This window comes from Rhinatrema bivittatum, chromosome 7 (assembly GCF_901001135.1).
Source record: "Rhinatrema bivittatum chromosome 7, aRhiBiv1.1, whole genome shotgun sequence".
Classification (NCBI taxonomy): Eukaryota; Metazoa; Chordata; class Amphibia; order Gymnophiona; family Rhinatrematidae; genus Rhinatrema; species Rhinatrema bivittatum.
This window is the reverse complement of record NC_042621.1, coordinates 272,321,948-272,876,749: the sequence shown is the minus strand read 5'-3', so window position 1 is coordinate 272,876,749 and position 554,802 is coordinate 272,321,948. Positions and strand designations below refer to the sequence as shown.

The 554,802-nt window shown below is 44.5% G+C and overlaps 3 protein-coding genes and 1 long non-coding RNA gene across 10 annotated transcripts; 2 read left to right on the top strand and 2 right to left on the bottom strand.

Annotated features, from left to right (window-relative positions):
- Positions 1-425: 425 nt before the first annotated feature.
- MRPL43 (mitochondrial ribosomal protein L43) lies at positions 426-19,628 on the bottom strand. Its single transcript, XM_029610257.1, has 3 exons — positions 19,363-19,628; positions 17,656-17,762; positions 426-731 (listed from the first exon to the last, which is right to left on the bottom strand). Exons 1-3 carry the CDS (start codon positions 19,491-19,493, stop codon positions 499-501), a joined length of 471 nt encoding a protein of 156 aa, XP_029466117.1. The 5' UTR covers positions 19,494-19,628; the 3' UTR covers positions 426-498.
- An 85-nt stretch (positions 19,629-19,713) lies between these two features.
- TWNK (twinkle mtDNA helicase) lies at positions 19,714-123,025 on the top strand. Of its 3 annotated transcripts, XM_029610255.1 has the most exons (6): positions 19,714-21,642; positions 22,028-22,268; positions 26,035-26,142; positions 35,103-35,244; positions 122,063-122,098; positions 122,364-123,025. In XM_029610255.1, the coding sequence occupies exons 1-6, from the start codon at positions 20,283-20,285 to the stop codon at positions 122,439-122,441; spliced, it is 1,965 nt and encodes a 654-aa protein (XP_029466115.1). In that variant the 5' UTR covers positions 19,714-20,282; the 3' UTR covers positions 122,442-123,025. The 3 variants fall into 3 exon arrangements, with proteins under 3 accessions (XP_029466115.1, XP_029466116.1, XP_029466114.1); XM_029610256.1 differs by lacking the exon at positions 122,063-122,098; XM_029610254.1 differs by lacking the exons at positions 122,063-122,098; positions 122,364-123,025 and adding an exon at positions 43,031-45,723.
- Positions 107,403-110,195, bottom strand: LOC115095915. 2 transcript variants are annotated; one of them, XR_003857910.1, is made up of 2 exons: positions 110,111-110,195; positions 107,403-107,797 (listed from the first exon to the last, which is right to left on the bottom strand). It is a non-coding gene; the product is annotated as an uncharacterized LOC115095915 (long non-coding RNA). The 2 variants fall into 2 exon arrangements; XR_003857911.1 differs by lacking the exon at positions 110,111-110,195 and adding an exon at positions 109,831-110,101.
- Positions 123,026-198,024: 74,999 nt separating the features above from the next.
- Positions 198,025-514,349, top strand: LZTS2 (leucine zipper tumor suppressor 2). 4 transcript variants are annotated; one of them, XM_029610253.1, is made up of 8 exons: positions 198,025-198,159; positions 332,441-332,513; positions 452,452-452,970; positions 482,975-483,556; positions 489,381-489,650; positions 504,176-507,723; positions 512,506-513,288; positions 513,388-514,349. In XM_029610253.1, the coding sequence occupies exons 3-6, from the start codon at positions 452,491-452,493 to the stop codon at positions 504,887-504,889; spliced, it is 2,046 nt and encodes a 681-aa protein (XP_029466113.1). In that variant the 5' UTR covers positions 198,025-198,159; positions 332,441-332,513; positions 452,452-452,490; the 3' UTR covers positions 504,890-507,723; positions 512,506-513,288; positions 513,388-514,349. The 4 variants fall into 4 exon arrangements, with proteins under 4 accessions (XP_029466113.1, XP_029466111.1, XP_029466109.1 ...); XM_029610251.1 differs by adding an exon at positions 378,926-378,998 and having other exon boundaries at positions 512,506-514,349; XM_029610249.1 differs by having other exon boundaries at positions 512,506-514,349.
- Positions 514,350-554,802: the final 40,453 nt, after the last annotated feature.

The following is a 554,802-nucleotide window of genomic DNA, read 5'->3' as shown; positions in this document are numbered from 1 at the left end:
AGGGGCCTGGGTGTTGCATTAAGTACAGAACTTAAAAATCTGAAAAAAAGACAATTTCTGGAATGTCCTGCCGGCACTCTAATGGAATCTAAACATGCTTGGGACTGGTAGAGGGCAGTGGTAAAACCAGGCTTGAGAGGGTGGTAATATTATTTAAAGCTTATGTTAAAGTAAGGGAAGTTGTATGCTCCTCTACCCAAAGCAATAGGAGATCCAACAGGGCACACTTGGTCCCTTATCTGCCATTATCTACAACTTTAAGGCACGCCAGACACACTGCTGTAATTAGTTATAGTCTGAATCCTTCTAAGCAAAACAGAGAAAACTCAACATTTTTTGATACCAAAACTAAGCACTTTCTAGAAGGGCAAGTTAATGAACGTTGATGCTTTGGGGTTTAACACAAAAATGAAGAGAGATGAAAAGTAATAAAATTGCTTTTCTTTCTTTTATTACCAAACAAGACACTTCTGTACAACTGTTTTCATTCTGTTTTATTTAAGGTATTATCTCATTCTTTTGCTTAATTCTTTCAAAGCTTGTCAGAGTCAGAGATGTTGGCTTATTGGTGAATGGATGCCACTGGCCCTGGATGCTGGGACTGTCTGTGTGATATGGTTTACGAATACGGATAATGTCGAGACCAGATTGAGTCGCCATTTTCTGAATAAGCTGCATAATTTCATCTGCAGTTTTGCTGTTAATATCCTCTTCCTTCACAGCTCCATTCACTGAAACAAAATAACAAATAAAAGCATTGCATAAAAGGAAAAGCTGACGTGTGATTGTAAAAATGAAATATCCATTTTTGCAAAATTGATTGTAAAATCAGATTTAAGAGGAGCAGTGCCATTACAAACATCACAAGATAGCTTTCAAAGAAAAAAATACTTTCATTTACATATGTACTGAAAATGCCAGTAAACAAAATGCAGCACTATTGAAATTTTTAAAAAGTTAAAACAGTCTAACTTAAAAAAAAAAAGTCCTCAAGGTTAATATTCAGTGTTACCTTATGGCTTTTAAAATATTCAGGACTTAAGTTTTAGCAGTTCGGCTTTCAGAATTGTTATCCTACCTCTATCTTGCCTCAACTCCAAATCACAATATTGCACCATGGTCATATCACAGGGGAGTTGCTTACTTGCAAAGAGAGTAATGTACAGGTAAATATTTCAATCATATTCATAGCTACTATTATACTAAGTGTATGTTTTTGGTTCAGCAGTTTCCTCTTGTTCACTTGGGCTATCAGCACAATAAGACCTGGCCTTTAAAGGGCACGACGCTAACACCCTTCATTTGCAATTACCTGGGAGGCATCCCCCCTTTTTTCTATCCTCTCTCATCTCACCCTAGCCCAGCCACTGCAGCAACGGTCTTCAGTCAAAAGCCACAAACCCCCAACTCCCTCCATATCCCAGGTCTGGTCACTAGATGTTGCTTTAGAGCCATGGCTGGGAACACTGCCTCCATAGTCCAGGCTAGCCCAGCCCAGGAAGCAGAGTAATGGTCCAGGAATCTAACTCAGACCCCTCTGCATGGCAGCGCACTAGACTGCCACTCAGCCACCAGGCTGGCCCTCTAAAGTGTATTTCTAAAACAGGCTGCCATGTAGAACTCTGCAGAAAATTGCCAAATGGCATTATGAGGCAGATTTTGGCCCTGGCACTCTTCAATGGTCTATAAACAAAATGCCAGTGGGGCCACAAGTCATGCATACAAAATGTACACAGAAATAGGTCCCAGACAGTGCCCACAAAACTCTATTTGCTTTTTCTGTTATAGACAAAACTGGATAGTGTGGGTGTGCTGAAAAATACTGAATATATACCAAAGCTTTAAGTAGAAATGACAGCAGAAAAGGACCAAATGATCCACCCAGACTGCCCAGCAAGCTTATGCCTGTATCTGCTGCACTGTGCAGGTTACCCCCATGTTATCAGATTCCTAGACCATAAAAGTCAGGGCCCTCGGATGCTGTTTGAATCCAATTTCCCTTAATCGTTGCCGTGAAAGCGCCGCATCGGCAAGTTACCCCCATGTTTGTTCCCCAAACAGTAAAAGTTGGGACACTTGTTGGCTGCTGTCTGAATCCAATTCCCCTTTTTTCACTAACTGTCACTGAAGCAGAGAACATTAAAGGAATTGCATTAAGCCTTGATACTGTTACTTGTTAAGGGTAACAACTGCCACACCGCCCATCACAAAGCTCTTTTGGATTGCCGCACCCCAGATGCATGACTCTGCACTTCTTGGCAGTGAATCCCAGCTGCTAAATCTTCAACCACTGTTCAAGCTTCCTTAAATCACGTTTTATTCTTTCTACTCCTTCAGACACTGTATTGCAGATCTTAGTATCATCCACAAAAAGACAAACTTAACCTTCTATCACTTCCGCCAGGTCGCTCATAAAGATATTGAACAGAACCGGTCCCAAAACAGACTCCTGTAGCACTCCATTCAACACTGCTCTTTCTTCAGAGTAGGTTCCATTTACCATTACACAGTGTTTCTCATCAGTCAACCAGTTTGTAATCCACACCACTACCTTGACTCCCACCCCCAAGCTTCGCATTTTGTTTATGAGTCTTCTATATGGGACAGTGTCAAAAACATTACTAATATCAAAGTCAGTCACATCTAGCCTTCTTCCCTGATCCAATTCTCTAGTCTCGCAATCAAAAAACAATCAATCAATCAGATTTGTCTGACAGGAGCTTCCCCTGGTGAATCCATGCTGCCTCGGACTGAGGAACCCACTGGATTGTAGATAGTGAACTATCCTTTCCTTCAGCAGAGTCTCCATTAATTTTCCCACCATAGAGTTGAGGCTAACCGGCCTATAGTTTCCAGCCTCCTCTCTGCTCCCACTCTTGTGAAGCAGGACCACCACCACCGCTCTTCTCCAATCCCGCAGCACCACTCCCGTTTCCAGGGATCTATTGAACAGGCCCTTCAGCGGACCCGCCAGCACATCTCCGAGCTCCCAATTTCCCTTAACCGTTGCCATGAAAGCTGCATCAGCTAGTTACCCCCATGTTTATTTGTTCCCCAAATCGGAAAAGTCAGGGCCCTTGTTGGTTGCTGTCTGAATCAAATTCCACTTTTCTCAATACCATTGAAGCAGAGAGCAATGATGGAGTTTTATTTGTTAAGGGTAGCAAATGCCACACCAGCAAGTTACCCCCAGTATAGAGTAGAAACCTTTCACAGACACCAAACACTGACCCATCTGCTGAAAGTCTGCTTTAAACTCAAAAAGCAAGTCTGCTTACCGTAAACGGTGTTTCCGTAGATAGCTATGCTGTCTGGGAGGCGTCCACGTGACCTTGTAGGCGGAGTTTTTCCTCAGCAGTCAGAGTTTTGAACTCTGTGCGGCTGCACAGTTATCTTCCCGCGTGATTCGGTGCCCTTCTCTCCTCAGTCTCTTTGTAGCCAACCATATTGCCCAAAAATAGAAGGATTGCAAGACTGTCTAGGGAGGTGGGCGGGTTTGCATGACTAAATTCATCCTGCTATGGAAACACCGTTTACAGTAAGCAAACTTGCTTTTTCTCCGATAGCAGGGCTGAATTAGCCATGCTGTCTGGGAGTCCCAAGCCTCTGGGTTGTGTCCTTTCAGGGTATGTGTTAGAAGTCCAGCACACAAACCAGGATGGAAGGTAGACAGTCTCAGTGTTGTTGGAAGTTGGATAAGACTGCGGAGCCCACTGCCGCATCGGAGGTCACAATAATGAGACATGAAAGTGTGCATGGAGGACCATGTGGCTGCTTTGCAGATGTCAAGCAGTGGTACCTTCCTGAGATGGGCGACGGAGGTTGCTGTGGCCCATATTTGGTGAGCATTATGTAATTGCACGTTTCTCATAGCAGAAGTGAATGCACTATGGCAGGCAGCTGGCAATAGTTCTCTTGGAGATGGGTTGACCAGGAGCACTGGGGTTAAAAGAGGAAGAGCTTAGAGGGTCTAGAGGGTGTTTGAGTCCTCTGTTTATAGTCCAGTGAATGAAGGAGGTGGTCCCGTTCATTGTGATGGGGCTTTGGCACGAAGGTCGGCAAGGTTATTGTTTGATTGAGATGGAAAGCGAACACCACCTTGGGCAGGAAGGTGGGGTACAGGCGAAGGGTAACCTTGTTGTGGTAGAATTCTAAGTAAGGTGGGTAGTGAACCAAGGCTTGAAGTTCACTGACTCTTCTAGCTGAAGTGACCGCCACCAGAAAAACTACTTTCCAGGTGAGGTATTTCACATGGCCGGTGTCTAAAGGCTCAAATGGAGGCATCATGAGTTGCTCTAAAACAAACAATATTAAGGTCCCAGTATACCGGTGGATTCTTCAGTGGTGGTCGGAGGCGAAGCATGCCTCGCATAAACCTGGAGACGAGTGGGTGATTGGAAATGGGTAGGCCACTGTGGGGATGATGAAAAGCTGCAATGGCACTGATGTGTACTCTGACCAATGTCGTAGCGAGACCAGTCTGGTAGAGAGTGTGGAGGTATTCCAGTAGGTCTGTAGCGATAGATGAGAATGGATAGAGTCTCCTTGATTTGCACCACTTGGAGTAGCGATGCCACTTTCCTTTGTAGTTGAGCTTGGTGGAAGGCTTTCTGGAGGCAATAAGGAAGGCAGAGGTGTGTTAATACCACCCTTTCGATCTCCACGCCATCAGGTGCAGGGATTGATGGAGGAGTGATCCCCCTTCCTGAGTGAGAAGATTTTGGCTTATCTCATCTGGAAAGCCAGATGAGATAAGTGACCCATGGTTGCCTCGGCCAAGCTGGAGCTATGAGAATCAAGTTTGCTGTGTCCTGAATACATTTCTGAATGGTTCTGGATATGAGAGGGATGGGAGGATAGGCGTAGAGCAAACCCTCCATCTATGGTATGAGGAAGGCATCCGGGGCGCATCGGATTCTGCTGGGGTAAATGGAGCAAAAGATTTGAGTTTGCTGGTTGTCCTCCGTGGCAAGAAGATCGATCGCTGGGAAGCCCCACTTTTGAAAAAAATGGTCAGGGCTACTCCCCGGTACAACGTCCATTCATGTGGGTGAAAAACCCTGCTTAGGCGATTCGCTGTAATGTTGTCCAGACCCGGTAAGTAAGTGGCCTGGAGGGATACATTGGCTGACTCTGCCCAATGGATGCTGGGCTTGATGGACCCCTGGTCTGACACAGCATGGCAATTTCTTATGTTTTTAATTTAACTTTAGCCCCGGAGGTGGAGAAAAGTAAATTTGCAATTCAAGGGCTCATGAGAAATTTAAAAAAAAAATACGGTCCTCTGTGTTGTCCTATTTTGCATCATTGTAACACCTTAATTTAGTGCTTGCAGTGGCGAAAAATAAATATAGGTTTGAGAAAAAAAAAAAAAAAAGATTTTCTTATGGTCGCACAATTTAGACGCCCATAGCAAGGGGTTCTTAATATAAGACATTTCAGCAACCTCAGCAAAAAAAAAAAAAAAAAAAAAATGGCCTGAAGAAGCGGGATAAAAACGCACCCTCGTATTGAGCGATTGTGGGTGCCCGATGAAATTGAGTGCTGTGGATGCACCATTTTCCCCTTAATACACCCTTTTTTACTTAGCCCCTCATTTAAATACTGCATCAGGCACCTTGGGGATGTGGTTGCATGCATGTTAGGAAAACGGGCACTCAATATGAGCACCCATTATCTGCTCACATCTTATTGCATCGGATTCTGGTTATTAAGATAAGAGGACTAAACACTTTGAAAATCTACCCTAAAGGGATACGCGCGTACCCCCCGAAAACCTACCCCAAGCCCCCCCCTGCGCTGGTACGGAGGCGTGGTCGAGGCCTCCGGACCAGCCCCCAGGTCGGGTGATGGCGCGCCAGCAGTGCGCAGGCGTAAATCTGCCAACAAAGGTAGGGGAAGGCGGAAGGAAAGTTCCCTCCGAGGCCGAGGGAACAGGCAGCACGCGCTGGGCTCGACGCGCGCAGGTTGCACAAATGTGCACACCCCCTTGCGCGCGCCAACCCCTGATTTTATAAGATACGCGCGTATCTTATAAAATCCAGCGTACTTTTGTTCGCGTCTGATGCACGAACAAAAGTACGCCCGCGCGTACATTTATAAAATCTACCCCTTTGTTAACTGCAACCTTGCACTGTGCACAGGAACAGACTGTTTACAGCCAAAAAAACCTTATTTAAAATACAGTTTTCCCAAAGACACCTGCAATTAAAAATCCAGCAAAGCAAAATGTATGATAGCAAAATTTAAAGAGATGTAAAGAGGATGAGAATGAAACCAACAAAAGGCAATTAAAAGGGCTAACTTCCTTGAAGAAATCTGGTATCTAGATGGGAGAATAAATCCAGCAATATATAAAACACCTGAAGACTTCTTACAACCACACTGAAGAAGAACAAGGCAACATCTCCGTGGAGGAACATTTTACAGAACCAGACCATAGCTTCAATGACTTTATGAGGAGGATATTGAAAGGGAAAAATTCAGAGCCATCCTGGAACTTTGACGTTATCAAATGCATCGGAACTGCCATGAAAGGGCTTAGCAGAGACATGGGTCTCTTAACTCACTACCAGACATAATTCTGCTGCCTTGGGGCTTCATATAATAAAATGCAAGCTAAATTTTAGCTTAAATTTTCTTTGCACACACAATAACTCCTGAATTTAATGATATACAAATGCAAGAGGAGTTAAAAAAAATAAAAAATTTACAAGCTAACCCAAAAATGTGCGCACAAAAAATATGCAAAGCATACATAAAATGATTTGTATGCAAATGTTTTTTATGCAGGTTTATGCGCATAAAATCATTATGCACAAAAAAAAAAACCCAAACAATTTCTGTGTAAAAAAACTGAAAAAGTGCACCAGAAAGACAAAGTTAAAATGCTTCTCTTTGGGTCAGGCACAGTTGTGCCAATGGTGCAGTGCTCATGGGGACGATAACTTTTAAATAGCCATGCGGGTGCACATGTATGTCAGCTCACACCAATGGATGCAGCCATTTTATAATATTCACATATATATATATGTGTGCATTTTGTTTTATTTAAAATTCTTGTATAGTCGCACTTTCAATTAGTATTGGCTAGAGTGGGATACAATATTACATTCATATTACATATACCAAGACAGCATAACATACATCGTACAGTAACAAATTAAAATAAGTAACAAACAATAGATAGAGCCTTGATTTCAGTAAAGACATGCCTCTATATCAATGATACTAATGTGATGAAAAAGATATTAACCTGAGTCATCAAATGCTTTTTTGAATAGGTAGGTTTTCAGATTTTTCTTAAACTCTTTGTTATCTGATGTTAGTTGGAGGGAGTAGAGTAAAATATTCCAGAGGGTTAGGCCAGCGATTGAGTTTGCGCGCTTTCTGGTGAGGTCAAGTTTGGCAATTTTAATGGTAGGGACATCCAAGAGGTTTTGCTGAGCTTAGATGTCTGTCAGGTTTATAAATGTGTAGTGATGAGCATAACCAGATAGAACGGTTATAAATTAGGTTGTAAATCATGGAGATAATTTTGTATTGAAAACAAAAAGATATAGGTAACCAGTGTAAAGAGCATAGGCTCATGACTGGTAGAATTTATTAGTATACGGCAGCTAAATTCTGAATTAGTTGAGAGACCAATGTAAAGAGCATTGCAGTAGTCTAAACCAGTAAGAATCAGTACTTACAGAATCTAGCGAAAGTTCTTTGTCAAGTAGTGGTTTTAGCTGCTTCAGAAACTGAATTTCAAAGAAAGATTTAACACCTTCAGATAACTGGTGATTCATCAGCAATTGAGCATCAAGGGTTACACAAAGATTTCAGGCCTTTTGTGGAATTAAAATTGAGTGACCATCAACTTTCAAAATGCCAGGCGCACAATGTGATGAATTTGGAGTAGCTGTTAAAGGTATGACTTCAGTTTTAAACTATTACGAGATAGCCATGTTCACAGATTTTATACAAAGACTGACCAAGGATATGTTTTTTTTCCCCAAGAAACACTGTAAGGAATGAAGAATTGTATATCAAAAGCGTGGTATAAAATAGACTGTGTGTGTGTGTGTGTTCGTGTGCACAATTTTACATGCATGCGCACTATTTTTTTATTTATTTTTTTTATTTATTTAACATTTTTATATACCGGCATTCGTAGGACACATCATGTCGGTTCACAATTAACTGAGAAAGGAAATTACATTGAACAAGGGGGGTTTAACTGGGAGAATTGGATAATAATTGGATAAAAGGAACAAGGTAAAAAGCGAAGAACGAGAGAAAAGAGAAAGCAAGCATGGATAACTTAATTGGAAAAATATGGGTTTAAAATTACATATTACATATGTGAACTTATTTACAAAGTTGGGGGGAGGGGTGAGGGGAGAGGGAAAGGGGGGGAGAAAATATGCGAGAGGGGAGGTAAAAGTAATGGAGAGATTGATATGGTAAAGAAGGCGGGGGGGGGGGCTGAAGAGGCTAAGAGGCGGGGGGGGGGGGGGGGGGGGGGGGGGGGGAGTTAGGGGGAGCATGGGGTGTGTTGGAAGGGTTACCAGGGTGGGAAAGGTGGGAAGGGCTGTATGGAGAATGCAGGTTCCTGTATGCGTGGGAGGCCTAGGGTTGAGAGGAGTTGGGGTAGGCCTGTTTAAACAGCCATGTTTTTATTCCTTTTTTGAAGTGGCTCAGGGATGGTTCTAGTCGGAGTTTGGCCGGGAGGGAGTTCCAGAGGGAGGGGCCTGCGATAGAGAAGGCTCTTTCCCTGGTGGCGGTGAGGTGCCCAATTTTGAGTGAGGGGGTTTGGAGGGTGCCGGCGAGGGCGTTTCTGGTGGGGCGGTTCGATTGTCGGAATTGAGGCATATCTTCAAGCCAGGGGGAGCTGTTTTTGTATAGAGTGTTATGTAGGATGGTAAGTGTTTGTATTGGGAACGGAATGCAATGGGGAGCCAGTGGAGATTTTGTAGTATGGGAGTGATATGATCGGATTTTCTTGTGTTTGTTAGGATACGTGCCATGGCATTTTGGAGGATTTGAAGAGGTTTAGTAGTAGAGGCTGGGAGGCCTAGGAAAAGGGCGTTTGCACTAATGCTGCCTCTACCACAAAAGTGGAGAGATTTTAGTAGACATGCACACCAACACAATTACCAGTTTCTCCAGTTCATTCCCAGTTCACCCAGGTAAAGGAGAGTACTTCCTACCCCCTAATTAACTAGCATACCTTTTACTGTGTTAGCCCCATCCCTTAAAATCCCACTAACCTCTATTTTTTTTTTTGTTTTCAGGAATTACACGCCATCCACAGCAGAAGTAAAGTTACGCAGCAGGGGACCCGGAGTGCACTTGTGCACATAAGCACGCACAGATTGCATTGAGATATCTAGCAATGCCCATTCCCCGCCCCCCTTTTTTTTTTTGCAAAAAAAATGTGCATGTACCAGGAGATATGCGAGTGCTTGCGTGCTTTTTAAAATCCGTGTGGCGTGCGGCCTGACTTTTGCACGCATGTCCCGGCTTTAGTGCATGCAGGGCTTTTAAAATTCCCCTGCATATGTGCAACTGTCTATTGCTGTTGCTTCAAGCTTCTTCAGATCTGCATAATACCTGGGAGAGAAGCTGACAGCTGAACTGTTGGCTAGGCAAGAGCTGCGTGACAACAGCGTGACAGGGATTAGCAGACTTTATCCAGCAAACCAAAAAAAGACAAGGCATCAGCAGCAAGTGCTGTGCAATAATTGTGCTACTACAAGTGCCTGCCCCAAAGAGCTGGATCAGGGGTCACAGGGGAAGAGAGTCTAATTCAGGGATCCCAGATTCAGGTACCCCATTCTTTGGTCCATTTTTTTTTTTAATGGCTTTGAGATTTAACACCTGCATTAGAGGTGGAGTAAAAGTTAACATTAGCCAAGGAAATGTGAATTCAGTCTGCCGTGTTGTGTTAGTGTGGTCCCAGACCTGGGGTTCCCAGATACAGTGATAGACCCTGGATCCAAGAGACCAAAGTTCAGGATCCATGCTAGGAACTGGTCTGGCACAGCACCATAAACTAGCACTAGCCCTAGAAACGTGACCTCTGACCCATGAGTTACATTGCCATCATTAAGAAAACCCGAGGTAAGCCTTCAGGACTTTACTGTACTTCCCTGTATAGGGAAGTAATACCCAATGTCTTCATCAATATGGGATTTACATGAAGGAATGCTAAGTTTCTGCTTGTTTGTATACACATTCTTCTGTACTAAAATCCGTATTAAATCATAACTAAGTTCCCTATACTTCGGCAAAAGATACGTTATATGATAGAAATATTAAAGATACCTGATCACGCAATTCCACCAACTGTGAAGATTTATTTATCTACCACCTTTTAAGAAAAAAATCTGATGAGGGACAAAAAAAACAAAAACTTGCAGTCCTCAACTCCAGTGGTTTCTGATAATTTAAATATATCTGCGGTTCTAAAGGCTTCTGATAATGAAATTGCTCAACCAGCGTCTTTAATTGTTTCCTTCCTTCTAGAATCAGATAGGGATTGTACTCTTAAGGTGTTTTTTTAGACATCATTTGGAGCTTTTTCTTAATTTTAAAGTTCGAGTTTTCCCGGACTTGGCTAAGAACACACAAAAAATGACATCTAAAGTTTTGCAATTGGGTGCTCTTTTTATTTTGAAATAACCATGCATATTTCTTATAAAATATAACAAAGTTTCTTATATTTTCTTTCAACCATCTCAGTTATCTAATTTTCTTGTTGACAAAGTGTTAAATGTGGTAGGAAATATACCTTCGAATACTAGCTGACCTCCCAATAGTTGGGAATGTGTGTCCTTTTCTATAGATTTAAAACCCCTTCTTAAGCTAGTTTTTTCCTTATTTGTAATTTCTCTGGAATTGTGCTTGGATCCTCAACTTGAGGACTTGGATATTTTTTTGGCATTATTAATTCTTCTTTTTCCTATCTTGATAGTCTCTGGCCTGAACAGGTTATTTTTTCCATGTATTTGTATGCCAATTGTTTTCTTAATCAGGATTTGCTTGAATGTATTTTGAAATGCAATAAACACAAAATTAAAAAAATCATAACTAAAGTTACACATAGAACAATGTGCCTGCAAACAGAAGTAAATGTGTGCTCAGCCTAGCACACCTCATCACTAACATTGCCATCCCTTTTTCCACCACCACTACAACTCAGCTGTATGTTCAGCCAATGCTCTCATTTGTTTTGCTTGGCTCATTTTCTTTTGTCCCGATAAAGAGAGTGTAGCTCTCGAAGGCAAGTCAAAAAATGTATTAAGTTAGACCAATATACAAGGTACCACCTTATATATTTATTGACGTTTACTTCTGTGCATTAAAGTGGCCTAATACTGCAACCATGCCACTTTATTTTATATGAAAACCTCCCCAGCCTCATGTCTCTTCCTTTAACAAACACAGGTTAAACTCAATTTACAGAAAGCTTCGGATCTGGGCTTTGTTGAAGTCATGCAGCTATTGTTTAGCATACAATTGCTGTTTTAAGTTGTAAAGCTGAGTTAAAATCAATCACAGGTGAACAGCTCCATCTACTATTCTAAGTGTGCACTGCACTACACGGTGCTAATACTGTAAATCATTTTCTAAGCAAACATTTGCTAACAGAAAGAAAGCTTAATATTACTGACTGTCATTAAAACCAGTTGCAAATCTTCTACAAGCATAAAACCAATGCTGAGGCCTCTTGCTAAAGCAATTTGTAGTGTTTAATGTGCTTTAAAGGGAACTGATGACCAGCAGGATCTTTATTTCACCATTTATTTATTTAAAGTATGTATTGCTCGCCCCTCCATAGTTTGGGGGAGGGCACATGATTAACATACATATTTAAAATAAATGAACAGACTGTAAAACAAAAGTTAACAGTTTCAAACAATCATACAAGGACAGGCATTAAATTAGGTGCCAATTGAACAGTACCTAGCTGATGGCCTGTGGCAGGAAGAGGCAAAGCAGAGGAAGAAACTACTCGCTCAGTTCCCTCTTAAATCTTCCTAAGTCACAGAGGTGATTCTTTCTTTTATTTATAAAAAGCAATTAAAAACTTTCCTTTTTACTAAGGCTTATGCTTAATCTAATCTTCAATAGTTTGATCTTATATTTTGCTAGTTTTAATTTAGTATCTTACATTTGATTTTAATTGTATGTCACAATTTTTATATATATCTTGTTAGCCACTTAGGGTTGTTTTTTTTTACATAAGTGGCATATAAATAAAAATAACGTAACATTAGTCAAGTGATAGCAGGACTGGAAAAACATGGATGCCAGATTTCCCAGGTGCCTAAAATTCAGTGCCTGCTGCTGGTCTGGACAGAGGAGCCAATGTGGCTGGAGCTAACCAAGCAGGGTTACTGCAGTAGCTAGGCCAAGCCCAGGCTGAGGAGGGACTAGGAAGAGGCTGGAGCCTGGATAAAAGATACTAAGGGTGGGTGGAACAGCTGAAGGAAGGGAAAGATGGAGGAATAGCTGGAGGGAGGGAACAAGTTGGATGGGAAGAGAAAGATGCTGCAGGAGAAAAGGGTGAGCAGCTGAAGGGAATAAAAGCAAAATAAGAGAGGAAAGGGAGAGCAAAGATGGGTTGTTCCGATGGGATGTTCACAATGACTGTCGGTATATAAAACTGTTAAATAAAAAGCAAGAAAAATGCAAACTCAGCAAAAAGAATAATAAGCCATAAAAAGAATTTCCTTTCCTTGAGTCCTGCCAGACCAGTCTAGATGCATGGGTTTATGCTCTCCTACAAGCAGATGAAGATAGTGAACAACAGATTTATCGTCATCCCATATACGGTTCTATGTGGCTATCAGCTTTCCAGTATTCATGTAACATCAGAACATCTCTCCTCACTTCTCCCCGGTAATGGTGGATTTTAAGGAAATAAAACAAAGCTCCTTCAACCTCAGAGCCTGGAAAACCAGAGTGGCCTAAAGAGGCAAAAATAAATATAAGTACTTGAAGGTCATCCATAACATACAGTATTCTATAACCAATCCAGTACATAGAAAAACTAGCAGCACACAGCAGTTTGAGAGGGCCCTGGAGTGGTCTGACAGGTCTTAAAGAAAAAAAAATTAGCAGGTAATACTTAATTTCATCTTCCTCTTCATTCAGTCAGACCAGTCCAGACACAAGAAATTTGTCCAAGCCATCCTTCAGACTGGGCGGAAAACTGGCAACTCTTAACATGCTTACACCAAAGACAGCATCCCCTCTTATTTGCACATCCAGATGGTAATGCTTTGTGAATGAGTGCAAGGATAACCAAATCACTGCCCTGCAATTCTCCACTGGAGATATCAACCAGAGCTCTACCCATGAGAAAGCCAGAGCCCTTGTAAAATGCATTCTCAGGCTCTTGGGAAGAATTATCCATTTAGTCAGATATGTTGAACCAATAGCTTTAGGCTATCAAGGCCTTCAAAGCCACTTCCCCTTTTTGTTAACCACAGAAAACAAACAAATGGTCTGATCTTCTAAAGGAATTAGTTGCTTTTGGATACTGCAAAAGAATGATATGCTTGTCCAATCAGTGGAGCACCTTATCCCTTTCCACAGAGGACCAATCAGTGGGAGCACTGAGAGGAGAGGATCACTTTGCTGGTGGCTGAAAGGAATCAGTAAGTTTTGCTTGGGAAATTTTATTTTTTTTTAAGTATTGTGGAGAAGTAAACTATTGGGGTATATTATTTGGTGGGTTTGTGATTTTTATAGTCAGTAAGGCAGCTAATAAACAGAAGTTAAAGTATTTGTAGTCCATCAAGAAAGGGTGAGAGAACATTATACAGAAGGGCTGCTATCGACCTGCATCTCAGCCAGCCCCTGTAACTGGCAATTGCTAATACCTGGATCTTAAGTGAATTCAGGGCCAAGCTCCTCTCTAGACTCTCTTTAAAAACTGCAAGACTGTGGCTATGTCTGCCCTCCGGGGTGTTAGCTTCCTCTGAGAGCATCATCCTTCAGAAACTCTCCAAATCCTACTATATGACTTACACATGGAGATCTTCTTTGACCTCAAGAGCATCTCAGCCACCTGAGTTGAATATCCTCTCCTTGTTGACCTATCTCTCTCAATAGCCAGGCCGTAAGCGAGAACCTCTCTGTGTTCCCCATGACTACTGGGCCCTGCTTTAGATAGCCCTTTATCTCTCCGAAACTGATGGGGTCTGCTACTGTCAGCCTAACTAGGATCCTCATACCATGGTCACCTTGGCCAATCTGGAGCAATTAGTATTATTAATCCGGGATTTTGAGCTATTCTGCCGAGTACTCTCCTCATCACTGACCATGATGGGAAAATGTACAGTAGGACATCTGTGGGCTACCTCTGGGACAGAGCATGTACACCTCTGGATTCCTTATCTCTCCTTCGATTGAAGAATTGCCCTACCTTGGCATTCCTTCGTGTCACCATTAGTTCCCATAGAGGAGCCCCGCAAATTTATACTACCTGCTCAAAGGTCTCCTCAGTCTGCTGGATCTAGTGTCTAATGGCTGAGGAAATTGGTCTGAGTATCAAGTCTGCCTGCGCCTTGTGGGCTGCTGCTATGCCCTGAAAGTTTCCTTCTGATAACTTCATTATCCTGATTCTTTCCTGTGCTAGCTGCAGGCTCCTCGTCCCTCCCTGCCTCTTTATATATGCCACTGTTGTGGTGTTGTCTGACAATAACCTTACTGGTTTTCCAACCAGCCTTGGCAAGAAGTTGTTTAGTGCTTGTCTGATTGCTCCGATTTCTAGCAGGTTTATTGTGTATGATTTTTCTTGCTGTGGCCAGGTTCCCACCCCCACCCGGCTTGCACTGGTCATCACCATTATCCATTGCGGGGCTCCATGCTGGACCCTCTGGACAGATTGGTGCTGGATAACCACCAGCCCAAGCTTCTCATGACATGCTCTGTTACGGCTATTTTCTAGTCAAGACCAACTGGATAGGAGGGCCTTTGCCCATGGTACCATCTCTATTGAAGCTGCTATTGAACCCAGCACCTGCAGATATGATCATGCTGCTACACCAGACTAACACAGATCCCTCTGAAGAACTTCTGCATAGATCTACTCCTCAGTCTCGATTCCGGAACCTCCCATTCCTGTGTCATCATATCCTGAATGGCTACGTGTATTGGGAATGCCCTAGCAGGCTTCATAATGCCTGTTAAAATAAGGTTCCCTTTGTACCTGGTTCCCCTAGGCTGATCTTCATTCAGGTGTAGTACCAAGTGACCTTTGCTACTAAAGCTCAGAGTCCTTCTGCTCTGAACAGCCTCAGAGCGGAATAGTCCTGAGGATGATTGGGGTCTCCTTCACTCTCCTCCAATGAGTCTCTGTGAAGACCCCTTTTCCTCCTGCGAGGAAATCTCTTTGTAAATCCGCCTGGGACCAGCCCTTTTGGACGTCTTTTCCATTAGCAATTCCAAGCATTCCTTAGTGGTGCTCTCCTCAGAAACTGACCTACCTTTCAGCTGGCAGTAGGCCTTATGCTTTGCTAGGATGAATTCTGAAGAGAATTCCTCTTCTGCTACCTCCTGGGCCAGCAGCACCCCTGCTGCTTCTGATGCTATTGAGTGTTTGTCTGCCATGTCTCCCTGCTCAAACACAGCTGGTAATGTAGCAGAGGGAAAATGAGGCTGATCCATGGAGTTGGGCCCGTCTGCCTTCTTCACTACACTCCTCCTTATGTGAGCCATCAGTTTTTGCAAAACAAGCCCGACATGGTGGGAATGCGGTGCACCACACACTTACTACTCCTCTCTATACCTGCTTCTGGGGCAGCAGATGCGTGTTCGGGCCGGGTTCCTGGGTAAAGGCCTCCTACTAATCCGGTCTCCCACAGCAAACTTTGTTTCTCTTCTTTTTTTTTTTTTTTTTTTAAAGCTCATGGCTTCTGTGCATCGGGGAACTCAGGCGTTCGTCCCTCCTACTTGCCCTGGGAAAGGGAAGATCAGTCCTGAGGAGGGCTGTCGTCCTAACACTCCCTGACCCAGCCCTAGTTCCTCTGGGGAAATCAATCTTAGTGAAGGTTGTTGCCCCAAGCCACTCTAGCTTCCTGCTGTACTGCTCCTATCATCTGCTGGAGGAAGAGACTAAGGTCCTGCTGCACCAGCTTATACTGGAATATGACAGAAAAGAATCTGCTGGTAGTGGGGAAAATCCCACTGGTAATGACAGTCTGGTCTGGCAGGACGTAGAGGAAGTTAACATTCAGAACTGATCCAGTAAGACTATCCGGATAATACCTCCCTCATGAAGCCGAATAAGGCAAAACATTGTAACCATGTAGGAGGAAAGGTGTAGAAGAAAGCTGTACCTGGAGGTTGTGGAAAAAGCTGTGGGTCAAACATAAAAGCTGCTGCTTGATGAACAACTGTGGATTCATGAGAAAGCTGCTGCAAATTTTACAATCATCTGAATATTTGTTAAGCAATTTGAATTAGTTGTTTTTTCACAATAACTTTTGGACACTTAAAAGGTGCTATTTTGAGAAGACAAGTTTTTTTTTCTATGTAATGATTAAAAAGGATAGTTAACATACCTATGGTGTTTGCTCGCCAATATATAAAAACATACCTTTTCACATGTGCTAGTCTTTTTTTGTTTGGAATGATATACCTTGTATAAGATAAGACATTTTAATTTGGTAAGATAATTCTTGGACTCCTGTTTTAACCTTTGTTGATATTAGCCTAACTGAACTCATATATTCATATTTCACCCCATATTCGATCTCAAATACCATATGCCTGCATTGTATTACTCTGTTTAGGACCAGAGTTAGGCAATCTCCAGTTCTTGTGGACACGAATATACTCAGGTTTTCAGGCTCTCTCTAATAAATATGCATGAGATAGATTTGCATACAAGTGAAGCAGTGTGCATGCAAATCTACCTCATAGAAACATAGAAATGAAGGCAGAAGAAGACCAAACGGCCCATCCAGTCTGCCCAGCAAGCTTTCGCACTTGTTTTTTCCCTCATACTTATCTGTTACTCTTGGCCCTTAGTAACCTTTTGGTTCTATTTCCCTTCCACCTCCACCATTAATGTAGAGAGCAGTGTTGGAACTGCATCTAAGTGAAATATCTAGCTTAATTAGTTAGGGGTAGTAACCGCTGCAATAAGCAAGCTACACCCATGCTTATTTGTTTACCCAGCCTGTGCAATTCAGTCCTTGTTAGTTGTCTGAATATAAATCCACTTTTCTTATTCCCCCCTGCCATTGAAGCAGTGAACTGCGCTGCATATGTATTTCAAGTGAAGTAACAGGCTTATTTGGTTTTCGGTAGTAACCGCTATAACAAGCAAGCTACTCCCCGCTTTTTTGTGAATGCAAATCCCATTTTCCACAATTCCTCTTGCCGTTGAAGCTTAGAGCAATGTTGGAGTTGCCATTAACCCTGGGTATGTTTATTGAATATGGGTATTATCTCCAGGTGGTAGCATGTATTTTCATTAGTATTAGCCTAAAAACCAAAGTGGACTGGTGTCCATGGGGCCTGGAGGTTATTTACCTTTGCTTAAGATTATTAACTAGTCACTAGAGCTTCAAATGTATAATCATATTTTGGTATGTTTATGTTCAGAAACAAGCAGTTTGAAAAACATAAGACAGACTAAGTACTCACAATATTCTGCTATCAATTTGGGAACTCTGCATCTCTTTGGTGTCACATACACCACAATGCTGGGATTCTGTTTGGCAAAGTCAACCACTTTTTCTTCTATAAAATCTCTGAAAGCAAAATGAAAATAAGCTGATAATATACAAAATGTAATGTAAAAATTAAAAAAATGTCAAAATCTGATATACACTGAAGGGCAAAAACAGACAGCATAAATAATCAGCATTCTTGCATTATATGCTTGTATTAAAAACCCTGGATAAACAGGTTTGAAACTGATTTGGGTTCTATCTAATTATTCAGAGGTCAGCATAGTTTTACCCTTTTTGTCACAAAACATGTCATGTGTTATGACATTACCAGGAATTCTACAAAACTACAGACAACTTTGGGGACTCTCTGGCTCCCAAAATCCTGCAGATTTAGGGGCCTATTTACTGAAGTTTTTCTCCATTTTTTCTTTATGGTTCAGATGTTTAGCAAATAGGGCCCTTAAAATGTAGTTTATTGTAAATCATAGGTAACCCCATCCCCAGATGCAGACTCCACACCAATGGGAATAAAAGATTTTAAGCCTCTTGGGCGGCTGGTCCCAGTCACTGGCCAATTCTCTCACTGTCCCTCTTTCCTCAGGGGGGGGGGGGGGGGCTGGAGGAGAGGAGATTTACTTTGAGGGCCCAATTTGTATTCCCTGTGACAAGTACATGTCTACCCAACCTATGGGTGCCAGAAAAATACACAGAATATAGGCTGTGGATACGTGGCCAATAAAAAGTTATAAATTAAAAAAAAAGAAAAATACACAGAAGACTTTGGGTTGAGTGTCCAAAATCAAAGCTTTAATGGCACAATTCAACTTAATTTCTTTGGTTTCCACAGGTAGCTGTTACAGTTCTTTTTATTTTCTTTATCAGTGCAAGGGAAACACTCAATATCCAGGGATTGAATCAATGAGGTCCCCAAGTAAGCAGGGATATCCTTGCTGGGATGGAAAACCCCCTTCCAGCTGGCCAAAAATCTACTATACAGTCTCTGCACAATATTCCCATTTAAGAACATAAAAAAATAAGAAATTGCCTTACTAGGTCAGACCAAGGGTCCATCAAGCACATAATTCTGTATCCAACAGTGGCCAATCCAGGTTACAAGTACCCAAACATTAAATAGATCCCATGCTACTAACACCAGTAATAGCAGTGGCTTTTTCCTTAAGTCAACTTGAGGGACTTCTCCCCCAGGAACTTATTCAAATCTTTTTTAAACCCTGCTACTGATTGCCTTAACCATATCCTCTGACAACGAATTTCAGAGCTTAATTGTGCCTTGAGTGAACAAGAACTTTCTGCGATTAGTTTTAAATGTGCTACTTGCTAACTCCATGGAGTGCCCCTGAAAGAGTAAATAACCGAGTCACATTAACCCGTTTTTGTCCTTTCATGCATAGAGTCCAGGCACACCAAGGTCTCATAGGCTAGCAAAGATGAGGGGAGGGAAACCCTGGTTGGTCATGGATCCAATTTTAAAAGTAAAAAACAAGTGTAGCAGTATTTAGATTTGACAAGTTCTTACAACATACGGTAACATTAATTTAAAAACTCGTTTTGTAGGGAAAACCCTTTAGAGGCCCAAGCTAATTTCTGGGATTTTCGGACAGCGCCATGGGAGTCAGCAACCTGCGGGTTCCTTGCTCCTCGCCCGGCCGGGTCTCACCTGGCTCCGCGCGAGGGCTGCGCGTCCTTACTGAAGATAAGGGTCAGGCGCTTGAGCTGGCAGACGTATCGGCCCACGCCGTTCTGTAAAACGCTCTGCAGAAAGCGGCTGGGGGTGCCCCGCGAGGTCATGGCGGCGGCGGCAGCAGACTAAGACTGAACTCAGAAAACACCACGCGACTCCATGACAGGGGGAGAAGGATGGAGTCACGCCACCACCCGCTGCCGGAAATCACCTCCCGGCCCTTAGCAACGCACCGGAACTCTGCTGTCCCTTCCTAGCAACGCACCGGAAAAGAACTCCTTAGTCCTAGAAACGGCACGGAAGTCTTTAACTCACCGGAAGTGCTCTCCAAAACATGCCCTCGAAGGCCATCCCCATGCCCTTCATTGTGGCGGTTCAGGTCACGCACGCAAAGCTGTCGGATCTCTTGTAACCGTTGAGATTAATGTGCAGTAACTGGAAGAGGAATGCACTTAGAAAACAAGAGCCGGCTCTGATGACCTATCAGAGCCTCTTATCTTGCCAGATGACGGGACAGCGTGGTGTTTTGGTTCCGGGGCGGGAGGTCAAAGGGTGCCTATCATGGGGGCGCCCTGAGCCACACGTGAGGCAAGCGGCGGGAACTCTGTATCCAGTCTCCCGCCCGCTTGCAGTCACGGGCGATTGCTCGCGTGATAGTAAGAGGCTAGCGGACTCCTTGCAGTTTATGTCCTTAACGGCCCAGTTGCGATGTCCCTTCGCTACAACTTGATATCAGCAACGGATTTAGTTTAACATGAAAGAAAAATCACCGCCGCCTCGGGCGAGCGCCGATCGAGCGGCGGATGGACTCGGGACTGGATCAGAGGTGCCCCGACCACTGAGGCTCATGGTAGCCCTCCGAGGTTGCAGAGGATGTTGAGCGGCGCCCGAGGACGATGCAGACTTCGGTCTCCCGCGGGCAATCTTTGCGCCTGCTTTTGGCCCTGGGGGCCTCGGCGGGCAAGCAGCTCCTGGATTTAGCCTGGATGTCTGCGGGTGTTTCTGGACGAGGTTACTGGCGCTCTCCCTACTTGGGGAAACAGGCCGGCCTGCCATGCGCTCGCCCACCGGTGTCCACTCGCTGCTCCCGGGACCCCATCCGCAGACACTTCAAGAAGGACCTGCTGTCCTCCCCGGATTACCTGCTGCAGCCCGTGTCTGTGACCGAAATCCGCCAGTACTTGCGCTCCAAGAACATCTCTTTCCATGATGGTTACAGCTGCTTGCACACACCAAGCCTATTCGTGGCGCGGGACTCGGATCTCTCCGAGAAGGAGCACTTTAACCTCTTCATCGACAAGACCACGGGGCGCTTCCTGTGCAAAGCCACCCTGCTGGAAGGCAGCTGGGAGGACTTCCAGGATGGCATCGAGTTGCTGCAAAAGGAAGGTTTGGCTGCCCTCAGTCCCAAGATCTTCGCCAACCTCCTGCAGAGCGACTCCGAGCAGGAGGAGCTGGAGCTGGACAGCCGGGAAGTACAGAGGATCTGGGACAAAGCCCTGTGGTTCTCGGACCTAGATGAGCAGGAAGCCCAGCTTGCCAAAGTCATCTTCAACCTCACTAAGATCTCCAACACCACGCTGAAGAAGTTTGGTGTGAAATATTTCAAACCTACCAAGAGCTTGGTCTTCCCTTGGTTCGGTTCCAGAGACTCCCTGTTAAAAGGCCTGAAACTGCTCTCTGCTCAGTGTGACCAGCAACTAGTGAAGTACATTGAAACAACCCTCCCTAAACCTGGGAGTTATTACAATCTCTTTGGCCTCCATCTGATGGGAAAGAAAGACACTGAGGTAATCATAACCAGCAGGGAGGTTGATAGCCTGGCTTTGAATCAAGCTACTGGGTTGCCGACTATAGCTTTGCCTCGTGGGGTGAGCTGTTTACCCCCTGTCCTCCTACCTTACCTGGAACAGTTTAAACGAATCGTCCTATGGCTGGGAGATGACCTACGCTCCTGGGAAGCCTCCAAGCTCTTTGCTCGGAAATTGAATCTGAAGCGCTGTTCTCTTGTCCGACCAGGGGAGAAACAGCCCTGTCCACTGGATGCTTTTTCCCAAGGGTTCAATCTGAGTAAAATCCTTAAATCTGCGATCCCTGCTGCCCATAAATCCATTGTTTCTTTCCGCCAATTGCGGGAGGATGTTTTTGGGGAGCTGGCCAATGTAGAACAGGTTGCAGGTGTTAAATGGGCTAGGTTTCCTGACTTGAACAAGCTCCTTAAAGGACATCGGAAAGGAGAACTGACTATTTTTACAGGTAGGATGGTCATGGGGCACTTTCTGTTTTCCAATAATTTAAATATTTGTCCCAGTGTTTTGGTTTTTTTTTTCTGTCTTGCTTGTGTGAAATTATTATTGTCTTTCTTCATCCTCAGTATTGATTTTTCTGTTTGTGTTTTTTATTCATAGCAAGGACTAAAACATGCTTAAGTTTCTAGTTAGGTGCAGTGAGAATAAGCCCATAAGCACAATCCCTGGTTTGTAATATGGCTTTATATTGCAGTCTCTGCAGCTTGAGGTCTCTTGAGACATAAGAGACTCTCTCTATTCTCCAAACCAGGTTTGCTTTGGGAAGGGAGTTATATCAAACTATAAGTTTGTCAGACTGACCATGCTTGTGTTCTTATTTATTATGGATATAGGTCCAACAGGCAGTGGGAAGACCACATTCATCAGCGAATATGCTCTGGACCTCTGCATCCAGGGAACTAACACCCTGTGGGGAAGCTTTGAGATCAGCAACGTGCGCTTGGCCAAAGTTATGCTGACCCAGTTTGCAATGCAGCGATTGGAAGAACAGCTAGAGACGTATGAAGCCTGGGCAGACAAGTTTGAGGAGCTCCCGCTCTATTTTATGACTTTCCATGGACAGCAAAATAACAAGTAAAGGATTTCTGTCGATCTTTCTAATTTGCTATTTTCTGAGTTGGAGTAGTGTAGAAATAAACACAGGTCCCCTCTGTTTTTTAGTGGACTTTTAGAGATTGTCGTATGAATATCTGGTAAAAGAGCTTCTTGGGCATTTAAAAATGTTTGAGTTGTATTAGATTATATCCCTAAAGGGAGGTTCACTGTAGTGATCTTCAAAGTGGCATTATCTTAGTTGGGACCTTGTCTCAGTTCTGTTGCTATTATTGTGGCTTGTAGGTAGGTGATCATCAGGATTATAGTAAGCATAGAAGATATTGTAGGGCTGGTTCTAGGGTAAATGGCACCCTGGGCGAAAAGAGTCCCCCGTCCTCTTTGTTCATGGCAGGATGGGATCTACCACAGCCACACCAGTCGTCTTGTTGACAATGACGGGATGGGATCTTTCCCAGCCACACCAGTCCTCTCTTTGACTGTACTGGGATGGGATCTACTGTGGCCATGCCAGGCCTCTCTGAAGGCCATGGTGGGATGGGATCTGCCTCAGCCATGCCATGCCGGTCCTTTCTTTGGCTGTGATGTTATGGGATCAGCTGCGGCCTCTCTTGCTTCACCACAGTGCTCAGTGTGCCTCTCATCCTCTCGGGCAACTGCCCAGTTTGCCATCCCAAAAACTGACTCTAATTGCTATATTGGTAATAGTCGTAATGTTTTTAATGTTGGACTGTTGTGGGCCAGATTAGGTCCTGACTGGGTAAATGCATTTGGCTTTATCTCATTGCTGGTAAGAATCTTCTGTGCTGGCCTACACTTTCTTCACTTCCAGTGTACATTTTTCCTCTCTATGCTCTCGCTGGGAGAGACTGATCCAGGTATGCACCACCCTTTTCTGTCAAGAAACATTTCTTCAAATTATTTTTGTGGCTGCCCACTTTTTCAGCTGTATGCTATGACCCTTTCTTCTAGAACTTACTTTCAACCGAAAAAATGCTTGGTTTTGTGCATTTATACTTTGAGGCATTTTAGTGTCTATTTTGTATCACCCTACTCTCTGTCCTCTAAGTTATACAGTTAGGGCCTTAAACCTTACAGTATACTGTATGCACTATTTTGATAGCCCCTCTCTGCAGTACCTCTATTCTGGAGTTATCTTCTAGAATTGCATATAGTACTTACTCCTAGGGGAATTGTGTGCAAGTGCACGGCAAGCAGATTGTCTATATGGGCCCACAAGACACAGCAGTATCACCAGAGGTAAGAGGCAGGCTTACGTATAGAAGGTAGCATGGTAGGTTTGAGCATGCTAGGAGAGAGAGCATCAGTATGGTGGGATCAGGTTGAGCATGCCAGGAGGGAGAGTGCCGGTGGGATGGAAACTGAAGGGGGAAGGAGTGAGCAATAGTGAGGGTCAAGCCTGGAGGGGATGAGAGCCTGGAGGGGGTTGAGAGCAAAAGAACTAATGGGGATCAATCCTGGATGTGGGGAGAGAGCTGGGGGGGGGGTCAAGCTTTGGGGGCGGGGGAGAGGGTGTGAGTGCAGTTGGGGGGGGATGAGCATGACAGGTTGGGGGTGCAGTAGTGTTGAAAGAGAGAGCTGGAGATAGAACTTGAGGGAGGTTCTGGCTGAGGAAAGAGAGACATTTGTAAGTGGATTGCAACTAGAGACAAATGAAAACATAGAACAGCATTCGTTCCAAATGAAAAATATGCTTTTAATTAACAAAGGTTGTTATAGATACATACACTGGTCACCTAAATAGATGTGAATATGTTCAGTCCCCCGACACGGGACTGTGTTTCGCAGAGCTGCATCAGGAGGGACAAAGGCTAAAAATATAGTAGACAATCTGTCTTGGCTGAGAGGGTATCAATGATTTATGAAGAACCTAAATGTAAGCAAAATGTATCCAGATGTCCTGCTTCAAATGTTTTGAAAGATATTTGTGGAATTGAAACGTAGGGTCCCCGCAGTGTCTCGAACCGCTAAAGTGCAAGTCAGATGGCCATGGCAAAAACCACTGAACAAGTGGGCCCAGATATTCAACATTACCTAAACATCTTGAAAACCTTGAAGCCCGGCACTGCTGTCCTGGCAGCAGGATCACAGAGCGAGAAGAGAGAATAAATCACAAGCTTAAGATGTATCTGATTCAGCACCTCTAAGTGCCTTGGAAGCGCTGAATGTGTGAAGCTAAGCGGGGAAGCTTGTGATTTAATCGTTCCTTTCACTCTGCGATCCTGCTGCCTTTGTCCCTCCTGACGCAGCTCTGCGAAACCTGGTCCCGTGTCAGGGGACGGAACATATTAACATCTCTTTAGGCGACCGGTGTATAATTTATTATATCTATAACAACCTTTGTTAATTAAAAGCATATTTTTCATTTGGAACGAATGCTGTTCTGTGTCTTTATTGTTTATAACTAGATTTGTTTCATTTGTCTCTAGTTGCAATCCACTCAACAAGTGTCATTGCAGCACACACCTTGCGTTTTGATTCTCTTATTGGTGTGATATCTGCGCATCGGTCCACTGTATCTTTGAGGAAAGAGAGAACCTGGGGGGAGCTGGGTGGGGTCGGTGCAGGGGGAGGAGGAGAGAGAACTGGGAGTGGGTCTTGGGATGTACTTTTACCGTACTCCTGCAGGAATGTTGCACAGTGTATTAAAAAAATGTTGCATTTTTGAGTAATTTATTTTCTGTATTGTATTTTAAGTTAACACTCCAAGGGTGATTGTGTGTTGTTTTTTGAGAAGTAAAAGTATGCAGATGTTTTAATATTGTGTGCAGAATTTTATTTTTAAATAGGATTCCCCTAAGAGTAAACGCTCCAGTTCAGCTCTCACCAGAGTTTTTTCTTTTTACCAAGGTGCCATCACCTGTTCCCCCCCCGCCCCTTCCTGGTTATAAATCTGTGCATCCTAGCCTTCCAGGAGTTTTCACCATTGTCTTATCCTACTGTTTTGTGACTTTGAGATCATTCCCAAATCCTTCTCCGGTTTCTTGCACATTAGTACCTTACCCCTCCATCTTGTCATGGACTGCACCTCCAATGCATGACCATAGTTACCAAACCCCTCTTCAAGCTTTCTTAGATCACCCCCCTCACTTTTTCCACTCTGGCAGGTCTAACCTCTTGCAAATGTCATCTGCAAGAGCACAGACCCTTACTGCTATTCCATTTGGAATATCGCTTTTAAAAACATTGAAAAGAATGGACCCAAGGCCAGTCCATGTGATGCTCATCTGATAACCCCTACTTTCCTTGGCATGCACTCGGATTACAGCTTCCCTCTGCTGTCTAGCACTCGACCAGTTTCTATCCCAGTTAGCCGCATTAGGATCTGCCCCCTAGGCTGCTCAGCTTGTTTACAGGCCTCCTGTTTGCTCATCCTATGCCTCCTTTTACTCCTCTGTCCCAGCAGAAATGAAATTGTCCTTTTTCTTTATTCCCTTTTGAAGCTTTTGTACAGTCCGGTGGTCAGATATGCCATGTTGAGCCTTTCATCCCAAAACGGGATGCATGTTTTTCCTAGCATTGTATTTTATTATATTTTTTCTGTACACCGCTTTTGGGCAATCTTGTAATTGGGCTGAGAAGGCGGTTTATAAAAACAGTGAAGATTGTATTAGAATCCTGTCTGAATGGAAGACAACGTATATAAATCCAAGTTCTTATTCCATATGATATTCTAGAATTCCAGTACTGTGAGCTTTGTGTGTCATGTATCCTTCCTCGGCAAGACATGACTTTGGGGTTTTTTTTCCTTTCTCATTTCTGGCAGGACGGTGATGGATGCCATGCAGCACGCTGTCTACATGTACGATATCTGCCATGTGGTCATCGATAACCTCCAGTTCATGATGGGACAGGAGCAGCTGTCCACGGACAAGTAAGTCTTTTCTAGAACTTGCTTTCTTTCTAGCCTTACGCCTCTGGAATCATTCCTTACCCTTTCCTGGTCCCTCCCGTTTTCCGTGCTTTCTCCCTTCATCACCCTTTCAGAGGACGGATACTCATGGCCTCTCTCCTCACTAGTAATAGGTCAAGGGGGCTTTGCAAGACTGACATGATTCTCCTTCCTTCTAAAACTCATGTTGGCATGCTTACTTTTCACTAACCAACTCTAGCATGGGGTCATATATTTGTGTTCCTTTTTATTATTATTATTTTTGGCTTAGCACTTTCCTCTTGCTCCTCTGGGCTTGTGTGACACTTTGCATGGAATCATAAATTTGCTTATGTTTTAGTAATTTTTTTTTTTTTTTTTGGGCCAGCAGTTTCCTCCTCCGGGCTTCCAGCCCAGTCAGAATCAGCCTCTATTGGCTACAGCATATGTGAGTCATAATTTGCAGTTACCCTGTTCCTCCCACCCCCCACCCAACTTTCTTCTAAGCCCTCGTCCAGCTCAAGCGATGCAGTAACGATCCTTGACATCCTCCCGAACCTGGTACATGTGTCTGCTAAGTCTGGCCAGTAGATGTCACTGTTGAGTTTCCACACAATCAGGGACTGTGAAAGCTGCATCCACAGCATTTCAACCTTTGGCCAACACAGGCAGCAAAAACCAGGACCAGAAATCAAATCTGGTACTTCCACATAGCAATGCACTGCATTTATCACAAAACCAGCAGGTCAGCCCTTTTTTTTTTCTTTCCACTGCTGGTAATTTAGTCCTGGGCAAAAAATGAATGTCCCCTTCATTCGGTCAGATCGGTCCAGATAAGTTGGTTATGTTCCTCCGTCAGCAGATGGCGACAGAGATAAACGGGTTCACTGATGTTACCTCTTATGGGCATCCTTGCTGACCTCAGCCTGCCAGTATTATCTGTCTCCAGCAGATGGTAGGTGAGCATCCCGTGCTGTAGCCTAAGGTCTAGTTAGGCTGGATAAGAGGAATTGTTCAAGGCCTGCTCCTGAGGTGGAAGTGTAGCACTCCTTCCCTCAGCTGAGCTTAACCCAGGAGCTCTTTTGATTCGAGAAATTATTTAGGTTCTTCAGTGGAAGCCTGGTGCTCCCTCCTACAGTTGAGTTTGGCTTGGGGCTGATCTTAATCTTTATCTGCTCTCTCCTCCCCCCCCCCCCCCCCCCCCCCACCCCCCCCCTCCGGCTCCTTCCTCGTTTATTTAAAAAAAAAAAAAAAAAGGCTTTAGCAAGAGAGCTGTGCTGAAGACAAAGTTAAAAGAAAAGGAGCAGATGAGGACATCCCCCAGCAGAGAGGTTCACAGAGCTGCAGGGTGACTGAGTGCTCTGGAGGTTGTTTTTTACATCTTTCCCTGCCACGGTGGTGAGTTCTCTCGGTGCCACAGGGGATGTAGCTTCAACGGAGAGCAGGAAGAAGACCACGCACTTCAGTAGATGTGGCAGTCGCCAGCCGCAGAGTTGGGGTGTGGAACAGTTGTGCCGGCTCTGTGCTGATCATCGGGGGGGGGGGGAAAGCAGCATGACGACGATTTTGGCAGTCTGGGGCGGGGAACGGGGACCACGCTGGCGGAGCAAACTGGACAGCCTTTTTCTGGAGCGCTGCAGTGGGAAAGGGGCTAGGTTAAGCATGCCAAGTAGGTGATGAGGAGAGCTCCCTTCCCTCTCTCCCGTGGGTCGTGTATTTGGCAGTTCAGTGCCTACAAATGGTAACACTACTGCAGCACCAGCTCCTCCCTTAGGAGCCTGGGCGTCGGTGTCCAAGGAGTTTCTCAAGTGTCTGCACCAGGCTTTTACCATGGGATGGCATTCAGTCCTAAGTCTGTTCCAGGGATTCTTCTTTGTGTGGAAGCTTCAGGTGGAAAGAAGAGAACTGGGAGATAGAGGAGGCTATTGACCCGGGCTGTGAGGATTCCTTGGATGGCTTTAAGATTCCGAAAGCTGCTGGCAGTGAAGGTTAAATGGAGGAAGGTGAATTTCCTCCAGAGAGGGAGGATGGATCTGCTGTAGTGCGCCTTTTTCATAAGGAAGAGTTTCCTTCCTTAATTACTCTGTCTTTGCAGACGAATATTGCAGAAGAGCAGAAAGAAGAGGTTTCTTCTTCTGCGGAGAACCTCATTATGGTTAATATCAGAAAGCCTCCTAAATCTTTTTCTTTGCATCAGGTGGTGCAGGATTTGGTTGATCTTGAATGGGTGGTGTGGAGGCAAATTTTAGAGGAGGATGTACTTTAGCTAAGTTGTATGCCTTGGTAGTGCAGCAACAGGAAATGTTTGGCTTGCTGAAGATGAACACTGGCTTGCTCGGTGACTAAAAAGACAGCTATTCCAGTGGAAGGTGGAGCCCCCTTGAAGCAAGCCTTTGAGGTGTCTAGCATGGCACTGCAGATAACTGCACTATGGATATGCGTTTGCCTCAGCATATCCAGAAGGACATGTTGGGTCTTAGAGAGGAGGTAGTTGAGGGAATCTCCCATTTGGAGTCAAGGGCGGTGACTTTAGATGATGCTTACTTTGATCTGGTTAGAACATTTGCTAGGAGCATGGTGTGCATAGGCATCTCCTGTGGCTATGAAATGGGTTAGCAGACTTCATTTCCCAGACCAATTTTGATAAAACTTCCCTTTCAAGAGAAACTTTTATTCAGAGAGAGGATATTGAGAAGATGGTCAAGGTATGGGGAGATTCCAAGGTTGCCAGAAGACAGGCCTAGAAGTTGTATACCTTCAGCTCGGGCTCACAGGTTTCGAGACAGCAGGAGTTTGAAGCCGGGCTGTTCCTCCGGTGATCAGAGATAATGGCCATGTGGCAGATTTCATTCCTTTTATTCCAACAAGAGAGGTGGTAAAATAGGATCCTCTGGGGCAGCAGGTGTCTCGCATAATTCCCCATGAATGGGAGAGGACCGAACTGCTGGTTCACGAGGTAGGTGGCTGCCTATTACGTTTTTATCGGAGTCTGGTCCAAATTGTGGCAGACCAATGGGTCTTAGAAGATTATGCACTAGAATTCTCCCGCCCTGTTTTAAGCGCGTTTCTCTGTGTCACTCTGCCAAAAAGAGAGTCACATTAAAGACATCTCTACAGTGTCGTCTTTTTTGGGAGCAGGGGTACTGGTTCCAAAATCTTAATGGGGGCTAGGCTGGTATTCATTTTACTTCATGGACCCTGAGAAAGAAGGTTCCTTTCATCCCATTCTGGATTTAAAAGATTCACAAGGACATTACTAACCCCCCAGGAAGACCAATTGTCTCGAGTAAAGGCTCATTGTTAGAACCTCTGTCCCAATTCGTGGATTTTTTTCTGGCACCTTTTTGTTTCTCAATTGAAATCATATATAAGAGACTCTCAACACCTTATACAATTTCTCGATGATTATCATGATGATTGTGTGGATATCTCATCAATACATTTGGTCACTCTCGATGTGGAAGCACTGTACACGAACATTCCCCAGGAACAAGCGATTGAGATTGCAAAGTCTTTTTTTGAAAAAAGATTGCAACCACACAGGATCCCTTCCTTTTTTCTGGAAGCATTGACACGCCTAGTCTTGACAAAAATTTTTTTTGCATGGGAGGGAATCTTCTATCAACAAATCTGTGGTACGGCTATGGGGGCAACAATGGCCCCCGATATAGCCAATTTGTTTATGGGCCATTTTGAAGATGAATGGATATATGCGAACAATCCTTTTTCTCAGTACATCCCGACATGGAGAAGGTATATTGATGATATTCTTTTGTTTTGGACTGGAACAGTTGAGACTTTCCAAGATTTTCTGACATGGCTCAACAATTGTAATAAACATTTGAAATTCACAGCTAATATACACAAAACACAGATTGATTTTCTAGATATTCATATCTCGAAAACAGCAACAGGTTTTGAAACTACTTTATTCAGGAAATCAGTAGCAAGTAACACTTTGTTACACTTCTCAAGTGCCCATCCCAGATCATTAAAAGAGAGTCTGCCCACCAGTCAGGTTTTTAGGCTGAGGCGTTTATGTACCACATTATCTGAATTCCAACACCAAGCGCAAGATCTGTGGACGAGATTTCTCCAAAGAGGATATCCATCCAAATGTATTAAGAAGGCATACATGAGAGCGAAATACACTCATCGAGAATGGCTATTCTTACCCCGACCTGACGACAAAGATGATACCCTCACTTGTATTTTGCCCTTTTCATCAATGGCATCAAAAATGAAGTCCATTATCTCTCATAATTGGAATATTTTGCAATTACACACCGAATTTCAACAGATTCCAAGATTTGCATATACACGTGGTGCTAACTTAAAGGATCAGTTGGTACACTCCGACTCCACAGTACGTGATATGACCCATCATTCAGGTTTGCATTCGAAATGTGGCTCTTGCACTGTTTGCCACATTATGATTGTGACTTCAGTTCTATATTTTTCTAGACTGAATATAAATGTAATTTTACATCACACCACAAATTGTCTATCATCAGGGGTCATATATATTATACAATGTCCCTGTCAACTATGCTATGTGGGCAAAACGAAGAGGACTTTAAAAACACGACTGATTGAACATCGTTCTTGCATCAACATGCATAGAATCACTGCTCCTCTAGTGACCCACTGTTTAGATTGTTCGCACACTTTCAAAGAATTGAGAGTCTGCGTACTTGATCAGCTGATTCCATCATGGCGGGGTGGCGATTTTGATAAAAGACTTCTTCAGGCGGAACAAAGATGGATTCATCGATTGGATACAGTTCACCCGCAGGGTCTTAACAACACTCTAGAATACAATGTCTTTTTATGAAGAATCTAAATTTCCAATTTTTGAATATAGCACACAATTTTCCTTGATGGTTTTCTGCTTTCACTTCGTCTAGATATGAGACTTAGAGTTCGCGTCTTGTATCCATGACAACTGAACACGTCTTTTTGACGTCATGACGTCCGCAAAAGAGCGGGCTATTTAATCATGCAAACCAGTTGAATGCGGTCTCTAGCCCGGCGTTGCTGTATAGATGACATCGAGACTTCATGTCCTGTTTGAAAGAGGTGGCCACACCGTTGTCAGTTAAGTACATGTTTAACTTTGCTATTACATTAAGCACCAATGGTTTGTTTTGTATTTCACAGATCATATATCAAGAGTTCTTGACTCCTGAAGAAGCAGCTGTAAGGCTGCGAAACACGGCCGCTGTCGAGTCAGCACCCTATATTTTGAATACAAGTTCATACACTGTTAAGCATACAAATAGAACGGACCAGAGTGTGTGATATTTAAAGATGAATGTTGATCCATCCTGCTAGAGATGAGTGTTTGAGGCAATTGCACCGTGGGATTTTCGAATTATATTGCATTTGAATCTACATATTGTGAATATACTAAGTTATATATACCAACATAAATTGAAGTAGCAACACCGGAGAGTGTGATCGGAACAAATACAGGCTGCAAATGATAGATAAGACCGGACGGCTCAATGTGGTTACATTGAGCACGCCGACAATGGCTTGCTGATGCAGTCCTGTTTTCTCAAAAAAAAATTTTTGGGCAGACGGTGTTTATTACAAATTACTTTACTTGGCGATACCTTTTGTGTGTATATCGATGTGTGTACAGGTTTCTTAAGATTTCTCATTTCAGAATGGAAATATCAAAATCAATTATGGTGGCAGTGGCAGTGAAATGGGGAATTCCTGATCTCCTTGGATCTCATGGAAGCTTATCTGCATATTCCAATAAGGGAAGTGCATCAACAGTATTTGCAGTTTGCGATACTCGGGTCATTTTCAGTTTCAGGCCTTCTCTTTGGGCTAGCCACCACCCTAAGGACCTTCTTGAAAGTGATGGTAGTAGTGACAGTGGCCCTATGGAAGCAAGGGATTTTGGTTCATCCTTACTTGGACGATTGACTAATCAGGGTGAAGTAAACAAGAGAGAGCATGGGCTACCAAGAGGGTGGTAGGGGTTTTGCAGGATTTGGGATGAGTGTTGAACTTCTCCAAAAACAATCTAATCCAATCTCAAGATGCTGCAATATCTGGGAGTTCTTTTCAACACAGAATTAGGTCATGGTTGTCTGGAGCAAAGGATTCAGAAGCTGAGGCACCAAGTTCTCTCGTTGATTGTGGGCAGGAGTCCAACTGTATGAAGTTATTTGCAGCTGTTGGGATTCATGGCAGGTGCCTTGGATCTAGTCCCCTGAGCAAGAGTGCATATGCAACCTCCCCAGAGGGCCTTGTTATCCAGATGGGACCCTCAATCTCAGCATTACTCTGTGAAACCTCCAAGTCACTTAAAGGCAAGTTTGACTTGGTGGCTAGAATCCAAGAACTTGGAGAAAGGAGTAGATCTGGAGCCCCTGAGGTGGATCTCAGCTTCTCAGGCTGAGGAGCTCACCGTTTAGGTCAGATTACACTGGGTCTGTGGTCCATGGAGGAAGCGGCATGGTCCATCAATAGTCTGGCAACCAAGGCGCTTGGATGGTGCACTTGAGTTTTGTGTCTCCTTCGCAGAGTTCATGCAGTAAAAATAATGTCGGACAATGCGGCAGCAGTGGCATATGTGAATCATCAGGGAGGCATAAAGAGTCCTTAGGTATCAGAGGCGATGGATCTGTTGCTTCAGTGGGCAAAGAACAGCCTGAAAGCTTTAACTACCTTGCACATAATGGGAGCAGAAAACATTCAAGCAGTTTTTCTCAGCTGCAACATGATTGGCCCTGGGGAGTGGTCGCTGTCTCGGATGGCTTTTGACTAGATAGTGGACAGGTGGGGAAACCCGTTGATAGATTTGATGGCAACCTCCAGAAATGCAAAAATGCAGAAGTTCTTCAGTCGCAGGAAGAAAAGAAAATCTTCAGGTGTGGATGCTTTGATTCAGACAGGTGATTCTATACGTCTTTCCTTCATGGCCCCTGAAAAGGAAGGATTCTGCAATGAATTTCTGTTTATTGAGTTCTGGTGATTTTAGTAGCTCCAAATTGGCCAAGGTGCCCTTGGTATGTGGACCTACTCAGATTGTTGGTCGGCACTCCATTGCACCTTCCCTAGGACAGGAATCTATTCAGACTGGGTCCTATTCTCCACAAAGATCCAGATCAATTTTTGACTTATGGCTTGGTCTTTGAGAGGTCTCATTTGTTGAAGAAAGTATACTCTCAAAGAGGTGGTGAATTCTCTTCTGAAGGCAATGAAGACTTCTACTTCCTTGGCACATGTCTGAATTTGGAGAGTATTTGAGCGGTGATGCAATAATAGACAGACGGTTCCCAGAAATGCTTCAATTCCTGGTATTCTAGAGTTCCTACAAGAAGGATTGATTAAGGGATTAGCTCTTAATTCTTTGAAGGTACAAGTTGTAGCTGTTGCATGTTGGGTTCCATATTAGGTGCTACAACCCAAGAAAGAGATCTAGGTGTCATAGTGGATAACACATTGAAATCGTCGGTACAGTGTGCTGCGGCAGTCAAAAAAGCAAACAGAATGTTGGGAATTATTAGAAAGGGAATGGTGAATAAAACGGAAAATGTCATAATGCCTCTGTATCGCTCCATGGTGAGACCGCACCTTGAATACCGTGTACAATTCTAGTCGCCGCATCTCAAAAAAGATATAATTGCGATGGAGAAGGTACAGAGAAGGGCTACCAAAATGATAAGGGGAATGGAACAACTCCCCTATGAGGAAAGGCTAAAGAGGTTAGGACTCTTCAGCTTGGAGAAGAGACGACTGAGGGGGGATATGATAGAGATGTTTAAAATCATCAGAGGTCTAGAATGGGTAGATGTGAATCGGTTATTTACTCTTTCGGATAGTAGAAAGACTAGGGGGCACTCCATGAAGTTAGCATGGGGCACATTTAAAACTAATCGGAGAAAGTTCTTTTTTACTCAACGCACAATTAAACTCTGGAATTTGTTGCCAGAGGATGTGGTTAGTGCAGTTAGTATAGCTGTGTTTAAAAAAGGATTGGATAAGTTCTTGGAGGAGAAGTCCATTACCTGCTATTAAGTTCACTTAGAGAATAGCCACTGCCATTAGCAATGGTAACATGGAATAGACTTAGTTTTTGGGTACTTGCTAGGTTCTTATTGCCTGGATTGGCCACTGTTGGAAACAGGATGCTGGGCTTGATGGACCCTTGGCCTGACCCAGTATGGCATTTTCTTATGTTCATGTTGTTATAGAGGCTGTGTGTTGGGGAAACCTCTGTCATCTCATCTCGTTTCTTTAGAGGAATCAAACAGATTAGACCTCTACTAAGGGATCCATTTCCTCTTTGGGATCTGAACTCTGTTTTGTCCTTGGCAGATTCCCAGTTTGAACCTATAAAGAGGATTTCTCTGAAACTTCTCGCTTTGAAGACATTTTTCTGGTGGCGATTTATTTGGTCAGATGGATTTCAGAATTGCAGGCCTCATCTGACCGAATAAATCGCCACCAGAAAAAATGTCTTCAAAGTGAGCCCAAGCTAACACTTAAAGTGGTGACAATATCTCTGATCTGGATAGGATTTGATGCAGGAACTGGATCAGAGAAGCTTTCTGGTAAACCAGATAGCTTCAGTCAGACCTGTTCAGGACCCTCACACTTTTCTGTAAAACTATTTAATGTTCTCAGTTAATTTAAAAAAAAAAAAAAAAAAAGGATATAGCGAAGGTAACAGGAAAGGAGATGAAAGCAGGAAGCCCTTTTAGGGTTTGTAAAGTCTGAAGGTACGTGCTTCCAGACTGAGGTTCTTTGGTGTACTAGGGGAGTGGTGCAGTTTCTGTGGGTTTTGTCAACAGACTCTTAACCCAAGATAATGGAGGAAACATCTTTTTAGTGTTTGTGTAGATATTAGTTGTTTACTCTTTGTATTCTTTAACAGGGGCGTGGTATTTTCCTTAGCCTGCACAGAAACAATTGTAAGCTTGCTTTCCATCTTCTTGTAGGCTTGCTGTCCAAGATTATATTGTTGGTACCTTCAGGAAGTTTGCCACAGATAATAGTTGTCACGTGACCCTGGTCATTCATCCAAGGAAGGAGGAGGATGACAAGGAGCTCCAAACAGCTTCAATTTTTGGATCTGCAAAGGTAAGAAGCTTGACATGGAATCTACTAAGAGTAAACCCTATTGTTTAGTTGGGTTAATCCTATATAAAGGAGGTGCAGGTTGGAGTGTAGTCCATTGAGCCATAGGTTAGAAGAGTTCCTTAATTACTGATGCTGTTTGATCTTGAGTGGGAGCACTGAGAGGAGAGGATCACCTTGCTGGTGGCTGAAAGGAATCGGTAAGCTTTTTGCTTGGGAAATTTTCTTTTTTTTAAAAGGATTGGGGTGAAGTTAACTATTGGGGAATATTATTTAGTGTCTTTGTGCTTTTAATAGTCAGTAAGGCAGCGAATAAACAGAAGTTAGACCATTTTTAAATAGTCAGTCAGTAAGGCAGCTAGTAAGCAGAACTGAGTGTTTGTGTGTGTGTATATGTATATAATTATGTGTGTGTGTGTGTGTGTGTATATGTATGTATATATATATATATACATACACACACACATATATATGTATATATTGAATTCACTAATACATTTAAAGGACATTAATTAGACACATTCCTACTCCCATAGCAACCTAAAACTTAAGTAGGAACTGAACAAATTTGATATGAAGGCATCAGTCCAGCAGCAAGAGGGGGGCTTCCCAGTCTTTTGCATCGAGTGTCACATGCAGGATTTTTTACCCGCCGGTGAGAAATTGTGCATGCAGTGCAAAGAGCTCCTGATTCTCAGAGAATGAGTCCGATCTCTGGAGGCTAGAGTGGCAGACCTGGAGTTGCTGAGGCAGACAGAGAGGTATATAGATGAGACTTTCAGGGACATAGTAGCCAAGTCCCAACTTCAGACTGGCAGCCCTGGTGCTGCCTTGGAGGAAGAAGGTCTCATGATTGGAGAGCATTAACCTGGTGCAGCAGGAAAGGATCCTGTAGCAAGGACCTGCTCTCCAGGTGGTGCATTGTCCTTTCGCACCGAGGATGTGTCTCCAAGGCCTACTGCCCAGGCGGGAAGGGTTAGGTCGGCTGTCATAGTTGGTGATTCAGTTATTGGGAATGTGGACAGCTCGGTGGCTGGTGGGCGTGAGGATCGCCTGGTAACATGCCTACCTGGTACGAAAGTGGCGGACCTCACGCGTCACCTAAATAGGATTTTAGACAGTGCTGGGGAGGAGCCGGCTGTCATGGTACATGTGGGCACCAACGACATAGGAAAATGTGGGAGGGAGGTTCTGGAAGCCAAATTTAGGTTCTTAGGTAGAAAGCTTAAATCCAGAACCTCCAGGGTAACGTTCTCTGAAATGCTCCCAGTAACACGCACAGGTCCCCAGAAGCAGGCAGAGCTCCGGAATCTCAATGCGTGGATGAGTCTATGGTGCAAGGAAGAGGGATTCAGTTTTGTTAGGAACTGGGAATCTTTTGGGGAACGGGGAGTCTCTTCTGAAGTGATGAGCTCCACCTTAACCAGGGTGGAACCAGACTGCTGGCGCTAACCTTTAAAAAGGAGACAGAGCAGCTTTTAAACTAGAATAAAGGGGAAAGCCGACAGTCGCTCAGCAGTGCATGGTTCGGAGGGAGGTATCTTCAAAGATTGCTAATGATGCATTAGAATTAGGGCATCCTGACATTGAGTTTCCAATAATAAGAAAAGTAGTCCAAGTGCCTGTAACTAAAAACTCACCTGAGCTAATAAAAATTCTAACTTATTCCTATCAATTAAAAAGCAGAATGAAAATACAAGCAAAAAACACACTTTGAAATGTTTGTATGCTAATGCCAGGAGTCTAAGAAGTAAGATAGGAGAATTAGAATGTATAGCAGTGAATGATGACATAGACTTAATGGGCACCTCAGAGACATGGTGGAAAGAGGATAACCAATGGGACAGTGCTATACCAGGGTACAAATTATATCGCAATGACAGAGAGGAGCACCCGGGAGGCGGTATAGCGCTTTATGTCCGGGATGGCATAGAGTCCAACAGGATAAACATCCTGCATGAGATTAAATCACAATTGAATCTTTATGGGTAGAAATCCCTTGTGTGTTGGGGAAGACTATAGTGATAGGAATATACTACCATCCACCTGGTCAAGATGGTGAGATGGACAGTGAAATGCTAAGAGAAATTAGGGAAGCTAACCAATTTGGTAGTGCGGTAATAATGGGAGGTTTCAATTACCAATTTAATATCAAAGAGAGTCAATATGGCAACCCAAGTATAAACTTTAGCAAGAAAAGGGGCCAAAAAATTGCTTTTTACTACATGACTGTGTCAGCAAGCCTGTCGCTGTAGTTTTGACGAAAAACCCAACTGGTCTTCTCAATCATTCACCATCATTATTTTCTTTATTGAATTTCAGATTATGTATTTTTTCAATTTTCTTAAAAAGTACTCAACTCTCATTCATGAGAGATATATATAAATGGCAGTCTCTTTTGAGAGTTGAGTACTTTTTAAGAAAATTGAAAAAATACATAACCAAAATTTTTTTTCTGAAATTCAATAAAAAAAATGATGGTGAATGATTGAGATGACCGGTTGGGTTTTTCGTCAAAACTACAACGGCAGGCTTGCTGACACCGTCATTTAGGCTTGTGGTAAAAAGCAATTGTTTGGCCCCTTTTCTTGCTAAAGATTTCAACTACCCGAATATTGACTGGGTAAATGTATCATTCGGACACATTAGCAAGATAATGTTCCTGGATGGAATAAAAGACAGATTTATGGTGCAATTGGTTCAGTAGCAGACGAGAGAGGGAACAATTTTAGATCTAATTCTCAGTAGAGCACAGGATTTGGTGAGAGAAGTAACAGTGGTGTGGCCACTTGGAAATAGTGATCATAATATGATCAAATTTGAATTGACTGGAAAGGGAGACAGTAAGCAAATCCACGACTCTCGTGCTAAACTTTCAAAAGGGAAACTTTGATAAAATGAGAAAAATTGTTAGAAAAAAATTGAAAGGAGCAGCTACAAAGGTAAAAAGTGTGCAAGAGGCGTGGTCATTGTTAAAAAAAAAAAATATATATATCATCCTAGAAGCACAGTCCAGATGTATTCCACACATTAAGAAAGTTAGAAGGAAGGCAAAACGATTACCGGCATGGTTAAAAGGGGAGGTGAAAGAAGCTATTTTAGCCAAAACATCTTCATTCAAAAATTGGAAGAAGGATCCAACAGAAGAAAATAGGGTAATGCATAAACGTTGGCAAGTTAAATGTAAGACATTGATAAGACAGGCTAAGAGAGAATTTGAAAAGAAGTTGGCTGTAGAGGCAAAAACTCACAGTAAAACTTTTTTAAATATATCCGAAGCAGAAAGCCTGCGAGGGAGTCAGTTGGACCATTAGATGATCGAGGGGTTAAAGGGGCACTTAGAAAAGATAAGGTCATCGCGGAAAGATTAAACAATTTCTTTGCTTTGGTGTTTACTGAAGAGGATGTTTTTGGGAGATACCTGTTCCGGAGAAGGTTTTCATGGGTAATGATTCAGATGGACTGAACCAAGAAGATGTGGTAGGCCTGATTGACAAACTGAAGAATAGTAAATGCACTTGGACCGGATGGTATACACCCCAGAGTTTTTGAAGGAACTCAATAATGAAATTTCAGACTTATTAGTAAAAATTTGTGACCTATTATTAAAATCATCCATTATACCTGAACACTGGAGGATAGCAAATGTAACCCCAATATTTAAAAAGGGCTCCAGGGATTATCCGGGAAACTACAGACCGGTTAGCCTGACTTCAGTGCCAGGAAAAATAGTGGAAAGTGTTCTAAATATCAAAATCACAGAACATATAGAAAGACATGGTTTAATGGAACAAAGTCAGCATGGCTTTACCCAGAGCAAGTCTTGCCTCACAAATCTGCTTCACCTTTTTGAAGGAGTTAATAAACATGTGGATAAAGGTGAACTGGTAGATGTCAAATATTGGATTTTCAGAAGGTTCCTCATGAGAGGCTTCTAGGAAAAGTCAAAAGTCATGGGATAGGTGGCTATGTCCTTTCGTGGATTACAAACTGGTTAAAAGACAGGAAACAAAGTAGGATTAAATGGACAATTTTCTCAGTTTGAGGTAATCAAATTTGCAGATGATACAAAATTTTTCAGAGTAGTTAAATCACAAGCAGATTGTGATAAATTGCAGGAAGACCTTGTGAGACAGGAAAATTGGGCATCCAAATGGCAGATGAAATTTAATGTGGATAAGTGCAAGGTGATGCATATAGGGAAAAATAACCCATGCTATAGTTACACAATGTTAGGTTCCATATTAGGTGCCATATTAGCTTCCACCCAAGAAAGAGATCTAGGCATCATAGTGGATAACACCTTCAAATCGTCGGTTCAGTGTGCTGCGGCAGTCAAAAAAAAAGCAAAAAGAATGTTAGGAATTATTAGGAAGGGAATGGTTAATAAAACGGAAAATGTCATAATGCCTCTCTATCGCTCTATAGTGAGACCGCACCTTGAATACTGCTTACAATTCTGGTCGCCGCATCTCAAAAAAGATATAGTTGCAATGGAGAAGGTACAGAGAAGGGCAACCAAAATGATAAAGGGGATGGAACAGCTCCCCTATGAGGAAAGGCTGAAGAGGTTAGGACTTTTCAGCTTGGAGAAGAGACGGCTGAGGGGGGATATGATAGAGATGTTTAAAATCATGAGAGGTCTAGAATGGGTAGATGTGAATCGGTTATTTAGTCTTTCAGATAATAGAAAGACTAGGGGGCACTCCATGAAGTTATCATGTGGCACATTTAAAACTAATTGGAGAAAATTCTTTTTTACTCAACGCACAATTAAACTCTGGAATTTGTTGCCAGAGGATGTGGTTAGTGCAGTTAGTATAGCTGTGTTTAAAAAAGGATTGGGTAAGTTATTGGAGGAGAAGTCCATTACCTGCTATTAATTAAATTGACTTAGAAAATAGCCACTGCTATTACTAGCATCAGAAGCATGGGATAGACTTAGTTTTGGGTACTTGCCAGGTTCTTATGGCCTGGATTGGCCACTGTTGGAGATAGGATGCTGGGCTTGATGGACCCTTGGCATGTTCTTATTAGGTCCCTTTATCTCTCTGTGCCTGTTTTCTCAGCTATATTTAGTTTTTCCTGTTTATGGTGTATAGGGCATTGAATGATAGTCCAGCTTGCATTGCCTCGGCTTTGAAGGTTTATCTTGTCTCGTTAGTTATGATCTGCAAGTAAGGTCCTTTAAAGATTCTCTCTGTTCACATTTACATTACGAAAGGGCGGGAGACCCAGGATTTTGGCATGCTTTGCCAGCTGGTGTAAGGGCAGAGCATTGTTTGAAGTCTGTTTTAGGCAGAAGCTCAAGGCTCTGTTTGTCCCTGCTTTTGGGAGTATGGGTGCTCTAGCACACTCGGTCATGCCACCTCTCCATTTCCGCCCCCTTATTCCTACTGGTATTTGCTAGGGGTTATTATTGTTTGTCTGGCCTCAAGCTGTTTTATTAGTTGTATGTTTTATGCAGGTTAGGGTGTTCTGACTGCTGTGCAGTCATTATTAGGTGCAGCTGGCTGTTTGTTTTTACTGTGTAACGTTTAGGAATGTTTTATTGTGTAAGCCACCTAGAATGGATGATAGGTGGGGAAATAAATATTTTAAACAAATATTATGTACTGTCATAGATTATAACTTGTGCTTATGGCTTCTGGTGACCTGCACACATTGTTTGTTTGTTTCTTCAGGAGGATAAAAGTGTTCAGGTTTCGTTAGAGAGCACAATTTGAGGAGGGGTAAAGGGACAATGCCCCCTGTGGTTAGATCTATCTGTTCTTGTTTGGTTGACGTTGTGTTACGACCTGTTCTGTTGAATTTCTGTATATAGTGATTGTTTATGGTGATGCAAAAAAGATTTGAGCATAAATAAATATGGGGACTGCCGGAGTTGATCCGTGCACCGTGGATGGAAATTTTAAATGTTTTCAGTAGTTTAAGATTTCTGTAAGTAAATCCAGACAGGAGTGTTTTTGGTTAAGTGCACTGCCTTTTTCTTGATGCTGGCTGGAGATTGACCTTCCAAATAGGAGTGGAAAATTCCCAGGCGCCAGGTCACCTGGGTACCTAAATGTCTGGGGCCTGCACCGGGCTGGAAGAGAGCTGCTTCTGCTGCTCCTTGCCAGCACAGAGGGAGAGGCTGGAGGAGTGAGAAAAAACAAAGCAACGTAAGCCAAAAAAAGAGGAGAAAACAAACCAGGCACAAAAGCAAAAAAGAGAGGTCAAATAAAAAAAAATCTGAAATATAGATGAGAGCAACGAAGAAGCAAAAATCCAAAAAATAGATGGCCAAAAAAAAAAATCATAAAAAAGTAAACAGGAAAAAAATTGTTGGCTGGCACTCAAGTTTTCTGAATATCTAGTCCCCCCTGTATTACCTGATCCAGTACTCGGCTGGGGAGTTGACTTGCATTTTTAAAATGTCCTGTCGGTACATGCACGGAGGAGGAGTTCTTTATTCGTCTTGTCCTTTCTGGCTGAGACAGGGCTCCTAAAGCACAGGTGCCATCATTTCTAGGTTCTTTCACCCTTGGCCGTTGGTTAGTAAACAGAAAGGAGCCATGCTGGTCTTCTCGGTACCTGGTTGCAATTAGATAAACTTGGCAGATGGTGGCAACTTATCCAATATCTCTGATGCATGAGAGGCAAACAACTTGGTGGAATGGAATAATTTCACCACAAGAGGTAGAAATTTTCTTTTCAGCAGAGAAACAGACTTTTTTTTCTTACAGACGAGCCGATACAGTATTAGCCCGGGTTTGGCCGCGCGTTTTCAACGTGCTAGCTTTACCCCTTATACAGTAAGGGGTAATAGCGCGTCAAACACATGGCCAGCCCCCCTCCGAAATTAATAGCGCCCGCAACATGCAAATGCATGTTGCGGGCGCTATTAGTCATTCCCGGGCGATACAGAAAGCAAAATGTGCAGCCAAGCCGCACATAATTTCGGCCGGCACCAGGGAAGTGTACAGAAAAGCTTTTCTGTACACCCTCTGACTTAATATCATAGCGATATTAAGTCGGAGGCCCCCCCCCCCAAAAAAAAAAATTTAAATGTGCCCGCAGGTCGGAAGACGGACGCTCAATTATGCCGATGTCCGTTTTCCGAACCTGTGGCTGTCAGCAGGTTTGAGAACCGATGCCGGTAAAATTGAGCGTCGGCTGTCAAACCCGCTGACAGCCGCCGCTCCTGTTAAAAAGGAGGCGCTAGGGATGCGCTAGTGTCCCTAGCGCCTCCTTTTACTGCGGGCCCTCATTTAAATACTTGATCGCGCGCCCAGGAGAACGGGCGCTCGCCTCGGAGCGCCAACTCTCCCGCGGGTTTTACTGTATCTGCCCGAAAGAGAGCAGGATATAAATGTACATGGTGTAGACTGGAATCATAACAAGAAGGTGAGAATTGAATGGCAAGGCCTGATGGCATCGCCTGCAGAAGGACTTTAAGACCATACTTTTCATGTGAGCAGTGCCTAGGGATCCGAGGACACGCTGACCTGGCAGGAAGTCGTCTGTCAAGCTCAGAAAGTAGCATCACCTGACCCCTTTCCTAGCTCTGATCTAGTTAGGAAGGCGGAAAGCGGTCTATATTGAGCTGGGGCAGTATGGAGAGCGAGTGGCGGGGTGGCAGGGGGCCGCTCTCTTCTTTCTCTGTGGCCTGCTGGGAGATGGCTGTGCCCAGTTTCGCTCCCTGTGTGAGGCGTGCTCGGGGTGCTTCCGGGTTAGATTGTGACGGTCTGGAATGGCACCCGGATATACCACATGTGCCTTACCTCCCCTCTCTCTCTTCTCTTTCCAGGCCAGCCAGGAAGCTGATAATGTGCTGATCCTGCAGGACAGAAAGCTCGTCACGGGCCCAGGCAAGAGGTATTTGCAGGTGGCAAAGAACAGGTTTGATGGAGATGTAGGTGTTTTCCCCCTGGAATTCAACAAAGCCTCTCTCACCTTTTCCTCCACCAAGGGGAAAAGCAGGCTGAAGAAAGTGAAAGAAGACAACACGGTACAGCTAAAGAAGCCTGTCGTGGAAACGGCAGAAAACGGTGATAAACGGTGAACCTCATGTTAACCAGTCGGCTCTTATCCCACCTTTTGGTTGTCTTGTGAATAATTAACCGTGGTCCATTCTCAGTGGCGGCGGAGACTTAATGAGCTGCCGTTTATGGTGACATAATGAATCCCGTGTCAGTTCAGGCAGCCCTTTTTGTAATACCTTTCTCGGTGCCTCGCTCCGTGGGGCTTCTGCTCCAGCTGTCCAGTAAGCCAGCGGCCAAAAGCAAATGCGCAAGTTACAGAGAGTGAGAGAGAGAATACGGCACGATGTAAAAAGCTTCTACATCTGTCCGAGTCTTCAAGCGTTTTTCAACATTACCCCCCTTGAAAGTGAGAGAAACCTTCTCTGGGTCCAGTCATTTTCAGTAAAGCTGGAATCAGCCTGGTGAACCTTCTCCCCGCCTCCTTAACATTTTGAGCTGATGAGTACGGTTTAGCGAAAATGATCATGCTTCTGGACAGAGGGAATCGACGCTACAGCCTGTGTGCGCCCTGAGTTAAAAAGCGCTTAAAAAACCCCCCAAAACCATGAAGGCCTCCTGGCTTAATACAGGGCTAAAGAATCTATGCTCCTGGTGACCCAGGAGGGGATGTGCCTTTTCACAGGGGCAGAGAGTCCCTCTGGTGCTTCATTTATAGCAAAATCAGCATTTTATTTCCAATAACTTTGCTGCCATTTAGAAGAAGTTTTCTGAAAGCCTGTGGTTTTATCATTTCAAAGGCCTACATGAACAGATGATAGATTTATTTTTTTTCTGTTTTACAATTGCTTATGAACCAGGTACCTTGGATTACAATTATTTTAAGGTTTCCAGTTTGATTTTTTTGGTGACTAGGGGCTCCTGATGTTTATACAGCTGCTTACGTGAACAATAATCTGCTTACAGAAGGCCATGGTAGATGGCAACGTTGCCACTTGAAACCAAAATTCATAGTCCCGCAATTAGGAAACATCAATTAAGAAAAGAAAAAAAGACTTACTCTATTAGATTTGGGATACGTGTATGCAAATAACCAAGAAAAGATCTTTTCTACCAGCTTTGGCGTGGGTAGGGGATGGTTTCACCATCTGAGAATTTCTATCAGGATATTTAATAAAAGAAGACTAATCTAGCCAGCTTTATTTTACTTTTTTTTTTTTAATCAACCAGAGAGATTTTTGAAGAGTGTTTCTAAAAGATCTGAAAATCATTGTCTGCGGCACTATGTAGTAATGTCAGCGCCCATTACTGACTTTGATAACAGAATTCTGTGAGGACTAGGCTGGTCGACACCAGTGAGACATCAAATCGATCATTAGATCTACTTTCTGTACTGCGCAGAGTTCAGCCAACATGTCCAGTAATCCCCTGGAAATGTACTCGTCATCTTCCTTAACATGAATGTATTTTTATTGCAAGAAAAAACCCATTTTCAGGTCTTGGGTGTTTTGCACCAGCGTGTAGCTCCATGTATGTTTTCCTTTAAGTTAACTCTAAATGATTAGCCCAGAGAGCCAAATTAAGATTAGATTTTTCAGATCAAGACGTTGCTAACGATTAATCAAACTGACACGTAATAACAGGAAAATGAATTAGTTCGTGACCCTTGCCGTTTTGACCGAAGGCGAGGAGTACGGAAAGAGAACACGTTGATGGAATAATTGATGTGGTTTCTGAAACTCAATTGTTTGAGTAATGTACCAAAATAGGGTGTGCTTTTTATCTCGCACTGAGTTTTAAATTCATTCAAAAATAAAAAAAACAGAACGGACAAACAGATTGGATGATGGCTCCAAACCTGGCGGTCCCAGGCCTGGTTGCTTTCTGCGTTTGAAGGTCCATGCATGTTTGAGAGGGGTAGATGCTGGTTAGCTGCCTTTCCCCTAGACTTCCTGGGTTACATTTTCCTATACCCAGCAGTAGTTGAGAAACCACAGGCCACCAATAAGACACCCCATTTTCATCCCTGTCAATGGTGTATTTTGAAGAGAAACTGGCATAGGATAATATCGTTTATGAAACCCACAACTTGTTAAGCTTTTTTGGTCTTTTTTGCAACATTGGATCAGGTTTTAATATTTTGGTCACGTCAGTTGTTCATTTTTCAGCTGGGGGTGTGCTACATCCCTCTAAATGTAAGATATCCTTTGGGACTTGAAAACAAGAGCCTTTTTATTTATTTTTTTTTCTTTTTAAGTCCGAAGCTTGTAGTCTCTGATTTTTGGTTTTGAAATCTCCTGTTGTTTTTTAATTCTGTGATTATGGCAGACGTTACCTGGGCTGGCAGTTTTCTGCATGGCTTCTAGTGAGACATTACCATTTCTAGCAATACATTGTCAGTGATAGATAACTGTGACTGAGATGCTCATGGTGCCGCCGGGTGAGTTTCATAAAGTATTGTAACATACAGTATCTTGCCCTATTATTATTGATTTGAGTATAAATAGCAGTTTGTATTCTTGGCGTTGTGTTTTCATTTGATCCATCAGATGTCAGTCTAAGTAAGACTGCCTTTCTGGCTTGTGTTTAATTTTACTTTGACATGTCAAACAGCTGCAATTCAATTCACCCTGCTCCTCACCTCGACCACTTTTTTTTTTTTTTTTTTTTTTAAATCAAATGGTAAAATGCCTGTGTATTGTTTTGGGTTTTTGTGAGTGTCCGCCTCCCCGCCATTAACTTTGGAATAGCTGAGCCTAGCTGCACCAAATCGCTTCAAGACGGATTACATTCCGGTACCCAGGGCGCGCTCTCACCCCTAACACTATAATTTCCTGTCAGCCTCGCAGGTACCATAGGTAGGTATTTTCCCTGTCGCCAGAAGGCTTACGGTCAGTCTGTACCCGAGGCATTGGAGGGTCCCCTAGTTCGCATCTAACCCCTTGGCTGCTCCTCCAGTCACAACATCTGGTACAACTGGATCCACCTGTTTCAAAGTTACAAAGGGGGAGGACGGGACACGGGGTGAGACGTACACAGGCTTATGCATTTCTTACAAGAAAACCTCCCACATTGCCCCTCCCATTAAAAAAAAAAAAAGTCAGTCACCCACTTTAAAAAGTGGAAAAGTAATAGGTCCCCTCCACGCTTTCACTTAGCTTAGAACTTGTTTCACTAGGGATGAGTGGGCCAAGTTGAAAGCCCCCCTCCATAGGTTTGTCAGTCTGTTTTGGAATACATTGTTGAAACCATCCATGCAACCCTTCACTTCCCAAATGCCAGCTTTCCTGCTGGGGCCTTTATCTGGGACTGAGGGGAATAACACCTGTGCACCTATCTGCTTAACCCTCTGACCCAGATCCACGAAGCCACTTTTCATACACACTGTATGGTACCTAGCGGTAATATTCATGTCAGTGTGGATAAGAAACATTGACTAGTACTCGGGCTTCATGATTCTCAGCAGTCTCTCCATAATGTCTCCGATCTCTGCACCTAGACAGCACACCTCCCGGGATAACACATCTACTTGGCAAATAGTTGCCTTTGGGTCCTTCAGAACTGAGTCACCAACCATCATTACCCTCCTAGATGCAGTGATTACTGAGCTGCAGCTTTGGGATTTATGAGTTCTGGTTCCTCTTCTTCCTGGGATGGTTTCTCCTCCTCCACTTCCAGGATTACCTACTAGCTCTCCAGCTTGAGGGATATTGGAGTGGGGATGTATGGTCTGGTGGATGTCATAATCTGGGTCAAGCTGTCATCCTGTGGTCCAGTTTCACCTTCCCTTTGCTGGAGGTTTCCATTTTTGACCATTCAATGGCAAAACTGAAAGTGCATAAAGCCATGGTGCTGGATGGGATGCACCCTAGAACCCTAAGGGAGCACCGAGATGTCCTGGCAGGTCTGCTGAAGGATCTGTTCATAGTCCCGCAGGACTGAAGAAGGACAGATGTGGTCTGTCTTCAAAAAAAAAGTGGTAACAGAGAGAAGGCTGCAAACTATAGGTCTTGCTTCGGTGGTGGGAAAATTGATGGAGATTCTTCTGAAGAAAAGCATAGTGGAGTATCTACCAGCCAGTGATTTGTAAGAGACGAGGCAGCATGTTTTTACCACAGGCAGATCATGTCAGACAAATCTCATTGATTTCTTTGCCTGGGTGATTTGGGAATTAGACAAAGGACATGGGATTGGATGTGGTTTACTTGGACTTCAGCAAGGCTTTTGATACTGTTCCACAAAGGAGGCTAATTAATAATAAACTGAAGAGCCTGGGGTGAGTCCCAAAGCACAATCTGGATTAGAAACCAGACAGAGGGTAAAAGTAAATGGAATTCATTCTGAGGAGAGAGGGGTGATTGCTTTTTGCGGATGTCATTAAAAGCTGTAACAGAGTAGGCCTGGATTTGTCACTAGGCACAGTAGACATGTGTCCGGACAACAGGCTGGCTGAAGATTTGCTATGTTCCTACTCTCTGCTTCCTTATCCAGCTGCAGGAACAGAAAGGGATGGCTGGTGGAGGGAGGGTGGGTAGAGCCTGGAGCAGACCCATAGGGGATCATTTTCGGGACTTTAGGAGTTGCTGAGTGGGAGACCATAGGGGAATGAGGAGATGAGAGAGGAGAGGAGAATAGGGGCAAGGAGGGGTGTGTTTGGGTGTGTGTGTAAGAAGGGATTGGTGCCAGATGTATGTATGTGTGGAGGGGAGAGGAGGATTCTACACTCTTGGCTGGGTGGGGGAGGAGGAAGAGGAGAAATGTCCCTACTATACTCCAGTCCTGTTCTCCCTTGCATTCCCTCTTTAACCTCCCACCCAATCTGATACACACGTGGTATAGGCGCTAACTAATCCCCTTATGCAAATGCATGTGAATGAGGCTATTAGGTATTCACGCCCCATGGGGAAAAAAAATGCGTGTCTAGGATGCACATTAAGCGATCAGAAATTAATGCTTGCCTGGAGAAGGCGTTAATAGCTGAGCGCTCTTAAATCTACTATAGAAAAGAAAAAAAATGCTTTTCTGTACTGCCTCCTACTTAATATTCTTGAGATATTAAGTAGGAGGAAAACCAAAACTAAATAAACTTAAAAAAAAAAAAAAAGTTTAAAAAAAACCACCCGCAGTCGGGTGCAGGAAATGGATGCTCAACTGACAAGGTGGGGGGGGGGGGGGTGCTTTCTGTGCATAATTATTGCATCGGCCCGTTAGTCTTGTTTGCTTGCTCACTTGTTGCTTATACTATATATTTATGTATCTATGAGGTGTGTAGTTTAGTGTGGCTCCCTTTGTAGAATCTTGTTGCTTAGGATATAAAAGTAAACCAAACCAGCTTTGAAATAATTACCAGAAAGGTCTAATATGATGCTCCCAATCAAGTGCCTCTTGAACATTCTTTTTGTTCTGTTTGTAGATGACCAAAATTCGACCTAAGTCACTTTCTTACACTCCCTTTCCGAATACAAACCATTTTCTCCAACCAATGACCTAAATTTGTTTTACAGTGGTCTATAAATAGACTTGCTATTTCTTTTACTCAGGATTAGTTTTGCACTTATTAGTGTCAGGCTATTAATTCACTTCTGTTGTGCGCAGTTACTTTCCCTACCCCTCAAATGCTCAATAGCTTATATACCAAGTTTGAGCAAGTTTTTATTTTGCATTTATTAGTCCATAGCACTAGTTGCTTCCTATTCTGAAAATTGTCTCTCTGCCCTCTTTTCTTTGCCAATATTCTCCTTAATGTAAGATGGGGTGAGTGGGTGGGAAAAACAAACAAGGCAGAAGCTCTATCATGCTCCCACCCCTTACTTCTAAGCACCCTCAAACTTTCCTCCGCAAACACTAGTTTAGCAACTTAAGGCAGATCTCAGCTTGTATGCAGTCCGTGCCAAGCCCTGCTCTGAACAGCAACTCCCTCATTAGGCGCTGGCTTGGCTGTCTTGCAGCATTCCCAGCCCTAGAGACACGGGTAACCGATCTGGGACCTCCACGTCGCAGGACACACTGCTTGCTCCTGAGCCACAGGCCCTTCCCCCGCTTTGCAGCACAGGACTCCGTGTGACCCGCACTGGAGGGGGGTTGGCAGATACGTTGCCAACTTTCACTCGTGAAAAGTTCGAACACTTGGATGCGTGGAGTGAAATTTTTGCCGATGGTGTCCTTCCACTTCCACACATAATTATTATTCTCTCCCCATGCCCCATTTTGGAAAACATGCATTTGTTTAAAGGGCAATGAAAAATATTAATCATTCATCAAGCCACACATTTTATAATAACTCCCATGTAAGCGTGGCGATTTTAAAACAGATTTTTTTTGTTTTTTTTTTAGTCTGGAGGGGTGTTCTCTCTTTATTTATTGAACTTTCAAACTGTGTGCAAATACAGAACATGTTCTGAAAAAGAGTTTTACAAAATTTATTTGCAAAAGTCTGCACAGCCTTGTGTGTGTGTGTGTTTGGTTTTTTTCCCCCACATTCTGCTGTCTAAAAGAAAACCTCAAAGTGTTTGAATATCCTTTGTGGCATCGTTAGGTTCACCATCGTAAAGAGGAAACAACTTGGCATCACAAAAACACTGTCAATAAAATCTCATGTATAGCCTTGCCACACCAAAATGTTAACTGAATGTGCATATATGAGACTGGACCTCTCGTAGCTTATTGCTTATTTGACAGGTCTCAATGGCTAAAGATAATTTTTCTCTTTTCCTTCATTTAGTCCATATTTTAAGCATTAGTCCTAAACATTTTTGTATGCATGCATATACCGTGCTGAGCTTGCAGACATCTTTAGCTGGATCAAGCCCTGGGTTAAGGAAACCGTTGCAAAAGGCTACTTGAGACCTAAGATTACTTTAAAATAACTACGCGAGTCTCTAGCTGAGATTGGGGAAAATGTTTCCTGTTCAACAAATTCAAGAAATATAATTCCATAATAGCTAACCATACTAATAAAAAAAAAAGCAAACAAACAAACAATATTCGCTCACCAAGAACAGAATAACTAACCTCAAATTAGAAAGAGAAACAGAGACAAAAGCTAACCTGGACAAAAAATAGCCAGACTCTGCCTGCAGTATAACACCAGAGAAATAAAAATATTGTCCCTGTGCTGTAAAAATATAGAAATATTCAGAGGTACATTTCCCAAAAATGATTGTGAAAAACAAATTCTTCCCATTTTCTATCTTAGAGAAACAGAAGTAATAGCCGTCTGTCTCCTACCCTCCCAGTCCTCAGCAGACTCCTGTGCAGTGCAATAATGCAAAAATAGAAACATCACCATTCCTAATAAAATCAAGAAATATAATTCCATCATAATAGCCCTACTAATAAAAAAAAAAACCCATTATTTCAAAACAGACCACTAATAGAGCATCTGATAAATAATAAAGATAAAAACAACTTTAAACATTTCCCAAAAGCAAGTATATATTTCAAAATGGCAGACATATCAAATAACACCCAATAAGTAAAACTAAGGATAAAAAAAAATCCCATCTCCATACCTGGGACCTTTTGATTTTCAGTCATCCTGAGATTGTTCTGGATTACAGAAGGGGAGGTGGGGACACACAAAATCAATCTCTCTCTCTGTCTCTCTCTATATATATATATATTTTCCCACATAAGCACCTTTTCTACCCTCTCCTTCTCACTCCCCTTTCACTCACTTATCAGTCACTCGCCTCCCTTTCCCTGCCAGTCACTCATTCCATCCTCATTCACCCTCTCCCCAACTCCCTTCCCTCCCCTGTCACTCAATACACTTGCTCCCCATCCCTCTCCCTCCTTCCCATCACTCACTCTTCTCTTTTCTTCCCTCTTATCCTTTCCCTCTGTCACAACCCTCCATATGACTCCCCCTCCTCCCCCCTGCCCGCTCATGGTGGTCTTTGTCTTCTTCCTCCTGTTGGCCTGGTGCAGAAAGCCCGCTGGCAAGCAGCAGGTCCTCATTTGGCTTGCCGCTAGGCATCTGTACCTAGCTCCCTCTCTCATGTATGCATGCTCACACAAATGCTCCCTCTCTCATACACATGCACACTCCTCTCATATGCACAAGCCCACATACACTCATGCTTCCTCTCATATGCATGGACTCTCATACACATGCATGCTCCCTCTCTGTCACTCACCCCTCTTCCATCACTCACTCTTACCCCCTTTTCTTCCCTCGTATCCCTTCCCTCTGTCACAACCCTCCATATGACTCCCCCCTCCCCCCCCCCGCCCGCTCATGGTGGTCTTCATCATCTTCTTCTTCCTATTGGCCAGGTGCAGAAAGCCTGCCGGCAAGCAGCAAGTCCTCATTTGTGCCTAGCTCGCTCTCTCTCATGTATGCATGCTCACACAAATGCTCCCTCTCTCTCATACACTCAGGCTCTCTCTCTCACACACAGGCTCTCATAAACATGCACACTCCTTGTGTCTCATATGCACAAGCCCACCTACACACATGCTTCCTCTCATATGCATGGGCTCTCATACACATGCACTCTCCCTCTCTGTCATACAGTCTCTCACATAAATGTACTCTCTCTTATACACACGGCACATGCTCCTTCTATCTCATACATAATACTCGCACAAACACTCCTTCTATCTCTTTCACAGGCCTCTCCTTCTCATGGAATCTAAGGAGGAAGGGGGGAGGGTCCCACGTCCTCTTCTTGATTTCAGCCATCAGTGGTTTGTGGTACGCTAGATGCCCAAGAATCCTCTCTTTTGGCCACTGCAGGATGGGGTCCATGGAGGCCTTGATGGACCATTCCTTCTTCTCAGTCCAATAGCTTCCAGAGGTCCCATGTGCACAGGCTAAGGATGCCCCTGCTGTGCCTTCTCCGGCATATGGTCCGACGCGATGGCATACTTCCATTTTCTTTTCACACTGGCCCAGGTGGCATTTTAGTTCCCATTATGCATGAAATTAAAAAAAAATGCAAATAAAAATACCAACAATTTATTATTTATTTACCTTTTTGTGCAGTGTTTATTCCTTAATAGAGGTGTGCATTGCTTTGTTTTATCAGTTTTGGCTTTGTTTTCGAGGCCCCCGTGGGACATTTTGGTTTTCCTTCAGTTCATTTTTTTTTTCCGTGGGTCCTGATTTTTGTGTTAGCGCGCCCTAACCCAAACTGTGAATTTTTCCAAAATTTCAGAAAAATTCAGTTCATTTTTCAGCATCCCCGACCCATGACAAATTAGACAAATTTGTTGAAATTGTCTAATGCGTGAAAAACGATCGAGCAGCCCTGGCTGGCCCTGGCACTGGTGGCAGTGCAGCAGCTGCAGGTCAGACTCAGCAGGACAGGAGCAAGATAGGACTGATGAAGCAAGAGGGTAGGTTGTCTAAGAAAGCCGTGTGGGCAACAAAGAAAGGGTTAGACACCAGGAAACGTCCAAACTGTTCTTTATTTGAGTGGAGACAAGTTTGATACAAATGCCCGACTCAGGCCGAGTTTCGCCCCACTTGGGGCTGCCTCAGGGGCTAGAACAATAAATACAACATAAAATTAAACACACATATTAAATGATTAAATAAATATTATTTTTGCGGTGACCACAGAGGATATATGCAAAACAATCAAATTGTTAGAATTTTGGAAAAAATGAATTTATACCTGTATGCAGATTTTCTCTAAATTAAGTCGTATTCTTACATACACTTCAGATGTCTCAAAATCTGTGAATAATGTAATAATATTTTAACATGTCAAATGCAATTGATATGCCTGAAAGAAAATCAATTAAATAAATGAAATGAAAAAAATAAAAAAGATGAAAAAGATGAAAAAAGTGTGAAAGATGAAAAAATAATAAATATGTATTAACACAAGGCGTTATATCTATGAAATATGGGCAACATAATAAACATCTAGTAATGTTTACATATATGAAGAAAAAAACTTTAAAAATGACTATTATAGTCATGCAGCCAGAAATTCATATGCCATGTTCATGTACAAGTTACCATGTTACAGTACAGAGTCGTCAATTTACATACATACTGTAAAATAGATAAGAACATACTTTATTCTAATTTTATTGAAATAGAGTTATTGCAAAACAAAAATTATTTATTTCTGAATACTGTATTTATATGATTATTTGCCATATTTTAAAAGAAACCACAACTAAATTATATGGAGTTTTCATCAAAAATAATTTAAATATGCAAAGGGGCTTATGGAATTATTATTCATTGATCGTTATACTCAAACGGAGCACATGTAACTTAGTGTAGTGACTTAGACTTGACGGCTTGTGATTTCATGCTGTCGAAACAATTATTAAAGGGTAACAGAAAGTTACTTACATGCCGAGTCAAATATAAAAATTCGGTGTATATATCTAATGTCACTAGTTATACAAATTCATTAAAAAATATATATTGGGACTTGCAGAAATATACTTTACAACAGATCATTTTGAGTTACTTAAATCAAAACGGAGCTGCCGCGTGAAGCTACAGCGCCATTTTTGTTATTTCTCCGGGATTCTTCAACAAAAACAATCCGGATGTGCAAACGTGCCTATGGAAAACCTATTTAATATTAATAGTCATCTAATGAAGCTACTATAACGAAATGTAATGATCTGAACAGATAACTTTAATTTAACGGCTTGCTGTTTTATTATATAAAAAAAATAACATAATTATTTGCGTACCGATTTAAATTTTAAATTTTGACTTCTTCTAAACAGCCGTGTAGGCTGCTTGAATGTGTAGCGACATTAGAAAACAAAGAGAAAAGAACAAATTCTAGTCCAGAACATGGTAGAAATGCCAAACGTAGTCGCAGTCATACTGAGGGTGACTTTGACCCATCAGCACCATTATTTTCTGAATCTGATACCGATAGTAGACAGACAGTTGCAAATAGACCAATGACCAGAGCATATGAGATAAATAAACTATGGAGGAAAGACTCAGAGAAGATCAACCACAGAAAAAATCTGATAGTCCTTTTTTAAGAGGACGAGGAACATGGCGAGGGACATGGTGTGGGAGAGGGAGGGGGAGAGGGAGAGGTTACAATCAACATCAACCACAATACAACCAGTATTAACACAGTCAAATAATACTATAATTAATTTATCTGCACGTACCCTTACACAACATGAAACGAGTGCACTTAATAAAGGCTTCTCGTTCGTCCCCACTCCTACCTACAATGCATTTAAAACACGCACTGAATTATTTAAATTCACCCGTAAACTTAAAATCATGGACATTTTTTCAGACAAATTGAGTAGCACCAATGATATCTCCATTGTTAAGAGGTCAAGTAAATGGCTTCCTGATGGCAATCCGAATCCTGTTATCCAGACATTTGAGGACCTAATTTTAAGAGACCTAGATGAACTAGAGATTAAGATGGATCCAAAGAAAAAATCCCATAATATGACCCGCAAAGAAAGAGGCGCATTAACCACTCTAGGCAAAGATCAGGATATCGTTATAAAGCCCGCTGACAAAGGAGGTGGTGTCGTGATTATGGATAAAGTCAATTACATCATGGAGATAGAACGCCAATTGTCAGATTCAAATTTTTACAAAAAATTAGATAACCCTACCGAAGTTCTTAAATCGGACATTGATAATTTACTTTTAATTGCTAATAATCAAGGTTTTTTAACAAGCAAAGAGCATGATTTTTTAAGGGTGAAATTCCCAGTACTACCAACTATTTATATTTTACCAAAGATACACAAATCCCTCTCCAACCCTCCAGGCAGACCAATTATTTCTGCCAATGGATCTCTCCTTGAGCCACTCTCAGTTTTTATTGATACCTTTTTAAAACCAGAAGTGAAAAAAATGTTTAATTTTATGTTGTATTTATTGTTCTAGCCCCTGAGGCAGCCCCAAGTGGGGCGAAACTCGGCCTGAGTCAGGCGTTTGTATCAAACTTGTCTCCACTCAAATAAAGAACAGTTTGGACGTTTCCTGGTGTCTAACCCTTTCAGGAGCAAGATAGGACAGGAGCTGTGCTACTTTGCTCATCAAGAAAGTGGATGTTTGCAGGCAGCAGTGGTAGGGCAGGCAAGGAGTCTCCTGCAGAAGCTGCTTTGCTCGGGAGCCAGTCCAGCTTCCATGAGACGGTCACGTCCAGGCAACAGAGCTGGGGAGGGTGGAGGAGAGTGGCAGAAACTAACTCGTGCATGGAGCGAGCAACTGAGCCCAGACTGCTGTGCAGAACCAAGGGCGGGGTGCGCAGTGCTGTGCCAACCTATCTGCACTTCACCCATAGCAGCAGCTTCAGGAAGGAAGGAAAAGCCATGGGGGGGGGGAGATTGGTTAAGCGCATGCTGCAGGCTTCAGTCAGAGTGGGACTACTTGGAGGATAAAATTCTGGACAATTTCCATTTTTTCAGCGTTGCCCCTGGCTTCCGGACCCAAAAGCCCGAATCAGGACCGTCTGGAGAAAATCCGCACAGGTGGCAACCCTATTGGCAGAGCCTTGGCAGAGGAAGATCCCAGGGCTTTTCTTACCTGCAGAGGTCTGATTTTGCCATCTGTTAATTATTTTAACCCCTGCACCTCCGGTAATACCCTACAGGCAATGTAAGGCAACTTTCACTCCAAATCTGGGATCTTTCTCACTGGTCCCAGCCTCTCTTTTTGAACTAGAAAAACAATTTTAAGTGGAAGTTTACCAGAAGAACTGGTTTTTTTTTTTTATCTTTCTGCATCCATAATCCCTTTTTTTTTTTGTTGGCAATGAAAGTTTTGATATGCCTACAAACCTAGAAATCTCAGAGCGTAAGCCTACAAATTTAAATTACGCTGAATGTTGCATCATCCTGTTCCAGAAGTGCAAAACCCCAGGGGAAAAAAGGAACAAGTTCTCACTGTTATTACACAATATAAGTATTTGTTTTGAGGGTGTTTTAAATTGCTAGTTTGTTTTCTGTTTAATGAAGTAGCCAGCAAGCTGGCTTACTAGAGAAGAGCCACACACACACATACGCCAAACTCGGAGAAGAGCAAAAGATGTACACCCTACACTGCTTAGACTTCTCTTAACTCCATATAGACACTGTTATAACTCAATAGCTCCCAGTCTGTTGTTAGTGAAGTGAAAGGACCTTCTTACACAGAGGACTCTCTCACAACTTGTCCATAAGAGTTCAGAGTTGGAATCATAGGTTCGTATGAGAGAAAGTCCTCCTAAGTATATTATTTTTGCATATGAAAAGAATCAATCTGTGAAGCATTTACTGAAAAACAGCAAATTCTTTGAAACCATCCCTTCTTTCCCAAAAACAGGACTATAGTAACACAGCATTGATGGCAGAAAAGGACCAGATGGCCCATCCAGTCTGTCCAGCAAGCTCCTTATGGTAGTAACTGCTGCTCCATGCAGTTACCCCCAAGCCTTAAGATAAGGATAGTAATATTTACAATCAGTCAAAACCAAGCAGCTGCCAAACCCATCAATTACTGCTAGCAACAATTTTACTGGGTGAGGAGACTTCAGACAATACTGCTTGACGTTCTTGGCTTTGGGACTTGGCCGTCCTGTGCTTTTTCCCTTAAGTCTTCTTGATAATTCAGACAATAGTGCTTGACGTTCTTTGCTTTGGAACTTGGCTGGTTTTTTTTTTTTTCTGCATCTGTCAGGTTTTAAATTTCAAAAATACTTACCTTGCAAAAAATTGCAGGCTTCCAGAAATAGCAGATCATGATCTTCCAATTTTCATTCTGCCTGACCCAGTCGTATTTTGAATGCATCTGGTTTGGGAGGGGAGGGTCCATTGCCTCTGTATTCTGGAACGCTGACTGACGGAACGTGCTCACGCTGTTTTAAAAATGACATCTGCACTAAAAAAAAACGGAGGAGTCAGAACATTCACAAACTTTCTTCAGCCAATTGAAATTTGTAATAAAGAAGACCATTCCAGTTCTTCGTAAAGACCCATGGGCTGTATTGTGTTTAATCTAAACATCCATGATTGTTCACAAAAATTCAGTCATGCTACTGTATTGCCACCACACCATTTGGGCTTAATCTGATCAATTGTAGTCCAATGCCAATCTGAAAAGTGATGTTAATGCAGCTCCGATGGCTCTATCAACCTAGTTTTATCTGCACGTTTAGTGCAGGCAACATATGTCACGTGACAGGGACATATATTCTTGAAAGAACCAAAACTTTTTTAAATGATGACAAATTTTTATCCAAATGAACAGCGATCTTGAGTAATTGCTCTTTGGGCATTATGCTCATAATTATAGAGGGGCCGATGCAAAACAGTGCGTGTCCACAACCCCTTATGCAAATGCATGTTGATAAGGCTATTAGTTATTCACACTAGATGTAAAAAAAAAAAAAATGTGCGCCCGACACACATTTCTGAGCAGCCCAAAAAAGTGTTTAAAAAAAAAGAAAAGAAAATACTGCTTTACTATACATCCCCAGCGTGTGCTAAAAAAGGTTCCCAGGTTACTAGAAAAGAGAACATGCTCACATTAACACAGGTTACTTTGACTTGTGCAGACACCTTTCTACATTTAGTGAGTTTTATCCTGTCGCTGCCCATTGCCTGGAAAAGGTTGGCCTTTTGAGGCAGGCAGATCCTGGGTGCAAGCTTAGCATGGTTTTCCCGGTGAGATGCACATACTATCTGCAGCTTGCCGTTTGAGCACCAGCTACCTGACAACAGGTAGGTTTGGAATGTTGAGTTTCTTAGTGGTTTCATTTCACTCCAGCCCTTGTGCCTATAAATAATCTTATAGCAATACATATGTGGATGCAGGTATTTAGAGAGTGCACACACACATTGATTAAATGTTTTATTGAATTGTCAAAGTATTGCATCTAATACTCATCTTTAAATCACGACCTTTTGTTGTGGTCATATATTACAGCTGGTATGTTATTTATTTATTTTAAAACTTTTCTATACAGTCATTTAGTGATAATACATCACAACGGTTTACAGATAGGCACGTAAATAAGTTTGGATAGGTTTATAATTATCTAGAAGGTGCCAAAAACTTTTCAGTTACATGATTCAAATAATATACATTATGTGGAACTTGGATTGGAAATTCTATTTATATGATTAATAGAAATCCACACATGAGATACATGGTACTGTACTTTTCTTTAAGTTAAGACTTAAGTATGAGAAAAAAAGAAATTATTTTGCATATACTCAGCATGATCAGGGGAACAAGCATTTGTATTCAGAGAGAGAAAAAAGGGATGATATATCTACTGAAGTTCCCCTCATGAGGTAAAGAATATCCAAAACAGTTGCAAAGACTAGAAATGATTCTGTAAGCACATACACCCCGTAAGAAGCATCTTAAACATCTGCTTTCATTTTAAGGTTCTGCTAGGAAATGACTGACAGTGGCACACTGTCCATAGAGAAGATGTGGAGATTGTGGCTTGCTGGTCAGCACATGACTACAATTTAGCCATGATTTTGTGCTTTCAACACTAGAAACACATGAGAATTGCACCTCCCAGCCAAGCTCCCATGTACATCCACAAACCCTAGGCAGGTTTTCATTCTAACACACACCCCATGCTAATCCCAGGAAGGCTCCCGTGCATGCATGTGTGCACACATGCACCCCAGGCAGGCTCCCAGTCACACACACATATATACACAAATGTATCCCAGGCAGCCTTCCATTCACACATACATACACTCACATACAAACACCCCCATCACAGGCAGCTTCCTATTAACTCACACACATGCAAAACAGGAAGTCAGGGTCCATGGGTCACTCCTCCGCTGCTGTTGCTGCTGACCTGTGGAGACCAGCTGTTCTGCAGCTCTTCTTCCTGTGCTGGCCCCGAGGTAATTCGACCCTTGCAGTGCTAGCACTTCCTGTATTCTCATCTTGCAAGAACACAGGAAGTTCTAGCACCATGAGTGTTTAATAGCATGGGGCCAGCACCGGAGGAGGAGCTGCCAAACAGGCTTCCTCTGCTGTGGCCTGCTTCTGCCGCTGGTGGGATCGGGTCTAGCAGTGGCACCACCGGTCTCCTCCTCTTCTGCTGCCAGTGGGATCAGATCCACTGGTGGCAGCACAGGCTTCTCCCTGCTCCTGATCCCACCCTGTGCAGATGCACGGTTTGCACACCCGGTGGTGCCAGGCCTGTACGGACATTTCAAAGTTTGTTTTTGGTTTGTATTAACAACCTGCTCATCAGGTTAAAAGGGGGAGTTTGGAATCTCTGCACATTACTTAAAGACACCTGGTCCACTTTGGCATTTATGGCAATCTCGCTACTGGGATGCCCTATTTTCCCTGTTCTCTTAGTATCTTTCAAAGATATATCACTCCGAAACACACACTTCTGAGCACCTGTCGGGTTTCCCCCATCATCTACTTTAAAAGCTGCGCTATCTCCTTTTTAAAGGTTAGTGCCAGCAGCCTGGTTCCACTCTGGTTAAGGTGGAGCCCATCCTTTCGGAAAAGGCCTCCTCCCCCTTCCCCAAACTGAAGCCCATTCTGAAACCCTCTTCCCTGCACCATTGTTTCATCCATGCATTGAGACTCTGGAGCTCTGCCTGCCTCTGGGGTCCTGCACATGGAATGGGGAGCATTTCTGAGAATGCTAACCTGGAGGGTTTAGATTTCAACTATCTATCTAAAACCCTAAATTTGGCTTCCAGAACCTCCCTCCTGCACTTTCCTATGTTATTGGTATCCCCAAGTACCAAGACAGCTAGGTCCTCCCCAGCACAGTCTAAAATACTATCTATGTGATGCATGAGATCCACCACCTTTGCATCAGGCAGGCAAGTTACCAAGTGATCCTCACATCCACCAGCCATGCAGCTATCAATCTTCCTAATAATTGAATCACCAACTATGACGGCTCTCCTGACCCTTCCCTCCTGGGCACGTGCCCCTGGAGCCCTATCCTCAGTGTGAGAGGATGCTACATCACTTTGAGGGCAGGTCCTAGCTACAGGATTTTCCTGCCTCATCAGGCTGATCCTCTCCTTCCAGGTGACCTTTCTCCTCCAATGAAGCACAGGGGATACCAGATTGGAGGTGGGACTTCTCCCCTATGTCCCTGAAGGTCTCCTCTGGATACCTCTCCGTCTCTCCTAGCTCCTCCAGGGCTGCCACTCCAGCCTCCAGCGATCAGACTCATTCTCTGAGTGCTAGGCGCTCTTTGCACTTAGGGGCGGATTTTAAAAGGCCTGCGCGCCGGTGCACCTATTTTGCATAGGCCGCCAGTGCGCATAAAGCCCCGGGACGCACGTAAGTCCCGGGGCTTTGGAAAAGGGGAGGGGGGCGGGCCTGGGGGCGTGGCGCTGGCCCAAGGGCGTGGTCGAGGCCTCCGGACCAGCCCCCAGGACCGGAACCTGGAGCGGGGCTGCCGGCCGGCGCACGCAAAGTTACGCCTGCTGAAAGCGTAACTTTGCCAACAGAGGTGGAGGGGGGTTAGATCGGGGGGGGGGCGAAGGAAAGTTCTCTCCAAGGCTGCTCCAAAATTGGAGCGGCCTTGGAGTGAACAGGCAGCACGCGCTGGGCTCGGCGCGTGCAGGTTGCACAAATGTGCACCCCCCTTGCGCGCGCCGATCCCGGATTTTATAAGATATGCTCAGCTACGCGCGTATCTTATAAAATCCAGCGGACTTTTGTTCGCACCTGGTGCGCGAACAAAAGTACGCGATCGCGTATTTTTTTAAGATCTACCCCTTAGTGCACACACACACACGAGCTCTCGCGGGCTGGGAGATAATCGTACATGTGGCACTCAGTGCAAAAGACTGGAAAGCCCCCCTCTTGCTGCTGAACTACTTCCTGCATCATAATTTTGATTTGTTATCAAGTTAAAATTTCTAAGGGAGCAGGGATATAAATCTAACCTAAAGTTCTTTTAGTCTATAGATTTATATTCTATTTGTCTTGGCAATGACCCTCAATAACACTACAACTAATCTACCTACTTACCCATCTTATGGACTCTTGTTTTAAATTAAATTCCTTCTACATAAAATCTGTCACAAATTACTCCTACCAAACACAAATATATAAAATCAAAACATATAAAACCAGAAAAGCTCTAATAGATAAGGTATAGCAAGGAAGTTTGAGGTGCGCTTCCAGTCCTGTTCTGTGCAAGGGTTGCGGGTCCTCTGGAAGCTGGGGCTGTAGATTTTAAAGCCTGGATTGCTCGCTGTGACCTCTGGAGTCCTTTCCTGTGGGCTGCTGGGGACAGTATGCAGATGAGCCTTCCAGTCCTCTCCTGCTGCCTTTTGTTCATTTTGTGATAGTGCCTAATACAAGGCTTTTCAAATTTTTACTCCGTCTTAAAGTAACTGGTAATTTATGGGCGAGAACCTTTGGTGGGGGAAATGGAGTGTATTAGGTGCTGAGAATGTGTGTTATCGCTGTATATGGCACAGGTGCCGAAAAAATGTGGCCGCAAGCTAGTATGTGAGAGTGAGAATGGTGTTTAAGAAGTGGACATCAGTGAGCCTTGAGCTAACCTTCGGATGAAAGCTAAGTGGAGAGAGAAGCGAAACTGGGAAAAGTGAGAATGGCAGTGCCCACAGTAATTGTTAAGGACAACATTAAAGAGTGATGTACAGCCATGCAGATTAGGATTAAAGCTGTATGAAGCTGTATGCTGGTTGCATTTCTGATTAGCGTACCACAGGACAACTAGTGGAGTAAATCTTTTAACTGATCAACAGAGCTGGAGCTGACAATAAAGACTTTATGTATTGATTGAGAACTCACATGGGAGAAGCATAAAACAATTATTGTTCATAAGAACATGCCATTCTGGGTCAGACCAAGGGTCCATCAAGCCCAGCATCCTGTTTCCAGCAGAGGCCAAACCAGGCTACAAGTACCTGGCAAGTACCCAAAGTAGATCCCATGCTACTGATGCCAGTAATATCAGTGGCTATTCCCTAAGTCAACTTGATTAATAGCAGTTAATGGACTTCTCCTCCAAGAAATTATCCAAACCTTTTTTGAACCCAGCTACACTAACTGCACTAACCACATCCTCTGGCAACAAATTCCAGAGCTTAATTGTGTGTTGAGTGAAAAATAAATTTCTCAGATTAGTTTTAAATGTGCCACATGCTAACTTCATGGAGTGCCCTCTAGTCTTTCTATTATCCGAAAGAATAAATAACTGATTCTCATTAACCCATTCTAGACCTCTCATGATTTTAAACACCTCTATCTTATCCCTCCTCAGCCGTCTCTTCTCCAAGCTGAACAGCCCTAACCTCTTCAGCCTTTCCTCATAAGGGAGCTGTTCCATCCCCTTTATCATTTTGGTAGCCCTTCTCTGTACCTTCTCCACTGCAACTATATCTTTTTTGAGATGCGGCGACCAGAATTGTACACAGTACTCAATGTGCACACTCACCATGGAGCGAAACAGAGGCATGATAACATTTTCCATTTTATTCACCATTCCCTTCCTAATAATTCCTAACTTTTTAGACTACTGCAGCACACTGAGCTGACGATTTCAATGTATTATCCACTATGATGCCTAGATCTTTTTCCTATGTGGTAGCTCCTAATATGGAACCTAACATCGTGTAACTATAGCATGGGTTATTTTTCCCTATATGCAACACCTTGCACTTGTCCACATTAAATTTCATCTGCCATTTGGATGCCCAATCTTCCAGTCTCAACTGCATACTGTTCCCAGCAGCCCACAAGAGAGGACTCCAGAGGTCCTTCTGCAATTTATCACAATCCACTTGTGATTTAACTACTCTGAATAATTTTGTATCTGCAAATTTGATTACCTCACTTGTTGTATTCCTTTCCAGATCATTTATAAATATATTGAAAAGCACCAGTCCAAATACAGATCCCTGAGGAACTCCACTGTTTACCCTTTTTGTAGGAGAAAATTGACCATTTAATCCTACTCTCTGTTTCCTGTCTTTTAACCAGTTTGTAATCCATGAAAGGACATCACCTCCAATCCCATGGATGCCCGCATGGAGGTTTGAAAATCTGCCTTATAGATTCTACTGAGCATTTAGTCTCTTGTATGAGCTTTAACCTGTTGGACTCTATACCCTCCCAGACCCTCACCAAGTTGATCCAAGTTGCGATATACTTTGTACCCTGATATAGCACTGTCCCATTGGTTATCCTCCTTCCAGTCTCTGAGATGCCAATTATATCTATCTCACCATTCACTGCTATACACTCTAACTCTCCCAGCTTACTTCTTAGACTTCTGGCATTGGCATACAGACATTTCAAAGTGTGTTTTTTGTTTGACTCTTTATACACTGATCTCTTATTTCCCACAGCTTCTCTTCACTGTGGGCTTCGTTTCTGCTTTGATTGAGGATTAGACTTTTGGTGGAGTTTGTTTTTCTCATTTCGGGTTAACTGTAGCTTATTCTGAGTTTTCACTTCTTGTGATGTACATATGTGTTCTGTAAACTGGTTTAGAGTGCCAATAAATATAGGGTTTGTCTAAATTATGGGGGAAGGCAAGTAGCATTCCCTTCAGGAACTGAGGAAAAGTGAATGAGAATTGCATATACTTTCATCTATATAACTGGGATTGCAATTCATTGTGATTTTTTTTTTTGGGGGGGGGGAAGGGTTGTTTCTTTGCAGTGGTCTGTTTTATAACTGCATGTTTAATCTGGGACTTGAAATGTGCATTTGTAAAAATAAAATAATTTCTCTGAAGTGGCCTAACTCATAGGTTTATTACATCAGCGCCAGTGTGCAATAAAGCCTGTACAAGCTCTGGCTGGTATAGAACAAAATGAGGATCTAAGGAACCACATCCTAGAGGCACATCTAACCAGTCTGCCTTTCAGGATATCTATAAAGTAAATAGGCATGGTATATTTACATACGTTGAAGGCCCACTATATACAAATCCATGTCATGCATATTCATTGTGGGTATCATGAAAACCAGACTGTCTCAGTGATCCTCCAGGATGGGGTTGATAACACTGATCTAAGCATTCCTTCCAAGGTTTGCTGTTAGTAAAATGTATGAGGCTTCCTTCTAATTGCAATGAAAAAAAATGGAAAAGGGATCCAAATGAAGAAAACAGGAAATAACATAAGCATTGGCAAGTTAGATGCAAAATATTGATAAGGAAGGCTAAATCAGAATTTGAAAGGAAGCAAAAATTCATAATACAATTTTTTTCAGGTATATTTGATGCAAATATCCTGCAAGGGAGTCAGCTGGACTATCTAGATCTGGATGTAAAAGGTGCACTAACAGAGGACAAAACTATAGCAAAGAGATTAAATGATTTCTTTGCTTCAGTTTTTACGGAGGAGAATGTAAGGCAGAAGTGATAGTTAAACAAAACTTAGTGAACCTGGAAGATGTAATAGGGCAAATTGACAAACTAAAGTGTATCAAATCACCTGGACCAGATGGTATATATCCCAAGAGTACTGAAAGAACTGAAAAATGAAATTGCAGACCTATTATTATTAATCTTTAATTATTACTAAAATCAGCTATGCCTCCTAAAGATTGAAGGGTGGACAATGTAATGCCAGTTTTTAAAAAGAGTTACAGAGGTGATTGAGCCTGACATCAGGGCTGGGAAATATGATTAAAACTATTATAAAGAACCAAGTTGTTGAACATACCGTTTAATGGGACAAGCCCGACATGGGTTTAGCCAAGGTAAATCTCGCCTCACTAATCTGGTACATTTTTTTGAAGGCATGCATAAACATTTCAAAGTATTAACCTTAATTTTTAAATTCATCCACACTGATAACCCCAGACTTATAGGTGTGATGCTACAATTGTACACACCGCAATGAACCCTAAGGTCCCAAAACAAAGGACTATTAAATGTACCAACAATCCGAAGTACACACCTGACACAAATAAGAGATTGAGTGTTCTCCATAGGAGGCCCCAAACTGTGGAACTCACTACCTGAGACAATACGACTGATCCCAGAAAGAAAGATATTCAAATGTGAACTAAAAACTTGGCTATTTAAGAACGCCTATAATCTAATTTAAATCTATTAGAATGCAGAGTCAAAAACATCAAGAACAAAGACAATATTAAGTAACGAGAGAACAAAGAATCTCATGACAACTCCCCTACATATAAGAACATCACCCTAGATTCATTTGACCCCCTTGTGTTATACCAAAGTTTGTCTTACCAAAGTATTTGTCATACCAAAATATGTTACACCAAAGTATGTAAGACCTAAAGGCTGAATGTTAATTTTGTAAACCGTTGTGATCTTCGCTTGTATATAAAATAAAATAACACTGGGCAACAAATTTTCACAAAAGTCATGTTACGGAAATGAGATTGGTCAATTCTTATACATTTCCATGTGCTAAACACGAATGTGACTGTGAAACTGCAAAATTGGCTCTAGTTTTTTTGTAATATGCAATAATATAATTACATCTTGAATGTATGCCAATAGTAGGAGACCTACGGTAAATACCGTTTGAAAAATGAAGTCATAGACTATGTCTTAGATTTCTTTGCTTGTCTCTTGTACACCTGTTCGGGAGCATCTCTGCGGAGTGTCCAGCAGTAGTCAGCCAGCATGAATATTTCAAATGCTCACCCTTTCTGACTGGGCTTCATATAGTACACTGCAGACGTCAGCTTACTCAGCAGCAGCATGGCAGTAGAACTGCATTGCATCAGAAAATGATGTAATAAACTCTGGATGATGTGTGCATGATGGTATTATGCAATATGATGCAATATTACATCATTCTAGGCTTATTTACAGTCCTACTGGATAAATTTACATGACTAAACATAGAAAGTGAACTATATTAAATATCTTCAAAACGAGAGCCAATAAAAACTTTTCATGGTCATATTCGTGTTCAGCACATCAAGATACTACAGAGTAGGACCTTTTTAGGTCAGTAACACTTTCATTGTTGCCCAGTGTAACTAAATAAATAAATAAAATGTGGATGAAGGGTGAGCCAGTTGATATAGTATATCTGAACTTTCAGAAAGCATTTGAGAGACTTGAGGAAATTAAAAAGTCAAGGGATAGGAGGCAATGTTCTATTAAGGATTGAGAACTGGTTAAAAGATAGAAAACGGAGAATAGGGCTAAATGGTCAATTTTCTCATAGGAGAATGGTGAATAGTGGAGGTGTCCTAGGGATCTGTTCTGGGACCACTGCTTTTTTAACATATTTATAAATGACCTGGAAATGGAATCAATGAGTGAAGCAATCAAATCTGCCAATGACACAAAATTATTCAAAGTTGTTAAAGTACAAGAGGATTGTGAGAAATCGCAAGAGGACCTTGCAAGACTGGGAGACTGGGCATGAAAATGGCAAATTAAATTTAATGTAAATACGTGCAAAGGAAAACACATAGGGAAAAGGAACCCACACTATAACTACACGATCGGCAATTACCACCCAAGAGAAAGATCTAGGCATCATTGTGGATATGTTGAAATCCTTTGCCCAGTGTGCAGCGGAGGCCAAGAAAGCAAATAGAAAACTAAAAATTATTAGAAAAGGAATAGAGAATAAAACGGAGAATATCATAATGTCTCTGTATTGCTCCATAGTGCGACCTCATCTTGAGTATTGCTTGCAGTTCTGGTCACCGCATCTAAAAAAAGATATAGCTGAATTAGAAAAGGTACAGAGATGGGTGAGTGACCAAAATGATAAAGGGGATGGAACGATTCCCCTATGAGGAAAGGCTAAAGAGGTTATGGCTCTTCAGTTTGGAGAAGAGATGACTGAGGGGAGATATGATAGAGATCTATAAAATAATGAGTGGATTGAAATGGGTAAAAGTGAATTCATTGTTTACACTTTCAAAAATTACAGGTTAAGTAACTTAGGCCTAGATTCATCAAAATGTGATAATTTTTGCATGAATAACGCCTGTGATAAGGAAAGGGGTACGTGGCTATGATAATTTAAGAGTTAACTGCACCATGTGCTATGCGTAGATATGTTATTGTACTGTGTGTTAAAGTTATTGCACCTGTGGTATTTGTACTTTGCAAGTTGTGAAATGCCCAGACAGGCATTTCTTACTTGTGGGCTGGAGAGAAAGAGAGAGGGAGCGAGAGCCTCTTTATAAGGTGCTCATCATAGTCAACTCTTCATACCACTACAGGAGGGCCAGCCAGTAACTCAAGGTGAGGTTTTGGTGGTGGTCTAGGGTTTTGGGGCCAATTTTACATGCACAGTGAGATGTACGAACAGCAAAGTACACCTCAGTGAAGATTTGGCATCATTTGGAGGGAGGAAAGTCACACAAAGATGAGATTTCTACAATGTTCTCTCGCCCTAGCTTGATGGATTCTCTCCCAGGATACTATCATGCTAGGGCGAGAGAACATTGTAGAAATTTTGTGTCATCTGCAAATTTGATCACTTCACTCGTTGTACCCTTTTCCAGATTGAGTCAACAGCAGTTGTAGTGTCTTAGAAAGGGAAGAAAGAGATTGACATTATTGCTCTGCTACTGGCTCCTGTAGCATCAAATCAGGGGGACCACAGAGTCCCATGTCAAGAAGAACCAGGTGATCATCCCATGCACTGGCAGCCCCTGCTGCTTTTGTTATGGACATCAGAGCTACAGATTGCTAACCCCTCCCCTCAGGGGGAGCAAATCCATAACATCTACCTAGGCTATGTCTCCCTTGGACTGCCTGATGTTCCAGTCCTGATGTTCCTGATGTTCCAGTCCTGATGTTCCAGGATGTGGGACCCATGCCTCCGAGCGTTCCTGCTTGTGTTCCGAGTTCCTAGACTCTTGCTTCTGATTCCTAGTTCTGACTCTGGAGGACCCGAGGGGTTTCCACTACCCTGTGCTGAGTGACTTCCCAAGCTTCTCCCGCTTTTCTCGTGGTCCGTGACCAGCCTCTGGGCTGTGTAGGGCGCGAAGGAGACAGTGTGGTCCGCGACCGTCCATTGGGGCCGCCCGTTGGCAATGGAATGGTAGGGCGCCTGAGGGTCCTGCTCATCCCTCTTGTTCCTGTCTTCGTCCTGAATTCTTCTGTGCCTTGCTCCAAGTTCCAAGGCCTTGCCTTATCTGCTTCAGTCCTGTGCCAGCCTGACCTCCGTCCGGCCTGCCGCCTCTGCTGCTCCCTGCGGCAGGTCCGAAAGGGCTGGGAACAGTTGGAGGACTGTTCAGAGACCACCATAATAGTGTGGTCTCCCGGGGCGTGTAGGTTGGCGGAGTGGCCGGGACTTGGACTGTCTTCACCACCGCAAGGGCACACCTCACGTCTCTTCCACCGAGAGAGCCTAGGTATGCCAAACCTCGAGTGCTTGCTTGAGACTGACGCTAGCCATAACAGTTTGCGGAAGCCCCAACACTGAATATGTTAAAAAATAAATTAAAATGTAGCTGGTGAAGCAAAGCCATTTTCCCTGGTCTCGCACAACATTACACTTTATTGCTACAACAACGCGTTACTGAAAAGTGTGGAAATGTGTAGTCTGCTTGGCTCACTCCCTGCTGATGCTTCAGAATGAGTTTTTAGAAAGAAATGTGTAGCTTTAGAGTAAGAACAAGTTGCAGCCCCAAATTTGTGTGATCTTGCCTTCCGTTAATTGCACTTCACTTACATATAAAGAACATATGGAACAATAAAAGGCTTTACTGTAGTGATGGCCTACATCTTTCTGTGAGAGGAAAAAAAAAGATCCAAAGTGAGAAATTCACATCATTCATTGACAGATGGGGGGCAGTTAGCAGATGGAAGTAAATTAATTCAGGCTGGCACTTCCGACGAACAAATGAGGATTGTGCAGAAAATCACAAAAACAAGACGAGTACTGGTCTGCTTTTGAGTAACAGTAACAGAGTAAACGAGGGAAGCAGGTATGAGGCTATACAGATCTGTCAAGGAGGAAGAGCTGGAAAGCAGTGAGCACAGATGCTTGTAGCCTAAGCAGTAAAATTCCTGATCTCAACTGGTCAGATGGGATGGGCTATTCTGGCCTTTATTTGCCCACTCTCTGTTCCAGTCATCCTTCCCGTCCCCCTCCTCAAATGGAAGCGCCCAGCCACACCACTAAATTAAGAGGACAATTTTCCAAGTAATGGCTCGTCTGACAAGTGCATTTTTCTGAGTTAGTGTGCGCAGTCTTCCATAGTGCGTGCCCTTTCATCTGACCTGTGAGGAGGGACTAGCAGCGACGTGTTCGGGTCAGAAGAGGAAACGGGTATGCGCGCGTAACATTTTCAAAAGGACTGGATTATGCACTGTCATTTCTTTGTAGGCTGAAAATGGTAGAAGTGCACTCGCAGCTGGGCAATAACTTTTAGATTCCAGTGACTCCTGAGGATGCTTCTCACTGTTACTAGTGGCATCCGTTTTGCACAGGCTGACCATGTAGTTCCACGTCATAACAGACAAGACAAGCCCAGTCCTGATTTCATGCCATTGTATGCATGAAGATGTAGCTTGTATGATGGCAGGCAGAGGTTCATGGCAGGCGGCAGTCCAGAATATCCAGGAGTCAAGTTGTGGTCAATATTGGGTATCCGTCTGAAGGGAAAGGTGGGATGGATAGGCAGGGCAGGAAAGCATGGAGAAGAACAGGCAAGGGGGCAAAGGTATACCGAAGAACTGAAGCTGTGGAAATAAAGCTGAAGAGCTGAAAAACTGAACAACAAAAACGAGGATCACTGGACCTGTAGAAAAAGACCACAAGACCTGAAGACAAGGACCAAAGGAACTGAGGCCGAGGAAAGCTGGGGCAACACGCACTACAGAAGAGTAGGGAGACCTGTTGCAGAGGCAAGGAAGTGGAGGTCTGGAGTTGGCGGCATTGTGCCTCGAGGCAAGCTGGCGACGCTTTGCCGCGAAGGAGAGCAGAGTCTGGCAAGGAGTCTGAAGCGCCCTGCCGTGAGGCCAGCTGTGACCAGGGCCCAGCGCGAGAGGTGAGGGTGGTGGTTCGTGGGATTAGCCCGTGAACTTCTGAAACACAACAATAAACCCATTCAGGGTTAAGGGGCTGAGATCTGTAGGTGGGCAGGAAGCTGGCGGATGTGCGGTGATGGTAGGGTGAGAAATATGTAGGGTGGGTTTTTGGGGACAATGAATGTTTTGATATTTATTTTATTTTAAATGTAATCCACCTTGTAGGTTAACAAAAGGCAGATAATCATAATTTGATAAATAAATGAAAAAGACACCTTTGTAATCTCAAAGGTCATGTACTACAGCATGTAGCCTAAGCAGTAGTTTTTTGCAGATCCAATTAAAGTAGAGCAGTCTACAAAGTCTCCATAATTTACTTCTAAATTGTAGTGTATGACAAATTCATCGGTGCTGCCATAAGAGGGATCCTGTCACATTGGTTAGAATCGGCAGACCTAACCAATTCCCTAACCAGCAAATGATGCTGTCTTTGATACTATAAGATGGCTTTTTATCTCTGAGTGCCCCATCCATTTACAGGGCTGAACAGAATTCTGTTTTTAAAGTGCCTTCCTCCACCACCACCACAAGGTACTTGGAGATCTTTTATCATTTTTGTTTTCCAGCCTGGTTGTATGTGGCAGAGGAACGGGATAAGTAGCGAGTACGGGAGACTGACTCGTACTGCCTGAGCTTGAAGTCACCACTTCCTGAGGCCACCACAATGTCTTTGATCTTACATTTCCACCTGGTTCGGCTGAAATCATGCAGCAGTTTTCTAATCTGGATTGAGCCGATGGTGCTCAACATGTTAGGATTCATTTAACCATCGCAGCTTAGAGTTGTGTAGCAGTCCCAGAGCTGAAAAGCTATGACAATCCTCAGCTGACCTGCCAACGTGTCCAGTTTAGAATGAACCCCTGAGGCTGTACAGTAATTTGGGGCAAACTGCTAGCTCTCAAGGTGTTAAATTATAGATGCAAGAGCCTTTTCTGCAGAGACGGAAAGGGGGGGAAGAGGAGGTTTATCATTTCACTACTAAAGTCTTTGATCTGATTTCAGCTCTGCAGTTTTTTCCATCTGTTCTGCTCTGTCTTAAAAAAAAAATCCATCAGCGCCTGTGTGACGAACAACAGGCTTCACCTGAAACATGGGGGCCGGCGAATGGCAAATAAGAGTTCATTCCATGAGAAAGGGAGAAGGGGCACAAGGGGCAAATCAATCAGCCATACCCCTAGTGACTAACTACTACCGTAGCTGTTTGCTGCCTGTGGGAAAGGCCGCTCCAGATGAATACAACAGAAAGGAAAGGGGAGACGCACGTTTTATTGGTCTTTGCTGGCCAAGGGCTGGAAGACAAGTAAGCAGGGCTGGCGATGAACATGAATGGGACGTGGCGGGGGGAAGCACAATTTGGCTCTTCCAGATGATGCGTTGGAGGTGAAGAAGAGGGACGGGTGGGTCTAGAAAGCAAATGGGGAGAGACATCAAGGAAAAGGAGGCGGGAAAGGAAGAGCTGGCGCTAGAGAAAGGGGAAAGGGCAGCTAGTGGCTGTATGAGTTGGCGGGAGGGCGAGGCCCAGAGGGAAGGGGGGCGGAGAAGGAGAGAAGTAGAAGGCTTTTATGACTTTTCGGGTAATGTGATATAAAAATGCAAATAAATAATATTGTTTCGTCTGAGTCATGAGCATTATTTTTCCATCTGCTCAATGACATTTTTCAGACTAAGGTTATCGCAGCAAGATTGCATCGTCTTGGTTCAACCATTTTTTTTTTTTGGTTGACTGGGAGAAGCCACTAAGGGCTTCACCTCATGTGTTCCACCCAGAGCTGCCAAGATGGAGCCAACCGGCGAGTGGGAGATTTTATTTTTTTTTATCACATTGTAATAAATCTCTCTCCTGCTTCCCAAGCCTCCTACCAGTGCATGCAGAAACGTATTTGAAAGTTTTCTCCCTATAAAATCTCACCTCTTCCCTTTCCTCCCTTTATCCTTCATAAATCTGGGACGGAGAGGCTTTGCCTGCCAGAGAGTTGTGATTCAATAGAGCGCCCCCACATGGAGAGTTGTTCTTGAATGGCCACTTCTGGACTCATCAGCTCACCGCCTCACGCTGGGACTCTGCGCTCCAGCAGTGCCAGCCAGACACCCTTCCCCATGCCTCTCAAGCCCCCTATGCAGGGCCGGTGGAAGCACTAGGCGAACTAGGCCTGGGCCTAGGGCACCGAGTATTAGGGGGCGCCGCGAGCAGTGGTATCCTGAGGGGAGCCAATGCCCCCGGGCACAGGGAGGCTCATGCGGCCGCCAGTGGACCTCATCCCACTGGCGGCTGAGCAGCGACACGCATATAGTAGGCAGATCGGCAGGGCCTGGTGGAGCTCACATCGTCATGGCCCGAAGAAAAAGATCGAGTTTAAACGTGTTGATGCTCCTCCCCCTTCCTGCCTGCGCGGCCCCGGAAGTAAACGTTGCCAGAGCCGCACTGGCAGGAAGGAGGAGGAGCATCAGCGTGTGCAGAAGAGGAGCAGCCGCCGCGGGCCGCTGCGAATCCCAAGTTGCAGCGGCCCGAGAAGAGGAAGAGGCCCGGTAGCAGGGCTGCGGCGACTCGCGAAGAGGAGGCCCAGAGGTGAGATAGAGGCTGAGGGTCTGTAGAGTATGTGTGTTTGCGTGTATGAGATGAGTTGAGAGACTGTGTGTGAGAGTGAGGACCTGAATGTTTGCAGAGATAGCATGTGAGAGTGAGAGCCTGTGTGTATGAATGATTGTATGAGAGAGAGCATGTGAGAGTGAGAGCCTGTGTGTATGAATGATTGTATGAGAGAGAGCATGTGAGAGTGAGAGCCTGTGTGTATGAATGATTGTATGAGAGAGAGCATGTGACAGGGAGAGCCTGTGTGTATGAATGATTGTATGAGAGAGAGAGAGCATGTGACAGTGAGAGCCTGTGTGTGTGTGAGAGAGAGAAATGCATGTGAGAACGAGAACCTGACTGTGTGTTTGAGGGAAGAAGATGGAGAGAAAAGAAATAGAAAAAAAGACACTTTAAAAGGAATTGGCAAAAAAATAAGAAAGGGAAGGTGGAAAAAAAAGGCCTATGATCAACCGATTAGAAAACTAAGATCAGACAGCAAAGGTAAAAAAAAAAATAGATTACTTTTTAGTGATTGACACATGTAATCTTTGGTAATGTGCAAGAGTAGCACTTTCTCTATGCGGATCTCACAATGTACGAGATCAGCGGGGAGAAAGTGGAAGCCCACGGGGCCTGCACAGAGGAGGCAGCAGAATGGGCTTCAGTGTCAGTAGCAGCAATCGGCACCTCCCAATAGCCATGTGGCAGCAGAGGAATGAGAGAGGCTCTGAGGTTGCTGGCAAAAGAAAGAGAGGGGGATCTGCCTTTAGTGTGTGCATGTGTAAGAATGGGAGACTGCCTGGGGGTGTATGTGTGTGAATGCATGGGTGCCTGCCTGGGGGTCTGTGTGTGTGAGAATGAATGTGTGCATGCCTGGGGGATTGGGAGGGCTTGGTGTGAAAATGAATGGGAGCCTACCTGGGGGTCAGTGTGTGTGTGTGTGTGTGAGAATGACTGGGAGCTTGCCTGGGTGTGTGTGTTTGTGTGTATGTGAGGGAGCCAGTGAGTGTGAGAGCATGAGTGTGTATGAGAAAATCCAAGGGAGTAAGAGTTTGTGTGTGTGGGAGGGGGGGGGGGGTAGAGAGTGTCTTACAGCCTGTCAGTGTCAGTGAGAGCGAGAGGTTATGGTGGATATAAGAGCATGAATGTGTATGTATGTGACAGTATGTGTGAGAGAGAATGGACATGTGAGTATGTGTGAGAGAGAGAGGATAACCTCCTAATCCTTGACAATATCAGGGTGACTGGAAATCAAGAGCTCCCACAGAAGGGGACAGCAGGGGCTTTTTAAAATCCTTATTAGTTTTAATTATTGAATGTTATTTGATATATGTGCTGTTTTGAAATATTTTATTGGTGTTTGGGAAATTGTAAAAAATGTATATGATTTTAATTAATAGAAATTATATTTATCAGTAGTTTTAAAATATTCTTTTATTAGTATGGTTTTACTATTATAACTGATGCTTTATGTTTCTTGATTTTATTTGTTTTATGAGGAATGATGGTTCTGTTTTTTCCATTGTTAATACACAGAGTCTGGCTTCTTGGGGGTTTCCATTTCAGTTTTTTCTAATTTGTGCTCCTTTATTTTGTATTCTGTATTTGGTGAGGGTCTGTCTCTGCTCTGTGTGTGTGACCGTGATGAGAGATTCTGCTAGCATGTATTGTCTGTATAGGGATCTATAGCAATCAGGTTTGTTTTGTTTCCTCAGTAGGTGGTGTATTGGTATTCTAGGACCCAGTGTAATATTTACTCTTGCTTTTTCCCAGGTAGGGTTATTGTTGTTTGAGTCCTTAGTATTATTTTTTATTTATTTTTATTTAAAAACTTTTCTATACCGTCGCTAAGTTATATACCATCGCAACGGTTTACAAATAGGCACATAGACTAAGGTAAGTAAATGTAGGATATCGTACATTCTAACAGGTGCCAATAAAGTTTGGTTACAATTTCATAAATAAAATCATTATTTGAGTAATGTTGGTCAAGTCCAGGTATATTATTGTGTTACTATCTCTTTGAGATAATATGTTACCATGGGATTGCAGTATAGATTTTGAGTGTCTTTTTTTTTGCGGGGTTTTGTGTTAGTTCACTTTGGGGTAGATTTTCAAAGGGGTACGCGCGTACCCCCCGAAAACCTACCCCAAACTCCCCCTGCGCGCGCCGAGCTTATTTTGCATAGGCTCGGCAGTGCGCGTAAATCCCTGGGCTTTGCAAAGGGGGGGTGTCGGGTGGGCGGGACTAATTTCGGGGTGGGGCAGGAGGCGTGTCGGGGGCGTGATGCCGGCCCGGGGGCATGGTTGAGGCCTCCGGACTAGCCCCCGGGTCGGGTGATGGCGCGCCAGCAGCCCGCTGGCGCGCGCAGATTTACGCCTGCTTTCGGCAGGCGTAAATCTGCCAACAAAGGTAGGGGGGGGTTTAGATAGGGCCGGGGAGGTGGGTTAGGTAGGGGAAGGGAAGGGGAGGGGAGGTGGAGGGAACAGGCCCGGCGCGCGCAGTTTGCACAAATGTGCACCCCCTTGCGCGCGCCAACCCCGGATTTTATAAGATACGCGCGGCTACGCATGTATCTTATAAAATCCAGCGGACTTTTGTTCGCGCCTGGTGCACGAACAAAAGTATGCGCGCGCGTAAATTTTTAAAATCTACCCCAATGTGCCTGGCAGTGGAAGGTGTTTGTGCTGCTGTTACTGGGAGGTGACACCAGAATTTGAAAACATCTTTTAGTATGATGAGCTGTAAGGGAAACATCCAAGCTCCATTGTTTGGGGGAATTTCAGTGGATGCAGAGAGTTACAGAACTGGAGGTGCAGGATTTATATTGACATTCTGTCCCTTCCTATAAATTCCAGACTTCACTCTCACAGCCATAGAGAATTAGTTGAATGAGGCTATCAAATAATTTTATAGTGTGAAACTGGCCAGCTTTTTAAAATTACACAGAAGACCCTTTGGACTTTTTTATTAATACTTTTTTTTTTTATAACCAATTTTAAAGCAGGATCCATGCTATAGAGGTGGGTGTGATGAAGAAATGTCATTTTGGCTCCCCTCCCCCCCAAAAAAAATTCTTCTGTCTAGAGACACCACTGATTTTCTGTGACCTTAAGCATTAGTACAAGAAGGATTACGGGGGGGATGCTGGAGAGGCTCACAAATGCATTGGCCCTCGGGCGCCGGAGACCCTTGGTGCGCCACTGGGTGCGAGCCATATGGGGCCGCAAATGGTGTCAAAGAGGAGTGGAGATTTGGCGGGCCGCAAGCAGTGCCCAACCTGCTCGTGACCCAGAAAACCACCCAGTCGGTGGGCGTGATCGAGAGTGAGGTAGGAGTCGGGGCCGAGACCGGGGGGCGCAAGGGAGAAGGCTCGCCTAGGGTGCCTCATCCCCTTGCACCAGCCCTGCCCTCATACAGCCCATTGGTGACACTTCATCTGGAGTATTGTACCTTTTTGAAAGAATATAGAAGCAGTCCAGAAAAAGGCTACAAAAATGGTACAAGGTCTACACCTAAAGCCTAAATATGCATTTTTTTAAATTTATACGCCACCTTTTATGACATTTCAAAGTGAATTACATTCAGGTACCACAGATATTTCCCTGTCCCCAGAGGGCTCATAGTCTAAGGGCCTGATTTACTAAGGTTTTTCTCCCATTCTGTGTCTATGGGAAACATGCTTGGTACATGAGGAGCTATGTTTGAACTTGAGGGTGACATGACTTACCCAAGGTCACAAGAAGTGCCAGCATGACTTGAATGCTGGCTTCCAGTGATTAACAGCCTGTTGCTCTTACCAATAGGCTATTCTTCTACTTCTAGAGCCAGAGAAGAGAGGAGATATGGCAGTGGGGAGAGTTGGGGAAGGAGGATATGATAGAGACAGTCAAATACCTCAAAAGATGTAAATAATGCACAAGAATAAAACATTTTCTTAGTGGAAAGGAATTTCTAGAAGAAGAGGCTCCAATGGTTAGACTCGGGAGTAACAGGAAATACGTTTTCATGGAAAGGATGGTGAAGTCATAGCATGTCTTCCAATGGAAGTGGTGGAGGCAGACACAGTAACATAATTCAAGGAATCATGGGATAAGGACAGGGGATCCCTAGTTGCAAAAAAAAAAAAAAAAAGTGAAGGAAAAGCCAGAGGTCAGCTGGGGTCTAGGGCATGTACCAGGAAAGAAAGTGGGCAGCTAGGATAGGTTGTGGTCTTTGTCTCTGTGTTTCTGTGGAATGGGTATCACTTGCCCATTGAGTGACCCTGGATCACACACTTTCCTTCAAGGGAAGACTAAAGACAATATTAGTGCCAGGAAGCAAGCGAACCTAGTACTGCTAAGAACTACTGCACTTACATTTCATTACTCCACATGCCTGGGATAGTAAAGATCGGTCCACGCAATGACGCTGAATGACAGCTGCCATTCCAACTGTGAATAAGCCTAAATGTGCGAGCTGGAAACTTCACAGCCATTCTGCTGGATGCCATCCTGCAGGCGCCAAGGAATCTCTCTTGCATAGATCTTTGAATTGCTTTTTCACCAAGAGCTGGCAGGTCATAAGACAACATGCAGGCGGTACTCCAGTGAGCCAGACACCTGGGAAGGCAATAAAACACAGCCCTTGGAACATTTATTGTCCTTTTGGCTCCTGCTAGAGCTACAGATCAGGCCATGTCGTGTATCTGGTACTAGAAAACCCTGTGGTTATGATGATCAAGAGGACATGAGCAAGTGTCAAGGAAAGGAAGCATTATTTATAATTAGGGGCTAATGAAAAGTACGTGTGCTTTAAAATGATAAGGGTGTTGCCAAAATTGTGCACCAAAGACCGCGCCCTCTCCATTGCAGGTCCACTGCTTTGGAATACTATGCCCACCAGTCTTCGCCAGGAAACCTGCCCAAAGAAATTTAAACAGATCCTCGAGACCTGGCTATTTAAACAGGCACACACCTGTTGATTGCTATTCTTCCTCCCCCCCCCCCCCCCTGCACAGCAAATACGTTCTCTCCATAATATACGGTTTCTGAACACACACACACCCCCCTTCACCATACGTACATTCTTCTTTGCTCCAGATTTGTATATAATTATCCGTCAATGCAGCCAGTGATCTACTCCGAACATAAGTATCCTTCTCAGGTCATATTGACCTCTATGATTGTAAATAATGTTTCAGGTTATCATGTCCACTACAGAATCATCTACAAATCTATCACCACCATTTACAAAGTCATCCATCAACATGCCCAGCTCAACTTACTAATTCCTTTCAAAAAACACACGTCCGCCAGACCCATCAGGGAATCTTACAAAGAATCGCTTCAGGTTCCACATGCTTTAGGTTTACATATTGTTCCCCTTCCAGTCATTATTTCAAATTTGATCATGTTTTGATCACTATTGCCAAGTGGTCCAACCACCGTTAACTCTCTCACCAAATCCTGCGTTCCACTAAGAATTAAATCTAAAATAGCTCCCTCTCTCGTTGGTTGCTGAACCAATTGTTCCATGAAGCAGTCATTAATTCCTTTCAGAAACTTTAAATCTCTAGCATGTCCTGATGTTACATTTACTCCCTCATACCCACACAAAGGCTCTCATGCCCACATGCTCTCTCTCTCTCATACGCACACACAGGCAAGCCCCCATTCACACCCCACCCCCCCACAAACACACACTGCTATTCAGGCAGGCTCCCATTCATATACACACATCACCAGGCATGCTCTCATTCACACATACCCAGGTAGTTTACCATTCTCTCTCACACACACATTCACAGCCAGGCAGGCTCCCATTCATATACACACACCACCAGGCATGCTCTCATTCACACACACCCAGGTAGTTTACCATTCTCTCTCACACACACATTCACAGCCAGGCAGGCTCCCATTCACTCACATACATAAAAACAAAAACACAGGCAGGCTCCCCATCAGGTCCGAAAAGCCGCTGGCAAACCCGATCCCGCCTGCGGCCAAGAAGAAGCACAGGCCTGGGAGGCCACCAGTGGCCAAGAAGAGGAAGGAACCCTTGCTCCTGCTACTCCTCGTATGCCTGCCCCACATTATTCAAGACTCACTGGGCTGGCACTTCCTCTGTGCTGATCTTACGATGCACAATATCAGTATAGAGCACATTGGCCACATGTGGTCTGAAAGCTAGCACACTTATGGAAACTCTTCCTCTTCTCGGCTGCTGGCGGCCTCCTGGGCCTGCGCCTCTTCTTGGTTGCAGATGGCCTCCCAGATCTCTCTCTCTCTCTTCGGCCGCTGGTGAGATGGGGTCTGCAGGCGGCCTTGTGGGCCTCTTTCTTATCTCTATCACCACTCTCCTGAATGTGCATGCAGTTGGTGGTGCACGGCACACTGGGTTTTCAAGTTGGTGGTGCCTGTGCACTACGGAGGCTACGCCCATGCACTGGAGTGGCTAAGGAACCAAAAGGCAAATTCCTGGAGTGGCCAAGTAAGAGCCTGACTTCAATCCAACCAAAAATCTGTGGCATGTCCTGAAGATTATTGTCCATCAATGCTCCTCCAAGGAACTTGACAGAACTTGATCAGTTTTGTAAAGAAAGGTCTCATATTGACAAATTTAGGTGTGCAGAGTTGGTGGAGATCAATCCCAACAGACTCACTGCTCTAATTGTTGCCAAAGGTACCTCCACCAAGTACTGGCTCGGGGGGTGAAGACTTATTTAATTGGATTTCAGTTTTGATTTTTGGCTCTGTCCCCTAATAAAACATTTTTTGGCCCCAAAAGGTATGGAAAAAAAAATCCTAATTTAAATGCATGCAAGTCTAATGCACTCATAAGAGAAAATATGAAAAATGTTCAAGGGGTTCAGACTGTCTATAACCAATGTATATACGTAACTCCCTTTTGGGGCATATACAATGAGAGAAGATCTGATGCTTGTTTGGGAGCTAAGCACCAAGCTCCATGGATTCAAAATTCATGAGTAGTGGGCCCAGCCCAAAGGCAAGGACTGTATTGATCAAGCTGAATAGGGAACTAAAACCAAAATACTTTTTTTTCCGTTTGTGACCCCCTCCGACTGCACCCAATTAAACCCGAAAATATTCAACTCTCTTGCCATTGGAAAATGCCTCTCATGAACCCATAGCTTAATAGAGGGTCCTACTCCAAAGGTATCTTCAAACAAGAAACTTTGATTTTTCTAAATCTGGGGTTTCCAGCAATCAAACAAATCTTAAAATTCACTATTAAATCAGGGTTCACAGGTTTACAGTTCTAATAATGCAACAATATGCTCAATAACAATAAAACACTCTTCCTCCAAGTCTTTAGTGGGATAGCATGGCATTAAAAATGCTCTTCTCTCCTCCAAGCAGTCAAGATCTGGTGCTTCCCCACACAGAATTCTTCTGTCATAGTCCACTCCGTACTAAGGTTCAAAGATTGCCACAAGGCTGTTGTGGTCCCTAACCCTCCCAGGCTGTCTCTAGGCACTATCCAAGAACCCAGTAAATGTTTGCTGACCTCTCATGACTTGGCCTTGCTGGACGGAGAAGACCAACTGCGCTTCTAGGAGCACGTCTCAGTCAATCTCTCAGAAACACTGTAGCAAGAATCCCCTTATTTTGACCTAAGGAGACTCCCCCTAATGGCTGTGCCTCACCCCCTTATTTAAAGAGACATACAAAATCCCCTTAATAAACCTTTGTCGTAATTCATATCATCACCAGTCAGACATAGAGGTTAACTGACATTCCCCACAGAATTTTTCCAAGGGCAAATTTCTAGTGACTCAGGATCTAATTTAGGACCCCATTTGAGACGCACACATATATAGTGTGTGTGTATATATATAATATATATAAGAACATAAGAAAATGCCATACTGGGTCAGACCAAGGGTCCATCAAGCCCAGCATCCTGTCTCCAACAGTGGCCAATCCAGGCCATAAGAACCTGGCAAGTACCCAAAAACTAAGTCTATTCCATGATATATAATATATGTATAGATAACATACCTAAATGAGTGGGGACAAGAGCAGAGAAAAATAAGAATATGAAATAATAGCCAGAGAATGAATGAAAAGTCTGTCGGTCAATTGTCCCATAATGAACCAATAAATTGCCTCCAGTTCTTATAGCAATGCAAAATAATGTTTAATATCTGCCTCTTTAGAGAACAGCTTGGATATTTCTGGCAATCTGGCAAATTGCTGATATTCAGTGTTATTGCTGCAGTCACCAGGTAACCTGTAGCAAGTAATTAGTTTACCTTGCTTACTCATTCCTATTCGGTGCACATGTCAATAGCCAACCAAAGACACTCATTTTACAAGGAGCTGTTCCAATCGGAAGGTACCTTACGAAGCCATGCAAGTGGAAACTAGACCATAAAAAAAAATCTTTGCCCCATCAAATACTGAAATTCATCTTGATCATGTAGTTCCAATAACAAACAGAATGCCTTAAATTAAACATAGAGCTGTTATAGTAAATCCATTTTTCTTCTGCAATGCCTATAATCTGGAAACAGGAATAGAATGAACCAGTGAGAAAAAAAGCCCCAAGCAGCAAGCAGAAAAATGAAACATTCCAGAAACAGAAGCACGGAACGAGCTCTGTTTGACCTTTTGCGATGATAAAATTGTTTTCTATATGAACAGCCGCAGAAGAGAAATATGACTCAATAGATGGGGCGCAGAGTTCTGCTCAAAGGTGAGAGTCTGATGTCATTGGCACACACACGGTCTTTCAACAGCTACAAAACTGCTACTTTCATAGCCACTCATAAATTAAAGAAAGGTTTAAAAACTGCATTTTCCTTAAGATGGAGATCTCACGTACCTTAAAGAGATGTCACTAGCTTATTTTTCTTCAGCAAAAAAGGCCTTCTGTTTTATTTTCGGCACTCTCAAGAGATTCCTTTACCATTGTTTGCCGGGCCTTTGATGTGTGGCACAGTCATCTCATTGCATCATGGGGTACTCTTCTGAGTATTACTATCATCATCATCATCTCTATAGTGTATACCAGATACACCCAGCACTGCGGAAACACAAATAACAGGCTCCCTACTTCTAGGAACTTGCAATCTGGTCAACACAAACAGATCAAACACAACAAGGAACAACTGTAACCCCTGGGAAGGACAGATTCGTTATTTGGCAGCCAGGGACACATAGAAAGAATAAAAGATGGACCCTTTCTGCTTAATTCCTCTCCCTTGCTCCACGGATAGCTTTAGTTTCTGAGGCTAGGCTCCAAGTTGTGGGGAGGAACAATAGCTCCTATACCCTGCTTCTTTGCAATCAAGCCCTGTCTCTGTCCTTTGGTTCACAACACTGCCAATTTACACTGTCTTTGCATAAAATAAACATACAGGAGAAGAATGATGTTTTCCAACGTCTTTATTCATAGTTTGATCAGATGATTGAATAATATTTACACTTCTAGTATTCTATTGATTAACAGCAATACATAATAAGACAGCAGATATTTAGAAATAACATTTTTACAAGTTAGCCTTTTCTTATTTAGTGGAAACTGGCTGAGGTAGCATAATTGTCAATAGTGTACATGTCAGCCCACATGCATGCAAGTCAGTGCATCTAACGTTAAGGCTGTATTATATAAACTGTGTGGCGGCAATAGCAGTTTATAAAATGCTATGTATCTCTGCTCCAAAAGCACACACTTATGTGGCAGTACACACACAGTTTTTTCAAATACAGGTGTAGCTCCCATCCTAGTCAGCTCTTGAGCACAGGACTCACGGGGATGGCCATGGACCACGCAAGACCCCATGACCTCCAGGATTTCCTGCAAAAGGGGGGGGGGGGGGGAGAAGAAAGGCTTTTAAAGGCCCTTAGAGTTTTATTCTCTCTGGGTTTCTTCTGCAAAACAGTTCAGCAGTCACATCCCAAATCACTCTTTACTCTGGTTCTGTTGTTCAAAATAAAAGTCTTACTGCAAGCTGATGGCAGGCAAAACAAAGTCCAAAGACAGGGCACAGCTTAATCACGTCTTTCTCCACACACTCCTTCCCACAAAAGTAGGCTCTTAGGAAAGACTTCTCCCTGGGCCCTCCCAGAACCTTTTGGGTGTGAAGATCTCTTTCTGTATTCCTTTCTCTTTCAACTCTTCTCCTCTGAAGAGCCTCTGACTGATTTGTAGGGTTAGTCTTTCATTCTGTGGATTTGCCCATTGAGGTTGACTCCTCTCTGATACTCTCATCCAAGTCTTTGAAAAATCCCTTTCTTCCTTGGATCTCTTCTTGTCTCATGGAACTTCTCATTCAGCACACTCTACATCAGAGCCGTAACATGCCTATGACCAATATGGCCTCGCCCATAGGCACCGCTATCTGAAGAGCGTCATAGTACTGCTGGTGATGTCACCCTGAGGAAGAACACTGTGGCCCTGCCAGAATCGCCAGCGGAGCCTGGAGAGGAGGAACAATGCCACGGCCCTGCCGGAATCACTGGTGGGGCCTGAGGAGGAGGAGGAGGATTTGCATGACCTGCTCTGCAGGAAGGAGCTCTAGGCCAGGGCTGGGTTGACCCCAAGAAGTAGTCCTCTTCTGTGGTTGCAAGAGATGAAGGAGACTGCTGCTGCTATTTTCAAGAGGGGGGGGGGGAAGTTAGAGTATGTATGTGTGTGTGAGAGAGAGAGAGAAGGAGAGCATGTGTGTATGTATGAGTGAGTCAGCATGTGTGTATGTCTGAGAATGTGGGTGAATGAGAGTATGTGTGTGAATGCATGTATGTGTGAGAGAATGAGAGAGCATGTTTGTAGGGTTGTTGCTGTTTGAGTGCTGGCAGTTAGCACTGTTTAATTATAGAAATGGGAGGATTTTAAAAGAGTTACACACGCATATTATGCGCGTAACCCTTTTAAACCTGCTCCTGCGCGTACCGAGCCTATTTTGCAAAAGCCCAGCCACACGCGCAAGCCCCGGGATGTGCATATGTCCCTAGGCTTGAAAAAAAAGGGGCAGGGGCGGGACCGGGACCGAGGCCTCCAGCACAGTGGCTGTACCTCAGAGGGAATAGGGAAAGCTATCGGGGCTCCCCTAAGGCTCGGTGCACGCAAGGTGCACAAGTGTGCACCCCTTTGCGTGCGCCGACCCTGGATTTTATAACATGCGCATAGCTGCGTGCACATGTTATAAAATCGGGCGTAGATTTGTGTGCACCGGGTTGCGCACACAAATCTATGCCCGTGCGTACGTCTTAAAATCTGGCCCAAAGTGTATTGTATTGTAATTCTGTTTTCTTGTGGCTTTCAGAGGGCCAAGCCCATGCCCATGGTGTGTTACAGGAGGCCTAATATCATATGGGTTCCAAGTGTCTGTTTTGATTTTTTGCAGGGTTTTCTGATTGGCATCACAGTGTTGCATGTCAATATAACATACAAGGTGTAAGTGATATTTTCTCTCAGAAGACTGAATATCCTTTTTCAAGTAAAATCTGTTATTATAAAGGTATAATTTATAATTGTGTGTAGGGAGGATGTGACAAGCTGGGATGGGGGTTGCAAGGCTGTACCAGCCTTGGGCATTGTTGCACAAACATTCGAGAGTCTCCTAACTTGTAGTGTCGTGTTTTGTTGAATGGGTGAAGGTGCAGCTTTTCACTTGGCCATAGGCGCCAAATTGCCTGGCTACAGCTCTGCTCTAGATTTCCAGGACGTCTCTCTCCTGGAATCTTTCCTCCCAGTAAGGCCTGGCCAACCTCTCCCCCAGATCTCAGCCATCTTCACTGAGCAGGAACTATTCCCTTCTTCTCTTTCTATCCAAATCTTCTCTTGAAAGGATGGACCCCCTGGAACCACTCTGTAAAGAGATAGCACCCAAGCAGAACTTCAGGTCTTGGAATCCTCTCTTTTATCCTCCCCTTTCAGGGTATGGTCTGGATAAGACACCTGACATACACTAAGGGCATTCAGACCAGATGAAGCCACAGATGCATGCATGATGGGTAACGCTGCTTACAGGAGGCAATGTCATGTGGACTGGGATCTGCAAACACCTCCTCAGGAGCAGGGCAGGACCACAGGGCAGGAGCTGGGTTTATCTTCTGCCTAAGCAGTCCCCTCCCCCACAGGTTGAGCCCTTGGGTTCTGGGAGCCTGTAGGGCTTAACTAGAAGAAGCTGGACAAGATGGAACAGGCTGGACAAACTGGACAAGGCAGGATAGACACAAGAAGGAACTTGAGGTCAGGCACAGGCTGGACATAGTGGGCAGAGACAGACCGGAAGCAGAGGTCTGGGTATTGGAACAAGGAAGAAGCTGAGGAATGGATACTGGAACAGGCTGACTGGATACTAGAACAGGCAAGGAGATGAAGACTGGATACTGGACCAGGCAAGGAGCTAAGGATTGGATACTGGGGACAGGAGGGTAGCAGGAAACTGAACAAGGGCAGGAACTGGGTACAAATGTAGAACACTGAGCAGGGACTGGAACTGGATACAGACACAGGCTTAGACAAAACAGGGAATGGATCTAGGGACTTATCTGGGCAGGGCACGACACGACTAGACAAGGACAGGACTAAGCAAGGCAGATAAGGGTAGGAGCAGACAAGGACAACACAGAACAGAGCAACACAGAAGGACCATAGACCGCTATGAATAAGGCCTAGAGGCCACTAAGCAAGGAGAGACCTGAGTAAGCCACAGAAAAACACCTAAGGTAGGAGCAGGCCCAGAGGCCATTTATTTATTTATTTAATTTATTTATTGGCTTTTAATATACTGACATTTGTGGGTACATCATGTCGGTTTACAATGTAATAGGAAGGAGGAAAATACATAAAACCAGGGGGAGGGAAGAGAGAGCAGCTGGAAAAGGAGGGACGAGGAAAAGGAGGAAATGTAGGCAGGGAAGGAAAAGGACCAGTGACTGAAAGGGAGCCACCGAGAGAGTTACAATATAACGTGGTAAACTGTATTTTCTGGGGAAGGCACTGTGCTCAACTTTATACAAATTGAAGAACTCATACATTATGTAAAATATATACACTATGTAAAATATATGCACCAGAAAACAAGAAAAAAAGGCACTATATACACTGAAAAGGCCATGAGGCTAGGTATTTATTTATTTATTTTATTTGCGCGGTTTTTATATACTGGTGTTTAGTTGGAGTTCCATCACATCGGTTTACAATTTGTACAATTTAAAATTCATACTACATACATCGATACGATAAATAATATCCTATATAAAACTTTCAATTTACAAAGTAAATAAAATCAAAGTAACATACATAAATATCTAACTCTAATTGACACTTACAGCTTCTGCACTGAGATATCTCAGAATATATTCTCTGCGGGTACTTAGCTTGTACTATCAGAGAACACCTGATTGAAGAGCCAGGTTTTCAGTATTTTTCTAAATGCTTTTAAATTAGGCTCTAATCGTATTTGTTCTGGAAGGGAGTTCCAGAGCTTAGGCCCAGCTAGAGATAGGGCTCTGTCTCTAACAATATGATCCTGTTTCTGTGAACCGGTTAATACTCTGGATGTGGAATTTTCCAATATTTGGAGTGGTCTGATAGTAGGCCACAGAGCAAAGTATAAGAGTCAGAAGGCCCAGAGGCCACAAGGCATTGAGCAAAGTAAGTGGCCAGGTCAGAGAGCCAAAGGTTACTCCATGAAATGGCATCTAGGTACTGGCAAAGCAGGGTTAAATGGGGCTGGAGCTTAGGTGTGATGCAAGCAGCAAGGTGGAGCTTGACAAGGCTGGAGGTGAAGCTCACTGAAGACCCCTGGCAGAGAGGAGGTTGTACCACAGGCTGAGACAGGAGGCCAGTGAGGAATTGGCTCGGGCAGCTCAGAACAGAGCTCACTGGAGGCCTCTCTGGTAGTGAGGTATCATAACAAACAGGATCGGGGCACAGTGAGGCAGAATAGCAGGGGCATTTGACACCCTGTTTTACAGGGATCTACATAGTTTGTATACCTATCTTATAAAAGTATGCATATTTTATATGGAAAATAATCGTAATTCCCTGCGTGTAATAACCTTCAATTTATACATGGGGGAAGGTATTTTATAATGTATCTGTGTACTCTGCTCATGAAAATATTTGTGTGCGTACCTTTAAAAAAAACTGAAATTGTATGATTAAGGAGAAATTCCATAACAATCAAACTGCCAATTATAGACCTAGGAAACTTTAATATTACCCCCTCAGATCAGGTAAGAGACCTAGGAATACAGGTTAATGAAAAAGCATATAAGCAAACTAATTAAAACAGGATATTCCAAGCTTAGAATATTACATTGACCGAACCCTTTACTAACAATACAGGACTTCACCATTCTACAAACACTAATATTCTCCAACTTAGATTGCTGCAATTCTCTACTACTAGGCCTACCATCTGGACTCATAAAAACACTACAACTACTACAAAATGCCTCAGCCAGCCTACTGTTAGGGACAAGGAACTTTGACCACAGCACCCCCTCACTGATAGCATTGCACTGACTTCCTGTACAATCCAGAATTCATTATAAAGTATTGACTCTAATTTTTAATATCATCAACAACATTAACCCATGCTATTAGGAGTAACTCTTCAACCATACACACCACAGAGAGCCCTAAGATCGCAAGATAAAGGACTTCTAAAAATACCTACAACACGGAACACACACTTACCGCAAATAAGAGATCACATGTTTTCCATAGCGGGCTCCAAGTTATGGCACTCTCTCCCAGAGTCACTACATCTGATAACAGAAAGAAAGAGCTTCAAACAGGAACTGAAAAAATGTCTCTTTAGAAAAGCTTACAATCTGATGTAATAGCCAATAAACTGATAACGTCACCATCAGATCTTTAAACAATTGTATTAAATTGAGAAAAAATATTTCAACCATGTAAAGTAAAAATGAGATGACATTCTGGTATGACATACAGGATAATAGAATGAAATAGCAACTTAACTCATACTTGTTGCTGTTGTGTTGACCTAGAATAGGTATTTATAATTGTAAGAAACTAAATAATGCATGAATCTAACCTAGACCATGTATTAGCTATTTGTATTAATCCAGAACACAAATGATGACCTAGACTGGGAATGTTGAACCTGAAACCGAATGATGACTTTGTAAACCGTTGTGATCTTATCTTGGAATGACGGTATATAAAACACCCAAATAAATAAATAAATAAATAAATAAATAAATAGATAATCACCAGTTCACTTCCATCAGTTCATCCAGGCCTTCACCGGGTCATCCACCACTTCACCCTGACCCATTAATATTTAACCCAGACCTCGCATCTAAAAACTGTAGACCAAAAGACAAGTACGATTTCATTTCCATGACTTGAATAGCAGCTACAAAAGTGTACATGTAAGTTGTGCTTACACTGCTTACAAATTACTTACCTGTGCACATCCTTCCGAACCCCACCCTGGAATATCTATGAAATGCCTTCTTTTCTACGCACATAAGGGTATACAGGAAATGGTAAGTACGCGCTTACCTCTGACCTGAAAATTTGCTTACCATGCACAAGGGCTACATATGCACACATATCCCAATCTTCCGTGCACAACTCCCACATAAGTTTTTGAAAACTGACCCCTCCCCCCCCCCAAAAAAAATACTTTACTCCACTTCTATGTAAGAAACTGAGAAATGGATTCAATCTGGAGCTCAGAAAAATGAAGAGTTTGTATGAGCAAGAAGGTTAAAGGTTCAAGTATGAAACAGATAGGAGGCATTAAGTTGTAACTTTGAGGCCATAATTGGCAGGAACTCAGCCAACTGGTTATATGCGGTTAGGCTTGATATTAATTCTATTAGAGCCCTGGGATAACATTTAAAATAGCCTGACAAGGTGGGTTGATAGGGTCAATTATCTAATGCGTTAAAGCTGCAAGAATCGGACAATCTATATAAGAAAAGCAGGAAATTGGATGGATGGGTGAGGAGCAGAGTGAGTGGGCTGCAAAGTAGGCACTGTGCCTCTTTCCTTCTCAGAGCCAGTATTCTTACTAATGTTTAGGAAATGAAACATTCACATATTGTAAACCAAATAGGAGAACAGCAAAGATTCCAGTGTATTCAGAACTTGGATTACTTGGACTTCCAGCACCAACTGAAAACATGGCTCTTGGGCCAGAAGGCCAGCACAGACTGAAAATGCGGCTTAGCGGTCAGTAGATCCGCAGACCAAACAAACCTCACCTATACTACTAACCCCAATGTAAACTGAGTATGTTACGGTCAATCCAGATGTATAACTTTCTGTGCTACTTATATGCAATCAACACAAGTATGTATTATAATGCATATGACTTCCCTATGTTAACAATATTTTGAACCTTTTTGAAAACGTTATCCTCCTTAACCTTGTAATCCTTCGTATTTTTGTAAACCGTTATGATGGCGAAACCGAATGACGGTATATAAAACTCGATAAATAAATAAATGTTCAAAGTAATCCACTTTGGAACGGCACACTACCTTGGAAAGGCAGAATAGTAAATCTCAAATAAATTGAACAGTGATAGTTTGACTATATTATTTAAAAAAAGGTTTTAATGCAAGTTATTGAACATTAATTCCAGCCCTATCACATTCTCTGTCCGTTAATCATCTTTCTTTACCGTCCTAGGAACTTGCTCAATGCTCGCTTAATATGCAGTAACTCAAGTCACAGAGCAGCTCGTTCTCTTGGGTTTCTTAAGAAGTGGAGCTAGGAGAGAGAAGGAAGCAATGAACATGGCAGACAACATAATGTATGAGGTTTTCATTTAAAATTTTAAAAAGGGTATTTAGCTAATCTAGCACTGGAGGACAAGAGAGAGAGAGAAGAAGAAGAGGAAAGATGAACACAAAAAGAATGGGTGCATCATAGATTGTCAACCTTCATATCAAAGGTGGCACATGATGATGATGACTTTTGCACCAAGCCAGTGGCTCTTGGATTGGTGCCTTGGGTTTCATGCCTGGATTAGAGTAATGCTCCCTGTGCCACACTACTGAATTAGTACTTTTAGCACCTGGGGACAAGTCAAGCGTGTATTGTTTCTGTAGCCTTGGCTGGACAGAACGTAGCTGGACAGAACAGAGAGTAGGATTAAATGGTCAATTTTCTCAGTGGAAAAGGGTAAACAGTGGAGTTACTCAGGGATCTGTACTTGGACCGGTGCTTTTCAATATATATATATATATATATATATATATATATATATATATATAAATGATCTGGAAAGGAATATGACAAGTGAGGTTATCAAATTTGCAGATGATACAAAATTATTTAGAGTAGTTAAATCACAAGCGGACTGTGATACATTACAGGAGGACCTTGCAAGACTGGAAGATTGGGCATCCAAATGGCAGATGAAATTTAACGTGGACAAGTGCAAGGTGCTGCATGTAGGGAAAAATAACCCTTGCTGTAGTTACACGATGTTAGGTTCCATATTAGGAGCTACCACCCAGGAAAAAGATCTAGGCATCATAGTGGATAACACATTGAAATAGTCAGCTCAGTGTGCTGCAGCAGTCAAAAAAGCAAACAGAATGTTAGGAATTATTAGGAAGGGAATAGTTAATAAAATGGAAAATGTCATAATACTTCTATATCACTCCATGGTGAGACCGCACCTTGAATTCTGTGTACAATTCTGGTCGCTGCATCTCAAAAAAGATATAGTTGCAATGGAGAAGGTACAAAGAAGGGCAACCAAAATGATAAAGGGGATGGAACAGCTTCCCTATGAGGAAAGGCTGAAGAGGCTGTTCAGCTTGGAGAAGAGACGGCTGAGAGGGGATATTATAGAGGTCTTTAAGATCATGAGAGGTCTTGAACAAGTAGATGTGACTCGGTTATTTACACTTTCGAATAATAGAAGGACTAGGGGGCATTCCATGAAGTTAGCAAGTAGCACATTTAAGACTAATTGGAGAAAATTATTTTTCACTCAATACACAATAAAGCTCTGGAATTTGTTGCCAGAGTATGTGGTTAGTGCAGTTAGTGTAGCTGGATTCAAAAAAGGTTTGGATAAGTTCTTGGAGGAGAAGTCCATTAACGGCTATTAATCAAATTTACTTAGGGAATAGCCACTGCTATTAATTGCAGCAGTAGCATGGGATCTTCTTAGTGTTTGGGTACTTGCCAGGTTCTTGTGGCCTGGTTTGGCCTCTGTTGGAAACAGGATGCTGGGCTTGATGGACCCTTGGTCTGACCCAGCATGGCAATTTCTTATGTTCTTCTTTCATGGCCACAGGAAGCTGCTGCTATTCTTGGCCTAATTATCAGTCCGATACAGTAAAACTCGCAGGAGAGCCGGCGCTCTGAGGCGAGCGCCCGCTCTCCCAACACGTGTACAGGCCACTCTCCTGGTTGTGCGATTTAGTATGCAAATGAGGGTCCGAGGTAAAAAGAGGCGCTAGGGACACGCTAGTGTCAGCGGGTTTGACAGCCGCCGCTCAATTTTGCCCGCCTCGGCTCTCAAACCCACTGACAGCCATGGGTTCGGAAAACGGACGCCGGCATAATTAAGCGCTGTCTTCCGACCCGCGGGCTGCTTTTAAATTTATTTTTTTTTTAAATTTTGGGGCCTCCGACTTAATATCGCTATGATATTAAGTCGGAGGCTGTACAGAAAAGCAGTTTTTTCTGCTTTTCTGTACACTTCCCCGGCGCCGGCAGAAATTAATGCCAGCCTTTGGGCAGGCGTTAATTTTTTAAAGTAAAATGTGTGGCTTGGCTGCACATTTTGCTTTCTGGATCGCGCGGGAATAGCTAATAGGGCCATCAACATGCATTTGCGTGTTGCGGGTGCTATTAGTTTCGGAGGGGTTGGATGCACGTTTTTGACGTCCTATTACCCCTTACTGGATAAGGGGTAAAGCTAGCGCATCGAAAATACGCGTCCAAATTTGGGCTAACAGTGCGCTCCACCGGCCCGTATAGAAGGGAATGTGGAAGAAAATCGGGGAAAAGGCTGGGTCCTATTCTTGATGGCTCTCTGACAAGTACCGGATGGGAATAAGCAAGGAGACAAAAAAAACATTTTGCTGGTCTGCCCTGTATCTTGATGGATGGCAGTACAAGTAGTAGAAATTCATTATTCCTCAGAACTACCTTACAGTTTCTGTAGGATTGCTTGGTACATTTTTTACTTCCTGTAATATTTGTTTCATTTATTATAGTGCTTGTGTCACAAGGAATTTGCTCTGAATAACCAATATTTAATAAAGATTTCTAGGAACCCTCTACATTTCTTGAAATTTCACTGCATGCCTCAAGTGTCTTGTTATTTAAAAGACATATTGACTATTTCTAAAACCATTACCATTCATGGGAATTCCCTCAGTACTGCAAACAATACTATATTTGTTTGGTCATTTCAGATAACACACCAAAAAACATTTCCAGTGCAGGGCAACCTACGTCTGGAGCAAAGGATAAACCTTCTTATGGGCCATGAGTAATGGGGTGGAAATGTTTAAGTTCAGCCTCTGGACTTTGATCTGACTTAAGGTTATGGGTTACTTAAAATATTGATCCATTAAAGATTATAGTGAGGGTCACATGCATTATGTCTGAAGGAAACCTGACCTAAAGGATTTTTTTTTTTTTTGCCTGTGGCACGGGTCGTAAGAGAGAGACCTGCTACAGCTACTGATTTTTGAGACAAACCACAATTAAGATTACACCTGGTTGGGAAAACCAAGACTGAGAAGAGTTTTATCTTTGTCTCTTGGCGTTTGCCTGCTCTGTTCTTGTTTTGCTGAAATTGCTTTCACTTATAATTAATGTGCATGCAGACAGACCTCTTTATTGTAACTGATTATTCTTTTTATGGTACACTAGATACTTGATTCAGCAAATGTTACTAATACTGTGTAAGGAATACTTCTGCTCAGGGGTGGCTCCAGGCAATCTGCTGCCTGAGGTGAGGGATGAGACAGCACCCCTCCCTTCTCAGGACATGGCACCCTTTCAGTTATTTCAAAGGCTGGGGAAGGGGGAAAGCAGGGGGTCGGAGTTCCCAGGGGAGTGGCAGATTGGCAGATAGTGTCAGTGATAATATTTCTAGGAAGCTGGCAACCCTGCCACCCTCCCAGGATCCCTAAAACCTGCCTCCCACCCTTTCCCCCTGCAGAAGTGGGAGATGGGTGAATGGTGGGAGGTCTATGTGTGGCACACTCTCTCCAAGCCTCTGCGGGGGCATTTGGCACATAGCCTTAGCATTCAGATTACCCAACTGATAAATAAGATGCTCTGGAAAACATCCCTCTGAAATGGTTTATATGCTATTAATAATCCTTTATTTTATATGCGAGTTTACCTTGTGTGTTATTTTTATCTATGAATGTTTTTTATGTAAACCGTTATGATCTTGTGAACTTCACGTGGAATGATAAATAAAACATTTAAGTAAATAAATAAACTAAATACATAGGTGAACTTTACAGCCTTGTGCCTGCTCTCCCCTCCCCCCACACACAATTATAAATGCCGCATTTAGAATAACCAATTTTACAAGAAAAAGGACATTGAAAGTATAATCTTCTGAGATTAAAAAAAAAATCACAACCCTGCAATAAACCCACCTGAAGTGCATATGGTATTAGGCCTATTGTAATGCAGATGTGGGCTTCGCCTGCAGAAAGCCCAGAGTAAAATGAATTACAATTACATTACAGTAAATCTCCCATGCTAAAAAGAAAACTAACTGCCAGCACTCAAACAGTAAAAATCCTAAATATGAAAAAGCAACAATGCAAATATTACACCAGGCCCTAAATAGCAATACACCTCCTAATAGAAAGACAGAGCAAGCCAGGCAACGATGCAAATATCACACCAGGTCTTAAGACACCAATACACCTCCTAATAGAAAGACAGAGCAAGCCAGGCAACGATGCAAATATCACACCAGGTCTTAAGACACCAATACACCTCCTAATAGAAAGACAGAGCAAGCCAGGCAACGATGCAAATATCACACCAGGTCTTAAGACACCAATACACCTCCTATTAGGAAAACAGAATAAGCCAGACTGCTATAGAGCCCTGCACAGAAGCTGCATGCCAGCAGAATACCTCTTCTCGGTCGCACATGCAGAACACAGGCAGATCCTCACCAAATACGGAATAAAGAGACCATAAAATATAAATGGAAACATGTAAACAAAAACTGAACTGGAAACCGCAACAAGCCAAACACCTTGCAGTGCAAAAATGGAAAAACAGAAATTCTGTTCCTCAAAATAATAAAATCAAAGAATATAAAATATCATAATACTAAAAATGTACTAATAAGAATAAATATTTAAAAAAAATAGCTGATGAGTAGAATAACAGCTATTAAAAGCTCATACAAAAAGTATACAAAATTTCCCAAACATCAAATATTTAAAAATTTCAAATACATCAAATAACACCCAATAATTAAAACTAAGAAAGATTTTAAAAAATCCCTACTTTCCATACCTGGGAACCTTTGATTCCCAGTCATCCTGAAATTGCCCTGGATTAGTGTTGGGGGGGGGGGCAAGAATGGGGATTTTTCTCCTCTTTTATACACATGTTCATTCTCTCTCTCTTATGCACACACAGATGCTCTCACACATGCTCTTTCACACACTCACAGATGCTCTCATGCTTTCACTCACAGATGCTTTCACACACACACACACACCCACACATGCGTGCTCTCACACATAGATGCTTTCATATACTCTTCCACACACATGCATGTTTTTACATGCTCACACATTCTTTCACACACATACATAGATGCTGTCATATATGTATGCTCTCACACACATAGATGCTCTTACATAATGCTTTTTCACACACAAGCTCACACATTCTTTCATATACATGCTCTCAAACATGCTCTCACACACACACATGCTCTCTCAACCACATGCACTCACATATATACACATGCGCTGTCTTACAAAAACACACACACATTCTCCCTCACTCACATTATACCTTTCGGCTGTGGGTCGATGAGCTCAGCAGGCAGCTGGCGGCTTCCTTGTCTTCTGTTGCAGGTAGCCACTGGGCCGCCTCCATTTTTCTCCGGTGGCAGGTTGGACTCTGCTGGCAGCCTGCCAGCATACCTGGGAACTTTTGATTTGTAGCCGCCCTGAGATTGTTGTGGATTGGAGGGGAGGCAAGGGGACTGGGGAGGATAGGGCACACACTAACACTCACACACATACATGCTCATTCTCACACTCACACATACATGCTCTCATGTACATGCCCACTCATACTTTCTCTCTTCCACACACACAAACCCACTTAGCTCACCCTAATACTTCCACATACACATGCCCCTTCTCACACTTACTCCCTCATACAAATATGTCCAAACATATGCAATAACTTTAACACCTCTCTCGTGTGGCCTACAGGACTGCTCTATCTTCCTCTATGTAGCCGCTTCCACCTCAGCAGGCCTTGACACACCCCCTGCTCCTTCTTCAGGTGAGGGCCCACCGATGTGTTACTCTGATCCTTCGTGCGCCTGATGCTCTCCTTGCTCCGTCTGGTGTGGGCCCGAAGCAGGAGCTTTGAGAAGCAGCAATTCCTTTGGTCTTCTGGAGTCTTCAGGTCAAATCCACAGAGTTTCCACATATACCAGCTGCTGGCAAGTTGGGCTCCACCGATGGCCCGCTAGCGTTCCTTCCTTTTTCGCCACTGGCAGGTTTGGCCCAGCCGGTGGCCAACCTGGCCTTCTCCAATCTTTGCCTGCCACCGGCCTGCTGGGCCACTTCTGTTCTTTGCTGTCAGTGGCTTACACTCCGCCGACGGCACCCTGGTGGCACATGGGGACTTTTCTCTTTTTTTTTTTGTCCTCATGGGTGCATCATTTTCCTGCATCGCCGCAAGGTTCTTTTTCCGGCCTGTGGGAATTGGGAATCCCGCAGGCATATCGGTAAATTTGGTGGCAAGGTGAGGCGGCTGCAGGAGTGTTTTGAGGGCCATGTTTTTGTCACTCCAAAATTTTGCCATCTGAGGCGACTGCCTCACCCTGCCTCATTACAGAACCGCTCCTGCTTTTGCTGTATTGTAACCCTGAGACATCCATTAATTACCCTGGGGTGGGACAGCTGTAAATACAATTTTCAGTAAACATCGGTGCTGATAAATGTGTTGGGAGAGGGGAATGGCGGTAAGATGGAGCTGGAGATCATAGAATAAGTTGGAGCCAGGAAGAGAGCACAAGTAGCTGCTCTGCAAGGCATTCCTGAGCTTTAAAGGGGCTGAGAAAAGGTGAGATAATTGCCTGCCAAAAGTAAACAGAAGGTTTTTGATAGCTTCAACTTTTACATGGCTAGGCCAAGGGCACTAGTGTTTCCCATTCAAATTATCCCCCTTAATGTGGCAGAATAGAAAACTTTAAAATAAATACATCGTTAAAGGCACAGGGGATTATAGATTGGCAGTGATTCCAGTGACCCTAGGCCCTCTACCTCCTGCACCTTTAAGAGGCTGACTCAAATGGGAAAAGACCCTGCTGCTAGGGTGGGGGCCTCAGCCAAAAGTGAGCGGGCAGAGGTCCCTTAAGGACCCCTGCGGCTATGCCTTTGCTTGGTTAGCTAAAGCCTTTGGGGTGAATATTTTGTAATTATTAATTGATCTTTTGCCCATGTGCTCTGAATTTATTATCTGGTTAGACAACGGTACCGTACAAGTCATGAACTGTTCTCACTCCCTCTAGGCCTGGGATGGGTACACACGGTACGCTCCACATTTAAAGAGAAAAGAATGCAGGGCTTGGATTTCTGAGCTATAGATTCAGAAATGGGTGAGTCAATCAGGATCCAATCTGAAGCTCAGATCAATTTCAGCTCGGACTGAATCCAAACCGTGACTTGATTCCCGAGAATCTGAAGATGCTGCAGGAGACTCATCACAGACTCATCAAGCCAACTATAGCTGAGATAATCGCTTGATGCGTAACAGCTGTGAGAATGAGATTATAAAACCACAAACTAAGAAGAAGAACTGCAGAGATACAAGCAGTCTACCCCATATGTGGAAAACCAAGCAAATACCTACAAAGACAGTAACGGAACCCAGTGGTGTGTGTGTCAGAATCTGAATGTTGAAACGAACTGGCTTACAGCCAACTCGGGAATTCTGGCAACCATCCAACCTGGGAGGAGAACATCCCAGCTAGAGGTATAAATAGAACGAAGGCACCACCGGCGTCCTCACCTCTACTGTAGTAGATTCCAAGGAGCTGCAGTATTCATAAACGTTTTCTGCTGTTCTCCCTGCTTTTAGGGGACATTTATTAGCAAATACTAAAGAAAAATGAAAACAGCTAAAATGTAAAGCTTTTAAAGAAAAATAACAGAATACAGCTAAACAAATTGTAATTAAATTGAGTATCTAAAGACAATTAAATGTGGGCTGCCTGGCAGTTCAGTGGCAGTACTGTGCCCTGACATGTGGAAGGACCTGGGGTCAAGCCCTGGCTCTGGTCTTCCATTCCCTGGGCTAGCTGGGAATGCTGCAGAGGCATTACCCAATGGTAACATCAAGTAGCCAGATTTAGGGCCCATAGAAACATAAGACTTGCCATAGTGGGTCACAATAAGGGCCCATCAAGCCCAGTATCCTGTTTCCAACAGTGGCCAATCTGGGTCACAAACACCAGGCAGGATCCCAAGAGGTAGATAGATTCCAAGCTGCTTATCCCAAGAATAAGCAGTAGATTTCTGCAACTCTACCTTAATAATGGTTTATGGACTTTTCCTCCATGAACTTGTCCAAACCTTTGTTTTTAAACGCAGCTACAGTAATAGCTTTCACCACATTCTCTGACAATTAATTCCAGAGCTTAATTATACATTGAGTAAAAAAATATTTTCTCGTATTAGTTTTAAATGTATTACCTAGTAACTTCGTTGTGTGTTCTCGAGTTTTTGTAGTTTTTCAAAGAGTAAACAACTGATTAACATTTACTGGTTCCATTCCACTCATTCTTTTATAGACCTCTATCATATCTCCCCTCAGCCATCTCTTCTCCAAGCTGAAGAGGCCTAACCTCTTTAGCCTTTCCTCATAGGGGAATCGTTCCATCCCCTTTATCATTTTGGTCACTCACCCTTCTCTGTACCTTTTCTAATTCTGCTATATCTTTTATGAGACGTGGTAACCAGAACAGCACACAATACTCAAGATGAGGTGGCACCATATAGCGATACAGAGCATTCTGATATTCTCTCTTTTATTCTCCATTCCTTTCCTAATAATCCCTAGCATTCTAGGAGTGGAGGAGTAACCTGGTGGTTAGAACAGTGGACTATGAACCAGGAGACCAGGGTTCAAGTCCCACTATCACTCCTTGTGACCTTGGGCAAGTCACTTTACCCTCCATTGCCTCAGGTACAAACTTAGATTATAAGCCCTCTGGGGATAGAGAAATACCTACAGTACCTGAATGTAATCCACTTTAAAGTGCAAAAAGCATAATCTAAATAAAAAAAAAAAATGTGCTTTCTTAGCTGCTGCTGCACACTGAGCAGTAGATATCAATGATAATTCCTAAATCCTTTTCCTGAATGGTGACTCCTAATATGAACCTTGCATTGTGTGGCTATAATTTGAGTTACTCTTCCCTAAGTGCATCACTTTGCACTTGTCCACATTAAATTTAATTTGCCATTTGAATGCCCAGTCTCCCAGTTTTGCAAGGTCCTCTTGCAATTTCTCCCAATCCTCTTGTGATTTAACAACTTTAAATAATTTTGTCACCTCACTTCTTGTTCCCATTTCCAGGTCATTTCTAAATATGTTAAAAAGCAGTGGTCCCAGAACAGATCCCTGGGGCACTCCACTATTCATCTTTTTCCATTGGGAAAATTTACCATCGAGCCCTACCTTTTAACCAGTTTGCAGTCCACACTAGGACACTGCCACCTATCCTATGATTTTTACATTTCCTAAGAGTCTCTCATGAGGGACTTTAAGGAGGCTCCTTAAGGAGGACTTGCTGCATGGCCCTCGGCAAAGGGCTGTTACAGCAATGACTGCAATAAGTAAGCTGGGAGGGGAAATAAAAAATAGGGGAAAAAAAAAGTCCCAGGCAGCTGTGAATGAAGGCTGATAGTGGTGGATGCCAATCCTGCGTCTCAATGAGCTGGTCCTGCAGTCTTATTATTCCTGTTTTGCAAGTGCTTAGAACAGGGCCTTTCCCGGTGATCCCATAGCCAGTCAGGTTTTTAGGATATCCACAACGAATATGCACGAGATAAATGTTCATATACTGAGTCTCCATGGTATGCAAATTTATCTCATGCATATTCATTCCGGATATCCTGAAAACCCGACTGGCTGTGGGGTCCCCAGGCTTAGAATGTCCCAGTCTGCCTTGAGATGGGAGATAAAAGCCAGGATTGTCCCCTTCTCCCCAAGCATCCTGGAATGAGTGGGTGGGTGGGCACTAGAGCTGCGCACCTCAGGAATATGGTGAGGGCCCAAGACATCCTATGCTTTCCTTAGGAATTTTGGAAGAGGTACAAGTCTCCAGAAAGTTGGGGGTTTTTTGCCTCCTGTTTGTGAACAGAATCTTTTCTTTCATTTATCTTCCCTCCCCTTTCCCCTTCACTAATTGTTCATTCCTGGTAGGCAGCAGGTCAAGGTTGAGAAAATAAATGATAATTGCACACTTGTAAATTGAGTATTTCTCTGGGGAAGTCTGGCTCTCAGTCTTTTAAGGTGGCGTTTTGTTGCCCAGCTGCAACTGGTAAAATTCTGAGTGTGCCTTCACAACTTGTTTAACTAAATAAATAATCTCACTGCTGATAAAACTGGGCAAATTGTGAGATCGGAGCCGGCCGGCCCTTGAAGCAATCCTACCAGGCTTATACTCCTACAGGACTCGTTCTAGGAGTGAAATCAATGTACAGCAATCCTCTTGGCTGGTACTAGCCAAAACCTGGAACTTAAAGCTCCTATCTCTTGTCTGTGGCCCTGCACGCTCATTCAAAGAGCACCTATGTGTCTTCCCACCTGTTTTTCATCGTTTTCTTAAGTAGTTGTGTTTTCTCTCTTCCTTTGATCTATAAGTACGTTCAATTGTGTATTTAGGGTGCAAGGCTGCTCTCTGCTTCATGCTCTATCCACACTTCACATAATTGAGTTTACTAGCGATTATCTTAAGATTTTATAGGCTCTGAAAGCCTTGCTGTAATATTCACTTGAATACAGGCTAGTTTTGTCTCTCTTTCTCCCCTGCATGTCTAGACAATATTGCATTGCAGGTGGTATGATATGTAGAGTTATAAATCACATATCATATGCAAAATCCTCTCCTGCCACCTTTTAGCCTCTAAATGTCAAGGTTAACATGAATATGAGGTGCAAACATGCTGCAGGTTTTGTGTTGCCATTGCTGAAAATTTTCATATGTACTAATTAAATAATCATAGAAAAAATGTAAATTGTAAACTATTTTATTACGTAAATAGGCATAATGCAAGATGTGTTTTAGATAGATTATTATTATATTTTTACAACTTGCTTTTGTATATTTGGAAATATAAAGCTTTTATATTTATCTATTTAATGTCTTTTCTTTGAAAATAACAAAATTCTTATTTTTAATGATAGGGGGATTTTTGCATGTGACCTAGCTCAGGGTCTCAGAATGCTATCTTATGGCCCTGGGATCTGTGTACATCCAACTTATTATTTCTGTTCTGGTATAGCACCAGAAGGGGATTTATTTCACATATTTGTTAAACCTAAGCCTTATAACAGGATGTGATAATGCGGAGGGGTATTTGACTTCAGGGAGGTGAGCAGGAGGACAGAAAACCAGTTGGACTCTGGCTTTGAACAGAAAAGAACATTTTTCTTCACATAAATAGAAAGACAGCCAAAAAACCCTGCTTACCTCAGCAGTGTAACATCAAAAGTCAAACATACCAGGTTCCTGGCATAATTCCTGGATCTTACTCCGCTCCTTCTGGACATATTTGCTCCTTCCTGAGTCTGGGCTTTTATTCCCCTCCCCTGGGAAACATCCTATGGTCTGAATTCCCACTCTGGGTATTTAAGGTGGACCGGACCAGATAACTGGTCCTGGTCCTTTAAAATGTTCTGGGATTCTAGTCCACCTACCCCTTCAGATGCCAGTGGCATAGCCATAGATGGACCAGGGTGGGTATGGTCCACCCACTTTGGGCTCAAGCCCACCCAGTCAGGGCTACCCAACAGTGGAAGAAGAGGCTCTGCAGCAGGGCTTTCATGGATCCCATCCTGTGGTAGCTGAAGAAGGAGAGAGCCTGCAGCAGGACCAACATGGACCCCATCCCACAGCAGCCAAAGAGGTCTGCAGCACGGCTGCTGTGGATATCATCCCATGGTGGCTGAAGAAGGTGAAGACCTGCAGCAGGACTACTGCGAACCCCATCCTGCAGTGGCCAAAGAGGCCTGTAGCTTGGCGTTGCATATCACATTCCGAGGTGGCAAAGGAGAGGGCCAGCAGAAAGGCCACTGTGGACTCCATTTTGTAGTGACCCATTCTGTAGTGGCCAAAGAAGAAGAGGGTCTGCAGCAGGGCCGCCGCAGACTCCATCTCGTGGCAGCTGAAAGAGAAGGCTTGTAGCAGAGCTACTGTGGACCCCATCCCATGGTGGTTGAAGAAAGGGCAGGCAGTAGCTGAAGAAAAGGCCCAAAAGAGAAGAGGAGTCCCTGAGAGAGTTTTATTGGGGGGAGGGTATGTTTGGGGAGGGGGAGGGGGAGTGGGAGTCTGTATGTGCGTGTATGTGAGGGAGGGATCCTATGAGAATGAGAGCCTGGGTGTATGTGTGAGGGAGGGAGCCTGTGCATGTGTATGTGTGGGTGCCTGTGAGAGTGAGTGCCTGTATGAGTGAGGGAAGAGACTGTGAGTGTGAGAGGATGTATGTGAACCTGTGAGAGTTTGTGTGTGTGTGTGCGCGAAGGAGGGAGCTTGTAAGAAAGCACTGTGAGAAAGCATGTGAGGGTGAGTGCCTGTGTGTGTATGTGAGAAGGAGCTTGTGAGAGTAAGAGCCTGTGGGCCGGATTTTAAAAGAGTTACGCGCTTAAGTTAAGTGCATAACCCTTAAAAAAAAAACCTGCGCGCGCCAAGCCTATTTTGCATAGGCTCGGCGGGGCGCACAAGCCCCGGGACGCGCGTAAGTCCCGGGGCTTGCAAAAAGGGGCGGTGGGGGCGTGGCCAGGTGGCGTAGTGTCCAATCGGGGGCGTGGAGGGAACGGGCAGCGTGCGCAGGGCTCGGCGCGCACAAGGTGCACAAATGTGCACCCCTTTGCACGCGCCGAACCCAGATTTTATAAAATACGCGCGTATCTTATAAAATCCTGCGTACTTTTGTTTGCGCCTGGTGCGCGAACAAAAGTGTTTGGCAGTGAAGAAAGTTTGTTTTGCTATTACTGAGGGGACACCAGAATTGGAATATATCTGTTTTTGCATGTTGGGTTATAATGTGAACGGTCCTAGTTCTGCTCTGCACCCATTGCACATCTTAAGTTCTTATGATTATTGCTATTTTATTGTAGTTATGATCTTCTCTGCCTTTCTGGAAAGAAGATTCATAAAAGAATACATTGATATTTGTTTTATTACATGATTACATAAGAAAATAATGCTTGCATATTGGGTCAGACCAAGGATCTGTCAAGCCCAGTATCCTGTTTTCAACAGTGACCATGGCAGGATCCCAAGGGGGTCGATAGATTACAAACTGCTTATACCAAGAATAAGCAGTGGATTTCTCCAAGTCCACCTAATGGTCTGTGCACTTTTGCTCCAGGAACTTGTCCATACCTTTTTTAAAATGCAGCTATACCAATACCTTTCACCACATCCTCTGGCAATGAATTCCAGAGCTTAATTATGCATCAAGTAAAAAAATATTCTCTCTTATTAGTTTTAAATGTATTACCTGGTAATTGGATGTGATGTTTCTGGTATGTATTCTTTGCTTTTTACATTATATTCTTCTTGAATATTTATAAACTGCAATAAATATAAAATAAATTAACACAGACTAATTAAAAATGTTGACTGTTGGTAAGTGCTTGAAATAACTGAGTTAAAATATTTTTAAGTATCACTCATGATGCATGTCGCAGACTATTTAGAAGTCCATTCTCGGGTGAACCTAAGGCATTATTTAACTATAAGAATACAACTAATAGGGCTCAGACCTGTATGCCTCCTGCTCACTCATATTAACCTGGGACCCCCCCAAAACTTCAGTTCTGGCTACGCCACTGTCAGATACCCTCCCACTCAGCACAACCTTCTTAGGTTGACAGCCTGCCCCTTCTAGAGATAACTCCCAGAAAAGAAAACCATCATTCCTATTTTACTTTCCTATCCTGCGCTGGACCTCGTCCCTTCCTTCATCTAAAGGAAGGTAGAGCTGGGATGCAGACCTGTAAGCCAGGGATTGATTTCCCCTCTACCACCTGTCCCTGCCTTCAGGCAATCTTAGAGGAATCATTTGTCTCAGTAAGCCTATCTATTGTGTCCTCTAGGTATTTGCAATACCAACTTTCCCTTCGCAGCATTGCCATTGGAGTTTGGGTGCCTTAGTATCACTCCCCCCAAGGGAAGATCGCCAGAAATGACTCTTCTTCATATACAGAGTTGGTTGTTCTAAAGTTAAGATGGGCACAAGGATCCCAAAGTCCAGGGTTGCAGGATTTAAGAGCCATGGAAGTTCCCCCACTTCAAGGCTGGTCTGTCTAGTAGTTGTCTTCAGCAAGACTTGTGTGGTAGAGTACGGACAAAATCACTGTATGTTCATAGTCAATCTGGATTCACTTAATTAGCTCCCTTTACATGAGGGCTTTTACATTCCCAAAATCATCCAGGACCTGAGTTGGGTCTCCATCTAAGCTCAACTGGCACCATGAAAGTACTAAGTCATGGGAGAGGAGTATTAACAAAGCTACAAACGTGGGGTGTCAGTAAGTTGACATCCATGGTTTCTTTCCTTGTAGGGGGACATTCCCTGGCATTCTCTCCACAACTGAAGCATGGTGGTAGATATAAGTCCTGTGGCCGATATAAGGTCCCAGCCTAGTCCTTCTCTGGGCTCTGTAGAGGATGCCTTGCTCTCCGACTGTAGACTCCAGGATATGGTGGTAACCGTCTCTCTTGTACCCTGCTGCGCTCCGGCGTTGAATGGGCTTGGTAGAATTGCTGCCAAGGCAAGGTTCCAGGAAGCTGCAATTGCAGGAAAAATAGAAAGTGGGAGCAGAAAAAAAAAAAAGGGAGCTGGAGTGAAGCTCTTGGGCACCATCAATGAATAAAAGCCTTTCCTGCTGAGTGGAATTCATGAAGGGAATCAAAAAGTTTGAGACATAGTTAAACTCAGAGCCTGTAGCATAGCTTGGTTATTAAAAATAAAAAAAAAAACAACAAAAAACAAGCAATAGAGAAGCAAAGTGAAAAGCTACCTGTTGAGGTTCATCTTAAATGCTTGAAGCTGAAAAGCTTTTAAGCAGATGGAAAAGTGCTAAACAGAGCCTCTGAAGAAGTATCAAAACTTGTGTCGAGCTGGGATTTTCTACCTCCAGACTCCTATTATATCAGGAGACACAGATAAGTGCTTCTTTAACTCAAAGGCTCTTTTTTATTTGCAAAAAAAAAAAGTGTTAAAAAAAATCGAACGAGACCTATGATTAAAATATTTGAGCAGTATTTCATCTGGGTGGTTTACACAGCATTGTAAAACCGCTAATAAATAAGATAAAACTAGCATGTACTATGAGGGTCTCAAATTGATCATTCTGATAAGTCGGTTCACAGATTGTGAATTTACCTGTGGGGTTTTTTTTTATGAATGATATAGATTTCCACAGGTGATCAGGTTCTTTTTATTGATTGGGCTTGTATAAAACACCACCAACTTCTAGGACAGTTTCAAGGGTAAGCTTCGAATGCTGGCATACCTGCTGTCACAGAGAGGGGTACATTGTGACACTGCGGAAGGGATAGAAGGTCAAGTTTGTCTATTTGCAGATGATACAAAGATCTGCAACAGGAGGAGCAGAGGAGATATGATACAGACCTTCAGATACCTGAAAGGTTTTAATGATGCACAAAAAAACTTTTGTTGTTGGAAAAAAATCAGTAGAACTAGGGCTCACAAAATGAAACTCCAGGGGGGATGACTGAGAACCAACATCAAGAAGTATTTCTTCATGGAGAGAGTGGTGGATGCCTGGAACGCCCTTCTAGAGGAAATGGTGAAGACAAAAACAAAGAGGCATAGGATAAACACTGAGGATCTCTCAAGGCTAGAGGATGGGAATAAAGAAAAGAGTGCATGGGGGGTACCTTGCTGGTGCGGCGGTTACTACCCTTAACCAATAAGCCTTCATACTGTCGATGGAACTCCAGCATTGCTCTCTGCTTTAACAGCAGGGGGAAAAGAGGAAAAGGGGTCAGACAGCAACCAACAAGGGTCCTGACTTTTACGGTTGGGAAAACAAATAAACATGGGGCTAACTTGCTGAATTGACTTTTACTACCCTTAACCAATAAGCCTGATACTTTTGATGCAACTCCAACATTGCAATTGGATTCAGATAGCAACCAACAAGGGCCCAGACTTTTACGGTCTGGGAAACAGATAAGTATGGGAGTAACCTGCACAGCACAGCAGATACTACATAAACTTGTTGGGCAGACCTGGATGCACCTTTTGATCCTTTTCTGCCAGCATTTTTATATTTCTATGTTTCTGTATGTTAAGTCATCTAAAAACTGCTCCAGGAGAATAAAGTTGGCCACTTCTGTACCAGTCTTCCCTTCAGGTTGTAACCATTTCCCTCCTACATCCTTCAATAAATAGATAAGATTATGTGGATTTTCTGCTGGCCGAAGGGCTCTGCACTGGAACTGTTTTTGATACACTTCTGGAGGTTACTTAGAGTTGCCTCCAGATTTTCAGGGCATATTGATCTAGTCTTCATTTTAACCAATTGCATGCAGGTACTTGTAGTCTTGATTTTCTAAGGAACTGAAATAGGGAAGTCAGAACTACAAGTCCCTGCATTCAATGGAGTAAACCCAGGATGGGCTCAATCTGTCCTTAAAATCCGGATCGATTTGGCAACCCTAGGTATAACCTGCTACTTTAACCTCCACATAGGTGACCCCTCCACCTGGATTTTTGCTCTGGAACACAGACTGACTGCTGCCTAGGAGTTAGGCCCAGAAGCAAAAAATAAAAAATTGATAGCATGGGTCCCTGGTCTGTGCTTGGCTTAGACCAGTAAATCTCACAGCTACCTCCATATGTGATAGTGTGGAGTGTTCTTTGGCTTTAGGGAGGAGTACAGGAGGACAGTAAACCAGCTGGACTCCAGCTTTCAACAGAAAATCACTTTTACTCTTCCTATAAACAGAAAGACAGCCAAAAAGCCTGCTTACCTCAGCAGTGTTACATCAAAAGTCAAACATTCACATTTACAGAGTTCTGGCATAATTCCTGGAGCTTCTTTCTCCACTTCTGAGCACATTTCTCCTTCCTGAGTTTGTCATTTTATCCCCCTCCTCTGGGAAATGCCCTGTGGCCTGAATTCCCACACTGGGCATTTGAGGTGGACCAGGCCAGGTAGCTGGTCCCGGTTCTTTAAGGTGGTCTGGGGTTCTAGTCTATACATCCCTTCATACAGGACTATTCCTAAGTAGTATAATGACTTGTTGTCAAGACAGGAGAAAAGTAGCCAGTGACATTTTAAAGGACTATAAAGCTGAGCAGGAGATGTAGATGGGCAGACTGATGGGCTGTGTGTCTTTGTGTGCCTTCATATTCTATGTGTGGCTCAGTGTGTGGCAGTGGTCAAAAAAGCAAACAGAATGTTAGGAATTATTAGGAAAGGAAGGGAGAATAAAATGGAGAAGGTCATTGCTCCAGGGTGAGACCACACCTGGAGTACTGTGTATAATTCTGGTCAATGCACCTCAAAAAAAGATAAGGCTGAACTGGAAAAGATACAGAAAAGGGCTTCCAACATGATAAAGGGGATGGAACAGCTCCCCTATGAGGAAAGGCTAAAGAGGTTGAGGCTGTTCAGCTTGGAGAAGAGAATGCTGAGGGGGGGATATGATAGAGGTCTATAAAATCATGAGTAGAGCAGAAAACTGATTCATATTTATCCTGTTTTCTCTTTCAAAAAAAAATACAAAGAACACTCAAGAACACTCCATAAAGGTAGTAAAACAAACGTAACACAAATCAGAGAAATTATTTTTTCACTCAACACACAATTTTTGTAACTCATTGCTGGAAGATATGGTAAAGGCATTTAGCATAGCTGGGTTTAAAAAAAAAAAAAAAAGGTTAGCCTAGTAGTTAGAGCAAACCAAGTTTGGACAAGCTCATAGATAAGAAATACATCAACTGTTATTAACCAGGTAGACTTGGGGAAAGCCAGGACTTAGCCCTGGTCATTAGCAGCATGGGAAAGCAAACTGCCTACTATTTGGAATCCTGCCAAGTATCTGGCCTGATTGGCCACTGTTGGAAACCAGATACTGGGCTTGATGGATTCTCCGTCTGACCTAGTATGGTAATTTTTATTTTCTTATAAGAGGCATCTGGATAAAGCAAGCATAAGTTAATTAGATTTGACAGTAAAAGCAGAGTCATAAGTCAGCACATATATCTGCTCCCTTTTAATGCATAAGCCATGGCATTTGGTTGGACATAGCTCAATACAATTTATCAAAACCTTCAGAAAGCAAGAAACGTAAATGGGCATATTGTAAGTCAAAATCACTCCGAGGTCTGGGTTGGTGAAGTTCTGATGTTTGACAAATGTGATGAAACATCTGGACTCTGAGGAGGGGACAACAACTGCACATTTCTTGGTCATGGAAAAGGACTGACATTGACAAGGTCATCCTAGAAAGGCCTCCCTTCCCTCTGTTCTCTGGAGTAATTAGCATTGCTGTGTGTTACAGAAAGCTCCAGTAACACAGGGGACTAAATGAACGACCACACTGCAAATCTTAATATTCAGTCTTGTAGCTGTTGCACATCAACACCTGTAGGACAAAAGATAAAATGAAGTCAGTCAGACGTGAAAGATGTGCTCAGCACTCCAGCTGTTTCTGCATGTTACTGAACAAATACAAGTGCCAGAGTGCAGTCTTACAAGGCAGTAATACACATACTGACTGTACCATAGCTTACCCAGATGACTAAGATGTGATAACTGGACCAGGACTCAGAAAAACAAGGCAAAGTTATTTTTAGCACTATAAAACTTCAGCTACTAAAAATGTTTTTGTATAGAAAATATGGAACAGGATTTCTAGAATTAATGAATGGCCAAGAATTATTATTTCTGTTTTTTGGAGGTTAAGGGTTAAGTTTATTATGTGCAAGCCAAGCTCTGATTGTGGAGATGCATAAAGTAGCAAAATGAACAGTGGCAGACTGTGAGGATATGAGAGGAAAATAAAACTGAGTATCAACAGCATAAGGTCTATATATAACACCAAGAGTTGACCACATCAAGCAGAGGGGCAATAGATATATATGTATGCCCGCACGTACTTTTGAAAATCTACCCCATATTATCTATCTTCATTCTAATTATCAGGATTTATATAGTATAAAAAATTATTTCAGCCAATCACAAGTCAAAACATTGAAAACTATCCCCAACTCCTCACACAATAAGAATAAAAACCCTACTAATATTATCTTTCCAATTTATCCAGCCTTTCTAATCACTACAGGTGTTCCTCAGGCCTCCGCATTATTAGCGGCTTTATTTAATATATATCTAATGCCCCTCTGCTTGATGTGGTCAACTCTTGGTGTTATATATAGACCTTATGCTGTTGATACTCAGTTTTATTGTCCTCTCATATCCTCATAGTCTGCCACTGTTCATTTTGCTACTTTATGCATCTCCACAATCAGAGCTTTGCTTGCACATAATAAACTTAACCCTTAACCTCCAAAAAACAGAATAATTCTTGGCCATTCATTATCTTATCATATTCCCACAACCTTTACTTCTGACAACTACACATTTCCTATTTTACATACTGTATGAAATTTAGGCGTTATCCTTCATCCCACACTAACTATGAAATCTCATATGGGAAACTTAGTCTACTCCATCACATCAAACCTCTTTTAGAACCATCAGATTTCCGTCTTGCATTACAGGCTTAGATTACTGCAGTTCTCTTTACATAGGCCTTCTCCATTGAATACTTAGATCATTACAACTAGTTGAAAACTCTGCTGCTCATCTCCTTACTAGTACCAGACTACATGATCGTATGTCACCCATATTACAATAATTACATTGGCTGCCTATCCAATGGTACATATAATACAAGAGAGCTGTTACCACACAATATCTCCCCGCACCATGGATCAGTTCCATCTTGCACTTTTGTGTTCCCACCAGAAACCTTAGGTCTGCCAGCCAATGTCTCCTTGATTTTCCAGCCGTAAGTCATGTCTGATTAACAACTACTAGTGGACGAGCATTTTCCATTGCCGGGCCTAACGTGTGGAACTCGCTCCCTCTTATGATTTGTTTTATTACAAACACTAAGGAGCTCAGGAAGGGCCTAAAAACTTGCTTAAAAAGGCATTTCCTTCATAGTGTAATTGATGGCCCCCTTTTAATTCCCCGACCTCTAATCCGCAGCTTTACTCTGATTTCTAATTTATTTACTATTATTTTTATGTATGTCTTTTTATGTAACCCACCCTGAACTTTGGAGGGCTTGGTAAATAAATACTTTTAAAATAAAAATAAATAAATAAATATGAAGTGTATGTTGTTCCGAGAAACACATACGTGCACATGGCACCTGGCCGTGGCAAGTGCGCATACATTCAGCCTATGGAGTTGTACTACACTGCCTGCACTTCCTGGGGGTTCCTTTCAACACCGTCAGTATCATCTCACCTCACTAAAGGCTAAGATGCTACTGACTAGATCTCCCACATTTTCTTCAGCTATTAGCTCTCCAGTACCTTCTGATTCAGGGAATCCCAGACAAGATTCTTGTTCAGAATCAGTTGTGGAAAATACTGCCTCCATTACCTTAGAAGCAATAATCATGGAGGAGTGTGTTGCTGGCTTTGGGTGCTGTACATCTGCTGTCCTTGCTCCTACCCTGCTAATGCCAGTCTTGGATGGCTCTCCTGCCTTTTGCCTCAGCTCCAAAACAAGAGGGAGAGGAACAGGCAGTGGGGGCACATGATCTCCCAATTTCAATTTCTTATGGCTTGAACTGGCTTCTACTCCTGACTTTCTATGGCTAAGTCTTTTTTAACTTTAAAATTCAACAAAGCAAATGGAGTTTCTTTGCAAATGCTCAGACCTTTCAGTGGGAGGACGTCAGGATCGCTTGATCTAAAAGTCTAGTTAAAAAGATGTTTCACCATGGTCTCCTTGCCAACTTCTCCTGCCTTGGCTCTGATGAGGCTGCTATGTCACATAGGAAAAATTGATTGCTATAGTTACCAGTTAGTCCCTATCTGCAGCTGTTGCTTGCTCAGCATAGCCATAGACTTGAATGTGCTATAGACTTAAATGGGAAACATAAACAAATGAAACTTGATGGTGCGGGGGTTATTACCCATGATACTGTTGATGTAACTCCATCATTGCTCTCTGCTTCAACGGCAGGGGGAAAGAGGAATTGGATTCGTTCAGCAACCGAGGGCCCCGACTTTTTTGGTCTGGGGAAAAAAGTATGGGGGTAACTTGCTGATGCGGTGGTTACTATCCTTAACTAATAAGACTGATACTTAGATGTAACTCCAACATTGCTCTCTGCTTCAACAGCAAGGTATAACATGGAACTGGATTCAACAGCAATCAACGAGGGCTAGGTGGGAAAATGAGAAGCACGGTGGTAATCCGGAATTGGATTCAAACAGCAACTGAGGGCCCTGACGTTTATGGTCTGGGAAATAGATAAGCATGGGGTAACCTACATGGCACAGCAGATATTGCCATAAGCTTACTGGGCAGACTGGATGGACCATTTAGTCCTTTTGTGCCATCATTTCTATGTTTCTATGTAACAAATTTTTTTGTTTAAATTCATGGGCACCCTCCATTCATTTTTGGTCTCCAGGAATTAAACAAAAATAGTCTAATTTGTTTTATTTTGCCTATTTGTTTCAAATAAATGCACATCCCTAATGGAGTGTCCCCTTGATTTAGTATTATTTGAAAGGGTAAATAACCATCCTTTGTTTACCCATTCCACCTCACTCATGCTTTTATAAACTTCTGTCATGTCCCCTTCTCAGCTATTTTTTTTCCAAGCTGTAGCGCTCTAACCTGTGTAACTTCTCATCAAAGGATTCATTCCATCCCCTTAATCATTTTTTTTACCCTCCTCTGCACCTTTTCTAGTTCTGCTATATCGTTTTTAAGATGGGGCAACAAAAACTGCACACCATACTCAAGGTGCAATCACACCATGGAGAAATAGAGAAGCAATATGATATTATTTGTTTTATTCACCATTCCTTTTTTGGATTATTCCTAACATTCTATTTATTGAGTGTTGCTGCCGCAGACTGAGCTGAGGATTTCAATGTAAGATCCACAAGGACTCCAAGATCCTTTTCTTGGATGGTGACTCCTAATATGGAACCCAGCATTGTGTATTTGTAGTTGGTACTATTTGTCCCTATGTGCATCATTTTGCACTTTTTCACATTAAATTTCATCTACTATTCAGATGTCCAGTCTTCCAGTTTTGCAAGATCCTTCTGCAGTTCCTCACAATCGACTACTGTTTTAACAACTTTGAATAATTTTGTATCATCTGCATATTTGATCACCTCACTCATTGTTCCCTTGTCCAGATCACTTATAAATACATTAATCAGCACAGGTCCCAGTACAGATCTCTGTAGTACTCCACTAATCACCTGTCATAACCAATTACCAATCCACAATAGGACACTGCCTCCTAACCCATGTCTTTTTAATTTCCTAAGGTGTCTTTCATGGGGGAATGTGTCAAATGCCTTCTAAAAATTCAAATACATTACATCAACTGGCTTACCATTATCCATATATTTATTTACACCTTCAGAAAAATTTAATAGATTGGTAAGACTTCCTTTTGCTAAAACTGTGTTGGCTCTTCCCCATAAAGCTATGTTAGCTATATGGCCAGTAATTTTGTATTTAAGAATAGCTTCTACTATTTTGCCTGGTGCCGAAATCTGGCATACCGGTCTATAGTTTCCAGGATCACCACTGGAACCCTTTTAAAAATAAGCATTGCATTGGCCACCCTCTAGTATTAGGTATAGTGGTTGTTTTAAAGATTGGGTTGGGTTACTAATAATAGGTTTGCAATTTCATGTTTGAGTTCTTTTAGGACTCTACGGTGGATGCCATTTGGCCCTGATGATTTGTTTCTCTTTTGTTTGTTAATTTGACTATTACATCTTCCATTAATACAGAGATTTGCTTTAGTAGCTAAGAGTCATCACCATCAAATAATGCTTCCAGTGTGGGTGTGCCCCCAGCATTCTCCTTATTAAATGCTGAGGCAAAGAATTAATTTAGTTTTTCTGCTATTTCCCTTAGCATCTCTTTTACCCCTTGGTTATCTAATGGCCCAACTGACTCCCTCACAAGCTTTTTACTTCAAATGCACTTGCAAAAGCTTTTATTGTTAGTTTTTGTCTCTATGGCAAGCTTCTTCTCAAATTCTCTCCTGGTCTATGTCAAATGTTTTTTTTTCTGGAACCTGGCACAGCTATGGCTTTGAGCAAGCCATTATGTGTCACAGTTGTATAATAGCTGGGACCTCTTCCCTCGGCCACCCCAAGGAACAGAAGCCGGGCTCAGGAATCAAACACAGGTCCTATGAATAGCAGGGTGCAGTGCCACTTTTAAACAAAGGGGGTAATTTTCAACCAGTCTACAAAGTTGCAAACTACGCTGGAGTTTTTATCATGTACAAGTTTACGCAGATATTCTTTTTTTTAATTTTTAATTTATGAATTTTCAATATGCATTACAGGAAATAACAGATCTTGTCATACGTAATATTATGAAAACAAGTATAGGTAATAAATACATACAATCGCCTCTTATAGGTATTTGAATAATAATATCTCATATGCAAGTCTTTTACTAAAACAGAAGATAAATCTAAGTGATAACCTCAAATATAGAGCGATTTATACTTATATGAGGAAATTATTTATAAGGAAAAATGTACAGTTTACTCCTGTTTTACTATGTAACCGGTGTTCTACTCTACTAGAAGACTCTTAAGGTGGTCTGGATCAGTAAAAAGATGTTTTTTTCCTTTATAATCAATGGCACACCTACAGGGGTATTTAAGTAAGAAGGAACCTCCTTTATCAATTACTTCTTTCCTCAGAGCTAATTTTCAAAGGGAAACCAGGCAGGTACTTTGCTTTTGGTGTTTGGGTACTTGTCAGGTTCTTGTGGCCTGGTTTGGCCTCCGTTGGAAACAGGATGCTGGGCTTCATGGACTCTTGGTCTGACCCAGCATGGCAGGGAAGCAAACCAATTTGGCAGTGCAATAATAATGGGAGATTTCAATTATCAAACACAAAGATTCTCTTAATGGGAAACCCCACGATTGGATTTCAATTATCCCAATATTGACTGGGTAAATGTAACATCAGGACTTGCTAGAGACATAAAGTTCCTGGATGTAATAAATGATTATTTCATGGAGCAATTGGTTCAGGAACCAACAAGAGAGGAAGCTATTTTAGATTTAATTCTTAATGGAATGCAGGATTTGGTGAGAGAGGTAATGGTGGTGGGGCCACTTGGCAACAGTGATCATAACATGATCGAATTTAAACTAATAACTGGAAGGGGGACCATAAGTAAATCTGCAGCTCTAACACTAAACTTTCAAAAGGGAAACTTTGATAAAATGAGGAAAATAGAAAAAAACTGAAAGGTGCAGCTGCAAAGGTTAAAAGCGTTCAGCAGGCTTGGACATTGTTTAAAAATACAATCCTAGAGGCGCAGTCCATATGTATTCCACGCATTAAGAAAGGTGGAAGGAAGGCAAAACGATTACCTCATGGTTAAAAGGTGAAGTGAAAGCATTGTGACGTTAAGTGTAAAACATTGATAAGACAGGCGAAGAGAGAATTTGAAATGAAGTTGGCCATAGAGGCAAAAACTCATAATAAAAACTTTTTTAAATATATCGAAAGCAAGAAACCTGTGAGGGAGTCGGTTGGACCATTAGATGACCGAGGGGTTAAAGGGGCTCTTAGGGAAGATAAGGCCATTGCAGAAAGACTAAATGAATTCTTTGCTTCCGTGTTTACTACTGAGGATGTTGGGGAGATACCAGTTCTGGAGATGGTTTTCAGCGGTGATGAGTCAGACGAACTGAACGAAATCACTGTGAACCTGGAAGATGTAGTAGGCCAGATTGACAAACTAAAGAGTAGCAGATCACCTGGACCAGATGGTATGCATCCTAGGGTTCTGAAGGAACTAAAAAATGAAATTTCTGATCTATTAGTTAAAATTTGTAACCTATCATTAAAATCATCCATTGTACCTGAAGACTGGAGGATGGCCAATGTAACTCCAATATTTAAAAAAAGCTCCAGGGGCGATCCGGGTAAATATAGACCAGTGAGCCTGACTTCAGTACCAGGAAAAATAGTGGAAACTATTCTCAAGATCAAAATTGTAGAGCATATAGAAAGACATGATTTAATGGAACACAGTCAACATGGATTTACCCAAGGGAAGTCTTGCCTAACAAATCTGCTTCATTTTTTTTGAAGGGGTTAATAAACATGTGGATAAAGGTGAACCAGTGGATGTAGTGTATTTGGATTTTCAGAAGACGTTTGACAAAGTCCCTCATGAGAGGCTTCTTCGAAAACTAAAAAGTCATGGGATAGGAGGCGATGTCCTTTCGTGGATTACAAACTGGTTAAAAGACAGGAAACAGAGAGTAGGATTAAATGGTCAATTTTCCAGTGGAAAAGGGTAAACAGTGGAGTGCCTCAGGGATCTGTACTTGGATCGGTGCTTTTCAATATATATGTAAATGATCTGGAAAGGAATACGAGTGAGGTTATCAAATTTGCAGATGATAAAAAATTATTCAGAGTAGTTAAATCACAAGCAGACTGTGATACATTACAGGAGGACCTTGCAAGACTGGAAGATTGGGCATCCAAATGGCAGATGAAATTTAATGTGGACAAGTGCAAGGTGATGCATAAAGGGAAAAATAACCCTTGCTGTAGTTACACAATGTTGGGTTCCATATTAGGAGCTACCACCCAAGAAAGAGATCTAGGCATCATAGTGGATAATACTTTAAAAATCGTCGGCTCAGTGTGCTGCAGCAGTCAAAAAAGCAAACAGAATGTTAGGAATTAGTAGTAAGGGAATGGTTAATAGAACGGAAAATGTCATAATGCCTCTGTATCGCTCCATGGTGAGACCGCACCTTGAATACTGTGTACAATTCTGGTCGCCGCATCTCAAAAAAGATGTAGTTGCGATGGAGAAGGTACAGAGAAGGGCAACCAAAATGATAAAGGGGATGGAACAGCTCCCCTGTGAGGAAAGGCTGAAGAGATTAGGGCTGTTCAGCTTGGAGAAGAGATGGCTGAGGGGGGATATGATAGAGGTCTTTAAGATCATGAGAGGTCTTGAACGAGTAGATGTGACTCAGTTATTTACACTTTTGAATAATAGAAGGACTAGGGGGCATTCCATGAAGTTAGCAAGTAGCACATTTAAGACTAATCGGAGAAAATTCTTTTTCACTCAACGCACAATAAAGCTCTGGAATTTGTTGCCAGAGGATGTGGTTAGTGCAGTTAGTGTAGCTGGGTTCAAAAAGGGTTTGGATAATTTCTTGGAGAAGTCCATTAACGGCTATTAATCAAGTTTACTTAGGGAATAGCCACTGCTATTAATTGCATCAGTAGCATGGGATCTTCTTTGTGTTTGGGTACTTGCCAGGTTCTTGTGGCCTGGTTTGACCTCTGTTGGAAACAGGATGCTGGGATTGATGGACCCTTAGTCTGACCCAGCATGGTAATTTCTTATGTTCTTAATTCAGGTAAAATTCATGCGTTAAAATGACCCGCCTAGTTTGCACCTGCTTGTTTCAGCAGGTGGCCGAGAAGGGGGGGAAATAGTGCATGGACTTTTGAAAATGTCAAGCACTTACCCAATTTTCCTTTCCCACCCTTAACATGCTCAGAGGAATGCTCCTTTTAATGGAGTAGAGAAGTGCTCACGTTATTAACCCCACACGTCCTTTTGAGCTGTTCTGAGTAGGGCAATCTCCCAACAGGCCAATTTACCCACATCAATGGCTCTGAGATTTGTCCTCTATCCCATGTTGTCTGGCTAAAGCGTTTGAGAAAAGGAGAAAATTAGCTTCCCTTCTGGGTGCCGTGATGCTACCATTACTTTCCACAATACAGGGAACTGAAGGCAGCTCTCCTTAACATCTTAGCAGTGGAGATGGGAAAAGATCCTGGAGTGATGTGATTCCTGTCTTGCACATTAACCTTTAGGCTTCACTGCAAATCAGCCTCTTGATTATGTAGTCAGTTTCCAAATCAAGCCAGTAATCAGTTAATCAGTTCGTAAGGGCTCTGGTTGATTAGTCTCATGCACAGCCACACGCTCACCTTGAGATCTGCCAATGTTACATGCCTGTTTCTTCTGCACTATCCACTGCCACGTGGTTGGTTGCATAATGTAAAAGTTTACCAAACAACAAATATGGCCACCCTCTCTGTTGTGTATGTATATGCTGGCAGAGGCTTTAGCAACTAATTAAAAGACCTTGCCATCACTTCTGTGTTTAGTAAACCGTGACAAGCATGCCTTCCTTCACACTCTGCTGCACATTGGAGGTTACAGTAGATTAAAATCTAATTTGCAAGGCCATGAGCTCCCTAGTCCACCAAAAGGGTCCACTTCTGGCATAGGACTAGGACCATTCCTTATACAAGTTTCAAATTATTCAAAACCCAGTGACCCGTCTGGTTTATAGTAGGAATTTTCGAGAGCATACGGCACCAGTGCTAAAAGGCCTTCCCTGGCTCCCGATAGATTTTAGAGTTGAAATTACAATTTTTATTACTTACATTCAAAGCACTACCCAATCTGGGGTCTGCCTATCAGAGGGAAAGGCTAGTTAGATATGTTCCAAGGTGAAATTTCTCTACAGTCCCTGCCGGTGAGGGAAGCAGGATTACAGTCTATCAAGAAGTGCACTTTTTAATGCACTGCACCAGCTTTGAGTAACTCACTCCCTAGGGTTATCCAGCTGCCTGGAAATCTAATGCTATTCCAAAGTAAGGCAGAAACAACATTGTTTTCACTGACTTTTAAAGCCAGATTAATGCTGGATATTAAGGTTGGCCTATAGTGCCTGATTTACGCTTCCTGTTAAAGCTGAGTTGGATTGAGTGGGTGGGTGACTCATTGGTAATGATTATTTATTGATATTTATGGTTTTCAGCCTTGATCACTTGCATAAGGAGTAGTACTCTCTAATTTTTGGTCTGTCACCAATTTAGGAATTGATTGATTTTATTGACATTTATGGTTTTAATGCTGTGATAAGTTGTATATAGGATAGTACTATGAAATTTTAAGCTATCATTTATTTCATGGATTGTTTGTCTTGTATTTTGTTATGTCATTATGTTTATTTTAATGCTATACTTCAATGTTTTTGTTGTTCACTGCTTTGAGCCACACTAAATAAGGTAGCATAAAATGCAAGGAAATAAATAAGCTTTCACATTCCAAAAAACTCGGCTGCTAGAATTTTGACTGGTAAAAAAAAGAATGAACACATTACAGGAACGCTCGCTGATTTTACACTGGCTCCCAATTGAACAAAGGATTCAATATAAGGCATTATGCATAATACACAAACTAATCCACAATGAAAAAGTTGAATGGCTCAACACAGCACTGTGCGTACATGTTCCGCAAAGAAACCTAAGATCTGCTAATAAGGCTCTACTAACTGTCCCCTCTGTCAAAACAGCACGCCTCACGCAAGTAAGGGAGAGAGCACTTTCACTGGCAGGCCCCGTGCTATGGAACACCATGCCACTCGAACTAAGGCTGCAGAGTAATTTCAAAATATTCAAAACCAATCTGAAAACCTGGCTTTTTAAACAAGCTTTTTATAAAGATAGAGAGAAGGAAAAAAAACAGTTGACTGATAAGGACGCACCAAACTAAAAATAGTTACTTGTAAGCTACAAATGCACATTAATGTTAAATTCAAACCGCCTAATATGATCCCAACAGACAAGCCTAATTTACACACATAATTTTTTTTTTTAAATGAATTGTTACCGCACTATGATGGCACATGATTAATTTGTAATCTATACCACTCACATTTTCATTAGCGTGCCTTGCTGTAAACCGTTGTGATGGTTATCTAACTTAACGACGGTATAGAAAAGTTTTTAAATAAATAAATAAATAAATAAATAAATAAAATAAAAAGGGCGCGGTTATGCAAATATTTTCTCCCAGTTAATATTTCCATGTCCAGCAAATTAATTGCATTGACACCAGGATTCATAATCTTTCTAGCATGCTTGCTGTCACTTGATACTGCAGGGTATTATATACATCAATAATATATCTATCTCTATCTTTAGGTAGAGATAGATATATCTACATAGGCCTTTTATGGTTTCCTTGAAAGGTCACATGCTGCATATTTGACTTGTTTCTTGGTCATTTTTGACATGCCATTGCATTTCAAATGCTTCAGAACCAATTGAGATCAATCAGCCCCAGCATGTACTGCCTCCTTATTTATTTATTTATTTTATTTATTTATTTATAGATTCTTTTATACCGCGGTACGTATAGACATACATCACCTCGGTTTACAGTGAAACAATAAATTAGCAACAGGCTTTACATGTAACAGTTTAAAAAACAGTAAAACATTTGACAGCAACAGGCTTTACAGAAACAAGGGTTTTAAAGATAATATGCATACATCATTAAATATCAAACAATAAAATATAACCATGTATTCGCAGGAGCAAATTAACTGTCAGCAGCGAGACCAATGTCACATTGCATACAATAGCCTAAATTGAGTAACAGTGGGGGGGTATGGAATAGCAGAATGTAAATACAAAATGCGAGGAAAAGAACTTGGAGCCAGTGAGGAATAATAAGGGATAGCTGAATTTTTAGGTTAGATGAGATTCATAGAGTGAATGCTTGTTCAAACAACCATGTTTGAAGGTTTTGTTTGAAGGTTTTGTGACAGGATTCAAGACGCAGGTCCAACGGCATGTTGTTCCAGATTTTGATACCCGCTATGGAGTCAGAATGAGTCAAAATGAGTCAGAATCTTTCTGGGTTCTCCCAGCTCTTACCCAGAACAGGGATGCTTACACCACTCCTTGGGCCCCCCTCACCTCCAGACAGTTGGATTTTCAGGATAGCCTTAATGAATATGTATGAGATATATATTTGCATACACTCTCTTCAATGTATGGAGATATATCTCATGTATATTCATTCGGGATACCCTCAGAACCCAAATGGTTCGGAGTGTTTTGTGCGTGTGTGTGTGTGTGCGTGTGTGTGTGTGTGTGTGAGTGCGTGTGTGTGTGTGTGTGTGTGTGTATGGATTGGGGGAGGTGGCTCAGGACTGGTTTGGGCACTACTGATCGAGACTTTACTTTACCTTTCCAGGAGGCCTCTCCCTCCTCCAGAGCTTTTCTTCTGACTGATGCACAAATCATGTAAGGACAGGAGAGGAATTGTGAATAAGCAAACATTTTGATGCTTTGGGTGCTGTGAGCAACGGGAGCGTGAGAACCGAAATGATCATTTACGAGCCACCCTCTGTGTAGTCATAACACTTTATGGTAATTGTTATAAATGCATCTGCTCAATTTCCCTCTGCTGCTTCCAAAGCTCCATAAATATGAGGTAATTCATAGCCAACTCCTCCAAAGCAATGAGCTGCTCGGTTACGACAGAGAGACTTTATCACCACTGCCACCATCCATGGCTGACAGAATAAATTTAGGAAGCACTAGGGAGCACCGAGAGAATTTGAGATGCAATAGGCAAAGATTTAAGTCCCACAATTCTAATTTTACATTCAATTTTTCCCCCATAAAAAGCTCTTTCCAAATAACTCGTGAAACGTATTACTTTCACATGAAACCATAAAACATCTGGCAGCAGACTTGTGCAACATATAGCGAGGCTGGGCTGAGCCAGCTGTATGTACATTGCATATTCTCACTGATATCGTAACCTTAAGGAAGATTAGAATAAGAATAGGGAGCCTGTCAGTAGAAACAGTAGGAAAAGTCATCAGTGTTTGGGACTTGCTCTGTGGCCTGTGTGCAATATGCCAAGATCCACCTCAAAGGAAAACAAATTCTGGTCCTTGAATGCTGCAAACAGGTCTGCTTTCAGAATTTCCACTATAAAAACTGCTGAAATGCATTTGCATAAAGTGGCACCAGTTTACGGTTAATTTGCATTCTATGTTGAAAAGTGCACTTAACTTGCGCCCTTTGGTAGTCTCAGCAGATACTAAACAGACTTTTGCAGACCAAGCTGCGCTTTCTCTCCATAAAATGAACCGAGTCCTACACTCCAGGGTTCGATAACAATGTCAGAGCAAAATAAGGGAAGCTTAGACAGTTTGTGCCGGATTTCTTGTTGGACGAATGGGACGACTTTCATTGCCCGGGTGATCAATACGTGGTACAAGGTCAATATTCAGAAAAGGGGCAAGTGGACAAGTTATGTGGCTAAAGATAGCCGGATAACTTGCCATGGGACAAGTCTCCTGCGGAGTATACTTACCTAAAGTTCTCCGTGTAACCTCACCCAGATACCTCTGGAACGTAACCAGGTACGTTTGTGTAGCTGACCCCTGTCTTGCGCTGGGAACACTATTCAGGGGTGCCACTGGTCTGGTTCTGGGTCCAGATGGGGGCGGGGGGAGTGAAGTTAATCTCCAGGGCCCCTGGCACCAAAATAAGAGCAAGGATGCCAAAAGTGGTGTTCAAAATAAAATCTTTACTGCAATTCAAACTAAAGTATCGGAGCCACAATTACAAAAATCAGAACCGGCATCAACTAAATCACCCCAGTGGAAAATATGGTTTCCTCGTCCATCTCTCTTGTACCATTATCCACCAGGAAAAAGATAAAATCACCAAAATGTGGGTCAACTTCTCAGCTTGCAATCCAAATTCAGATTTGTTCGGAGGTGTCCAATACAAGAGTCCAACCTGTCTGCTTTGTTGTCTCCAATACCAAAAAGTCCAAAATACAATTCTCTTCACCCTTGCTTTCCTGGTCGCTTGAGCAGAAAGAACAAAAAATGACCCAACCCTTCTGGATACCCGGGGTAGCCTGTCCTTCCAGACTGGCCACAGTTTCAAAAATCTTCTCAAAGCCCACAAAATCCAAAAATTGCTAGGTTGGGATCCCCTGCATCCCTTCTCTACGCAAAAAAATACCCCAGCGGCTGTCTTGAACTCCAGAAGGGATCTCTAGTTCCTGCGCCTGGCTTCTTCAGCCATGCCAAACTCTCTGACTCTGAGCATGCTCACAGGGCATTTATACTCATGAGCCACAACCCACAAAGAGGTGGGGAGAAAGCAAGGGGAAGATTAAAAAATGCAAACTCGCTCGCACTGCCCCTAGCTGGAAGACGTCTGGGTATTAATTCAGTGACGGGCACAGCCCCCGTCACATTTGAATAGGCGTGATTAGGATTCAAGTTACCCAAATAACTTTACCCTTATATAAACCCCCCTGCCAGGGGTGGTCTCTTCCACTATGGTGCCTGTATGTGGGCCGAGGGTACATAAGGCGGAGAGATACAATGGAGCTGGCAGGGGACACTCTCAGGAGCCCTCTCTCCAATTGGGTACTGCAAGTGGGGGGACTGGACCCCACCCTATATCGTCTCCCGCAACTAGGGAGGGAGGGAGAGCAGGGATAAAAGGGGGAAGGATACTGAATGACTGGTAAACAAGATTTATTAGCAAGAACAGCGATAAAATGCAAAGAAGCATAGACAATGTTGATCACAATGCTGAAAATTCCTTTTATATACGAGATGTTTTTCTATGCGCTAAAGATGCAGCTATTCCTGAGATGGCAGTGTGTTCACTGTCCTTCAATCTAGAATGACTGTGCAAGAATAAAACTGTCAGAGAGGAATTCTGTAGGTTCAAGAATTTCATGCTTTGTGTTCCCTGTCCTTTTGCAGGTGTCCCTGTTCCTGCTGCCAGGCAGTAGCAACAAGGTAGCTATCTTTTACTTTAAGACTGTAGCTGTGTCTTTTTATTCGGGTTTTCCTTTATTAAACTTTTTCTGCTCAGAGTTGTCTTGTATCTGTCTCTTTCTTTGTCTCTGTAGGTGTACACTCTTTGTTTGAGCGTGTGTCTTTCCTGTGAGTTGATCTAGCTAGACTGTAGGCTGTAGTGCAAGTATACTTAGCTCAAAGTCTGTAGCTTGGTTTCTTTGTAGCTGGTTCCTGTATCTTGATCTTGTATTTTGGTTCTTTCTAGGTCCTGCAGTTGATGTGGATGCTGGATCCATGCTCTGTAGATCTTCTTTCTTCAATGTGTTACCTATGCTTTAATTAATTAAAATGAGAAGGGACTCTCTACACTCTCCACAACAATCTTCCAAAGATGTACTTGACACTGTTTTTAACTCTGTGTGGTCCTGAAGACTTGTTGGTACTGTATTTCTAGCTAAAGGGAAAAATAAAAGGATAAGAATTTTCCCCCTGTTCTCTGTGCGTGGAGAAAATAAAAAGATGGTTAGTGTCTTTTACAGCAGTTGCCCTGATTGTAGCATTCACACTGTTTATGTCTGCAATAGTTACCTTCCCTTGCACAATAACTATGAAACAAAGGTAGCTTTGCTAGTTCTCCTGTTAACTTGGATTTCCTTTGCTAAGCATTATCAACTTCTACAGTAAAGTTGGATAAAGTTTAACAATCTCTGAGGTTGCAGGTTGCTGCAGCTTTTACCACTGACTGGCTGTGGTAAAACTCAATCTCACACAATCTCAGAAATAAATTCTTAAATTATTCTGGATTAACAACAATAATGAATTCTTTCTGTAAAGGATTCCCACAGATAAACTTAGATCTCTCAACAGATCAGGTGGTATCAAATAAATGTTCACTTTCAAATTCTTCAACAATAAAGATTATACAGTCTACAAAATCATGAAAGGACTTGAACGCGTAAATGTGAATTGGTTATTTACTTTTTCGGATATTACAAGGACTAGGGGGCACTCCATGAAGTTAGCAAGTAGCTCATTTAAAACAAATTGGAAAAAAATTCTTTTTCACTCAACACATAATTATGCTATGGAATTCATTGCCAGAGGATGTGATTACAGCAGTTAGTGTAGCTGGGTTTAAAAAAGGTTTGGATAAATCCTAGAGCAGACGTCCATAAACTGCTATTAATCAATAAGGATTAGTAGCTTGGGATCTATTCATTTGTTTGGATACATGCCAAGTACTTGTGACTTGGTTGGCCACTGATGGACACAAGATGCTGGGCTTGATGGACCCATGGTCTGATCCAGTAAAGCATATCTTATGTTCTGTCTTAATAAGCTGAATTTGAATAAACACACATCTTCAGCTGGGCGCTTACCATTAACTAACTCTTGATTTTTATCCTCTATACTCAGCATAAGCAATAAAGCAAATATACAAAGGGGTAGATTTTCAAAGGGGTACGCGCGTAAGATACATGCGTACTCCCCGAAAACCTACCCCAAACCACCCCTGCGCGCGTCGAGCCTATTTTGCATAAGCTTGGTGGTGCGCGCAAGCCCCGGGACGCGCGCAAGTCCCAGGGCTTGCATGGAGGGGCGTGTCGGGGGCGTGTCGGGAGTGACGCGGCATTTCGGGGGCGTGTCAGGAGTGACGCGGCATTTTGGGGGCGTGTCCGAGGGCGTGGTTCCAGCCTGGGGGTGTTCCGGGGGCGTGACAGCGGCCCCTGGACCAGCCCCCGGATCGGAACATGGAGCGCGGCAGCCGGCCCGGCGTGCGCAAAGTTACGCCTGCTGGAAGCAGGCGTAACTTTCGGGATAGAGGTAGGGGGGAGGTTTAGATAGGGCTGGGGGGTGGGTTAGGTAGGGGAAGGGAGGGGAAGGTGGGGGGAGGGCGGAGGGAATGGAGGGAATGGAGGCAGGCTGCGCGACTCGGCGCGCGCAGGCTGCCGATTTTGGGCAGCCTTGCGCACGCCGACCCCAGATTTTAATGGATACGCGTGGCTACGCGTGTATCTATTGAAATCCTGCGTACTCTTGTTCGCGCCTGGTGGGCGAACAAAAGTACGCGTGTGCGCAGATTTATAACATCTGCCCCTTATTGTTTTGTAATATCTTCTTCTTTTTTGTCACCGGACCAGGTCCTGGACAATGGCAGGAGCAATGCTTTTGCCTTTGTCTGATTCCAGTTGTTTTTTACTTCTTTGCTTTCTTTCTCTCTTTGATGCTGTTTCTTTTCTCTCTTTTCTTTTTCAACTTGGCTTTTTTTTTCCAGCCTGCTTTTACTGCTGCCTTGCTTCTTAGATACTACCTTCTTTCTCAGATGCTACCTTCATTCTGACAAAACACATGAAGCCAGACCCTTTTTTTTCTGACCTGGGGTACCCATCCTCTGCTGATAATTACAGAGAAAGTAGTACTGAAGAGTAAAATTTACAAGTACAAAGAACTTTATTTTTTCCTCCTGCTTACAATAGCCATCAGGAATGTTAATTTTTGGCACAGTCTAGACCAGTGCTTCCCAAACCTGTCCTGGGGACTCCACCCGACTGGCTGTGGAGTCCCCAGGACAGGTTTGGGAAGCTCTGGTCTAGACCATTGTAATAATTTTCAGTAACCTTAATTAAACTGAAGCACTGCAGGAAATAGGGTATCCTCCCACTGATCTCTTCACTGAATTTTCTCAGGTGCAATTTCTAATTACTTGGCAAGCTGCCAAGACTGAAACTCAGCAATGAAGTCACAGTGAAATCCTGAACTGGATTCTTTCTTAGACAGGAGTCCCAGCACAGGGCTTTCCTTGGCCACATAAACACACCAAACCAGCCTTGCACAAGTGATGGGGGCTAGCACTGGTCACCCCAACCTCAATCTGGTTCAAACATTTATTTTTTAAACTATTTTTCCTGGGGTCTACATGGACTTGCTTACCGGGATTCATCTTTCTCTCAGGACCTTCTCTCATATAGCTGAGCAGTAGAGACCATCCCAGCATCCCCTGCTGCTGTCCCAGCTGTGCTCTGTGGTGCCTCTATCACTCCCTACTCCTGAGGGAATTCTGTGCACAAAAACATTATATTGGTCAAAATAATACAATTTACATGACAGTCTTTAAGTAATTACATTTTAAATTAATACAGAAAAAAGTTATTACTTAAAGATGCAGAATTTTTAATATTTTGAGCAGAATTTCCCTAGAAATTCACTGTAAGAGTGTCCCTTCCACTCGTTCTCCCTACTCCCCTGGCCACTTTGCCCTCTCATGCCCCAACTTCTCCACCTTCCAGTATCTCTCCCCTCCAATTCTAGACTCAACCCCTTCCACATTATTGCCACTCCCAAAGTTTGACCCCATTCTCAGTACTGCCCCTCACACAGGCTTTGTCTGACCCTCCCTCTCTCATACACATACTCCCTCTTCTCTTGTGCACATATAATACACCCTTATACAGGCTCCCTCACTATCTCACACACAGACATCCCCTCACACAGGGTCCCTTCTCTCTTGCATACACACCCACTGTTATGTCCGCCGCTGACTGACGTCTCTGCTCCGCCCACCTTACCTCGTTGGCAACTCCCTTTGGGGTTGATGGAAGGTTAGCTGCTGCGGCATCTCCAGGCCCTCCTCCTCCGGCGTTCACGGACCGGCTCGACGCTGCAAGCTGCCATGTTGACCAGATGCCTAGGGGTGCGTGCGCCCGTGCTGCCCGACTGATGTACCAGCGTTGGAGCGAACCTCAGGGGTGTCCTCCTGAGATGACGTCACCAGCTCCAGATATTTAAGGTCTCAATTTTCGCTAACAAGACGAGTTAGCAAGGGGATTGGTTACCTAACTTCCTCCTGGTTGCTGTGGATGGGATTCGCTCTCCGCAACCCTAGCCTCTCTGCATCCTCGGACTTCACTAGAGGTACCCACTCCTCGGGGGCCTCGCTTTCTCTTTTTCTTTGCAGGTTGCAGTCCGGAACCGGTACTCGCTCCTGCATGCTACTTCTGCTAAGAAGTCATCGCTGCTTATAATATTGTGAGTTTCCATCTATCTCTCGGAGCTTTCCCTGGGTACAGGTACTCGCTCCTCGAGGGCCTAGTTTATTCCAACTCCTGGGCTGCTTTAAGAGACTTTTGTGTGAGTGTTACCATCAAGGACTTGTTCCAGAACTCTGCATATACTGCCTACTCACTATCTTAGTTTCTCTACAGCTCAGCCATCCTGGGATCGCTGTTCCAGTACCTGAGGGACTACAGCCCAGCCGGGCGTGGATAAGTTTTACACACTATCCCTTATTGAGTATATAATTTGCAATGCTATTTATTATGTTTCCTTGGTTGTTTTTCATCAGGTACTGTTCCTTTTCTCCTCTTCCTGTTTTTTCCCTCTCTTCTCTCGCCCCTTCTCTCTTCCTATCTGCTCCCTCTTCCCCCCACCCTGGTTTTTTGTAATTTCCTCCTTCAGTTATATTGTAAACCGGCATGATGTACCCACGAATGTCGATATATAAAAGCTAATAAATAAATAAATAAATAAATAAACTACTGCCACCTCTGGTGGTTTACCATATTGTCTGCTAAAAGAACTAGTGTGTGTCTGTCTCCTACACTAAGCCTGACCAGTGGTCCCTCTCGGGAATTCCCCCGAGGGCGTGGTCACCTGCCACTGGTCCAAGGATCCACCCACAACTACTTTAAATAACTACAGATTGCTAAATACCAGCTTTAACAGAGCTTTCTAACACCCACACAAGCTCCATTTCTCTCTCACGCACCCGTTCACACAGGCTCTCTCTCACACATACACAAACCTTTCACACAGGCTAGCACCCTCACATACACACAATCCCTTTTTCATACACACGATCCCTTTTTCATACACATCAGCTCCCAATCTCTCACATACATACACACTCCTTCACAGTCTCCTCATACAGGCTCCCTCTCTCTGGCACCCAGACTCAAGCATCCCCCCCTGCTCTCTCACACCCCCCTGTTTACTCTCCCTGGTCTGTTTCACACCCTCGCTCTCTCACCAACTCTGCTGTCTCTCACACCCTCCTGTACACCCCCCTGCTCTCTAACCTCCTTTGCTCTCTCTTTTAACCCCCTCCTCCTCCTCTCTCTCACCCTCCCCTCCCCGTCGCATTCTTCTCTCTCACCTTCCCTCTCTCACACCCCCTCCCCTCCCTGACACCCCCTCCCTTTCTCCCTCCCCTCCCCTCTCTCATACCCCCTCCCCTCTCTCACACCACCCTCCCCCTCCTCTCACACCCCCTCCCCCCTCTCTCACACCCCTCCCCTCTCTCACATCTCCTCCTCTCACACACACACCTCTCTTTACACATTCACTCTCACCAGGATTTTCATCTTCAGCGCAAGCGAAGCACAGCACGTGGCACATGGGGGCCTTCATCTTCACTGCAAATGGCATGCCTGGGTCTCCTCTGCCATTTTCTGCGCAGAATTTGGCAATTCTGCATTGGGGAGGGAATTCTGCACAAATTCTGCATTCCGCAGTAGCGCAGAATTCTCCCAGGACTAACTCCCAGAGAGGGGGCTGTGGTAGCTTGTCACTGCTGCAGGAACATAAGAACATACGAACATGCCATACTGGGTCAGACCAAGGGTCCATCATGCCCAGCATCCTGTCTCCAACAGTGGCCAATCCAGGCCATAAGAACCGGGCAAGTACCCAAAAACTAAGTCTATTCCATGTTACCATTGCTAGTAATAGCAGTGGCTATTCCCTAAGTAAACTTGATTAATAGCAGTTAATGGACTTCTCCTTCAAGAACTTATCCAAACATTTTTTAAACCCAGCTACACTAACCACATCCTCTGGCAACAAATTCCAGAGTTTAATTGTTTGGTAAGTGCCCTCAGTTGCTTGCCTTCCCCCTCCCCACCCCCAGCTTTTATTTTACTCTGTCTTAGCTTTGTTTTACTTTTTTGCCTGCCCCTGTGGTGCTGGTATAACCTCGGCTCCTTTAAGAGTCCAGGCTATGATATCATCATTTCTGGGCTGCTAGTGAAGGCAGGCAGCGGCAGCCCTTCTCTCTGCTTTAATAGATAATACCCGGGGAGAGACAGTACCCAAAACAAAAGAGCAGCATGCTGTCTCTTTCCAGCCCTGCTTCCACAAACCCAGGTAACTTTTATTTAATAATAATTTTTTTTAACCTGTTCACACTGAACTAGTTATAATCTAAATACACAGCTGAAAGAAAACTAAACATAAAATATCTGTGCGTACCCACGGCCTGATCCTCCCACTCTGAAAAATCATTCCAACTTATGTGAGGCATAGCACCCGAATCCTCCCTCCCCACAAATATTACAAAAACGTTGCAGGACTATTGGCCTAAGAAGCCTCCCCCCCTTCTCCAAATTCAGGAAATAAATTTGTCCAGTAGGCCCCTTCCTCATGCCCGCCCTCTCCCTCACAACCTGAATCCTCCCGTCTCTTTTGGCACCTCCTAAACCCCCCACGCTGCTGGGAGCCTGGTGTGATCGTAGCGCTCCTGGCGGTGTCCAGAGTTGCTGTCAGAATAACACTGTGACAGCAGGCCTGCATGGATTTTGAAAAAAAATAATTTTCTTTTTCAGCTGCTTAACCGGCTTTATAATTTAAACATAGCCGATTACGGCTAAAGGGTTCCGTGTGCAGGTACCCCGAATAACTTTAAACCTATTTTAATCATGGACAGAGTTAGCCAGCTAAACCTAGCACTGCTATTTGGTATTATCTGACCAAACGTAAGTTCCGCCCCTAAAATACCTCTTTTTTATTCAGATAACTTTTAGGTGGAAATTGACATAACCAGTTAAAACTTATCCGGACAGAGGGAGGACATATTTAAACCTCCAGGTTTGTCCGGCTAGGTCCCAGAAAGAACAAAAATTACAGGGGTAACCAAACAGAGTGACAGTTACCGGTACATTGTTGTCCTTTACTATATTATGTGAGGACCCCTTGCTCGTCCACTAGATGGCCCTACATCCCTGCCCTGATAGGTAACAGCTCAATGGGGAATACCATTCCTGTGCAGCACATCCCCTTGGGGCTGGCTGCGAGTGGTAGCTCCTTAGTCCATTTGGCGGGGCTAGGGGCTTAGTCAGTTTGGACTTTTGAGTTGAGCTCTCGAGAAGTGAGGAGCTGTTTTGTTTTTCCCCCTGGCTGAGTTAGGCCCCATTAACCTAACTTGTTCTTTTCTCTCCGAGGAAATTCCTTATCAGTGCACTCCCTGCCTGAGAGGGTCTACCTCACTTTTGGAAAAGAGATTTTGGTAAAAGTTTGAATAATTAGATTTATTTTTTGACTGGGTGGAAATCCTGGACCTTTTGGTGAGGGGACAAGCTCAAAATCCAGATGTCAGGGGCTGAAGACCTGTTAAGTCTCATCCCCTGCCGGGAAGAGGCAGCAAAGGCAGCATTCACCTCAGAGTAAAATTTCGGACTTTTGAAGTGTGTTATTCTTTTTCAGTTGGTGAAGAGGTTTTTTCCTCTCCTCATATTGGAGCCAGGGCTGCAGAAGCCTGGTTCCTGTTCTTAGTCATTGGACCATTCCACTAGGGGGGGTCACATCAGGAGGTTGAGAGAGAAGAAGGAAAAGATCTTGGAGACCCACAACTGGATCTCCACCCTCAGGACACAAGTTGGGGCGATGAAAGAACTGGACATTTGGATCTAAGGTAGAATTTTTCCGTGATACGGGGATCCCCTCACACATAGGAGTTCCCTGCATGACTGGGACAACTTACACTCAGCACAGGAATGATAAATTTAAATCTCAGAATTAAATCTCAGAATTTGAGCTAAAAATCAACTACACAGTGGAGTAGATTTTCAAAGGGTTACGCTTGCAACCCCCGAAAACCTACCCCAAACCCCCCCTGCACGCGGAATGGCCTTGGAGGGAACGGAGGCAGGCTACGTGGCTCGGTGTGCACAGGCTGCCGATTTTGGGCGGCTTGGCGTGCGCAGGCTGTTGATTTTGGGCGGCTTTCTGCGCGCCGACCCCAGATTTTAACGGCTACGCGTGAACAAAAGTATGCGCGCGATTAGTTTTATAAAATCTGCCCCAGAGGAAGAAGATACAGAGTTCCAAGTGTAACTTCCTAGCAACAGCACAGATTGTAAAAAGGACAGCATACAACTTGGTTGGACATTTATTTAATTTGAAAAATCAGTGAAATTACTTTGAACACCCAATCTGGGCCTGATATTCAAAAGGCAGATAACCGGATAAGTAATACTTAATCCGGCAAGTGTCTAGCAGTCGCTGGATAAGTCACTTATCTGGCTATATTATAGCTGTAGAAAAAGTGGGCAGGCAATAGGTGGATCAGGATGGTGGTACTTATCTGGCTAAGTAGTGATATTGATACTTACCCAGATAAGTTAACTGGCTAAGTGTAGACCTGCTATCGAGTACATCTAGACTTAGCCGGATAACACTTATCTGGCTTAAGTAACGTTTTGTGCGCGGATATTCAGCGGCATAGCTGTGCCACTGAATTTCCTTGTAACTTAGCCGATCTGATAAGTGTTATTATCCGGCTAAGTTACTTAAGCCTTTTTGGTTTAAAATATCTACCCCAACGTGTCCAGTCTGACTGCCTCCCTGCGGCACAACATCACAGAACACCAAAAGAGAGCGACAGTAATACATACACATACCTACAGGGAAACTTACACCACCGCCTGGGCGAAGAGGTCTGCCTTCACCCCCACAGAAAGAACCCACAACTTGGGGGCAAGCAGAAGGGGAAAGAGAACTAATGGAGACAGCCCCAGATATAAATTATTTTGTGTGCCCTTTGGAAACAGTGTAAAATCCAGAAAAAAAAAAGGGTTACAGTTAGCATGTCACTAGTCTTGGTGGCTACGAGAATTATTACAAACCTTGGTAATAAGACCTGGAAAGGGGATCTGGGTGTTGCCTTAAGTATTGATCTTATAAGAATCAGTTATTTGTTTATATTCTGCCTTTGAAGGCAGATTACATTCAGGTACAGGAGGTATTCATCTCCAGAGGGCTCACAATCTAAATCGGTACCTGAGGTAACAGAGGATGGCGTAACTTGCCCGAGATCACAAAGAGCAACAGTGGGAGCTGAACCCTGGCTTACAGCCCACTGCCCTCACCCCCAGGCTACTCCTCCACTCAGAGCTGAAGATGCCAAGGCCTGAAACAGCCAACCGGCGAAGGTGGTGGAGGCCCTCCCTGTAACAAGATTGTGGGCATGCCAGGGACAGGTATGGATAGCATGGGTAGGAAAAGAGTAGAGAGGTCAAGTAAAAGACATGGGGAAGGGAAAACTGGTGTTAGGTTGCATTACCTCAGCTAGGCAGACTGGATGGTTAATTTGGTTTTTATCTGCTGTCATTTACTGTATTATTATGTCACTAGAAAGAGGTAGAGTTGGAGGTAGGTGGATGGATGGATGGCACAGCCTCCCTGGGAAGGTGGAAGTAGCAAAGACAGTATCGGACTTCCAAGAAAGCCTGGATTAGTAGGGAAGGGAGAAGGTCTAGGAGGGGGGGAGAGCTCTGCAGTATTGCAACAGGAGGGGGGAAATGAGCAGACTGACTAGGCCTTGAGATAATCACCTGCCGTCATCATTTTTGTGCTTCTATGTTTAGGAGCATGAACTAATTATTATTTAATCTTCATCAATCCCTTGCCTGTCCCTGCACGGAATAAATTCATTAGCGAAATAAAAGCTAACACTAAAGACGGCTATGAAAACCATAATTAGAATGTCAGATCCTATGGGGAAATGTGTCAGCGGTGAAACCTGGAATATGTCTGAGCAGTGACAGCAAAGACTGTAGGATGGTGGGGGGTGGGTGTGCATCTCTCTCCCTCCCTCTCTCTCTCTCTCTCTCTCTCTCTTTTTCTGCTTTGGATCTAACAGTGTTGGACTTCACTGTGTATCAAATTCAATTTTATAAGAGACTTTAGATTTCCTTAAATAACAGAACACAGTTCTAGAGGATCACGGTGGGTTTAATTCGAACTTTTGCAGTAAGAACTGTAGCCCTCCCCGCGCCCCCCCAGTCAGCTCTTGGGCACAGGGACCCATTGGGAGCATCATAGACCAGGCTTGGCCCTATGATCTCCCGGGGTTCCTGCACGGGAGGGTAAGAAACAGTCTTTCAAGGCCTGTAGAGGTTTTTTTTCTCACTCTGGGATCCTTAAGCACACCACTTTGGTTATGTTAAAAAAAAAAAATCACTACTCTGACTCCAAAACAGTTGTTCAAAATAAAAGTCTTTACGTGGCATAGATGAGGCAGGTAAAACGAAGTCCAAGAATGTACCGCACTGTAACACAAATCCAAATTTCAATTAAAAAAAAAAAAGAAGTTAACTCAAGTGTCTTTCAGCCTCTTCCCCTCTCCTTTAGGGCTGCTCCATGGGGCAGAGACCCTTCCTCCCCTGGTTCTGTCCCCAGCACCTGTTTGGTGGGGTAGGCAATCCTCTTTCCTTTCCAGAGCTTCTGTCGCTTAGATGATCCTTTATTTATTTATTTAAAATTTTTTCTATACCGTCGTTTAGTGATATACCATCACAACGGTTTACAAATAGGCACATACATAAATTCGAGATGGATTGTACTTTAACCAGGGGGTGCCGCAGTTGTTCAGATACATGATTCAATATTATAAGCTATATGTAAAGTATATTAAAATTCCCTTTATGGGCTAACCGTAGATGCGGTATACTGTAATTCTTTAACTTAATACTTAAGTGTGATAAAATAAAAATAAAAACACACATATGTTCTCAGGTGACTTTTGCTTGTGCGTATAAGTCCTTTTCTTGTTTCTTAGTACTGGCTGGCAGACAGAAACTCCTCGGGGGTCTAAGAACTCCCGCAGACAACGAGCTCTCCCTGAAGCACCTCGGGGTTCTAAGAACTCCCGCAGACAACGAGCTCTCCCTGAAGCACCTCGGGGTTCTAAGAACTCCCGCAGACAACGAGCTCTCCCTGAAGCACCCTCGGGGTTCTAAGAACTCCCGCAGACAACGAGCTCTCCCTGAAGCACCTCGGGGTTCTAAGAACTCCCGCAGACAACGAGCTCTCCCTGAAGCACCTCGGGGTTCTAAGAACTCCCGCAGACAACGAGCTCTCCCTGAAGCACCTCGGGGTTCTAAGAACTCCCGCAGACAACGAGCTCTCCCTGAAGCACCTCGGGGTTCTAAGAACTCCCGCAGACAACGAGCTCTCCCTGAAGCACCTCGGGGTTCTAAGAACTCCCGCAGACAACGAGCTCTCCCTGAAGCACCTCGGGGTTCTAAGAACTCCCGCAGACAACGAGCTCTCCCTGAAGCACCTCGGGGTTCTAAGAACCCCTCAGACAACGTGCTCACCCTGAAGCACCTCGGGGTTCTAAGAACTCCCGCAGACAACGAGCTCTCCCTGAAGCACCTCGGGGTTCTAAGAACCCCTCAGACAACGAGCTCTCCCTGAAGCACCTCGGGGTTCTAAGAACTCCCGCAGACAACGAGCTCTACCTGAAGCACCTCGGGGTTCTAAGAACCCCTCAGACAACGAGCTCTCCCTGAAGCACCTCAGGGTTCTAAGAACTCCCTCAGACAACGAGCTCTCCCTGAAGCACCTCGGGGTTCTAAGAACCCCTCAGACAACGAGCTCTCCCTGAAGCACCTCGGGGTTCTAAGAACCCCTCAGACAACGAGCTCTCCCTGAAGCTCCTCGGGGTTCTAAGAACTCCCGCAGACAACGAGCTCTCCCTGAAGCACCTCGGGGTTCTAAGAACCCCCGCAGACAACGAGCTCTCCCTGAAGTGCCTCGGGGTTCTAAGAACTCCCGCAGACAACGAGCTCTCCCTGAAGCACCTCGGGATTCTAGGAACTCCCGCAGACAACGAGCTCTCCCTGAAGCGCCTCGGGGTTCTAAGAACTCCCGCAGACAACGAGCTCTCCCTGAAGCGCCTCGGGGTTCTAAGAACTCCCGCAGACAACGAGCTCTCCCTGAAGCGCCTCGGGGTTCTAAGAACTCCCACAGACAATGAGCTCTTCCTGAAGTACCTCGGGGTTCTAAGAACTCCCACAGACAATGAGTTCTCCCTGAATCACCTCGGGGTTCTAAGAACCCCTCAGACAACGAGCTCTCCCTGAAGCACCTTGGGGTTCTAAGAACTCCCGCAGACTACGAGCTCTCCCTGAAGCACCTCGGGGTTCTAAGAACCCCTCAGACAACGAGCTCTCCCTGAAGCACCTCGGGGTTCTAAGAACTCCCGCAGACTACGAGCTCTCCCTGAAGCACCTCGGGGTTCTAAGAACTCCCGCAGACAACGAGCTCTCCCTGAAGCACCTCGGGGTTCTAAGAACCCCCGCAGACAACGAGCTCTCCCTGAAGCACCTCGGGGTTCTAAGAACTCCCGCAGACAACGAGCTCTCCCTGAAGCACCTCGGGGTTCTAAGAACTCCCGCAGACAACGAGCTCTCCCTGAAGCACCTCGGGGTTCTAAGAACTCCCGCAGACAACGAGCTCTCCCTGAAGCACCTCGGGGTTCTAAGAACTCCCGCAGACAACGAGCTCTCCCTGAAGCACCTCGGGGTTCTAAGAACTCCCGCAGACAACGAGCTGTCCCTGAAGCACCTCGGGGTTCTAAGAACCCCCGCAGACAACGAGCTCTCCCTGAAGCACCTCGGGGTTCTAAGAACTCCCGCAGACAACGAGCTCTCCCTGAAGCACCTCGGGGTTCTAAGAACCCCTCAGACAACGAGCTCTCCCTGAAGCACCTCGGGGTTCTAAGAACTCCCGCAGACAACGAGCTCTCCCTGAAGCACCTCGGGGTTCTAAGAACTCCCGCAGACAACGAGCTCTCCCTGAAGCGCCTCGGGGTTCTAAGAACTCCCACAGACAATGAGCTCTTCCTGAAGTACCTCGGGGTTCTAAGAACTCCCACAGACAATGAGTTCTCCCTGAATCACCTCGGGGTTCTAAGAACCCCTCAGACAACGAGCTCTCCCTGAAGCACCTTGGGGTTCTAAGAACTCCCGCAGACTACGAGCTCTCCCTGAAGCACCTCGGGGTTCTAAGAACCCCTCAGACAACGAGCTCTCCCTGAAGCACCTCGGGGTTCTAAGAACTCCCGCAGACTACGAGCTCTCCCTGAAGCACCTCGGGGTTCTAAGAACTCCCGCAGACAACGAGCTCTCCCTGAAGCACCTCGGGGTTCTAAGAACCCCCGCAGACAACGAGCTCTCCCTGAAGCACCTCGGGGTTCTAAGAACTCCCGCAGACAACGAGCTCTCCCTGAAGCACCTCGGGGTTCTAAGAACTCCCGCAGACTACGAGCTCTCCCTGAAGCACCTCGGGGTTCTAAGAACCCCTCAGACAACGAGCTCTCCCTGAAGCACCTCGGGGTTCTAAGAACTCCCGCAGACAACGAGCTCTCCCTGAAGCACCTCGGGGTTCTAAGAACCCCTCAGACAACGAGCTCTCCCTGAAGCACCTCGGGGTTCTAAGAACTCCCGCAGACAACGAGCTCTCCCTGAAGCACCTCGGGGTTCTAAGAACTCCCGCAGACAACGAGCTCTCCCTGAAGCACCTCGGGGTTCTAAGAACCCCTCAGACAACGAGCTCTCCCTGAAGCACCTCGGGGTTCTAAGAACTCCCTCAGACAACGAGCTCTCCCTGAAGCACCTCGGGGTTCTAAGAACCCCTCAGACAACGAGCTCTCCCTGAAGCACCTCGGGGTTCTAAGAACTCCCTCAGACAACGAGCTCTCCCTGAAGCACCTCGGGGTTCTAAGAACTCCCGCAGACAACGAGCTCTCCCTGAAGCACCTCGGGGTTCTAAGAACTCCCGCAGACAACGAGCTCTCCCTGAAGCACCTCGGGGTTCTAAGAACTCCCGCAGACAACGAGCTCTCCCTGAAGCACCTCGGGGTTCTAAGAACTCCCGCAGACTACGAGCTCTCCCTGAAGCACCTCGGGGTTCTAAGAACCCCTCAGACAACGAGCTCTCCCTGAAGCACCTCGGGGTTCTAAGAACTCCCGCAGACTACGAGCTGTCCCTGAAGCACCTCGGGGTTCTAAGAACCCCCGCAGACAACGAGCTCTCCCTGAAGCACACTTCTGCAATGTTCTCTCTCCCTTCACCTCTCCTCCCAGGGCCTCTTCTTATCTGCACCCATTTCTGGACCCCAAGACTCATTCCTCCCAGTAAGGCCTGGCGAACCCCACCCTCGGGTCCCAGCTACCTTCCTTGGGCAAGAACAGTTTCCCTGTCCCTCCTTTCAGAAACTCTCCTGTGGAGGGCGAAGGCCCACTGGCACCTCTCTGTGGAGAAACGAGTGCCTCGAGAAACTTCACAGCTCCTAATGCCTCACATGCCTGCAGTCATTGTATGCATTTTAAAAACCCCCCCCCCCACCTACTGGAAAAACACCCTTCCTTACTCTAATTTCACTACTGGGGCAGGATCTGGTTGAGATTTCTACTGCTGGAGGCCATAGTGCTGCCATACTAGAAATGGGCAAATTATTACTAAGGGGCAGAATCTGGCAAGCCCTTAAACAACAATGGTTGAGAAAGAAGGTGAGGGATATAGCAGTAGAGTAGAGAATGGCAAAAAGCTACTAATTCCTGTGGGTAATCTGTGGGTGCAACAACTCCATTACTTTAAACTAGTGTTTGCCAACCCTCTCCTGAAGGCACATCTAGCCAGTTGGGTTTTCAGGATTTTCATACCCTGGGTCTTCAATGTATGCAAATCTATTTCATGTATATTCATTACTGATATCCTGAAAACCCGATCGGTTAGATTTGCCTCCAGGAGAGGGCGGGGAAACACTGCTTTAGACTAGCCCAATCCCTGTGAAATTTGCCCGAGGATGTTTTGCTCACACTCCCTTTGCCCAGACTCACACCAACACTGCCCACCAGTGGGGCTGTGTTTTCAGGGGCACCATGGCCCCTTCCTCCATGGACCTGCACTGCTTGGGAACTGTGGAGCTTTCAGAAGAGTGCGCTTGGGTGCGTTCTTTGCAAAGGACTTGCATTAGCCCACAGAAAGCTCCCTGGTGTTGGCCACCAGGACCTGCAGGAGTAAGGAACAAAGAAACATTCTCATAGACTTTTGTATGCCGCCTGAACATGGAGTTGTGTCCCAAAGGAGTCTGGGATACTTGCCATTTCTCTCAACAAAGAAGGTGACTGTCTTGCTGCATACCAGGCAGGCACTGGGACAGCTACGGGTAGCTTACGTTTCCAGGGCAGCCTCTGACAGAGCAGTTCTGGAAGAACCTGGGGTGAGGAAGTGTGCACCTCGTTCCCTGCAGAGAATTATAAGGTATTGGGAGGGGGGTCAGGAGGAGGGTTCGGAGGTGGGCAGCTCAGCACATAAGGACTGAGGGCAGGTGGGTCGTTGGTGGGGAGGGGGCCCCCGAACTGCGAGCCACAGGACATTAGTTGCACATTAGCTGTGGGTGGCAGATGCATGGCCTGATGTGGGCCATATGAAATTTTGGATATCTTTTGAAAATATCCAGTTAAGCAGCAAGTTATCTGGCCACACAAAGTCAGATAACTTTAGGCCTGCTCTGAAGCAGACCTAATTAAATTTTTAGCCGGTTAAATTATAGCCAGATAATGACTTATTTTGCTATCATTTAGCCAAATAAGTGGCTGAATATATCAATACTTGCCATTTAGACAGATAACTTGTGAGTTATCCATTTAAATGGTTTTTGAATATTGACCTCTCATTTATCTGTGGAAATCCCTTTAAAAACTACTCCCTTAAAGGTCCATCTTCTGCTGCTATCCTGCTGAGAAAGAAATTAGTCGGATAAACATATCTAGTTAACTTGGCCAAGATATTCAATGGCTGTGCCATTGAATATCTAGTTAACTTGGCCAAGATATTCAATGGCTGTGCCATTGAATATACCCAGCTATCTAATAGTTTACTGGATAAATTCATCTAGTTAGTTAACCTCATCTAATTAGCTAACCTCAATAAATTAGATTACAGGTCTAACCTATCCAGGTAACTTAGCCTGATAAGGCTGAATATCGGTCTTAAGGCTGAATATCGGTCTTTATTCAGCTAAGTTATCCAGCTAAGTGATTGATGCTGAATGAGGTCGAATATTGAAACAGCACTACTTAGCTAGATAAGTCCAAAGTTATCCAGCTAAGTGGTACTGAATATTCATCTCCCAGAGTACATTTTACACACACACATATATATATATACACACACACACACACACATATATATATATATATATATGTGTGTGTGTGTATGTATATATATATATATATATATATATATATATATACGTAAATGAATCAGTAAATTAATTCTCTTTTTCAAGCACTGTTTTCTCTTTGGTATGGTGACAGTATATTTTTTTAGGATATTTAGGTTTGTAAGACAACCTGAGCTACATTAAGCTAATTGCCCAACAGCTATCCCTATGCAGTAATCCAGCATGTGATGTACAGCCTATGAGGGGTAATAAAAGGGGCAGCGTGGAGAATTCTGCTTGTATTTTATTTTGAATCAGCACATTTGCACCCAGCTCTCATCTCATAGCTTCAGCCCAGCATAGGCTGTTCACCACTCAAGATAGGAGCAAGGGTTTGGAGTGATTAATCTCCCTAATGGGCTTGGAGTCAGAGGATGCATAAATGCATGCACTGCCACCATCCACCACTCCCACCCCACTCCCTGTCTTCCCCTTCCTTCTGGGTATCTTCATCCTTCATAATCTTAATGAGATGGAAACCTTTCAGAGCAGCCCCCAACACAGCCACTGTTCATTGATCTAGCAATTACAAATAACATTTATCATCCCTAGCTGCAGAAGAAAATACAAATTCATATCAAGTTCCCATCAGAGCACTTTGAAAAACAACAAAACAAATTTGAGCTTTATCCTGAATCTGAGAATCTGCCAGATAACTTTCGTGGAACTTCAGCCCAAATGCTCTAACAAAGATCCGTGTTGTGACTCCATTGTGATGCATGCAGAAGGATGATTTTCACTAAAGTGAATGCATATAGGAAGGCAGAAGGAGTGCAGAGAGGGTCTCTGATCTGCCCAGGTTTTGCCTTTCGGACTGTCTGGAGCCTGAAATTCAATCATTTGCAGAAAGTAATGCTGCTAGTCTCACACTAAAGAAACCTAAACATGCAATATGACATCAATCCAAAAAGACTGCTCGGCCCCAAAGCCTGTGACAGAAACTAACCTCTGCTCTCAAGTCTTGAGAGCACTGAATTCACCTTTTCAGGCTTTGTGCAGAGGCACACAATAGTTCCTGAGGTCACTTCTCTGTCTGGACCTCTGCTTCTCTCCACGCTCTCTTCCACACAGTTCTCCTCATGCTACCGGGGTGCCGAGGTCCATACACCTGTGGGGCCAAAAATGCATGGGGCGAGGGTAGGGGATCACTTTCAGTCCTTTTACTCTCACTCAGGTAATACTCACTCTTCGCTGGCTCAGCTGCTGGATATTTTCCAACAGTCAGACAGACGGGTCAGCTTGAATGGTGCTCAAAATAAAACTTTTACTGCTAGAAAAATAAACTTGAAAGCCCATTTCAAAAATAAAATCAATGTCCAAGAATCTTAAAAATTCCAACACAAAAGTCCACAGTGCCTGTGCTCAATCTACTATCCTCAGAGCCACTATCCCTATGGGGCAGGGACCACTATGGAACCCGCAACCAAAAGTGGGGCTCTTGGCAACTAGGCCAAGTCTCAGTTTTATGTGATGATAATCAAAACACTGGGCCTTGGATGGCAAAAAAACACCTCCACAATACAAAAAACTCCTCTCTCAGAGACGGATTCGCTCCCCACTTCAGCTGGTAGCAGGGCAGCACCCTCTCTAAATCCCTTTCAGGCAGGGGCCTTCCCCAACTAAGAACGCTCTTCAAAAAAAATCACAGCTCTCTTTCTCTTTCTCTCCTCCTTTCCCTGTTGCCTAGGCCAGAGGGGCTCAGAAAAGGTCCTCTCTAAAAAATCTCCACCTCGCTCTTCCAGCCCCATACAACTACGCTCCGCAACTCCTCCCTTTGCACGTGCTCAGCTCAGATTTATAGAGCAGCGCTGACCAGTCCCGATGCCATTAGGGATGGTCTAAAGCCGTGTCAAAAATCACCAAGGGAAAGTTGGTAGTAACTTGGGATCAAAGCATCCCTTACAGTAGTTTTCCAATCAGACAGTTATAGTTCCAGACCTTAAGGCAGCTGCATTGTCGTTTGGCACAAAAATTCAGATTTGCTGTGAGGAGAAGGGATAACCCTTACAATGAAAAAGGTTAAGAACCTCCTGGGGTGCTTCTTTCTGAAACAGCCTTGTTTTAGAAAAATGAAAACTTATGCATATGAACCAGCTACCAAAGGAGCCTATTTACTAAAGGTATTCTCCCAATTTGTCTCTATGGGAAAAAAGGCTTAGTAAATGACCCCCAAAATTATCTGGTTAACTTTGCAGGGATATTCGGTTTATCCGGCTAACTTCAGGACTGCTCGTTGGCACTTTTAAAGTTATCTGGCTATGTTAGCTGAAAGTCTGCCTTTATCCGGCTAACTTACGGGCCGATTCAGTAAAGTCCGCAGGAGAGCGCTCTCCCGGTGCACGCGATTCAGTATTTAAATGAGGCCCGGCGGTAGAAACGGGCAAAAGGAGGCGCTAGGGACACCAGTGCGTCCCTAGCGCCTCCTTTTGGCCCGGAGCGGCGGCTGTCAGCGGGTTTGACAGCCGACGCTCAATTTTGCCGGCGTCGGTTCTCAAGCCCGCTGACAGCCACGGGCTCGGAAACCGGACGCCAGCAAAATTGAGCGTCCGGTTTTCGACCCGACAGCAGCCGGCCCATTTTAATTTTTTTTTTTTCTTATTACTTTTTTTACCCTTCGGGACCTCCGACTTAATATTGCCATGATATTAAGTCGGAGGGTGCACAGAAAAGCAGTTTTTACTGCTTTTCTGTGCACTTTCCCGGTGCCGGCAGAAATTAGCGCCTACCTTTGGGTAGGCGCTAATATCTGAAAGTAAAATGTGCGGCTTGGCTGCACATTTTACTTACTGAATCGCGCGGGCATAACTAATAGGGCCTTCAACATGCATTTGCATGTTGAAGGCCCTATTAGGTTCAGTGGGTTGGATGCGCGTTTTCCGCCCCTTACTGAATAAGGGGTAGGGGAAAACGCGCGTCCAATGGCAGGTTAACAGTGCGCCCCGTACTGTATCGGCCCGTTAGGCACTAAGCTAGCTCCACCCTGGAATATCCCCACCCTGCCCCGAAATTGCTAATTAAAGTTATCCGGTTATCTTGGAGGCTGATTAGTAAGGCGGGATTTTCAAACCCTGCCCTTTCTTGGCTAAGTCCAAATTCAGACATGGACCTCATAACTTCTCTTAAATTAAAGGTACCGCTGTCGCAGTACTGCCTGGTGTCCAAAGTAACATGGTAAGTGATGGTAGTAAAAGACCCAAGAGGTCCATCCAGTCTGCCCAGAAAGTTTATTTTTTTTCCCTTAAGGTAGCAACTGCTGTTCTGTGGGTTACCCCTTTTTTCATCTCCACTCGGTCCCTTGGCCACTAGGGATCCTCTGTTTCTTTCCCATTTCCTTTTGAATTCCAACATCATTCTTGTCTTCACCACCTCTTCTGGGAGGACATTCCATGGACCTACCACCCTTTCTGAGAAGAAATATTTCTTGATGGTGATCCTGAATCCACTCCCTTGGAGTTTTGTTTCATGGCCCCTACTTTTATAACTTTCTTTCCATCGGAAAAGACATAATCCCTGTGCATTATTAATACCTTTCAGATATTTAAAAGTCTGTATCATATCTCCCTTACACCTCCTTTCTTCCAGGATATATATATTTAGGTCCTACACAGAATAGCTTTCCCTTCCCCCCCCTCCAGGTGACCGCCCTCTCCTTATATTAAGGAGATATTCAATGTAAATTGTAAATTGTTAATTGTTATTCTCTCGTTATGACCTTCTTGTTTTCTATCCTTCATTCTGCCTATTGGTTATCCCCGCGCCCAGTTACTATCCCTGTTGAAATGTACTTTCCAACCTTGCAGTTATTATGTGAACCGGTATGATGTCCCCACAAATACCGGTATATAAAAGTTTCTAAATAAATAAATAAATAGGTCCTTCAGTCTCATAACATAAGTCTTCTGGTACAGACCCCACACCATTTCGGTTGCCCTTCTCTGGACTACTTCCATCCTGTCTCTATTCTTTTTGCGATACGGTCTCCAGAACTGAACACAGTACTCCAGATGAGGCCTCACCAAAGACTTGTACAGGGGCATCATCATCTTTTTCTGCTGGTTATGCCTCTCTCTATACAGCCCAGGATACTTCTGGCTTTAGCCATCGCCTTGCCACTTTGCTGACTTCAGATCATCGGAGATTATCTACATGAGGTCTCTTTCCTGGTCCATACACATCAGTCTTTCACCCACCATCACATTACAGCTCCTTTGGATTTTTACACCCCAAATGCATGATTCTGTACTTCTTGGCATTGAATCTCAGCTGCCAAACCTTTGATCACTCCTCAAGCTTTCTTACATCATTTCTCATTTTCTCTACTCCTTCAGGTGTGTCTACTCCAGTGATGGTGAACTCCAGTCCTCAAGTGCCACAAACAGGCCAGGTTTTCAGGATATCTACAATGAATATGCATGAGAAAGATTTGCATGCACTGCCTCCACTGTATGCAAATCTATCTCATGCATATTCAATGTGGATATCCTGAAAACCTGGCCTGTTTGTGGCAATCGAGGACTGAGTTCACTATCACTGGTCTACTCTGTTGCAGATCTTAAGGTCATCTGCACCCAAGTTCAGGACCCCTACTGAACTCGGGCCAAGAAGTTTGCCAGACGGATAGGACAAGTCTGTAGATGGTGGCCAGACCAGTTTGCCTCCGCTGGAGGCGCTCTTCTGGTATCAGCTGCCCATGACCCAACTGCATAGGCTCTTCTGTCTTCACCACCCTAGTATCACTGCTGAGAGCAGGGTTGGTAAAAGGTGGTGAACGGGAATGAACCCGCGAAGGCTTCTTGGGCATCCAACTCTCCCAGTGACGCTCTTAGAGACGATGGTCAATTCGGCCTGCCAAGTCTATAAGGTCCTCCAGAGAGGGAGGGAGCTCTCATGCAGCCAGCTTATCTTTCAGCTGCGGGAAGAGTGCATCCAGGTAGATAGCTCGGAGGTAGTCTTCCTGCCAAGTGAGCTCAGTAGCCAAAGTCCGAAACTCAATGGTATAGTCGAAAAGATTTCTTTGACCTTGACGGAGATGTAGTAAGCTGGTGCTTTCCATGGCATGTCGCCCAGGATCATCGAAGTTCCGTCTGAATACAGTCACACACTGAGCCAATTCTTTCAACAAGGAATCCGAGCGTTCCCACAGGGGGGAAGCCCAAGCCAGCGCCTTATCTTCAACTGTTCCTGGAAGACGGAGGGCTGCAGAACGAATTTCATATAACAATGGTTAATAAACCCTCTGCAGAGTCTGGAGTCACCATTAACGCGTGGGGGCACTGGAAGTGCCAACAAGGCTTGAGGCATCGAAGTAGGTGGTTGTAGATGAGGAGGAGCCAGAAGAGGAAACGGATTATTGGTATGAGCATCAAGCCGGGCGTGAAGACGATCCATGAAGGAGGCCAGTGCTTCAAGAAACTGCTGCTGTTCTTGTACCTTGGAGGCCAGGCCTGAGATGGCCTGGAGGGCAGGTGGCTCCACAGAGTCCATGGCCTTTGCAACCTGTTGCATCGGAGGTGGACCCTTGGGCCGAGGTGGGGTTGATGCAACCCGTAGGTGAGAACCTACAGATCACCACCATTGACAGGTGGAGTGGGCTGAAGGTAAGGCCGCTGGAGTTTCACCTATACCAGCCCTTGTTCCCCGCGGGTTGAGCCTTTGAGGTTGGTTTGCAAGAGAAGTTGGTTCAGTCCAGAGACAGCAGTCGATAGATGGCATAGTCCTACCCTAGACTGGATATGGTACTGGAACTCGGGTGCCAATGGAACGGAGAGTAGCTGGAGGCACTCGAGCAAAGATAGGCCGAAGCCTGGTAAGTCCATGTCCAGGGAATAGGCTAGGAGAGGCATCAATGACAGGCTTGGTGTTACGATTCCTCCTGTAGTTGTGCCACAGGAGGCCTCTCACTTTTTGGGTAGTGGCTGTGTAGGGCGCTCATGGTACAAGGCCATCTTCACCTGCACAAGTGCAAGCCTCCGGAAGACTTCTGCTTCAGTCCTGAGTTGTCTTAGAATCCTTGCTTGCTTCCGTCCCGGTCTTCGGAGTTCCTTGCACTGCGTCCGTCCATGCCTAAGACTCTGAATGAACCCGTGCCATTCCAGCATGGCCCGCAACCAGCCTAGGAGGGGCTGTGTAGGGCATGCCTTGGTACAATCTTCTACCGAATCTTCGCCATATTCCAGCTTCAGTTATTCCACACCTCATCTAGAGCCTGCTTCGCTTGCAAGCGTGGTGCGTGACCAGCCCATGGGTAGTGGCTGTGTAGGGCGCGCTGCGTCACAGTCTCAACCCAGTCCTTGATCCTGCTTCTGAATACCTTGCCTGCAGTACCTCGTTCCTGAGTCTTCGTCTGTGCACCCAAGTTCCTCGTTTCTGAGACTTTGTCTGTGCACCCAAGTACCTTGTTCCTGAGTCTTCGTCTGTGCACCCAAGTACCTCGTTCTTGAGTCTATGTCTGAATCTCCATGTTCCGGTCTTCGCTGCCCTGGCCTCCATCCGGCCTGTCGCTTCTTGCCGTACCCTGCGGCAGGTCTGAAAGGGCTTGGAACGGTCAGAGGACTGTTCATAAGACCACCATTGCGTTGATGGTCTTCCCAAAGCGTGCAGGTCCGGAGGAGGGTCAGTATCTTCAGTCATCTGTCTTCAGTCCAGCCTCGCTCCTGTCCAGCCCATGCTGGAACACGTCTCACCTACCCTCGGTGCTGCCTTGGAGTTCTCTGGGGTCGTGCCAAGGCCCAAGGGCACACAATCCCCCTTCGTAACATAATGCAAGGCCTTCTCGAACAGGAAGGCCTTTTCGTAACAGAATGCAAGGCCTTCTCGAACAGGAAGGCCTTCCGTAACACTTGGATCAGTGCAGCGGCAAGCGGAGGTTGTGGCAAGCAATGTAGAGTTCTGAACACGGAGAAGTCAATAGCGTATTCAATCAAGGCGCTGGTCTGATCACAGAAAACTCTGGCATAGTCAGGCATAGCAGAGGTCCGGGTCTGGAGATAAGCAATAGAGTAGATGGGCGTAGCAGAGGTCTGGGTCTGGAGATAGGCAATAGAGTAGTCAGGCATAGCAGAGGTCTGGGTCTGGAGATAGGCTGTAGAGTAGTCAAACAAAGCAAAGTCGATATCCGTAGAGTCAGTCTAAAACATAGACAGGGCAGGAACGAAGAAGGCAGGAACCGGGAACAACAAAGGTCAGGAACAAGGAATAGAGATGATTCTCTATCAGCAACGAGTACTCGGAGTACCGGAGACCTGTTGCAAAGCAACGCTATGGAGTTAGGCCTGAGCTTAAATAAACTGGAGAGTCTGACATCATCATCCGGGGCCACGGCCAGGTTCCCGCTACAGATCCTTCAAAAGGATTAACGATGCGCGTATGCTTGCCTAGGAAGGGGTGCAAAGCAGGTGGCGGCGTCTCTCCACGGACCACGCGGAGAGGCCTGACGAGCAATGGCATCTTGACTGGCAACACTGGGGACCATGGCAGAACCAGAGGCACCGGAGGCGGCCCAAGGTCTCAGCCAGCAGCCCACCATCGCTAGCGAGTAGGTACCAGGAGCTGGAGTCCGTTTAAGAAGGTGAGGGGCCCGCGCCACGGGTCTGCCGCAGATGACATGCATAACAGATTCTGCAGATTAAAATCAACAACCAACAATTCTCCCTTCTTTCCCACCTTATGGATGTCTTTGACCAGATCTCTGTCCAGTTCTTTTTTTTTTTTTAGTCGGAGGCATGTAGACCATACTAGTTTAAATGGAAGCACTATCTTCTTTTTATAGGATAGTTCATAATGCTTCTTCCGTACTCCACGCTTCTTGCATTTCAGTTGCTTGGATATTGTTTTTTACATAAAGATCTACTTCCCCACTCCCTTTTCTGTCCTTTCTATGGGAGCACTGAGAGAAGAGGATCACCTTGCAGGTGGCTGAAAAGAATTGGTAAGTACTGCTTGGGGAAATTTTAGAACTTAAAAGTTTTGGGGAGAAGTTAACTATTTGGGGTATATTCTTTAGTGTGTTTGTGTGTCTGTATTAAATAGCTATTCAGAGGGCAGGCAAAAACCAGGAGTTTGTGTGTTTGCATTAAATAGCTAGTCAGAAAGCAAGCAAAAACCAGGAGTTTATGTGCTTGTTTTTCCCTCCCTCTCACCCCTTTCCCACCCACCCAAGCTCATCCTTTAATTTATAGGCAGGTGACATTTTCTCACTAAAAAAAAATAAAAAAAAAAATCGACTTTTTAACTTAAATTCAGAAATTCCCCACGCTTTATCAATAGCTTAATCATTTCCTTGTAGGTTACTACCAGATAAATAGTGAATACACTAATAGATTTAAATGACCCTAATTGTATGCATTCCTACTTAACTAGGAACTGAACAAATTTGAGATGAAGGCAGCAGTCTAGCAGCAAGAGGGGGGACTCCCAGTCTTTTGCATTGAATGTTGCATGTATGATTTTTTATCCACCAGTGAGACTTATGTGTACACTCGGTGCAAAGAGCTCCTGTCTCTCAGAGAACGAGTCCAATCTCTGGAAGCTAGAGTGGCAGACCTGGAGGAGTTGAGGCAGACAGAGAGGTACATAAATGAGACCTTCAGGGACATAGTAGTCAAGTCCCAACTCCAATCTGGCATCCCTGGTGCTGCCTTGGTGGAGGAAGGTCTCCTGATTGGAGAGCATCAATCTAGTATATCAGAAATGATTCTGTAGCAAGGACTTGTTCTCCAGGTGGTGCATTGTTCTCTCGCACCGAGGATATCTCCCCAAGGCCTACTGCCCAGGAGGGAAGGGTTAGGTCGGCCGTCATAGTTGGTGATTTGATTATTAAGAATGTAGACAGCTGGGTGGCTGGTGGGCATGAGGATCGCCTGGTATCATGCCTACCTGGTGCGAAGGTGGCGGACCTCATGCATCACCTAGATAGGATTTTAGACAGTGCTGGGGAGGAGTCGGCTGTCGTGGTACATGTGGGCACCAACATGTGGGCACCAACGACATAGGAAAATGTGACAGGGAGGTTCTGGAAGCCAAATTTAGGCTCTTAGGTAGAAAGCTGAAATCCAGAACCTCCAGGGTAGCATTCTCTGAAATGCTCCCTGTTCCACGCGCAGGTCCCCAGAGGCAGGTAGAGCTCCGGAGTCTGAATGCGTGGATGAGACGATGGTGCAAGGAAGAGGGATTCAGTTTTGTAAGGAACTGGGGAGCCTTTTGGGGAAGGGGGGAGTCTTTTCCAACAGTTTTATGTATCAATTTGTTCAGGAACTGACGAGAGAGGGAGCAATTTCAGATCTAATTCTCAGTGGAGCGCAGGATTTGGTGAGAGAGGTAACGTTGGTGGGGCTGCTCAGCAATAATGATCATAATATGATCAAATCTGAATTCATGACAGGAAGGGGGACAGTAAGCAAATCCACAGCTCTAGCACTAAACTTTCAAAAGGGAAACTTTGATAAAATGAGAAAAATAGTTTTAAAAAATGAAAGGTGCAGCTACAAAGGTTAAGAGTGTGCAACAGGTGTGGACATTGTTAAAAATAAAACACCTTAGAAGCACAGCCCAAATGTATTCCATGCATTAAGAAAGGTGGAAGGAAGGTCAAATGAATACCAGCATAGCTAAAAAGTGAGGTGAAAGAGGCTATTTTAGCCAAAAGATCTTCATTCAAAAATTGGAAGAAGGATTCATCAGAAGAAAATAGGATAAAGCATAAACATTGGCAAGTTAAATGTAAGACATTGATAAGACAGGTAGGGGTCCCCCGACACGGACCCCGTGTTTCGCCCACTGGCTGCGTCGGGAGGGACAACACCGTATGATCACAAAATCTTAAAGAATTTCAGCAACAGGTTAACAGGGAGTTAACCTGTTGCTGAAATTGGCACTCCCTGTTAACCTGTTGGCACTCCGTTAACCTGTTGCTGAAATTCTTTAAGATTTTGTGATCATACGGTGTTGTCCCTCCCGACGCAGCAGCCAGTGGGCGAAACACGGGGTCCGTGTCGGGGGACCCCTACCTGCAATTGGAATCATACGATAAACTTGACAGTGGAGTTGCCATTTATATCCTTCTCAAATAAATATTTGGATCCAATAAGTAATTCTGCACTTGTTGTTTGTTTAGACTTCAATTACCCCAATACTGACTGGGTAAATGTATCATCGGGACACGCTAGAGAGATAACGTTCCTGGATGGAATAAATGATAGCTTTATGGAGCAATTGGTTCAGGAACCGACAAGAGAGGGAGCAATCTTAGATCTAATTCTCAGTGGAGCACAGGCCTTGGTGAGAGAGGTAACGGTGGTGGGGCCGCTTGGCAATAGTGATCATAATATGATCAAATTTGATTTAATGACTGGAAGAGGAACAGTGTGCAAATCCATGGCTCTCGTGCTAAACTTTCAAAAGGGAAACTTTGATAAAATGAGAAAAATTGTTAGAAAAAAACTGAAAGGAGTAGCTACAAAAGTAAAAAATGTCCAAGAGGCGTGGTCATTGTTAAAAAATACCATTCTAGAAACACAGTCCAGATGTATTCCACAAATTAAGAAAGGTGGAAAGAAGGCCCATTAGACCCATCAGAGAAATGTACAAAGGATCTCTGCACGCCCCCTCAACCAAAGCCACACGCCACACAGCCACCAAACAATGGGCATTCTCAATAGCAGGACCTACCATTTGGAATACTATTCCAGACTGGAACCCTGCCTACAAACATTTCGGAAAAACTCAAGACGTGGCTATTCATCCAAGCTTTCCCATAATCGTTCCGAATTATGGACCTTTCCATTTAACCTCACCTCGCTATATATGTAGCTAAGCTCCATCTATACATACTTATTATCTTTCTCTCTTCCTCTTTCCTTGATTCCGTCTTCAGATTCCAAGTTTGTGCCACCTTGTTAAATGTAACTTTGCCTCTTGTTAATTTGGTTGTTAATGAATGTTAACCCCCAGGTTCCTTGTAAACCGATTTGATATGATCCATGTCATGAAGGTCGGTATATAAAAGAATTAAATAAATAAATAAATAAATAAAGGCAAAACGATTACCGGCATGGTTAAAAGGGGAGGTGAAAGAAGCTATTTTAGCCAAAAGATCTTCATTCAAAAATTGGAAGAAAGATCCAACAGAAGAAAATAGGATAAAGCATAAACATTGACAAGTTAAATGTAAGACATTGATAAGACAGGCTATGAGAGAATTTGAAAAGAAGTTGGCCGTAGAGGCAAAAACTCACAGTAAAAACATTTAAAAATATATCCGAAGCAGAAAGTCTGTGAGGGAGTCAGTTGGACCGTTAGATGATCGAGGGGTTAAAGGGGCACTTAGAGAAGATAAGGCCATCGCGGAAAGATTAAATGATTTCTTTGCTTCGGTGTTTACTGACGAGGATGTTGGAGAGGTACCCGTGATGGAGAAGGTTTTCATGGGTAATGATTCAGATGGACTGAATCAAATCACGGTTAACCTAGAAGATGTGGTAGACCTGATTGACAAACTGAAGAGTAGTAAATCACCTGGACCGGATGGTATACACCCCAGAGTTCTGAAGGAACTAAAAAATGAAATTTCAGACCTATTAGTAAAAATTTGTAACCTATCATTAAAATCATCCATTGTACCTGAAGACTGGAGGATAGCAAATGTAACCCCAATATTTAAAAAGGGCTCCAGGGTCGATCCGGGAAACTACAGACCGGTTAGCCTGACTTCAGTGCTAGGAAAAATAATGGAAAGTGTTCTAAACATCAAAATCACAGAACATATAGAAAGACATGGTTTAATGGAACAAAGTCAGCATGGCTTTACCCAAGGCAAGTCTTGCCTCACAAATCTGCTTCACTTTTTTGAAGGAGTTAATAAACATGTGGATAAAGGTGAACTGGTAGATGTAGTATACTTGGATTTTCAGAAGGCATTTGACAAAGTTCCTCATGAGAGGCTTCTAGGAAAAGTAAAAAGTCATGGGATAGGTAGCGATGTCCTTCGTGGATTGCAAACTGGCTAAAAGACAGGAAACAGAGAGTAGGATTAAATGGACAATTTTCTCAGTGGAGGGGAGTGGACAGTGGAGTGCCTCAGGGATCTGTATTGGGACCTTTACTTTTTAATCTACCTTATAAATGGCCTGTGACCGACGGCCCGCAAATGCGCAGTAGAGCACAGCTCTACTGCGCATGTGCGGGCAAGGACGTTGGTCAGAAAAAAAAAAATGGCGGTGGGGCCGCAGGAGCGGGAGGAGAAGCAGCGGCGCCGCGCGCGCGCGGTGCCGCTACTTCTCCTCCCCAGATCTGCCGGCAGATCTCGGGGGGGTGTCACTCCCACGCCCCCCCCCCCCCCGAGATCTGCCGGCAGGAGCGGGAGGAGAAGCAGCGGCGCCGCTGCTTCTCCTCCCGCTCCTGCCGGCAGATCTCGGGGGGGGCGGGAGTGACACCCCCCCCCCCCCCGAGATCTGCCGGCAGATCTGGGGAGGAGAAGAAGCGGCACCGGCAGGAGCGGGAGGAGAAGTAGCACTGCTACTTCTCCTCCCCAGATCTGCCGGCAGATCTCGGGGGGGTCACTGCTGCGCGCGCGGGAGTGACCCCCCCCCCCCGAGATCTGCCGGCAGGAGCGGGAGGAGTTAATGGAGCCGGGTGAGGGTTGCGGGAAGTCGCGCTTACGGCGCCGGGAGGAAATGGAGGTGGGTGAAGGGAGGGACTGAGTGGGAGGGAGGGAGAGGGGGACTGAGTGAGTGGGAGGGAGGGAGAGGGGGGACTGAGTGGGAGGGAGTGAGGGAGAGGGGGGACTGAGTGAGAGGGAGGGTGGGGAGGAGTGGGGTGGTGAAGAGTGAGGGGAGAGAGAATGAGGGGGAGGTGAGAGACAGAGGGATGTAGCCCGTTTTAACGGGCTTTACGGCTTGTATATTTATAAATGATCTGGAAAGAAATACGACGAGTGAGATAATCAAATTTGCAGATGACACAAAATTGTTCAGAGTAGTTAAATCACAAGCAGATTGTGATAAATTGCAGGAAGATCTTGTGAGACTGGAAAACTGGGCATCCAAATGGCAGATGCAATTTAATGTGGATAAGTGCAAGGTGATGCATATAGGGAAAAATAACCCATGCTATAATTACACAATGTTGGGTTCCATATTAGGTGCTACAACCCAAGAAAGAGATCTAGGCGTCATAGTGGATAACACATTGAAATCATCGGTTCAGTGTGCTGCAGCAGTCAAAAAAGCAAACAGAATGTTGGGAATTATTAGAAAGGGAATGGTGAACAAAACGGAAAATGTCATAATGCCTCTGTATCGCTCCATGGTGAGACCGCAACTTGAATACTGTGAACAATTCTGGTCGCCGCATCTCAAAAAAGATATAGTTGCGATGGAGAAGGTACAGAGAAGGGCGACCAAAATAAGGGGAACGGAACAGCTCCCCTATGAGGAAAGACTAAAGAGGTTAGGACTTTTCAGCTTGGAGAAGAGACGGCTGAGGGGGGATTTGATAGAGGTGTTTAAAATCATGAGAGGTCTAGAACGGGTAGATGTGAATAGGTTATTTACTCTTTCAGATAATAGAAAGACTAGGGGGCTCTCCAAGAAGTTAGCATGGGGCACATTTAAAACTAATCGGAGAAAGTTCATTTTTACTCAATGCACAATTAAACTCTGGAATTTGTTGCCAGAGGATGTGGTTAGTGCAGTTAGTATAGCTGTGTTTAAAAAAGGATTGGATAAGTTGTTGGAGGAGAAGTCCATTACCTGCTATTAAGTTCACCTATAGAATAGTCACTGCCATTAGCCTATAGAATAGTCACCTATAGAATAGTCACTGCCATTAGTCACTGCCATTAGCAGTTTTTGGGTACTTGCCAGGTTCTTATGGCCTGGATTGGCCACTGTTGGAAACAGGATGCTGGGCTTGATGGACCCTTGGTCTGACCCAGTATGGCATTTTCTTATGTTCTTATGTTCTTAGATAGGCCAGAGGTTAAGCAAAGGATTAAGAAGACCCTTAAGCCACAAGGCAAGGCAAGGAACAAGAAGGCCTTTAGGCCATAAGGCAACACTGGCTAGGACAAGGAGCCAAGGACAACTCGATGCAAAAGCGAAGAAGGTTTGGAAAGGCTGGATTATGTAGGGCTGAGGCTTGGGTGTGGTGCAAGAAAGGAAGAAGAGCTTGGCAAGGCTGGAAACATGATTTGCTGAGGACTCTTGGTGGTTAGGAGGCTACATCACAGGCTGAGTTTGAGGAGCTGATGGGAATAGCATGGAACGGAGCTCCGACGAGACCTCTGCTGGCAGGAAGGCATCATAGTCAGGGTACGATAAGGCTGCGGAGCAGGTGAAATCGTAACAAGACCAGAGACATTCACAACTAAAAGATAGGTCTTATATTGTTTTGATAGCTCATGTACAGTATTTTTGAAAAATACTTACATAGCTCCAATAAAAGCTATCACAATCTGCCAAGTATAAAGTTTACCTCAAGCGACAAATCTACCATATCAAAGCAACACTATCTCCCAAGACTCAAACAACAACAACCCTACCCAGGAAAGAGTAGCACTGCAAATATTACATCAGGCCGTAGAAGACCAATACACCTCCTATTGAAAACAGAACAAGATGAACTGCTATAGACCCCTACACAGAAACTATACATTAGCAGAATCCCTCACCTTGATCACACATATGAAACACAATGTAAGAGATCAACAACAACAAAATAAAGAAATATAAAACATGAATCATAAAAAGAAAACATAATAATAAAAAGAATAAATAAAAACAAAATTGTTTATAAAATTTCCCAAAATACCAATATAATATTCAAAACAGCAGACATATCAAATAGCATCCAATAATGAAACTAATACCTCATCCCAGGCTCATACCTTGGATGAGATATGAGCCTCTCAACTCCCTACAAACAAAGGCTCTCACTCCCTACACACATGCAGCCACCCACCCATGCACACACACACACACACACACACACACACAGGCAGTCACCTCCCCCCCCCCGTACATATACACACACACACACACAGGAAGTCACACAAACAGGCAATCACCCACACACAGGCAGTCACCCACGCATACACACACATTCACTCACACACACACATAGGCTCTCACCTCCACCACACAAGCTTTCACCCAGCCATACATATACACACAGGGCTTGAGCCTCTTCTTCAGCTGCCAGAGGGACGGTGTTCACTGACGGCCACTGCATCATAGAAACATAGAAACATAGAAATGACGGCAGAAGAAGACCAATCGGCCCATCCAGTCTGCCCAGCAAGCCTCACACATCCTTCCCTTCATACTTATCTGTTTCTCTTGGCTCCCAGCCACCCTTGGTTCCATTTCCCTTTCACCCCCACCATCAATGCAGAGAGCAGTGATGGAGCTGCATCCAAGTGAAACATCAAGCCCGATTAGTTAGGGGTAGTAACTGCCGCAACAAGCAAGCTATACCCATACTTATTTGTTTACCCAGACTATGTTATTCAGCCCTTATTGGTTGTTTTTCTTCTCCCCTGCCGTTGAAGCAGAGAGCTATGCTGGATATGCATGAAGTATTAGTTTTTCTTCTCCCCAGCCGTTGAAGCAGAGAGCTATGCTGGATATGCATAAAGTATTAGTTTTTCTTCTCCCCTGCCGTTGAAGCAGAGAGCTATGCTGGATATGCGTGAAGTATTCGTTTTTCTTCTCCCCTGCCGTTGAAGCAGAGAGCTATGCTGGATATGCGTGAAGTATTAGTTTTTCTTCTCCCCTGCCGTTGAAGCAGAGAGCTATGCTGGATATGCGTGAAGTATTAGTTTTTCTTCTCCCCTGCCATTGAAGCAGAGAGCTATGTTGGATATGCGTGAAGTATTAGTTTTTCTTCTCCCCTGCCGTTGAAGCAGAGAGCTATGCTGGATATGCGTGAAGTATTAGTTTTTCTTCTCCCTTGCCGTTGAAGCAGAGAGCTATGCTGGATATGCATTGAAAGTGAAGTATGCATTGAAAGCCACATTAACTATCAACAAATATTGAATAAGCCTAATAATTGGTAATACCTATAGCCTATGAACTCTCTGGTAATTTTACATACTCTTTCCCACCCATGGTTTTTTTTTTGTTTGTTTTTTGTTTTGTTATTTTTAATTTAATTTGGAGATGGCAGCCCTCCATCCTTCTGCTCCGTGAAGGTGGAACACCAACCACTGGCCACTGGCATCCCGCTCCATGAATGCCTCTGTGGCTACTGCCACTCTGTGCAGTGTTTTGCTGCCTCCTCTTTATACACGTCCTCTAGACCTGATGGATCCACAATGTTTATCTCACGCCCCTTTGAAGTCCTTCACAGTTTTGGACTTCACCACTTCCTCCGGAAGGGCATTCCAGGCATCCACCACTCTCTCCGTGAAGAAATACTTCCTGACATTGGTTCTTAGTCTTCCTCCCTGGAGCCTCAGCTCGTGACCCCTGGTTCTGCTGATTTTTTTCTGGCGGAAAAGGTTTGTTGTTGTCTTTGGATCGTTAAAGTTTTTCAAGTATCTGAAGGTCTGAATCATATCACCCCTGCTCCTCCTTTCCTCAAGGGTGTACATATTCAGATTCTTTAATCTCTCCTCGTATGACATCTGATGAAGACCCTTCACCTTTCTGGTCACCCTTCTCTGTACCGCTTCCATCTTGTCTCTGTCTCTTTGTAGATACGGTCTCCAGAACTGAACACAATACTCCAGGTGAGGCCTCACCAAGGACCTGTACAAGGGGATAATCACTTCCCTTTTCTTACTCGATATTCCTCTCTCTATGCAGCCCAGCATTCTTCTGGCTTTTGCTATCGCCTTGTCGCATTGTTTCGCAGACTTCATATCATTAGACACTATAACCCCTAGGTCTCTCTCCTGCTCCGTGCACATCAGCCTTTCCCCTCCCCCCCCCCCCCCCCCCCCCCATCGAATACAGTTCCTTCGGATTTCCATTCCCCATATGCATTACTTTGCACTTCTTGGCATTGAATCTCAGCTGCCATATCTTCGACCACTCTTCCAGCTTCCTTAAATCCCGTTTCATTCTCTCCACTCCTTCCGGCGTGTCCACTCTGTTGCAGATCTTAGTGTCATCCGCAAAAAGACAAATCTTACCTTCTATCCCTTCCGCAATGTCGCTCACAAAGATATTGAACAGGACCGGTCCCAACATCCTCTCGGTCTCTCTTCGGCCGCCAGTGGGATGAGGCCTGCTGGTGGCTACCACATCCTCCTCCTCTCCTCAGCCACTGCAGGACAGGCTCCATGGCGCCCTGCCGAGTTGTGGGGTGGGCAGCAGCAGGAGTCGTGTTTATCCAAACGACATCTCCTGCTGCTGCAGGACTGGTCTTGCGATGAGTTGCGAGACAGACCCTGACCAAATGCCACTGCGAGCATAAGACATGACACACAATTGTTGTTCCCTTCACAGAAGACAAGGCCTCATTGACACAGGAGGCCAAGAAAGAGGAAACCGGCAGACTGGCCCCGGCTCCTGACCCTACTGTGGCAGCTGCCAACACTGGAGAGGAGCAATATGCTCCTCTCCCATCCTCTCCACCACCAAGAGATCTAGTGATAGAGGTCCAGCCCCTCCACTACCAACCAGTGGGCCCTGAGCCCAAAGAGCCAGCTGACCCTTTCCACATCAAGTTAGGCCCTCCTCTCCCTTCTCCCCAGACAGGTAGCGATGTCGGGCCTGTGGCCAGCACGTGCTGGCCAAGCGAGGTCCGGATCCCCATCAGCCTTCCCTAGCAACATCTAACCCTCTTCCCCTTACTCCTTTGCCTATTGGGTCATCCTACACTGCAGGCGTAAAATTCCCCTTGGGGTTCTTATCTACCTCAGTTTTTCATGGGTGTAATAGTCAGCAGGTGGAAAAATATAACATGCACAAGTCAATTGTTCTTGCAGAAGTACAGCATTATTTGATTATTTGAAATATGCAGGGCTTAGCATGTCTCCTTTCATGAAATATTCTCTGTATAAAGAAGCTCTGAAAAAATGTAATAGATTCAGGGGAATAAGTCGTTCAAGGTCATATTGATGTTTTATCATCTTCTAGTGGGAGAGGTTCTGTTTGTACGTTGCAGAGCTGTTGGGAAAGGAGTAGCTAATGTGGAAGCCGAAATATTATGTCTAACAAAGAAAATATTTTCCCAGGGACATCACAAATGACCTTGCTTTGCTCAGTTACATGTTTGACCCCATGAGTATGCAAACTGGACAGTTTTCAGCATTGCAGGGCTAGATGCAGGAGCTAAAGAAACATCAGAGACTAATTGGGCTCATATGGTCACATTCTGTTTTGACTGTTTACAGTCAATTTAAGCAAGAATTTCAACTGGAAAAATAGGCTTGGATGCTTGCACAAACTTCATAGGCCTGCCTAGGGTGGCAACATTCTGGGGGAGGCAAAGATCCAAGGTTCATAAAATGTTGCAGCAGACACAGGACACAACACCCTGCCGACTGTCCTGCCTGATGGCCCAGTTACAGGTCCATATTGCAAGGAACAACGTTTTTCAAACCCAAGTGGTCCAAGCAGGGCTGGGGGAGGATTTTTTTTTGGCGATATCAGCCCACCCTCTGCCTCTGAGGTTTTTATTGTACAGTGGAGGCTGTGACACAAAACCTGAACAGCTGAAACACCACCATGGCTCTCAACCAGGGCCATGTTTGACCTTCCCATGACAGAAGGAAGGAACAATCCCAACTGCGCCTAGGATCGGTAAAAATCTAAATCTGTCACCGAGGAAAACTCAATGGGGTTAATATTCAGTCACTAGCTGGATTGCGAAGTTAGCCGTATAAACTTTATCTGAATAACTCTGGAGGACTGTTCAGTCGAGGAGCCACACTATTGAATAAAACCAGCTATTTTAAAGGTAACTTATCTGGCTACCTTTAGGACAGCTCTATGGCATGACCAGAGTTAGCTGGATATGTTATCCAGCTAACCTAATTCCTCCCAGAAACATCCCCAGAACGTTACCCAGCTAAATGTTAGCCTGATAGCGAGATATCCAGCTACATTTTGGCCTGATTGTGCATGTGCCCAAAATATTCAAACGTTGGCATTGAGCCAGATAACTTCTGAGTGATCCAGCTAAATACCTCTTACTATGAACCCCAATGAGCAGCTTGAACCTCACTTTTGTTTCCAATGTGGTTTAGAGACCAACTCAAATATATATAGTTTTTATAAAACAAAATAGATATGACCATACCAGATGATGAACGGGATATGGTCATTCTGGAGCAGCCTTTCCCAACCTTTTCTAGCCCAAGGTACACCCTCATTAACAATGTTGGACATGGAAAGGACTCACATGGTCAAAAGAGCTAGGGAAGCACTGAAAGCCCCCTCAGTCTCGCTTCTAAATTTTAAAACAAAGGGACTGTAAAGCGGTGAATATCGGGACCCCTTAAAAGACAAGGTGTCCTTAAATGCCTGGCCCTCTTTAAGGCACAGTCCAGAAAGGAATTCCCTAAGGCGCTTCCTTAAGCAGGAGAATAAGAGAGCAAAGCGAAGAGGGAAAAGAGAGGCCCTGGGGAGGAGGAGAAGGCAGCTCCTACAATAAGACTGTCTGTCTATTGCTGTAACTTTTGCTTTAGAGCTGCTGAGGTAAGCAGACTTTTTATGATATGCTGTAAATAATAAAGCTGATTCTGTCGGGGAAAAGGATGGAGTCCGAAGATTGTTTCAATGTTATCACTCACAGGGACCGATGCAATACGGTGCGCTCAGCAATCCGACGCGGGTTAAATAGGCACTAATCCACCCCCTAATGCAATAAGGGTGATTATGGCTTATTTAACCCGCGTCGGACGCTGAGTGAATGCAATAGCGCTCATCACATGCAAATACTCATTCACTCCGCATGCAAAATAAAAAGTGTGGGTCTCAGTCGCACATTTTGCTCTCAGATATTAACGCTTGCCTGGAGCAGGCGTTTAATAGCTGAGCGCAGGTAAAAGAAGTACAGAAAAGCAGAAAAAACTGCTTTCCTGTACTTTTTTTTTTTACTTAAAAAAACAAAAAAAAACAAAACCTCAGCAGACCGCTGAGTTATGAAGACCGACGCCGAGTTTACCGGCATCGGTCTTCATAACCAGCAGCTGTGGCGGGGTCGCGTTAGCAAGGAGGCACTAAGATCGTACAAGCGACCCTACCGCCTCCTTGCTAGCGCGACCCCCTAATTTGGATATAGCATGGCGCCCCCCTTGCCAGAGGATGTGGTTAGTGCAGTTAGTGTAGCTGGGTTTAAAAAAGGATTGGATAATTTCTTGGAGGAGAAGTCCATTACCTGCTATTAAGTTCACTTAGAGAATAGCCACTGCCATTAGCAATGGTAACATGGAATAGACTTAGTTTTTGGGTACTTGCCAGGTTCTTATGGCCTGGATTGGCCACTGTTGGAAACAGGATGCTGGGCTTGATGGACCCTTGGTCTGACCCAGTATGGCATGTTCTTAGGCTTTCAAAGATCTAATAACAAGCATTCCTCGCAGTTAGTCATTATTTCCCTTTAACTGTGTGTCAATGTTGTCTTGATAGCATTTCATATGTTTGTTCTGAGTTTTATTGTGAAATTTTATGGAGATTTTTATGTTACCCATCCTGAACTTTGGAGGGTATGGGATATAAGTGATTTTAAATAAATAAGTAACCAAGCAAACAAACACATAAATAAATAATCCTTGAAAGCTGCTACCTGATAGGCATGGTGTGTGCATTACATTGTCATGCTGAGGTATCCCAGGCATGCGTGTGACTTGCATTGAGCGTAGTTAAAGATTTTAAAATATTGAGCAGTAATTTACCTAGCAGCAATCCCTGTGTCACAGCTGTTCTCCTCAAACTAGTGGAAGAGTGCAGAATGCCACAAAATATAAGAGTCCTGGCGGGACCTAGGCCATCACATTCATAATGCTCTAGAGTGCTTTGCGGGTTACCTGCGCATTCAGGGAATGCAAGTGCTTGAGCGCATGGAAGGCTGGATCATGAGGCAGGATCAGTGCCACATGAGTGCAATCTATCGCACTCATCACGTTTGGTAGCCCAGCAATAGCACAGAAGTTGGTTTCGAGGTTCTGCTATTGTGGCTTCTGGATGGGGAGTTTGACATGGGGCAGATCTTCCAAAAGGTTCTAGCTGCCTAACTTTAGGAGTTAACCAGCTAGACCTGACCTTTAGAGAACCTACTCCTGTACATAGGTACAGAAAATGTGGTGATTAGGCTGACTCAATCGATCAGTGGCAGGTGCTGGGCAAAAGAGCTGGGTTCAGTTCCCGGGCAGGCAGAAGCTGGGGATACTGCATGAAATATCCAAGATTTCTTGTCAGTTTTTCTTATGTCAGATTCTTTTCCCCCTCCTGATACGGCAAAACATGATTCATGTCACGAGACCACATTCTACATGTTCTTACTAGGATTGTGGAACTATGAGGCCACTCTGGCTACATTAAATATACTGATATTGACTGTGAATGGTTTTGGACTGATCTTTTGAAGGTGTACATACACACACAGACACAGACACACACGTACGCACACACTTCTTTTGGCTCAATTTTAGAGCAGTGTGTGTTTTATCCACTCCTAGTTTTGCTGATATGGGGCATTCACCATCTGTGCATCAAGCAATACTGATTCTTTAGCCACCAGAGATAAAAAACAAAACAAAACAAAAAACACGCCCATCTCAAGGCCATTTCTAAAGCAAGCATACCATCTAATTCAGCAGTTATTCTTTATAGTATATATAATCAGGTTCAGCGCCTGAGAATCCAAACTAAGTATCAGAAACTCCAGAAAATGTAATGTAAATCTGTAACATAGGACTGAAAACTCTTGAAGAGGAGGTCAACTCGGTGGCTCAGGCTGAAGGCCGCTGGTTTGACCTGAGTCGGGTAATTCTGCACCTCGAGGCGGTTGGGGCTGGAATGCTGGGAAGATGGCTGCTAACACCGGGCCGGTTGTGGGCCGACCCCACAACCGGCCTCGCCCCGGGACCCCGCAAGCTGGACTGAGGACCAGGGCACCACCACGCTCTCCCGCTTCAAGCTGTTCCCTTAGTTAGGTGGACGCACGTGCCACTGGCCACACTCAGAAGGCCCCGCAGTGGGAACAGCAGCAGCGGCGCTCCCTGACGATGTTAGCACGGCTATGTATTTACATCCCAGCTGCGCTTCCTTTTGGTTTCTCTGCAACAGGTTCTCCTGCCGTGCCGTAGCCAGCATTTTGCGTTGCCTGATCTCTGCTCCTGCCTATCTTGCTTCCAGCCCACCTTGCCTTGCCTGTGGTTCTGCCCGCCATACCTCTTTCACAGTCCTGCCACATCCACGCTCCAATCTTCCTCTTCCCATGGCCTCGCTCTCTTCCCTCCTGCCAGCCTTCTTTGACTGCCTCTCGGATCTGACCTTGCCTGGACACCGAAACTGCTTGATCTCCCCCGCCCTGTTCTCTTGCCTGGATACCGACATTGCTTGTCCTCTGCCTGCCCTGACCTCGGCCTGGTCACTGACTCCGCCTGCCCACATCTTTCCGGACTCTTGCTTAAGTCTTGCCAGCCTCAGATCCCGAGGGCTCAGCCTGCAGGGGAAGAGTCTGGTAAAGGTGAAGCACAGTCCTGGTCCCTGAGAGTCCACCTCCTGTCGGTGAGGACTCAGCTGGATCACCAGCTCACCATCGCCCAAGGGCTCACACACACTGTGACAGTAGAGAAGGGCAGGGGTCAGGGCCATTGTTAAGAGCGACACCTGGTGGATGGATTTAGAGTGCATGATACAGGATGCTGGCAGGAACACTGGGGCGTGGTTTCAGGTCTCAGGACCACTGCTGCACTGGCCAGTTTAGGAACACCGGGGAGATGTGAATGAGAGTCCATGGTGCCAACACTAGTTCTCACTGAGCTGCCAAAAAAAAAAAGAGAGAAAAGAAGAACTTTTAGGCCAACAAAAATCCTCTTGAAGAGGCTCAAACACTCGATGCCTTGCTAGTTTGATGTATTTGTTATTATAGATTTGAGATTTTCATGCTTTTGTTACCTGATTGTTTTGTTATTAGATCTGATGTATTTGCTATTGTATTTGATTGCTGTATGGTAAGGTGCCCTGGGTCCTTTTTTGAAGGAGGGTGACATATAAAATGTTAACTGAAATGAAAGAAAAAGGAAGATTCATCTTCGGATTTGCACAGACACCCCCACTGAACAAATCAAAACCTACAGAACAGAGGAATAGCCTAGTGGTCAGAGCAGTGGGCTACGAACCCGAAGACCAGGATTCGAGTCCCACTGTTGCTCTTTGTGACCTTGGGCAAGTCACTTTACCCTCCATTGCCTCAGGTACAAAACTTGGATTGTAAGCCCTCTGGGGCTTGGGAAACCCCTACAGTACCTGAATGTAAACCGATGTGATATCTCAGATTGAATGTCAGTATATAATAAATAATAACCTTTCCTAAGTTTTAACATTTGTACTGCATGACTGAATTCCCTGCAGACCAATTTGTGATATTTTGTAAAATGTTATGGTTTAGTTCCCATCTAAATGGGTATAGAAAGATGAATACATTGATGAAAATGGGATCTTAGCAGCCAGCGCATTCTTTGCCGTGGTGGATGGAAGTTGAGCAACAGATGGGCTATGCTATGTTTACACATTGCAGCAACCGTGCAAAAGGATAAGCGTGGACAGATTACCATGTGAAATGTGTTTTTCAGGTTTTGCTGCTTGCCTGATACTGCTGGAGTGGAGCAGGGTGGGGGTTGGGGAGTCAGGACCAGAAGGCAAAGTAAGACCTGTTGACGTCACTTTGCTTGATCCTTGTGTTTTGTTCCAGGTTGATGAACCCAGACATAAATAGCTCACAAATCAGATTAGCAAACTGCTTGGCTCTTTAACATCAAGGGAAATCAATGACAGCCCTGTTGTTCCTCCATCACAGAAACTACATTATAAATTAAATTGCTTAAAAATTGAATGCAGACATAAAACTGGAGCGCCTGAAATATCGAATGGTTCAGAAAATGGATTTGGTATTCAGAGGGGGCACCACTGAGTGGTTCTACTTGTTTTATTGCTTTTTCTCCATTCCATGCCTCATAGGTCTGTAGATAAACTGCCTTAAATGTATTTATATATTTTTATATTCCACAGCTTCAAAAAATACTTCTGTCAAGATCACAGCGCATACATATAAAATTACAACATAATATACCAAAAACAAACAATAAAACACAAACATTAAAACAATAATAATATCAATTAAAATTAGAAATACAATTCCATTTTTAAAAACCTTGCACAAACAATAAGACTTGGTGTTCTGTAGCTGTTATGTCATGTTCATCACCTCGAAAATATCAACATAGATAGCCAACATTTCTGAAATCACAGGTATGTGCAGCCAAGCAGTATGTGCATTCCCAGTGTATTCTTCATGGGCAAGCAATTGATACACCTAAATCAATTCCTGCATCTAATTTCTATTTAAAGGCAAGCTTTTTCTATAATAATAATATAGAAGCATCTGGACATTAAGGAAAAGGAAGCCATAATGGGGCCATGTGGCAAGCCCAGCCCGCCAGCTGAATAAAGATGAGTATTGGGGTTTAGAAACAAGGAGATGGTGCAAATAAGCCATTTTACAAGCAGGCAAGGGGGTGGAGCTTGATAAAAGGACTAAAGCGGTGAGTGTGCTGCCATCTGCCTTTTTCACTTCAGCTGATCTTGTTACAGCCTTACTCCTTACAGTGTTGAAAGAAGTAGGAGTTAAGGAATCTTCAGTGGCATCAAGGCATCTCCAGTGGTTGCAGGGATCAGAAGGAATCAAGCCCTTAAGGCAACCAAAAGCAGAATATAAAACAAAATAAAGAGTTTGTTGCAAGCTTCTGACAAATCTTGAGCGATGCCATTACTCTCTTTTAGGGAGGAACCAACAAGCTATACAACACTAGAAAACAGCATAGCTTTCAAGAAAGTCTAGGCTAGTCTTTAGGTTTGTTTTTTTAACGTTTTAGGCTAGTCTTTTTTTAAGGCAGTTCTATGTTTTGTCATCAGATTTTATACTTTTGTCTATTTTATTTATGATGTTTTGTCTGTTATGTTATTCTGAATGGTTTGATTTTATGACTGTATTTTTGGAAACCACCAATAAATGTGGATTGAGTAGCAAACTAATTTAAAAAAAAAAAATAAGTAAACAAATAAAATGGTTAGGCTTCCCTGGAAGCAGAAGCAGTTAGGAGAGGGATGTCAGCAGGGTCACCAGCGAATTGGATGGAGCAACCAGGTACCTAACTGAGCCAGGCCTGCCAGGGGCAGCAAAGCCGTACAGAGACAACAGAAGTGCTAACACAGAACATTCAGTCAGCCATGGCAGCAAGAGGAGCACCAAAATGTTTTGTAGCAGCAATAACCTCTAACTTGAGGTATGGAAAGTGGCAGTCCCAAGGCATGTAAGTAATTCAGTCAGTTAGAACTTATTCGGCTAGGTTATGATGTATATTCAACGGCAAAGCAAAGCCACTGAATATACGCACATAGCCAGATAAGTCTACCTGGCTAGGGGCCGGATTTTCTAAACTACGGCGGCTTCCTGAATCCCGGCGCTAACGGGGGGCGGGGGGAGCGGGCCTGCGAAAGCCGGCAGCGATCGCACCACTGTAGTGTTATTGCTGCCGGCTTTCGCACCCAATAGCGCCATCGTAAAAGGTGGTGCTATTGGGCGCGCTACTGGCAGCGATGAGAGTTCCTACCTTTTCGCTGCCAGTGAAGTTTCCTCAGTGTCTGCCCTGGTGCCGCCCCGACTCCTCCTCGACCGGTGCCGCTGCCACCGCGACTCCCCCTAAGTTTAGACCTGCTCTATGGGGCATCTAACTCGCTCCGCCCCCGATCTGCCCAGTACACGCCTACTTTATGTGCGTGTGTAACTTTTAGCCATATAAGGGACTTGTACGGCTAAGTGGTGCCACTGAATGTAGGCGCATATTCAGTAGCTGCTACTTAGCCACATAAGACCTGCTTATCCGACAAAATAGCACTGAACGCGCTTTGAATATTGGGCCCCTGAATGCATATCTGACATGAAGTCCCTGCTAACTTTTACCAATGAAATCATCATAATCAAGGGGAGCAGCATGAAGGGCCAGTGACCCATGTGGCAGGGCAGAGGTAAAATGGTGTCCAGTTCTGTAACTCAGGAGAATGGTGCAAGGAACAGGAGACCAGTAGTGAAGAACACTGGCCACTCCTGAAAAAAAAAACCCAGCTACAATGGCAGCAAAGATAGACCGAGCCTGCTCGGCTCCCAAGAGTGGGCAGCTGCACGGGCCTAGTGCATGCTAGACAGCAGAGGGTGACAGGCCTTTCTCCTTCTCTGGTATTGGTCTGGTCCAATCTACTTGTTCAGGGTTATAACCAGGTGTGTACATGCCTAAGGAAGAAACCCGTAGGGATTTGGGTGATGGTCGAATACCGACAAAACCATAAACCTAATTGGGGGGGAAGTAGATGGAGCATGTTCAGTCCAGAAACCAGGGCCAGTCCTATTGAGTTGGAACCAGAGGTTCAACAAGTGACTAAGACTGTAAGGAGAGTCGCTGCTCTAATACAGAGGCACAGTGGGAGAGGAATAAAACATGCTGATTAAAGCTAATCAACTGTTAGTGGATATAAATAGACTTGTTTTTTCATTCCTTTATAAATGCTTGCAACTAATCTACTTCTAAATAAAGAGACAAGTCCTTAGGAAAAACAAGTTCATGTGGTAGATTTATTTGAGGGTAAGGCACGGACTAAAACTATATTGTTTCCCTCACCATAGGGCAGTGATGGCCAACCTTTTGAGCTCAGTGTGTCAAAATTCATAAAAAAACCGAGCATAACTCGGGTGGTGTGTCACTTCTAGAAAAATCCATAATTTTGTGATATTTGTAGCTCTAATCAATAACAAAAAGTTATAATTTTAATATATATATACTGTATTTATTAATAAAGCAAAAACAAATAATTCTTTACCTTACCTGCTTAGTGACTTTTTTGTTGCTGAATTTCGTTGACTAAATCTTCAATTGAAGGTTGGTATTTCATACACTTCAAGTCCAAGCAAGCGTTACAAACTTCATCTGTCAGTCGGTTTCTTTATTGGCTCCCATTCATTTTCACACCACTCCCTCCCCATCCCCCAGGCATGCACACATTCATTCTCACACACACAGACCCCCAGGCAGGCACCCATGCATTCACACACATACACCCCCAGGCAGAGTCCCATTCATACACATTCACACACTAAAGGTAGACCCCCCCTCTCTTTCTTTTGCCAGCAACCTCAGAACCTCTCTCATTCCTCTGCTGCCACTGTCACTGATGCTGCGTGGCTATTGCAGAGGTGCCGATTGCTGCTACTGACACTGAAGCCCATTCTGCTGCCTCCTCTGTGCAGGCCCCGTGGGCTTCCACTTTCTCCATGCTGATCTCGTACATTGTGAGATCCGCATAGAGAAAGTGCTATTCTTGCACATTCCCAAAGAGTACATGTGCCAATCACTAAAAAGTAAATTTTATTTTTTTTTTTGCCTTTGCTGTCTGATCTTAGTTTTCTAATTGGTTGGTCACAGGCTATTTTTTTCCACCTTCCCTTTCTTATTTTTTTGCCAATTCCTTTTATATTGTCTTTTTTTCTGTTTCTTTTCTCTCCATCTTCTTCCCTCAAGCACACAGTCAGGTTCTCATTCTCACATGCATTTCTCTTTCTCACACACACACAGGCTCTCACTGGCACATGCTCTCTCTCATACAATCATTCATACACACAGGCTCTCACTGGCACATGCTCTCTCTCATACAATCATTCATACACACAGGCTCTCACTGGCACATGCTCTCTCTCATACATTCATACACACAGTCTCTCACTGGCACATGCTCTCTCTCATACAATCCTTCATACACACAGGCTCTCACTGGCACATGCTCTCTCTCATACAATCCTTCATACACACAGGCTCTCACTGGCACATGCTCTCTCTCATACAATCATTCATACACACAGGCTCTCACTGGCACATGCTCTCTCTCTCTCACACACACACACACACACACACAGAGGCTCTCACATGCTGTCTCTGCAAACATTCAGGTCCTCGCTCTCACACACAATCTCTCAATTCATCTCATACATGCACACATGCACACTCTACAGACCCTCAGCCTCTCTCTCACCTCTGGGCCTCCTCTTCGCGGGTCGCTGCAGGATGGGCTCTGCAGCGGCCCTGATCTTCTCGGGCCGCGGCGGCCCTGCTACCGGGCCTCTTCCTCTTCTCGGGCCGCTGCGACTTGGAATTCACGGCGGCCCGTAAACACAAGTGCTGCTCCTCTTCTGCACGCGCTGATGCTTCTCCTCCTTCCTGCCCACGCGGCTCCGGCAACGTTTACTTCCGGGGCTGCACAGGCAGGAAGGAGGAGGAGCATCAGCGTGTTTAAGTGCGATCTTTGTCTTGAGCCTCATCGCTGCGCCGCATGAGCCTCCCTGCGCCCGGGGGCATTGGTGGAGGGGTCCGGAGAGTAGGGGGATACTAAAAAACAAAATTTAAAGGGTCGGCGCAGCTGAAAAAGAAAAGGCTCGGCACAGCCGATTAAAAAAAAAAAAAAAAATTCTCGATAGTCCTTGAAACACTGCGCGTGTCAGCCAAAACGTCTCGGCGTGTCACCTCTGACACGCTTGTCATAGGTTAGCCATCACTGCCATAAGGTCTCAAAGATAAATACTCCCCTCCTTGGGGGAAAAAAAGTCCCTGGTTTGGTAATAAATCAGATCTTAGCTATTGTGAATTTAGTTGTAAATCATCCACTATTTCAGAGATGCTGGGAGAAAACCTGTCTGTATGCGAAGTCCAGAGGGAGCACTGAGAGCAGAATCTTCATCTGCTGGTGGTGAGTTGGACTTGCTGGGAAAGTGGCTTAAATCTTGAGAAAAAAATGTCTTGCAAGGTTAAACTATTACTGGCTGTGCATAGTGTATGATAGTTTCAAGGTTAAAATTTGTCTGCCAGTGTTAGAATTGTGAGTTTGTAAAAGTCACTTACTTTTTCGGAGAAGATGAGAGTATTGGTTACTGGGCAATTAATTATTCATTTGATTCCCATCTACTCCATTCACTTTTTTGATATATAGATTAGACCCATTAGGAGAAAAATCTTCAAAAGAGTCCATTAGTGATTTAGAATAACATACAATTAGCTCTGATTTTAGTGACTGATTAATTTTAATCATGTTGCTGGCCATTAAAAAACTATCATTAGTCACCTAGCAATCAAATTTAAAAAATAAAAAAAATAAAAATTTAAAAAATAAAAAAAAATGTAAGCAAAAACTCAAGACATGGCTATTCCTACAAGCTTATACTTAACTTATAAGCATTCTTCTTACACTCATTCCCTCAATTTTGCTCAATAGAATTTTACATAAGATTTCTACCCCAGTTCTATTTAGCTTTACCTACCATCGTTCTAGCAACTATTTTCCAATTAGATATCTAAGTTCCACGATTTTGCAACCTACTTTGTAACACTATTTACTCATTTTATCTTATTTATGCTCCTTTGTTCACCTTCCCCACCTCCCTCTGGTTAAATCATTATGTGTAATGCACTGTTGCTAACCTCTTGTTTATATAGCACTGCTGCAACTTTCTGTTGATTGGGAACCGATGTGATGTTACTAAACAAATGGCGCTATATACAAACTGCAAATAAATAAATAAAATAAATAAAAATTCTAGTCAGATCTAAAAACCCTTAAATTGAGACATACCCACTCCTTAATCAGGTTTTAAAATGTAAGCAACCCAACAAAATGAAAATACAGACAGAAGTCCAGCAGTTACATGTGGGCTGTCCAGTGTTTTGCACCAAGTGCCATATGTATGATTAATTATTTACTTGTGGGCTCCTAGAGAATGAGTCCAATCTCTGGAGGCCAGAGTGGCAGACCTGGAAATGCTAAGGCAAATAGAGAGGTATATAGAGGAGATCTTCAGGGATATAGTAGAGTAGCCCCAACTCCAGCCTAGCAGCCCTTGTGCTGCTTTGGAAAAGCAAGGTCACCTGGTAGGAGATCATCATTTTGGTATGGCAGGAAATGGTCCTGTAGCTAGGTCCTGCTTTCCAGATGATGCTTTATCCTCTTGCATGATGGATGGGTCTCCAGGGACATGTGCCCAGGAGGGAAGAGTTAGGACAACCATTGTAGTTAGTGTTTTGATCATTAGGAATGTACATAGCTGGGTGATTGGTGGACATGAAGATCACTTGGTAACTTGCCTGCTCAGTGTGAAGGTGGCAGACCTCACATATCACCTAGATAGGATTTTAGACAGAGCTGGGAAAGAATTAGTTGTCATGGTACATATGGATTCCACCAACATAGGAAAATGTGGGAGGGAAGTTCTGGAAGCCAAATTTAGGCTTTTGGATAGAAAGCTGAAATCCACAGCCTCCAGGGTAGCACTTTTGGAAATATTTCCTGTTCCATGCACAGGACTCCAGATGTAGGCAGAGCTCCAGAGTCTCAATGGAAGAATGATATGATGGTGCAGGGAAGAGGGCTTTTAGATTTATTAGAAACTGGGCAACATTTTGGGAAGGAGCAGCCAATTCTGACAGCATGGGCTCCATCTTAATCAGTGTGGAACCAGGTTGCTGGGGCTAACATTTAAAATGGAGCTGGAGAAGCTTTTAAACTAGGACATGGTAGAAATCCGACAGTCACTCATGATTCGGAGGGTGGTATCTTTGAAGGATACTAACAATACAGAGAAGATAGAGCATCCTGATAGGTTCCAATAAAAGCATAACTAATCCAGATGCCTTTAAGTAAAAAGCAGACTAAGATAAAAGATTTCAAATTATCCCTGTCAATTATGAGGAAGGTTGTAATTACAATAAAAAAGATAGACTGGACGAGGTAGGGCAGACTGGACGAGGCAAGGCAGGCTGGAATCTGAGGGCAGGCATAGGTAGAAAGCTAGATACTGGTACTGGCTAAGAGCTGGATACAGGTACTGACAGGGGCTGGATAAGAGCACATGCTGGGGTTGTATCTGAGGCAAAGGACAAGGGCAAGGCTTGGGGAATAGACAAGGGAATAAACTAGACTGGTAAGACAAGGACCAGACAAGATTAGGACTGGACAAGGATAGGACTGGACTAGACAAGGACAAGGCTTGGACTAGATAGGTAACAGGCAACAGGGGCGGATTGGCCTATCGGGCCTATCGGGGGATTGGCGGATTGGCCTGGGCGGCGAATACCTGGGCCTGTCCAACATCGTGAATCCGCCGCTGACAGGGAACAAGAAAGTCCAACTGGGCACAAGACTGGGCAAGTTAATCCTAGTATGCCCAGAGGCTATAAGATAAGATAGAAAAGCCCAGAAGGGTATAGAGCATAGCAGGGAGGCCTGAGAAGCTACAGAGCAAGGCCAGAAGACTTGGAATGGCTCAGAGCAAGGCAAGAGGCCAAGAGAGGCCACAAAGCAAGGCAGGAGGCCCAGATGGGCCACAAGGCAAGGCAGAAGGCCCGGATAGGCAACAAGGCAAGGCAGAAGGCCTGGATAGGCCACAAGGCAAGGCAGGAGGCCCAGAGGAAACAAGGCTAGGCAAGGCAGGAGGGCTGGAGGACACAAGGCTAGGCAAGGTAGAATAGCAAGGAAAGTGAGCCAGATCAGAGAGCTGAGGTGACTTAATGAAGAGGTACTGAGGCATTGAGCAGGCTGGGTTAAGTAGGGCTGAGGCTTGGGCATTGTAGGATCAGTGAGGAGGTGACTGGCAAGGTAGTGAGGAAGCTTGCTGAGGACTCCTGGTGGAGGGAAGTCTGCGCAGCAGGCTGAACCTTGGCATGGGATACTGCACAGCAGGCGAAACTGTGATAGAGGGGAAGGGTGATATTATATGTTAAGGATGGCATATTGTCAAATGGTAAAGATCCTGCAGGAGACTAAATGGAATCTTTATGTATAGAAGTTCCATGTATGATGGAAAAGAGTATAGTGGTAGGGATAGCTACCATCTGCCTGGCTAGAATGAACAAACAGACAATGAAATGCTATCAGAAATTAGGAAGGCTAATAAATTTGGCAATACAGTAATAATGGGAGATTTCAATTATCCCAATATTGACTGTGTAAATGTTACATCAGGAAATGCTAGAGAGGTAAAGTTTCTAGAATAAATAAGTGACTGCTTCATGGAGAAACTGGTCGGAGGGGATGAGCTATTTTAGACCTAAGTGTAATGTAGATTTGGTGCAAGAGTTAATGGTAATGGGGCTACTTGGTAATAGTGATTCTAAAATGATGAAATTTGATTTAATAACTAGAAGGAGGACATTAAAGCAAACTATTACTCTAGCTTTTTATTTTCAAAATGGAGACTGTGATGAAATGAGGAAAATAGTTGCGGAAAAAAATAAAAGTTGCAAGTGCAAGGTTTACATCAGGTTTGGACATTGTTTAAAATTACTATCTTGGAAGCCCAGACCAAATGTATTCCACAAATTAAAAAAGGTAAAAGGAAGGCTAAATGATTACCAGCATGGTTAAAAAGTGAGGTGAAAGAGGCTATTACAGCCAAACAAATATCTTTAAAAAAATGGAAAGAGGATCCAAATGAAGAAAATAGGAAAAAGCATAAGCATTGCCAAGTTAAATGCAAAACATTGATTAGGCAGGCAAATGTTCATAAATAAATAAAAAAAGATTTTGAAAAGAACCTTGTCAGAGGCAAAAACTAATAATAAAATATTTTTCAAACATGTCTGAAACAGGAAGCATGTGAGGTAGTCGGTTGAATTGTTAGATAATCAAGGGGTAAGAGGGGCACTAAAGGAAGACAATATTATAGTGTAAAAACAGGGCTGGTAAATTTAAAATGAGCATGTGCACACCCATATGTATGTGTATGTGGGCACAAGCACATATGTGCTAGAATTTTATATCGTCCGTGCAACTGCATGTGCATTATATAAAATTTGCCCAGGTGCAGGTATGTGTGCTCTTAATTTTAAGCAGTTACATGTGGAACATTATTTGCGTATTTTCCTTAAGACTTGTCAGCTTTTATACGCACAAGCGAGCACATTTTATAACATGCGTGGGTAACAGAATTTACCAGTTTTATCATTTAGTCCACCAGTTTGCCCAGTCGATCTGTAAGTCATTCAGACCTCTCGGGCTCTTCAACTTGCACTCCCCCCAGATTACCCAGACCTCTGGCTCAATCAATTTATGGCTACAAAGAGTTTTATTCCGATTTACATCTGATAAAGAGCAGAAGTAAATATGCGCAGGTCACAGCCCTACACACGCTAAGTTCACAGAATATAAAATCTGAATCTATGCATGTAAATGTTGGCCCCACCCCTGTACACCCCTGACCCGCCCCAAATCCACTCCTTTTTAACATGAGCAAAGTTATTCGTGCACCAGTACTTACCTGTATGTTCAAAGTTATAAAATAGTGGTAGCGCGAATAAGCACTACTTGTGAGTGCATTTGCTATTTTATGGGTAGACATTTCTTTTAAAATTCACCTTTAAATTAATTTTTTGCATTGATGTTTAGCAAAGAGGATGTTGGGGAAATACCCGTGCTGGAAATGATATTTAATGATGATGCTTCAGAGGAACTGAAACAAATCACTGTGAACTTGGAGGATGTAATAGGGCAAACTGACAAACTAAATAGTAGCAAATCATCTGGACCAGATGGTATACACCCCAGAGTTTCGAAAGAACTAAAAAATGAAATTAGACTTATTACTAGTACTTTTTGCATTTAATTTACTTGTCTAATTTTCTTTTATGATGTTCATTTTATTTTGTTTTTAACTAGTTTTATTATGATTAACTGTTATGTTTGTTATGATATGTTTTAACCCGACTAGCACAACAGGTTCACTATAGGCAAGCTATAAATATAATAAATACAATAAATAAATAACGATAATTTGTAACCTATCATTAAAATTATCTGTTGTATGTGAAGACTGTAGTGTGACCAATATAACGCCAATCTTTAAAAAGAGGTGATCTGAGAAACTATAGACAGATAAGCCTGACATCAGTGCTGGTAAAAATTGTAGAAACTGTTCTAAAAAATAAAATTGCAGAACATATAGATAGACATGATTTTATGGGACACAGCCAACATGGATTTACCTAAGGGAAGTCTTGCCTTGCCAATCTGCTACATTTTTTTTTTGAAGAGGTGAATAAATAATTGGATAAAGGTGAGCTCGTGGTTATAGTGTATCAAAATTTTCAGAAGACATTCAACAAAGTCCCTCATGAATGACTCCTGAGAAATCTAAAAAGTTACAGGATAGGAAGCAATGTCCTATTGTGGATTACAAACTGGTTAGAAGATAGGAAAAAGAGAGTGAGGCTAAATGGTCAGTTTTTCTCAGTGGAGGAAGGTAAATAGTGGAGTGCCTCAGGGTTCTGCACTGGGATTGGTGCTTTTTAATATATTTATAATTGATCTGGGAAAGGGAACAAGTGAGGTGATTAAATTTGCAGATGACACATAATTATTTCAAGTTGTTAAATGACAAGTGGATTGTGAGAAATTGCGGGAGGATCTTGTGAGACTGGACATCCAAATGGCAGATGAAATTTAATGTGCACAAGTGCAAAATGATGATGCATATAGGGGAAAGGTAATCCAAACTGTATTTACACAATGTTAGGTTTCATACTAGGAGTCACCACTCAGGAAAAGGATCTAGACGTTATTGTGGGTAATACATAGAAATCCTTGGTTCAGAGCGTGGTGGTGGTCAAAAAATTAAACAGAATAATAGGAAATATTAGGAAAGGAATGGAGCATAAAATGGAGAATATCATAATACCTCTGAATTGCTTCACTGTGAGACCGCACCTAGAGAACTGTGTGAAATTCTGGTTGCTGCATCTCAAAAAAATAAATGTTTGACTCTAACGTGGGTAAAGCTAATTTTCAGTTGCTTACAGTGCAAAAAATGCTGCTTTACTTCTGAGAAGTGTGAATCAAAAGGCTTTATAGTCAGGAAACTTGGATACAAAGTATGAATATATCTGTTCAGATTTTGGCATGATTTAATTTCTTGTAGGAGTATTAATATAAGAACATAAGAACTTGCCATACTGGGTCAGACCAAGGGTCCATCAAGCCCAGCATCCTGTCTCCAACAGTGGCCAATCCAGGCCACAAGAACCTGGCAGGATCCCCAGGGGCAGACAGATTTCATGCTGCTTACGCCCAGGGATGAGCAGTGGCGTTTCCCAAGTCAACCTGGTCAATAATGGTTTATGGACTTGTCCAAACCTTTTTTAAACCCAGCTATGCTAACTCCCTTATCACATTCTCCAGCAATGAATCCTAGACATTAACGGCTGGATTTTAAATCTTCAGCGTGGGTAAAAATCGCCACCCACGTGGGTGGCCGGGCCCTGTACGCACCGCGCGCATTTTAGAAAGGGCCTGGCCACGTGCATAAGTGCCTGGGCCCAGACAAATGGCCGGGCCGGGACAGCGCCATTCATGGGGGCCCTGAAGTAACTTGAAGAAAAAAAGGTAAAAAAAAGGGGGGGGGAGGATTTAGAGGGTGGGGAGGAGAGGGGAAGGGGAAGGAAGGTTAGGGTAGGGGGAAGGAAAGTCCCCTCCCAGTCCCCTCCTAAATTTGCAAAATTTTACCCCCCCCCTTGCACCTGCACATACGCACCAAGTAGCGCACGCACCTATTAAAATCAACCCTTAATTGTGCATTGAGTAAAAACCTATTTTCTCCAGTTTTAAATGTGCCATTTAGTAACTTTATGGAGTGTCCTTGTCACGTTCAGTGCCTTGCAAGACAGCCCCGCAAGCCGCCTCACTTACCCCCGACGCCGCCAGCAACCTCGCAGGGCTGGAACGCCGCCAGTGAACCACGCTGCCATCCTGCCACTCCTCGGCCTCTCCTTAGGCGCATGTGCCCCCAGCGTTGCCTTTCTTAAAGGACCCGCTGTGGGAACCCAGCCGTGGATTCCCTTGATGACATCACTGGGCCTCCTCCTTAAAAGGCTCCTCTGGAGGAGTTTCCGACGCCTCGGCATTAGGTCTCTTGATGTGCTTTGTGCCCAAGCGTGCACTGCCTTCGTTCCTGCGCTCTTGTCTCGCTCCCGAGTTCCTGCCTCCTTGCCTTGCCCCAGCAGTCCCATCTGCCTTGCCTTGCCCTTGTCCTGCCTCGTCCCTGCTTCCTGACCCAGCCGTGTTCTTAGTCTCCGTCTTCGTCCTTGTCTTGTCTCCCCCTCGGATTGCTCTCCTGGCTTCTGACCTCTGCTTGGATCTTGACCATTCCTTGTTGCCGCCTGGACCTGACCTTCTGCCTTGGTCCTGACCACACCCTGTCTGCTGCCTCTCCCGGCCTCTGGCCTGTCTTTGGTATCTCCGGTCTGCCGCCAGCCCTTTTTATTTGTGTGTAAATGTTGAATCCATATCACAATAACATTTAAATTACAAAAAAATAAATAAAAATACAAAGAATAAATTGCTGCAAGAGGCCTTCCTTTTTGCCCATCTTGCTCACAGGCATCCACCCATCCCATTCATCCTCTACGTTTCAAGTGGATCCGCACCTCCTATAACCGTACTGGAATCCTTTGGTAAGACGTACCCTTTTGTAGACCATAAAATGATGAGCTCCAGATTAGTTTTCAGTCGTTTGTGTATCCCTTGAAATCTTTAATATAATCTTTTGATATTCTGTAGGTAGGTCGTGCATAAATAGTTTTTCCTGCATTTTTAGGATTTTTTTTTTTTTTTAAATTCTTTGGTAATGTCCTCCCACCACCACCATCCCCGGATCTCGAACATATGTTTATAGCACAGCTCTCTGGTCTGTATCTCTGTTCCTACTCACTGAAGGAGAACGCATGTCCTTGCCACATACAACACTAAATCATTCGTGCTTGCTTTTAACTGATGTCATTATCCTGTAACATTCGCAGCCCTAACAGAGCTCCAGTTCCATCATAGGGTATATTGACTTTAATTACATCACTTAATGTCACAAACGTCTCTTGCCAAAACTGAGGTACTATTATACACTGGAGGAAAAAAAAAACCAAACATTCAGGAAAGGTACCTTTATCTGTTTTGCATTTACTGGAAATGTCGGGGTGAATAAGCTTCATCTTAAATAGTCCTACTTCAATCACTATATGCAGTCTGCTAAATCTTTCACCATATTTCATGTTGACAAATGTCCTTTGGGACCTTATATATTATTCAACCTTTTCAGCGTTCCCTGTCCAGTAGCGACAATATGTCTCAGAAATCACGTCCTGAAGGTTCTTTCTCCCTAAATTATACCCAACTTGCTCACTTTATCTTCTTTAAAGTGCCTTTCTCATTGATTTTTTGACCCTCACGTTATTTTGCGAGAGAGAAGGATGTGGTTCAATGAAAGCACCCAGCAAGGTTCATAGAGTTTTTCTTGTATGCATTTCTGTTCAGACTAGCAGAGGATCAAAAAGGGAAAAAACAGCAAAGCCGACTTGGTTAAGCTGTGAAATCATGCAGGCAGTCAAGGATGTAAGGCTAGTAGCTGGGATAGATCCTAATTTATAGCAGTGTAAACAGAAACAACTGGGCAGCCTTGGTGGGCCAATAGGTCCTTCTCTGCTATCATCTACTTTCGATACTGTGCTACAATTAATATCCTTTTGCAGATGAAGGAGGGGGAATATTATGGCCTACTAAGGTTGCTTCCTCAGTCAACCGGTATCAGTTGCGTGTGATAAATCCAGAGGTCTTATCCATATTTCAAGAAGCGACAAGGAAATGTCGCTTCTTGTCTCCTTCCTTCCCAGTTTCAACAACCTTGTTATATTGTAACTTTTTACTTCCTCGACACTGGTTAAAAGAAAGTTATTGCACCCCTTGTTATATGTAAACCGGCATGATATGATTGTATCATGAATGCCGGTATAGAAAAGCTTTAAATAAATAAATAAATATTGCATTCACTCACAGGCTAATATGGTTCGCTAGACAAAGGGAGAAAGATTCACATTTGAAGGAACAGTTGTTTTTGATTAATCAGGAATGATGAGGAAAAGAAAAAAAATAACAAAAATAATTGGAGTTTAGATAAAACAGCTATATTTCCTCCAGTTTCCAGCAATTTGCTGAAATCCTCAGCACTCTTACCATGTGTGGCAACCTCTTATACACTCAGAGTAAGGGGCAGATTTTAAAAGCCCTTGCGCACCGACGCGCCTATGTTGCATAGGCTGCTGGCGCGCGCAAAGCCCCGGGATGCGCGAAAGTCCTGGGGCTTTGCTTGGGGGCCGTGTCGGGGGCGGCACGGCATTTGGGGGGCATTCTGGGGGCAGGGCCGTGATGCTGGCCCGGGGGCATTCTGGGGGCAGGGCCGAGGCCTCCGAACCAGCCTCTGGGCCGGGGAATGGCGCGCCGGCAGCCGGCCCGCGCAAGTAAAGGTAGGGGGGGGGGGATTTAGTTAGGGCTGGGGGTAGGTTAGGTAGGGGAAGGGAGGGGAAGGTGGGCTGGAAAAAAGTTCCCTCCAAGGTCATTCCGATTTCGGAGCGGCCTCAGAGGGAACGGAGGCAGGCTGCTCGGCTCGGCGCTCGCAGGTTGCACAATTGTGCACCCCCCTGCGCGCGCCGATCATGCATTTTATAACATGCGCACGGCAGCACGCGCATGTTATAAAATCGGGCGTAGATTTAAAAATCTACCCCTAAGAGTGGTAAGACTTTCATAAGGAGCCAGCACTAATCTCATTTATTCATAATTCGACATTGATTTAATTTTTAAAAGAATCGGTAAATTTTGATTTGAACATCCAGTGCAGTGTGCAGCCTGTTTGTCCCAGCACCTCACATCTATAGAGACACTAAGATACTCACCCCCAGGTAAGGGAAAAGCAGGCCAGCGTCTGGGCCAAGAAAGACTCCTTCACCCCCACAGAAAGAACCCACCTCAGGGACAAGGGAGAGGGGAGAGACAACCCCCATAATCAGTTCTTTTGTGTGCCCTTGGAAACGTACACATTCACGGAAAAAAAAAGAGTTACACGTGTTTCCCGTGTCGCTAAAGTCTCCAGTCATTTCAGCATCCATCACTCGGTCTCCAGGAAAATCAGCAGATCCCCGAGGAAATTTACTGAAAATTGTCTCTTGTGTTGCCGTAGCTCGGAGAGAAGATCCATGATTAATTTCCCTGTGTGTGGCATGAGGTTTTGGAGAGTTCTTAGTATCTTTATGTATTTATTGCATTTAAAATCAGCTTATATTACATTCTTTCTAAACAGTTGTTCAATGCAGATCACACGCTGGACATCTTGACTGGCTCAGTCACTTTATTGGAGGGCGAGTCTCTTCTTCAGTTTTCAGAGATGAGATGCACAGATGGTGCCCGAGGGAGAAAGATTAAATATGTGGGGTTCATATAATTTGGCTGCAGCGAGATGGGGTGGCCTAACCTTTCCCTTGCCCTAATCAAATTACTCTCTTGCAGAGTTGAAACTTAAGTACACAAAAAGCAATAAACCATTCCAACACCCAGCGTTGCCTGTCGCCATTGAATTTATTTGTATTTTTTTTACAAAATCACGTGTTTTTTTTCCTTCTAATGTCCAGAAACCATAGAGAGAGAGAAAAAAAAAAGACAAAACTAAAAAAGCCCCTTCAAAACCCCCTTGTCTCGCAGCAGGGAATTAACTGTCTTGAAGTTCTCAATTAATCAAGGCGGGCAACAGGACAATTGTGTCCCTTTCCAATTACTGACAATCGCCTTAGATCTAGTAGGCCAAATGAAAGGGGAAGCTTTCTGCGTCCAATTTGTGGCCGCCTTGTCAGTGTGAGCCCCGCATGCCATTAGTGTACCAGAGGCGGAAGGCGGCAGCAGCAGGCAGGGGACAAGTTCAGGAGAGCCCCCCGGGGTGCATTGTGAGTGCACGGCAGGTGTGAACTGGAAGGCTTCCTGTGGTGGATTAATTTGGATGCCTTATTAAGGGCGTGAAATGTAAGCAGCAAGTGGGCGATTCAGCTTCACCGCTGCCGGCCCTGTAAGAGCAAGCCGGAGGTAAAAGGAAGCAGTGCTAGCTGGTGATAAACTGACACAAAGAGCTCCCAACCTGCACACAAAATAATTGAATGTATTTCTACTTTTTTGTTTTTTTTCTGGCAGATGAGTTGCCGGTGGTAAGCAAACGGCGTATAGTGGGATAGAATTCATCCAGAATCTGGAGAAAAGCCCTAGCGCAGTGGTTTTCAAACTTTTCCCTCTGTGGACTTAGCAGAAGATAATGTTTTTTTTCTCAAGGCTCAGTGGAAGAATGGCACTCTTAAGGGCTTCCCTCCCCCCTGACTTTTCCCAATCACTTAGCCCCACCTCCTCCTCTCTCCCCAGCCCCCATGGCTCACACAGACCCCCATTGCTTACCATCTCATCATCTTGGACGCTGTTGCCCGGCTCCAGGCTGACTCTGCATGGCCCCCAGTCACTTTGAGCTGGTCCGTGCCTGTACTCTCCTACTTCTTGAGAAATCATGGCAAGGAACAGCGCAGGAGTACAGGTCCCGCACGGCTCAGACTTCCTGGGAGCCACCCAAGAGGCCGGAGTCAGCAGCACAACGCTGCCACGCATTGCACGGCTGCAGGGGAGCCAGCATGCATGATGCGAGAGGAAGAGGGCCGCCGCTCACTCCGTCACCGTAGCAGGCCGTGACCCAGAGTCTGAAAAACACCATCCTAGAATAATTCCCCTCACTAGTAACTCCCATCAACTGTTTTTTAACTTCCCTTTTCCCTTTCAATGCGCCAGTTTCCACTGTGGTCTCAAGGCGCCCTTTGGCTGCTGTCTATGAGTGAACCAGGGACGTGATGTGAGACTCTCCGTCATCCCTTCAGATCTTCATGGGTTTAACACCATCAAGCATCTACACAGCAGTAATCTTGGCTTCTCCCCCTTTCCCTGCGTTTGGTGCTATAGTAGCACCCCCTAACCAGGACCGCCTTTAGACCACCAGCTGGAGCCCTGTGGGAAAACTGAAATTGGCCCTCCTCCTCCTCCCTCTCCAGGAAAAATACTGGCTTCCCTTGCACAACCACCTGCAGCCTTTTCGGGGATCTCTACCCCCCTCTCCACTCAGCACAATCCCTACCCAGTCTTGCTTCCCCCCCCCCCCCCAATCTATAAATTTAGGGGGAGGAGGACTAGCCTAGTGGTTAGAGCAGTGGACTATGACCCAGGAGACCAGGGTTTGAGTCCTGCAGTCACTCCTTGTGACCTTGGGCAAGTCACTTTACCCTCCATTGCCTCAGGTACAAAAACTTAGATTATAAGCCCTCTGGGGATAGAGAAGTACCTGAATGTAAACCCGTGTGATATCTCGATTGAGATCAAATGTCAGTATATTATTTATTTATATATACACACACACAACTTGCTTTTACTCTTTTTCTCACACACACACAGGCTCTTACTCTCACATGTACAAACGCACCCTCTATCAGGGCCTCCCCCCCCTCTCTTTTACTCTTCTTCTTGGGCTGCAGTGGGTTGGGGTCCATAGCAGCTCTGCTGCATGGGCCTTCTTTTCTTCTTGGGCCATAGCAGAATGAGGTCCCTACTGCACTGCAGCCTCCTTTCTTCTTTGTCTGCTGCAGACTGGGGTCCATGGCAGCCCTGCCGCAGGGCCTCGTCTTCAGCCATCAGGCAGCACAGATCGGGTGGGCCTGAGCCCAAACTGGATGGGCCACAGTCAACCCACAGCTATGCCATTGGCCCCATGGGCCCTATGGGTAGGGGAGACGGCAGTGGTGGCTCTATGGCTACATTGGAGGGGGTGCTGGCACCCCTTAGGGGTAGATTTTCAAATAGCGCGAATTGGCCTACTTTTGCTGGCGCATCAGGCGCAAGCAAAAGTAAGCTGGATTTTAGTACATACGCGTGGAGCCGCGCGTATCTGCTAAAAACCTGGATCGGCGCACGCAAGGCTATTGATTTTGTATAGCTGGCGGGCGCCGAGCCGCGCAGCCTACCCCCGTTCCCTCCGAGGCCGCTCCGAAATCGGAGCGGCCTCGGAGGGAACTTCCTTTTGCCCTTCCCTCACCTTCCCCTCCCTTCCCCTACCTAACCCACCCACCCGGCCCTGTCTAAGCCCCCCCCCTTACCTTTGTGGGGGATTTACGCCTCCCAGAGGGAGGCGTAAATCCCCGCGCGCCAGCGGGCCTCTTGCGCGCCGGGACGCGACCTGGGGGCGGGTACGGAGGGCGCGGCCACGCCCCCGGACCGCCCTGGGCCGTAGCCACGCCCCTGTACCCGCCCCCAAAACGCTGCCGACGCCCCCTAAACGCCGCGACGACCGGGCCCGCCCCCGACACGCCCCCCCTCGGAGAACCCCGGGACTTACGCGAGTCCCGGGGCTCTGCGCACGCCGATAGGCCTATGTAAAATAGGCTCACCGGCGCGCAGGGCCCTGCTCGCCTAAATCCGCCCGGATTTGGGCGGATTTAGGCGAGCAGGGCTCTGAAAATCCGCCCCTTAGTGTATAGTGCCCTGTGCCACTGCACAAGTCACACACCCCAAAAGCTGGCCATGCCCATAACCCATAGGGACAGATATGAGATCAACTAGGTTTCCCCCTACAGCAGCTCAGTTTGTCACTTTAAACACTGAAGCCGCCAGCATCAAATACAGGAACTTATTTATGAGGAAAAGATTACATGCTGTGATGTAATTTCTCATTTGTTTGTAATTAAATAGATAGCTTTTACTCCTAATTCGTGTATTGATGATAATCCATTATCAGTGTAAAATAATAATATGGTACAACTTGAATTAAATAGATTTTGTATATGGGAGCTAATGTGATTTATAGGATTCATTGGTGTATTTTTGTACATCTAATTGGATAGTTAATGGCATTTAAACTTAATACTTGATTTGGGTTTTTGCTTTTGATTATGTTTCTTCATTTTCTTGTTTTCATAATTAGATGTATTCAATTATATATATGTAAAACACGATTATAATGTAACTGATTTAATTACAATCAATACCAACTTAGATATGCCATTAATTGGTGCCATATTGTAGAGTGGGTTTAAATGTATTTTGACAGTAGGTCTCTATGTCTAAACCAGCCCTTTAGAAAGCACAATATGTGAAAGAGGATTTCAGCTGGCCACCTTTTTTTTTTTTTTGCTTATATTTTGTAATGGAGGCTTTTTGCTTTAGATATTTACTAACTTTGCTGCATTTATTACTTGGCTTTCCCAAAGAGTGCTGAAGGAAGCAGGAAGTCAAGTCAGCTTGAAGGAGGGAGGCAGAGTGTACAGGGTCCAAATGTCATGGGGTGTTGCGGTCCTGGCCGCGAGTACCATGGCCAGGCCCTTACCTCCTTGTTCCCGGACCTGCTTCCGCCTCCGGAGCCCTGGCTTGCGGCCTGTTTGGCGGCGTCCCCGCAGGGGCTGCACCGCCGTGAAGATGCCGGTGGATGCCCTGCTCCTAGGCACGCGTGCCACTTGGGCGCCTTTCTAGCCCGTTTCCCGCCAGTGCTGACTCCACCCAGTTCCTGACGTCAGACGCCGCAGCCTTGATAAGCCGGCCGCGGCCATCCAGTCTTCGTCTTGCAACGGGTTAGCCTCCCGGTTTCCTGTTGCGCTGTGCCCCGGAGTGACTCACTTGGCTTCGTCGCTCCGTTACTGCTACAGTACCTCCTTGGTTCCTGCCTGCTTGCTACAGTGCCTGCTTGGCTCCTGTCTACCTGCTACAGTTCCTGTCTGGTTCCAGTACTCTGGTCTTGCTACAGTTCCTGCCTGGCTCCATTACCCGAGTCTTGCTACAGTTCCTGCCTGGCTCCAGTACCCGAGTCCTGCTACAGTTCCTGCCTGGTTCCAGAACCCGAACCCAGTTACAGTATCGCTACTGTCCTGCTCTGGTTCCAGTTACCTGTCCTGATCCACAACCCGCCTAAGTCCCAGTGGCCGGGCGCCTCCGGGCTCCTCCCGGGGGGGGCTTCGGCTTCCAAGGGTGAAGCCACCTAAGTCCCAGCGGTTGGGCTCCTACGGGCTCCTCCCGGGGGAGCACCAGCTTCCAGGGTGAAGAGCATCTATGTCCCGCCTGAACATCTGCCTCCCGGCCTGCTGTTCATCTGAGACATTGTCCATCTTTTCCCAGTCTCCAGCAGGTCGGCCCAAGGGTCCACTAAACTGAGACTCCCATAACAGATTACAAGGCCATGGACTCGGTGGATGCGCCTGTTCCCTTGGACCTGCCAGGGTTGGTCCAGCAGCTGCAGTATCAACAACAATGCCTCGAGGTCCTCACTGGTTCGGTAAGGGAGTTGTCGGCCTGACTGGATGCCCGGGCCTCGTCTTCCCCAGAACTAGCACCCGAGGGCCAAGATTCGTCAGTGACTCAGCTGCCGGCACCCTCTCGCTACGCTGGTGATTTAAGGACCTGCCGCGGCTTCCTGAACCAATGTTTTGTACGCTTCTCCTTGTTGCCTCGGCAGTTTCCCTCAGATGCGGTGAAAGTGGCATACATCCTGTCCTTGCTCGATGGGAAAGCCTTGATATGGGCTTCTCCCCTCTGGGAAAACAATGATTCTTCGCTAACGGATTTACAACTGTTCATCATGAACTTTTGCCAGGCCTTTGATGAGCCCACTCGAGTAGCCACGGCTACGTCTGATCTGCTGCAACTTCCTTGGCAGATTATGCAATGGAGTTTCGGACTTTAGCCCAGGAAGTAGGTTGGCAAGATGGTAGTCTTAAGGCCATTTTCCTGGAAAGCCTCTCCAGACGCATTTAAGAATGAGATTGCGGCTCGAGATCTGCCGGAGGACCTCAACGCCTTGATTGAGATGTCTGCTCGCATTGACCGCCGCCTACAGCAACGGGCCAAGGAGCTGCGCTCTTCTCACCATAGTCCGGCTTGTGGGCCAAGACCTGCGCCCTCTGCTAAGAGTTCTCGTCCAGACATCCCCACCAGCGAACCCATGCAGCTGGGACGGGCCCAGCTTTCTGCTGAAGAAAGGCAACGTCGCCATTCGTTGAAGTTGTGTTTATATTGTGGCCAGAAGGGCCACTTCTTGGTACGCTGCCAGGAGCGTGAAGAAAACGCCAAAGCCTAGGAGGTCGGGAGGAGCTCCTCCTAGGCTGTGCTACAGCTCCTCAATGCACTGTTCCTGTTAATCTGGAATACCCCGGAGGTTCCTTTGAGACTATGGCGTTCCTGGACTCCGGAGCCGGAGGTAATTTCATCCTGCACGACTTAGTCTCCCAGTTGCGAATTCCTATGCATAGACGGGAGGTCCCGTTACGAATTACCTCTATCCAGGGGATGTTCCTTCCTGGTCCCGTCCAGATGTCCACGGCACCCATTACAGTCCACACCGGGGCGATCCATTCGTCGGAGATAGCCTTCCTAGTACTGGATAAGGCTGTCCACCCTGTGGTGCTAGGGTTGCCGTGGTTACAGAAACACTCACCCACGATTCAGTGGGATATGCTACAGATTGTTAAATGGAGTCCCTTCTGCCTAGCTAATTGTATGAAGCTGCCTAAGACTCCCACACTTCCGTTGATGCACTCTGCCGTGGGTCCCCCTGCACCTTATGAGGACTTCACGGATGTATTCTCCAAGACCAAGGCGGAGATCCTTCCGCAGCATCGTCCGTATGACTGTGCTATTGACTTGCTACCTGGTACTATGCCCCCTCGAGGAAGGGTTTATCCCTTATCTATACCTGAGACCCAGGCCATGTCCGAGTACATTGCAGAGAATTTGGCCAAGGGGTTTATCCGCCCGTCCAAGTCACCTGCAGGGGCAGGCTTCTTTTTTGTCAGCAAGAAAGACAGCTCATTGAGGCCGTGTATAGACTATCGAGGCCTAAATTTGATTACCAAGCGAGACCGCTACCCACTCCCGTTAATCCCGGAGCTCCTTGATCGGCTTCAAGGAGCGAAGATTTTCACAAAGTTGGACTTACGAGGAGCGTACAATCTAGTCAGAATCCGTCCCGGAGATGACTGGAAAACCGCGTTTAATACCCGAGACGGGCATTACGAGTACCTCGTGATGCCTTTCGGCTTATGTAATGCCCCGGCGGTGTTCCAGCACCTGATGAATGAGGTGTTGTGGGACCTTCTGAACACCTGCGTAATGGTTTACCTCGACGACGTGTTAGTCTACTCCCAGGACCTGCTGTCACACCGTCAGCATGTCCGCCACGTGCTCCAGATACTTGGGGAGCATGGCCTATAAGCGAAACTGGAAAAGTGCAGCTTTGAAAAGACCTCTCTGCCTTTCCTAGGCTACATAGTCTCTGCAGCAGGCTTTCTAATGGATCCTGAGAAAGTGGCGGCCATTAAGAATTGGCCCCGGCCCAGGGGTCTTAAAGCGTTGCAATGCTTCCTCAGCTTTTCCAATTTCTACTGTCACTTTATTCCCAACTACTCCCGTATTGTGGCTCCATTAACTGTCCTCACTCGAAAGGGGGCCAACGCGGTGGATTGGCCTCCTTCTGCCTGCCAAGCTTTTGAGGCCCTCAAAGAAGACTTCTTACTAGACACCTGCCTTTGTCATCCGGATCCCAGCCGGCCCTTCGTGGTGGAGGTTGATGCCTCCAATGTGGCTGTGGGGGCCGTACTGAGCCAGTACTCTGATTCTGGACAGTTGTTGCCCTGTTCATATTTCTCAAGGAAATTCTCCCCGGCTGAGAGCAACTACTGTGTTGGTGACAAAGAGTTGCTAGCCGTGAAACTTGCCCTGGAAGAATGGAGACAGTGGTTGGAGGGAGCCAACCATCCGGTCACGATTTACACCGATCACAAAAACCTAGCATTTTTAAAGCAAGCCCAACGCCTGAATCCAAGATAAGCCAGGTGGTTGCTGTTTTTTGATCGGTTTGACTTTACCTTACGCTACCGACCCGGCTCTAAGAATGTTCGAGCTGACATGCTCTCACGCTCTTCTGAGGTCGAAGAAACCCCTGATACACCTCAGTATATCTTGGATCCTGTGAAAGTAAGTCTTGCCGCAACCTTGGTGTCCTCCCAAGGGAAGACCATCGTTCCGCGTTGCTCCCGGAGAGCAGTCCTCGCTTGGGCCCATGACTCCCTCACTGGGGGCCATGCTGGTTGGAAAGGGACTTTAGACTTGTTAAACCGTTTCTACTGGTGGCCAACGGTGAGACAGGACGTCCAAGCTTTTGTGGGCTCATGCCCTACTTGTGCTGTTCAAAAGCCGCTCCTTGGGAAGCCCAGGGGCTTGTTGCAACCATTGCCCATCCCGGTGGAGCCTTGGACACACATCTCCACTGATTTCGTCGTGGATCTTCCTGCCTCAGGAGGTAATTCGGTCATCTGGGTAACTGTGGACCAATTTTCCAAGATGGCGCACTTCGTTCCTTTGCCAAAACTTCCTTCAGCCCCTGACCTAGCTGGTCTGTTCGCTCAGCACATCTTTAGACTTCACGGTCTTCGCAGGATATAGTCTCCGATCGAGGACCACAGTTTACAGCCCGTTATTGGACAGCCCTATGCAAGCGCTTTAATGTGCAACTTAGTCTTTCATCTGCATTCCATCCTCAGAGTAATGGGCAAACGGAACGAACCAATCGAACCCTGAAGACGTTTCTCCGTGCCTTTGTGAACGAACGACAAGAAAATTGGGCCAAGCTACTCCCATGGGCGGAGTTCTCGTATAATAATCACATGCATGCTGCTACTGGAAGCTCCCCGTTCCTCATTGTTTATGGGAAGCAACTTCGACTGCCCCTACCTTCACCTGAACCTAGTGCACTCCCGGCAGTGCAACTCTCAGCTCGCCAGCTTCGTGCCTTGTGGAACTCTACCCAGGAAAAGATCCGTAAGGCCGCCCGGTCCGCCAAGGAGTGGGCGGATAGGCATCGTCAGCCAGCACCTATCTTCCTCCCAGGAGACCGTGTCTGGCTTAGCACCAGAAATCTACAGCTATGTATTCCATCTCGAAGACTAGCTCCGAAATTCTGTGGGCCTTTCCGAGTCGCCGAAGAGTGGGAACAGTCTCATACCGTCTACGCCTACCCTCCTCCATGCGCATACATGATGTGTTCCACATGTCATTGTTGAAGCCTCTCGTGTTGTCCAGATACCACTCCCAGGCTCCTGAACCCTCGGACCCTTCGGTACCGGACGAGGTTGCGTATCAAGTACATGAAGTTTTGGATGTCCGGTTCCACCAACGCCGATGGGAATACTTGCTTGCCTGGGAGGGTTGCGGACCCGAGGATAACTCTTGGGATCCGGCCCATAATATCCTCGACAAGGACTTATTACGGCAGTTCCATTTGGACCACCCCAGTAAACCCGGACAGGCTAAGAGGGGGCGTAAGAGGGGAGGTACTGTTACGGTCCTGGCCGCGAGCACCACGGCCAGGCCCTTAACCTCCTTGTTCCCGGACCTGCTCCCGCCTCCAGAGCCCTGTCTTGCTGCCTGTTTGGCGGCGTCCCCACAGGGGCTGCACCGCCGTGAAGGTGCCGGTGGATGTCCTGTTCCTAGGTGCGCGCGCGCGCCACTTGGGCGCCTTTCTAGCCCGTTTCCCGCCAGTGCTGACTCCGCCCAGTTCCTGACATCAGACGCCGCGGCCTTGATAAGCCAGCCGCGGCCATCCAGTCTTCGCCTTACAATGGGTTAGCCTCCCGGTTTCCTGTTGCGCTGTGCCCCGGAGTGACTCGCTTGGCTTCGTCGCTCCGTTCCTGCTACAGTACCTGCTTGGTTCCTGCCTGCTTGCTACAGTGCCTGCTTGGTTCCTGTCTACCTGCTACAGTTCCTGCCTGGTTCCAGTACCAGAGTCTTGCTACAGTTCCTGCCTGGTTCCAGTACCAGAGTCTTGCTACAGTTCCTGCCTGGCTCCAGAACCCGAACCCAGTTACAGTATTGCTACTGTCCTACTCAGGTTCCAGTTACCTGTCCTGATCCACAACCCGCCTAAGTTCCAGCGGCCGGGCCCCTACGGGCTCCTCCCGGGGGGGCTTCGGCTTCCAAGGGTGAAGCCACCTATGTCCCAGCGGTTGGGCTCCTCCCGGGGGAGCACCAGCTTCCAGGGTGAAGAGCATCTATGTCCTGCCTGAACATCTGCCTCCCGGCCTGCTGTTCATCAGAGACATTGTCCATCTTTTCCCAGTCTCCAGCAGGTCGGCCCAAGGGTCCACTAAACTGAGACTCCCATAACATGGGGGATGAGCCCACTCCATGATACCATTTAAAAGTGATTTTTGTGTGCCAGGAAGGGAGTTCCCATCAGGAATGGCACGAGGAAAGGAAAGCCTTAGCTCCTGGGTGAAGTGCAGTTGCTAGTGTGTGTGTGTGTGTGTGTGTGGGGGGAACGCGGGACGCGGCACTAGGCCCAGCCTGCAGAAGAAAATCTGGGAGCTAGCTGTAGGAGAGTTGGGGCCTTGGGAGTGGTAGCAGTGTTGGCTTTTGCATGAGGAGGGACTGGAGACTGGGAGGAAGAGACAGTTGTGGGAGGAAGTAAACTCTGCCAGTCAGGAATGGGAAGCTAAGGTGGAACCAGAGATCTGAAAAGGATAGACCTCTCTCTCTCCCTTAGAGGGGTTCAGTTTGTGATGCCAGGGAAAAATCTTCTAATCTACATGTAACCCTAGTTAGGGTCACCAAAAAGATCTGCAGAGTTAGTTGTTCTTCCCCCAAAGGGAGGTCATTTAGAGGACAGGGAGCCCTGTACACATAGTGCACTGCAGAGTTAATGCTGTCAAAGGAGCAGCCAAAGTGGAATAATGTGGGATGAAATGGCAATAGTAATTTAGAAATCTCAGGAGGCGCTGGAGGGCTTTAAGACCCACGGGTTGTGGCCAATCCCAGATTCCTTTCAACTTAGCAGGATCCATAGAAAATCCTCATTGGAAGATAATATATCTGAGGAAAGGCAGACTAGATTTCTCGAACAAGCATTTGTCCAATTTTGCAAATAAGTGATTCTCGTGAAGGCGTTGGAGGATGGTATGGACATCAGTGCGATGTGTGGCCAGATCCTTAGAAAAGACAAGGATATTGTCCAGGTATGCCACAACCTTGGTATACAGCATATCTCTAAATTTAATTGGAAAACTGCAGGTGCGTTACAGAGGCCGAAAGACATCACCAGATATTCGTAATGCCCGTCTTGGGTGTTAAAGGCAGTCTTCCAAATGTTGTCGGGATGGATCCGTACCAAATTATACACTCCGCATAAATCCAATTTCTTAAATATAGATGCTCGCTGCAAACGATCAAATAATTCTGAGATCAGTGGCAGAGGATACTTGTCTTTGCAGGTGATGGAGTTTAGGCCACGGTAGTCAATATACGGCTTGAGCGACCCATCTTTCTTGGTCACAAAAAAGAATCCCGCCCCAGCAGGAGAAGTTGAGGGGCGGATGAATCCCTTCAGAAGATTTTCTTGGATGTACTCCGTCATAGCCTTTGTCTCTGGCAGAGACAGAGGGTGGGTGCATCCACGAGGAGGCGTGGTCCCAGGAAGGAGATCAATGGGACAATCAAACCTCCAAAGAGGCGGAAGAAGGTCTGCTTTTTGCTTGGAAAACACATCTTCAAAATCTGCGTAAGGAGCGGGTATACTTGAGGAGGTGGCAGCCAAAGGAACCACGGATGGCGGAACCACTTTCTGAAGACAAAACTGGTGGCAGGTGGGACCCCACTCCACCAGTTGCAATGAACCCCAGTGAAATTGGGGAGAGTGCATTTGAAGCCAGGGGAGTCCGAGGACTACCGGATGGATGGATTTCTCCAATACTAACAGTTCAAGTTCTTCTGTATGCAGGGCACCAGTGTGTAAGCTGGACTGGTTCAGTGGTAAGGAAGATTTGACCGGGTAACTGTTCTCCATAAATAGATGCTATACACAAGGAGGTCTCTAGCGGACGGGTCTTTATACTCAAGAGCTGGACTAAATCCTTGAGAATGAAATTACCTCCTGCTCCGGAATCCACCAGAGCAAGAACCGGAAAGGACCGGGAATCCCAGATCAAGGTGACCAGTACAGACAATTGAGGGGCTGGAGAGACTGCACCCAAGTTCAGGACCCCTACTGATCTTAGGCTGGGAAATGTCCCGGACGGACAGGACAGGTCTGGAGATGGTGGCCAGGTGCTCCGCAATACAGACACAGACCGGTTTGTCTCCACAGGAGGCGCTCTTCCGGTGTCAGCTGCCCACGACCCAACTGCATGGGCTCTTCCATCTTAGCCACAGTAGTGACCCTGCTCGGGGCAGGACTGGTGGTCGGTGGCAAATGGGATCGAACTCAAGAGAGCTTCTTGGGCAACCGAATCTCCCAGTGATGCTCTTGGAGACTGTGGTCGGTTTGGCCTGTCAAGTCTATAAGGTCCTCGAGAGAGGAAGGGAGCTCCCTTGCAGTCAGCTCATCTTTCAGCTGTGAGGAAAGTCTATCCAGGTAGATAGCTCGCAGTCCTCCTGTCAGGCAAGCTTGGAAGCTTCAACGAAATTGCCTAATTCGTCCTGATTCAGGGACCCTGAAACCTGAATGGATTTTCCCCAAAATTTCGGGAAAAATTCATTTTCGAGTTAGTGCGCACTAACCCGAAATTAGGGTCCCTCCGAATTTCAAAGGCCCAAACCACGGGACATACGATATTTCCTGCGGCGCGCCAAAAACGCCCTAGTGTTAAGTATTATCCAAAAATATGAATAGTAAGTTCAAGAATGTAATGCTTTGTATTCATTGTCCTTTTGCCGGTATCCCTGATCCTGCTGCCAGGATCCGTCTGTCTTAGCTTTGTAAGCATCTTTTTTTTTTTTTTTTTTTTTTAATTTTTTATTTATGCATTTTCATTTTACAAACAAAATTCAACTAATGAATACAGATTTTCTAATTTTTTGAGTAGATAGAGAAATACTTGTCAAAATCTGATATTCACAGTACATAATAATTTAGAAGTAATACTACTCATGAAGTTTATGTAACAGAGCAATATATGAGGAAAACATGGGAGGTTGCCCTACACCAATTAAACATTTGAAATTCTTGAGATTACTAACAGGTATAATTCCTAACTTAAGCCTCAAGCATCTACTACTGCATTCTCTTGGGGTTAAGAGTCCAAAAATACACGTAACTGTGAAACCTCAAAAAATGCTATTTTTTGTTGTTGCATTTCCACCTCACACTTACAGGGGAATTTTACTAGCATTTTCCCACCTTTTCTTTCAACCTCTGATCTTAGATCTAAACATTTCCTCCTTCTATCCTGAGTTTGTTTAGAAAGATCTGGATAAATCCATATTCTACTACCATGAAAGAGATTCATTCTATTTCTCATATATAGTCTAAACACATTATCTCTGTCAATGGCAAAGGAAAATGATACATGCAACACAGCTCTAGTAGATATTACTGTGTCTATAGTTGACTCTATAACCCCTGTTAGATTCAATGATGTTTCTAAATTAGGATTCTGCTGTGAAGCTGATTTTGGTTCAACACAGTATATCTTTGAAATGGTAGGAATAGAATGCTGGGGAATTTTCAGTATTTCTATTAAATATTCTTTGAACATATCATATGGGGAAATTAAATTATGTTTTGGAAAATGTATTATTCTTAAGGTAAGATATTTAAATGAGTTCTCCAAAACTTCCAGTTTTTTGTCATATAATATCTCCGCTCTGGCAAACCTCTGCTGCCACACTTCTAATTTTTCAAGTCTTTTTTTCCATACGCTCAGACTGTGCTTTTATGTTAGAAGTTGTTGTCTCAACCTTATCAAAACGTTGATTAGAATCCAATGTTTTAGTAAGATTCAAGACAGCAGTTTCCAAAGCTTTGATTGCATCCCATAATTTATCCGTGGTTATTGAGGATGGTTTTTCTAAATGTAGAAGCAAACTCTCCCGTAGTTTGGTCTTTAATTCCCCATTAGCAGCTGACGCTCCTTCTCCTTCCTTTGTAATATCAGATTGTAACTTTAAAAATTCTGCTGAAATCTGTAAAGGTGGTGGAGGCATGCTTGGGGCACCGGGACTCAAAAATGTCTCGGCCAGGGAGGGAGGTGTTTGCTCCTTACCATACCCTCCAAGCATTTTTTTTTTTAACTTTAAGATTGTAGCTGTCTCTTGTAATTCGTGTTTTCTTTTATTAAACTTTTTCTGCTCAGAGTTGTCTTGTATCTGTCTCTTTCTTTGTCTCTGTAGGTGTACACTCTTTGTTTGAGCGTGTGTCTTTCCTGTGAGTTGATCTAGCTAGACTGTAGGCTGTAGTGCAAGTATACTTAGCTCAAAGTCTGTAGCTTGGTTTCTTTGTAGCTGGTTCTTGTATCTTGATCTTGTATTTTGGTTCTTTCTAGGTCCTGCAGTTGATGTGGATGCTGGATCCATGCTCTGTAGATCTTCTTTCTTCAATGTGTTACCTATGCTTTAATTAAATAAAATGGGGAGGGACTCACTACACTCTCCACAACAATCTTCTGAAGGTGTACTTAACACTGTTTTTAACTCTGTGTAGTCCTGAAGACTTGTTGATACTGTAAAAAAAAGGATAAGCAATTTTTTTTCCCTATTCTCTGTGTATGGACAGAATAAAAAGATGGTTATTGTCTTTTACAGCAGTTGCACTGACTGAGCATTCATGTTTTTGTCTGCAGCAGTTTCTTTTCCTTGCCCAATAACTGTGAAACAAAGGTAGCTTTGCTGGTTCTCCAGCTAACTTGGATTTCCTTTTCTAAGGATTATCAAATTCTGTTGCTGACCTGGGTAAATTTTAAGTCGCTGAGGTTGTAGGTTGCTGCAGCCTATACCACTGACTGGAGTTGGTAAAACTCATTCTCACACAGTCTCAGAGATAAATTCTTAAATTATTCTGGAATAACAATAGTGAATTCTTTCTGTAAAGAATTCCCACAGATAAATTTTAGATCTATGAACAGACCAGGGGCTATCAAATAAATGTTCACTTCCAAATTCTTCAACAATAAAGATTCTACAGTCCTGTCTTAATAAGCTGAATTTGAATAAACGCACATCTTCAGCTGGGCAGTTACCATTAACTAACTCTTGATTTTTATCTTCTGTACTCAGTGTAAGCAATAAATCAAATATATTTATTGTTCTGTAGTATTTTCTTCTTTTTGTCACTGGAGCAGGTCCTCTGGAATGGCAGGAGCAATGCTTTTGCCTCTGTCCTGTTCCAGCTACTTTTCCTTCTTTTCTTTCTCTCTGTTGCTTTCTTTTTCAACTGTGGCTTTCTTTCTCCAGCCTGCTTCAGATACTACCTTCTTTCTCAGATGCTACCTTCTTTCTGGCAAAAGCATGAAGCCAGACCCTTTTTTCTGACCTGGGGTACCCATCCTCTGCTGATAATTACAGAGAAAATAGTACCCAGGGGTCCTTAGGAATAATATTTACCATTACAAAAACTTTCCTTTTTTCCCCCCTGCTTACAGTAGGCAGTAGGAATAATAATTTTTGGCACAGTTTAGTTCATTGAAATAACTTTCACTAACCTTAATTAAACCAAAGCACTGCAGGGAATAGGGTATCCTTCCACTGGTCTCTTCTCTGAATTTTCTCACATGAAGAATACCTCATGGAATTTCTAATTACTTGGCAAACTGCCAAGCCTGGATCTCAGCTAGGAAGCCACAGTGAAATCCTGAACTGGATTCTTGCTTTGACTGGAGTTCCAGTCAAAGCTTACTCTGCCCACATAAACACACCAAATCAGCCTTGCACAGGTGATGAGGGCTATCACTGGTCACCCCAATGCTCAATCTAGTTCAAACATTTATTTTTAAACTATTTTTCCCGGAGGCTAGATGGACTTGATTACCGGGATTCACCTTTCTCTCCAGGACCCTCATACAGCTGAGCAGCAGAGGCTATCCCAGCATCCCTTGCTGCTGTCCCTGCTGTGCTCTGATGTGCCTCTATCACTCCCAGAGAGGGGGGCTGTAGTAGCTTATTACTGCTTCAGGAGCTTGGTAAATGCCCTCTGCTGCTTGTCCCTTCCACCCCTTACCTGTATTTTACTCTGTCTTAGCTCTGTTTTACTTTGATTACTTTTGTGCCAGCCCCTGTGGTGCTGAAATAACCTGGTTCCTTTAAAAGTCCAAGCTATGATATCATCATTGCTGGGCTGCTAGTGAACTGGGCAGCAGCAGCAGCAGCAGCAGCAGCAGCAGCAGCCCTTCTCTCTGCTTTAACAGCTGATATGGAGGAGAGAGATTACCAAAACAAAAGAGCAGCATGCTGTCTCTTTCCAGGCCTGCTTCTGCAAACCCAGGTAACATTTATTTAACAATTTTTTAACCTGTGCGCAGGTACATTTTCTCAATGGAGAAAGGTGAATAGTGAAGTAGCCCAGGGATCTGTTCTGTGACTACTGCTTTTTAAAATATTTATAAATGACCTGGAAATGGGAACAAGTGAAGTGATCAAATTTGAAGATGAGACAAAATTATTCAAAGTTGTTAAATCACAAGAGGATTGTGAAAAATTGCAAGAGGACCTTGTAAAACTGGGCATGCATGCAAATGGAAAATGAAATTTAATGTGGACACAGGCCCATGTTTCAGCATGCAAACGCCTGCATCAGGGAACCGGTTTCCTGCACTGAACATAGCAGTTGCGTTTCCTCTGTTGAACACAGTGTTCCCTATGACTTCAGCGGTTTTTAGCTAAGTATTTCAGCTTTTGCTATGAGCTTATGCCTTTTTGAGTAAAGCATTTTTGACGCAAGGCTGTCTTTCAGATATTTTTTTCTGACTTTTGTATGGTTTTTGTGTAACCAGTAGATGCATGTAGCTTTTTGCACTGTTTTCTGTATAACCAGCAGATGAATGAAAGCATTGAGTGCTTTATTCTGACACTGTTTGTAGCCCATTGCATGCCAAGAGACAGTAGATTGAACTTTTGCACCCTTGAGGCATATGATGCTGTGTTCAATAAGAAACATTAATAAGAGTTGCTAATAATTAATTATAAGCTTCCATTTATGTTAAAAAAAAAATATGGAAGATGCAGTATTTTGAACCTGTTTTCTTTGTGGTGATCGTTATTGAGGTTCGTGCTCATTTTTTTGGTTTTGGATTATACACAAGGCATGTTACGCACGCCAGCCACAGCAGACCTGTGGCTCGGCCCCCCTCATCTCTCTCAAAATGATCCAGCACCTGGTCCCTCATCTCTGGTGGTTGTTGGCCACTGGCTCCGTCCTCGGGCCGCACCTGGGGCCTCTGGCTCTGCGATAGTTCCTGATGCTCCTAATCGGGCCTCTCGGTGTGGCCCGCAGAGAGACGCCGTCCCGACCAATGCAGCGCCCCTCCCTAGGTGCGTGCGCACAGCTGATCCTTTAATAGGGCCAGTGGCGGGAACCTGGCCACAACCCCGGATGATGACATCGGCTAAGCTCCGGTATATAAGGCCAGGCCTCGCTCTCTCAAATTGCCTTTGCAACAGGTCCCCTCACTAGTCGAGTGCTCATTGCTTCTCCTGTTCCTGGTTCCTGATCCTGATTGCCTTCGTTCCTGTTTCCTTGTTCCTGAGTTCCTGTTCCTTCGTCTCTCCTTCGGACTGCTAACCTGGTTTGACCTCTGCATTGCCTGACTACTCCGTCGCTTCTCTCCAGCTCAGGACCTCTACATTGCTTGATCACGCCCGTTGCTTCTCTCCAGCCCTGTACTTGTGCTTCCTCTGACCATCTTTTGACTCTCTCCTCGTCCAGACCTCAGCCTTGCTTGCCACTGCTTCCAGCCTGCCGCCAGCCCTGAACCCAACTTGCTGAAAGACGCCTCTTCAACCTTTGTCCTGGACGTGGTTCATTCAGGCTTCGGCCTGCTCTTGCTCGGGCGCCCTCTGTCAGAATGTACTCCTATTGCCCCCCGGGTCTCCGCCTCGCCCAGTTCAGACTGTTACCTACACTGGGTGCTGCCTCTGGGCTGACCTCCATCCACCCATCGACGACCACTGACGGAGGCCACCTAAGTCCAGCCGGCCCCGGCACCCAAAGGCTCAACCTGCGGGGAACGAGGGCTGGTATTGGTGAAGCGCCAGCCGGCCTCCGACCGTCAGCCCTCTCTGCCTGCCGACGGTGGGGACCCGTAGGATCCCTCCTACGGGTAGCGTTAACCCCACCTCGGCCCAAGGGTCCACCTCCGGCGCAACAATGCAAAATTCCACGTTAGGAGTCACCACTCAGGAAAAGGTATCATCGTTAAAAATACTTTGAAATCTTCTGCTCTGTGTGCAGCAGCAGCCAAGAAAGCAAACAGAATGCTAGGGATTATTAGGAAAGGAGAACAAAATAGAGAATATCAGAATGCCTCTGTATTGCTCCATGGTGCGACCTTATTTTGGTGCAATTCTGGTCACCATATCTTAAAAAAGATCTAGCTGAATTAGAAAAGGTACAGAGAACAGCGACCAAAATGATAAAGGGGCTGGAACTATTCCCCTATGAGGAAAGGCTAAAGAGATTAGGACTCTTCAGCTTGGAGAAGAGATGGCTGAGGGGAGATATGATTGAGGTCTATAAAATAATGAGTGGAATGGAACGAGTAAACATTAATCAACTGTTGACATTTTCAAAAAGTACAAAGACCAGGGAACACACAATGAAGTTACTAGGTAATACATTTAAAATTAATAAGAGAAAATATATTTTACTCAAAACATAATTAAGCTCTGGAAGTCATAAATATATAAAATAAATAAAGCGGATGTGGTGAAAGATATTAGTGTAGCTGCATTTAAAAAAAGTTTGGATAAATTCCTGGAGGAAAAGTCCATTGATAATTATTAAGGTAGAATTGCAGAAATCCACTGCTTATTCTTGGGATAAGCAGCATGAAATCTATCTACCCCTTGGGATCCTGCCAGGTACTTGTGACCTGGATTGGCCACTGCTGGATATAGGATAATGGGCTTGATGGACTTTTGGTCTGAACCAGTATGGCATGTTCTTATGTAAGAATTGGTAAGCGTGTTCATTTAGTACAGAAGTGGCCAAGCCCAATCCTCAAGAGCCACAAATCAAGATATCCATAATGAATATGCATGAGAAAGATTTGCATGCACTGCTAACATATGTGGGTAGTTTTTCCCGAGAAAATCCCAGAATATGAGCACAGAGGCCCTGCACATATCGGGGTCGGCAATTTCATAAAAGCCTGGTTCTGCAGGTAAAGCACTGTTTTATAAGGAAATTTGCTGGGCCTTTGTTTCTAAACATTATCCCCTTGGTTGTAATTATAAGCCTTTTTTATTTTTATTCTTATTATCATTTCAGGCATAGTTTTTGAGTGCTTTTTTGGATTTAATTACTCACCTTTCCCAAATGTGAGCTCAAAGCAAATTACAGTTCAGGAACTGCGGTTATTTCCCTGTCCAAGAGAACTTACAATCTAAGTTGTAGCTGAGGCAACAGAAGGTTAGAAGTGACTTGCGCATGGAATAAGTGTAGGAGAAGCAGGACCTTGAACCCTGGCTTTCCTGGTTCTCAGCCTGGTGCCTTAATCACCAGGCTCGAGTTAAATGCATCCTTTTTTTGGAGGTAGGCGACAGGCAACTTTTCTATTTGCTGTTTCTTAAGTCAGGGCTGTTTTAGGATTTTAAGGAACTGTTTCATGCTTGGGGTTTCCTCTCCCTTCTCAGGCCCTGAAGCTGGAGGATTGGTGGTAGCCTGTACAAAAGGAGGAAGGGTCCAACAAATGTTGTTTTGTATGCACAGTTCACAACAAGCAAAACTGCTGCTGTGTCTTCCCAAAACCCAGGGCACTTCGGTTTTTCAGTGATACATACACTTCCCCGTAGCCCTGGGGATGCTGGCTCGGGACAGGTGGTAGTGGCTGCGCCACAGCACAACACTGATCCAGTTGTGACAGGGCTCAGGCAAGGGTGGCTACCACTGGCCCTTTCTGGGTACAGATGACCCTACTGGCAGGCCGTACCAGGGTGTCCCGCTTCCATCCCCTCAGCACAGTTTTCCCACTGATAGTTCCTAACTGCCTCCCAATACACAATAAATTGTAATAATACGACAGTCAAGTCCGTCTTTCTTAGTTTTACAGGTTCCTCGGATGCCTGATGGAGTTCCTTGATGGCCACTTTTCTCCTCTCCGGTCACTGGCTTTCTGCCCCTGCTCTGCTTGTATATATACTCAGGCATCACAGGGAACTAGAGGGAGGGCCACAGGAGCTGGCAGCTCTGCTCTGTCTGCACCATTACCGGCAGCAGCAGTGGTTGCTAAGAAGTAGGGGGTCGGGGGTCGGTGGTGCAGCGCTCCTGCCCTGCTTTATTAAAAAACTCGGGTTTAAAAAGCTCCCTCCCCTTCCCCCCAAATATAATCGTGAACACCTCCCCCACTTATTTTCGCAATACTTTTCCTTCACGGGGTAGGGGCGGGAATAGAGGGGCTTCACAATCACAGCCCCTCGCCTCGCGCGGAAGCTCCTCCTCTCGGGGCGATGGGAGGAGTCCAGCCCCGAAGTGGGCGGGGCGAGCGAGCAGAGGAGGCGGGGAGCTGCAGCAGCCGGGGCTCCGGGCTGGGGTGGTTGGCTGGAGCGCCTCGGTCGCAGCTGGCGAGCGGGCAGGAGGCGCCCGGCGGGGGCTGGCTCTCGGTACTCCCCGTCCTGATCCGCGATCGGTTTTGTTCCGGAGCGCGGGTTGCGTGTCAGCAGCGGTAAGTGAGCGGCAAGAGCCCGCACTAGTTTGCTCAGGGTGTTCTGCAGCCAGAAAAACCAAAAACAAAGAGAAAAAAAAAAATGTGTGCAAGTTGCAGATGTGTCCCGCTTGTGAATCTGCAGTTCCTCTGGGCTGACTTTTCAAGCAAAGACTTGGATTGCGGGGGAAGGAAAGTAATGCTCGCATCTGGAAAAAGTGACGTCTGAGGGTGCTGCTGGCTTAAGAGGCGGTGGGGGGCTGGGGAAGTGTTTTGTTCAGCCTTAAAGCGTCTGTGTTTTAGGGAAGGTTTAAAAGGCGTTTTAGTTGGGGATACAATCGCGGTTAAAGAACTTCAGGTTCCTCTGCTACGTTTCTGGAAGGGGGGGGAGAGAGGCGGTGCTCTGCTGCTGATTTAACATGAAAGCGATTGCTGGAAAGTAACTGCATGATCAGCACTTTTACTTACCCTAACTTGGCGTCGGAATTGTGGTGGTGCAGCTACAAATGCCTTCTCTTTTCGTGGCCGAGGCTTTTTTGTTGTTGTTGTTTTGTTTTTGTTTTTTAAATAGATATTGGATAACTTTAATATCGTTTGATTTAGGTTGTTCCTGGTAAATCGATCTTTATCAGGAGGTTTAAAGCACGGCCCCAGGCTCTTAATTGTGCAGCCACCTCTAGGGTGAAACTAGGCGAAGAACTAGAGTTCAAAACTGAAATGAAAAGTGCCTGATATACAGAATAATTGTTCTGTGTGGAACTTCTCTACTTGCTTTTCCCTGGGGCAGTGATGTATTTGTTTTATTTTATTTTTTAATAATTTTGACAGTTTGGCTGAATAGTCGCAGTACTGGTAAAGAAACGTAGTTGGCAGTTTTAAGAGAATCATTAATAGTTATTAATAAAGGTAAAACAGGGCGCTGCTCCGCGAAGTGCCAACTTTGGCCTGGGCACAGAAAAGAGAACGGGGGTGTATCTCTAAGAAAAGCTGCGCCAGGTTTGTATGGAAGAACATATAGGAAGACAAAGAAATGATGTTTAGGGAGGCCTCGCCAGCAGGTCCAGAATAAACACAGGCAGGGCATTAATCCAGTGATAAGAGCAAAGCTCTTTTATGTCCTAACAGTGTTTAGTCAGGAGAGGGCCAACGGGATCAAGGAAGTGCCATGGCCTTCTTCCCTGCCTGCTGAGGTAAGACGGCTACCCGGGTGGGTTGCTTGAAAAAGAAGCATCGTGTTTAGTCTTTTTTTTTTTACTTAAAAATTCTCGCAGGTTGGTAATCCTGAAATAGGCATGCAGGTGTGCTGCAGCTTTGGCTGCCATGGGAAAGTATTCCTTCCTGAGCACATATGTGATGGGTAATCCAACTCGCTGGATCAGCACTTTCTCTTTGAGTCTTACATCTGCATAACCACTGACTTTTTTTTTTGGTAATAAAAACTTCTGTGTCATTTTGGGGGATGGTATTGTCTGTGCAGTTTTTCTTTGCAGGATTGTGAGACTTGCATGAGATAGCATAGACCTGTGAAATTAACTGTGCATGCAGAATACTGATAGTTGGGTTTGTTTGGTTTTTTTGGGGGGTGGGGGGGAGAATGTCTTTCTGTCTTTTGCCCAGTCTATAAATCTCGCCCTTGCTGCTGTAGCCATGACCCTGTTCTTTGGCAAGATGCTCAGGAAGGTGACTTAAAAACTCTCTTTCCAAGGACTTGGTGAAATGTGTTTCTCCTTTTAAGATCAGAAGATGCCCCTTTAGTTGTGTTTCTGCTTCCCGGGTAGAAAAATCCACTGCCATATTTGTACAGTGCTGTTCGATCCCAGTCAGTTTCTCTCATAATGAAATCAGCCCCAGCTCAGACAAGACCTTATAGCCCTTTATTGATTTTGGAGCCCCGTGTCAAACTTTCTGAGACGTTTGAATGCCCATTATGAGCGTGGGGTGCCCCATTTTCTGGCATGCCTTAAAAGTGATCTTTCTCACTTCTCCGCTCCCCCCTCCCCCAGCCTAGCATTGAATGCACACCACCACACCACTAACTTTGCTTCCTGCTGCTTGAATTTGTAAGCTGATCCAGCCAGTGGCCAGGCTTCTCAAAGTGTGTCCTGGGTTCTGTAATACCTGCTTTTCTAGAGCGGCTGTTGGCCAGAGTCTTCTACAAGGGTGAGAGAATTCCATCCCGTAGTATTCAAGATCGTGGAGGGATTCTGCAGTCATTTTGCTATGTGCAAAATCTCCTAGGTTTCGTTCTGGATGAAATCTATTAATTATGCATTCAGCCTTCAGTGCCTAGGGACCTCCTCAGGACTGAGAGAGTGTGCTAATTTTAGGTTTCTATTAATAGGTTACTAGAAGTAAAGTTATTGTTTGGGGTATTCATGAGTTGAACTGCAGCTTGAAATTCAGACTCCTTCCTGGCTTTCTCTTTTTTTTTCCTCTGTGTATACATATATAAGGGTGGAGATGACTTTGGAAACGTTTCTAGGAACTGGGGCAAAAAAAAATTCTTTATAATTTTGTGTTTGTAAATTTTGACCTTTTTTAAAATGATTTTTAAGCTTTTTATATGTTTGTTTTTTTTTTTTTCTTCCAACCTTTCTCTCGCTTTCCTCCTATCCCCGTCAGCCTCTCCTCTTTGGCAGCTGGGGACAGCCCCCGTGGCAGCAGCAGCTGCTGCTGCTCTCTTGGCTTCCATGCGCCAGCTGCTGCCCAGAGAACTGGCCAAATTCTCGGGTGTCCGAAGGGACCAAGGCGGTGACCCAACTACTCCAGCTCCAAGTGATGCTGACTAAGAAAACCTAGAGCTGAGAAGCAGGGTCTGGGCTCATCCCCCTGCTTGCTGAAAGCAGCTCCTGTCCTGCCCTATTCAGGGCATCTTCTCTACTGCCCCAGGGCTGGTGTTACCTATTTTGCTGCCCTGTGCGACCAAGGACTGTGCTTCCTCTCCCGGCTAAAGTCCCCGTGGATTTTAATGGCACCATTCATGGGCTTCTCTTGTTCTCCTACCAATGACTTGTTGGGTCTGAATATCATTTATTTATTTTTATTTATTATTTATCATTTTAACACAAACCTTTACAAGAATACATCTCGATTAGAACAAGTGGAATACAGAAAGTTAAACACCAAGTTCTTTCAAGTACAGAAAAATATTCATTCCTCCTTCCTCATATAGTCCACAAACAAGGATCCAAGTTAGAATAGAAAATTATACAATAATTAATAATCTTTTCAGATCAACACCATTCATAACAAAATTAAGCAGCTACTCTAGCCGAGTATATTGTAATCCATTACTTGTGCACCATCTTGTGTTATTACATTTTCCTGTTTCTTATATAATGGGATATAATATGCCTTTGCTAACGGTGGTATAGCTGATTCTGTAATTTTAAATATTTCCAACATATATCTTTTAAACATTTCTTTTGGTAACACATGTGGCAATTTCGGAAAATTAATCAAACGAAGATTCCTCTTTCTGTTTGCATTTTCTAAATTTTCCATTTTAATCTGTAGTTGTTGATTTTTCTTTCACTAATGTATCCTGCACCAATTTCCAATTATCCACATCTTTTCTAATTTTCTCAGTATCTTTTAATGCTTTAACCTTAAATTCTTCTATATTAGACACTCTATCTTGTATAATATTCACTTTTTCCACTATTGGATTCAATTGAGAGGCAAAAGATTTATTTAAACTTGCAATTGCTTCCCAAATCTCGTCCAAAGTAATTATATTTGGTCTTACCAGATGTGGGGCTGGTATTTTAACAAGATAAGATGTTCCTTCCACCGTAGCTTGATTCAGTTGATCTTCTCCACCTTCTATTTCCAGTGAGTCAGCCCGACCCCTGGAGGAGCCTATCCGGATTTCTCCTCCAGACTCTCCAAAGGTCTCTGGCCCTGCCGGGCAAGACTCTTTACCTGCGACTTCCGCAGGAGGGCTTGCCCCCATGACACCCTTGGCTCTGGAGGCTGCCGGATTGGCTGCAGGTTCCCGATAGATCGGGGATAAAGATATTGATAGGTCTGGCGGGCAGGTCGTGATGGTTCCCTCGGTCCCTCCCACGTCCTGCGCCTCATCCGATCTAGATAATCGCTGTATGTGAGAATCCATCGAACCCGTTATGTGGGTTCCAGGGACAGTTACAGGGCCCACCGTCTCTTTCGCACCGAATGAGGCATAATATTGAAGAAAAAGCTTTTAAATTGGGCCAGACAATTCTCATAAGATACTTGGATCTTAGATAAAATTGGAGGTTTCAAAGAGCTTGAGCGAGAAGGTGATAATGCCAAGGGAAAGAGAGGAAAACATAATCCAGAGTCCAATAATTTCAAACAAAGCTGCGTGCCCCTTTGGAGCGCGCAGCTTAGGCAGTGTGCCAGCGGCAACTGTGCGCCACAAATGGACCGATCTTATAGACCTCTACGGCGTCGCTCCGATGACGTTAGTAGGCAATACCGGATTAGGCTCCAACAAGGCTGGGACAGTGTCCTCACCTCCAGGTAACCTCCATCGTTTCTCTTTCACGTCTCCTCTCTCTCTCCACCTCCCTGAATATCATATATATGTGTGGTAAGGTGACCATAACGGGAGGCACATCTGACACACTTCTCCCCTGTAGTGTGAACAGTGGGCAAGTAGTTCATTTGCAGGGAGGGAGGGGGTGGTTATCTGGTGGACTGTCCCATGGAAAACTGTAGCAATCTACTCTGAAAATATACATAAAAGCACATTCTTTGAATTTTGAAACCTCTAAAATTGGAACCCCAGTGCAAAGCCTCAGGGATGGTGAGTATGCCCTTCATAGGAGGGAATTAATTTGCATCAGAAAAATTCAAACCAGTCACGAAATCCAGCTGTTATCAAAGTATAAACTATTAAGCAAAAAAGAAGAAAAAGTGATAAACTCCCCCAAACAATGTGAGTTCTGTGTGGGAAACGCATCCCAGTTAGAACCTTGGACTGGGTCCAGGATATTTTACACCAGGGCTGGTGCAAGAGCCTTGGGTACCCTAGGTGAGCCTACGGCCTTGTGCTGCCTTTTCCCTCCCAACCCCACCACACACAATTAAAAATTAGCCATTTATAATAACAGATTTTACAGGAAAAGTGGCATTCAAACTACAGAGTCTTCTGAGGTAAAAATATCACTTATATCGTATTATATTTATATGCACTGATGTAGTGTCAAACCAGAAAACTCTGCAAAAAAAATAAAATTAAATAAAGCAATTGAAACCCATGTGGAATTAAGTCTATTGTGTAATGTATGTTGGGTGACTAAATGGAATTATAATTACAATTTAGTAAACCACCCATACCAAAACAGCACTAACTGCCAGTATTCAAACAGCAACAAACCTACTGACGAAAAGGCAACACTGCAAAAATTACAACAGGCCCTAAAACACCAAGGTGTATTGGTGTATTAAATGAGAGGAATGATGTGAAGATTTTTCTGATATTTACTGTGATTTTATATTTTGTTATTTCAATATCATTATATTTTTATTATGATTTTATTGGTCATTATTATATAATTGTATGCTTTTATATGATTGCATGTTTAATTGTACACTATTTTAAGTTTTTATGAAAATTGGTTTATCAAAATAAATATTATCATCAAAACAAGTCAAGCTGCTACAGATCCCTACTCAGAATCTAAATGCTAGCAGAATATCTCACCTCGCTCACACAGGCAGAACTCAGTCTCTTACCAAATACAGAATAAAGACACCATAAAGAATAAATTAAAATATGCAGGTAAAAACTGAACTGGGAACCTCAACAAGCCAAACTCTGTATGCAGTGCAACAATAGAAAGACAGTAACATTAGTTTAACATGCCTCACACAAAAAACAATAAAATCAAATATATAGATTATAATAGTAAAATCATTCTAATAAAGAGAATAAATATTTAAAAACAGCTGACAAATAGAATAATATCCAATAATTAAAAACATATACACATTTTTAAAAATTTACCAAACACCAGTACAATATTTCAAAACAGCAGATACATCAATTAACACACAATATTTAAAACTAATAAGGATAAAAAAATCCCCACTTTCCATACATGAGAACTTGATTTCCAGTCACCCTGAGATTGTCGTGGATTAGTGGAGGAAGATGAGTGCATAAACATTTTCCTCTCTCATATACATATATATATACACACACACACTGGTCTCTCCTCTGTTTTGGCTGTGGGTGGCTTGAGCTTGGCAGGATGGACCTAACTTTCTTTGGCCACTGGTGAGTTGGGATCTGCCGGTGGCCCCGAGGCTTCTCCTTTAGCACCTGCAGGGCTTCTCCTCTACAAGTGGGCATTTGAGTTCACTAGTGGGCCCTTCCAGTTTTTTTTACTGGCCATGGCTTCTCTTCTTCTTCAGTCACTGATGGGTTGGGTTTTGCTGGTGGTCCTGTGGCCTCTCTTATTCTTATCAGCTGCCGGCGGCTGGGCTCTGCCAGAGTCCGTGCAGCCTCTGTTCTTCTTTGGCTGCCAGCAGTTTAGGGCTGCTGGATGCCCCACAGCCTCTCTTCTTTTTTTTTGCTGCTGGCAGGTTGGGATCCACTGACAGGCTTGCAGACTCTCTTCTTTTGGCTACCGGTGGCCCCATGGCCTCTCTTCTCACACTCTGGCCACTGCTCCCTCTGTACCGCCACAATTGCCTGACTTGACAGTGGGTTTCACTGGCCCTGCTCCTGCCCGGTCACTGACTGACTGCATTGCTTTCCTGGACCCAGTCCCAAGCACCGGGGTTTTAACTTTTAGGCACCTGGATTTTTCCAGCTCTTTGTAAAGAAGCTGAAATTCAAGCACAGTTCAGCTAGACCTGGGTACACAGAAACATTTGCTTATCTGGGGACAGCAAGGAATGGCCAGATGTTTAGATCATGGGACTAGACAGTGTTTCCCAGTCCTCTCCTGCAGGTGCACCTAACCAGTCAGGTTTTCAGGATTGCCGCAATGAATGTGCATGAGAGAGATTTGCATACATTAGAGACTCGGGCTATGCAAATCTATTTCTTGCATATTCCTAAGGGATAGCCTGAAAACCTGACTGTTTAGATGTGCCTTCAGGAGAGGGTTGGGAAACACTGGAGTCTAGAAGTAGGAGAACCATAGTATGTGCTTTGTGTGATCTGCACTGTCACCTTTCCTTTCCCTTAGGAGCACACATGCATGCACCAGGACTATTTTATAACATGCGCTCGGGATATAAAATTGCCGCGTATATGTGCACCCTTTTGAAAATTACAGTCTAAGGCCTGGATTCACCATTCTATCGCAGAATGGTTAATCCACCGAAAATGGGGGGGCGAAGGGGAGGCAGGCCTGTGAAAGCCGGCAGCCTTCGCACCACCGTGATGTTTTCGCTGCCGGCTTTCGCACCCAATAGCGCCACCGTGAAAGGTGGCGCTATTGGGCGCACTACTGGCGATGATAATGTTACTAACCTTATCGCTGCCAGCGAAGATGCCACCAAGTCCAACTCCTCCCCCAGCGTTTGAAAATGACCCCCTTAGTGGGGGAGTGAGGAGGAAGGAACTGATATCCGTGGGGAAAATAATACTAATAACGTGAGTCTGGGGCCAAAAGCAATTGCTTACTCTGCTCATACGTCCATCAGGTCTGCACACAGAGATGTATTTTGAATGAAAAGTGCTGTATGAATGAATGTGTTTATCAGTGCTAAACTCTCTTTCTCAGAGCAACTGTCTATGGGGACTGTTTACCAAAATTCTTGAAATCTTGTGCATTTCTCACATACTGTGACTAGAGCAGTGTTCCCCAACCAGCGTTGCCACCAGAGCTGTTCAGGTGTGCCATAGAAAAGTCACCACTGCTTGTGGCAGATCCAGGACCTCACCTGAGCTCCGTTCCCAGCACATCACCCCCCCACAAGAGGTGGCACTTAAACATGTCTGTGAGCGTGTTTTATAACCGTGCACGCTTCCTCTTCTCAGCTACAGCATGAGCTTGGAGCCTGGGAATTAATGGGCAGCGTGCAGGGCATGGCTAGCTGGGCCTCGCTTCTTGCATGCCCACCCCTTCCTTGTCCTGAACCTCCTCTGAGTGCTTCCAGCCTCTGTCTTTTCCTCAGGCTGAGTGAGATGGGGAGGGCGTGAAGCAAGCACTGGATGTGACTCACTGTGAGCGTCCGGGGTGAAAGAGCTCTGGCAGCCTCATGTGACAGCCAAGATAACTGAGCCGGTTACCAACTTCTCCTTTATCCTTAGGGACTTCCATTTTCTTTTTTTTAATTTTCCTGGGAATTTATCATTGTTTATTAAGGCAAGAACCAAAACAGGAGAAAAGCACTGTTTAAAAAAAACAAACAAACCCAAACTTTGATATTTATAAAAAAAAAAAAGTGTATTTTGGTGCACGGAAGCCAGGACACTAAAACAATATTAATCAGGTTCTCCCACTCAGCAGCATCCTTACCTCTACTCCCATCCCCTGCCTAGCAGTCCCTTTCTCTCCCCCCCCCCCCCCCCCCCCATTGCAACAACATTTATCCTTACAGGTGGTGGTTCCAGGCTTCTCCTCTCTCCTTCGGCAGCATTGCTTGCTGAGGCTCCCACGTCTGCTTTTGTTAGGGGCCAGGCAGCCTGCCGGGAAGCGCTTCTGGTGGGCAGGGCCTGCTTCAGATGCTGAACTGGCGACACTGGACAGCAGGCACTTTAGTTAGTTAGGGTGAAATAGGAGTCGGGATTTGAAACGCGGCATCGGCAGCACTTTTACCGGTGGGAGGTTGGACTTGCAGTGTTGCAGGTGCTGCGGCTCTCGCTGGCTTTCAGCAGTGGCGGGAGGCTTGGAGGCGCTGCAGCTCCGGAGCTGCTCTTTAATCCTCCTAAAATTAGGGCGAAAATCGGGTTAAACCAACTGTCACCTTTTGTAAAAAAAAAAAAATAAATAAATCCAGGAATTTGTGGGTGACAATTGGTTTAAACTGAAAACGAAGGACCCTACTTCTCCTGCACTGGTACATAGCGGGAGCTGGTCTAGTGTGACAGGTCCATGCGGGTCTCACTCCCTCGGTCCCTTTGTTTTAAGATTTGGAAGAGAGACTGCTGGGGTTTTCCAGTGCGTTCCTAGCTCTTATTTTGACCGTGCAAGTCCTCTTCTTGTCTGCTCAAGTTGGTCTGCCACACACCATTTTTTTTTTTTTTTTTAATGTAGGTGTTCTTTGTGCTTGAAAACTTTGATAGACGCTGCTTTAGATGGTAATTTTGTTAAAGCATGGCACTATCGCGAGTAAAAAAAAACGTGCATTACAGCGTGTGTTAAATACAAAATCTTTAACTACACCACTTTAATGGGCTCTGCCTTAAATTTAAATGAGCTGATTAGCCTGGTATTTTACGTATTAATCATCTCATTTAAATGTCAGTGCAAAAATCTGTATTAAGGTAAAAAAAAAACCCATGTTGATGTGAGCTTGTTAAAATGCCTTAAAGTTTGTTTTATTTAGTTATAAACATTTGTTGGTTGTATACTTCAGAGATTGCGGCGACTCACACTATATTTACATTCACAATTAAAACAAAATCAAAAACAAGTTATAAAATACAAAACATAAAAACCTCACCTTTAATAAATACTATTACAGGATAATACAATCAGAATACACCAGTATATAGATCTGTTCCTATCTTTTTATTTCTGTAAGAATTTTATGTACAGCCAAGTGTTTAACTCCTTCCTGACGTTCTTTTCATTATCCAACAATTGCTATTGGTTCGGTAATGCGTTCCATAGTATTGGACCAGTAATGGACAACGCGTGGTTATGGACTTCATTCAGATGGGCTTCTTTTATGGACAGAATAGATAATGGACCTCGTCTCGATGATCTTGGACTATGTTGGGGAACATAAGCATTATGACCCAGGCCAAACCCTCCTAACTCCGTTCTATGCAAAATTTTAAATGTTATCACAAGTATTTTACACTGGATTCTCACTTCAGCTGGAAGCCAACGTGAATTATAAATTACAGGTGCAAAATGATCGGACTTCTCAATCCCAGCCAAGATTCTTGCAGCGGAGATTTTCAGTATTTGTAGGGGGCCTTATAGTTTTCACAGGCATTCCCAATAGCAGTGAGTTGCAATAATCAATTCCTGAGAATATTAACTTTTGCAACGCTTGTCTGAAGTCATCCGGTTAAAAAAAAAAAAAAAAGGCTTCAATTGTCTCAACACCCGTCATTTATAGTATCCAGACTTAACCAAATTCTTGACATGTAGTTTCCGACGGAGCGCACTGTTAGCCTGCTATTGGACGCGCGTTTTCCCTTACCTCTTATTCAGTAAGGGGAGGAAAACGCGCGTCCAACCCGCGGCACCTAATAGCGCCCTCAACATGCAAATGCATGCTGATGGCCCTATTAGGTATGCGCACGGGATACAGAAAGTAAAATGTGCAGCCAAGCTGCACATTTTACTTTCAGAAATTAGCGCCGAATCAAAGGTTAGCACTAATTTCTTCCAGCACCGGGAAAGTGCACAGAAAAGCAGTAAAAACTGCTTTTCTGTGCACCCTCCGACTTAATATCATAGCGATATTAAGTCGGAGGTTCCGAAGAGTAAAAAAAAAAAAAAAAAATTTTTTTTGAATTCGGCCCGCGACTGTCAATTTTGCTGGCGTCCGGTTTCCGAGCCCGTGGCTGTCGAGAACTGACGCCGGCAAAATTGAGTGTCAGGTGTCAAGCCCGCTGACAGCTGCCACTCCTGTCAAAAAGGAGGCGCTAGGGATGCACTAGTGTCCCTAGCGCCTCCTTTTACCCGGATCTACCCCCGTCCTATCCCCCACACTGTCTCCTCTTGTATATAATTAATTATGTCTAATTTTATCTAATTTTGTCTAATTTGGTTAACCATATGTAATCTCATTTAATAACTGTGGCGCCCGTTGGCGCTACAGTAAAGTTAATTTACCTTTTAACTATCTATCCTTCCTCCACCTATCATTGTAACTTCCTTTCTCAGTTGTCTGTAAACCGACATGATGTTTTTTACGAATGCCGGTATATAAAAAGTTATAAATAAATACTGAATCGCGCGCACCGGCACGTGGCCGTTCGCCCGTGCTCCCGCAGACTTTACTGTATCGGCCCGATAGTTTGCTTGCTGTCAAGCAGCACTCCCAACAGGTCTGAAAATGTGTTAGACAACATTTACGGTTGCCTTGGGAAATTTCCCTGTGGTTGCCTATTGGTGGTAACCCAAATTTTCAACCAGGGTGGTAGAGCTGCTGTTTCCAGCAGTTAAGGCTATGGAACATGGATACACTGAGTTTTTTTTTATAAATGCTCAAACAGGAGGGATGCATAGTTTTAATAAATGCCAGGAATCACTGGGACTTCAGAAGCCAGATTTCTTAGCTTATATACAACTGCGCAGTTACATAGTTTCAGTAACACCAGCTACGGCGACAGATTTTACATATAACGCTTTTCAAAAATTACTATGTATCCAAAAAAGTATAAATTATCTTTTATATATAAGTTCCTATTAATTCAGGTGATACGCACAACAATGACTGATATAACGGCAAAGTGGGAAACTGTTGTGGGAGTAACTCTAGATGTAGTTGAAATAAGTGAGGATTTTATGGAAATGTATAAAGACATTATGCCGGCCTCTTTGAGGGATCAGCATTTGAGATTAATCCATAGAAAAGTGCTGTCTCCAACGAGAGCTTTTACAATGGGTATTGCAGATTCTCCAAATTGTTTAAAGTGTCCAAATTTGTACACCACATTTTATCATTCCTTTTGGGGATGTTCATGAGTATTGAGGGGAAAAACTGTACAACATATGTCGACTCTGCTACATATATCTCTCCCGGTAAGAGGTGATATGTGTTCACTGGGAGTGGATCTAACAGAGTGATGTAACAACCAAGGGCAAGAGTGTTTTTTAAATAAAGGTTTGGCTGTAGGCAAAGGAATGCATTTTGAAGAGCTGGCTTTCAAACCTAGCACCTACAGAAGCCTTATGGCATGTTGAGATGGGAGACCTGCTCACTTTAGAGTACAAATCTTGGCTGCTCAGACCTGGGAGTTTGGGGGGCGTTTCTACAGTTTACCCAAAGATATCCAGAGTACATAATTATCTACAGAAAATCAACTTTTCTATCTCTGTTACGTCTACGATTGGGCGAAGGGGATGATTTTTGCTGATCCTATTGTTTTTCTCTTTTTCCCTGTGCGAACAGTAGGAGGGAGGTGGGGGAATCTATTTAGGCTCTCTTGTTCGTGTTGTGATCTGTATCACAGCATATGATTGTGATATTGTTTGTTTTGTTAAGGATGGCTCTTGCACTGTACTGCCTATAGTCCCCTTTATTATATATATATTCTATGTTTCAATAAAAAGAGTTTACACAAAAGCAGACTCCCAAATCACCATCAGTAATGAAGAATAGGAATCTCCTTTCCATCAAATCTAAAAACAGGCAAATCAGTTTCAAGGGGCTTCCGTGTCAAGCAAATAATTTTGGTTTTATTCACATTTAATAATAACCTATTAGAAAACATCCAGTTCCTTATAGCCTGCAAATAAGTTTCCAGTTCTTGAAATGTAGATGACCATAATGCTTTTGTGAGGAAATAGAACTGTGTGGCATCTGCAAAGATTTTAAACTTTAGGCCCAAACCTTCAAGCAGTTTACCCAGTGGGGCCAAATAAACATTTAAATAGCGTAGCCGAAAATGAAGGTCCCTGCGGTCCTCCCCTTTTTACATCAACCCAGATCTCCCATTATTGGAATATGCTTTACATTTGCATTAGTTTAAAAAAGAACTGAATCAATCAAATACTGTGTTACCCATGCCAAATCCAGCTGGATGCATCAGCAGTATCCAATGATCAAGCGTACCAAAGACATATATCAAGGAGCACCAATATATATATTTGTCTGCAGATAAAACCTCTAAAGATGGTATCTAAAACAGCGAGGGGGAGTCTCCCTATTATTTTTCCTGAAACCGTATTGATTTTGATTTAAGAAAGCATTATCCTAAATAGTCAGATAGTTGTTTATGAACAACCTTTTTGATGATTGTTTGTTTTTTTTTGCTAAAAATCATAACGATGAAATGGGTCTGTAAGGGAACTATCAGGATCTGACCCAGGAGCTTTTATAATCAGATGAACAGAAGTTTGTTTTTTTGTTTTGTTTTTTTTTAATTGACATGGAAATGCCCCTTCACTCAAAGATAGTCATGATCTTTGTTATGGAAGGGACTATATCTTCATACATTACCATACTTTCAACGGAGCAAGCTCTATGGCACTTAATGGACAGTAGCATGGGTTCAATCTCCGCACTATATTACTTACTTCCATTTGAGGAGCAGTATCAAAACCTCCCATCTTGCCACTACCATAATATTGGGGGCCATTGCTTCTGAATTTTAAAATTGGAAAACCCTTACATATCTTCTCCACCTTTTGCAAAACCTTGTTTGCCATGAAGCTATTATCGGGGAGCTTTGTCAACCATAGTCAGATTCTTTACAGTGTGAAACAAAGCCTTAGTGTCAAATCCAGTATTATGGATTTTTTTCTTTAGTATAATAATTCTTTTTCCACCGTTTTAATTGATTTTCTACATACCTCAAACTGGAGTTTCTCTCTTACCTGGGTTTCAGGTGTCTTATTCTTCTGCCATTTAAGCTCGCACCTCCTTAATACTTTTTTTTCTTCCCTTAATGCCAAAGGAAATCAAAAGGCTTTCTTCTTTTGGTTCCGTAGGATTTGGAAAGATATGGGGGGGGGGGGGGGGGAGAGATCTTGCTTGGTAATCCTGTCCCAGTTTTCTACAACCAAATCGGTTGAATCATAATCCAACTGCTCTAAAAGTTCTGGAAGGCATTCTTTCAAAGTGGCAGTATCCAGATGGCGCCGTCTAGTGATACATTTTCTTTGACAGAATTCCTACATAATCCAGCATACAATTTTACCAGAATTAAACAATGGTCTGACCAAGGTACTGCTTGAATTTGTAAGCTATCTTTTCTCCTATCTGAAAGCATTTTTGATTCATAAATAGCAGACTGCGAATATGGCCAGCGGCATGAGTTGGACTTCGAATTATCTGAGTCCATCCTAGTGCTTCCAATACTTCAAGGAACATTTCACAATGAGTAGACAACGGTAATTTATGGATATGAAGATTGAAATCCCCCAAGACTCTCTTGTTGATTCATGATCAGCCGGGACGATCAGTTAAAAGTTCAATTAAAGTGGACACATTAAAACTCTACAGCCCTGGTGGACAACAAGTTAAACACATATTTATTTACATTTTTTGACCCTAAAATCAGTACCTCAAATGGGGAGCAAATAGTAACTTTACTGAAAATTCAAATGATTTTTTATAAATTATCATTAAACCACCTCCCTTCTTTCCTGGTCTAGGCAATGAGACAGCTGAATAATCTAATGCAGTGGTCCCCAAACCTGTCCTGGAGGGCCACCAGCCAGTCGGGTTTTTGGGATATCCTCAATGAATATGCATGAGAGAAAATTTGCATGCACTGCCTCCAAAACATGCAAATTTTCTCTCCTGCATATTCATTGTGGATATCCCAAAAACCCGACTGGCTGGTGGCCCCCCCAGGACAGGTTTGGGGACCACTGGTCTAATGCCATGAGTTGATTCACAATTACTTGATCAGAATCTAAAAGCCAAGCTTCCGTTACACCCAGCACAGAAGGATTTTCATGATTAAGGAGATCCAAAAATACTGGAATCTCCCCCTAATCACTTGCACATTAATGCAAAATAAGCAAAATAACCATACACGACGAAATTAGCATGGCTTGCAGACACTTAATGGGCTGAAACCAAGAGGTTCTTTTTCGTCCGTTTACCTCTGTAATACGGATTTAAATCGCCATAAATACCTTTACTGGTCACCACTGGTATTAAATAATATCCATCTTCTTGATCCCACTGACCCCCCACTAATGATATCTCTATCACCCGTACTAGCAAGTTGGTCAAAGCAAAATTACTTACATAGGTTCAACCATCAACACCTGAACCAAATTATCACTCACCAGGAGCGTACGAAGGGATCTGCACCATTTAGTGCGCTGCCTCTGGTGTCACTGGCTTGCCTTTAACCCGGCATCCATGTGATGTCAGTTAGTGGGCAGGGCTTCGAGTCCTCCGGGTTAGTGTGGCGGGAAAGGGCGACGACTGTCTTGAGACTGCTGGAACGGCAAACATTGGTGAGTTTAAACCCTCCGGGGTAATCTCCATGGTGGAGTCGATGTCAGTGCAGGATTTCTTTGCATTTTGGCATCGCTGGCTTTAATGCGAGCATTTAATGTACATTGATGCCTACGTTAGTGTTAATGCAGTGTAGTGCGTAGGCCCCTTTGCAAGGTCTTGACAGCTAGCACAGACTAGGCCTGCTTGGCAGCCTGAGAGTGACCTTGTTCTTAGCCTCTGGCACGGCGTGGGCACTGCATTCTTTCTGGCAGTGAAATGATCTATTTTTGCCTATTTTAATGGGCCTTCCTTACAAAGCTCTACCTGTCAGTGCTCTTTTATAAACTTTGTTGTACTCCATCCTAATTATTCTCATTGCAACTTCCCTTTTGCACAGCATTTATTGATCTGAGCCAGTTCTTGGGCTTTACCAGGCACCTGGTTCTAACAGAATGGCTAGGGAGCAGATTTCAGGCCAAACCCAGCTGTGTGCGTGAAGTGTTTGAGTTCAAAGAAGTATATAATTGCCTTTGCATTGATTATCACGCGAGTGGAAGCAAGGCAACTTATGAATTATTTGCAGAAAGATGATTGATGTCCAGCATCTTGACATTTAGGCACTGGAAACTAAAAGTACCTCTGCTTTCATGCAGTGCAGGTCCTCCGAAGGCCACTGCTGGTCTTTGAATGCTGAAGGGGCTTATCTGGGGAGGTGAAAACCCAATGTCTTGTGTTTCTTACACTAACTGTTGCTCTGCACTGTAAACTGAGGTGTGTGTTTGTTTGTTTTTTAAGCTACTTGTGAAGCAGTTTGGGGGGCTGTTACTGAGGACACGAGAACGCGGGATTCTGTGAGACCTCTAGAACCTTCCGGAACACATCTAAGCTTTTGAAAGTTGCTGAATCTGCTGGCGCCTGCAGTGATGGTGGGCACTATGAGGTTCCCCTCTGGCTGTGGAAAGGAGTGTGTTGCTGCCTTTCTTGTGCTCCTTTCCAAGGGGGAACAAAAGTCAGGAAGACACGACGTGTTCTTCCGAAGCTCAGCCCTGGACGGTTGCAGTGGGTCCTGAATTTGCCAGAATTGTCTCCCGTCCGTAAAGATCTGAGAGCGGTGAAAGTGTTTACCCTCCTGTTTCAAGGCTATTTTATCGTTCTAAAATGACAGACCTTCGTGGCGGGGAGAAGAAGATTCAAGCCCTTTTGTGCCAAGGAAGGCTGCTAATAATGCCACGCTGAAACCGAAGCACTCGTTGCATCGCCTATGGTCTTGCCCGTCCGAGTGACCTGCATAACATGAATTATTTTGGCTCATTTTATACAACTGGTTGGGTGTTGCGTTTCCCTCCTTCCCTGAAAACTCTCTGGAGCCGGCTTCTTCTCCTTCCCTTACATCACAGTACTTAGTCTGTGATGTTGTAGTTCGTTGCCCAGGAGCTGTCGGGGATGCCAGCAGCAACGCAGGAAGCTCTGGTCCATTTGTAATGGAATAAAATATTGTGGGCTTTTTTTTTTTTTTTTGGCAGTCTGGGGATGCAGGAGACCTTTTATTCAAATCCGCTATCCATGGAGGTCTGGCAGGATGCTGGCCTAGAAGTGGTGAAGGGTTCAGGCTTTACAGAGGCCACGTATCCCCTTCTACTGAGTAATGGCAATCTTCCAAAGGGGTGGGAGCAGAGTGCAAATCCTGCCTTACTTGGAATCTTAGAAAAATAGGCTTAGACGAGACTTCCGGAGGTCACTGAATCGTCTGCAGCCACCATTGAGGTGAATCAGTTTGATTTATTTGTTTGATTTTTGAAAAGCAGTTTACAATACATTAGGAGCATCAGAGCAAAGATCATTTTCGGCTTTGCAGTACTATGTGTGCATCAAGTTAAACAGCAGCAGTCATATTTTACTTGGCAGTTTAAAGGTGCACCTTAAGACTACGTGTTCTGTAAGACTCTATGCCAGCATAGGGGAAAATACTAAGGATTTACTTGAGAATGAACTGCTGTAGCAGTAATGTTTGTTTTCCGCAATACATTTAACGCATTTGAGGTAGAATGCCAGGTAGTGTCATTGCGTTTCAGGTTTGGCAGCAGAAGCCTGCTGGAAGAGCCAGGCCTTTAGCTGCTTTCTGAACTGGGTGTCGCTCTGTATTTCTTGGAGCTCTTCTGAGAGAGAGAGTTCCAGAGAGCAGGTGCTGCTCCCGGGAAGGATCTCTTTCAGGGGTCCAGTAATTTGATTTTTTTTTTGATGAGGGGATTGCCATAGAGGATCCGAGCGAAGAGCTTAGAGGTCTGGATGGCTTGTGTACCACTCGTTTTTCACGCAGAATACATGGGGACCTTCCGCTCTGAGCACCTTTAAACATCAAAGCTAGCGCTTTGAATTTCGTTCTGTACGTATTTGTAACCGGCGTAGTTTTTGTGGGAGTTGTAATGTGGTTGTACCTTTTGCATCTTCCTGTCGGTTTTGCAGTGGAGTTTTGTATGGTTCTGAAGTTAGTGGCGGGCCTCATCCGTTACAGTTTTTGACCCTTGTACAGTCGGGTGGTTACTGTTGCACACACTACAGTGAGTAGATTTGTTTCCCCAACGAGAGGGTGCAGACTTCTCAAATTTGGTAGTTGAAAGTGGCAGCTCTTTGCTGTCGCCTGGATTTGCAGAAGCAAGGTGAGTCCGGAGTCCTCTGCGACTCCGAGCCCCTTTGACCTGTGTTTTTAACAGGAGCTCATGAAGAGGCTTTTCAGATCCAGCATCTGTCTGCTTAGCACCCAGAGAATTTCTGTTTTTTGTTGGGATTCAGGTGGAGTTCGTTGTTTGTGGTCCATTCGTGGATAGTTGTTAGGCGTGTGCTTAGCTTATTTAAGCGGTTTTGGGGTTCGGGTCCGTTTGGTAGGACGAGCATCTGCATAGATGCAGATTTTTTTATGTCAAAACTGTGAATCAGCTGGGCCAGTGGTTTGAAGTAAATGTTGAATAGTCCTGGTGACAGTATGGAGCCTTGGGGAACCCCACAATCCAAGGTCCAGGATGCTGATGAATCATTTGCAGGAAATCCAAGAAAGTATTTCAGATCAGAATAAGGAGATGGTGGAACAAGACCAGCAAATGTGCAAAAAAAAGTGCCCCGTTCTCCACAACCCCTCCAGCCAAGAAGATTTTTCGTGCAACCCATTTTAAACAGCCTCACTGGCATAAAATACCACCAATTAAAAAATGAATTTTAACTCCATTCTCCTGAGCAGATACATGGATCATGCTCCCCTTTGTTCATCTTTAGGCAAGGATGGATGGATATATATATAGATTTAGATATAGATAGATATAGATATATATATCTATATATATATATATATATATATTTTTTTTTTAAAATCTTAAAACCAAGATCTTTTTCTGCAAGATTCCCTATCTAATAACATCTATAAATGGTGGCAATCAGATTTTTATTACCAGGGGGATGCAATATTAACTTTTCTAATTCCGTAAGCCCTCTGCTACAGGAACTTTTAAATGGCTCTGAAATAGTGCAGCCCTTAAATTGCAGGTATTGAAAGACGGGAGTAATAGTAAAGTGGAATCTCCCTTGTAGATCCTCCATTGAGATAAAGGAGCTATCATCAAACCTGGGAACGTTTTGACTTCCAGTCACCCTGAGATTACCATGCATTAGCGTGGGGGGAGGGCAACTGCACAGTGGGAGCAGATGCTCACAAATTTTGCTCTCATAAACACTTACATGTTCACACTTTCACTGCTCATTCTCTCACATTCTCACATGTCCATTTACACCTTTACTTCTGCCATTCTCCCACCAACACACACACACACGTCTCTCCCTCTTCCATACACACATGCCCACTCACTTTTACACCTATGCTCACTTGCACTCAGCTCTCTCCCACTCACCTACATACACTCTCAGATCTCTTCTTCCTACACAAATACACACTCACTCACTCTCACAGACCTGCTCATTCATTCTCTCTCTCCCCCCCCCCCTTTCAAAACACACTAGCAACAGCAGCCTCTAACTTGGGCTCCTGGAGCAGCAGCAGCCTCTTCCTTCTCCTCCTATGCTGCGGAAGTGGACGCTGCCTGTTTCTTACTCCTCGTTTGATGCACGGGCTGGAAATCGCAATGTCGATTGGCCAAGGCAAACAGGATGGGGCGGGCAAGTGGCTGAATACAGGAAACAGGCTGTGCAGGAGCAGGTGGTGTCATGAGGAAGCAAAGTTAAGAGTTAAAAAGGTCCAGAGATGGTAGAAATCACTGTCGAGTCCCTCCTTTTTCAGCCGCGCAAGACCAATGACGTTCCTTTCCTCTTTCCGGGTCCAAGCAGATTGGTTTTGCCGCAGCACCTGGAGATTTCTGGTATTGGCCTGGAGACCCGGTAATTCTTTTAGAATTCCGGAGTCTCCGGGCCAAATCCGGAGAGTTCCCAGGAATGCTGATACTTGTCATGCAACTCCATCCTTGCTCTCTGCTTCAATGGCAGGGGGGAAATGGGAATTGAATTCAAACAGCAACGAAAGAGGGCCCCAACCTTTATGGTGTGGGAAACTGATAATAAGCATGGGGGTAACCTGCACAGCACTGCAGATACCAGCATAAGCTTGCTGGGCAGACTGGCTGGATCATTTGGTCCTTCTTCCATCATTTCTCTGTTTCTCCTTTTCCCTCTTGTTGCAGACTTTCTCCCTTTCTGCTGCTGTTGCAGAAATTCTCTTTTGTTTTCTTCCTCCTGCCGCTGCAGGCGTTCTCTTCTTCCTCTGTCTCTGCAGACCTTGTACTTCTCTCCTTACCCCCCTGCTATTGCAGATCTTCTTCCTACTTGAACTCTTGTCCTCCTTCTTCCACATTCCCACTATCCATGACTCATGGATCCCTTGTGCTCTCCCTCCCTAACCCCGGCCTGATCCTCGGCTCTCCAGTCCTTTTCCTATATCTTCCCTAGCAATGCTCCCCATTCACTTGTGCCACATTGACCGAGAGCTTTGATCCAGCTTCTCCCCACAGTTGCCATCCCAACCTGTGCACACGCTCATAGAAAAGGCATTGATCCAGTCCCCTCCCCAGGCCATTTATCACCATCATTAATTATCATTCATACATCCATAATCATTGTTTTAATCACCAATTCATCACTATTATTCAATCAATATAATCAGTATCAATATTTAATATTAATCATCAGGCAGACCAATGAAGCCCTGCCCAACCCACCCACCCTGAGTCGCAAGTGTGCTCTTACTGTGGTGTATATATAGTCATCATGTTTGCCTTATAGCTCTCTCTCTCTCTCATTGAAGCCGCCGAGTGCTTTTCAGCATGCGCATGCACGGACATACAGTGGCCCCAGCGTATGTGCTGCGAGAGGTGCGGCAATGGCGGCGGCCAGGAGAGTTTATCGTCCTGTCTGGAGACCCGGAAATTTGTCTAAATTTCTGGAGTCTCTGGGCTAAATCCGGAGAGTTCCCAGGTATGGCTATCATTTAAAAAGTTGGCCCATCCTGTGAAGACCTCCAGCAATGCCACTGTTGGAAGACGTTTCTGATTAAATGACTAGGGAAGTTCAAATTGTGCCAAAGGAAGGAAGGAGGAGAAGGAAAAGATGAGGCACGTCACTAAGACCAAGGACAAGAAGGGATGAGAGATTAGGATATACTTTCTCAAGGACGGGTAGGCAGAAAAGATGAATAGTGAAATTCTTGTCTTTAGCTAATTTTCTTTCCATTGGAATCCAGTGCTTATCAAGAAAAGTATTCAATCAGAACACATTAATTGATATCCGTTAATGGATTGCAACGAACAATCGGGAACATTTTGGAGAATTTTCAAAGCATAAAAGTAGAATATATTGTAGCAATTTTCCAAAGCTCATTTATATGGGTAAAACCCAGTTTCATGTCTTTGAAAATTACCTCCATTGTGTAATAGCTTTTTAAAGATACTCCAGACCCTCTTCCTACAGGGCTTTGAAAATCATCATTGGAGTAAAATGTTCAAGTCCTACTCCATCCCATTATTAAATGGGCAGTCACATTTTGGATGATATATAATGCTTTAAAATACTTAGGCAAATCAAAGTACTTAAAGTTATATTAATCCAATACATATAAAATAAGTGCTTGTACAATGGATCAAAAGTCCTATTGGTTTGAATAGTTCCTTAAAGGTCTTATCAAGTGTAATTTGTAAAATGCTCTTTTTAATATTGATTTTGTCTAGGATTAAGATTGGCATCTAGTATGACTAAGATCGTGTATCTCCATCAAAAGAGGGCAGGTCTATCCATTAAGATGTAATTCATGCAAATCATTGAGCTTTAATTTATGGCTAACTCATGAGATTACAGTTTGTGAGCATCCAATATTCAAGCATAATGATGAAACTCTGTAGCAGAGTCCACTGTTATAGCACTTGGCACAGTAAGTTGGATGTCATCTGCATAACATTTGTACTGTACTTTTTCTTCAGCTAATAATCTTCCCAACGGGGCTAAATATAGATTAAACAGGATAAGCCTGAAGGGTCACCAAAAGAGCTGGTCTTAAGGTCTGACAAAGAAGCAATCTGATTTTACTTGAAAAATTTGAGCTGTCAAAAATGAATGAAACCATCTAAGAACCATATCCCCTATTCCCATGTTTTCTATTCTGGTTAACAGAATCTGATGACTCAGCGTACAGAAAGCACTTAAGACATCCAGCAAGATAATAAAAGCTGCTTTTCTCTTTTCTAGTTCCACTAGAAGTGAGTCTACTACAGAGATCATGCAGAATTCAATAGTATGATGTGCCCTAAAACCATTTTGATCCAGGTCCAGAAGTTCATTCTCATCAATAACTGTTTAACTGTGTCAACATGCTCTTCTCTAGTAATTTACTCATTGTTGACAGATTAGATATGGGTCTAAAGCTGGAAAACTCAGAAGGTATGGCATTTTTCTTTCAAATTGGCTGAACAAATTTTTTTTTAATGTATCAGGAGCAATTTCCTTCTCTCAGGGAAGCATTAGTAATGTATGAAATTACTTTTACAAATGAAGTCTATAAACAGCGAACAAGGATAGCAGGACAAGGGTCTAACTCATACTCAGAGGGTTTCAGGTAGGAACAGGATTCCTCATCAGAAGCTACAGGGTGAAATGTAGACCATTTACATTCATTGGGCTATTAATCCCTATAGTGCTAAGAGAAATTAGGGAAGCTAACCAAATTGGTAGTGCAGTAATAATGGGAGACTTCAATTACCCCAATATTGACTGGGTAAGTTTATCATCAGGACATGCTAGAGAGGTAAAGTTCCTAGATGGAATAAATGACATTTTTATGGAGCAATTGGTTCAGGAACCGACAAGAGAGGGAGCAATTTTAGATCTAATTCTCAGTGGAGCACAGGATTTGGTGAGAGAAGTAACGGTGGTGGGGCCACTTGCAATAGTGATCATAATATGATCAAATTTGAATTAATGACTGGAAGGGGGACAGTAAGCAAAATCCACAGCTCTCGTGCTAAACTTTCAAAAGGGAAACTTTGAGAAAATGAGAAAAATTGTTAGAAAAAACTGAAAGGAGCAGCTAAAAAAGGTAAAAAATGTTCAAGAGGCGTGGTCATTGTTAAAAAATACCATCCTAGAAGCACAGTCCAGATGTATTCCACACATTAAAAAAGGTGGAAAGAAGGCAAAACGATTACCGGCATGGTTAAAAGGGGAGGTGAAAGAAGCTAATTTAGCCAAAAGATCTTCATTCAAAAATTGGAAGAAGGATCCAACAGAAGAAAATAGGATAATGCATAATCGTTGGCAAGTTAAATGTAAGACATTGATAAGACAGGCTAAGAGAGAATTTGAAAATAAGTTGGCCGTAGAGGCAAAAACTCACAGTAAAAACCTTTTAAAATATATCCGAAGCAGAAAGCCTGTGAGGGAGTCAGTTGGATCGAGGAGTTAAAGGGGCACTTAGAGAAGATAAGGCCATTGCGGAAAGATTAAATGATTTCTTTGCTTCGGTGTTTACTGAAGAGGATGTTGGGGAGATACCCGTACTGGAGAAGGTTTTCATGGGTAATGATTCAGATGGACTGAACTAAATCACAGTGAACCTAGATGTGGTAGGCATGATTGACAAACTGAAGAGTAGTAAATCACCTGGACCGGATGGTATACACCCCAGAGTTCTGAAGGAACTAAAAAATGAAATTTCAGACCTATTAGTAAAAATTTGTAACCTATCATTAAAATCATCCTTTGTACCTGAAGACTGGAGGATAGGTAATGTAACCCCAATATTTAAAAAGGGCTCCAGGGGCGATCTGGGAAACTACAGTCCGGTTAGCCTGACTTCAGGGCCAAGAAAAATAGTGGAAAGTGTTCTAAACATCAAAATCACAGAACATATAGAAAGACATGGTTTAATGGAACAAAGTCAGCATGGCTTTACCCAAGGCAAGTCTTGCCTCACAAATCTGCTTCACTTTTTTGAAGGAGTTAATAAACATGTGGATAAAGGTGAACCGGTAGATATAGTATACTTGGATTTTCAGAAGGCGCTTGATAAAGTTCCTCATGAAAAGTAAAAAGTCATGGGATAGGTGGCGATGTCTTTTTGTGGATTACAAACTGGCTAAAAGACAGGAAACAGAGAGTAGGATTAAATGGACAATTTTCTCAGTGGAAGGCAGTGGAGTGCCTCTGGGATCTGTATTGGGACCCTTACTTTTCAATATATTTATAAATGATCTGGAAAGAAATACGATGAGTGAGGTAATCAAATTTCCAGATGATACAAAATTGTTCAGAGTAGTTAAATCACAAGCAGATTGTGATAAATTGCAGGAAGACCTTGATAGACTGGAAAATTGGGTATCGAAATGGCAGATGAAATTTAATGTGAATAAGCGCAAGGTGATGCACATAGGGAAAAATAACCCATGCTATAGTTACACAATGTTAGGTTCCATATTAGGCACTACCACCTAAGAAAGAGAACTAGGCATCATAGTGGATAAAACATTGACATCATCGGTTCAGTGTACTGCGGCAGTCAAAAAAGCAAACAGAATGTTGGGAATTATTAGAAAGGGAATGGTGAATAAAACAGAAAATGTCATAATGCCTCTGTATCGCTCCATGGTTAGACCGCACCTTGAATACTGTGTACAATTCTGGTCACCGCATCTCAAAAAAGATATAATTGTGATGGAGAAGGTACAGAGAAGGTCGACTAAAATAAGGGGAATGGAACAGCTCCCCTATGAGGAAAGACTAAAGAGGTTAGGACTTTTCAGCTTGGAGAAGAGACGGCTGAGGGGAGATATGATAGAGGTATTTAAAATCATGAGAGGTCTAGAACAGGTAGATGTGAATCGGTTATTTACTCTTTCGGATAATAGAAAGACTAGGGGGCACTCCATGAAGTTAGCATGTGGCACATTTAAAACTAATCAGAGAAAGTTCTTTTTTACTCAAAGCACAATTAAACTCTGGAATTTGTTGCCAGAGGATGTTGTTAGTGCAGTTGGTATAGCTGTGTTTAAAAAAGTATTGGATAAGTTCTTGGAGGAGAAGTCCATTACCTGCTATTAATTAAGTTGACTTAGAAAATAGCCACTGCTATTACTAGCAACAGTAACATGGAATAGACTTAGTTTTTGGGTACTTGCCAAATTCTTATGGCCTGGATTGGCCACTGTTGGAAACAGGATGCTGGACTTGATGGACCCATTATGGCATGTTCTTAATGTTCTGTATTATAGTGAGATGACATCTGTCATTAAAAGTTCTATGAAGACAAATAATCTTCTTAACAAAGAAATTTGCTAAAGCATCTGCACCCATAGAAACCTCGTTACTTTTCAGTGATAGCCCAGTTAATAAATGCTTTGCAATTTTAAATAATTCTAAAGGGCGATTTAGAGATCCTGTCAGTTTTCTCAAGAAATATTGTTTCTTTTATATTTCTTAAAGTTAAATGATACTTGGAGTTGCAGCCTTTAATTCTATTTTAAGTGTTTTGCATTGAGCTTTACGCCACTTTCTTTCTAGTCTAATTCGACACTTTAACTCCAAATGTCTGTGCTAGCATTCTAACTATGTACTTTGGGGGCAATTTGATCAAGTACTTGAGTAATCAAATTATTATGCTGGTCTACTTTAGGGCTATCATTACCTGCATCATTTAATAATTTGACTGAACATTTTCCCAGCTGTTCCTAAATACTTCCTGATCAAATGCATCTCATGATGTTCTTAATACAGAATTTAGAAGTGTCCTATTTTCATTGCCTGTTTTGACTTGTTATGACCTTAAAACTAATCAGCACAAGACAGTACCATGATATTGGGGTCAATTGCAGCTCAACATAGAATTGTGGTACAAATCTGTATGTGTTGGAAATGTTATCAATTGGATAAGAAATCTTTGGTTGAGCCCCTGGTGGCTCATCAAAATGAAAATTGAAGTCATCCAGAAATAGCATGGTCTTATAATTCAACGGGTGAAACAAAAAAATTGCTGCTAGTGTAGTTAATGCTACCATTTCTAGATTGGGAGGATGGTATATTAGACATAATGCTATCTGTTCAGAGACAAATATTAAACTTCAAAACCTTTGTTAAATGGAAGACAAGTACAAGAGTGAAACAATCTCCTTTGAAGGTTATCACTACTTCACCGTCTCTCTTCTCAAACCTAAATTAGTGAACCCAATTATAATCTGGATTTAAAGGGTGTTTGGCCATGAGACAAAAGAATGTGCCACTAAGCCACAAAGAGTTTTCAGAGGGGGTGATAGTGGGACCCCTCTCCTGCGATAAAACTTCACAGCTTAGTGGCTCTAGGACTAAGGAGTCAAAAGGAAAGAAGGGGGGAGACATCCAATGTATAACATTCAGATAGTGAATATGACAAATTAACCCCCTACTGTTCACATAATCCCAGTACTTTCCCCAATTTTTATCATATTTGTCAGCCTTACCCATCAACAAATACATTAGTTTTCAGTCGATGCAATTTGAAACAACTGCATCCTCCACTGCGGTATACACAGAGTATGCTTACATAACAATGCAACTGTATGCCTGTTTGATTAAAGAATATCCAGACAATACCCCTACCATAAACACAACAGGCATAAAGCTGGTGCAAGGGATATGTCTCCTACATAAATGATTTTAATCTCATTTTCGACTTCCTCCCAAAAAGAGTGCACTTTGGGACATGACAACTAAATATGTATAAGAGTTCTATCCAAACCACACCCTGTGCAGCATCGTGCAGACAAGGTTGGAGAAAATTTTGTGAAGATTGTCAGGTATCTCTATGTGTGATGAATAAGCCGTACCACCGGTTCCATTCGTTTCAGGCACATGGAGATTGAATGTGCTTCCTACCATATGGAATCCCAGTCATCCTCCAATGAAACCTGAAGTTCATAATTCTACTCAGTAATACGGATCTGTATTCTATGTGGCACCACTTCAGTATTGGTGATACGTCTACACAACAGAGAAATATTTTTATTTTTAATGGCACTAAGAAATCTCTCTACCAGATTGGGAGTGCAGGGAATCCATCCCTTCCCCACCAGTTTTTCCAGCGCAGTTCTGATCTGGAGTTATAAAGAATGAGAAGTAGGATCCAACCAATACTTATTAATTTATAATCCACAAATCTCGGCAGATAACAGCAAAATACTCACAATCGTCAGTCAGCATGTTATAACATAAACAAAGTGCAACAATAAACAGTTCAACAAACTGAGACAACATGGAAGATAATGCCAAATATTCTCAAAAGAGAAACTAGAACTGCTGGAAAGAGAAAGCTTTACAGGCAGTTCCTAAGAGGCTCAGGCTGCAAAAGTGCAGATGAATAGGTGAGTCTTAAGTGGTCTGCGGAAACTAAGTAAGTCATGTTCTGCCCTGACTGCATCAGGGAGATTGTTCTATTGTAATGGGCCAGCCACGCTGAAAATCCGGTCTCTGGATTCAGCTAAATTGACATATCTAATGGAGGGAACTTCTAACAGGCTTTTTAGCAAAGAGCGAAGAAAGCATGTAGGCAGGTAGCATAAGATCGAAGAGGCAATGCATGAGGGAGCCAGACCATGGAGGGCCTTGAAGATCAAAGTTGGTATGTTAAATTTTACCCGCCAAGAAATGGAAAGTCAGTATAGGCCGGCCAGGATAGGGAAGATATGATCTCCTGAGAGATGAACCAGTTATAGGCCCCGCTGCAGAGTTTTGAACTAATTGTAAAGGGAGCATGCATGAAGCTAGAAGATGAAGAGAGAGCGCATTACAATAGTCTAAGAATGAGAGCACCAAGGATTGAGGTACTGATTGGAAGTATCGAGTACAGAGAATGGGATTCAGGAAGTATAACAAGTGCAGTTTGAAGTAAGAAGAATGAATTAATGTATTGATATGGGGCTTCAGTGAAAGTGATGAGTCCACCCCCCCCCCCCCCCCCAAGATCACAGGCTTGCTGGGAAATGGGTATTGGAGAACCCTCAAGACTAAAAACTGCAGGTGCATCTGCTGTAGGGGTCCTAGAGAGAAGGAAAATTTCAATTTCTTTTGCATTCCAAGCAAGTTTATTGGAGGTTAAGCCATCCATTAAGTTGTCAAGCATGAAGATATTTTGAAAAAGCAGCATCATGTATGGAAGTTATTGGAAAGAAAAACTGAATGTCTTCTGCGAACAATTTAAAGGTGATGTCCAGTTGAGCAAGAACAATACAGATGAGAACAATAAATGTTGAATGGAGAAGTGGAAAGACAAAGGCCCTGAGGAACACCCGTGTTAAGCAGATAAAGATCCGATCAGGCTTAACATGGGATGCGTTGTCATCAACAAAACTCAGATTGAGAACTAACAAGAAAATTGTCATCTACATAATCTTGCACCTGTCCAAGATCTACCTTTTCAATGATTTTATAGAGAAAGGGCAAGGTGGAGATAGGACAATAACTCACAGGTCCGAGTAAGTCCAAGTCAGGCTTTTTGATCAAAAGGACGAACCACAGCAGACTTTAAAGATAGGGGCAGCAGCTCCTCGGAGAGGGAAGTATTAACCAGGTCTACTAGAAAACAACTGACCTCACAACTTAATTATCCACTAAGTTGCTTAAAGATATCATCGAGTCGCCATTCCAAAACTGCCACATGAACCATAGCCCGCATTGTTGCCACCATCCCATATCCAGGAAACTGCTGGGGTTTTTAACCTTCCTATGGATTTACAAAACCAAATTATATCCAGGCTGAACTCGATGAATTGATGCCTTCTTTCAACCGTCCCAAGTAACCAGGTTCTTACCAAACTCACTGGAGCCCAAAGCCACACGACCACTGGGATCAAGACTCAGAATGGGAAAAGCCCTTTAGTGCATCAAGCCCTATATATATGGTTTAAAGTTGTAATTGCAGCTTTGGTGAACATCATGTAACGAAACAGGTCATTGACAAGGGCTAGAAACCTTTTACCCCTGGTCATCATATGCAGGTACATCATTAATAGAGCATTATGCATTCACTTGAGCAGGAATACAACTGTACAGTAGCATTTCAGGTTACCTAGAAAGATTTATTTATTTCTTCGTTTTTATATGCCGTCATTTGGTTTAGCCATCACAACTGTTTACAGAATCAAAACAACAATCATAAATTATACATAGTTGCAAAAGAAGAAAACAATAACAATAGTGAAATGATAGGAAGAGGGGGAGAAGGGAAAGATGTAAAAAGGAAAGTAACAAAAATAGTATTAATTCATCTTAAAGGAGGGCTTCATATTAAATTTCTGAAATTGTAATACTTAAGGTTGATGCCAGTTGTAGTTACTGGTTTTTTCTTGTTTAGGTTTGAATGGTTGAATTGATTGTAGAAGGATTGTTGTTAAGGATGATCATTGATGTAGACTGTATGAAAGAGGAAAGTCTTTAGGTCCTTCTTGAACTTTTTGATGTTAGATTGAGTTCTTAAATAAGGCGGTAGAGAGTTCCATTTTTTGGGGAAGAAATGGAGAATGCTCTGTTTCTAGTAGTTGATAGTCGAGCATCTTTAATGGGAGGAATTTTTAGACAAGAAGATCAGCTATAGATGGTGACCAGCTCTGCTTGGTGTGTAGCAACTTTAAAGGACACTTTATGCTTGGGGGACAAAAGCTCCCCTAAATAATTTTGAGCATACGCTTGATTTATTGTTCTCCCTTCTGCTGTCTATCACTTGCTGACCTACAGAAGGGTTCAGTACCTAAACTGTTTTATAATTGGATCCTCCTGTGAGCCAGAGGCTCGGGTGGGGTGAGATGTGAACAGGAAGGAAACGCATTCTTACGTGCTAAGGGGTTTCTCCCATTTTATGTCTATGGGAAAATACTTACCACATCTGGCCCACAGTTTAAAATCAACATATTTAGTTACTAAAAATACAAAGAGTACGGCTTGGGCATTAGCTCTGAACTTACGTAAGATCCAAAGTGAAATCATGTTTTGTTTTGCTTTAAATGAGAGAGATTATAGAGAAACCAAGAGAAAATGACAGCTAACCAAATGGCACCATCCAACTGTCCCATTTATTAAATGAAGTGTGGCCCCTGTGCCACCAGTACGTCTCAGAATGAACCCCTGGTCTGAGTCCCAGTGGTAGTGCCCAGGAGATATTGTGAGCATGGGCTACAGGGAGTGCCCTGGGAGCAGTGAATTGAGTTGGAATTTGGTATGTGAAGCAACCTGAGAGAGCGGCTCGCCTGCACGGAGTTGAGACAGAGATACTTCCAGAAGAGATGGCACTAGCATGCTCCTGGAGGGCAGAGTGTGCTATCCCACCTGCGCAAGTGTCTTGAGTAGGAAGGACCCAGAACAGTAAGAAAAGGGGAACCCTCCCTATGGCCTACAGTACTGCTAGAACAGGAGGGATTCACAGGGTAGCACTTGCTTAAAAGGGAACGGTTCTGTAGTGAATGAGTCAAAAGCTGCTTCCCTGAGTAAGCTGGGGAGAAGTCCCAAGCTTTTAAAACCCTGGAGCTTTACTCTCAGCTCTGAAGTCACGGTAAGAATTATCAGTGATTATGCTATTGAACTGTAAACCGTGCCCTGAAGCTCCGAGTGCACCATTAGGAGGAGGAAGCTTATATTGGAAAGTGAATTGTAAAATCTTCTAGCGAAACAGCAGGTTTTTGTAGCCTCAAGTTTTTTTCATGACAGCCCAATCTAGAAAGGGAGTATCGTACTGTAAACTATTCGCCCTCTGTGTTGGAACTTGGAGACTGAGCCACTTGCTCAGCTCAGAAAAACTTACATATGACAACATGAGAATTAATTTACTTTAATGAGTACATTTTCAAAGGGCTTACGCATGGAGAAATAGCATTTACGTGCGTACGCCGCATGTAATAGTGCACATGCTATTTTATAAACCTATAAAGTACGTGCGTACTTTCGGTTTTACTCACACATGTAACAGTGCAAATAAATCTTTTAGAAAAGATTTATATGTACACACCCAATGCAATAACCTATTCCAAAACCTAGGCTTTGTTTGTACTTGTGCCTCCTATTACATTTGACTTTTATTTCATGCCAGGCTTTCAGTTCTGTTAGACCATAGATATCGAGTGCTTACAAATTAAAGGGACTGGCTCCTTGACCTTTGACTGCAAGTGTCTGTAGAGCACCATTCAGTATTGCCGAGTGGTCGTGGAGGTCGGAGATGCCTCGATCTGTGTGCACACAATTCTGCTGTCTGGCACTGTGTACCCCTTAAGAGGTAGAAAAGAGTAATTCACGAGTTCTTCCCAGTGAAGAATGTCTGAAAAGTGCAATTTCTTTGCTTGGTTTGTATCAGTTTTTGTAAAATATTGACCATGGAAGTTCATTGTTGGATATATTTGCATACATGTCATTTAAAAACCAAGTTAAGTGGTATATTATTTTATTTATTTTTATTTAATTTTATATACCGGCAACCGTTTGCACATCGTGCCAGTTTACAGATAACTTACAAACAAAGATATGTAGGCAGAGCCTTTACAAGGAACAGTGTTTAAAACATAGCTCAGAAACAGAGCAAAACTAGCAAACTTGTGGAAAGAGGGGTAGGGGTGGTCGAGACAGGGGAGGGAGCGGGGGGGGAGGGTGGGTGGGTGAAAAACAGGTACAAAAGGAGTAATATGTACAGGTACAAAAGGAGTAATATGTACAGGGGTCGAGAGATTATTGACGTATACATAGGTTATATTATTGACATCTATATACATTGGCAAATTGACATAGGTTATATTCTTGAAATATACATAGGTTATATACAAAACTGTATAGGCATGTAGAAAATAAGAGATTCAGGTGAGAAAATGGGAACGGTAGAGCTATGTGTCATATATTATGTGCTAGAAGTTAGGAGAGAAGTTATAGAAGTTATAGAGTTATAGAGTGATTACCCTGAAAACCTGATTTGCTGGAGGGTCAGGCACTGTACTTCTGCGCTGTTAACAGTTTTGTAGTAGAACTATTGGTTTTCAATCCTCTTTCCTTCCTGGATTACACTTTGCGCTGGTTTATTTAAAACAGAGGTATTGTTGTATAATAAAACTTGTTGCCTGATACCTGCAACTTAAGCATTGTTCTTGATTCTTCATGCAGTGCCATTGTTCCTGCTCCCAAGAGCTTGGCTTGTTCATGATCACAGAGGATGGAGAGAATAGACACCAGGGCCTCAGGGTTCATGTGATGAGTCAGTCATCTATTTATAAGCAGTTTTCTGTATCCTTTGTTAATGTCCAAAAACTCCAAACGAATAATTTATTCAGAAGTTAAAAATGGCACAGAGGCCCTGAAACAAAAGGCTGCAAAACAACCTTTTATAGTTCAGTACAGGATCTTGGCAGATTGCGTCTGTTATGCTTTTTCTTGTGCTTATTTTCTTTGTTCTTTGTTAGTAATCCAAGATTCACATAAAAAAATTGAACCTACAAAAAGATGAGGATTAACCTCGGGAATCTGTATTGGTTTTGCAAAGCCCTTGTTTATACATGCATAGTTTAGCTTATGTGCAATACATTGCCCCTCGCCAGCCAGAGAACATAGGTGTTGTGCGTACCTAGGAGTACAAGTTCATTTAAGAAAGGGATTCCCCACAGGCCCGTTAAAATGATGTGTGTGTCTGTGAGACAAGGGGGAACTGGAAAGTCTGTCTGGTCTGTAACGTGATCCTTCCGCTCTGCTGTCAAAAAATCCCAGACAGAGCAGGGAGACTTAGGCAAACGTTGTTTTTTTATTTTACTTTTTAAGTTTTTCCTTTTTTCCCCCCCTAGTCTCGTCCATGGCTTTTCCTGCTCTTGCGGATGGTCTGTTCACAAACTGTGGTAAGAGTGAAGCTGCGGAGAACAGTTGTTTCCCATAGTTATTGTGGACTGATTTATTTATCTCCTAGGAATATGGGGAGGTGATGGGGCCTCAGATTGCCACGAGGTCAGCTGCCTGCACTGCACGTGGCCACTCTTTCCTCAGTTTTGTAAATCTCAGTCCCCAGAGTTGAGGTTTGGCACCAGAACCCCATGGATCATGGTTGCATCTTGTGCAACCTTTTCAGGTATTTCAAGGTATGAAATTAGATTTAGCTTGCAGTGTCGGCTTCATTTTGATAGCTCTTCTGTGCAGTGCTTCGGTGTATGCTTTTGGTAACGTGGACCCGTATTCCAGATTTCACCAGTGGTCATTGTAAGCTTTTTTTTTTATAATGGTGCATGCTAACACATTGCCTTGTTATACTGTATGGCAACCTTGAGATCATCAGCTATGGGGATGTTAAGATACCTTGCTTGGATGGTTCACATCAGTACTCCTTTTCCCTGTCACAGTGTACTGCTTTCTTGCATTCTCCTACCTCAAAGAGATGACTACATCTTTTGTTGTTGTTGCATTAAATCTTGTTATCAAACTCTTGGATCACTTCCCTTTTTTTTTCTAACGCCATCTGTTGCAAATTTTGGTGTCATCTGCAGAAAAGCTATTAACCTTCTGCAGTATGGCTTTATGAAAATAGTGAAGGGGCCTGGAACCAGGACTGCTCTGCCAGGAGGCGAACTCCCCCTAATAACCCGCCTTTATCTGGGGTGAACTTAGAAGTTTGTACCACTGCCCTCTGGTATCTGTCATTCAACCAGTTTTTAACCGTTGAGCACTCTCTAGGCTGCCTATTTATGAGTGTAGTAAGCAGAACAGCGTTGTAAACCTTTACCGAAATCTCCCCCCCAATTCTTTGGTTACTTAGTTAAAAGAAATTGCTCAGATTTCCTTGGCTAAAACCGCTCCAGGTTGCTCGTGTAATTATCTGCTGGATTCCAGGTACTTTCACCGGCCTTCCCTTAACCTCCTCCCGCTTTGAGAAGAGGGAATGACATCTGCTCACCTCCGTCCTGTCTCCAGACACCAATTGAGCAGGGCTGGCGGGGGAGCTGCCAGAGCCCTCTGACATCCCATCTGGCACGGTCGCCTTGTCCACTTTCACGTTTCCTAGTTCCATGCAAACCTTCTCAGCTGTACACGGGTAGCTTTTAATATGCGCTCCTGCCCATCTATCTGTGGTCATTTTCCAACCCCTCCATTGACTCTTTTTTCCTGTTTTTTTTTTTTTTTTTATTGGTTTGGACGCCCTCCACACACCCCTCCCTTTCACCTCCGTCGTACAGTCCCATCCATGCTCGCCCTCCTTTTCCTAACTTATCTGAAATGAACTCTTGTCACCTTGCTTTGCTCCCTTTGCTACTCTCTCCTCTGTTTGGGCTATTCCTGCCTGCACTGTCTTCCCTGCTTCCTGATTTCAGTTTTGCTCTTTCTGAGATCTCTGGTACCCTTTCTGAATGTTAATCTTTTACCTTTTCAGCCACCTCTTTTGGAAAAACAAAAACCTGTTAACAGCCAAGTGCTGCTGCTTTTAATCTCCTGTCCCCTGTAACTGGCCGGCCAAACTCTGAGCTCCTAATTCTTGCAAGCGTGCTCGGCTTCCTCCAGGCCCTTAGGGGCGAACATCCGGCTCCATTTTCTCTACCGCGGCTGCTCCTCTGGTTATCTTCTCTTGCCCTGACTGGGGCAGCCCTGTGATCGCAGGATGCGAGCCCGGGTGATTCCATTCAGATGACTGAGTTTGCCTTCCTTCACCTTGCTGTAAAGGAGAGGTCTGCCTGGATGTGACCAGCCTCTTCCAGCAAAGTTTGCACTGCATAGCAGTTTGGCTTTGGCCTACCCCTGCGATATTTGCATAGGCTGGCAAAAGATAGGATCATGTTTGTGATCAGGGAACTTTACTTAGTCTGTATTGTAGAGCTGAGTGTTTATTTTTCTCTGTTCTTCTTTGTGTGAAGCAGGATCATGATTAACCCTGTTTGATATTCGGGGGTGGGGGGGGGGGAAGAGGAGTGACTTTTCTTGGTCTATTGTTGGCTGTCTGGTGATTATTGCAAAGCTATCAGTTACTTTCCTACAGACTGTGAACAGTTTGAAGGTGTCAGAATTGTTTTATACTGAACCTGAGGTGTAGTGCCTGGACATACTTTAAGGCAATTTTCAGAGACCACATACCGGGATAAATATAGCATTTGCAAATAGCCCTGCCTGCTTGTGGGTACAAATCTGTGCTCTGTTCCTCAATGCGTGCAGCTTTACCCACTCGTTCCTGGAGGTGCTGCCGGGGGCGGAGGGCATATTCTTGGGATAAGCAGCTTGGAATCTGTCTGCCCCTTGGGTTCCTGCCGGGTACTTGTTGCCTGGTTTGACCTCTATTGGAAACAGGATGCTGGGCTTGATGGACCCTTGGTCTGACCCAGTATGGCAAGTCATATGTTCTGCCTCACTCATCTCTGGGGCGAGTGAGCAGAGGGGAAGCCGGCACTCTGCATAGATGGAAGCCCCATGCTTTATTAAAATTAAATTTACGCAACTTTATTAAAATTTGATGAATCGCTCGGTGCACAAGGAAGGCCCTGAGCGATTTACAATAGGACATGCCTAATCAAAGCCTTAAATCAATTGATAAATGACAAAACAAAACATAAAATACAGTCAGCTGGCCTGATAATAATAATAAATCCTCAAATAAAATTCAGCAGTGGGAGGCACCTTTAGTTCAGGCAACTTCGTTTCTATGGGGAACGGTAGCAGAGGGAACCGGCAACTTCTGGTTTTATTGTGGGGAACACAGTCCTGTCGCCACGGCAACAAAAGGAGAGGATAGGATAGGTGTGACAGCTGCTCTATTCCATTTGATCTGGGAGGGAAAAATATCAATCACATCTAAAACTATTCTTCTGCAGCTTTCCCTAAATCTCTGCTGACTGTCTTGATCTGTAAAGCAGGAGTCCTGCCCCCCCCCCCCCCCCCCCCCCCCCGGCCCTAAGGCTCTGTAGTTTTCCGCTGGAACTGGCCCCTGGGTGGGGCAGAGAACTGGCGTGTGGTTGCATAATTACATCCTGGTATAAACGAAGAGACAATTTTTGTCCTGTGTGTCTCCTCCTCCTCTGTCACCACAAAACCAAAATAGTTTGCCCACCATCCCAGGCAAGATAAACAGAAGGAATCATGTGCCGGCCCTGCAATGCTTTCCTCCATGCGTCGCACTGCAACTGCTGATCTGACATGCCCTGTGGCCTGGAGAGTGACAAAAACAGCTTTGGGGATATTTTTCCCCATTATTTGTTTAAACCTATTTTAGGGCTCTCCTCAGTTGATTCTTATTTATCATTTGGATCTCACATGGCTCTTGGAGTAGCTTAGGAAACGCATATTAAAAGATTCCATAATTACATTTTTTATGTAAAATTTTAAAAAATGCTGTAATAACTGGAGGGTCAGTGATTACCATGTTTTTTGGTTTTTTTTTAGGCGGGGGTTGCAAACAATTTAAATGTGAGCTGCACTTTTTCCAGGAAGTGAAAAGACTTCCTAGTCTATGCTTGTTTTGATTTTTAGCTTTCCCAGTATGCACAGTGGCAGCGCTGCACACTACCATGCAGCAGATGCAGGTCAGACTCCTGCTTCAGATCCTCAGCGCCTTGGGCGGGTCGGGATTGGGGATTCTGCAGAGGCAGGGTCATAGCCCCCGGGGAGAGAGAACCCCAGTCAGTGTACAAAGGCGACACCTAGTGGCCATGTGAAAGGCTTTGAAAGGAAACTTCCTCCCTGTGCTGGAAGCCCTGGAATGATATATTTTGGCAAAATAACAGTCATCACAGTGGTTACAAATATTTTATATGCATTGATACCTGGGTAAACTGCTTCCAGCATACCCAGGTGTGATCACTAACATTGCCCAAATAAATTCATTGAATTCTCAAGGCGTGATACAAATTTCCAATCCTGATTCCAGTTGGCTGTATGGGATATTGGTGGGCATCCTTAGCTACAGCAAGGAAGGCCAGTAAAACATGTGTGCTGTTCTTATATTTACATTTGTCGGGTATGATGTAATATAGAATGACACCAGCCCAGCAACACAGTCATCACCGGCTCACAAAAATAAAGGCCACAGTTTGATGCGGTGCATGCTTTTTCTTTTCCAAATTATATAATCCATTCCAAAACAACCACATATAATGTACTTTTTTCCTCATGCGTGCACAAAGCAGGAAGAGAAAAAAGGCTGCCCTGAATAAGGAGAGAGATCTTGTAAGAACATAAGGACATGCCATACTGGGTCAGACCAAGGGTCCATCGAGCCCAGCATCCTGTCTCCAACAGTGGCCAATCCAAGATACAAGTACCCAAAAACAAAGTAGATCCCTTGCTACTGACGCCAGTAATAGCAGTGGCTGTTCCCTAAGTCAACTTAATTAATAGTTTATGCACTTCTCCTCCAAGAACTTATCCAAACCTTTTTTAAACCCAGCTACACTAACTGCACTAACCACATCCTCTGGCAACAAATTCCAGAGCTTAATTGTGCATTGAGTGAAAAAGAAATTTCTCAGATTAGTTTTAAATGTGCTACTTGCTAACTTCATGGAGTGCCCTCAGTCCTTCTATTATCTGAAAGAGGAACTGGAAGGTGTTAATGAAATGTAAGCTGATACAAAAGACGGGACTTTGAACTGAGAATGCTGGCAGAATCAGATACTCTAGCCTCTGAGAAACCGGATCGGTCCCAAAGACTAGAAAAGGGGTTGTGTGCGCTTCTGAGCCCTTCTGTGCAGGTCCGTGACCCTTGGTGAAGTTGTTGGATGTTATAACCTTGTACCAAAGCTATTTGTGAATACCGTGAACTGAATCTGTTTTTAATCTGTTCAGAAGTGACCCTGACCTGCTGTTATTATGAGTCTCTTGAAGTAATTGAACTTGTTACTAAGAAACTGTGAGCTAACCCTGCTCTATGCCCTGAAGGAGCCCTGCATTTGAGTTTTGAATTCCTGTAGTGCAGAGAACTTTTTATAGCTTTTTCTGTTGAGTCTGTTCAGTAAAACGAATCCTGCTTGGAACCTGAAACTTTGATTTTAAATTTACACTTGCTCAAAACCTGACAATGTGCAAGTATGATTGTCTCATTTCATTTTTGTTATACACTCACACACACTCTCTCTCTCACACACACACACAATCACAGACTCTGGAGTTTTAAGTTTTCTTTTACTGCACTGACCCGCTGTTTAAAGAAAAATAATGGAAAGTAAGACACATGGTTTTGTTTGCAGAGATGCCAGTGAACTACAGTAAATTGGCAGGAGCAGGAGAAGCTGGGCGTACGAAGAGTGCTCTGTTTGAAGAAGCAAAACTCCAGAGCTTAAATAAACACCGTCCTCTGGCTTTCCTCATAACCGCTTCGGTGCGAGTCGGACCTTTTTAAAAAAGCATTCAAACTCCAGGCTAGTAGCACAGAGACCTGAAACCACTGCTGGCTTCCAATATGTGCCATGTGATAGCTCAGAGACTGGCAGGATGCCGAAAGAGGAATGGATACAGGATGCAGGCTGTGCGCTGTGCTCTGGGGGTTGTAGCACCAAAGGATCCTGTGTTCTGGATCTTTGCTTTTTTTTTTTTTTTAAACTTGGGACTTTCTCATGTGATGAACTGTGATGATGAGGAACACTTAGTAAAAGATTTTTACCCATTTTGTGTTGGGGAGGGGATGGGATGGTTATTATATATGGCCTATGGTGATGATAAAGGAGTTTGAAAACCTGTAAAAAAAAAACCTTGTTTCCCAGTGTTACTTGCTACTATTTTTCTGCTACGCCTTGCATTTCTTTTAACCTCTGTTTTGCTATTTTTGTTAACTTTTTTTAATAACATTTTTGAAAGATTTTATTTATTTACTTAATTTGTATTCCGCTTTTCAGGCATTTCAAAGTGGATTACATTCAGGTACCGCGTGTATTTCCCTGTCCCCTGTGAGCTCACAATCTTAAGTTTGTAGTCGAGCAGCGAAGGGTGACGTGAATTGTCAAAGGGGCCAATGCAATGCAGTGCGCTCAGCTGAGCGAAACTGTATAACCCACAGTCGGACGCGGGATAAATAGGCGCTAATCCCCCTGTTGCATTAGGGGGTGGATTAGCGCCTATTTAATGCGAGTCCGACGCGGAGTGAACGAGAGAGCGCTCATCACATGTGAACTCGGCAGCCATTTTCAGTACTGGCAGACAGGCAGGTTATGAAAACCGAGGCCGAGTTTTCCGGCGTTGGTCTTCATAACCGGCAGCCGCAGCGGGTTGCCTTAGCAAGGAAGCGCTAAGGTCACGCAAGCGACCCTAGCGCAGTCTTCCTAGCGTGGTTATCCCAGGAAGAGCCCGCTGTGAGGTACAGATATGAGATGCAAAGCTAGTGAAGAAACTGAGAACGTGATGGCAAGTTAGTCCCAGTGCCCGTCCTGTCTGTCCCATTTGTTTCCTGCTGCAGGGTCATCAACCCTACTCGGCCTGCTTTTCCCTTTGTTTCACAGCAAAGCATCTACTTTACTTTATCCAATGTTTTCTTGAATTCTCTTACTATTCATGCCGCCGCTGCCGCCCCTTTACTGAAAGGCCATATCACACATCCAGCACCTTTTCTGTGAAATTTTTTTTGTTTTTTTTTAATGTTACTTCTCAGTCTGCTCTCTTGGATACTTTTAATCTTGTTTTCTGGTTCTAGAACTTCCTTTCCAGGGAAGGTAGGTGGTTCTGCATTATTTATACCATGGATGTATTGGAAAGTTTTCTTTCTCAATCCCCTCTCTCCTCTTGGGACTCCATATTCAAATAGGGCGTTTGCTGCAGATCCTGCACTGGCTCTCTCTCCTTTTTGGAGGTGCATCCCCTCTGCTCCTGCTCAGTGGCAAGGACACACACACACACTTCTCACTCCCATGCTGTCTCTCTCTCACACACACTCATACACACACACACACTCTATCAGGGCCTCTCCCTCTCTTCCGGGCCTCCTTCCTGCAAGGCCTCTTCTCAGGCCGTGCGTGTTGAGCTCTGCGATGGCACTGAGACGGTCGGGCCTCTTCTCGGGCATCAGGCCAGCTCCGCAACGGCCCTGCGAAGGTCAGGCTAGGCCTCGAGCTACGCAGAATGAGTTTTGTGATGGCTCTATATCGCTTCTCAAGCGCCAAGTAACTTTGAGTGGGTGGGCCTGAGTGCAAAGTGGGTGGGTCACGGCCCACCCGTGGCTACGCCACTGCTGCTGCTGATAACATAAGTAGAATGTTGGTGGAACTTGCTGATCTGTGGTGAATTTGCCTCCTGTTTGATACTTGCAGGTCCTGCATGATCTCTCTCCTTTTTGGAGGTGCATCCCTTCTGCTGATGCAGCTAACATGGGCAGAATGTTGCTGGAATTTGCTGATCTGTGGTGAATTTGCCTACTGTTTGATGCCTTTGACATTGACCTGTCTCAAGTGAGATGTTTAATTGGGAGGAAAACTAGGTTAAACTCATTAAAATCACTTCTTACTTCAGCAGGATACAATTTTAACCTTCAACATTTCAGTTTCTATGGTAGTTTTTTTATTTTTGGCATTAGCGTTACAGCTTTCAGCACCGTTTCTCCAGTGACTGCTCTGCATAATGGGAGATGCAAGCTTTCCCGTCCATTAAAAAAAAAATAATAATCTGAGTAGAAATGTGTAAAACGTGCAGGTGTTTTTCTTTGTTTGTTTGTTTGTTTGTTTTTTTAACACAACAGATATTCATCCTTGTAGCTCTGGTAGGCTGCTCATTGCCGGTCCCTAATGTCTGGCGCCCTAGGCGACCTCCTAGTTCGCCTATTGGGATGCGCCGGCCCTGCCCATCTCACCCAACCTGGAAGGGCTCAAAGGAAGAAGGCTCAGGAGGGAGAAAACGAGGAGGTGCTGTGTGTATGCTGTAGAAAGTGGGGGCCCAGCTATGCCTGCTGCTCATGAATTCTCACTTGCCAGGGTTCGTGCTGTATCTAGGAAGAAGAGGCACTCAAAAAGGAGCTCCCGTATGTTTACAGGACTGGTGCTAGCTTTTTTTCCTGCCCTGTGCGAACAATTAATGTGCTGTCCCCCCACATCATTCAGTCTCTGTCCCGCACTCATCCAAAAACGCCCAGCTCCCTCCAGCAATCTATATTTTTAAAAATTGACATCCCCCCCCCTGCCTCAATGGAATCCATGGTCAAGGGAAGGGTTTTAGTCTTGCACACACACCCTCTACAGACATGCACACAAAATTCAATTATGCAATTATAACATTTTACATGAAAAAGAACATTCAAAAGTACAGTCTTCTGAGACAAAATATCACCTACAACAGGCAAATTATATTTACACTAGCCGTTAAGCCCGTAACAACGGGTTCGGTCCGTTTCCTTCCCACTCCCTCCCCCTCATTCTCCCTCCTCCTTCACTCTCTCCCCCCCTCCCTCTCACCCCCCTCTCATCCCCCTCTCACCCCCTCCCTTCCCCCCTGTCTCACCTCCCTCTCTCTCACATTCCCTCCCTCTCTGTCACCTCCCTCTCTGTCACCTCCCTCTGTCACCTCCCTCTCTCTCTCTCACCTCCCTCTGTCACCTCCCTCTCTCTCACCTCCCTCCCTCTCTCACCTCCCTCCCTCTCTCTCTCTCTCTCTCTCACCTTCCCTCTCACCACCTTCTCCTGCCGCTCCTGCCGGCAGATCTCGGGGGGGGGGGGGGGGGGGTGTCACTCGCGTGCGGCGCCGCTGCTTTCCATGCGCGTGCGCGGCGCTGCTTCTCCTGCCGCTCCTGCCGGCAGATCTCGGGGGGGGGGGTGGTCACTCGCGCGTGGCGCCTCTGCTCCTCCTCCCGCTCCTGCTTCGCGGCCGCCGCCGCTCCTGCGGCCCCACCGCCATGTTTTTTGTTTCGGGCACGCACGGCTCTGACCGACGTGCTGGCCCGCACATGTGCGGTAGAGCTGCTCTCTACTGCGCATTTGCGGGCCGTCGGTCAGAGCCCATTTATAAGGTAGATGTATTGCTGTGGTACCAACCAGAAAATCCTGCAAAAAAAGATACGTGGAACTCCTATGGAATTACATTTTTTGTAATTTCCTATACCAAAACAACCCTAACTGCCAGCACTCAAACAGTAGCAACCTTATCTATGAAAAGGTAACACTACACATATTACACCAGGCCCTAGAACACCAATACACTTCCTATTAAGAAAACAGAACAAATCAGACTGCTATAGATCACTCCAGATAAATTATAAGGTAGCAGAATATCTCACCTTGATTACACAAGGAGAATACAGACAAACCCTGAACAAATAACAGAATAAAGAGATCAGAAAGTATAAATAGAAACATGCTGAGAAGAAAAACTAGAACCCACAACAAGCCAGTCTCTATAAGCAGAGCAACAATGGAAAAACAGAAACATTACCATTCTTCATAAAACAAAAAATAAATCAAGAAATATACAACAATCATAATAGTAAAATCATAGTCATAAAAGAACAAATATTTCAAATTAGTTAACAAATAGAATATCCATGATTTCCCAAACACCAATAAAATATTTCAAAACATCTGATGAATAAAAAAATCCAGCAATTAAAATGTTCTAATATTTTCCAAAAAAAACCCCAATAACATTTTTCAGAACAGTAGAAACATCAAATTATACCCCAAATTAAAACTAAGGATTAAAAAATCTCCTGCTCTCCATACCTGGAATCTTTTGATTTTACGTCATCTTGAGATTGTCGTGGATTGGGAAGGTAGGGCCACACAAACTTTATCTTCACACAAACACACACACACTCACTCACTCTCTCTCTCTCACACACCCCATCTCTTATATACATTACTGGCCTCTCACACAAACTTGCTCTCTTCCTCATAGACACAATGGGGCAGATTTTAAAAGCCCAACGTGCGTAGGGCCTATTTTCCAAAGGTCCGGCGGTGCACGTAAAGCCCCGGGACGCGCATATGTCCCGGGGGCTTGAAAAAGGGGCGGGGCAGTCCAGGGGCGGGGCCGGAGCCTCCAGGCACAGCAGTCATTTGTCGCTGTCCCCGGGATCGCGGGCCAGCCATCGGCCAGCGCGTGCAACTTGCGCCTGTGCAAGGCAGGCGTAATTAGGTAAGATACATTTTTTGGGGATGTTTAGGTTAGGGCTGGGGAGGGGGCGGGAGAGTTAGGGGAAGGGAAGGTGGGGTGGGGGGGTAGGGAACGGAGGAAGGCAGTGCGGCTCGGTGCGCGCAAGGGGGTGCACAATTGTGCACCCCCTTGCGCGCACCGACCCATGATTTTAAAACATGCAAGCGGCTGTGCGCACATGTTATAAAAATCAGGCGTACATTTGTGCGCGCCGGGTTGCGCACACAAATGTACGCCATGCGTGTTTGTTTTAAAATTTGCCCTCATTAAGTATGAGAGAGCATGCCTGTGAGAACCCATATGTGATCATATGTGTGTGCCTGTGAGAGCCTAAGTACACAGGCTCTCACACAGACACATACACTCAAGCTCTGACACACCCAAAGCTCTCACATAGACACAGATACACACACATGCACACGAGCTCTGACACAAGTACACACACATGAACACAAGCTCTGACACAGACATATACTCAAGCTCTCAGAGATTCGCGTACACACACACACACACACACACGTTCTCTCTCTCTCTCTCTGCTTCCTTTTTCCAGGCCATGGTGGAATGGGCTCCACTGTGGCCTGCTCCGTCCTCTTACTTTTTTACTTCGGGCCATAGTGAGATAAGCTCCACCACGGCCCCGCCAGCCGCCTCCTCTCTCAAGTTCGGGCTGTGGTGAGATGAGCTCCATCACAGCCCCGCGGGCTACTCTTTCTTCGGCTCCACCTGACTTTCTACAAAGGGGGGGGGAGGCAGGAGCCGCCAAGCTGTGAGCGCACCTGCGCAGCTAAAAGGGGAAACTGCCGTGGCCTGTCTTCAATTTTGGCCACCAGCAGGTTGAACTCCACCATGGCCCGCCTCTTCACGAACTTTTTTTCTCGTTTTTGGCCGCTGGCGAGTTGAGCTCTGCCGGCGGCCCCATGGTCTCTGCTGCCACCACTGCCCTCCCCCTCCCAGGTGTGCTGCCCCGTGCAAATGCACGGTGTGCACACCCGGTCGCGCCGGGTCTGTATGTTTAAGAGCCATCACCGGCATGTCTTGTTGCAGAGAGCAGAGCCCAGGTGCTTCCTGGATCAGAGTAGCAGGCAGTGGAGATTTTTCTGTGGTTCACCCGCTCAAGTTTGAAGGCATTGGGAAACACTGCTGTAGCATTACAAGAGGAATGAAATTGGGCAGAATAGACGGGCCTTGTCTGCCTTCCCATTCTCTGTTTGGAGGAGACAGCTTTGACCAAGGTTATCTCACTGCTTGTGATTTCCTCCCTCCGGCCCTTGCAGCAAGCTGCTGCTTGCTTTCTGGAAGCTGCTATCACTTCATTGATTAGCACTCTGTAAAATAGGCAGATTGAAGTGGGAAATGCCAAGCTGTGAAGCGACAACAGTATTTTTTTTTCTGATCCCTGCTCGATACTATAAACTGAAAGAAAAGGTAATTATTGAGATGGTTAGGCACAGCGGTTGGGGCCCCCTGCGTTCCCTCTCTCTCTCTCCATAGCTGCATACCTATTTCTTCTCTACAAGGCTGTTTCCTGGTAGGAGGGGGATAATAAGTCATGCAGCTGGAAGGGCGGCAAGGTTGAATGTGAGGTTTTGAGATGGAATTTGATCATTCTGGCTGGTGCTACAGTGCTTGCTGTTTGCACTAAGCAAGAAGCAAAATATTCATTCATTCATTTTATTAAATGGAGGACTTGCTTATTAGCCAAACAAGGAACATCAGACTTCAACACATCTCAAATAACAATAAAATACAAAATATTCCCATGCAGATCATGCAGCCGTGGGGAAAAAAATAATGAAATTGAACTCTAAACTTGAGCATGGCTCAGAATGAGAATGTCAGAAAAAGTTGTACAAATGGTGAATCATTTTCCTTGCATTTAATTTTTTTTTATTTGTGCTCCATGTAAAGCAGCAATGAGCTGCTCAAAAGCAGGAATGCAAGCAATTTTTTGTGTTGATCCTTTTTAGCCTTGACCTGCAGTTAAGGTCCTGATCTTCCTCCCGATCACAGATTGTCAATGGGGGGGCCCTGCTGACAAGCTTTGAATCTGACACATGGACAAAGGTGCAATGGAAGAAGTAGGCTGGGACATCCAAACTCATTTATTTATGGCTGCTAGGATTTCCTTTCTGTCCTCATGCTCCATATACTTTAAATGGCTGCTGGGACAGTGAAAAGAACACTTGTTGCAAACTAAAGCTGAGGGAGGAGTAGGAAAGGGTAATTACAATTCCAGGCAGAGCATTAGCTCATAAATTCTGGAACTAGTTTGCTTGAAATTGCCTCACACTGACTTAATTTTGAACAGCTGTCTAGAAATCATTCTGCAGGATATGCCAAACGATCTGAAAAGTCAGGCTGTGTTTATATTCTAACCATGGCAACTGATAGCAAAGGTAGGGGAGATGAGCAGATTTAGTTGACCAGTGTTTGATTTCTAAATGCTATAGATGTGTTAGGAGCGGGAAGCACGTGGATGCGTGCCTTATGGGTCTCCGTTAAAACAGCTACTAATTGGTCTCGGTTCTATTATAAGTTTTTCCTTTTTATAAGACAAAATAATGGCTGGCAGGCCTCCAAAATAAGTGCAGTATTTTCTGTTCCACACTGCACCACCAGAGGGGCTCTTCCCACATTGGCCGGCGAATGCAATGCGAGAGATTACTGATAGAATGCATATTTTACCTTTAGGTATCCAAAGTTAAAGTGAGGCATTCTATCAGTTTTTCTTCTCGTGTTAATATGGAGCAGCTGAGACTTCTCAGTCCACCTTCTTACGGGTACTTGGACTCAGATATGGGTGGTATGTTTCCTCACAGAGTTCTTCTATAAAATGGTCTTTCTGATGCCACGGACGCCTTCAGGTTGTGGAAGACTGTTGACGTTGGCATGCTCACCCCATTGGGGGAGACGCTCACATCGCTCAGACACGAAACCAACTGACAAAAGTCAGTAGAGTAGAAAATATGCATAATGAACTCTTCCTCCACATTTCCTTCAGCACAATTCATCTCTAGTAGGACTTAACCCTCCATTGCCTCAGCTACAAAAACTTAGGGGTAGATTTTAAGAAAGTGCGCCTTCGCGTACTTTTGTTGGCGCACCAGGCGCAAACAAAAGTACGCTTGATTTTAGTAGATACGCGCGTAGCCGCGCGTATCAGCTAAAATCCAGGATCGGCGCGCGCAAGGCTGCCGATGTTGTGTAGCCGGCGCGCGCCGAGCCGCGCAGCCTGCCGCCATTCCCTCCAAGGCCGCTCCGAAATCGGAGCGGCCTCTGAGGGAACTCGCTTTCGCCCTCCCCTCACCTTCCCCTCCCTTCCTCTATCTAACCCACCCCCCCCCCGGCCCTATCTAGACCCCCCCCTACATTTGTCGGGGGATTTACGCCTCCCGGAGGGAGAAGTAAATCCCCGCGCGCCAGCGGGCCGCTAGCGCGCCGAGACGCAACCTGGGGCGGTTCCAGAGGGAGCGGCCATGCCCCTGGGCCGAAACCACGCCCCCGGGCCCGCCCCCAAAACGCCACGCCGATCCGACACGCCCCCCCCCTCGAAAAACCCCGGGACTTACGGGAGTTCCGGGGCTCTGCGCTTGCCGGTGCGCATAGGCGCACCGGCGCGCACAGAGCCCTGCAGAGCCTATGTTCCATAGGCGCCGGTGCGCCTATGTTCCATAGGCGCACCGGCGCGCAAGGCCCTGCTCGCGTAAATCCGGGCGGATTTACGCGAGCAGGGCTTTTAAAATCCGCCCCTTAGATTGTAAGCCCTCTGGGGATAGAGAAATACCTACAGTACCTGAATGTAAACTGATGTGATATCTCAGATCAAATGTCGGTATATAAAATAATTTAAAAAAAAAGTAAGTGGCATTTGGCCAGACGGGGATAAGGTATGACCTTGAAAGAATTTTCTACTGCTATGAGCAAACATTGGCCGAAATGAAGCATCCATGAATATCCCTCAAAATCCTATCCTGTTCTTCTGAAGTCTTTAAATCCAGCTCCCTGTACCATTTATCAAATAACGTAGGGTAAGATCTCTTCCTAACTGTTCTGACCCTGTAAATATATCCCACTAAGCCTCTAACTCTAGCAACCTTAAAAAATAATCATCTCCCAGCACCTTCAGAGGCCTTGATATCTGCAAATGCACCTCTCTAGATAAAGCAAATGAGGGAGAGCAAACAGTGGGGAAACTGTTTCACCTCTTATCTCACGAATTGATCAGTTCACTATCTCTTAGCACCCGATTAATTCGGGAGTATCACAAGGCTCTTCTCTGTCGGGTGCCCTCTATTTTCTTAACCCCACTGCTGATTACTGTTAGACCGTTATCCCAGGTGTTAGGACCCCAGCACCCGCGATAACGCCATAACATATGCGTTTATCACGTCGCACAATGCGAATACAAATTTTTGAAATTTATTCAAAGGGGAGGGGTTGGGGAGGGATCTATATACAAAAAAAAAAAAAAAAGGGCATTAACGCAGCGTGTGATAGAATAATGCACGCTATTGCACGTTTTTAACACCAGAAATAACTACACCTGTTTTCCTGGCGTTAAGCTGTGCGATATGCCCAAAATGGAATTCATAATAAAGTGCATCAAGCTAGAGTGAGTGAACATTGTAAATATCTCATCTTCATGTGACTTTCCTTATTCAAAATTGTATGCCTCACTGTGCATGTAAAACTGTCCCCAAAACCCTAAACCACCATCCAAACCTCACCTCGAGTTACTAGCTGGCCCTCCTATACTGATATAAATAGTTGACTACTATGAGAGCGTTATAAAGAGTGTCTGTCTGTCTGTATCTCTCTCGCGCCTTATTGTTTTTGCATACAATAACTTTGAGGTCATCATTCTTGGACATCCCTTCTTTCCAGTACAATGGCCATGCTATCAATCTATCCTACACTGCGTGATTTAGGAATAACTGTCAAGTCTAAACTTACTTAGGTCGCCATGTATTTTGGTTCAAGGAACCTAAAGAGTGAAAATGTCTCACTAATTCTATATACAATTCAGCAAGGAATGCATATGTTTGAAATATTGAGTGACCAGATGTGGAAGCAAAACAATTGATGGAAAATTGATGTATATCCACCTATAAGATCATCATCGATGGTCAAGATTAGTTCTACTACTTTATAAATCCCCTGATGAAGCCTTAGGCAGGTGAAACTAGGGTCCTTGTAGGGACTAAAGGAGGGAACTTACATTTGAAGTATTGTGTAATTTTCTTATATTGATAAATTTTGTTTTTTGATAGGTTTTGTTTTAAGATAAAAATTAATAAAAGGTTGTGAAGAATCGCGGCTCGCGGGAAGGCCCCACAAGCTGCTGGACTCACCCTGATGCCGCTATACACCAGTGTGGTATAGTACTGCTGACCTCCATTTGCACAGCGGGCCGCTGCCTTCAGTGCGTTCCCTTAGGTGCATGCATGCCTGACATCTGTGCCTTTAAAGGGCCTATGATGGGAAAAGGCTGCAGTGCCCTCTGATGTCACTGCTTCAGCCCTATACAAGGGCCTCGCCGACGCCTCTGCTTTTGCTTCAGCATTGGATCTCCTGCATCCTGGGCAGTATATGCTTTTTCTATATCCAGCCTTGCCTTGCAGTCCAGCTTTCTCCAACCTTGCCTTGCCTTCCAGTCCACGCCACTCCATCCAGCCTGTCTTCCTTGTTCTCCCCTTCAGTGTCTTCTGTGTGTCCACGACCACCTTCAGCTTGTTACTACAGATTTTGACCTCTTGCTTGGACCTGACTACGATTGTCTGCCGCCTGGATCTCGACGTCATGCCTGGATCTCAATGTCCTTCCTGGACCCGACTATTCTTGCTTGCTGTCTGCCCTGATCTTGGATCTCCTCTGACTTCCATAAACCTGCTGTCTATTCTGTCTCTGGACTAACTACCACCTCTGCCCTAAGGACCCATCTAGGTCCTGCTGGCCGCCAGAATCCAAGGGCTCAACTTGCGGAGGATGGGGATAGTAAAGGTGAAGCTCCAGACTGTCCTACAGGGAATGTTCACCAGCTACTGGCGTAGGCCTTGGGGGCTCACCCTCGAGGCTGCGTCAACTATGTTACAGCACTAATGGGCCGATACAGTACAGTTCGCTCCGATGGCGGGCACTGTTAACCTGCCCTTGCGTGTTTTCCCTTACCCCTTATTCAGTAAGGGGCGGAAAACGCGCGTCCAACCTGCCAAACCTAATAGTGCCCTCAACATGCAAATGCATGTTGATGGCCCTATTAGGTATTCCCGCGCAATTCAGTAAGTAAAATGTGCAGCCAAGTCGCACAATTTACTTTCAGAAATTAGCGCCTACCCAAAGTTAGGCGCTAATTTCTTTGGGCATCCGGGAAAGTAAAAACTGCTTTTCTGTGCACCCTCCGACTTAATATCATGGCGATATTAAGTCGGAGGTCCCGAAGGGTAAAAAAAGTAAAAACAAAAAAAAATTTGAAGTTGGCCGGCGGCTGTCGGGTCAAAAACCGGATGCTCAATTTTGCCGGCGTCCGGTTTCCGAGCCCGTGGCTGTCGGCGGGCTCGAGAACCGATGCCGGCAAAATTGAGCGTCGGCTGTCAAACCCGCTGACAGCCGCCGCTCCAGGCCAAAAGGAGGTGCTAGGGACGCGCTAGTGTCCCTAGCGCCTCCTTTTGCCCGTTTCTACCGCCGGGCCTCATTTAAATACCGTATCGCGCACAGGCGAGTGGCCTGTGCGTGCACCGGGAGCTCTCCCGCAGACTTTACTGAATCGGCCCGTAAGTGCTCACACACTAGTTAACTACGATGAGCTACAGGACAGTATGATTTAGTTCATGGTGCTTCCTTTCTGCTGTAATGGCAGTGTATATGCTTGAGTACTCTGGTTCCTTTAGTATCTTTATGTATTTTATTATATGAATATTTGTAAGAAGTTAATAAAATAGCTGAGGTATAGCTTTATACCACTGTGTTTCTTTAGTAATTTCTGTTATACCTAAAGTTCAAGTTTCTGCTTGGGGGTAACTGGCACAAAGTCCCTAAATTCCAACCAAAGAGCCTAAATTTAGCCCCCAGAATCTCCCTCCTTCCTATGCGATTGGTACCTACATGTATGCCCCTGGTTGTTCCAAGCTTGAGAAGCCTGTCTTGTTTAGTCACACCCGGTCTGCATTCCAGGTGCTCCTGGGCCAAATCAGTGCCAGCAGAATGACACATCCATCATAGTCTGCAACCCGTTGCAGTGTCTTTACTTTCATTGGCCATGGCAGGAATGTGTTGAGTGCTAGCTTTATTGTTCCTATCTCCAGGCGATTTATTGACCAGGAGGCCTCTGTTTTCAACCATCTGCCCTGCACTACCTTCCCATCACAGTGGGCTTCCCACCCTATCTAGTTGGCATCTGCCACCAATGTAGTCCACTTTGGTGGGTCCAATCTCACCCCCATGAATAAATTGGCCTTGTTCACATCCAGTGGAGGGGGATTCTGACTTCATCTTGGGAGTCAAAGCCTTTCCTCATATCTCTAGCTTGTGGGAGTCCAACAGGGCAGCAACACCCTCTGCAAAGGGTGCATATGTGCTCTTGCCTAGAGGCTAAGATGTATGAAGGCTGTCATCAAATCCAGCACCTGCAGATAGGCCCTCACCCTAGACCACCTGCTTTTCAACAATTTTCTTACCTCGGACTGTAGCTTCTTGACTCTTTCTTGTCATAAATACCTTTCTTTGCCTGGTATCGAACAGGTTCCTAAGTATACCAAGGAATGGGAAGGGTGTAATTGGCTCCTGGCCTCGTACAAAACCCACCCTAATGATTCCAACGGGATGGGCTCCACCTTAACCAGAATGGAACCAGGCTGCTGGTACTAACATTTAAAAAGGAGTCAGAACAGCTTTTAAACTAGACTATGGGGGAACACTGATAGTTGCTCAGAAGTACATGGTTCGGAGGGATGCATTTTCCTGTCAAAGTAAAACATGTTTTGGTTGGTCTTGAAGGTCTGCTCAGTCCAAAGGTGGGTGTGCTATACATAGAGCCACAGATTGGCTCAGAGAAAACCAGCTTTGGATCATAGATAGTGTGCTGTATAATCCTGCTGCTGAGGACCTAGATTTGTCCTTGGGGGATTCAGAAGGGATGCTGGGACTCCTAGAATTCTTTGCTTCTGTTTTTAAGGAGGAATAGGTGGGATCATACCCATACCTGAAACATTCATTAATGATGGTGATTCTGAGCAACTAAAACAAATATCTGTGACAATGGAGGATGTAATAGATCAGATTGACAAACTAAAAAGTAACAGATCATGGGGGCTGGATGGCATCCACTCCAGAACTCTAAAAGAACTAAATCATAAAGAGGTTGATATTCCAAAACTATTTAGACAGGTATCTGAAAAGTTATTTGTCTGCATGGCTTTCTGGTGATATTCATCACTTATGTGGCTAAATTCTAGCCATATAACAATTTATGAGGATAGAATTTAGCCATATAAGTCGGGGGCATTCTGGGGGTGGGCGGAAAACATTTCCAGGCGGAGCAGAGATAGCCGCTATTTGGCGTTAGTTGCTTAACCTATGCGGCTAACTCTGGTCGGGCCGTAGGGCTGCTCTAAAGTTAGCCGGCTAGACATATACTCTAAATCACTCGGCTAACTAGCTGAGCCACACAGCAATTGAAAATGGACCCCAAAATTACTAAACTGTTACCAGTAATTTGTAACCTTTCATTTAAAACAGTCACAATTTCTGAGGACTAGAAGGTGGCCAATGGGACACTGATTTTTCAACGGGGCTGCAGGGGTGGTCCGGGAAACTATATACCAATGAGCCTAACATCAGTGCCAGGCAAAATGCTGTAAGCCATCTTTAAAAACAAAATCACTGATCATATAGATAGATAAGTTTTAATAGGGAAGAGTCAACATGGTTTTACCAAGCAGAATTCTTGTATTTCCAATCTTTTAGAATATTTTGAAGGAGTAAATAAACATGTAGGTAAGGTGAACTGGTTGAATATAGTATATTTGGAATTCAAAAGTCATTTGGCAAAGTTCCCTATGAGAGACCCTCAGGAAATGTATAAAGTCATGGGCAGTGTTCCATTGTGAATTGGCAACTGGTTAAAAGGCCAGAAACAGAGGGCAGCACTAAATGGTCAGTTTTCCAAATGGAAAAAAGATCTTGAATGGAGTATAACAGGGAAAAGGGAATGACGAGTGAGGTGATCAAGTTTGCAAATGACCCCAAATTATTCAGATTTGTTAAAATGGCAGCATATTGTGAAGACCTTGTGAGACTTGGAGGCTGGGCATCTGAATGGAAGATGAAATTTCATGTACATAAGAGCAGAGGGCAAATAATCCCACCTACAGTTACAGGATGCTAGGTTTTGTATTAAGAGTCACTACAAGAAAAGGACCTTGGAGTCCTTGTGGACAATATGTTGAAATCCTTGGCTCAGTGCACAGCGGTGGTCAAAAAACACAAAACAGAATGTTAGGAATGATCCGAAAAGGAATGGAGAATAAAACTGAAAATATTATATTGACTTTCCTTTGAGCAGCAGTGTGACCGCACCTTGAGTATTGTGCAGTTCTGGTTGTCACATCTTAAGCAAGACATAGTGGAAGTAGAAAAGGTGCAGAGGAGATGGATCATCTCTGCTATGACGAGAGGCTATACAGGCGAGGGCTCTTCAGCTTGGAAAAGAGATGGCTGAGAAGGGACAGGATATAAGTTTATAAAACAATGGCACAATCCATGAAACTAACAAGCAGCAGATTGAAAACAAATTGTAGAAAGTACTTTTTTCCACTCAGCATACTCTCAAGCTGTGGAATCTGTTGCCAGAGGGGTGCGCTCAAGGCAACTAGCACAACGGGGTTTAAAAGAGATTTGCACGAGTTCCTGGATGAAAAGTCCATAACACATTATTAGCCAGGTAGACTAAAGAAAGCTATTGCTATCCCTGGGGATTGAGTAACAGGAATTATATCAATTTTATGGGATCTGCCAGGTGCTTGCAACCTGGACTGGCCACTGTTGGAGACAGGATGCTGGACTTGATGGACCTTGGATTGACCTAGCGTGGCATTTCTTATGTTCTTAATTACTATGATAACCAATTAATTTAAATTGCATGGACTCTACCTAGCCAGTTTGCAAATAACTGTTTACTTTTAGCAAGGCTTCATATAAAATAGACAGTAGAGGGAGGTAATTGAGATCATCCAGTGTATCCAACGTAGGACAACACCCCAAAATCCATTGGTCTGTTTCAAGTGACAATTTCTACTAAAATCAGGTCCCACTGAATCCTCTTCACACTTGCTCATGCATTCAGGCTTACTGACATAGATCTTATAACTGGAGAAATGTCCATAGTTAGTTTTCTAACTGGACATTGAATCAAGGTCTTCAACTAAAAATGTAGAATATTGTGTAGTTGCATTTAAAGCCAGTTTCTGCTCTACTTTGCCTTCCATAACCCCCATAACTCCTGCACCTTTCTCAGCCTTAAGGGCCTTAATGGCTCCAAGCACCTGTTATTTATTTATTTTTATTTAAAGGCTTTTATATACCTATGTTCATGTGCTAGTACATATCGCGTCGGTTTACAGACAACTAAAGTTAGAAAATACATCGAACATGTTGTTACAAATAACGAGGCGAACTTAGTAAAAAATATAGAGAACCGAAATCTAGTCTTACATCTATTACATGTAATAAGAATTATAGATAGAATCAACAACTTAGATTAACATCAGACTTAGTAAGCATGAATGGTGAATGTAACGACGTGTAACAAGGCGAAAGTCTTGAGGGTAATAAGATATAAATCGGGAATTGGTATTACATCTAGCGTATTAAACCTGAAAAAATGAAATTAACATTGGAAACAGGTCCTGGAGACGTCAAGCATGGTAAGGCTGAAGGTCTGTATGAGTTGAGATGGTGAGGAGATGCGGTTGTTGAAACCTTTAAGCGTAGGCTTTTGAGAAAAGCCACGTTTTAAGTTTTTTCTTAAATGTTCGGCTACAAGTTTCTAATCGAAGGTCCGTGGGGAGTGTGTTCCAATGCGAGGGACCGGCTGTTGAATGCACGTTTCTTAAGCAGTGACTTAGCTGGGGGTGCATAGAGAGTGCCTAGATAGCTAGTTCTGATAGGTCTGGATGAAGCGTGGAGGCGAAGGGGGCAGATTAGATCTAACGAGGTTTGTGAGTGAATGGTCTTGTGGATTATGGTTAGAGCTTTGAACAGGATTCTGGATTTGATTGGGAGCCAATGTAGGTTTTTTAGGATAGGTGTTCTACCCTGTTCTACCCTGATAAGAGAGTCAAGGACTTAAATCTCCCATACACAATCTAGAGCCTTTAAAAATGCAGGCTCATTCCCCACTCCCTGTAAGGAATACACCGACGCTCGCACTAACCCCTTAGGGCATGCATGTAATGTGTCACCAACTTGGATCTCCTTTATGCTAGACACATTTCAAGCACTTTTCAGTTGTCTGGCCAAGTTGCCTTCTGGCCTCATACTTTTCTGACAGAAGAAATATTTGTTCATTGTCATCAACCAATCAACCTTTTCAGAAAGTAAAAAGGTTAAATTGACTTGTAGCCATATGTGGCTGCCAGGGCTCCTTCACCGCGGCTGCTCTCAACACTCAGAATGAGTCATACCCAGTGCTCAATGCAGGCTTTCCCTGTCTCTTTCAGCCTGGGATTCAAAGGAGGAAGTTCAGGAGGGGGGACGATGAGAAGGTGCTGTGTGCAATGTGTGACTGCACGAAGCAGGTCCCAGCTATCCTTGCCCTGCCTGCTGCCCATTAATTCTAACACTCTGACGTTCAGGTTGTAGCTAGGAAGAGGAGGCATGCATGATTACACATATTCTCAAAAAGGACCGCCTGCATGTTTAAGAGCCATTGCTTGTGTTTCTCATTGCTGCAAGGTGCTGAGAGCCGAGCCCAGCTGCCGGTCTAGATCTGAGCATCAGACAGCGGTGACTTTATTCTGTGGTCCACAGATCGGGTCTGAAAGCCCACGGCACGCCAGTGCTCACTGGTTGGGAAATACTGTTCTTTATTCCATCTTTAACTGCATCTCACTGCTACATCTACACACTGTTGTATCCCAGTGTGCGCTCTCTCTCTCCACCCAGTGCTCCCTTCTCTTCCTTTTTCCCCCCAGTGTCCTCTCATTTTCTCTCCTGCCAAGACCTGCTCTCTACCCATTTCCTAGTGCTCCCTCTCTCCCTCCTCTTTCCATTGCCATCTCTCTCTCCCTATTCTAGTGCTCCTTCTCTCCAACTTTCTCCTCCTAGTGACCTCCTTCCCCCCCATCCCATCCCTAGCATACTCTCTTCTCAGTGATCTGGTCTCTCTGCTCTCTACTCTATCCCCCACCCCCCCTCAAAAAAACAAACAAAAAAATTCAGCTTCTCAGTGCTCCATTTCTCCTCTCAGTTCCTCTCTTGCCAGCCAGTATTCCATCCTTCTCCCTTTCCCCTCGGCGCCTCCCTCACCGTTCAGCTTTTCCCTTCCACCACTTTCTTGCCACACCCCCGACTTTCTTTTCTCATGTACCTCTCTCCAGCCAGCAGAAGTGTCAGGGTCTTCACCAGGGCCTGCAGCAAGGGCAGCTTTTCCCAGGGCCCTTGCTTCTCTCCACCCCCTACCCTGCTGTGCCGATAGTGATTGCAGTTACTTAATGCTCTTACCTCCCCAACTCTGCCGCCATAAGTTTAAAAAAAAAACCAAAACCGGCTTGAGGTGGCAAGCAAACTCCATTGCACTAGGCAGCAGAAGGAAGGGTGGGTGCTTTTCAACCAGCAGTCCCCGCAGGCAGGTTTCACATTTTCAGGTCTACCGGCCATGATATTCTCGTGAAATGAGCACAGCCAGTCAGCCTGCGAGTTTTTAGAATTGCTTGAGGTGACAGCTGGCAGCGAGGCTGCACATGCACGCCACTCTGCTGGCTGCGAGATGGGGGTCTGCTTGCCACCCCAAGTCAACCTTTCACTTCAAAATTGCGCTGGCAGGATGGGGAGGAATCACACCAGGAGGGATGGGGAGGATCGTGCTGGGGGGGGGGGGTGCGGAGAGCATCAAGTTGGTGTTAAGGGACGGCAGGGACTTTGCCATTGCACGCTGGTTGAAACCACTGCCTTTGACGCCCTCCTTCCAGTTCTCTTACGGTGAATATTTGCTTTGAGATACTCTTCTAGATAGGCCATTTGTGTATAAATCAGGTGAACTGTTCAGATCAAGGCATGCTCAAATGTAACGGAAGGTGCACACAAAAAAAAAAAAATGAAGACGGTGAGCAGACAGGGAAATAAATGTAGGAACGAGGAAAAAAAGAGGCTGCTGTAGTTTTCTAAAGTAGCTGACCAAATAAGGGAGAAAAGATTAGCATTTATAGAACTTCAAGAGATCATAAAAAGATGAGGACAGGCTAGAATGCAGAAATTCAAAGGGAAGACAAAACAGCAAATACAGTAAAATGAGGGGGACAAGACTTTTTTTTTAAGGTATGTTTGTGTTAGAAAGAAGTGCAGAAGTAGCACTGCAAGACTCCGAGATGTACACGATGATGAGGAAAAAGCAAAATTGCTTAACAAATATTTCTGTTTGGAGTTTATCATGAAAGGGCCAGGATCAGGTCTGCAATAGACGAACACAAATAAGATTGGAAGTAAGGTAAACCTCAGCAGATTTTCAGAGGAGTAACTAAACTGAAATTAGATAAGGCAATGGAGCCTGTTGGGATACATTCGAGGGTACTTAGAGAAGCTCTGGCAGCTCCGCTGGCTGAACCTTTCCAGTGCTTCTTTAGAGCTGGGAGTAGTTCCCGAGGATTGGCGATGGGCAGATGTGGTTCCTCTTCACGAAAGTGGGAGGAATGAGGAGGCTGGGAACTGCAGGCTGATTAGTCCAATCTTGATGTGAACAAACTAATGGGATCGCTGCGAAAACAGAGGATAGTGCAGTTCCACGCGCAGGTCCCCAGAGGCAGGCAGAGCTCCGGAGTCTCAATGCGTGGCTGAGACGATGGTACAGGGAAGAGGGATTCAGCTTTGTAAGGAACTAGGGAACCTTTTGGGGAAGGGAGAGTCTTTTCCGAAAGGATGGGCTCCACCTTAACCAGGGTGGAACCAGACTGCTGGCGCTAACCTTTAAAAAGGAAATAGAGCAGCTTTTAAACTAGAACAAAGGGGAAAGCCGACAGTCACTCAGCAGTGCATGGGTCTGAGGGAGGTATCTTCAAAGGATACTAATGATGCATTAGAATTAGGGCATCCCGACAGTGAGGTTCCAATAATAAGAAAAGTAGTCCAAGTGCCTATAACTAAAAACTCACCTGAGCTAAAAAAATTCTAACTTATCCCTATCAATTAAAAAGCAGAATGAAAATACAAACAAAAAACAAACTTTGAAATGTTTGTATGCTAATGCCAGAAGTCTAAGAAGTAAGATGGGAGAATTAGAATGTATAGCAGTAAATGATGACATAGACTTAATTGGCATCTCAGAGACATGGTGGAAAGAAGATAACCAATGGGACAGTGCTATACCGGGATACAAATTATATCGCAATGACAGAGAGGAGCACCCGGGAGGCGGTGTGGCGCTTTATGTCCGGGATGGCATAGAGTCCAACAGGATAAACATCCTGCATGAGACTAAATGCACAATCAGTCATCACCGGCTCACAAAAATAAAGGCCACAGTTTGATGCGGTGCATGCTTTTTCTTTTCCAAATTATATAATCCATTCCAAAACAACCACATATAATGTACTTTTTTTCCTCATGCGTGCACAAAGCAGGAAGAGAAAAAAGGCTGCCCTGAATAAGGAGAGAGATCTTGTAAGAACATGGCATACTGGGTCAGACCAAGAGTCCATCGAGCCCAGCATCCTGTTTCTAACAGTGGCCAATCCAAATCACAAGTAACTGGCAAGTACCCAAACACCAAGAAGATCCCTTGCTACACAGTGGCTATTCCCTAAGACAACTTGATTAATAGCAGTTAAGGACTTCTCAGAGAACTTATCCAAACTTTTTTTGAACCCAGCTACACTAACTGCACTAACCACATCCTCTGGCAACAAATTCCAGAGCTTAATCGTGCGTTGAGTGAAAAAGAAATTTCTCCGATTAGTCTTAAATGTGCTTCTTGCTAACTTCATGGAATGCCCCCTAGTCCTTCTATTATCCGAAAGTGTAAATAACCGATTCACATCTACTTGTTCAAGCCCTCTCATGATCTTAATGACCTCTATCATATCCCCCCTCAGCCGTCTCTTCTCCAAGCTGAACAGCCCTAACCTCTTCAGCCTTTCCTCATAGGGGAGCTGTTCCATTCCCTTTATCATTTTGGTTGCCCTTCTTTGTACCTTCTCCATCGTAACTATATCTTTTTTGAAATGTGGCGACCAGAATTGTACACAATATTCAAGGTGCAGTCTCACCATGGAGCGATACAGGGGCATTATGACATTTTCCGTTTTATTAACCATTCCCTTCCTAATAATTCCTAAATTTCTGTTTGCTTTTTTGACTGCTGCAGCACACTGAGCCGACGATTTCAAAGTATTATTCACTATGATGCCTAGATCTTTTTCCTGGGTGGTAGCTCCTAATGAAATGCTAAGAGAAATTAGCGAAGCTAACCAAACTGATAGTGCAGTATTAATGGGAGATTTCAATTACCCCAATATTGACTGGGTAAGTGAAACATCCAGGACATGCTAAAGAGTTAAAGTTCCTGGATGGAATATATGATAGTTTTATGGAGCAATTTGTTCAAGAACAGACAAGAGAGGGAGCAATTTTAGATCTTATTCTCAGTGGAGACCAGGATCTGGTGAGAGAGGGTAACGGTGGTGGGACCACCATAAGTGTCCACTGCCCAGCACTCACCCACCACCACCACCACCACTACAGACTGCCATAAGTGAGTGGCTGCACCACTGCCGGAAGGGAAAGCAGGCTGCCTGCTTGCAACCACCAGCACCGGAGAGCAGAGCGGGGAACAAGCCGAAGGTGCCCCCCCTGCAAAGAGAAAGGAAGCAGACCAGATGTGTGCTGGCACCAGTCCTTTAGCCCTCCCTCTGCCCACCCATTGCCTGGTACCCACCCACCACCACCAGCGATGGCCATAAGTGAGCAGCTGTAATGTCACCGTATGTGAGCGAGACTGTCAGGAAGATGACTGGTGTGAGAGAGACCCAGACTGGTCGTGGGGTCTAATTGGGGGTGTGTGTGTGTGAGTGACTGGTTGTGAGCGCTAAGGAAGAGGACTGTGAGGACAGAGCTTCAGCAGCCCTTGCTGCTTCTGGTGAGTGCTATTGGCCTGGAAGGGAAAGGAGTAGGAGAGTTGCTGGAGAGGGTAAGTAAAGGTGGCTTTTAAATTTTATTTTTCTTGATTGACTGCCATTTTAATTATTGGGTATTATGCGATGTCTGCTGTTTTGAAATATTTTATTGATATTTGGACATGTTTTAATAATTTTTATGAGTTTTTAATTGTTGGATATTATTCTGTTCAGCAGCTGTTTTGTAACATTTTTAGTATAGCTTTACAATGTTTTCTGTGTGGGGCTCTATAGCAGCTTGGCTTAATCTGTTTTCCCAATAGGAAATGTATTAGTGTTTAGGGCCTGGTTTAATAGTTGTATTTCTTAGATACGGTTGTTACTGTTTGAATATGCTCCATAATGCAGGTGTAACTTTGTGCAGGTTAGTTTGTATGCATTATTGCAAATCCTGAGAGTCTGTTAGGTGCTATATTTCTCTTTCCATTTCTCCAGGTTCGCACTGCATGCAGAGTGGCTTTTTTGGGTTTCCATTCCAGTTTCTGTCTCCATATTTATGATTTGTGGTTTTTCTATACTTGATGAAGGGTGTGTGACTGAGGTGAGGTATTTTACTAGCATGTAGGCATTGGTATCAATCTTATTTGTTGTGTTTTCTCAATAGGATATACGTTAGTGGTAAATTACTTTCTTTTCATAAGGAAGGCTATTGTGCCTGGTAGTAAAGGGAGTTTGTTTTGCTTTTACTGAGATGTCATCAGAACCAGAATATCTTTTTTGTATGGCGAGTTGTACGGGTAATGCCCTAGATCTGCTCTGCACTCATTGCTGGGGGTTATGGGGATTCCTGTGGATGCAGAATGTATGTTTACATTTAGCCCCGTGATGGTCACATGTTGTGTGTCACGCATGTCAGAACCATCTGTCAGGTGTGTCCCGGCCAAAACAAGGTTGAGAACCATTGATTTTGACCAATATAAAGTTTGCAAAATTTAAATTTTTTTGCGCAGAATTCCCCCAGGAGTAATATATTTATAAATGATCTGGAAAGGGGCACGCTGAGCGAGGTGCTTATTTTTGTGGAAAATACAAAATTATGCAGAGTAGTTCAATCTGAAGTGGATTGTGAAGGAGGACCTTGCGAGACTGGAAGACTGTGTGTCCAAATGGCAGATGACATTTAATTTGGATAAGTGCAAGGTGATGCATATAGGGAAAAATAACCCATACTGTGGTTACACAATGTTAGGTTCCACATTAGGAGTTACCATCCAGGAAAGAGATCTAGGCATCATAGTGGATAACACATTGACATCGTCAGCTGAGTGTGCTGTGGCAATCTAAAAAGCAAACAATGTTAGGAATTATTAGGAAGAGAATGGTGAATAAAACGGAAAATGTCATAATGCCTCTGTATCGCTCCATGGTGAGACCGCACCTTGAATACTGTGTGCAGTTCTGGTCGCTGCATCTCAAAAAAGATATAGTTGCGATGGAGAAAGTACAGAGAAAGGCGACCAAAACAATAAAGGGAATGGAACGACTCCCCTTTGAGGAAAGGCTAAAGAGGTTAGAGCTGTTCAGCTTGGAGAAGAGATGGCTGAGGGGGGATATGATAGAGGTCTACAAAATCATGAAAGGACTTGAACAGGTACATGTGAATCGGTTATTTACTTTTTCAGACAGAATAGGGAGCACTCCATGAAGTTAGCAAGAAGCTCATTTAAAACTAATCAGAGAAATTTATTTTTCACTCAATGCATAATTAAGCTCTAGAATTCATTGCCAGAGAATTTGGTTACTGCAGTTAGTGTAGCTGGGCTTAAAAAATGTTTGGATAAGTTCCTAGAGAAGAAGTCCATAAACTGCTATTAATCAATAAGGATTAGTAGCTTGGGATCTATTCATTTAATGTTTGGGTTCTTGGCAGGTTCTTATGGCCTGGATTGGCCACTGTTGGAAACAGGATACTGGGCTTGATGGACCCTTGGTCTGACCCAGTATGGCATTTTCTTATGTTCTGGAATCCAATGGATTGCAAGATCTGAGGCAGCACGGTTTTACCAGAAGCTGATCTTGTCAGATGAATCAGATCAATCTCTTTGATTGGGTAACCAGAAAGTTGGATCAAGGGAGAGCGCTAGATGTAGTGTACTTGCATTTCATTAAAGCCTTTAACATGGGTTTTGCATAGTCAACTTATAAATAAATTGGGTGCCTTGGTATGGGCCCAAAGTGACTGACTGGGTTAGAAACTGGTTGAGTGGGAGGTGACAAAGGGCGGTGGTAAATGGAATTCATTTGACGGAGGGGGGCATTACTATTGGTGTGCCTCAGGGATCGGTCCTTGGCCTGGTTTTTTTTTTTTCAGCCTTTTCATAAGTGACATTGTAGTGGCATTCTTGGGGGAAGGTTTTGTCTTTTTGAGATGATAGCTAAATCTGCAACAGGGTAGATAGCTAGGAAGATGTGGAAAACATGAGGCGGGATCTAGCAAAGCTCTAGGAATGGTCTAGTGTCTGGCAGCAAAGATTTAATGCTAAAAAAAAAAATGCAGAATTATGGAGAGGTATAGTATTGGGGTGAAAATCTTCAAAACACAAAAGAATAACTGGATCTGGGGGTGATTGTCTCTGATTAACTTAAGGTGACTAAATAGGTGGATAAGGCGATGACAAAAGCCAGAAAGATGCTTGGCTGCATAGGGAGAGGAATGGTCAGCAGAAAAAGGGAGGCGATATTGTCCTTGGTGAGACCTCACTTGGAATACTGTGTACAATTCTGGAGACTGCACTTCAAAAGGATATAAACTGGTTGGAGTTGGTCCAGATGGTGCAGCTCCTAGAATGGTTAGTGGTCTTCATTCTAAAGCATATGGGGACAGACTTAAAGATGTAAATGTGTATACCTAGGGGAAAAGTAAGACAGGGGAGATATGATAGAGACATTTAAATATCTCCCATGGTTTCCATGCATAACATGCAAGCCTCTTTCAATGGAAAGGAGGCTTTAGACCGAGGGGGTCATGGGATGAGGGTAAAAAGATTAGACTCGGGAGTAATCTTAGGAAATACTTTTTTACGGAGATGATAGTGGATACATGGAACAGTCTGCCAGTGGCGGTAGTAGAGACAAAAAAAAAACAGGATCTGAATTCAAGAAAGCATGGGATAAACATGGGATCTCTGAGGGATTTGTAAAGCTAAATTAGTTGGGAGGATGGGCAGACTAGATAGGCCATACGGTCGTTTTCTGCAGTCACGTTTCTCTGTTTCTATGGGAGCTGAACAATACTGTTGCATTGGGCTGAAGTTTGGTTTAATTGATCCAATGCAGAACATAATTATATAGAGCACAAGAAGGACTTTTGAGGGGCAGGGTATGAAACATAAGAAATGCTGCATCTTGTCTCCGACAGTCTGGTACCCAGAAGGATAGTCAAAGAATAGATCCAGTCTTTTTCACGCCTAAGCAGAGATAAACAGTGGCTTTCCCAAGTCTACATGGCTATTAATGGTGTATGGACTTCTCCTGCACTCCTCCTCAGGCTAGGAGTGCCCTAGTGTATCAGAGAGCTGTGGTTCCAGGCGTGAGGCTCGCGAGGAGTCGTGCTTAGATCACATGCCTGACTGGGCACTGTGTGCTAATCCTGACTTGCGTTCGTTCGCTGGGCTCCCCATTCCTCTCTCCTTTGATCCTGAGAAGGTTGCCTTGACCCTTTGTCACATTGCTGCGGGCGAGATGGGCTCGGCAGACCCCGCAGCTGAGGGACGTCTTGTTACCTTTTTGTAACATTTTTCCCCTGCCTGCATATTCTTTCCAGCCATTTGGATTAAGTGTGTTGCTTTAAAAAGGTTTATTAAATTGCTGAACTGCATTGTATGGAGGTAATCTTTTAAAAGGCGTTACACAGGTAAATGTAACATACTATCGTAGCAATTTTAAAAAGCCATTTACGCGCATAGGGTAGACTTTCAAAGGGTTACGCGCGTAACCCCCGAAAAGCTGTCCCAAGCTGCCCTGTGCGTGCCGAGCGCGAGTCCGGGGGCGTGGTGGAGGTTGGCAGTCCGGAGCTCTCCGGCACAGTGGCCTGTGCTGGGGGATGGTGCGCCGGCAGGCGTAACTTATGACACAAAGGTGGGGGGGGGGGGGGGGATCTAGTTAGGGCTGGGAGGTGGGTTAGATGGGGAAGGAAGGGGAAGGTGGGATGAGTGGTAGAAAAGTTCCCTCCGAGGCCGCTCCGATTCCGGAGCGGCCTCGGAGGGAACGGAGGCAGCTTGCGCGGCTCGACGCGCGCAAGTTGCACAATTGTGCACCCCTTGCGCATGCTGACCCTGGATTTTATAACATTTACGCAGCAGCGCGCGCATGTTATAAAATCAGGCGTAGATTTGTTTGCGCCGGGTTGCACGAACAAATCTGCGCCCGTGCGCAGGTTTTAAAATCTGCCCCATAGGGGCAGACTTTTAATCTTACATGCACGGGGTACATTTGTGTGCGCCACCCGGCGCACACAAATGTACACCCGATTTTATAACATGTGCGCGCTGCCACACGCATGTTATAAAATCGGGAGTCGGCGCGCACAAGGGGGTGCACACCGAACCCTAGGGGAGGCCCGATGGCTTTCCCTGTTCCCTCCGAGGCCGCTCCGAAATTCCTTTCGCTCTCCCCCCACCCCCCTGCCCTATCTAAATCCACCCCTACCTTTATTGCAGGAGTCACGCCGGTCTCTGGCAGGCATAATTTGCATGCGCCAGCTGGCTGCCGGCGCGCCATCCCCCGGCACAGTGGCTGTGCCGGAGGACTCGGGAAGGCCCCCAGACCGCCTCCCCTGGACATACACGCGTCCCGGGGCTTGTGCACGCCGCTGAGCCTATGCAAAATAGGCTCGGCGCGCGCAGGGGTAGGTTTTAGAGGGTTACGCACGTATATTACGCACGTAACCCTTTGAAAATCTACCCCATAAAGTGCGCTTAAAGGGGAATATCCTATGGACAATTCGATGGCTCATACTGTAGCAATTTTCAAAAGACCGCTTAACACGAGTACAGTGCGTTTACATGTAAAACCCCCAGTTTTAAGCGTGTAAATGCTTTTTTAAAATCAGGCCCTATGTGATCATTAGTGCTCCAGGCTGGGTAAACGTGAAGAAGATCAGCTAATTTGTGATCTGCATTCTCGGGTTTTGGTTTTATGTGTTTTAGCTGTGGTTTACACCTGGATCATTTCTATGCAGTGCTGCAAGACTCAGTGGACTCAGCTATTTCCCCCCTCCCTAAGTGGCTGCCCATAGCGAATCAGCAGGCTCTGTATAACTGCGTCGGACTGCATCACAGGGCACATTTAGTCACGTTGAGGGCTTACTTCTTTTTACAGTGATTTAATTGACCGGCGCTTAGGGGGTTAATACCCCAGACCTGGACTGTTTTGCCGCCACCAGTGTACGAAGCTTTTTCCCCATAAACGCAAAATGGGAGCAAATCCTTAGTACATCTGGCACAACTACGCGTAAAGATAAAAGCTGAAAACAGAAAACCGGTTTAAGATTACTATAAACAATAATTCCCTCTCTCTTGGGGGGTGGAATGCATGGATACTAATACACTAGGAAGTCAGATTCATCTCCTTTGTACTTTAAATTGTTTTCCAGTTGCTGATTTTTAAGTTATGGCTAAAGTGGATGTTAATTCTCTGCAAAATTCAAAGAATGATATTTTGTTAACCCCTGTTGTCCACCAGAACCTCAGCTAATGTCATTGCTTGCCTCTTTTTTTTTTTTTCTCTCGGTTTGGAGCTGCCTGAAATGTATGTGTTCTCCTGGAGGTTTAAAGAACGGGACTGCCTTTTGCTGTGCCGTGGGCAAGCGTTTAACCCGTCCCAGGTGCACCACTGACCAGCTGCGGGCTCTAGGGGAACCGGGCTTTGTCCCTTTCTGCTGCTCGTTTTTCCATCTGATGCCCCTTCGGTATTCACTTTCGGTGACCACGCTATCCCTATCCGGCAATGTGGATGTCCTCGTCGATGCTGATTTATCCATGAAATCACACCTCCTTTTTTAAGCTACGTAAGCTTAGGCGGCCGCTCTTACGCCTACAAGACTTTCGTACTGTCGTACAAGCTCTCATTTTGACAAGCCTTGATTGCTTTTATATGCCTCCTTATATTTGGGGGCCTGCAGCCAACACCGTCAGAGCGTTCAGATTGTACAGAATGCTGCCGCTCGGCTGCTAACTGGTGCAGGCATGCGTGACCACGTCGCACCTGTCTGTCTTAGCTTCCCTGGCGCTTTCCGTGCAAAGTACTGACCCTAATACATAGGCTCCTTCGACATAAATCCATACCATGGTTTAATGCAGTACTGCACATTTATCCGCCTGCCCGTGTGTTGAGGTCAGCCAGTAAAAGTGTATTAGAAATTCCTTCGACTAGATTTGCGCACCCTGGCGTAGTCAGAGAAGGAGCTTTTTCTGTGGCTGGTCCGTGTCTTTGGAATGCCCTCCCTGAGCATCTCCGAACATTAGTATGTGCTAGATCCTTGAAAAAGGCTTTACAAACCTGCTGTTTCTCCCAAGCCTTCGAGAAAAGTGTTTCCATCTGAAACAGCATTGATCATCTGCATGCAGGATCTGCAGTCTTCCATGACATTTTTTGGCTTGTCCCATTGAGTTCATTGTTGTTCTTTGTGGTTGATTTTCTTTCCTTATTAGTTTTAATCATTGGGTATTACTTGATGTCTGAGGTTTTTCAATATTTTTAGGTAACAGTTTAAAAATTTGTATGTGTTTTTAATTACTGGATGTCATTTTGTCAGCTATTTTTAAATTTTTTTTTAATAGTATGGTTTTACTATTATTGATGTTTTTATTTTTTTATTTTATTATTAGATATTTTATGAACAATGGCAGTTTCTGTTTTTCCATTGTTGCGCTGCATACAGAGTCTAGTATTATGTTTTCTAGTTTAGTTTTTGTTTGCACATTTTTAATTTTTTTCTGTACAGTCTCTTCATTCTGTATTTGGTGAGGGTTTGTCTGTGTTCAGCATGTGTGATTGAACTTGAGGTATTCTGTTTCTATAGCAGCTTGGCATGTTCTGTTTCTAATAAAAGTTGTATTGGTGTGTTAGGGCCTGGTGTAATAATTACAGCGTTGCCTTTTCATAAGTAGGGTTTTTACTATTTAAGTACTGGCAGTCAGTGCTGTTTAGGTATGGGAGGTTTACTGTATTGTAATTGTAATTCACTTTACTTATGGCTTTGAATGCTAAGCCCATCATGCGTTACAATGGGCCTAATATCATATGGGTTCCAAGTGTCTCTTTTGCCTTTTAGCAGGGTTTTCTGATTGACATACAACATGTATATTATATTTACATGCACTGCTGTAAGTGATATTTATCTCAGAAGACTGTCCTTGGAATGTCCTTTTTCATGTAAAATCTGTTATTCTACATATATAATTTTTTCTTGTGTGGATGGGCCAAGGGAGGGGAGATCAGAGCTAGGGTTGAAGGTTTGTCTGGGGTGCCTAATAGCCTTGCACCTGCCCTGGCAACATGTAGCCGAATCAGCTTAGGATAGTATATTCAGTGGGACGTTTTATTCCACTAAATATACGGGAAACGTTATGTGGCTATTGAATATGGACCTTGTGGTAACTTGGGCAATAGCAGTTTGGAAACCGAGAAATAAGAAAGCAGATTTTGACACTTCCTTAGATGCAGTTTATTTACAGTGCAAAAACCCCAAATCAAAGCAATCAGAGCGGTTCACCTTATCAGGTAACACACAGTCCTTAAACTTAACAGGTCTTGGCATACAATGGGTCTTTGCCTGCTCGGGGGAGGGGCCTCTTTAACCCTTTCAGGCCTTGAGTTCTTAAACTCTGGTGAGGGGCTCCTCCCTTCAACCAGGATTCCCTGTGGGTCTGGATTTTAAGGAGGACCGGGCGAGACAGCTGTGCCCAGTCCTTTAAGGAAGTCTGAGGGAGTTTTCTATATACTCCCTCACATTTCTCCTGGTTTTATAAACATATGTGCGTATGTTTTACGTGCAGAAAAAAATAACATGTACACGTAAAAACCCTGATTTACATAGGGAGGCAGCTGTATTTTGAAGTGTACATGTGTACAGTTTTGAAAATTCTTGCATGTGCACTTGATATTACCAGTTCATTGATACTGCCAGTTCACCCAGACCCTCTAGCTCCTCACCCTGACCCAGACCTCCCATATGAACATTTTAGACAACAGATAAGTCCGATTTCACTTGTGCTAGTCAATTAGCAGGTGTAAAATTTAACGAATAAATTCGATAATGTGTATATATATATATCTATATATCTCTTTTAAAATAGCAACTTCCACGCGTACCTCACTCCAGAATGCCCCCAGACTGTGCCATTTTTATGCCAGTAAATGTGTGTGTGCGCAGCCAAAAATGTGCGTGTACATTCAAGATTTCTAAAATAGCATGTATGCGATTACATGCTACGTAGGCACACATATGCTATTTTTGATGCGCGAAGGCCATTTGAAAATTTAGTTAGTAGTTTTGAAAATTCAAAACTATGCTTGTTGTTGTTGCCTTGCCTAGCCCTGCCCTGGGAACATCTCCACAAAAAATATGGGTAAAAGCCATAACTTGGGTACATTTACCCACATACAGAGTGTGTATTTTTCAGACCTGGGCAAATGGCTTTTGAAATTTGCCTTTCCAAGGTGCCTTTTTTTTTTTCTCCCCCCCCACCCCCCCTTCCCTTCCTTGTGCTGTTGGCAGAGACCATTAGCACTGGAAGAGCTTGACTCTTCAGCTTGGCACTGATGCCTAATGGGTTGTGTCGCATACAACTGTGAAATCCTGCCAGTTTACAGAGCATAAAAATACCTCCAATACTTTATTTCGAACGAAAAATGATTGTTGGCGCCCTTCTTTGGCGGAATGTTACTGATTTTCATGCAGTGCCGTCCTCGGCCGTGCTGTAGTCTACTTCACGGTGATAGCATCCTGCTTGGACTTCAAGCTTCCCCAGCTCTGAGCCCTCTTACAAAGATCAGATTACAGTGAGAGAAGACTGGATGTCTGGGAATGCTTATAAACAGCAGAAAGCCCTGCAGTATTGGACCGTTCTCACCAAACTCGCTGGATTTCTTTTGCGTATTAACACTGGATCGTTTGGTTTCATTTTGCAAGTTTCCCAGTGTTCATAAACATTGCTGGAACGGGAAAGCTCTCATGTAAACGGAACAAGAGACCAGCATGGAGTTTGCTTTGGAGACTTAACTGTTCATGATGTTCCCCCTTTTAGGAAAGGTAGTCTGAGCGCTAGATGAGTTAGAAGCCTTGTCTAATGCTTTTAAAACTCATTCCTTGTTATGTCCGTCTGTTCCCTCCGCCCTCCTTACCTCTTTGGCGACTCCCTCTTCGACCGCGGGAAGATTGGCTGCCGTGGCGTCCTTCTGCCGAAGTCCTCCGGCGTCCCCGAACCAGCTAGATACTGCAACCCGCCAAGTTTCCTCGAGGCCTAGGGGTGCGCGCGGCACGGCCCCAACTGAAGTACCGGCGATGGCTCGAACCTCAGGGGCGTCCCCCTGAGATGACGTCACCTGCGACGTACATATAAGGTCTTAGAATTTGCTAACACAGCGAGTTAACAAGGAAGGAATGGAATGGAAGGACTCGCTTCGGATTCCAAGCTACTCTGCCTCCTTGGACTTACCAGGGGTACCCGCTCCTCGGGGGCCTTGCTCTCTCCTTTGTTTTTCAGGTGATAGTCTGGAACCGGTACTCGCTCCTCGAGGGCCCTTGTTCCCAGACTTGCTCTGTATTCTCTTCTGCCTGGAAGTCATCACTGCCAACTACACCAGTGAGTTACCATCACTCTCTCAGAGCTTTCCCTGGAACCAGGTACTCGCTCCTCGAGGGCCTATTCATTCCAGCTCCTGGGCTTCCATGAACCATTGTGAGTGTTCTATCAAGGTTCCTTACCTGAACTCTGCATACCCTGCCTACTCACTATATTCAGTTTCTCAACAGCTCAGCCATCCAGGGATTGCTGTTCCAGTACCTGAGGGACTACGGCCCTGCCGGGCACTCCAGCTCACTACTGCCACCTCTTGTGGTTCCTTATATGGTTTAATAAAAGATCTAGTGTGTGTCTGTCTCCAAACTCTGAGCCTGACCAGTGGTCCCTCTCGGGATCTTCCCCCGGGGGCATGGTCATCTGCCACCGATCCAAGGATCCACCCACAAATATCCCTATCTGTTTGCTAAATCCCTAACAGATTGCTAACTCCTAATATTCCTCTTCTGGAATATCTTGTTTAAAATGGATGCTTGCAGACCCATTTTCATGTTTGTGATCCACCGAGTACAGCACTCTCCATGTGCACTAATTTCACTGACTTCGCACTTACCTGTTCTGTGATTGCAGCAGTGTCTTGGAGACGGGGGTATTTGCTGCATGAAAGGCTTCAGATGTGCTTAAAACTAAAGGTGGACAAAGCCATGGGGCCTGATGAGGTTAATCCCAGGATACTGAGGGAGCTCAGAGATGTGCTGGCAGCTCCACTGTGTGACCTGTTCAAGATTTCCTGGAAACGGGAGTGGTGCCGAGTGATTGGAGAAGAGCGACTGAGGTCCCGCTTCACAAGAGCAGGAGCAGAGAGGAGGCTGGAAACTACAGGTCGGTTAGCCTCACTTCAGTGGTGGGAAAAGTATTGGAGTCGCTGTTGAAGGCAAGAATAGTGAACTATCTACAAGCAGCAGAATTGATGGACCAGAGGCAGCATGGTTTCACTAAGGGAAGGTCCTGTCAGACAAATCTGATCGACTTTTTTGATTGGGTGACTAAGGAATTGGATTGAGGAAGAGCGATCGATGACATCTACTTGGATTTTAGCAAAGCTTTTGATACGGTCCCGCACAGGAGGCTTGTGAATAAAACGAGAAGCTTGGGTGTGAGTGCCAAGCTGGTGGCCTGGATAGCAAACTGTTGAAGGACAGAAGACAATGTGTTATGGTAAATGGAACTTACTCTAAAGAGAAAGCGGTGATGAGCGGAGTGCCGCAAGGGTCGGTGTTGGGACCGGTCCTGTTCATTATCTTTGTGAGTGACATCGCGGACGGGATAGAAGGTAAGGTTTGTCTATTTGTAGATGATACTAAGATCTGCAACAGAGTGGACACGCCACAAGGAGTGGAGAGAATGAGATGGGATTTAAGGAAGCTCGAAGACTGGTCGAAGTTATGACAGCTGAGATTCAATGCCAAGAAGTGCAGTCATGCATATGGGCTTTGGAAATCTGAAAGAATTGTATTCGATAGGGGTTGAAGGGCTGATGTGCACGGAGCAGGAGAGAGACCTGGGGGTGATAGTGTCTAACGATCTGAAGTTGGCGAAACAGTGTGACAAAGCGATAGCTAAAGCCAGAAGAATGCTGGGCTGCATAGAGAGAGGAATTTTGAGTAAGAAAAGGGAAGTGATTATCCCCTTGTACAAGTCTTTGGTGAGGCCTCACCTGGAGTACTGTGCTCAGTTCTGGAGACTGTATCTCCGAAGGGACAGAGACAGGATGGAGGCGGTCCAGAGAAGGGTGACCAAAAAGGTGGATGGTCTTCATCGAATGACTTATGAGGAGAGATTGAAGAATCTAAATATGTACACCCTGGAGGAAAGGAGGAGCAGGGGTGATATGATACAGACATTCAGATACTTGAAAGGTTTTAATGATCCAAAGTCAACGACAAACCTTTTCCGTTGGAAAAAAAATCAGCAGAACCAGGGGTCACGATTTAAAACTCCAGGAAGGAAGACTCAGAACCAATGTCAGGAAGTATTTCTTCACGGAGAGGGTGGTGGATGCCTGGAACACCCTTCCAGAGGAAGTGGATAAGACTAAAACTGTGAAGGATTTCAAAGGGGCATAGGATAAACACTGTGGATCCATAAAGCCTGGAGGATGGGAATGAAGAGAAGAGGTATGGGGGTGGCTTGTGGGAATGACGGCTACTACCTGGTGATTAATACCTTTATTCAATAAATATTCACACGGTTAATGAGACTCCAATATTGCTCTTTGCTTCAACGGCAAGAGGAAATGTGGAAAAGAGGATTTCATTCAGCCAACAACCAACAAGGTAGCACAATTTGGGTAAACAAATAAGCGTGGGAGTAGCTTGCTTAAGAACATAAGAAAATGCCATACTGGGTCATACCAAGGGTCCATCAAGCCCAGCATCCTGTTTCCAACAGTGGCCAATCCAGGCCATAAGAACATGGCAAGTACCCAGAAACTAAGTCTATTCCATGTTACCATTGCTAATGGCAGTGGCTATTCTCAGAGGGGCGGATTTTCAGAGCCCTGCTCGCCGGTAAGCCTATTTTACATAGGCCTACCGGTGCGCGCAGAGCCCCAGGACTCGCGTAAGTCCCGGGGTTTTCGGAGGGGGCGTGTTGGGGGGCGGGCCCGAACCGCGCAGCGTTTTCGGGGCGTGTCGGGAGCGGGCCCGGGGGCGTGGCTGCGCCCTCCGGACCCGCCCCCAGGTCGCGTCCCGGCGCGCAGGAGGCCCGCTGATGCGCGGGGATTTACGCCTCCCTCTGGGAGGCGTAAATCCCCCGACAAAGGTAAGGGGGGGGTTTAGACAGGGCCGGGCGGGTGGGTTAGGTAGGGGAAGGGAGGGGAAGGTGAGGGGAGGGCAAAGGAAAGTTCCCTCCGAGGCCGCTCCGATTTCGGAGCGGCCTCGGAGGGAATGGGGGTAGGCTGCGCGGCTCGGCGCGCGCCGGCTATACAAAATCCATAGCCTTGCGCGCGCCGATCCAGGTTTTTAGCAGATACGCGCGGCTCCGCGCGTATCTACTAAAATCCAGCGTACTTTTGTTTGCGCCTGGAGCGCAAACAAAAGTAGGCTATTCGCGCTCCTTTTAAAATCCGCCCCTAAGTGAACTTAATAGTAGGTAATGGACTTTTCCTCCAAGAACTTATCCAATCCTTTTTTAATCACAGCTATACTAACTGCACTAACCACATCCTCTGGCAACAAATTCCAGAGTTTAATTGTGCGTTGAGTAAAAAAGAACTTTCTCCGATTAGTTTTAAATGTGCCCCATGCTAACTTCATGGAGTGCCCCCTAGTCTTTCTACTATCCGAAAGAGTAAATAACTGATTCACATCTACCCGTTCTAGACCTCTCATGATTTTAAACACCTCTATCATATCCCCCCTCAGTCGACTCTCTTCTCCAAGCTGAAAAGTCCTAACTGCTTTAGTCTTTCCTCATAGGGGAGTTGTTCCATTCCCCTTGTTGCTTGTTGCGGCTGTTACTACCCCGAGTCAATTTAAGCCTGTTACTTCACTTGGAAAGCATATCCAGCGCAGCTCACTGCTGCAACGGCAGGGAGATTGAAGAAATAGGATTTACATCCAGCCAACATCTAACAAGGCATTGATCTGAGCAGTATGAGTATACAAACATCGGGGTAACTTGCTCGATATGATGGTTACTACCTTCAAACATTAAGCCTTATACTTCACTTTGATACAGCTCCAACACTGCTCTCTGTATTAGTGGCGGGGGTGGAAGGAAATTAGAATAAAAAAGCTACCAATAAGGGCTCTGAACTCAGCGGTTGGAGTAACAGATAAGTATGAGAAAATAAGTGTGAAAGCTTGCTGGGCAGACTGGGCCTATTGGTCGTCTTCTGCCGTCATTTCTATGTTTCTATTAAAAGTAGCTCTTTATACCATAGAGAGCTCTTAATTAGCAGACCTCCGCAGTAAATGTATAGCCCATATTATCCAGTCATGTCCAGAAAAAGATTATACAGATTTATTAGTACCAAGATGAAAATTGCTATTGTGTTTTGGGTGGTTGGGTTTTATTTTTTTTTTTTTTACCTTGACCTGGATGCCATAAATGAATACTTGGGGAGGCAGATGTGGGGGAAGATTTATCTGCTCCAGTTTTGAAATGGCTTTATTTTAGAATTTCTGGGTTTTCCTCATTGAGAGTACGGGAATATTTTCATGCATGTAAACCAGGAGAACCTTGTGGTGTTCTCACCACTGGTGTGAAAGGAATCTTCCCCTTCTCATTTGAGCTCAGGGAGAGAGCCAGAAACTATGCTGACTCTCTCTTTCTCCACTCCCAGCTCCAACTCTCCCTACTGACACTTCAAATAGTGGTTAACGCAGCGGAATGCAAACCGGGGAAGCCAGGATTCAAATCCCACTGCCATGCCTTGTGACCTTGGGCAAGTCACTTTCACCTTCCATTGCCTTAAATACAAACTTAGGACCTGATTCACTAAGGAGTAAACGTTTAAAGGCCAGTGCAGGCGTCCAAGTGCGCGTGGTTCCCGGTGCGATTTCATTACATGCGCGCATCACCGTGCTCGCTGGCTTTCTCTTTACTTCTTTGTAACTAGGGATGCTCTTTCCTTCTCCCAAGTTTTCTTGAATTCTGTTCCTATTTTTGTATCCACCACTTTTACTGAAAGGGCCGGTTCACGCATTCCTTTCCAAGACAAATTATTTTTTGATGTTGCCCCTTGGGGCCTGACATTGTGATGTATTTTTCTAAAGCATGCTGTCCTCTGAAAAGGGTTTACAACTTGTGTATTATTTGTACTTTTTGAGGTATTTATTTATTTATTTATTTATTTATTTTAAGTTTTTCTATACCGGCATTCGCAATAGATATCGCATCATGTCGGTTTACAATTAACAAGTGGATAGGTAACAAAACTCGGTAAAAAACTAACATTTATCTTAATAATAATAATAATAATAGTTGTAGTAATAATAATGATAAAAAACATTAAACAAGAGAAGGTTAAGGTATGCAGTTACAATAAAACAAGGGAGTAATACAACTTGGAGCATAGAAAAGAAGCTGGGGATTAAATAGAGAGAACGTAAATGCCAGTCAATGTGCTTAAAGCATTAATGAATTGTCCTTTAGAGGTAGGGATATTGATTATGCGGTAGAGATATTAATTACCATGAATAAGGCAAAGTCTGAGCGCCTATTTAATAATGGAATAGGATTTATGATATGAAATGACTGTCTTTTTGACATGGGAACCTTGCCACCTATGGTAAGAACATAAAAACATGCCATACTGGGTCAGACCAAGGGTCCATCAAGCCCAGCATCCTGTTTCCAACAGTGGCCAATCCAGGCCATAAGAACCTGGCAAGTACCCAAAAACTAAGTCTATTCCATGTTACCATTGCTAGTAATAGCAGTGGCTATTTTCTAAGTCAACTTAATTAATAGCACGTAATGGACTTCTCCCTCCAAGAACTTATCCAATCCTTTTTTAAACACATCTATACCAACTGCACTAACCACATCCTCTGGCAACAAATTCCAGAGTTTAATTGTGCGGTGAGTGAAAAAGAACTTTCTCCGATTAGTTTTAAATGTGTCACATGCTAACTTCATGGAGTGCCCCCTAGACTTTCTATTTTCTGAAAGAGTAAATAACCGATTCACATCTACCCGTTCTAGACCTCTCATGATTTTGAACACCTCTATCATATCCCCCCTCAGCCGTCTCTTCTCCAAGCTGAAAAGTCCTAACCTCTTTAGTCTTTCCTCATAGGGGAGCTGTTCCATTCCCCTTATCATTTTGGTCTCCCTTCTCTGTACCTTCTCCATCACAATTTTATCTTTTTTGAGATGCGGCGACTAGAATTGTACACAGTATTCAAGGTGCGGTCTCACCATGGAGCGATACAGAGGCATTATGACATTTTCCATTTTATTCACCATTCACCATTATTGCTTCTGTTATACCCTTGTTTTATGTAAACCGATCCGATATGGTTTATTTACTATGAAGGTCGGTATAAAAAAGTGTTAAATAAATAAATAAATAAAATTCCCGTTCTAATAATTCCCAACATTCTGTTTGCTTTTTTAACTGCCGCAGTACACTGAACCGACAATTTCAATGTGTTATCCACTATGATGCCTAGATCTCTTTCTTGGGTAGTAGCACCTAATATGGAACCTAACATTGTGTAACTATAGCATGGGTTATTTTTCCCTATATGCATCACCTTGCACTTATCCACATTAAATTTCATCTGCCATTTCGATGCCCATTTTTCCAATCTGACAAGGTCTTCCTGCAATTTATCACAATCTGCTTGTGATTTAACTACTCTGAACAATTTTGTATCATCTGCAAATTTGATTACCTCACTCATCGTATTTCTTTCCAGATCATTTATAAATATATTGAAAAGTAAGGGTCCCAATACAGATCCCTGAGGCACTCCACTGTCCACTCCCTTCCACTGAGAAAATTGTCCATTTAATTCTACACTCTGTTTCCTATTTTTTAGCCAGTTTATAATCCACGAAAGGACATCGCCACCTATCCCATGACTTTTTTACTTTTCCTAGAAGCCTCTCATGAGGAACTTTGTCAAACGCCTTCTGAAAATCCAAGTACACTACATCTACCGGTTCACCTTTATCCACATGTTTATTAACTCCTTCAAAAAAGTGAAGCAGATTTGTGAGGCAAGACTTGCCCTGGGTAAAGCCATGCTGACTTTGTTCCATTAAACCATGTCTTTCTATATGTTCTGAGATTTTGATGTTTAGTACACTTTCTACTATTTTTCCTGGCATTGAAGTCAGGCTAACCGGTCTGTAGTTTCCCGGATCGCCCCTGGAGCCCTTTTTAAATATTGGGGTTACATTACCTATCCTCCAGTCTTCAGGTACAATGGATTATTTTAATGATAGGTTACAAATTTTTACTAATAGGTCTGAAATTTCATTTTTGAGTTCCTTCAGAACTCTGGGGTGTATACCATCCAGTCCAGGTGATTCCAGATCCCACACTCTGGAATTCACTCCCTCCAGACCTTCGCCTGGAACCTTGCCATAATACATTCAAAAAGAAACTAAAGACTTGGTTTTTCACACAAGCATTCCCGGAGAACTAAGAGCAGGAAGATTTACAATATCAGTTTAGTCTCTGACAGTTTAGTTTTTTGACCCCCTTCCCCTCTGTACATAAGTTCCTGAAAAGTTCGTTATTGAAACTTAATTAGTCATGATTGTTTTCTGTAAGCTCCTCTAAGCTCATTTATGCTCCTTTAAGCTCCTTTGTTTCTCTGTTAATTGTTACAATGTAAGCCGCCCACGAGGCGACAGTTTTACTTCCTTGTACACCGGTGTGATATGTATATTATACAGGAACATCGGTTTATAAAAACTAAAAATAAATAAATAAATGATTTACTATGAATTGGAATTATCTTATCCTACTTTCAGTTTCATTACAGTGGTGTTGATTAGTGATGGCTTCCATGTCTCTCTACTAACATTACTCCAATCAGAAGAATGGGACTTAACCCCTCCCCACCAAACCCCCCCCCCCCCCAATAAAATCACTAGGGTTAGCTCGAAGTGCCCGTGAAGAGTTAGAGTTAGGTGAGAGGTCAGAGGACACCAAAGGCAACAGTTTCTGAGCAACCTTTTGCTGTGCAGGCTGGTTTTAACAGACATGGGGAAAATAAGGAGACTTTATGCTTTTAATTTAACAGTCCTACTACTATTAGTACTAATCCTAAGCATTTATTTAAATATCGTGGGGTGGGGGAGGTTAAATATGTTTTCTTTGACCCTCCTAGCTGGTTGCATTTCTTAACGTCAGACATCCTGGTTAATGTTTCCCTGCATTTGGACCCAGGACCCTCATCTTCTCCAGTTGTGACTGGTGCTACTTATGGTTTGGATGGTCCTGCTCAATGTTTAGGTTATATTCACAGCATAGATTTCTCTCTCTCTTTCTACTATGTATTGGGCCTGTATTTTCCTCTTGTTTGTGGACTGAAAGGGCATGAGAGTGTTTTTTATTTTCTTCTTTTTTAAATGTGTATTTCCTTTCTTTATATCTCTGTACTGTCATTTTAAACAAGTGTTTTTCTTGTATTTAAATTTGAAATATAATAAATAAAAAGTTTAAAAAAATAAGAGCCACTTTTGTCTTAAATTGGGATCTTTTTAGAAAAAGACTACCTGGATGATTCTTTACCTTTACCAAGGGAATGACTGTCCCCCCTCTTTGTGGCGAGTTTGAATTTTGCTGCAGGATGGAAACCCAACTGCTCTCAAACAGCTCTCTCCAGTGCTTGCTGGTAATTAATAAATGTTATTGCCCTGGATGCTGCTTGGCTCCTACGCCCTTTCTTTTCCAGGCATTTGTGCACACCTCCTCCAGTTCTGTGCAGTGAGATGTCAGCTGCAGTGCATCATGGGAGTTTGGGGAAGATCTTGTATTAATTGCAGAGTTCTGGTAGCCATATTGGTGCTGGAAAAAATGGGGTTCCTTACAGGTTCTGATACTTCTTTATTGGACCAATGTGATAAAGATCTAAAATTAAATAAAATAAAATAGAGGGTGGTATATAAGCTCGTGAGACCACATGGGTTCCTTCTGTATTGGAAGAAAGGGTTTACATGGTTTCAGTGACTTTACTGGACATTTTCGTCTTTGGAAAATTCTTAGGTCATTCCGTTAAGTTTCATCATCCTGCACAGAATGTTAAGATCTCTTCTTTGATAGGTAAAATTTCCCAGGCTGACCTCATTTAGCATTCACATAAGAATATATGTTTTTTTAAACTGTAATTACATTCTCAACTCATGATATCAAGCTATCACAGAAATGGCCTGTTCCATCTAATTTGTCAAAAAAAAAAAAAATGATACATTGACTCTGTGCAAACACTTTGTCTACATTTTGACAGCTCAGTCCTTTTTTTTTTTTTTAACTTTTCCTCAATTTATTGGACAGAAATGAATTTTGAAACACAAATAGAAATACATTTCAGGTTCAGTTACAATAAACATCAGTTAAAAAAAAGTTGTAAGTGACTTTTGCTAGATTAAATACATTTCTGACTAGCTTTTGGGAGCTGTCTTTTATATCTGCATATCCAAGTGGACTAATATTGCAATTACAGCATGTATGCGTGTGAGAGAGAGAGAAGAAGTGTGTGTGTGTGTGTTAGCATGTGAGAGAGACATAGAGGAAGCATGTGTGTATGTGAGAGAGATAGAATAAGCATGTCTGTGTGAGAGAGAGATACAGAGAAAGTGTGTGTCTCTCACATACATGCTCCTTTTGCCTTTCACCAAGCATGTATATATATGTGTGTGTGTGCGTGCCCCAGTATACAACAATCTTAGGATTGTACCTCTCTCTCTCAGACACACACACACACACACACTCTTACTCTTCCTCTGTCTCTCTCACACATACATTTATTTATTTATTTAAATTTCTTATATACCGGCATTCGCGATGGGAGTCGCATCATGCCGGTTTACAAATAACAAGGTGTGACAACAGAATAAATACTTAATAACTTATATGCTTCCTCCATCTTATATGCTTCCTCCATCTCTCTCTCTCACACACACACACACACAAGTGGACAAAAACTGAACTGGAAACCACAAGTCAGATTCTGTATGCAGTGCAACAATGGAAAAGAAGAAAATCACTATTCCTCAAAACAATAGAGTGGGAGATTTTAAAAATCCTTATTAGTTTTAATTTTTGGGTGTTTTTTGATGTCTGCTGTTTTGAAATATTTTATTGATGTTTAGGAAGCTTTAAAATTATATTTTGGGGGGGTTGCCAAAGAAGTATCCGTCCCAGGTGCCAAATACTCTAGATGTGCTTCTGCTCTTCAGTTTTTCAATCTGGCCTTCTACATCTTCCAGTTCATCGTGATTCAGTTCATCCGAATCATCACCTTGAAAACAGTCTCCAGAACCAGTATCTCCTCAACATCATCATTAGTAAACACAGAAGCAAAGAATTCATTTAGTCTTTCCACGATGGTCTTATCTTCCCTAAGTGCCCCTTAAAAGGGCTCCGGGGGGATCTGGGAAACTGTAGACTAATGAGCCTGACTTCAGTGCCAGGAAAAATAGTGGAAACTGTTATATAGAATAAAATCACAGAACATATAGATAGACATGATTTAATGGGACACAGCCAGCATGGATTTACCCAAGGGAAGTCTTGCCTCACAAATCTACATTTTTTTTTGGGAAGGTGTTAATAAACATGTGGATAAAGGAGAAGTCGGTAGTTGTAGTGTATTGTAGCTATGAACGTTACTTTTGTAAACCATTGTAATCTTTGACATGGGTACTTGCCAGGTTCTTGTGACTTGGATTGGCCACTGTTGGAAACAGGATGCTGGGCTTGATAGACCCTTGGTCTGACCCAGAATGGCATGTTCTTATGTTCTTAACAATGGTATATAAAATGTCTAAATAAATAAAGTCCCTCATGATAGGCTTCTAAGAAAACAAAAGAGTCATGAGATAGGAGGCGATGTCCTTTTGTGGATTGCAAACTGGTTAAAAGACAGGAAACAGAGAGTAGAATTAAATGGTCTGTTTTCATAGTAGAAAAAGGTAAACAGTGGAGTGCCTCAGGGATCTGTACTTGGACTGGTGCTTTTTAATATATTTATAAATAATCTGCAAAGGGGTATGATGAGTGAGGAGATCAAATTTGCAGATGTCACAAAATTATTCAGCGTAGCTAAATCACAAGTGGATTGTGATAAATTGCAGGAGGACCTTGGAACACTGGAAGATTGGGCTTCCAAATGGCAGATGAAATATAATGTGAACAAGTGCAAGCTGAATCATATAGGGAAAAATAACCCTTGCTGTAGGTCCATATTAGGAATTATCACGCAGGATAAAGATCTTTGCATCATAATTGATGTTACATTAAAATTGTCAGCTTAGTGTGCTGCGGCAGTCAAAAAAGCAAACAGAATGCTAGGAATTATTAGGACAGGAATGGTGAATAAAACAGAAAATGTCATAATGCCTCTGTATCGCTCCATGGTGAGACTGCATCTTGAATACTATGTGCAATTCTGGTCACCGCATCTCAAAAAAGATATAGTTGCACAGGTGAAGGCACAGAGAAAGGTGACCAAAATGATAAAGAGGATGGAATGGCTCCCCTATGAGGAAAGGCTAAAGATGTTAGGACTTTTCAGCTTGGAGAAGAGATGGCTGAGGGGGGATATGATAGAGGTCTTTAAAATCATGAGAGTTCTAGAATGGGTAGATGTGAATCGGTTATTTACTCTTTCAGGTAATAGAAGGACTAGGGGCACTCCATGAAATTAGAAAATAGCACATTTAAAACAAATTGAAGAAGATTCTTTTTCACTCCGTGCATAATTAAGCTCTGGAATTTGTTGCCAGAGGATGTGGTTAGTGCAGTTAGTGTAGCTGGGTTTTAAATAGTTTTGGATAAGTTCCTGGAGAATTTTATAAACTGCTATTAAGTAAGTTGACTTAGGGAAAAGCTCTTAAGGGAGCTCATTAAAGTTCTAGTGGGTCCAAGGAAGGACCTGTTCAGTAGATCTTTGGGTGTAATTCAGCAGGACTTGAGAAGAGCAGGTGCAAGGAAATTTTTAGGAGTATGCAAAAACGCAAAGCATTTGGAATTAAGCTGATCAAACACTTTTAACAAAGACAGAAGGACTTAATAAGGACATTGGATTTCTCACCCGTTATTAGATATAGACCCTATGAGCTGTAAAGTTTTACTGTCACAGGTACCTCTTTCAAACCCCACCTCCCTTTCCTTTAACTGAGCCCTAACAGCATCTGCAGACAGCCTAAGACTTAGATGCCTGTGCATTATTCAAACCCAGTCACAAGAAGGGCACCCTGATAAAATATCTAAGCACCTCTGAGCTAGGATATGTCCACTAACTCCCCATGGTACGGGCGAGATAAAATATAAAAGGAGACACGAAAATGGCAACAACTGAAGAAAAAAAGACAAAACTGTTGCAGTTGTGGCAGAGGGATATGATACAACAAATATCCAAGTGTGTGCCCTTGGCTTTAGATGACCAATTGAATAAAACTGTTGTCCGTGATGGAAGAAGTAAAGGAAGGACTTGAGATACATATCGGGAGAATTGAAGCATTCGAGCAGAGGATCTCTGTGCAGGACTTCAGATCTGACAGAGCAATTCAGCAGATCTCAGAGTGCAAAAGGTGAACACAGACTTGATAGAGAGGATCGAAGACCAAGAAAACGGTGAATGCCAGAACAATATCAGAGGCATCGGTCTGTCAGAACTGGAGAAGGAACAAGAGCTAGGTGCTTTTGTTGAAAAATGCCTGCCAGAGTAACTGGGTTTAAATGTAAATGTAGATCCAATAAGATGTGAAAGAGACCACAGAGTTGGTATAACCTGAGAGAGGGATGAGCATCCCAGACCAGTAGTTACACAAATTTTTAAACGAGCATACAAAATTAGACTCTCTAGACTAGAGCATATCACAAAGCAAAATCAATGCAATATCATGGTGGCAGCCAGCTCTTGTTCGATTACTCTGCACGTGTAGCAACGCAGAGGAAGGAAACGGCTCCAATCTGTTCTGTGCTAGATTGCAAAGGTGTGAAGTTTTGTCTTGTTGCTTCCAGTGAAACCTGGGATTTGGCACGATGGCGCGGTGCTTTTCCTTGCCTTGAAAGAAGAAGCAAGTGATTTCCTGACCATTAAAAAGCAATGAGAACTAGTAGCTCCAGCACAGCTAAGTTACAATTGTGTTGATATGCAGTAAATTGAAAACTCTGTTGTGCTGCTTTGACCATAAGTGGTTTTGTTAACTTTTGTGGTTATGTTATGAACTTTATTATTATGCAGTGGTTGAACTGATGGAGGTATTGCTTTTTTTTCCATAGTTTTTTTTTGAGCATTGCCAAGTTTATCTTCTTCCCTATCTGCACAGAATTGAGGGGGAGGCAGGTGAGCTCTGACGATGTGGACCCTTGCCACCTTGCTTGTGCTTGTACGAAGGTGACAATAAACGTTATTGGAAAAGAGCGCAATGATGAGGATATCTTCTGCCCTCAGACTGAGTGCTGAGACTGTTGAATACAAGCAGGCATTATTGGCAATTCTCTACAGCGTATCTGTTTCTTGACCTGAGCTGTCTTCTGGGAAGAGTTTGCAGCCACCACGGGTGACTTCGCTCAGAGTCTAACATCCCTGGGGTGCTCAGCTCTGGACATCCATTTACTAGTTCTGTGTTTAATTTTGTTTATTTTAATATTATCTGTTAAGTATTTCAAAGCAGTACTCTTCTGTGTATACTTGTTAAAGTAGCCATTTGGTGTATTCTTTGATCGTTCATACCTTTTAGATGGGAGATATGAAAACGGAGCAGAACTTATTTGTTATTGTACATTTTATCTGTGCACTAGGAATTTCCAGGTGAGCATACCCCAGCTGGGAGTGTGAGGCTGGGGCTCATGGGTCCTTGGAGTGGGGTTTATGGGGTATTAGATACGTGGAAATAGGTGTGGATGTGTCTGTGTTTGCAAATGTCTGAGGGTGGCAGTATAGGATGGTGGTTCTTGGTTCAAAAGAGCAAGAGAATTGGGGGATCCCGAGTGCTCAGGCTGGGGAGCACTCTTGTCCATTAGACAGAGGTTTTGTGACCAGGTTTGCCCAGGACGCAATGATATTTTTTAACACTAATACTATGTGAGATGTTTACAGTGACTGTTTCTATGTTAAACATGGATGGTATCCATTATTCTTCTTACTCCTGTGGGCAAAGGGAGGAGGCCATGCTAATCGACAAACAAATACCATTTGTAGTAGAGAGGCATATATTAGATGAGGATAATTATTCTGGTGGGCGTAAACTTTTACTATGTACTTACAAGATTTTTTCACTAATATCTAAACTTTTGCAGTTCCCAGATTTATCACTTTATAGTGAAAAGCAATTTCAATTTTGATGCACACCCTAGTAAGGACTGAAAACCAGCAAAGTATATTAAATCAGGAGATGACAAATTAGGTCTAAATTTTATTATTAAGGAACTGGGCTTGATAGATTCTTGGTGTGCACTCAATCTAAGCAAATCAAACTTTACTTTTTACTCTAACTTGCACTAGAGTTATTCTAAAATAGAGACTATATGTTGGTTTCAGATCTTATCTTTTTGGCTGTAAAATCTGCACAGAGAGGTTGCATTTTCAGTCTCTGGGTGTCCGGTAAATAGAGCATTTGGCTGGAAGATGAGCCCAGACCTATACCATGATGACGTTTTTGATAAATATTGGCAAGAGCAATGGGCGGATTATGCAAAATGTAATAATCAGCCGCAGGTCTCTCCATTTTTGTTGTGGGGGGCAGACAAAGCAGTAAGGCGAGTGATGATATTGCTTATGCAAAGAAAACAGGATGTGGGAAGTGGCGAGTTTGAGATTTAAAAATATTGCAAAGTAGGCGCAAAATAAAGATACGGCCTTAATATCTGAAGCACAAAAAGAAATTCTTAAGAGCACGCACAAGCAGCGCTGAATCAGCTATTTCAAAATGGGGCAAAATCCTTAAGTTTTTAAATGTATTCTTTATCGCTATGGGAACACAGAGCCTTAAAACCCCACTGACTAGCCTCGTTTTTTTTGTTACACGAATTACATGCCATCCATAGCAAAAGTAAAGTTACACAGAAGGGGACCCAGGCGTGCACTAGTGCGCGTAAACAGGCGCAGACTTCATGGTGCAGTTCTAGCCCGCCCATGCGCTGCTCAGTGCAAAAATATTTTCTGCGTGTACTGGGAGATATGCGCGTATCCGTGCGCCACCCCACGCACGGATCTGCCGGCTTAGGCGCGTGTAGGAGTTTTTAAATCTACCAGAAAGTGAGTGAGCTGTTAGGGAATTTGGGTGAAAGTGAAAGGAAAACAAGTAATAAAGATAAAGTAGGAACATGAAAAATTCTACTGAACAAATCACAAAAAGACTTGTGGAATACTATCAGAACCTGTATGACAAGGAGACACAAAACATGGAAATATGAAATCATTTTTTTTTTTTAAAGATTTTTGTATGGCCGAAACTCATGGAAGAGCAGTTGGATAGGCTGAAATGTTTAATGTAATACAAGGACTAAAATCGGGTAGAGCCACGGGTTTAGATGGCTTAGGAATGGAATTTTATAAGTTCCTAAAATTTCAAGGTTATGTTGTCAAACATGAATAACAATGATTTCCAAGCTTTTTTTTTTTTGTGCCTTTGGCACAGGGTTCACTTCATTGTGGCACACTGCCACCTTCACCATCATCACCTTCCCTCTCCCTCTACCCTCTGGTATCATCACTCTCCCTTTCCTTCCCCTCCCCTCCCTCTTTCTGCAACCCCCAGAATCATCACCTTCGCCCCCCTTCACTCTTCCGCACCCCTGGCATTATCACCTTCTTCCTTTCCTTCTCCTTCCAAACCTCCTGGTATCATCACCAGAAGATAAGTTATGGACTTTCCAGCTATCTATCTGTAATTATTATCCTACACTGATTTTTGCTATACTGTATAAATGTGATGACTATGCTGAACCGTCAGTTGTAATGAATATGCCATACTGTAATATGTAATTACAATGCTATACTGTCGATATCTGTAACTATACTACACCGACCTATGCTATTCTGTATAAATATGGTAGGACCTGATTTTTCGATAGGCTGTTTACCCCTCTAATATAGATTACTAGATGTAAAGCCCATGTTCATTTCCCCTGTTCCTCTGTTCTATCTTAGATCTAACCTGTTGCTATAGTATAAGCTGCTGATCTTTCCCTTCTCCTCTCGGCAACCTTTCCCCTTTCCCCGTTCATCAGCCTGTTCTAAGCTATGCATAATCTAGTTCATGGCTCTCCGTAAAGCCTGTTTGTTGTATTTTAGTTTTATGTAAACCGTTGTGATGTTCCCCCTACTAATGTCGGTGTGTAAAAATTTTCAAATAAATAAATAAATAAATCTTTTCTTCTTTATTATTTATTTATTTGCGGGGTTTTCTATACCGACATTCATTTAGTGGAAAACATCACATTGGTTTACATTTTACATAGAGGATAAAGACAGCAAGTCACAAGTAAAGCATTGAGTTTACAGCACGATAGGAATACAATAATAGAGAATACAAGATGATGGGAATAAATAGTGTCTATGTTATGCGGATTATAAAGAACACATTTGAGGATATAGTCAAAACGGTATTAATAATACAGCCTAATAAATTGAGGTGGTATCATCACTTTCTCTTCCCTTCTCTCCCCCCCTCCCCCCCCAACTCCCTGGCATCATCACTCTCCCTCTCCTTCCACCCATATGGCATCACCACCACCACCTCTTCCCTCTCCTTCCAGCCTTCTGACATTCTTGTCACATTCTCTTCTCTCTCTGACATCATTACCTTCTTTCCTTCTTCTACCCACTTTTATAATCACCACGTTCTCTTCCCTCTCCCCTGGCATAATCAGCTTCTTCCCTCCTCTCGCCCTCTAACCCCACTCCCCCACAGAATATCATCAGCTTCCTTGTCCTCCACGCAGCCCCTCTAGCCTTTGTCATCATCACCTTCCCTCTTTCCCACCCCCTGGCATCTTCACTTTCCCAATCCCTGTCCCTCCACATGCTATGAAACATTCATCTTTCCCTCCCCTCACACCTCTTTGCACATTCAGCTGTTGCTTCTTTCTCTCACCCCCTCCCTGGAGCTGGCAGAAGTCTGAGCAGCTCTTACCTGATGCTGATTCTTCCACCTCTGCCAGCTTGCCTCTGCAGTGGTAATAGCATGAGGCCAGCATGTCTGCCAAGACAGAGTTAGTAGAGGGGGAAGCAGAAGGAGCAGATAGGCACTGCTCTCTGACCCCCTCTGCTGGCAGGAGGCTGCCAGCGCCTCAGCTTTTCATATCCTGTGCTTCTCGTGGCCTACCTGCAGGTCAGTGAGGGCACACCGGTTGGGGTATGATGATGTACTGAGAGGAATCTTTCTTTTTGGGGATGATTCAGTCAAACAAGAATAGAGATTTATTATAAACTGGCTCATATCATCCAATCTCCCTAATAAATGTGAATCGGTGTTAATAGTAGCATTCTGAGTTTTTATATTTGGAATTGTACTATTTTATGTATTGTTGACTTTATTGCTGTTATTACTTTGCATTTTGTACATCACTTTGGAAGTTTTTATTGTAAAATCTGGAAAGCAATTTATAAATGTTATAAATAAATAAAAATGCGAAGATCTTAGCCGCTGTTCTGGCAGCTAGAATCGGTGGGCTAGTCACAAATCTGGTGTGAACGGATCAGATGTGTTTTGTTAAAGATTGGCATGGTCTCAAGCATGTAAGGAGACTGATAGCCGCGTGGGTTGAAAAGGATAAGAAAAAAAATCAGGAATGGTGCCGAGCCTGGATGCCAAAAAGGCTTTTGACTCCCTGATATGGAGCTGTTTTGGGTTCTACGAGTGTTTTGGTTTTGAGGGGCAGATACTGGAATGGATTAAAATACTATACAGTGCTCCTACTGCAAGATTGCTCAGAAATGAGGCAGCTTCTGACAATTTTGAACCGCAAGGTGGAATGCAACAAGGGTGCCCCTTGTCTCCTTTATTCCTTCTTTTGGCTATTTGAGCCTCTAGCCATTAAGCAAAGATACTTTTGTGCCTTAAAATGCATTAGACTATGTAATGAAATACTAAAAATCTCTGTTTGCAGGCAATATTCTGATGTTTGTAGGTGAGGCCTATAAGGAAGCGTCTCTGATAAAATGGTTGATCTCTCAGTTTCAAAGCTTAGCAGGTTTAAAATTAAACTGCCCAGTCTGAAGCAGTGCCCTTGGACAGAACCCGAGAGGTCACATGGCAAGCCTGTTTCCCATTTAAATGGGATAGGGTGGGGGGAATTGAGATAGATATTTAGGGTTCGGGTCTCTAGGCTTTTAAATATGATAAATACTCTGACCAGATTATCAGGTTAAAACACACGAAAGGAACGTTCTCTCGCTTTCATGGGCAGGTGCGCCCTTTCGAAAATGGTAATAATGCCAAAGATTATATATAAATTGCAACTGTTGGCTTGACAGGCCTGACTTTTTGTGTTTCTCAGGAAGATATTTCTCAACTTTATATGGAAGGGAAAAAGTTAGCAAGAATAGGGAGCTGGGAGGGTTAGACTCGCCAAATGTTAGAATTTACAGTGCAGCATGCCAGCTGTGACATATTTGTGAGTAGTGTTCCAGGGGAAGTGGTTTATTGCATCCCTGGGATGTTGGACGGCTTGGTTAAAAACCATGGTCTCCACATGCCCCGAAAAGTCCAGGAAATGATATTAATTTGCATTACCGTGTTGGCCTGGAGATGGTTTCGTGGAAGGTGGGGGCTTGAAGAGCAGCACATCCATGTTGTTTGCCTCTGGTGGGGAAACGTAGATTTCCCAGGTATAGAACGTTAAGCTTTTCAGCTGAAGGGGAACTAAAAGTCTGAAAAATGCAGGAAACCTGTATAAGAAGGGGGATAATTATGTGCAGGCTTTTTCACAAATCCAGACTAAATATGATATCCCACATTAGCGATTCTTCGCTTTCCTACATGTGAGGCATTACTTGAAATCTCTGAACTGGCACCAGGAAGGAATAAAGATGGAAAAAAAAAATAATAGAAGGTGTGCAGGCAATAGGCAAGGGGAAAAATTTTGTGTTGCAATGGTATTTGTTATACAAGCAAAGGACAGAGTTAGTTTTGAAGGATTTAAGCAAATATTGGTATAAGAAATTTGACTTGGATATTTAAAGTTTTTTTTTTTGTTTTTTTTTTATAAAGACCTCCATAAAGTAAATGCAGACATCAGTATGTATGGGAGTAGCATGAATTTTTATTATAGATTATAAATATTTTAAATAAATAATACAGCCAATTGCCATAGATGCAAGCTTGAAGAAGGGAAGTCTAATACATAAATTTCTGCTTTGTAATAAAACGTTAACATTCTGGCAAGGTGTGATCCAAGAATTACAAAAATGTTCAGGGGGATATTTTTCTTTTAGAGAAATCCTGCTACTGGGAGAACTTGCAGCAATAAAAAGGTATCAGAAAAGGTCAGAAGCAATTTGTCTTTTTAGGTTTCCAGTTAGCTTGTAAATGCATATTAGTAAAATGGATCGAAGACTTACCACCAGCCCTGAATATCTGGCAAGATAAAATGATTGATCTAATGCACCTGGAGAGATTAGCTGTAAAACTAAATGCATCGTGGATAGAGATGACGAGGAGATGTGGACAGTCTTTTTTTTTGTTACTACCAGAAGAAAAGAAAAACAATTTATCTGTCTTGGGGTATTCAGCAGACTAGTAATATGATGCTGAGCTCTGAGGGTCCGCATTTTACTGCATACGATGCATGAGGATATAGGCCACCAGAATGTACGTGAGTTTGCTTTGGTGTATGTATGTTTGGCATGAAGTGGGTATGGGGTTTATATTATTTTTCTGATTTGTTATATTACAAAAATGAATACGCAACAATCCACAACAAGAGCCTGACAAATCTTTAGAGATCTTGTATAAGCTTGTTTAGATACTTGTACGGTGTCTGACGTGGAAGTTTTATGTACTTATTATTTGCTGTGTGCTTGTTGCAGAATACAAATAAAGTTAGAAAAGAGGAAGAGATTAAGCCATTGTGCAGGTCACTAGTGAGATCTCAGCTGGAGTACTGGGTTCAGTTCTGGAGGTCTTACAGATGCACGAGTTGAGGTGGTCCGGGGAAGGGGTACCCAAATGGTGCAGGATCTGCAACACAAGCTTTGTGAGATGAGGCTTAGAAATGTAAATGTTATACCTTAGAGAAGAGACAGGGGAGATATAACAGATACATTCATAAACCTGAAAGGGATTAGTAATGCACATGAAGCAAATCGGTTTCAAGGGAAAGAAAGTTTAGAAGGTGATATGGTATGAAGCTCCAAGGAGAGAGAACGAGTTGCAACATTTTCATGGAAAGGGCTGTGGATGCAAGGAACGCCCTCCCACAGTGAATGACAGAGGCTGAAACAGAAATGGAGTTCAAGAGGGCATGGGATAAAAATAGAGGACCCTTGATTTTTAAAACAAAGACACAGCAGAAAGCACAAGCTAGTGGCACGTCTTTTAAGTGTTGACAGTACCGTACTTGCCTGATTTCAACAGCGAGGGTTGGAGCTGCCAGAATAAATGGCCAAGTAGATTAGAAGTTCTAGTGGCTGTCTGTCTGGCAGGCTAGGAAGGTAGAAGCAATTAGCAGCTGGGTCAGTCTGAGAGACTGCAGGTATGGAAGTAATGAGAGACCTAATGGGAAAGCAGGCGCTCGGATAGCCAGGTCTGTCTAGCAGGCTAAGCAGGGGACCTAGGAGGCCGGATGTTTGAACAGCCACCATGCTAGCATTGCTTTCTGGTTAGACATGGGAAAGATGGGTGGTGGTGGGAACTAAGAGAGGAATTTGTATGCTAATCTACCCAAGAAATCAGAGTATCAAAGAAGAAGAGAAGAAAGATTGTCCTGGCAGAATGACTGGGTGGCAGGCTGGACAGGTCTATTTTTGTTTTCCTTCCTCCATCCTCTAAAGGCCTTGACCAATTTTCTTTGGTTCTGGAAGCCAGCCTGAAAACCACCTCCCCGTCATCTCCACCAGAGTTGAACAGCCTGGAGGGGTTGGGAGAGGGGATCAGGGGGAAAGAGATTGAGAGAGATCACCACTGCCGACTTGCAAGATTTGGACGTTCCTCCTATGAGGTGTGCCACAACTCCTTTAAGCCTTGATTTACGAAGGCTATTTTTCCATTCTGTGACTATGGGGGAAACAACAACTCAGTAAATCGAGCTCTACCCAACACAAACCTGCTGTCGTTATGCTGGTGCCCTTCTACCCTCCTACAATAACAGAACTTGTTGCCATGGCCCAACTCCCTACCAGTCTGTCTGTCTCTGTCCCCAGTAATCTCCCTCTCTCCAGGGCCAGCCCTCTGTGAGAACATTTCATGCATGGCAAGATGAGGGTACAGGAAGTGCTAGCACCGCAAGTGTTGAATTCCGCAGGGCTGGCACAGGATTAGGAGCTGTGGGAGTGGCTGCCTCAAAATGCGGGCCTCTTGCTTCTTCTGTTGGTGGTGGAATTGCATCCACCCGACGCCACCCCCTTCCCCCGGGTGTGCTGCCCTCTGCAATTGCAAGGTTTGCCTACCTGGTGGTGCCAGGCCTGCCTTTCTCAACTCCCCCCCCCCCCCAAATCCAACCATTTCCCTGTCAGACACAGTGGCATAGCCAGAATTGATTTTTTTGGGTGGGCACAAGGTTAACATGGGTGGCTGTAGGCATGCAGGTCTGAGACCTATTAGTTGTACTCTTATTGATAAATAATGCTATATACTGCACCCTACAATGGCTTTTCTAAGTTGTTTGCAACAGCCATTATGCATCATGCATGAAACTTTAAAATATTTTACCTCAGTTATTTCAAGCGCTTACCAGAATTAAAAAGTCCTTATTAATCTGAATTAATTTATTATATTTTATTGCAGCTTTTAAATACACAAGTATATCATATAAAAAGCAAAGAAAACAAACAGATCCAATCAATCATGTAATAAAACAAAAATCAATGTATTCTATTATGAATCCTCTGCAGAAAGCCAGAAATCATCATAACTACAATAAAATATCATTAATCATCAGAACAGGTGCAGAGCAGAGCTAGGACAATTCACATTACAACCAACATGAAAAAAAAATTCAAATTCTGGTTATCACCGCAGCAAAAAATATCCCTCCACTGCTAAACATTTTGTGAAGTAACACAAACTCCTGCAAAAAAAGAGACATCTAGAACTTTTCCATACCATACAGTCACAGCACTGACTCTCAGGACTCAAATAACAGCAACCTTATGAAAAAGCAGCAGTGCAAATATTACACCAGGCCCTAGAACATTAATACATCACCTACTGGAGTAAGAACAAGCTGGACCACTACAGAGAAACTACCTGCAAGCAGAATCACAGTCACAGATACACAGGCAAAACAGAGACCGACCTTTACCTAATATAGAAATAAGAGACTACAAATTAGAAACAGAAACATGCAGACAAAACCAAAATAGAAAGCCTGAGAAACTAGACTGAACAGTGGAATACTGAAGAAAGAGAGCAAAATACAAAAATATAAGAAATGCACATTCCCAAAGATGGCATATTCCAATTGCTAAAGTCTCAAAATAATTTTTTTTTTTTTTTTACCTTTGTTGTCTGATCTTTGTATTTTTCTAATCAGTTGGTACCAATCTCTCTTTCCCACTTTTCCCTTGTTGGACATTTCCTAATTCCTTTTTAGGATCTCTCTTCTTGTTCTGTTTCTTCTCCTAGGGGTACATTTTAAAAAACAGCGAGCGTACTTTTGTTCGCGCACCAGGCGCAAACAAAAGTATGCCGGATTTTATAAGATACGCGCATAGCCACGCGTATCTTATAAAATCCGGGGTTGGCGCGCACAAGGGGGTGCACATTTGTGCAACTTGCACACGCCGAGCCCTGCGCACGCTGCCCGTTCCCTCCACCTCCCCCCCCACCTTCCCCTCCCTTCCTCTATCTAACCCACCCCCCAGCCCTACCTAAATTCCCCTACTAACCTTTGTCCATGAAGTTACGTCTGCCTCTGGGCAGTCGTAACTTACGCGCGCTGGCTGTCTGCTGCTGCGGCAGGCCCCGACACAGGCCGCTGTGTCTGGGCACGCCCCGGACCGCCCCCTGGCCACGCTCCCGACCGCCCCTTTTTGCAAGCTCCGGGACTTACGCATGTCCTGGGGCTTGCGCGCGCCGCTGAGCCTATGCAAAATAGGCTTGGCGCGCGCAGGGGTTTTTTTTAAGGGTTACGTGCATAACTTATGCGCATAAACCTTTTAAAATCCGGCCCCTAGTGTCTTTTTCCCATCCTCCCTCCACACACACAGGCTCATGCTTTCTGTCACAGACTCCCTCACACACACAGGCTCATGCTTTCTCTCACAGATTCCCTCACACACACAAGCTCTCGCTCTCCCCTCCTCCAAATTCTCATTCTCACATGTTCTACCACAAACATAAGCTTTCACTCTCATATAATCTCCCCCCCGCACATAAGCTCTCACTCTCACATTCTCTACACACACACCCACACAAGCTCTCACTCTAACATGCTCTACCATACACATACAAACACAAACTCTCGCTCTTTCTACCCCCCACCCCCAGCTCCCAATCTCAGACACACAGATGCACACCCAAGGTTCCTGTTCTCACTCACATACACACACGCCCCAGGCTCCCATTCTAAAACACACACACACCCTTTCAAGCTCCCATTCTCACCCACACATGGGGCCTTTTCATGAGGCACAGTCAAACTCCTACTTCCGCCGCTGCGTGGATGGGATCCCACGACGGCCTTCCTGCTCTGGCCCTCCTCTTCGCCATCGCGAGGATGGGATCCCATGACAGCATTGCAGCTCCGGCCCTCCTCTTCACCATAATGGGGATGGGATCCCGCGACGGCACTGCAGCTCCGATCCTCTTCTTTGCCATTGCGGGGATGGGATCCTGCGACAGCATTGCTTCTTTAAGCTCTGGCCTTCTTCCGAGTCAGACAGACAGCCCTGGTTGGGTGGGCCATGGCCCATCTGTGGCTACACCACTGGCCAGACACCTAACCAGCTACTCACCCCCCACCTATTCAGCTATCCTCCTCCTCCCCTCCGCCAAGCTAGTTCGAGCTACCATATTGCCAGCCAGCCAGCCACTCCCCAGACTCCTGTCAGCTACTCTTCTGCCTTCTTTTACTGGCTCGTCACAGCTCTTGGCGAGTTTGAGCCAAATGGTGCCCAAACGATACCACTGGTCTTGCGGTCTCAAGTCCTGCAGTTTTTTGAGACAGATGCTGGCGTTCAGGCACCACGAGACTCAAATTTACCGAGAGCCGTGCAGTGCCGACAGCAAGGTGAGGCATCTGCATGGCGACTAGAGTGGGAGCGGAGCACAGCCCAAAAGTCCTGAATGCCATGGTGAAATTGGTTGATATGGCGACCTGCCACTTCGGTTTGGTCAAGCCCCGATCTACTGTGTTTTTTGTGTCGCCATTCATGTAATAGACGGTAGCCATTATCTACTATACACAGTTTTACAACTATTTAATCTTAATGTCCTTTGCTGAAATAAAAGATAAAGTGGATGATTGATAGAGAAGCTGCCTTGGGGCCTAGAAAGAAAATTACTCTTTGGATACTGCGGTGAAACAAGACATTGTCACCTCCAGTCTATTATTTTCCCATTTCCAAAGCTCAAGAAACTGACTTAAACATGCACTCTGTCCTGGTTATGTAAGAAGGTTTGCATTATTAATGGATTAAAACAGATGTTTTCCTCTGGGAAATTCTCCTCTGTGAACTAACTATACATGGCTAAAAATAGAGCAGTGCTGCGAGGGCAGACAGAGCTGGCTCTGTGGAAGCAGAGTTGATATAATCACATGCAACAGCCCGTGGACAAAAATCAGCTCATCAGCAAACCAGCAATGACACCACTCTGGAGAGGCCTCCTTTTGAGTGTGTGGGCCTTGATGGAGAGGGGAGAGGGGGGGGGGAGGGGTCATTTGGGAGGGAAGAAATGTCAGTTCCGTTTATGTATTTATTTACACCATTTTGTTTTCCGCTATACATACACAATAAAATACATAAAACCCCCATTAAAATAATGCTAAAATACATTATAAAACAAAAGCGTATCTTAAACCGTACTAATTCAAAAACAAACACCCTCCCCCCCCCCCCCGGCATCTAAATTACTTCTATTACTTAGTAATGTGGCAGATAAAGACCAAATGGTCGGTGCAGGTTACCCCCAAGCCTTCTGCTAAGGGGGAGAAAGTGCCGCTCCGTGTAGTTCCTGCCATGTGTTCTGCTGAGGGTATAACGACCTAAAAAAAATGCCAGCCCTCCGCCCCCCCCCCCCCCCCCCCCCCATCTCGCTGCCTTCCTGCCAGTCTGGCAACCCCAGAGTTGAGAAAGTGGCAGAAACACTCCGAGCTGAGATGCATAATAAGCAGGACTGGTCCCCAAGGCGAAGCTTCTCAGAGCTGAAAAGTAAAACATCCCCTTGCCATGGCGGGCGGGGCCCTTTGTCGGTTCTGAGAAATCTCACGCGAAACCTGACGCTGGCTGCATTTGGCAGAGAGTGGGGGGGAGTTTGCTCCTGAAGAAGACAGGCTTAAAACACAGTCACCGTTGGGCTTTCCATGGGATTTCTCAGCACTGCTGCACTGTCAGATAAACTTTTTCATGACATCAGCTGCACAGTGTGCAGGAGCTGCTGTGCAGGCTGGGGGGGGGGGGGGGGGGTCACGGTTGCGAACCTTGCAGTGCACGGTGAGTGAGAGGTGATTTTGTTATTTTATAGTGACCACTGAGACTCTGGGCACCGATTAGGAGACTTGGGGCACGGGCCAGGAGCTTACGGCGTTTCCTGCCTTGGAGTAACAGGAATTAGATCTACTTTATGGGCTCTGCCAGGCACTTGAGATCTGGAATTGGCCATTGCCGGAGAAAGGATGCTGGGCTTGGTGATCTGACAGTTTTTCTCTGACTGATAAAGAATTTTGTCTGGTTGCCTGCATTTTTACAAAAATATTTTCCATCCCTGAATATTTATATATATATATTGTTCTCATTTCTGTGGAAAGGCAGTTATATATTGGAATGCATATATATTTATATATATATATATATATATATATATATGCATTCCAATATATAACTGCCTTTCCACAGAAATGAGAACAATAAACAGTTGGCATAACAGTAGAATATAAATGACAAATTAATAAATAAGCATGAAAAAAAAAAAAAGTGATACCACCAGCAACCTGCTTGTCACTCTGCTGAAACACATTTAGGAGCGGGCGATTTTTAAGTCCTCCCAATCTGGACATGTCTGACTGATTTCATACGGCTGTCATCCCGGTGCCTCTGCTCTCCGGCTTGCAGCCCCCTCCACCCCTCGTTCCTCCTGCGACCCGTGGAAACAGAGAAATATGACAGCAGGTCAGGACCGGAAGGCCATGCCAGTCTGCCCTTCTGGTGCCGTGCCATAGACCCCCCCCCCCCCCCCCCCCCCCCCCCAGTTGGTCTCCGGCTCTTCCTTCACATCTAAAGATCCTCTGTGCTTGCCCCAGGTTTTCTTGAATTATGTTAGGATATGTTTTTTTTTAACCTCCACCATCTCCGCAGGGAGTCCACCCGCGCTTGTGTGAGGAAATATTTCCTTTTCTTACATCCTTTGAGCTTTGTGTTACAACTACTACTATTAACCATTTATACCGTGCTACAAGGTGTACTCCATGCTGTATCGTGATCTACATTTCCTTTCCAGTGGAAAAAGGTTTGCTTCTTATGCAATATTTTTACCTTTTGAGGTATTTGAATGTCTTATCTCCGCTATTACTACTTATTTCTTCAGTGTTACTGGACTTGCTTACGTGTTTTTGGTGCAGGCTCTGCCCTGTTTTAGTCGCCCTTCTCTGGACTTCCTCCACCAGTCTTTCAGATAAAGTGTCACCAGTGAGTTTGCTGCCAAAGTATTATTGCCTCCTTTTTGATACTCGTAACAAATCTCCCCCATGTGCGCCTAGCATTCCTCTGGGTCAGTGCCTCGTCAAGTGTCTTTCATACCTCGAGATCATCTGTAGGGGAACCTGTGGCTATTTGTTTTAAGGCCCCCCCCTCCCCTCCCTCCTGTTTAGTCTCTGGTGTCCCTCCCCTAGGGGGCGCCGGAGGAGAGAAATCCTTTATTTTGTGTTCTCCTCTTTTGCTTTAAGGGGGCAGGACAGCCTTTGGCCACCCTGCCCCTTCCCCCGGCCTTAATAATAGGCTCCTCCCCTCCCCACTGTGCACTGGTTTCCTGCACCACAGATGTATGACTACACTTTTGTTCTTTGAATCATAGCTGAGGTGACACCTGACGGGTTCACGAGAGGATGGCTGTGTTTTAAGATGGGGACCTTTCCAGCACTAGGGAGGTCCAAGGGAGTGTGCAGGAGATAAGGAGTGAAAGCCATGGATGGTGGAGGTGGTGGATAATAGAAGGATTAGGGGGCATTACATGAAGTTAGCAAGTCATGGGGGTGGGAGTCAGAATCTGGAACTGGCCACGAGGTGTTCAGGGCTAGTGCATCTGCAGGTGTTCTGAGCCGCAGGAGAAGAGGGGAAGTGACTCTCTTTGGCAAGGGCTGAATATCAGCTGGGAGGAGAAGAACACCTTCCATGCCGTGGAAATCTGAAGCCAGTAGTGTGTGTTGGAGACGTTTCCTGTTCTTCAGTGGGCCCAAAGATAGGAAAGAGGCCTTAGAAGGGACCTGAGAGGGGAAAAATCTGCTGTGAACCGCACTCAGCTGTCACGAGAAAGTGAGGAACTATTTCTGAACTGCTGGGCCTTCCGAAAGGCTGGGCTCTATTTTTCCAGAGTTTGTGACTGTTTTGCTGATTTGTCTTGCCTTTCTGTTGGACTTTAAATTATTTTTCTTGTTTTTGGAGCACAGCCCTGTGTGTGAATTACATTTTTTTGTTGTTGTTGATCCCGTGGGCCCCACCTGTGAATCCTGCACGCCGCAGCACGAATCCATGCCTTGTTTTCCAGGGGCTGCAACAAGTGGGTCAGTGCTCAGCACTCTCTGAAGGTGACCCGCTTGCCGGTGGTGGTGGTGGAGGATGAGGTGTGTGTTACTCAGATAAGCTCTTGCCCACTCCTTAAGCATTCATAGACGGAAGATCACACCTCACTTTACATCCCCTCTGACAGGCCAATGCAGGTAGCAGAGTGTTAAAACCTTCTGCGCTTGATTTCAGCATCTGGTTTTAACATTCAGCTTAAAATATTTTTTGTTTTTACTCCCAATGCAGTAAACTAATACGTCGGGAGTTAAAAAAAGAAAAAAAGTGCCTAAACTTTAAAATGTACGTTTGCACAGGTCGAATGCACATTTTAACACAGGAAAGAGATGGAAGCATCCCTGTTAAGACTATGGAGTAAGTGGCAGCAGCCCCCGCTACCTGGCAGTGGGAAGCAGTTGCCAAATAGCCGGATAAGTCAGTATTGATCCATCTATCTGGCATGGGTCAGCTCCCCTTAGCTGGGTAAAGTGCTGATCCCGCTAAGTAGTGGCAAACAGCACCAGATAGCCAGGTAAGTACTGACTTATCTGGCAGCTGCTTCCCACTGCCAATGGATAAATCAGTATTTATCCAAGGCAGTACTTATCAAGGTAAGTGCTGTCAGCTGCAGCCACTTACCTGGGAAAGACAGTAATTATCCGGTTAAGTAGCGGCGCCTGCTGGCACTTACCTGGAGTGTTCCTGACTTTTTTTTCTTTTTCTTCTATAGCACTGAAAACTTAACTCCAGCCCTGACCCTGGAGTTAAGTTTCCAGCGCTAAAAAAAGGCGTGCTGCGCGGATGCAGTCTCTCTGCGTTGGGGAGTACGGCTTAAGGCCCTCGTTTGCATGGGATTTCCATGCAAGGGCGCTAAGCCAGATTCCTGTTTAGGAATGCATGTTTATCTGTGCGTGCAACTCCCTGCTGCATTGGCAGTCAGGTTTGTCCACAGAAAATGCGCGTTCAAGTGCAGGCAGAAAGTGCATTTGACTGAACATACCTTTCTGCATCGGCCTGTGAGCGTTGAGCCTGTTGCAAACTTTAGTTGTCGTCTGGAAAAAGAGAAACCTTTCCTTTTTAAACCTTCTGCAAGATCAGGTAGGAAAATACTGACCAGAGCTCATCATGCTATGAAGTGAGAGAGGGTGACAGCTAGATTCCAGGTGCAATCTGTTTAATCCTATAATTTACAGTTCACACACCCAGCTGTGTTCCCACACCCTGTAGAGAACCTGTCTGGGAGCTTGGTTTATCTGTAGTTCCTCTTTGATGGGTTTTTTTTTTTGGTGGGGGGGGGATAGTGAGTGAGTGGCACCCAGGTGAAAATCGCCAAGTTACTGAGAGAGAAAAAAAAGGGCCATATGCCTGGCAGTTTTCTTCTTGCTGCTTTGGACTTCCAGTTCAATGAGATCTTGGCCATGAATCTTTATTTGCAGCTACTCAGGGATTTCTACCTATTTTCTGTCCCCCTCCCAACTCGCTTGGTCTAGTCATTGCAAGAATGGTGGCTGCACCCCAGGGCTACTTCAGGAATCCTGTAATCATGGGCGTTGCTGTCGCTCCATGATGGGGACAGCATCTCGCCAAGGGGCAGTGAATGTTGCCTCCACTGCATCCCCAGTCACAGGAAATGGAAGACCTGAGCTGGGATTTGATCCCAGGCCTTCTGCATGGCAATGCTGTGTGCTGAACCACTGGGCCTGGCCTAAGACAAACATAAGAACATAAGAAATTGCCATGCTGGGTCAGACCAAAGGCAATTAACCAAACACTAAGAAGATCCCATGCTACTGATGCAATTAATAGCAGTGGCTATTCCCTAAGTAAAATTGATTAATAGCCATTAATGGACTTCTCCTCCAAGAACTTATCCAAACCTTTTTTGAACCCAGCTACACTAACTGCACTAACCACATCCTCTGGCAACAAATTCCAGAGCTTTATTGTGCGTTGAGTGAAAAAGAATTTTCTCTGATTAGTCTTAAATGTGCTACTTGCTAACTTCATGGAATGCCCCCATTCCTTCTATTATTTGAAAGTGAAAATAACCGAGTCACATCTACTTGTTCAAGACCTCTCATGATCTTAAAGACCTCTATCATATCCCCCCTCAGCCATCTCTTCTCCAAGCTGAACAAGCCCTAACCTCTTCAGCCTTTCCTCATAGGGAAGCTGTTCCATCCCCTTTATTAAAACCTTTTTCTTCTAGATGCAAACATGATATTATGGCTTAGAAAAGATGGAGGCTGAGGAATGTTGTGTAACAAACAAACAAAAAAAAATAGTACTCAAGTGTTTTGTTCTATGACAAGCAATAATATCAGCTTCACCCATGAAGAAGAAAGAAGCCTTTTGTTGTCTTGAAGCTCGTGTATGTCCTTGAGTTATTCTTGTGTTGGTCCAATGAAAGGTATCCCAATCTATAAAGAATCTAGGTTTGCAATTAACTGATGGTTCAGGATTATTATAGATTGTCCTTATGCTCCAGAGGATCATGCAGCTGCATGAGATCAGGACAGGCCGAGCCAGCCTTGGTTTTGCTCTCAATGCATTCATTGACTTGTGGTTCTGGCTTTCAGTGATTAACACCCTTTTATCTCATCATTAAGCAATTGTTGGTTTTTTTTATATTTGTTTGTTTACTTTGTATTTTATATTTTTGGACTGCTAGTTGCCTCTTCTGCCTCTTATTTTTCCAGCGCAGTTGGAACGGGGATCACCTGAGATATTCTACCCCTCTTTTTTTTTTCCCCCTTTACTTTGCTTTTAAGTCGGACATGGCTGCAGTGGTCCATGGACAGGAACAGGCAACCACACTCTCTTCGCAGTTTGCAGCTGTGATTCCCAAGTCTGGCTGCTAGGTGTCTCTGCCCCTTGGGGTTGTGAACTTTCCTCCACAGCACTCCCAATCCCAACTGGTCTAGGGAAGAGAATCCTGCTCTGGGAACCTGCATGAGTTGGCTACTAGTTTTTCTCCTAGGACAAGCAGGATGGTAGTCCTCACACGTGGGTGATATCATCGGATGGAGCCCGGCATGGAACTTTGATCTCAAAGATTCTAGAGCTTTCAACATTACCTACTGAGCATGTGCAGCTGTAGTCATCACCCTGCCCCTAGGCACAGTCCCTCAGTCTCCTTTTTTTTTTTCCCCACGGAGCTGTCATCTCACCGTTGTCTGAGCCCTTTCTTTTAAAAAAAAACAAAACTTTTTCATGGTATTCAGCTTTGCTCTCTTCTCACACTTTTGTAAGTGATTTTTTTTCTCGAGCTGCAGCTTCTTCTTTATGATAGTTTATTCTTCTTTCCGATTATCTGCCGGCCGCATGGTACATTTTCTTCTGTGCGGCCTGATAGAGTCTGTTGTATACAAAAAAACAACCCCTGCTCCTGCAAGTTTGGTATTTGTGTCCTTTCCTTGCTGCCGTCTGGTTTTTCTCTTTTTCCACGGTGCTGACAGAACTGGACGATGCAGTCCATTGGTGATCCATGTAGGCTGCTGAGCCTGCGGACTCACCTGAGTTCTAATGAGGCTTAAGTTCCATGGCGGTTCACAGTTGCTCAGCCTCTAAGGATTCAGACTGGAAGGATCAAGGACCACTGGCGTTCCTGGGGAAGGGAGAGCTCATCCTTCCCACGTCTCAGGGAACTAGTCTCCATGGGCGGGAGCCCTGGATGATATTGCCTCCTCTCCTGCTTGCCAGTCTTGGCAATGCAGTCTCCCTGGGAGAGAGGGTAAGCGGAACCTGGGCTAGCAGCTTGCTGCCACACCTCGATGCCATACCCATGAACAGTTGCCCATGCACAGCTGTGACCAGTGCACCATTCATCCGACACATCAATGTCGGGACCATGTCGGGGACCAGGCTTATCTTCAGGTACCATGGGGGTCCCCTTGACACCGGTTGAGGTCCAGGGTCACCCTTGTTACCATAGAGGTGCGTGACTGCCCACGATGCCGTGGTGGCCTTCTCTGCTGTCGGCGGTCGAACTGGAGTGTTGCTGCATCAGTTTGGGCATCAAAGCCTCGATGCCTGTGGTGCCATGGTGCAGTGCACTTGATGACTTGGTGCCCTCGTGGCACTCGGTGCTGTGGTGGCCATGGTATCATCGATGCCGCTGTGCCCTTGATGCCATCGGGGCTGTTGAGATCGAAGCCGGGGGAGGCCCTCGATGCTGTTGAAGTGTGTTGCAGTGATGCTACAGCAGCCCTCAATGCAGTCGAGGCGCGTACCCTGGATGCCACGGTCCCCTATTAGGTAGTTGAGGTGCGCGACCTCGATGCCAGCATGACCTCCAGGCCATCGCGATGCGGTGCTACCCTAATACCATTGACTCCCTCGAGGCCATTAAGGTGTGGGGTCTCCGTAGAGGCTTTCGGACCACCCATGCCTCTCGTTACTGCCTCGATTATGTCGAGCTCCACCAACCAGGCACCGGGTTCGCCATTGAGCATCTTTGTTGACCCTGTGGCCATCGACAGCCAGGACTCTCTGAAGCCCCCGCATGACCCTGCAGCTCTCAGGTGGCAAGGGTTCTTGGCCTCTTATGGAGGTGCATCTGTGTACTAGGTGGTCGGGTGCCCTCAAGGCTCCTGGGTGGTGTCCACTACAGAGCACTGAGATGATCAGAGCTGTCCCTTCAGCCGACGATCCCAGTGTTGGAGGCCCCACTAAGCTCTGCACAACTTCAATGTTAATGGGTGCTAGCGAGGCTCTTGTCAGCTGTAATCCTTGCGAGGCCATCCAGCTCGCAGCATCAACATCCCCTGGTGATTCAGTGAGCCGAGGGAAATTGCTGTCGGCACTGGCAGTCTGTTCTTTTTGACATCAGTGGCCTGTTTGTGGGTTGCAGGGTCTCTCCCTACAGACGCCCATGACTTCCTTAATCCCTACCTTCAGGCCGAGTCCCAATCAGGGTCCCTGAGTGGTAGACGTCTGTGGGTACCTGTGGCGCCAGGGATGGTGCTATTTACCGAATTGATTATAGTTCGGTTTAGCGCAGTCAAGGCCCCAGATGCAGAGTCTTTGGGTACCCGGTGGGGCTTTGCATTGCTGAGCGCAAAAGCACTGTGGGCTCAATAGGCACAGTCCCTACTCTGGGCACCAGTAGCTGCAGTCAGCGGTCACAGGATATGTCCGCAGTACTCCATAAGCACCTGCAATCACCAGGGACTTCACTGCAGTCATTCCCTGTGGGACTTGCAGGTGAGTCTGTTCCAGCGCAGTTTCAAGGGCCCTCCTTTCAGAGCATTCTCAGGAGTGAAGGGGGCAATGCCATAGACTGCCGCCCTCCACCAGGCCTTACCCAGGGCATCAGTGGTGCTGGGGACGCAGTCATCACATTGTTCTCTCCACTCCACTGAGTTAATGTGGTGCTGATGCGTAGCTTGCACAGTTGGGAAAGATAAGGTGTCTGTTCCCAGTGCCTTGGATGCTGGCAGGTGGCATTCTCCTAGGACAAGCAGGATGGTAGTCTCACCGATGGGTGATATCAGATGGAGCCCAGCAGGGAAAACTTTTGACAAAGTTTCTAGAACTTTGACTGGCACACTGAGCATGCCTAGTATGCCACTATCTGCGCGTCAATGCAGGGTCTCTCTCTTCAGTCTCTTTTAGTAGTTGCCTTGCGGTGGTGAAGCTCTGTTCTGTAGTGCTTCTTCAAAGTGTTTCCCAGTCATTTCTTGACATTTTCTGCTCCGGGTCCCTCTTCTCTGGTCTTTAAGATCATGAGAGGTCTTGAACGAGTAGATGTGACTCGGTTATTTTCACTTTCGAATAATAGAAGGACTAGGGGGCATTCCATGAAGTTAGCAAGTAGCACATTTAAGACTAATCGGAGAAAATTCTTTTTCACTCAACGCACAATAAAGCTCTGGAATTTGTTGCCAGAGGATGTGGTTAGTGCAGTTAGTGTAGCTGGGTTCCAAAAAGGTTTGGATAAGTTCTTGGAGGAGAAGTCCATTAATGGCTATTAATCAATTTTACTTAGGGAATAGCCACTGCTATTAACTGCATCAGTAGCATGGGATCTTCTTAGTGTTTGGGTAATTGCCAGGTTCTTGTGGCCTGGTTTTGGCCTCTGTTGGAAACAGGATGCTGGGCTTGATGGACCCTTGGTCTGACCCAGCATGGCAATTTCTTATGTTCTTATGTGCCTTGTCCAGCGGCTTGGCAGGCGTTTGTTTTTCCCTTTGTTGCGGTTGATTCCCGGTGCGTCGCTCCTCGGTGGTCACTGGCCATCAACTGCTCATTGGCTGTTTTTTTTATGGCATTGTCCAGTTTTCAACAGTGCCCACGGACTGTGTCTATTACTGATCCGCATGAGGTCTGTATCCTCTGCCTGGGGGTATCACACGATGTCTGTGGGTGCTGTTTGTGTGATCAGATGTCCCTAAAGGCCATCGTGCCCGGCTGGACAAAATGGAAAAGCTTTTTGGGTCCAAAACATCTGATCCATCTATTCCGGCATTGGAGGCGTTGGCACTTAGAGGCTGAGGGGAGCTGTTAGATGCACCATCCCTTTCCACTTCCCCAGCAGTGCCCATCTCGAGAAAGAGGAGCCAGAGATAGGCCGTCTCTGGTGTCGTCGCACTCCAAGACATCGGGTTCTTCACCTTCTTCAGCACCAGGGAAAGTACGGGCTGAGCATCACGAAAAGTCCCGTAAACATAATCACCGGTCGCAGTCCCAATGCAGATCCCTGAGGTACTCCACTGCCCACTCCCTTCCACTGAGAAAATTGTCCATTTAATCCTACTCTCTGTTTCCTGTCTTTTAGCCAGTTTGTAATCCACAAAAGGGCATTGCCACCTATATATTGACTTTTTACTTTTCCTAGAAGCCTCTCATAGAAACATAGAAACATAGAAATGACGGCAGAAGAAGACCAAACGGCCCATCCAGTCTGCCCAGCAAGCTTCACACACTTTTTTTCTCTCATACTTATCTGTTTCTCTTAGCTCTTGGTTCTATTTCCCTTCCACCCCCACCATTAATGTAGAAAGCAGTGATGGAGCTGCATCCAAGTGAAATATCTAGCTTGATAAGTTAGGGGTAGTAGGGGTAGTAACCGCCGCAATAAGCAAGCTACACCCATGCTTATTTGTTTTACTCAGACTATGTTATACAGCCCTTATTGGTTGTTTTTCTTCTCCCCTGCCGTTGAAGCAGGGAGCTATGCTGGATATGCTTGAAGTATCAGTTTATTCTTCTCCCATGCTGTTGAAGCAGAGAGCCATGCTGGATATGCATCGAAAGTGAAGTATCAGGCACATTTGGTTTGGGGTAGTAACCGCCGTAACAAGCCAGCTACTCCCTGCTTTGTGAGTGCGAACCCTTTTTTCTTCTTCCCTGCCGTTGAAGCAGAGAACTATGCTGTATATGCATAGAAATTGAAGTAACAGGCTTATTTGGTTTGTGGTAGTAACCGCCGTAACAAGCCAGCTACTGCCCCCTTTGTGAGTGCAGATCCTTTGTGAGTGCAGATCCTTTATTCCACATTTCCTCTCATGAGGAACTTTGTCAAACGCCTTCTGAAAATCCAAGTACACTACATCTACCATTTCACCTTTATCCACGTTTATTAACTCCTTCAAAAAAAGTGAAGCAGATTTGTGAGGCAAGACTTGCCTTGGGTAAAGTCATGCTGACTTTGTTCCATTAAATTCTGCTCCATGTTCAGGACAGACGGACTTCCAGCCTCGAACGCCTTTACCCGACATTGGGGCACATGTCTCCTGTACGTGTATCCTCCTCTTCTGCTGGTCATGATTCTCTCGACTGAAGTGGAGGAGGTTCTCAGTCTGGTGCAAGGGTCATGGCTTGGTTCCCTTCGCCAGCCTCAATCTGAAGTTGCTTGAGTATCTGTGACACCTCTCAGAGGCTGGGTTAGAAACCAACTCTGTCAGAGTACACCTGAGTGCCATCAGCGCTTACCATCAGGGTGTGGGTGGTATGCCCATCTCTGTGCAACCCATTGTGGGGCGATTTCTGCGGGGTTTGCTTCAGCTGAAGCCTCCCCTTCGGCGTCCTGTTGTGTCCTGGAACCTCAACATAGTATTGGCGCGGCTCATGCGTGACCCTTTTGAGCTTTTGCGCTCTTGTGATCTGAAGTTCCTGACCTGGAAGGTTCTCTTCCTGGTGGCGGTCACTTCAGCGCGCAGGGTTAGTGAGCTTCAGGCGTTAGTTACGTATCCGCCCTAGATGAAATTCTCTCATGATAGGGGGTGGTCCTGCGTACGCACCCTAAGTTCCTGCCTAAGGTGGTGACTGATTTTCATCTTAATCAGTCCATCATTCTGCCCATCTTTTTTCCAAGGCCTCATTTTCACCATGGCGAACAGGTCCTTGCACAGTTTGGACTGCAAGAGGGCTTTAGCTTTCTATCTTGAACGCACAACAGGCCACAGGCAGTCCTTGCATCTCTTTATATCCTTTGACAGGAACAGGCTGGACGTTACGGTGGGCAAGCAAACTCTGTCCAACTGGCTGGATTGTATCTCCTTCTGCTATGTGCAGGCTGGCCTTCAGCTTGGAGGCCGTGTAAAAGCCCAGTCTGTGAGAGCCATGGCAGCATCGGTTGCCTACTTGCGAGCGGATCTCATTGCCAAAATCTGTAAGGCTGCAACGTGGAGTTCCCTACACACGTTTGCTGCCCACTCATGAAACCCTTCTGCCTCCCCTGGGAGTTGTTTCTCCATGTCTTAGCTATATCATGGACTGAAGGACTCTGTCTAGGGGGCAAGGTGATGACTACATCTGCACATGCTCAGTAGGGCATGCTGAAAGCTCTAGAATCTTTGAGATCAAAGTTCCGTGCCAGCCTTCTCTCTACCTCTCAATTTTGACACTTCTCCCTGCCCTGGGAGGGGGGTCACAGACTGTAGTTTCCTCTGTGTACCCTGAGTCTGCTGACAACATTGTGTGAGGATTGAGAGTTCTTTGCCCAAGGGGCTATACATATGGCCTCTGCAGCATTTCCAGCCCTGGCTGGGCCAAGGAACAGAACCCGGATTCAGGGCTTGAACCCAGCTCAACTTTGGGGCATGTAGCACTTGAGGAATTGGACCAAGTCCATAGATCCAGTAGGAGTAAAATCAACCCAGGCTTAGCCATGTTCTTTGATGTGGAACAATGTACCCATGCTAAAATATGCTCCACATTTGCAGTCTGAGAGTGCATTAGACTAACTGAATATGCTCTATGATTGACAATAGGACTTACAAATTATATTATTTACTACTTTAAAAATAATGGACCAGTTTTTAGTAAGGAACTATGCCTCATTCTCATGATGTCTTAGACACAAAGGAGAGTGAGAGGGAGCGTGAATGACTTAGCCCTATGAGCACTCTAGAGATAAGTGTTAGAATTGTATCTTGGTGTCACTGTGCCCGGCGCACTCATGGGATCTTGCATCCACTGCGGGATAGAAAGGAAGGAGCTGCTTGGTTGGCATCCGTTGTATCTCATCATTAAATCGTCGTACGAGTTCCAAAAGTGTGCTTGTTTCAGGACTGAAAACAGCCCTGTGACTGTGATGTCAGCCCCTCCGGGATTAGACCGGGTCTGCAATCCTGGGAAATGTCTCAGTTTCTTGTTTGGAATTCTGTGGAGATTAAACCGTTTGCAGACGTCCTGTAGTGGGCAGGCTTATGATTCTTTATCTTTTTCTGACCCTGCAGATTCCTCTCTTTCACATTGGTTGGGAACCAGGGCTTGGGGGTCTGGCATCCTGAGCCTTCATTTGCAACTACCCTGGGATTTGCACCCCACCATGCTTTAAGGGTAAGCTGCTGCTCTCTCAGTTCTGTGTACTTGTCCCCGGTGTGTGGAAACACACCAAAATCAAAGGCAGCCTTCGCTGTAGAATAGCAGCATTACTGTCCCTGAAGGTCTGCCTACATTCTGCAGGCATAAGACCTCGGCTCCCTCGGAAGTTAACATATATACGGTTTGGAATTTTATTGATTTCCCATTGTATAATTCTCTCCGCAGTGCTGTATAGTCTCGTGCGCCCTGGATTCCCCGTGGACCCAAGGTGGCGTGGCCGTCGCTTATTCTTGTCTTGTTGAACTGGTCTGATTCTCAGCGTGGTTCGTTTGTGGTGTTTGCGCCCCACTTTTATCTGCGGCTCCTGTAGTGCTGTTCTCTGGTTTACAGTGCACATGAGAAACATGAGCTGCAGGAATTCATGCCCAGAGCTTGGCGAGCGGAGATTATGAACAGAATAAACTTTGTTAGCGTTTTTAACAGAAACATCTGCTCTGAAAGCCTTGAGGAAGAGGGGGAAGTAGAAGGAGGGGGTGGGGGGAGACTGCTTTGCTCCTATTGGCTCAGTTTGGGCCCTGTTCCTCCCGTCTGGTTGGAATTCATGACTTGGTACTCCTTCGCTAACAGCTTGAGTTTGTTAGAAGCATTTCTTCCTCGCCTTGTTTACAAGTGTACTAGCCTGGGACTGGAAATGGTTCTAATGCAGTAACTCAGTCACATGGGCCAGGCCGGTTGGCTTCAGTATTTTAGCAGTTACATCCTCCTTTGGGGGCTCAAGGCTGTGCATTTCCTTGTTAGTGGAGCAAGTTCTGGACACGTGCAAACCAGCCAGTGATTTCTGTGACTTCAAGACTGCATCACGCGTGTTCTGGTTTGCATCAAAACGGTGCTAATTGCTGGGTAGATTTCAGAAAACTTCCAAACTGCAGAGAAGAAGAACCAAAGCTTCAGGTGAGCTCTGCCCTTCCTTCCATTATTGAGATGACCTTTGCTTCATAAATTCCCTTCTGGGATATGCCTTGTATTACCGATGCTCTTATAGCAGGGAAGGTTAGAGAATAAAACCCTGCTTATTTATTAACCTTTGTATTTTCTTACTGCCATTGTACTGTACTCTCTCTCTCTGGCCCCTTTTTCTTTAATGGGCACCTTCAGTTTCTTCAGTGTAACCCATGAAAGAGCATGGCTAGGCAGAACAAACTTTGAATTGTTAGTGATGGTGTGAGGGGAGAAAGTAATGAATCACTTGTGTGAAGCCATTTTGAAACTAAATTGAATAAATGAGGCCTCCCGCCCTAATGGAGCCACAGGGTGGATACCGTCAGCATGGGTACCATAACCATCCTGTCCCTCTCTTCCCTCTCTTCCCTTTCCTTCCTCTCGGGCCGATACAGTAAAGTTCGTGGGAGAGCGCCTGCTCTCCCGGCGCGCGCACAGGCCAGTGTCCTGTGCGCGTGATTCAGTAAACTAAAATATTTAAATTAGGGCCCGCGGTAAAAAGAGGCGCTAGGGACACTAGCGCGTCCCTAGCGCCTCTTTCTCGACAGGAGCGGCGGCTGTCAGCGGGTTTGACAGCCGAGACTCAATTTTGCCGGCGACGGTTCAAGCTCGCTGACAGCCACAGGTTCAGAAACCGGACGCTGGCAAAATTGAGCGTCCGGTTTTCAACCCGTGAGCCGCGGGTTGCTTTTAAATTTTTTTTTTTACTTTTTTTTAACTTTTGGGACCATGATATCGCCATGATATTAAGTCGGAGGGTGCACAGAAAAACAGTTTTTACTGCTTTTCTGTGCACTTCCCCGGCACCGATAGAAATTAACGCCTACCTTTGGGTCGGTGCTAATTTCTGAAAGCAAAATGTGCTGCTTGGCTGCACATTTTCTTTCTGAATCGCACGCGCATACCTAATAGGGCCATCAACATGCATTTGCATGTTGAGGGCGCTATTAGGTGCCGCAGGTTGGATGCGCGATTTCCTCCCCTTACTGAATAAGGGGTAAGGGAAAACGCGCGTCCAAATGCCGGCTAACAGTGCGCTCCACCGGAGTGCGTTTTCCTCCCCTTACTGAATAAGGGGTAAGGGAAAACGCGCGTCCAAGAGCAGGTTAACAGTGCGCTCCATCGGAGCGCACTGTTAGCCTGCTCCATCGGAGCGCACTGTACTGTATCGACCTGTTAGTAAGGCCTCGATGACCAAGCCAAAGTCCTTGCTTCTCCATGCTGGTTCTTGAGGTGCCGTTCAAGTCTTGGGGGAGTAGCTTAGTGATTAGAGCAGTGGGGCATGACCTACAAAAGTCAGGGCTCAAAATCTCATTGCTACTCCTTGTGCCAGACGCCTCACTCCTCCATTGCCTCAGGTACAGCCTTAGATTGTGAGCCCTCTGGGGAAATGGAAAATGCCCTCAATATCTGAACGCAATCTGCTTTGAAATTTCAGGAAAGACAGAATATAGAAATTAAAAAATGTACTCTACAAATTACTATAATTTGTAGGAGATCCACAGTGAATATGCATGAGAAATATTTTCATACTTTTGGTCCAAGACCCAGATTTCTTTGCATGGTGGTACGAGAGCTGCAAGGAGTAACACTCAGGCCTGCTCGTGGAAAACGCGCATCCAACCCCTCAACATGCAAATGCATGTTGATGGCCCTATTAGGTATGAGCGCGGGATACAGAAAGTAAAATGTGCAGCCAAGCCGCATATTTTACTTTCAGAAATTAGCGCCGACCCAAAGGTCGGCGCTAGTTTCTGCCGGCACCGGGAAAGTGCACAGAAAAGCAGTAAAAACTGCTTTTCTGTGCACCCTCTGACTTGATATCATGGCAATATTAAGTCAGAGGTCCCGAAGAGTAAAAAAAAGTGTAAAAAAAATAAATAAATTTGAATTCGGCCCGCTGCTGTCGGGCCGAAAACCGGACGCTCAATTTTGCCGGCGTCCGGTTTCTGAGCCCGTGGCTGTCAGCGGGCTCGAGAACCGATGCCGGCAAAATTGAGCGTCGGCTGTCAAACCCGCTGACAGCCGCCACTCCGGTCCCAAAGGAGGCGCTAGGGACACGCCATTGTCCCTAGCGCCTCTTTTTACCGCCGGGCCTAATTTAAATAAATTAACTTACTGTATCGCGCGCACAGGAGAGCGGGCGCTCGCGCGCACAGGAGAGCGGGCACTCGCCCGCTCTCCCGCGTTTTTTACTGTATTGGCCCGACTGTGATTTAAAGTATTGGATAAACTCCCTTCTTCCAAGGCCACTTTTTATGTTATAAATCTTGTTTGGTTTAATGCGCATATCTTTCTATATTCCTTGCTTTGTACAGCCATGATTTGCAAATTATTAATAATAATAATAATAATAATAATGTTACCAGTGCCTTGGACACTTGTAAATAAACCAGTGAAGGTCACTGGGCTTATATTATCTCCATTTGATGAGCCTGATGAGTTAATGTTCCTAAGTCTAGAAGCAGACACTCGCCTCCCACAGACTAACTATGGCCATGGAGCGAGAGATCAGAGGAGGGGCCTAGTGGTTAGAGCAGCAGGCTGTGACCCAGGAGAGCAAGGATTCAAATCCCACGGGCCCGCCTTGGGTCCCTAGGGTGGGAAAATGTCATCTGTCATCTCTCTCTTTCAGTTTTCGTTCACACCATCTTGGAATCTGTTGCCCATCCCTAGCTGAAGTGGCACTTCTTAACAATGTTTAAGGGCACAGGGTTTGCATTTGATTATATTTTACACGAGGAATTTGAAAGCAGTAATTAGACACAAACATCTCTGTTTCGTTGTTGAGCTGTTGCTGGCTTCGGTGAAGGAAGAGGAAGTGCATAGAAGCCATTGATGCATTGAAATGAGAAATGCCTTGTAAATAATTCATAAGCCAGAACTTAGTGGGTGTTGGAAACGTAATCTTTCTTACAGAGCTGGGTGGGGGGGGACAGCTAACGCAGTCCTGGGCCTTGGCGTGATACATTGGAGATCCACCTCTCTGAGCTTGCCACTGCGTCCAGTGGAGGAAGGGTTGGTTTAGACCGGGGAGTTACTAATAGCATAAAGTCAGTAGGCGATGGTGATATTTATGCATTAGTTAAATTCAGTTAATCACTGATAATCAGAAGCTCAGTTTACACGGACCCAGCTGCACTCCTTTGCAGAGCTGACAGCCTTGGAATTTTTAATTTGCAGGCAGTGCTTATGTTAACACCACACTTGTTAATGTGTTGCTTAAATAGTCTGGGTTCTCCAACAATCGGGCATGGGAGGTGTGTGCCATGCAATAGCAGGGTTTGCAAAATCTATCCAGCTGGCAGAATGGAAGAAGTAAAGTACATTTAGTGAATGTGTTACTTTTCCTGTACTTTTGCATTTTATATATATATATATATATTTTTTTTTTTTTTTTGAGGAGCATAACAAATTTTTCAAATGAAAAAAAGGGGCAGAGAAAATTTCAAAATCCATTTATCTGGGTAAATTGGCTGTTTGAAAATTGTCCATCCCTTTATGCATGGGGGGGAGCAGCAGCAGGAGGCCTTTCACTTGCATTCGGTGTCAATGTTCCTTTTACTTGCATGCGGTGTCTCACACTCAGATTGCATTTTCAAATCTGTGTGTGTTATTTCCAGTGGAAAAAGAATGTACAGAGAAAAACAGGTGCAAACAACTGCGGGTATTCTCCCCCTCTCCCCCCAGAGCGATTTTCAAAGGCAAAGTAAGCTTGGAAAAGTAAACTATGAACTTGGCATTGATGCGGGCAGGTACAGTTTCTCAAGTCCTAGAATCTTCAACTAATTAAAAACAGATTGCACATTGTTATTAAAGATGATGTAGATTTTTATCTGCTTTGGAACGGTGTAATGCTTTCCTGACTGGGTATTTGTCCTGAGAATGTCGGGTATATACTGTTCTCAGGTTAGAATTGCCAAACTGAGCATATTTTATTTATTTATTTTTCTATAGCAATATTCTGGAACAATCATACTGGTTTACAGATAATAAAAATCATAAAATGACAGTACATAAGAACATGCCATACTGGGTCAGACCAAGGGTCCATCAAGCCCAGCATCCTGTTTCCAACAGTGGCCAATCCAGGCCATAAGAACCTGGCCAGTACCCAAACACTAAGTCTATTCCATGTTACCGTTGCTAGTAATAGCAGTGGCTATTTTCTAAGTCAACTTAATTAATAGCAGGTAATGGACTTCTCCTCCAAGAGCTTATCCAATCCTTTTTTAAACACAGCTACACTAACTGCACTAACCACATCCTCTGGCAACAAATTCCAGAGTTTAATTGTGCGTTGAGTAAAAAAGAATTTTCTCAGATTAGTTTTAAAAGTGCCACATGCTAACTTCAAGGAGTGGCCCCTAGTCTTTCTATTATCCGAAGGAGTAAATAACTGATTCACATCTACGCGTTCTAGACCTCTCATGATTTTAAACACCTCTATCATATCCCCCCTCAGCCGTCTCTTCTCCAAGCTGAAAAGTCCTAACTCTTTAGTCTTTCCTCATAGGGGAGCTGTTCCATTCCCCTTATCATTTTGGTCGCCCTTCTCTGTACCTTCTCCATCACAATTATATCTTTTTTGAGATGCGGCGACCAGAATTGTACACGGTATTCAAGATGCGGTCTCACCAATGAGCGATACAGAGGCATTATTACATTTTCCGTTTTATTCACCATTCCCTTTCTAATAATTCCCAACATTCTGTTTGCTTTTTTGACGACGATTTTTGAACCGATGATTTCAATGTGTTATCCACTATGACGCCTAGATCTCTTTCTTGGGTGGTAGCACCTAATATGGAACCTAACATTGTGTAACTATAGTATGGGTTATTTTTCCCTATATGCATCACCTTGCGCTTATCCACATTAAATTTCTTCTGCCATTTTGATGCCCAAATTTCCAGTCTGACAAGGCCTTCCTGCAATTTATCACAATCTGCTTGTAATTTAACTACTCTGAACAATTTAGTATCGTCTGCAAATTTGATTCCCTCACTCGTCGTATTTCTTTCCAGATCATTTATAAATATATTGAAAAGTAAGGGTCCCAATACAGATCCCTGAGGCACTCCACTGCCCACTCCCTTCCACTGAGAAAATTGTCCATTTAATCCTACTCTCTGTTTCCTGTCTTTTAGCCAGTTTGTAATCCATGAAAGGACATCACCTATTCCATTTATTTATTTAAAAATGTTTATATACCGCAAACAATAAGACATTTGCATGTCCGTCTAGGCGGTTTACAAATATACATACATAAGTTAAAAGTAAAGCACAGCAAATTTACATATGAAGGTTAAAATATGCAAACACAGCTATGACTTTTTACTTTTCTTAGAAGCTTCTCATGAGAACTTTGTCAAACGCCTTCTGAAAATCCAAATATACTACATCTACCGGGTTCACCTTTATCTACATGTTTATTAACTCCTTCAAAAAAGTGAAGCAGATTTGTGAGGCAAGACTTGCCTTGGGTAAAGCCATGCTGACTTTGTTCCATTAATCCATGTCTTTCTATATGTTCTGTGATTCTGATATTTAGAACACTTTCCACTATTTTTCCTGGCACTGAAGTCAGGCTAACTGGTATAAATATATAAGCCATCTTAAAACTGAAAAATTAGATAAATAATAAAAATAAAATAGGATAACAAAGCATAAAAACTCCATTCTTCTCTGCATTAAAAAAAACCCAACAGATTTTCTTGTTAGACTATACAGAATGAAAAACGATTCCTGGTCAAACACTAAATGCTTGCTTATATAATCTATATGGTTATACACGCCATAATGGAGTGAACTTCTACAACAGTCCGAAGGAGATATAACATAGCTGAGACAAAACAATCCTTCTGAAAATAATTGTGGAAATGTCTAAACCACTCACATACTTTAAAAATGATTAAATGGGCAATCACACAAAGAACCAACTTAAATTTGTGTTAAGTGGTTTATAATTTTAATTATATGTCCATACAAAAACACTTCCGTTTTTTTTTTGTTTTTTTTTAGTATTTTCGTATGCAAATAAAAAGTGCTTACCTTGAAGCACTGTTTCTCTCAACTCACCTTGAGCTCCTTGACAATGTTGTAATTGTAGTTCTAGTTCTCCTAGAGACATTACAGGTCCAGAAATGCAGGGGGGGGGGGGGGGGGGGGGGGGTAACGAGAACTGGCTCAACCCTGGCCCTGTGGAGCTGGATGATAACGCTATGCGCACGGCCTCTGTAAATACATATCCAAATGTCAAAAAATTAGAACCTATCCCATACTGTACCTGCTGACAAAGAGCCATTTGTAAGAAGGAACCTAATTTGGAAGGTGGCCTCTGTTTTATCGTGGCTATAAGTCACGGAAACGGACGCTCAGTTAACAAGTGTCCATTTTCCTAACCTGTGGTTGTGCATGGGTTAGGAAAACCGGCACTTGTAAAATTGAGCCTCCGCTTTCCTAACCCGCGGACAGCCGACCTCTCCTGAGCGCCTACTGCCAAGGAGGTGCTAGGGGCACACAATCAACCCTAGCGCCTCCTTGGCAGTGCGACCCCTCATTTAAATATCGCATCGCGCACCCAGGAGACGTGCCTGGGCATGCGTTGAAAAAGCTGGCGCTCAACACTGAGCGCCCACTTTCAACACACTTTTATTGCATTGGCCCCTTACTGCAACAAGATGACCTACAAAATGGTGCAGACGTCTAAAGGCCAGTGGACACTGCCAATCAACAGGGCCTACATTTGTTTTTTTTTTAAAAATGGAACCTTGAAAACTCTGTCAGCTGCCACTGAGGTTTTGAAAAATTCTGAAGTTTCTGCATGCTGGAGAACAGGCCAAAGTGATGGCCTGGTAAAAGGAATTTAGTTTGAGCACTTTCCTTGTTAAAAATGTCATTCCAAGGTTGCTTCCTTGTAATATCATTAGCCAATCTCTCTGCTTAATGTATGACTGCAAGAAAATGCATCGATAATGATGTCTTAGTGCATTCAGATTTCTCCCTGCAATGTCAAAAATGTGCATCTGCATTAATAACTTATGCAAGCCAAAGGTGTACCTTTGAAATCTATTTTGATTTTAAAGCTGTCCACATAGTTTTGCAAAGTGCCTGGATAAATCTTTGGAAATATGCCTTATAAATGCATAGTTCTTGTTTTCAGTACTGTCTGCAAGAAAAGACTATAGGAGTGTTCAGCATTTACAGTAATAGTCTTTTGTATTGAGTGTAGGCCATTGTACAGAGAATCATGCAACTATATGATAGACATGCACATATCTAAAAAGGTATAAATGGACAAGAATCAGTGGAAAGCAAGTTCTAGAACAAGAAATCATGATATGAGTTTCAAAGGGGGTAGATTCAGGAGCAGCATTAGAAAATATTACTGATCATCAGTAAGATGACATTCAGCTCTTTGGCTTCTCCTTGACTGGAGCTTGTTGAAGGTTTTTTTCTGTTCATTTGCTTTGTGTATCTGATGAAAAAGGGGAAAAAAGAAAGCCTTCTTAGATGAAGCCAGCCTGCAAGCTCTGGTACTTGACCCCATGGACAGATTCCTTAAACCTCAGGATTTTGGGGATTTATCTGGCAACAGGTCAAAGGGAGCTGTTGTCTCATCAACATTGCCACCAATACCAAAACAAACCAGACATCAAGTCCTGACTGTATTCCCTCTTGCCAATTTTTTTCCACCTGAGATGGCTGAGTCCATAATCTATGCTGGATTTGTGGAGGCTGAACAAGTTAATGGTGCGGGAGAGGTTCAAGAAATCTAGAAAAACAAAGAAAAAACCATACCGGAGAAACCAATGATTATACTGAATAACGGCACATGATTTATCAGTGACCGTATAACCACAAACAGTGGCGTTCAGGGCTATCAAAGACAAAGCCCGCCATTTTATATGAGGTTTCTCTGGCTACACGATTGAGACTACATGGTATCAGCATTCAGTAATATATGATGTTGTTTTGAATATATATTTTAATATGGGCCTGCATAGGAGCTCATAAATGAGAAGCCTGAGAGTGGATTCCAAGGTGGTGGAATGGGTGACAGTGAATAGTGGTGAATAGAAAATACTCTGAGGAGAGAAGGGTAATAAGTGGAGTTCTTTAAGAATTGGTTCTGGGATGGGTTCTGTTCAATATCTTCATAAGCGATATTGCAGAGCGGTTAGAATGAGAAATTTTGTCTTTGTGGATGATACAATGGTCTGCAACAGAGTGGACACACCTGAAGTAGACAGAATGAAAAGTGATCTTGGAAAGCTGAAGGTGTGGTTGAAGGTTTGACAGCTAGGATTCAATACCAAGAATTGCATTTGGGGTGTGGTAATTCTAAGGAACTGTACATGATAGAGGTTGAAAGACTGATGTGCACAGATCAGGATGATAGTGTCCAGTGATCTGAAGGTGGCGAAGCAATGTGACAAGGCAGAGGCTAAGGCCAGAAGGATGCTGGGTTGCATACAGAGAGGCATAATTATCAAGAAAAAGGAGGTGATAACGCCCCTGTACAGGTAGTTGGTGAGGTTTCTCTGGAGTAATATGTTTAGTTCTGGAGGCATAAGAACATAAGACATATCACAAATACATGGCAGGATCCCAAGGGGTAGATAAGATTCCAGGCTGCTTATCTCCAGGGATAAGCTGTGGATTTCTGCAACTCCACCTTAATAATCGTTTGACTTTTTCCCAAACTTGTCAAAATCTTTTTTAAATGCAACAAATTCCAGAGCTGAATTATGCAGAGTGAAAAAATATTTTTTAATTAGTTTTAAATGTACATAATAACTTCATTGTGTGGCCCCTAGTCTTTGTACTTTTTGAATTGATTCACATTTACTTGTTCCACGTCACTAATTACTTTATAGACCTCCATCATATCTCCCCTCAGCCATCTTTTCTCCAAGCTGAAGAGTCCTAACCTCTTTAGCCTTTTCCATCAATAAGCAGACTGAACTAGCCATGCTCCATGGTGACATCTATCCTGTGTCTGAAGAATTTATCTATGCAGTACGGTGCCACCTAGTGTACATTGGTAACAACACATATACAAGAACACTTAAGTTGCATTAGGAGACAAAAAAATGAGAGCAGCTCTTGTAGAACATTGGTTGACAGCATCACACAGAACGGAAGACCTTAAAGCCGCGGGATTACTAAAAGTTTAGCAATCAACAAAAGGAGGAGATTATGATCTGAAATTGTTACAACTGAAGCAGAAATGTATTTTTCATTGGAATACAGTTTTCCCAGGGAGCTCAGAGAAATCGTGTGGTCAATGTTTTATTAACACACAAATTTAAATCCAGTCTCTGTTGCATCGATGTCAAAGGTTATCACAGTGGAGTAAATTGGTCAGTTAACCATCAGTTTACATTATCTAGGAGGAATTTTCCTCATTAAAATTCCAAATATAATGCATATGTAACATACATTTTAAAATCTCACAGATCTCTCCTATTAGGAATATAAAAGGAGTTGAAGAGGACATGATAGAGAACTAGACAAGACAAGCGGTCTTTAGAGGAACGTGTGAGAGGACTACACACATACAGATTGATTTTGGCTTTAGCAAAAATGGACATAAAAGAGAACTTTATATGATACATTAATTAAGGGGTAGCGGACCTGGAAAGGTATGTAGGAATATGACGGCCTTGTAGTAATCAGTGAGTGTAATCAGCTGGGTGCTTTTTGAATATTAACAGCTATTACTGAATATAAAAAAAAAAATGAGAGAGAGAATATTACACTAAGGTTTCAATGAGAAGATTATGGATCCTATACAGAGGGAGTTTTTGCACCAATAAAGATTTTGTTGACAAGGATTGAGTGAGTTTAAAGACAGCGTGCAATAACGTAATTTAATATAGTAGGTGGATACCAGCTTCGGGAAGGAATGTGATTGGCCATAAGCTATTTAAATATTGATGAAACAAAGATTTGTCCGATAGAGGAGATGGCAGTTAAGAAATGAAGAAAACTCTATAACCAATTAAGTCATAAAATTATAGGTCCTTCTCTGGTGATTGGATAATATATTTATTGATAATATATTTATTGATTTCTGTATTCAGCTCTCCAGCCCCTGAAGCAGATGCTATGCATCAAAACTCTGCCAGTGTCAGGCGGGCATGAATTTAACTTCCATTACAGCTAAGGTGGTTTTGTCAGGGACAACAATCACTTACAGGGTTCAGCAAGATAAGTTCAATGATTTTTATTGATTCAAGTATTAAGCAAGCTCACATTGGGGGGTTGAGGTATTTGAAAGACTGATCATCATACAGTTATGAAAGATTTTTTTGTATAAAAAATATTTTAAAAATATAAAAAAATTTAACAAAACATCCAATTACAACTACACAGCTCCATATAAAGTAAAAATGGTACTAGTGCACAGCCAGAGTTATAACCTGTAAAACAGTTATTACCCACGAAAACAGTACTGGACACCAGAGCCGATATGTGGCAACAAGGCTTCTGTTTGCAGACCCCGAATCCAATTACCTCTGTCATACCCATCTTGTTACAGAGTTCAGATCCGGACCAGGTACTAGTACTGGAAGAGGATGCCCCCTCCAGGGTTACCAAGATAATGCTCACATCAAGCTGTGGAACAAATCACAGAAATAGTGAGGGGTTTTTTCACTAATCTCTTCTCACAAATACCATCTCCATCCTTTCTGCCAGCCTACCCAATACTTCCACCTAAGGAAAATAAAATACCTGGGGTAACACCAAACCTGCTCTGCCTGTCTTCTTCAGGAAGCACGGAGGATCTACTACTTCCACCAAGTCCATGGGAGCATTCATCATCAGTCTCACCATTGCCGTAACTGCCTTCATATGCTTCACTAGGGGAGTCCCCCAGCAATTCCACAGGGCTACGGTATCATCTGATCCCCCAGAGGAAACACCAGAACATACTTCAACCCTGGAGGCCCTGACCTATTCCAGATTCATAGAGAAGTTGGGCGCTGCACTGAATTTAGAGGTCAGAAAAGAGCCAGATCCTCGAACAGAGTTAATGGGTCTACTCAAGATCCTGGACATTACTGTGAAACCCTCAATTCTAATATCCCATGAGGTGTGGGATGCAGTATTCCTAAAAGAGGTGGGAAACACATTATTCTGAATCCACGACTGCTCGAAAAGTGGACTTAAAATTTAAGTTGGAAAAACTCTTCAGGTAGTGGCCTGGTATAGCTATTCTACAACTCTGTGGTCGTTGAGTTGGCAATGAAGAAGGTGAAGAAAATGAGACTCCACTCTATTACTCCGCCAGGGAGAGACCACAAGCTCCTGGATGACTTTGGGAGGAAAGTCTTCCAGGGAACCATGTTGGCCACTAAAGTAGAATAGCACCAATTTTGCATAGTACAATATCCGTACGATTATGCCCAAAATTTGAAGCCATATATATGCTCAGAGTCCAGTGAACCACTCTACGACCTTGAGGAAGGTCTTAGACATCTCCTTCACTCTTTATATGAGGTCTTTGACATCACAGTTAGAACCTCTGCAGCATGTAGCAATGTTCTATATAAACAGGCAAGGAGGCATGGGGTTGCGAACCCTCTGTGAGGAAGACCTGACCATTTGGAAATAGGCCTTCAAAGTCAGTGTTCTACAAGCCATGTACATACCAGGAATCGCAAATGTGGAAGCAGATCGCCTCAGCGGAATATTCCAGCCATATGAATGGTCCCTATCCCAATCAGTGGCAGACGCACTCTTCCGACAGTGGGGGTCAATCATGGATAGACCTCTTTGCAACAGAACAGAAAAGTTTGCAAATTCTGCTCCATTCGTCCAAGTCCCCTCCAGGAAGCTCCAGATGCTTTCCTGTTGTCATGGGGTAGGAGACTACTGTATGCGTTTCCCCCAATACCATTAATTCCCAAGACGGGTCAGAAATGCATGAGAGATCAGGCCACAATGATTCTAATAGCACCGGCATGGCCCAGCCAGCCATGGTATGCGCATTTCATGTAGTACTCACACTCCCCTCCTCAGAGACTTGGGAGTGACTCCAGCCTGCTAACAAAGGAAGAAAGATGCCTCTCTCATCCCTTGCATTCCACTCTGAATCTAACTGCATATATTGAACAAATGACTATAGTGCATTGGAATCTTCCTGAACAAATCAAAGATGTCCTTCTCTCGCAATGGAAACTGCCCCCTAAACTAAACTATAGCTTCAAATGGCATCGCTACTCCAGTTGGTGCACATAACATGCCTTGGAACCTTTTACATGCATCCCCCAATACTTGCTTTCTTATCGACATTACCTCTTAAACACGGGTCTCGCAACCATGTCAGTTAGAGTGCATGTAAGTGCCATAGCAGCATACCATTATCAGGAAGATGAGTGTCGATTTCCACACATCCACTAATTTCCAGATTCATGCGAGGTCGTCTTTACCTACACCCTCCACTAAAGCAACCCCCCCCCCCCCCCCCCCACCGTGGGACATAAACATAGTTCTGATGTCTCTGAGAATGTCCTTTGAACCTTTACTCCCAAGGGCATCTTTGAAATTCCTTATCTGGAAAGTCCTCCTCTTAGTGGCAGTGACCTCGGCTTGAAGAGAGTAAGTGAGATCCAGGTTTCCCTCCATCCCCACCCAAAGTTCTTACTGAAGATAGCATTGTCATTCCATTTGAACCAAAATATTTCACTACCGATGTTCGTCCCAAAGTCACTCAGGCATGAAATGGAGAAGTTGCGCCATACTGTAGACCTCAAACATGCCCTAGCATATTCCAAACGATGGACACAAGGTCATTACAAAAGTTTGCAACTATTCCTTTCCGACAATCCAAACAACTGGGTTCACCTGTATCTAAGCGAACACTCTCTTATTGGATAAAGCCATGCATTAGACATTGTTACGCTGTGCAATCACTCAACGTACTAGATCACATGAGAGCACACCAAGTTCGAGCAACAGCTGCTTCATTGAACATCTAAACAATGTTGCAATTGAGGACATATGGAAAGCAGCTACCTGGTTGTTAATACATACCTTCATGTCACACTATTGCCTTGATACAGGTGCTGTTGGTAACAGCAAGGAGGAACTGCAGTTCTCAAGCATGCAACATCCTCCTAGTTGGCTGTCCATAGGGAAGCCCAGGTTGCAAGAGATTATACTCATAGAAGAACCAAGATATTACTTCAAGGGGTACTGTTCCTATATGGCAACCCTCAGCTTTGGATTCCCCCAGCCTGCTTATCGATGGAAAACAAGCTTTGCTTACCATAAACAATGTTTTCAATAGATAGGATGAATTATCTATGCGTAGCCCACCCTCCTCCATGGTCAGTCTTCTCTACAACAAATTCAACTAGCTTTGTTACCGACTTACAAGAGTTTTGGAACAGTTGTTCTCACGGTAATACCCACGCATGCTCAGAACTCAAAAAACTAACTGACTTGAGAGGCAACTTCAGAACATGCTGCCTGATGTTCCCATAGAGCATGGATAATTCATCCTGCTATTTATGGAAAACACTGTTTACAGTAAGCAAAACTTGGCTTTTTCCTCATAGGGGAATCGTTCCATCCCCTTTATCATTTTGGTCACCCTTCTCTATACCTTTTCTGATTCTGCTATATCTTTTTTGAGATATGGTGACCAGAACTGCACACAATACTCAAGATGAGGTCATATCATGGAGTGATACAGAGGCATTATGATATTCTCTGTTTTATTCTCCATTCCTTTCGTAATAATCCCTAGCATTCTATTTGCTTTCTTGGCTGCTGCTGCACACTGAGCAGAACCTTTTCCTGAGTGGTGACTCCTAATATGGAATCTTGTAATGTGTGGTTATAATTTGGGTTACTCTTCCTTAATTGCAAACTTGCACTTGTCCACATTAAATTTCATTTGCCATTTCCATGCCCAGTCTCCTAGTTTTACAAGGTACTCTTGGCAATTTCTCACAATTCTCTTGTGATTTAACAACTTTGAATAATTTTGTGTCATCGGCAAATTTGGTCACCTCATTCATCGTTCCCATTTCCAGGTCATTCAGGAGGGACTTTGTCAAATGCTTTCTAGAAATCTAGATAAACAAGGTGAGCCAGTTGATAGTGTATTTACTCCCTCAAAAAAAAAAAAAGTAGCAGATTGGTGAGGCAAGACTTTCCTTGGCTAAATCCATGTTGGCTTTGTCCCATTAAACTATGCCTCAAAAAGGATAAAGACCAGATTGAAGCAGTCCAGAGAAAGGAGACTAAAATGGTGCGGAGTCTTCAGCAGAAGATGTATGAGATGAGACTAGAGGACATAAATTTATATATCCTGGAGGAGAAGAGGGACAGAGATGCTGGGAAAGGAATGAATGATGCACAAAAATCAAAGCTTTTCCAATGGAGAGGAAGTTATAGAACTAGGCTTATGATATGAAACTCAAAGGTGGTAGACTCAGGAGGAACGTCAAAGTATTTTTTCATGGAAAAGGTGGTGGATGTATTGAGCGCCCTCCCAGAGGAATTGATGAAGACACGAACTGTAATAGAATTCGAAAGGGCATGGGATAAGCACAGAGGGGATCCCTTGTGGCTAGAGGATGTAAATGAAGAAATGGGATAACTATAAACTGTAGGTTTAACATTTATGCATAGGAATAACCTGAATGGAGCAGCCAATACTACCTTTAGCAAACGGCATGGGAGGTAACCTGCCCAGAGCAGCAGTTGCCATCCTAAGCAAATTGCCAGGCAGACTGGTTGGACCATTTGCGTCATTATCTTCCATCAGTTACTACGTCCAAAATTTTGGATCTGGAATGCCTGATCACTGGGAGAGAGTGGGAGGATTTTGTGGGTCATCTACTGAGTTGCGAGTACCATGAACAAGAACTAGAGGCTCTATAACCTTTTCTGGAGAAACAGCAAGAGAACCTGGGAAGAAGAAACAGACAGCAAAACCTGAAGTGATAAGATGTGAATCTGGAGAGGGACTGTTGAGGAGCCTTGAACTGTTTTCTGGACTCTGTTTTCTGCTGTGCATATCATCTGAAGCTTTGGTTAATTTTTCTAAGTTAACTTTTTTTGTGTTGGGAGCATAACCATGGTCTGGACACTGTTTTATTTATTGAAGGTAACCTCTGCCCAGTTTGACCTTGCAGGAGTGTGCTCTCCAGGGCTGGGAAAGGGTGTGGGGGGAGCATTACACTTGCACATGCCACTCATGCATGTTCATTGTTGATATCCTGAAAACCCGACCAGATTGTGGCACTTGAGGACTGAAGTTGCCTATCCCTGTCAGTGGCATTGTGTCAGGAAGGAAATTGGTCAGACTGGAGGGGCCTCATCGTGGCCCCTAGCTGCCTTCATGTTCCATGGGTTTTATAACACTGGTAAACAAAGTTTTTGTTTCCTTCAGGCATTTTTGTGTTCCAAATAGATTTTTTGATGCTGATCACAGATATACTTTGAAATTTGTACATCACGTACGGTTTTTGAGAAACAGCCAATTTTGTGTTATAATAATTGTGAAATTTTAAAACAATCTCAGTACATATATTTTCTTGCTGGACAGTAGTTTTTATGATTTTTAAAATTCATGTCATTTTTGACGGCCATAAGCAACGTAACAGGTAAAAGAGACTAACTTTTTTAAAAATACACCCAGAAACTCCGCCTGATCATGCCAGAACTTGCTTGGGCAAGCCTCAGCTAGGCTTGCATAAGTGACGCCAAGATAAAAGAAGGTGTTTTCGTTGGCCCACAAATCCGAGCTGTGATGAGGGACATCCACTTTGATGGTCTTCTGCAAGGTACAGAATGTGTTTCGTGGACAGCCTTCAAGAATGTCGTTTGTAACTTTCTAGGCAACTATAAGGAAGCAGACTATGTCGAACAGGTTGAAAATCTGCTTCAGGCATACAGATTGATGAAGTGCAACATGTCATTGAAGATACATTTTCTTCATTCCCACTTGGACTTCTTCCCAGACAACCTTGGTGCTGTGAGTGACAAACATGGTGAAAGGTTTCATCAAGACATTGTCAAAATGGAGAAAACGGTATCAAGGCAAGTGGAAACCCCTCCATGTTGGGTGACTATTGTTGGACTCTCATCCACGAAGCATCAGACGGTGATTACAAACAAAAATCTGCAGCAAAACATTTTTAGTTTTGTTTTCTGGTGCCAACATTGTAGCGGATTTGTCTATAATGGCAGACACGTAACAATGCTTCATGTATATCGTACTTTTCTGGCAAACGCTACGCGATACAGACATAATAAATGCATATTTGTGTTCAGCTTGTTAAAATCTACTTGTTTCACCGAAGGTTGTGGAGGAAACAAAATGTTCCCAGAAATTTGTTTACCAGTGTAATCTATCACCTGTTCTTGTGACTTTTTTTTTACCTTGAAACCACATCTCAAGACACCACTGAAAGTAGAGCAGGTTCCTGTGCTACGTTTTGACAGGCAGCCGTATTTGCTATCATCGTGTACCCCCTGTCGAGCGTGTGACTAGGTTTCATAAGGCACGTGTGTCCGTTTCTTGCGTGTGTCTTGTTTTCCATTCCAGTGTTTCGTCTCAGATTTGTGTGCAGCTAGTAAATTGATGTTATATTTGGATGGTTCTTTGTGTTTTGAGCAATTTTCCTCAGAATAGGCCCCATGCTGTCTTTTTAAGAAGAAGGAAGCCAAGGGACAGTTGCAGAAGAAAAGCTTTATTTTAAAGGTCTTAGGCCAGAATTTGGCTCATGAGGGAGAGGGAAGGAAACAAAATGTGTTGTGTTCCTTTTTGGGTGGTTCCTGGGTCTCTTGTTTTTTTTTTAATTTAAAGAAAAGGGGGCTGGTAGGCCGGGTTCAAGGAAAGCTAGCTGATAGTGGGGCCGACCTAATAAAGCACGAGTAACGAGCGTGTGGTAAATTTTAGCCCCTGTTTTCCTTCCTCACAAGCTGAAAAATGAGCTAGCTCCTGATGAAGTGAGCTCACAGTATGTAAATCACAAGTGTTAAAAACAAAAACAAACAAACAAACAAAAAACAACATGCTAAGGAGGGCTCAGCCTAGCACACCTTATTACATCAGCCCCATGGTGTGCGCTAGATAGGCGTGAAGTAACCTCGGCTGGGGGGGGGGGGGGGGGGGGTAGCGTTAGTGGATAGGTGGGGTGCAGTGTTCCCTGTAACCTGCATGTGTGGGCGCACAGAACAGGAAAACATAGCACTCACAAGAGAATGACAGTTTAAAAGAACACTGCTCACAAATCTGTATGCTCCGTTGTAGACTGAGCACAACCCATAAAAAAAATTTGAGGGAACTTGGGTGGGGTGGTAGTTTTTTTGGGTGGAGAGGGGTGAGTTAGTGGTTGGCAGGGGGAGTGTTGTTAGGTATTTTATTTAAGCAAGTTATATTCCACCAATCCACAAATCTTGGTGGATTACAATTCTACATACACAATCATAGATCAAACAAACAATTTAATACCATTCACACACACTTAAAATAAGATAACAGGAATTGAACAGTTGAGAGATGCCTAGTTTGCATTACACCCTAGGGAGAGGGCTGGGAAGGGAATGCTAGTGTGAAAAAAAAAGTTAAGAGCTTTCCTGAAATGGAGCAGGTCCTTCTCTGCCCTGATAAACTCAGGTAAGTTGTAAATGGGGGTGGATTAGGGGATGGGTTGGGGAAGTAGCTAGGTGAATGGTGCTAGTGGGTAGGTTGTGGGAGGGAGGGAGAGGGGAGCATCCTAGGCTGTGATAGCCTAGTGCTTAGCTCACTTTTTTTAGGCTTAGATTCCTGGGCCAGAAATAGAATAAAAGTTAGCTCACATTTCTAGGGCTAGGGTTAGTCTATATTGCTGTGCCAGCATGGTTCAGCCATGGATCTGGGAGATCTGAGTCCAGGACCCCCTGCACCCAGGGACTTCAGATCTGGGACCCTGCTGGCACAGCATCATAGGCTTAACACTAGCCCCACGAGTGAGAGTTAATTTTATTCCGCCGCTGATCCAGGAGTTAAATTTCCAGTATTTAAAAATACCTGCGTTAAGCTTTCAAGGCTTTAACTGCACCTTCCAGCATTGTGAAGTAATAGCTAATCCTTTCATTAACATGTGATTTACATAGAGAAATGCTAATTTGTACACACACTTGTGTGCGCCAAAATCCTTATTAAATCCTAAGTAGAGTTATGTGCACAAACTTGAGTAAAAATGTACAGCTCTGCAAATCGGCCCCTTAGAATTTTAGGCAAAATGAGTTTTGCTAAATTAATTATGGCCATTGGGATTGGGGAAAAAAAAAAGAGGCCACAAGGTGGCGCCCCTGTACTGAAGTGTTTTGTTTGACACCATACCGGGCAGCAAGACACACTTAAACTTTGTAAGAATTTGAAAAAATTTTTTTAAAGCATTCGGATTTGTATATCCTGTAAAGCTAGTGTCCTCCTAAATTGGTTGATAATGCCAAGACAGGCATTCTGCACAGCTAGATAAGGGAGAAGGATTTTTTTTATTTTTACCGGGCAGAGAGAGAGAGGGGTGAAAATAGGAGGCAGGGGTGGAATTTACTGCTCAAGAAGAGCCATAGATTGACAGCTTTGATGGCCCGGGAAATGACCTCCCTCTGTGTGCTGAGTAAGAGCCATTGTCTGGACAGCAGCAGCAGGCTTCCCAGAACTGCCCTACCCGTAGACCCCCAACTCTGTGAGCCAGAGGCTAATTCTCCACTTTGCCGAGATATCCGACACAGGAGCCAATTAGGACAAATTCTGTCTGCGATTTTAGCTACCCACGGGGACCTGGGCCGAGAGCACCAAGTCATTCCACGTTGACCACCCCCCGAGTGGCTTTCCTGTGAGGCCAGGTTCTTGACTGAGTTGAGAGGGATTCGGACCAGTGATCTAGAAGCAATCCATCAATCCATGCCATATCCAGCTGCAGACGGGGATTTTAATGCAGCTTTCACCTTGCGTAACACAGCTCTTGCACATTAATCAAGGTAGAAAGCTCAGCGCCCCGAGTGGGCTGCAGTGGCCTAAGGACTGAGCAGATGGTACGTCAGAAGCATAGTTAGCTATATAAGATAAGAAGTTGAGAGGAATTGAATTCTGCACTGCAGATTACATGTTGAAATTTGAAGTGGCGGCCTTTTAATCCAGCAGAGAGAGATTTTAGAACTGGAGGACTTTTGTTTTTTTTTCTCCCCAACGTGTGTGTTTGTGAGAGACACAGCCGTAGCAGAGACTCTGTTACGTTGAGGGGGGCTTTAAGTTTCATATTTAATTTTACCCCAGAAGCTTCCTCCTGCTCCTTCCAGCTCAATCTGAACCAGTACGGAGATCCTGGTGCCATCATGAGCCTTCGTTCAAAAACTGAACTGGAAACCCCCCAAGACGCCGGACTCTGCACGTCATGCAACAGCAGAGAAATAGAAACACATTGCCTCCTGTATCGTGCAAAATAAAAAATATCATGAGCTGCACATTCCCAAACTGAATATAAAATGCTTTTCTCTACCCTTACAGTCTTGACATTCTATTTTTCTAATCACTGCTTTCCTCTTCTTGGTCTCCTAACTCCTTTTACAGGGTCTTCTTTTCATTTTCCGTTTTCTCTCTCTCCTCCTGTCTTCTTCAGTTCCTCCTCTACAGCTCTGTCCAATGCCTATCTTTCCCCTTTATCTCTGCCTCTCTATCACTCATCTAGAATTCATCTCCCTTCTCTTCCTCCAGGTCTCTGTGCCAATCCCTCACCTTGCTAACTCCCCCCTCTATTGCCCCTCTCAGTCCTCCATCTTCCCCTCACTGAGTTGCTCCTTTTACCATCTCCAGCTGTCTGGCGCCTTATCTTTTCCCTCAACAGCTGCATCCTCTCTTGTTCTCCCTCTGTCATCTGCCAAACCCGTCAGTCATACCATCCACTCTTCCCTAGGGCCGCTGTATGGGTGTTAAGCACCCTAGGTGAACCTTACAGCCTTGCACATCCTCCTCCCCGGCTGCACCCTTCCCACACACAATTAAAAATTGTGCATTATGACAGGTTTTACATGAGAGAGGACTTTCTGAAGTAGAAATATTTACAGCATGTATATTGTAAGTGCATGCGCTGCTGTGGTGCCAACCAGAAAGCCCTGCCAAAAAAAAAAGACACTTGGAACCCCTATGATAATACGTGTTGGGTGTGGGTTTTGCCCAGGGAAAGCCATGAGTAAACTGAATTGCAAATATAATATTGTAATCCTAACTGCCAGCACTCAAAACAGTAACAATCCTACCTATGAAAAAGCAGCACTACAAATATATTGGTGTCTTAGGACCTGGTATAACCACTCCTATTAGGAAAACAAAGCAAGCCAGGCTACTATAGATCCCTGCACAGAAAATACCTCACCTTTGTCACATGTACAGAACATAAACAGACTCTCACTAAATTCAGAATAAAAAGACCATAACGTGTAAATAGAAACGTGCAAACAAAAACTGAACTGGAAACTGCAAAAAGCCAAAACCAGCAACAAGGGAACAACAGAAACATCACCAGTCCTCAAAAAAACATAAAACAATAAAATCAAGAAAGAAGACAACATAATTATAAAATAATACTAATAAAAAAAAACTAATTTCAAAACAGCTGACGAATAGAACAGCATTCAATACTTAAAAACGTACATAAAACTTTTCCAAATGGCAATAAAATCTTTCCAAAAACAGCAGATACATCAAATAACATCCAATAATTAAAACTAATAAGGGTTAATAAATCCCCTGCTTTCCATGTTTGGGAACGTTTGATTTCCAGATGCCCTGAGATTGTCATGAAATTAGTGGGATGGAGGGAGGTGGGCAGGTTTGTTGCACAAAAATGTTCTTCCTTCTCTCTTAACACCCACGTGCTCGTTCTCTCTCGCTCTAATACGCTCTCCCATGCTCACACACTCACGCTCTCCCATGCTCCACCGCGCACACACAGGTGCACGTGCTCTCCCATGCGCACACACTCACGCTCTCCCATGCTCATTTGCTCTCCCATGCTCATTTGCTCTCCCATGCTCATTTGCTCTCTCACAACATGCTCCTGTGCGGTTCTTCACACACGATCAACCGTACACACACACACACACATACACATGCTCCTATGCGGTTCTGCAGGTATTGTTATTTCTGCAGAATGCCAGATGGGAAAGTCAGTGGTGTAGCTAGAATTGATTTTTATGGGTGGGCACAATGTTAACATGGGTGGCAGTAGGCATGCAGGTCTGAGACTCTTATTGATAAATAATGCCATATACTGCACCCTACAATGGCTTTCTAAGTAGTTTGCAACAGCCATTATGCATCACGCATGAAACTTTAAAATATTTTACCTCAATTATTTCAAGCGCTTACCAGAATTAAAAACTCCTTATTAATCTGTATTAATTTTTTATATTTATTGCAGTTTATAAATGCACAAGTATATCATATAAAAAAGCAAAGAAAAACAGTCAATCATGTAATAAAAATTAATGTATTCTTTCATGAATCCTCTTTGCAGAACCAGAAATCCTCATAACTACAATAAAATATCATTAATCATCAGAACAGGTGCAGATCAGAGCTAGGACAATTCACATTACAACTAACATGAAAAAAATTCTGGGGTCACCTCAGCAAAAAATATCCCTCCACTGCTATTTTGTGAAGTAACACAAACTCCTGCAAAGAAAACAGGCATCTAGAACCTTGCTATACAGTCACAGCACTGACTCTCAGGATTCAAATATGAATCCTGAGAGAAAATGTATGAAAAAGCAGCAGTGCAAATACTACACCAGGCCCTAGAACATTAATACATCACTTACTGGAGTAAGAACAAGCTGGACCACTACAGAGAAACTACCTGCAAGCAGAATCACAGTCACAGATACACAGGCAAAACAGAGACCCACCTTTACCTAATATACAGGCCGATACAGTACAGTGCGCTCTGACGGAGCGCACTGTTAGCCTGCTCTTGGACGCGCGTTTTCCTTTACCCCTTATTCAGTAAGAGGAGCAAAACGTGCGTCCAGCCCGCAGAACCTAATAGCGCCTTCAACATGCAAATGCGTCGATGGCCCTATTAGGTATGCGCGCAGGATACAGAAAGTAAAATGTGCAGCCAAGCCGCACATTTTACTTTCAGAAATTAGCGCCGACCCAAGGTCGGCGCGAATTTCTTCCGGCATCGGGAAAGTACACAGAAAAGCAGTAAAAACTGCTTTTCTGTGCACCCTCCGACTTAATATCATGGTGATATTAAGTCTGAGGTCCCGAAGAGTAAAAAAAAGTTAAAAAAAAAATTTTGAATTTGGCCCGCGGCTGTCGGGCCGATAACCGGACGCTCAATTTTGCCGGCGTCCGGTTTCCGAGCCCGTGGCTGTCAGCGGGTTTGAGAACCGACGCCGGCAAAATTGAGCGTCTGCTGTCAAACCCACTGACAGCCGCCGCTCCTGTCAAAAAGGAGGTGCTAGGGACACGCTAGCGCCTCCTTTTCCCCGTTTCTACTGCACCACCTCATTTGAATACTGAATCGTGAGCACCGGCAAGGGGCCCGGTGCGCGCGCCGGGAGAGCAGGCGTTCGTCCGCTCTCCCGCAGATTTTACTGAATCGGCCTGAAAGAAATAAGAGACTACAAATTAGAAACAGAAACATGCAGACAAAACCAAAATAGAAATCCAGATAACAGTGGAAGATGAGAGAGTTGGAGGGGAGAGGAGGATGATTTGGGGGTGAGGGGGTTTCAAGTGAACAGTGGAATACTGAAGAAAGAGCAAAATACAAAATTGTAAAAAAAATGCACATTCCCAAAAATGCCATATTCAAACTGCTAAAATATCAAAATTTTTAACCTTTGTTGTCTGGTCTTTCGGTTTTTCTAATCAATTGGTCCTGGTCTTTTCCCCCATTTTTCCCTTGTTGCTTATTTTCTAATTCCTTTTCAGTGTCTCTCTTCTCCTACTGTCTTCTTCCCTTCCACCCACCCTCCCATTATTACGAACACAAAAACGCATACCCAGTCTCCCCTTCTCCTCACCCACACATACACACATTCAAGCTTCGGTTCTCACTCACAGGCAGGCAGGCCCTTTTCATTAGGCACAAACCGCACAACCAAGGTCCTTCTTCTGTCCCCGCAGGGATAGGATCTCACGGTGGCCTTGTAGCTCCGGCCTTCCTCTTTACTGTTGCCGAGATGGGATCCCACGATGGCATCGCTCCACCAGGCCTCTTCCGGTTGGGTGGGCCCCGGGCCTCCCGTGACTGTGCCCCGGGCCTCCCGTGACTGTGCCACTGGCGAAAGTGGAAGCTTAAATAGCTGGACAGCCTAGCCCTTGGGGAGTAAAGGAAGATGGGGTGGAGCCTTCCTTTACTCTGCATACAATTCAGTTTTTTTTCCTCCTCATCTTTCCTCCCCTCTTCCTGGGCTGCCTGTCCTGTTGCAGATTAATTTAGTCACCTGTCAAAGAGCATAGTGTTTTGACCAAGCCATTCTGTAGTCTTGCTAATAAAGACATTGGAAGGTGCCAGCCTTGGCGCCAAGACCTGAGGCGTCCCATCGGTTCCTTCACTTTCACCAGCGTGGACTCCCATCAAGTTCAGACGCCGAACCAGCCTCTCGCCAAGCCTTTCTCATCTCCTCACATGTGGAATAGCAACTGCACTTGCCACAAAATGCCACAGATGGGGAGGTGAAGCTCAACGCGCTGTCCTTTTGATCTTGCAAATAGCCAGACTTGCAATATTTGAGACTTTTGAGGTGGGGAGGGTGGGGCCTATTTTCAAGGCTGGGGAAGAAACGGGTGAGAAATAAAACTAAGGAGGAAAACCAGAATTCTCTGGCGCCCCCTAATGAAGGCCCCAGAGACTAATATTAGAGCAAACGGGGGAAGGGAGGGGGGCATTGAAACAAAGAGGCCACAGGAATCCTGTGGCCCATACCCACCTCACTCACTCACCTCTGCCTGATATCACAAACCCACTTTGGGGGGGGGGGGGGGGGGCTAGCCAACCAGCCGCGCCAATTGCCTTCCTTCGGGTCACACTTGCCCTCGCTGGGGGAGGGCACACCGTGTGGTACCCAGTGCTGACTCCGACATAACGTGGAGAACCATCCTCTCTTTGCCGGGGGGCGCTGACAACCTTGGGGTAGGGGGCCCGCAATCTCTGCCAATGGAGCGGGGGAGGGAGAGGGGGGTTACCGACCAAATAATCGGGGAGGGGGGATCTCTGTTGGGACCGGGGGGGGCGGCCCTCACCCCCCTCCGCTTTGTTCCTGAGCGAGGGGTGAGGGGAAAGAAGGGAGAGGGACACCCAAAATGTGCCCTAACAGAAAAACAAACTACAACGTAAAAAACTCAAATCTTAAGGATTAACTGGAAAAGGGGATGGTGGGGCACTGAACAGATTCCCACAGGCCTGTGAGATGAAGACATATGGGGGGGGGGGGGGGGGAAACCCAGCTCCTATACTGCTGACGCGTAAACCGTGGCGAGGTTTGCGGCTTTAGGAAAGGGCCGGGATATCTCGATGCCATTCTTTTCCATTTTATATCAGAATACCGCAGCGTCTCTTCCTGCAATTCCTGATGGCGACTCAATAATTTCTTCTGGGCGCCCAGCTCAGTTGGAATTAGCTCCATCAGGGGCCGCAGCACCTCCGGCTTTTCAGCTGTAACTAAGTCAGGGTTTTATTTCACCTCTCTTCCCCCCATGTTTTTTTTTTTTTGCAGGTGATTATGCTTAGGGGAGAGGGCCGCAGGCCGCAGCTCCCTCCGGAGCCCGGTGTGCAAGTACTCAGAGTCTGACCGTTAAAGTTAGTACTTTTCTAATTGCTCGCATTGGGGTGCAAATAGCAGGGGTAGTTTTTTATTTATTTTTTCTACTTTGGCCTTGATTGTCAGGCTGAAACTTGCCTCGGGGGGAAACACAGGGCACGCACTTGCACCTGCTATTATGTGAGAAGACGTTTCCTCGAGTAAAAAAAGCGCGTGCTGTGGAAAATTCAGCTGTGTATGCGCGGACGCGCAAGCCCCCCTCATGGGAGCGCCTCTTTTGATGGCGGGTAAAGTTACCTCTGCCGTGGTCCCGTGTCCACGGGTCAAGTGCCATTAGTCTGCGGAAACGGGGTAAAAAATTACCCTCCCCCACTCATTGTTCCGCAGTGGCTGCTACTCCCTGCCCCCCCCCCCCCCCGGAGTTGTGAACATTGACGCTGCTTCGTTTTAAAGCGCCATTTCAGCCTGGCAGAATCCATAGGTGGCTGCGACCACAAACGTATAAAACCGTCTTTAAATCTGAAATGTGTTCCTCGATGCCAGGTTTGTTGCTGACTGCTGCGGTTGCCCGCTAACCCTGTGTGTGGAGCGAGCAAGCAGCAGGGCCGTGGGACGTCGCGAGAATTATTCCGGGATCCTGAAGCACAGCGGGGCGGGAGACCCCACCCGCTCTATTAGTGCCTGCCGAGCCTTGGATCATGGGAAAGATGAGCTTTTCAACTGTTAAGTCAGTTTGTTACTTTGGGAGCGGGGTCCCGAGGCTCATTTAACTTTCTGTCGAGTTGAGTGTGCAATGCATTTAAGGACAGTGAGGCAGAAATTTGCTTCTGCCTCACTCTAGGGTGTATGACAAATGCTTTCGAAACGCAAAAGGGAATGCATTTCAAAACTGCTTATGAGAGAGAGCGTTAAAACAAGGACTGTTCGGCAGCACTGTGCTGTCACACGGTCTGTTCCCAGAATGATTGTAACCATGAGGTCCCTGTGCTATAGTCTGCAAGGGAAAGGCTGTGTCATGGGTCAGGAGTTTCTGATAAACCAAAGCATCGTCCTTTCTACTGTATTTAATCATTTGACTTGCTCTCCTTTCAATTGGCAAGATGAGTTACAAACACAAATATTGTACATTAAATAATGACCATAGAACGACCCCCCCCCCCCCCCCCCCGGACTCATAACCTCTGGCCTGGATTTAGGCACAAGCAGTGCACTTCTGGTGCCAAATTTTCATCAGTACCTGCCTGCCACCCTTCTTTTCTCTTGCAGCGCTGCTTCCAGTGGCAGCAGCGTCAGAATGCGAGGGAAAAATATCAGCGCGGGGCCTTCCTCAGCCCTTTTTGTACTGACGGACCCTGAGGCGCCCTGTCCCTCGCATGGCTTCCCCTAGTAACAGGGAGGCCCGTGAGGGAAGAGAGGGTGGAGCACCACAGGGTCGGTCTGTCTGGCTGCGGAAGGCCCCGCGCTGATTTTTCCCTCGCGTTCTTTTGCTTCTGCACCCGGAGCCAGCGTCACGACTTCGGGGGGGGGGGGGCTCTGAGATGAGGATTTGGGCAGGAGGGATTATACCCTCCTCCTCCTCCTCCTCCTCCCCTCTCCCCATTGTCTATAGGTGCACTCTGCCTTAATGCAGCCCTACCTAACGCCTCTCCCACACAAAAAAAATATCAAACTATTCCCCCTCCTCCCTTTCCCATGGTGGTGCATCCAGGAATGGTTGTACTTGCAGAATAATGAGCAGATGGTGAAGTGATGGCATCTCTGGGAAGGTGGTACCTTGGAGTTGATGAAAAGTGCCAGAGGTGATTATGGTGTTCTGTAGTGGCGGTGCGTACAGGCCAGGGTATTTATTTACCAGAAACTCTTTCTCTGACTTGGTAGCCTTGACAGCAGGATGTGCTACTGTGGGGCTCAGGGGGGAGAGGAAGTGCCATTGATTGCTGCTATTTGACCAATTTCCTTTTTTTTTTTCCTTATTCACTTCTCCCCCCCCCCCCCCCCCCTGTGTTTTTAGGTGAAGGATGAGCTGTTTTGTGGAGAATTTCTAGATGACTTTCCTCAAGTGGATTTGATATGAAATGACCTTGGTAAGTACAGGCTAGTGCTGTAATTACTAAATTGCTTTAGGCACCGTGGCACCTAGCATCACTCTGTATTTTATTTTTTAAATTACATATGTGTTTCGTGTCAATAATATACTTTTCGAGGAATGGTTTTTGATGGGAAGCATTCAGAGCTGATCGCGAGCGAGTTTTAGCAGAATGTCCTGTGGTGCGGAGTCAGGAAGAATTCTCAGAGCTCCCTAGAAATAGTTAAGTCTGTAAACCCCCAAGTACCTTGTATTCTCTTTTCCTTGTCTTTGGTTTGATGATGGTAAAATCCTGTCCTAGCCCCTTATCTACTCATAAAACCTCTAAAAAGTGCAAATAAAAGCATGGATTTGAAGGACATATTAACCCCCTAAATCCTTATTTTCTTTTTTCTAACAGTTCTTAGAAATAGGGTATGTTATTGGGGTTTTTTTGTTTAGATTATGATGGGAGTACTGTTTTTTTGACTAATCCACTTAGAGTTCCTACCTGACCCAGATCAACCCTGACAGGCTAATGCAGATCTGGCTTTGCTTCATCACATCTACAGACTTCTATCTATAAATTTGATTTGCGTAGATCTGACGAAGCGATGCCGGCCTTTCGGTGGTGTGTGGATGCAGGGACTGTCGGCATTATGATGCACGCAGTTGCCGCCCCGGCTGCAAGTCGCTGATATCTGATGGTCGCCATGGGACTGGAGGGAGCCAGAGGGAAGTGTGGCCTGAAAGAGAGTGCCAGGGGACCAGAGAGATGGGTAGGAAGGGGGAAAGGGGAAGAATCCTGGATTCGGGCTGGGGAGGGGAGGCACTTAGCCTCCCCCCTCCTCCACCCCCCCCCCGTGAAATGAAGGGGAAGTGAAGAGGCACCTCCTGTGCTGACGGATATTTCCAGTTTCTCTAGTAAAGGCAAGACCATGAATCCATAGATGCAATGTGGCAAAATCAGAACTGGATCAACCTTTCAGGGTCTTCCGGGGTCAGGTGGCAACCCCTAGCCCCACCTTGTCGAGAAGCCTGCCTGAAAACAGTCCTGCCGCTATGCTCTTCCGAAGAACTAAATGAAAAGGTAAGGGAGAAAAGATTAGAATTCAAAAACTACACGAAATCGCAGAAAGAGGAAGACAGGCGACAGTATCTGGAAAAACTAAGAGGAGCAGGGAAAGTAGTCAGGAATGCAAAAATTCTAATAGAAGAAAAAAAATAGCAAACAGTGGGGGGGGGGGAGAGGGAATACATTTTTTTAGAAAGAAGGAAGTGCAAAAGTGGCATTGAGAGACCCCAAGAAGGAATATGTAGAAGATAATGAGGAAAAAGTGACATTTCTTAACAAGCATTTCTGTTAGGTATTCACTGTGGAAGGGATAGAAGCAGGATCGTATAAAACAAACAGAAGTATGATTGGAATTGAGGTAAATCTCAATCACTTTTCAGAAAAGTGTGTTCGTGAGAGGTTAACTGAACGTGAAGTAGACGAGGCGATGGGTCTGGATGGGTTATATCTGAGGGTACTAAGGGAAACTTAGAGAGGTTCCGGCAGCTCCGCTGGCTGAACCTTTTCAATGCTTCTTTAGAGCTGCAAGTAGTCCCGGAGGACTGGGGACGGGCAGATGTGGTTCCTATTCACAAACGTGGAAGTAAGGAGGGGCCTGGGAACGACAGGCCTGTTAGTCTGAACTCTGTGGTGAGCAAATTAACGAAAGCACTGCTAAAACAGAGGATTGTGCAGCTGCTGGAATCGAATGGATTGCAAGCTCCGAGGCAGCATGTTTTAACCAGAGGCAGGTCTTGTCGGAGAAATCTGATCAATTTCTTTGACTGGGTGACCAAAGTGTTGGATCAAGGGCGAGTACTAGACGTAGTGTACTTGGATTTCAGCAAGGCCTTTGGCACGATTCTGCATAGGCGACTTTTATAAATAAATTGAGCACTCTTGGTATGGCCCCTAGAGTGAGTGACTGGGTTAAAAATGGGTTGAGTGGGAGGCGACAAAGGGTAGCGGGGGGGGGAGGTTACTAGCAGTGTATCTCAGGGATTAGTCCTTGGACCGATTCTTTTCAACATTTTCGTGAGCAAAATAGCAGAAGGATTGCTGGGAAAGGTTTGTCGTTTTGCTGATGATACCAAAATCTGCAACAGGGTAGATGGCCAGGAAGGTATGGAAAATATGAGGAGGGATTTAGTGAAGTTCAAGGAATGATCTAGGATGTGGCAGCTAAGATTTAATGCTAAAAAAAAAATGCAGAGTTACGCTTTTAGGATGCAAAAATCTAAGGGAGAGATACAGTGTTGGAGGTGAAATTCTTCTAAGCATGAAAGAAGAGCGGGATCTGGGGGGTGTTTGTATCTGATGATCTTAAGGTGCCCAAATAGGTAGATGAAATGACAGCAAAAGCCAGAAAGATGCTTGGCTGCATAAGGAGATGGATGGTCAGCAGGAAAAGGGAGTTGGTATTGCCCCTGTAGAGGTCCCTGCTGAGACCACATTTGGAATACTGTGTAGAATTCTGGAGCATAGAGGGTGGCTACTAAAATGGTCAATAGTTTTCATTCTAAAGCATATGGGGATAGGCTCAAAGATCTAAACGTACACCCTAGAGGAAAGACAAGGTAGGGGAAACATGATAGAGACATTCAAATAGCTCAAACGTTTCCATGCACAGGAGGTGAGCTTTTTTTTAAATGGGAAGGAGGCTCTAGAACAAGGGGGTAATGAGATGAGGTTGAAAGTGGGTAGACTCAGGAGGAACCTTAGGAAATATATATATATATATATATATATATATATATATATATATATATATATTTTTTTTTTTTTTTTTACAGAGATGCATGGAACAGCCTCCCAGTGGAGGTGGTGAAGACAAAAAAAAAAGACGGTTTCTGAATTCAAGAAAGCGTGGGATAAACGCAGGGGATCTCTGAGGGAGCTGATGAGAATTGTAAAGCTAAATTACTTGGGTGGATGGGCAGACTGGGTAGACTTTACGGTCTTTCTCTGCCGTCACGATTCTCTGTTTCTGCAAATGCAGTTCTGTTCTAAATGTTTTAAGGCGTATTCTCCATCTACTGTACTACCTGTGACGAGGATGCGAGATCATATCTTCCTTATTTTGTTTAGTTGTTTCCTTTACCCCCATCACCCTTCCGTTCCCTCTTGTATGCTAGGGTTCCTCCCAGCGAGCTTATCGGTTATGGAAGCCAAGAGAGAATTGCACCACTTGCACGGCAGAGATGGCCTAAGCACTGCTGGGAAATTTTGGGAGCCCAGCATAAATGCTGATGAGCACAGGATGCACCTGCGTCCTGCCAGAGTGTAGTTGCATGGCAATAACAAGCAGAAGGCAGTGCGCCGCCATCTGTGTTTGCAAACTGCAGTGTTTACCCCTGTTTGCCAAGGTTACAGCTACCACACTTCTTCTGGAAAGTCATGCAGCAGGCTGATAAAATCAAATTTTCTCTTTCAAACCAGCAGGTATACAATACTTTGTACAGTGGGACTGAAAAAAAGGCAGACTAATTGAAAAGTTCTGAAGGTGTATAGTGCTATAATATAGTGCTGTAAACACTCAGTGGGAGAAGTCATTTTAGAAATAATTTTTTCTCCCATGATTCAAGGCTGTTTCAGGTACTCCCCTCTCACGACCCCTCCCCCTCAACTGGTAGGGATGCTGAGTCTAGCACGCATCAAACCCAGAAATGTTCAAGTAATTATATTTTCTCTGTTTGAAGAGGCATGGCACTATTTTTTTTTTTTTTTTTGTGGCATGTACCATTCGACGTTTAGTTTGGTGAACTTTTTGAGACTGGTAAGTTGAAGTACTCCTTGGCAGCAGAAGTGCTTCCTGTGCAGGGCAGTTTTACATTGTCAGTGGAAATAAGTGAGTGGATGATCAGCGAGGCCTCGATGTCCTCTTTACCATCGATTTGGTGATTTTGAAATAGATTGATGGGTAAGCAGGACATGAGGTAAGGAGGGTATGAGAGAGTGAGAGCTTGCTGCTAATTTTTCCTGGTTCCCAGTTAATTCTGGAGGAATTATGCCTTTGCTAAACTGGAACCATTCTAGAAGAAACGAGTCTGCTTCCTCACTATAACAGTGTCCATCCTTAATGGGGGGGTAATTTTCAAAGTCATTTACGTACATAAAATCTGGTTTAATGTAATTAAATGGCTGTACTAAAATAGCCCAGGGCTGAGTGTATGTCTGAGTACGCGTGTGACCCAGCTACTATTGTACTTTTCGATGACTCAGTCAGGGGCGGAGTCAGCATGTATGTGCATTGATTTTAAAATATATAAATGTAAGTTACTCTCTGCAAAGAGCAGGTGTAACTTTATGCGAGTGAAATGTGTGCCTGCCCTCAGCCAAGTGCCCGAGTATTTTCAGTGCAAATTTTTATACCTGCAAGTTAACTTTGGAAAATACTTGGTAAAGTCAGCGTGTACACTTTACCACTATGTGGGCTTTTTGAAAATTGTCCACATTATGTAACATACCAAATTATTTTATGAATTTCTGGGTTGGGGAGGGCCGAGGGATTCATCTCTTTGAATACTTCTGGATTCCGGGGGAAGGAGTCAGCTATTACATGAGCAAAGTATTTAATTCTTGATACCAGCAGCCATTATTTTTTTTAGATCATTGAGTTTTCAGTTAGACAAAAATGTTAAGATTCCCTTAGTTCATTCTCATCTGTGGTTTGCTCCCGAGGAAAGATTAACGTGCAAAGGTTTGGAATGCTGCTCCTTTTGGCCACTTGCCCCGTTATGGTTCTCAGGAATTGAGGTGCAAAGCATGATGATATGAACATCTGAAGAATAGACCTGTTCATACCCAGACCAGTCCAGACAAGTGGGTTTATGTATCCCTACCAGCAGATGGAGGCTGAGAACAAAACTTTGAGGCACTGCTACATAACCGAGAGTGCCACCTGCAGTCCCTCAGTATTTCTCTGTCTCCAGCAGACGGTAAAGGTGCAAACCTGCAGTCTGACAAAAAAATTAAAGTGAGAGAGAGAGAAATTTTTAGAAGAAGTTCCGGAGGCTCCCTGAGGTGCTAGGCTCCTTTGTGGACCATCCCTCAGGTAGAGCAGGGTGACCGGGGAGTTGGAAACCCCTGGCTGGTGTTTGTCCTTGACTGGCCAGAGGGCCCTGATAGTCAGGGGACTGTGGCACCCTCAGAGCTTCTGAAGTCTCCTCCTGAGTGTTCACTGTCCTGTCAGGGAAGTACCTAGGCAGTGAGTACACCTGGGACAACGGGAGCTGTCGGCGTTTGCCAGGAGGGGAAGTCTGAGGGCATATTCCCTTGTCCCTTTTTCCCGGGGGGTTTGAAGGAGATCGTGGCCGAGCAGTTGATTGCACCGGGGCACCTGGTAGGGAGTCGCAGGTGTGGCTTAACCTTGTCGTGTGCACTGTTTGGGCCGGTGACGCCATGGAGCTTCGTTGACCGCCGAACTGACGGCCTCACGCTTTTTCCTGCACACTGCCTGAGTCGATCTTTTTCAGCGACGAACGTGCTCGTGTGTGCGAGTGGCATGGTGCCTTCAGCCTCATGTGCGGACTGTTTGGAGCTTTTGAGCGTGCTGAGATGGTTATGGCGCCAAAGTCATGTGTTGTGGCCTGCAGGGCCTGAGATGTCTGGTCTGCTCAGCTCAGCAGTAGGTCCCTGTGCTCTGGCTGCATAGTGGGAGATGAAGGGATCTTGACAGGGGGGTGGGGGGCCTCTTGGAAAAGAGGGCCCTCCAGGGGCCATAGCTACTGTCCCGGTGGGGCCCCGGGGGACAGACATGTCCGTGGGGGATTGCGGACAGGGGCCGGTGGCAGCCAGAGACCCCAGGGATTCCCCTCCCCCTCTGTCGCCGGTGGTGCAGGAGGGACAGGATGGGTGAGGGGATTTGGATGGCAGCCTTCTTGAGAAGGGGGCTGAGGATCCCAAAGAGTTCTCGCTGGAGTTTGTTCTGCTCTTCCATAAGGCCTTCCTGGCGAGGAAGGGGATGGGGTTTAAGCGTCTGAAGGGGAAGCCTCCCAGTCGTGTTTCCAAAAGTCCTAAGGCTTGGGCTTGATGGACTCAGTATGGCATATTCTTATGTTCTTAAGGTGGTCTCTTCTGGAGGGTCTGGGGACCTGCTGCGACGTCTGGATTGCGCAGGTTTGGAGGCTGATCCCAGGGAGGTGGAAGATCCTGATGATAAGCCTGAGGACCCTTTGGATTTGCAGGGGGACGATTCGGATATGGATGCGGATGCAGCCCAAACGCAGACCCTATGCGAATAAGGATGATCCGGATACAGACGAGCTTCCAGTGTTAGATGGAGATGACCCTAGGGTGGTCTGCTTGTTTAAGAAGGACGAATTGTGTCCCCTTATTCCTCAGGTGTTGCAGGAATTGATGGTTAAGGTGACTCAGGAGGAGTTGGATAATGAGGGCATGAATCCGCTCCTGGATGGATTGCGGGGCCCGCCTAGTGCCTTTCCCTTGCCTAAGAAGATTCGCAAGTTAGTGAACCGGGAGTGGGATTTTCCGGAAGCGGGTCTAAAGGTTGGCAGGGCCATGGCAAATCTTTACTCCCTGATGGGGGAGACCTTGGAGCTCCTGAGGGTGCCAAAGGTGGATGCGGCGGTGTCAGCAGTGACCAAGAAGACTACCATCCCAGTAGCGGGGGCTGCCGCTCCGAAGGATGTTCAGGACCGTAAGTTGGAGATTCAATTGAAGCGGATGTTCAAAATTTCCGTTTTGAGTCTCCGAGCCACGATTTGTGGCAGCATGATGCAGAGGGCTTGTTTGTGCTGGGTGCAGAAGGCACAAGAGCAAGCCTCATCAGGGGATGCTATACTCTGCAGTCAGCGCACTTGGAGGCTGGAGTGGCTTATGTCGTGGATGCGCTTTATGACTTGGTATGCACTTCGGCCAGGAGCATGGTCTCGGCATTAGTGGCTTGCAGGCTTTTGTGGCTATGAAATTGGTCGGCTGACATGTGGTCCAAGGCATAGTTGTGTAATCTTCCCTTTAAGTGAAAACTCCTTTTTGTGGTGGATTTGGATCCACTGATGAAGACTTTGAGGCAGTCCAAAGGGAGCAGGTTGTCTGAGGATAGGAAAACCAGCAAGAAGGTTTTTCCATCTCTGTCCCAGTTTTGGGAGTTGTGTAAGTTCCAGTCAGGCAAGCCTTCTTCTGGTGCGGGAGCAAAGCAGTCGGTGGGACGACAGCAGTCCTTTCAAGGCACTAGCAGATCTTCCAGGGATGTTGCTGGCCAAGGGGGCGGTGTTGGAAAGTCATTGCAATGAAGACAGCATCGCCCATTCCTCCATAGAAATGGTAGGAGACAGATTGTCCTGTTTTTACAAGGAGTGGGCCAAGATTACCTCAGATCGTTGGGTTCTAGAGGTAGTGAGAGAGGCTATGCTCTAGAATTTTCGTGCCTTGTCAGGGAGGCCTTTCTGGAGTCCTACGTTGCTTCTTGAAGCAAATGAGAGGCGGTGTGGGGGACTCTGCAGAGGCTGTTAAATTTAAACGCAATAGTCCCCGTCCTGTGGCAGGAGCAGGGACGGGGAAGGTACTCCATTTATTTTGTGGTGCCCAAGAAGGTAGGAACCTGTCGGATCATTTTCGACTTATAGAAAGTGAACAGAGCCCTGAGGGTTACGCATTTTTGAATGGAGACATTGTGAACTGTGATTGTGGTAGTCTGAAGAGGAGAGTTCTTGGCGTCATTGGACCTGATGGAGGCGTATCTCCATATTCCCATTCGAAAGGACCATCAGATGTTTCTTCGATTCATGGTGTTGGGGCAGCACTTCCAGTTTTGAGCTCTTCCCTTTGGCCTGGTCACAGCGCCACAAACCTTCATGAAGGTGATAGTCGTAGTGGCTGCAGCCCTTCGACGAGAAAGGATTTTGGTACATCCGTATGTGGACGATTGGCTCATTCGTGCAAAGATGGAAGAGGAGTTTGTGAGGTCGCTCCAGCGAGTCATGGACACCTTGCAGTCACTGGGTTGGGTGATAAATGTGGCAAAGAGTCACCTCGTTCTGACCCAGTTGGAGTATCTGGGGGCACTTTTCGACACCCAGAAGGGCAGGGTGTTTCTGTCCCCGGACAGGTTGACAAAGTTGCAGGCGCAGATGATGCATCTGTTGCAGCTGTTGGTGCCAATGACCTGGGATTATTTGCAGGTCCTGGAGTCCATGGCTTCCACGTTGGATTTGGTTCCATGGGCCTTCGCGTACATGAGACCACTACAGAGCGCATTCTTGCCAGGTGGAATCCCTTGTCGTCGGAGTATCTTCTGCCTTTGCTACTTCTAAGAGACTCCAAGTCCAGTCTATCGTGGTGGCTGTCGCATCACAACCTGGAAAAGGGAATAGATCTGGAAACCCCAGACTGGGTGGTGATGACCATGGACATCAGCCTTAAGGATTGCAGAGCAATGTGCCTGGGGTGGATGGTCCAAGGGCTTTGTTCAGTGGAGGAGAGGTCCTGGTCCATAAATTGCCTGGAAACAAGGGCGGTCTGACGGATGCTGGAGGTCTTCCTTTTCTGGATCAGAGGCAGGATGGTTTGCAAATTTTCGGACAATGCCACGACAGTGGCATACATCAACCAAGAAGGAGGGACAAAGAGTTATGTGGTGGCTCTGGAAGCTTGGCAGTTGTTTGTTTGGGCAGAGCTCCATCTCGAGGGAATAGCGGCATCTCATGTCGTGGGTGCGCACAATGTGCAAGTGGATTTCCTCAGCAGGTATCAGTTGGATCCAGGGAGTGGGAGTTGTCCCCGGAAGCTTGGGATCACATCTGTACCAGGTGGAGCGTCCCCCAGTTGGATCTTATGGCAACACGGGCCAACACAAAAATGGTGAGGTTTTTCAGTCGCAGAAGAGAGGTCGGCACGGTGGGGCTGGATGCTCTAGTGTGCTCTTGGCCAACGGGGATACTTCTGTACATGTTTCCCCCATGGCCACTAATTGGGCGAGTTCTGCGGTGCATAGAGTCACATCCGGGATTGGTGGTGCTGGCGGCACCCGTGGTTCGCGGATCTCATACATCTCGCGGTAGAGGACCCCCTCAGGTTGGCTCATCTGCCACGCTTGCTCTGTTATAGGCCCATATTTTCGGATCAGGAGGATCACTTTTGTCTCGCAGCTTGGCTTTTGAGAGGTGGCAGTTGTGTCTGAAGGGCTATTCGGAACAGGTTATTTTTACCCTCCTCCAGGCTTGGAGACCCCCTATGTCTTTGGCGTATGACAGGGTCTAGAGGGTTTTTGAGTCATGGTACCGTCAGCGGCGATTAGATCCCCGATCTGTGGATGTTCCTCAGATTTTAGCCTTTTTGCAGGAGGGATTGTCTAAGGGTTTGGCCTATAACTCCCTCCATGTTCAGGTATCCGCTTTTGGGTTCCCTTAGGGGTAAGTTGTGGGGGAGGTCTGTGGCATCTCATCCTGATGTGGTTCGATTCCTGAAGGGGGTCAAGCATTTGCGGCCTCCGGTTCGGAAGTTGTGTCCAGATTGGAGTCTCAGTCTTGTTCTGCAAGTGCTTTGTGGTACGCCTTTTGAGCCTTTGAGAAGGGTGATGTTGAAGGACCTGATGCTTAAGACAGTGTTTCTGGTGACCATATGTTCTGCCAGATGGATTTCAGAATTGCAGGATCCTGTCGTGCAGAGATCCCTTTCTGTGTATTTCTAATGATGGGGTTATGTTGTGAAGGGTCCCCTCTTTCTTGCTTAAGGTGGTGTCCTCCTTTCATGTTAATTAGACGGTGGATCTTCCAGCCTTTCCGGAATGGTCTAAGGATTCTCCTCAGGCGAGAGAGGTGCATCTTTTGGATGTGCGACGGACTTTGTTGCAGTATTTGGAGGTCACTAATTATTTTCGGCAGTCGTATCACCTTTTTGTGTTGTTCAGGGGCGTGAAGAAAGGTGATAAGGCCTCAAAAGCTACGATTGGCTGAAGAAGGCCATTTGCTCTGTTTATATTTGTAAGGGTCGCAGGATTCCAGTGGGGCTGAAAGCGCATTCTACAAGAACGCAGGCGGCCTCTTGGGCAGAGTGTCAGTTGCTTTCTCCTCAGGAGATTTGTAGAGTGGTGGTTTGGTCCTCACTTCATACTTTCACCTGGCATTACCGTTTGGATATGTGGACGCAGGAGGATGCGTCCTTTGGTGCGAGTGTATTGTGTGCAGGTCTTTTGAGTTCCTGCCCAGTTTAGGGATGCTTGGGTGTATCCCACTTGTCTGGATTGATCTGGGTATGAACAGAAAAGGAAAATTGGTTGTCATCTGCTAATTTTTGTTCCTGCAATACTACAGGTCAGTCCAGAGACCCTCCCTCTCGCTGCCAAAAGACTTCATTTCATGATAGTTGATGTAACATATTCCAGATAATTTTTTGCAGTTTGTACATATGTTTTTGGTTGCTGGTGGTAACAGTGGCTCCAGTGCAGGGGGTTCTAGCCCTGCTTTACCTGTTCACCCTGGAGAGGGTTTTAGGTTCTAATCTTTGGCTTGGGTACAGGTCAATACTGAGGGACTGCAGGTGGCTCTCTTGTTTATGTAGCAGGGCCTCAAAGTTTTGTTCTCTGTCTCCATCTGCTGATAGGGATGGAAAACCCACTTGTCTGGACTGATCTGTGGAATTACAGGAACAAAAATTAGCAGGTAAGAGCCAGTTTTCCTATTTGTTTAAATGTGGATTATGATTGTAGAAATAACCTGGAATTTGAGCGCTTTTCAGCTTTTTCCCTATTAAAAATGATTTTTCTCTTATCAGACCAAGATCATTCTTTACAGGGTAGATTGTAGACCACTGCTGGGCCTTCCTGCCCCCTCTCCCAGATAGCATCCTGATTGACCCACTGGCATGCAGTTTATCAGCTAGTGGCAGACAACTTGAACTGCTGTACTAGCATTTTTTGACACTATAGTTGAAAAGTGCTAAAAAGAAAACAAAAAAACCCTACAACTTAATCCAAAACAAGTATAACATATATAAAACAATATATCAAAATCATAGAGCTAGGAGGGCTAGGAAAAAGACCCTAAGAAAAAGCAATACAATCAAGAAACAAGCAAAGAACTTGAAGAATCTAGCTAATGGCAGTACTTTAAGCACCAGTATGTTTTCTGCATGCTCCAGGGAAGACACCTGCATACTCTACTGAAATTGGCCTATTCAGCATCACGGCAAGGTTTTCTAAAGCATTAAGGTTGAAATCCAATCTTTTTTTTTTTTTTTTTAAAGAACACTGAATTATAATCAAATGTTCTTTGCTGTTTTATGAGAACAGCTGCACAAGTAGAGGTTTAGGTGCTTCCACAATACCAATTGCTTGGACATGCACCCCAGTCCCATCAAAGAGTCGGAGCAGATTCAGCATCCGCCCCTAGTTATTCTCCATGACCCCGAGGATCCCCCACCTATTTGTTTACCAAAGGTCACTATTTTCCTTTTGAATTTCTACACCTGCAGTGCTGATTCTACCAGTTTGGAAAAAAAAAAAAAAAGAGAGTGAGTTGCCAACCTTGCAGCTCCACGTTTCTTTGCCATCAAGGAGCAGAAGGTGCTAAAGATATGCGTGGCTATTACCCGCCTTCCCACGGGGTGCTGGAATGTTCTATGTGTGATGCTTTGAGGGCCTAGGACTGCCAGAGTCTTCTGTGTATTTCTAAATTAGGATCCTATAAAACCCAGCATTACAAGTTTAGCATCACATCACTGCATCAGGGGCTTCATGCATCCCAAAATGGGACGACTCTGTTATTTGCCGACTGTGTAATTTTGACTTCAGCATCCCTGCCAGTCTTCTTTTTTTTTTTTTTTTCCTTCCCCTTGGTGCTGCCCTTTCTAAAGAATAATCGTGTCCTAAGCATTCTACTTCAAAATAATAATAATAAAATGATAATAAAGAAGCCCAGTTGTGTTCTTGAACTGCATCCGTCTCATTTGATACTGCCATGGTTCGCAGCTCTCTATAGAATTTATTCCACTCGGCGGGCAAGCACTGAACCAAACCACTGAAGGATAAAACTCTTCCCAGCAGCAGGCTTTCTGGGAGCAGCCCTTCTGCTGATAGGCAAGTTGCTGAAGTGAAAAAACAACAAAACACAGTTTCCCAATGCGATCAGGTCTATCTTGGAGAAATAAAATCAAATAATTATTTCTTTGTTTTACACCATTCTTAAGTATTAGACCCTAGGGCAGCTTGTAACCATCTGGCTGATTTAATAGGTGCCTTGAAAGTCAAAGTAGCAATGAGTGTTGTGCTGGGAATGCTTGCCGAAAGCTTTTGCTGTCAGTAGCCTCTCCACTGTTGTCTGCTGTCATTGTTAACGAGCTTCTCCTATACTCAAAGCGTTCCTCAAGTTCTGTTTGGGGAAAGGGAAAACGAGAATGTAATTTTTCTCTTAAATAAAAATAGCTTCCAAGCCCTGTTGGTGCACATTGTGCATTTTTCATTCTATCCATTCTGACAAGCAATAGAAATTGTGCTGTTGCTGCCTTTGAGGATCTTGGTTAAAAGGATTCAAAGGGTGTTCCAGGACACAGGCAACCAAAGTCACTTAAAAAACGTTCTTGCACGTCCCCTGCCCTTTATATACATGTCAGCATCTGAGAAATGATGTATTATTCAGGTGCTGAAGGTCACAGTTAGAAAATCTAAACAGTCTTAGTAAGCCTCACACCATGGACTTGCTTGTGTAATATGGCATTTTGGGTGACAGTGTTTATGTTCATGAAGGAGCTTGGGATGATCAAGTTGAAGATGTGAGCCTGAATGGAAAGGGTCGACACTACCCTGACTGGATTTCTAAAGCACAGAAAAGAGAAAGGTAGAGTTTAAAGGTCAAAGGCCTTACGGTCCACCTCCCTCTGATGTGACAGCGCTGGCGGGGGGGGGGAGGGGAAGAATAGCTTCTTAACTGCCCCGTTCATTGGATGGGGGAAGTAGGGTTGACAGACAGGTTTCTCGACTCAACTGAACAAAAGGCTTAGTTTCTGGAAGAAAGCAGACGCCATTACTGATCGAGTCCTTCACTGAACAACACAAAGGAAAGAAAGGGCTGAGGCCAACTGTTGTCAGAGATCGAAACCGAAAGCATAAACCGGTATCTGTTTTGGAAGTTTCCCTTTTCCTTTTTTGGAGACTTGCTATTGGATCTACGTGGATTATGGTTATAAATAAACAGTGTTAAGTTTTCACAGGCTGACTAGAGACCATCTTAAGAATCTGCTTGACCTGTTGGGCAGAGATAACCCAAGGCGAGGACCGGACCAAACTTTCTTGCACCTATGTTCATCTGTCAGCTACATGGCATGGCTGTGATTGTAGAGTAATTGGTGCCTAATGTCTGCCTTTTAATCCTTGCTGAAAATGTTTCCATTGTACGGAATTCAGTCGTCGGCAGAATGCATCATTTGCTCGTCTTTACTTTTCTCCCTCTCTTATCCTGTTGGCTTCACTGTATCTAATATGTTGGCCTTAAAGTAGTTTAAGTGATTTAACCCAGTCACTTCTGTTAAGGTAGTGTCTCCAAATGGATTAGTTTTGCACATACCATGACGGGATTAAGCCTCACTCGTAAACCAAGGTTGTTTGGACATGATCTCAAATTTACTTCTAGTGTTCTACTTGTATTTTGCCAAAGAGAGGCTCCTTCTAGCGTGCATAGGATGTTCTATGTACAGACAACATATCAAGGTGTGCCTGAAGTTGCTTCTGATCAGGCTAATGGCACCCAAAATATAGCTGGGACTATTTCTTTATCTTTCTGTCACATTTTCTAGGTCTCTGATTGCATCTCTTGGTATTCGAGGATCTTCTGTCTATCTCTCTCTCCATACGTTCTACGGAATAGTTGCTTTAACTGAGTAAGTTGTTCAGTCTCTGCTTTTCTGAACCTTGGCCTTGTGGCATTTACACTGCTTCCAGTGGACGAGGCATGCTACCTTATTATACCTGTCTATATACAGGCCTTCTGACGTCAATATGTCGCACCCAGCAATGAGATGTGCAACTGTTTCCAATGAGGTTTTATGGAATTTGCATGTCTGTTTCCCCTTTTTGTTTTTCCCTTTGGAGGCTGTGTGCCAGCTTCTCCATAGTCCACTGTCGTGTGCTGCAGTTATCAGTCTCTCATCTGTAGGTTTAAGTTCACCTCCCCTTAGCTATTCCTGTGTCAGGTTTTGATCCATGTGCAGATAGCATATGTTCAATTAATGTCTTTTAGCTAGCAGTCCATTAAACTAGCCCCAGGCCATAGGACCTTCTGGAGTTCATTTCAATGTGGTTTTCAGGCCAGTGTGGTTTTGTTTTTTTTTTTTGCATGCTGTCGTTCTTTATTAATTATAGAGAAAGATAACATGACATTTTCTCCATTTGTCCATTTCCGCTGGACTTCACCAATCTGCCTCTGTCCATCTCCCATTCTTGTAATGCTGCTTTAACGAGTGCATCTTTACCTCCATTTTTAATTGGAAATCAGTGAGCCAGTCAGAAAAGCAAACAGAGCGGGCAAGTTTTCCATTAATGCTGCCTCCCCTCCCCCATTCCTCCTCTCGCTTCGCCTTTGTAATGAAAGATTTATGATGTGAGTTATGGCTGTCTCGCTCTCGTTTCCCTCCCTCATCCCCCCTCCCCCCAAGCCGCCACGTGGAGAGGCGTTTCAGCCTCCCAGCACATCTGTCTCCCTTTCCACCCCCCACTTAAGTTAATGAAACACCAGCCTGCGTGATTTGTAATATCTCGTTCATCTCTGCCTGTCCTTCGGTTGATTCCTTCTCGCTACAGCTGAGCTCCCCTTTTCTGGCCAAGTCAGGAGAGTTGACCTTGAGCCTGCCTAGGGAAAAAGGGGCAGATCGGTTCTAGAACCGAAGCCGAAAGAACTGGAACTCCAGGAGGCTTACTGAAAGACTAGAGGAGTCGCGGAACAGGCCATGCTTTCATCTTGGGCTTGCGCTCTTTGGGCCAGATTTTATAATATGCACGCGGGCGTAGATTTGTTTGCACAATCCGGCGCAAATCTACGTGCGCATGTTACAAAATCCAGGGTCAGCGTGCGCAGGAGGGGTGCACAATTGTGCAACCTGTGCGCGCCGAGCAGCCTGCCTCCGTTCCCTCCAAGGCCACTATGAATTTGGAGCGGCCTCGGAGGGAACTTTCCTTCCTGCCCCCCAACCCTAACTAAATCCCCCCTGACCTTTATTGAAGAAGTTACGCCTGCCGGCTCTCCATCCCCCTGCCCAGTGGATATTCCGGAGGCCTTGGTCCCGCCCCCGGGCCGGTGCCCCGCCCATTTTTCAAGCCCCGGGACTTACGCGCGTCCCGGGGCTTGCGCGCGCCGCCGAGCCTATGCAAGATAGGCTCGGCGTGCGCAGGGGGAGGCATGGGTAGGTTTTCGGGGGTTGCGCGCGTATCTTACGTGCGCAACCCTTTGAAAATCTACCCCTTTGTTTGGGGCTTTGCCGCATGCAGTGTAACTTACTCTTTGTGGCCAGCATTGCTTTTTGTTTGGTAAATCAGCATTCCTCCCCTGCTTTGGTATTTTTCCTTTTCATTCATTTTGGGGGGTGCATAGATTGATAAAGATGCATAATAGTGGCTAGGACAAGGCGTACTGGAGCACCGTGGCCATTATCAGCATAATTTTTCAAGGGGAATCCCTGGGGAAAGCGGTGCGTTCCCCGCAGAAGTGACCCTTTTAGAAAACTGCGTGACTTGAAGTGCTCGTACCTTTATCCAGCTAGGACGTTGCAGAGGGCGGTGTTTGGACAGGGTTGGGAGTTAGGCGCATACTTTTTCATTTAAAAAAAAAAAAAAAATAGCAGGCATGTAAATTCTTTCGACAAAGCTACAAGACACCAAACAGCAGGTATAACTTTATTATTATTGTTATTTTTTTTTTTTATTCCGCAATTCCATTAGATATGTTCAGCGCGGATTACAATTGGCACATACACATGTATGCGCATAATTGCTTTGAAAATTAGTGTAAAGTCTGCCGATAAAATGTACTGGCGAACTTTACGCCAGCTGAAAACTACCCTCATATCTCCCTACAACACGCCTGGCTTCCCCTTTGTAATGATGCCCGGGCTTATCACGCAACCCTATCACTGCCCTTCAACTGTTTATCAGCAGCAGCACTGCTACCGTCACGCCAGTCTGTGCTGTCATGAAAAGCGGACTTGCTCGTAGAGTTTGGTGGGGAAGTATCTTGAGTTCGGGGAAGAGGATGGGGTGATTACAACAGACAAATCGAGCATCTCGCACCTTCATCAAACAAGTTGCAAGGATACCGTTGGATATTTCTGGTCTGTGGTGATTGTTGCTCTTGGAAATCTCTGAACCTCAGACAGAGTAGCCTTTAGAAAACAAGTGTTGTGAGATTAGGTCCTGAAAATGGTTTTCTGTATACGAGATGCGTTTTGGGAACCAAAAATTTGTACTTTCCCTGATGGTTGGAGGGAACGATTTAATTTTTGTGGTTACTATCCTGAACCCATCAAGCCTGATACTTCACTTCGAATGCATACACAGCGCAGCTCACTGCTTCAACGGCAGGGGGGATGAAGAAAAGAGGATTTATATTCAGACAACAACCAACAAGGACTAAATTGCACAGGCTGGGTAAACAAATAAGCGTGGGAGTAGCTTGCTTATTGCGGCGGTTTCTACCCCTAACCAATTAGGCTTGATACCTCACTTTGATGTAGCTCCAGCACTGCTCTCTACATCAATGGTGGGGGTTGAAGGAGATTAGAAACAAAAATTTACCAATAAGGGCCCTGACCTCAGCTGTCAGAGTAACAGATAAGTATGAGAAAAATAAGTGTGAAAGCTTGCTGGGCAGACTGGATGTGCTGTTTGGTCTTCTTCTGCCGTCATTTCTATGTTTCTATGGTATTTCTTTTTTTTTTCTTTTTTTTTTACTCAAATGCCTAGAAAATTTTTTATATAGAAAGTGTCTGCTATACATTTAAGTGCAGTGTTTAGTGTTTGAAATACACTTCTAGGTGTTTTATAAAATATTTGGGAAATGGGTGAGTTCCTCCAGATCTGGAACTGCTGTCTGCCTGTCTTAAAGGGAAAAGTCAATAATCTGACCTGGATAGTTCATGCAGTAGCTTTGTGAGTGTTAGCCTAACTTATCTTTTGAAGTGGCGCACACTCTCCGTTGTTCGCCGTTTATTTAGGACATGCGTTTTTCTTTGGAAAACTGATTTGGTTTAGTTTTTTTCCTTCTGTGATATACTTAGTGACTGTTAGATCTCTCCTGCATAGGCATATTTGATTTATTTGTGTTATTCCAATGATATTTTTTGTTAGAACAAAATTATAAAATCTGATAAAAGTATAATAAAAAAAAAAAAGGAAACAAGTACTTTCAAAATAATAGACTTTGTTTTCTTAGGATGGTGGTGTAAATTGGGTTAGCAAGGATCAAGATCAGTACTGCCGTATTATTCAGACCAAAAAAAATCAATAAGGAAATTTGCATATTCCTTTTGTTTTGTTTTTTTTATACCGTTTGCTTTAAGGCAGGATCAAAGCGTTGCTCCAAGTTTACCCCATTGAACATATTCTCACAATTTCAGCAAGAAAAAATGCTGATGCATGATATGGAGCACATTTTGCACTGGAGTGAAATTAGATGCAAATACTGACAAGTTCCCCGAGGATGATGTAACCTGTCAGTCCAGCTGAAACAAAAAAAGAATGGAATGGCTTGGTTTTCTCCCTGTTGCACAAGTTAAGTGCATGGGTTTGAGTTCTCGCCCTTCACTTGCTTCTAAGCACAGCCGCCAAACTGGGTCAGACCAAAAGTTCATCTGGTCTAGCGTCCTGCCTCTGACAGCGGAGGTGCAGTAACCCCAGACCTTCCCTTCCTTACTTTTTAAGAACATAAGAACATAAGAAAATGCCATACTGGGTCAGACCAAGGGTCCATCAAGCCCAGCATCCTGTTTCCAACAGTGGCCAATCCAGGCCATAAGAACCTGGCAAGTACCCAAAAACTAAGTCTATTCCATGTAACCATTGCTAATGGCAGTGGCTATTCTCTAAGTGAACCTAATAGCAGGTAATGGACTTCTCCTCCAAGAACTTATCCAATCCTTTTTTAAACACAGCTATACTACCTGCACGAACCACATTCTCTGGCAACAAATTCCAGAGTTTAATTGTGCGTTGAGTAAAAAAGAACTTTCTCCGATTAGTTTTAAATGTGCCCCATGCTAACTTCATGGAGTGTCCCCTAGTCCTTCTACTATCTGAAAGAGTAAATAACCGATTCACATCTACCCATTCTAGACCTCTCATGATTTTAAACACCTCTATCATATCCCCCCTCAGTCGTCTCTTCTCCAAGCTGAAAAGTCCTAATCTCTTTAGTCTTTCCTCATAGGGGAGTTGTTCCATTCCCCTTATCATTTTGGTAGCCCTTCTCTGTACCTTCTCCATCGCAATTATATCTTTTTTGAGATGCGGCGACCAGAATTGTACACAGTATTCAAGGTGCGGTCTCACCATGGAGCGATACAGAGGCATTATGACATTTTCCGTTTTATTCATCATTCCTTTTCTAATAATTCCCAACATTCTGTTTGCTTTTTTGACTGCCGCAGCACACTGAACCGACGATTTCAATGTGTTATCCACTATGACACCTAGATCTCTTTCTTGGGTTGTAGCACCTAATATGGAACCCAACATCGTGTAATTATAGCATGGGTTATTTTTCCCTATATGCATCACCTTGCACTTTTCCACATTAAATTTCATCTGCCATTTGGATGCCCAATTTTCCAGTCTCACAAGGTCTTCCTGCAATTTATCACAATCTGCTTGTGATTTAACTACTCTGCACAATTTTGTGTCATCTGCAAATTTGATTATCTCACTCGTCGTATTTCTTTCCAGATCATTTATAAATATATTGAACAGTAAGGGTCCCAATACAGATCCCTGAGGCACTCCACTGTCCACTCCCTTCCACTGAGAAAATTGCCCATTTAATCCTACTCTCTGTTTCCTGTCTTTTAGCCAGTTTGCAATCCACGAAAGGACATCGCCACCTATCCCATGACTTTTTACTTTTCCTAGAAGCCTCTCATGAGGAACTTTGTCAAACGCCTTCTGAAAATCCAAGTATACTATATCTACCGGTTCACCTTTATCCACATGTTTATTAACTCCTTCAAAAAAGTGAAGCAGATTTGTGAGGCAAGACTTGCCCTGGGTAAAGCCATGCTGACTTTGTTCCATTAAACCATGTCTTTCTATATGTTCTGTGATTTTGATGTTTAGAACACTTTCCACTATTTTTCCTGGCACTGAAGTCAGGCTAACCGGTCTGTAGTTTCCCGGATCGCCCCTGGAGCCCTTTTTAAATATTGGGGTTACATTTGCTATCCTCCAGTCTTCAGGTACAATGGATGATTTTAATGATAAGTTACAAATTTTTACTAATAGGTCTGAAATTTCATTTTTTAGTTCCTTCAGAACTCTGGGGTGTATACCATCCGGTCCAGGTGATTTACTACTCTTCAGTTTGTCAATCAGGCCTTCCACATCTTCTAGGTTCACCGTGATTTGATTCAGTCCATCTGAATCATTACCCATGAAAACCTTCTCCATTACGGGTACCTCCCCAACATCCTCTTCAGTAAACACCGAAGCAAAGAAATCATTTAATCTTTCCGCGATGGCCTTATCTTCTCTAAGTGCCCCTTTAACCCCTCGATCATCTAAAGGTCCAACTGACTCCCTCACAGGCTTTCTGCTTCGGATATATTTAAAAAAGTTTTTACTGTGAGTTTTTGCCTCTACAGCCAACTTCTTTTCAAATTCTCTCTTAGCCTGTCTTATCAATGTCTTACATTTAACTTGCCAATGTTTATGCTTTATCCTATTTTCTTCTGTTGGATCCTTCTTCCAATTTTTGAATGAAGATCTTTTGGCTAAAATAGCTTCTTTCACCTCCCCTTTTAACCATGCCGGTAATCGTTTTGCCTTCTTTCCACCTTTCTTAATGTGTGGAATACATCTGGACTGTGCTTCTAGAATGGTATTTTTTAACAATGACCACGCCTCTTGGACATTTTTTACTTTTGTAGCTGCTCCTTTCAGTTTTTTTCTAACAATTTTTCTCATTTTATCAAAGTTTCCCTTTTGAAAGTTTAGCACGAGAGCTTTGGATTTGCACACTGTTCCTTTTCCAGTCATTAAATCAAATCTGATCATATTATGATCACTATTGCCAAGCGGCCCCACCACCGTTACCTCTCTCACCAAGTCCTGTGCTCCACTGAGAATTAGATCTAAAATTGCTCCCTCTCTCGTCGGTTCCTGAACCATTTGCTCCATAAAGCTATCATTTATTCCATCCAGGAACGTTATCTCTCTAGCGTGACCCGATGATACATTTACCCAGTCTATATTGGGGTAATTGAAGTCTCCCATTATTACTGCACTACCAATTTGGTTGGCTTCCCTAATTTCTCTTAGCATTTCACTGTCCATCTCACCATCTTGACCAGGTGGACGGTAGTATACCCCTATCACTGTAGTCTTCCCTGATACACAAGGGATTTCTACCCATAAAGATTCAATTTTGTATTTAGTCTCATGCAGGATGTTTATCCTGTTGGACTCTATGCCATCCCGGACATAAAGCGCCACACCTCCTCCCGACTGCTCCTCTCTGTCATTGCGATATAATTTGTACCCCGGTATAGCACTGTCCCATTGGTTATCCTCTTTCCACCATGTCTCTGAGATGCCAATTAAGTCTATGTCATCATTTACTGCTATACATTCTAATTCTCCCATCTTACTTCTTAGACTTCTGGCATTAGCATACAAACATTTCAAAGTTTGTTTTTTGATTGTATTTTTATTCTGCTTTTTAATTGATAGGGATAAGTTAGAATTTTTTAGCTCAGGTGAGTTTTTAGTTACAGGCATTTGGACTACTTTTCTAATTATTGGAACCTCACTGTCGGGATGCCCTAATTCTAGTACATCATTAGTATCCTTTAAAGATACATCTCTCCGAACCATGCGCTGCTGAGCGACTGTCGGCTTTCCCCTTTGTTCTAGTTTAAAAGCTGCTCTATCTCCTTTTTAAGGGTTAGCGCCAGCAGTCTGGTTCCATCCTGGTTAAGGTGGAGCCCATCCCTTCGGAAGAGACTCCCCCTTCCCCAAAAGGTTCCCCAGTTCCTAACAAAACTGAATCCCTCTTCCTTGCACCATCGTCTCATCCACGCATTGAGACTCCGGAGCTCTGCCTGCCTCTGGTGACCTGCGCGTGGAACAGGGAGCATTTCAGAGAATGCTACCCTGGAGGTTCTGGATTTAATCTTTCTACCTAAGAGCCTAAATTTGGCTTCCAGAACCTCCCTCCCACATTTTCCTATGTCATTGGTGCCCACGTGTACCACGACAGCCGGCTCCTCCCCAGCACTGTCTAAAATCCTATCTAGGTGACGCGTGAGGTCCGCCACCTTCGCACCAGGTAGGCATGTTACCAGGCGATCCTCACGCCCACCAGCCACCCAGCTATCTACATTCCTAATAATCGAATCACCAACTATGACGGCCGACCTAACCCTTCCCTCCTGGGCAGTAGGCCTTGGGGAGATATCCTCAGTGCGAAAGGACAATGCATCACCTAGAGAGCAGGTCCTTGCTACAGGATCCTTTCCTGCTACATCTGGTTGGTGCTCTCCCATTATGAGACCTTCTTCCTCCAAGGCAGCACCAGGGCTGCCAGTCTGAAGTTGGGACTGGACTACTATGTCCCTGAAGGTCTCATCTATATACCTCTCTGTCTCCCTCAGCTCCTCCAGGTCTGCCACTCTAGCCTCCAGAGATCGGACTCGTTCTCTGAGAGCCAGGAGCTCTTTGCATCGCGTGCACATGTACAACTTCTCACCGGTGGGTAAAAAATCATACATGTGACACTCGATGCAAAAGACTGGGAAGCCCCCCTCTTGCTGCTGGACTGCTGCCTTCATCTCAATTTTGATCAGTTCCTAGTTAAGTTTTAGGTTGCTATGGGAGTAGGAATGTGTCTAAGTTCCTTTAAATGTATTAGTGAATTCACTATATGTCTGGTAGTGGCCTACTGGGGTCTGATCGAATTCTCAATAAAGTTTTTGTTGATGGGGTTTTTTTTTTTTTTTTTTGGGGTTTTTTTTTGTGCAAGTGGCACCTGCCTATAAATTAAGGGATGAGCTTGGGGTGGGTGGGCGAGGGGTGGGAGGGTTGGGAATTACAAACAGTCTAACTTTAGTTAGTCAGCCTGAGTGACTCACAGCTCCCTTGATTAACAAATGTTGTTCCCTATTCAAACCTAATCACACTACCTCAACACCTTTCCAAGGTGAGTAACTGAGCTGAAATATTCAACTTTTTTACTTTGGTATATACTGCTCCTAGCTTATTTCTAGCTTCTGGCTACTTTTTTGTTGGGTTTTTTTTTTTTTTTGTGGTTTTTTTTGTTTTTCAATACAATGCACTCAGTTATTTATTAAATAAAACACTTAGCTCTTTAAAAGTCTGGAGGACACTTTAATAGTCAGGCAGACTTTTTAAAAAATAACACACTACCTACTGCTACCTTATTGACTGACTATTTAAAAATGCAAACAGTCTAACTTGTTTTATTTACTGACTGACTATTAAAGGCACAAACACACAAACACACTAAATAATATTCCCAAATAGTTAACTTTGCCCCAATACTTTTAAAAAAGTCAATGTCAATGTCCCAAGCAAAAACTTACTGATTCCTTTCAGCCACCAGCAAGGTGATCCTCTCCTCTCAGTGTTTCCACTGGAATGTGGGTTACTGAGCTCTTTCCTTCTAATTTATAATGTGCTTCTAAAGTAAATTAGTGCAAAATAATCCCTTAGGAGATGTACACTTCAGTTAGATTTCCTGAGTGACCTTTCAGTTAGATTTCCTGCGTGACCTTTCAGTTAGATTTCCTGAGTGACTCACTGCTGTGCTGATTAACAAAGAATAGCACTGATTCCTTTCAGCCACCAGCAAGGTGATCCTCTCCTCTCAGTGTTTCCACTGGAATGTGGGTTACTGAGCTCTTTCCTTCTAATTTATAATGTGCTTCTAAAGTAAATTAGTGCAAAATAATCCCTTAGGAGATGTACACTTCAGTTAGATTTCCTGAGTGACCTTTCAGTTAGATTTCCTGCGTGACCTTTCAGTTAGATTTCCTGAGTGACTCACTGCTGTGCTGATTAACAAAGAATAGCACTGATTCCTTTCAGCCACCAGCAAGGTGATCCTCTCCTCTCAGTGTTTCCACTGGAATGTGGGTTACTGAGCTCTTTCCTTCTAATTTATAATGTGCTTCTAAAGTAAATTAGTGCAAAATAATCCCTTAGGAGATGTACACTTCAGTTAGATTTCCTGAGTGACCTTTCAGTTAGATTTCCTGCGTGACCTTTCAGTTAGATTTCCTGAGTGACTCACTGCTGTGCTGATTAACAAAGAATAGCACTGATTCCTTTCAGCCACCAGCAAGGTGATCCTCTCCTCTCAGTGTTTCCACTGGAATGTGGGTTACTGAGCTCTTTCCTTCTAATTTATAATGTGCTTCTAAAGTAAATTAGTGCAAAATAATCCCTTAGGAGATGTACACTTCAGTTAGATTTCCTGAGTGACCTTTCAGTTAGATTTCCTGCGTGACCTTTCAGTTAGATTTCCTGAGTGACTCACTGCTGTGCTGATTAACAAAGAATAGCACTGATTCCTTTCAGCCACCAGCAAGGTGATCCTCTCCTCTCAGTGTTTCCACTGGAATGTGGGTTACTGAGCTCTTTCCTTCTAATTTATAATGTGCTTCTAAAGTAAATTAGTGCAAAATAATCCCTTAGGAGATGTACACTTCAGTTAGATTTCCTGAGTGACCTTTCAGTTAGATTTCCTGCGTGACCTTTCAGTTAGATTTCCTGAGTGACTCACTGCTGTGCTGATTAACAAAGAATAGCACTGATTCCTTTCAGCCACCAGCAAGGTGATCCTCTCCTCTCAGTGTTTCCACTGGAATGTGGGTTACTGAGCTCTTTCCTTCTAATTTATAATGTGCTTCTAAAGTAAATTAGTGCAAAATAATCCCTTAGGAGATGTACACTTCAGTTAGATTTCCTGAGTGACCTTTCAGTTAGATTTCCTGCGTGACCTTTCAGTTAGATTTCCTGAGTGACTCACTGCTGTGCTGATTAACAAAGAATAGCACTGATTCCTTTCAGCCACCAGCAAGGTGATCCTCTCCTCTCAGTGTTTCCACTGGAATGTGGGTTACTGAGCTCTTTCCTTCTAATTTATAATGTGCTTCTAAAGTAAATTAGTGCAAAATAATCCCTTAGGAGATGTACACTTCAGTTAGATTTCCTGAGTGACCTTTCAGTTAGATTTCCTGCGTGACCTTTCAGTTAGATTTCCTGAGTGACTCACTGCTGTGCTGATTAACAAAGAATAGCACTGATTCCTTTCAGCCACCAGCAAGGTGATCCTCTCCTCTCAGTGTTTCCACTGGAATGTGGGTTACTGAGCTCTTTCCTTCTAATTTATAATGTGCTTCTAAAGTAAATTAGTGCAAAATAATCCCTTAGGAGATGTACACTTCAGTTAGATTTCCTGAGTGACCTTTCAGTTAGATTTCCTGCGTGACCTTTCAGTTAGATTTCCTGAGTGACTCACTGCTGTGCTGATTAACAAAGAATAGCACTGATTCCTTTCAGCCACCAGCAAGGTGATCCTCTCCTCTCAGTGTTTCCACTGGAATGTGGGTTACTGAGCTCTTTCCTTCTAATTTATAATGTGCTTCTAAAGTAAATTAGTGCAAAATAATCCCTTAGGAGATGTACACTTCAGTTAGATTTCCTGAGTGACCTTTCAGTTAGATTTCCTGCGTGACCTTTCAGTTAGATTTCCTGAGTGACTCACTGCTGTGCTGATTAACAAAGAATAGCACTGATTCCTTTCAGCCACCAGCAAGGTGATCCTCTCCTCTCAGTGTTTCCACTGGAATGTGGGTTACTGAGCTCTTTCCTTCTAATTTATAATGTGCTTCTAAAGTAAATTAGTGCAAAATAATCCCTTAGGAGATGTACACTTCAGTTAGATTTCCTGAGTGACCTTTCAGTTAGATTTCCTGCGTGACCTTTCAGTTAGATTTCCTGAGTGACTCACTGCTGTGCTGATTAACAAAGAATAGCACTGATTCCTTTCAGCCACCAGCAAGGTGATCCTCTCCTCTCAGTGTTTCCACTGGAATGTGGGTTACTGAGCTCTTTCCTTCTAATTTATAATGTGCTTCTAAAGTAAATTAGTGCAAAATAATCCCTTAGGAGATGTACACTTCAGTTAGATTTCCTGAGTGACCTTTCAGTTAGATTTCCTGCGTGACCTTTCAGTTAGATTTCCTGAGTGACTCACTGCTGTGCTGATTAACAAAGAATAGCACTGATTCCTTTCAGCCACCAGCAAGGTGATCCTCTCCTCTCAGTGTTTCCACTGGAATGTGGGTTACTGAGCTCTTTCCTTCTAATTTATAATGTGCTTCTAAAGTAAATTAGTGCAAAATAATCCCTTAGGAGATGTACACTTCAGTTAGATTTCCTGAGTGACCTTTCAGTTAGATTTCCTGCGTGACCTTTCAGTTAGATTTCCTGAGTGACTCACTGCTGTGCTGATTAACAAAGAATAGCACTGATTCCTTTCAGCCACCAGCAAGGTGATCCTCTCCTCTCAGTGTTTCCACTGGAATGTGGGTTACTGAGCTCTTTCCTTCTAATTTATAATGTGCTTCTAAAGTAAATTAGTGCAAAATAATCCCTTAGGAGATGTACACTTCAGTTAGATTTCCTGAGTGACCTTTCAGTTAGATTTCCTGCGTGACCTTTCAGTTAGATTTCCTGAGTGACTCACTGCTGTGCTGATTAACAAAGAATAGCACTGATTCCTTTCAGCCACCAGCAAGGTGATCCTCTCCTCTCAGTGTTTCCACTGGAATGTGGGTTACTGAGCTCTTTCCTTCTAATTTATAATGTGCTTCTAAAGTAAATTAGTGCAAAATAATCCCTTAGGAGATGTACACTTCAGTTAGATTTCCTGAGTGACCTTTCAGTTAGATTTCCTGCGTGACCTTTCAGTTAGATTTCCTGAGTGACTCACTGCTGTGCTGATTAACAAAGAATAGCACTGATTCCTTTCAGCCACCAGCAAGGTGATCCTCTCCTCTCAGTGTTTCCACTGGAATGTGGGTTACTGAGCTCTTTCCTTCTAATTTATAATGTGCTTCTAAAGTAAATTAGTGCAAAATAATCCCTTAGGAGATGTACACTTCAGTTAGATTTCCTGAGTGACCTTTCAGTTAGATTTCCTGCGTGACCTTTCAGTTAGATTTCCTGAGTGACTCACTGCTGTGCTGATTAACAAAGAATAGCACTGATTCCTTTCAGCCACCAGCAAGGTGATCCTCTCCTCTCAGTGTTTCCACTGGAATGTGGGTTACTGAGCTCTTTCCTTCTAATTTATAATGTGCTTCTAAAGTAAATTAGTGCAAAATAATCCCTTAGGAGATGTACACTTCAGTTAGATTTCCTGAGTGACCTTTCAGTTAGATTTCCTGCGTGACCTTTCAGTTAGATTTCCTGAGTGACTCACTGCTGTGCTGATTAACAAAGAATAGCACTGATTCCTTTCAGCCACCAGCAAGGTGATCCTCTCCTCTCAGTGTTTCCACTGGAATGTGGGTTACTGAGCTCTTTCCTTCTAATTTATAATGTGCTTCTAAAGTAAATTAGTGCAAAATAATCCCTTAGGAGATGTACACTTCAGTTAGATTTCCTGAGTGACCTTTCAGTTAGATTTCCTGCGTGACCTTTCAGTTAGATTTCCTGAGTGACTCACTGCTGTGCTGATTAACAAAGAATAGCACTGATTCCTTTCAGCCACCAGCAAGGTGATCCTCTCCTCTCAGTGTTTCCACTGGAATGTGGGTTACTGAGCTCTTTCCTTCTAATTTATAATGTGCTTCTAAAGTAAATTAGTGCAAAATAATCCCTTAGGAGATGTACACTTCAGTTAGATTTCCTGAGTGACCTTTCAGTTAGATTTCCTGCGTGACCTTTCAGTTAGATTTCCTGAGTGACTCACTGCTGTGCTGATTAACAAAGAATAGCACTGATTCCTTTCAGCCACCAGCAAGGTGATCCTCTCCTCTCCTCTCAGATGCCTGATGGGAGGAGCAATCAGGTAGTTGTGGGTGGATCCTTGGACCAGTGGCAGATGACCATGCCCCTGGGGAATGACCCTGGGGAATGACCCCGAGAGGGACCACTAGTTCTTATTTAGACAGAATACTGAACCACCAGAGGTGGCAGTGGTGAGCTGGCAAGCCCGGCTGGGCTGTAGTCCCTCAGATACTGGAACAGCGATCCCTGGAGGCTGAGCTGAAGAGAGACTGAGATATAGTGAGTAGGCAGAGTATGCAGATGTAACACTCACACAATGTCCCAATGAAGCCCAGAAGCTGGAAAATATAGGGCCTCGAGGAGCGAGTACCTGGTTCCAGGGAAAGCTCAGAGAGAACGATGGTAACTCACTGACGTAGCTGAGATAGTTGGTAGTGAAGACTTCCAGGCAGAAGAGTATACGAAGTAAGTGTGGGATGAGGGCCCTCGAGGAGTGAGTACCGGTTCCAGACTGTCACCTGAAGAAACAAGGAGAGAGCGAGGCCCCCGAGGAGCGGGTACCTCTGGTAAGTCCGAGGAGGCAGAGTAGCTTAGGTAGCGAAACACTTGCTAACTCGATGTGTTAGCAAATTCCAAGACCTTAAATATCCGTCGCTGGTGAGGTCATCTTCAGGGGACGCCCCCGAGGTTCGCGCCAATGCTGGTACTTCAATCGGGGCCGCGCCGTGCGCGCCCCTAGGCCTCCAGGAAACATGGCGATTGCAGGGTCGAGCCGGTCCGGGAACGCCCGAGGACAAGTGGCAGGAGACCGCCGAGGTAGCCAGTCTTCCCGCGGACGGAGAGGGAGGCGCCAGAGAGGTAAGGAGGGTGGAGAGAGGGCGTCGGGCACCGACGGACACAACACTTTTAATTGCACATCATGATTTAGTGAACATTTAGAATCCATGAATTTAGCCCTAAGCAGTGTAGATTTCTTTTGGAGTAGATGGTTTGCCGAAATGACAACTGATGAAGTCTTCACTTAAAAGTGAAGCTTTTCTAACCTTAAAGTCTAACTGTACCAGATATGGAGGGTCTTTGGATGGCCCAGCCATATTGTACCGCTTTGCTGTCCCTGTACGCCAGGGTTGACTGTATGAACATTGGAAGGAGGGGGGCATTCACTGAGCAGAGGGACTCAGTTCAGTAATTAACCTGTCTCTTTTCTACCCTCCAGTTAAGTCTCTCCAGACCAGCTCTCTTTCCTTCCCTCTTTCTTCAGCGTAATCCTCAACCCAATCTGCTTTCCCTCCCTTCTCCAACTCAATCCCTGATTCTACCTCCTTCACTTCTTCCACCCAGGCTCAATCTTTGGACCTTACTTCCTCTCCAGCTGGATCCCTGGTTCTCTTTTTTTTTTTGTTGTTTTCCTCACTCATCTCATGGATTTAGCTGAGGCAGCAGGTTCCGGAGCGATCCCTTACCAAACCATCAGTCTTCCTTCAGAGCCCATACACAGCCGCAGGGACAAACAGGAAGTGGCTTATGCAGGTGGAGAAAGGGGTGGGATGCTATGGGGCCACCATGTGCTCATGCTGTTTGTGCCTCCCCTCGTTTATATTGGCCCGCCCCCGGAGAGACAACTCTTCTGTACCACATGGGTGCCTCTGCCATTAAGTTCTGCATTTTTGGATGGCAAATCTGTGACATTGGTTCTGATGGTACTAATAGTAAGTGCACCGAGCAAGCAGATTTATAAGAGATCTGGGGAAGTCTCCCCTGGAAAAATGTTTTGTCAAGCTAGTCTCAAATTATGCAATTTTCTGATAACCCAAGTGTAAGCCCTAGGCTAAGACCCCTCCCTAAGGTGACCCAGGGTCACCTTTAACTATGGGGCTTTTGGTGGTTAAAACTTCCTCTACCGATTACAGGCCCCTCTGAGTTCAGTGATTCCCGGAGGGAGGGAAAAGGGCAATATCTCCAAGACCCTGAACATTGTTCAGTTCATAGTTGACATAAAAGTCTTTTGTATACAACTGTAATAATCATACTGGAAACTTAAAGTGGTTTCCAGCTTAACTTTACCGATTTTAAAGATGGAAAGTTTGATGAAAGCTTTCTTTTACAAATCCTTGTTCATGAACAATCCATCTATTATGTTAGTCTCCAATAAATCTGTGACTTTGCAATTCTAATTAAATTTCTTTTGATGTCGTATTCAGTTTCATCGGTTGTTCCTGATTCTATCAAATTGTTGAGATAGTTGTAAAGCTGCCTCCCCTCCCCAGTTTTGGTGGATAGGGTGATGATTCCCAATTTAGGTGTACTAAAATAAAGTTCCAGATCTCATACTTTTAGTCTAGCTGTTCAGAATAGATGTTCTTACTCCTCCTTCTTTCTCCTCTGGTGGTACCTGGAGGGTACTTTCACATTCCTTTCTTTAATATGCTAATGATATAATCATGGTTAACATCCTGGGTCTTCTCCAGCCCACGCCTCCTCCTTCCCAGGATCGATTGTAGATTCATTCCTCTACAAGACTTCCAGCAGTCCACGGGACCTCTCTGGGTGAGAGACTCCAAACTCCTTCAGTTTTACTTCTCTGAGTCCCTGGTACCTAGGACACTCAGGTGGGCAATTAAAGTTCTTAAAACAGGAAAACCCAAAAGATGATGAAGGGAAGGGTCTTTCATCCCAAATCAAAAGGGACAGAGCTTTGCACAATGTTTCCCAGCCCTCTGCTGGAGGCACACCTAGCCAGTCAAGTTTTCAGGATTGCCACAATTAATATGCATGAGATAAATTTGCATGCATAGGAGACCCAGTGTATGCAAATCTATTTCATGCATATGGATGTCCTGAAAACTAGATTGATTAGTTGTGCCTCCAGGAGAGGGTTGGGAAACGCTTCCATAGCGTACGTAAAATAGGTAAAAGGTACCCTCTTATCTAGTCCATACCCAGGCTTCATCCCTATAAGCTCAAGGGTCTTTTCCCTGTGAACATAAAAGCAGTAACAGGCATAAAGACATCCTGCCCCCTGAAAGAGCATCCACACCCAAAAATGGTGGATCTGGGTTTGATACTCTGGGGACTCCACCACTGCAGTCTCCCACACAGGGGAGCTAAACCCAACCATCTACTACTACTTCCGTTCCCCTTCCTATAATGGGACAAACATCTTATTAGGAAGCCATAGGGTTCTCTACATAAGAAACATTCATTACGTTATTTTTTTTTAACCAAAAATATATTTGTGACCCAATTTAGTTCATCTGGGATATATCCTGCCAAGAAGGGGAAATGACACTCGAAAGTGAAATCAGCCCCTGAAATTCAGCTTTTTCCAGAATATAAATCCTCTGTGGCGCATGCATGCAGACCACAATGCTTTGAACTGAGTCCCAAAATTCTTTATATTGATTGGTGAATTAACACTCTTTCCAATTTTTGGTGTCTGTTTTATTTTCTGCTCTGCTTTTCCCTTTTTTTCCTCATCCTCTGTTCCACTTCGTTATGCCTGTTTTCCTTTGTTTCTTTCCTTTTTTTTTCTTCATTCCTTTTCCTTCCCATCTCCTGTCTCTTCTCTTTTCTCTGCTTCTTCTCCTCCACTCCTCCCTTGCCTAGCACTTTTTCTTGTCTTCATTCCTTGCCTCTCTCTCCTCTTTTTTGCCTTTCCTCCCTGGCTTCCCTTCCTCTGGCTCTTCCCTCCCAGAGCATCAGTCCTACAAAAACGCTTTCGCATGTGAGCTGTTGACAGCCACACATTCAGCGCGTTCACCTCCCAAGACCAACTCTCTAGTCACCCGACCGAAAATGTCAATCAGATCTGTTTGACAGCAGTTGGCCCTGGCAAAGCCGCACTGCCTCTGGTTCTACAATCCTGTGCTTTGTAGGATCTAAGGCAGGATGGATTTACTGGGGTAGATCGTGTTGGGCAGATCTGGTTGGTATTTTTTGTTGGGATTATTTGGATTTCAGGCAGACTTTTGGTGCTGTCCCACATAGGAGAGTCAAGGGATGGGACCTAGGGGGTGGACTGGATTGGAGGCTAGTTAAATGGCTCATAGCAGAAGGTGGTGGTAGATGGAATTTGCTCCAGGGACAGAAGGGTGATGTAGTAGAATGCCTTGGGAATCTATTCTAAGGTTGGTTCTGTTCTGCCTTTGCGTGCAGTTTTGTGCAATGGCTGGAAGGAGAAGTGACATTGGAATCTATGGTAGAGTGGATGCCCCTTGGGAAGTGAATGGTGTGATAACTGATCTGGGAACATTTGAGGAATAGTCAGGTGCTTTGTAGTTGGTAGAGTTTCACAGATCTCTGCACTCCAAGTACATGACCCCAGAGTGGTCCATGGGGGGAGGGGGGGTGAACAGCTGCTGTGCACCAACCAGGAGAGGAATTTTGGGGGATATTGTTTGAAGATCTCAAGATAGCGAGGCGGTGAGGTAGGCTGGTGACTAGAGCCAGAGGGATGCTGGGATGCATAGGGAGAGCCATAACCAGTGGGAAGTGATGGTGCCTCTGTACAGGTTGTTGGTGGGGCCTCATCTGTAATGATGTGTTTTGGTTCTGGAGGCCATATCTTGGAAGGAGGTGGAGATGGGCTGGAGGTAGTCAGAGAGGGACAAACCAGGGTGGTGCAGGATCTGCAGAGGGAGCCATGTGGAATGGTGACTGAAGGATCTAAATATATGTTTTTTTAAAGGGAAGGAGAGATGGGGATGTGATGGAGACATTTAGGTACCTGAAGAGTCTCAAGTACAAATCCCTGAGGCACTCCACTGTTTACCTTTTTCCACTGTGAAAACAGACCAGAGAGTAGGATTAAATATATTAAAAAGCAGAGGGATCGGTGCTTCTTAATATATTTATAAATGATCTGGAAAGGGGTACAATGAGTGAGGTGATCACATTTGCAGATGACACAAAATTATTCAGAGTAGTTAGATCACAAGTGGATTGTGATAAAATTCAGGAGGACTTTGCGAGACTGGAAAATTGGGCGTCCATATGGCAGATGAAATATAATGTGGACAAGTGCAAAGTGATGCATAGAGAGAAAAATAACTCATACTGTATTTACATGATTAGAGGCTCCATATTAGGAGTGAACACCCAGGAAAAAGATCTGGGAATCATAGTTTGATACTACATTGAAATCATCGGCCCAGTGTGCTGTGGTGATTATGAAAGCAAACAGAATGTTAGAAATTATTATTACGGGAATGGCAAATAAAAGACGGTGGATTTCATAATGCCTCTGTATTGCTCCATGGTGAGACCGCACCAGTTTTTGTAGGACTGATGCTCTTGTGCAATTCTTGTTGCTGCATCTTAAAGATATAGTTGTACTGGAGAAAGGACAGAGAAGGGCGACCAAAATGATAAAGGGCATGGAACTACTTCCCTATGAGGAAAGGCTAAAGAGGTTAGGGCTGTTCAGCTTGGAGAAGAGATGGCTGAAGAGGGATATAATAGAGGTCTGCAGTCATTTCTATGTTTCTATGTTTAAAAGACATGGGGGAGGGCAAGTTGGTGTTGGGTTGCATAAGGGATTTTATATGTGCACCTACCCAAAGTGGATGAATCTCAACTGGGTAGACTGGATGGACCATTTTGGTCATTAAGTATCGTCATTTACTGTGTTGTAAATAAAGAACTTTTCCCTGACTTTGTCTGCACTTGACAGGTCCCTGAGCTGGTAACTTTCAGCTCTGCAGTGACCCCAGGGCTTTTGGAGCAAGGCTGTTTTCCCTTGGAAAGGCGAGTTGAGAGATGCTGTCTTGTGGACAGCTCTCGTGCTTTCTGTTTCCCTCAGTTATTGGAGGAGAACGTTTTCTCAAATTGTAATGTTTCCAACAGGTTAAAACCCCAGATGCCGATGCACTGCTAAAACAAATAAATTTTCTTCTCTTTGCTTTGGCTGTTACACTTCAAACTGAGAAAAACCTCAATACTTAAAAAAAAAAAATTGCTTCACAGTTTCTGGACAAAAGCACAGTGAAAATAGGATAGCTCTTCATGTCAGGTGAAAACAGTATGCCAGCGTTGGAGACGCATCTCTGTCAGAGGAGCGAGTGAGCTCATCCCCGCAGCGCTCCGTGTAGGGCCCCTTCCACCAGGCCTGGGAAAGGGGTCCTCTGTGATTTGCTTTCACGGCAAGTAGAAAGGGATGGAACGAAGGTGGTGGTGGTGAAGGTGGGGGTGTGTGAAATGGATAACGTTTCCCTGTCGTGATGGACGTTTTGATGGGTGGAACAGCTGGTGATGAAGCCCAGGAAACAGTTGTGTCAGCAGTGGAAAGAGACAGGAGAGAGAGCGCAAAGCGGGCCCCCTGCTAACCACCCCAGGCTGTTCGAGTTGTTCAACAAAAATTGGAAATAGAATCTACTTTAACTTTTATTCTGCTGACTCAAAAGTCAAAGAGCTTCAAATACTCTTTGCATGGCGATTTGTAATTGTAAGGCAAGGTCCCGTCCCCTCCCCTCCCCCCCTTATATATATATTTTTTATATGAATGAATGTTCTCTGAAACGTCTGGCTGGGCTTCCGGGGGAACCCACCTGACATTGGGGCCTCTTCCAGAAGCAGAGGGCTCCCGGATATGTTAATCGGGAGTCTGCAACACCACCATGGAGAGAACGAATAAAGTTCTCTCCATGGTGGTGTTGCAGCCCTCTCCAAGCCCTCCGCTAGCCCTCTCCAAGCCCTAAAGTATGGCAAAAGTAATTAATTTTTTTTATACACATTTATCGTCTTCTTCTAAAGAGCAGGGCAAAATAGGCTGACATGCTCCTTCCTCTAAGACTGTTAGCAGATCAGACTGGACTTTGCCCCACGAAAATCTTTGTCTCCTGACGATGTCTGAATTGATGCATAACCGAGTTAAGTTGCTAGGAGCAACAGCTTCTGCTGAGAACTCTATGACTTGGCTAGCATCCTTTGAGATTAACCGAAAGATACAGGTCAGTTAAGGGGTAACTTTCTGAAGCAAAATATTAGAAGATGAGTCTGTTGATGCGTTTTTCTTTTTCTAATAAATATTGTTTGGCCACTTAGTCCCAGCTTGTGAAACGGACAGCCACCCCCCCAGGCCAGTTGGCTCAAGCCATAACCATCTGGAAAGGACTCAGATCCAGGTTGGCAGAGAAGATGGGGAAGGCTTCGGAAGGGGAAGGGCAGGGCAGAGCCTTCTTGAAAAATACAATAAGATGGACCCGGAGAGCGTTTGATGGAGGTGTACGAAAATCCTGCTCTGGGTAGTTTGGGCAACCAGGACAGGCTGCTGCCTAAAGGACAAACCGGGGCTTTTGTATGTGGTGCAGAGGGCAGAATGTGCTTCAGTTTGATGGTTCTAGCCCTGTGGTGAGGCAACATCAGGAACTTTTAAGGGGCGACTTTAGTGAATTTTCTGGAAACTCATCCTGAGCCTTTGGATAAAGCCATGCTTACCAAACCTGCAGCGTCATTAATCAAAATGCGTCATGGCATTAACGCATGCGCTACCGTCGTAACGCGTGCAATAATTGTGTTACCACACGGCGCGAATGCAAATTTTTAGAAGGGGAGGGGTTTGGGCGGGATAAATTTAAAGTGAGGGGCAATATCGCACCGTGCGATAGCATAACGCATACTGTCGCACGGCTTTAACGCCGGAAATAACTACACCTTTTTTCCTGGCGTTGAGCTGTGCAACATGCCTGAAACGGCCGTAACACAATTTGCGTTAAAGATTGCAAATTGCATTTCGCCCATTTCTGGGCTAGGGAAGAGTGAGAGGGGAGAGTGGAGTGGAGAGAGAGAGAGAAAGAGAACCTCTGGGGAGGCCTTCACAGTATTCAAGTATTTATATCACTATAGGAGGACCAGCTACTAGCTGGAGGTGAGGTGTTGGTGGTGGTTTAGGGGCCAGTTTTAGATGCAGAGTAAGATGTCCGAACAGCACAGTAGGCCGAGGTACACCCTAGCTTGATGGTACCCTGTTATAGAGTCCATCAAGCTAGGGCGAGAGAACATAGTAGAAATGTCATCTTTGTGAGACTTTCCTCACTCCAAATGATGATATGAACCTGCAGGTTCATATCAGCGATTATAGGTAAGAATATTCTGGACAATGAAATTGGATTTGGTCACTGGTTAGCTCTGTTCGTCTAGACTCCAGTGATTATGTTGGGATCGTATTTGAATCTCATCACTGCTTTGGATCCCTCCTTGAGGGCCTCATAGCCTCCTGCTTGTGCTCCAGGAAATGGGACCTGCTTGCGTTCATTCCGTCTAGAAATATTTAACATAGAGCCGGCCCGAGTCATCTGGGGCTGGAGGTGCCACAGGGGCAATGCCTACAGCTCCGAGGATGTGGGGGTGCGTGACAGAGTCGTGCCATGTTATGTAACGGTGACCCCTGGTGGCTGGGTATAGAACTCCTGATTGCAGGGTTCGAGCTGACGTCCGTCGTTGCAAGGACTGGACTTAAAGTAATTTTAAGAGAGCATATTAAAAAAAAAAAAAAAAAAAGAGGAGAAAAATCCCTGGGCTGGTTGCAAATGAAGGTTTGCGGTGCCAGGATCTCAGCTCTGCTTTTGATGGCGCTGAAAGCCCAAAACAGCAAGCAGAAACTGCAGGGTTAAAAAAACAAAACAAAACAGAATAATTTAATATCTCAGAGCTACAGTGCCCAGAGTATCTCTGAGCTGAAAAGTAGCAATGATTTGAAGGTATACAGTGCCTGGCATCTAAAGGGATCTATGTGTGCATTACAGCTCAGTACTTCAGAAACAGAGGCACAGACAGATAAAGTCACTTGAGTGCAGATTTGAAACGATGTCCCTAAGGAACCCCTCTCTTCCCTACTCCCAGCTTGCAGTTCAGAGCGCACCTTTACGCTGTGCATTACTCTCAAGGGACAGTGCAGATTGCGTTTAACTTCCTTCGTGCAGTCATTTCACACTCTTTCTAAACCTCACCATGCGTTTGAAACTGGTCTGCAGGCTGCCCGTACCATAAATGTTGGAGGACAGGTGCCCATGTAGCCGAGTCCTTCTTGACAGGCCGCGCAGGGGACCTGAGAGGCTGGAGGTTTGAGAAACGGTCAAGCTAGTAATCGATAACTATTTACGTCATTGCAAAGCTCTGTGGTTAGACAAAACTGTCCTGGATAAAGGCTGATATCTTACCAGCAGTCTTGCTGTACGGCTGACAGCTGACACGTATCCTCGCAGTTTGGATGGGAAAACGTGAGCAGACTGGATGGGCTGCTCATGTCTTTTTTTTTCTGCCGTCATATACTATGCTGCTTTTGCTCCAGATGCAGTGTGAAGAAAGTTAAATACAGGCTGCGCTGTGTGACATGCCTGGGCAGAGCCAGTGGCGCAGGTATTCTGGATCATTCTGTGCTTCTCGCTGCACGGACCCAGAGTTAAAATTCCAGCGCCTTGCAGGTGTGGATCTTGCTACTCTTACATTTTGGGTCACCAAATTACTGTGTCGGGATGAAGGAGGGGTAAGGTAAGTGATAGAAGGAGGAAAGATGGATGGGAGGAAGGAAAAGATGATGGGTGAGGAAGGGGACAGAGAGAGAGAACAGTATAAAGAGGGGAGATGGAGAAGAAAATGAGGAGGGAGGAGAGAAAACTGGAGATGAATAGGGAGGATCGAGGACAGAAGAAAAGTTAGGGAGGAAGTGCTGAAAGGATTTAAGCAAAGTGCAGGAGACTTGGAATACATGATCGAGAAGGAGAGAGTGGGAACGAACAAGAAAAAAGTAGTGAAAAGCAAGCGAGACAGGAGTAAAAGACCTGGGATTAAAAAAAAATAAACTCAACAGGCAGCCGAACAAAAGAAATCCATCGGAAGTATCCGACAAAGCCTGGGTTGCTACTGTTGTGCTTTTGAAAGGAAAAGATTAAATATTTCAGATATAATACAGCTGGCATAAAATGAAAGCCAGCTATGGCATGAATGCGCTTTTTTTTTCTCTTTATTACAAATGCAAATGAGGTGTGGCATTGCAGCACTGTGCCAGACTCTGCCAGCAGACCTGGGAGACGTGGAGGCACCCACGATTGCACCGCATGCAAAGGGGAAAAAAAATATCAGAGGCAATGCTGGTGAGCATTTGTTAACACAGGGGGATCGAGCAGGTTCTGTGGCAGGGGCAACTGGGCAGACTGGAAGGGTCAAGGTGTCCTCATCTGGTCAAAGGAAGACCGAACAACTGCCAACATGGTTAAATGGGGAGGTAAAAGAGGTTAGTAAAGCCAAAAAGGTGTCTTTAAAAATAAATGGAAGACAAGTCCAAATGAGACTAGGACAGACTCTGAGCCTAAACAGCGATCAGCTAGATGTAAAACAGTAATCAGGCTGGCTAAGAGAGAATTGGAAAAGCTGAGCAAAAAGACAAAAACTTAATCATAAAACCTTCTTCAAGTACATTAGCAGCAAGAAGACTGCAGAGGAGTCAATTGGACCAGTAGATGACCAGGGAGTGAAAGGTGTTCTGTGGTAACTTGGGCGATAGCAGCTCGGGAAGAGGCAGATTCTGGTTGATCCTTGGGTGCACTTTATTTACAGTGAAAAAGTAAACTCAAAACAAACAATGCAGCTCACCTTTGCTTCAGGTAATATACAATCCTTAGGGGTGGGCTTCTGCCTGATCCCTTGGGAAGACCCTTTAACCCTTCCAGGCCCTGAGTTCTTAAACTCTGGTGAGGGGCTCCTCCCTTCACCCAGGATCCCCTGTGGGTCTGGATTTTAAGGAGGACCGGGCGAGACAGCTGTGCCCGGTCCTTTAAGGTAGTCTGAGGGAGCTTTCTGCCTACTCCCTCACATGTGCTCAGAGAGGACAGGGATATAGCAGAAAAACTAAATTAATTCTTTGCCGCAATCTTTACTGAGGAGGATGTTGTGAAGACACTCGCACCGCAGCTGCGCTTTTGAAAGTGATGATTCTGAAGAACCGAAGCAAATTACGGTGAAACTGGAAGATGTATTAGAACAAACTGACAAGCTAAATATCAGAAAATCACCAGGGCTGGATGATGTTCACACCAGAGTTCTGAAAGAACTCGGACATTAAATTGCAAACACAGGAGAGATCATTTGTAATCGATCACTAAAATCTGACATCAAGCCTGAAGATTGGAAGATAACAAATAAAGCACCAGCTATTAAAAAGGACTCCAGTGGTGAGCTGGGAAACTACAAACTGGTGAGTCTCACGTTAGAGCCAGACAAAATGATCGACACTATTGTTAACAAAAAAAAATCAGTGAATATATGGATGGACATGCATTAATGAGGAGGACCCAATGTGGATTTAGCAAAGGAAAGTCATGCTTTACCAGTCTATTAGAATGTAGATGGAGGAGAACTGATTGATACAGTACACCTGGAATTTCAGAAGGCGTTTGACAAAGTCCCTCATGAGACTCTTTTGGATAGGAGGCAGTGGAATTAAATGGTCCGTTTTCCAAATGGAGTGAGGCAAACAGTGGAGTGTCCCAGGACCAGTGTTGTGCAACATATTCATAGATGAGCTGGAAAGGGAGTGAAGACGGAAGTGGTCTGATTTGCAGATGACACAAAATTACTCAAAGTAGTCAGTACTGGAGCTGATTGAGACTTTTTGTATAGGCATAGAATTGATTTGGAAGGTTGTCAATACTGAGTATCAGCATTTTTTGTTTATTGCCTATATAACGCAGTGTTTCCCGACTTTTTCATGGTCAAGGCACACTTACATTAACAAAGATGTTGTGTGACACACCACAGTCCGCCGAGCAGGCAGTGCAAACATGGAGAGAGCTCATGGTCAAAAGAAGAGCTAGGGAAGCAATAAAAGTCCCTCCAGTGAGTCATCCAAATTTTCAGAGTTGGGGGAGGGGAGACAGAGAGGCACATGAACCTGTCCTAGTGGAGCAGTGCCCTTTGTAAACAAGGGCGGATGTCCGGGCAGCCGGCTCGGTTAGTTACCATAGCTGCTGCATGTGACTGCCAGAGCTCCTTCACTGTTGCTGCTCTCAACACTCAGAATGAGTTGCATCCTGTGCTCAGTGCGCACTGTCTTGTCTCACTCGGCCTGGGGATAAGACAGACAGGCCGATGCAATAAAAGGCGCGGTAAAACAGCCGTGGGCACAGCCACCTCTCCTGGGCACCCGATGCTCTATTTAAATGAGCTGGTGCGTTAAAAGGGATGCACTAAGGAGAAATTGTGCGTCCCTAGCGCTCAAATGCACCATGAGACGTGGCTGTGCGCTTACCTATTGCTACGGGCGCTCAAGAAAGAATTAATGTAATGGATCAATTACAAAAAACCAAACTTTTCTGGACGCACAATATACACGCACAATAGCAAGGGGTGGAAACCGGCCTGGAGAGTGTATATTGTGCGTCCATAAATTTTGTTGGTTTGTTTTGTTTTTTTTGTAATTGTTCCTTATCATTAATTCTTTATTGTTAATCACCAAAAGCAATAGATCTACTGTTCTCCGTGGTTCCTACTCTGTGGAGGAACCACGGAGAACAGTATTTTGGATTTTTTCAAAAGCCCATGACTCGCGGAATGACTTAACGCCAGATCCGGGGCTGGCGTTAAATTTGCTGTGATAAAAAGTATGCATTGGGTGCCCGGGAATTTACTGCATCAGGAGATAATAGCTAATAGCTTCAACTACATGGAGTTTACATGTGATGAGCGCTATCAGCTACGCAGTTGTTTGGGTGCGCATTTTGGACGCACTAATCCCCTTATTGCATTGTTAGGCTGGCGCAGTGGTTCCCAACCCTGTCCTGGGGAGCCCCCCAGCCAGTCTGGTTTTCAGGATAGCCATAATGAATATGCTTGAGAGAAAATTTGCATGTTATGGGGGCAATGCATGCAAATTTTCTCTCATGCATACTCATTGTGGCTATCCTGAAAACCTGACTGGCTGGGGGGGTCCCCAGGACAGGGTTGGGAACCACTGGTCTAGCGCGTCCAACCGCTCATTAACCTGTGTGCTAGGCTGGGCACACTTTATTGCGTCGACCCCAAAGTTTGGAAAGCCTCAAAGGAAGAGGCTGAGGAGGGGGTAGAGGAGGGGTGCATAGAGTGTGGTAATTAATGGGCGCTGAGGTTCATACTGTAGCTAGGAAGAAGAGGCGTGCATGATTACACGTTCTCAGGAGGGAGCTCTTACATATTTAAGAACCATTGCTGGTGTCTCTTGTTGCTATAAGGTACTGAGAGCAGAGTCCAGGTGCTGGCCTGGATATGTGCCTTGGGCAATGATGGCTTTTCCGTGGCACACCTGATCAGATCTGAAGGCTCGCCAGTGTGCACCGGCACACTGCTTGGGAAACACTGATATAATGTTGCATCTATGATCTTTTGCCTGTTTTATAAGCTGTGTATGGTTTTATGTAATCTGTGTTGATCAATTAATTTAAAAATTGTGGAATATAAGGAATGCAAAATGAAAAAATTGTAGAAGGATCTTGTGAGATTGGAAAACTGGGCATCTAAATGACAGATGTGCAAAGTGATGTACATAGGGGAAAAAAAAAATCCTAACTATAGGCACATGTTGATGGGCTGCATACTAGGAGCTACTACTCAACAAACAGTTCATGGAGCGGTTGTGGACAATACATGAAATTGTCAGCTCAGGGTGTGGCTTCAGTCAAAATAGTAAATAGAATGCTGGGAATTAGTCATAAAGAAATCAAGAACAATCCATGGTGCTACTGCATCCCACGTATTGTGTTCAGTACTGGTCACCACATCTCTAAAAAGATGTATCGGAACTAGAAAAGGTGCAGAGAAGGGTGACAAAAATGATTAAGGGGATGGAATGACTCCCTTATAAAGGCTTGACAAATTAGGGCTGTTTAGCTTGGAGAAGAGACAATTGAGAGAAAACCTAAGAGGTTTACAAAATCATGAGTGGTGTGGAACAAGTGGGATAGGGAAGAGTTATTAGGCTTCCCAGTAATACTAGGACTAGGGGACACTCCATGAAACTTAACTAGTAGCAAATTTAAAACAAATTCTAGAAAATGTTTTTGGTGTTTTTCTTCCAATCAATTTGGAGTTTGCTGCCAAAAAATGTAGTCAAGGCTATTGATATAGCTGAATTTAAAAAAAGGTTTGGGTAAGGTTCTCCACCTCCCGTTTCTGGGAATGAGCAGCATGGGGTGGGCTTCCCTATGTGGGATGCGCCAGGTTACTTCCAAGTGATCAAAACCAATCACTGTCGGAGACAGGATGCTCAGCTCGGTGGAGCATGGGACTGACCCAGACTGGCATGTCTTGCTTTCTCAGGGCCCCTGCTATGATACTATGTGACAGAGTTCAATGTGCTCATCCATGTCTCCCCGAGTGCATGTCTAGGGTTGCAAGAATAAAGGGAGTTCTGCCTCGGGAGAACTGGCAGAACTGTGCAAAGATATCGTATATCTGTCTCAGACCTAACAAGCAGGTCGATACTGTAAGACCGCGGGAGAGCGGACGAACGCCCGCTCTCCCGGCGCGCGCACCAGCCCTTCGCCGGTGCGGGCGATTCAGTATTTAAATGAGGTGACGCGGGAAAAACGAGGGAAAGGAGGCGCTAGGGACACAAGCGCGTCCCTAGCGCCTCCTTTTGGCCTGGAGCGGCGGCTGTCAGCGGGTTTGACAGCCGACGCTCAATTTTGCCGGGGCCGGTTCTCGAGCCCGCTGACAGCCACGGGCTCGGAAACCGGACGCCGGCAAAATTGAGCGTCCGGTTTTCGGCCCGACAGCCGCGGGCCGAATTCAAATTTTTATTTTTCTTTTTTTTTTTACTTTTTTTTACTTTTGGGGACCTCCGACTTAATATCGCTATGATATTAAGTCGGAGGGTGCACAGAAAAGCAGTTTTTACTGCTTTTCTCTGCACTTTCCTGGCGCCGGAAGAAATTAGTGCCGACCTTTGGGTCGGCGCTAATTTCTTAGAGTAAAATGTGCGGCTTGGCTGCACATTTTACTTACTGGATCCCGCGCGTATACCTAATAGGGCCATCAACATGCATTTGCATGTTGAGGGCGCTATTAGGTGCCGCGGGTGGGCCGCGTGTTTTCCTCCCCTTATTGAATAAGGGGTGAGGGAAAACACGCGTCCAGAGCAGGCTGACAGTGCGCTCCGACGGAGCACACTTTACTGTATCGACCTGAAGGATGTGTAACCTGTTGGCATTAGAGATCATTTTAACTCCTTTTAATTTAGCATAATGTGTTAAAATTCAGGACCGTTAACACTGAGCATCGCCCTAGCACAGCTGACCTGGGGCCGTAAGTGAAGGGTGGGAGGAAGAGAAACCAGGAAAAGAGGTAGGAGGGAGAGGACCTGTGAGGGTGCCATGGATTTGGGGGCAGGGGGGAGTAGGAGTGGAGGGTAATAGGCTGAAGCAGCCTCCTACGCTTTCCCAGTCACTGCTATATCTTTGGAGTGGAAGAGGGGGGGTCTCCCCTCCCTGCTTCTGGATCCTTGGAGGGGGATGCCCCTCCTTCAGTCACAGGAACTTTCTCTTGGGGGACTCAGAAAGTGGAAAGTGAAGTGGTATTTACCCAAGGGAAGTCTTGCCTCACAAATCTCCTACATTTTTTGAAGGGCTTAATAAACATGTGGATAAAGGTGAACCGGTAGATGTAGTGTATTTGGATTTTCAGAAGGCGTTTGACAAAGTCCCTTATGAGAGGCTTCTAAGAAAACTAAAAAGTCATGGGATAGGAGGCGATGCCCTTTCGTGGATTACAAACTGGCTAAAAGACAGGAAACAGAGAGTAGGATTCAACGGTCAATTTTCTCAGTGAAAAAAGGGTAAACAGTGGAGTGCCTCAGGGATCTGTTCTTGGACCGGTGCTTTTCAATTTATTTATAAAAGATCTGGAAAGGAATACGATGAGTGAGTTAATCAAATCTGCAAATAATACCAAATTATTCAGAGTAGTTAAATCACAAGTGAATTGTGATAAATTGCAGGAGGACCTTGCAAGACTGGAAGATTGTGCATTCAAATGGCAGATTAAATGTAATATGGACAAGTGCAAGGTGATGCATATAGAGAAAAATTACTCATGCTGTTACACGATGTTAGGATCCATATTAGGAGCTACCACCCAGGAAAAAGATCTAGGCATCATAGTGGATAATGCATTGAAATCGTCGGCTCAGTGTGGTGCAGCAGTCAAAAAAGCAAACAGAATGTTAGGAATTATTAGGAAGGGAATGGTTAATAGAACGGAAAATATCATAATGCCTCTGTATTGCTCCATGGTGAGACTGCACTTTGAGTACTGTGTACAAATCTGGTCACTGCATCTCAGTAAAGTTGCACTAGAGAAGGGCGACCAAAATGATAAAGGGGATGGAACAGCTCCCCTATGAAGAAAGGCTAAAGAAGTTAGGGCTGTTCAGCTTGGAGAAGAGACAGCTGATAGTAGAGGTCTTTAAAATCATGAGAGGTCTAGAATGGGCAAATGTGAATTGGTTATTTACTCATTCAGATAATAGGACTAGGGGGCACTCCATGAAGTTAGCAAGTAGCACATTTAAACTAATCGAAGAAAATTCTTTTTCACTCAACGCACAGTTAAGCTCCGGAATTTGTTGCCAGAGGATGTGGTTAGTTTAGCTGGGTTTAAAAAAGGTTTGGATAGATTCTTGAAGGACAGATCCATTGACTGCTGTTGATCGAGTTGACTTGAGGAATAACCACTGCTATTGCTATGTGGCATGAGATCTATTTAATGTTTGAGTACTTGCCAGTTACTTGTGACTTGGACTGGCCACTGTTGGAGATAGGATACAGGGCTTGATGGACCCTTGGTCTGACCCAGTATGGCACCTTCTTATGTTCTTAGGTGTGCTGGACAGTAGTCGAGAAAGAAACGTAGTAGCCAAAAAACAGTTTGATTAAAAACAGAAGAAAAAAATTCAAAGAAATACAGAAAGTGTCTTCTGGGAGAACCAAGATGGCTGTCACACCTTGAGCATGGAAAACACCTTGGCTCCGCAGTGATTTCTAAAGTCCTTTCTATTGCCTTGAATAGTTCTTTCTACATATCAGTGATGCCACATACTAAAAGAAAGGCAAGGATGCGTGATAATCTTACCTCTACCCCTAATATTTCTTATTGACAACCGCGGATTGAGGAAGATTTCGGGAACATGCACCAGAGACCGGAGGGAGGGGCCGCGAGTGTTAACGGTGGAGAGCGGTCGCCGGACACTATGGCCGAAGAAACATCACTCGGCCCCGGAGCGCCAACAGTTCCAGCTTTGCCATACAGGCCCCCAGACGGTGAGGGGATGGAACAACAATTCCCAACGCCGTGGTTACAACTAGCTCCAAGGACATCCGACACCCTGAGCAGAGACGGTGAACAACCGTCGGCTTTGGAGAGCCCGACAAGTTCGGGGTCCAAGGATAAGAAAGAGGAGGCACGGCGTTTGGAACAGGGCGAGGCTGGCCTCTTGGAGAGGGGAGGTAAGGAGACTGAGATACATGTAATTCTTAATCCATCGTTGGAAATGCCTGATAAAATCACCCTGGAAGAAGTATGGAAGGCACTTATGAATATGAATAAAGCTATAAATGACCTAACAAATGTTGTAAAACAAAACATGGAAGAAACACATAGGTTGGAGAACAAGATTCAAATGGTGGACATTTCTGTGAAAAATGTTGAGACAGAGGTTTAAAAGTATGAAAGAGGTGCGGTGTAATTTGATAAAATCTGAGAGCATGGTGATGAGGAGGATGGATCGCATTAAAAATGATTTAAGAAGAAATAATCTAAGACTTTTTTTTTTTTAATTTTCCAAAAACCAGATGGATGGCACCTAAGGATTTGCTCAAAAGTTATTTCATCAATATTCTAGGTCTTCCAGAAACATGTATTCCAGCGATTTCAAAAATATTCTGTCTACCTGGAAAAAAAGGGAAGAAAAGAGGTTACAAAATCAGGATCATATTTCCTCAGACAATCCTACTGAGATGTTGGAAACATCTTTTGAGAGCAAAATAGAATCTAGAGCAACATTGTTGGTGACTTTCATACAATCATCAGAGAGAGATAATGTATTGCGACTGTCCTTCCGTAATCAGGCCGAGGTTTTTCTACGGACAACAAATTAGAATATTCCCAGATATTATTACTAAGAAGAAGCAGGAGAAAAGAAAAACCTTTCTGATGATGAAGGGTGAAGTGATCTCACGAGGAGCCAAATTGTATTTAGGGTTCCCGTGTCGGTGTATTTTTGGTTTATCAAAATGATAGATACATTTTTTTTTCTGAGCCAGAACAGTTACGTGCGTACTTAGACTCGCACTCCTAAGTGTAATCCAAGAGGTGATGGTTAAAAGAGATAGACAACTATATTTTCCTTGGACCCGCTTTAATTTTTGGTTCTCCCACAATTCTTATAATATATGGTGAGCAGGGAAATTTCCTAGTGAGGTGACTTAAAAAGGGTGATGTTATTTCTATCTTTCTCTGTAACATTGTTTTCAATGTAACTTTGTTTGAAACGCCAATAAAAATAAAATTAAAAAAAAAAAAAAAGAAAGTGTCTTCTGGTGGTGAGCAAAAAGGCATTTTAATAATTTTATTTGGAGGCACTCCTGCCTGAAGCCTGTTGAATTGCTCCCTGTACATCATAGAATGGAATAAAAAAAAGTAACCTGCAAACAAGAGCACTTCTTTGTGTTTCAGGGAGGGTGAGGTTATTTTAAGGTCGCTTTACAATAGGGGAGCAAACATGAAAGCCAAAAAAACTAGAAAAAAAGAGAGAGAACCAGTCCTGCCGAGGGCTCAGCCCTTTCTCCGTCACGACTGAGTGGCTCTGAACTGAACCACAGGGTTTCTCTGGGCATCTAATCTAATTGCTAATTTTTTTTTTTCAGGGATTACAGCTGGGTCTTATCTTCCTGTGTTTTTTTTGTTTATTTTTTAAATTGCATTATTTGAAGCTGTTTCTTTATAGTATTTCTTTCTCACTTTCCCCCCGAGAGGGGTAGAACATGCATGAAGTCCTCCCTTCCCCGACCCCCAGGGACTTGTCACATTCTGATTTATTTTTGTACCGCATCAAGTTCAGTTTCTTGCTAGAAGAAGGGAGAGAGGTGGGGATTGAGGGAGAATTATTCACTGTTCAACTAAGCACTCTCGCCTTTTTTTTTTTTCTTTCTTTTTCTAATTTTAACAGAGTGCTAGAGAAAACTGCATTATACCAGTGCTGATGGAAGGGGGTCGGACACTGTAGCTCCGTTGCAAGCTAGGTGAGTCGCTCCGTGTGGATGAAGGGCTCTGTGTGGCATGCAGAGAGATTTAGAGGAAGAAAAAGGAACGACGAGAGAATCTCTTATTCCCAGGGCATCAACTTAGCCGCTACGCGCAGAGCCAGCTTTAGGGCGGAGCCGGGCCTGTGGTGCGGCAGTGGTTACGCGGGGATTTTCCGGGGGCCCCGCGCGCACTGACAAACCACCGTCGCTGTGCCTTTTTCGCAGCCAGGCCCCCAGGATTGATCCTCTGTAGCTTTCCTCCACTGTGGGAGATGGTCTGATATATTGAAATATTCTTATTGGGACCCTCCCCTCTGTCTGCTAAAACAGTATTGGGGGGGGGGGGGGGGGGGAAGAGAATGATGGGGGCGACCCCGGATTTACCCCCGAAGCAAACATCACTCTGCAAGCGGTGAGGAAACCTCGGGACAACTTTCCTATCATGGGGAAAGCCTCGGATGCAGACTGGTGGAGAGCCACGCGTCGCTGCTGTTGGTGCAGACACCCTCCCGAGCCCTGCACGACTTGTGCCGCCACCGCAGCGTCTTTCTTCAGTGGGGAATAACGGCTGTGCCTTGCAAGGCCCGGTGGCAAGAGGGGAGGGGACCATCCTGGAGCGGTCTCTGCAGCGGTGGGTGTTGGGGCCTGAATCCTGGGAATTGATGGGTCTGGGTTGGAGGGCGCCGCTGACCCTTGGGAGAGCCAGGAGAGGCATTCGCCCCACGGAGAGGCCAGATGTGGGTTAGTGCTCCTGCTTCGATGGCTGGCTTATGGAGCGTTGACCAGCCTGATATTTTTCTTGGGACAACTAGGAAAAATCATGCTTGAAGAGGTCTGGAAGGCAGTGGTGAGGCTTGAAATAGTAACATCTATGGTTAATAATATAACTGCAGTTCTACTGCCTTTTTTCTCAACCTGTCAGATTTTGGCTATGGTGGAGGAAGTGCAAGGCCTTGCGTTACATTCAGTGGAATCTTTCCTAATCAAGGAGAATCAGTTAATAAACTGTACGGCTGAAAAAATGTGGAGAACTCTTTTTTTTTTTTTTTTTTTTTTTTTAAAGCTCAGAATTTGAGGTGATTATCTTTCCAGCAGGTAAAGGTATATTGGCTTCGGATTTTGTTCACAAGGTATTATCCGGTAATTCCTCAAAAGGATCTCCACCCAGTAATTTCCACTCACTACCTTCAGAGCCCAGTTTCCTAAAAATCAGATTTCAGAAACTCCGGGATAAAGATTCTTAAATTCCGCAGCTCATTTGCATGGATTTGAATAAAATGATCGAGGTCGATATCCAAAAGCCATTTGGTTGGATAACAAAAATTATCCATCTAAATGGCTAAAACTACGATATTAAAAGACTTCTGCGGCTGTGCTCTGGAACGTAGCCAGATAAGTCGGTGGCATTGGGTGGGTGGGAGGCATTCTGGGGAGGAATGGAGTTTGACAAATACGTTATCCGGCTAATGCTGGCTGTGCGGCAGGTCTGTTCTCAAGTTAACCGGATAGACTTATCCGGCTAACTTTAAGATAGCCAGATATATTCAGCAGAGCTCCCCCACCGCAGAATATCCAGCTAACTTACCGAGCTGCTGAATATCAACCCCAACGTCAATTTATTTAATATGGAAACTTTTACATTATAAACATTCAGTAGTTTTCCAACCTTTCTGGTACAGCTGGAGATTTTATTGTATACTTTTTTTTGCTTATCTTTCAATTTTTTTCTTCACTTCAGTTTTCACCTCTTTTCTCCACTCTCCTCTCTTCTCATACCTTCAGTTCCTACAAGCTCTCTCTTTTTTTTCTCCCTAAAGGGGCCTTTTCTCTTGTTTGTCTCCACCTTTCTGTGCCTCTTTTCTTTCTTCATCTCTCTCTATCCTGGTGGAACTCTCCTACAGGTTTCCCTCCCTCTAGCCTCTTGGATTACCATTCCTGCTCTCCTTCCATGCATCCTTACTACCTAACCCTCCCTCCTCTCATTTCCCCTTCTCTGTCTTCCCTCCTGCCCATCCCCTCTCTGCCCTCCCCAGCCCCTTGCACCCCTTCTCCTCCCCCTTCCATTTTCGCTTATCATTCCCTTCCACCATCTTCTCTCTCTTTTCCATCCTCTCTCTCTCGCAGTCTTTTCCTCCATCTTCCGTCCGCTCCCATCAGGCTGATCCTTTCCTGCCTTCCCACTGCCTGACGAGAGGAGGAGATGAGTGCTTCACGCTGCACCTTCCACTTTTTACTGCTCAGGCTACACTCCTAGTTTGATTTCGTGGGGCACCCTAACCCAGGGATAGGGTATTCCAGTCCTAGAGTGCCACGGACAGGTCTGGCAATCAGGACATTCACAGTGAGTATGCATGAGATAGATCTGCATGCAGTGGAGGCAGTGCATACAGATGCATCTCATGCAAATCATTGTGAATGTGGCCGACCCCTGCCCTAGGCTGTGTGGTTCAAGGTGCCAGCTGGGCCTGGTCAGCAGGGGGCCTGTATGAAGTGCTCCTCCTTCTCCTCCCCCTACCACTGAATCGCTTGCACACTTGCGCACCCAGCTGGCCTCCACTCCCTCCAGGTCTCTCACAGTTCCATGACAAGTGCCGGATTTTGCAGCCCTTCTCGGGATCGCGGGAAACCATAGGCCCTGACTTTATTCCCCGAGTTACACTCTCCGAGCTCCATCGTGCGCCTTCATGCTGTGAGGAACAGTGAGGCGTTTTCCCACTCTGGCACAGCCAACATTCCCTAACCTTAAAGATGAGAAACATCCACGTCCATCTTCCTCCCCAGAATCTCTAACAAGCCAATCTTTAAGGCTCTCTCCGGGCCTTTCCTTTGCAGCTACTGCAGTAATTTTCAGAAATGTGGTATCATTTGAAAACCCATGACACCTGCATTCCTACTCGTAGGGCAGAAGGTGGCATGAAATTAGACCTTTGATATCAAACTGAAAAAAGATGGAGCAGTCAGAGCATCACAGTCCTCCTCCTTAGTTGCGAAGGTAAGGAAATTCTTACAGTATACGCTGTGTGAATTTTGACAAATTTTAATTTGTCAAGCTATATTGAGCCAAATGCATGCAAACATAGAACTCATTGCTTTTTGTAAATCTCTTCTTGCAATTTAATTTGCACGGCAGAGTTCAAAGCATATACATCATTGCTTTATGTACACAGCAATGAAATACGATCACAAGACCGTGGCTGGTGTACGTGGCTAGTGCCTCATTTCTTTACGTCAGTGAGAGGCTTGTAATGACTTTCCAGAGTCTGCTGCCTTTGAGATAGGGTGGGAAGTGTCCATGGGGAACTGGAGCCATAACCGTGTGCTTATCAGGATGTATTTTCCTCGCTGTCCATTTAAATCAAAACATCACTTTCTGACAACCTTTCTTTAAAAAAAAAAAAAATCTCATGTATTAGTTCTTTTTAAATGCAATTTGATATTCAGGGAAACTGTGTTTACTAGCTGTTTGATTGTTGAACAAGGTGCCCACAACAGAATATGATGGGTGGCAGTGTGTTTTTTTTCCTAAATCTATAGACTTGCTAGGCCTGGTGTATTTGTCCAGCAGGGAATGGATGAATTGTAGTGAAATATAGTAAAACAGTAGATGGCAGATAAGGACCATTTGTCTCACCCAGTCTGCCTGCATGTTTTTTTTTTTTACACTGCTTAAGCTAAAGTTATCTCCCAGCTGTCAGTCTTACAAGCTTGACCACCTTCAAGATATTGCTCCTTATCCAAGCCAAATTGTTTCTTCTCTTGTACCCTAGTATTTGTTTTCTTTACCTGTGCTTGACTCCCAACATATTCCTGAGTGGTAAGGGGGGCACACTGGGTCAAAGTTAAGTTTTACCCTGCAGTAAATGAATTATATTGGGTATTAGCAGAAGCGTGCGGCCAACTCTTGTAAGGATACAGGTACTAGGTATAGGTGGTGTTACTAGCTTTTAGCTAGCAAGGCTTTTTTCTTTTAGTTCCGTCTGGCAGATCAAAGTGCTCAGTATTCCAGGGACTTGGGTGTTATCTTTAATTTCATCTAATAGAATTTTATGCATCGCCAAGGCAGCAGTACTTGTGTGTTTGCATGGACATAGCTGTGATGTGTTTTGCATGCTGAAGTTTCTTTTGCCATGCTGATAGCAGCAGGTGAACAGTTCACAGCCGTGGGATGTCGTCAGGACCCCAAAACACTCAAGCCGATGCAGTATCGGCGCGCGGAAAACAGGCGCTCATAATTGAGCGCCCGCTCTCCTAACACACGCCGATCGACCTCTCCGGGGCCTCCGATGCAATATGCAAATAGGCTGCCACAGTGAAAAGGAGGCACTAGAGGAAATTGTGCACCCCTAGCACCTTCTCGGCAGTGGGCACCCAGGAGAGGTGGTTGTCAGCGAGTTAGGAAAACAGACGCTCAATTTTACGAGTGTACCTTTTCTTAACCTGACCGCTGGCACGCCTTTTTCTTTTTTTTTTTAATTTTTTTTTGGACAGTTCTACTTTTTCATTTCCTCTGACTCAATATCTTGCAATGGGGGAAATAGCTAATAGCCTCATCAACATGAATTTATATGTGATGAGTGCTATTAGCTGCGCACTCTATTGGATGCTCTGACCCCCGTTTTGCATCGGGGGGGGGGAGGGTTATGACACGCATCCAAAACGTGCTTCCAATCACGTATTGAGCCGTGCGCTGCGGCCAGTGCATGGTATTGTATCGACCTGAGATAGTGGTGTAAGTGGTGCTGCATTAAGCAAGCAAACAGTAATTTTGGTCTGGGCGTCAATAGATAATGTTGCCAGATGTTAATCAGAACATTAAGAAGGTGTCCTATAACAGTTAAAGATAAATCCCATGGGATTAACCTGTTTTTCACCCTCCCCTACCCAGTTCTTTTTTTGCTTTCCAAGATTTAGTTATGTATTTATATCTTTGGTTCATTATCTGCCCATCTGGATTGCTCTGGGCGGAGTACAAATAGAACACAGAATACATAATATAGCATGGAATGTTGGATAGAATTATGTATAAGAGATCTTGTGTCTGTCTGTCTGTCTCATGAACAAAAAGTCCAAAGAAGGGATGGAAAGTCAGCAAAATTTGGCACACAGGAAAAAAATGGGACTATCTCCGATGAATTTGAAAACCAGAAACATTATTTTAGTATTTTTGGGGAATAAATTCTTGCAAAATTATCGTCATTGCTTTGTGAGCAACAGAATGCTGGTGACTGCTGTATTCTAAAAGCCCCTCCCCCTCCTCCTCCAGTAGCTTGACCCAGAAAGGCAGGCAGGCAGGCAGACAGGGAAACAAAAGAAACTGAAGCAGCTGTCAGAGTTTGGCACAACCCCCTCTACACCCACCACAATCTGTACCCCTCTCAAAACATCCCCCCCCCCCCCCCACACAAATGTGAGGTTTATTACTGTTGAATTGTATGTATGTAGTCCACTTTTCCCTGCTTGCTCTCTAAAGTTTGAATGTACACTCCCGAATGCTTATGGTAACTGAGCTAATTGGGAAATTGCTTCAGTTTTACTTTGGGCCAAGCTGCTGCTGGGGGCATGGGGGGTGGGGGCGGGAATTGGTGTTCGGAATGGAGTGGTTGTCAACATTCCATAGCCTCTGACTGCCTCTCTCAGTCCTGCCTAAGGCCACGTGCATAAATTCACCCCCAGGCTCATCCCCCCCCCCCCACTTCTGTTTGCAACAAGTGGAAAAATCACACCGAAGCATGTTAGGACTGATTGCCGAAGTGAAAAGTCTGTTAAGGTTCTAGTTTTCAGAGTGAAACTGTATGCATACTTTCACTTTGCAGATTTTCACAGGAAAACTACCTGTACACATTTACACCTGCTAATTTCAGTGGGAGGCTTTTGTGAGAGAAAAAGAAAAAAGACATGCAGAATTTGGGGAATTTACGTGCGTATTTCCAAACCCTCCCCAAGCTCGCCCCCAGGAACGTGGATAAACTTACATGCATAGAGGCTCTACACATGTACGTTTACCTGTAAATAGAGAGGGTAGATTTTAAAAAGCCCATTTCCACAGGTAAAACTACTGTGGAAATGGCTTTGAAAATTAACCTGAATGGGATCAATTTTCAAAAGTGTCTGGCTCATAAATTGCCCCTTTTTGAAAATGTACTAGGCTGAGTACCTAAATTTAAGCCTTAGTTCCATTAGAGCTCTGAATTTAAGAACCTAAAAAGTGGGTGGCTATGGAGCAGAGTTAGGACAGCGAAAAAGTTAGGAGTTTAGCACAGATTTTCAGAATTAGGCACCTAAATCTAGGCAAATAAAATAGCAATCCTAAATTTAGAATCCTAATTATGTGAATTTTCAGCTGAAAACTTAGGTACCTAATTTAGAGTCCTTTACAGCCCTAAATGTAGGAATTCTACTTTTTTTTTTAAATATCATCCCCAGTATGTATTCTAGGAACCCTATAACCCACTTCTTAAAATCTGTTCAAAAGCGTTCCTGAAGCCATGCCTCTGCTTTCTTTCTCTACTTAAGATCAGTTTGCTTTTTTATTTCAGCACTTCCATAATGATAGCCATTTTGTTGGGAGTCTTCTGCAACAAATCTAGGTGTAAAATAAAATGTGATCAAGGATTATGCTTTGTTTTTCTGCAGCTTAATTTAGAGGTGTTTTTCTTTCCTACCATTGTTCTGGTACTATTAATTTAATTAGAAAGGCACTTCAGTGATTTAATTAATGGGGGAATTTCCCTCACAGCATGTATGGTCTCATCTGATGGTCGGTGATAATTCGGTCCTGCTCAAGTCCTGTCTTCTTGTAGTCTGAGCTCTATAGTTCTGATTTAAGTAATAAAAGCAAGACAGGTGGCGTATCAGTTATATTACCAGGCCAGTTATTTCTGGTGACCCCTAAGCTACCTGCCTAAACTACTTCAGGGAACATTTGGAAAGAAAAACATGATGAAGAGCAAACGTTTTTCTGGGTAGTGTATGAAAATAGCAATTTTTAAAGGGGCAAGCACACGGTTCACTTAATTAGACGGAATGGAAAAATTCCCAACTTAAAAGAGCACAAAAGAAAACCAGGTGCTGGGTAAACTCTTCATGATCCCTGGTTTTCATCGGCGATACAGAAATTTGCATGTGCTGCTGACAACTACCCAGTGGCAGGGCGCTGTTCAAAATGTTTGAGCTCAACCAATGGCAGAGCAGATAGCAGATTTCAGTCTTCAGTCGCGTCACAGTGTGCTCTGACCTGACGGAGGCATCGGCCTCTCTCTTTTTTTTCCTTCCTGTTGGGAGAAAGGGGACTTGTGTGGCTTTCAGACAATGTGACTGGGGACCTATAGGCACTAGCCCCAGGGCAGAGTAGCTCGATGATATCACAGTGGACTCTGACCTACCTAAAATTATACCTGAACTGGCCTGTTTCCCTATAGTAAATAAAGGTAAAAAGAAAAAAAAAAACAAGAAAACCAAATCTGTGCTTCCTTGTGTGAGTGTGTGTGTCTGGGGCTAGGCGAAGGGAAGGCTCATATAAAGTGTGAGTTGGGGAACCCCTTAGGTGATCTGCTGTCTGTGGTGGCAGAAATTTGAATAAATGCCTCAACAGTTATGTGTGTCATCCCTCAGATAACACCCCACCCACTGTGTGTTACAGATAGGATGATCTTACAAGGCTAACTTCCCTATAGGAAACTAAAAAGCTAGCACCAGTAATCCCCAAGTGATCATCGCGTGCTGTCAGCAAAACCAGTGAGTAGTTTAATTTATGAAAAATAAAGTCAGATGGGGTAGAAAGTCACCTTTGGGGCAAATTTATGATGGGAGATTTTTAAAATATTCTTGGTTATGAGCCAGGCTGGATTGGCCATTGTCTGAGATAGGGTCCTGGGCTTGCTGGACCTTTGCTCTCTGACCCAGTGTGACACCACTTATGTTCTTGGTAAAAGTTGAACTGGTAGCCCAATGCATTATGGTATTTACAGTCCTGCCTTTTCAGTTTAGGACCACAGTGCACGTGGGAGAGGTATCAGAAAGGCCAGGACTGGTATCAAGGATTCTTCAGGAATCTGGGTCATGGGGCAGCTTTGTAGGGCACTGTTTCCAACCCTCTCCCGGAGTTATAGCTAACCAGTCATATTTTTCAGGATCTCCATAATGATTATGCATGATATAGATATGCATACATTGGAGGCCCAGGGTATGCAAATCATGTAATTCATTGTAATTTACTGTGTTAAATTTTACAAAACAAAATTTATGGATGTATTAATTGTACTCCGAGTGGCTCATAAGAATGGAGATAGTGGATTATAAGAATGGCTAAATAAATACATTGTGGAATTCCTGAAAAACAACTGGCTAGGTGTGCCTCCGGGAGCGGGTTGGGAAACGCCGTTGTAGGGTAATCATAAATTATAATTAACTGTTCCGCCTCATCACTATAGCAGGTGCACCATCTACTGGTGCCGTGCTGAAGACCCGCAGACTCTGGCTTCATTAGGGTCTGCAGTTCATCCCAGAGGTGGAGGGTTTAAAGTTTCTTTCACAAGCCGCCCAGGGAGTGAAGGTTAGTGACTGGAGAAGTTGAAGCAAAGCTCAGGTAGAGAGGGCGGGGACATAGCATGCATGCAGATCTTGTGGAAATCCTCTTTTGCTGGGGTGCAAGGTGCAGCCCAGGAGGTCTTCACCCTGCTCCCGAGGCTCTGTGCCTTTAAGAAGCCATCGATCTGCTGTTCCCTTTCCCAGGAGGGGCCGCTGACGGGAGATAGGCGGGCAGACAGTGCAGGGCTGGACTGGGGGCGGGCGTCCGCAGGAGCGGCGGGACTGAAGCGAGGGAGGGGCGTGCATGCAAACTTCGTTACTTGCAGAGGCTCTCGCCCCCGAGCCTTGTTTTATTTCCCAAATAACCCACAGGGAACGTGAGAACCGGCAAAGACAGAAATTAGCGAACAACTGGGGTACCTTGGGGGGGGGGCTTTGGCTTTCTGTCCGGACGCCATGGAGGAGGGCGGCAGAGGTAAGCAAGCCCCCGGGATGGGATGGGGAGGGGAGTGCGGAGAATGAATGGGGCCAGTGTGAGCCGAGCCTGCTCTCCAGGCGTCTGATCCCCGCCGTGTTTATGTTGGGACTGTCTCTTGGCAGGCTGAGGACTTTCACATGAACTCGGCGGCTCCGAACGGGGCAAAAAAAAAGTCAAAAGAGGAGCCGGGTCCTGGACGCGGGATCAGCCCAAGCTTGTAGGAAGGGAATCCATGATCCTCACTCCCCGGGTGACCAGAGCTACTCTCTGGTTCTTGGGTCTGTCACCGCTCTCCTGCCGGTGGCGAGAGATCCGGCTCTGGCCAGCCGCTGCAGTTGTGTAAAAAATAATAATAATAATTCAGACCCAAGAGTCTGCCAAAGCCACCCGGGCTGAGAATCAAACACGGCCATCCCTGGCTAGGTGAAGGTGTTGCAGGACAGGATTTATCCAAGACGTCAGAGCATTACATTATATGTGCGCTTGTAATACGAACTTGGTTTTATTCGTGCATTAGTTTTAAACGGAGCTTGGACCTAGGACTAATCGAAAGTGTATTGTTAGGAAAGACGTATAAAGTTAGGCAAATGTATTCCACCCGGCGCGGGATATGGATCGGCGCTAATTCTTATTATTGTCTGGAAGGGGGGTTTGCAGTGTAGGAAAGCATGGCGGGCTGGCCCCATTTCATCTCTTAGGCCGTCCTGGGCAGCCGCACATGAACTCGGACCGGGAAACCTTTGCGGGACTATCTCTAAGTACAATTAAAAACGGTTTGGAAATTGAAGAGCGATTAAGATGCCTCCCGCGTTTTTTTGCTTTCCGTGTGCCATTTGGGGTAGAGCGGCGAGAGTTTCTGACTCTGTCGTCCCGTCCCCCCGACGGGATCCTCTCGGGGCTGATCACTCCGTCCGCGCCTTCCTGGAGGGCTGGCGGGGGCGGCATTTCATGCTCTTCCCTAGTTCTTTATTTCCTTGGCCCCGGTTTCCGCTTTTCGCCTTGCTGCAGCTCTAAGATCGGGCCTTGCCGCTGGTGGATAGAGGTCGGAAAGCCTGGGGCTGCTCTCACAATGTGTGTTGTCTCGACATGTCTCTCCCCTCCCCCGGGCCATCCTCCCGTGGACTTGTTAGAGATATAAAACAGCGTACATGCCAGAAGTTCTGGTAAAGTTAATTTTTGGAAAAGGGAAACAGCTGCGTGTCGGGGGGGAAGGGTGTTAGTGTGGCTTTTGTTTTTTACTACATCCTTTCACAATTTTGTTTAATTGGCTTGGGGATCCGAAAGAGATTAGAGTAAGCACTGTTGGAGTGGTTAACATATACAAATCGCTTTTAAACCGTATTTACCAGTAGCGGTGTGATGCTAGCATGCTATAAGTCAGAGAAAAACAATTTTTGTACTAGATCTTGAGGCCTGATTTACTAAGCTCCTCCCTCCATAGACACAGCATGGGGAAAAAAAAGCTTAGTAAATCTGGGCCCTTAAGTCTGATAAATGTCTGTATCCTTATGCAACCCCCCACCTACAGAAACTGTACTGCAAGTGTAAAAGTTCTTAAAATGTATAGAGTACAGGCTAATACTTCTGACATGATTGCTTTTGTGGACTGCTGTTTTCTTATGGTTATAGGCAGGGTTAGATTTAAGAACTTAGCGCACAAACAGGCCGATATAGTACAAACGCACTAAAAAAAAAAAAAAGCACAACCATTTCAGCGCCCGCTCTCAGAACGCGCGCACAGCCATCTCTCCTGGGTGTGTGATGCACAATGCAGATGTGGGGTTGCGCTAAAAGGAGGTGCTAGCGATGATTAAGTTCCCCTAGTGCCTCCTTGGCCCAGGAGAGGTGGCTGTCAGCGGGTTAAGAAAATGGACACTCCTAAAAACGAGTGTCCATTTTCCTAACCTGACCTACCTGCACATTTAAAAAAAAAATAAACATTTTTTTTTAATCTTTTGGTTCTTTCAACTTAATATCGCTACGATATTAAGTTGGAGGATGTACAGAAAAAGCAGTATTTTCTGCTTTTCTGTATACTTTTTCAGGCCGCTCAGAAATTGGGGTCTGCCTGAGCGTAAAATGTGCGGATCAGCCGCATTTTTTTTTTTGTTGTATCTCAGGTGAATGGCTAATAGCCTCATCAACGTGCATTTGCATGGGATGAGTGCTATTAGTTTGGGGGGGGGGGGGTGCGTGTTTTTGACCCCTTACTATATGAGGGTTAGTGGATGCGCATTGAAAACGCATGTCCAACAGCGGGTTAAGCAGTGTTCCTTCATGCATTGTTTGGGCACAAGAGTATTCGTCTTTGGTGAGCAATGTGTTGACCAGCTATGAGCGTTTCCAGAGCAGTCTTGAAAAGCAGGGGTGAGGGGAGTAAGCTGGGCTTGGGTTTACATATGCATGCCAGAACCACTTTCATGTAATGTGTGTGTTGTGTAAAATATTGGATTGCCTTTTCTTCCTCCACTTTTTCCTCTGGCTTTCAACTGGCCTGTAGCAATAACTGTTTACATCTGAGGATGTAATGATTGTCAAGACTCCTGTCATGAAAAGCTGATATACTGGCTGAAATCGCACTCAGTCCAGCAGAAATGTGATGAGAGAAAAAAAAAGTTTCAAAAGTCAAAAATGTTAGGATTAGCAGGGGAGGCAGCTTTCGCAGCACTGCATAGGTGGGGAGCCCGCTCTCAGAGATGGAGAGGTGAAAGAGCAGCAAAAATACATGTTATCCTGCCACCAGGCCAGAAGTGAAATCTGACCAGGAATAGTACGGATCAGTACCAGAACCGGAGGCATTCCATAATCCTGCGGTTTCCGTAACCTGTTACTTATTATTTTTGTATTTTTCCCCCCTTTTTCCTTATCCTTTTATGTTAGTCATTCTGTATATTACTTTGGCAGCACATGTAAAATTGTCTTGCCAATAAAGTTATCTGAATTCCAAACTCTGTGAGCAGTTCTCTGACTGGAAGCAGCGGCATGCAGAAGTGAGATTTCAGTGAGGGTTGGTTATGTAGAACTGCAGTAGAGATTCCTAAATTGGGTCCTTCATTTATTTTATTTATTTAAAAATGTTTTGTCTTCTGTTGATCATGAACCAGACATGCTAAGCGAATCACAATGAAACATAAAATACAGCAAAGTACGGATGACAAAAGCGTACTAAAAACAAGGCAAAGCCAGCCAGCAGCTAAATAGCAAAGGCACCAATTGAGAAGAGTGAACAGACAGAAGATAGGCCTCTTGGAAGAACAAAGCCTTTAGCTGTTAAAGAAAGGCTGCAAGATCATCAAGGGACTTCAAAGAACACGGCACACAGTTCCATGTAAAGTGGGACCTGTGACAGAAAAGGCACGCCATGTAGTCTCACTCAAATGTGCAAACGTCATGGGGGGGAATAACCGAGAGAGCGCAGACTACGTGAAGGGACAAGAATTTTAAACAAATAGGACAGATATCAAGGCCCATTCATTTTTATAGATTTGAAAATTTAAAACAAGGACTTTAAATTTTGCTTTGCTGCCTTTTATAGGTAACCATTTCAAATGCTGACGTATAGGAGCAACACTTTTTTCCCAAGGCAGACTGCCCATAATTAAACAGGCGGCAGGATTTTGAAGAATCTGAAGGGCACAAAGATGGGGGGAAAACGGAAGGCCCACACAAAGAGAATTGCAACAGTCAGTGGTGCTGAGTCACGCGTATTTGCACTGCTGTTCCGAAAATCATTGTGATCCAGGATATACTTTTAAGTGACATGGCTTATAGTAAAACAGATCGGAGGACATGTGGAATTTGTGACTTAAAACAAAAGCAGCAATCCAACAAAAAGCCTAGATTTCTAACAGCCTGAGCAAAAGTAATAGAATTCCCTTGCACAATTAAAGGACTCCCTTTTTCCGTGGGTTTAAAGGGGAGCTAAAAAAATCTCCTGATTAACTTGGCTCTTATACGGCGCATCATATATGCGCAGGTGTAGTTCATGAGTATTCGTTATGGAATGTCTGCAAAGCTGAGGAACAAGCCGGATACCCTGCGTGAGATGAACGCATAACTTGTAGCACTGGGCAAGAGAGCATCCCGTTAAAGGTTCTGAGCCACACCGGGTGAGAGATTCACGTGCAGGTCCTGCTTCAAAAGTTTTTTGGGGGGGGTGTTCATGCACAATCTCTTGGCATATGTGTATATTTTAAAAAGTCACGAAAGCGGGCACTTCCAGCACCAGAGGAAGGTGGGCTTCCATAGAGAGAGCAGGAAGGAAGTGCCACGGCTTCCCCTCCACCCTTGCCCTCCTTCCCGCCCCACTAATGGGCTTGTCTGGACTTGACTAACTGGGGACCCGTGCTGGATGTGTCTTAAACTGCCCTGTGTAGTGCTGGCAAATCTGCTTCTAAAATACTTTCAAATAACACTAAAAGGGTGTAGGAACTGAAGGCAACTAAAATAGTCTGTCTAATTTTCGGGAATGGCTTCTCTTAAGTTTAGTCATGTGTGAGTTTGGGAATGGATGGGGCAGATAATTTGCTTTACATACGGTAAAAGTCGCGGGAGAGCGGGCAAAGGCCACTCTCCTGTGCACGCAATTCTGTATTCAAATGAGGACCCGCGGCAAATAGAGGCGCTAGGGACACCAACACGTCCCTAGCGTCTCTTTTTGGACAGGAGCGGCGGCTGTCAGCAGGTTTGACAGCCGACGCTCAATTTTGCCGGCGTCAGTTCTCGAGCCCGCTGACAGCCATGGGTTCGGAAACCGGACAACGGCAAAATTGAGCATCCGGTTTTCAACCCACGAGCCGATTTCAAATTACTTTTTTTTTTTTTTTTTAAACTTTCGGGACCTCCGACTTAATATTGCCATGATATTAAGTCTGAGGTCCTGGTGCCTGGAGAAATTAACACCTACCTTTGGGTAGGCGCTAATTTCTGAAATTAAATGTGCGACTTGGCTGCACATTTTGCTTTCTGAATCGTGCGGGAATGACTAATAGGGCCATCAACATGCATTTGCATGTTGCGGGCGCTTCCAGCAAGTGAATAAGGGGTAAAGCTAGCGCGCCAAACGCATGTCCAATTGCGGGTTAACAGTGCGCTCCACTGGAGCGCACTGTACTATATTGGCCTGCAAATGTGGTGTGTTTGTCTTTTTCTTTTTGGGGGGGGGGGGGGGGGGGGGGGTCAGTGCAAAATGTCAATAGGACCCCAGACTCTTCCTGTATCGTTTTTTTGTTGTTACTGGGCGTTTTCCTCTGCTGCTTTGTCTGGAGCCCCTCAGACTGAGAATGCAGATGGCAAGGTGTGAATCTCCTGTCTGCACAGCCTGATTCTGGGGACTGCTACAGCTTAAAAAGCTCCCAAGTAAGACTATTTCACAAACAAAAAAGAAAAGTAGTTCTCCTGCATGTGTCCACCCTTTTTTTTTTTTTTTTTACTGGGGCTAGCAATGCCATCTGAAAGCTACAGACTGCAGGAAAGGATGTCCAGACACAGGCTTACGTAAACGTTAGCTGTGAATCTGCAGGACGTATTACTTCTGCTCTATTTTTCGTCAGCCAGTTTCTTTTGAGAATGAATTGGATTGCACTTTCCTATATCTTCTCCCCTGCATGCATCCAGTTCTGCTATAAATTAATCGACCGGTCGGATGAATTGGCTTTAAAAACTGGAAAGACCTGTGTCTTAATACAGCTGGCGAACTTGGCTTTAGTCGAAGGTGTAACATCTGCAAAGCACTCGGGTTTCAAAGACACTGACATCCTCATTCACATTTTAACTGTGAGATGTCCTTTTTCTCTGTGGGAATGGCACAATGGACCTGTGCCGAAGGTGCTGCATGTTCCTGTGCAGTATTGGGCTGGCCGGGATTTGTAAACTGGTCAGGTACCTTGCCCACTACCGGCATGCTGTGGGTAAGACCCTGGTATTAAGACGGCATCAAACGTAAATTCACAGAAGCACGTTTTGAGTCACAGACTGTGAGGACTTGGATTTCTCAGGATGCAGTTTAATCCCTTGTAACTTCCTGAAGAGAGCATGCAAAGACCTTCCCAGTGTCCTGCAGCATCTTACTCGCACATTTAGAACATGGAAGGTACATACTCCAATCAGGAAAGTGACTACCGTGCACAGGTATCTTGTGGTAGGGTAAGTTATTGGTAGTTAGAGATGGCTGTCGTTAGAGCACGCCGGGGACTGGATTCACTGCATGCCACGCCATCACTTTCTCTCTCTTCTCACCCCCACACCTTACCCAGCATTTCTACCACAGCCCTTGGAAATACTCCCTGCCATTAACCCCTTTCCTTCCTTCCTTTTCCCCTCCCCTACCATTATCTTCCTTACTTTAAGGTGCCAAAAAGCAGAATACAATAAAATAAGATTATATGTAGGTACAGTAAATGTTTCCCTGTCCCCAGAGGGCTCACAGTCTGTCTACCCGAGGCAATGGAGGGTGAAGTGACTTGCCCAAGGTCACGAGAGGCAGCGGTGGGATTTAGAACCTTGGCTTCCCTGGTTCCTAGCCTGCAGCTCTAATCCCTAGGCTCCTTACTTCCTGCTGCTTACCTGCTCCTGCCTGCCACTTCCTCTGCCAGAATGGGGGAAGGGGGAAGGTTTCAGCAGGTCTGAGTTCAGAAGGAAACTGACAGGCAGCAAAAGGTAAGCAGAGCTGCTTGCTGACTTCTGCCAGAGGGAGGGAGGCCATGGCACAGGGGATCTGGAGGTGGGGAGGGGGGGAAGAGAGAGCAAGTAGTTTGTTGCTGGGACCAGCACCAGCTGTGACTGTCCTGCAGGTAGCCAACATTTCATGGCAGGCGGGTTGGGAACCTGTGCAAGGAGTGTTTAAGTACTCGCTACATTTACAGTTACATAAGAGGTGCAAATGTTTGTTAGTGACGCGGAAGGAAAGTAGCATCTGTCCAAGAAGGAAAAGTGGCAGGGGTTCCCCTTTTTGCCAATTCTCAAAAGTTTCTGATGGGTTCTTCTGTACAATTTGATAATGTGCTTTAGAGTACTATTGACCATTTCGGGTTGCAAGAGCATCTCCTGTTAGTGTTTTTCAAGGGACAGATCTCCTATTAAGGCAGGAAGCAATGTTTTGGCCATTTCTACTTTTAAACTAAATGAGGAAGGGAAAAAATGATGGTAAACCTCCGTTCTGGACCGATAGGAACGCTCCAGACTGCTCACTGTCTGTTCCTAAAATGAAAACCGCTGAAATGTTAAAGCCGGTAAACATCTAAAATAGACATTTTGTTGTTTGTTGTTTTTTTTTCCTGGTCCTATTATCGCTAGATGTATGTAACTTGTATCTGTGTGACTAAGCAGGGTGGACTCTGCAGGCCACACGTGGTTTTCCCCGATTGTGGACAGGTGTTTGTTTTGAATCGGGAAGGTCCCACCTTGAAAAGTAAACACAAGTAGGCAGCTGCCTCACCAAATTACCAAAAGCTTGCCTGACTGAAGCAGCTTTGAGTTTTGTTTTTTTTGTTTAACTGCATTTTGCTTTCTGTTTCTCTGGCTTTTTTTTTTAAATACTGTTCTCTCTCGGCGCTGGCAGCTTTTAAGTTGAGGTGTGCTAAGTTCTGTCACTTATTCCTGCAGCAGCTGAGTGAAGTTAAGAAAAATCAGCAAAGTCTGCACTTGAAGCAGTAAGAAGCTTTACAGTCTGCCTATTTTTTTTCTCACCTCACTTGCATCGTTAGAAAGTCAGGTATCCTTTGTAGTCCCACAGAGCAGGTGTTCCCTGATCCCTTCACCACCTACGTCTCCCCCTCTACCCCCTTTTTCCCTCTGAGATTTGATGAGTTTGACCTGTGTTGTCAGAGTAAAGTGCCAAATAATTAGGAAAGAATTAAGAGTGCAGAAGAGACAGAGGCAGTTCCAGGGTTCTGCTGGTGGTCGGTGCAGTTTCTGCTCGGGTCACCTTGGCCTGGTGGCTGGACAGGACATGTTTTGCTGCCTTAGTTGCTAGTTTCCTGAGGATTAGATGGCACTTTTCCTCTTCCTTCTTTTGTGGGAAGGCTTTTATTTTCTCCATCCGCTTTGGGATTTGCTTGCCTACCCCTTGCCCTTTCATGCAGAAAATCTGGGTGTGCGGACTGAAGAGTGCAGTGACTCCTTTGTGCCCAGCTGCTCTGTCCATTTCGTGACAGCTGTCTGCAATGCCCCTTTAGAAAAGTGAATTTTTGTTCTGAAACCTTGCACTTTAGAGCTGCTCTGCTGTGCAGAATTACTCAGCTTGGGGCTCCAGTGGGTTTCCCCTGTTCTCTACCAGTTTTGAAAACCTCTGCACTGTATCTCATTCCTGCAAGTGACAGTAACCACCCTGCCCTGTTCTTCGCTTTGTTCTAACTTTGCCCTGCTTAATGTACACAATGGTCAAGTGGTTCTTCTAGTATTCCCTGTCTTTTGTGTGTGTGCGCGTGATATATTCTATTTGATTAGAGGCAGGGCTGAAGAGGAAGTGCTGGTAGCAGCTCAAGTCCTGCCTTGACTAGAGCCCTGCCCGGGGCATAGCCGGAAGCAGCCCCCTGATGTCTCTGCCACATGGAGGAGCCGGGGGGGCCATGGTAGTATCCTGCAGAGAGGAGACCTTGCCGTGTCTGCGATTCCCTTGCTGCACGCAGAAGGGGGGGAGAGGAAGGAGAAGCCTAAAAAAGTGTAAAGAAACTATCCTGGAAAAAGAGCAAAAAAGCAAATCCATACGTGAGAAAATCAAAGTTTCTATGCACCTAAAAATTATAGCTAGTGCTTACATTGTTTTCAAATGTCTTTTTTGGAACCCTGATTTAAAGCAGTAAAAGGCTTGGGTTTGGGTGTCCTAAGGGTTTCTCCTACTCTGCCTCCGGGGAAAATTGCATACACAAAGATTATTTCCACGTGCATGGCAGGCGTGGACACGTGACCGATGGAAACTGGCCTGCGGATGATTGAAGCATTCCAGTGACCGAGGACTCGTTCCTTGGCCCTTGGGTTCATTTCCTGTGGAAGACAGTTTCAAGGCAACTTGTGCTGTAATAAATTATATTTAGGGAACAACTGGGCCTTCTAGTAAATAACCCTCCCTGTCCACCTGATGAATGCGAGTTTTTACTTAATATCCTGGGGGAATGCCCCGAAGCGCAAGAGGATAACACATGATGTGCTATGTGCCTTTTAAGCCATGGGCTAATTAATTCTGACGTGCCCCCCCCCCCCTTTTTTTTTTTTGTAGTCTTCTTAAGTTATTGCAGCCAAGCCTTGCCTGCTCATGCATCCAAGGCTGGCTTGCGGCCAGTCCCAGGCTGCTCTGACTCTGGCTACCTGGGCAGCAGGCTTTAATTTTTTTTTTTTGGTTCCGGGATTGCACCAATGGGCCTGGCCTGCAACGTGAGGATGCCGTTGTATCTTGGGGGGGAGCATAGGAGGTGCCACGGAGAGACGGTAGGTTAGTGCATACCTAGAAATCCACCAGCTGGGAAGAGGTTTTGTTTTGGTTTTTTTTTTTCTTTCTGAGGGTTAACTAACAGTTGGGTTTCAAAGGGACTGGTTGGTTTCTCTGACGCATTTTTATCTCCCCTTGGTGGAGTTGCTGTTTAGAAGCAGTGAAATGTGATGAGAGGTGTTTTTTTTTGGGGGGGGGGGGGGGGGGGAGGGGGCAATGGGATGCCTTGTTTTTCTCTTATTTTCCTGATTTGCAAGCAGGCTGCTGATCTACTTCGATGGTTTCATCAGATGTTCAGCCGCATGCCCTGCAAATAAAACGGTGCTAGGGTAGAGTGGAAACCTGCCGCCTTCGGGTCTACAACTTCTGTTGCCAGAGCAATGATGCTGGCACTTAGAATAGTTGTGTTAACTGTTGCAAATGTATCGTTTTGCATGAGAAAAACGTGTTACTAGGGGGCTTTTTTTAAATTTTTTTATTAAAGACATCCATGGGAAGAGTAGAAACTATTCGAATCCATGTTCCAGTGGATTGATTAAAAATAAATAGGAATGTGTGAATGAAATTGATAAGAGTGCTTCTCATCGGATCCATATTCCTTTGGCGTGGCTGGAAGCAGCTTTAAAATGCATTAAGTAAAGGTCCTTGTTTATCTAAACCCAAGCCATGTGTTTCTCTCCTGCTGGTCGGTGAAGGCAGGGCCCTGATGCAAAGACAAGCAGGAATCATGGCTTGCTTTGAGGTTGGAAGCTGGGCACATTTAATAGCTTTCACTTCAATTTTTCATCCCGTTTCAAGACCCCCCTTGAAGGAAAGGGGACTTTTATCTTTTAGAGATACCGGCGACCTACAGGAAATGAAAGGCGGGAAAAAAATTTCCGGGGAGGGAGGAGAGAAAGGTGGTGGATTAAAAAGTAGGGCTTTGAATTTCTTTTCAATTTGTGAAAGGCTTGGAGTAAGACCGCTCTCTAAAGCCTATTTATATGCGTGTTAAAGGGACCCTGGCTTTTTTTGTGGCAGATTTAATGAAGCTCGATTTTTGTTTTTTTCGTTTTGCTGTTAGATGGCTTGTAGGAAACGGTCCAGCAAGGGCCTGCACAGTGCTCATGGTGTGCTGGGGAGGCAGAGGAGGACTGGCTACGAACAAGTGTCCGGGTAGATGACAATACAGAGATTTTGGGGGGGAGGAGTAGTTGGGAAAAACTAGGATTTATAAAACCAGGCTTTCCAGGAAATTTAGGGTCAATTAAAATGACACATTGCACTATTTATGGTGGGTTTTTTTTTTAATTTTGCATTTATATATAGCATAATCCAGTAAAAATAATTAAAAGTGGTATACAATTAACACACAAGTAAAAATGTCATTCACACCCATAAACATACAGAATCCTGAAAAATCAAAATTCTAACAATACTAGAAAAAAAAACTTCATTCCTGTCTCTGGAGGGCCGTATGGATTCTCAAAACTGGATCTGAGTGAGATGAATACAAATGATATGGGGGAGGTGGTAGGCCAGCTTCGTCAGAGTGTGGCAAGTTTTTTTTTTTTTTTTGTCTTGTTAGTGCTTTTTATCGGAGCACGGAGAGATGCCACCCAGGCTCGGTGTCGTGATTAGGTGAGACACCGAGCATATCCTAGGGGAGAAGTTGCAGAAAGGAAATGTGCAAATGTCTCCACCATACACCTCGAAGATATGAAACAATGATTACGATTTTTGGAAGAAAATCAAATGAGGATTTGATGAGTTAAGGAGCTGTGAGATGAAGCCAGAGGGCGGTAGATTCAGGAATAATTCAAGAAAGCATTCTCCCCCCCCCCCCCGGCAAAAAAGGCAGTGGATGCATGGAACAGCCTGAACAAACTTTTCTAGCTATTGCATTTATTCTACCTATCAAGCCGACGGGCGCGGAATTTAAAAAGTGGAGAGGAGGAGCTGAATTAAAAGTGAGGCTCTTCCTTCTCCGGGTAGAGAATTTGAATTTCCGTAGGGTGTTGCTGCTTTCTAGGTGTGGGATACAGGAAGCTGAAGGGGATTGTTAGCTCTGGGGAGTGAGGAGAGAGTGAGTGGAACAAGGTTTTAAAAGCCTGGCAACATCCGGCCTAGTCCTGTGTAGTAGTACCCAGAGCTGGTTGCGGAGAACATATGCTGAGGCGCGTGCACGTAACGGGCTTGTGGCTTTGTTGTACTACAGGAGAAGTGACGAATGGCCAGGCAGCCTGAAATGGGGCCAGCAGTAGAGTCTGCATCAGGCTGGGGAGGTGAGAAGAGTGATCGGGGATGGGCTGTGGGGGTTCTGGTAAACTCGGAGGTTGGAAAAGAGGTCTGCGAGTCTGCATGGGGGAATAGGGGAGGCTGGCGTGAGAGGAGATCACAAATGTTCTGTGCCATGAAGAGTTTGCATGGCCTTAGGCTGCCGTGCCCTGAGCCAGGGCTAGTAGCAGAGACTGGTGAAGGGGGAGGCAATAGCCCTCCTCGGAAGGGAGGGGTAATATTCATTTCACCACAGATCTTTTGGAATTTTAATAATTTTATACAGAGAAGCGCTCTGTCCCCTTATGTGATCGATGAATTCTGATAAGTTCTCCATCTTTTCTATGTATTATTTTTAGATTATGGTATGAGCAAATGATGCAACCATTTTTTTTTTTAATTTCTAGAACCATCAATATTCTTTTCACAGAATGAGGAGGAGTTCTATTCAAAAATAGCATTATCAAAACAATATTTGAAACTATTTTCTTATCCTTTGCCACCTTTCTGTTTCTTTCCTGTGCTGACATTTAAACTTTTTTTTTTTTTTTTTTAAAGAGTGTCCTTTTTATCTAGTCTCTTAAGTTTCAGGTCCATGGGGTAAACTCTTTCCTACCAGCTTCATGGAGTGTGGATCTGTGCTCTTCACTCTTACTCATCAAGTATAAGTTTATCTTTACCCCATGAACACGTTGGTGCTGCCTTCAAAATGCTAGTGTGATTTAGTCATTGTCAGCTGGTGCGACAAACCCACTGTCCATATATTCAGGCCAAGGGTTCCAAAGCTGGGAGAGGAGGGTTGGTTTTTAACTGCAAACTGCTGTTTTCTGTGGAAAAACATGTCATTAGAACATAAGAAGTTGCCATACTGGGTCAGACCAAGGGTCCATCAAGCCCAGCATCCTGTTTCCAACAGTGGCCAATTAGGCCACAAGAACCTGGCAAGTACCCAAAAAACTAAGTCTATTCCATGTAACCATTGCTAGTAAAAGCAGTGGCTATTCTCTAAGTCAACTTAATAGCAGGTAATGGACTTCTCCTCCAAGAACTTATCCAATCCTTTTTTAAACACAGCTATACTAACTGCACTAACCACATCCTCTGGCAACAAATTCCAGAGTTTAATTGTGCGTTGAGTGAAAACTTTCTCAGATTAGTTTTAAATGTGCCACATGCTAACTTCATGGAGTGCCCTCTAGTCCTTCTATTATCTGAAAGAGTAAATAACCGATTCACATCTTCCCGTTCTAGACCTCTCATGATTTTAAACACCTCTATCATATCCCCCCCCTCAGTCGTCTCTTCTCCAAGCTGAACAGTCCTAACCTCTTTAGTCTTTCCTCATAGGGGAGTTGTTCCGTTCCCCTTATCATTTTGGTTGCCCTTCTCTGTACCTTCTCCATCGCAATTGTATCTTTTTTGAGATGGTTTTAAAAAAAAATGTTCCAGTTCTGTATATGAGATTATTTCGTGAGAGAGACCGCAGGCAGGAATCTGATTGGATACTCACTGAGCATGCCCTTTGGGTACATGTGTAGTTTACTAAATTTTACTGTCTCGGGTATTTGTTAAACCAGTGCTTCAGAAAATGATGTTTTAGTAGTCCTGTATCGTGGAAACGTTTTATTACTGAAGGGAAGATGATGGTGGCTTTAATTTTTTTTAAACTGTCTAAAGCCCTTTGACTGTTTACAATGCAGAACCTCATATTTTTCTTTAATTTTCTTGTTTACAAGCAAGCTTTTATGTATTACGCTTACAGCAATAATTGCTTCTTACCAGGCTCTCATTAAGATCTGAAAACCACAATACTGTATGAAACGAACAGATTCAATAAACATAATCTATACCTTTAAATACTAACTTTAATATATCGAACATGTTCATAATATCACATGTATCTCATTTCAGAAATTAATTATAGCTAAATTCATTAATTTTTCACACTATCCCAATGCATAAAACCTTATAAAATCCCTAACATTCACACCACACATCCACGTCATTCAATAAATGATACTTCCAATAATTAAACACAACAATAATCTTCCTATATGTTGCCAATAGCAGCATTTGGGCAACGGTTAAAGGAGATCCTCGGTGTTATCATTAGAAAGACTTTTGGCAGTTATTAAATAGTTCCAAACTGGCTGATACTTAACTTATGGAGTAAAACAATCATATTTCCAAAAACAGGAAGGCTGTTCAAAAAGCTTGTACCATAAACACAGATGAGGAAAATGTTTCACACTCCAATGATTGAAATAGTGGCTATAGGCCACTATGTTTCCTCGTTAGATATTTTGACCATCCTAATGTTGTTCAAATCTCTTTCCCAATGCTGTGTCTCACAATTTGCTTTTCAAAAATACTGTCTCCTTCCATCATAATACTGTCATGCTGCAGTTGTACTCCTCCGATGTAACCAAGTGTTCCCTTCAATATTCCTCCATTGTAACCAAATGTCCACTTGAATATTCCTCCGATATATCATAGTAATCCCAATGCTGCAGCGTTTCGGCACTCCCGTGTGCCTGCATCAGGGGAATATCTTTAACTAAAAATTATCAGTAATATTAAGCATTCTTATTACTTCCATTTCCACCTATTTGAAGGATATCTTACTGAACGTCTCTTGAATATGGCCTCCCAAGCCGTATATCATTCATACTCTCATTCTCTCAATCTTGTTTAAATCCCCCAAGTCCAATCAAAATCCATGTTTTACAAACTTCACAGTGCATGTGACTATTCCACCTCCTTAATTGCTTATTGACCTGGCAGAGAACTGCTAAAATGTTTAATATTGTTTTGCAGACCTGTTAGAGAACCATTCAGGCCTGAAAGGGAACTGTTCCCAAGTATGAGAGTACAACAGGACCTGATAGAGAACACCCCATAGAAACCTAGATTACCTCTTACTGTATACAAAACTCAGCATACGTAGAGGAATGTAACAAATTCCCATTAAAAAAAAAAAAAAAAGACATTCAATTCAACTTCTTTATTCAGTCACCCCGAGGCCATCGTTTTCCATCTGAAAATATATGCTTGTTCTTTTTGAACCAATAGCCTCCCAAAATTTCCTCTCCTTCGTTGTTTAGGGTCTTTCTCTAATACTACAAACCTCAGCTCTTCTAAAACCTGTCCCTTTTTTCTTCCCAATGAGAAACCAAAGGTGCATCTCTCTTACCTTCTCTGATACAACTCAGATGTTCCTGAATTCTAACCTTTACTGCTTTAATGGTCTTTCCTATATAAGTAAGCTCACAGGGACACCAAATCAAATCGCTCCCGTTGTCCCACATGTTGGTCTGAATATGCAGATGGAAAGGGCGGCGGTTGGATAAACAAAAAAACTTCCCATTAAAGGAAAGGGGGCATACATTACACTGCCCACAAGCAAAATGACCTTTCTTTTGAAGGGATCCAGCGATATCAGACCGTGTATAATTGGAATGTACTAAACGATCTCTCAAATTGCGAGCTCATTTCAGCGCAGAAGTAGAACCTTCTTGAAATACTGAATGTAAACGCAGAATATTCCAATGAGTCCTAATGCTGCAATGAACTTTCCACGTGTCTGGGGGAAGGGGAGGACACTTACCAGGCGAGATACTTTTTCAAAAGTAGTGGGATGAAATAAGTCTCTGTTTGCCCAACAGCCCTGCTTTATAAGATCTTTTCAAAATTTTAACGGATACTCCCGCTCTCTCTCTCTCTCTCTGAACCTATCTGTCATTTCTGAGGACCTCTGCTCATCGGTGGTAGAACAAAGTTTCCTCAGTCTTAGAAACCGTCCTGTTGGTAAGTTCTGCCTTAACCTCTCAGGATGACAACTGGTGTAATGTAGGAGCGATTTACGATCAGTTTTTTCCTTTCTATAAATAGAAAAATGAAACATTACCATCGTATGACGTATTGCTATATCCAAAAACTGAATGTTGTGCTTGTATACGTGAAAACTGTAAGTGAACATCCACTCTTTAAAAAAAAAAAAAAAAAAATCTTCCAAGATCTTTCCTGTCCATAACAAAATATCATTGATGTAACGCTTCCATAACACGATGTTAGATTTGTAAGAGCAATTCTCAAACATCTGTCTTCAAATGCCCCTAGGAGCCATGGATGAGTCCATTGCAACCCCTTTGACCTGCTGAAAAAAGGCAACATTGAATAGCAATAGTAATCGGGTATTGTGGTTTTCTGATCTTATATCAGACAGTGTGGGGTGGTCAGGGTAGTTCTTGTCTCATTAAGGTCTCCCAAAATTCTGAAGGTTAAGATCTCTGCATTTTACAGTTTTGCTAGAGGATCAGATGCCACGTTCACTCTTCTCTGCTTTGTCATGCTCTTAATCTTCCAGCTTTCTCCTGTGCTGCATGGTAAACCCAGTTAAAGTTCCTCCACAGGGCTATTTATGAGGTTTATCCCAGGCTTTTAAGAAGGGGGCAGATTAACTTTCTGATTCACATGTGAAGATGTGTTGCCTGTTTTGCAAGCCTCTTTCGAATAGTGCAGTCTTCAGTGTTTCCGCACTGGAAATGACCAGATGCAAGTTTGTAGTGCTGTCTTTTCTTATAGTTAAGAAACATCCACTAAAGTGGACCATGAATCCCATCCCGAAAATTGAAGAAGCTGCAAGTTACGGAGCTTGACAAGCTCCGTAACTTGTGGTGGGAAAACAACAACACTCCGTGTTGGGTGTGGTGGGAAAACAATTTTTTTAAAAGGTGACAGATTTTTAGTTTTCAGCTTTCCATTTAATACATTTTTCTTATTTTGGCCTTGTAGCTGCCTCCTTTCTGGGCTTTCCTAGTTCAATCTGTCAGCCTCTGCTTGGGCTATTCTTAGTGCTCCTGTGATTGTGATCAGGGGAGAAACAGCATAATTAACTTGTTACCACATATTTGACAAACCTGTCACAGAATCAACGTTCTTAAAAGCTATCCTTCCTTTTTAATTCAGTCTTTTGAAGGAAGCTACAGGGTGCCTGCTTGCCTGCCTTCTGCTTCAGCTCTTACAGGCCGATACACTAAAAATCGCGGCGCAGGCCACTCTCCTGTGCATGTGATTCAGTAACTTAATTTATTTAAATTAGGGCCCGCGGTAAAAAGAGGCACTAGGGACATTAGTGCATCCCTAGCGCCTCCCTTTTGACAGGAGTGGTGGCTGTCAGCGGGTTTGACAGCCGACCATCAGTTCTCAAACCTGCTGACAGCCACCAGTTCGGAAACTGGACGCCAGCAAAATTGAGCATCCGGTTTTCAACCCGTGGGCCGATTTTCAAACTTTTTTTTTTTTTTTTTTTTTTACACTTTCGGGACCTCCAGACTTAATATCGCCATGATGTTAAGTCGGAGGGTGCACAGAAAAGCAGTTTTTACTGCTTTTCTGTGCACTTCCCCGGTGTCGGCAAAAATTAACGCCTACCTTTGGGTAGGCACTAATTTCTTAAAGTAAAATGTGCGGCTTGCCTGCACATTTAATAGGGCCATCAACATGCATTTGCATGTTGCGGGCGCTATTAGTCTCAGGGGAGTTGGACGCGTGTTTTCGACACGCTATTACCCCTTACTGAATAAGGGGTAAAAGCTAGCACGTCAAACGCGCGTCCAAATGCTGGTTAACAGTGCGCACCGGAGCGCACTGTACTGTATTGGCCTGTTAGCTCCTGCTCCAACCCTTCCCCTCCAAGTAGCCTTCAGGGAACCCCCTCCTTTTTCCCTCACTCCCTTTCCTCCTGTCCTGAAGTGAACAAGAGGGGAGGGGGTCACGCTGGAGTGAACAGAGAGCAGTCAAAATGTTTGATCTCTCAAATATCTCTTATATCAAAATTCTTTGGTTTTAATTTCTGGGTGGAGAGATGCCCCTTCTAGAAGAATGTCATCTTTATAGAAATGTGGTCCACCATAAACCAGCTACAGACTTGGATGTGCTTTTTGGAAGTCTGAAAGAGCTGGCAGAGAGGGCATTAATTTCAGTTCATAAAAGGCTTGATGACTGATGCTATTGGTGACAAGTTTCAAACTTTGCTAATTCCACCCCTTTTTGTGTCTTCTACTCTGTGTCCAGTATATGAACTCCTATCAAGAAATGTAATTAACAGCATGACAAACTGATGTTGAGGGCATTCTTAGCATACGGAAACTCATATACTCTGAATGAAACACTATAACTTTCTTAGTGCAACAATTCTTTTTGTATTTTCTTATTTCAGTTCAAAACAAAAGTGACATTTCACAGTTAATATAGTTTTTTGTATTTGGTGAATTTTTTTGTATTTGTATATAGTTTAATTTGGGAAGTTTTGTTTTTGTTTTGTTTTTTTAGCAAAAAAATTTTTTTGAATAGTCGGAGGTGTGAATTTTAATACAAATTTGCCACATAATTGTTGCAGAATTTTGAAAAATCTGCCACAGGAAGCCAGGAGTCTGGCGATGATGTAGTGAGTCGTCATGTACAACTAGCAGGAGGTCCCCTTCCTCCCATCTATTGCAATGACAGCCTTTGGCTGGGATCCACAAATGTGACTCCTTCCAAAACCGGAAATGTGTTCCCCTGAAACCATTGTATAATGACTGGGGCTCACTCTGGTCCCTCCCACCCAACAGGTGTCATGAATGCTGTCTCCTCAGCAGCTTTACTTCAATCTAGTTGATTAATCTGCTTCATAATTACTCATATTGAAATGTTACACCATTCTCTGTTTTATTGAATTGGGGTAGTGCCTATGTCGTCCTTTCATTGGACCTCCAGATGGGCATCATGCTAATAGATGTAGGTCTTGAATAAAACATGAACAGCTAAAGGGTGCACTTGGGGAAGTCCATGATGATAATAATAATAACGAATGTGACTATAAAGTGCAAATGTTTGTTTAAAAAAGTTGCCGACTCTATAGGAAACAAAATGCAAGTACAAAAAAGAGAAGAGACCTGGGAATAAAACCGGAACGAGGAAGCAGTAGAGCAGAAGTTTTCAAATTGATCCTGGCGTTCCTCCCTCAAGCTGAGAGGGTTTTCAGGATATTGTTAATGAATATGTATGAGATGTTGGTCATTGGGAATGCAAACATGGCATGAATATTCCATAGGTTTATCATGGGGAAACAGACTGGCTGCAGAGAAATCCCCCAGGACCAGACTGTGTGTGGTGAGGTAGAGCCAGGAAATGGCCAAGGTGATACATTCAGCAAGCAGGGTAGAATGGCAGCTTTTCCTGTGATTTTTATTTTCACTGTCTCCTTGATTGTGTTCAAGACAACTACTTCGTTTCGTCTGGTCTTTGCAGCTGGTGCAGCAGACCCTTTACTCTTCTTTCCTGTGCCGGGACGCGCTTCTGTTTAATAAGGATTTGCATTAATGCTTCTGAAAGGTTGGGACCAAGAGAGAGGTTTGCAGTCGGTCTGCAGAGGGTAATGAAAGTGTATCGATCTGTATAATCATCAAACAGGCTGCCAGGACCAGCTCACCGAGACCAAAATTCACGGACAAATGAAGTATCAAAGGATTCAACGTATAGATTTGCAGACTCCTCTTCCACCTGTGAGATTTTGATTTTGAGTTGAAACCCCCCCCAGCAGCTATGCTTTAACAGGGAGCAGGGCTCTGTCAGTGGCCATTTCAGTGGCTGTTTGATCACAAAGGAGAACTGTGCAGTGGAACTAGGTTGGTCCTCAAGATTCTGATGTGAAATGTAGTTGACACAGAGGTGCTAACCCACAAGGCAAAAGAAAAAGGTGAGTGACATTTTCATAGTGAGAATAAATTTGGCCCCCTTTGGCACCCCTTTGGCATTCACATTAACGCAACTGTCAGTTCCTCCTAGAGTGATGCCTTTGTGATGACAGTCAGTCAGTCAGTAAATTGCTGGTGCAAACATCTGACCGTGTTGGAATCTACCTCCCTTTGGCCAGTATATAATCAGGGCCAACTCGGATGCTTTTAAAAAAAAATCTTTCTCCAGAGTTTGAGTATCTGATCGTAAGGCTTGGGTGATGAACAGTGAAAATCATGCCAATATCTGGAATAATTTTAACATTTATTAATAAATAGGCCTCATTGACAGTTATGCAAGCTGAGATAAACAGCGCTGGTTGTTGCTTGTCTCAGATTAGTAAATAGTACCAATATCTGACTTTATTATGGATGTCTACATGAGTATTTCTATCTTTTTTTAATGTTATGGCACCTGACAGCTGGGTTCACTTTGACAGGGTACCCAATCACTCTTGCCACCATCCCTTGTTCTTCTAGGCCTCATCGCCTTCCCTCCCCACCTCACCTCACCTCAGGATTTCCTTCAGTTGGTAAGAGAAATTGGATGAGCAGAACTTCTTACCTGCTGCCTCTGCTGGCCTCTGAAGTCAGAACTCTGTGAGGCCCCCGTTGTCTCTCTTGAGATCCACTGGCCCTGTGCAGTTCTGACTTCCCACTTTCTTATTACTGGCAATAGCAGCAGGGGATTTATTTGCTGTTTGAGTATTTGCCAGGTACTTGTATCCTGAGTTGGCCACTGTTGGAAGGAAGCAGGGTACTGAGCTTGATGGACCCCTTGTCCTGACTCAGTATGGCAACTTGTGTTCTTATGGAAGCTGGCAGAGGAGAAGGCAGCAGGTAAGGTGTGATGTGCTGCTCGCTGATTGCTCCTTGCGGCTAGAGGCTATTGTGTAACCGGGGGGGGGGGGGGGGGGGGGGGGTGAGGGCAAGATTAAGACTTTTTTTTTTGCTGAGACCTGTCCCCATCTTCTCTCTGCGATTGGCAACAGATTCATGGCTCCCCTGGCTTGGGAGCCTCTCGTTTGCATGGTGTGTTTGTTTGTGCTATCAAAGGCATGAAGCTGCCTTGCTTTAGTCTGCTCAATGCAATGGAATAAACATGTTCATTGGGACAAGCCATTATTTATTTCCCGGTTATTTGGAATTAATTTGACATTGGTGGTATCATTGAAGTCTTAATTCAGTAATTATGCATTCATACAAATGAGAGAGAAAAGTACAGCATAAAATGTAACCTACTATCAAATCTTTTCACATCATCCAATCTGAACAAAAGACGGAAAGTCTGCAGTGGTTTTCCATTCCTAAAGGGTATCGACAGAATGCCGACCCCGCTGCTTCCTGAGATTGAAGAGGTTAAGGCTTTGCAAGTATAGCCCGGCTCGTTCAACCACCACTTTGGTTCATTCTGCCATTTGCAGGCCTTCTTTCTCCAATAGAAAAATGAAAATATGTTCTGATGAGAGTTGATGAGCCTTGATTTGGTTTTCCTTGTTCCTCAGTACTAAGAGGGTAGGACATAGGTGACCAGATTTAAAATATAGAAGTTATTTATTTGTCAAAGATGCATTGATGGCACTGGAAACGTATCTGTTTATTTGTAGAATAGTAGCCACATGGGCAGCCACGCAACAGGTGGGTTCTGCCTGCTCACACACAGAAGGGGTATCACTGGTCTTCATGGTCCTTTCAATAACTGGACTTGATGCTGTGCAATTAGCTTGTTAATACATAATGCAGTGTTCATTGTATTATAATAAGTGGTGGTCTGAGTATCCTTCAAGAGTCTATTATCTCATCAGACAGTGACATTTGACAACTACTAATGTGGTCCATGTTTGAACCGATGACCTAGATGTACAAGGGTCAGTAGCAGGCGTCAAGCCACCAAGCCATCAGACACCTTTTTGCTACTAGCTGTTAACATACAGGCTGTACATAGATGAACATTTGATATTGTGAAGCAGTTTGGGGCAAAATTAAAATAAATAAAGCTTATTGGAGTAAAACTCAAAGATCTGCAAATTTGGCCCAGCTTGGCCCAATGTGACATTTCCATGACCTGCATCAGGAGGAGGAACATGAATATTAAGGAGAGCGGCATTACATTAACCAAGAATTGTCTTCCCGAACTCAGGGAAATAGAAATGCGCTGCCAGGTGGGTGTGGGTCATAATGGACAGGAAGGCAAGGGTTCAGTTTTTTAAGAAGCAGTCCATTGCATTGTGGTAATCTAATTTCTGAATGAGGATAGGACAGGAAGATGCGGCAGAGTGTGTCACTGGATTGGGTTGAGCACTACTGTTTGTGTAATAATCTAATACACTTCTAGCTGTACATAAGACCACGTTTGAATAAGTGGTATCTGGCTATTTGGAGGCAGTTCCCCAGCGTATATACTGTATATAAAATGCCTGCAAGAAGGCAAACTGTCCATAACCTTTTTACCTCATTGGGTCGCTTGTGCTTTTCTTCCTACTCTTTTTTTTTTTTTTTTTTTTCTAGGGTAGGCCATGGTTTCTCTTTGCAATGGCAAACCTACCCCTCTCTCTCCATTATGGCAGCTCCAGGACAGGCTGGCAGGAAGCGCTATTGACCAGTACTGCTCCTGTAGTGGCTGATTAACCATGGGAAGTGGTAGGAGCAGTAGTACAGGATACATGTGCTCCCTGGCTGCCTTTCCACATGGGTGCTATTTACTTACTATTGAGCTTTAGTTGAACGGTCATGACTGGGCTGGTGGTTCCTCGGCCCTTTGGAATAGAGAATACGTTGAATTTAATCTTTTGAAGCAACTTTGAGTGATTTCTCTCATTCTTTAAATGAGTAAATTAGTAAGCTTGACTCTCAATAGTTTTTCTCCTAAGTCTATAAAGGGGCATTGTGGCCATTCAATTAATGTGATGGTAATCTTTGTTTATATCTCCAGGAAGATTTAAGTGTTTGATATAAAATAATCCACCTGTCATTTTCCTAGAGGGGGAAACCCCCATAACCTGTTACTAGTTAAAAACATAAGAACATGCCATGCTGGGTCAGACCAAGGGTCCATCAAGCCCAGCATCCTGTTTCCAACAGAGGCCAAACCAGGCCACAAGAACCTGGGGTGAGCTGTGGTGGTAAGAGGACAGAATGAGTTCTGGCCAGCAGCTGAAAGTAGTGGGGGCTGGCATTGTGTGGGAGAGCTTGTGCTGGGGCTCGCGGGACATTGCGTGCTGGACGCTGGGGTAAATGTCCGTAGTGGTTTGTTTGTGTGTTTTTTTTTTGTTATGGCAGTACGTTTTTGCGTTACACAAATTTTGGGATCCCCAGTCTCCTGTGATGCTACAGGATGGGCTGCAGAATCTACCTCTTCCCATGGATTTTGCTTGTCTTGGCAGAATTGTCACAGGAGACTGGAGGGAGGGAACCTGCCAGCAGTGCATCCTAAGTTTCTTCCTTTCCTTCTCTCCTCCGTGCCATGCTGGTCATGCGCTTGAAAGCTGCAATTTAGGCCATCACTAAGATCCCTTCCCCTTCCCCCCCCCCCCCCCCCCTAAAAAAAACAAAACTAAACTAAACTAAATAAATCAACTGAACCCAGAAATATCAGGAAAACAAAAAAATACATCAATATGCAAGTTTACCACAGAATTTTGAAAAATCTGCCATGGACGCTTGAAAAGTGTCACAGGAAATGGGAATGTGGGTGGTGGTGGTGCTGATGAATATATTTTTTGATTTAATCAGAAATGTACCCAACAATAGGATGTACTGAAGAAAACTTTTTTTTTTTTGTTTGTTTGTTTGTATCCTCAAATTAGTTGGGGGAAAACAAACCCCTGAAAATGAAAGCTGTAGTTCATGTAAAACTTGTGCTTAGTATGTTTATCCTTTCGCCGTCTGCGGTCTAAGCTTCTTCTAGGGCTGCTGGCGCCGATTGGAAGGTGATGGGAGACAGTGGTGTGTAGGGTGGCCAGCAATCTTCGTTTATTCTGGGCAGTCTGGTCTAGTCCTGCTTCTCTCTCCGTTGCATGCAGGGACTATGACGTTCTGACTTCGGCACTATAAATCCACGTGCGCTGTGATGTCAGCCTGGCCCAGCAGAAGTGAATGTGGCCTGGGCGCTGCGTGGCTTGTAACGCTACAGCAGGGTGGTGCCTCGCGGACTGTGCTCTTCCTCAACTGACTTGGCCCCGTGTTACCAGTTCACCCCCCACTCCACTGACTTTGCAGCTTCTTGGTGCCTAGGATCATCGGGCCAAGCCCCATCACTCCTGAATTTAAAACAGAGCGTGTAGAATATCGCAGCGGTCTGCCCAGTCTCAATCCTAGTCTGTACCAGAGCCTGCAGTTCATCTCGGTGCCTGGCTTGCACAAAGCAGTGTGACTGCTGTGTTAGTCCACTCGAATGTACAGAAATAAAGGTTCATAGACACAAGAAATCTAGATAAGGTGATGCCTTTTGGTTGGATTAACTTAATACATGCCTGGCCTTTGAGAGAGAATACTCCTTTCTTCAAGTCAGAATTCAGATAAGCAAAAGATGATGAGGTCGCTATTCATCTGCTATCTGGCTGAGCAAGTTAGCTGGATGTGTTTATCCAGCTAACTTGTCTGGGATATTCAAGGATGTGGCCGAACCACTGAAAATACTTAGCTACCTAATAGTGAGCCGGATAAGTTTGTCCAGCTAACTTTAGGCCTGCTGAATAGCAGGTCTAACTTAGCCGGCTAGCGTAGCTGGGTAAGGCTGGATATAGACACTTATCCAGCTTTTCTGTGCACCCTCTGACTTAATATCATGGCGATATTAAGTCGGAGGTCCTGAAAGTTTAAAAAAAAAAATATAGAAAAAGAATTTGTAATAGGCTTGCGGGTCGAAAACCGGACGCTCAATTTTGCCGGCGTCCGGTTTCCGAACCCGTGGCTGTCAGCGGGCTCGAGAACAGACTCCGGCAAAATTGAGCGTCGGCTGTCAAACCCGCTGACAGCCGCCGCTCCTGTCCAAAAAGAGGCACTAGGGACGCGCTAGTGTCCCTAGCGCCTCTTTTTACCGCCAGCCCTAATTAAAATTAAAATACTGTATCGCGTGCACAGGAGAGTGGCCTGTGCGCGCGCTGGGAGAGCTCTCCCGCGTTTTTATTGTACCGGCCCGAATGGTAGCTGGATAAATAGCTCCGCCTCTGTTGCCCCTCATTTAGCCAGCAAACTATTTAAGCCAGATAAATATTTGTCCGGCTAAGTGGCAGCTGCTGACCGTGGCTGAATATTGAAAAAGTCCAAACTTTTCTGGCTAAGTGGCACTGATTATTGACCGCAACGTGACCAGGAAATCTAAAGTAATGTGGCTCGTTTTGAATTCTGACCTGCAGAAGACTATTAGCTGGTGTTTAAGCCAACGAGATTTTCCTAAACTGCAGTCTGCAAGAGTTCCTTACTGCCAGTGTGACCGAATCGGGAGAGAGTCTGCTCACTTCCCTTCCCCATTTGACTCGGTTTCCCTCTGCCTGCTCCCTTTTAGTCTCTTGCGGTGCAGTTGAAGCAACTTCAAGGTCCTCCCCCCCCCCCCCCTTCTTTGAGAGGTTTGGCTTTCTTAATTGATGAGACCCTGCCACATCTGGAGCTTTTCAGAGCCTGCCGAGATGAAGAGAGGAATCGGAGCGGAAAGGTTGCCTGAAGCGGTCTGCGGTGGAGATGGGGGGGGGGGGCGGGGAACGAGGATGGAGCAGCTGCCTTCCTGAAACAGAATAGATTTGCTATTTCACACTTTCTGACCTGAAACTTATTCATGTACCAACATTTTGATATTCTGCCTTTTCCCAAAGTTTGGTCTCGAGGCAGATTACAATAAATGTAAATGAACAGAGGCAGTAGAACAGCCTTCTTTTTAGAGTTTGTAGGTCACTTTTCTAGCATTTGGTGTTTCTAGCATTTTGGTTTCTAGCATTTGGTGTTTTTCAAAATTCCATTAACTCTTGGAGATGGAATCCCGATAAAAGGCAGGTATATATGCTGTGACTCTATGCTACAACTTTCCTCCCTACCGGCCCATATAAACATACAGAACCAATCCAAAGCACGTATGTTAACCTGTAGAATTTAACAACCAAACTATATTTTTAGAACAACTAAGATAACTATGTTAACAAGCATATGAGTTTTTGGACACTCTGTTAAACATCGAAACTTTGTAAACCGTTGTGATGGCAAAAACCGAACGACGGTATATAAAACTCGATAAATAAAATAAATGTATGTATTGGTTACATGTATTTATAAAACTTGTAAAAAAAAATTCAGATATTCTGATACTAGGTCATATGACTGCAGCGATTTATAAGTTTTTACAAGTACCTGGCAGGACCCCAAACATTAAATAGGTCCCATGCTACTAATGCCCGTAATAGCAATGGCTATTCCCTAAGTTTGCTTGATTAATAGCTCTTTAAGGACATCTCCAGGAACGAATTCAAACCTTTTTTAAACCCAGCTACACTATCTGCCCTAACCATATCCTCTGGTAACGAATACAGATCTTAATTGTGCCTTAAGTGAAAAAAACGTTTCTCTGGTTTTGTTTTAAATGTGCTACTTGCTAACTTCATTGAGTGCACCTAGTTCTTCTATTATCTGAAAGAGTAAATAACTGATTCACACTTACCTGTTCTAGTTCTCTCGTGATTTTACAGACTTCTGTCATATCCCCCTTCAGCCATCTCTTGTTCAAGCTGAACAGTCCTAACCTCTTTAGTCTTTCCTCACAGGGAGCTGTTCCATGCTATCATTTTGGTTGCCCTTCTCTGTTCTTCTTCAATGCGACCAGAATTGCACATAGTACTCTAGGTGTGGTGTCAGCATGGAGTGATACAGAGATATTATGACATTCTCTGTTTTATTCACCATTCCCTTCCTAATAGTTCCTAGCATTGTTTGCTTTTTTTGACTGCTGCAGCACACTGAGCAGACTATTTATTTCAATGTATAATCCACTATGATGCCTAGATCTTTTTCCTGGGTGGTAGCTCCTAATATGGAACCTAACATTGTGTAACTACAGCAAGGGTTATTTTTCCCTATGTGCAACACCTTGCGCTTGTCCACATTAAATTTTATCTGCCATTTGGATGCCCAATCTTACAGTCTCGCAAGGTCCTCCTGTAATGTATCACAATCCACATGTGATTTAACTACTCTGAATAATTTTGTCATCTGCAAATTTGATTACCTCACAAGTATCCTTTTCAGGCTGGCATCAGAGAACAGCTGGGGTCTTCTTCGGATGCAAGTAGTAGGGTTAAACCATGCTGGTGCTAAATGAATGGTTTATTTTAAAGCAACCATTTAAAATCTTCTTAAATCAGTGGCCAGGTAAAATTAGACACGGGCGAGTGCAACCCATTTATTTTATTTTCATTATATTTCGTCTGAGCCTGGGATTGCAATTTAAATTGTGGTTTGCTGATCAAATTGGGTATTTTTTGGCCCTGTTTTTAAGAGCGAATGTACCTAATTAGCAAAGACAACCAAATCAAACCAGTTTACTGGGTTGTTGGAATGGGTTAGTGAGATGGGCAACATCCTGGGAGGGGTGCCAACTCCCCTCTATTAGGGTGTGGATGCCAGCCCTCCATGCAGTGTGTTCTTCCTTTCTGTGCCCTTGACAGAAGCAGTGATAAATTATTAGACCCTAGTGACTGGTCACATTGTCTACTACTATTCTAGATTGATTCTGAATCATTTATGTTCAGTGCCCCTTGAATTTGAAAGGGTGCAAAACACAGATGACAGCATGTGAATAACAAACGTAACACGACTAGTCCATAACTAATGTGATTTAGAGGAGAAAAATCAATGGAACCCACATTATCTCTAATTATATGAAAGTCAATTGAACTCTTTGTGATGGCCTATCGTAAAACTAGCCACTGAATAGTGCTCTTATAAACAATGGCTAGGCCATATTACCGGTAATCATAGGGCCAGTGTTTCACAGTCCACTTGGATGTGAAAGGTTTTGGTTATTACAGTTTTTTGTTTTTTTTACAGTGTGATTATGACCTAGAAAATGAGACGATTGACTTAACTTCTAATCCAGGAACTTTTTGCAGACTGCCCTGTTCCTTCTCTTTAGCGGCCCTTGTTCACTTCTATATAGCCAGAATAATTTTAAAAAGCAAAGGAAGCGCGCTTTAAAAGTGAAATGGAAATACAAATAGCACATGTCTGAAAAATCATTGGTGATTTCTGAACGTCAATCAAAAAAAAAAGAGCTTTTCATAGGCTATGAAAAAGTCTATCATACTGATAAAAGCTAAAAAAAACAAAAAACAAACCCTACTTAAAAACCCCCCATACAGACAAACCACTGTTCATATAATACTAAAGTCTCAAATAACTTGCATACCACTCAGGATGTTCATTGAGTCTGTGAGGTGATAAGAAATTGAAAACATGGTTGTTCAAACAAGCCTACCCAGAATAAAAAGCGTACACTGTTTCCAATAAAAATAGACCACCTTGTGTCTACTCTCTCCTCCTCATACTGAGGAACCATATTTTGTTATCCTCTCTCCTCTTCACTCCGAGGATCCACGTTAATGTTAATGTCACTGTTACTTCTCATCTATTCTATTTTTGTTACCCCCTTCCCAGTTTTGATTCCCCTGTTAAAATGTAATTTCCAAACTTAACCAGTTTTGATGTAAACCGGCATGATGTCCACAACTAATGCCGGTATATAAAAATGTTTAAATAAAATAAATACTGTAATATAGAAATCTAAAATTGAGCAAAAATAGTTCCTTCCCCTCTTTGTCAACCGAATCTGTTCCAGTACAATCCAACACAAATCCTGAAGTCTGTTGAATGGAGTACGAAACCAAAAGAGCGTCGATCTTGTTAGTATTAATATAACTACGATAATAAGACACACACACACACAGTTCTCTTGGTATATTTGACACACATTGATTAAAATGCACCACTTGAGACCTGTTGCAGTTCTTGGAATCCTTTAAAGATACAGTGCGTGGAGTAACTTGATGTGTCCACTCAAACCCTCATAACACTGCATCACACAGCAATTGCCACATTTTGTGGCCCATGGGCTCCTTTTTAGCAGTTTTACTTGCGCACTGTGCAAATCGGATATTTGAGATTTGATTACAATATCATGACTATTGCTTCCCCTAGAAACCGCTGTGTACATGGGGCTGGCGAAAGCTTGATGCAGAATTGAACCATGCCAATGTTTAATGAATAAATAGCAGCTCCTGAGTTCTATTAATGGAGCGTAATACGTATGCTAAAGATTCTTGCTAAAAGAACTCGATTACCATATAGTAGGCAGTCTTACTAGCAGGAAAAAGGATATCCGTGGTACAAAAATCTGTGAGCCAGATTTTGCGTCTGCTGTTTGAACTTGCCCAGTTCTGTAAGTTCGTAATTGTAAAAATTGACTAGAAGACTCTGCCTCATCCTGTGTGGATGGCGACTGCTCAACAATAATAAAAACAAACAAATAAATAAAAAAATATTCCAGCCCGTTGTGTTAAGGAATATAGTTTAGTAATCAAAATGTCCAAAAAAGGTAAACTGCCCAAGTCCCAATGCATGGAAACCCCCAAATTGCTGTGCAGTGAATTCAGCCATTCAGAAAGCATTTGAAGCTGGGACCTTGTTGCATCCCAAAGAGAGAAAATGTCATCAAGATAACAATTGCAAGAAACTGATCTCGCTCTCTCTCTCAATCAGCTTTCATAGCCAAAGGGAGCAAGGTCACCTTCAATCACTTGAGACTCTTTAAGTGTTTTCTTTTCCCAGATTTCTCCTTACTTATTTCTCATCTTCTTTTTTTGGTTTGCGAATTTAAGTGAAACTCACGGACGTTATTGGCTTTTACCCTTTGTTTGCACTGCATTCAGCAAGACTCTTCAGTATTTTTATGCTGGATTGTATTGGAAGAGGTTCTGTTGACGGAGGGGAGGGGGCTGTCAAAATTTGCTGAAGTTTGTTTGTAAATAAGAGAAACTCAATGGGCTTTTTCCTCTCATTTGTAAACAAAAAAAAAAGATGAGAAATCAGGACTAGTGATTAAATATTGGGGAAAAGTAAGCCTTAGTCATGACAAGTGATTGAAGGTAACCTTGCACCTTTGAAAAAAATAGAATCGTAAGCAGCATTACATGTTATATATACTGTATAAATATAGAGAGAGACTGTCAGTTTCTTGCAGTTTTACCCTCTGTTGGATGTTATCAATACAACACCCATATTTACATGAAGATGCAAACAATTTGAACAGCATTTTTTATAACATATAATTGGTGATGTCAGAGGTCACAGCAGTCCCTATAGTTACTCCGTGGATTTGTTCATGATAACCGTACTGAAACCAAAAATAATTGTGCGTCCGTACTATTTCAGCCAGCTGTCTGTAAATTAAATTGAAATTCTCTGCAAATCGGGCCTATTGCTGCAGTGTGACCTGGATAATTAATGCAGCACTTTATTGAATATCAGTGTATAGTGATTCCACATCAAGCACCACTAAAATGTCTGTCTGTCCGTAACATCTTTGCCTCCTGCAACAATTTAACATGCGAGAGGGTATCCTGGGTGAAAGATTGTGCATTAGTAACAAAAGGCTTCTATAAAAATAATGAAAACATTTACCGTCCGTAAATCCAAGTGCTGTCTGATACTATTGGTTGGTCGTGGGGATTAAGTCTTGTGCCCCTTTCGACCGGGGTACAATATAGGTGCTCAAGGAAAATCAACAGAAAACAGGCTTCTTTCAGAGTTTTAAAAAAAATGTTGCACACTACCTTTAATTACTACCTCATCTAACAATACTTTACACTCTGTGGGATCTTCCTCCAACTTTGGAGAATAAGTACTAGTTGGTCTGTCACACAAAGCGAAGGGTTGGATTAGCAGAACATTGAAACTTGTGAGCAGTTGCTCTGGCTGCTTAGCCATTTTCGTTAGAAAGGAAAGTGAATGAAAAGCTGTTCATTTGCAGCTAGAAGTTACAGAAAATCAAAGCCTTGTGCGAGCAAACCAGAGTTTTACGGGCTGTTTGCACTTTTTCAAACCTAATTTTGTCCTATCCTTAAATCTGGAATTAAAAAAACAAAACCTTTTTCGATCCAAAGTGAAAAACACCCCTCCTTACTCCTTAAAATTTGCCCTTAATGTAGAATATATTATAACAAACTTTTAACCCAGAAGAGTTAAACCTTAGAGCCAAGAAGCACAGGTTGATCTCTAGAGAACTGGTCATCACTGCCTACACCTGCTCCTGCACTGATCCGAGTGACAGCCACTGTTACCACGCCTAGCTTTTTGTGCTAAACTTAAGCTTTGACTGACTCAGCATGGCAATGTGTTTTACGAGCATAAGAAAAGCCATACTGGGTCAGAGCAAAGGTCCACAAAGCCCAGCCAGCATCCTGTCTCACAGTGGCCAATCCAGGGCACAAATACCCGGCAGGATCCCAAAGAATAAATCCAGTTCCTCCTCGCTCATAACCCAGGGGACGAGCAGTGGCTTTCCCACGTCTGGCATGGCTTCTAACGGTTTATGGACTTACCCTCTCGGAACTTGTCTAAACCCTTTTTAAACCCAGCCACGTCAACTGCTTTCACCACCACCTGTGGCGACAAATTCCACAGTGTTTTATTTGTGCGCAGAGTGAAAAAAAAAATGCTTTCTCCAACTTGTTTTAAAAGTGGTACGTATTGCTTTCACGGAGTGTGCCTAGGACTATTTGACGGGGTGAACCCCTGATCCGCTCATTCGTGATTTCTCCTCTCAACCCCTGTCCTCATAGGGGAAGCCATTCCATCCCCTTTTAGCATTTTTGGAACCTTTCTCTGTACTCTTTCTAGGTTTGTTGAAGCATTTATTACATCATGTTGGATGTGATGACATCGTATGCGAGATATCGTGAGGCGGAAGGGCAACAGCGTCCCTCGCGCTGAGATCGGGGGATTATTTTCCATCCCCCTCCCCTTTCCGCTTCAGCATGAGGCATTTGTGGCCTCGCCCGGGTGATCCTCCGGGAGGTGGTGAGAATCCTGCACCTTTACACCCGCTGATAAAAAGTCCAAAAGAAAATTGGGACCGGAAATTGAAGAGCAAGCGCGTACCCCGGCATCCCTGCTGATTAATTTTCGGGCCATCGCTTGTGGCAGTCAGGGATGCTTTGTAAACACTTTGCGCTAACTCTTCTTAACCAAGAGACTTAAAAGGTCATAAAGGTTTACATAGCCTTGGGATTTCCTGACAGATTCTCCAACCACGAGGCTCCCCTGGCATTCTGTTTTCATGAAAATCCTCTTTTTTTTGTTTTTTTTTTTTTATTAGCCACCTCCTCAGAAATGGATGACTACCTTACTGAAGCAGGCTCATTCCAGTGTCCTTCCCTCACTTCCTCTATGCAGGATGCAGAGAGACAGGATGTAAGAAAGTACTTTTTTTTTTTTTTTTTCTTTTCAATCTGCACCTGATCTCGTTAATTAGGTGTTAAGCTTTACTTTCTAGTGGCTCCACTGTCTGTCTGGTTCATGAAAGCGTAGATTTTGTTTGGCTTGCAAGATGGTACATGCATGCGAGACAAAAGCTTTGCTATGTAACTGCACTGATGGGAATATAACACTATATGTTTATTTCGTTTTTGGTTTTTCTCTCTGTATGTCTACATCATGGAATGTGGCTAGCTCAGAATGCTGAGAAAGCTGTCTGTCCGCAGTCTGCCACCCAAACCCATATTCAACTGCAGCTTAGGATGCGGGATCAGAGAGGTTTGGTTGCTTAGGTGTTCAGTTTTTTGGGGTTTTTTTTTTTGTTTTGTTTTTTTGCATTATGCTCGAAAGCCATAGTCTGTAAAAATGTTGGATTAAACGGATAAAACGTCCTAAAACCGCAGAAGTGGAAAATAGCAATTACTGGTATGTCAATTAATGATAATTGCACACTGTAGAATGTGAGCGCTCTCCAAACTTTTTTTTTTCCCCTCAACCCAACACTTGTGCTTGACAAAGTTCAATCTCTATACCTTATGTTTAACCTGGAAAACGAGTTCCCTGCATTCATTAGTTATCTCTTCCAACAGGATTCTTTACTGAGCTTTTTCCTCCAGTCATCTTTACCGAAAGCTTTCTGACACACTGGATCAATGTTTAATGTCTAGTTCCTTGTTCTTAATTATAAGATGCAAGGAAAAAGTGATTTTAGGGAGGGAAGAGACTGGATGGTAGCAGGGGGAAGAGAGCATGCTGAGTTGTGAAAATATCTGTGGGGGCTGGAGAATGAGAAGGGAATAGGAAGCTCTGAATATAGTGGCAATGAAATGGGAGACGGGCGGGGAAACCAGGTACCATTTCACCCCCTCTGACTGCAAAGGATGGAATACCAGGTGAACACTGGCAGCCAAAGCTAACGCCAAGATTAGAAACAGCATAGAAAATGACAGCCCAGCAAAAGCCTGCCCAGCAAGCTTATGGTAGCATCTGCTGCGCCATACAGGTCACCCCCTTATTTAGTTTCCCAAACCGTCAAAGTCAGGGTACTTGGTTGCTGCCTGAGTTCATTTCCCTGTTGGCACTCGCAGTTGAAGCAGAGAGCAATGTTGGAGTTGCATCGAAAGTATCAGGCTTATTGGTTAAGGGTAGTAACCGCCACACCAGCAAGTTACCCCCCCCCCCCAATGCTTATTTGTTTTCCCAGACCATAAAATCCAATGGCTTGAAGGTTGCTGTCTGAATCTAATTCCCCTTTCCTCTTTTCCCCCTGCTGTTAAAGCAGAGAGCAATAATGGGAGTTGCATCGACAGTATGAAGGCTTATTGGTTAAGGGTAGTAACTGCTACTCCAGCTAGTTACCCCCATTCACTCTTTTCTTCATTCCCATCCTCTGGCCTTTTGGGATCCACAGTATTTATCCCATGCCCTTTTGAAATCTTTCACCATTTGTTGTCTTAACCACTTTCTCCAGAAGGGCATTCCAGGCATCCACCACCTCTCCATGAAGAAATATTTCCTGACTTTGGTTCTGAGTTGTCTTCCCTGGAGTTTCATTACATTACCTGTAGTTCTATTGATTTCTTTCCAACAGAAAATGTTTGTCGATTGTGCATCATTAAAACCTTTCAGGTATCTGAAGGTCTTTATCATATATCCCCTGCACCTCCTCTCTTCCAGGGTATACATGATTAGGTCCTTCAACCTCTCCTCATAAGTCACTTGATGGAGACCCCCCACCATTTTGTTGTCCTTCCCTGGACCACCTCCGTCCTGTCTCTCTTTTGAGATACGGTCTCCAGAACTCAACACAATACTCCAGATGAGGCCTCACCAAGGACCTGTACAAGGGGACTATCACTTCTTTTTTTTTTTTTTCTTATTGGTTATTCCTCGCTATGCAGTCCAGCATTATTCTGGCTTTAGCTATCGCCTTGTCATGTTGCTCTGCTGTCTTCAGATCGCTAGACACTATCACTCCAAGGTCCCTCACTTGCTCTGTGCGCAACAGCCCTTCACCCCCAAGACACACAGCTCTTTTGGATTACCACACCCCAGATGCATGACTCTGCACTTCTTGGCATTGAATCTCAGCTGCCATATCTTCAACCACTCTTCCAGCTTCTTTAACGCCCATCTCATTCTGTCCACTCCCTCTGGCATGTCCACTCTGTTGCAGATCTTAGTGTCATCCGCAAAAAGACAAACATTACCTTCTATCCCGTCCGCAATGTCGTTCACAAAGATATTGCACAGGACCAGTCCCAACACTGATCCTTGCGGCACTCCGCTTAACACCGCTCTCTCTTCAGAGTAGGTTCCATTTACCATCACACGTTGTCTTCTATCTGTCAACCAGTTTATAATCCAGGCCACCACCTTGGTGCTCACTCCCAAGCTTCTCATTGTATTCGTAAGCCTTCTATGTGGGACCGTATCAAAAGCTTTGCTGAAATCCAAGTAGAAGGCATAGAGTGCTCTTCCTTGATCCAGTTCCTTCGTTAGTCAATCAGATTTGTCTGACAGGACCTTCCTCTGGTGAATCCATGCTGCTTCTGGTCCAGCAATTCTTCTGACTGTAGATTAGTTCACTATTCTTTCCTTCAGCAGTGTCTGTATTACCTTTCCCACTACCAAAGTGAGGCTAACCGGCCTGTAGTTTCCAGCCTCCTCTATGTCCCACTCTTGTGAAGCAGACCACCACTGCTCTCTTCCAATCACTCGGCACCATACCCGTGTCCAGGGATCTATTGAACAGGTTGTGCAGCAGACCCGCCAGCACATCTATCCTAGGATGAAAGTCATCAGTCCCCATGGCTTTGTCCACTTTGTTTTCCTAGCTCTTCCCATACATTCTCTTCTGTAAATGGAGTTTTGTCTACTCCACCCCCTCCATTTTCTTGTTAACTAGCGACAGTCCTTCTCCAGGGACTTCTTTAGTGAACACCGAATTGAAGTATTTATTTAATATTTCTGCCATTTTTGTGTCTCTCCACAAACTGATCCTTTTCACCTTTTTTAGTTTTACTATACTACTTTGGACCTTTCTCTTTTCCCTGTATCTGAAAAATGTTTTGTCTCCTTGCTTTACCTCTTTGGCAATCCTTTCTTCTGCTTGACTTTTTGCTTTCTTGATTACTTTCTTCGTCTCCCTCAGTTTCACCAGATATTCTTCCTTGTGTCCCTCCCTTTTGGGATCCTTTATATTGCTTGAACGCTGTTCATTTTGCTTTTATGTTTATCAGCCACCTCCTTTGAGAACCAGATAGGCTTCATATTTCTCTTACTTTTCTAACACATAGATTAGTTGCCTTTGTAATTGCTCTTTTTAGTTTGGCCCACTGTTGTTCCACCTCTCATTTTCTCCCAGTCTTCTAGTTCTCCCTCTGGCTTCTTCCCCATTTCAACAAAGTTCGTATTTTTGAAATGCAAACCTTTGGGTTTTTTTGTGACTTCTTTATCCTATTTGCGATATCAAACCATTCTGTTTGATCATTGGTGCTGAGGTGGGCACCCACCCGGACATTAGACGATATCCCCCGTTAGGGAGCACCAAATTGATTATTGCACCCTCTCTCGTGGGTTCCATTACCATCTGTTTGAACAGAGCCCCATGCAGGGCATCCACTATCTCACTACTTCTGCAGTCTACATCCGGCAGATTAAGATCTCCAAAAATCACCACGTCTCCCTTCTTTCCCACCTTTTGGATGTCTTCAACCATATCTCTGTCTAGTTCTTCTGTTTGATCCGAGGCCCTGTAAACCATTCCAGTAAAAATGGATGCTCCATCTTTTTTTTTTTTTTTTTTAGGATGGCCCATAATGCTGCTTCTTTACCCCATCTTCCCTCCCCCTTTTTCTGTCCTCTGTCTTTTCTTAAGTTATAGCCCCAATATGGCTGTATCCCAATCATGAGATTCTGTGAACCATGACGGCAAAATTGTCCAAGTCCGCCTCCACCATTAGGGCTTCCAGGTCTGGGATTTTATTGCTCAGACTACGAGCATTTGTGCTTCTAGCTTTCCAGCTTTTCTGATGCAGGTTACTGCTTTTCTCTGACTTCTTTTGTGCCTTATTCAACTGACTTTTGTTATCTTCTTCACCCATTTCCTTTGTATTCGTATTTGAGGGGTGACATTCTAATTTCCTTTTGCCACCCTTGTCATCTAGTTTAAATGCCATTATGGCATAGGATTTTAATTTATCTCTTAGGATCCATTTTTCTGCCATAGACAGATGTAAGTCATCTTTGACATAGAGCAACAGCCCAACCTCCAATATATCCAAAACATTGTTCTTGACACCAGTTTTGAGCCATGCATTGATGTTATCTACCCTGTTTCCCCGAAAATAAGACATCCCCCGAAAATAAGACCTAGTAGAGGTTTTGCTGAATTGCTAAATATAAGACCTCCCCTGAAAGTAAGACCTAGCAAAGTTTTTATTTGGGAGCCTGCCCGTCGCACAGAACACCAGAGCATGCAGCTGTGATTTTTTTACCCTGCAGGATTCACAGTTAGTTGTCATCACAAACCAGCATAACCAGACAACTATTCAGAATATGATAAATGTTCATTTTTTTGTTCAACAATATATGTGAATTCTTCTTCATGGAAAAATAAGACATCCCCTGAAAATAAGGCCTAGTGCATCTTTGGTAGCAAAAATTAATATAAGACACTGTCTTATTTTCGGGGAAACAGGGTATATGGCTTAGCCGCTCTTTCCCCTTTCCATGAACAGGTAACACTGCTGAAAAGGCAATAGTCTTTGCCGTGTAACTAATCTGCTTCGCCAGAGACTGGAAATCTCTCTGGGCCACTTGGATGCTGTTTCTAGCAAGGTCGTTGGTTCCCAGATGGATGATATCAACTGTAGTCTTTGCTTTCTTCTTTGATCGCTTTGACTATTTGAATAGCATTTCTACCGGCCATTGATCCTGGTGGAAGGCTTTTAACTGTAGTGTTTCCCTCGAAAAGAGTTCCCAAATTTAGTCTCTCTGATGACTGTGTCACCCAGCACAATGAGCTTTTTCTTATGGTTGCTTGTATTATGGAATTTCTGCGTGCATTGGGTTTCTTCTTTCTTTTCAGATACCACTTCAGTCTCTGTTGCAAGAGCTTCTTCATTATCTAATAGAGAGAAGGCATTTCGTGCGCGTGTCTCCACATCACAGGTCTTACTCTACCAGAGCTCACTGTAATCCATTTATTCTTTGGTTCCTGTATGATCTGTGTAAAGGGAGGTGGGCTGCACAATTGTGAGGAATAGGTGTCTTTGGTTTGCCTTGTTTCCAATTATGCATCCAGGCAGATTATATTAGAAGAACAAACCTAGGGGTGGGTGGGAGGGATTTAAACATTTGCCCAGGGCTGATCACCAGACTCTGTATCTGCTACTGAGTTTGAACAGCCCCTCCCCCAGAAAATTAGAGAGATTGCAGGGTTTGCACTACAGAAATGCAGAAGAATATCACAAAGAAAGCAGCCTAAAATAAGGATAACTTTAATTTTTACTTAAGTGGCCGCAAGAATCTGTAGGTATGGCTGTCTGCTTGCAATACAAACCAGTCCACCTACCCACCAGCTCCTTAATACAGACTAGATGTTTGGTTTATCTCGCAAACATTCTTAACTTGCATCTCTCTTTAACGCATCCAGTTGTGTCATGCTGTTTGTGAAGCGTATATGAAATATATCTTACTGTCCATGGTAAGAGAGAGAGCTGGGGCTTCACGAGATTCTCTCAAGAAAATGAGTACTAAAGACGACATTTTGACAGTAACTCTGAAGGTTAACGAGCGCTGGAAAAGTTGGCTACCTCTCTTCTCCATCTTTCTGCCTGGGGTTGTACTCAGCAGACTCAAAGCTGGTAGGAAAGTCACCTCCATGTGTACCCTCTCTGCATCACGGTAACTTATTCCATTAAGAAAAAGGTTTCCAGCGCTATCCACACTGTGATTTCTAAGGCTTGGCAGTTCATGCATGCCTGAGTCTGTAGGTGTTTCCTCAAATTGACAATGTCTGAGAAAAAGATAGTAGTAGTATTGCTACTATTGTAGTTTTGCAGAGGAAACCGTGAGGCAAAGCATTGTGGGTAATGCAGTACACTTCACTTCTGGTTCTCAGCAACCTGCTTTTGTCCTAAGATTATTTTTTGTATTTGGCACGTTGAACTTGGTTGTCTGTCTTGGTTCCTCGTCATTTCTTTTGTCCTTGGTTGGAACATTTTGTCTGCTATGTCATATTTCAATGTCGTGGAGTAGAATGTACTATGGGAAATCTAAGCGTGGCTTTTTCTCTTTAGGCTAGTCCAGGGTAGTGATGCTGTGGAAGGTGTGTATGTGTGCGCGTATTGGGGGAGAAGGGGGTTGTGTTTCTGGAGAGGAGTCCTAACTACCATGACGGTTATGGGGGTGGCAATCTGGGTGTATCTATATATATATATATATATATATATATCTATATATATATATATATATATATATATATATCTATATATATATATATATATATATATGTACCGGGTTCTGAAGGGGGAGCTGTGTTGTGTGGCCCTTTAGTTTGACCCTGGAAGATAAGATTATAAACGGGGGGGGGAATGTAGCCCTCCCTGGCAGCCGTGAATGACTGTTCATGGTGCTATACTCTTGGAGGAGGTTTTGATTGACCTGGAAGTGCAAAGAAGAGGGATGACACTACTGGACAATAAAGAGAAGTATTCTCTTTATTGCCCGTAAGAGTAACGCTAAGTGCTAGTTTCCATTAATGTTATTTCATTGAGATTTATTCTTTGATTTGTGGTTGCTGCCGCTGATGGGTTGAATGGTGTGTAAATATAGAGACATTTAGTATGAGACATTGGCCGGTATAGGAATAGAAATTCAGATGCAAAAGTGGTATGATAAAGTACCAATCAACGAAATGTGTTTTAATCTGCATTAGGATCAGCCAGAAGCAACTATGGGAGAGTCTCCATTGGTGTTTAGTACTGGTGAAAAAAACTCAGCGTCTGGCTTAAAAACTGGTTCATAGGGCCAGCCTGGTGAAGTGCAGAGGGCATGGGTTAGGACTTCCACTCCCTGGGTGAGCTGAGCATTGCTGTGAAGGCAGTCGGCATTCACGGCCCTGGGGAGGGGGGAGGTCTGTACTGCTGCAGCAGCGACACCTAGTGGTTGGATTCGGAGCCCCTAATTGTAGGACTGGTGGTCCTAAGAAGGGTAACGTCCGAGCAGTGCGTGTGGGGCTGAAAATACTTTACAGACTTTACCTTAAATTGTCAAATATTTCCATTTAAAAGATTCACAGGTTCGCCAGCTACACACATGGACATGACATGCAAAAGTTACACCTGTTCCTGTGCAGGTGTAAATTTACGAGCACGCTTTCGATTCGCAAATGTGTGCATGTTTAAATGCTTTCCCCACTCCACCTCCGCCCCCTAGGACGCCTCCTGTGTGTGCGGGCAAACACGTATGCAGACTCGTGCTTCGCGCATACTTTCACTTACACGTCCCCCGGTTCATTTTCCTAGCACCACTCGTGCATATAAAACAGGGATTCATGGCCATAAGTTGCTTTGAAAATCAGTCCCTTAAGAAGGGGGCACATGAAAAAAGGTGCAAATAGGGTGCCCAGTTCCTCCATTACATTTCCTGTCTGTTAGGTTTTTTATTTTAGTTTGCTCCCTCCCCTCTTCCTGCCGGTATGCATTGTGACTTGTGGGTGTGCACTGACTTATATAGCGAGCTCGCCACTTAGCTTTTTTTTTTTTTTTATACAGTACCATTTTTTATACTAGCTGCATTAGCATATTAATTTTAATCCTTCTTTCACAAATGTTTTCTTATTTCATTTTTCCATTTCTCTGTTCTTCTCTCCTTTCTTTATATTTTTCTAACACTGCATTGATTTCTTAAATGACTTATTTTCAATTACCGTATTTTCCGGCGTATAAGACGAGTTTTTAACCCCTGAAAATCTTCTCAAAAGTCGGGGGTCGTCTTATACGCCGGATATCGTCTTATAGGGCGTATACCATAGTTGTCGCCGGTAATCCAAAGTTACAGCATCTGGTGCATTCCCCGCGCCCTCGCTCCTCGAGTCACTCCCCCGGATGCTGTAAAAGCAAGCCCCTTTTGCCCAGCACCGACCAGTCGGGCAGCGCACCTTTGCTCCTCGAGTCACTCCCTCCCCTCACCGGATGCAGTAAAAAAGTTCATTCTGCGCTCCCTCGCTCCCAGATTGGCCGGTGCTGGGCAAAAGGGGCTTGCTTCGAAGCAAGCCCCTTTTGCCCAGTGAAACTCTGGTTGCAGAAAATCTTACTGTTAGCAAAAAAAAAAATAAAATTAATCCTGCAGTGTTGGATGAGAGCGGAAGCACCAACGGTTACCCAGTGGAGAAACTTGATGCATAACGTGGGTCTGAAGAAATCGTTGAACGGACAGACCTTCTACGGAAGAATAAGATATTCGTGCAGCTTTGGAATTTTACCTTCAATTGTTACCACCTAGGGCCCGTAGTGATATTTTGAATGGTCTTTGAGAGTACAATCTGAGACTTTTTTGTCGTGGACTCTACCTGGAGGATATGGAAGCCTTGCTGGGAGGAGGGGAGGGGTTGGCAACAGTCCAGCTGTGTCCCAGTTTGTTCAGCATATGTTACTCTTGTGATTGTGTGGGATAAAAATGATTTAAACATAAATATACGCATTCCCCGGCAGACCCAGTACTCGCAGATCTGCTTACCTGCCAGCAGAGGCAGCTTCTGCTATCAGCTTGCCCTCGGGACAGAGTGTAATTTGTCATTTCCGTCCCCTCACTCCCATTCCACCTTAGCTCTTCTCTCCACTGGATGTTTCTCCTTTTATCTATCCCTGATCATTTGTGTCTCCTTCCCATCCAAACTGAGGACTGGAAAAGAACAGCAACCTTGGGGGGGGGGCCCAGTGAGAGATGAAATGATCCCTTCTGTTCCTGCTGCTGCTTTCTGAGTTGCACTTCCTGTCTGGAAAGGAAGTACACCCCTGAGAGGAGGAGGGGGGTAGCTGCAGGGGGAGTGATGGGCTTTTTTGCTCCTTAATGCTACCATTGCTTTCTAGGACAATAACCAAATCCCCTAAATTGAGAGCTCCTGCATTTAAGAACAGGAATAGGTACCACTGGCAATCAAATTTTGTCTTGGCGTAGAGAACATCTGCATGTTATTTCTCAACAATTTTCTTGTACTTGAATGCACCTGCAATCTTATTGGCCTGTGCATTATTAGATTTATATTAGAATTTCGTAGGCATGTAGAGATTGTTCCAGGGCATTAAGTGCAGGTTTTATATGGTTATCCTGAAGTTTCCTATTGCCTTAGAAGGCAGATTTCCCAATCCCTTAGTATTGTGTGAATCAGCCACACAATTAACCAAGTAAGTCCCGTTAGCCCTAAGCAAAGACCTCCCTCCCCAGTGGATGGGGACAAAGCTTTGCTACACGTGGGCGCCATGGGGTAAACAAATACAGTATGACCATGTGAAATACTAAAGGAGGATTTTTTTTTTTTTTTTTGTTTATGGTGAAAATGGCTTAGTACAAAGAGAGAAGGGAATAGAAAGATCCTTGCCAGGCTGGAATTTTTTTGGATCTCTTGACTTTATTGAACAGTTCTTTTCAAAGACATCAAGTCACTCTGCTGCCAAAATGAGAGCGAGATGCAGGTACTTGGAGGCGACACAGTATGGAAATCTGGCAATTTGAAGAGACTAAAAGAAAACGTATTAGCTTTATTTCTTTAAGTACTTAGCCTTTTTGTAGGGACAGAAATATTGTCGACACAATCTCGATTTGTTTTTCACCTATAACCAGTAATGGATTTAAGGGTAAAGCCCATGCCAGGAATATAATCCAGTAGAGAGGCCTGGGATAATCCTGTAGCTCTGATTTTTTATCCAGCAAGCCACTTTTCGGTCTGTGGGTTTTATCGGAGCCCAGAAAACGCACTCGCAGCATATTTGCTGAAGTCCTGGGACCAAAAGGACAATTCGCAGTTTCCAAACATCTTTTTATTTAAGTTCATGTAATATCTGAAGATGCTTTAACCCCCTTACATGCCTGTTTGTTTTCCTCTTCTGCCAGTCCTAAGCACCACTGGGGCTCAGGTGATTACATTTTTAAAACCAGTCTGCTTTTTTTTTTTTTTTGCATAATCTATTACCGAAGCAGAGTAGTTGTGATCTTTGCAAACATGAGAATTAGTAAGTGAGGAGAGACAGGAGCTTCCCAGCCATCCGAGGTCCTCCTTCAGTTAAGGGTAGGTGCCAGAACCAGTGACGGTGGCCTCAATGCATGAACTGAACTTAATTCCGTGATGTTATGGAGGAGTCATTCTGGTTTCCCCAGGGGAGGGCACCCAGGAACATCTTAAAATCATCTAAGGCAGAACTTCATATGGTGAGACTATGAATTCCCCCCGAAGAGAGCTGAATGTGTTTTGCTTGAGAATGGAGCTGTAAGGTTAAAAAGGCAAGCTCCCCTTCTCAACTTAGAGATGAACTTTTGGTAACGTTTAGCAAGGGGCCAGGGTGTTTGCTTTGTGCTTTCAAGAGTCCAGTGCACATCTGGGAAGAGTTTACAATAGCAGTGCCTGTTAAAATTTTATATAGCAGAGCTGGGTCATTTGCCAGGCCCCAGCAAGATTAGAGGTTGCGAGGTGTTAACATTGGGGGAACGATGACAAGAATAACCTTCTTAAATCCAACTAGTGAATGGCTGGACGTAGCCCCGCAGCACATTAGCATGAGGCTTAAAGAAGGGAAACCTCAGAATGTGCTAGCTTTTGAGGGTCATTAAAGTCGGATGTTTAATGGCAGCAGGCCTGGTCATTTGGCTAGAAGCTATGATTGTGTGACGTGGCCCTTGAGAGCTGGACTTTCTGTTTGCTAGTCTTGGATGGATTAACTGAGAGCTCATGTATTCTTGATGCTTATCTTTTGTGGTTTTCAGTGAAAGCTTCATGGTTGATTTGGGGCTTCAGCTGTACGTTTTTCATCATTTTACGTTCTTACGAGAGCACACCAGGCCTCCTGTGACCTCGGGCAAGTCGCATTATTGCCTTGTTCTTTATTCTATCCAACTGGTGTAGCGTCCGAGATTGTTTCCCTGGCCTTTGGGTCTACTCGCGCCTCTTACCAGAATATGGGCTGGATGTAAAGGTCAAATTACTAGTTTGAGTTTTCATCTGGAGCAAAGTTTCTCAAGATGAGAATTACAAATCTGAAGTGCATAGGGATCCTGGTGCTATGTAATAGGAAACTGTTAATATATACTCTGGAAGAGGCCTGAATTTTCTACAGATTGTGGGGAAATAACCTGCTTCAGTGTTGTATTTGAAAATCAAGGTAACTGCTGACATCTGGGGAGGGGGTTAATTTTTTTGAAATTTTCATGAGACTTTGAAGCAGCGAGAGAAAAATCCATAAGCATTAGCAACTTTTCCACTCAGGTTAAAAAGGTAATGTGACATTGGCAGGTCAGTAGATGTGATTCACATGCCACATGTCTGATCTAAAAAGTTGTTGGGGTTTTTTTTTTTTAACTTTTGTATAGTGCCAAAGTTTTAAGATGAAAAGGTCAGCTGCATAGGAGGAAAATTTGCTAAATGCATTATAAAAAGATTTTTTTCTGTGCAATTTCAGAATTAAGACAGGAAAAGGAAGGGTGGTAGACTGTGCTGAGAAATTCCTGAATCTTGGATCTAAATTTTGTTTACCTCCAAAAATAGGACTGGACATGTTTGAGTTTTAAGAACTTGGTGATAGCAGTGAGTACCCGCTAAATATAGTAACAGTCGGCAGACTAAGACAGAATGGTCCATCTAGCGAGCTGTAGGGGGTGGCAACTGCTGCTCCGTGCTGGTTACCCCCAAGTCTTACGTTTAGGGTAATACTTACAATCAAAACCAAACTGCTGTCCAAACCCATAACAAAACTACTGTTTGCAACATTTTTACGGCATGAGCAGCCTTCTTCATATTCAAATAATGCTGTTTGACTTGGCCATAAAAGCAGTCGTGTTACATAATACTTTTTCCTAAATGTCTGCGTATCAGCACTCCTAACTGTAAAAGAAGGGGCTCAGTATTGTCTGTCATCTGAATCCAATTCACCCCCACCGTCAAAAAGGAGAGCAATGTTGCAGTTGTGCCAAAAGCATAAAGCTAATTGAGCTAGAAATGCAAAAGTATCTCATAAATAATTGCTCTATGCCACAATCTAGCCTAGAATTTGTGGTCCCAGTTGTGGGCTGGTCACCCCAAGCCTTATGTGTTAAGGGTAGTAACTGCCGCAATCTGAAATGTTGCACTTTAAAGTTAATATAGGTTACCCTATTTTATTTCCACCCTCTTAGCCTATAGGGATCCACAGTGCTTATCCCATGCCCTTTTGAATTCCATTATCATTCTTGTCTTCACCACTTCTTCTGGGAGGGCATTCCCTGCATCAGAAATATTTTCTGATGTTCTTAGTTGACTCTCTTGGAATCTCGTATTGGACCTCTAGTTCTACAGGTTTTTTTTCTTTCCAATGGAAAAATTTGTGTCTAGATTTATTTATTTATTTTTTATTTAAAAGTATTTTTATACCGTCTTTACAAACAATGTTTAGTCAAAACGGTTTACATATATCAAAAATAATAATCATTAAACCCTTAATATTTCTTGCTACAAATGACATCTAATGGCATGATATAGCAGACCATCATAACACCTGCCATATTGGAGCTAATTATTGCGCTTCTATACATACATCTGGTCATACATATGTAATCATTGGTCCCTTGCAATTTAATTCTTGAATTATGCCAGCTTCGAAGAAAAGACAAACCCGACATAATGTTATGTTTTGAGACTAGACAGGCTCTGTCAAGGGGGGTCTCGTCTTGAAACATAGCATTATGTCTAGTTTGGTTTTTCCTTTAAAGCTAGCATAATTTAAGAGTTAAATTGCAAGGGAAGTGATTTCTCTTATTTGCATAGCATAAAATCTTAAAAAAAAGGAACTGGTGACCGATTACTTATGACCCGATGTATGTATGGAAGCACAATAATTAGCTCCAACATTACGGGTCTTATGATGGTCTGCTATATCATGCCATTAAATGTCATTTGTAACAAATATTGTCATGAATGCTTGCTGTGCAATTTCTATTGAGTGCATTCAGACTTCTGACTCTTACTTTTTGTGATCTACATCATTAAAGCCTTTCAGGTAGCCCAGCATCTCTTTGGCTTTAGCTATTGCCTTGTTCCATTGCTTTGATGCCTTCAGATCTCCAGACACTATCACCCCAGGGTGCTTTTCATAGTCTGCACATAAGTATATCACTTCTATCACATATGGTTCAGTTGGAATTACTGTATGTCAAGTACATGACTCTGCACTTCTCGGCATTGAAACCTAGTTGCCAAACCTTTGACCACTCTTCAAGCTTTCTTAAATTTTCATTCTCTCTACTCCTTCAGGCATGTCTACTCTATTGCAGATCTTAGTATCTGCAAAAACAAGAAATGATAGCCGAAAAGGACCAAATGGTCCATCCAGCCTGCCCAGCAAGCTTATGCTAGTATCTGCTGCAAACAAAAAATACAAATATCGGCCTTACTAGCAGTGTAAAGATATTTCCAAATTTGGATGCACAGAAATGGCTTTCCAATAATGTTAGAAGTACAGTTAAACCCCATGAATGCAAAAATTAGCTGTATTTTCAAACGTATCATTTCCTTTCATGCCTTTGCATCCCTTTAGTGTCTGGGTTGATATTTTAACTATCTGAAGAGGAAGGTGGCTCGAATCTCCTGTCGAAATGTACAGGAGGAAGGAACGGGCTCGGTACTAGCGGGTTTTTTTGGGGGTTTTTTTCTGTCCTGTGCAAAGCAGTACTTATGCTGTTCTCCACCCCCCCCCCCCCCCCCAGTTCGTTCAGTCTCTGTCCCGGGCCAACCCCCTAAAAAAAAAAAAAGCCCAGCTTCCTCCGGCGATACGAACTTAAAAACGGAGACACCCCCCCCCCCCCACCCCCCCGGGTCTTTACCCACTGCCCCGGAATCCATGGACAGTACAAAGGAGTTAGACTTGGAAGTCAGTGTGCGATACCCTTACATCAGTTGAGCCATTTAAATTGTGAACATTCTAAGAGTTGCCATCGTTCCGTATACAGCGCCTCCCTAAAAAAAAAAATCTTCACACCCTTGTACGGTTTTCACATTCTGTTGTCTAAAAAATACAAATCAAAATGCATTAAAACAGTTTTCCCCCGATCTACACAACATATGGCGCACTTTTGTCATGAAAGAATGATTAAAGAAATAGTCCAAAAGTAATCGAGGAGAGAAAAAAAGTGTTGCTTGTGTAATTCTTCACAGCCTTTGATAGCCAACCGAAATTAGCTCTGGTACAAAAATTGTATTAAGACCCCCCATAATAAGTCAGTCCAGCTGTGTCCAGTCTCAGTACTTCAGCTGACTTTGAATATTCCATCATGAAGAATCAAGCTACTTGTGTTTGTATGAAGTGAATCTGGCACACTTTTGATCTTGGTTTCAAATAGAGAGCTGCTGAAAGAACTCCGGGATAACTTTATTCAGAGGTATAGATTGGCAGAAAGCTATAAGCAAATTTCAGTGTTTTGAATATCCCTAGGGGTGCTATCAGGTCCACCGTAGTAGACACTGCCATGCTCAGGCTATCCCTCCAGAGTCAGCAGCTGTGAGGCCCAAAATTGCTTTAAAAGAACTAAAGAGGTCTCTACCTGAGACTGGGGAAAACGTCGACTGTTCAACAGTTTCAAGATGTATTCACAAGCATGGTCCGTTTGGGAGAGTGGCAAGAAGGAAAGCCACATGATGTGCTGCATAGCGTTTTGCAGAAGGGACACTGCACACATGTGGGGGAGAGTTTTTTTTGTGGGCTGAGACCAAGCTGGGACTTACTGATCTCTGTGCTGAATGATGTGCAGTGTAAAACGTGGCACACCACTCTGCTAATCCTATCCTTCCAGTAAAGCCCTGAGGGTGGCAGCATTATGTCGTGGGGATGGCTTTGCAGCAGTGGGGTCAGGGAGGCTCTGCGAAGCTCGATGGATGGTGCAGAGTAGTAGAGGCAGACCCTGGAGGAAAATCTGTTCCATTCTGCCATAGACTTGGGGGGGGGGGGCGTGTTTTGAGGTGTTGCAGATTTGCCTTTCAGCAGGACAGCAATCCCTAAGCACAAAGCAAAAGCAACAGTGCAATGGCTCTTCAAGAAGAAAGTGGGAGTGGCCCAGTCAAAGCCCAGACCTGAATCCAATAGAAAATCTGTGGCCACAGACGATCCCCCAGCCAACCTGAGAGTGTTTGAGCTCTTCTGTGAATAGTGGGCAGAAACTATGCCCGTCCCACTGTGCAAAGTTGGTAGGCACTTATCCTCGGATTGCAACTGCTGCAAAAGGGGCTTCCACCAAGTATTGAACTAGGCCTGTGAAGGTGTTTTGCAATCAAAATGGGTTTACTCTTGGAATACTTCTGTAATTCGTCTTTCACAGTGAACTTGTAGAGCATGTGGTTAATATCAGTGATACTCCTACTTCAATGCATTTTGATTGGTATTTTAGGCAGCAGAATGTGAAAAATGTAAAAGTGTGAAGACTTGTAAGGCATTGTAAGATTTGTCCCACTCCTTAGCCACGATCTATGCTTAATGCATGTACTGTGATATATTAAGATATGAGCTATCTAGAAATTTGTTATGCTTTTCAGTGCATACAGTTGTATGGACCTGTTCATAGAAAATGCTTCTGTAAATTTCCCTTACATGTATTTCAGGCTTCATTGATAATATTGACTTGGGAGCTTCTGAGGGTTCCCGTTCTGTTGGGTTGTTAGACTTTCCTGCGCTTGTTTTCTGTAGGCGGGTCTTCACGCCGCATCTGAATGTGCAAGAAGCTACCTGTACAGGAAGTTCAGGCAAGCCTAGGAAGGATGGAGGCTTCCATGCGCTCCCTACAGGGGTTAACTGGGAAAAGTATTTGCTGGTGTGCCTTTTTGTTGCAGAATCCTGAAGGTAGTTTTATAATTAACCGGTAGCAAGAGTCTCCCTTTTGCTGTAACGAACGGAAGTATGTGCGTGCTCGTGAGGGTGGAGCGTAAAACGCAGAGGTGTGTCTGGAACAGGCGCTTTCCATCACTGCTGCAAATGGTTTAATAAGGTTTCTTTTAATGTTTTCAGCTGTCATTGATATAGGGGTAGTTAATTAGCGTAAGGCAGGCTGCGGTGCCCAGAGTTTCAATAAATGGGAGTTAGTCACGCTAAGTTAGAGTGAGCTGCTGGCAACATTCACATAACAAAAATAGAACAAAAAAAAAAAGAGGAATTTTCCATTTAAACTACAATAGAATCAGATTAAAAGAACTAAGCTGCCTGTGCAGAAACGAGGAAAATTATATCCGATAAGAAACTCGGGCAAGGGACTGACTGGGGAAATTTGTTGTACAGTCTGCAGAGGAGGAGTGCGCCTAAGGGGGTGGTAAAGAAGTAGGCGCTGTCGAGTTCTTCAGTCAGATGACAGGTGAAATTATTAGATCCACAAACTAGGAAGAAGTTTGTTTATAGAGAACTGAAATTAAAATGTAAATTTCCCAGGTCATTATATTTATTTATTTTTTTTCAGTTTACGGCGTTTCGCTTCATGTTCAGCAGCGTTCTTTGGTGAAACTGAAAGCTGATTGATGGGCTGCCCGCCTTCCTGCTTGCGGTTGCCATATCTTAGTTCTGGGGGAATTCTGTGAATGTGTGTAAGACACTGAGCCTGGGGTGTGAGAGAGCATGTGAAGGGTGCATGGGTGAGGGTGCCAGAGCAGAGCGGAAGAGAGACACTCTTACAGTGAACTTCTAAGGAAATTCTGCTAAAAATATTAAATCTGTCTTTTTTAGTAATTTTTTGCTGTATTAATTTTTAAATTAATTACTGTCATGTATTTTACATTTTTTGACCAGTATAAAGTGTGCAGAAGTTTAAATTTTTGTGTTCAGAATTCCCCCAGGAGTAATACGTGGCAAAACTAATATGCTTAAAGTAGAGCAGAATTTCCCCAGAAGTTCACTGCAAGAGTGTATCTTCCAACCTCTCTCCCTACTCCCCTGGCCAGTCGTCTTTTGCTTTGTCTTCTCAGGCCCCAACTCCTCCAACTGCCACTATCGCTCCCCTCCCCTTTGAAGCTCAGCCCCTTCCATGCTCTCCTCTCTCAGTACTTCCCTTCACACAGGCTCCCTCTGTCTCTCACATGCACGCTCCCTTTCTATTGCACAAATAGGCTTCCTCTCTCTCGTATACATACATCCCCTCGTACAGTCTCTCTCTCTCTCTCTCTCATATGCACATACACACCCACCCTCATACAGGCTTCCTTTCTCTCACGCATGCACTCAATCCTTTCTTCACACACACCAGCTCCCAATCTCTCTGGCACTCTCATACCCCCAGCTCGCAGTCTTACACACATACACAGACTCACTGTCACTGGGGCTTTTATTTATTTTTTATATACCGACATTCGATCTGAGATATCACATCAGTTTACATTCAGGTACTGTAGGTATTGGTAGGGCTTGCTTTATCTTCACCGCGAGTGGGACTGCCTCCATTCACGGCACGCCGGGGCCTACCAAATTCTGCGCAACTACACAGGAGGGGGGATTCTGCATTCCCCAGTGGCACAGAATTCCCCCGGGACTAAGTTTCTTTGTTTACTGTTCTGTTTGATACCTTCAGAACCACCTTCTCTTGCATATGTTCTGATGATACTTTGAGCTTTTAGCTACTGTATTCTGGTGGTCGGTATCTTTTTCCTGCGTTTGATCGGAAGTCTTTTTACAATTGTTTAAAGCATATTCCATGTTATTGACCTATGGTACCGGGTGAAAATTTGATAGATGCCTCAAAAAGTAAGCTGTTACCAATTTAGATTGATTCATACAACCGAATCCTAGCAAGGTAAATTGTCTGCCTCTGCACTTACTGATCTGCCCTTTGCTCGTTTGAAGATTACTTTCTGGTTTTCACAATATGTTTAATCATTGTATATGAAAATAGTGTTCCATTTGATTCTATGTATCTGCTTCATGGAAACACAGAACTGATCACCTTGGAAGTTCCCGTTTCCTTGGCTTAACCAATGGGAATAACTTTTTAGCCTTGTTTTCCTGTAGAGAAATTGGCCTTATAAGATCATCTCTCCCCGCCTAATAACTTGTAAACTGTTCGTTCGGTTTCATTCAAACTTCTACCGCAGATAGAACATCCTGGCTTAAGCTTTTCGTATGCCCCTGACACTTAGAAAAAAAAGCAACAGCAATTCTTTCTCCTTGTTCTTTCCTATGCCAGTGCAGTTCAATTGAAATCTCAGGGAGGTGAGAACAGATTGTGATGTCATCGAGTATTTTTAAAGCTGTTCTGCCATTGGTTGAGATTGAGCATTGTTAAAGCTGCTTTGCCATTGATGATTTGTGCCCATGGTAACCATTTCTTCCCTCATTTTGCTATAGGGAAAAATAATCTGTTTAAAAATATACTTACTTCACTGAAATCCACATAATGAATATTGTCATAAGTGTGCAAACTGCTGTACTGTAGAAGGAAACCAGGCATCATGAAAAATGTTCATACATGTTTTGTTTCTGTCCGAGATCAAGAGACCTCGGCCCCATCCTAAAGAGCCGTAAGAGACTTTTTAGTGGGTGTCATTTACCAGCAGCTCATGAGGTGTCTCTCTGATTGTGAGTAAGCAGAGCTGGGCATCCACCTGGGGTGCCTCAGGTGCTGCCAGCATCACCCCTTGGGCTGGTCAGCCAGTGGTGGGCAGGGCAGCAGCAGTGCTAAGGGCCCAGTATAAAACGCTAGAGGAGAGGCTGTCTCCCAGAAACCTGGCATCTTGCCTCCATACCCCTCTCCCCGCCGTGCGTGTGGCTGGCAGTCAGCTTCCTGTACCATGCTGGAACAATCTTGCAGTATGAGCAGCGAGACTATGGGATCTTGCAGCTAGAATTTAAATAAATAAATAAAGATGATAAAATCCCAAGACCAGTCCGGTGCAGCAGAGGAGGTTGATAGGCCATTAAGTGTCACTCCTGCCAGCTGTGAGGGCGCCCCCCCCCCCCCCAAAGAATAGCTGGGGGATACAGCCACAAGGATGGATGAGGGGGACTTTGCACGTATCAGGAACTGGGGTCATGACGCAGGAGGACCTACATCATTTTGGGGGCAAGAGAGGGGAGACCAACAGGAGGTGGTGTTGGTGGGGGAGAGGGAGACCAGTATGTGGTGGGAAAGGAAGACTGTATATGTGATGGCAGGGACACAGGGATAATGAGGGAGCACTCAAGATGGGGGGCATGAAATAGGGGAGAGGATAGAGGGAAAGAACCCAGGATGGGAAGAAGAAGAAAAGGGGAGAGGCATGCGTGCGTACATACATAACTGGTAGAAGAGAGAGGAAAGATTAAGAACACTAGGGGGGGATGGAGGAAGCTGGCAAGGGGATTAGGGATGGGGAAGTGAGGGAGATAGGACCCCAGGTTAACATAGGAAAGGGACTGAAGCCTTGAGAAGCGGGGGGAGTGAGAGGAAAAGAGCCTGAATAGACGAGGGGATGAAGGGCTGGGGGTTTGGGTGTGCTCAGAGGGTGGTGTGAACGCAGAGGTGAGAGAGGTGAAGGGCTAGGTTGGGGGAGGTGTAAGATGGGAAGATTGCTGATTTTATAGGGAAACCAAGGCGTGGGAAGGGCAACGGGAGTAAGAGAGGTGAAGAAGTTTGCAAAACAAATAGGTGGAGACCTAGTAAAGAAAGTGGTAAGGAGCTGACTATGGGGGGGGGGGGGGGGGGGAGAGAGGAGGACAATGAAGCCAGATATCTGGAGACTGGTGAGGGGAGAGATGGAGGTCTGGGAGGGAGTTTGGGAAGTGAAAAGCTGGAGCAGAAAGAAATGGCGGGGGGGGGGGGGGTAAGATCCTAGCTATGAGTGAGCAGAGGGGCAGAGAAGGGAACGAAAAGGAAAAGATCAATATTGGAAATAAAGCAAACAGGACCGAGAAGAAAGAAAGCTAAAATGGAAAGGAAGGCACCGAAAGCAAAGAGACCAGGACCAACGGGATTAGAAAAAGTAAAATGCCCAGACAATGGCTGAAACTTTTCTTTTACATTTAAGATTGGCGGATGTAAGACTTGCATATATTCATCTGACGCTTGTATTTTCCACAGTACAGAAGGAAATATATTTATTTTATTGGATTGTGAATGTTTTTATTGTAAGCTGCATGTTGCGGAATATTAGCTCGTACAAATAAATGAAATTCATTTCTTTTTCTTCAGTGTTGCGCTGTATGCAGAAGCTGATTTGGGGTTTCCGGTTGAATTTTTGTCTGCATTTTTCGATTTCTAATTTGTGGCTCCTTATTCTGTGTGTTGATGATCTGTTTGAGAAAGGTGAGGTATTTTACTAGTGTTCAGGGATCGGTAGCAGTTCAGTTTACTGTGTTGTCCCAGTAGGAGATGTATTGGTGTTCTAGGGCCCAGTGAAATATTGCAGTGCTGCGTGTTGAATTTTTACTGTTTGAATCCCAGGAGTTAAGGCTCTTATGGTATGGAAAATTTGCTTTATAGATTTGGAATGTGTGGTTTCTGTATTGCGCTTTGTGTTATTTCTAAAGTGCCAGCTAGTGGAGAGCTTGTGTTGCGTTTCCTGAGGTGTCTCCAGAATTTGTATATTAAGTATCGTTAGTTATTTGAAATAATTTCTCCCTGGTCCATAACAGACCACCCAAAGCGATGTACAGTTAAAATCTCCAAATGAGAGAATGCATGGGAGGTGGGTGAAGGAGGAAGAGAAGTACCCTAGTGGGAAGAGAATGCCTGGAGGGGGAGACAAAAAAAAATCTCTGGTGGAAAATGAGCATGCTAGGAAGGAGGGGAGAGGATGGATGGAGGAGGAGAGCATGTGTTGGGGGGAGGGGGGGCACTGACTATTTTTGCCCTGGGCACCGTTTGCCCTAGAGTTGGCCCTTTCCTTTGCCCAAGGCTGTCAACTCCTCTGTGCAGTGGATCCATAAAATGCTCTGCTCATGCCATAGTTTTGCTTAATTACAGCTGCACTCAGTCCAGAATCCATTGTCACCCATGCTGCTTTCTTAGGTCTTAATCCTAGGTCTCATTTCTGTTTTGATAACTGTCCCTTAATATAAAGATTTTTTTTTTCTTCCTTCCATTCTGTACTTACAGAATTAACATAGAAGCATGTTGCATGACAGCGAATAGTGGGTATGTGTGTAAAGCCCATACAGTGTGCATTTTTTATTTAAAAAGCCTATTGTAGCCATACCCCTTTAAAACACTTTCCTCCCCTCACCCGCATCACCTTCCCAGGGTCCACACTTTTTTTTAAATCTTTTGTGCTGGATTCACACTTTAAATGTATCGGGGTGATGAAGAGCCAGACAGTAGTGCCTCAGTTTACAGATTGTGGGAGTACCTGCATCGCATAAGCTTTCAAAAGCCATAAACACCATGTGCTGATACAAGGAGATCTGTTGGGCTGTGCATACAGTTTAACCCGTGCATGTGCAAAAAAAAAAAAAAATATATATATATACACAGACTTTACTCTCGATACAGCAAGGAGCTTTGTGCAAAAACTGTGCACATAAACTAGCAAATTAGTTTGCCTTCATGTAAATCCCATGTTGAAGGCATTATTTTTTGCTCCCCAATGCAGAGGCATGAAGGCTTCATGCCAGGTTTGTGTGTAAAGAAAATGCCATGTGCTCAAACTTTATTTTGTGCATGCACAATGTTCTGTGCACAGAAATCTTGTTTTACGTGCAGTGTCTTCTGCGCATAGTTTTCTGTGCATGCAATCCAGGATACCTGGCAAGTACCCAAACGTTAAATAGATCCCATGCTGCTAATGCTGGCAACAAGCAATATGTATTCCCTAAGTCAACTTGACTGATAGTTTTATAGTCTTCTCCTCCAGGAAATTGTCCAAATCTTTTTTAAATCCACCTAAGCTAACTGTCTTAACCACATCTTCTGACAACAAATTCCAGGGCTTAATTGTGCATTGAATGTGAGAATTTTCTCTGATTTGTTTTAAATGTGCTACTTGCTAATATCATGAAGTGCCCCTTAGTCCTTCTATTATCTAAAAGAGTAAACAGATTCACATTTACCTGTTCTGGTTTTCTCGTGAGTTTGGAGACCTCCATCATATCCCGCCTTAGTGTTCAGCTTGAAGAGACAGTCAACTTCTTTAGCCTTTCCCCATAGGGAAGCTGTTCTATCCGCTTGATCATTTCAGTCGCTCTTCTCTATACCTTCAATGCATCTCTATTTTTTTGAGATGTGGTGATCAGAATTGAACACAGTACTGCTTATCCCATGACTTTTTTTAGTTTTCTTAGAAGCCTTCTGAAAATCCAAATACACTACATCTACCGGCTCACTTTTATCCACATGTTTATAAACCCCTTTAAAAAAAAAATAGCAGGTCTGTGAGGTAAGATTTCCCTTTGTAAATCCATGCTGGCTGTGTCCCCTTAAACCAAGTCTGTCTGTATGCTCTGTGATTTTGTTCTTTAGAATAGTTTTCATGATTTTTCCTGGCACGGTCTATAGATTCCCAGATTACCCCTGGAGCACTTTTTAAATATCCGGGTTACTTTGGCTACCTTCCAGTCTTAGGTGCAAGGGACGATTTTAATGATAGGTTACATTGGGAGTTAAACATTTTTTTTTAGCATGTGATTTGATTAGGCTTGGGACCAAAAGGTGGTATATAAATGTAATTATCTAAAACTTTTATACAACCTCAAAAATAAATCTTGAGCAAGAAATTCAAATGACCAATTAATGCACGGGAAAAAAAATTACCATGAAATGAGAAAAGGTACATGAAATGCCTGTCCTCAAATATAGAGAAGAGAGCCCAGGGAACTAAGAAGCCTTAAAGAAACCAAAAATACATAAAGGGATCTAACATGCATAATCTCACATCAGTCACCGGAACCACACTAGCAAGTTTCTTACAGTCAGCAAAAGCAGAAAGAACTTTGTTGCACGGTAAAGTTGAGTAGCTAGAAAAGGCATCCAAATCCTCCACTTCTAAACTCTCTCCCAAAGTGGCAGGATTGTCACCAAGAGACTTAATGGAAATACTGGGGGGTCACAGTGTGTCACTAGTGGATACGTTTTTTTTTTCCCTGGTGGTAGATAGACTGGCAACCGGGACAAAGGTAGTGGTGAATCCCATTTATCTGTGGACAGTCTCCATTTTATGGACCTGGAGTGGTCAACGCAAGCAGAGCAGGAGAGGGCCAGCCTTCAGCCTCTGTTTTTGAGCTGAATATGAATATGGCTATGCCTTTTTTTCTTTTTTGCAAGAATCGGGAAATGTTTATGGGCCAGATAACCTGGCTATTTCTAAATCTTTAAAAAATTACACAGGAGAGGAAGAAGTTGTTTTGGGCCAAGAGTCTCTAGAGCTCTTGTTAATCTATTTTTTTTTTCACCGTCCCTGTAAATATTTGGTTAAGTTTTGTGATGTGAAATACTTTTTTTTTTTTTTTTTTTTTTAATTTTGGATCATTATAGTATTGAGAGATCTGAACATCTTTCTGTAAAGTTTTTTTCAGATATTCTCTAGAATAGTTTGTGTCAACGGATTCACATTTTTTAAAAGGGAAAGTACATCTTGAGTGAAGAGAAACAGACGTATTAAGGCTGAACAGATGGGATCCAGAAGCTCTACCACCAGTAACGTCTGAATTCTGGCCGAGTTTCCCGTGGTCTCACATTGGAGGACCTGCTCCTTTTCTCCTTCATGTCTATTATCTCTCTCCCCCCCCCGGTTTTGCTGTCTCTTCCTTGTTCATAGCCCAACCGCTCTCCCCTCTGCCGACAAGCCACCGGCAACTGTTAGCCTAGACTGTTCCACAGGAGACACCAGCAGCTCAATGGATCTCTCTATAGCTGCTCCGGCACCTTTGTCATGTGTCTGTGCTGGGCTTTTCACAGGGTGCATAGCCGGCTTCCTGATCAGAAGGGCTGAGAAATTGGGAACTGCTCCTTCCATCTTCTCAGGCCAAAGGCATTTGGCTGAACAAACCTCCTAATGTCTGCTGAACTAGGGAAGCTGTTGAAGGCTCAGAGGGATAGGCCCTACACGCTTCCCTTCCTCTCCTTGCCCATAATGGACACTAGGGAAACCACAAGGAGGAAAAATATCCAAAGAGTGGCAGCAGAAGCCTTCAACCAGCCACTCACTCCGCCATCTTGAAGGGCTCAATGCACAATTTATGGGCTGTGATAACCTTTTACTAGACCAGGGTGACCTTGGGCAAGTCACTTTCTCTCGTTCTTTCAGGTACTCACATATAGTTTGTTTTTTGGGACAGGGACTTACCATACCTGAATATTTATCACCATTGCCCAGTGCTGCATACATCCTAATAGCACTATAAAATATAGTAGTAGCGACAGTTCTACAGGAATGCGAACGAGAGGTCAGATAAGGGACAGACCTCAAGGCCCATCTGGCCTGCCCTGTTTGCCTCCTGGTGCAGTGCCATGGACTTCGGATCTCCGCTCCTCTCTCATTTCGGCAGTCCTCTGGCCTGACTCCCCTCCCAACTTCCTCCCCCGCCTCCTTGGCTTCAGTCAGTGATTTAAAGTGCTTGACACATTTTGTGTTTCTAGGGAAAAAGCAAACCAGGATCTTTGCTTAATGTCTTTGGCAGATTTCCTTTATGACCTTGAAAACAATATGGATGCTAGAATTAGATTTCCCTCCCCAAGCAGAGTTAGAAACTTCAGTTGCTCCTTGGTAACACAGGAAGAGGGAATTGTTGCTACATGACTCCAGTAGTTCTTGGAGGGTTGTGTGGTTTTGGGGTTTTTGTTTTTTTTTTTACCCTTGCTGTGCTGTGTGAGGTCCCCACATGATGGAGAGTGGTTATGTATTTAATCATGGCTTATTCTGCCAACTCCGGTGCCGACTGCGGTCAATGCTGCCCAAGACAAAGGAAACTATTAGGTGGGGCTAGGGCTTCTCACCACATGGCCCTCTGAGGGAAGGGGCTTAGGGTATAAAATATCCTTTTTGAAAAAGCTTCAGAATTTAACGTCACATTGGTCCTTTTATGCAGCCCCTTCATTCATCATATAATGTTCTGCACGCCTCGCTTGCACACATTGTATCTTCCCGGTTACTGAATTGGTAACTGATCTAGACAAATGTGTTTTTTCTCTAGAAGGATTGAAACTGATTTTCTCTTAGGTTTTGTCTGCAGCCAAGCAATCCAGCTGCTAATGTGTTTGATAATGCTGTGCACATTTCAAACAAAGATATTCTTTTCCTTCCTGAAATGGAGTTTACGAGTCTCTTGAATGTTGCTCATGGTATTTCTGTACGCTGTTACGGAGCCAGGTAAATTAGGGCGTTGCAGTCCTGTTCATAGTTAGAAACTTGTGCTTACCCCATCTTACTGTATCCAAGGTAAACCGTTCAGGAGTGACAATTGGACGTGTGTAAAAGAGTGGGGTGCAGTTACAATAAATACTTACCTTTTTATTAAAAATAATGGAAAAGTACATGAAATAGATGCATAAAGAAGGAAAAGCCTAAGAATAAAATCAAGATAGAATAGAACAGAGTAAAGTAAATACGATTTGTACGTCTTCATCGACAAGCAAGCATTAATGAGCTGTGATGCATGGGGTGATGTTATCTGACAGCGCTGATGCAAACCCAGATCTGAGAGCTCAGTAAGTTTTTTACTGAGCATGTGCGGGGAGTTCCTGCACTTTGTTGCTGCCTCTAGAGCCCCCTTGGTCTTTCTTTGTCCGAGCTACCACTTGGACGTGTCTCAGTCTGTTAAAGATTTTGTTTGGGTTAATTCTTTAGCCTGATTCTAAGTCTTTGCAGATTTTTCTGTTTTTGCTGTTGCATGGCAGCCTCTCAACAAACTTTTCAGAGATAGAAAAAAAAAAAAAAGGCTAGACCCAAGACCATGTAGGCCATAGTCAATTGTTTGAAGGCCTGCATCTGTGAATGTCTATTATTATTTATTATTTTTTATATACCGACATCTGATCTCAATCGAGATATCACACCAGTTTACATTCAGGTACTGTAGATATTTCTCTATCCCCAGAGGGCTTACAATCTTAAGTTTTTGTACCTGAGGCAATGAAGGGTAAAGGGACTTGCCCAAGGTCACAAGGACTCGAACCCTGGCCTCCTGGTTCATAGTCCACTGCTCTAACCACTAGGCTATTCCTCTTCCCATTCTGTTTGCTATTGCTGCCTGGGCTTGTATCATAATGCCTCCAACTGCTCCAGTTGTGGTAGGATGTCCCCAAGGGCGCAGCAGTACTGTGCCTGGAAAATTGAGGCAACGTGAAAGGCGCCATCAGGTAAGAACCTGGATCCACAGCATAAGGTAGAGGCAGTGGGGCATTCCTCTTCTTGAAGCAAGGTGTCAGTGGGCTTATGGCACAGGAAGTTGAGGCAGGATTCTTCTTCCCCCTCTGTCTCACAAGTCTGAGAGAGCTGCTCCCCCTGTGGCATAGTTTCCCACATCCATGGCAGGTCAGAGGTTGAGTACATTGCAGAAGATTTAAGGTACCAAAGAGGCATGGCAGATCCCCTCCGGGGCCATCTTCCTTGGCACCAAAGAAGCCAGCACTGTCTACACAGGGCTTAGCTGGAGAGGGACTGTCCTTGACTCAGAGGTGGGAGACTTCCCTCAGCATAGGTGCTGTCATCTTTCATGGCACAGAAGATCCCTACAGTGTAGATCTGATGCAGACCAGGGTGCCTCCTGAGGATGCTTTCTCGTCCAAGCATAAGCACAGGAGTCCCGCTATGGCATGGTGGAACGCTGAACTGGCACCAGCCAATAAAAGATGCTGATGCAACCAGCGCTGAAGGCCTCTGACCTGTCTGGTTTGAAAACTAACATGTGACTCCGAGTTCCCATTTGGTGACACTATCTGTCCTCCAGCACAAAGGGTCACTCAACCTGTGGGAGTCCAGCTTTTGGAGCTGATGGTGAATTTCTTTTATTCTTTTAAGTCTCTTGAAGACCAGAGCGGGAGACTGGAACCTCTCCTGTCCAAGATGAATGAAATTTTCCCACATAGTGGAACTGCTCAATGTCCACCAGAGGTTTGTGCTTTGGCTTAGGGACTTGCGGAGGTGGGAGTAAGTTCCCTCTCTGAAATGGTAGATTCACCCTTTTCAGGGGAGTCCCTTCATACATTGGGGTGAGGTCAGTTTATTTGGAGTGAGAAGTGAGGTCAGTTTATTTGGAGTTTCTACCAAAGGTTTCCGTCCTGGGCAAATGAAGGACCCTTCCTCAGCTGCCTTCATCAATGTTTGGGTCATGGCTCAGCATATCCCTTTGGTTAGTAGGAGGACGTTTCCATGGGGCTTCATAACCCCTACCTCACTTGCCTCAGCATACCTATCCTCCAGATCTCTTCTACTCAAGTTTTCTGGATAAACTGGCAAAGACATGGTCTACCATTGTCAGGAAGGAGCAGGACACAAGGGATGTTTTTGGGCTCCTGCAGATTCTGTGTGTAGAATTCTGGTGCATGGAATCCTCAAGGACCTGCAAATGAGCCCAACATGGCCTAAAAGCTTGACTTCAAATTTAGGATTTAGATCTCCCTAGGATTTGGGATAGTCTAGTTACTACACCACTCTGTGTGATCCTGGATGCATTTTGCATGCTTCAGTGCAGATTCCACTACTGCAAACATGCCTCCTGGGATGGCTCCATAAGTGTTGGATGCATTTGGGGGAATTTTCCAAGGATCCATGCCGAGAGTTTGGATATTTTGGCTCATCCACTGTACATGATGCAGTATTTGCATGCCTGAGTGCAAAAACTGAAACCTTTGGATTAGTCATATCCAGGGCAGATGGACTTCCTGTGCAGGAGAGTGAAAAACATTTGATCTGTTCTGTGCATGAAACATTTGACAACACAACTAGGACTTTTGTCACTTTTTATAGGAGCTTGAAGGCTTGCATGGTAGCAAGCGACTGGCTTTAGTGAAGATGCACACAACTATTTGGCAGATGACCCTGTACAAGGGGCACATTCAGCGATGAGATGCATGAGAGTTTTGGTTAAGCATCAATCCACCTGTAGTATATTCAAGCCTGCTGCAGCCTCAGGAATAGTCCAGGAACACAAAGAGACTCGGCTAGTCCAATTCTGGTGCAAGTATTTAGTGTTTCACACTTTCAGAAACAAAATAATGCCTCACCTTGTATCAGGTACAATTGTCAGGTAAAGATACTCCCTATGAATATACCAGGAGGTCCTACCAGCTCCCTGGGGCCTCCTCAAGCTTTCTAGGCCAGGGTTCTCATGGTAGGGTGAAGGGAACCTCCCTTCACCCAGAATCCCTTGCAGCATTCTGCCTTAAGGAGGACTGGGTTAGAAACCTGAACGGGCTCCTTAAGGTAGAATGAGGGAGTTGTCTTTTCACTCCGTCACACCATCCTACAGTTAGCAGTAGCTCTAGGCCAGTGCTGGTATTTTTTGTACAAGTCTAAAGATGTCCTTTCCGCTCTTTTCATTGCCATCAAACTCCTCCACAGCAACAACTGCCTGAGGTCAGCAGAGGGAAAGGTGTCAACTGCAAGCCAGCTGCAGTCACACTAAGCCTTGGATCAATGTTTTGATATCCAATAAGGGAATGGTTTAGTTCTTCCTTCCAGAATGGATCTGCCTCACCAGGACCAGTGGGTCCTGACAATTGTGAAGTAAGGTTACTGCTTGTGTCTCTTGCCACTCTCCATCCCAGTTTTCAGTCTTTTGCTCTGACCCATCTCAATCTGCTCAGCTTCAGAAGATGGAGTCATTCCTTCAACAAAAGGCGATCGAGCCAATTCTTTGTAGGAGTGTGGCCAAGGGTTCTGTTCTATTAATATTTTCCAATTCCCCAAGAAATCAGGGGGCTTTGGACCTGTCCTGGATGTGCATTAGGCTGAATAAGTTGGTTTGAGAGAGTTCAAATTAACTCCCTCCAGATTCTTTCCTTCATTCAACAGAGGGGATTGGATGTGTGCTCTGGATCTAAAAGATGCTTATGCACACGTTCCTATTCACCCCACCCACTGGCAGTTCCTCCAGTTTGTGGTGAAGAATGTAAAAGGTGCTTCCCTGGTGTATTATTTAAAAAGGACTCAACTTCACTGTCAAGCTTCTCAACTTTTTGTGTCCTTTTGAACCCAATAGATTGGTAAGGGCATTTTGCCAAATGAACCCTGTCCAATTGGCTAGCAGTCTGTATAGCACATTGATACATGTTACTGGCTTACAGATTAGACTCTTGTCAAGGCTCATCAGGTGAGAGCCATAGTGGCTTATCTCAGGGCCACTACCATTGAAGACATGCAAAGCTGCTATTTGGTTGTCTTTTCACATGTTCACGTCCCACTATTGTCTGCATAGCATGTGCCACAGAGACAGTCCTTTTGGACAAGCAGTTCTGCACAACCTATACACCCAATAGCCTGCTCTCCATTTGGAAGGGCCAGGTTGTCTGTTTTCAGTAATTGCTCTGCTATGCAATCCTTGCCTTGGTATTTTCCACAACTTGTGGCTTGTCATGCCTGCTTTTCAACAGCGAAAGCAAGTTTGCTCACTTGTAAACAGGGTTCTCCAAAGACAGCAGGATGAATCTGTCATTCTTAATGTCCGCCTGCCACCCTGGAGCGTTTAAACTCAACAACCACATGTGGGAACTTCCACGAGTGCTCAAACCTTTTACTGAACTCTGAGAGCTGGGTCCATGTCGGCAAAGTCAGTTGTCACCCTTCACATTATGACTTGAGTCATCCTGCAATCTGTGGAGAACCCTGTTTACAGGTAAGCAAACTTGCTATTTTGAGAGAGTATAGGTAATATTGCTGTTGAGTTCTTTTTATAAAAATGTATTTTTATTTTTGATATACAGTGTAGACACCTGTTTGGAGTAACTGAGTGAAATTGGATTTCAGAGGGTTTTTAGTGTACTTTAGCAGCAAAATCCATATGCAACTGTAGTTCTGTAAAACCAAAATTATACTAGTCTTATACAGGACTTATATAATTTCTTCCTTTACAGTTGGAAGGTTTTACAATTTCCCCTGTGCCGCTGTTAGAAATCTGCATGTTTATCTGGATGCAGCATTCAATTTGAAGTCGCAGATAGGCAGGGTGGTAAGATATGGCTTTTTAAAATTGTGCAAGTTATGTATTGTATTATCCACATTGGATTATTGTAATGCCCTTTATGTTGACTTGCCAAAAAATTGTCTGCATTTACTTAAATTGTTAAATGCTGCGGCCCAGGTTTTAATGGGTTGTCCTCTAAGTTCTTGGAGGAGAGAAGTCCATTAACTGCTATTAATCAAGTTGATTTAGAGAATAGCCACTGCTTTTAATCTCATCAGTAGCATGGGATGATCTTGGTGTTTGGGTCCTTGCCAGGTTCGTTTGGCCTCTGTTGGAAACAGGATGCTGGGCTTGATGGACCCTTGGTCTGACCCAGCATGGCAATTTCTTATGTTCTTAACATATTAGTCCAATGTTTTGGGAATTACATTTTGTTTCCTGTTGAGCAGAGGGTCAAACTTGAAATATTGACCCTCATTCATCGGTTAATAGATGGTGACAGCCTGAGATTTACTGATAGCTTACCATCCTTCATGTCAGTTGCGGTCAGCTAACCTGCAGCTTCTAGCCATCTCTGGGCCTATGTCGTTGTGCTTACAGAGGACTAGACGGTGTGCTTTTTCATGTGTTGCTCCAAGACTATAGATCTAAGGCAAAATACAAAGGCACAGTTGTTCAGAGAAGTTTTTATTTAAGATGTTCTGGTATTTTTTGGGCTATTACTTGTTTTAATATTAATGAAATGTTTTATTATGATGTTGTAAACCACCATGTGGAGGTACCTGGTAATTATGGTGGTCTATAAATTATTATAAATAGTTGAATGATACTTGTAGATGGTATATGAGCTGGCTGTGTCCATAGCACTAAACTTCAAGCCTGGGGAACCTCTTGGATGCAAGCTTAGACCTTGGCTGCTGATCCTAGGCTGTGATCTTGGGGGGGGGGGGAAGTGCCTCGCAGCGTCGTCCGTCCTGCTGTCCGCACGAACACTTCCAGACGGGCAGAAACTTGCTGCCAGGCCTTCTCACCCACAGTTGGTTGTATGACTATTATAAATTTTAATTCACCTTCGGATCCTGGTTGTGCAGAAGGAGTTAAGTGAATCAAAAGTTGTCATTTTTAAGGCGGTAAAATGAAATGGTTTTGAAGTGTCCTTGGATACTATGACTGTTGGAGAAACCTCTCTGGCCCTTTTTTTTTTTTTAAAGCAAAGTCTGGTATTTCTTGCTTGTCATGCTGTTTCTGCTTCGATTTTTTTTAAACCTCTCCCACCTTGTGATAAGTATCCTCAAAGTACAGTCTTAACTTTCAGCACGCCTGAAACTTTGCCTTGCTGAACAGATTTGATGCGTTTGCAATTCTGTAAAAGAGAACTGGGAAAGAGGTTTGCTCTTTGGGAGTGGGGAGGCTGGGATTTCTGGTTCCTGCCTTTTTCAATAAATGTTGCCATCTCATGGATTGTGCTAACTGGGGACCCTCTTCTAGGCGCGGTTCTGCACCCAGCCGACGCTCTATTACCGTGGCTTTGTTTTTATTGGTGTTCGCCTATCGTCCTGGTATGGGGAGGTTTGTGAGGTGAAATAATTCTCTCTTTGGTTTGACTTGTTGCCACCGTTCTTTAATCTGTGTGGGTGAAATGCCCTGGTACTGCCCGCTTGAATACGGTACAGCACGAGGTTCGAGCTAGTGTTGACTGTGGTGCCCACCACCTGTGCCAGCACAGTGACGGCAGAAGGGAAAAGGTTAAGTCAGAAGCTCTCAGTGGCTAAAGAGCAGTAACTGGGCTTGTATATAAAAAGAAAAGAGCCACGTCTGGTTGCCAGACCTCAGGCTGAATATCACTGGCTCCTAAGTCTGCCACCTGTTACAGGTCAAGATCGAGGTCCATAAAGGACAGCTTGCCTGGGGATGTAGCAGTACTATAGGTAATAAGTACCTGGACTGTGCACAGAGGGGAAATACTTTTTGCTACTTAAAATGCAGTGCTGGAGTGTTTCGCGTTCCGGGACTGTTTCCAGCTTTCTACCAAGCAAAACACTTTTTTTTTTTTTTTTAGCACAAAGTATAACATAAAGGTCGTTTTGTAAATTAGAATTGAGGGTGTGGCACGCGTGCTGTCTCCAGCCAAGTGAGGCTAGTTTGAAATTATCCCTGGCAAAAGTAAAAAGCTATGTCAAGCAAGGGTACGTGCTCATTCCTGTTTTTTTTCTTTTCATTTTGATTTCAGGTTGCCTGTGTGGATCAATAGCAATAAATCATCAGTATCATGGCTATAGTACAGACATTTCCGTTGTCCATTGAGCAGCCTCCTGAGGTAGTTGGTACCCACCCCCACTCGAGCACAAGGTCGCCTTCTGTCCAGACCACCATGGGAAGCGTCAGCAGCCTCATCTCTGGAAGGCCGTACCTCGACAAGCAGTGCAAGACGGCCGAGTTTGGTGTCAAGTGCCGCAAGTCTGCCCAGGTGCCAAACTTTTTCAGGCAGCAAGACCGACTACTAAAAAATGGCTGCTCCTCTCAAGACCCTCTCGTTCATGGACTGCCCAGCAAAAAGCCATGTTCTGTTTCAGGCGGCAATGGGAACTATGCCTATGTGAATGAAGACTCTAAAAGGGAATGGAATGAGAGTACCTCTCCTAGCAGCCCCTGCAGTGACACGGAAGACGTTCAGGAAGAGAGGTCGCTGAATGGCAATATAAAGGGACCCCCTCCCAAGCTGATCCCTGTTTCTGGCAAACTGGAGAAGGTAAATACCTTTACATGGTGCATTTAACGTATTTTGATTTATATTCTTCCTTTCAGACGCCTGAGTGGATTACATTCGGCTGCTGCAGGTATATGTCTGTCCCCAGAGGTCTCACAATCTAAAGGTCTGATGTAGTAATCTGCATGTTTACACTGTGCCCTGGATTTCAGCGCACATTTTTAACACAGAGATTTAAAAAAAAAAAAGTTGTTTGTTTTTTTTTTTTAACTCCTTACGCGGTAAGCTAACACTATGCAAATAAATGCATTGGGAGTTAAAAAGAAAAAACACGTTAAGTGTAAAATGTGCGTTCGGCACAGGCCAAACACACGTTTCTCTCAGAGGACAAGCAGGATGGTAGTCCTCGGGCACGGGTCTCATCAGATGGAGCACTGATGTGGAAAACTTTATATCCGAGTTTCTAGAACTTTGACTAGGCACATTGAGCATGCCCTATACCACGTGACCATGCGGAGTCCCTCTTCAGTCTCTCCTGTTCTGTGGAGCTGTAAGCACAGTCTGAGTTCACTTTGGCTGTTTCTGGCCTAGCGAAAACTTATTTTTCATCGTAGTTTTTTGCGGTTTTCGGTATTGCTACATCGCCAGGTCTATCTTTGTGCCCTCCCCCTTATCCTAGTCAGAGTTGTTAGCGTTTCGGGTACGTTTCCTTTCACAGTTGATTCCTCCATGTGGCAGCGGTGCCTCTGTGCCCACCGGCCATCGACAGCTGCCGCCTTCGTTTTGTGTTTGCAGCCCCTTTTCTTTCATTCAGTCATGGCCACATCTGATTTTTATCGATGCCCCTGGTGCCAGAGGGCCATGTCCTTTACGGATCTTCACGAGATAGATGCCCTCTGCCTGGGGGCATCACATGACATCAGAGATTATCGCTTGTGTGCCCAAATGACCCCAAAGGGGCATATCTGCTTCGATACAACGAAATGGATCAGCTCATTTGGGTCGAGAAAGTCCAACCCATTGGCACCGATGGATACTACCCCATCGAAATCGGCGGGACAGTCTGTTCCGTTGGTGCCATCAGCGGATAGGGGCACCAGAAACGACTGTTGTCTATCTCCTCCAGGCTGAGGATGCCGGGTTCGTTGTCTTAGGCTTCTCTCGATGCTTGACCCTTGTCACCAGTCTTTCCCTGGTGATGAGGCCAAAGAAGCATAGGTACCGGTGCTGGGCGTGATGTTACACCGGCTTTTGCTGCGATGTCCCCAAAGTGACCCCACGGCAAGGAGGACCAATTCTCTACCAATGCTGGTGGTCCACAATGGTCTCCATTGGTCCTGGTGCCAGTTGCCGATCCACCTCGTGGGTCCAAAGATCTGGCTACCCCTCCTTGCTCTGTCGCTGTTGGCATCAGCAATGTTTAAGGAGGAGCTGGAGGATCAAGTCCAGCTGACACTAGATGGGTCACTGCAGGGCATCCGGCCTGTGGCACCTAAGGCACTGGAGCTGGTACTGCCAGTCATCCTACCGCTACTGGAAAAGCTCAACATGTTCATCTGTGCGTTACTGACCCAGTTAGTGCCGGTTCCTGGGATGGCACCAGTGCCCAGCTGGGCACAGAGGCCTCCCCCCTACCGATACAGTGGTTGTTGCTGGTTCCACTGAGGAGGAAGCTCCACAGAGGCTGGCAAAGATGCCGAGCCTGTAGTTCCTTGTCTAGTTTTACCAGAGCCTGCACCTCTGGACAAAGTCCGAACACCTAGGGCCCTATCCCCTGTAGCATACAGTGATACGGGTCCCTATGGACCCCTAGGGAGGATGATCTGATAGAGTCCTCAGCGGGCTCAGATATCTCCCATCAGAACCTTCTCCTCCAAATGAGTGAAGGAAGTCCCTTTCTGAGGACTTGACTTTCGCAGGGTTTGTGAGCAGGATGGTCTCCGCCATCACCATTTCAATTTTTAACAGAGGAGGATACTAGGCACAAAATGCTTGAGATCCTTCTGTTCGTGGAGCCTCCTAAGGAGATTGTGGCAGTCCCAGTACATGAGATCCTTAAGGAGTTGCTGAGGATATGGGAACACCCCCTCACAGTGCCTCCTATTAACAAGAAAGTGGATGGGGTCTACCTCATCCAAAATGCTGCCAGATTTGATAAGTGTCAGCTGCCTCACCATTTGATGGTGGTCGAATCTGTTCTCGAGGGCCAAGCACTCGGACCCATTCCTTTGTGCCACCGGGGAGGGACCAAGAACGTTAAACACTCTTGGGAGGAAGGTGTTTCAAGGCGCCATGCTTATTGCTTTCATCGCTGCCTACCAGCTCTACATGAGCCAGTGCTCGTAGGACAACTGGAAGCAGGTGCAGGAGGTGGCTGAGCAGCTGCCTCAACAGTAGCAAGACACCCTCGCGTTGCTAGTGCAAAAGGCTCTGAAGTGCGGAAAACATGACAACTGTGTGACCTACGATGTTTTCAAAACGGCATCAAGAGGCTCTGCAGCAGGAATCGGTGCCCACAGAATGGCATGACTGCAGGCCTCGTATCTCTGACCAGAGGTATAGGAATGACTCGCTGTCGTGCCGTGTATTGGAGAGAGTATCTTCGGAGATAGAGAGGGATGCTGTGGCCCAATTTCGGGTCCACCATGAGAACCTCCAACAACTCTCCGCCAGTACTCTGACCCATCCTCCTCATCCAGGAGGCTGTCAAGACTGGGGCCAAAGAAGTTTTTTCTTTCTCCAGAGGAAGTACTATCCTTCACCTCCTCGCTTCCGTCGACACCTTCAGGGCTGTAGCGGCCATCCCAGGTGCAGCAGAGAGCCCCCAAACCGAAGCTAGCTCCACAGTCAACTCCGGAGACAGGGTTTTGACTGGGCCGTACAGAGCATAAGCCAGTTGCCCGTACCTGGGACAATGGACCCTCTGGTCAGGGGCAAGCTGCGGTTATTTGCGAACCAATGGCTCAGTGTAACTCATGGACCAGTGGGTCTTTCCCATCGTCTACCAAGGGTTGTAATTGAATCTATTGTGTGTCCTGCTAAATTGCCCTCTGTGTCCATATTGGGGGCTGGTAGTACATCGGAGATACAAGCGAGCTCTCCTCCCTCTTAATGGCCAGAGCAGTCGAGCCCATACCACCAGGGCAAAGAGGGTGAGGATTCTATTTCAGGTATTTCCTGAGTCCAAAGAGGACAACCTCATCCCACCCTAAACTTAATTAACAAGTTTTTAAAAAGAAAAGTTCAAGATAGTTTCCCTGGGCACCTTGATCACCCCTTTTGCAAAAAAGGGACTGGCTATGCACCCTCGATTTAAATGATGCATACACTTATATCAAGATGTTCCCCAGTCACAGGAAGAATCTCTGATTTGTGGTTGAACTCAGCATTTCCAGTACCAGTTGTTAACATTCAGGCTCGCGTCTGCCCCATGGGTCTTAACGAAATGCCTGGCAGTGGTGGTGTCGCACCTCCACAGACTGGGAGTGCATGTCTTCCTGTATCTGGATGATTGGCTGGTCAAGAGCATGTTTCAGGGGCCGTCAGGTCCGAACTTGATCATTCGGGTGTTGGGGTCACTAGGGTTCATTCTCAACTACCCAAAGTCCCATCTCAGCCTTTCACCTCAATTGAACTTCATAGGAGCCCTGCTAGACATGACTCAGATCAAGACCTTTCTGCCTGGCCAGAGGGCTGTCTCCATGGTAACCATTGCGGTACAGATTCAACAGAGCCAGCAGGTGTCAGTCTGGCACATGTTGAGGCTGTTGGGCCATATGGCCACAAATGTCCATGTTACTTCCTTGGCATGTTTACACGTGCAGAGCCCGATGGACCCTGAGGTCACAGTAGTGCCAGGCTACTCCAGAGTTTCCAGGATTGCATCCGAGTCACCCCTGTCTCCGGGACTCATTGTCCTGGTGACGAGTATTTTACCATCTGGAACAAGGGATCCGGTTTCGGAATCTCCCCACTCAAATTGTCCTAACCATGGCTGCATCTACCCTGGAGTGGGGGAGCTCATGTAGATGGGCTCGGTATCCAGGATCTGTGGTCCACTCAGGAATGTTCTTGTCAAATCAACTTCCTGGAGCTTTGGGCGATCAGGTATGCGCTATGGGCTTTTCGAGGTTGGCTGTCAGACTGACAACCAGGTAGCCGTGTAGTATGTCAACAAGCAGGGAGGCACGGAATCATACCTCCTGTGTTAGGAAGAGGTCCAGATCTGGTTGTGAGCCCTGTCCCAGGGGATGTTGCTCAGGGCCATATACCTGGCTGGGACGGAGAACATGGTAGCGGACAGGCTGAGTCGGGCCTTCAGACCCCATGAGTGGACCCAGGAGGTAGAGAATTGGATATTCTACTTCTGGGGGAGCCCAGACATAGATTTGTTCATGTCCCCCTGCAACAGGAAGGTGCCTCAGTTCTGCTCCCTGCACAGGACAGACGGCAAAGCAGCGTCTGACACCCTCACCAGTCATTGGGGCAAGGGTCTTCTGTATGTGTATCCTCCGATTCCCTTAGTGGCAAAGACTGTCTTGAAGCTTCGCAAGGACAAAGGGACTATGATTCTCATGGCTCCTCATTGTCCGAGACAGGTCTGGTTTGCTCTCCTTCAGCAGTTGTCCATCCAGAGACCGATCAGTCTGGGGACTTCCCAGATCTTATCACGCAAGACCAAGGAAGGCTGCTGCATCCCAACCTCCAGGCCCTGTCTCTCACAGCCTGGATGTTGAGAGGTTAATCCTGCAGCCGCTTGATCTTTCAGAGGTGTGTCTCTGGGCCTGGTGGCTTCTAGAAAGCCTTCAACTAGAAAGTCCTATGGACTTAAAGCAGAGGAGGTTTTCCGTGTGGTGTGAGTAGATGGCCCTGGATCAGTTCTCCTGCCTCACACAAAAATTGCTTGATTACCTTCTACACCTACAATGAGAACGGAGAATAAGAAACACAGAACAAGGTTACCTAGATGCATGGTCTCACATCTTTTATTTTTATACTCAAAGATAATGTTAGAGAACTCCGGTTTAAGCACAATTCTTGTATGATTACCCTATTAATCATATAAATGGACTAGATCCATGTCACTTATCTTATACCTTATATTATATAAACATGTACAGACGCTGTAATGGCACTTTCATGGATACTTTTAGTAACCAAACTAAATATATGTGCCTCTATGTAAACCATTGTGATGGTGCATTACTAAACGACGGTATAGAAAAGATTTTAAATAAATAAATAAACCTATCGGAAGCTGGCTTAAAAAAAAATTCCACTAGAGTTCATCTTAGTGCAACTGGCGCATACTACCAAGGTGTAGATATGCCCATCTCTGTACTGTTTATAGTTGTACGCTCATGCGGGACCTGCTTCGGTTGATGCCTCCCCTAAGGCTTCCCGCTGTGTTTTGGGACCTCAGTGTAGTGTTAGCTTAGCTGATACAAGCTTCTTTTGAGCTGCTGCGCACCTGTGACCTGAAGTACCTGCCCTGGAAGGTCATATTTTTGGTGGCGGTCACTTCAGCGAGCTCCAGACCATTGCCAAACAGACACTATCCATTTGGCTAGCAGATTGCATCTCTTTCTGTTTTGCCCAGGTGGGACTACTTCTTGGGGGTCATGCCAAAGCTCATTCAGTCAGAACCATGGCAGTGTCTGTGGCCCACTTGTGAGCAGTTCCTGTGGAGGAGAACTGCAAGGCATCTCATTGTCTGGATAGGGATGGCTGACACGACAGTAGGTTTGGTCAGTCTGTCCTTTGGAACCTGTTCAAGGTGTAGAACCCAACTCTCCCGCTAGGGCCCATTCTCTGGGTTCAGGCTGTCTCCCCCCCTCTGATACCATCAGCACCGGTGGTAGTGTGTCCGTTGGCACCTGGTTAGGTGTCTGGTCCCATTTTTTTGTTGGGGAGCAGCCAGTAGCTAGGGATTCACCCATGTGTGAGGAATACAATCCTGCTTGTCCTCTGAGATGAGTTGTTTACCTGTAACTGCTGTTCTCTGAGGACAACAGGTTGTTAGTCCTCATGAAACCTGCCCCCCCCCCCCCCACACCTGCAGAGTTGGGTTTCTGCTAATTTTTAATTTTAATCTTAATTCTATATTACGAGACTGAAGAGGGACCCCCGCACGGATGCGTAGATAATGGTATGTTGGACATGCTCAGTGTGCCTAGTCAAAGTTCTAGAAACTTTAACATACATTTTCTGTATCGGGGCCCCCATATGATGTCACCCATGTGTGAGGCCTAACATCCTGCTTTCCTCGGAGAATACTTATTACAGATAAGCAACTTTGCTTTAATTGGGGGGTGGGGTGTCCCTGACAGGCCGATGCCTTCCTAATTGGCGGCAGTAAGCCAAATTTTCGGTTTTTCTTCCCCTGTTTTTGAAGGTTTTAAGTGCCAGTGCAGTAGAGCTGGAAACTTAACCCCTGATCCCAGATGGAAGTTGAGTTTCCAGCGCTAAGCATTTGCCCAGCACACCTCACTGCCTCGGGTGTGTACTGCTTAATACCGTCCTTTGCATGGGATTTCCGTGCAAGGATGCTCAGCAGTACTCCTGTTTTTGCAACGCATTTTTTGGGGGTGCAGAACTCCTTGCTGCATCGGCCCCTAGGTTTGTGCCTGAGGCTGTGAAGGGGGGAGCGATTTTTGCCCAAGGTCACAAGGAGCGGAGCAGGATTTCAGCCCCTGACATTCCTGGTTTGCAGCCCGCCGCTCTAACCACTAGGCGATTCCTCCACTGAAAAATGGTGACTTTGTAGTGACCTTTTTCTTCATCTTGCTGCTGTCTATTTATAACCCTGTCTGCTGCAGTTACAAATTCAAGTGCAGACTGGACTGGAGGGATTACAGTGGAAAAGGATTACTCCAAAGGGCAATAATGCTCAAAATTTTGTCAAAATCCAAATTACGCTGCTTAAAATTTGGAAGAGTCTAGACAGCTTCCCCCCCTCCCCTCCACACCCCTAATTAATCCATGAAAACCAGATACAAACCCAGGTGCAGGAAATGTTTAGTGCACCGGGCCGGTAGTGATTACCGGTTAGCAAACAGAGATCCAGCAGCAGCACCAGCCCGGTAATAAGAAGCAGGAAAGGCTGCAGAGCAAAGAATTTCAGGTTTGAGAACTAGGAAAATGCCTGATTCAGACTGACTAAAGAACCATGGGAAAAAGGAAATGATTGTGTTTGCTCCCTTACTGTCTATTGTTTGCAATTAGTGGCCTCTCTGGAGATGGCGTTTCCCTCTGGGCTTTATACTAGGCAGAGCAAGAACTGACTGTGCCCAGGAAGTAGACATAGTTACCGTTCACCTGAAGTTGGTGTGGCTTCTTTATTAATGTAGCTAAAATATCTTGAACTTTTCATAGAAATTATTTTGGAAGTTAGTGCGTAAGGAGGCATTCCCTATGAATTAATTAGGCCACTGCAGCAATAAATCAGGAAGCGTTACGAGTGATTTATAACAAATGTTACTTTTAAACTGTGATTTCCGTTGTAAAGCTTGGATTTGGTAAAGCCAGTTGTCGGATCAAGGACAGTTACTAACTCATTCACTTTCAAAGTTTGGAAAAATGTCCAGTATTCAAAAGCAAAAGATTAAAAGACTATATGACAACATAATTGGCTGCAGAATTTTTACCAAGGTGCTGTTGACTCATGGATCATAAACTCTGCTGCTGGTAGAAGCACTTGCGTGAGCTTTCATTGGCTCCGTTCCGAGTCAATTTATATTGCCCTAGAAGTTCAGCTGGCGGAGCAGCATTGGATGCCATGGAAGACTTAAATAGATCAGTCTTGCAGTATACACAAGAAATGTTCTGGTTTTCAAGATGTGTGTTTAGCCAGTGACTTGGAGGAATAAAGATCTAGTGGAAAGATGACCACCAACTCAGGTCCTCAAGAAACCACAAACAGGTACCTGAAGGTTTTTCTCCTAGAACAAGCAGGATGTTAGTCCTCACACATGGGCGACATCATCTAATGGAGCCCAGCACGGAAAACTTATGTCAGCTTGCCAGTCAAAGTTTCTAGAACTTTGGCATACTGAGCACACCAGGCATGCCACTATCCATGTGGGGTCAATCTTCAGTCTCTTCTTTTCTGCAAAACTGTTGCCTCGTGTTTTGTGGAGCTCTGCTCTTTTCTTCAGACTGTTTTTTTTCTACGCTGGGTCCCTTTCTCCCATCTGTTCCCCTTCAGGGATAGCACGGTACATTTTTTTTTACACCCTCTACGGTCAATTCCAGGTGGTGACACTCCTTCAGTGGCTGCCGGTCATCACCCACTTGCAGGTTCTTTTTTGAATGGTGTCTGGTTTTCGCCGATGCTCCCAGTGCCCGCGGACCATGTCTCTCTCAAATCCGCATGAGGCTTGTGCTTTCTGCCTGGGGGCATCACAAGACCTCCGGGAGTGTAATTTTTGTGATCAAATGACCCTGGGGGGGCGCCTGGTTATAAAATGGAAAAACGTTTCGGTTCCATAAAATCTGATCCATTGACTCCGGCATCCGGAGCGTCAACACCAAAAGCCAGCAGGGAGCCTATGGCCACTGTGCCTTTGCTGTCCACTCCCCCTCCGGGGCCCTCTCTGGAGAGAGGTGCAGGAGAGAGGCTGTCGTCGGGATTGTCACGCTCCAAGACATCGGAATTGTTTCTGTCCACCTTGGCGCCGGGGAAAGACCGGTCCAGGCACCGTGGGAAGAAGCATAGTTACTGGTTGCCGTCGGCGCCTGGTGCCAGGCTCTGTTCAGCACCGGCGTCTGCTGTGTTGCCAACGAAGCTACCCTGGAGGGAAGGCATTGACTTCCATCAAACCCGGGAGTCTCAGGCGTTCCCCACCAATTACAGGTGCGGGGCTTCGAGGGAGTTCTGATGAAGCCTTCTCCACCTCTTCAGTCTTTCCTGTCTTCAGTGGACTTCCAGGAGGCATTGGACCGCAGGGTGCAGCTGGCGGTGCTCCGAGCCTTGCAGGGTATTAAACCGCCTGGTCCCCTGGTGCTCCCACCGATGTCGGAGCCTGCGTAGTCTAGTCTGTTTGCACCACTACTGGAGCACATAGACATCCTCTTGGGCTTCTTGCCAAGACAGCAGTTGCTGGGGGTCCAGCGATGCCACAGATTGTCTTCTCCGTCTGGTGCAATTCCCATCATGGATTCCTCAGAGAAGGATGAATCACTGAGCTCCAAGGCACCATCGGAGCCATTGTAACCGCAGCCAGTGTTGCCTGGTCCGATGCCTGACCCTTGTTGGGTCCCTGTGCCATCGATGCCCTCTGTGCCTAAACCGAGAAACCTGGGCAGGGACCCTCCACGATGACCCTCAGGGGACCTTAGCGAGGAGGACACCCCATATGATCTGTGGGGGGACCATACCTTGGAGTCTTCTTCGGATGACTTGGGAGTGATCTGCCTTCGGATCCATCTCCTCCAGAAGAGAGGCGCCGGTCCCCATGGAGGATCTAACTTTTGTGGGCTTTGTTCTGGCCATGGCAGAAGTTATTCCGTTCCAACTCCTGACAGAGGATGACGCTCGACATAAGATGCTGGAAGTCCTCCAATTTGTCGCTGCCCTAAAAGAGGTGGTGGCCATTCCTGTCCACAATATATTTCAGGACTTACTCCTTCGGTTCTGGAAACACCCGATCTCTGTTCCTAAGAACATAAGAAAATGCCATACTGGGTCAGACCAAGGGTCCATCAAGCCCAGCATCCTGTTTCCAACAGTGGCCAATCCAGGCCATAAGAACCTGGCAAGTACCCAAAAACTAAGTCTATTCCATGTAACCATTGCTAATGGCAGTGGCTATTCTCTAAGTGAACTTAATAGCAGGTAATGGACTTCTCCTCCAAGAACTTATCCAATCCTTTTTTAAACACAGCTATACTTACTGCACGAACCACATTCTCTGGCAACAAATTCCAGAGTTTAATTGTGCGTTGAGTAAAAAAGAACTTTCTCCGATTAGTTTTAAATGTGCCCCATGCTAACTTCATGGAGTGTCCCCTAGTCTTTCTACTATCCGAAAGAGTAAATAACCGATTCACATCTACCCGTTCTAGACCTCTCATGATTTTAAACACCTCTATCATATCCCCCCTCAGTCGTCTCTTCTCCAAGCTGAAAAGTCCTAACCTCTTTAGTCTTTCCTCATAGGGGAGTTGTTCCATTCCCCTTATCATTTTGGTAGCCCTTCTCTGTACCTTCTCCATCGCAATTATATCTTTTTTGAGATGCGGCGACCAGAATTGTACACAGTATTCAAGGTGCGGTCTCACCATGGAGCGATACAGAGGCATTATGACATTTTCCGTTTTATTCATCATTCCTTTTCTAATAATTCCCAACATTCTGTTTGCTTTTTTGACTGCCGCAGCACACTGAACCGACGATTTCAATGTGTTATCCACTATGACACCTAGATCTCTTTCTTGGGTTGTAGCACCTAATATGGAACCCAACATCGTGTAATTATAGCATGGGTTATTTTTCCCTATATGCATCACCTTGCACTTATCCACATTAAATTTCATCTGCCATTTGGATGCCCAATTTTCCAGTCTCACAAGGTCTTCCTGCAATTTATCACAATCTGCTTGTGATTTAACTACTCTGAACAATTTTGTGTCATCTGCAAATTTGATTATCTCACTCGTCGTATTTCTTTCCAGATCATTTATAAATATATTGAACGGTAAGGGTCCCAATACAGATCCCTGAGGCACTCCACTGTCCACTCCCTTCCACTGAGAAAATTGCCCATTTAATCCTACTCTCTGTTTCCTGTCTTTTAGCCAGTTTGCAATCCACGAAAGGACATCGCCACCTATCCCATGACTTTTTACTTTTCCTAGAAGCCTCTCATGAGGAACTTTGTCAAACGCCTTCTGAAAATCCAAGTATACTATATCTACCGGTTCACCTTTATCCACATGTTTATTAACTCCTTCAAAAAAGTGAAGCAGATTTGTGAGGCAAGACTTGCCCTGGGTAAAGCCATGCTGACTTTGTTCCATTAAACCATGTCTTTCTATATGTTCTGTGATTTTGATGTTTAGAACACTTTCCACTATTTTTCCTGGCACTGAAGTCAGGCTAACCGGTCTGTAGTTTCCCGGATCGCCCCTGGAGCCCTTTTTAAATATTGGGGTTACATTTGCTATCCTCCAGTCTTCAGGTACAATGGATGATTTTAATGATAAGTTACAAATTTTTACTAATAGGTCTGAAATTTCATTTTTTAGTTCCTTCAGAACTCTGGGGTGTATACCATCCGGTCCAGGTGATTTACTACTCTTCAGTTTGTCAATCAGGCCTAGCACATCTTCTAGGTTCACCGTGATTTGATTCAGTCCATCTGAATCATTACCCATGAAAACCTTCTCCATTACGGGTACCTCCCCAACATCCTCTTCAGTAAACACCGAAGCAAAGAAATCATTTAATCTTTCCGCGATGGCCTTATCTTCTCTAAGTGCCCCTTTAACCCCTCGATCATCTAACGGTCCAACTGACTCCCTCACAGGCTTTCTGTTAATCGGAAGGCAGGCTTTCTGTTAATCGGAAGGCAGATGATCCACTTCGTACAGCAGGCCTTAGGTTTTGAGAGACGTCAGCTCCTGCATCAATCAGTTGTGGTAGAGTCTGCCCTCAAAAAGGCCAAACATTCCCACATCCATGCTTCCGCTTCGGGAGCATAGGGCTTTGGATGCCTTGGATAGGAAGGTGTATCAGGGCGCCATGCTGATTGCCCATATTGCTTCCTATCAGCTGTACATGACCCAGGATAACTGTAACCTGTGGAAGCAGTTTCAGGAGTTGTCTGAGCGCCTGCCCCAATAGCAGCAGGAAGCTTTTGTGGCATTGGTCCAGCCGGGCTTAGAGTGTGGTAAACACAAGGTGAGGTCCACCTATGACGTGTTTGAGACAGTGACTAGAGTGGCAGCTGCAGGCATTGGGACCCACAGGATGGCGTGGCTCTGAGCATCTGACCTCCGGCTGGAGGTTCAGGAGAAGCTCGTAGACCTGCCCTCTCTGGGCGAGAACTTGTTTGGAGACAAGGTTAGGGATGCGACGGCTCAGATGCTGGAGGGACTCATAGTAATCTTTCAACTATCGGCCAGTATGTCTGATCCGATGTCCTCAGTCAGAAAATCCTCGCACCAGAGCTCCGGGAGGTCCTTCTATCGCCAGAGGAAATACCATCATCCTGCCTCGTGCGCACAGACTCCTCGAGGGAGCTCTCATGTCCGCCTTCGGCAACAACAGACCTCTAGGACTCAGCCAGCACCCCCCAGCAAACCCATGCTAGGGGTTTTTGACTGGCTAAGGGGGAACATAAACCCTACTACCGTAACCTTGACGCCATGCCCTCCGATTGTAGGATAGTTCCATGTTTTTGCGGTCCGCTGGCCTCATGTTACCTCGGACCAGTGGGTCCTGTCTATCATTTGTCGAGGGTACCAGTTAAATTTCCTGGGGTCCCCATAAACTCTCCCCCATGCCCTTCTTGGGGCCTGTCCTCGCATCAGAAAATACTATTGACAGAGCTCTCCTCCCTGCTAATGACCAGAGCGGTCAAACCCGTTCCACGGCGGCAGCAAGGCTAGGGGTTTTACACTAGTTATTTCCTGATTCCAAAGCGAACAGGAAGCTCCACCCTATTCTAGACCTAAAAACCTTGAACACATTTCTTCAAAGAAAAAAGTTCAAGATGGTCTCTTTAGGCACCTAATCCCACTCCTGCAAAAAGGAGATTGGCTTTGTTCCCTCGATCTAAAAGATGCATACACCCACATTGAGATCTTCCCTGGTCACAGGAAGTATCTTCGGTTCCTCGTGGGCAGCAGGCACTTCTAATACAAGGTGTTGCCATTTAGTCTAGCTTCAGCCCCTATGAGTCTTCATCAAGTGTTTGGCAGTAGTGGTGGCATACTTCTGCCAGCGGGGTTGCACGTGTTTTCCTACTTGGACGACTGGTTGGTCAAGAATTCTACCCCAGAGAAGGCGCTTTGCTCACTGCGGTTGACCATTCAAGTGCTGCAGTCATAAACTACCCAAAACCCCATCTCAGCCGATTGCCTCAGTTGAGCTTCATTGGTGCCAAACTGGACACAGCTCATGCCAGAACATTTTGTTCCCTGTGATCGAGCACTTGCTCTGGCGTCTCCTGTGAGCCTAATCCAGTGGAGCCTGCAGGTCTCCGCCCGTCTTTTGCTTCGTCTTCTGGGCCACATGGCTGCATCTGTCTGTCACCCCCTGAGCTCGCTTGCACGTGCGCAGGGCTCAGTGGATCCTGTGGTCTCAGTGGCAACAGGCCACCCAAGACCTCTGTGCGTGCATATGCATCACTTCACCTCTCCAGATCTCCCTGTCTTGGTGGCAGTGTCTACCTAATCTGGAACGGGGGGGGGGGGGGTTCCTTTTCAGTCTCCCCTGCCATAGGTTGTACTCACCATATATTCGTCCACCCTGGGTTGGGGCACACATGTGGACAGCCTCCGCATGCTAGGTCTGTGGTCTGTTCAGGAAGCTCAGTACCAAATCAACATTCTAGAGCTGCGGGCGTTCTGCCTACGCGCTTTGGGCGTTCCGGGATAGCTTATCCAACAAGACTGCCTGATCCAGACAGACAAATCAGGTAGTGATGTGGTACATCAACAAGCAGGGAGGCACTGGATCGTTCCTTCTGTGTCAGGAGGCAGTACAGATTTGGTCATGGGCTCAGTCCCAGGGCATTTTCCTGCGGGCCATGTACCTAGCTGGGATGGAGAATGTGGTGGCGGACCACCTGAGTTGAGCGTTCCGGCCCCACGAATGGTCCCTGAATTCAACAGTAGCGGATCGCATCTTCTGCCTTTGGGGGATCCCAGATGTGGTCCTCTTTGCTTCCCCCTGCAACAGCAAGGTAAAACATTTTTGTTCCCTGTTCATGGGAGATGGAAGGCCAGTCTTGGATGCCTTTGCACGCCATTGGGGCGAGGGCCTTCTGTATGCATATCCTCTGCTTCCCCTGGTAATGAAGACTCTCTTGAAGCTCTGACAGGACAAGGGGGTCCATGATTCTCATTGCTCCCCGTTTGGCCAACGCGGGTCTGGTTTCCGCTCCTGCGGGATCTCTCTCTATCAGAGCACCGATCGGTCTGGGGACTTCCACCAACCTGATCACGCGGGATCAGGGCAAGCCGCAACATCCTAACCTCAGGGAGTTGTCTCTGATGGCCTGGATGTTGAGAGGCTAGTTTTGCAGCCCCTTGACCTCTCTGACGACGTGTCTCTGGTCCTGGTAGCTTCCAGGAAGCCTTCCACCAGGAAGTCTTACAACCTGAAGTGGAAGAAGTTTTCCATCTGGTGCGAGGGCCACTGCTTGGATCCGTTTGCCTGCTCCACTCCGAAGTTGCTGGACTACTTGTTGCACCTTTCGGAGGCTGGTTTAAAGACAGACTCAATTAGAGTACACCTGAGTGCCATCTGAGCCTACCACCAGGGTGTTTTTGGTTCCCCATCTCTGTGCAGCCCATAGTGGGGTGGTTTTTGCTGAATTTGCTTCAGCTGAAGTCTCCTGTTGTATCCTGGGACCTTAATGTGGTGTTGGCTCGGCACATGCAAGAACCTTTCAAGCCTCTGTTCTCCTGTGATCTGAAGTACCTGACCTGGAAGTGTTCTCTGCAACCTGACCTGGAAGTCAACTCTGCAACTTCCTGGTTGCAGTGACTTCGGCATAGAGTCAGCGAGCTTCAGGTGTTAGTGACATATCGGCCCTACATGAAATGTTTTTCATGATAGGGTGGTCCTGCATACTCACCCTAAGTTCCTGCCTAAGGTGGTGACTGGTTTTCATCTTAATCAGTCTATCATTATGCCCATCTTTTTTCCCAGGCCTCTTTTGCATCAGGGTGAACAGGGTCTGGATTGCAACAGGGCCTTGGCCTTCTGCCTCGAGCGGACAGCAGGCGACAGGCATTCCACGCAACTTAGTCTCTTTTGATAAGAACAGATTGGGAGTTGCGGTTGCCAAGCAGACTCTATCGAATTGGCTGGCAGATTGTACGTCCTTCTGCTATGCGCAAGCGGACCTTCAGCTTGGAGGCCGTATCAAGGCTCATTCCGTGAGAGCCATGGCAGCTTCGGTAGCCCACTTGTGTTAGGTTCCTGTGGCCGAGATCTGCAAGGCTGGGACACTGAGTTCCCTCCATACTTTTCACAGCCCACTACTGCCTGCACAGGGATGGCCGACAATTATAGTAGCTTCGGCTAATCTGTCCTTCGGAATCTTTTTCAACTGTAGAACTCAACTCTTCCTGCCTAGGGCCTGTTGTTCAGGTTCAGGCTGTCTTCCTCCGTTTCCAACAGCACCATTTTTTTTTTTTTTTGTGCCAGTTGGCACCCAGATGCCTGTTTTTGGTTCTTTATGTTGCTTGGGAGCAGGCTATAGCTTGGTATTCAGCCATATGTGAGGACTACCATCCTGCTTGTCCTAGGGAAAAGCAGAGTTGCTTACCTGTAACAGGTAGTCTCCTAGGACAGCAGGATGGTAGTCCTCACGAAACCCGCCCATCACCCTGTGGAAGAGAAACCCAACTATGTTTTATTTTTTCATAATTCTGTGTTGTGAGATTGAAGAGGGATCCCGCGTGGACACATGGATAGTGGCATGCTGGGCATGCTCAGTATGCCAGTCAAAGTTCTAGGAACTTTGACATAAGTTTTCCGTGCCGGGCTCCATCAGATGTTACCCATGTGTGAGGACGAACATCCTGCTGTCCAAGAACATAAGAAATTGCCATGCTGGCTCAGACCAAGGGTCCATCAAGCCCAGCACCCTGTTTCCAACAGAGGCCAAAACCTGCCAATTACCCAAACACTAAGAAGATCCCATGCTACTGATGCAATTAATAGCAGTGGCTATTCCCTAAGTAAAATTGATTAATAGCCATTAATGGACTTCTCCTCCAAGAACTTATCCACCTGTTACAGGTAAGCAACTCTGCTTAATGTTGGAAAGAAAACTGTAGAACTAGGGATCACAAAACGAAACTCCAGGGGGTACATCTCAGAACCAACATCAGGAAATATTTCTTCATGGAGAGGGTGGTGGTTGCCTTGAATGCCCTTCCTGAAGAGATGGTGAGGTTGAAAACAATAATTGAATTCAAAAGGGCATGAAATAAAAAAAATTACAGATTCCTAAAGGCTAACGGTTGGAAATGAAGAAAAGGGTGCAAGGGGGTAACCTGCACGGAGCAGTAGTTACTATCCTTAGCCAAGTAGCTTTCATGATTTTGACATACCGTATTTTTCGCTCCATAGGATGCACTTTTTTTTTTCCCCAAAAGTGGGGGGAAAATGTCTGTGCGCGTCTTAGGTTTTTTTTTTTTATTTGCTCCATAACTACAAACCCCCCCCCCCCCCCCCCCACAAGACTTGGCAACGACTTGCCAAAAGTCCCTGGTGGTCCAGCGGGGATCCGAGAGTAATCTCCTGCACTTGGGCCGTCGGCTGCCAGTAATCACAATGGCACCAGCCGACAGCCCCTGTGACATAGTAAGGGCAAAGGGCCATCAGCGCCATTATGATTACTGGCAGCCGATGACCCAAGTGCAGGAGATTGCTCCCGGACCCCCGCTGGACCACCAGGGACTTTTGGCAAGTCTTGGGTGAGGGGTTGTAGTTAATTAAATTTAAAGGGTTGGGATGGGGTGGGTTTTTTTGTCTTTTTTTTTTTTCCCCCCACAGAAAGAGAATAAGTTTTCTGATCCGGGAAGTGGACCAAAATGGCCCTCCCCAGACCCAAAAATGAAATGGGAACAAAAAAAAATGTTATGCACTCCCCTAATTTGCTTCATAAGACGCACAGACGCCCGGGAACAGAGCCGGTTCAGCACACTTTTTTTCTTTTTTTTTTTTTATTTTCCCCCTCTGAATCCTAGGTGCGTCTTATGGTCAGGTGCATCTTATGGAAGGAAAAATACGGTAATTGCAACATCGCTGTCCACTTCAGCGGTGAGGATAAAAAAGGAATTGGATTCAGATGACAGCTAATACTGGGCCCTGATGCTTACAGTCCAGGATACTAATACGCAGACATTAGGGAAAAAGTACAGGATGGCTTCTTCGGCCAAGTGCAGAAGCAAAGCTCATTCAAGCAGCATTGTCTGAATTATCAAGGCTGCTCACCATGTAAAAATGTTACTGCTAGTATTAACTTTAACATAAGGCTTGCGGTTAACCTGCTTCAAATGGCACTTCTACCCTTAACAGAAACATAGGGTAACCTGCACGGAGCAGCATTTACTACCATAAAAAGCTTGCTGGGCAGACTGGATGGACCATTTGGTCATTTTCTGCCATCATTACTATGTTAAATGAGATTTGCATGCAGCTTCCTCCATTGTATGCAAATATATATCATGCATATTAATTATAGAAACCCTGAAAACCAGGCCTGTTTTGTGGGTGTTGTAGACTGGAGTTGGCCATTCCTGGTCTAGTGGTTAAAGCAAGGGGTCCCTAAACTCAGTCCTGAAGAGCCACCACCTAGTCAGATTTTCAGGATTTCCATAACAAACATGCATGAGGTCTATTTGCATGCACTGCCTCTGTTGTGCACAAATAAATCTCATGCATATTTGTAGTGAAGGAAACTCAACTGGGTTGCGACCCTCAACAACCAAGTTTAGGGACCCTTGCTTGTACTGGACTGTGCTTCACAGGAAGTCTTGGGCCATGGGTGCAAGACTTTATCTACCATCAACTCTTGTGTAAGCTACTTTATTTCCCCATGTTGGACTCCAGTTAAAAACAAGACATTTGATTTTACATTTTGTGACCTTGGACAAGGATATCTACCATATCTCAGGAGCTACTGTCACTTGGGTTTGTGATGTCTGTATTCATTTATGGCCCTGTCTACAGTTGTTACAGAAGCAGTTTATATATCCCAGTTCGAAAGAGGGTGAAACTTGGAATACAGCAGTATAAAATGTCAGTGGGCAAAAGGCCCATCCAGTCTGCTATCTTTCGTGGATCCTACTTGATTTCTCCCTTTACATGCTTGCTCCTCCACTGCTAAGAAATTTTTATGCTTGTCTCATGCCTGTTTGAATTTCAATACTATTTTTGCTCTTCCACCGCTGTTGCTGAAAATGCATGAACCTGGGAGAACAGATGTAGTCCTACTCCACAAATGTGTGAACAAGCGAGAACAGATGTAGTCCTACTCCACAAATGTGTGAACAAGGAAGAGACAGAAAACTGCAGATCCATCAGTAATTGTCAAAGCCGTGGAAACAGTAAAAAAGAAAAGGATACTGCTGTACCTTGAAAAAAGTCAATAGATTACAGGACCCTAGAGAACAAGGGGTCAGGGAGGGAGATTTGTCAGTCTTAAGTTCTTTGAATGATAAAAAGTAGTGGATCATGGAGGAGCAGTGGATATTGCTTATTTGGACTTCAGTAGGAGTGGAAAACAAAGGGATAAATATACTAAAGTTTCTCTTTTTATGTCTGTGGGAAATATGATTAGTGCATCAGTGAAAGAGAGGATATGACAGTAATCAAATATTTAGCTGGTTTCGGTAAAGTACATGGGGAAGGCATTTGCCAGTTTAAAAAAAAAAAAATATCTGAGAACAAGTCATAATATGAAGTTGGAGGAAGGACTGCTCCAAGGAAATTTTTTTTTTTTTTTTTTTATAATTGAGAGGATGGTAGAGTCCTGAAATATCCTACAGGTAACTAGAATGTGTAAGCATGCTCAGGACAGGTTCAGTGGCCAATGGTGAGAGCGCTTGGGGGAAGCGGTCGTTAAAAGAAATGAGGGGAAGGGACTGGGAATTGGAATAGTTTGTGGAAATGTGTGCGCTCAATCAGTTGCAACAGCAGAGGTCCTAGAAGGGAAGGAGGCGACGCCAGCTTGCACAGAGCGATGATATTGCGGCAACAGTCTCCCACGGAAAGGAGGTAGGGCTCTGGTTACTGTGTGGCTAAAACGGAGGAGAAGCAGTTGAAGTTTCCTTGCAGGGGAAACGGCTCATTTTGAGACACTTTCCAGTTAAGGAGAAGGATCAGTGTCCTGCAGGGGTTCGAGCTTGTGTGGCTAACAGCTGGGAGACATTTTTACCTAAGGTAGCGTAGGCAAGGGGCACCTTGGGCCGACTTGGGCAAAGCGACTGGTTCTTGTCTACTGACATACATCTCTGTTATATTGTAGTATCACTGAAGAGGGCACTAATAATCTTTAGTGATTGAGGGAGGGGGGTTCAGTACTACCCCTCACACATCTTTCTTTTCATGCACAATTTTCCCACGAAACTGCCAACTTATGGTTAATCCTTGATTGTTAGACCGTCATGACAAGCAAGTTAAAGCTGAATCGCTAATTGCCGAATAGTTTCAGCAAGCCTCTTCACAGGTTAATGTAAATTGACTTGCAATATTCAGTCAGAGCAGAAGTCTGTGTGTGAATGCCTGGGCCTGACGTTTCAGCTGTATTAAGCTGTAGATCTCATTTCCATCATTCTTTCACACAGCTGTTAGCAATATTGAAATGCTTAAACCATCTTGGGTTGGCGAATGTCAAGCTCATCATAAAGTGGGTTCCTTTAGGCCCATTCTGTGAACATCTGGCTGCCATTGTGCACTTTGCAGACTTCAAAAAGGGGACTTTCTAGTTGCCCTAAAATGTCATGGGGTTTGAAATATCGCCAACGTATTTGTGGTATGATGGATCGATGGCTAATTTAGGACTTTTTTTTTTCTTTAATAAGGTACAGTTGGCCTTTGTTTCCAGAGCATAAAAGTTCTTTATTCTTTAAGCCTTCCTAAATTGCATGGTAATGGCAATTCACAGAAAGAAACATAGGCCATATGGTCTTTTTCTGCCATCAGATTTCTGTCTAGTTTGTCCATCCACTCAACTGTTCAGCTCTGCAATCCTACCACTCTGAGATCCCCTGTGCTTGTCCCATACTGTCTTGTCTCTACCACCTGTTTTGGGATCTTGTTCCATGCATCCACCACCCTCTGTTTAAAAAAAAAAAAAATTCCTTAGATTGCTCCTCCATCTACCCCTTTTCACCCTATCATGACCCCTTTTTCCAGAGTCTCTGTTCTGTTGAGAGACCTATCTCCTGTGCATTGATACCTCTGAGGTATTTAAATATCTATCAGATCTCCTTTATTTCACCTTTCCTGTAGGGTATATGTTTATATCTTTAAATCTGTCCTCGCATGATTAATAACAAAGATCACTGGTCATTTCAGCAGCCACCCTGTGGCCCAAACTCAGCCGGTTTATATCCTTTTGAAGATGCAGTTTCCAGAATTGTACACAGTATTCCAAATTAGGTCTCACCAGGGGACCTATACAGGGACAATATTGCCTGCCTTTTTTTCTGCTGACCATTCCACGCCCCCAACACCCAGGCATCTTTATGGCTTTTACCATCATCACCTCCACCTGTTTGGCCACCTTAAGATCGTCAGATGCAATCCTCTCCAAATGTCACCCGTAACTATATTGCTTCCTTAGATTTTTACAGCCCAAATTGCATTTTTTAGCATTAAATCTTAATTGCCAGACTAGACCTCTCCTCAAGCTTCATTAGATCCTCCCCTGATGTTTCTTCACATTCCTTGCTGTTTACCTTGTTGCAGATTTTATTAATATCTACAAAAAGACAAGTCTTTCCCAATTGTGTGTCTGCAATATTGCTTATGAAAATATTGAAAAGAACTGGTCCAAGAATCAATCTCTGCTGCACATCACTAGTAACTCCCCTTTCTCAGAGAACAAGCAGGATGGCAGTCCTCACACATGGGTGATGTCGGATGGAGCCTGGCATGGAAGACTTATGTCAAAGTTTCTAGAACTTTTGACTGAGTCTCAATGAGCATGCTCGCGCATGCAATATAATGTGCATACATGCATGGTCACCTCAGACTCTTCTTTTCCACGGAGCCTTGCGTCTAACAGTAGGGTTAACTTGCAAAGTGCTTTCTTCGTGATTTACTTTCATGTTTCCTCACGTGAACGACGTGGAATTCCCCCTGATTCTCCCATTAAGAGTGCTAGATAGGTTTTTCAACGTTTTTAGATAAATTTTATTTTTGTTGTCAGTCCCCCAGGGTGGCGGTGCGCTTGGTGCCTGCCAGCCATCAATGACTGCTACCATTGATTTTGATCTTGTGTCCCTTTTGTTTCAAGATGACATGTCCAATTCGGGTTTTAAGCAGTGCCCCAGGTGTGCGAGGATCATGTCTATCACAAACCCCCTTAATAGATGCGTCCTGTGCCTTGAGGCATCGCACGATGTCCGAGGTTGCAGCAAGTGCACCAAAATGACCCCGAAAAGATGTAAGATCTGGCTCGACAAGATGGAGCACCTCTTCAGGCTAGCGAAGACTATTCCATCGGCATCAACAGACCTCAGAGCTGCACCGAGCCATCGACATTGGTGAGGTAGTCTGTTACCAGGGACGCCGGAGACAGGCCATCGTCTGACTCCTCCACATTGAGGAGGTCAAGTTCTTAGTCCTCTGCACTGGGGAAGGACAATCCGAGCATTGAGAGAAGCCAAAGAAGCATCGGCATCAGTCCTTGTCGATGCACCAGCTTCTGCTGTGATGCCCCCAAAGCTGTCACATGGTGATTAGAGCCAATTCTCCATAGATGCCAAGGGTACACCACAGTCTCCACTGGTCCCAATGCCCACCACGAAGAGGATCTGTTTATGCCTCCTGGGTCCTAGCCTGTCCTGGCATTGACGGTTTTCAAGGAGAGGTGTGTGCAGTAGGCCATGGAGAAGGTGAAGCATGGCACTGGCATCAGAACACTGGCACTGTTTCTGAAGCCACTGCTGTTTCTGAAGCCACTGCATGTCTCATCTGTGTTACCAATGCCGTCCCCTGTGTTGGTTCATGGGGCAGCATTGATGCCCTGTGGGGCACCAGCACTGCTGCTGGCCGATCTGATGCTGATCCCGGTTCCTTGGAGGAGGAAACTCCGCTAGGGCCAGGGAAATCACCGGGTCCATACCAAAATGGCCAGTCAAACTGGTGCCTACATTTGCTGGCTGGGGGCTGAGTGCCTAGGGCCCTATCACCAGTCGATGACAGTAGAGAGGAGAGCACCTATGAGCCCTGTGGGGGTGATTCCTCTGTTTTACAACACTTTGGATGGTCTCCCCTCAGAACCAACTCCTCCAGACGATCGAAGGAAGTCTCCACCATGGGATTTGCCCAGGTGATGGTAGAGGCCATCCCATTTCAGTTGCAGACTGAAGAGAATGCCAGGCCTAAAATGCTAGATATCCTCCAGTATGTGGGGCCTCCCAAGGAGATTGTGGCAGTCCCAGTGCACGCTATCCTGTGGAGTTATTGATAAAGATGTAGGACCACCCTTTTACAGTGCCTCCCGTTAACAGGAAGACGGATGTGGTTTTTCTCATCCAAAAGGCTCTCAGATTTGACAAGCAATCAACTGCCCCACCAATCAATAGTCATCAAATCTGCTCTCAAGAAGGCCTGGCACACTCAGACCCATTCTTCGGTGACCTCTGGGAAGGATCAGAGAGCAATGGATGCTTTTGGGGGGAAGGTGTTCCAGGGTGCTATGCTAATTGCCCACCTAGCAGCCTACCCGCTCTACATGAGCTAGTACATGCGTGACGTCCTGAAGCAAGTGCAGGAGGTTGCCGAGCAACTACCTCGGCGGCAGCAGCAAGACATCCTCCATTCACTGGTGCTTAAGGGTCTGGAGTGCGAAAAACATGGGGCCTGTTTAGCCTATGTTTTCAAAATGGCATCAAGGGTCTCTGCAGCAGGAATCTGTGCCCACAACCTTGCATGAATGCGGGCCTCCGATTTCCAACTGGAGGTGCGAGAGCAACTCGCTGATGTGCTATGTACAGGAGAGACTCTCTTTGGAGATAAGGTGAAGGACGCAGTGGCCCAGATTCGGGATCACCATGCGACACTCAGGCAGACCCCATTCTCATCTAGGTGAACAAGCACTGCACAGTTTGGAGCGGACAGAAGCCCAGACACAGTCTGCTCAACATTTTGTTTCTTTTGATCAGAACAGGTTAGGGATTGCCATTGCCAAATAGACGCTCTTGAATTTGATGCAGACTGCATCCCCTTCTGTTTTGCCTAGATGGGACTGCATCTTGAGGGCCATGTCAAGGCTCACTCTGTTCGAGCCATGGTAGTGTCTGTGGCCCACTTGTGATCAGTCCCCCATGGAGGAAATATGCAGGGCTGCAACGTGGAGTTCCATCCACTTGTTCGCCTCACATTACTGTCTGGATTGAGGTGGCCAATGCGACAGTAGGTTTGGCCAGTCTGTCCTTAGGAACTTGTTTGAGGTATAGAACCCAACTCTGTTCCCGCCTAGGGCCTGTTCTTTCTTTTCAGTCTGTCCCTCCCCCCTTGTTAACAACAAAACTAGTTGTGCCCGTTGACACTTATTTTGGTGTTTTGTTGGGCCCCTTTTATGTTGGGAGGGGGGGGTAACCTGTAGTTAGGGATTCACCCATGTATGAGGACTGTCATCTTGCTTGTCCTCTGAGAAAGCAGAGTTGCTTACCTGTAACTGGTGTTCTCCAAGGGAAGCAGGATGTCAAGCTTCATAAAACCTGCCCACCACCCCACAGAGCTGGTTTTCCCACTATGTGGGTTTTCTCATTTTTATTTTATTACTCTTAATTCTATGATATGACTGAGAGGGATCCTGTATGGACGAGTGGTATATTACATGCAATGAGCATACTCACTGAGGCTCAGTCAAAGTTCTAGTAACTTTGACATACATGTTTCCTTGCCAGGCTCCATCCAATGTCACCCATGTTTGAGGACTGACATCCTGCTGTCATCGGAGAACACCTATTACAGGTAAGCAACTCTGCTTTTCTCAAAGCGAATTCCATTTTCAACTACCCTCTGTCTCCTCCCACTCATCCAGTTTCTAATCCAGTCAGTCACTTAAGGGCCCATATGGAGGGTGCTGAGCTTATTCATAAGTCGCCTATGCAGAATTGTGTCAAAGGCCTTACTGAAATCCAAGTACATTACATCTGATGCTCTCCCCTGATCCAGCTGTCTGGTCATCCAGTCAAAGACATTTGTCAGATATGTCTGATAAGACCTATCTCTGGTAGAACCGTTTCTAGAATCCAACTGATTATCTCTGTTTTAGCAGCGATTCCATTAATTTACCCACGACTGAGTCAGACTACAGCAGGCCTGTAGTTCCCAGCCTCCTCCTTACTCCCACTTTTGTGGAGAGGAACCACATCCACCTGTAACTTTTGAGTCAGGAGTAACCCTGTCCTCCAGGGTTACTCCTGACTCAAAAGAAATATTGCAAAGGTCAGCCAGCGGGGCTGCCAGAAGTTCTCTAAATTCCCTTAAAACTCTTGGACGTATCCCATTTGGCCCCATTGCTGTGTCTATTTTAAGCTTAGCTATTTCTTCATGAGCGCACATTTTTTTTCTGAAAATTGTCAGCCTCTACGTATTCCTCTCTTTCGCCCCTGTGTCTCAGTGCCACTTTTGCACTTTTATTACTAACATAGCTTTAAAAAAAAAGCCTTGTCCCCCTCCCCATTTTACTGAGTTTGCTATTATTATTTGCAACTTCACTCTTGACACGTTTCCCGGCCTCCTGTACTTTTTTTTTCTTATTGCCTGATTTTTTTTTTTCTTTCTGCAGTCTCTTGTAGTTTATGAAAGCTAAGCATTTTTCATTCTTTTTCCTTTTTTTAGCTGTGGCATTTTTTGCTTCTTACCTTTAATTCCCTAAGAAAGTGAATCGTTGCCTTTACAATATTTCCTCTTCGTTTTGCCCGCTGGCCTTCTGCTTCCCCTAGATTTTCCCGTCCAGCTGACTCCGTGGAGGTACTCCGCACCCACATTTTAATTAGAGAGTTTTCCTGAAGTCTAGAATGAAACTGCATCTCCTGCGCTCTTGACGCTGGCCCACACCATCCGGTGATCACCGGATCTTAGATTGTCCACCGCGACATCAGAAACACTGTCCCCCATTGATAAGCACCAGGTCCAGAATTGCTGCATGGGTTCGGTTACCAGTTGACGGATCAGTTTTGCCTGCAGAGGATCCAGGATCTCCCGGCATCTGGAAGGCGCCTCCGTCAGTATGGTCCCAGTCAGCATTTGACAAATTGAAATCCCCCTAATAGCACATCCCCTTTCATAGCAATTCTGTGAATATCCTCCTTTAAATCTCTATAGCTTTCTGGGTGTAGTCCTTATGTCGCACTCGATGTCTGTAAGAATGTGTTGATATTTGGGGGAGTGTAAAAAAAAAAAAAAAAAAAAGTTAAATTTATAGTAGCTATAGTTCAGTTCAACAAGGGTGGCTGCTTCAGTGAAATACGTGCTGCAGGATTTTCTTCTTTCCTTTAGTTGACTTATAATTGGTCTGCACTAGAGAATTAAGGCTGGCGTCTTTCTCACACTTCTTCATCTGTTTGTGATTCCTCCTTTCCTTTGCGTCGACCCCTGAATATTGTGGCGTACTCATGAAGACATCCCCCAAAGAGAAAACGTCACTTTTCACAAATCCTTAATCGTGAGTTCCACGTCAACCTTTGTGGATCAGCATGCATGAGTTTATAGAGGCACCTCTGTAATGGTGGTTCGTGGCACGCCTAGCACGAGGTTTGTTTATTTAAATTCTTTTCTATACCATCGTTAAGCTGGGAGCCGTCACAACGGTTAACAATGAGGCACATAAATTAATGTTGCTAAATGTGTTTATTATAACAACTAGACAGGTGCCTGTAAGTTACGGTACAAAGTTTCATAATAACTATAGGATGAGGCTCACCACCCACTTCCCCATCATCACTCTCTCTTATTCCTTCTCCCCCAAACCATGGTACATCATATTTCTCTTCCCCTCCAGCCCCCTGGCATTATAACCACCCCTCTCCCCTCGCATCATAAATCTTCTTCCCTGGCATCACTTTCTCTAGCCTTTCACCTCTTCCCTCTGCCACCCCCTGGCATCATCATCTTTTTCCCTCTCCGACCATCTCATCCCTCCCTCAAATAATCACCTTCTCTCTACTATCTTCACCCCATCATTACCTTCCCTCTCTCTCCCCCAGCTCCTGGCATAATCACCACCTTCTTTCTCCCTCCATCTGTTCTCCTCACCCTGAGCATTATCACCTTTTCTTTCCCTCTACCCTTCTCCCTCATCCTCTGGCATCATCATCATTATCACCCTCCCTTTCTCCCACCCCCATCATCATCACCTTCCCACTCCAACCACCTCTTCCTCCCCACTGGCATCGTCATCATCATCATTACCTTCCCTTCTCCACCCACCCACTCACCCCACTCACTCTTGGTAACATCATTACCACCTTTCCTTTCTTTTTACCCTTATCTCCTGCCATCATCACCTTCTCTCTCCTTCCACCTCTTGTCCTCACCCCAGCATCAACATCAGCTTCCATTTACCTCCTACCTCTCTCCTTCACCCGCTGGCACCATCATCATCAACTTCCCTCTGCCTCTACCCGCTGGCATCACCTTCCCTCTCCCTCATCCCCTGGCCTAATCACTTTCCCTCTTTCCACGCCTTTCCCTCACCATCATAATCTTCCATCTCTGTCCCTGGCATCATCACCACCTTCTCCTTTCCAACCCCATGAAGCATCATCACCTTCCTTTCACTCTCCCCCCCACAGCTGGTGGCGCATTCGGCTTCCCCATCCTCACCCCCCAATCCTTGTTCGGAAGAGGTCTGTGAGAAGGCTCAGCGAGTGCTGCTTCTTCCTCCTTTCCAGCTTCCCTCTGCAATCTTAACTGCATGGAGCCAGCAGGTTTCATGAAACTACAGGATCCCATGCAGTTTCTGTTTGAGGGGAAAGCCAGAGCAGCTGCTAAGTGCCACTCTCCGATGTCCCCTGCTGGTGGGAGGACATCCTACAGGCCAGGGGGGAAACGGGAAATGGGAATGCAGCCATGGCACTCTCGTTGGGAAATGCTATTCTGTGGTGTATACACCATCTCTGGTGCAGTCATATGGCCCCAGGTAGCAGTGTGCATATTAGTTGCTGGTCTTGGAAAGTCTATGGTTAGAGTAGAGTTGAGTGGAGGGAAGACAGTTGTCGTTGCTAACCGAACTGAATTTATGCTGTAGGATGAGCGATGGAATGAAACCTTGTGCTCAGAGGTCCTCATGGGGGGTAGTGTCACAAACAGATTTGGTTTTTAGGATGTCCATAATGAACATTCATCAGATATAATTGGAACTGAGTCTGTTTGCATATATTGGCTACTCTGAAAACCAGATCTGTTTGCAGTCCTTGATTTTTGGCGCGGAGCACTCCGGATGTGGAAGATGTTCTGGTGATCATGATGCCAGGTAGGCTGCAGATGGCAAGGGGAAGCCATTGTGGCTCACTCTTCATGTTAATATATTTTAGCACTAAGCTTTGAAGACTCCGTTGGACTGGATTAGCAGGTACTTTCAGTGTGTGTGTGTCTGTGAGGAGGGTGAATGGAAAGTGGCAGCAAAGCTGGAGAGTGAACAATCAGTTGTGTAGGTGTTTGGGAGGATTCAGACCAGTTAAGGGAGGTGCCCAGAATATGGTTAGTGATTTAAAAAAAAAAAAAAGACATTGCTAATGAATGTGTGTTAAATGTTCCAATGTACAAACCTTTGTGTATTGTATTTCCTCATGCAAATAGCTCTGCTGTGGTACTCTGTAAAGAGTATATAGAACTATATAAAAAAACATTAAGCACTAATTGTCATGTTTTGTTTTGTTTTTCTTACAAATAATCCTGCAGACTTGTTGGGTGTCTGTTATAAAGTGCTGGCTGGTGCTTAACCACTCAGATTTAGGTATAGTCTGGATGTTCTGTATATGCTTATTTAAAAGGTTTTTATACTCCTAGCCAGTAGGTTCGAGGCGGTTTACAGTAAAACACATAAATCAGTCGCAGTAAAAATTCCGTGAGCAGGAGTGAATAGCAATAACGCATTCCACTGTATAACAAGGCATTTGCTAGGGATTATTAGAAAAAGAATGGAGAATAAAAGAGAGAATATCAGAATGCCTTTGATTCACTCCATGGTGCAACCTCATTTTGAGTATTGTGTGCAGTTCTGGTTACCACATCTCACAAAAGGTATAGCAGAGTTAGAAGAGGTACAGAGAAGGGCGACCAGGAACGATTCTCCTATGAGGAAAGGCTAAAGAGAAGAGACTGCTGAGGAGGAGATATGATAGAGGTTTATAAATTAGAGTGGAATGGAACGAGTAAACAATCATTTGTTTACTCTTTTGAAAAGTACAAAGACCAAAAGAAAGAGAATTAAGTTACTGGGTAATACATATAAAACTAAGAGAAAATATTTTTACTCTATGCATAATTGAGCTCTGGAATTCGTTGCCAGAGGATATGGTGACATCTGTTAGTATAGTTGCGTTTAAAATAAAATGGCTTGGACAGGTTCCTGGAGGAAATGTCCACTAATAATTAAGGTAGAATTGCAGAAATCCACTGCTTATTTTTGGGATAAGCAGCTTGGAACCTGCCTACCCGTTGGGATCCTGCCAGGTACTTGTGTCCTGGATTGGCCACTGTTGGCAACAAGATACTGGGCTTGATGGACCCTTGATCTGACCCGGTGTGGCATGTTCTTATGATTTAAAAAGGCAACGGCACATTTAAGAATGTGAAATGCTCTGCTTTCTTGTCTCCGCTTGGCTTGGAATTTCTGCCTTGGTGTAGCCCCTGGAAGTTGAAGCAACCGTGTCTGTGGGTGCTGCTGCTGCAGTCCGACCAGGAATCCTTTTTTAAGCCGATAAGATGCCTTGCTGGTGATATCACTGAGCAGAAACCCACCTGAAGGAGCAGTTCCATGTATTTTCCTGTGGGAGGGGAGGGTTGGGCTGAGAAGTGTAAGGGGAAGAGAATGTGGTCTGACATTCCAAGGAATCGCAGAACTGCTGCCTCCTATTTAATTTTATTTTTTAATAGGGTTTTCGCCTGATAGGAAAGCTTCCTCCACGCCTCCCAGTCTCCAACAGGAATTATCTAAAGCTTTTTTTATTTCCAGCCAGGCAGTGCATTCGGATTGCACCTCATGCTGTTTGGCAAATTTATCGGGGAGGGTTCAGAAAACAAGAAACATAATACTGAAAGGAGCTTTATTTATTTTTAATAGTCCGCTTTCTGACCATGTTTGCCCCGGAGTCCAAAGACTGGTTGGCGAAGTTGGCTCTTGAGGCAAATGATAGCCTTAAACTTTTTGTAGCTAATTAAACAGGTTAAGTCCGAGCAGGTTTCTTCCAACCGGTGATTAGCTGCGTGGGTTGGGTGTGTACCGCATGGCAACTGAAAATTCCTGTTAATGCGAGTTGAGCTAGAGCTGTGCTTTTTATCTCCCACAGGTAGGTGATCTCTTCAAAACTCAGGTACATAAGGTGTATATTAGTATAAATGTGCATTTTATTTTTTTTTTAAGTTGAGTGGGAATATGGAAGCTTAGATAATGTTGGCAGACTGTGATTGTTTGGTTCACCCAGTTGGTACCGTCCAGCTCAGACGCTAATCTCGCAATAGCTTGAGAAATTTGATGTGCATACATTTTACCATGGTGAGAGAGAGATAGATATGTATATTTTAAACGTATGCATTGTATTAATGGGTTTGCGTGGTGCCTCTGAAACAAGTCCAGTGGTGGCAAAGCGAGAATTTGGTAGGTATCGGGACTGGTGAGGGCATTCACAGAACGCGAGTTTGCAGGAGCGTCTTTCCACACGATTGCCGCCTGCGCCTTAGCTCTGTGGGGGAGGGGGGGGGGGGGACGGGAAGCCGTGCTGGGCGGCCTGCAGCTTGCCTTCTCCCTCCTGCTTTCTAGGTTGAGCGCTTGCACGTGCGGGAGCGGTGATGTGCGCCACGGAGAGGCCATGACTGCTGTTGGTTGCGTGCCGGCTGTAAATTCTGTCGTTTTCTTAAACCCTCTCTCTTACGGTTTTCTTTTTTGTGTTTCAGAATATAGAGAAGACTTTGATCAGGCCTACAGCATTTAAGCCAGTGGTGCCCAAGAACAGAAACTCCTCCCTCCAGTATCTGGTGGCACGACCCGGGGTGGCGAGTGTGTCGGAGAGCCGGAGAAGCCTGAGCCTCCTCTTTGGCGGAAGTTCTGCGGGGAGCACGGAGAAGCAGAGCTCCTTCAGCTGCAGGAACAGCACTCACTCGGGCACCATGTCGGACTCCGGGCGAAACTCCCTGTCCAGCCTGCCCACCTACAGCACCAGCTGCAGCCACCAGCTGGAGCCGGTCAGCGCCTCCATGGGCCACATCAACCTGGACGGCCACGGCAATGCCAACGGCTTCCCGGACGGCAGCTCCCGAGGGCTGGCGGGCCCTTCGAACTCTGACAGCGGGCGGTCTTCCTCCAGCAAGAGCACCGGCTCTCTAAATGGGAGGGGGAACCCCTCCTCGGACAGCGGCTCCCCCGTCAACAGCGAGGAAGTCCTTATCCGGGAGCTGGAGGAGAAACTCCGCGAGAGGGAGACGGAGCTGCTGCAGCTGAGAGAGAACCTGGATGAAAACGAAGCGGCGATATGTCAGGTAGGAGAGAGTGAAAAAAACGCTCTATGGTGAATTTTCTATCCGTGCGGGCGGCCACACAGCGCCGTGTCTCTTTTTGACTTCCCCCCCCCCCTCTATTGCATCCTGCGCGTGCAGCAGGAGGAAGCTTTCATTGTCTGTGGGCACAGGTTTTCCTTTAAATCTGAAGTTGCATCAACGCAATGCCCTACGCTGCGGCTCCATGAATCCTGGGTGCCAGGTCACCATAGCAACTCCAGATTTCCCTGTGGTGCTTGGGATTTTCGTGGTGGTGGGTGGGTGGCGGTGGGGGTGCTCGCTCTTGCGAGTTGGAGCCGTGGGGGTGCAGGAACTCTCCCACGCCGGCCTCCAGGTCTGTGGTCTCAGCAGACCAGCATGGCCGTTTTCCCGCACCACGCCACTCAAACTCGAGGGGAGCCCCCTGTATCAGCTGCCTTAGACATGAGGGGAGAGAGGGGGTGGCTAGCTGGAATCTACGGTTTGCTCATGCCTGCCGGGTGGGAGGAGCGGGTAACTGAGAGGGGATGGGGACAGCTGGCTAGATGGGAGAGGGTGGATTGCTGGGTGGGGGATTGAAACTGCTGAGAGAGAGGGCGACTGCTAGAGGATGGAGAGGAATGGGGGGGGGGGGAGGAGGAGATTTTGTTTGTGTTGAGAAGAGAGGGACCCAGGCTCGGTGATAGCTGCACCAGAGGTGACTTTTTTTTTTTTTTCTTCTTTGCTTCACCTGTCCAGGTGGGTGCCAGCAATCTGGGGGGATGCTGGCCGTGAGCTTTTTCTGCCAGCGCCGTACAATGGCGCCTTCGGAGACTGATTTATTAAAGCTTTCTTTTCCCGTGGACAAAGAATGGGAAAACAGCGTTAGTGGATCGGCACCCCCCCCCTCCCCCCGCCTTCCTCCGCTCTTCAGCGTCTGGTGCGGGTGGTTTTGGGGGTGGGGGGATTTGAGAGAGGTGGCAGACGCTGGCTTCTAGATTCTGTCAAGGCCCGCCTCATACCCGAGATATCTTCTGCCAGGTACCCTGCTGGATGATGACCCCGAACCCTCTCTCTCTCTAATGCTGGCAAAGCTTTGAGCAGTGTAATTTAGTCAGTCAGTAAACGTATGTATGATTTGTGCCTGCAAAATTGGGGGTTGGCCTGCTCTTTAAAGCCCCCCTTTTCAGGTACTTTATTTCTTCTGACTTTCAAGTCAGATTTATGCTGAAACTTCTCCGTTTCTGCTGAGAGTTCACATCTGGTTTTGTGCCGGATTTGGAAGAAACCTGCATGATTGGCAAGAAAAGCGTGAAAATGATTTTTTTTTTTCTTAGACGCATACCTCTTCCAGCTCTTTTTAATGTATTATGTAAATGTATTTGCCACCTACAAGGAATATATTTTTCTTATGTATTTTTAAATCCTGAACTTGGGTGAACCAAATCCATAACACTTAAAATGAATTTCGTAAAACTGTATCGAGTGAATGTTTTAAGAACATAAATCGCCATGCTGGGTCACACCAAGGGTCCATCCAGCCCAGCATCCTGTTTCCAACAGAGGCCAAAACCAGGCCACAAGAACCTGGCAAGTACCCAAACACCAAGAAGATCCCATGCTGCTGATGCAATTAATAGCAGTGGTTGTATTGAAAAAAAAAAGAACTCAGGAAATGCTGAGTTGACCCGTTTTTAGCTTTTGCCACCCTGGGAGATGGCGGTTCAGTTTGCAAAGTCCATTCCCTCTGAGCTTGCACCTAATTTTGAAAGGCAAAATATGGGCTTTGCTTTCCCCTTTGAAAATGTGTCCATGGGCGCCCTGCGGGTGAAATTTCAGTTGAAAACACAAGGCAGATTGGAAAATACAAGCCCTACATATTTTCTTCCTTCCCTACCCTAAATGGGACTCCTAGTAGTCGAGCTAAAAATAGGTACAATCATGTGTCCTTTTTAGCTGGCTTGAGAGAGGATGATTTTCAGATGCCCAATTTTACCACCTCTCCCATTAGAAATGATATTAAACAGTGCTGCATATTTAAATGAAATAGATCAGGTTAAACTTTTTTTCAGATCTTCCATCGGGGAGGGGGTGGGGACCTTGCAACCCCGGCCGTAAGAAATCCCACTCTGTTGTGCTTTCCAGCAAATGTTTGTGGCCATCTTAAAGGGATCAGTTGCATGCTCCTTAATATCTTCTGCTTTATGTAAAACTGAAATGCAAGGGAGGAGATGGTGAGAGAGAGAGTTTTTTTTGATAAAAAAGAAGAAGAAACAGAGGCAGGTGATAGAAAATTCCAGGGCAGTGAAGGAGAGCGGATCAAAAAAGGACGATACACAAAATGATCAATGACAATTAAGATCATCTATAAAATGCCAAGAACGTCCTTTCCCTATCTTGATTAAATCCAGGTACAAGTGCTACATGGCGAGCTTTTAATCAGTAAATAGCATGGCACTTTATTTCGGATAAAGAGCGGTCTGTCTGTGCATTCCGCCTGAGCGATGCCTCCTGTCTGGTATTCTGCCACCGAGGGTAGAGGTTTGTATACATTTCCATTTGTAATCGAACACCAGTTTCCCAGTCTCCTTCACACTGTCGTTTAGTTGACCGCTCAGCCCTGTTTGTACCACTGCCCTCCGTGTATCGCTCCCAAGCACAGCCGCGTCCTGTTGCCATGCCGACCTCCACTGGTGTAGGCCCGTTCAGGTCCTGTCATCTCTCTCGATTTGATTCTTACAAAGCCAGTACTTATTAATGCAGTACATGGGGCCAAGTTTCGTAATCCATATAGCCGCCAAGCTTTTGTCAGGCTGTTGTCCAAGGCCCTCCGGCCTCCCCATACTACGTAAAATTTGTAGTTACAAAGCGTAAGTGGGTAAAAGTTTCTCTCTTTTTTAAACAAGGCTCCTAACTGTGACGTGTGTGTGTGTGCTTCTGAGCCCACACAGAGCAGGCCAACTTATAAAGATGAGGAGGCCCGTCTACTTTGTGTATGAATATCAGTTTAAGGTGGCTAAAAAAAAAAAAAAAAAAGAAATACATGCATGTGCCACCTCCATGTTGTCAAACGGCGCACACTGTGCGCAATAGCAACATATCTGCAACACACAGCTTTATGGGGAAAAATAAAATGGAAGTGCATAGTTTCCGAACACTGCCCCCCCCCCCCCCCCGCTCCCACCACCCAGGCTGCTGGCATTCCTCTCAGAAATTCCAGACGCCCAGATGTGTCTCACTTCGGTGGGTTATCTGTCTTTACCCTCACAAGAGGCCTGTGGCAGTTTACCCAGACAGTGGAAAGTAAACGCGTTAAGCAGTAGCAGCTTGTGATTTATCTAATGTTTGAGTACTTGTGACTTGGATTGGCCAATGTTGGAAAGAGGATAGTGGGCTAGATGGACCCTTGATTTGACCCAGTATGGCATCTCTTATGTTCTTATAACAAATAGAAAGGCAACAGACCAAAAGAAAAGGTCTCATGGAAGAGACTGGGCTGTGAACCAATCGGAAGTTCTGTTAGAGATATGTGCATGTGGGTGAGCAAAGGTCTAGGGTTACGAGTAGAGAGGGCTGGCCTTAGTCTCCCATGGAGATCCCTGGTGGCCAATTCTGCAGCAGAAAAGTCCTTGCAAACTCTTTGGTAGGCCGGGAGGGCATGAGGATTATTTGTGTGTGGAGGAGGCCCTTTTTTTTTTTTTTTTTTTTGGTGCTATTTGATTTTTATCCAACAATTTTTCTGTTCGTTCAGGCTCCGAGCTCAGTCCGAATCGCCCTCTGCTGGACTACGGCACCGTGAGCCTTCATAGTTGACTAGCAAACTGTTTTCCTCCATTGTTTAAGAAAAGTTTTATCTTCTCCCCTCTAGACCAGCCCCCTCAGTATGACAGTCCTTGGCAGGGATCCACAGCCCATGACTACTTATGGAAAAGAATAATTGCACGCTCTGAATTTGGTCACTCCGTGTCGCTGTTGGCAAGACTCCCTTGGTCAGAGGGCTTTGAATGCTGCCTCTGCAATGACCGCTCCCCCCCCCTTCCCAATCTTCCTGAGGTGTAGAAGCTGGGATCAGTAGTCAAACCCAGGCTGGTCTGAGCTGCTGGGTTGGCCCTAGCAAGCTGCTTGTTTACCGACTAGCTCAGAGATCTCTAAATGTAATGCAGAGGACATTTTTTTTTTTTCCTTTTAAAGCATCATGAGCTTTAGGGGCTGGTTGATTGGTAGCCTCGTGCACTCCCATGCAGGAGACTTGGCTTTATTTCCCCCAGACACGGCTCTGAGCTTTGAGGTGGGATGGGCCCCCAAGGGACTACTCTCAGGATGCATGCATACCAGGTTCCAGAGGGTGTCTGGCCCCCGATTGAGGACTATATGGTAGGAGGGGGGGCGCGCAGAAGTGAGAAAAGCCCTGGGAAGGTTCACAGCTCAGTAGCAGGTTTTTCTTAAACATTTGTACAATTTAAAAAAAAAAAAAAAAAAAATGAAGAGCAGCAGCACCTCGGCAGATTAGAGAAAAAAACCCCGTAGATTGATTGATTTTAAGTCCCCCCTGTTTTGGCTTTAGCAAGGGGCTGGCCTGCGGGCTCAGAGACGCTGCCATGCGGAGTATCCGGGTTACGTTCCCGTCTCCCGCTTCCTGGGAGCTCGGGCATCACACAACAGCGACTCTCGGGGCCTGCGATTGCAGGGTTTCAGAAGGAGCCCTGGTACATGGCTCCTGGCTCAGGATCATCGCCAGAGTTAAGTGAGTTAGGAGGGGGTCATAAAATGGGAAAGGGGGGGTGGGGAATCCTCCATGCGCTGGGTCCCAGCTGTGGTTACAATTCAGCCGGAAACCCACAGAGCAGGAGAGAACTGCTGGGGCCCCCGGCCCTCCCTCGAAAAACAGTCCTCGGGGTGCACTTGACGTCCCTTCTGGCTAGGACTGATACATTGCTGTGTTTGGGGGTTTTGTTTTTTTTTTTTATTTTTTTTTATTTTTCTTTTACCAGGCGGGTCAAATATAGCCACGTTCTCGAATCTACTGAGGTGCTGCTTGCCTTTTGGGATTTGTTTCGTGCCCACCAGAGTCCATCTTGAGCTGGAAGCTCCCCTGGAGCCAACAGCAAACTGCTAGGCTGAGGGAGAAGTAAGAAAGCATGAAGGATGCTGTGTTTCAGCGTTCAGCAGTCTAGAGAGCTTTCCTGTGTGCTGGGCAAAGACCAGGGCTGATCGGGAGGAAGCACTCTGGGTCCCCTTTTGTGCCGAAGGTGAACCAGAGTTCATCTGATCCCGGAAGAGCTGTGAAGCATCGCCTGGCTGCTAGAAATATGGAAAACATTAGCAGGCATGTGCCTTTTTTTTGGTTGCTGAATGGCTCCAGGAAAAGAACAAGGGTCACGTTTTTAGTCAGAGAGTCTCATAAGCAACAATAACAAAGCAACAGATCTCCTTAAAATGAGCATCAAAAATCGGCCCCCACATCCTTTGTCAGGGCCCTTGTGCATTTTGAGTCTGCAGTGTGTATCTTAAGCTTTTCACCGCTTGAAGAATTGACTTAATTTACTTACGCTTAACCCATCTGGATGAGCCTGGCGCAAGCTGGGTTTCAGTGGCAGATGAATCTTTGCTGGGGGCCTGACCGTCCATTTCCTCGCAGTGGGTTGTAGCTGCTCTCCAATAGAGGTTCCCGACTGCTCCTAGAATCTCTTAAGGGACCGTGCTTGCTAGGGGGGGGGGGGAGGTGGAGGTGAGAGGAGAACCAGAACTCGAGCATCCTGCCCTGAAAGACGGAAGCTGGACGGTCAGCCTGAATATGGCTTTTCACTCCATGTCCCCCTTCTCTCTCTCTCTCTCACTTTGTGCCCAGGTGTATGAGGAGAAGCAGCGGCGCTGCGAGCAGGAGATGGAGGAGCTGCAGCAGAACTACACGGTGAAGATGAAGCAGGCAGCGCAGAAGGCCCAGCGGCTCCAGCAGGTGCTCCAGCTGCAGATCTTCCAGCTGCAGCAGGAGAAGAAGAAACTTCAGGAGGACTTTTCTCATCTGCTGCAGGAGCGAGAGCTGCTGGAGAAGAAATGCGCGTCGTTCGAGAGGGAGCAGACCGAGCTGGGACCCCGGCTAGAGGAGACCAAATGGGAAGTATGTCATGGCGCTTATTCTGGAACTGAGCTATTTATTTTATTTAGACTTAGCTCAAGGCGGGTTACGTTCAGGTGTTGCGGGCAGTTTACCCTGTCCCCAGAGGGGCTTACAATCTAAGGGGGGTCATTCATCAAATCGCATTGGGGCCCTAACGCCATAACGCGTGCGATAAATAATGCATCGTGAGATACGTATGCAGATTTAAAAATTTAGACAAATGGGAGGAGTTTGGGCAGAGTTTATGAAAATGAGGGGTGCTTAACGTTGCGTGCGATAGTTAACGCACGCTATCGTGGGATTTAACTCCGGAAACAACTACACCTTTTTTCCTGGTGTAATCCCGTTTCAGGCAGGGAGAGGGGGGGAGAGCCTCTGGGGGAGGCATACATATTAGGCAACTTTTTATACCTTGTAAGAGGGGCCATTCTGAACTCCAGGTGAAGTTTTGGTGGTGGGCTAGGTTTTGAGGGGCAGTTTTTTTTTTGTTTTTTTTTAAATTTAAATTTTTATTGGCATTAGCATACAGCCTATACACAATGTGCTAACTGAGTCAAAACAAGCAAATACATAGAAATTGTGTAAGAACCAGCTAACATGAAACACCAATATTTAAGAGGGGCAGTTTTTTGCATGCACAGTCAGAGGTACGAACAGCACAGTAGACATCAGTGAAGATTTTATGTGATTGGGAGTGAGAAAAGCTACACAAAAATGAGATTTGTACAATGCACTCGCTACCTAGCTTGATGCACTCGCTACCTAGGTGTTATAAAGCTACGTCAAGAGTACGATGTACAAATCTCATCTTGCTCACGCTCACTCCTTCTTGCTCTCTCTCGCACTCCCTCCCCAAATGTAATGTGAAAATATCGCAAGTATGCTAAAATTTTGTACCTGAGACGAGGGAAGAGTGATTTGCCCAAGGTCACAAGGAGGATTTGGTTCCTGATTCTGAGCCTGCTTCTCTGACCACTAGGTGATTCCTCCACTCCAACCAATGTGTGTGTGTCACCTGCCTTACATGTTAAGATAATTATGTTGAGCTAATATAATCTGTACCTTTTTATGAAAAAAAAATCAAATTTTTACTTTTACAGAGGAAAAGGCCAGCTTATTGATCACAATTTTCATTCAAGCTTTGAATAATCATTGGTCTAAAAATCTTCCAACCTACCTATTTTAAATTTAATGCTGTGCAAATTCCTTTATTTGTAATTAATAAAATCTAATCTTGTGACAATTTTTTTTTTTTTGTGAAAAACCTTTATTTTTCATTTTTCTTCCTGTATAACACCTTCCCTCCAAATTTAGCAAATCAATGTGAAACACAACCTTGGAGCTATTTCGATTAGTGTCCAACTTTTCTGTTGTAAGCTGATTCACACGCCAGCCTTTGAGCATGAAATGGTTGCCGGTGCCAGTTGCCATGGCACGCTTTTCGCTGTACAAATAGCTGCTTCAGGGCAATATTGTTCAAAACTTTTAATGAATTGACGCCGATGGATTGTCATGCAGTCTCTGAATCTTAAGTAAAGAACTGAACGTTAGATTCAGTACAAAACATTTTGAGCAGTGTTGCCCTGAAGCAGCTATTTGTATAGTGAAAAGTGTGCCATGTTGGCAAAGCGACTGTCATTGGTGTTTGGAAACCATTTCATGCTCCAAAGGTTGACATGTGAATCAGCTTACAACGGAAAAGATAAGCTGGATGCAAATCGAAATAGTTCCAAGGTAGTTTCTCACATTTCTGAGTGCTATAAGATGTGAAGTTGGACACTAACTGAAATAGCTCCAACATTGTGTTTCATATTGATTTGCTAAATTTACATTTTGGAGGGAAAGTGTTAAATAAGAAAGTGAGAGAGAAATTTTCACTAAAAAAAAAAAAAGTCACAAAAAGAAAAGATTTTATTAATATAAAGGAATTTGCGCAGCATTAAATTTAAAATAGGTGGGCCAGAGGTTTTTTAGACCAATGATTTTTCAAAGCTTGAATGAAAATTGTGATCCACAAGCTGGTTTGAGGTCTTTTCCTCAGTAAAAATAAAAATTATTTGATTCTTTCATTAAAAAAAAAAAAGGTACAGATTATATTAGCTCAACATATCTTGAGATTTATTATTGGGCTTTTAATCGCTAATAATTTATTGTGATCTCCCTTACATGTTAACATAGCTCTCTCTGCACTTCATACTCTACACTTCTTCTTTTTTTTTTTTTTGTGTTTTAAAGAATTGAAAAAAGAATTGTGGATTTTGAAGGGCATAGGGAGCTCTGGTTATAACATGTAAGGCAGGTCACACACAACTGCCTGTGCTCTGCTAAACATGGCAATGCTCCTTTTAATTATGCTACTCATTTAGAAGTATTTGTATTTAATTAGAAAGTCGTGGGCATATAATTCTTTAAAAAAAAAATCAAAATAAAAAAAAAGTCTATATTCTTATAGATTTTTTTTTTTTATTGATATTGGTATCTTCCTTTCTGAGTTGCATAGTGAATCCTTTTCAATTTCATGGTGGTTACTCTGTGTGTCGGAGTTTTTGGATTCTGAAGGGTTGAGAAGATTTGGTTTAGCAGGCTGTCAAAAGTTTTTTGCCAAAGAAGCATCTTGCCAATTCAGATGACTGTAATACTGTTCCCATCCCCTGTTCCTCGTGTTGCCCAATTTTTATGATATTGCTCCATTTTTGGCATTCTTGTATCTTCCTTCCCTATCAGATTCCAATGCGTCTCTTCACCCTTTTTTTGGATTCTGTTTAAACGTATTTTTGCTGATGGCGTCTTAATGCATTTGCTTCTCCCTTCACACTCTGATATCTTTGCAAGCCAATTTTTGTTTTAGAAATTTTGGACAGCTGTGTTTGATGATGTAGCTATTTTAGTCTTTATTCGAAAGGCTGGTTTGCTGACTAAGGAATGTATTTTATTGCAGTGGCTGGAGAAGGAGCCTCCTGCAGTGTCTGTGGTGGATTCGCATGCATACATATCAGTGGTTGACTGTTAAACCTGCTGGGAAGAGAGGGGTTTTTTTCCCACGTATTTGGGATCCATTTTTTTCCATGACAATGAGACCGCGTAGTTTGGTTGAGTTGTTAAATATTGAGAACAGTACTGGGGCTTGATGGGGTGGAGGGGAGGATAGAAGGAATGCTAAATGTTAAAACGATTTAAGCCACTCTTAATACCCTGTTGATTTTCGTACCATATTACAAGCTTTAATTTTGACACGACTAGATTTACTGCAATGCGTTTTATATTTAGCCCTTCCTGATACCGCCCTTTGTCCACTTCGACTAATACAAAATGCCTCTGATCGTCGTCTTGTTAATATAAAAATCAGAGGTCATATTGCCCCAACTCTTAATACTTTGCACTGGCTTCCCGTACGGCAGCAAATCCAATACAAAACTTTGACAATTGTTCATAATTTAATATATAAATCTTCTGTTCCATATTGTGAATATACCAACCATCACGTCACCTTCATTCCGTAGATAAAAATCTTCTACAAGTTCCCACTATTAAAACTGTAAGGCTTGTTTTAACCAGAAAGCATGCTTTTTCAGTAAAAGGCCCAAACCTCTGGAATTCAATCCCAGATTCACTCAGGCTTATAGCAAATCCAAAGAAGTTCAGAAAAAAACTGAAAAAATAGCTATGTTCTGTTGTGTTTGGCAAGCTTCAAGAGGTTTGACCTTATCTCTCTCTTCCATGAGACCTTTCTTTTAGTCTGTTGCCTTTTTATTTGTTATAAGAACATAAGAGATGCCATACTGGGTCATATCAAGGGTCCATCTAGCCCACTATCCTCTTTCCAACATTGGCCAATCCAAGTCACAAGTACCTGGCAAGTATCCAAACATTAGATAAATCACAAGCTACTATTGCTTATTAATTACTGTCATAACAGTTTATGGATTTTTCCTCTAGGAACTTATCCAAATCTTTTTTTTAAACCCAGTTACACTAACTGCTGTAACCACATCCTCTGGCAATGAATTCCAGAGCTTAACTATGTGCTGAGTGAAAAAGAATTTTCTTTGATTTGTTTTAAATGAGCTACTTGCCAACTTCATGGAGTGACCCTAGTCCTATTATCTGAGAGAGTAAATAACTGATTTACATTAAATTAAGTCCTTTCATGATTTTATAGACCTCTATCATATCCCCCCTCAGTCGTCTCTTCTCCAAACTGAACAGCCCTAACTCCTTTAGCCTTTCCTCATAGGGCAGCTGTTCCATGCCCCTTATTTTGGTCGCCCTTCTCTGCACTTGTTTTTGAGACGTGGTGACCAGAACTGCACACTATTCAAGGCATAGTCTCACCATGGAGTGATACATAGGCATTGACATCCTCTGTTTTACCATTCCCTTCCTAATAATTCCTAACATTCTGTTTGCTTTTTTGATCACCACAGCACACTGAGCAGACTATTTCAATGTATTATCCACTATGATGTCTATAACTCTTTCCTGGGTGTTAACTCCTAAGATAGAACCTAAAATTGTGTAACTACAGCATGGGGTATTTTTCCTATATGCATCACTTTGCTCTTGTCCACGTTAAATTTCATCTGCCATTTTGAAGCCCAATCTTCCCGTCTCACAAGGACATCCTGCAATTTATCATAGTCTACTTGAGATTTAACTACTCTGCATAATTTTGTGTTATCTGCAAATTTGATCACCTCAGTCATTGTACCCCTTTCCACATAATTTATAAATATATTAAAAAGCACTGATCCATGAGACGCTCCACTGTTTTACTTTTTTCCACTGTGAAAACTGACCATTTAATCCTACTGTTTCCTGTCTTTTAACCAGCTTGCAATCCACAAAAGGACATCTCCTCCTATCCCATGACTTCGTAGTTTTCTGAGAAGCCTCTCATGTGGGACTTCTGAAAATCCAGATACAACACATCTACCGGTTCACCTTTGTCCACATGTTTATTCACCCCTTCAAAAAAAAATGTAGGAGTTTTGTGAGGCAGGACTTCCCTTGGGTAAATCCATGTTGGCTGTGTGCCATCAAACCATGTCTATCTAAATGTTTTGTGATTTGTATCAGTGATTTTTCCTGGCACTGAAGTCAAGCTTACCGGTCTATAGTTTCCTGGATCACCCTTGGAGCCCCTTTTTAAATATAGAGGTTACATTGGCTGTCTTCCAATCTTCAGTTACATCAGATGATTTTAATGATAGGTTAATCAGAACCCTGGGGTGTATACCATCCGGTCCAGGGGATTTACTACTCTTCAGTTTGTCAATCAGGCCTACCACATCTTCCAGGTTCACTGTGATTTGGTTCAGTTGATCTGAATCATCATCCATGAAAACCTTCTCCAGAATGGGTATCTCTCCAACATTCTTTTCAGTAAACGCCAAAGCAAAGAAATTGTTTAATCTTTCTGCGATGGCCTTATCTTCTCTAAATACCCCTTTAACCCTTGATCATCCAGCGGTTCAACACTCCCTTCAGGCTTTCTGCTTCGGATATATTTTAAAACGTTTTTGTGAGTTTTTGCCTCTATGGACAACTTCTTTTCAAATTCTCTCTTAGCCTGGCTTATCAATATCTTGCATTTAACTTGCCAATGCTCATGCTTTATCCTAGTTTCGTCTGAAGGAGCCTCCTTCTAATTTTTGAGTGAAGATCTTTAAGCTAAAACAGCCTCTTTCACCTCCTCTTTTAACCATGCCGGTAATCGTTATGCCTTCCTTCCACCTTTCTTAATGTGTGGAATACATCTGGATTGTGCTTCTACGATGTGACTTTTTAAACAATGTCCATGCCTGTTGCACATTCTTTACATTTGTAGCTGCACTTTTCATTTTTTTCCTAACTTTTTCTCTCATTTTATCAAAGTTTAGCGCTAGAGCCGTAGATTTACTTACTATCCCCCCTTCCTGTCATTAATTCAAATTTGATCATATTATGATCACTATTGCCAAACGCCCCACCACGCTTACCTCTCTCACAGAATCCTGTGCTGCACTAAGAATTAGATCTAAAATTGCTCCCTCTCTCGTTGGTTCCTGAAATGACAGTTCCATAAAACTAAATTTATAAACCCAAACAATATAACATGAAAAAATTATGAATTCAAAAAGAGACCTGTTATATGGATGTCAATAATCTGAGTGTACCTTCATACGATGCTGTAAAAAAATACGGCTATCGTGACTGTGAAGCCTATGTGTAGGCTTTAAAAATCATTAGGTACCCCAGTGTTGGAATGCAAACTTTTGTAGTGCTCACTGTCCACTGTGCAATTGTTGCTGAAATGATCACGTGGATACTGTTGCAATATTCACTTATCTCAAAATTGTAGTCGGTCTTGCCTCAGCCGACATCCTGATGTTTCGGAGGCTGGCTCCTTCTTCAAGGGCTGGATATGCGCAAGAGAGACCGGTATTCCAGTGAAACATTAGATGTTGTGACAGTGAATTTGATTACTGTGCCAGCAATGTTCAACTTAAGTTTGTTTAGCGGTCTGTGAAGCTCCGTGAAAAACAAGCGGCTGCTCCCACGACTCTGTGCTGGCGCCAGCACAGAGTCGTGGGAGCAGCCGCTTGTTTTTCACGGAGCTTCACAGACCGCTAAACAAACTTAACAAGTTGAACATTGCTGGCACAGTAATCAAATTCACTGTCACAACATCTAATGTTTCACTGGAATACCGGTCTCTCTTGCGCATATCCAGCCCTTGAAGAAGGAGCCAGCCTCCGAAACATCAGGATGTCGGCTGAGGCAAGACCGACTACAATTTTGAGATAAGTGAATATTGCAACAGTATCCACGTGATCATTTCAGCAACAATTGCACAGTGGACAGTGAGCACTACAAAAGTTTGCATTCCAACACTGGGGTACCTAATGATTTTTAAAGCCTACACATAGGCTTCACAGTCACGATAGCCGTATTTTTTTACAGCATCGTATGAAGGTACACTCAGATTATTGACATCCATATAACAGGTCTCTTTTTGAGTTCCATAAAACTGTCATTTCCTAGCATGTAGCAGATGGACTCAGGACCAATGGGTATAGTGTACTCCTGATAGTTGGAGACGGATCAGATTTCAATCTGACGTTAGCCCTAGTACATATACCCCTGCAGGATGTGCAGCTCTTCAGTATTTTCCGTCTCCATAACAGTTTGGGGGACTATGCACGCTAGCACAGCATTAGAGTATTTTAGCAAAGAAAACCAAAACCAGAAGAACTCTTACCTCTACAGGCGAGCCCCGCTGTCCTGCGGTGACATCCATTGGGTCCCTCCCCCAGTTGAGAATTCCTGAGGTGATTTCTGCGATCCCTCGGAGGTAAGCCTCGGTCCGGCAGCTGACCCTCTGCGGGGACCTAGCCCCCGACATCAGGTGAGGCTGAGAGGCAGCAGGTGCAACTTCAAGCATGGCGGTGAAGGTATTTTCCTTCTCCCCCCCGCAGCCGGAGACCGCCCGGAACGAGACTGGGAAGTGCCAAGACAAGGTAAGGTAGAAATCTATTTAAAAGTCTCCGGTCTCCGAAGCTTGAGGAGTCGTACAGGTCACCAACTGAGACCAGTGCCACCGGGTTGATCCGCCCTAGCAGGGCTAGACCCCGGTCAGATCAGAGGGTCCTCCAATCTGGAAACCCTCCGAGGTGGTCACCATATTGTCCGCATGGTCACCGGCACCATTTTGATCTGCTCGCCACCCTGTTCACACGCCCAAGTATCGTGCGCACAAGGACACGCATAGCCACGCGCTTACTGGGCCGGGCACATAACTTTGATCTGCGCGCACAACAGCACGCACATCTCCCTGAGCGTGTACCAACCGTACGCGCACAACTTCGCACCGGAACGCATAACTAAGCCGCCCGGGCCCTGTATTTTACGTGCACAAACCATGGCACCACCGGAAAAGAAGCTCAGGGCCTTTGCCCAGCATGCCACATTAGAGCTGCACAGCATGAGGAGGCCACGGCCCTCTGTATATAGTGCAAGGAGACCCTGGGGGATCCAGCCCCTGGCCATCCCCAGCCGGTACCGGGTTCCAGCTTCTCGAACAGTATGCCGGACCTAGCATCTCCCAGCAGGACCCTCCCTCAAACGGGGCCCCCCCAGGGATACAGCACCTCTTAAATTAGACCCAGCATCTATCTCCTGGGTGGAATTCTTTAAAGGCCTGCATACCTTCGTCCACATGCAACCGGGGCCTCTTATGATACAGCCACATCCTCTGCCAGAGGACCTTAACATCCCGGGACTCTCTATGCCCAGGGAAGTGATTCCAACGCCCAGAAGCCCCACCTTCAGGGACACGGACAACTCAGATGAGGAATCAGAACCACTGGAGGAAGGGGAGCTTCCTCCGGGGACAGAGCCCCACTAAACCATGAGGCACTTCTTCACCAAAGACAAGCTTCCAGACCTGGTCACACACAACTTGAAGAGCTCGCTATCCCGGGCAAAAGTGCCTCGGGGGGAACCTAAGACGAATCCCCTACTAGAGGGACTCCGTCAGACCTCCCATCACTTCCCACTATTACAAGCCGTCTAGCAGCTAATTAACCCGGAATGGGATGCCCCAGAGACTACGTTCAAAGGGGGGCGTGCCTCGGCAGCCATGTACCCTCTGGACCCCGCTGCCAAAGATCTCCTGGCATGTCCGAAAGTGGATGCCATGGTCTGCGCGGTCTCGAAGCGCACTACTATCCCGGTTGAGGGAGGAGCAGCACTCAAGGATGCTCAGACAAGACGTCTGGAATCCATCCTCAAACAGTCTTTTGACTTCTCTGCTATGTCTCTACAGATCGCGGCCTGCTGTGCCATGGTGACACGCGCCTGTTTATCACAGACTAGGAACAACACCCCTGGGGAAGCCCTGGAACCAGCAGTATCATTCCTCATGGATGCCGCTTCTGATCTGGTGCGCACCGCAGCTAGAGGAATGCCATCAGCAGTGGCAGCCAGAAGACAACTCTGGCTCTAAAACTGGTCGGCAGACGCATCTTCCAAAATGAGACTCAAAAGGATGCCCTTCTTCAAGGGAACCCTCCTGTTCAGAAGCGAACTAGAGAAACTAACCAACAAATGGGGCGAATCCCCACTACCGCGGCTACCGGAGGACAGGAATAGGAGAAACCAGCGATCTTTCCCCCCGTACTTCCAGGGGCAGAGGATCACAGCGCTTCAACCCATATAGAAGCACATATCAAGCGGCTCGCCCCACAGGCAGGAGCCAGTCCTTTCGGAACAAGCACAACAAAAGGGGAGCCGGCTCTGGCCCAGGCTCCAGCTGCACCCCACAATGAAAATAAGCCGACCCGTCCAAAGGAAGAAGCCATAGGGGCAGACTTGCCCTATGCTACCAAAGATGGGTCGAGATAACTTCAGACAAATGGGTCCTAGCCATCATTTGAGAAAGATATTACCTGGATTTCCACCACCTCCCTCTGGACAAGTTTGTGGAATCCCCCTACCATGACCCTTCCAAGAGATTGGCAGTGAAAGTTACACTGACCAGAATACTAGCCTTAGAGGCTATAACACCGGTGCCCCCACAACAAATAAATACTGGACATTATTCCATCTATTTTATCGTTCCCAAGAAAGAAGGAACGTTCTGGCCCATCCTGGACCTCGTCGGTCAACCACCACCTGAAGATTCCTCGCTTCCACATGGAAACCCTACGCTCGGTAATAAGGGCGATACAACCAGGAGAGTTCTTTACATTCCTGGATCTGTCGGAAGCCTACCTACACATTCCGATCCATCAAAAGCATCAGCGTTTTCTACGCTTCACGATCCTGGACAGTCACTACCAGTTCCGGGCACTACCATTTGGGTTGGCCACAGCACCCCGGACGTTCACCAAGATCATGGTGGTAGTGGCAGCAATACTGAGGAAGGAAGGAATCCTCGTACACCCTTATCTAGACAATTGGCTGATCAAGGCGATATCCCCAGAGGAAAGCCACCAGGCGACCAACAGAGTCAAAACTCTACTGGAGAGCCTCGGGTGGGTGGTTAACACAAACAAGAGCTGTTTGCAGCCCTCCCAATCTCTAGAATACTTGGGAGTCCGATTCGACATCAAACAAGACAAGGTCATCCTGACAAAGAGATGAAAACTGATGACCCAGTTGCGAACCCTGTTGAGCGAGCTTTGCCCCCATGGCATGGGACTAACTCCAAGTCCTCGGCCTCATGGCATTCACACTGGAAGTAGTGCCATGGGCAAGAGCTCACAAGAGACCCCTACAGCGCTCACTACTATCACGATGGAATCTGCTGTCCCAGAACTACACTGTACATCTTCAGCTCCTGGACAAAGTTCGGACCCAACTACGATGGTGGCTACAAGAAGGCCATCTGAGCCAGGGAGTAAGACTATCCTCACCAAACTGGATTCTGCTCACCATGGACGCCAGCCTTCGAGGATGGGGAGCACACTGCCAGGAGCTAACCGCCCAGGGGCAATGGAACAAAGAAGAGTTGGGATGGAACATCAATCGCCTAGAAGCCCGGGCAGTCAGACTAGCCTGCCTAAGGTTCGGTCACACTCTGAGACAAATCAGTCAGAGTAATGTCTGACAACGCCACAACAGTGGCCTACATCAACCATCAGGGAGGAACCAGAAGCCAACAGGTGTCTCTGGAAATAGACCCCCTAATGTCATGGGTGGAAGCAAACCTTCAGGAGATCTGTCATCCACATCACGGGGAAAGGCAACGTTGCTGCGGGTTACCTCAGCAGAGAAAGTCTAGACCCAGGAGAATGGAGGTTGTCGACCACAGCATTCCAAGTGATAGTAAACCATTGGGGAACACCAACCATGGACCTCCTGTCAAACTGGTCCAATGCCCAAGTGCCCAGCTTCTTCAGCCGCAGGCGGGGAACTTCAGTCCCAGGGAATCGATGCCCTGGTACAGACCTGGCCACAGAAAACTCTTTTTATACGCCTTCCCACAATGGCCCCTATTGGGCACAATCATCCACAAGATAGAACACCACAGGGGACCAGTATTTCTAGTGGCCCCGCACTGGCCAAGAAGACCGTGGTACGCAGACATGCGAAGACTGCTGACAGGGAGCCCCCTCCCGCTACCTCCACACAGAGACCTGCTCCAACAAGGACCGATCTTCCACGAGGATCCAGCTCGATTCTCTCTTACGGCCTGGCTATTGAGAGGACTCGCCTGAGGAAGAGTGGATACTCGGGGGCAGTAATTGACACCCTGCTCCAAGCACGCAAGTTCTCCACATTACTAACATACATAAGGATTTGGAGAGTATTCGAAGCCTGGTGTGAGGACCGCGACGACATTCCACGCTCAGTCAAAATTCATGCAATTTTGGAATTCCTGCAGAACGGGCTACTGAAGGGATTGTCTCTCAACTCCAAAAAGGTAGCGGTGGCCGCATTGTCATGCTACGGAACCAAGAGCAAGAGCGGCAGCCTAGCCTCTCACCCGGATGTCTCCTGCTTTCTGAAAGGAGTCAAGCAGATCTGACCACCCCTAAAGTGGCCGGTGCCTCTTTGGAACCTTAACCTGGCCCTAGATTTCTTAGCAGGAGCCTCCTTCAGGCCTTTTGCGGCCTGTCTCTCCGACTATTAACATTGAAGACAGCCTTCCTGGTGGCAGTCTGTTCGGCCCGTAGTATCTCCAAGCTACAAGCACTGTCCTGCCGGGAACCGTTCCTCAGACTCACCCCGGGAACCATCCAGTTACACACGGTCCCATCATTCCTCCCCAAAGTGGTTTCTCACTTCCATCTCAACCAAACCATCTCGTTACCATCGCCAGATGAGCATAAGAATTCGGAAGAGTCTCTCAGTCTACGCCACCTCAACGTCGGCAGACTCCGAATCTGGTACCTGGAAAGGTCGGAATTCGTACGAAAGACAGACCACCTATTATTCATCCTTCACAGCAAGAAGAAGCAAGGGGAAGCGGCTTCACGAGCAATCATAGCCTGCTGGATCAAAGAAGTCATCAAGGCGGCCTACGTAGAAGCAGGCAAGCCACTGCCTTTACAAGTCAAGGCCCATTCCACTAGAGCCCAGGCAGTGTCCTGGGCGGAAACCAAGATGCTGTCACCCGCCGAGATCTGTCAGGCAGCGACATGATCCTCCATCCATACCTTCTCCAGGGTTTGCCGCCTGGATGTTCAGGCTCGAGAGGACACAGCATTTGCAAGGGCAGTACTAAGTGGGCCACAGGCAGCCTCCCACCTGGTTTGGGAGAAGCTTTTATACATCCCATTGGTCCTGAGTCCATCTGCTACATGCTAGGAAATGGAGAAATTACTTACCTGATAATTTCATTTTCCTTAGTGTAGACAGATGGACTCAGGACCAATGGGTATAGTGTACTCCTGATAGCAGTTAGAGATGGATCAGATTTCAATCTGACATCAGCCCCTAGTACATATACCCCTGCAGGAAGTGCAGCTCTTCAGTATTCTCCTCAAAAAGCAATTGTGGATATATGCATGACTGAATAATTTGAATAACTTGGATAACTTGCTTAATTTGAACTGGTTGAATTGGTTATAGCTGGAGGCCACCAGTGCCCTCAACCGAGAAATGTCAACACCCGGTAGGGTGGGTGTCCTAGTTGAAGAAAAGTATGGCTTTCCCGTGAATCACTCGCTCTCGGTGTCACTGGAGAATTCCATGAATAACGGCAGCCGTAGGTGACACGACACCGAGAGCGAGTGATTCACGGGAAAGCCATACTTTTCTTCAACTAGGACACCCACCCTACCGGGTGTTGACATTTCTTGGTTGAGGGCACTGGTGGCCTCCAGCTATAACCAATTCAACCAGTTCAAATTAAGCAAGTTATTCAAATTATTCAGTCATGCATATATCCACAATTGCTTTTTGAGGAGAATACTGAAGAGCTGCACTTCCTGCAGGGGTATATATACTAGGGCTGATGTCAGATTGAAATCTGATCCATCTCTAACTGCTATCAGGAGTACACTATACCCATTGGTCCTGAGTCCATCTGTCTACACTAAGGAAAATGAAATTATCAGGTAAGTAATTTCTCCATTTATTCCATCCAGGATCTTTCTCTCTAGCATGCCCTGATGTTTCACTTATCCAGTAATTATTGGGGTAATTGAAATGTTCCATTATTACCGCACTACCAATATGGTTAGCTTCCCTAATTTCTCTTAACATTTCACTGTCCCTCTCACCATCTTGGCCAGGTGGACGGTAGTATACTCCTATCATTATACTCTTCCCCGACACACAAGGGATTTCTACCCATAATTATTCAATTGTGCATTTAGTCTCTTGCAGGATCTAGAAACATAGAAATGACGGCAGAAGAAGACCAAACGGTCCATCCAGTCTGCCCAGCAAGTTTCACACTTTTTTTTTTTTTTTCTCATACTTGTGTTACTCCTGGCTCTTTATCCTGTTGGACTCTATGCCATCCCGGACATAAAGCGCCACACCTCCTCCCGGGTGCTCCTCTCTGTCATTGCGATATAATTTGTACCCCGGTATAGCACTGTCCCATTGGTTATCCTCTTTCCACCATGTCTCTGAGATGCCAATTAAGTCTGTCATCATTCACTGCTATACATTCTAATTCTCCCATCTTACTTCTTAGACTTCTGGCATTAGCATACAAACATTTCAAAGTTTGTTTTTTGTTTGTATTTTCATTCTGCTTTTTAATTGATAGGGATAAGTTAGAATTTTTTTAGCTCAGGTGAGTTTTTAGTTATAGGCACTTGGACTACTTTTCTTATTATTGGAACCTCACTGTCGGGATGCCCTAATTCTAATGCATCATTAGTATCCTTTGAAGATACCTCCCTCAGACCCATGCACTGCTGAGTGACTGTCGGCTTTCCCCTTTGTTCTAGTTTAAAAGCTGCTCTATTTCCTTTTTAAAGGTTAGCGCCAGCAGTCCGGTTCCACCCTGGTTAAGGTGGAGCCCATCCCTTCAGAAAAGACTCCTCCCCTCGCCCTCCCCCTAAAGGATTTGTATTGTTTTAATATTTGTATTTGTTTTGTTTGATGTATGTTTTTTAATTATGTAGGTTCCATTTTGAAAACCACTTAGACCTACACAAATTGTATAGGCGGTATAGAAAAGATTTTGAATGAATAAATAAATGCACTGTATGGTAGGTTCATTGTGATAGTTATGAAGTTTACTATAGTGAGGTGATGAAGGAGGGGGAAAAAAGAAAAAAAAACTTGAAGCTGAAAATTGATCTGTTGACTCAGGTTCTGACTTGAGACCACAAGGGGTCTCAAGTCAGAGACCCCTTGTGGTCTCTGACTTGAGACCCCCTCTGACTTGAACACCCTGCCCACCCCCGTTGGTTGACTTTCTGCTATGTTTTTAGTTGCAGTGAAGTGACAGCATGGGGTCAGACCTTTCTCGTATTGAACAAATCTGTTGTCGTTCCATTGTTCGTGTGTATTTGTTTCATTAAATATATTCAAATCTAAGCACTTTTTTTTTTTTTTTTACTTCTATTGTTTCCCAGGTCTGCCAGAAGTCCGGCGAGATCTCCCTCCTCAAGCAGCAGCTGAAGGATGCTCAGGCGGAGCTGGCGCAGAAAGGCAGCGAGATGCTGCTGCTGCGGGCCCAGCTCCGAGAGGCTCGCTCTGAGCTCCAGGCCAGCGAGGAGCAGCTGCAGGAGCTGCAAGACGCCGCGCACACGAAGACCCTGGAGCTGGAGGTCTGCGAGAACGAGCTGCAGCGCAAGCGGAACGAGGCCGAGCTGCTGCGGGAGAAAGCCGGCAGGCTGAGCCAGGAAGCGGCCAGCCTGCGGGAGGCGGCGGTGGCGGCGGCAGCCGGTTCCCGGCACGGGCTGGGCCGCTGCCACGAGCCGGACGATCCCTGCCTGCTTCCGGAGAGCGACGAGGCCAAGGCTCAGCGCCAGGGCGCGGACGCGCTGCAGGGCTTGAAGCAGCAGGCGGAGCGGCTGCGGGGCGAGCTGCTGTACGAGCGGCGGCGGAGCGAGGAGCAGCTGGAGAACTTTGAGGACGAGCGCCGGACGTGGTACGAGGAGAAGGAGAAGGTCATCCGCTACCAGAAACAGCTGCAGCACAACTACATCCAGATGTACCGGCGGAACCGGGAGCTGGAAAGGGACGTCAGGCAGCTGACTCTGGAGCTGGAGGCCAGGGAACTGGACGAGCTGGACCTGCACGGGGCGGAGATACAGTTCGAGGAGATCACGGCTACGGAGATCTGATGGCCCCCGCAGCAGTCTTGCCTCTACCTCTGCCTTCCTTTTTGGACTTGCCATTCCAACCGTGGAGCTGCCAAAAACACAAAAGCACACAAACAGGCAGGCCTTCCAGCTAATGTACAAAAACGTATATGCAATTATAATTATAGTGCATACAGAGAGGGAGGCACTGTATACCCAAGTTATATACGTTGTGTGCTCCTGATTGTAGCTGGGTAGCAGTTTTGGAGCCAGACCAGACGAGGGAGTATTTATGAAGGACTAAAGCTTGTTGTGGGTCAGCCGGTTCTGGTGGGGAGAATGTGAAGCTAAGTCTTTCTCCCCTTCCCTGACTGAAGGCCGGAAACACTTGGCATTAGACAGCTGCTCCAGTTTTGGGTTCTGTGAGTAGTAGTAGTACGGTGACTGCAATGTGTTAAGATACGTTTTGACACGGCTGATCTGTCAAACGGCTGCTTTTTGCTTCTGGATTTTGAGCATTTTCATGATTGCTCATCTTATAAGGCACATTCCACTGCTCCAAAGTATAAGGGGGAAAGTTTTTTTTTGTTTTCTTCTGTAGGTATTGTAGCAATGAGAACTTGACCCAGAAGAAAAACTAATCGAGAAACCTGCATTTAATGAAGTACTGAGATTTTTTTTTCTCTTTTTTTTTTTTTTTTTTTATACCCTCTGTCCATCCCCACCCTGTATTTTGATTCTGTTCCCATCTTGAGCGCCTTTTCCTTTTAGGGTCCCTCACAATTTGAGCATGCCGGCCTCTTATGACTTTTTTTTTTCAGTGAGCGATTATAGTGTGGCTGGAAGGAGAGAGACTGACTAAGCGGAGGCCTCGGCAGTCAGATTAGTTCCAGCAATTAGTAACTTATCCGCTTAACTGCAGGGAGGGTGGGGAAGGGAGAGAGAGGATTAATGTGCCCCCGATTTCATATCAAGGTAAAGCTTGCAGCTCCACTTGTCTCCAGGATAGAGTGGGCAGCTGCCAATTTAGTTGGGTTTTTTGGGGGGGGGTTTCTCACTCCGCTGCCTATGTAGGAGGGGGGTCCCTAGTTCACTTAGAGAATCCCTCCTGGAGGGAAAGGGGGGGCCCTGCATCCCGACTGAAGACAGCATTTCACGTCTCCTCCGTTTTTTGGTTTTCTGAAGTTAATCACGCTTTTATTTTTCCAAGTAGCTTGTCCGCAGAGGAGCTGGGAAAGAAAAGTCACCGTTAATAGACCCCATTCAGGAAGCAGCTTTTTTTTTTTTTTTTTTTGCCTATGAAGGGGGATAAAGCCTCATTGAATAGGCAGGAATTTCAAGCCCGTCTAGCTCTCTTTAATTGGTGGCCTGGCCTTCGGCTGCACCCATTGTGTCAAGTGGAGGATGGGATGGACAGGATCCCAGAGCAGTCTGAAGTCTGGGCATGAGCTAGTTTTCTAACGAAATACGGCATCAAAATGTGTCAGTATTGGAGGTAAAATGGCGCTGCTCATTAGTCACTCGAAATATCTGATAAACACTAGTGGTGGTGCCCTGCACCAGGTGACGGGGTATATAATATAGTAGGTGTATATATTTATATTTTGAGTGACTTGCTCTGGTATCTATAAAAGAAATATTTCCACAAAGGGGCTCTGGTGATCTGTGTTGGGAGAGCTTTTAGAAATGTCACCAGAACTCGGCAATTGGGATGCTTTCCATGTGTTTCTGCTGCTTAAGTTTATTGTTCATGGTTTACGGACCTGAAGTTTTCCTGTGCTTCCTTTCTCTCTCTCTCTCTCGCTCCCCACCTTAATTGCAACTCAGCAACCGAAATAAAATCCTAAAGGTTGCCCAGTTTTAAATAAACTGGGATCCTTTGTAACGAGACTGTGCCTTATCTTGGATCCTTGCCTTTCCACCTTGATCCTTAACTTTTTAACCCATTTTCTGAAGGAAGAAAAGGCTTACGAGATCACCGTGTGTTCCCCCCTCATGACCTTTTTGTGTTGGGTGTCCAGTCTGCCCCAGATTTTCAGTACGTATCGGGAGATCAGAGGGGATCCTGACGGGGGGGGGGGGGTGTATCCAGGCGTGCTCTGGAATGTAGGCTCCGTTAGTTCTGTGTTGTAACGTCGTGTTCGTCGTTACATCCAATCCTTGTGACTTTTACAAAGCTTACCTTTTGACTTTTCATACCGGGGCTGTGCTCCATAATTATTGTGAGAGAGTGACTTGAATATAATTTTTAAAAAAAAGGAACCCAAATAATACATGGCCTGTGGCACTAGTAAACCCCCTTTCACATAGGAAGGAAAAGGAGTTTCCCCAGTAAATCTCCAGAGGCTCCCAAACCAATTTTTGTAAAAGTGCTGGAGCTAATTTAAATTGTCTGGCTTCCATGAATTGAGGGGCTTTACATCCCCTGCTGGCAGGGGTGTGAACAGGAAAATGCATGGGCCCTACAGGAGTGGGCAACTCTGGTCCCCACGGGACCCTAGAGTCAGGTTTTCAGAATAACCTTCATAATAGATGAGAAGTGTGCGTGTAGGTCTCTCTCATGAATATTCATGAGGGATATTCTGAAACCCCCAACTATTAGGACTGGAGGTTCCCACCCTGGTTGTCTCCAGGATAAAGCAGGCAGCTGCCAGTTTATTTTGTTTTTGTCTGCAGTTTTTATAGGCTGATCTTTGCCGTTTTTTTTAATTGGATTTTTCTCATCCAGCTACCTATGTAGGGGGGAACCCTTGTTCACTTAAAACTCCTGCTGGACGAGAGGAGTTGTCCAGCCCAAACTAAACCTCCGCAGCACGTTGAGATGGCAAAGATCGTGTGCCAGTGGTGCAGATCGCATGCTCGAGCTGTCTGCCAAGGTAAGGATGGTGGCAGTCCATGCGTGGCTATAGCCAGTCATGAAGACTGGGGGGTTTTCTCTCCTGGGTTTTCCCCGTTGCATTCTCGGCTGCTTTTGGCAAAGCATCACTGGTTTAGTAAGGCCAGGAAAGGGGATAAGAAATTTCCATACTGGGTCGACCCAAGGGTCCATCAAGCCCAGCATTCTGTTTCCAGACAGGAGTTGTAACTTGTAGTAACCCCTCCCCTTCCCTGTACTGTAAGCTGCATACCTGGTCTGTCCTGTCAAATTGCAGTTGCCTCTATGTGGTTGATGGTAACCTACTATCACTCCATTCCATGTGTATAATTATAATTACTGCAATGTAATCTTCAGCATTACGCAAGAACAAAACAAGCCAGTAACATACATATATTTATTATTTTTTAATTTCTTTAGCTTGAAACCTTTGCTGCCGTTGAGCATTATTTTTGTCACTCATGTTTTTATTACATGCTCAATATTGAGTACATGTTCTCAATATGACATCAGTCATGCAGTAACTAAACATCTCGTACATTCTAACATTAATCGGTCTTAACTGAAATCTATACAACTATCTCTCTGTAACCCTGCCACCACTTCTCCCCCCCTCACAGGTATACATCAACTAGATGTAGGTGATAATTCCGTATACATAGTATATTGTATGCTTGTGTGGGACATATGGGAGTAAAACTTAATTAAGAAGCTCCCTTCCTCCTAGGTGAGAATAGAGCCTCCACGTGTTGTCATATCTCAACGGTGCGTCACGTTTCATAGCTGTGAGTTTCTCCGTGAGGTACACTCTTTCTATACAGGAGCTGATGGCTTCCAATGATGGGGCCATAGCTCGGTGGTGACTTAGGACTATTTCACATTTGGCAGCAGTGGTAAACTGTCACAACATCCGCACATGCTCCTCCGTCAAGTTGGGAGTCATTAATGTTTCTATGAAGCAAGAACATTTTAGGATATCTAGTAACCCCTGTCCTGAAATCTCTAGAGCAGTGGTTCTCAACCTTTTTTCTGTCAGGACACGCCTGACAAATGGTTCTCACATGCATGTTACACTGAACCCATGATTGTCACGGGACTAGATGTAAAAGTACAGTTTGCATCCATGGGAACCCCCCTGACCCACAATAATGGATGTAAAGCAGAATTATGACATTCCCCATACAACTCACCCTACAAAAAAGATATTCTGGTTCTGGTGTCATCTCAGTAACAGCAACTCAAACTCCTTCTACTTCCAGGCTCAATAGCCCTACTTATGAAAAGACAGCAGTTTACCACCAATGCATGTCCTCTGAGAAAACACAACAAATAAGACTGATACAAACTTTACATGCTAGTAAAATATCTCACCTCAGTAACACACACAGAACTGACCTAACATACTCCCAGGATCTGTAGTAATGCACATAAACTAATCTGCATACAGTTACACCTGTATTATGGAATGCATGCAAGACAGTAACAACCCTATTTATGAAAAGGCAACACTACAAATATTAAATCAGGCCCTAAACACCAATATACCTCCTTTAGGAAACCAGAACTAGCAAGCAGCTATAGATCCCCACACAGAAATAATTGTAAAACTATACTAATAAGCAGAATAAATGTTTCAAAACAGCTATGAACAGAATAACATCCAACAATTAAAAACTCATAAAAACTATTACAAATTCTCCAAACACCAATAAAATATTTCAAAAAAGCAGACATATCACATAATATTAAATAATTAAAATGGCAGTCAATCAAGAAAAATAAACTTAAAAATCCACCTTTACTTACCCCCTCCAGCAGCTCTCCTTCTCTTCCGTGCAGGCCGTAGCACACACCAGAAGCAGCAGTAGTGGCTAAGCTCTATACTCATAGTCCTCTTCCTTAGTGCCCACGACCAGTCTCTCTCTCTCTCTCTCTCACACACACACTCTATACCAATCACATCCCCATGACCAGTTTCTGTCTCTCACACACCAATCATCTCCCAACTAGTCTTTGACACACACACCAGTCACCTTCCTGAACAGTTTCTCTCATCCCACTCCCGTGTTCTGTCTTACATATATGGGTGTCTCACACACACCCAGGTTTCTCACTCCCATGCTCACTCGACATGCACAGGTTTCTCATTCCCATTATCACTTTCTCTCTCTTACACATACACGCACCATTCTCTCTCTCTCACACACCATCACCTTACCAATAGTCTCTCTCTCATGCATGCACACACAGGTTTCCCACTCCCATGCTCTCTCTCACATATACAGAGGCTTCTCAGTCCCTTGCTTTCTTTCACACACACACCCCCCCACAACACCAGGCTTCTAACTCCCATGCTTTCTGACATACCCAGATTTCTCACTTCCATGCTTTCTCTCTCTCTCTCTCTCTCACACACACACACACCAGTCACCTCCCTGACCACTCTCTCACACACACTCCAGTCATCTCCATGACCAGTCACTTTTATTCTCTCACATATACACACATCACCTCTCTGACCAGTTCCTCTCAATTACATACATGCTCTCAATCACACACAGGCTGGCTGTCTTCTCTCTCACTCACTTCCTCCCCCTCTTCCTCCCCCCCCCCCCCCCCTTCCCACCGAGGCACAAATGGTAGCTGCAGCAGCCTCCTCCAGCCCCTGCAGGCCAAGAAAGAAGAATCCCATCGGCCGCAGGGGCTTATACTGCTGTCTCCTTTGCTGATTGCCGGCTGCTTCGATTGCTCTGGGCCACGCTACTGCTTGGGGGCCACTGCCGCTGCCACTACTTTTCCACGCAGCATGGCTCTTTCTCCTTCCCACACACTGCACTGCGTATCACTTCCTGTTCCGGGGCAGGTGCGGGAGGAAGAAAAGGCCAGCCGCAGGAGCCACAGCTTCCTCTAACAACGCTGCCGTTCCCATTGGGCTTGAACGTGCTATTAGCCCGGTGGCAACGGCAGCAGGGAAGGAAGAGCAGCGGGAGAGACAGGAGCATGCGACATACCTGCCGGTGCTTGGCGACACACTGGTGTGTCGCGACACACCAGTTGAGAAGCGCTGCTCTAGAGAATAATCGAGCCACAGCATCCCACATTTTGACCACCTCGGGGCAAGTTCACCAAACGTGAAAAAAACATGCCTTCACCTCCACACCCCCTCCAGCAATGGCCATACCTGAGGGTATAGTCTATGTAGTTGTGTAGGGGTCAAGTACCATCTAAACCACACTTTGTATCCGTTCCCTGTAGTCTGAGAAGATACCAAGCTCTTTTATAAAGCCAGCAAACCGTTCCTAATCACTCTCCTCCGTAGGCATTCCCAAATCTCTCTCCCACGCTGGCTTGAATTTTAAGTCCACATTCAGCAAAGCATACGTTTTCAAAATGGGCCTAGTCAACTTGTTTGCCTAGTCACAGTAACCTTCAAACATTGTCTGTCCTTTCTCAAGCTCAATCCCAATTCTTTTCTGAGTAATATATTGGGCCAGTATTGCATAAGGGAATCTATCTCTATCTCGTAATGCATACTGTTGCCTTAATTATCAAAGGGGATCATTCCCCGTGTGCCCCAAACTTGCTCAAATCTAGTCAACCCCATTGATTTCCTCCACTTACTAGCCACCAGATTTGTACCTGGGGAAAATCATCACTATATAAAAAATGTAGTGTGGCGGTGTAGGGCCTGTCCTTCCCTTCCCCTAATAGTGGCTGCTTCTTTCTCCAAATCTCCAAGGTCAATCTAGGAAAAGGAGATCTTTCCCCCTTCCACACTCTCATCGCCAGGGTAATGTCTCCTGCTATAGCCAGCTGTAACTTCACCCAGGGCTTGGGCTCCCTCACTTTATGGGTGGGCATATAGGTTCCAATTTGGGACAAGTATGTCCGCTAAACTAGGATGATTTGGTTGAAGGAATATACCAGGATATGGACAGATGGGACAGACTGGGTATAGCATGGATGTGAAGGATAATAGTTGTTACTCTGGGCAGCACATTCACTTTATTTTATTTGACGCTTCCAGTCATGGTCTCAGACCTATTTCTGTGATCCTGACGGTAATAGATATTCAGCTTCATCTGGAGGCAGAGACTACCTAGGGTAGCAAGAGAAGTGCTATTTTTAAACAAAGCAAGAGGAAGACTTGGGAGTACCTAACTTGGTGTGTGGTGCTATGCAGCGGCATAGCACCACACACCAAGTTAGGTGGGATCGGTGGGATCTGCTCTCTCAGTCCTGTAGGCACTCGCCAAGCTTGGAGTGGGAGAGCACTAATTTATCGCATGCTGTATGCCACTGCACCATATCAGAGGCCTGATCATCCAGGCTTGTTTCAGCTTCTTCCACGCGACGCCCTGGCTCAAGCATATTTGTACACATCTCAACCACAGTGTCCACTGTTCCTTGTTTTGTTGTTAGCATGTTGCTTCTAAGCTCCCCCAGCATGTTTGGTTGCACTGCGGCCTACCTCGGCACCATCTTATTCCGGCCCCACTCCGTTTGCCCTGAATGCCACTACATTCACATAAGAAAAGTGCTTTAAATCTATTTTTTTTTTCTTCTGCAACACTATCTGGGTAAGCACCCAGTCAGCCACCAACAGCACGCTTATCCGTTGGTGTTCCCTGAGGGATGAAGCTAGATGGGGTCAGGAGCCGTTCTGTCAGAGCGGGTGAATTCACTTCCTCCGGTTCAGTGTTTTCCTGCAGGGAAAACTATTAGCAGAGTGGTGACCTGAGCTGTATGGACCAAGTAGTAATCATAAATTGTTTGCTATCAGGGAGGTGTTTGGTTCGCAGGCAATCGCATACACGATTCCTCGGTTGTCTTCTGCACAAGCAGCATTATCTTAAGTGACCAGAGAACCTGATGAGGATGGACAAGAGTGAAGAGGAGAATCTGAATTGGTTGATAGGAAAAAAAAAAAATTTACTGTGCAAATGTATTGGGGATTTGAAACTAGCATTAACAGTTGCTGTTCATACTGTCCAACTACTGTTATTTTTCAGTTCAATAAGCCCCCTATTGTTTTAAAGAAGCATATCACAAATTAACATCTATCCTAAGTAAACAGTCCACCACCAAGTAACTTTTTTTTTTTTTTTTTTTAATACACCGGACTACTTCATTGCCTTCTGGTTGGGGTTTGATTAAGGGGTTTTGAAACATAAGCTTACCTCTGCCTTCCCTGGGTTTCTTTGGTTAACTCGCTTGCAGATGCAGAAAAGTGAGTTCTGGCCAACACGTGGCTTTGCCTACATTTGAAAGCTCATTTTGCGAGCGTTTTAACTTTATTGCCAATGCAGCAAGAAGTTTTACGCTCACAAAATGAGCTTTCTAAAATGGGAGCACTACTTAGCGCCCTCGCATGGAAATCCCATTCAGATCAAGTTATTAATCGTTACTCTCTGATGCGGACAGGTATGTTGGCCCGGCCAGGGTTTTCTTAGCACTAGAAAATTAACTCCAGGGTCAGAGCTGGAGTTAAGTTTCCAGTGCTACTGCACTGGCATTTAAACCCATAAAAAAAAAACAGAAATTAATAAATTTCATAGATAAGTACGTACTTATCCAGCTAAGTGATGGCAGCTGTTGCCATTAGATAAGCTGATACTTGTCAGACTATCTGTCACAGGTATCTGCTATTTAGCTGGATAAGTAGTGACTTATCTGGCAAAGTGGCAGCAGCAAAGCTCTCCAGATAGCTGAATAAATCAGTATATACCCAGTTAGGTGACAGTGCTTGCCCCTCCATGATCTGCCTATCAGGGATGCCCCCACCCCCAGTGAAAATGTCTGCTCAGACTTTGCTGAACACAGATTTAAAGGCAACCAGCTTTTTTTTTTTTTTTTTTTTTTAATTCAGATGCATTAGGATATCATTAGGTTGCTGCATAAGGAGTTTAAAAAAAAAATAAATTTTTTTTGACCCTTAAAACCGTGCGCTGAAATCCAGCACACGGTGTTTTAAAACCCAGATTGCTGCAATGGCCTATTAACTTCTAACAGCTTAATGAGAACCCCAGTACAAGCTCCTTGGAAACCAGTTTGTGATTTTCCCAGATCTAAAAATGCTTATGGAGTACTATCAGGGCCCAAATGATGCTTGAACAGCTGGATGAGGATTAATGCCCCTCTTAAGTTTTTTGGTGGGGGGAGGTTCTGCCTGCTGAGTCAGCTGTTTCTGGTTGGACATGTCCCCTTCCCGGTCATTTGTCCGTGAAAGTACGGGTTGGAATGCAGATGTAACTTGCAGCTGTTTCTTAATCTTCTGGAATCCCCAGTAGACAGAGCGTCATGGCGGCCAATTGACTTTTTATTCTTCAGAGTGTCAAGAAATGGGGACGTTGTTCCAGCAAGTTTCTGAGCAGGGAAGAGAGAGCCCAGGAGCAGAACAAACTTGCTGCAGCTAGATTGGCCGACTTGGATTTACTGGCAAAAAGTAAAACTCTCTGGGGTTTGCTAATACTGCACGAAGTTGCCAAGGTAGAGATTCATTTGTGATCCGTAGAGAGATATTTTTATGATGCCAAACTACTTTTAGCCAAATTATTTTATACTGTTCACACAGTCATGTAAACAAGGTGCATTCCTGCATTAAATTCTATCTGATTTTTATCAGCATTGTTGTGTCATATTTTACACACACACACACACTTTTTTTTTTTCCCTCGGGGTTTGTAAGAAGTAGAGGTATCCTAAGGTTGCCTCAGCTTTTCAAGTGTTTATAGACAAATAACACACGAGTTTCTTGTTGGCGTCTTGGGCCAGGTTGTATGTAAGTGGATCTCAGCAAGCCTGGCCATTTGAAGACGGGGCTTGGCTCCAACAGTAAAGTCCGCGTTTATGGTGCGAGAGAATCGGAACATCCTTAGCTTCCACGGCAGCGTCGACAAGATGGATGAGGCTGTCTGAGCACCAGTATCTTTGAACAAACAAACTCCTGGGTTATAAACATAACTAGCCACATGGCCAAAACTGCTCTCCTCGTGCTTTTGGAAACAGCTACATCCAAAGCTGCAGTCACCTAGAAATGAGAATCTTGATTATATGTATATATCAGTTTATTTGCATACATAAAACACCCAAACTTAGCTGCCATGAAAGTGTGAACGGATGGCCGCTAGTTTATCTCACAGTTAATGATCAGGCTATGTGTATAACTCTCCGAGTGATCACTTTAAATCCAAGTGAATGAAGTGGTGTTTCCTCTGAATAATAGACATAAGAACATAAGAAAATGCCATACTGGGTCAGACCAAGGGTCCATCAAGCCCAGCATCCTGTTTCCAACAGTGGCCAATCCAGGCCATAAGAGCCTGGCAAGTACCCAAAAACTAAGTCTATTCCATGTAACCATTGCTAATGTCAGTGGCTATTCTCTAAGTGAACTTAATAGCAGGTAATGGACTTCTCCTCCAAGAACTTATCCAATCCGTTTTTAAACACAGCTATACTAACTGCACTGACCACATCCTCTGGTAACAAATTCCAGAGTTCAATTGTGCGTTGAGTAAAAAAGAACTTTTCCGATTAGTTTTAAATGTGCCCCATGCTAACTTCATGGAGTGCCCCCTAGTCCTTCTACTATCTGAAAGAGTAAATAACTAATATAGACCTTGATATAGGGTTCAGTGCAACTTGCTGAAAATAGGAACCTGCATGTATGGTGCCTTTAGATGGAACTGATAAATTAACGAGGTGCTTTAGACCTCTGCAAGACCATTTTTCTCCTTCCTTCCATTGAGCTATTTATTATACACAGCGAATAATTAAATGTGTGATCTGCCTCAAAAGATATACATTTAACATTTTTAAAAAAATCGTTCTCTCCTTCCCGTTCTGTCGGACAGCAGGCACTTCACTAAGTGCTCCCTGATGGAGGCCACCAGGATAAAAGGATGACTGAACATGGAGAAAAGGCTCCCCATATAAACGGATATGTGGCATGCATGCACTCATGCTATGTATATTTCCATAGATTTCTCATCTGAATGTTAATAACCGCAGTTTAGAGTAATTAATATTTTTTTATGTGTATGGTGGTTATGCAGGCTTAAGTACCTCAAGATAGGTTTGGCCAGCATATAGGACCTTATTATAAAAAAAAAAAAGTTCTATGGGTGCAGCATAGGGAAAAGTCCTCTTTTGGGTAAGACAGAGGTTCCCAAACCTGTCTTCCCCCCCCCCCCCCACACACACACACATCCAGTCTGGTTTTCAGAATATCTACGATGAATATGCATATGAGAGTCTGTCATGCAAATTTATCTCATGTATATTCATCGTGGATATCCTGAAAACCCGACTTGGGGTCCTCCAGGCCTGCTTTGGGAACCAATAGAGTAAGACCTAGAGTTGTTAGTCGTCTGTGTTGGAATGCTAAGTTTCCCTGCCTTTAATAATGTTTTGGATTTTTAGCCCACCTTTCCAAAGGATGATCAAGGTAGCTTATACTATTAGAATCCCTGCCCCCAAAGACATTTACGATCTGCGTGCGTCCCTGAGGCATGCAGGAAAGTGCAACTTGCCTGAGGTCACAAGGCATGTCAGTGGGGGTAAGCAGGATTCCAGCCGTGGTTTTTCTGTTTCTATAATCGCTAGGGCGGTCCCGCTGAGGAGATCTAACAGTGAGTGGTGGAGGTAATCAAAAAAAAAATGGAAGATTACAGGACATGTCTATGCTTTATTTTCCTTTTGTTTTACTTCTTTCTTAAGCTCGTCTCTTAATCTTTTTGAAGACTGCTGTACCTCTTCCCATTCCCACTTTGCACCTCCAGGCTCCGCCCTTCAGGGCTCCAGGGCATCATCCGCTGGATCTCCATTCATTTGCTCACGTGTGGTGCAGGGGCCGGAGGACTCTCTCAGTTCTCTTGTTCCTTGGTGACTTAAGCTGCTGAGATAGAATAGAGCGCCTGCCCCCCCTGTGTGAATAAATGTTAAGACTCCCCTCCGCTAATCTGTAACTCCATGAATTGAGCCTAGGTTCTGCAGTCCAGGAATTGTAGAAGCCTCTTAATTAAAAGTACCGCACTAGAATGCTTAATGTTTGGCGCTGTGAAGAGCCAAAAAAGGAATGTTTACCTCCTTTTTTTTTTTTTTTTTTAATCATTATTGTTTTACCATACTTTGCTCACTGAAGAAGAGCGACATTACAAGATGTCTTCACTCGGTGCCCCTAACACCCCTTATGTAGCCAGAAACTACCTGGAGGCCAGTCCCATCCTGGTTTATGCCTTAGCAATGAGCAAAGCCAGTATCGCATGTTAGCAAGTTTCTTAGAGAAAACAGCATTTAAAATGAATTATTTCAGACCGCATACAATCCTGCAGCTATCGAGTTCTATATTGTTTGTGTGTGTATTTCAGTGCTGTCCCCCATGATGTAACTTTGTTTAGTTCAAAATAAGTATTATATTATCTGACCCTTATACTTTTTTTTTGTTTATAGCTTTCAAAAGGCAAATTGAATTGCAAATGGTAGCACTGCATCGGAAAATAAGTAATTTGAATGAAATAGTTTACGTTAAAAAAAAAATTGACACACTGTGTCATGCTACACATTTTGCTGAGTCCATAAATTGTTGAATTAAAATACATGCAAACTTTCAGGTTGATTTTAAGTGTTTCTCATGCAAAAATTGCCCACAGGGGCGCGTGAACACAGATTTTAAAAAGCCACAAACTATGCGTGTGTGTGTACCCTTGCGCGCGTGAGAAATAAAGGGTGGGGCCAAGACTTTTACCCGTCACTCTAATTTTTAAAACGGAAACTCGCAGCGTGCATATGCTATATAGCCACGTAACTTTACTACTGCTGCTAAGGAGGAACAAGTCTCTTAATTTCAAATTTTTAGGGCTTGTAGGACAGGGTGCGGGGTCCCAGTCACCTATGCAGGATCAGGAAACAGTGGGTTATGAAATGCTTTGCTCTTAATCGGACAAACTGGTGGGCTAATCGTAAAGCTGGGAATGTGCCTCCCCTGAGCATGACTTAAAATTTGCTGACGTGCATAAAAACAGTCATGGCCCTATTGACGCGCACTTGATGTGCTTGAGTAACCTCTTAAAAGTAGGAGCATAGTTATGCGTAGTTGGTGCATTTTAAAACTTGGGTATAAGTGTGCACACGATTAAAAATTCTAGCGTATCCTTGCTCCTGCACAGACGCATGGATTTGGGTACATGAGCACTCATTTTAAAATTGACCTGTATTTGTTCTGCACAATTTGCCAGGCAAGTGAAGACGGGAGCTAACAGCAGGGCACACAAGGATGGCTGAGAGCATCTGATGGGCTTGCCTGCAGAAACCTAAAGGCAGTGTCAATTTAGTCTTTCTAGATACCTAATTCTGAGTTCTAAATATCTTTCAAGGCCTGCTTAATGATGGGAACTCTTAAGCCAGCCTCCTCTGCACATTAAGAAGAGAGGTCTAGAGATGCAGTGTAGTAAAAAATCATCAATTTGTGCTCGACTAGAACTTGGTTCCCAGTCGGAACAGCTATCAATGTTGCTGCCTAAAGCTCCTTTCCTTTCAGTTGTCATCCCCAGCAGCACTTGTTGATTCTTGTTCTCAGGAGCAGATGCATACTTTCCTCTGTCTGCTTTCCTGATGTCGCTGTCTGGCATAGTTTGCTCTTATTTTTTGACAGTTCTTGAGTCAATAAAGATTTTGTCTTCACCAACCTTTTCCCTCTTAAGTTGAGCTTAGTTGTAATTAATTTTGGTGCATCCATTCAAGCTGGGTAGAAGTCGAAGGATCCACTAAGGAAGCGGATGAGAGAGCCTGTGTGGTCTCTAGCCCCAAGCAATGGCTGAGGGCCAGGTTGTATTTTGTGATGCGTAATCATAGTTTACACAGTTCAGATTCTCATTCTGTAGCAGCATGGGCTGATGCTGCGCTTTGATGTATGAGTACAAGCAGAGCCGCTGTCTTGGCAGCATTGTGTGCACGTCAGTATGTGGCACCATTGCGGCATAGCTGCTTTATATTGATGTGGACCCTACTTTGTTTTGGAGGGCGACAGGATCTGCACTCATCTTGTGCCAGTGGATACTTTGAGGGTGGGAGAGGAGGAGTTAAGTAATGAGGTAATACAAATGCTAGGGTGACAGGAGCAAAGCAGCCACCAAAGATTGTCGCAGGGCTGTTTAGTTGTAGGAAAAGATTAAAGGGAGTTCAGTCATTTGTCTCTGGGGGAAATGTAACTTGATTTTTTTTTTTAATAGAAATTCATTTTATAGGGTAGACTGGGTGGTAGTGCTCTTATGGTCCTGTGAAGGACCTGCATCGGATTCCCAGGTCGATCACCTGTTCCCCAGGTTAGCCGGGGCAGCACTAGCCACTCCTGGAGATGAGGGAGTTGCCGTCATTGTACTGCAGTGACACCTACTGGACTAGATTTAAGACCCATGTTTGCAGGATTCCAGACAGAGCCCTACTGCTTGGCCCCAATGTGAGGGGGGTCACCGCACTGACTCAGTTAAGCGAGGTGGGAAGGGATATAAAATGGGATGGAAATTCCCTATGGAGTTGCGACTAGAAGTGCATTGTGCTAGATCCCAGCTCTGTTTCCAATTGGGCTGGAAGACTAAAAGAGCAGTAGAACATTTCTGGCCCCCCCCCCCCCCTAAATTTATGAGTGCCTGTTTGCCCTCCCCCAAAAACTTGATGATGCTTGAATATTGGTGACTAGAAACAGTTCAGAGCTGCCAAGATTGGAAAATCATTTTGCTGGAGGTTGTTGAGTAGAAAGCTTCTTCCTGGCCGTTGCCTACGTCCCTTCTGTCAGCATTTTTTTTTCTCTCTCTCTTTCAGGGCTTCTTCCCAGTTTAACCACCGTGAGCCTTTCATTCGTCCTCTGCTCCTGTCACTCTGGCTGCAGTTAATGCCACCATCTTTACTTGCAGGCAGCCACTTACATTTTGCCTCTGTGTGAGAGCTGCTGCACATACCTCTCCTCCACCTGTTTCCCAGTGCTATGCATGGTAAATAAACCCAGAGAAATCGTCACATAAAACAAAGCTGTAGCCTCGCTGAACTGCTTGATATATAATTTATGTACACAAACCAAGTAGTGATTCCTACCCCTTCTCCCCTGAGCTGACCTTGTTGTTAAGCACTGGTTTAGCAGTAACATTTTTAACACTTTTTTTTCCCTTAATTTATATTCTGCCTTCTGTGATGTTTCAAAGCAGATTACATTCAGATACTGTAGGTGCATACAAGGCTTAGCCTCAGTTTCAGACAGATTTTATATAGGGGGAAATGACTTGCCCAGGGTCCCAAGGAGTGGCAGTAAGAGCTGAACCCTGGCTTTCAGCCTGCTGCTTTAACCACTAGGCGTCTACTGAATGCAATATTACAAGTTACCTTACCTGCTCCGGCTTCTGTTTGGGGAGGAGGGTGTGGCCATTGAGGACATCACAGTCACAATGTATTGGATTTGCCGTGAAATGATTCTGGCAAGACAAAGGGGTAATTTTGTCTTTGAATCTAAACAGTACTTTAAATATATACATATTTGAAAGAAAAGTGTTATAAACTTAGTAAATGCTAGGAAATATGTAAAACAAAACAAATTTGTAAAACCTAAAAAAAAAAAACCCCTAGCTCCTCTTTTTTAACAGGAGTGGTGGCTGTCAGCGAGTTTGACAGCCAATGCTCAATTTTGCCGGTGTCTGTTCTCAAACCCGCTGACGGCCACAGGTTCGGAAACTGGACGCCGGCAAAATTGAGCATCCGGTTTTCAAGCCGCCGGCCGCTTTTACATTTTTTTTATTTTTTACTTTGGGACCTCTGACTTAATATCGCCATGATATTAAGTCGTAGGGTGTATGGAAAAGCAGGTTTTTTTACTGCTTTTCTGTACACATTCCTGGGGCCGGCAGAAATTAATGCCTATCTTTGGGTAGGTGCTAAATTTCTGAAAGTAAAATGTGTGGCATGGCCGCACGGGCATAACTAATAGGCCCATCACCATGCATTTGCATGTTGCAGGCACTATTAGATTCGGGGGGGTTGGACGAGCATTTTCGACGCGCTATTACCCCTTACTGAATAAGGGGTAAAGCTATTGCCTCAAATGCGTGTCCAAACGCAGGTTAACAGTGCGCTCCACCGGCCTGTAAGAGGGCTGAGAAGTAATGTTACATCTGCCATCAATAAAGTCCCTTAACTGCATGGGCTCAAAAAAAAAACATTGCCAGAATTCAAAACCACTCAACATTTATAAGTGTGCCTGACTGAAGAGGTGGCCAGAAATGTCCTCTTTTGCTCCACATTGTTCCACCCTTAAATAAAACCTCTCGCTGAAGAAAAGATAAATGAAGAATATGGTTTCTAGCCTGTAAAAATACAAACAAGACCAGCCCTAGAAAAGGCTTCTATCTCCGAACTTTCCCGAAATTCTGCTCTTCTCTATCCAATTTCTTCTTTACCGATGGTAAATAAAAAAAAAAAATATTAGGAGGCAATGCTGACTCAGAGATTTGCAACACATCCTTCATATAAGATTCAAACACCGTGGTAGGTGAAGTCACTGGAGTTTGAGGAAAGTTTAAAATATGTAAATTCAAATTTTTAGAGATTTTCCAGGACTTCAACTCTTCGTGAAACAGATGTTAGATCCACAATTTGTTTAACTTGTAATTCTTTAATTTGGGAAAGAGAGGCCTCCCAATTAGAAACAGTTTCGCAAGATGTTAAAGGCTGATCCTGATTATGAATCTCTGAATGAATGGCGAGAGTAATAGTTACCAGCGAAGAAACACTGTTCTATGGTCACCATTGCAGACCAAAGACTGTCCAATAGTACAGTAGACGGTTTACACAACAGTTCTAACGTGGAGAGATTAAATGACTTCTTGGACCTTCTGCGACCCAGCACCCATGTCCACAGACAATGGAAAAATGTAATCTGACATCGAGACTTCAAGCACAGCTCCTCCAGCCTGTCTTCAGGTCCCCGGGACCTCTGACCCACCTCTGTCGCATCTTGCTGCATTCCACGCACAGCCGAGAACGGGTGGGCACAGACCGATGACATGATGGCAGCACCAGCGTTCCAATCACGTGGCACGAGGGGCCCTGATCAATGGGATTGAGTGAAGCTTCAGCCATTGACAGCCAATTTGCCGCTGTTAGCAAAGGCAGGATAGGTGAGAACTCCTGCAGGGTGGTTTGCCAGAATGTCTCTACAGCGGGAAAGCTTCTCTCAGCTCCTTTCCTCTTACCCATAACCCACATCAGGGCATGCAATAAATGGACACAAAAGTAGCAGGGGGTGGTCTCAGGAGCTCAAACCCACTCATCCAGGGTACCATCTTGACAAAGGGGTAATTTAGAAGAGCAGCTTGCACTTCTATTCAAAAGGATGACTTTTTGCATGGTAATGTAAGGTACGGGTATAAGATTTTATGCTTAATTAAAAATATTAAGTATGATTATTATAGAGTGCTAAGTATGTAATGCCGTACAATGATAAGTATTCAATGTAAATAAGTCCCTGCATCAAAGAACTTACCACCTAAGTGCAATGTGCAGAACACATAGATGGCTGTGTAAAGGATAGATACTGAAATATAAATAGGTCAGACAAGCTCCCTTTTTTAAAAACCGTTAAGGCATTTTTAAATACACAATGAGCATGACAACATTAAAAGAAGGCACACCACTGCCACATACTGCAATAAAAGAGAACAGTTCATGAGTAAACAAAATAAAAAATGACTCAAAGATCGAAAACATAATACAGGGTATACAGCCCATCTCCCAAGCAAATAGCAGTGGTCTAAGCATTATACAGTAAACCACCATTTCCAGTAAGGAGCCCAAATCATCAGAGAGAGTGATTTTTGTCCTTCTATAAAAAGGTTAGTCATTATGGTAGCCTCTTCAGCTAATGTAGTCTTCCAGTGGTCCAGGTTTGGTGTGGATTTCCAAAAATGCGTTATGATCAAGTGAGCTCCGTGTAGCCTATGACAGCTAAGAGAGCCTATGAATCCTCCACCTCTTATTCCCACAACCTTAATAAACACTTCGATGCAGAAAGTTGTATCTGAGAGTGAGTGATATGAATACATACTTGAACTGACCAGAAGTCCAGTACCAATCTGCATTCCCACCACATGTAAATATGCCTCCATCTCACATTCCATCCAGCACACAGGACTGGAGGCACTAAATTTAGCAAAATGCACATTAATTCTCTACTTTTTATTAAACATGGAGTGTCATATGGAGCTCCAATCATCCTCCGTGAGCTGCAAGGAGAGATCAGCATTCCATTTTGCAATCAATGAACCTTCAGTATTTTCAGGCATCGTATCCACTACAATATTTATACATCTGTGAAATAAACACAGATTGGTTTTGTGACACAAGTTTTTTAGCCTGTCTAAAGTCCTCATGGACTCAGAAAATAATCACAATCTTAAAATGACTTTACATAATTGTAAATAAAGATGTTTGAGAGGGTATATTGAATTCTTGTCATAAGTCTTCAAAGGATTTAAAAGTTGATTCCTGCCAGATCTGCTCCAGGTATCCATATCCACAGTCATTGTTACAGGGGATAAAGATAAATTACTGGAGTGCAGATCCACTGGTGAAAGGGAGGTGGGTGCCCTGTGTAACAATGTAACTATAAATAGGATTGTCTTATAAAAGGCCTCTTCAGCTTTACCTCATCAAGGTCTCCTGGTTCCTGTCTCATCCTGGTTCCAGTTGTCTTGCTCAAGCCTTCAGCCTGTTCCAGTCTTCAGCTCTGCTTCAGTCTTCTCCCTCGCACTGTGCAGGCCATCAGCCTTGCTTCTGCCAAGTCTCCAGCCTTAGCCTTCATCGTATAAACTTTTGGACTCTGTCATAGCCTGGCCCATGCCAAGACTCATTTGGCCCTTCTCTCGAGGTTGAGTCAGTTGCGTCATAGCAAGAAGGGGGGCGGGCGGGCGGGCATGCTCATGTCATTCCTAACAAGGTCCTTCAAATCAACGGCACTTGAATGCCAAGATATTTAAATCAAGAATCAGCCACTGTGAAATTGCATAGACCAGGTTAAATTTCTTGCACCTGCCCAATTTTTATAACTATCGATTTTGAGTAGTTTATACCAGTGTGCCTTCAGGTCTGGTCAGATGTGCCGCAGAAGTCACCACTGCCTGAAGCGCAGATCAAGACCAGCACCTGGGCTCTGCTCTCAGCATATCACAACAACTAGAGACATTAGCAGTAGCGCTTAAACATGTAGCAACTCCTTTCTGAGAACGCGTAATCATTCATGGCTCCTCTTACCAGCTACAGCAAGCGTCCTGGGGTGTAGTAATTAATGGGCAGCATGCTTTGTTCGACACCGTGCACGTAGTGCCTCCTCATCTTCCCCCTCCTGAGCTTCCTCCTTTTGAGCGTTTTCAGCTCCAAGCTGACAGGCCGTTACAGTACAGTGCGCTCCAGTGTTAGCCTGCGATTGGCCGCACGTTTTTGACGCACTATTCTTACCCCTTATACAGTAGGGTAAATAGGTCGAAAACGCGCGGCCAACTCCCCCGAAACTAATAGCGCCCACAACATGTAAATGCATGTTGATGGCCCTATTAGTAATTCCCGTGCCATACAGAAAGTAAAATGTGCAGCTAAGCCGCACATTTTACTTTCAGAAATTAACGCCTGCCCCAAGGTAGGCGTTCATTTCTGTCGGCACCGGGAAAGTGTACAGAAAAGCAGAAAAAACTGCTTTTCTGTACACCCTCCAACTTAATATCATAGCGATATTAAGTCTGAGGCCCCAAAATTTAAAATAAAAAAAATAAAATTTTAAATCGGCCGGTGGCCTGCGGGTCGGAAGACAGACGCTCAATTTTGCCGGCGTCTGTTTTCCGAACCCATGGCTGTCAGGGAGTTTGAGAATAGACACTGGCAAAATTGAGCGTCGGCTGTCAAAACTGCTGAAGGCCGCCACTCCTGTCAAAAAGGAGGCGCTAGGGACACTAGCGTGTCCCTAGCGCCTCCTTTTACTGCGGGCCCTCATTTAAATACTGGATCGCGCGCCCAGGAGAGTGGCCTGGGCACACGTTGGGAGAGCAGGCACTCGCCTCGGAACGCCGGCTCTCCCACCGATTTTACTGTATCGGCCTGTGAGTGAGGTGGGGATAGTGTGCCCTGAGCACTGGGTGTGGCTCACTCTGAGTGTTGGAAGCCCTAGCAGTGAAGAAGCTCTGGCAGCCACATGCAGTAGCCAAGCTAACTGATCTGGCTGCTTGCACCACACCCGACTTCTCCCGTCTCCTGCACTTGTGTGCAGAAGCTGCTGGTGTACTGTAATAAGCTCATGCACATCTTCATCCCCCCCCCCCCCCCCCCCCTTTATTTTAAAGTTTGGGAGAGAGACTGATGAGGCTTTCAGCACTTCCCAAACTTTTTTTCTTTTGGTCACACAAGTCCTCTCCATGTCCTTACCGCTTGCTCCATAGAGGCTGGTGTGCCACACGTTTTTTCTAATATAGGATGTGCTTGGACTTGAAAATGTTGGGAAACGCTGGTTTATAGTATAACCAGACACTTTTTTTTATTATTGATCCAGCAAGTCCAGTAGGATAGGAGTAGATGTCCTCGCTTGGGTAAAAAAAGAGGACATCGGCGCATAGTGCAATTTCCTCTGTTTATTCGTCTTACTGGAACCCTTGGACGTCTTCCATGTTCCTTATGTGCCAAGGGTTCTAAAGAAAGATTAAAAAGACTGAAGTTGCCTTTTGACCTGTGTTGCTCTAGCATTTCACTTGCATTGATGGGAGCTTGGAAGTTGTTTTCTAGAGAACGGACCAGAACCTTATCGAGGTAGTACTTTTCTTAAAATTAGACATGTTTTCCATTTATTCTTAACAACTTTCTAAGTAACTGAAATTATTCTATTCCCTTTTGTCAATTCAAAACGTTTAATTTTAAAACAGTATTTAAATTAAGCATTTTATAAGTGGAATCATTTGTTCTGGGTTGTGAAACTTTGCACTCTGCTTTCAACTTAGGCACAATCCCAGGCATGCAGATATATCTTTCATACCACACACCCTGCCATGTTGTTCCCTTTTTAAATAAACAAATTTATGCAAGAAAAGTGTCTCAACCCATGCAATAAATCTCTTAAATCTATAAATACCATTCCTCTCCTTGATGTTCATTCGATCACTCGCTGCTTCTAGTGAGCTTTTAATAGAGCTGGCACTTTATGTTCTTAAAACAAATTGGACAACTCCGTGGATACACTGGAGAGCCGCAGAGTCTGAACTGAAAAGGTTTGTTTGTTTTTTTGCTAATCTTGGAAATGAATTTTCCATTGGGCAATTTCACTCCTTTCTATTTGCTGCTCCATTTTTTTTTCCTAGGACCAAAAGAGTACATTATTACTGAGGCAAAAAAACCAAACCAATAACCCATTCCTCAGACCACCTGCATAGCGCGAATCCAGCAATAATATTCACACTGCCTTGGATTTATGTGAGATCTAAGGGTAAGAGCCACCCATAAGGCCCATCCTCCCCATAAAAACCTTGAAATGCCCAAATGCTCCCTACCACAAGACAAACACTTAGGGGTAGATTTTATAAAAGTACACCCCCACACCAGACGCAAACAAAAGTATGTCGGATTTTAATAGGTACGCGCATAGCCTTTGAAATCCGGGGTCGGCGCACGCAAGGCTGCCCAAAATCGGCAGTCTGCGTGCACCGAGGAGGACTTTTGCAGAATTAGAATTCTAGTCCCTTGATCCTTTTCTCATTTCTCTGGAGATTCCTATTTGCATTTTGAAAACCCTTTTTAAAATGCAAAAAACCCCCCAAAAAACAATACCCAGAATGTGTCTGAACATTTTTCTCCCTTGAACACTGAATTGTGGTGCAAATGTGACATTTCAAGTGGATGAACTTTGGGCGTCACCGTTTCTTAAGAGCGGCTGTGTTTGGTCTGGTTCAGTGAAAGGGGGTTACGGTAACTTGTGAGATATTTTTCAGGTCTGGTGCCTGGTTCATTTAACCAGCTAGCACTCCTGGAATGTTTTGGATGTGCTGCCACTGTGTCTGCATGGCCTCTTACTGGAAATGCACTGACGGACACCATAAACTTTCAATTGATGTAGAGAGAGCTGTGCTTTTTTGGCTGCCGCTATGATAAATTTGCAACAAAAGGCTTCTACAGTAGACCCCTGTTAGATGCTTAGTTGGCAGCCTGTGAAACACATTTCGCTAGAGCTTTAGCGACAAGAAACAACTTGCTCTTAAAATAGCAGTAATAGCCTCTGATCAGGACATTAACAAAGGGAAATGACATTGCAAGGTTAAACAGTGATTACTCCTTACCTCTAACTATGCTTTACAATTAACTTGTTTCTAGTGCACATCTGAAGGGACCTGTGTGATTTCTAAAGCTCAGGCACAATCTTTGGATAATTCTTTTGTTAAATAAAACGTGTGACAACCTGCAAAGAATCCAATTTTCTGTAGGCCCCAATCCAGTAGCCTATACGGATGATAAGAATCAGAATGATTTCCCTACATTCAAGCAACCTGTGATGTTATTGGCCATGAGATCATTTAGTCCTTGTTTACCTGATAGGAATCTGGTAATGTATCTTTTTTTTTTTTATTTTAAAATAAATGCATTTTAATTTTTAAAAATATGTATATGCTGCCGATTCCAGTTTAATTCATAGCGGGTAAGAAAAAAACACTCATAATAAAATATTGACATAGACCAGCATAAAATCGCACACATAACATGTACAACAAATAGCATAAATTATACAATCCAAAGCAGTACAAACATTCATTATAATTCTACTGGAAAGCTGATTAAATGTTAAAAGGTCTTTTTCTTGAAGACCAGATAGTTTCAAGCTGTAATTCTACAGTAAGGAGTTCCAAAACATTGGTCCAGCAGATAAAATAATTTACACTGTTGTTCATCCGAATCTGGTGAACAGTAGGGACCGCCAGCATCATTTTAACTTCATATCTTAGCCTTACTGCAGGGATACAAACGTGAACTGAGTGTTTTAAAAATGTAGGTCAAATCCCATCAATTGCTCGGAAGATCAGAGGCTAAATACATATGTGGCAGCTAATGCAAAACTAATTGGAGCAGGGGTAATATAGGTATGATATGACAACCGAAAAATTACCCTAGCAGCTGCTTTTTGTGCTACGTCAAGCACCCATAACAGTTCTCCAGATAGTGCATTATAAATTAACCTGGCCAAGCAGAATTTCACGGTTGGAGTCCGCATCAGTATGATACTGTACCAAAAATCCAGTTGTAAGAGAATTACATTTTGTATGTTGTATCGTAGCAGGAATAACAGTACAAGTCAACAGCATAGCTTTTTTTTTCTTTGTTAAGTAAATCTATGTGAGCAGAAGAAGCTGGCAAACCAAGCAGTTTGCAGGCGAGTGCTCTTTGAAAGGAGTTGGTTTTGTTTCCTGGAAAGTAAGTGAACCTTAAAAAAAAAAAAAAAGTGAAATTGCAGTTTGGCTGTTGTCGGGTGTGAATGGTAAAATTGCCTGCGTGTGTGTGTGGATGGGGGGAGGGAGAGCCTAGTCCAAAAAAGGCATAGAAATCCTACTTCTGAGCTGCCCTGAGAGCTTGCAGCAGAGCGGTTTGCAGGAAGAAGATCGTCTCAGTGAGAGCAGGTTAACAACGGTGGAGCCTTTTTACATATTTTCTTAAAATGTTTGAGGACAGACTTTAAACAATGACCTTTTAAAAGCCACTTCTGCCTGGAAAACGTTAACTAGCTTTTTAAATAAAAGGGCTAGCATGCCTAACGCGCCCGCCCTTAACGGCGCGCCGCCGGGACTGTCGGTGATGTCCTCCGGCGCTGCTTTCCTCTTCCGGGCACGTCGGGGGTGGGGCACTCACGAACGTGCACGCCCCACCCCCGACGTGCCCACGTCATCGAGCTGCGACATGCTCCGTCGGCACGTCGCAGCACAGATATAAGCCCGCCTCGCTGCCACCGTAGCCCTTTTTCTGCGGCGGCAAGGCCAGGCTGAAAAACGCACCCAGCTTCTCGCAGACTTCGCATCGCGGTCGCAATCGGCAGCTGATGGGCAAAAAGAAGAAAGATCGCAAGCAGTGGCGAGGGTGGGCGAGGCAGGGCCCGCATTTGTCTCCTACACGGACATTATTTCGAAACTTGCCTGACCTTGGTCCACGGGACTTTGCAGCCCGCAAGTATTGCGCTTCCAGCGCATGGGGGGAGGGCCTCGAACGCCCAGAGGCAAAGTGTTTACGCCGATACATAAGGGGGAAGGGGAGAGAGAAATGCCGGCAGGCTGGGGGACTTAAAAAATTAGACCTTCTGCACACCAGAGGACTTCCCACGTGGCAGACACGTGTGCCTCCCTCAAACCCCACCCCCCCCAACCTCATTGTTAATATAATCAGCCCTTAAAGGGGCCAAGCAGGAAAAGGAGTGCACATTGCATGGTTTTTCAGTTTAATTTTATTATTGTGTCATTGGGACAGAATTTAAGGATTGATTAAAACCCCCTTTCCTCCCTTTGTGACCTGGCTGATCGAGTCAACCCATTCGTCCGAGTGCTGGTGTCCGGGGCAGTAAGGGCCGGGTCCTCAGAGTGCCAGGTGCCATGATCTCGAATACAGCCCAGGCAAAAAAGAGAGGGGGGGTGAAAAGTTGGAATTGGTCAAGCTTTTCTCTTGCATTTTTGGTACGGGACTGGTGGCATCTGCGGTACCGGAAGCATTCAGTAATTAACCAACATGAGTCAAGCCATGGAAGCCAATTTGAAAGAACCCATGGACAAGAACATCCCATCAGACGTTCCCAAGGAAGACGTAGCACCGGCGAAGGAAGACGCAGCAACAGTGCTTGGTTTGGTGACAAGAAGGCAACAGCCAAAACACGCACACGACAGAATGCCAGCAGGCAAATATGCAAAAGAGCTGGCAACACGAGTGGAGTATCGACAGTCAGGGCCACCGGTGATGGCTGGACTGGTGAATAATCAACGACAGAATGTCACACAGCCTCCATGGAACATGCTATTTCCATTCTGGCCCAGTGCAAATCCATTTGCCAATGGAAACACAGGCAATCAGGTTGCACCAGGGAATAACTTACAGTTCCCCCCTTGGGGATGGTGGCCTTGGCCAGGACAAGCAGCACCAGGTCAAGCAGCCACAGGTCATATCACCGCTGGCACGCAAGCTCCCAGCAACCCGGCTGAAAGCACAGGCACGGCACCAAAACAAGAAATTATCTCCTCGCAACTTCACTTCTATCAATACAGCTCCGTCTACTCAGGCGGCCATAGAAGAACACACCTGCCAGAACACATCACATGAGAACGAAGCTACGCCAAAAGGTGAGTGCAAATTAATACTAGGGGCTAACGGTTGCCATAAAAAATGTTCAAAAAATAAAAAATCAAAAAAGAGTACTTCAATTCTGCTCACTCAACACATAATACCCTAATTCTGTTTACCATGGCACGCTACTACTATTATTTTATTATTATTGTTTTATTTTTTAATTAAGAATTTTATTTTAAGCTAGTAATTATCTAGCTATTTAACTAAATTTATGTATCTTTTATTTAATTTAATTTCCACTTTATTTTTTATCTTATTTTAAACTACTGTAAACCATTTTGATAAAATTTTATTTTAAAAAGCGGTATATAAATACCTTTAAATAAATAAATAAATAAGAAGGCAAGAACAGAGAGATAATCTGATTCTTCCACTTCCAGTACAACATCATCCTCTGACTCTGAATCATCATCAGAGAACGAACAACAAACGCCCGGTGCAAAGGATGAGGACACAGCACGCGCACCACCAGCATTGACGGCACTGTCCCAATTATGGGAGAGTATGCCCAAAAACTTGCGAAAAAAGATACGGAAGTGCAAATACATCGATATTTTTAAAATTCTCGAAGGAAGACTAAATCCAGTCGACAAAAAATTAAACCGAAAGTGAGAACGTCCACATGGAACTGACAAACCTATCACCAAAAATATCACAAACTGGACAAGAGCATGTTTGCGCATGATAAGGGTCATAGGAAAAGAAGACCCATCACAATTCGGCCCAATGCTCAGCTATGCAGACACCATTTTGGACGCCTACAGGGAATATGAAGGATCCGCATGGCTTAATTATGAGGAGCACTTCAGAGACAAAATGGAAGAGAATCGCTTCATGTCTTGGGGAACACAGGACATCAGTCTGTGGCTCAGGCACATGAGTAAGAAGCAGGATCCAGCAAGCAGCACCCGTCTGTCCTACAGACTAAGTCAAAACACACACATAGGACAGGCGGCGTCCAATAGTAACAACGGATCGTGCTGGAGATACAACAGATCTTCATGTTCTTTCTAGGATTGCAAATTCAAGCACATTTGCTCGATTTACTCATCTACACATCCAGCATTTAAACGCAACAAGAAGGGTGACACAGGGAGTAATCCAAAAGGAAAGTGAAGACACCACATTCATCAAAGCACCATCCCCGATCAACATCGAAGCCATGCTCCCGTGGTTAAATCATTACCCATGCAAAAAACAAGCAGCTTAGATAACAGAGGGATTTCACTCTGGATTCAAAATACCTTTCCAACGGTCCATAGGGGAAACACGGACAGATAATACAATCTCCGCATCTAAACATCAAGCAATCATTCAAGAGAAAATTGAGGATGAAATCGCTAAAGGCAGAATAGCGGGACCCTTCAATGCTCCACCATTTCAAAAAATGATAATATCTCCATTGGCCGTCATCCCGAAAAAAGAGCCAGGAAAATTCAGACTGATTCAAAGCCTTTTATATTCAAGGGGTTCCTCAGTTAATGGCCACTTACCAGCGGAAGAGTGCACAGTACAGTATGCCTCCTTTGACAGCTAGTGTGTGCATTCATCTGCTCTCCTGTGGACTTTACTGTATTGGCCTGTAAGTTTTTGTACCTGAGGCAATGGAGGGTAAAGTGACTTGCCCAAGGTCACAAGGAGCAACAGTAGGACTTGAACCCTGGTCTCCTGGGTCATAGTCCACTGCTCTAACCACTAGGCTATTCCTCCTCCCTGATGTTGATGTTTTGGAATTGTTATTTATCACAACTCTCTCAATAAACAGTTAAACACAATATGTGGGGTGAGCCCCAGGTACCTTAGTTAACAGAGGATTAAAAGCAGGCGCCATGCTCGTTCGGCACGAGAGGTCGTTCTAGGAGTTTTCAAATGTTTTCAACCCTACAGAGGAGCGACTTCTCAGAGGGCTCAACCTGCATCCCAGGTAGCCCAGACGGGGTGCAGGCTCGAGTGGCGGTGCCCCCCCAACCCCCTCAATGAGGGTGTGCTGACCCACTCCTGGGAACAGGAGATAGGGGTTCGCCTGGCTATCCTTTTTATAGGAGGTGGAGCGAGATCACATCAGACCAGTGGGTTCTGGAGGTGATAAGAGATGGCTATGCTCTGGAGTTTCTCAGTGTCCCTCAGGACATTTTCATGGTGTCTCCATGCAGCTGTCCACAGAAGAGACAGACAGTGAAGTGTACATTGTCAAGACTCCTCAGCTTGCAGGCTGTGATCCCAGTGCCCATGTCACAAGAAACTACAGGCCACATTATTCCAGTTATTTCATTGTACCCGAGAAGGAGAGTTCCTTTCACCCCATGCTGGATCTCAAGGGAGTCAACTGGCTTTGCAAGTGACTCATTCCCACATGGAAACCTTATGCTCGCTGGTAATGGCAGTACAATCAGGGGAGTTTAAGTCTCTGCATTGTCAGAGGCATATCTGCATATTCCCATCTGGCTGGAGCATCAATGGTTTTCTGCATTTCGCTGTTCTGGGGCAATAATATCTTTTTTTTTTTAGTGCTACCCTTCACTTTGCCCACCGCGCCCAGAACTTTCTCTAAGGTCATGGTGTTGGTAGCGGCAATGTTGAGAAAAGATGGCATTCTGGTCTGCCTGTACTTAGATAATTGGCTAATTTGGGCCAAGAACCATGAAAAAGAGTCTTCAGGCCTCACTCAAGGTGATCTCCTTGCTACAGGAACTAGGTTGGGTGTTGAACTTGGCCAAGAGCAATCTGCAGCCATCCCAGACACCACAGTGTCTCAGTGTTCATTTTCAACGCAAAGCAAGACAGGGTGTTCCTGCTAGAGTTCTGCATTCAGACACTGATGGCACAGTGCTTCCTCCGCTCCTCGGGGTAGTGCCTGCGTTCTACACTTGTGACTGTCAGTGCTTCCCTGCTCCTCAGGGTAGTGCCTACATTCGATACCAGGGACCGTTGTGCTTCCCCACTCCTCGGGCCTGTACCTTTGATTCAATCACCGGTCAGTACTGGCACCTCCTGCTCCTCGAGCTGGTCTATGTCATCATCTGGAGACCTGACTCAGGCTTCCCCGCTCCGCGGGTTAGCCTACCTCATCACATCAATACTTCCTTCGCTGCACAGCTCCACCCCTCGGGGTTGACTCTATGGAATATCTCCTGCACGTCCTGTCTCACACTTCCCACTCCACAGGCCTGCCTAGCGCCACCCCCTTAGGAGGTCTCTGCCCAGGTACTGATCTCCAGCCTGCCTACTTACTGTGGGGATCCCTCCTTGCTGTGTCTCTTACCCTCGGGACCTCTCCACGGTTTCACCCAGAGCTCCCCGCTGTGCCTGACCTCGCCTCCCGACGGTGTGGACCTGTGGGGCTCCTCCCCACAAGTGGTAACAACTCTCACCTCGGGCCAAGGGTCCACAAACCATTACAAGTAGTAATTTCTACTTTTAGTGTCCTTATTTCTGTGGCCCAGACTACTTTGGTCTTTGTAATCTTCAGTTTATACACAGTAAATCTCTGTTATTTGTTTTGATTGTTAACGTTTGGAGCTGAAGAAGCAGCCTCCTTTGTCTGTAAGTAAGGACCAAGTTAAGCTCTCTGTTCAAGATGTGCACAAGAAACACATAGAGACAGAATAAGACCTGCTGCTTGCTACTGTTGGAGACAGGATGCTGGTTCAGATGTGTCTTTAGTCTGACCATTCTTATGTTCATTAATAAATCTGTAATAAACTATTTTGTTGAATAACTAATGAAACGAGAATTTATTGTTCAAATGACAGCCTACAAATTCTTGTAGCAAGAAATCTGAACATATGCACAACTAGAACATGTCATCAATAAAACGTTTCCATAAAAAAATAGTATCCTGCCCCGCCGAAGCTACCACAGGCTCGGAATCATAAAGCGGCATCTGTCCTGTAGCCAAAGAATTAGCCCTTTCCCTATTATGCAAGAGAGTGGTCATTAAGGATTCCAAACATATGACAGGTACTCCTGGGGGGGGGCGGGTTGGTGTTCTTGGTGCACCGGGACTCAATGAAATCTCGTTGGCCTGTAGGATTGGCGTTCGCTCCACGCCTACTCCCACGGCGGCCTCAATACCCGTTTCCGGCGTAGATGAGAGAAAGCGATCAATCCTCTGCTGTATCAAGTCCGAAGAAGCAGTTGGCTGAGGTAATTCTTTAAATTTCACCTTACGTTTTGTATGAGGCATATTAGTTGAAATCCCACACATTTTTCAAAGAAAAAAAAGCAGATCTGAGAGAGACAGCTTCCTCCCTGCTGCTCACTCAGCGGCCATCTTGGTCTTTGGACAATTTAAATCTACATAGATCTGCCCTAAATTGATCCATAGGTTTCTGAACTTCTTCATAATTGGGATTGAAAACATCCAAAGTGATATTAGATTTAAATACTGCTAATTTGCCATCAAGCTCTTCACGTAGTATTAACAAATTCTGTTTTGTAGTCTCTATTATCAAGACCAGGTTGAGGGAGCATTTATTTAGAATGGCATTCCACTGAATTATAAAAGTCTTGATCCTCAGTAGAAAACTTAGGTTCTTTGAAAACTCTTAATCCCCTCAGGATCTGCTCATGACAGCAGTATTGTATAAGTGATGCCCCATGTAATTCAGTACGAATCAATTTTTTACAAATAGGGATTAACCCCTGCCAATTAACAGTCCCATTGGTGACCTCCATATCTAAATCACTCTCTTTGTATAGATTTTAAGGACATTAAGTGTTAATAAGAATTTTGTGGTTACTGAGGGAAATGCTTTCAAGTTTTTTCAGATGTTGGCAGTGATTCAGAGTTCTGATGAAAGGGGTTTTTTTTTCCCGTGATGGCAGCTTGCTTGCAAGCATAACACTAAAATACTGTGGAAGTTGAAGTTTTCTACAGTGGATGTCTAAGGTTTTCCCTTTCAAAAAATATATCTGCTATAAAAGCATTTGTGTGGTTGTTGTTTTTTTTTTAGTTATTTAAAGTTTCTTTGGATAAAAAAAAAATATATATAAAATAAAACAAAAGATTGTTGGCACCTGAAATATTTAAATTTTACCGGTGTGCTATGGGTATTTTTGTTGAGGTTGTTACATATGCCTGGAGGCTTATTATAGCAGCTCTATATTTGTAATATGTTTCTATAAGATCCGTGCTACCTTTGGCTCCTGGGGTTTACAATCTCTGCATAAACTGTTCTTATGGATAACTCCTCTGTGCCCACCAGGTATTCTTCTTACATCTGACTGTTTGAGATCTTTGAGGGGCCAGTCTGTGATTCCAAAATTGTAGGCAAGTGCAGCGATTGCAAGACGATTAGATAGCTTGTATCTTATTTTTGTGCTGTTAAAACACTTCAGTATTGGTTTCAGTCTCTTGTAGTATTCTTTGCTTATCTTTTAGCTCAGTGACTTGTGCTGGATCGTGGCAACTTTCTCTGTGTCTGGATATCTATTTACACCTTCCTGTTCAATTTCTCTTACGTTACAGTCTTCAGTCAAAGAAATGTCTAGTTTTACTTAGTTTTCCTTTAAGGAAGGTTGCTAAGTGATGGTCCCAGAAACTGTAAAACTTCGTCATTTACAAATAGTAAGTGCATTGTTATCTGTTAATCATTAAGGCTAAATCCATAGTCTGAGGAGTTAATAAGAGTATATGGTGGATTTAGTGCTAAATAAAATAGTGATGCCACGGAATATCCTTGAAATATTCCTCACTGGATCTTGATGTTAGGAATGAATTATTGTCCATCTTCATGATTCCGAAAGAGTGTAGTCTGTCATATTTTTATGATAAACTTGATGTACTCGATCAATCCAGGGTTCATGTTGTATGTTTCAAGCCAATTTATTATCCAAGAGTGTGGAATGCTATTGAATGCTCTTTTTTTTTTTTTTTTTTTTTTTTTAATAGTCAATCCATGTTATACTGATATTTACATTTTTATTGCAGCTGACCATGAAGGCTTTGCTCAGCATCTGACTAGTATTTGGTTCCATATTCTTCAGCTAAGTATTCATTATAGAATAATGTCAAGAGTAATGATAGGGGTGGACCCCCATTTACATAGGAGAATGGGTGGAACTAGCAAAATTGAATGCGGACAAGGCCATAGGACCAGAAGAGTTGCATCCCAGGATACTAAGGGAGCTCAGATGTCCTGATGGGTCCACTGAAGGACCTGTTCAATAGATTTTTGGAGATGGGAGTGGTACCACAAATATGGAGAAGGGCGGTTGGGACCCCATTCACAAAAGTAGTAACAGGGAGGAGGCTGGAAATTATAGGCTAATTAGCCTTGTGTTTGTGGAGGGAAAATTAATGGAGACTCTGCTGAAGGAAAGGATAATCAACTATCTACAATCCAGTGGGTTGCTAGATCAAAGGAAGGACCTGCCAAATGAATCTGATTTTGATGATTGCATGACTAGCGAATTAGATCAAGGAAAAGCACTTGACGTGGTTTGCCTGGATTTCAGCAAAGCTCTTGATACTGTTCTGCATAGGAGGCTGGTGAACAAAATGAAAAGCCTGGGAGTAAATCCCAAGATGATGGAATGGATTTTAAATTGGTTGACGGACAGATGAAAGCGAGTAGTGGTAAATGGAACCTACTCTGAGGAGAGAAGAGTCATAAGTAGAGTGCCTCAAGGATTAGTTCTGGGGCTAATTCTGTTCAATATCCTTGTGAGCAATGTTGCGGAATGGTTAGAAGGAAAAGTTTGCCTTTTTCCGGATAAGGCTAAGATCTGTGACAGAGTAGACACATTTGAAAAATTAGAGAGAATGAGAAGCAATCTAAAAAAAAAAAGCAAGGTGTGGTCGAAAGTTTGGCAGCTGGGATTCAGTGCCAAGAAGTGCAACCATGCATCTGGGGTACAGAAATCCAAAGGAGTTGTATGTGATCGAGGATGAAAGACTGCTGTGCACAGACAGGGAAAGAGATCTCAGGGTGATAGTGTCTGATATTCTGAAGATGGTGCCGCAATGTGCCAAGGTGGTGGCTAAAGCTAGAGGGATGCTGGGCTGCATAGAGAGAGGCATAACCAGCAGGAAAAAGGAGATAATAATGCTCTTGACAGGACTTTGATGAGGCCTTCCTAGTGGCTCTATCTAAAAAAGAATAGAGAGAGGATGGAAGTGTTCCAGAGAAAAGCGATTAAAAACGGTGTGAGGTCTGCATCAAAAGCCATATGAGCTGAGCTGCAGGACCTGAATATGTATACCCTGGAGGAGAGGAGAGACAGTAGAGATATGATACAAACTTTTAAATAGCAGAAAGGAAATAATGATGGACAGGAATCTAACCTTTTTCAATGGAAAGAAAACTGTAGAACTAGGGCGCATGCTAGAAATTCCGAGGGGGCTAGATTCAGGAACAACATCAGGAAATATTTCTTCACAGAAAGGGTGGTGCATGGAATACCTCCCCGGAAGGGGTAGGGAAGACAAGCACGGTCGTGGAACTCAAATTTGTATGAGATAAACACAAAGGATCCCTTGTGGCTAAAGGATGGAAATGAGGAAAAGGGATAACTTACGTTAACTGGGGGTAACCTGCAGGGAGTGGCAGTCACTGCTACCCATAACAGAAGGCATGGGAGTTACCTGCAGGGAGCGGCTGTTACTACCCTTAAAAAAAACATCCTGGACAGACTGGATGAACCACTATGGTCTCTTTCTGCCAGCATTTACTATGTTACTGTATGCTCCACTCTCTCTTTTTGCCCTTCTGGTCTTCTATGATGTTCAGTCTATGTGATTGTATATTTATCTGCATCTATTGCAGTGAACAGCTTGTAGCTTATAGGTAGGCAAGTTATTGGTTGGTAGTTTTTGAGGATGTCACTTGAATCTGTTATGACCATCGGTCACAGATTTATTTATTTATTTATTTATTGTTTTTGTTATACCGAGTTTCATGATAGGCATCACATCAACCCGGTTTACAAATAACAAGGAGTGTAAAGCATAATGTAACGTAAAAAACAATATTTTCAATAGGAACCTTGAACTTTAAATACAGTGAATCAGAAAAAGGGAGAGGGAAAGTTACAAAAAACAAGGAAAATAAACTTGGGATGGAAGGGGAGAAATTGAACAGCACAATATTTACATTTCAGCCTATTGATACATTAGAATAGCAAGTGAAAAAATAAGACTATGAAACGGTACATAGGTAATCAAATGAATAAATATGACAGTTGTGAATGGTAATAGTATGATAAATATTCAGCAGGAATTAGTGAGAGAGGGTTTGAGGTTGGTTGATTCGTGTTTACATTCCATTATTGCATACGAGTTAGTGCTAGTGAGAGGAGGTTTTATTCAAGGCTTGGAAATGCTTTTTTGAAAAGCCAAGTTTTTAGTCTTTTCCTAAATGTTAAAGAGCATGGCTCTTGTCTCAAATCAGGTGGGATCGAGTTCCAGAGAGCTGGACCTGCTGATGAGAAGGCTCTGAGACTCAAGGATTTATGTTGGTAGGTTTTGGCCTTTGGAATTTGGAGTGACTCTTTGTAGTGTTCCCTGATAGGCCTGGCGGAGGTGAATTTTTTAAGTGGTATTTGTAGGTCAAGTTGCGTGTGTTGGTTGATAGTTTTGTATATGATGTTAATGGTTTTGTACATGATTCTATAGTGGATCGGAAGCCAATGGAGGTTTTTGAGAATAGGTGAAATGTGGTCAATTTTCCTGGAATTTGTAAGGACTCTGGCTGCAGAGTTCTGAACCATTTGTAAAGGTTTGGTGTAAGAAGCTGGGAGGCCTAATAGTAATGAGTTGCAATAATCTAGTTTGGAAAAGATTATTGCTTGCAAGATTGTTCTGAAGTCCTGAGTGTGAAACAGCGGTTTATTCTTTTCAGGATATGTAATTTGTAGAAGCAATCTTTGGTGGTTTGGTTAATGAATGTTTTGAGGTTGAGACGATTGTCTAGGATGGCTCCTAAGTCTCTTACGTGGGTTGTTTGAAGGAGTGTGGGTGGTTTAGGAAGTGTGTTATTGTTTTCCGGTGATATGAGCAGGAATTCTGTTTTCGAAGCATTGAGTACAAGGTTTAGACTGTTGAGGAGAAGTTTAATTTCTAATAGGCAACTGTCCCAGTATTCCATTGTTTTTGAGATTGATTCTTTTATAGGGATTACGATCTGTACGTCGTCTGCAAAAAGGAAATGTTTCAGGCTTAATTTTGTTAGTAGTTGGCAGAGTGGTAGCAGGTAGACATTGAAAAGGGTGGGTGAAAGTGATGATCCTTGCGGCACTCCTCTATTAGAAGGGTGGTATTGGGATTCTTTATTATGAATTTTGACTCTGTATCCTCTGTTTTCTAGAAATGTTTTGAACCAGTTTAGTGTGGCACCTGTTAAACCAATGTTTGCCAGCTGTTTTAGAAGAAGGGCGTGGTTGACGGTGTCAAAGGCCGCCGAGAAGTCAAGGAGGATTAGAAAATATGCTTGGCCTTTATCAATACCAGAGAGTAGGTAGTCCATGAGTGAAATTAGTAGCGTTTCGGTGCTTGCAGCTTTGCGAAAACCATATTGGTTTGGGGACAGAATACTGTGGTCCTCTAGGTAGTTGGATAGTTGGGTGTTTACCAGTTTTTCCATGATTTTAGCTATAAATGGTAGGTTGGAAATAGGGCGGAAGTTGTTGGGATCACATGCATTTAGATTTGGTTTTTTTAGCAGTGGCTTGATTGAGGCAGTTTTTAGGTCATCTGGGTAGATGCCATGTGATAAGGAGCAGTTTATAATATCTGCTAGGGTTTTTGCTATTGTGTCAGGGATAAGAAGAAGCATTTTGGTAGGGATTTGATCAAATGGGTGTGATGACGGTTTCATTCTTTTTAATACATTTTGTATCTCTGTGATTGTGATGGGTTCAAAGGCATTAAGCTGGATGTCTTTATTTTGGGGAAGATATGTGTTATCTGGAGACGTAGTGTTTGGAATCAGCTGATTAAGGAGATCCGATATTTTTTTGTTAAAATGAAGAGCCAATTCGTCTGCTTTAGTCTGGGCTTGTTCGGGTGGTATATCTGGAGTGATAGGTTTAGTGAGGCTGGAAACGAAGGCGAATAGAGCTTTTGAGTCAAAGCTGAGATGATGAACCTTTCGGGCATAGTAGTCTCTTTTGATTTTCAACGTGGTACTTTTGTAAAGATGGAGTGATCGTTTGTAATCAGAGAGTGAGGCTGGTGAAGGGGCTTTGCGCCATTTTCTTTCTTTTTGCCGAAGTAATTGTTTGAGTTTTCGTAGTTCATCATTATACCAGGGTTGACGTTTGGATGTATTAGCAGACCTTGTTTTGGTTGTCAGTGGGCAGAGAGTGTTTGCTATAGATTTTGTTATTTTGGACCAGGATTGGAGGGCAGCGTTAGGGGTAGATACTTCAATGAGTGGTAGATCCGAGGTTAGAGCTTTACTTAGATGTTCCGAGTTGCAAGGTTTTCTGTATAGGAAAGAGGGTCTTGAGTTGAGTTTGGAGTCTGATCGAGGTAAGGAAAAACTGGTGGAGATTAGAGAATGATCTGACCATGGGACTTTTTTGCAATTTGGTTGTTTTGTAAGAGAAATACCAGTGTTTGTAAAGAGTAGATCGAGCATGTGGCCTGCTTTGTGGGTGGGTTTATTGATTTGTTGTCTGAATCCCATCGCTGACAGTGCGGTGAGGAGGGCTTCACAGTTTGTAGAGAGGGGAACTTTGTCAACATGTAAATTGAAGTCACCCAGGATTATAGCAGGGGAGTCAAGATTGAGATGCAGAGTTATGGTTTCGATGATAGGAGAGGAGTCTGACTCTAGTAAGCCTGGCGGGGCGTAGACTAGCAGGATTTGGAGTTGTTCTGATTTGAACAATCCTAGTTCTAGTTTAGTTACTGTACTGATGGGGTGGTGTGAGAACCTTAAGGATTTTTTTGCAGCTAGGAAGATACCCCCTCCTCTTTTTTTTTGTCTTGGGATGGAGAAGAAATCGTAAGTCTGCGTTGGTAATTGGTTAATGAGTGTGATGTCCGTGGATTTGAGCCATGTTTCTGTTATGGCGCAAACGTCTGGGGTTGTGTCCTGCAGTATGTCGTTGAGTATAAGAGTTTTGTTGGTGAGAGATTGGGCGTTGAATAGGATTATGGTGAATAGGGTGAGGCCTAGTAACTGTGTAGTGGGGGAAATCATGATTGGGATGAGTGATTTGTAGGTGCGTGGTCGGTAGTACATTATTGTTCAGGTTGGATCGGTGCTGGATGAGTGCTACCGGAGCTTGGATGTGCTGCTAGAGACTGGATGTGTGCTTCTGTAGCCTGGATGAGTGCTGCTAGAGACTGGATGCGTGCCTCTGGAGACTGGATGCGTGCTGCTGGATGAGTGCCTCTGGAGACTGGATGAGTGCTGCAGGAGACTGGATGAGTGCTGCAGGAGACTGGATGAGTGCTGCTGGATGAGTGCCTCTGGAGACTGGATGAGTGCCTCTGGAGACTGGATGAGTGCTGCAGGAGACTGGATGAGTGCTGCTGGATGAGTGCCTCTGGGGACTGGATGAGTGCTGCAGGAGACTGGATGAGTGCTGCTGGATGAGTGCTGCAGGAGACTGGATGAGTGCTGCTGGATGAGTGCCTCTGGGGACTGGATGAGTGCTGCTGGAGACTGGATGGGTGGATGTGTGATCGCTGGATGGATGGATAAGGGTGGGTAATGGCTCTTGCTCTGGGACGCTCCAAGGAGCGCACTAAGGGGAATTTATTACCAAGTCAGCTAGCAAGGTGCGAAGGTGATGTTTAAGATGGCTGCAGATGGCTGCAACCGATTCAACTCACATCATGTGCTACCCTTCTCTCCTCTCCGGGCATGCTCGCGGCTGGGGCAAGCTGCTACCGCCGCATACCTCCGGTTTCTTAAGGTTCCAAGTGGCGGCCAGGATGCTGCCGCCACCCACGCCAACTCCAGGCCTTCCTAGGCACGCACGCACCACCAGGCCCTCCTTTGAAGACTCAAGGGTGGGAACCTCAGGGGCTTCCCCGACTGATGACATCACTAAGTCAGGGTTCTTAAACATCACCTTCGCACCTTGCTAGCTGACTTGGTAATGAATTCCTTCGCTACTGGTGCTTGATCCTGTCTCCTCGGACCTGTGGTTCCTGTCTCGGATCTACCTGCGACTCTGGACTCTGGCTCGGGTACCCGCTCCTTGGGGGCCTGACTGCGCTCTAGTTGGAGACCTTGTCTCCAGGCTTTCCCGCTCCTCGGGCTAGCCCTGTGCCTTCCTGCCTGCTGGCCTACCTGCTCCTCTGGGTTGCCTTTCAGAACTGCTTACTGTTTTGAAGACTCGACCTGCTAATGATATGGCTCTTGCCCTGACCTGACTCAGATGTGCTGATTGTACTGAGGGGATGGTTAATAAACCTTTGTTTGCAGATCTAAAACTTCGCTGTGGTGTGTGAAGGTGAATAGCAGCGTTTAGCAAATCGGTTTGTTCCCCATAAATGATTTTGTGTAAAATGCATAAAATTTCATTATAGTCTATACCAGTGGTTCTCAACCTTTTTTTGGCCGGGACACACCTGACAGATGGTTCTCACATGCGTGACACACTGAACATGTGACCATCACGGGGCTAAATGTAAACATGCACTCTGCATCCACAGGAATCCCCTCAACCCCCAGCAATGAGTGCAGAGCAGATCTAGGGCATTACCCTGTATAACTCGCCATACAAAAAAGATATTCTGGCTCTGATGACATCTCAGTAAAAGCAAAACAAACTTCCTTTTACTACCAGGCAAAATAGCCTTCCTTAATTGCGATGGAGAAGGTACAGAGAAGGGCTACCAAAATGATAAGGGGAATGGAACAGCTCCCCTATGAGGAAAGACTAAAGAGGTTAGGACTTTTCAGCTTGGAGAAGAGACGGCTGATGGGGGATATGGTAGAGGTGTTTGTTACGAATTCAGGAGGTGGGCCCCTGTTCCGAGGTATGGTTGGTGCTACCCAAACGGACAGAGAACCCGTTAGGTCCCTACCGTCGGAGGGCAAGGCTTGATGAGATGAATGTTGATAGAAGACTTCACCCTGGAAGCTCGTGATCCCCCCAGGTGTGGAGCCTGTAGAGACCCGGCCGCTGGGATCTAAGGAACTCCCTGAAGACTAATGAAGGTCTGGACGCAGGCACCTCCTGCAGTTCGGGGATTGCAGACGGCTGGCGTCTCCAGCTGGTCATAGATAGTCCGGGAGTAGAAGTCGAAGGAGAGTCCAAAGCCGGTCCAAGGGTCGAAGTCCAGAGAGCGGTCCAAAGCCAGTCCAGGAACAGACGGGAGAGAGGTCCGAAGCCAGTCCAGGAGCAACACAGGAGAAGGGTCCAAAGCCAATCCGAAGTCAATGCCAGGAACTCACCACAGCCAGTCCGAAGGTCAGGAGCCACAGAATCCATCCAACGAAGAGGAGAAACAGAAGCGGGACGAAGAGCCAAGCAAGTTCAAGAACATGGCACCGGAAACCAAACAAGAAGCCTCAATACCAAGGCAAGGTCTGAGGAGCAAACCTTGCCTTAAGTACCTAGTATTGAGGGAGGAGTCTCAGAAGGGAGCCACCACAACTTCCTGTCGTGGCCCCTTTAAATCCTATCTTCAGCCGCGCACGCAGCTCTAAGGCAGCCAGGAAGTGGGAGGAGTCAGCACAGCCCTGTTGGCTTCAGCGGCCGGCCTAGCGGCGGCCATGGCCATGGGGAGAACGCCGGAGGAGGCCCCCTGCTCCTGCAGGAGCCTCCTGGCCAACCCGACGCCGCGGGTGAGTATTTGGTCCCGGCCGCGGACCGCTGCGGCCGGCAGCCATGACAGTCGGCCCCAGTCACATCTTGCCGCAGCCGGCGGCCATAACAGTGTTTAAAATCATGAGAGGTCTAGAACGGGTAGATGTGAATCGGTTATTTACTCTTTCGGATAACAGAAAGACTAGGGGGCACTCCATGAAGTTAGCATGTGGCACATTTAAAACTAATCGGAGAAAGTTCTTTTTTACTCAACGCACAATTAAACTCTGGAATTTGTTGCCAGAGGATGTGGTTAGTGCAGTTAATATAGCCGTGTTTAAAAAAGGATTGGATAAGTTCTTGGAGGAGAAGTCCATTACCTGCTATTAATTAAGTTGACTTAGAAAATAGCCACTGCTATTACTAGCAACGGTAACATAGAATAGACTTAAAGGTAGATTTTATAAATGTACGCCCGAGCACGTTTGTTCGCGCAACAGGCGCAAACAAAAATCCGGGGTCAGCGCGCGCAAAGGGGTGCACATTTGTGCACCTTGCGCACGCCGAGCCCTGCGCGTACTGCCCGTTCCCTCCGGTCTCCACCCCCCCCAGCCCTATCTACACCCCCCCACCTTTATTTTGAAAGTTACACCTGCCCCAGGCAGGCGTTACTCGCACGCACCGATCGTCCGCCGCCACGCGATTCCCCGGCCAGGAAGCGATTTTGGAGGCCTCGGCCATGCCCCCGGAATGCTCGGAACGTTGCGCCGCCCTCGACATACCCCCGACATGCGTCCCGGGGCTTGTGCGCGCCGCCAAGCCTATGCAAAATAGGCTCGGCGAGCGCAGGGGGGTTTTGAAAGGGTTACGTGCATAACTTATGCGCGTAACCCTTTTAAAATCTACCCGTTAGTTTTTGAGTACTTGCCAGGTTCTTATGGCCTGGATTGGCCACTGTTGGAAACAGGATGCTGGGCTTGATGGACCCTTGGTCTGACCCAGTATGGCATGTTCTTATGTTCTTATGAAAAGACAGTAATTTACCACTAATGCATATCCTATTGAGAAAACACAACAAATAAGATTGATACCAATGCCTACATGCTAGTTAAATTCCTCACCTTGGTCACACACCCTTCACCAAGTACATAAAAACCACAAATTATAAATATGGAGACAGAAACTGGAATGGAAAACCAAAAAAGCCACTCTGCATGCAGTGCGAACCTGGAGAAATGGAAAGAGAAATATAGCACTTAACAGACTCTCAGGATTTGCAATAATGCACACAAACTAACCCACACAAAGTTACACCTGTATTATGGAACACACTAAAACAGATATACCTACAAATGTCGGTAAAAAAACCCCCTTTAAATAAATAAAGAAAGAAAGAAAGAAAGAAAGAAAGTAACAATCCTCTCTAAGAAATACAACTATTAAACCAGGCCCTAAACACTAATACATTTCCTATTGGGAAAACAGAATAAGCCAAACTGCTATAGAGCCCCACTCAGAAATAATTGTAAAGCTATACTAAAAATGTTACAAAACAGCTGCTGAACAGAATAATATCCAACAATTAAAAACTCATAAATTATTAAAACATGTCCAAATATAAATAAAATATTTCAAAACAGCAGACATCGCATAACACCCAATAATTAAAATGGCAGTCAATCAAGAAAAATAAATTTTAAAAGCCACCTTTGCTTACCCTCTTCCAGCAACTCTCCTACTCCTTTCCCTTCTAGGCCTATAGCACTCACCAGAAGCAGCAAGGGCTGCTGAAGCTCTGTCCTCACAGTCCTCTTCCTTAGCGCTCACAACCAGTCACTCACACACACACCTCCAATTAGACCCCACGACCAGTCTCTGTCTCTCTCACACCAGTCATCTTCCTGACCAGTCTCTCTCTCTCACATACGCACACTAGTCAATTTCCTGACCAGTGTCTCTCTCAATCACACTCATGGTCTCTTATATACAAGCTCACGATCACACACAAATGCTCTCGCACCCATTCACACCAGCTCTTACCCAGGCTTCCATTCACACCTACACACTCACGCTCTCACCCAAGCACCCATTCACACCAGCTCTCACCCAGGCTTCCATTCACACCCACACACAAGCTCTCACCCATGCATTCATTCACACCTACAGACACAAGCTCTCACCCAGTCATCCATTCACACCTACAGACACAAGCTCTCACCCAGACACCCATTCACACACAGACACACCAGCTCTCAGCCAGGCACCCATTCACACCCAGACACACCAGCTCTCAGCCAGGCACTCATTCACACCCAGACACACCAGCTCTCAGCCAGGTACTCATGCACACCCAGACACACCAGCTCTCAGCCAGGCACTCATGCACACCAGCTCTCAGCCAGGCACTCATGCACACCCAGACACACCAGCTCTCACCAAAAATGTATTCTTTCTTCACTGCGGGGATGGGCTCCAGTTCCTCTTCGCTGCCACGGACTTGGGCGGCCTTGCTTCGTTGGAGTTCGAAACTGCTATTTCTCTCATCCCACCCCTGGGCTAAGCGATACCTGCCTCACCGGCCAATCAAAGGCTTCCTCCCTTCTTCCTACTCCCACTGGTAGGTAGAAGGGAGGAGGTTTCCGATTGGCCTGCACGGGGGCAGGCAGAATGAAGGAGGCTTCCCATTGGGCAATGGGGGTAGGAAGAAAGGAGGCTTCCAATTGGCCCGCGGGGGCTGGAAAAAGTGAGAAGGGAAGTGCAACGGGCAATGGGACACCAGGAGATGCGACACACCTGCTGGTGTTTGGCACCGGTTGAGAAGCGCTGGTCTATACGGTACTTAATTGGGAGCCAGTGTAGGGATATTAGTATTGGTGTATTATGATCGCATTTTTTTGTGCCTGTTAGAATGCTAGCTGCTGAGTTTTGTAAGACCTGCAAGGGGCAAATTGTGGAAAGTGGGAGTCTGAGTAGTAGAGAATTACAGTAGTTTGTGCTTGAGAATATTAATAATTGTAGTACTGTTCTAAAATCAGATTGACTTAAAAGCAGTTTTAATTGTTAGAAGTTTGTTGCATCCTTCTCTTAATTTGTTGGAGATATGTTTTTTAAAGTTGAGTTCCCAATCAATGATGACTCCTAAATCTCGAGAGTTGGTTACCTATCTATTTTAGTAATCTGGTCTTCTAGTGTTAAGACCGGTAAATTGGAGGGTGGTGGTCTTCTATTCAAGAATATGACTTCCGTTTTATCAACATTAAGAATTAGTTTCATGTTGTTAATAATTGTTTTATCATTGAAAGGTTCATGGCTGTCAAATTGAAAGTGGATTCAATTGAGTTTTTGATTGGAATTAAAATTTGCATATCATCAGCGTACATGTAATGAGTGAGACCAAGACCGGCAAGCAAATAACACAGAGGAAGCATGTATATGTTGACAAAGTAGCAGATAAGGAAGAGCCTTGTGGGACTCCAGTGTTGAGGTGTATTTTGTCAGAAGTATTGTTCTTAATTTTGACTTGGAAGAAACGATTTGAGAAATAAGAAGCAAACCATTTTAGTGTAGTGTTTGTTAATCCGATCTCTGATAATCTGTCAAAAAGAATTGTATGATTCAAGGTATTGAATGCTGCAAATAAGTCTAGCAAAACTAGTAAATAATTTTGTCCATTGTTGAATCCCCTGAGGACAGTATCCGTTAATGCCAATAGTAATGTTTTGATGCTGAAAAGCTTTCTGAAGTCAAACTGGTTAATTGTTTTTGAATTACGGTACCTTTTCTAGTAATTTGGAAATAAAAGATAAATTAGATATAGGCCTATAGTTGTTTGAGTACTTTTGGATCTAGGTTGTGTTTTTTAAGGATTGATCTGATTATTTATTGCACACTTGAGTACTTTGGGGAAATGACCTTCATTAAGAGAGAGATTAATCATCGATCGATAGGAATTGAAATTAAGTGAGCTATTGATTTTAAAGACGAGATAGGAATACTGTCCAGAGGATGCATCGCAGGATTTATTTTTTTAAATAAGAGTTTTAGTCTCAGCAGAAGAGGTCTCATAAAAATTTGGCCATTTGTTAACATCTTTTGAATTCATATTAATTGCCTGTTTCCCAGTGGAATTAATGGAGGTGGATAAGTTTAGAATTTTTTTGTTTAAAGAAATGCGCAATATCATTACATTTAAATTCTGGAAGGGTAAAGATTTCTTTGGAAGTGTTTTTTGTAAGGTTCTTTACTATAGAAAAGAAGGTTCTTGGGTTATGACAGAGATTTTGGATCTTATTAGTAAAGTATTCTTTCTTGGTGTTATGAGTTTTTTTGTAAAATGCAAGATAAGATCTATATGCACACAATGTAGATATGGTTGGGTTTTTTCTCCAGGCTTTCTTCTTTTTTCTTAGTAAATGTTTGGTAGATCTGATTTTTTTTTTGTACCATGGCTTGTGTTTTTTCGGATATTTTATAGTCTTTGTTACTACTGGATTTAATTTGTCAGCAATAGCATTAGTGATATTGAGCCAAGAGTCAATTGCATTTTTGCAGTCTGATAGATCAATGTTTTAAATATTTGATTCAATTTCATTTTGAAGTTCATTAATCTTAAATGGCGGAAGTAAGAAAAAGATAGAGGTTGAACAGTCTTTAGAGTCCTGTTTAGGCTAAAAGAAATGGACGAGTGAATTAAAAAAAGATCTGAACATGGCACTGAAATGTGTTTTGAAGGTGAAAAAGTACCAATATTAGGATTAATGAAGATTAAATCTAATGTATGGCCAGCTTTGTGCATTGGACCAGATATAGTTCAAAGCCTAAAGCTGAAAGAGATTCTATCAGAGTATTACAAGTAGTAGAGCGGGGATTGACATCTATATGTAAATTGAAGTCACCTAAAATGACTGCTGGTTTATCAGGATTTAAGTGTTATGATCCTGCCCGCGGACCCCATCCCACAGACAGGCCCTCACCTTTCTTCCTCTGCCGGCCCAATGATGCCGTCTCCCTCGTGGCCCGGACTGCTGCCGAGCCGCGCCTCCCTGCATCTTTGTGGCCTTGCCACTGCTGCTGCTCTCTCCTGCATGGCTGGACCCACACCGCCGACTCCTCGACAGTGGAACCCCCTCGCGGGGATTCCTCCCTCCACGGCGCGAACGCCACCACTGAAGTCCCTCTTCATGGCAGGGAGCCACCGCCGCCTTCTCCTCTTCCTCTGGGCTGAATTCTGCCCTTCTGCAGCTCCTCTTCAGCGGCAGGAGCCACCTCCGGCCTTCTCTCTTCCAGGACACCGCTGCAGGCCTTAGCTCCACCCATCTTCCTCCAGGGCTCCCTCTAGGGGCGGGCCGCATGCCTCTCTCCTCTTCTTAAAGGGCCAGAGACAGGAAGTACTCCTGTGCCCTCCAGATGACGTCTTCAGGGGTCTTCCTGGTCCTGCCCTATATAAAGATCCTGCTTCAGTTCCTCAGTGCCTTCGGATGGAGTTACGACCTCTCCACATTCCATCCTCAGAGTTACACACTCCATGGAGCTTCTCCTTCGTCCATGGAGTTCCACCACTTCCATCATGGTCCATCTTGCTGCTCCTGTCCGGAAAACTTCATGTTCCATGTCTTCTTGTTCTTGATGTTCCCGTCTGATGCTTCAGGTCTCCTTCCTCGTCAGATCATCCTTGTGGTATGTTCCAGTCCTTGGCTTCCCTTCCCATAAGCCTCAGGATTCCTTGTCCATATCTAGATGTCTCAGGTGTTCCTGACGCCCATATGTCCAGTTGTCCTCTCATTCAAGAGATCCTGATGTCCTTTGTCCTGATATCCATCATCCTCTTCTCTACAACCCTCTGATCTCCACTCGTCCAGTAGTCCTCTCCGTGTCCATCATTCCAGATGTCCAGTTGTCTTCTCGTTTTGAGATCCAGATGTCCTGCGCTTGAGGCATCCCCTCTTGTGTACCTTCTTTCTCTCGTCATCTCAATCCTGAAGAATCCGCCAACAGCCTTGCCGTCCACCAGAGTTTGTCCCCAGTCGACCTTCTCAGAAGCATATCTGGCTCCCACGGTGTCCGTCTTCAGGTGACTGGAATCTTCTCCAGCTGGACTCCTCTCAAACGCTGCCCGGACCCTCTTCTCCGTTCTGTGCATGTCCTGCTCTCTGCGTGGTCCGCGACCAGCCTTCCAGGTTGTGTAGGGCGCGCAGCGGGACAGGGTAGTCCATGACCAGTCCCTGCCGGGCTGTGTAGGACGCCCTGAGGGACAGCACTCTCCCTCGCTTTCTAGAGTCTCGTCTCTTCTAAGTCTCCAAGAGTTTCGTCTTGTCCAAGAGTCTCTTCTCGTCCAAGTTCCAGGAGTCCTCGTTCCCCTATGTACTCTGACTCTTTTACTCTCTTGGATCTGGAATCTCCTACTCCGGTACCTTGCCTCATAGTTTCCAGCCCTCTGCCTCAGTCTGCCCTCACTAGTACGTGTTGGCTCAACAGAGGGTTGACTCACTTCGTCCTCCTCCTGTGTTGCTCCACCCATGTCTGTACTTGCTCACCTCCCTCAGGGTGTGTCTTGGGGCTCCTCCCTGAGCCACCTCGGGGCCCAAGGGCTCACTCTCTCTCAGGAGCAAGCGATTGCGCCTCTACACCCTTTCCAGGGCTTGCTGGGTGCGTTCATAACATTAAGTTGCTGACAAAAAAATTGAGGACAATACAGTAAGCAGATTTGCAAATTAATTGAATCAAATAGAGCAACTTCATATGGTTGAACAATATTGCTAGGTATCAGCTTTAAACCAAGATCACTTTTTGAAATAAGCATTAAACTGCATCCTTTACGTTTAGGTCTGGGTAATGAAAAAATTACATAGTCTGGATTTGTCATTTGATTAATCAAAACTGGTCTCGAAGAAGAAATGTAACATTTTTTAGCCTACAGTTGGGACTTCATCAGGGGAAATGTTTGCTCTTATCCTGGTTTCCAGTGCTTTTGTTACATCAAACCATTCCATAATTTTGATGTTTGCCGTCTCTATGTTCTCATGTTTGTCCGATAGCCATTTGTCTTTTCTATTGTATTCTGTGGGATCCTCAACTTTTCTGTTTCAGCTTTGGTGGTGGTTTAATTGCACTAATGTTCTTTTTCAGTGCTTTGAGGAATTGCTTTGGGTTTTGTCTAAAAGTTTTATTCGGATGTCTCTCATGTCTGTTTTCTTTCTATCTCCTCATCTTATGTGCTTCTGCTGTTATTTTCAATTTGTTGTTGGAGTATATGACTATGAGGTTGACTTCTGATAGTGCAGTATGTTTCAGCTTGATGTTTTGGAGTTTTCTTATATTTGGCATCCTTTGATGTACTCATCTACCAGTGACACCTCTGCACATAGCGGGTCGGATTTTAAGAGGTACACGCAGGCGCACATTTGTGCGTGTAACCCGGCGCGCACAAATGTACACCCGATTTTATAACATGCGCGTGCAGCCATGCACATGTTATAAAATCCAGGGTCGGCAAGCGCAAGGGGGTGCACAATTGTGCAACTTGCATGTGCCGCGCCGCGCAGCCTTCCTCCGTTCCTTCCCACCCGCCCCCAGCCCTACCTAAATCCCCCCCCCCCACACTTTTGTTTTGTTATTTACACCTGCCTAGGGGCAGGCGTAGGTTGCGCGCGTCGGCCGAGTGCCGGCACGCAATTCCCGGGCCCAGCAGCAGTGGAGAGGCCTCTGGCCACGCCCACACCCCAGACCACCCTTCCCCGCCCATTTTTTCAAGCCCCGGGACTTACATGCGTCCTGGGGCTTGCGCGCGTCACCGGGCCTATGCAAAAAATAGGCTCGGCGTGCCTAACCCCCCCCCAAGCACGTAAATCCACCTGGATTTATGCGCATAGGCTTTGAAAATCTGCCCCAGCGATTTTATTTTGTCCTCTGTTTTTTGTTTTTTTTTTCCCCAAGAAAGAGTTTTTATCTTTCTCCATTTGTTCTGGCCTTGTACCCTTGTTTCTAGGACTCTCTCAGTAATGATTTTTGCTGTGCAATGTTGTGTCCAATTTACTTCTGTGATATCCATAGATGGTCCCTTTATGCAGGTTATTGGTTGCTGATCTTATGTTTTTTTTTGCATTGGGTGTTAGGTTTAAGTTAAATAGTCTCTCCCTCTTCTGAACGCCAGCATACATATTTATCTCCACCAGCTCCTCCGTCTCCTGCCTTTTCGCTTCACTCTCTCTCTTGGTTTGTCTTACATCGCTCTCATCCTCCTGTGTTACACCGTTATCACTCACTACTTCTTCTGAACTGTAATCTATAGCAACACAAAAAAGAACCTTTGGGGAGTCAGGGGAAGGTAGTCGCATAGGAGATGTTGGCAGATTGACTCATCCAGTCTGCTCAGTTATATCGTCTGATATGATGATTAGGAGAAAAGCCTTGGCCAAGGGCCCAACCCTTATTTACTTCCACAACATGTTTTTCCTATAATATGGGCTATTCTATATTAGTTTATTAGTTTAGTTTATTAATTTTTTTTAATGACCTTGTTTTAAAATGTTTTAAAAGTATTTTTTAAAGATTCAGGAGTTCTTTTGAATAAAGATGTAAAACTTGCTGAAATTATAAGGACATATAGTTTTGGTACACATCTCTGTTTTTTTTTTCTTTTCTTGAATTGCCTTTCAACATGCTAATTTTAGCCTGAATAGGAGGCACTGTGGCTTTAATACTGAAATACAAAGAATTTTGAAGATGAGAACAGAAGAATTGCCATGCCAGGTGAGATCAGGGTCCATCAGTTCCAGCATCCTGTCTCCAACGGTGGCCAATCCATGTCACAAGTACCAGCAGATCCCCTAATCAGATCTAATTCCTGCTATTCATGCCCAGGGATAGCAGTCGCTTTCTTTAGTCTTCCTGGCTAATAATGCATTATGGACTTTTCCTCCAGGAACTTGTCCAAACCTCTTTTAAACCCCACTATGCTAGTCTTTTTGATCACATCTGGTAACAAATTCCACAGCTTGATTATGCATTAAGGGGTAGATTTTAAAAGGTACTCAGCGCGCGCACATGGACACCCAGTTTTATAACATGCGTGTGCCGGTGCGCATATGTTATAAAATTGGGGGTCGGCGCACGCAAGGGAGTGCACATTAGTGCAGCTTGCGCGCCGATGCCCACGGCCATCCCCAGTTCCCAACCCCCTAATCTAACCTTTCTGCCCCTAACCCTATCCTAAACCCCCCCCCCCCCCGACCTTTATCTTACCTTTTGCGCCTGCCTCTGGGGAGGCGTAGGATGCACGCGCCGGCAGCCTGCCGGCACTCAATCCCCCAGCTCAGCAGCAAATGGCTGCAGTGCCGGGAACCTCTGACCCCGCCCTGCCCCCCGGACCGCCCTGCCCCCCGGACCACCCTGCCCCCTCCCCTTTTCCAAACCCCCGGGTCATACGCACGTGGCTGGGGCCTTTTTAAAATAGACCCAGCGCGCGTAGGCATTTTAAATCCTGGTCCAAGTGAAAAGTAATTTCTATGATTTGTTTCTAATCTACTGGTTGTTAATGTCCCCTTGTTTTAGTATTATTTGAAAGGGTAAATAACTATCTTTTATTTATTCATTCCCCTCATGATTTTATGAACTTCTATCATGTCCTCTCTCATCCATCTCTTTTCAGACCTAGCCTCATCATAGGACAGATGTTCCAACCCCTTTATCATTTTTGTCACCCTCCTCTGCATCTTTTCTAGATCTGCTATGTCTTTCTTGAGATGGGGCAACCAGAACTGTACAACAATACTTAAGGTGCAGTTGAACCATGGCTCATTAGAGGCAATATGATATTTTCTATTTTATTCTCAATTGCTTTTCGGATCATTCCTAACATTCTCTCTGACTTTTTGACTCTATGCATTGAGCGGAGGATTTCAATGTATTGTCCTCAAGGAGTCCAAGGTCCTTTACCTGGGAAGTTAAATCCACATTGTTTGCTCAAATGGTAGTTTTATATAATTGATATTATAGTGAATACAATAGATCTTATGTTTTAATATATTTTAACTGTATTTTTGTGTATTTAGTGTCTTGCACTGTTTTAAATTTGTGTACGTAAATTTGTTCACATTGATCAATGGAAATTGCAAAATACAAGAATCTGCAAATAAGTAAATCATGTACCTGTAGTTGGGATTATTTTTCCCTATGTGCATCACTTTGCATTTTTCCAGATTACATTTCATCTGCCATTCAGTTGCTCATTTTCCTGGTCCTACAAGGTCCTTCTGCTGTTCTGTTTAAACAAATTTGAATATTTATTTATTTAAAAATACTTATAGTTCACAGATCTGAAAATCTTGTTCTCAGCAGGGTACATTCATAATAAAAATACAATTTTCCATGATAAATAGGCATTACACAAGACAAACAAAACACATCTTAAAGCACAAGTACTTAGGCCCTGCCCAAAAAGTCCTGATTCTCAACATGTCATGATGAAGTAGGCAGAGACGAAAACGCCTGTTCAAACAGAAAAGATTTTTCTTTCTTTCTAAAAGTCATGTTATAGTCTAATAAACAGATTTCCATAGGAAAAGAATTCTGTAAGACTGGAGCAGCAATTGCAAATGCTTTACTAGCGAGTATTATTAAGAGTATCTCTCTTTGTGATCGTAGTGAACACCCAGAAATATAAATAAGAATAGTAGTTCTTATATTTGACCATTTTCAATATATAAAACACCTCTGTGAAGTGGAAAGGCATAGCTAAGTTATATCTTAATAAATGTCAAAATTATTGTAGGATAAATTCAAGGTGAGATACTCTAGCACTGCCAAACAGCATGCACTTTTGGCAGCATCTGTGAAGTGAACTTTAAATTTGCATTATTCTAGTTCATTCCACCAATGCAAATGCATTGTAAAGGTCTCGGCAATTCATCTAAAAAAAAAAAAAAATCTAACTAGTACATCATTACACTGCTGTATGTACCCTGAAATACTGGGGCAATTTGCA

Excerpts from the sequence above, each read along its gene's own strand:
- TWNK (XM_029610254.1), top strand. The coding sequence starts at position 20,283 with ATGCAGACTTCGGTCTCCCGCGGGCAATCTTTGCGCCTGCTTTTGGCC. Across the intron at positions 22,269-26,034 it reads CATGGACAGCAAAATAACAA|GACGGTGATGGATGCCATGC; the intron begins GTAAAGGATTTC and ends CATTTCTGGCAG. Across the intron at positions 26,143-35,102 it reads GAGCAGCTGTCCACGGACAA|GCTTGCTGTCCAAGATTATA; the intron begins GTAAGTCTTTTC and ends ATCTTCTTGTAG.
- LZTS2 (XM_029610253.1), top strand. The coding sequence starts at position 452,491 with ATGGCTATAGTACAGACATTTCCGTTGTCCATTGAGCAGCCTCCTGAG. Across the intron at positions 452,971-482,974 it reads TTTCTGGCAAACTGGAGAAG|AATATAGAGAAGACTTTGAT; the intron begins GTAAATACCTTT and ends TTTGTGTTTCAG. Across the intron at positions 483,557-489,380 it reads ACGAAGCGGCGATATGTCAG|GTGTATGAGGAGAAGCAGCG; the intron begins GTAGGAGAGAGT and ends CTTTGTGCCCAG.
- MRPL43 (XM_029610257.1), bottom strand. The coding sequence starts at position 19,493 with ATGACCTCGCGGGGCACCCCCAGCCGCTTTCTGCAGAGCGTTTTACAG. Across the intron at positions 17,763-19,362 it reads CAGCCCTCGCGCGGAGCCAG|AGATTTTATAGAAGAAAAAG; the intron begins GTGAGACCCGGC and ends TTTTGCTTTCAG. Across the intron at positions 732-17,655 it reads CAAATTGATAGCAGAATATT|TGAATGGAGCTGTGAAGGAA; the intron begins GTGAGTACTTAG and ends ATTTTGTTTCAG.